This window comes from Podarcis melisellensis (genome assembly GCF_964234715.1).
Source record: "Podarcis melisellensis genome assembly, chromosome: 2".
Taxonomy (NCBI): domain Eukaryota; kingdom Metazoa; phylum Chordata; class Lepidosauria; order Squamata; family Lacertidae; genus Podarcis; species Podarcis melisellensis.
Genome location: NC_138529.1, coordinates 78,503,798 through 78,988,336, shown reverse-complemented (window position 1 = coordinate 78,988,336; position 484,539 = coordinate 78,503,798). Strand labels below are relative to the sequence as shown.

Sequence of the window (484,539 nt, the reverse complement as noted above, 5' to 3'; positions counted from 1 at the left end):
TACCATAAGAGAATGAGACCACACGCCCTTTCTACCAACCAGTCGGAAGAAAAAGAAAGGAAGCAGCATGTTGAGGCACTACAGAAAAAGTGGAGCTGGGACACTTGTCCAAGTAGGTGAGGAATTGCTGCTGGAGGCGATGTGTTGATCAGCCTTTGATTCTTCTCTGCCCTCATTATTGTTCCTCAGTAGCTACTACAAACCTAGTCGCAAGCCAGACTCGTCCCATCAGCCACCTGGGTTAAATGAACGGGGCATGACAGGGAGGGAGGTGGCAGGTGTGGGACTCCCATCAATCCTAGTCGACTGAGGAACATAAGTAGTGCACATAGCCATGGCTGTATGAAAAAGCAAAGCAGCTTGCACAGATACAATTTAAATTTATTTTTTAAAAGGGGAATCCTAGTGCAAGGGATTGCTTTGGCCAAATGGATTTAAAGTGCTCTCCCTTCCTGCAGTGCCCAAGACCAGAAAGTAGACCATGGCAGAAGTGGCGGGAAGGAGCGGGTTCCTTTCTCAGTTGCTGAGGAGTGTTGGGCTGGCTATTGGTGGAGTCAAAGCTTTTTGTCACTCCCAACATCTAGAATGAGCTAGACCAAAGCATTGTTTAACCGTGTGCACTCTTGTTGCTGCGTGGGATCTTTTAAACGTTTTGTTCCCTTCATAAGGCCGTTTGGGCTAGTCTTCCTAATCAGATCCATCCACCCAGTAGGAATTCATAGAAGAAATAGATTTGGAAATTTGTTGCTTTTGACAAGTAGATCGAAATATTCATTTTAAGATGTCTCCTCATGCTTCCCGCTGAAACGATGCAATCTAACTGTAGCTGAGCTTGGTATTAAAAGGGAAAACAGGATAGGAGGGGAATATATGCATCATGAGCAAGGGAGATAGCTGTCGATTGCTTATACATGGGAGGAGATTCTTGTGAGTATCCGCATATAACAGTGGGCTTATCTCATCTGAAACACAATATGGTAAGAAGCAACAGACTAAGAAAGTGAGTAAAACAGTTTTACAATTAGCATTGCCACACAAAGCAGTGACTCCAGTTTATGAACAGGATTGGTCCATCTAGCTCACTAATGTCTACACTGGCTTGCAGGGGCAATCTGGGGTTTCAGACCCCAGATTCTTTCTCAGCCCTCCCTTGAGATATCAAGAAGGAGTTGAAGTTTCCAGCATTTTTTATAACCTGAGATAGGAGGCAAAATGTACAGACACCATTGTTTTCATTTTTGGGTGAGAAATTCTCTCACGCCACTCTTTCACTGTTATACATACTTGCCCCTTTGAAACATCCACACACACCCCTTGAAAGAAAAATCCTGCTGATGCCATGTGTATGAAAGAGAGAGACACACTTGGAGGACAGTGGCAGGTGTGTGAGAAAGGGTATGTGTGCTTGTATATGTGCATGCTCTACAAAGGTGAGATGTGAGTGGAAGGGGAAGGGATATGCATGAATGTATGGCCTGCAAGGCAGGGAGAGGTGCCTATGTGAAAGGGGGTGTGAGTTTGTGTGAGAGAAGCATGTGCATCTGTGGTCTGTATGTCTGGTGATTGCACATGCACAAGAGGGTGATGTCAGTGTGGTGTAGTGGTTAAGAGCGATAGTCTTGTAATCTGGGAAACTGGGTTTGCGTCTCTGCTCCTCCACATGCAGCTGCTGGGTGACCTTGGGCTAGTCACACTTCTCTGAAGTCTCTCAGCCCCACTCACTTCACAGAGTGTTTGTTGTGGGGGAGGAAGGGAAAGGAGAATGTTAGCCGCTTTGAGACTCCTTCGGGTAGTGATAAAGCGGGATATCAAATCCAAACTCCTCTTCTTCTGTCACCTTATGCATATTTTATATATTTTTTCTTGTTACTGGGAAGGCTCCCTGTTTTTCTTAGGCGGCAAGACCACTCTGTAGGGGGAGAGGGGGAAGAGAGAGAAATCACACAATTGGGACCAGCAGGACATAGCTTACTTCCCAGAGTAAGCCTTAGGTTGTCCAAGGCGAGGGGCAATGAATGTACTCTTTCTAATTTTGTGACATGCCATGGCTCCATAGCCATTTTGTAAGTTGTGCCCACAGCAGGTCATGTATCCACAGCAGCGACCAGAAGAGGAATGGCCACAAGGAGAAGCACACCATGGTTTCTGCAGCAGCAAATCAAATACCCCTTCACCTGCCCCACCTGCAATAAAACATTTCTCTCCTGGATCGGTCTCTGCAGACACAGCAGGCTCAGGCATTCTCCAACAGTTTGTCCTTACCCCTGAAGACACACGCTTCCATTGTCTCCTGAGGCAGATGGACGCCGCTGCCGCCACCAACAACTTTCACAAGATATGAAATGAGCGTATTGGTCCAAGAAAGACAGGTTTCAGACAGTTACAGCGTCTACTGCTATCTGCCTCCTCGAGTAGACAAAGTATGTTTTTATGTGCATCACTCTATAAAAAAAGCTCACAATCCGATGACAGACTTTTCTTTTTGGTTTGTCTTCTCACAGACATGTTTCTCCCGATCTGGGTTGCAAACAGCTATTGAAACAGACTACTTTTTTTGTAGTCATGTACAGAACAGATAAGGCAAGCCACCACCCATGGGGAAAGGAAGCCAGAGCTGTTCTTGTATTCCCACCACTGCCAGAAAGATTCCTAGTTCAGTTAGTCATCTGAAGCCCAGAATCAAATCCATGTTTGGTTTCCGAAGCTTCCTGCTTAGCCTTGGGGCAAGCTGCAGTTTCTCTTCCGAAAGTGCCGTGGTTCTGTGGCTAACACAGTGCTATGAGTTTCTGAGAGGAAGAATGGGGGTGGCCAGGGGAGAACTTATAAATAACAAATAAGGCATCTGCTGAAGGGCAGACCTACATGCGCTCAGACTAAGCAAGAAAGGAAAGTTACCGGTAACTTACAGGTAATTTAAAGTAGCTGTTAAACATGATTATTTTAGAATATAAAAAAATAGAAGTCAATGGGGAAACAAGGGAGAGAGGCAGAAATGTGAGTAGATGCTATTACACTTACTAAATGATTGTAGCTGGGAAGAGAAGCCAAAGGCTAGAATGAGGAATAGTTTTAAGATGACTGTCTAACAGCAGTCCACATCTAAATATCAAAATATGGTAGACAATATTAGAGGTCTTCAATTGTAGATTCTAAATGGATCGTCTCCTAATCCATTACAAGGTCTCTTTAAACTGGATAGTGTTAGTCATGTTAAACTCCTGTGACAAATTCCCTTTCCATTCTTGGCCTTGACTTTCCTGCACTAGTTTATTACAGTGAAGTTACATGGATGTAACTTTCCTGACTTTTCCATATATTCTTTCATACATCTATAGTGCTTCTCTAGCATCCACAGGGTCTGACCAGATGCCTGTGGGATGCCCACGAGAAGGACCAGGGCAGCAATAGCCCTGTCCCGCTGTCGTTCCTTCTGCCTTCATTCCTTTCACTGTGTACAGTACGTGTAGTCCTAAATATTTGCTTACATGCAGTGGCTGGGATCCAGCAAGCTACTTTAGCATGCCCAGTGAGATATTGACTTTTCTTTAGAGAGCAAATCCACAATTCCACATTGTAAGCTGCTTTTGAAAGCCCGCTTAGGAGCATTTGTACCATCTTGGGAACATTTATTTATTATTATGTTTTATTATCCTTTTCGGTCAAATAAGAGTTCCAGAGCAGTCAGCAATCTGGTGGCAAAATGATGCCAGGCTGCCTGGAAGAGTGCATGCCATAGCCATCCAGGGATGTGCGTCTTTCGGAGTTGCGCTCCCGCACAAGTCGCATGACTCACATGAGAGCACCCCCCCCAAAAAAAAATGTTTCGGGGCCATGCTTTCGCAGGAGCCAGATGGCTCCTGCAAGAGCATAGCCCCCCAAAATGGGTGTCCTTTGGGGCCACACTCTTGCAGGAGCCAAAACGGGACATCCTGGGATCCAATCAGAAGCCAGGATGACCTCTGTAATTCCAGGATGTCCCACTGAAATAGGAACAGTTGATGGGTATGTGATGAGCTTTTGATTCAGTCTGTTTTTATCATGGCCTGGCATGCAAGGGCTAAAAGTCTGGATGTGTTGTGCTAAAGGGAACAGAAGATGAAAGGGATACTGGCAGAGGATTGGGGGAGAATAAAAGATAGCATTAGTTTTTTCTTAAAGCAGATCTGACTATTGACCAGATTCCAATGAACCATACAGCTAGCCGATTCAAAATACAGTGGCACAATTGCTAACTAGGACTGGCCGATCAAAAGGAATAACCCTTGTCAGTCCTGAAATGATAGTGAGGCATGTTGGAGGGTATGCCATCAATTTTGATTTTCATATCCCAAGTAGAGCTTTCTGGGAACCAAAGTATATTTTTAAAAGATGTGTGAATTATTGAGAATGTTCCCTCCTTCCACTCCTCTCCCCATTGCCATTATTTCTTCTCTCTGCACCTGCAGTAGAAAAAAAATCCTTAGGGTTTCTTTCTTATCCAAAAAGTCATTTCAGCTCTTCCGCAGTCTGCATTTTCCTCACGACATGCAGCGGATGGAAATTGTGTGTGTACTTATATGGATTCATAACTGGGGCTTGTAAATAGGCGAACCCATTAGTGCCTCCCTCTCTGCCTGTTGCTTTTACAGATCATGAAAGAAGTGGATTTTACGCTGATTTTGTGACTTTTGCTTCATATCTTTTTCTTTCAAAAAAGAGAACATTTTAAATCCAGCAGTGCATGTTTCTGTTGACAGCAAGGGAGGCAGAGTTATGGATACTTTTTTAATATACTAAAGTTAGGAGCTTTGGTTTCAAATATTTGATAACCTCAAATACCTGTGTCTTCACTCAAAAGCTAATCTTATTCTGGAATCCAGATTTATTCTGCAGGGGCTAGATGTTGGTGGATAATGAAATAACAGGATGTCTGTGATCGAAAAGGTAGTTTATTGGCATAGTTGGTGGCATCAACAGTGACCTGGGCCATAACTCTTGCTCAAGCTTGAAAATAAATCATTTTCCTATACTTAACGTCCCTTTACTTCTACCTCAACCCTCAGCCTCTCCACAATTCCATATTGAAAATGAAACAATCTTGGTGTGTTTATGAGGCACAGAATTTTTTTTAATGTACAGTTAAACTCAACTGCAGACTGTTTTAACTCTACAGAGGCCTTAGAGACTCTTATTGGTGGCTATTCCAGTGTTTACATTACAGTCCTAAAAGCTGATACCAGCTTGTTATTAGGGGATTGTAATCTATCTGCAGCACATGAACATTTGAGCTTCTTTATACTGAGTCAGACTATTGGTTTATCTACCGTATTTTTTGCCCTATAGGACGCACCGGCCCATAGGACGCACCTAGTTTTTTTTGGGGGGGGGAATAAAGGGGGAAAAATTATCCCCCCCAACTGCGGCTACAGCGCGCCCCGCGCTCCAGGCAGCAGGCTGCTATCCGCAGCCTAGGGAGCCCTGCGGGAACTCCCGTGGGCTCCCCAGGCTTGTGGATATCTGCCTGAAGCGCGGGGCGCTCTGCTTCAGTGCGCCCCGTGCTCCAGGCAGCAGGCTGCTATCCGCAGCCTAGAGAGCCCTATGGGAACTCCCGCGGGCTCCCCAGGCTTGCTGATAGCTTCCTGAAGCCTGGAGAGCGAGAGGGGTCGGTGCGCACCGATCCCTCTCGCTCTCCAAGCTTCAGCGAAAGCCTGCATTCGCCCCATAGGATGCACACAGATTTCCCCTTCATTTTTGGAGGGGAAAAAGTGCGTCCTATAGGCTGAAAAATACAGTCGTTCAGTTCTGTCTACACCAGTGTAGAGCCAGTGTGGTGTAGTGGTTAAGAACGATAGTCTCGTCATCTGGGGAACCGGGTTTGCATCTCCGCTCCTCCACATGCAGCTGCTGGGTGACCTTGGGCTAGTCACACTTCTCTGAAGTCTCTCAGCCCCACTCACCTCACAGAGTGTTTGTTGTGGGGGAGGAAGGGAAAGGAGAATGTTATCCATTTTGAGACTCCTTCGGGTAGTGATAAAGTGGGATATCAAACCTGAACTCTTCTTCTTCTTCTCTACACTAACTGCCAACAGCTCTACAAGGTTTCAAGCCAGGGACATTCCTAGTCCTACCTAAAGATGGTGGGAACTGAACCTGGGACCATAGGTCTGTACGACAGATGCTCTTACCCCCGCACTACAGCACTTCTTCAGACATGCAGTTTGGTCTGGAAGATATCTGTGGATCTCCTTCGGAAATTAAAAAGCCCTCAAAATTTCCCTATTGTTTTGGGTGGATGTTGGGTAGGCAAAGTAAAATGTATAAGGTGGTAATCTTCCTGTTGTTAAATCATATGTTCCTTATCATTTGCACTTGAGATGCTCCATCTAGTACAGGGGTGGGAAACGTGTGATGCTACACATGCAGCTTGACTGCAACTCCTATAATTCCTGATCATTGGCCATGCTGACTGGAGCTAATGGGAACTGGAGTCTCAACAATGTCTGAAGGGCCAACTGTTCCTCATCTATTATCTAGAAAATTAGGTATCTGCACTGTTTGCTAAATTTGCAAGATGCATAGCCAGATCCTACTTAGCTTTATTTTAAAACATGGAAGTAATCTAATCTTGCTGTCATCTATCCATGTCAACTGTGTTGAAACCAATGGGAAGTGAAGTAAAAGGCAGTAATTCAAAATTACTTCTGAGCAGTAGCTGTGGAAGCTGGTACTTAGGGATAAGATTACTGTGTGCTCTCATATCCTGAACTCCTTGTAGTTCTCTGCTTTTTGAGTACATTGTTCAAAATAATACATGAGTGCAATGCAGTACAAAATAATAGGAATTACTGTATAATCAAGATGGCAATTTCTGGAAACTTCCAACTATGCTAAGTTTTAGGTATTGTAGTTAGCTTTCCATTGGAGTTTCTAAGCATGATTACAAAGAAGTAGGATCCCACAATACTATGTAGAATTAAGGCAGTTAGCTTTGTTTTGCATTGTCTTTTCTATGCACTTATCACAAATTGTGTACTTATTTTGTATGTGATAAAGTTTGTGTGTTTTTTAAGTTGGATTGAATAAATGAAGCACCCTTTCATCATGCTCTGAGATGAAAAGCAGTTCAAACTGATTTCAAAAGTTTTATGAATATTTTGTGCTTTTGCTCATCCTATGAATCTCACCCTCAAGCCTTGCTTTGTTTTTCAAGGTTATTTCACTGAGTTCCAGTAAACTGGAGGGGAGCTGTTAAAACTGCTGAAATCACATCTATCCTTACTCCAAATGCATCCTGATAATGCTGCAGGCGGTCTGTTTGATATATTCAAGTAAAGCCATTCATATGAATAAATATTATATTCATTGTAAAGTTTAGACCACATTCCAATGTGTATTTACTAGAAATTAAGTCCCAATGAAATCAATGGGATATACTAAAAAATAAGCATGTCTATGAAGAATTTAAATGGTATGCTTTAAATCTAGTCCATGGAACAAAATGAAAAACTCAAACGTTTGCTTATTGGCTCACAAATTCACATTGAGTCTTTCTTTTTGTAAACTTCCAGCAAGTGTGCAGCTTTGCTTGTTTGGTCCCCCACCCCCCAATGTGAAGTTGAAAATTTAATTTCCCAAAGTCAGTGTATACAAACCTGGCATTGTTTGGATTGTTCCCTATGACTTGTGGACTGGAAACTCAAACTCATAACTAGGGGTTGTATCATGATATTGTATGAGCCAAACTTCACTTCCCTCTTTTCTCCCCATGCATAGCCAGCACCCATCAAATCTGCTCTGCGGTTCCTACAATCCTCCAGAGCAGATCTGGGTGTGTGTGACAGAGAGCACCAAAGGGAGGGAAGGGAATTTCTGTTGTGCAAGTGGAAGTCATTCTGCAATAACTCTATTAAATTCAACCCTAGATATGTCATGACCATAGGCTGCATTACTCATTTTTCCAGTTATAAATTCAGTTCTCTGCATTTCCACATCGGTTTGTGATATATAATTTTAAATTCTCATGAAAATTGACCAGCATTCTAGTATACATTTCTCCCAGCCCTACACATTTTTGTATGCAATTCTACTGAATATGCACATTTTTGCAAGCAGTTTCTCTGACTGTACAGTGGTACCTCACGTTACAAACACCTCAGGTTACAGACTCCACAACCTAGAGGTAGTACCTCGTGTTAAGAACTTTACCTCAGGATGAGAACAGAAATCGTGCGGCAGCAGCAGGAGGCCCAATTAGCTAAAGTGGTACCTCAGGTAAGACCGGTTTCAGGTTAAGAATGGACCTCCAAAATGAATTAAGTTCATAACCAGAGGTACTGCTGTAATGAATTTTGTATGTTAATATATGCATTTTTATGTACACATTACACTAAACTATACATTTTTGTACAGGGACGCGGGTGGCGATGTGGGTAAAACCTCAGCACCTAGGACTTGCCGATCGCATGGTTGGCGGTTCGAATCCCCGCGGCGGGGTGAGCTCCCGTCGTTCGGTCCCAGGTCCTGCCCACCTAGCAGTTCGAAAGCACAATTAAGTGCAAGTAGATAAATAGGTACCGCTTTCTAGCAGGAAGGTAAATGGCGTTTCCATGTGCTGCGCTAGTGCTGGCTTCCCAGAGCAGCTTCGTCACGCTGGCCACATGACCCGGAAGTGTCTGCGGACAGCGCTGGCTCCCGGCCTCTAGAGTGAGATGAGCGCACAACCCTAGAGACTGTCAAGACTGGCCCGTACGGGCAGGGGTACCTTTACCTTTTAATACATTTTTGTACATGTAATTTGGTTGGAGAGCTGCACTCCCAAATTTGGAGAATGATGATTTTTGATGCATATCTGCATCACTTCATGTGTTTTTGAAAATGTGAATTAGGTAGGTTCACATTAAAATGAAGCCAAACTGGATTTCTCCCCCATCCCTAGTCATGCCAAGGGTTATGGGTCTGTGCATGGCTAGAATGGGATACCAGAGCCATCATGCTGCTTATTGTTTTGTCTCTCTACTAAGTCCTGAATGTCATATGCAGTTTGGTTCATCTTATTGCTTTCCAGTCTGGGTGTTCCATGATAGCTGTTCATTTGTAGTATTTGTTGTGTGTGCTGGCTGTCACAAGCAATCATGTTCAAGATCCCTCATGGCTTTTTAACATGTTAATATCTAAAGTTACGGCAGAATGCAGCCCCTGCAGCACAGAACCCAGCCACAGAAATGCCAGGCCCATGTGCAAAAAGGGAACGCAGATGTTCAGCTATGCTATCACAGAAGTGAATGGAGGGCACCAATGGGTCATGCAAGAACTCTGAGTGCGCATGAGAGTTTAACTGAGTTTGGCAATCATGGCAAATGGACAAAATCTCTGCAGTGGTCAACTTTCTCAGGAGCATAGTCTTCATAATGATGTGTCAACACCTCTTTGAATGATACAGGATATAACCATTCAGAATCAGTTACGGGCATTTTTCAACACTACGCTCAGAAGAAATGGATGTGGATCAAATACAACAGTCATAATGGATTGTGGGTGCCAGGGCAGCTGAGTAAAAAATAAAATAAAATCGGGCAAATTCCTTGGGACTGTAAAGCTTCCAAAAAGTTTCCATGACTTAGCTCCCACATTAAACAGTCTTATAATTACTTGCAGGTCAAAATATGCATCATGCCTCATTGACACATATTAATAAAGCTGGGTCTGGGAGAAGAACCATTTCTCCCATTAGCTGAGGGTAATGGGAAGGAAACTCTTTAGATCAACACATTCCAGCGACAGTCTCTGTGGGGCACTTTGCAACCTTTCAGATGTACTGCCCCAAATCGTTTTTCTTCCTGACTAAACATTGGGTCTCTCTATCTTTCCACTGAATTAAGCAAGCTGTCTATTTCATACAGAAGCCCACACAGAATTGGAGTAGGATTTACAGCCTATGATTTGAGGATGTGGCAAACTGAAATTGATGAAATGTACACTTAACTCTCCCTCCATCTGATGCCTTTCAGTGACTGATCTGCTATTGCCATGGACATAAAATCTGAGGAAAGAACTAACAATTCAATTTTCTTCTCATTCCCCCCCCCCCTTTACCTTGCAGAGAAGTTAGAGACTGAACATTGATGATGTATTAAAAGAAGACATTTGTTCTCTTTGGAAAACTGCCCCGTACCCAAACTGATCTCCCAGAACATTTGTGTGATTTCTCTCAGTCCTTCCTCTAAACCTCCTTTTTCTGGAAAGCTTTTGGCATGACCTCTCAACCCCATTATCGCTCTGTGACTGAAATAAAGGAAAATTCTACCCCCAGCTCCCACCTACCTCCTTTCCCCTCCTTCTTCCCAGTGTTAAATTGTAGCCCAAAGACCCTTTGTGGAGGAGCTTCTCCTCTTTTACTTTGTAAACGGACATACATATTGATCACATTGAATTAATATGAGGTGCTGATTTAACTTTCCAGGATGGGTTGGAAACCTTTTTCAACCTGAGGGCTGCATTGCCTTCTGGATAGCCTTCCAGGAGGTGTGTGCCCTCTGCTAGGGCCAGAGGCAAAAGGGGGCAGAGTCTTGGTTCCACATACACTTGCATTGTCAGAGTTGAAGGACACGTTCCAGTCAGGCAAAAACACTCAGGGAAAGTGCAAAGCAGAGTCAACATACCCCAGAGGAAAACCAGGAAGTGCGTCTTTTGGGACCAAGCTCACACGTGAGTCATGAGACCCACATAAGAACATGGTGCCCCAAAATGCATGTTTTTTGGGGCCACGATCACACACAAGAGCACAGCTCTACAAAACTGAATGTCTCAATTAAATTGAGACAGTTGAGGGATTTGCTATAAGCAGGTAGCTAGGGAGGGTATGTGGCCCAGGGAGAGTCCCGGGGGCCACACAGACAGGCTTGCAGAGTCACATTTCAGCCCCTGAGACCTTTGCATACAAAGCAGATGCTCTGCCGCTGCGTTATGGTCCTTCTCCCTGAAAATCAGGAGTGGATTAACAGTAAATAATCTTAAAACACAAGCAACAGACATTGCACATTAAGCAGTGAGATTAACTAAGAAGTGGCACTGCAAATCATGTTAGGTAAATTGTTTATTTTGCTTCCTTGGATTGCGATTAGATTTTGGAAAAGTGAGAAATGAGTTGTAAAAAATTCATTTAGAATATCTTAGGAAATATGCCGGTTCCAAAGCACGCATTCTGTCGTGCAGGTTTTTAATGAGACAGCACAGTAGACAATGTCAATCGTTGTCATGCTAACCTTTTATAAGTTCTTCAGTAGCTCAGTTGCAAAGAAGGAATAAAGCATCTGAAGAATGAATGAGTAGGCAGGCCTGTCCTGTTCTCTGGTGACATTAGAGCCCCACAACCACAAAATCAATTTATGCATTACAATATAGATTACCACTGTAATGCAAATAATAAATTTGTTCAACATGCCCTGCCTGTACAGTTGAAAAAAACCTGCAAATTTTCTTGCAAAGACTGATTGAAATTGATCCCTGTCGGTAAAACAAGACCTTTGCTCTGTACACATTGGGTTTGTAATGAAGATCTGCAAATCAAATCAGTTTGGTGTGCAAACAAGTCTTGAGAGAACTTTTTTAAAAAAACAAGTCAATTCCCTCTCCACTTCCTTCCCACCCACTAAAAAATGTCATTTGCTGGCAGCTGTGACGACATGCTACAAGTGGGTACAACCTAGTTCGTCTTAGAACAGTTTTTGCCTGGATGTTTTATTTCTGGAATGGTGTCAGTAGAAATATGTTGAGCACGTCAAGGAGTGTAACATGAGGCCTGACTCTCATTTGCTACAACTTTATTAATCTGTCACTAAAAGACTTGCTAAATAAATCAAGAGGAATGTGTCTAATCAAAAAGAATATCTGAGCGATGTAGTAGTAATGGAGAAGGAGCATCAAAATTCTTTTTTTAAGGAAGAAGAAGAAGAAGAAGAAGAAGAAGAAGAAGAAGAAGAAGAAGAAGAAGAAGAAGAAGAAGAAGAAGAACAACAACAACAACAACAACAACAACAACAACAACAACAACAACAACAACAACATTAATATAATCTATCGTTTCCTGGATCCATCACTGTGACTGGAAGCTCTGATGGGCTCCAAGGTATGGAGTGCCTTCGATCAGCTTCAGCTGTTGGTTCAACTATGACCCTATCTGGACAGGCATTGCCTGGTTTCATTGGTCTAAACTTTTATTTTTGGATTAGATCGCTGCAGTGTGTTTCTTGTGATTGAGGACAATTTGGAAGCTACAGCTAGTGCAGAATTCAGCAGCCAGATACTGATGAGCACCGGGGGGGGGGGGGGCAAACAAACAAACAAACAAACAAACAACTTCCCTTTTGTCTCAGCTTGTGCTGGTCCCGGGGGGAAGGTTACCGTTGGCGTAGTCAAAGTCCGGTCCTGGGTCACTAGCCTGGAAACAGTTCACAAGGAGCGGGGTGAGGTCCGAAGCAGGAAGCTGGGCGGGGACAGGAACACTGGAGGGTCAGGTCTGGGTCCGGGCAGGAGCAGGTACTCAACGACTTTGCTCCCACAACCTGGGACCGGGCTGACTAGCCTTTATCTTCTCTTTGGCCAGGGGCGGTCCCAGCCCCCAGGAGACCTGCCTCTCCTGGCCTTAAGGCGAGCACTCCTCCTGGGAGAAACCAGTTCCCTCCGCCTCTCTGCCCTAAGCCTCTGCAGTTCAGGAGAGTTACTGGACCCAGGGGGAGACTCTCCTTCCTCTGGCAGGGCCGGGAGAGGCGCACCTGTAGGCACTGTGTCCTTAATCACCTCTGGAGCTGGAGTGGAATCACCTGATGCCTGCTCCTGAGGATCCGGCACAGGTGCAGGTGCTTCAGATCCAAGGCCCTGCCCCAGTTCAGCCGGCCCTGGAGGCGGGGACTCCTGTGCAGGCTGGGATTCCTCCGGTTCAGCCTCTGAATCGGATTCCCAGGCCATCACACAGCTGCACTGAATGAGAATTTGTTTCCAAGCCCAAATCAAAATGCTGGTTTTAATCTATGAAACCTCACATGGCTCAGCATACAAATACCTGTTGGATTCCCTGTCTCCACAGGAGCCTATCCAGATCCTAAGATCATCTTTTGACTCCCTTCTCTGCAAACCCTCCTCCACAGGGCAGCAGTGATAGAATGGGTCTGTTCAGGGGCTGCCCCACATTCTGTGGGATGCTCTCCTAAGGAAGCATAACAAAAGAACGTCAGAAGAGTCCTGCTGGATCAGGACAAAGGCCCATCTAGGCCACTCTCGGTTCTTGCAGTGACCTACCAGAAGCTTGTGGGAAGCCCCAAAACAGGACTGGAGTAGAACAGGGCTGAGCACTGGCACTGTGTTTGACATCTTTTTGTCACCAGCTGAAAAGAGATTTATTCTCCCAGGTGCTTGGGCACCAACTGAGGTTTTTGTGGCCATTTTGGATATTCTTGGCTGTTCATCCCAGTGTCGTGCGTTTTTGCTTTGACAAAATGTTACAAATATTATTATTATTACTATTCACTTTACTTTTATGGGTTGCTTCAATACTTTTTGTGGAAAGAGACTAGCACCTCTAATGATCATGACAATAACTAGAGACAATTCTATGGTTCTATGCAGTGCTTTTTTAAGAGAAAAAAAGGTGCCAGAACTCACCATGAAGTTGTTACAGTAAGTGCCACATTTTTAACATGGGGTGGTGGCGGCGGCAGTACCATGTGCCCTGAGTACCACCAGAAAAAGCACTGATTCTATGAGGTGTATATTACCCTGGCTGCTAGCTCAGTTGGTAGAGCATAAGAATCTTAATCTCAGGGTGGTGGGTTTGAGCCCCATGTTGGGCAAACATTTCCTGCACTCCAGAGGGTTGGACTAGATGTCCCTCAGGGTTCCTTCCAACTCTACAGTTATATGATTCCATGATTCTAAGAGCCCAGGTCTGACTTGCAGCACTGGCATGCGTGTTCTGTCGGAATGCATAAGAGCTTTTCCCAAGCAGGAAGCTTGCCAGAATTAGCATCACAATCCGAGGACTCCCCAAATGCCTGGCATAATTTGTGCCGTAATTCATTTAGCCCCTACGAGAAGGTGCTGGTTTTCACAAATGGCATCTTCACATGTCTGGATCCTGCTTTTAGCTCACCAACATTTCCCATTTGCTTCCAAAGTGTAACATTTTAAATTGAGGGTTAGTTTATTTTAGCTATACCATCATATTATATTCACCATAATTATCATTAATCATTTTTTCATACCACTTCCCCTGATGAAACACAAGGCTGCTTACATAAAATAAGAACTGCCAAAAATATAGGGGGGGGGGATACCATGTGCTGTAAAGTCCACGCCCTCATGTTTGCTAGTAGTCAAGCTATGTCTTAAAACAAATTTTCACACACTAAATTGCAAAACTGCTTATGAAACAAATTAGTCATCCACAGAGCAAGCTTTGAAATTCTAAGCATTGCCTGTTGTGTAGGTTAACCAAAGTTTAGTACCTGAGCAACACACCTTATTTTCACCCTGTGCTTGTTGTAAATGAAAGCCTTTTTTCTATGCAGGACACAACTGGGGAGACAAATAGGAAATCCATTTTGTTCCTGGAGGCATGGATTAACAAATCAATTAGTTGGACTTAATACTGTTGCCGCGCAATTTTCTGTGTGAGTGCCTTTCTATTAATTTTTCAATCTAGCTAAATGGGGGGGGGGGTGTTAGTGTGGTGGAGTTGGGAAGCAGGCCGAGGCAAAACAAGTTACCTCACAATGAGAGGCAAAAAAAAGCTATGAGGGGAGTGAGGGGTCCTAGTCAATTATTTCTATATTCTCATGGCTTCGGATAAAATGTGCTAATGACAAGAAAATCATTGCCGTTTGAAGCCACTCAACAGTATCTTTTACCATGTTTGGTTCTCTAAGGTCTGGCTTTGTTCCGAATCGTTTAAAAGAAGTTGACAAAGTAGCTTGGTGTGTGAGCTTGATCTAGCTCTCGGTTGCACCTGACAAAGTCATCATGAACTTCCTCTCCATCTCCTTTCCCTGCATGCCCCACGCCCCACAAATCAGCTCCAGGGGGCTTTGGAGACCCCAAATACGATTAGTGGGGCCACATAGGGAGCATGAGCAGGCAGAAGTCCTTACGCTAACAGGCCAACTTTGCTGGATGCAACCACAAGTTTGTGCATTGGCATTCTATAGAAAGTCCTTGCCTTGTTGATGGGAACTCCCTTCTATGCTTTGCTTTATGTGTTGCTTTGCCTTTGTGGTTGCTCTCATGCTGCTCTGAGGAGCGCATTGTCCATGTCTTATCTAATGTGCAACTGAAGTATCAGGGGGAGAGGCGGGATAGAAATAAATAGAGTAACAACAACAATTATTATTATTATACTACCCATTTGTTCCTATTCTCTGGTACTTGTTATTCCATGAATGCTAAGTCTGTTCAGCACTCTTTGGTGAGGGACTTTGTGAAATGCTTTTGACTGCCAAAAGCACACCATGTCTATCAAATCATTCCCGTCTATCTGCTTGTTGAAACTCCTGAAGAATTCTAAAAGGTTAATGAGACAGGACTTACCTTTGCAGAAGCCATGCTAATTCTTCAGTAGGACTTTTTCTTCAGTATACTTGTATATTCGTATCTTTAATAATGCTATTCACCAATTTACCTGGTGTGGATGCTAGCTGCCCAGTCTGTAATTTCCTTGATTCCACCTGGTCTTCCATTTTCTCATCATTTCTGGGAAGATTCGAAAGGGGGAGGTTAAGCCTGAATTACAATGGCTCTTTTGATCCTGCAGGAAATGATCCAGTTTTAGAAGGAAGAATTTACAATAGTTTGGAAGAAACCCAGTCCTACCTGCAGATTTTATAAGGAACATTTTAATATTATGCTTTTTTTAAAAAAAAAAAAACATTTTTCAAAATACAGTATTTAACTCATCTCTGAATCATGTATATTTATTTATTTTTATTCTACAGCTTGTGATGTTTCACTGGGCTATTGTAATGCAACATGAAGCTCTTGACAGACACAACCATGTTATTTTCTCTTTTGTTCAACTTCCAAAAAGCAGAATTAGCCATGCAACACTGAATCCTTATGAAACAAACCTTACTTACACCTGTCTCATTCTTTAGATTTTCATGGTTCTATGCTGTAGCAACTGTTGTTACTTATTATTCAAGAATTGTTACATGTTCTTCAAGAGTCTTCAAGAGTAGGGAACAGTCACGCTGCTGTGCTGTGTTATCTGACACGCAATTGGTTAGGTTAACAGAAAATGTATTGCATGAAATGAAGAGGAGACAAGGTTAAACAAAATATGGTTTAATAAATACTACTGTGAGGGCTGCAGATCTGACCCAATCAAGGAAGAGAGGATGCATTATAGGAACAATATTTTTAATAAATCAAATTATAAAAAACAAAAGCCATGAACCCCAGCCTCAGTGAAGATGATCCAGTTTTTTGCTTTGTATACATTTTAAGACTGATATCAAGTCATTCCTCCCCTCTTTTGTCCAATGTTATTTCATCCAAAATAACAGATCATAGAATCATAGAATCATAGAGTTGGAAGAGACCACAAGGGCCATCGAGACTAACCCCCTGCCAAGCAGGAAACACCATCAGAGCACTCCTGACATATGGTTGTCAAGCCTCTGCTTAAAGACCTCCAAAGAAGGAGACTCCACCACACTCCTTGGCAGCAAATTCCACTGTCAAACAGCTCTTACTGTCAGGAAGTTCTTCCTAATGTTTAGGTGGAATCTTCTTTCTTGTAGTTTGGATCCATTGCTCCGTGTCCGCTTCTCTGGAGCAGCAGAAAACAACCTTTCTCCCTCCTCTGTGTGACATCCTTTGAACATGGCTATCATATTACCCCTTAATCTCCTCTTCTCCAGGGTAAACATGCCCAGCTCCCTTGGTGCTGAAGTCAGTGTCAAATGTACTTTTTAAAAAAATGTAATGTTTATAATGGGGCTAGAGAAACTCTGGTTACACAGTCCTTCCAATGATGATTCTTCAGAGTCTCTGTTGATTGTTTTCTTGAGAGGGCTGTCATTTTTTAATTACAAGTTGCAAAATTTCTAAATTTGCCATTCCCCTTAGACCATCTATGGTTGCTTTCTGATTCCCCATCTCCTCTCTCTCTAGAGTCTTTTGCATTTTACATTCTGTAACTTTTTATCCTGTGCTTTGTGGACCATAAATAGATTATATTTTGTATTCATTTGGTCAGGTGGACTTTCATCCTTTGTAATTTATGCTAAAATGAATCTAGTGGTTTTTAAGGTACCACAACACCCTCTGCCATTCTGTGTACATACACAATACTGCATAGGGCTGTTACAAGGTAATCATAGTAGAAGTTGTTTTTCTTTTGCCTGGAAAGAGCTGTCCGCATTTGTTGCTGATGCATCTGTCTGTCTTTGGGATATGGGTGTCTATTGCAGAACTGGAGCTGGAGCTATAGCAATATCCTCCTGAACAGGTGTTAGCTAACATGCTTCAGGGAAAGCCAGGAAAGCCAAGTGTATATCAGGGAAGTTTTCATCCCTCCCTCTGCAGAAGAAAGCAGCCAGGAATGAAATAATTTGTTCTTTTAAGTGCTTTTACAGATGCTTAATTCAAAAACATGAATCAAAAAGCATGTAATAGGTGCAGGGGAAATTTGTAGCAGGGGCACAGATGTTCCTTACTGTTTTAGAAAGCAACCAGGAGATGTGCTCTCCTGTAGCACAGAATTTCTCTACAGATTCCTCCCCATGGAGGATACCAGCAATGTGTCTCCAACTCTGCAGGGAGTTTGTGCTAGTTATGAAAAAATCAGTGTCCTGGTTGTGCGGTGGTAGCCTACAGTGCACCTCTATCCGAAATTTTACATAATGTTTTATAATTTGTGAGCTCAAAGGGTTGCTTCTACACTAGCAGTTTTGTCTGGAATTGCCACCCTTGGACTATTCACTTTTTAAGGAGAATCTATTGTCATCCATTGTTCCCTGTTGTACACCTGCCTATTTTTAAATCTGAGCCCTGGTGTGTTATTGTCAGAGTGCTAGTGAAGATTTTTCAAGACTTTGGTGTGGCCCTAACAATGATCCTTTGTACAAGAAGCCACTAGGGGCCCAGCAATGCATAGAACCGAGCATCAGGATCTCAACGCCAGCACAAGTCTGCCTCCTGTGCCCGCTTATATGGCATTCCATGACATGTTGGCAGTAGGGAGGATTCAAGTGATCTGCACCTGTCTTGGATGCTAGAAAAGGCTTGTTTGGCAAACCTTTTCTCTGCCTCCTTTGCCAAGCGTGGGTTGCCATGACACTTGCAGCAGGGGAAGCTATCAAAAAAGCTAGCTGTTAACACTGGAACAAGATAAAAAGAGGAATCTTCGTTCTCTCTCTCTCTCTCTCTCTCTCTCTCTCTCTCTCTCTCTCTAATTTTTTTTCTAATTTTTCTAATTTACATTTCAAAATATTCATTTAAACAACCTTATATCAATGACTTCCCTTTCTCTCTTTCCATGGTTCATTTTGCATACCACCCATCCCTGCATATTTTACATGAACTAAACCATTCAGTAATCCATTGTTACATCCGTCAAAACTTATTTACACTGTTGAATTTATCTTAATACTACCAGCATTTTAAAATGAACACAGTTTTCACTCATATATTCAGTAAAAAAATTCCAGTCTTCTTTAAACATACAGTCTTCTTGTTCTCTTATTCTATATGTTAAATCTGCAAGCTGCATGTATTCCATCAGTTTAAGTTGCCATTCTTCTATGGTTTGGACCTCGCTCATTTCCCATTTTTGAGCTAACAAAATGCGGGCTGTAGTAGTAGCGTACATAAATAGCCTTTTTTTGACACCTGGGAATTTCCCTTTGAATTATCCCCAACAAAGAGGACTCTGGGTTGTTGTTTTTTTGAAAGTTCCTTTAAAACATTTTTTTCAATTCATTACATATCATTTCCCAATACTCCTTTACCCTTTTACATGTCCAAAACATGTGATAAAACATACCTTCAACCTCATTACACCTCTAGCACTTATCTGATTCAGACAAATACAGTTTAGCAGATCTGCTAGGAGTTACATACCATCTACAAATCATTTTCAGGTAGTTCTCCTTCAAAGAATAACAGCACAGCAAGCAGCTCCCTTCCCCTCCCTTGGATGTATTGCATCCCTGGTCCCCTGTCCATTCCGATGTCTGCCAACAAACCTGACCTTTATTGACTCGCGCACTTAATCAGATACCAGCTACCTTTAACTGAAGTTGAAATGTGATGGTAATAAAGTGTCATCATAAACTCTCCCTCTTGCTCACAGACAATCAATTAAGATAGCATGGTGAGGAATTCAGATTGGGTGCCATGTTGTTAAGCGTCTTAAATTAAGAGAGCCGCTCTGCAAGCCATTATTTTAATAATAACAACAATAATAATGATAACATAGCCCTGACATTTCTTGACACATAATGTCAGAATGGTTAATAATGAGAAGGAGCATGCTATGACATGGCAGGGCTCTTGCCGTGACAAGATGACAGCTTCCCCATATTTCACTCTCAGGAAAATGCTCTGTAACCAGATTCCAGAGCTAAAGGCTGAGGTGGAAGCGGCTGGAGGTTATCTGCATTTGCACTGGCTCTTCAGCGGAGCTCAAGTTCCCGCATTAATAGGAAAAGTGTTGGAAAACGTAGGCACCTTCTTGCTAAGGGTTCAAAGAGCAGCCTATTATTCAAGACAATTTGCAAGCCTATTATTGATCTCAGCTGCAAACATGAAGAGCGACATTAATTAAAGCAGTGTTCGCATCAGTTCATGGTCATTCTCAAGCTATTAATATGAGCCGGTTTACTTATCAGGGCCTGCAGCGCGGACCACAATGACACAGATGGTGAGGCATACAACAGCAGCGCTTGCTGAAAAGGAATTCAAGTGCTGCTCATTTGCGTTCCTTATTCTCTGTAACCAGCATAGCTTGGTGCACTAATTTGTAAGAAAGCCGGAGTTAACTTTGATTTGCTGTCAGGGTAATGCTGAAATATCTTTAATTTTAGACCACAGATATGCTCCATATCTTCTCCCCCCCACCCCTCGCTTCCTTTTTTCCTCCCTTCCAAAAACGTCGCAGTGAATGCTACTTTAAAATAAAATCTGAAGGCCCTGGTGGGGTTTGACACAGAATTCCACTTAAAATTAGGATCTCCATGATTCAGATCAGGGTCCTGGACCAGCTGCATGACCCGGTGGAATTCACAAAGATTGTTCCCTTTTGTAAGAGTCCTTGAACTATGTTAAAAGTGTGAAGCTCAAATAAACCCTTGCCTTCAGGCTGAAGGCTCCTCTTCAGCTCAGCACCACTTTCCATACATGACAATGGATTCTCTTGCACATTATGAGAACCCTCCTAGTTTCCACATGCAAGTATTTCCAAAATTTGTGCAGTGATGGTGAATTATTCCACAGAACTCAAATGGTATGTTTCATTTTTCAGAGACAAGCATATTGCTTAGGATGTTTCTAGGCTGGTGCTTACTGTAGGGTTGATGCCCCTTGGATATTTTAGTCTTTTGCAGCATCCACGCAACACTATTGGCATAAAAATACCGTATTTTTCCGTGTATAAGATGTTCCCATGTATAAGACGACTCTTATTTTTTAAAAACACAAATTAAGAAATTAAGTTGTTTAGCTTTTTGGGGGGGAGGGGGAGGTCACTTCCGCCAATTGCTCACCTGCCTGCCTGCCACTGCCGATCACTTGCCACAGCCACTGCCGATTGCACATCTCGCCGCAGCTGCCAATTGTCTGCCTACTTGCCGTCACCAACAGCCCGCCTGCCCACTTGCTGCAGCCGCCAATCGCCTGCCCAGTTGCCACAGCCAATTGCCAGCAGGCTTTGCTGCAGCCACCAGTCACCCACCCAATCACTGCTGCCAACCCCCTGCTTGCTGCTGCCATTAATCACACGTCCCCCCCTCTACATTTATTGTGTATAAGACGACACCCAATATTTGCCTATTTTTTTTTAGCAAAAAGCATTGTCTTATACACGGAAAATTATGGCACATAGCTTGAAAGTACACCTACATCTTTGTCATTAGAGGCCCAGGTGACCTCTCTGCAGCTAGCAGTGTCTCTTACCAGCTTTGTTTGCTACACCAGTTGTATCTCTGTCTGTATCGCGAGCACTTGGCTCCTGTTATCCATGCATTGGTAACCTAGAGACTCCATTACTCTCTTGGCCCTGGTCCCCAAGCTCCAGCTGGTGCAGGATGCAGTGGCTATACTGCTGATGGGGGAGGATGGCTGGTAGCATGTGACTCTCCTTCCTTGGAGGTTTTTAAGCAGAACTTGGATGGCCACCGGTCATGGATGCTTTAGTTGAGATTCCTGCATTGCAGAGTGTTGGACAAGATGACCCTTGGGGTCCCTTCCAACTCTACAGTTCTACCTCTACCTCTGCCGAAACATCTGCACTGGCTTCCCATGTGCTGCTGGACCAAATTCAAAGCTCTTGTGTTGGAATACCAAGCACTAAAGAACATGGACCCAGGATACATTATCTGATCCCTTATATTCCAGACCAATCACTGGGACCATCCATAGGAATACTATTCTCTGTGCCCTGTGCCACAGAGGCCTGAGTTGCCTCAACCAGGTCAGATATCTAATGCTGTGGGTCTCATGCTGTGGAACCCTCTTCCAGCAGGGATTTGGTAGGTCCCTTTTTCTTTTAAATTCAGGCATCTCTTGAAGATTTTTTTAAAAATATCAATAGGCCTCTGCAGCTGTTTAATTTTTATTTGTAATTAGCCAGTCACCTTAATGATCATTTTAATTTTTTAATGGTGTTTTATGTTTTAATACTGTACACCTCCCTGATGTTATATGATATGGGAGTATATAAATACTTTTATAAACAAAATTAATAAAATGGCAGTCCATAGCCCCCTCCCCCAGTTGAATAACTTATAATCCTATAAGATTTTTTTTTAAAAAAAAAAAACTGTCGGCAAAAACCCATTTGTGATATCTGAATGAGTATTTGCGATACTCCTCTGTATGGAACACCCAGAAAAAGCTGACTGATTAGAGAAGCTCTCTGACAGAATGCATAAAGTGGAAATAATCCAAGCCAGATCTACAGCTGGTGTAATGTGGCACAGCTCCACTGAAATCAACGGAGATGAATCATATTTCCTAAGATTCTTGGGCCGAAATGTAAACATAGATCAAAGCAGCACATTTGAAGGCTTGTGAATCAACACCCTTGATGGAACCTTGGCACAGGAACGCTTGGGTCTCAACGCCACCAGCTACACAGCAATCTGATTAAACTATTTGACAGGGGCATAGAGAAACTATGAATCTAGAAGGATATGTCACTGTGGTTTCCAAATACAGGAAAGTAATCAATGAATCCTTTTAAAAAAAAGTTGGGGCTGACCTTTCAATATCATGATTTGACTTGATCTTATCCCTATTTAATATATCCCCCCCCAAAAAAAACCCTACCCAGAAATTATTTGAAGCTATAAAAGTGATAACTGATACCAGGGATGGGGGTGTGGAGAGAGCGAAACCATTACAACATCAGTAAAGAAAATTAAAATTAAAATGATAATAAAATGTGTGTTTAGGAGCATGTGCGTGACCCCAAAACATACTTATGAGAGGTGGGAACCTTTACAGAAGCCAAACCAGGCACTTTGTTACATGGTTTTTTTTGGGCAGCTAAGGAAGCATCTATTTATTATGGATGACAAATAAATTAGCCAGAAGTTGGCTAATAGGCTGCAGCATAAACATAAAACCACACCCACATTTAAACCAATATCTTAACACACTCACATTCTGTATCTAGAGACATAAGAAACCCTAGTCTACATGGAAAATAAAGCAGTGGAGTTATGATACTCATATAAAATAGAGAAAGGTTGCCAATCCTGTGTCTGGAAAGGCTCTTGCTGCTTTAATGGTGTTGTATACATGTGTAATAGTGTGCTTAGTAGGATAAAATGCAAATCTGTCAGTGGGTGGGTGTTTATAGTGCAGCCAACGCCAGAGGTTTCGGGAATTAGTATCAGGAATTGCCACACTCACGTTTCCTCTTGAAACTCACAAACACAAATGCAACAACAGCTGCTAGAATTTTAATCGCCCAAAATTGGAAATCAATCAATATCCCAACAGTAAGAGATTGGCAAAGTAAATTATTTGAATATTCAGAATTGGCAAAATTAACACAAAAAATCAGAGACCAGAAAGGAAAAAGGTTATTAAAGAATGGAATAAATTCATAACCTATATTGAAGTAGATTTAAAAAACCCAAAGATCACAGTAGGCTTAATATAACCCTTCGACATACAAAAGTTTTAAAGATAAACTGTGGGGGAAAATGTATTACATAACCCAAAACTGACGTGGAGGGAAGTCAATAACTTACATGTTTGTCTCTGTTTTTTTCTGTTTTCTTATAATTAATTCGTTTCTTATAATTATGTTGTTCTTATTTTTGTTTTTCTTCCGTGAAGAATTTATTTTCTGTACATATGTGTGTATATGTGTGTATGAAAATTAATAAAGAGAAATTAAAAAGAAAGAAAGAAACTCACAAACACTGCCCAGTGCAGTTACCCTGAGTTTTAGGATGGCAGCAAAGGCGCCAACTTGTGTAGAAGACTGGGGGGGGGGTGATGATGTGTGCATGACGTTGTGCGATGTCAGGACATCAGGAGGAGCCAGGGGCTGGGGCCGAATGCGGCACTGCACAGCGCAGCTTCAATGGCCGGTGGCTCCTCCTCTCTTCTGCTCCTTCCCCCATCTTTCCCTTATGCTACAGAAGGAGGAGAAGGAGGAGGAACCATTAGCCACTGAAGCTGTGCCATGCTATGTTCAGCTCCATGATCTGCTATTTTTCCTCCTCCTGCTGCTGCTGGTCTGTTTCTGGGCACAATTCAAAGTGCTGGTTATGACCTATAAAGTCTTACACAGTTTAGGTCCAAGCTATCAGAAAGACCGCATTCCCTCATACGAATATGTCCAGGTTTTGAGATCTTCAGGGGAGGCCCTTGTCTCAGTCCTGCCACACTCACAGGCATGCTTGGTGGGGATACAGGAGAGGACCTTCTTGGTAGCTGCTCTCAGATTTTGGAACTCCCTCCCTAGAGAAGCTAGACTGGCTCCCTCCTTGTTGTCCTTCCATTCGCAGGTGAATACTTTCTTATGCCAACAGGCTTATGGGAACTGACTAGTAAAGGTAAAGGTACCCCTGCCCATATGGGCCAGTCTTGCCAGACTCTAGGGTTGTGCGCTCATCTCACTCTAGAGGCCAGGAGCCAGCGCTGCCCACAGACACTTCCGGGTCACGTGGCCAGCGTGACAAGCTGCATCTGGCGAGCCAGCGCAGCACACGGAACGCCATTTACCTTCCCGCTAGAAAGCGGTCCCTATTTATCTACTTGCACTTGGGGGTGCTTTCGAACTGCTAGGTTGGCAGGCGCTGGGACCGAACGATGGGAGCGCGCCCGCCGTGGGGATTCGAACCACCGACCATGCGATCGGCAAGTCCTAGGCGCTGAGGTTTTACCCACAGTGCCACCCGCGTCCCTCTATGGGAACTGACTGCTTTTAATGAAAGGGCTGCTGGCATGCTGTTTTTATTGTGATTGCTTGTATAGTTTTAATAGATTTTATATCTGTATATAGTTTTAGTTCTGTCAATATCTTAATTGTTTAAAATGATTGTGTGTGTCCCCCCCCCACCCCCAGTGTTTTCAGTGGTTCTTATTTTTATCTGTAAGCCACCTTGAGTTTTGTCAGGGTAAAATGTGGGGCATAAATAAATAAATAAAATTAAGCCACAGTGGACAGCTGTTATTTTTGGTGGAAGCTGAAGTGCAGTAGAATAGAAGCAGCGCTGATTACAATGGATACAGTTCAGAATGAAGTTGATGCCTTCTCACATCGCTCGCTGCCTGTTACTAGATGCTAGAGTAAATAACCTGTTGTTGAAATGAAAGCATGGTTACTGCCAGGCAGATCTCAGAAGTAAGGATAAGTAAGGAAAAGTCGGGTTTCTGCATTATCTACTAATATGCTCTTCCCATGTAGAGACATTTTTGACCACTTTGAGAAACAGCTGCAGATCGGATGGTATTTTGATCTTATTATTGATATCCACTATGCTAATTTGTTCATGGGAATAAACTTGAACCATTGCGGAGGCATTCAGGCCATGCCAAAAGTATCTGCTTCTTACAAGGCAAAATATCTGCACACACCAGCAAAGCTGGTAAGGTAAAGCACTTTTGAAAGATTATCAAACTCCTCAGCAGACGGGCCTAATGTCCAGTATAAATCAGACCCCTGCTGAACATACTCAGCCATCTATAAAAGGAAAAGAGGGGGAAGCGTTCAGCTTCATCTGAGATTTAAAGGAACTTGAAAAGGTTCTGAGCCTTATGTTGAGCTAATTGTCTCTGATCTTTTCCATTCTCACCTGGAGACCTATGTGAACCTCTGCTGCTATGAAGTATAAATTGCTTTCTAAAAATATTTTACATGCTCTTCACATCCCTTACTCAGATCCTATTCCATACTGTGGCTGCATCTTTGAGGTGAAAGCTTTTACCAACACAGGGTTAGAACTAGGGACAGAGGAGGAATTTGCTTGGTCCACATATTTAAGTAAGCTGATATAATTTGCATCTCCCAGACAAATACATGAAATACAATATAATACAAGAAAAATATTATTTATGAATAATGAATAATAAATTGTCCAAGCCTGCAGGGAGTTCAGCCTTGTTATCAGCCTCGGTTAGAATATCTCCAGTACTCCACGTATCAGCACTGGTGATTGCATGCTTGAGGTGGTAGACAATTTTGTCTACCTGTGTTTCACCCTAACCAGCAGCAGCTTCTCCACTGAGCCGGACAAGCATATTGAAAAGGCAGCTATAGCAATGGTTCACCTCTCCAAAAGGGTATGGGAGAATGTGATGCTAACATCCAATACCAAGATGAAGGTCTTCCAGGCTTGTGTGTTGAGCATGCTGCTTTATGGAACTGAGTCATGGGCAACTTACAACCACCAGGAACAATGCCTCAATGGTTTCCATATGTGCTGTGTCAAGAAGATTTTGGGCATCACATGGCAGGACAAGAGTCTCAAACAAAAATGTGCTCTCCCAAGCCCACATTCCCAGCGACGTCTGTGCTGGCTTGGCCATGACCACAGAACAGAAGCTGGCAGGATCCCCAAGGATGTGCTCTATGGGGAGCAGGCTTCAGGGATCAGGCCCGTTGGCAGACAAATTCAGCATTACAAAGATGTTTGCAAACAAGACACGAAGGCTGGCAACATCAACCCTACCACTCGGGGCTCCCTTGCAGATGACCGTAGTGCCTGGAGACACAGTCAGGTTGTATTGTATATCCACAGCAATTACCAGAGGAAGAATGACGACTGGGAGGATCACAGAGAGAAGAAATGCCATGGTGCATCTGCAGCAGCGCAACTGGGAGCCTTCCTCTGCCCCAGCTGCAACAAAACATGTTTCTCCTGTATCAATCTCTACACCTACAGCAGGTGCTGTCACTCTCCAGTGGTTTGACTTCACCCCCAAAGGTACACTCCTCCATTGTCTCCTGAGACAGATGAATGTCAACAGATAAAATAGCATTTAAATCTGAATTTTAATGTGGTTTTTTTTAGGGACTGGCAGGGCTCCTAAGAGTGTGTGGCAGAGACAAGGGACCAGGAGAGTGACCCAAGAGAGGGGACCAGTGATTTTTGGGGTGTCAAGCCACCCCAAGGCAGAAGCCAGGGGAGGAGGGAGAGTCAGGGCTGTCTGAGGTGCAGGAAGGTAGATAGGATGCTGCAGAGGAAGAAGGGATGGTTCAGGAGAGGGACAGATAGGAGTTTCCACACTTTCCCCTGCTCCACTGTCTCCTAGAACCAAGAGGGGCTTGAAAAATGGAAGAGCAGCAACGACTTCTGTGCAGGAGAAGTCTCAGGTTGTGGGCACACAACCTGTCAGAGGAGGATATATAAGCTGAAGGAGGGGAGGAGCTACACTGTTGCTGCAACTTCTCCATAAGGCCAAGACTTGTGAAAAGCTATCTATAGGTCAGAAGCATGTGTATCTGGAGGACCGTGGAATCTGCTGTAAGTGTTTCTCTTGCAAACAGAAAGTCATGTGCCTTCCTTATCTGGGATGGGCCGTGACTGGTGCTATCCAATGCCTGTTAGGAGTTGACTCATTGAAGTTTATAGCCATGGCTAACTTAGGTCCATTAATTTCAGAGGATCTGTTATGAGGAGAACATAGTTGGACACAATCCATAATCACAGATTAATGTGGAAATGGGATGGAGCCGACAGATGAATAAACACATTCAAAATGGAAATGGGAAACACTGATCTGTTATCCCAAGATGAAACCATAGTTATACATTTTATTCCAATAGTCCTGTGGTGGTGGTGGGTATTTTGAGACCTTAGGAGACCTTTAATCAGTCAATTCTGCCATAAATAGGAAAAGGATTTGGGGTGGGGGAGTCCCATTTGATTTGGAAGAATCAAGGGATGGCGGGCAGGAGATCAGTCTAAAGCGGATGCCTCTGATAATTTTCATCTTAAGAAGAGCAGTGAGTATAATCTTGCTTTAGAGCGGAATGGCAAAGAACAGAAAATGTAATGAAGCAAATCCTTTGCAGCTGAAATGGGAAGAAGAGCATAATGATAAAAAGAGAACTGGGGCTGGGAAGTGGACATAGCTAAGCCTGGCATGACAGCTTACTCTATGGTATTAGCCCTTCGTGCATTAATTAGATGTAAGCATGTTGGTTATATGAGGTTGGTTATCCCACAAATATTGGTTTGTGAGGGTGGTGGAAGATATTGTTCTGTCTGGCAGGCTGAAATGCCTCTGCACTGACAGAACAGTCTCCTTAGAGCTGCCTTGAACCTTGGTGCTTAAGGTAAAGGGACCCCTGGCCATTAGGTCCAGTTGTGGACGACTCTGGGGTTGCGGCACTCATCTTGCTTTACTTGCCGAGGGAGCCGGCGTACAGCCTCCAGGTCATGTGGCCAGCATGACTAAGCTGCTTCTGGCGAACCAGAGCAGCGCACGGAATCACCGTTTACCTTCCCGCCGGAGCGGTACCTATTTATCTACTTGCACTTTGACGTACTTTTGAACTGCTAGGTTGGCAGGAGCAGGGACCAGCAACGAGAGGTCACCCTGTTACGGGGATTCGAACTGCCAACCTTTTCATTGGCAAGCCCAACTGCCGACCTTTTGATTGGCAAGCCCAAGGCTCAGTGGTTTAGACCACTTTGACGTACTTTTGAACTGCTAGGTTGGCAGGAGCAGGGACCAGCAACGAGAGGTCACCCTGTTACGGGGATTCGAACTGCCGACCTTTTGATTGGCAAGCCCAAGGCTCAGTGGTTTAGACCACAGCGCCACCCGCATCCCTCCTTGGTGCCTAGTCTTCAGCAAAAACCTTCTGAAGCTGCCCTTTGCATTTCCATGGCTCCCTCATCGTGCAAATAGCAGTTGTCAGAAGATGATTTTTGTCTGGATCACATCAGAGGGAAGCATTAAACTCCAACCCCCCAGGCCTCCTAATCTCCAAGTTCCTCAAGTTTCCCCACAGCTTCTATCTGCTGTGGGGCAGCTAGAACAACACCCCAAACTCATTTGGATTTCATTCAGATAATTAACACCAGCCTCTCACTAAGATGTCTGAAGAAGGTCTTTCCAATAAAGCCCTGCTTTCCTCTGGCAATATTCCATCATCTTCACTCCAACCCTTCAACACATTTGTATTATTCTCATGCCTACTTTATCTGCCAATTACATTTTATTGCTGTAATTTGGAAGCAAGTCCCTTAATGTTTCATATTCTGTACAGTGTGATGTTATCTTGAGACCATCATTTATAGAGAAGAGGAAGAAATGACTGCTGGGACATCATAATATATCTGCTAGATTTGGAGCGAATCCAGATACCACTGATGTCTGTGGTGGCCTATAATAGGAATTGGCTTGCGGCCTCTGACAGAAGGCAGAGTGGTGGAGACAATCCTGTAGTCCTCTCTCATATGGCTTCCTGTCCCTAACTTGAAATCAATAGAAATTATTTGGGGAATAAAAATGATGATTCACCACTATATCGTAGTGATGCACTGTTTATGGAAAGTGGAGCTTTCCTGCTGTTGGACACCATAATTACCTTGTAGAACTGAGCAATAACGCATTGAACTCAGTCCAGAAAAAACATTTAGCCAGCTGCATTGAAACAAGGAGCAGGTTTCATGCAGGTTCTGAACTGGTGTTTGAAATCTGTGATGGGCTGGATGAGGTTAAACAAACTGAAATTAAAACCACAAAAGACAGAGGCACTTGTGGTTGGGAGGCCTACTGATCTAGGAACAGGATATCAGCCTGTTCTATATGGGGCAGCACTCTAAAAGAGGGCTTCACACATTGGAGATACTCCTGCACCCTGGAATAAGCTACAGAGCTGGCCTTGCTGTTACATGTTGGTTGTGGCTAGGAGTGATCCCATTCTTGGTATGGTCAGACCTGGCCATGGTCCTATATTACATCTCAGAATACTCTAGAACAGGGTTTCCCAAACTTGGGTCTCCAGCTGCTGTTGGACTAAAGCTTCCACCACCCCTAGCTAGTAGGGGTCAAGGATGACGGGAATTGTAGTCCAAAAACAGTTGGAGACCAAACAAAATGCTGTACAAAATGCTATATGCCTCCTGGAGCATGGGAAGTTGAGAGTAATTCTGCTTGTGATTTTCAGTGGAAGAGGAATAACTGGATGGCACTAGCAGCTGCCAAGCTGAAAGTACCCTAATTCAGCTAGTGATCTGTTTGTTTTCAACCCGCTGGTGAAGATTATCAGATATCACAAAGAAAGGGATATATGATAACAACAAGAAGATGAGGAAAATAACAAAGAGACTATCTGGACAGAACTGTGTAATTAAAGCAGCAACAAGAGTGATGTTTGGATCCCTTTCGGAGCTTGAAGTATGGGTACCCCCAATAAAATTTTTAAAATCTGGCTGTATAATTTGGAACTAATGTGATTTGGAATTAATGTGATTTGATTGGCCTGTTAATAAAAATTATTTTTTTTAAAAAATTCAGCTAGTGACCATTGCATCTATGGGTCCTCTATTATCTTTATTCTTGTCCTTGGCTTAAAGCTGTTTTGCATATTACAAGAATTGGCACTGGCAAAACAAAATGTATGTGGCACCTACTGAAACAGGTGCAGTTTACCCCTCCCTCCTGTTGTCATGGTGGCAATCCAGCCACATTAGCAGGTCTACTTTTCTGGTAGACTAAGGAGCCAATATATCCATTCTGAGCATGCTCAGAGCTGTTTCATTGAAGGCTAAACCTACATGGTAGCAAAGCTCAACAGCCAGCTTCCCTGAACAGCTATGTTGTTTGATTCTTTATTACTTCTTTCAAAGTTTGTGCGAGTGAGTTCCACTGGACACACTGTGAGTCTCTTATCTGTAAAACAAATGGGCTGGGCTGGGGTTTTGTTTTTCTTTTGTTTTTCTTTCAAAGGATGGGAATGATTGGGATGACAAATTGCTTTTAAAAAAGTTTTTGACACATTTGCTGCAGCAGTTCACCCTCATTAACAGCATAATTATGCTAAGAGAAAAAGGAAAGAGCAAATAAAAGAAAGGAGGCTGTTTGTCTTCATAGACATATATTTCTTTTTGGCCAGCAATGGATGCTATGTGCCAGTGCTAGTCCTATCATATTATTAACTAACTCATTCTCAGCTCTGATGTCTTTTCTGACATTATCATGTTTATTTAGGTGAACCAATAGTCCCGTCCCAAAAAGAGGTCTGTGCACCACAAATCGGTCACTGTTTCCTTCCGAGTAAACATGCATGGGATTACACCGCAGGTTGCCAATTTTGACATTTTTGCACATTCTTTTGTTTGTTTAACTGTAGCATCTTACAGGGCACCAAATTGGTTCTATCAGATTTTTGAAATAAACATTTGTTTGTTTTCAATGTAGCATGGCAGTTTTTATTCCCCCTCCCCCACTGCTTGAAATGTTGATCGAAAGGCCATTAGCATTCACGCTTTTGGGAAACCATCATCAAGCACATACATCTTTAATATTTACATTGGATGTTTAATAAAGCAGATAAAAGATAATGACTGTTTTCTCGTATTTTGGGAGAAATAATGGGGCTAAGCTATCAATAATAAATTACAAGAAGCTCTGTTTGCTTTGAAAATTTGATATACTATCAGTCAGCTTTGGTCTTAATGATCTGTTGCTCATCTACCTCCTAGCTATAACAAGACAGGTAGTAGATTTTTACTGACTCTGAGCTGAAGTGTGTGTGAAGGGGAAAGCAACTATGCAGGCCACTGTGAAGTCCAGTAGGACATGATTTTCATTTGCTCAGCTCACCTGACCCCGACTGACTGTACTCTGTGTCTCTCCCACCTACCGGTAATCCCTTTTTAACCAGTGTAGACCAATTAAAATAGATGAACATAACTAAGTCAGGTCTATCAATTTTGATAGGCTTATTGTACAGTGTAAGTAAAACTTTGTTGAATATTGTACTTGGCATTTGACTTGTAGTAATGGTTTGTGCTCGGTGTTGGCAGTGGAATGGATAAGAAGATATGGAATAGGAAACAGGCTATGGGAGAGGAAAGAAGCTCACGGTGTGAGTGGAATGTGTGTTAGAAGAACCAAGTGCTGGGGTTTAGAGGAACAAGGAACCAGAAGCTTCACCCACCTTTTGATTTAGTAGTCTTGGCATCATACAAGAACAGCCACATGGACCCACAATCAACCACCTGAGGGCCAAATGCCAAAGTGGATGTGGTTGGAGTGTAAATGTGAGTGTGGTATATTTCTGTGTTTTTTATTTAAAGAACACCTGGCAGTGGGAGGTCTGAAAAACCTTTGGGCATTGCAGCAAGTGTCCTATAGGTGTAGTAAGTAAAAAAAAATTTTTTTAAAAAAAAAATTAAAAACATTTTTAAAGCATTTTCTTTTTAAATTTGGGAGTGCATTTTGACCCAACAGAAACTTTTTAGCACCAAGGGATCACAGCAGTTGATTTAAAAAGTTTTTTTTAAAAAAATGACACATTTTGAGGGAAATCTTTGGGAGTCACAAAAAAACCTTGCAGGTGACCTATGTGGCTAGCCACTCCTGGCAAAACAGTCTTTTAAGAGCTAATAGAGACTAGTAAGTAATGTGTATACGGAAATAAGCTATGTGGGTAATTAAGGTTCCTATCTCTTTGGATCTCTCATTGACCAAGGATGGAGAACCTCCAAATGTTTCTGGACTCACTCCCACTACCCCTGACCATTGGTCATGTTTCCTGAGCCTGAGGATGGGTTTCCCATCCACCCTTGCAACTCTTGTCTGTGACCAGGCCAGCTTCAGCTACCTGTGATCCTATCACTGGCATTCATTGCCACTTCCAAAGGAGCTGAAAGGTTCTGTACTGTACTGACAAAGTTACATAACACGACTTGTTCGAGTTAGGTAAATTGATATGGCTACATTTCATTTGTACTCAAAAGAAAAGATTTCTTTCAGATAGCTCATTTATGAACAAACAACAGGAAAGGACATTTCCTCCCAAGAGGCAAGTTAACATCATAAAAGTTTCTTTGATTATCTCAGGAACTCAGAAATGAAAGGCACATTTCAACTCCATCTGTAGATGTCCTCGATTTGCTTTGTTTTGTTTAGGTTTGCTATCTGCAGTTGCTGCTTTGTGCTGCAGTCCTAATCACACTTTCCTTGGACTTACTTCTGAGTGGGCATCCTGAGTGGATTGTGCTACAAGACAGCTTTGTGCAAATTCTGAATTCAGGTAAGTCAAAATTCTATTTTAACAGCACAAAGTACCATTACTACCCTTGTGAGTTAGCAGGGAAGAGGTTTTCCATTGGTGGATTTAAGGCAGCAAAACCAGTTCCACCACCATATCTGAGTGGTGTGAGATTCCAGGTGTTTCCTTTGGAAAAGAGGTACAGTGGATACCATGGTGCCTTTATGATATATGGTTCCAGCACTTCTCAGGTGGGCAGCAGTGCCATTATAAGAGAACAAGGGAGGTGTTCATGGTGAGTTCTGTCACCTCTTTTCCTAGAAAAATAGCACTGGGTTTATTTACACATATATACAACCTGAGCCTACGATGGGGGGTTCACACTCCAAGAGGGTCCTGTCTCTCCCATTGCTGCAGCCTCCAATTCAAAGCAAGCAGCTCACATTGTGCTCTGAACCCCTCCACTCTGTTGTTGTTTAGTCATGTCCGACTCTTCGTGACCCCATGGACCAGAGAACGCCAGGCACTCCTGTCTTCCACTGCCTCCCCTCTAGCTTGTTGCATTTAACTGACAGACCCCTTTCCCCCTTGATCACACCAGAGCCATCTGAAATCCTAAAACTTCTTCCTAACAAAAACTCTGGCATTGTTTTCTGACTTACAATCTTGGAGGTCAAGGTGTGGCTCCACCCATCTGCTGGCTGGCAGAGAGTCTTCTTTGCTGATGGCCCATCTTCTCTTTCTTCTCTGTTAATGGCCTATTTCTCTAGCAGTCTCCTGACACAGGAAGCTAAGTCCAGCTATTAAGAGTCCAGTTTCCAGTTTAACTTTTCAAGCATCAATTAAATTCTGACACTTACTAAATCCAGGAATTATGGGTGCCTTGTACCCACAAACTGGCACCAAAACTCATAACAATATAAAAGCAGCAATACCCCTGATTTACTTTAAGGCGCAGAAAACCACTTGATCCTAATCACTTGGCCATGATCAAAGTGTGTTTTCTTCACACTCTGTTCTGCTAGCAGACCTAGGTTAGGATGGTTGCTTTTCCTTCTGACTGAGAGGGACTCTGGGCAAGAGATCAAGTCGCTTAATAGCCTTTGTTAAAATAATGCCCTAAAACACGGGTGGGGAAAGCTCATGCCAAAGGGCCAAATGTGACCTGCCAGACCTCTCCATATGACCTTTGGAGTTTTACCCCATCCATATCCCTACTCAGGCCACATCTTCACTCCCTCGTTGTGTGCTTTTGCCTAGCTGGAACTCTGATAATGCCTTTTGCTTGCTTGTTTGGGGGGTAGGGAGTGGTGTGTGAGTTTGAGTAGAAAATGGCCATTTGTGCAAAGGTAAAATTAACATTAATTCATTGCTTGGCCAGTCCACCATTGGCATGCGTCCCCACCTCTGCCCAAAAGAGTACACACTCAGAACAGGCTTGCAGTTCTAGCCAAATATTTAAATGGCAACCCTCTTCTCTCCCTCCTCTCTTCCCTATAGGCATAGGCATGCGCTAGGTTGTAATAAATAACTGTTCCTGAAGACTGCCTGCATGGAGTAGTTTTAGTGAAGTGCAACTGTGTTTTATTTAGAGTAATAAACTAGAAATAAATGAGATCCACTTGACCTATTCCAGCCACTAGCAAAGGTATAGGCTGCACTTTCAGAAGTTGCTGATGTGTCTATTCGCTACCAGAGCAGGGAATGTATTTCTTACTTCAGCTGCTGTCATTAGCAAAGAAGCTTATGAATTTGCAGGGCATCGAGGTATCATAAAATGAACGGATCCGAAGAAATAAAAAGTTGCTAACACAATTATGGGATGGCTGTCAGCATTCTTTGGTGTGCTGCCAAACGACACAGTGTGGTTACGGAGCACTCAGAAGTCAGGACTTGGTTTGCAGGGGGAATAGAAGTTAGCACAAACATCTCACTAATTACTTTCTTTGTGTATTAAATTGCGCTGATGGGTCTCGTGGGGGGGAATAACTTGTCTGAAAGGGACTTTTGGAAGGTGATTATCACTGTGCTTGGTTTTGCTGACACAAATTTGAACTTTCAAGGAGATGGTGCCTCTTCTTCAGCAATTTATGGTTGTTATGTGCAACTGAAAAACAGCCACAACTCCTGGGTCTTTAAAAAGGAGAAACCTCAGGGAAGTGGAAAATATAGTATATTGGCCTCTAGTTTGAAGCCAGTCCTTTGAAAAAGTCCTCAGTTGTCTCTAAATTAACTCTCTTCCAGAAAGGCTTAGCTTTAGCATCCATACTAGTACCCTGCCTTGAATGCAGGCATATCCAAATTCAGTTCCTAGCATCCAACTCTTGAAAGATCAAGAGCAGAGCAAATGGCCAAGGCATGAAAGCTTTGAAAGCTGTTGCACTTCAGAGGCAGACCAGGGTTAGCCAATGTGTTGAACTACAACTCCCATCCACCCTAACTAATGGCCATGCTGGATGGGGCTAATGAAAGTTGTTGTTCAACAACATCTACAGGGGACTTGTTTCTGACTCCTTAAATCAGGTATGGGGAACCAGCAGTCTTCCAGCTGTTGCTGGATGACAAAAGCAAGCTGGCAAGCTGGATGACAAAAGCAAGCACCATTCAAGTCGGAGTTAACTCTTTATTAGCAAGAACACAATCTGCACAGAGTATCAGGCCTAAATGAGCATAGCAGTTCCTTCTCCCCAGGATTTTCCCCAAGCAATCAGAGACTGTGCCTGCGTTAAGCCAACCTTTCCTCCATTCTTTCCATGTCTCTTCTGGTTCTGGGAGACAGGGAGAGGAGGAGAGCTGATCGCAGCAGGAGGGGGGGAGACACACCTGTGACTCTTCACCAGCCAGATTCATCTCTGCCTCTTGTCTTCCCTCATCCCCTGCTTCTGCTTCTGCCTCTGATTCTGGACTGCTCTCTGCCACAGACTCTCCCAGCCCACTAAGCCCTGTTACCTCTTCAGTTTGCAACACTTTCTCCTCCCAGTCTTCTCCCTCTTCTGCCTCTTCCCACTCAACATTGTCCCATCACTACTCCCTAGGTCCTGAGCCTTTTTCCCTTGCAGGTTCCCCAGCAGTTTCCTCCCACCATTCCTCTGCATCCAACCAGTCCAGGACCCTGGAGCACAACTCCCATCCCTATTCACCTTGGTCCTAGTGGCTGGGGCAGATGTCTGACATTGAAAGAGTCACAGGTTTTTCAGCCCTGCTCTAAATGGCACCTTGTTATACAATGATCCCTAAACCACCACCCCGCCCCCACCACTTTTCTTAAGATCAAAATGGGCCAGGAGGATAATGACTGGGGATGTTCAAAGACCAGAAGCAAAAAAAGTATCTTATAATCTGTGCAGAATAGAAAGCTATGTTTTGACTAATTATGTGACCCACTTTCCTCAGCGCCGCTTCCATTCTAAGTTCTTTATTCCTCTTACATTTTCTGGAACATTTGAAAGTTAATTTGTCAGGTCTCTTGATCCAAGAAACTTCTCCTCTGTGTGACTTCGTTGCTGCCAGCCCCACCTCCTCTTCCCCAACAGGTATAGGATCTCTCTCATGCTGCAAGCTTCAAAACACTGATGCTCAGCAGAATGCTGCCAATTGATTAAGGAAGCTGCCCGCCCTCAAGGTCACGATGATTTCCTGCTTCCCCGTCACCCCCCCTCCCGTCCCCCCACCAGCTCCCAGTGGGGCATTCTCTGTGAGAAACAAATCCTCTTGATCTGTTTAGTGGTAGAATCTGCTAACTTGCTGATAATACTAGAATACAGAGGATATTGGATTTCCTAAGGAAGTTCTTGAAGTTGTGTTCTCGGAGCTTTAGAGGTAATTGAGTTTCCAGCAGACAGAGGTTTTGGTGGGTCCCAGTTTGCATTTACTATGCATTATCTGAAATATTTCCTTGAGTGTTATTGGAGAGGGTTGGCTGAAGGTTTTACTGGTAATGGAAGAAAGGGGGGAAAGGAGGCAGCATGATGCAGCTGTGCTGGAACGGCGGCAAGGAGGGCAACAGGAGATGTGGAAAGGAAGGCGTGTCCCTTTTGTACTGGATAGAGGTGTATCTTGGTGAACCTTCAGAATTACCAGCGTTGGGATGCAAATTTGGTTAACTCAAAATGGCACTTGAGTTCCTACAGGGACTATTCTCCCATAACTCTTCCACAGCTCAGGTTCCAATCCAAGCCACAGAGAAGCCATGGAGTGTGGGAATAGGCTTTACTCTCTCCTGCTCTCACTGCCGTTGCTTCAGTGGTGGGGAAGGAAAGAAGTCTCTTAGCCCTTCCTCTTCTTCCTTATCACCATCCCTAGCGCCTGGAATGTTGGTCTAGCAGTATGCTAGATTCTGGGACTCTGGGACACATAATTTCCCTACAGCACCTGATGCCCACATTAAGGACATCGGGGGCTCTGATGAAATTACATTTCCCAGAGTCCTTGACACCTGTAACACTTCCCTAGCAGGGAGAAGGAGAGGTCACTGCTAAAACCACAACAACCAATCAGAGTGCCCTGCGTTTGAGGGTTCCCCAGCCCTTCAGAATAGATTTTCTAGGGGTACTGACTCTCTTCCCCCACCATTAGTGCATGCTTCCACTGGAGCAACAGCACCAAAAAGGACCAACTGGATTCCACCCATTTCTTTGATGTGCTGCAAGGATCTTTGTTAGATGGGATGTAGAATCGTGTAGCCTTCTTCAGAGGCTCTGCTTGGAGTGCCTCCACCAAATTAAGTGAAGCAGGCAACCCCCAGTGCCTTTTCAGAGGACCTTTTCAATAGTGACAACCCTAAGTTATGGAAAAATGTTCCCCAAGAGGTTCACTTGACAACATATGCGATATTTTGGGTGCATAAGAACACAAGGAGAGCCTGCTGGACCAAGCCAATCTAGTCCAGCATCCTGTTCTCAGTGTGGTCACCCATATGCATGTGGGAAACCCACAAGCAGGGCCTGAGCCCAACAGCACTCTGCCCACCTACGATTGCCAGCAACTGGTATTCCAGGAGCATTGCTGCCTCTGAACGTGGAGGTAGAACATAGCTATCATGGTTGTGCCAGAAGAAGACTTTTTGTTTGTTTATTCAAGCCTCTTAGATGACTTATTTTGAAATAGTTGGTGTCCTTAGTTTCTAATAACTTTTAAAATGTTTTATATTGACCAGACAATTTATGAGGAAATGCATCAGTTCCGTTAATGGCTTCAGTTGCAATATGATGTTCATCTTGTGCTGTTATGTTCTTTTGCTTAATTCAGCGGATTGCTTAACTGCAGGATACAATGACTGGCTTATAAACAATTAATTTAAAAAGCGGGAATCTCATGTTCATGCTTATTTATTTATTTGATCGTCTGACTTTGGAGTCTTTAGGATGCAGCAGAGATGTGCTTTAATCTTTTCATTCTTTACCCCAAAGGCTAAATGCATACATTTTAAAATAAAACAAAGGAGACCAAAGACACATACAATTCCCACAAGACCTCCAATGCTAAGATTTGAGAAACCCTCAACTATCATATACGTAAGTTGAGAAAGAGAAGCCAAGCTAGTACATAAGACTTAGACACTGAAATCTAGCCTTGCCGTGCCTTTTCAGTTAATTTCAGATCCCTTCAGGTCCCAGATGCAGAACAAATACTGTTAAACACAGGAAGAAACAAAGATTGATTGATATTCTGTGTTCTTTTTTTTTATCAGGTTGCTGAGGGAATGTTCAAAGCTTGATGTTCTTCAGGCACTGAATCCAAATGCAAACATGACTATTCTCAATGGAAATGCGGAGTCTAGTGCTGCCTTCTGCCTGTGGATGCTACTTGCACAAAAGACTCCAACTGCATTGTGCTGGAAGTGATCTAAGTGAGCCTTGGGACACCGGGAGTTGCGGTCTTGCCTCAGCTTCCATGCAGCACTTGGACCCCTTGCGGTAAGAATGATTTACTCATCACAAAATTGTTTACATTGTCAAAATCAGTGGACTAGACCTTTTCCGCGTCTGAGGTAAACAAGAATGGTTGAAATATTTCATAAAGTAAACTTTCAGAGGTAGTTATATTACTGTTTGGAATGATTTAATATTTCTTTTTTTAAAAAAAAAACACACCCACTCCCTGCCTCACCCAGCATCAGTACAAGACTTTTGGAAAGCATGTTAGGGCAGGTCTATTCCAATGAAGGGGGATGCGGGTGGCGCTGTGGGTTAAACCACAGAGCCTAAGACTTGCTGATCAGAAGGTTGGCGGTTCGAATCCCCACGACGGAGTGACCTCCCGTTCCTCAGTCCCTGCTGCTGCCCATCCAGCAGTTCGAAAGCACGTAGATAGGTACAAGTAGATAAATAGGTACCACTCCGGTGGGAAGGTAAACGGCATTTCCATGCGCTGCTCTGGTTCGCCAGAAGCCGCTTAGTCATGCTGGTCACATGACCCGGAAGCTGTATGCCGGCTCCCTCGGCCAATAAAGTGAGATGAGCGCCACAACCCCAGAGTCAGCCACGACTGGACCTAATGGTCAGGGGTCCCTTTACCTTTACCTTTATTCCAATGAAAGCCATTTCATTCCTGGATAATGCCTGCATCATGAGGTGCCTTTCTGTAATGGAAGCAAAAGAAACAGCAAATATTGTACTGACCCAATCTGCCTTTGCCCCCTCAGTGTTTCATTACTGTTCTCTTCCATGAAATTAGTCTTCTACGCACTACTAGAGCTGGTGTCAGCACTTGGCATCCTGGGGCATCTGCTTATACCTGCCCTGTCCCTATTTCCCTTTTTTCTTTTCCTGCAAGCAGCACCAGGCAACTGGATCTAGCCATGCTTTAATTTCCCACAATGTTTCCTAGCACCACAGCCAGGGCCCACCACTCCCAAAGAGGAGACCCACCAATTTGCCTAGGAATGTCCACCCCTCAAACCCCCCAGCTGACCCTCCTCTCCATAAGTCTGGAAAAGAAGATGTAGCAGCAAGGAATGAAAGGAATTCTTAACCGGGAATTTCTATTCCCAGAGACTCCTGAAGGACAGCAGTGATACCTGAAGGTAAGCAATACCATTACATATGAACCAGTAAACAACTGGCAGAAAACTAGGGTTCTAATCTAGCCATATGCTTGAAGTCCTGCCTTTCCCCCTCTTAGTTTAAAATTCAGAGTGGAGGCAGGGAAGCAGAAGTAAGAAGGATCAAGGAGGAATGGAGAATTGTAGATCTGTTCTGACGGTCAGATTGTACTCTGGGAAATGATAAAGTAATCCACTGGGCACAAGTGCATCCAAGGAGCATTTCTGTCACATCTCTCTCTGACAGCTGCTTGAGAGAGACAATATGTATCACAGTGTCCACTATATTTGAGAAGAAGAAGACAAATTTCATTTAATTATTGATTAAAATTAAGTGAGTTGAAGAATAGACAGGCATTCCGACACTCATCTAATAATTCCAAACAAATACTAATGAACGAAAGGAAAGAGCTGCTTTATTTATAAATAACTATCCACATATTCTTAGAATATATAAAATAGGCACATTAGTGCAACAGATTCTAATCACTCCAAGGCGAAAAGAAGAAGAAAGCACTAAATCTTGTTGGTGTTTATCATGCAGCTTTTGCCTGTCAAGGACACTTGCCCCTGTTTGAGGCTCCCTATGATAAAGTCAGAGGTCTATCTCCAATGTTAGCCATGTTCAGAGCTGACCTATTGAAATAAATGGACATTATTTAGATCCATTCATTTCAATGGCTCTATGCTGAATATAACTTGCCTGGGCACAACTCAGATAGACTAGGGATTGACGGAAGCTGGATATGAATCTACTGGTATATTTCTGGTTCCTCTGCAAAAATTTCTGACTCTCAGCTATTTAAGAATAACAATTGCTGAAATGAAGAAAGGTAATAAGGAGCAGACGTGTGTGTGTGTGGGTTTCTCCTACAGATCAGTTTCATTTGTTGTGAGACATTATTGTTACATGCAGTGTTAGGTTAGGAAGAAGGGGAAAGAGGGGGAGGGGGAATGGTAAGTGGGGTGGAGTTGGGCGGTTATTCCTCCATTCTTCTATTTAGTGTATGTGTGGGGTTTTGTGTCATCGTTACTTGTATGGGTTCTCTTACTATTCGCTTGTTTTATTTTCTTGGTGGTTAGAGAGGTTGTGGGTGGCTTAGGCCGGGTGTGGTTGGTTGAGGAGCAGACTTTTTGCAAAAGGAGAACTGTGACTTCAGTTCAGTTCTGCTACAGAAAACCAATTCCTGTGCTTAGAATGTGCTCAGAGACACCCTTTGATACAATTCTCACTGTATTGTCAATGTTAACTAATGCATGCATAGGCAAACTAAGGCCCGGGGGCCAGATCTGGGCCAATCACCTTCTGAATCCAGCGTGCGGAAGGTCTGGGAATCAGCGTGTTTTTACATGAGTAGAATGTGTCCTTTTATTTAAAATGCATCTCTGGGTTATTTGTTGGGCATAGGAATTTATTTATTTTCATTTATTTATTTTCATTTATTTATTTATTTTCATTTATATTTTTTTCCAGAATATAGTCTGGCCCCCCACAAAGTCTGAGGGACAGTGGACCGCCCCCCTGCTGAAAAAGTTTGCTGACCCCTGAACTAATGCATCCCATCAGCACAAGGATGTTCCTGGGAGTTGGGGAATCCCTAGAACACATTTAAGCAGGGAGGAGAGGAAGAAATGACCTGAAATCCTTGTGTGGGTGGAACACTCACTTAGTGTTCCATGACTTATGCACCTGGCTCTGCTTGATGGATCTGGGGTTCTAGTAAACAACAACAACAACAACCACCCCAAGGTGGATCCAAGAAGCCCAAAGCCAGCCCACCCAACCATCCTAGATAAAGCTTCCCTTGGGGTTAGTTCACACATCGGTTTTGTGTATGTGTATGTGTGTGTGTGTGTGTGTGTGTGTGTATCGGTAAGCTTTTAAATCGTCTGTAGCAACTCCTCAAATATCACTGGATTAAGTCAGCCTAGCTGTGCAATGAGTGAGACGTCCAAAGTCTAGAGTTTGATCCTGAAGTGAAGAAGAAGATTAGCATTTTTCTACAGAGCACAATACAAATGGGATAGCTATCCGAAATACAATTCTTATTAATGAGGTCAGTCCATGTGTAAAGGGGTCATCAAGTATATAATAATATTTTCTCTATGAACTTTAAAGTGAGCAGCTTGTGCTTGTACTAATTTTTATTGATATGCAAGACTTTCTTCCCCCAACTCTGTTAAGCTCCTGTTAACACCCATGGCTTCCTGACCCACTAACTGTGAGATATATTGATCCTTTTTGTATTGTGATCTATTTTTTTAAAAGGCAATCTTCTTCAGAGGTTCAAGATTAAGCTCTAGACTTGCACGCCTCGCTAATCACACAGCTAGTCCAACTAAATCCGGTGAGATTTGTCAGAGTTGTAGAGTTTGCCTCAGATAAGCTTTGATTCAGACCCTTTGGCTGTTTCTGCCTGGAGCTTTTTTTCAGCGGCTTAATCAAACTCAAATGATCTCAGAAGCTCCCGCCAGTGGTACAGTTTAATGACTGCTCCATATTCTAAGGAGTTGTTCTGCTGCCTTAAGAGATCAACTAAAGGACAGGTTTCAGATTCAGAGTCTGCTGTATAAGCCTCCTACAGTTCTGGATGGGATTTTAATTGCAACCCTGCTTCCTTTAGAACTGGCAAAATAATGTCATCACAGCTGTAGGGCAAGAAGAGGAGAAGCAAAAATATTGGCTGGATATTCGCTTTCCTGTAGCGAGAGAGACTTATTTCATATCTTCCTTTTTATAAATTGGTAGATATCGGGCCTTTGTACCTTTCAGACATTCCCTCATGGTATGAATTGAGCCACATTCACACCACATAGTTAAAGCACTATGAGATTACTTTAAACAGTCAGGGCTTCCCCCAAAGAATTCTGGTTAAATTTGGTTAAATTAATATAATATAATATAATTTAGATTTACATTAAATTAATTTCAGTTAAATTAATATAATATAATTTATATTTGCTTAATTTATATGTGTTCATAATTGCATAGAAATCATTAAAATGATTGCCAAGTACTTGCAGTTATATTATATATTTATTTGGCATTGCCTGACATTTTCAGAAGGTAAAATTAAAATTCTTTGGTTTTCTGAAAGCAGTTTATGTGCTTCTTCATCACACGTAGACTTACCAAGCTAAATGTTGTCCAGTCACACACAAAAAAAACCCCAGCAGATTTGAATTCCTCATACCCCAAAACATATTTTAAAGACCCCTCACCGAAGAAATGTGCAAAAATTAAGTTTCAGCTGCTAAAATGACACGTCCTTTTGCTGGGGGCTTGTTGTCATTTTAAAGTATTTGCATTTCTTTAGAAATGTCGAGGTTGGCCTAGGTTTAGACACAACTTAGCACTTTAACAGACAGCCAAAGTCCACTCCTCCTGCATTAGATCTCCAGGGAAACGGTCAGCCTCCTCATATACTTACTCAGCAGTACCTCTCAAGTCCAGAGAACATAATGTACAAATAAATTGCAGATAACAATTTCAGGTATTGATTTATGTTTTACTTTTTGCAGAATAAACCGATGTTAAGTAAACAACGTGGTATTTTTAGGCTTGGATGAAATGGAGCTACTTATCTCACAGGACAAAACATTTCTTTCAAGTGAAGGTTAAAAAGGACAAATGTTTCTGGAGAGAGAGTTAGCACAACTGTTGTCAAAGCTTCTTTTCAAATAGACAACACGGTGGCAGTTGCTCAGCCCTCCTAAAAATCAGTAAGACTTTTCATTATAAGGATTGGGGTGATTACAGTTCTTATTATTATTATCTCAAAGCAGATTTCTCTCTCTCTCTTTGCCCATCTCATAGACTTCTCCTGTATCCTCCCAGCAGCAGCTCCCGCTGTCTCTGCGCCATGTGCAATATCTATGCAATGACTCTGACCCCTGAGGATCCTTGACACAACCTTTTGAGTGATGGATCCACATTGATAGAGGGCCCTAGAGAACCCTGGCTTATTCATGGGCTGACGTAGCAAAGGGTCAGAGTTGTGAGCGCTTGTCTTCTTTAGACATAGCATACCAATTAAATCCATTTCTGTATTACCAGAAGAGAATAATTTGCATGCAAGTGGTAAGAAATCTAGTTTGGCGACAAGACTCACATGCTTTTTTTAGAAATGTGCTCTCCATCCTAGAAAAAAAAAAGCAGAAGAAATTAAACATGGGGGAAGAAGATTGACCTTTGCGGGTCAATTTTTAACCTAGTAAAAGTGCATAAATCTTTCTTTGCAACAGAAAGGGAGAAACTACACTAAAATGTATAAAATTCCAAGTTGTCCATTATTATGGTATTAAATCACAGAATATAAATTATCATTCTTAATTACTCACCCTTTATCCAATGGTCCCAGGGCAGGTTACATTTTTTTAAAAAAAATAATCATTAATATGAAAACACAATATTAAGAACAGATTAAACCAATTTAACTTAATAATAAAAATAAATAAATAAATGACCCCAACAGGAATAACAGATGTTGAAAAACCTCTGTGCTCCTTGTTAGAAATAGCTTGTTGAGTGGGTTTCTGTTGCTCACGAAGAGGGAGAAGGCCAAGGCGATCCCCCAGGGGATTGGTGGTGGGACAACGATGAGTGGGCAGAGGGAGAAGAGGGAGCAGACTGGGAGGAGGTGGTGTTGGAAGCTGAAGAGGTAGCAGGGTTTCGTGAGCAGCAAGAGACAGCAGCAGAGAGCAGTCCAGAATCAGAGGCAGAAATGGAGGCTGGAGAGGTTGGGGGGGGGGGAGAGGCAGAGATGAGGCAGGCTGCTGAAGAAGCCAGGGGGTCTCCCACTCCTACTGTGTCCAGCTCTCCTCCTTGCTGGTCTCCCAGGACCAGTAGAGGTATAAAGAGGGCAAGGCAAAGACAGAGAAGGCATCAGAGTCTCAGATTGCTTGGGAAGGAACTGGGGAAGGAGGAGACTCAGGTAGCTGTGAGAAGGCAGGGACCTTTAGTCCTTGCAGCTGCCTCACTGGGGCAAGACCTACTGTGCTCACAAGGGATGGCCTCCTGAGCTATTCCCATTTCTTTGAAAAAAGAGAGTTAACTTCATTGACACCGTGTGAATTATTGCTGACCTGCTCCTGACACTCACCTTGACAGAAGCATGCAATTGCACTGGCAGGAGCGCTAGATTGGCTCCACTGGTGTGTTTGCATCATGCTACCCTCCTTGTCAATGGGACGCGGGTGGCGCTATGGGTAAAACCTCAGTGCCTAGGACTTGCTGATCGTAAGATCGGTGGTTCGAATCCCTGCGGCGGGGTGAGCTCCCGTCGTTCGGTCCCAGCTCCTGCCCACCTAGCAGTTCGAAAGCACCCTTAAGTGCAAGTAGATAAATAGGTACCGCTTTATAGCGGGAAGGTAACGGCGTTTCCGTGTGCGGCGCTGGTGCTGGCTCGCTAGTTGCAGCTTTGTCACGCTGGCCACGTAACCCGGAAGTGTCTTCGGACGGCACCAGCTCCCGGCCTCTTAAGCGAGATGAGCATGCAACCCTAGAGTCGGACACGATTGGCCCGTACGGGCAAGGGTACCTTTACCTTTACCTACCCTCCTTGTCACCTGACTCCACCTGACCAACCAGTAAGCAAGTGTAGTAGTTCCATCCCACCCCAATGGGCTGCTTCAGTTCCTTGCAGAGCTCAAGCAATTTGCTTTTTCAACGAGTGGCTGATCAGATGAAGCTGTATTCTACTGGCTTCATCAACCTCAGCATCACCCTCCCTTTCGCCAACTAATTACTAGGAGTGTTTTGCAGTCATTCTAACTCTGCTAACCCTCCCCTGTTCAAACCTCTCAATCTCACAACACTGGCTGAAATAATGTTTTAGCTGTAATTGTTTCTCGGTGTTTTTCACATTGCAAGCGATCGGACAAGATGACCCTCAGGATCCCTTCCAACTCTCTGATTTTATGATTCTAACTGTTTTTAGAATGTTTTAGATGTTTTGGAACACTTTAAAAAATGGACATTTTTTCCGCTCTGGGCTCCTTTAAGAGGAAGGGCAGAATATAAATTCAACTAGGATCAATTTCTTTGAAGACTAGTGGCTTCCTAGAATCTCAGGTACTGGCCTTTTACAGCCTTGCTGCCCATTTTGCTGGAGATACTGAAACTGGGATTTCAGCATCCAAGACAGGTACTCTGGTGCTGATAAATGAACAACTTACAACCCCAGTAGTTTTCTCCCCCAAATCAGGCTACTGGTCCATCAAGACAGGGGTAGCCACCATGGTGATCTCAAAAAGTGGACTATAGTTCCTATCATGCCTGACCATTGGCTAATGTGAATGGGAATTTTAGTCCGGACTCTGTAGATGATCTAGCCCAATATTGTATTCTCTGATCAGCAATGGCTCCTCAAGAGCCTAGGTCAATGTTCCATTTCTTTTCACCTCCACCCTTCCTGCTTCCTCTTTCTCATTCAGAACCAAAAGTGTGCGCTGCACAATTTCAAATGGTGAAGGTGTGGGTGTGTGCGCGCACACACACATTATCCCCCCCTCCCCTTAATGTGCCGTAGGGCTCTGAAATGCCATTCAAGGTGCTAATCCCAAAATGAAAATCTAGAGGAAGTGAGAAAAGCCTTGGATGAATATTTTACCATTTAAGAAGTGATGACAGAGGCAAAAACAGAATGCAAAAGGGATGCCTCTAGGGAGGTCGGATGGGAGCAAGGACGGATGCTATAGAGCAGAATTTCCCCCATTGATCATTGACAAGGGGCCAAAATGAATAAAGTAAACAGTATAAAGCAGTCTGCATTGCTTGTTTTGGAACATATAATGTCATTGATTTGCAGAAAAAGGCATGTTCATACATGTCAGGGTTTCTGGGAGAGAGGAGGAGATGACAGAGGAGACGGAGAGCGAGTGGGAGGAGGGGCAGAAGGATGAGGAAGAAGATGACGGAATTCTGAGGGAATCCACGAGTCTGAGCAGCGAGTCAGAGGATTCTCAAAAGGGGGTTACCTTAATCAAGCAAAAGGGAGGAGAAGGGAGAAGCGGAGAGGAGCCCAGTGGAAGACAGACGCAGCAAGAGGCGTCTCAGCCGGAACGGAGTAAAGGGGGTGGAGTCGTCAGCCTCTCGGAGGGAGCAGGATTAGGAGAGAACAGAGAAAGGGGGTTGGAGCAAGGTGTTCAGCCGGAAAGGGTGGAGAGCAGAACAAGGGGTGGTGTAGCGGTCGAAAGAAAGGTCAGCAGCAACGTACGCGCGCCAAGTTCAAACGTAGAGGCGCGCGGAAGTGGAGAGAGCTCAGGGGAGGAGCCCGGCCCTAAAGCCAGAAGGAGGGGGGAAGAGGCGGCAGAGGATTCAGCCTCAGGCGAGTCACGGAGAGAGGGAACCCAGGGGGGCAGGAAGACCCTGCGGAAAAGAAAGGAGAGGAAGAGGTGGTCTAGAGCCAGGCTATTAAGTTGGTGTGGAAGAGGGGAGGAGTCAGAGGGGACTTCAGCGGTCTAACGTGACAGACGTACGGCCACGATGCTGAACTGTACGAGAAGCAGAAATCTTCAATAAACTTTTCCTGTAAATAAACTGCAACGGAGTGAGGTCTCTTGTGAGCTGGGACCCGTCCTGGGTGGCCGTGACAGTAAGTCCCCTCTCAGAAAGCAAAAAATTTTTTTTGCGAAGCTCACGAACGGGAGCAGCCATGAGCGCTGAGGAGCAGCTGGTTGCACTGCGGGATCAGGTTACCGCTCTCACATCGGCAGTCATTGCTTCGCAGAAGAAGAATGACGACTTGGAGAAGACGTGCCAGGATTTGCAGGCAAGGTGGGAACACGCGGACAGGGCGGGGGCCCCAGGTTCCAGAGCGGAGGGCATTGCGCTTGGACGGAGGGGGGGTGCCCTGGTTCCGCATTTTAATGGCAACTTGCAAGACTATCCCAATTTCAGAGCGGACGTCGTATATGCACTGCATTTACTCCGTCACGATTTTAAAGATGAGGAGGAGAAAGTGGGGTTCATTGTTTCGCACCTGCATGGGGAGGCCAGGGCTTGGCTACGCAATCTGTGGCGCGAAGATGGACCGGCCCGTCGCAATTCAACTGCGTTCATCAAAGCGATGGATTCTTGTTTTCAATCCTCTGTGGATGTGGACATTGCGCGCCGTCAAATGCACGGGCTGCGGCAGGGGAAAGCGACTGTGCGCCAATACCACTCTAAATTTTTTGCATTGCTCACTGCCTTAGATTGGCCAAAGGACAGTAAGCCGGTCAGAGATCTTTTTTGGGAGGGATTGAGCCCCTCCATCAAGGATGAGATCGCTAGGGGGGACAGGCCCCAGACCCTAGAAGACGTGGTGCAACGGGCTTTAGCTATTGGAATTCGACATGAGGGACGTCCGTGGCACGAGGAGGACGGGCCCCAAGCGCGTGCGCAAGCAAGGACTCTCCCTTTTGTGCACAGGGATTTCAGCCGTGCGCACCCCTCGCCAATGGGGAAGGACAGCGAGGAGCCAATGGAGATTGGTGGTGCTAGGGCTCAGAAGCCATCCCAGAGCCCTGTCCCTGGTGCACCCAAAGCGAAGCCTCCTAGAGGAACCAGGAAGTGTTACATCTGTGACAGTGCGCACCATATGGCGAAAGAGTGCCCCCAGAGGCTCCAGAAGCACACTGCAGCACTGGCAACTGTAACAGCAGAGGTGCAACCAGGGGAGCAGCTTCAGGGAAACGACAGTGCCTGGCTGGAAGCAGAGCTACTGGGGCTCAGCCAGGCGGATCTGTAGACAAGCCCCCAGCATCACTGCAGAGCGTGGACCCTTTGCCTCCCAGACCGGCAGTTCTGCTCACAGCAACACTCCAGTTGCCTGATGGGAGACTCCTCGAGGTTCCAATAACGATCGATTCGGGAAGCAACGCCGACTTCGTGGGACTGCAGTTCGTTAAGCAGCACAACATGGCGCTCCTGCCTGCAACGACGCCTCTAAACGTGGTCACGGTAGACGGCAGGAAGTTGCTGGGGGGGCAAGTGGTGCAGCAAACCCCTCCCATGATGATGCAGATTGGCAACCATCGAGAACTTATTAGTTTCAATGTCACCCACTTATCGGACACACCCATCGTGTTGGGCATGAGTTGGCTGGAGAGGCACAGTCCCGCGGTTGCGTGGTACCAGCGGCAGATCACCTTTTGTTCATCGTATTGTGCTCAGCATTGCTTTCAGACCGATCAGGGAGGAGAAGCCGAGCAGCAGTTGCATCTGGGTATGGTGCAAACAGTGCCTCACAAGTACCAGGACTTCTTGGAGGTTTTCTGTGAGAAGGAAGCTGACAAGTTGCCGCCTCACAGACCTTACGACTGCGCGATTGATTTAGTGCCAGGGGCGCAACTGCCTGCTGCCAAGCTGTACTCCATGTCGGAAGACGAGATGCAAGAGCTTCGGGAGTTCATAGACCATAACCTCAAGCGAGGTTTCATCCAGGAATCTAAAGCAGCGGGTGGCAGCCCTGTGTTCTTTGTGAAGAAGAAAAACACGCCCCAAAAAAGGCTTATAGTGGATTACAGGTTCATAAACAGCTTGACTAAGCCCAAAGCTTTCCCCATGCCCAAGATTGACGACCTTTTAGCGACCGTCAGGAGGGGCAAGATTTTCACCAAGCTGGACCTACGTGGAGCTTACAATCTCATCCGCATCCGGAAAGGAGATGAGTGGAAGACCGCCATGTTCACCCCTCTGGGCACATACGAATACAGAGTCATGCCTTTCGGTCTCCAAAATGGCAGCCACGTTTTTCAAGCATTTATGCACCACGTGCTAGCAGGTCTCCTCTACAAGAAGTGTGTCTGCTTTCTCGACGATATCCTGATTTTCTCGGAATCGCCGGAGGATCACGATAAGGACGTGAGGGAGGTCCTGCAGAGGCTGAGGGACCACAGGCTGTACGCCAAGTTGGAAAAATGCCAGTTTGATGTCAGAGAGGTTGATTTCCTTGGCTACAAGTTGTCCGACGAGGGACTGGCCATGGACAGGGCTAAGGTTCAAGCGCTGTTGGACTGGAAGAGCCCTCGAAATCGGAAAGAGGTCCAGAGGTTCATCGGCTTTGCCAATTTTTACCGCAAGTTTATTAAAGGTTTTGCGAACGCGACGGCGGCTATCACTGACACCCTCAGTTCCAAGAAGAAGAAGTTCGTCTGGACCGAACAAGCGGAGCGGTCCTTCCGGACGCTTAAAGGTCTTTTCGCCTCCGAAGAGCAGCTGCTCCACGTGAATCCCGGCAGACCCATGCGGGTAGAGACCGATGCGTCAGACAGAGCGGTTGGGGCCGTTCTTTTGCAAGAGGATTCACAAGGCAACTGGAGACCGGGTGCGTTCTACTCCCGGAAGCTCAGCAAGACGGAGCGCAATTATACCATATGGGACAGGGAGTTGTTGGCCATTCATGCAGCTTTCAAAGCGTGGCGACACTTCTTAATAGGAGCCAAGCACACGGTGCAAGTCCGCACGGATCACAAGAACTTAGAGTATTGGCGGACGGCTAAGTTACAGACCCAGCGACACATGCGCTGGGCGGAGTTCTTTGCGGATTTCGACTTCAAAATAGAATACATCCCAGGAGGCTCCAATGTTATTGCGGACGCGCTGTCCCGAAAGCCGCAATACTTGGAGGAAGCGGCTCCAATCGCAGCAAAGCACATTTTCGCACCGCAGGCGTGGACGTGCGCTACCATCGCAGTCGACCTGGACGCGGTGCGACGCGCGTTGCAAAGGGATCAGTTTGCACAGTCCAAGATGGAGGAGCTACGCGGAGGGTCGCGAGACAACGATGAGTTCCAATTGCAAGATGGACTTTTGACTCGTAAGGGTGCCCTTTACGTGCCCACCGACGATCTTCGAGCCAAGGTTCTGCAACAATTGCATGACGCCCCTAGTGCAGGCCATTTCGGCAAAGAGAAGACGATGGAGTTGGTGGCTAGGGACTTTTGGTGGCCCCAGATGAGAGGAGAGGTGGCGGACTACGTCGCCAGGTGTGATATCTGCCAGAGGTCCAAACCAGTGCACCAGAAGCAGGCGGGATTGCTAGAACCGCTGGAGACACCGCAGCAACCGTGGGAGAGGGTAGCGTTGGACTTTGTTACGGACCTGCCCAGCTCCAGAGGTAAGACGGCGGTGTTAGTGGTGGTGGACTTGTTCACCAAGATGGCGCATTTCATCCCTTGTGCCAAGGTGGCGACGGCAGAACAGACCGCAAAGCTCTTCATCGATCACGTCTTCAGAGTGCATGGACTTCCGCAGTCCGTCTTGTCCGACAGGGGGCGCCAGTTTGTTTCCACTTTCTGGCGAAAGCTTCTGGGCATCTTGCACGTCAAAATCAACCTGACATCGGCGAGACATCCACAAACCAACGGTCAAGCGGAGAGGGTCAACGCGATCATGCAGCAGTACCTGCGGTGCTACGCCAACCAGCGACCTGCGGCGTGGGTGGACTATCTGCCGATGGCTGAATTCGCCTACAACAACACGAAACACGCATCCACCGGGGTGACGCCTTTCTTCGCGAACAATGGCCGTCATCCCAGAACCTTCCCGAGATTTGCGGCACCAGGAGGGGGGGGGCCTCAAGATGCCGACCAGTTTGCAGCGGAGTTGCAAGAGGTGCACGAGGAGCTGCGGAGACATTTGGAGCTGGCAAAACAGGCGTATAAGGTGCAGGCCGATAAGCACAGGAGGGCGGGAGAGGACATCCAGATTGGGGACTGGGTGTGGTTAGCAGCCCACGCGATGCCGGCCAGGTCATTGGCCAAGAAGAAGTTAGGACACAGGCAGCTAGGGCCATATCAAGTTGAGGCTAAGATCAATCCGGTGGCTTTTCGTCTAGCCCTTCCGGAGGGTTCCAGGGTGCACCCGGTCTTTCATAGGTCGGTGCTCACTCCCTACAAAACCCCACACAGGTTTCAAGAGTCAGGAGCACTCCCAGAGCCACGTAGGAGGGCGCCTGAGGGGGGGGAATCGCCAAGACCAGAACCTCTTAACGAGGTCACAGAGATACTGGACTCGAGATGGGGGGAGGAGGGAGTTGAATATTTTCTAGCCAGGGAAGGCACTCCGGCCTCTGCCAATAGCTGGGTGCCGGGTTACGCGTTGGACGAACCCCTGTTGAAGGAGGAGTTCCATGCGCTTTTTCCGCACAAGCCCATGCCCGAGGAGTATTTTGATGATTGGCTTTTCACGCCCACTTTGTCAGACAGCACGTTCGAGGGTTTCTCCTCACCCGAGGGCCATACGCCCGAAACAAGCCCGACCAGGGATCCGAGACTGGGGGGGGAGGAGACAGGCCCTTGTTGGTGGGTGGATCAGCCAAGGGAGGCATGGAGTCAGAGATGGATGGGAGGTCCTTGGCAGGCAGCGCCAGGAGAAGCAGTGAAGGAGGAAGAGACTGTGATGTCTGTGGGTGGGGAACCCGAGTTCGAACACACATATACGGAGATGACAGAGGAGAACGTTGAAGTGGACAACTTGTATCCTGAACCGACCCCGGAAGAACCACGTTTTCCTCAACCTGCACCCGGCGAGCGGGAGGGGGGAAGGGGGGGCTTCGAGGGGGGGATGGATGTCAGGGTTTCTGGGAGAGAGGAGGAGATGACAGAGGAGACGGAGAGCGAGTGGGAGGAGGGGCAGAAGGATGAGGAAGAAGATGACGGAATTCTGAGGGAATCCACGAGTCTGAGCAGCGAGTCAGAGGATTCTCAAAAGGGGGTTACCTTAATCAAGCAAAAGGGAGGAGAAGGGAGAAGCGGAGAGGAGCCCAGTGGAAGACAGACGCAGCAAGAGGCGTCTCAGCCGGAACGGAGTAAAGGGGGTGGAGTCGTCAGCCTCTCGGAGGGAGCAGGATTAGGAGAGAACAGAGAAAGGGGGTTGGAGCAAGGTGTTCAGCCGGAAAGGGTGGAGAGCAGAACAAGGGGTGGTGTAGCGGTCGAAAGAAAGGTCAGCAGCAACGTACGCGCGCCAAGTTCAAACGTAGAGGCGCGCGGAAGTGGAGAGAGCTCAGGGGAGGAGCCCGGCCCTAAAGCCAGAAGGAGGGGGGAAGAGGCGGCAGAGGATTCAGCCTCAGGCGAGTCACGGAGAGAGGGAACCCAGGGGGGCAGGAAGACCCTGCGGAAAAGAAAGGAGAGGAAGAGGTGGTCTAGAGCCAGGCTATTAAGTTGGTGTGGAAGAGGGGAGGAGTCAGAGGGGACTTCAGCGGTCTAACGTGACAGACGTACGGCCACGATGCTGAACTGTACGAGAAGCAGAAATCTTCAATAAACTTTTCCTGTAAATAAACTGCAACGGAGTGAGGTCTCTTGTGAGCTGGGACCCGTCCTGGGTGGCCGTGACAATACACCTTATTTAAAATCACATTTCTATTCTGCTCTTCCTCCAAGGAGTCTAGGCTGGCAGCTACCATTATCCTGCTCCACATTGCATCCTTATAACAGTAACCCAGTGAGATGGGTCAGGCTATGTGATGGTGACTGCTTGTTCCCCCCACAATCACCCAGCAAGCACTGTGCCTAAATGGGGATTTGCTGGTTGCTGAGTATGTTTATCAAAGTCTTTTAGAAATTTTAAACATTTGTACGGATTTTATGTCGGTTCAGGGTCACATAAGGACACAAGGAGACCCCTCTGGATTAGGCCAATAGCCCATCTGGTCCTGTTCTCACAGTGGCCAGCCACATACCTGTGGGAAGCCTGCAAGCACACTCTCCCCTCCTGTGGTTTTCAGAAGCATTGCCTCCACCATGACCAGTAGCCATTGATAGATTTATCCTCCATGAATTCGCCTAATCTACGGTACTTTTAAAGTCATCCAGATTGTTAGCCATCACAACCTCTTGTGGGAGTGAGTTCCATAGTTTTAATATGTACTGCATGAATAGGTTCTTGTTTCTATCTGTCCTGAATCATTCAGCTTCATTGGATGTCTATGAGTTCCAGTGTTTTCAGAGAGGAAGAACTATTCTCTATCCACGTTCTAGATGCAAGGCATAATTTTCTCAGCTTATTTCATGTCACCTCTTACTTGTCTTTTCTATAAACGATCAAGTCCAAATGTGGCAACCTTTCTTCACAGGGTCTTTGCTTGCTCCATCTCCTTGATAATTCTGGTTGTATTAACCGCTTTCGATTTTAACCTGAGGATTGCCATTTGTTCAGTTTTAACTTTTTAAAAAACTTTTTAAAATTTTTATTTCAGGATTTTTACATACGTTATATTATCTCCTTCCAATTTTTAAATTTCCTGTACAATTTTTCCTTCCCCTCCCCCCCCAATATCCATTGGAAGGGTTCAAACAATTATCCTCAGCCACAGGCATAGTGTCTTTAGTTTCCACCGAATGTCTTTTGTTCCTGTAGTTTCTATCCATTGAAGACAGGAGTTCCATCTGTCCTTATCGTGGTGGACTTGTCCTTCCACGTTGTTTCCTGTGACGTTACTACGACAATGTCCGACTGTTGTTCAGTTTTAACTTTAATTTATTTGAATTAATTTTGGGATGCATTTTAATCAATTGCTTGCTTGTTTTTATGCATATTGTATTATTTATATGTTAGCCACTCTGAGCCCGGCTCCTGCCAGGGAGGGTGGGGTACAAATAAATAAATAAATTATTATTATTATTATTATTATTATTATTATTATTATTATTATTAACATTTTCCAACTCTGCAATATCCATTTTTTCAGGTGGGGTGACCAGAATCGCACACAGTATTCCAAATGCGGCTGCGCCAAAGATTTGTATAATGCAATGAGTTACATTTCATTGTAACCCATAACTGTATTAAGACTGGAGAACCCAGTTTGGAAATCACTGTGTAAGAAGCAGTACTGCCAATCTCCCATCCCTTTGGATTTACATGTGAAAGAAGGCGCCTTTGATCAGCCAGCTAGCTACACATTGTTCTATGGAGAAAGAATAAGAAAGGAAAGACAGCCTCTTTTATATCGCTGACAGCCGCTCCTAAAATGACACTGGTCCTTCAGCAATGCTTAGTATTTAAAATGTCACTATTCTTTGGTAGAAAAAATGACAACACAGCATTTTTTTGCAATGATATTGTTGCAAGTCAACATTTCGTGTAGCAGAAATTGAGGACCTTGAATAAGTTGGCAGACCAAACTATGGCTGCATACGCATCAAATGTTTGAAGCACATTTTCTACCCAAAGACTCCTGGGAACTGTAGTTTGTTAAGAATTATGGGAATGGTAGTTCTGTGAGGGGCAAACTACAGTTCCCAGATTCTTTCAGCAGGTGTGGATGTGCTTTAAATGTAGGGCAGATGTGCTTTAAATGTAGGGTATTTTTGCAATCAAATCAGGGTGAACTCTCAGTAAAGAAGCTGTCTGGAGAAACTGTCTTCTGGGTGGCACTGGCTGCAATGGGAAGTACAAGCCAGTGCTGCAAGTTTTCAAGTGACTACCAGGCTAGCAAATGTGCTTTAAATGTATAGTACACCCACCCACCCTCGGAGACAAGCTGAAGTGAGGAAAGAACAGGAAGTCAAAAATAGCACTCTCAAATTCTGTCCTATCTGGTCCTGCCAACATTATAGGACCATCACAAACCTAGTTACTTGGCTTTGGCAAAGAACCCTGGTGGGCGATTCCCACATGAGACAGAATTTGGGAGCGGGGATGAGTGTCAAGGACTGTCTTGTTCTTAAAATGTATTGGCAGCCCCTCCTGACTAGCTCCTTCGGGAGCAACGAACACTGTTCACCTGCTCCCATGAACAGTTTTTGGTAGTTTATTAGTGTCTGCTCATTTTTTTTAAAAAATGTTCAACGGGATTATATATGCCAATTACAAGAGATTAAAGGCCTTTTTCTGTAGCTGTGATGGAGGAGCAAAAGGCAGCTTAGCCTTATTGATTGTTCCAGCTCATAACTAGTTCTGTCTCCCTTTGGCTTTGGACCTGTGGAGCATGTGGCTTGGTTTCTCCTGCCCAAACATCCAAGACTGCTGCTGTGTGTCACAGCCTTGCCTCAATATGACAGGCTCTCTGGGATCAATTTGCACTAAACACAGGGCTGATGACCTAAGGCTGAGAAAGTTGACAAACGCATTGTGGTGATGAGGCAAATGGAGATCAGTGTGCAGGTAGTGTGGCAATTTACAACTGTTTGAGCTGCAGCCTTCAGGCCATGTCTAATAAGGGTGGTGGTGGTATTGGGTATATCGCAGCCAAGGTTAAGCCCCTTCAAACAATGTTTATTTCCTTGGGAAAGCAATGCATAACCTTCCTACAGCTGGATGGGAGCATTCAAATCTCCTACAGCAGTGTTGGGGGATGAGGGCCACATTGCTTTCTGGCCATCTTCTGGGGGTGTCTCATGTCAGTGGTTGGTGGTACCAGAAGCACCAGTGGTCAGAGAAGTAAATATGAATGGTGCTTTTGTACAGTAGGCACTCCTCTCTATTCTCCATCCAGGAGAGAAATGGAGGATATGTGGCATGAGGAGGGCCTGGGAAAGAGATGTGGAGGGCCATAGCCAGCCCCAGAACATGAGGTTCCCCATCTCTGTCCTGTGAGTGACGTGGCTCTAGTCAGGTAGGTAGCAGTGTTAGTCTGATGCAGTCAAAACTTTTTAAAAAATTGTCCAGTAGCACTTTAGAGACCAACTAAGAAGTTCTGGGTATAAGCTTTGTGTGCTACTGGAGAATTAAAAAAAATTTTTTTTTTTGCTCTAGTCACCAATTCTTGGCCTAACCTACCTGACAGGTGTGACACAAGGGTTAATTGGGCCCAGGCCCAGCCCATATGCTCCTCGAAGGAAAGTGGGAGAGGGGCAACAGAATTAATAATGACAGTACTCCTTTGCTGAATTTTTAAAAGCGCTTTTATGAAACGCCAACCATAATAAACATACAAAAACTACTTCTATCTGTAAGAATATTTTTCATTTGTGGTGGGGAAGGGTTAGTCTTTTTAAATTTCTCATTGCCTCGTGCTTCAGGTGGTACCACTGGCTAGCAACAGCATCCTAATAAGACTACAATCCTTTCTTCTTTCAGGTATTATAGAAGTACTATTGCTTCCTTCCTTCCTAAAACTTCAAATTGGTGCTTGCCCTCAAAACTGGCAACTTAGCACTGCTAGCTGAATCTGTGTTGATCTTCTGCGAATTTTTGTATAATGGAGGCTTGGAAAGAGGCCATGAGTATAAGGAGTAGGTCAGTTTGGTCTCAGGGTTTGAATCTGAAATGTCAGGATTTCAGCCTCCTGAGGGTCTACAGGGGAAGAAGGAATTTGTACGACACAGAATCTTAGTACGAAATTAAGTGACTGAAAACCATCAACACAAATCATACACATTCATTTTTTATAACTGAGCATTTGGTGAGGTCACAGGAGCACAATGGAATGCAAATGGAGCTCAGGTTTGTTTGATGTTTTGTTTTGTTTCTTTATATTTTGCTAGAAGCTGCTCAATGTGGCTGAGGTAACCGGGTCAGATGGACAGGGTATAATAAATTGTTGCTGTTGTTGTTGTTAACCTGTTGTGGTTGTTCAGGACAATCTGTATTATTCTGGCCTTAAGACATCTGCATGTTTTAGTGCCTGCAAGCATGCATGGCACCTGTCAGAAATGTGTAACTGCTTCAGAAGCAATCCATGGTGCTGATTTTAAGATTGAAATTCCTAAGTAGCTGATTTTCTACAGACCGCCATTCCCTCTATTTCAGTGCCACACTAACCAACATGATGGAGACTGTACCATCTACACTATAGGCTACGCACCCATGCAACAATTTGGGGGTCTTCTCTCTGTGACTGCTCACTATCTCTGTATGCGGTCTACCACAATCTAACCATCACAACTATAACAAAAAGCAGATTGCTCTTTCAGTAATCAGGTTCCCCTTCTTCTAGCCAGATTGTCAAATTGTCTGAGCCCCTCACTTAATAACCCAAGAATTGCACCTTGCTTTTGGTTCACAGGGCCACAGCAGATCTGGGATTCCCACAGACAACGCCTTGCCTGCATTCGTGCCTGTGGCTACTTTTGGTGCTTTTGCTTAAACCTGCATTCTTTCCCACCACTTCCTTCTTGCTGATCTGATAAGGCCTCCTTCTCACGAAAGGTGGCTTCTACCTTGAAAATTGCACCCTGCTCGCTGCAGATCGTCAGGCCACGGGAATATAAACAGATGGCCTTGCCTTGACTTAGCCCAGCCCAGATCAGATTAATTTCCTGCAGCCAGCCAGCCAGTCAGCTGGTGGCGAAAGCTACCAGGCAGGGATTAGGTTATCATTTCCAAGGCTCAGAATTAATAATGACAAATTCATTAAGAGTTCTCTCTTGGGTAAGGTTGAGAGAAATATGTAAGATTCCCGATGCTTCCTCTTTATTGCACACCATTTTTATCCTCCTTGGTTCTTGACTTCCCCGTCATTAATTTTTTTTGCCCTTGACTCTTTCTTTTTCTTCCTTTCCACAAATTGGGGGGTAATCTGCACAGAGGCATTTTCTAAAGTGCGAGTAGGTGCACATCTAAGGATCTCAGCACCCTTCACTCGTTAACGTTAGGGCGTTTTTAATATATGGGTAAAAAATTAAAATTGAAAGCCAAGTCTCCAAAAGGAAGTGCAAAGTATAATCCCAAAGTACAAATCTGTGCTTTTGTAAACACCCAGGCACAGAGACACGTGCCTGATGGAATCCTTCTCCTGATGTCTTCACCCATGATATTCTTACACGCGAGTAAGAAACTTCAGCCACGTGTGAAGATCAGGCAGGTCTGAGTTTTGCGCCAGATCAGCCGGGCAAGCTTCCCACGAAGCGCCCATGATCCATCCAGCCCAGCAGGCACTTGCGTGTTTGTCTCACCTCCCGACCCGTACGCGTTTCCCCCGGGCAGCCTTAGTAGTGGAACCAGACGGGGCAGCGACCCTCCTCCTCCAGCCAGGCCTGCTGGCAGCTCTCTGAGGGAGGGAGGCGTCGCCGCTGCCCGCGCAGCGCCTGAGCATGTGGCTGAAGTGGAAGGAGCCCAGCCGATCTTGCCATCTGCAGCTCCGTGCTGCTGATCTCGGCTAAGGAGGTTGGAGGAAGCGGGCCAGAGGCGGGGGGCGGAGGAGGAGGGCGGGGTCTTCAGGTGCTCAGCACCGTCCTTCGCTCGCTGCGAGCCAGACGCCGTTGGAGAAGTGCGAGGCGGCAGTTGGGCGGCGAGAAGTCGCGGGGAACGGATCGGGTCCCTCTGCCACAGCACCCTTGCGGAATCCTCCGCCGGCAAGAGCGGGGCGCGACGCCGCCAGCCCTTCCTCGGAATCCCCTGCATGCCTGGATCCCTCGGCTGCCGGAGGAAGACCCAGAGGCCGGCGGGCTGGAGGACCTCCGCTTTGAAGCTGCTGCACTCACCGTTGGGCAGTACTACCTCTTCCCTCCCCCCGCCACACGCACGCACACATTCTAGGTTGGGCGCCCCGAGGGTCGCGCGAAGGGTCGAGAGAGGGAGAGATGCAAACGGTGACTGCCTCGATCCTCGACGTTTCAAGGACGGTGGTGATCCGCGAGGACGGCAACCATGCCCAGAATAACTACACGGGTAAGGAAAGAGCCGTCTTGGCAGCTGAGGGTCTCCTGGGAAGGGGGGCGGGGAGGGGGGGTCTGCGCTGCGCTGCCTGGCGCTTAAGATGGGCGCAGCGACACGAAATTGGGGGGGGGGCAAGGGAAGAGGTCTTGGATTGTATAGGTGGGAAAGCCCAGCAAGGTGTGGGATCTGGGTTTGGGCAGGTACCCCCGCCCGCACACTTTCCCTGTAGGCATGATGAACCCCTTGAAAAGAGAAGCCCCGGGTTTCGTTTGGAAGGGCTGCTCTTCTGAGGATCTGTCGTCCTTATGACTGCACGATGCTGAGGGATGGGCACTCTGCAGATGCCTCGAGGCGCTCTGGTTTGGAGCGTTGCTTGCTAAGCTCCAACCTTGGCGCCGAAACAGGTTCCGGGGCTGAGCCCTGCTTCTGTTCCGTGATGCGGAGGAGCCACGCTCAGGCGCAAGCCATGAATGGAACAGGCTCCCGAGTTCATCTTCTGCCATCAGCGCCGCTTAAAAGTTCAGAGGTGGCTGGTAGGAAAGATCTTGAGCCCTTGGGGAACTGCTGCCTGTCAGAATACACAGTCCTGGGTTGCACTGACCAGCGGGCTGAGTCAATGCAAAGCTGGCATATGGTGCTAACTAGTTTGCTAGTGGTCAGGAAGATCCTTCAGAGGCTCACTCCTGAAGCCCTGCTGGGGTCTTTCATCCTCAAACGGGCCTAACCAAACTCTGTAACATTTCTGAGGAGCAAATTGCTTTGGGTTTGGTCCCAGGTTCAATCCCCAGCCTTTCTAGGCAACCCTGGGAATAATTCTGGAGAGCAGCTACTGTTCTCTTGTAGCCAGTGGATGGATCAAAGGTACGACTCTGTATAAGGCAGCTTCCTTTTGTTTCTATCTCATTTACCCCAGCCTCATGAGACAGGCCACCTTCTTATTTTATAGACTTAAGGGAGAAGTTTAGAGACAGTGAGTTGTCTGCAATACCACCTCCAGATTCACAGAGAGATCAATCAGGATGCAGATTTCAAAGGCACTCAAGGTATCCTGTGCTGTATGTATCCTGCACGACTCTTCTCCTGTGTGGGAAACATTTCCCTGCAGTGAAATAAATGTTGGATTGAGCTTTTGGTGGGGGGTGTTTGGAACCTATGAAGAGGCCCCCAAATCTGACATGCACTTCAGGCTGTATTTTTGGGTAACCCATATCAGATCAGAGGAGTGACTTAGGCATAGTAAAGCAAGATACAGAATAATATATCTGCCTGTCCTGTAGTTTGCCCAATCTGGCTACCTGGAAGAGGAACTAGCTTCTGAATTTAAATTCAGATTTAATGAAGCTGACTTCAGGGCCAAAAATACACATTATGCGAGAAATCCATAACAGTTCTTGCTTTAAAGTGGAAGCTTTCTCCTTGCACTATTTTCCTGATCTAACCTTTTCTGTCTCTGAAAAAAAAGATAACCAAGCTGCTGTTAGCCCACTGGAGGAAAGAAATTGCAGATACATCCCCCCTCTAGAGTTAAAAGCAGGTTGTTGAGTGTGATTTAGAATGAGAAAATGGTGTGTGTGTATAAAATCATCAACACTGACACTGCTCCAGTCAAATGTGAAGCCCCCACAGCTGCTTTAATGTAAAAAAAAGAAAGACGATGGGCAATCTAATAATAGAGTTTTCATGGAATGTCTATTTTGGCTTTAGTATACCTACAGAGGATTTTTCTCTTCCTCATCTTCAGAGGAAACAACTTACTTTTGATTTGGGCACCCTTCAGGATATCCTAAAAACATATGCTCATCATGATGGCATCCTAAAGTGATATACTCAATGCTAAATGTACCACGAGAGATGGGGGGGGGGGGAATTCATTGTTTTTGATAGGGGAAATCTAGGCACATCTAGGGACTCAGACGTGTATATCTTTGGCCAGATATGACAGTTATTCAGAACTAAGACATCACCAAGGGGCAAACTACCCAGTAAATGCATTGCTTCGAAGCATGTCAGGGGTTTTCTTTTAAAAATGTAACAGTGAACATGCCCCCCCCCATTGATTTCCATTGAGGCTATCAGGTGCAGGTAGGTAAGGATTAACTTTTCAGTTCCCGGCCACAGTCCCAATGAAACTAGCTTTCCCTGCTGTGTTGCTGTTAGCCTTAGAAAAGCTCCCATTGTTGCTCTTCCTGGGTGAAAATTCCCTCTTATGTCTACTATTTTTTTTAAAAAAAAGAAAACAAAACTGGCTTCCAAGTGACATGTAGTTGGCCCTGATTTAACTTTGCTGCTCAGCTTGTTAGTGTCTAGAACAAATGCTGCCCATTGTCTTTTAGTAGAGGAGGCAATAAAGAGAAACCTATTTTGACTTGCTGATTTCAGCTCAGTTTGAGCAGAGCAGAATGCACATCCTTTGAAAGAGACTAAAATCGTACCCTTCACTTCCCTCTTGCTGGTGCACCACTCATTTCTGCTTCCTTTACAATTCTTACCGTAAAGAGGGAAGTGATGTCAGCTGAGGTCATGCAATAAGCTGGCCTCACGCAGAGCGAGGATTTCTCGGCAAGGACACTTTCAGTGGTCATTAGTGGAATGTGCTTGCAGACACACCGTGATACGGAGAATAGGACAATAGTACGTATTGAAAGTCAATAATGAGTTCCTTTATACTTAGGAGAAAATGAAACTGACGCTGTGGTGCAGCTCTCTTGAGAAGTCATCCATTCGCGGCAGCAGTAAACTTTATTTCCTATCCCCTTGAGCTAAAACGGAGGATTCATTGCACTTTTCAAAATCTGGAACTGGGAGGAATGGCCTGCTGGGCAGTTCATGATGAGGATGATAAAATAAAGCAGTTTCCCTGCTTTTATTGCTATCTGGAATTTTGAGTGCAATACTAAGCATTCACTGAACATCAAAATGAATGGGTACAGGATGTGCTAGTCCTTTTCTTTTAGCAGAACCCATCTCAATATTTTCAGCTAAAACCAAACAAATCTTTTGCAAATTATGCTTTCCTTAATGCAGTTTCAGTTTTGAAGTAAACATTCCATCTTTTTCTGATGTTCTGAAGCCAATATGGCCACACACAAGATGGAGGTGTCAGCAGGGTCACGGAAGCCCCCAAGTTTGCAGAACTATAAAACTATTTTGGGGCGAAACCCCAAAGTGAGGTGGGGAACCCCAAAAGCAGTCCGGTGAAGACTGGGTGCTGTCACTGAATGCTGACTGACAGTCAGGAGGAGATGGGAAACCATGTTGGAGAAGCAGTGGAATGGAGTTCTGTGAAGGGGGGCATGGCTGGCTTGACTGGAACAACGAACAGGAGCACTCCACACGACAATGTTTTGTTGCAGATTCTACTTGTCATTTCATAATGGTTAGCAGCTGGCGTTTGAACCATATATTTTTGAGAAGGCTCACTTGTGTTGGTAGAATTGTACTGAAAATCTGTCAAGACTCTACTTAGAGGAAAGGCTATGGGAAAAGAAGGGGAGCATGTCAACATCATTTAGTTCAGAAAATTCCCTCAGCATACTTAAGGTGTACATCTTTGCAAAGCTGAAAACGCATGTTCTCTAACGTTAAAAGTATATATTGCTGGCGAAATCCACAGGTCCCTGATCACATAGAAATGTAACACTACCAAGATAGATATCTTACATTTATTTTTGCAGCCCAGATAAATATGTAGAACGGAGAAGTCTTCTGTTCCCCATTTACAGCCCAAACGATTCTGCCAGTGGCAGAAGTTGCCTATCTAAATCTCCTGCTCCCAGAGTAGCAGCACTGAGTGCACCTGTCTTTCACGTCCTTCTTTTCACTTGTATGTTTTGTTGCAAGGCTATTAGAAATGTAATCTACTTTGCTCACATAAAGCCTGATTCTGTGGGCTTTGCTTTACTATTTATGGTACAGTAATGGACCACCAAGGGAGCCGTACACTAAGAAGAACGGCCTGTTCCAGGTTGGCTGCCTCACTGAACCCATACAGCTTATCAGTCAAAGGTGCTGGGAGGCTGGCAGTTGAAGTGACAGAGTGATCTGTATGAAAAGTGGCATCTCTCTCCTATGTTGCTGTTCTACCCTCACTTACGAGACTATTCAAACAGAAATGTACAGTGGTGGGCACGCTTCCCTTTCCCAACAAATGTCACACACCCCTTAAATATGTTGCGGCGCCAGGAGAGTGCAGTCCATAGCTCTTCCTGTCAGCTGCCTCAAATTCCGCTAAGAAAATGGCTGCCCTTCTGCTTGTCAGCCCTTTGAAACAGCTTACATTGGTGGTCATAGATCATGTGTGTCTGTGTATCAGGGGTTGGTTTGTGCAATGCACCATGCTTTTCTAGAAGGAATTGCTGCTGGTTGTAGTTAAGTAGCCTACTGCAGGGCTGCGACAACAGTCCATGATGTTACACTCATACAACTTCTTCAAGGGATGAGAAGTCCAGATGGGCTGCTTTTACCAAGCATTGGTGTCCTAGAGAATGGGGTTATGGCATATTGTAGTGTTTGGGTTTATTTACCAGTATACAGGTTGAACTCCAAAAACAGCCAACTTCATTGCCTCACATCAGAGCTTTTCATTATATTCTAGTGGATGGTAAACATCAGGCCAGGGTATGTGTGAAATGAGGTCCCCCAGGCTTGACCCTTAGGACTCTACCCATATCATACTCCCTTTCTCTAGGCTTCTGGCATTTCTTCACACACTAGGTATTTTTGTCTGTGTCTGGCCCTGCTCACCATTGGTGTGTGGCCCTCAGAAGCTTGCCCAGAAGGGGATGCGGCCCTCGGGCCCTACTGTTTGTAATGTTTATATTTTACTTTCTTGCATTGCTGTAAGTCTTCAGACCTTTGTAATGGAAGGCAATAAATCAAGTAATAAAAATGAAAGGCATTCAGCATTCCAGAATGCTCTTTATAGACAGCCTCTAATAGTGCAGCAGTAAAATTTCTAGCACATTTGCAAAGCTAAGCAGATTCCAGTATGGTTTTGAACTGGATGGGTGACCGAGTGTAGAATTGCAGGGGGTGGGACTAGATGACACTTGGGGCCCCAACTCTACAGTTATACGGTTCTACGATTCTTAATCTCTTTGTCTTTCTCTCTCTGTGTCTCCAAAAATCAATTCATAGATGTACACATCTATGGAGACCTATATTGCATCAAAGTTACCGAGGGAGAAAACTATGCCTGCCTGCTCCCTCTTCTGATCAGCTTTCCCTATTCAGAAGTTCCTAAGTGGTCTTGCATCAAGAAGCAGTCTTCTAACAATTATCTCCAATGGAGACCCATTGCCAGAATACCCCAGGCTATTAACACCCCTTTGTCAAGTTCAAGACTCTGCCCCCTGCATATTGACATGGGTAGTCAGTGTGGTTTTCTCCAAATTTTGTTGGACTCCTTTCAGTCCCAGCCAGCTTTGCCAAAGGTCAGATATGATGAGAGCTGCAATCCAACAACGTTGGGGAAGCACCATGTTGCCTTAAGGCAGTCCACAGTGATAGCTCAGTCCATGTGAATTGGATTGTAAAAACCAATAGCAATGAATTGTCATGAGGAATTTGAAAGAAACTGTATACAGGGAGTGGGCTGGGCCCTCTGATTTCCCTTGCCAAATACAGTTATGGCATCTAGTCAAGATAGATGCTCAAATCTTTTTGTCATAAAACGATAGAAGAAATCATGTCAGGATTGAGAGCACACTTAGAAATTCAGCTGCTCTTTGCTCAAGGGCTGGGTGAACAGACAGATTATCCTGGAGTGGACTTATTATTTGGAAAGACCTGCAGAGCCATAAAAATGTGTTTGTGTATGAGAGGGTAGACCACGCATATGTATCCCTGAAGTGACTGCATGGGAGCTTCTCTGTGTGAAATGCTTACTGCTGATAAATAACTTCATTTATCTGAAAACCATTTATAACAGAAATTTTACACATGTAAAACAATTTCTTATTCATAGACAAAGCACATTGGACAGGAATTTAGTGAAGGAAAAGTGCGCCCATTTGCACTGTCTTAGGCTGCATTAAATGTCCCCTCCTGGCGCTGAGTTGCGCAAAGGGTCTAGAGTCGCCACTTTACGTATAGGCATAATTGTCATAGTCCTGTCATTTCTCAGCTTACAGCAAAGGCCATTTACCTTATGGTTGCCATTACTGCCAAGAGACCCAATTTCACTGCAAAACAATGACTGACCAAAAGCTAAAAGCACAAAAAAATTGCTTCTGTATTTGTGCATTAACGGGGGATTGGATGAGGTGGCCTTTGAGGTCATTCCAGCTCCATGGTTTTACGATCACTCCCAGAAATCACCAGTCATTTAACTAGAGAACTCATAGCAGCAGGCAAAGACGTTCAAATTGCCAGTCTCCAGAAGTAAAACCAGTTCTTTTTTCTGGAGTACTCAAGGGTACACAGTACCAACACCTTTTTTTTTCTAGAAGAAAAGGCACTGGTTAAAAGCATGGCACGTACTGTAACAACTTGTGAGTACTGGCACCTTTTATTCTAGAAGAAAAACACTGAGTAAAACAATATAATATTCCCTTATAGAGGAGCTGCTTGAGTCCTGACTTTATTCCCCTCAGACACAGACCCTGGAGTGAATTAAGAGAATGTAAGTCTCAATCAGTCTTTAATTCAAGGTTCTACTATAGCCATTGATTGCTTTTTTATTAGTTAGGCAGACTAGAGGCCTGAGGTAGAAGCAGGGTAATTAATCTGGCTGGAAAACTATTAATACTAATGGACACCGGAGTTCTGCATTTTGGAGCGTAACAAGAGGCCTTCTGGGGTCAGGCCAAAGGCCTTTCTAGTTCAGCATTCAGTTTCCCAGAGGCCTCTTGGGAAGTCCACAAACTGGGCATGAGAGCAATATCCCTCTCATACTATGGCTCCGGTGACTGGCATTCAGAGGTATGCTACCCATGAAGACTAGCAGCTATATTGATAGTGTTGTTCTCCATAAATTTGTCTAATCCCATTTTAAAGCCGCCTAAGATGGTGGCCACCATTTTGTATGAAGACAGGTGAAGGGACCAAAGGGGTTTGTGATATCTTTTGAACACAGCCAAATTGGCTCTCTCTCGGGGCATAGGCTGCTGTGGTGGTTGGTTCCACAGCACTAGCCATAGCTCAGTGGCACAGCATCTGTGCTGTGTGCAGAAGCTCCCAGGTCCAATCCCAGTTAGGGCTGGGAGAGACTTCCTCTCTGAAACCTTGGAGAGCTGTTGCCGGTCAGTGCTGACATTCCTGAGCTGGACAGATCAATGGGCAGACTCAGGGTCACAGGCAAGGATGTCTTCCTACCAATATGGCAGATAGCATCTCTGCCCCCAAACAAAAAAACCAGGCAAGTCCATTCTATGCTCATTGCATCCATTGAGTATCTTGAGTAAAGTTCATCAGGTGATGGGAATGGTTCTCATTGAAACTGGGCCTCCTCTTCACAGGAATAGGGCTTTGTCAGCGATTCAGAATTAATAGGTAAAGGATAAAGGACAGGGTGTCTCTCTGTGTTGCCCAGCTGCTTGTAAATGATTTGTTTCAGTGATGTTACCTTGTGGGAAATGCTTAGAGATAAAGTGTGGGCAGGTGGGGGTGAGCGAAGATTCACTTTGCAAGGCGCTTGCCTACCTTTCTGCCTTGTGAATCCCTTTTCGGACATCAGTGTTTCCAGAAGCAATGGTCCACAAATCTGCATTTTAAAAAGCTTCCTGCTGCTCAGCAATGAAAAGGTCAAGGGAACTGTGCTTCTAGCAATGTCCGTCCTCCCCGTTCCGAGCGAAGAGATCAAAGCCAGGATATAAGTAATATATTACCTGCAATATAAAATGCGAGCACACCAGGCGGGCTGCATATCCTTCCTTCAGCTAGAATCTGCCATAAAGGATAGTTGACTGTGTGGAAAGAATTAATATAACGTATACTTAACATGACTTTGGTGCGCCAGGTGTGGATCCTTATGCAATGAAAATGGCACTGTGCAATGTGTGCATGCACAAGAGGGCAGTATCAGCCGGCTTGGATATGAGAAGGGGGGGGGGGAGTCTTAAAGCCTGAAAACAGGCACTGTTGCAAGTGTCACATCATACTTGTTCCGCATTTGTAAGAAATTGGTCTTTTAATGTGGCAACACACACACTTTGGAACTCCCTGCCTATTGACATCAAACACGCTCTTTCACTGTACGCTTTTCAATGCCTGCTAAAAACATTTTTGTTTAGGCAAGCCAATGCAGACATATTGAACAATTTAATGCGTTTTAACCTGGTTTTAGCTTATTGTTGATTTTGATTCTTTTTTAATGTTTTAAATAGTTGTTTTACTGATAATTTTATATTATTAGAATCATTTTACAGTGGTACCTCGGGTTACAGACACTTCAGGTTACAGACTCCGCTAACCCAGAAATAGTACCTCAGGTTAAGAACTTTGCTTCAGGATGAGAACAGAAATTGCATGGTGGTAGCTCAGCAGGCCCCATTAACTAAAGTGGTATCTCAGATTAAGAACAGTTTCAGGTTAAGAACGGACCTCCAGAACGAATTAAGTTCTTAACCCGAGGTACCACTGTATTTTATTCCTTTTGGATAAACCACTTGGATGTTTCATTACAATGAAGTGGTATATACAGTTTGTGAAATAAAACCAAATAAATAAATAAAGACTTCTCAATAAGGACTGAACACATGGTTAGCGGCCACAGAATGCTGGGCGATGTTGGTGGGAGGCCGAAAATGGAGGCATGAGGGAATGGAATGGAGTATCCTGGAAGGAGGTATGGCAGAATAAAAGTAGTCCACACCACTACATTCTGTCACAAGTTCCATTACACACACACACACACACACACACACCTGCCTTAGCCGTACTCTTCAATACTTTCTTTAGACAATGTATGAAAAACTTTTATCATCATTTGAGAACTGAAAAAGCTTTGAACGGCTGGCTTGACAGAGTTGTGTGAAAATCGTCATGCTTGAGATGCTGTGAAGCTTTTGGAAAGTTCTAGTTGTGGTGCTTGGCTGATGACGACCACTTTGCTGATGGAAATCACATGCTGCACAAACACAGGAATAAACACATACACATGTGAAGCACCCTCAGAGTCGGACATATGAGCAAGGCCCAAACAAGGAGTGTGTGGCTGAAATCATAATATATAATAAACCCTGTGATAGTAGTCTGAATTTCGACTGTGAGAAGCACCTGGACAGCAGCTGTGGATGGGGTGGTGAGGCAGCACTACACACCTGACCTCTGGCTGGTCATTTTGCTGCTGCTTACTAGGAGGTACAGAGGGAGGTGGTGGTGAGTCTGGCACAGTGCGCATGCGCCTGCAGAGTCAGTCCAGACTCCTGCCGGTGTGTTTGCACCACAGCCACCTCCCTTCTCTCTTTATCTCCTGTTAAGCAGCTATGATGTGTCCAACCAGAGTCAGCTGAGTGATGGCACCCCAATGCTCGCTAGTGCTCCAAAGTCATATTCTCTCCATCTCTTAGTTTGTTTGTTTTTAAGAATTAGATTAGCTATCTTTTAAGTTTAACATGAGGTTAGAATTGGTACTGAGCAAGTAATCAGACACAATTCAGTTTTGCCTCTCTTGTTTTCTAGGCAGATGTGCTGATATTGATTGAAAAGGTGAGGGCCATCTCTGCTTTGCTACATTAACCGAGGAAGTCTGTTAGAACTAATCTGCAGCATTTTGCTTTGCCATTCTTTTCATTACAGTGATAAACAAGCTTAACTTGTGCTTGATCCCTGTCATCTTCCCCTCGTCCCCCAGGGTCAGGGGAGCAAAAGCTTGGGAATGGCAGTTTAATCATTTGTAGGATGTGCAAAGGCTTCCCGGTTATCTTATGCATATTCCTGCCTTGCCAAACAACAGTGTTCGCATGTTTGCCACGACATTTATCTGCCAACGTTGGTGTGCGATTTTCAACGGGGTAGGATCACCTGAACGTGCATTGTCCATATTACTTTGGATGATGGTATAATTATGATCCCATCTTATAGGCATAAGGCAGGGCTGTTGGGAGCTGAAATGGTATCTGCTTTATTGTACAAGCTTAAGTGTATATGATTTGCACAATTATTGCATGTACAAGCATTTCATGTAGATTTCTGGGCGGGAGTCCAACCCGATGTCCACCTCTCTGGTCAATACAACTGACTGCCTACATGATTCTTACATGAGCAAACTGTAAACATGAAGGCTCTGTATGCATAGTGCAAAAAGCACCCCCCTACATATTAGTAGTAAGAACAGCCATTGTATGAATAGTGCTAGTGCTGTGGTACTAATAGATCAATCACCACCTCCCAGCCTAACCCACCTCAAAAGGTTGTTTTGAGAATAAATAGAAGGGAAGGAAGAATAATGTACACCATTCTGAACAACTTGGAGGAACTGTAGGATATAAATGGCATAGTAAATAAATATGTACAAATGCTCTTGTTCATATTAAAATATGGAATGTCTGACTAATTGGTCACGATACCCAGTGATGTCTACTGCAGAGCATTCAGAAGAACAGACCATAGATTTACTAATTCTCTGCGATGAAAAGTACAGCTCTTGTTTCCTGTTCTGATGAAGCTTTTTGGTTTCTGTCATAAAATGAACTGATCCACTCCTGTACTTCCACTATTTTAATGGTTTTAGTGCAGGAATTCATGTGGCCACCTCCTCTGGGTTCAGTAAAGTACATTTCTGTTCTAGCAGTTCTGTAATGGAGGTCAAAATGGTGCGAAAAGAATGAGCCTCGCTTAGCCTTGAGCTGGGTCAGCTTGAAAATTCAGAAACGAAAAACTGGCTTACATCTTCACCTTCCTCCCACAGAGAACGTTTCCCTCATCTGGCACGATCCAGATGTCATGTCACTCTTGCATGAGCATGGTCATGTTGCCATTGTGAGATTCTATAGATGCACCATGGCGTTATTTGGGGTGCTGAACAGCATTCGAATATAATAGCTTCCATGTTGTAAAAAGTTGAAATAAAAGGAAGCCCTGTGGAACTCTTTTCTTAAAAAGTGGGCTTGTGAGATTTACTATTTCTTTTCCAGAAAAAAAAAGCTTGGCTGTTAAGACTGGGATCTTCTGTTGTTTTCATGTCGTACATCTTTTGCAGCTCCAAGGTGTAAATCAAAGCAAAATCAAATGCAAACTATTAGAAGTTTTTACATTGTGTGTGTTCAGATAATATTTTCTGTTCTTCCTTTTGTCACCTGCCCCAGTAGTGCATACATTAAACCAGGTGTGGGTTACCTGTGACCCTCCAAATATTAAATCATGTGGATGGTGAACCTTTGACCTTCCAGCTCATCAGCCCCAGCCAGCATGACCAATGGTTAGGGGCGATGGAAGCTGTAGTGCAGCAAGTATTTGGAAGGGCACAGGGACCTCATCCCTGCTGTAAGTTTCTAGACAGCTGGCTCTAACTGGTATGGAGGGTGGAATAAATGCATCTGTTGATATTTGCGTTTCATAGAGACAGAACATCCACTTGGTATCAATAGCCTGTTGCTTGTCTTTATATTTTCTTTTTCTCCCCAGCACACCCTTTTTCTGTGGCTGAGATTTAGTTTAAGCACAGCACCGTGACAAAATATGCCTCTTGCAGGACAGCACAAATTGATGACTACGACAGCTTTTTTTGATAACATGCCAAGCAGCTAGTAAATGTAATGTTTAAAAATATATAATCTCCTCTGGACCAAACTGGCTGAGCATGTTCAGTGAGCTACCTGAACATAAACCATGCTCTGGTTTGAAATGCTGGATAATTTATGGAGGTAATGTTTGTTCAAAGAAGGACTGGGAAATGGGCAGCCTTTTCCATACAAATGTCCACACCTCCCTGCTTTTGACAGTTCTGAGGGGGAGGTGAAGGATTGTTTTGTCTGCTAATGCTGGTTATACAAAGTGTGTGTGCTGCAACAAAAGGCAGGAAATTCCCTAAAGCTACTGCTGAGGGTCTTGGGCCCTTTCTGCCAATTCAACCCCCATTTAATACTCCTTGTCCCTTCTTGGATTTCAGTATCTTCCAGTTTGGGGTCTGCCGGCCTTCCTCAAACCTTCAGCCATCCCGAGCTGCTTGCCTCTGTCCTCTAAACCAACCTTGGACAATGGGGCAGCTCTAGACTTGGTCATGCTAAGAGGACACCCAACGAAACCATGACCAATTTAAGGCATATTGATGCCACCCTGTCTCCTTTAAGCATGAGCAAGTCTGGATCCAAACCCCATGCTTGTAGCTTCCTTTACTACTGAGAAGTTTCCTTCCTTTTTATGGTGAAAATCTGCTATGGTTATCCTTTGTTCTGAATACTGGAGATGTGACCTAGGTGAGTATCAGAGATCCTCACGCCTGGACTGAGAGGTGGCATAGAAGAAGGAAGTTGACATACTAGCTGCCTTGCCATTTTTTAAATGCAGCTCAGTGGTAGAGCATGTGCTTTGCCTAGAAAAGGTTCTGGCTTCAGTCCTCGGCACTGCCAGGTAGTTCTGAAAAAGATTCCTGGTCTGGAGTCAGATGCACTGCTGCTAGTCAGGATTCCCTGAGCTTAATGGACCAATAGTGTTACTCAGTATAAGGCAAGTTCTTTAGCTCCCATGATATGCATTGTTCCCTTTAGGTACCTTATAGCATCCCTGGGGCTGTGTACACTATGCATTTATTTAAAGCACACACCCCTCTGAATCCTGGGAACTGTAGTTTCTCCAGCACAGAGCCACAATTCCCAGCACCCTTAATGAACTGCAGTTCCCGTAATTTTTTGTATGTGCGTGATGGAATGATGTGCTGTAAAAGAATGGTATGCATGCAGTGTGTGTGTGTGTGTGTGTGTGTGTAAGAGAGAACTCCAGGAGGCCCTGGATACCCGGGCACCCACAAAATTTTCACTGTGGGTGCCTGGCCTCCACCCATCGCCGCTACCTGCTGCTTTACCTCTGGCTCCACGGTGGAGACTGGGCAAGGGCCTTCGCTTCAGGGCTTCTGTTGGGGCCCACTGTGGCCACGGACGTGTGCCCAGGGTGTGGGTGTGTGGCCTAAGTGGAGGCCTTAGCCTGGTCACTGCAGTGGTGGGAGGGTGTGGGGTGGTGGAACGCCATCTCCATGGGACTGTGGGCACCAATTCTCTGCTGCCCATCCCCCACCACCGTAGAAGCACATCCGCGACCACAGTGGGCCCCAACATAAGCCCCACAGTGGAGGCAGATGTGATGTCATCGTGATGTCATGTTGTGCACGTGTGCTGCTGGGCACCCAGAGTCTGGGGACCAGGTCAGTGCCTCTGGCACCCACCCACCCACCCATCAAATATGTTTTCCTGTGAAATGAGTGTAGGACGCTCGACATTCTTGTTCAGTCTCTTGACATCTTTCTTCCCAATACTGTGGTTTTTGTGAGCTGGCAAGTTGGAGATTGATCTGTTTGCCTTTGTTGTTGTTTTTTAAAGATTTTTATTAAAGTTTCAAAAATTTTATCAAAACAAAACAAAACAATAATACAAACAGACAAAAATAAAAACAAGTATAATTTCAATCCCTTATTTTCTTATAACTTACTTCCCCGACTTCCTCATACCTCCCCTTTCTGTATTCCAGTTTTTAATTTATTAATTCAGCAAATCCTTTCCCTTAATTTTCATTTAGTTTTTGGCTTTTCTTTTCTTTTTACTTATCCATTACAGCTGGAAACCACGTAATTTCTAAACCAACGTCATTCTAACATTCATTAATTTTGCAATGTTTCTTAAGATAGCCCTTAAATTTCTTCCAATCTTCTTCCGCTGTCTCTCTCCCCTGGTCTCAGATTCTGCCAGTCATTTCTGCCAGTCCCATATAGTCTATCACCTTCATCTGCCATTCTTCCAAGGTGGGTAGGTCTTGTGTCTTCCAATACTTTGCGATGAGTATTCTTGCTGCTGTTGTAGCATACATAAATAATGTTCTCTCCTTCTTTGGCACCAATTGGCCGACAATACCCAAGAGAAAGGCCTCTGGTTTCTTCAGAAAGGTATATTTAAATACCTTTTTCAGTTCAGATCTGTTTGTCTGTTTGTAATGTTTGTCTGTTTATTGCACATGGAATATTGTACAGGTTGGAAAGAGGATCTAACATGAAATAGCTTTCAGTGGGAGATATTTAAGTGTGTGCCCTTATTTTTTTCATTTGTAGGTGTCCTTTGTTTTTGGTGAGCTGGCAAGATGTGGGTCTGTGTAATATTTATTTATTGCATGTTCAATATGATACAGTTTGAAAATTGAAGTTACGGTAAACACTCTAGTTTTCAATTTATTTCAATGAGATTTAAGTGTGCGCTTAATTCTTTCACTGAAATCAATGGGAATTCAAAGTGTTTAATTGTAGCTGGATTTTGCTGAGGTTTGTTGTTTGCTAATGGCTTCCTGTAGAATTAAGAAACAAACTTATTAATTAATAATGAATCAGCAGTAATTAATTAATTACACACACATGGGTTACACATGCATGCAAACATATTTAGAAATGTGAAGGATTTCTGCCACTTTTGCATTCTGCGCACATAGAACCAAAACTAATGATAGATTCGCTGTGAAAAGCCTTGTTGCTCTGTTGAGGCTTGATTCATACATCAGCAAGATATTTAGATGGAGGTTAAGATTAGAATTTTTATGAGAAAGTTATACATGCCTCACAAATGCATAGACTGGATTTTTTTTTTTTTTTTTTTGCTTTTTTGTATTGAGTGCTGTGGCACTTTTAATGGAACTCTTTTACGGTTATTGGAAATGTTGAACATTATTTAAACATTATCCCCAGATAACATGTCGGCTTCACTAAGGGCATGGGAAAGTTAACTTTTCTCTTCATTGCTGCTTCCATTCGAAAATATGGGTTGTAGTTAATAGGTACCATTTGGCACTGTCTCCAGAAGTAGCATGGTTGGCTGCACACATTTAACAAATGAGAGGCTATTCATGAGTACAGGTAGAGAATAATGATTAGGGCTGAGCCAAATGTTCTTCTGGTTTGCTTTTTGCCTCAGTAGCAGAAAATTGGGGTGTCTGGCCCTATCCCTGTGTTTAATCTTTAATCCTGCATTTTTTCATGGTTGCTAGTAGCAACTTATATGTTTCCAGTCTCTCGTGGTGCTTCAGTACCACTTTATATATATTTTTTGAAATAATCAGTTTTATTTCTTCTTGAGTGGCATTATCCAATAAGCTGGGCTTGCCATATTTCAAAAAGGGGAAATCTGTTTTTGGCCAAAGTTACTGAGCTTTTTCTGCAAAATCTCAAAAACAAAAAAGAGAGAAGTATTTTGCCTATTTTTGAGAGCCAGCATGGTGTAGTGGTTAAGAGCGGTAGTCTCGTAATCTGGTGAACCGGGTTTGCTTCCCTGCTCCTCCACATGCAGCTGCTGGGTGACCTTGGGCTAGTCACACTTCTTTGACGTCTTTCAGCCCCACTCACCTCACCTTGTGGGGGAGGAAGGGAAAAGGAGATTGTCAGCCGCTTTGAGACTCCTTAAGGGGAGTGATAAAGTGGGATATCAAATCCAAACTCTTCTATTTGGGGCAGAAATTGCGAGAAAAAAAATCAGCACTTCCAATATGGACATTTTTGCCGCTGTCAGATAATTCTGCCCAGACACCATTTTTGACGGGCGGATACCGGCTATGTCTGGAAAAATTTGGGTGTATGGAAGCCCTAAATAAACTGGACACTGGATGGTGATGTCTTTGTGCTAGTAATCCAATCAGATTTGGCTATATCCTGATGTCTTTGAGGGCAAATGAAGTAGGGGGAGCACATCTAATATAGATTACAGGCAATATAGACAATACTAACCAATCAAGGATCACACTGGCCCATTAACACTTTAATTGCCTTTTGCAGTGATCCCTGGAAAAAACAACCCAAGGGGTGGGGCTCCTGTTTGACACTTGACCATACGAAACTGCCTTATTGTTTTCTTTGTCCACCCAACCCACTATTGTCTACTCCAACTGGTGCCTTATTCTGCAGGAACTTAAGGCTCACAATTATAACCTTCCATCATAGGTTGTTGCTACAGCCCCTTTATCTATTGCTCATTGAATGCAACATCTGCTTCTTTCTGTCCCCTATGAACCACACACGCAACTCCTAATCTGCTCTGGAGGCTTGGGGAACCCAAGAGGAGGTAGAGGAAGGTCCACTCTTGTGACATTCAGTATAACCCATGGATGCTCTGTGGACAATCAAAGGGTTGTGGTTAGGTTGCGGTCTTCCACCATCATCTCAATGCCCCTGTACATGATGATTGCGCACAGTATTTAGTCACCCTCATTGGGCTATTAGACTGTGCTGATATTTGGGGTGGGGAAAATACTTCTGCTTCAAGTCCATGTACTGGTTCTTAGGATGATGAACAAGCAGTCGTGTTCTTCTGTTTCAGATCTTGTTTTCAGTTCTTTAGACTTTCTGTTTAAAAGCATAGAAATTAAGTGATTCGGTAAATACTTCATCTTTCTACTCTCTATTTACTTTACAGTGGAATGATTGAAAGTATATAACGTGATTAAATTGTCCCCAGTGGCAAAGGAAGAAAACTCAAGAGTTAGCAACTAGTGATATATGTTAATTGCAAAAGAAATGAATGAAAGAATGGGCACTTTACATCTCTTCTGTGAGTAATTCAGATTTGCAGATGGCATTGCACAGAAGCATAATTGTTCCGACAATACCCGTTGCAGCCTATTTTTAACTAGAAAATAACAGTCAAGATGTAACTCTATAACACCTTTTGGATTTCCTTTAATTAGACCATCTCTGTAATTATCTGAGGTGTTTTATTATAAGTCAGTTTTTCTATGCTGTTGATGGATGTTTTGATGCATTCGGAGGTTTTCATCTTTAAATAGACTAATTTGGCTGTGTTTTTTTTCTTCAAACGGTTGAATTCAACAAAAGAAGGACAGGAAGATTCAGTTTCCATGCTGCTCCATGACAGAGAACAACATCTTATTGAACATCTGGCTTCGATGTACATAATAAAACTTAGCAGCTGGAAGGAACAAACCCACTCCTCAGAAAGTAACATAAAAGACACAGGAAAGAGTCTCCCTGTCAAGATTCCACATGCTCTGACAAGGGAAGATGCACTAGTCTCTCTTTCAGTTGAAATACTGAAAATTTATTTAGGAGATTCTTAGCTCATAATGGGCTTACAATACAGAAGCACAGATTTCACCTGAACATTGGGAGAAATTTCTAGAGCAGGGAGGGTAGGACTGAAGGCCACAGGACCTTCTAGGCAATCTTCTGGGGTCTCATAGGCAGGGCCAGAAGCCAGAGTGGTTGGAGCAACAAATACTAATTTACTCACACAGCCCTCACTACCCTTTCTTCCAGTCAAGCAAGACGCATTAACGGAGTTCAAGGACACATTCTAGATAGGCAGAAACACTCAAGTATGGAGCAAAGCAGGAATGGTGAGGGATATAGCTTGAGGGTAGTTCAGAGGGCCACACAGAGAGGCCTGGAGGGCCACATGCAGCCCCTTGGGCTTGAGGTTTTCCAGACCCATTTTTGTTTTTGAAGGGGCAAGCTCTTCCAAAATGACACCAATTACCTCCTAGAGTGGTAGTGGGTTCAGCCTTGCTGGAAGTCTTCAAGCAAAAGTTGGGTCAGCCATCTGATGGGATTCCTTTAACTCTGGATTTTCTGCATCAGTTGTGAACTTAGACCAGGCATAGGCAAACTCAGCCATCCAGATGTTTTGAGACTACAATTCCCATCATCCCTGACCTGTTAGCTAGGGATGATGGGAGTTGTTGTCCCAAAACACCCGGAGGGCCGACTTTGTCTACGCCTGACTTAGACTAAGTAACCTACAGGCCCCAAAGATTTTGGCTGTGTACACCTATTACATTTTATTCTAGAGTCAATGGAAACTGGGCACTACTTTGTTCTACCTAGTCTGCTCATGTAATCTAGATACCGCATATTTTTGGGCCCCCAAAAGCACTTGAGAAACTGTTTTCATTCTGATTGACTCTGCATTGCCCCACAATGCATCCATTGCATTGAAAACAGATGTAGGCAGTACTGGCAATAGGGATGTGTGTATGAGTGTCCACTCCTACCCAATGATGTTGTGAATGGGCATATACCAAGTCTGCAGTTGCCACTCTTTCTTCATTCCCCATGCGCAGGGTGGGAAAGGCATGAATAACCCAATCAAGGGGAGGATTTTCAAATGCTGATCAAGAAACCATACCCACCCTTGTGGAAAGCAGTCTCTAGATTCCATCCACATTGAAAACAGCATGTTGAGGACAAGTGTGAATGCGTCGGGATTGAGAAAAAACAAATAAATACATTTTTGTGCTACAAAATGGTTAGTGTGTACACAGCCTCTGTGTTGTGGATGTGAAATTGAGATTTCCCTGTTGTAGTAAATTGTCTTGAGAGGATAACTTTTTAATTATTTGCTCAGATGTATAGCCTACCTAACACCTGCTGGTTCAGCTGGATAACATTTCCTCATAACGTTCGATGTGATTTGAGGATTATCTGCATAGATACAATGTATTTGCTATGGTTGAAGAACAATATGAAACTGTGCTATTGCGTGAAATTGTGTTTATGCCAACAGCGGTAGAACCCAGTGAAATTAGGAGTGCCTGGTGAATAACATCTCCCGTAAGGGACTATGCTAGCTGGGCATGTACCCTTCTAACTGTAGCGAAGCCTAGGAGTCATCTAATTATTTGAGGTTGTACAAGCAAATAAGTTCGCCACTATCACCTATATCCATGAAGACCGTGCAATTTGTGCGGCTCAATGGTGGCATAATATATTGTCTGTTTATTTCAGCTGTTTTTATGCCACGGGGCACAAGGGTTTCTAAGCGGTGTTCAGAAGGGTTACGTAAAGCATACGGTGGATAAAACCAATTTAAAAGTACTGTATTTTTCGCCCTATAGGACGCACTTTTCCCCCTCCAAAAATGAAGGGGAGATCTGTGTGCGTCCTATGGGACGAATGCAGGCTTTCGCTGAAGCGTGGAGAGTGCGCACCGACCCCTCTCGCTCTCCATGCTTCAGGAAGCTATCAGCAAGCCTGGGAAGCCCACGGGAGTTCCCGCAGGGCTCCCTAGGCTGCAGGTAGCAGCCTGCTGCACGGAGTGCGGGGCGCGCTGAAGCAGAGCGCCCCGCGCTTCGGGCAGATATCCGTGGCTGGGGGGGAGGAAATAATTTTCCCCTTTATTTCCCCCCCCCCAAAAAAACTAGGTGCGTCCTATGGGCCGGTGCGTCCTATAGGGCGAAAAATACGGTACGTAATAATAAAATAAAAAAGGCAGCCTTATTTAGGGGAGTTTTTAATGTGTGACATTTTAATGTATTTTTAATCTTTGTTGGAAGCTGCTCAGAGTGGCTGGGGAAACCCAGCCAGATGGGCAGGGCACAAATGAATAATAATAATAATTATAATAATTATAATTATAATTATAATTATTTTATATTATTATTGTTGTTATTATTATTATTGTTATCATTATCATTATTAGCTTCCTTAAAATGCCTGCTGAAATGGAAAGGACTTGATGAAGCACCTGAAGTTTGACAGGGAGCGGGTCTGTCTGATCTCAACCAGGAGGTAGTTCCACAGAACTGGTCCCGCAACGCTGAGTAGGATAGCATTATCATCAGTGGGTTGTTCTCGTCTTTTCTGTGTTTGGGCTCTGCGTGCAAATAATACTGACACCTTTTGCCTTGCCTTTTGGATTTACTTTTTTTACTAAGAGTCTCTGCTCCCCAACACCTAGTGGTTACTTTTCCTTTACCCTGCATCCGTGTGTGCGCATCCCCCTACCAGCTAAGGATAAGACTTTGCACTCCTTGGGCTCTAATCCACAAAAGTGCACCATAGATATAATCTTTTAAGGGCCTGGAATTTGGTAATTGAGCGATGGTTGCTAAAGTCAGGTTGGAATAACATATCTTCAAGACGTTAAATTAAAACAACACAGATATTTGCTTACTGAGAAGCTGAGAGGGTTGCAGACTGGACTGAATCTGCCCTGAGATCAACTGAGGAAGGGCTGTATTCAAATTTAATAATAGTAATAATAATAAAACGCCTGTGCAGCTCCTCACTGGTTCTGTGGGTCCTCCCCCTAGAATATACTTTTCAGAGGGCATAGGAGGACTGAAGGAGAGAGGAAAGTCTAGGAAGATCAGCTATGTGAGCAGCCTTCTTCTGGTCATGCAACTTTTGGGTGCAACCTATTGTGTCTATTATAATTAAACTTCCACAAACTAATTAGGATTTTAATTAGTGTTATTCTTCCATCAATTGCCCATCTTTTAAAGGAATTTTCCATTTGTCTTTTTCTGTCCCTTTTTTTGTTGGTACCATACAAATGCTTTATAGGTAGGTATTGTGAAATTGCTCTCCCATCTTTTGTTTTCTCATCAACAAAGCTAAATCCACAGCTTACCAGCAGCGAAACCATATGGTAAGTGTTTCTAAGAAGTGCTCCAACTATGCAAATCATATAGGCATTGCTCAGGATGAGATTATGTTTTGAGCTCATTTAAGTCCTGGTAGATTTCAATTATTCATTTTTCAGTATCTGGAATATATATGGCATTCCCCCTAAAATTCTGCTCATTCTTAACTTTTCCTACTTTGTGTATATAAAATTCACATATATAACATATAATCTATTTATTAACTTATTGATTTGAAAAATGTACATGGCACTTTTCAGATTAAAATAAACCTTTTTCTAGGTTTTTTAAAAATGAAGTTTTAGAGCAGCTAATAAAATCTGAAATGTAAGTACAATTCGTTGTTGTTTAGTCGTGTCCGATTCTTCATGACCCCATGGACCACAGCACGCCAGGCACTCCTGTCTTCTACTGCCTCCCGCAGTTTGGTCAAACTCATGCTGGTAGCTTCGAGAACACTATCCAACCATCTCGTCCTCTGTCGTCCCCTTCTCCTTGTGCCCTCCATCTTTCCCAACATCAGGGTCTTTTCCAGGGAGTCTTCTCTTCTCATGAGGTGGCCAAAGTATTGGAGTCTCAGCTTCACGATCTGTCCTTCCAGTGAGCACTCAAGGCTGATTTCCTTAAGAATGGAGAGGTTTGATCTTCTTGCAGTCCATGGGACTCTCAAGTACAATATTATAATATAAAACATTGCAAAATTTAGCAGCGGAGATTAAACAAGAACAATGAGTTGGATTCAAACTTTAAAAAATATATTTATCTGAAGGCCAAAAAAAATCAAAGTCTGTGCCAGGCAAGTCTCAGGGAGAACATTCTGGAGGTGTGGTGCCACAACTGTAAAGACCCTGCCAAAGGTCACATTTATGTTTAAAGGTGGGGAGATCCAGGGGAGATCCAGGGGATGACAGAGGACGAGATGGTTGGACAGTGTTCTCAAAGCTACAAACATGAGTCTGTCCAAACTGCAGGAGGCAGTGGAAGACAGGAGTGCCTGGTGTGCTCTGGTCCATGGGGTCACAAAGAGTCGGACACGACTAAACGACTAAACAACAACAACAAGTGTCAATTCAACCTTCAAACTAGAGTAAGCTTAGGCTTGTGTTAACAGACAAAGCAAAGTTTGCTAGTTTTTCAGACTATGACCAAGAATATGTAATCATTTAAGACTAATGAGCAACCATAAAATGTTAGCCTTTATGGAAAACTGATTCTGTCCAATGACTCTGCTTAGCAAACGTTTTGTCAAATGATTTCTCATTACCCAACTAAAGCAGCCAGAGGTTCAAAACACCCCCCCCCCCATGTTATGACAGGACCCAAGGATTTGCTTCCTAGTATTTCCTTTCTTGAAATACAAGCCATGGCAGCTGCCAGTTCATTTGAAAGAGCGAATGGTGATGGGAATAGTTAATCCTTTCTTCCCATCATGTGCTCCTGTTCAAATTTGCTCCTGGTAGCATTTCAGTGAAAAATAAATTTGAGCATAACGTGAGATTCCAATGCAAAAGATATGCTGATGTAGCATTTGGTATATACCTTCCAATATGTCACAGGTGAAAATGGGGACATCCTTGTGACACCCCACTTCCCAAGGATCACTGCCCAGGCTACCTTCTCTCCTTCCTGGCTTTCCTCCACTTTCTCTATTCAGTCTTCATTCTCTTTGCAGTTCTCTGTGTTCCACCAGAGAAAACTCAGGAAGGTGTTAAAGAGATACTGGGAAAAACACATTTTCTACCATATGTGATCAGTATTCAAGACAGCTGCTGTGTGTGTGTGTGTGTGTGTGTGTGTGTGTGTGTGTGCGTGTGCGTGTGTGTGTGTGTGTGTGCTTGTGTAAGTCTGGCTGTGCACTGCATGGTGCCTTGGTATTCACGCATGCCCATTGGCCTACATGTGAGCTGAAGCCAAAATGTCTTCATTCACTGACTTGGATATATAACTTCTAGAGATGACCCTGGGGAGGAAACTGAAACCTGAAAAATGACAGCTCTTTTGAAGTGCAGACAGAAGATAAAGACAGCGAAAAAGCAAAAAGCTGAGACAGTGATTTACGAGGGACTAATAAATAGGGACAATGCCTGACAAACAGGGATGGATTCAGGATAACCACAAGGAAGAGGAACTGTACCAGTAAAGAAGAGGACAAATGAGGCACTGGATTGTATTAAATTTGCTAATTAATATGTATCCAGCGCTTTTTTTCTTGGGGGGACACAGGGGTACGCATACCCCCAAACATTTTGTGCATCTAACGGGAGAAAAAACTTTTAAAATTTAGTTTCTTCTCTAGCACAGTGAATCATCAGTTCCGTTGCTATCCCCAATGGTGGCCTCATTTCCTGTCATGGTGTTTCCTGAGTCTCAGACGGAAGCGGGCGTTTAGTGTGTGAAGTAGGAGATGGAATCTAGCATGGTGATTGGTCAGTTTCGTAGTTTCCACCTCTGATGGCAGCTTCATTCCCTTGCCCGGTGTTTCCTGAGTCTCAGACACAAGCAGAGGAATCAGGAAGATGTTAGTGCACACAACCTCATGCTAATGTGGAAGTTACTGTGAGCTGTCAGCTGTGTAATTTACTGTATTTATTTCCCCCGATTTGAAGTACAAAATGGTATTTTCTTGAGTCAAAATGAGAGCACCCCTAAATATTTTTTAAGAAAAAAAGCAATGTATGTATCTATGCAAATTTAGAAGTGGTTATTGATAATTAGCAGAAATACAATACATTTCACCATGGCAAAGACAGAGATATTGATGGGCGACTTCAAGGTCCTCCCCTACTCTCTCATCTTAGGGTCCTTTATCTTTCAGTTGGACCTGGACTAGACAAGCCTTCAGAGAGAAGTCCCTCAAAGAGAGCATTGCCCTCTGTAAAGTAGGACACCTTCATTGGAGTGTTTGAATCCAACTCATTCCCAGGGAAGAAACACTGAGTCTGATCAAGGAAGATTCTAAGCTGCCTCTAGATCAGAGAGCTAAGTCACTGGAACACCTTTCAGATAGACGTTTAAATGTTGAGATGCTCTTTTGAACACGGGTATTAAATCTTCGAAAACACACCCTTCGTGACAAATTGGCTCCCCTTTTAATCTAGTCCACACATACAAGTAGTAATGACATAATACTATTAGGGCAGGAAGGGCCTGTCAGGCAAAGGACATGTAGCTTAATGGCCATCGACTGACTAGTCCTAAGCACTCTTTGAAGGGATCAGGAGAAGGTAACGTTTGAAAATACACGGCTCAGGAAGAAAAGCCTACAAGCTCAATACTTTTTAATTACTCTACAAATACGACTGCAGGTAAATGACAACAGATAAAAAATCAAGCAAGCCACCTCATGGACATCATTTTCCGGACATTAATTTGCCATTTGATAAGTCATTTTAATATGTTGTGATGAGTGTGTGTCTACATTTATCTAAATCAGTACTATTCAAGATTTTCTGCACAGTAATCAGCCCTAGGAAGAACAGTTGGAATCTTTTAATTTCTTTTTGTCCACCCATCTTATTTCCCTCTTTCCCCTTTGTTTATTCCCCATTCCTCAAATCAATAAATCTTTCTTTGTTAGGACCAGTCCACATAGTACATTGTCCTACTCAGCCTGGTTGTGCATTCACATTACAGAAAATGAGAGTGCAGAGAGTGAGGTTCTCTTCAGAACTGGCCACCCTGAGTGGCCCCTACCCCACTCCTGTAAGATATAGGCTAACGAAAGGGAATGTGTGTGGCCGATTTATGAAGCTTTTGTTGGTTTGGAGCCAGCAGGTCTTATTCTTGACATCCATGATGTTTCTCAGTTCTTCAGTCTGAACAGCTTCTGAGGATCTGACCTAGAAGAATACTCTTAATTCCTCTTCCTTTCCAGCCTGTCTTAGACTCACACTTTGCTCCCCTTTTTGAATTTTTGGGTTGCTATGTGATGGCTGATCTTGCTTCTTTCATCAGAGATCATATCTCTTGTCACCACTGTCCTCACTGACACCACTCCACCTGTGATTGGAGACTCCTCCTTAGGCTGTGGACTTCTTCATCTTGAAGAAACCTATACAGATACAACCCTACAACTCTTGTGGGACCTCACATTATATGTACACCTGTGTGTCCCCCAATATATATTATATAATGTGGCTTAAATTGAACATAGGATCAAGTTCCATCAAAATTCATAAGATTTCCTTTCATAAACTGGTTGATCCCATTTGTTGTAGCCACCTTCTATAACAGCCTTTTCTTCTTCTTCTTTCAGTAGTATAGTAAACAGCTGTCCTGGGAGATTTGATGTAGTGATAAATTCCATCCTGGGTTTCTCCAGCTGAAGTAATGGCCGTGACTGCTGCCAACAGTGTACTTACTAGTGACGCCAAGGACATAGAGTAAGGGGTGGATTGTTTCAGTGGGCTGCTCTTTTGGGGCTGGCTGGCAGTGTTGGTGTAAAAATGTTCATGGGAGCAGAACGCTTCTAATGGTATCTTTGAATGCGCTGCACTGCTGTGATCAATTTTACTGATAAGTGTCCTCTAATTAAACGGAACGAGAAGATCACGACTTATTTTAAACTGGGAAATGAGTTGGATGTAATTGTCTAACACTCCTAATGGTTTTCCTGTACCAGTCTTTCATTTTTATTTTGCTGGTGATGAAGATGCTGCTGTTGCAGTTGGAGACTTGAGCACCCTAGTCTTCATAAAAACGGGCCTAATATGTACAGAATGAAAGAGATCGCTATTCAAGTGAATCCCAGAATAGAAGAAAATGCCGCAATACTGCTAAAACCTTTGAAATAAATGCCGTGGTTATACAATTTAGTATTTATACCAAGCACTGCATTCAATTAAACTGAATTACAGCATAATCCTATGCACGTTTTCTCAAAAACATATCCCTGTATGCACATGATTATTCCCAGGAAACCGTGCATAGGATTGCTGCCATAATCATCCTGTAGCCGTATGTTTAAGACTAGATGGTTTTAGCGCCTGTATTGTTTGGTTGTTTATTTAATTAGTCAATGAAAAGCATGTCAGTATACTTTTTAGCCTTAACATATATACAACAATGTGAAGTGTTTATAAATTGCTTTGTGTCTGAACATGCTTCTAAGAATAAAGCTTTAATTTAGATATGGAAATCCTTGACCTAATGTACCTGGCTTTGTTTTCAGCATGAGATAGGGACCAGGCTTCTTGCTGAAGAAGAGAGGGACCACCATTTATCTTTTTGAGTTTGTCAGAGTCTGACAGCTATGCACTTACAATCCAGTTAGCTTGTTTGCTTTTCGTAGCTGAGATCGAGAGCTAGTAAATCTTCTCCCTCATCTCTGATATTCTAATGCTACTACTTAGCATTTATAGAGCACATTTCAAGCATGTAAAGCAGTTCTATGCATCATCTGAGTAATCTTTATTGCCAACTCTGTAATGTAGGGCAGCACATTATCTCCCTACTGCAAATGGGAAACTGAGGCTGAGAGGCTAGCCTCACCCAGTGTTTGTGTGTATATGTACACGTGTGTGTGCTATTGAGTTGATCTGAATGCAGGAATTTTGGGATTATAGCGCACATGTGTGTCTTCACTGTTCTGCACCAGATATTAATGGCCATTTTAATCTGATGGTAATATGGGAATGGGCTAATTCCAAAGATGTTTCAGGTCTGCTGAAGGTACACGCTGATAAAAGCATAGCAGCTATTTACTCTCTCCTTTTAATAGGACAATGCAGCCGAATATTCCCACCTCACCTTGGCACATCACAGATAATCCATGGCAATGGTACCACCGTTGGCACAGTAATAACATTCCAGTGTTCAGCAGAACACCAGCTGATTGGACAAGGGGTTGTCACATGCATTTGGAAAGGAAACAGCACACAGTGGACAGCAGACATTCCTTCTTGTAAACGTAAGTATTTTCCCCCCACTGATTTGGACAATTCTTTTACCTTATCTTCTCCGAGTTGATCCATAACACTGGCAAAGCTGGTGATGGATGTGTACGGAGATAAGGATGATGGTTACTGTATTTTTCTGTGTATAAGATGAGCTTTTTTGATCCAAAAATGAGGTTCAAAATTTAGGCTCATCTTATACACGGGTAGTGCTGAGGTGCGACGCGCGAATGGTTTTTTGGCATGAACCTGAGATTGTAAGCGTTTGGCTGCTTGATAGCTGGGGGGGGGGGGGAGATGCCAAAAATCACTCACTCGCCAGAACGCAGCACACAACCACTCGCGTCACTTACAATTGCCGCTTGCGTCGCAGAAACCACCTATCAGCTCCATGATCGCTGCCAGCGGCCACCAATCACACTCCCGCTTGCTGCGACAAAGGCAGCTGTTTATTGGCTGCCACAGCGGCAAACAGAAGAGCTAATGGCAGCAATCAGGCAGCTGCGAAGCGAGCGGTTGTGTGCTGCGTTGTGGTGGGTGAGCGATTTTCGGGATTCCCCCCCACAACAATCAAGCAGCCAATGCTGAAAATCGCTCACCCACTGGAACAAAGCGCAAGCCGAAGTTTTTAAGCCGTGATTGGCCACTTGATTGTTGGGAGGGGGGGCAGATGCCAAAGTGCGAGCCCGAGATCATAAGCAGCAATTGTAAGAGATGCGAGTAGTTGTGTGCTGCATTCTGGCAGGTGAGCCATTTTCAACATCCCCCCCAAATAATCCTCCCCAAAAGCTCAATCCCCCCTATTTTCTAAATTTTGAAGCCCCCAAAATAGGGGGCGTCTTATAGATGGAAACATATGGTACTACCATGTGCAAGAATACTTGAGTCACATTCTGATACCACCAGCTACCATCAAAGAAAGGCTTGTGGAGAGCTTTATGGGGGATATAAATGCTTACGCTTGTACTTGTTTCATTTTTGCAACTGTGAGACATGTTCTGTACCCTCTCTCAGAAAACTGCCAGTCTGACCAATCAGGCTGATTTTTTAATATAATTTGTCTGTGAATAGCTCTCGCTTGCTCTCTTTAATTTAATGCTAGGCTTTTGGGGGGAAAATTGATTCATCTCCTAAAATATGGATAGTTCTGTAAAGCGCAATTAGGCTACTGCCGGTAGATAGCAGAAAGAAGAGGCTGTCACATTGACAGTGGGCCTTAAATGGCAACGATATTAGCCCCTTTTCACTCTGTGCTTTTTCTTATTTATTACATCAGTGGTAATGGTCCAACTGGGGGAAAAGAGGCTGCAGCCAAGCCATAGGATTTCAGCAAGTTGCTATCAATCCTAAATAGACCGGAAGTGCATCCACATCTAATTTTAAAATGACAAGGGACTGCGTGGCTTGCCCACTCATCTGAAATTTGCTTGCAAAGCTGAACCACAGTGGTGCATTCCTGGTTAATTGTGTTTCCAATCACAGCAAGACACTGCCAGCAACAGCTGCTCTAAAGAGTATAAAAGCCGTATTTGGAAGGTGCCTTAAAAAGATATTACCTAAATATCTGAGCCCCATGTTAAAGTCTTGACATCCACTTATTCAAATAAATCAATATGCACATTATATTCAGTTCTGTTCCTCCTTTTCTTTGCACTCTGGTGTACCTGTAGATTGTGGGCTGCTTAGTCTGATATCACTATTGAGGGCCAATATGTTCATGGCCCTGGATCTCCCTTCTTACGGTTCTTGAACTTCAAACCACAGCTAGAGTGGACAGCCCATCAAATAGAAGATTCTCATCTGATAGCCCTTCAGAGAGAGGACACCGGGCCACCCTAGTCAGTGGCGAACGAAGGTGTCATGACACCCGGGGTGGAGCGTCACTATGTAGGGTGCATGTGTGATGTATGTGCATGTGCATGCACCGTACGTAGCGACACCACACATGTGCTGTATATAGTGGTTTGCTGCTGGAGCTGGGATCCTCTGCTTGCGGCTGAAGCCGCGAATGGAGGATCCTCCACATGTGGCTGCGGCAGCGCGATGGCTGCGGCCCCCACAGTGTGCCTTCTTGTCACCCCCCCAAACCACCTGGGGCAAACCACCCCACCCCCTGTTGTGACGCCACTGACCCTCGTACAAGCCATCAAGTATGCCTAGTTTTGTGTGCTGACTTTAGCGGATGCAGCAGGTGATATAGCAGAACCAAAGATTATTCACATGTGCCTGATATCTACCTAGATCCAAGCTAGCAGAAAGAAACAGCCCTAGGAATTATTCTACCTTAATGTAATATGTGAAACTGCCAGGAGGATGGCACAGCAGACAATGACTGCTGCTTACCTGTCTGTGCCTCACAGCTAGCCCTGTTCCTTTCTAATATTAGGAGTATCACTTTTCTTATTGTTTGTCCCTTGATCCTTCCTGCTCCCTATTCTTGGTGTGCTGAAGCATCACAAGTATGTCTACCAATATTGCATTGATGATAGAAAATCTCTTGCACCTCCTTAGACTTGAAAAAGTGTGACCCTGAGCAGCGTTATAGCATTGCTTGCTGGGAAGATGAACCCTGACACTGTTATCCATAAACATAACCCGTTAAATATCAGCTGCCAGGCGAAGTATACAATTAAATTAAAGAGCTGTCCTAACCATTAACTTCTTTAAAGGTTTGCCTCCCATCATTCCCTCCCCCAACCATTTTTTTTGGTAGCTCTAGGATTTGTTAATGTCATTCCTTTAAAAATTCAAATGCATGCATTGTATTGATTCAAGACTGTACAGCATGCGACCCACTTATGTGGTGTCCGACCAAGGGCTTCATAAACATCCTAGTGTCCCCACCACCACCCTCCCTAGGAATGAAAGAATAAAGAAACAATCTAGCACTGAACAGGCTGCAAAGACCTAACCGGTAGGCTGTGTTTGGATTGGCGTGCCACAACAGCACCCAGGGCCGGCCCTCCCATTAGGCCAAATGAGGCAACTGCTTTAGGCAGCAGGTGATGTGGGGCAGCAGCGGCGGCTGCCTGCTTCTCCTGAGCCACCTGTCCATTCTGCTCTGTCAGAAGGCAGAGATGTATGTTTCTCATAAACTGCCTACGGTGACCTGCTGCTTCAGGTGTATGGGGGATGCTATCCCATCACGAGTGCCAAAGTAAGATTCAGCTGCCAGTTCAGTCAATTTCTGTTCATGGAAAGGCATCTTGCCTTTTGCCTCAGGCAGCAATATGTCTTGGGCCAGCCCTGGCCATGTCGGTTCTGAATTTGATGGGCTATATTGGCAAATATTCTATCAGTGCCCTCCTTGCTGAGTACTTTAACTTCCTTTTCTTGCCGCTGTTGCTGATTGGTTGGCTGTTCCCTCTGGGCCCAATCAGCACAGATCTAGAGGAAGAAGACAAGGTACATGCTCTTTGCTTTCTTGGAGATGGAAGGTGAACACTCAGCAGCAGGAAGAAGAAGGGCAGTAGCACAACTAGGAGACTCCAGGAATTGGCGATGGGACCCTTATTGAGGCATGGTTCTGGGCAGGGTGCCTGAGAATGCCAGTCCCTGGCGCCAGGCCTGTGCCACAGGCTGTGAATATAGACAGAGTGCTTCCCTCTCCCTCCTTTTTCCATTCTTCTTCTCTGCAGGATTAGTTACTGTGCCAAGTTACTTGTGAGTATTTCATTGCTCACTTATAAATAGGATGCTTTTAAATAGTCTGCCTTGAGATGCTCCCAGGTTGAACTGAAGCCAAAACACTCCACTTGTCAGCACATACTAAAGTGAGGGGTTCATTAGCAGGAATACAAAGGAGGTAGATATCAGGGCGGATGTCAATCTCTGACTGTGTTTGCTGTATTGCAGCCGTATCCAAATACGAAACCTTTGGATTTAAAGTTGCCGTCATTGCCTCCATTGTGAGCTGCGCCATTATTCTGCTGATGTCGATGGCTTTTTTAACCTGCTGTCTTATCAAGTGTGTTAAGAAAAGTGAGAGAAGAAGAGCTCAAAGGTATGTCATGTTTGACAGGGGAAAGGTTTAAGAGAGGTAACTTGAAGGCTCAACTATACGAGAGACAGCATGTTATTGTTCTACGGCTGATTTTCTTTGAGACTTTTGCTGTACTTGTAGAATTGTAGAGTTGGAAGGGACCCAAGGGCCATCTAGTCCAACCCTCTGCAATGTTGTTGTTGGTGTAGTATGGACGTGCAAAGTGGAAGATTCCCTTGGTTTCCCATGCTACGGGGTCTGAAAATTTGCGGATGTACTTTGCTGAGGGGAAGAAAGTCAGTTATATGCTAGCATTGTACATCATTTTTGGCTCTGTGAAACTGAAATAACTGATAACAAAACAAGTGTTTAAAGCATTGTTTTATTTTGACGGCTTCTCAGTTTGATTCTAGTGATGGTACCCCAGTGTTTGCTGTGTCTAGGGAGAGGCAGCATACCTCAAGGAAGCCTCGACTCGTCCAATCTGTGCAACACTCCCTGCCATATCAGCAGCCATTCTTCTCCTGCTGCTGCCTTGGAAACAATGTTTACACCATGCTGAAAAATCATAGGCAGGGTCAGTGGAACAGAGAAGGCCTGATATGAGGACTGGGCTTAGGGAAGCAAATGTTGGGCTCCCACAGCAGCTGAGGCTGGTCACTGACTTTCTTTTAATATAATATATATTTGGTGAGCAGCAGTACTCAGCCTGGCACTGTGAAGAGAAGTGCATGGCAAACTACTGCAGTAACCACCACCATTTTCAGTTCCCCAGAATGGTTCTGAGCCCTGATGTAGCAGCAGCAGCTGAGTCCTGTAGTAACAAATTGTAGACTAGGCCAGGAGGCCCTTTACAGACGGAGGGCCTCATTCCCTTCTGGAGGCCACACACAGGTGGTGGGCAGGGCCAGAGACAAAAGTGGCTGGAACAACAAATGTATACTTTCCCTTTATACAGTAGTGTCTACTAGGGTTGCCATATTTTGAAGAGCAAAAAAGAGGACACATTTGCTGACTTCTACTCTTAACTATGGATCGGTATGACGACTCTATCCTTGAAAAAGAGGATGTGTCCTGGAAAAAGAGGACACATGACAACCATAAACACACACACACACACACACAATTTTTCTTGAGGAACTGGCTTAAAAAAGGGACAGATGAGTTGCCCTGGGCAAGATGAAGTGAGTAACAAATTTAATTTATAATAGGAATAATTTCAGGAGAAACTTCTTGAGCAGGGACAGAATTTTTTTTACAGCCTGAGGGCCACAGTCCCTTCTAAGCAACCTTCTGGGGGCCACATGCAAGTGGTAGGCAGGACCAGAAGAAAGTGTGGGGGGAGCAATATATGCCAAATTATTCTCATACCCCCACTCTATCCTTGATCCAGCCAAGGAGAAGCCATTATCAGAGCTCAATAACACATTCTAGCCAGGCAGAATTACCCTAGGAGGGGCGCAAAGTTTAGGGGTATGGCCTGGGAAAGAGGAGGGGTGTGAGATTCCTCAAGAGGTGTGGAGTGTAATTTCTGTATACAATTTTTGTAGCTGGGGAGGAAAACAGTGGCATCTCCAGTTGGCAAATGTTATGTGTAGCCCAGTTTCTTATAATCTCCAATGCTATTTGTGAGGGTCGTACAAAGGCCACAAACACACCTTGATTTTTAAATAATGTAGATAGGGCAGAAGCAAAGAACTCACAAATATTACCAAGAAAAAGAACAGACTTTTAATTCTATCACCTGACTGAACCATGGAGGGGTGAGAGATGTGTCCTTTTTGCTAAAGATTTAACTATTAGGTATGAGGAGGAGTTCCCGCAGGGCTCCCTAGGCTGTGGATAGCAGCCTGCTGCCCGGAGCGCGGGGCGTGCTGAAGCCGCGGCTGGGGGGGAGGAATATTTTTTTTTCTTTATTTCCCCCCAAAAAACCTAGGTGCGTCCTATGGGCCGGTGCATCCTATAGGGCGAAAAATACGGTATTTATCTGCTCACACTGGTATGCTTTCGAACTGCTAGGTTGGCAGGAGCTGAGACAGAGCAACAAGCTGTTACCATATTTTAAACACTTCCTGCTTCCCAAATGGCACCTTTACCCACCCTGATATTATTTAATAATATGCATTATTATTTTCCAGATTTATTAGTTGTTTGCTACAATTGCAAATACACACAATAAAACCACCCACGTCCAAATTCCACAGCTGTTCCAGAAGTCCTGATAGTGTGACTGATGGTGTCAAAAGCTACCGTGAGCTCAAGGAGCATGAAAAGCTCCCCGTCCCCCTGTCACTCATTCACAGTCCCATACGTGTCTACATGATGGGTGTATACTTTCTAAAGCAGTAGCAGAAAAAGAGGAATGGCAGTAAAAATAAAAAAATGAAAGTATACCCTGCAGTTTTAATACTGTTTCCTATTTATTTTCTGCCTGTTGATGTCACGTGGTCTCTTTTCATGGGTGCTCTTCATATTTGGGTGTCCTTCCTTTGAAACTCTTCTTTGCTTTGCTCTTTGCCTGTGCTACAGAAACCTTTTTAGCTCAGTCACCTGCCTGGCTAACGACACTGCTGCCGCCCATGTTTATCCTTTCCTCTGTGTCCATTTTTACAGGGATATGCAACTATGGTACCAGCTCAGAAGTGAAGAACTGGAAAACATGCAAGCGGCTTACTTTGGTTTTAAAGGCAGAAATAACAACAATAACAAAATAAAGAATAAGCCAGTATTTGATGATGGTAGTAATATGGCGTATGACAACCGAGGCTTCTGCAGGTAAGGTAGCCCAGGGTACTGGGTTATGCAGCTTTGCAAGACCAAAACTCTTTAACACATTGAACAGTCTACAAAGTACCTTGGACTGAGGTGGGCTGTTTGCCAAATCAGGGTCTGAACCAATTCTTGAAGTCTGTGGACCCCTGTACTAGACAGCGGCAAATGACTGACTTCTCTGGTGTTCATACAAAGCCCTTTATCATATAGTGGAGCATGAGACAGAGTCATGGGTTTGAGCCCCATGTTGGGCAAAAGATTCCTGCCCTCGTGGACTCTTCCAACTCTAGGATTCTATGACCCCCAACTTAAAGCAATATATTTTTAAAAAACTAATGTCATTTGCCTCTTCTTCCATTCTTGGCTAAGGAGGCAGGCCAGTCTTTAGTACCCCTGAGTGACAACAACAGTAGGGCAATGCCTTCATTTCCATTGAGGACATTGGTGGGGAACCTTGGGCCAATTCCATCCTGTCAAGCCTTACTAACTGGTCTTTAGCACTTTTCCGAGGCCACATTCCTCACCGGCTCTGCTCCACACCATCCTGAAGTGAATTTGCTTGGCAGGAATGTGTCCCTGCTGCTTGCCCAGATGGAGAGATTTGTATGTAGAAACTGCTGACCTGTGTGACTCAAATGCAGCCCCTATCCAAAAACCAGAGTCCCCTTCCTTGCCCTGCCCACTTCTTTGCCTCCGGCTGCCCCATTACCTCGGGCTTGCAGCCACTGGAAGGCTGCCCATGAAGGCAGTGTGTCTACTCCTAATTTAGGGTTTTTTAAGGAGTCGTTTTACTTGTTGTGGAGGTTTTATTTGGTTGAATAAAGAGTGTAGGCGCAGTCTGCAATTTTTCTGGGAAGGAGATTTATTTAGAGCAGCAGGGAGCTGAGCTCTATAAGCTACCCTATAATAGCAATTGTTTTTATTGTCGGATATTCCACTCTTTGTTTTTGAATTTATTACTGCTGCTTTTTTTGCTGCTAGTAGCTGGAAGAGAGTGAACAGTTTAAATGGCAGATGCATGTTGCAATAACACTCGGGCTGAGAGGGTCGGAGGAGATAATGCAAATAAATTACGGTACATTCAATTCAGCTCCTCTGCTTTGACGGATGCCTGATTCTGACTCATAGGCCAATCCTGGGCACTGCTTTGCTCAGCACAGCCTTGTGCTGCAGCACAGGAAAGTACATCAACATATGTGTTCATGCACTGCAACGTTTTACAGGAAATCCCCTAGCCTGCAGACTCTGGTCTACATAGCACAGGGAGCTCTCTTAACAGTTCTTAAGTTGTTGGGGATCTCCTTGGGGGTCATCTTGGCATCAGCAGTACCACATTAGCTGCTTTGTACTAGGTCAGACTTTTTCTTCCATCTGTTGTCTGCTGTGAGTGGCAGCCACTTTCCAGGGTCTCAGGCACAGGTCTCTCATTAGTTGCTGCCTGATCCTTTTAACTAGAGATGCCAAGGATGAAATCTGGACCTGCTGATTGCAAAGCAGGAACCCTACTGCTAGCTTCCACCATGCACCAACCATTCCTGTTTTCTAGTAGCCATCCCTGGAACTGCACATTGTTTTTCCTTTTAGCCCCCCATTTTTTCTGGTGGAATTGCTTTTTTAAAATGTGGTTAGTGTGAATGGTGGGGTGTATAGGGTGTTAGGGATGGAGTAGTACCTCTGGTGGGGCAGGTCAGGCTCCTTCTGGGATAGTTTGTCCACTTCTGATTCCTACCCTGCACTCAGGTCTCACTTGTGGCTCCCAGAAGCTGCCAGCATGCGATAGCGGCCCCACCCTGGGAATGGCTTTGACTGGCCAGCTAAACCAGGTGAGGGTCGCTGATGGGTCTCAAACACTCAGTGAGTTAGGGATTTGCCCTGCGTGCAAAGACAGGCTCTGGCAGATGGAATGGACAAGACCAATAGTGGCTCCAACAGTCAAGAAAACTCTGATCCTAAATCTTTGCTGCCGTGTGTGATTTCATTGGGAGAGGAAAAAAAGGCTGAGGAGTAAATCCTACACCAGGCATAGGCAAACTGGGCCCTCCAGATGTTTTGGGACTACAACTCCCATCATCCCTAGCCAGTGGTCAGGGATGATGGGAGTTGTAGTCCCAAAACATCTGGAGGGCCCAGTTTGCCTATGCCTGCCCTACACCACTCCAGAGTGGAGTCCCTGAGATGGTTGGATGGCGCTTTGTATGCATTATTCTGGCACCTCCAGCCAAGCTTCTGCGACATGCTCTGCTTTCTTTCGGACCACATCAGTGATGCAGTGGTTTGACTTCATCCCCGGAGGCCCACTCCATTGCCTCTTAAGACAGATGGATGCCAGTGACCACAACAGTGTGAATGGCTGCAGTGGCAACTCTCCAGTGTTTAGCTCCCTCCTTAGGATCAAATCTGTGACTGGGGCATGGGCGTGTCCCATTGCTATTTGACATACAAAAACGGAAATGGGCTATGTATTGCAAGCCCACATTTCCTTGCCCAAACCTGAGGTCTTCACCTGAGGCCTTTATTAAAATGTCTCAGCCCACTGAGCTGGCAGGTGGCTAAAAGTGAAAGGATCTTTGTAAACGGGGTGCCACTGCTTTTTTTAAAAAAAAAATCTTGTCACGTTCAACTCTGTTTTAGCTTTGTTGATTTTTGTTCTTTGCTCTCTGTTCTGCTCCTGATCTTACCTGAAGTTCTAATGCCACGTTTTACATTATTGTCTTTTTATTGTGTTATATTGGGGACAGCCAACTAAATCATACTCAGAGTAGACCCTTTAAAATCTCAGAGAACCTTTTGTCATTGGGCAGCACATAAATAACATAAACCAAAGATTAAACAAATAAATTAAAACCTCTCATTTCATATGGTGGTGAGATATTTTTAAAAATTACTTTTGATAGCAGATTCTAGTGAAAGCATTAGCTTGGCTTTTAAAAGAGTGCAGGATAGACCACAGCAAATTCAATTAATTACTGTATAGTTTATCGCTAGCTTTAAACTAGTGTGATGCACCTATTAAAAAACACGGGAAATGGTACGTTTGGTACAAAGTCTAGTGGCTACTTAATCAATTTTTGAGTTTTGAGGGGTTTTACTTATACTTAAAAAGCTAATTACACAGTGATTATATCCTAAGGCACTTCGTCAAAAGGATTAAGAGCTTGCTTTTAATTTTAGACACCTGCGTGTAATGAAGTGCTGAGATTAGAGGAATATGCAGTCCATATTTACATTTCTGGAATTTGTACCGTTTTGTTTACTAAGCAGGACAGTTGTTTTCAATTTAAACACACAAATAAAATATATAAAGCAGCAAATACTTGGCATGCAACAGTCTGTTTCACTAAAATCTCAGAATCTCTACCGTAGTTGGGGGGTGGTGAGGAAGGCCCCCGCCAGGGGCACAGGCAAGGAGGGGGCGCAAAATCTGCTAAAAATATTTCCATAAATATGTCTATAAATAAAAATATCAATTATTGCCTCTTAAGAAAATGTTTTAAATAGAGGGTATTTATATGATATGCGGGGGTCCTGTTTCCCCCTATTTTTTTCTGTGCCACATTCCCTAGGGGGCATAATCTGGACAGTTCTGCCAGGGGCGCAAGATCACCTAGCTACGGCTCTGTCTCTGTTCTGCGGAGCACAGACTGTTTTACTATAGCCCTCACTCAGTTTCAGGGATATGAAGGGATAAGCAAAGCCACACTTCCTGGCTCCATTCTGTCATTCTCCTATAGCTCCATTCATGTGTTATGGAAAGGCATGTCTTAGGTTGAGTCCATGCTCTGCACACTTTGCCCTGGTTTGTATATCGCATTAAACCAGGGGTGGGAAGACCTCAGTCCATGGGCCACATTTCCATCTGTGCAATATTTTTGGGGCCAGATGCCAGGTGCCTGGAGCATTGCATTACCTCCCCCCCCACCTTGCTGCTGTTGCTGCTGCATCACACTGTTGACTCATGTTAAGTTTGTGGTCCACCAAGAGCCGTAGATCCTTTTCACATGTACTACTGGTAAGCCAAGTGTCCCCCATCCTATGTTTGTGCATCTGGTTCTTCCTGCCTAAATGCTGAGCCTTACATTTGTCCCTATTGAAATGCATTTTGTTAGTTTGGGCCCAGTTCTCCAGTCTGTTAAGGTCTTCTGTTAAGGTGATTCCCTGGGAGATGGTGGTGGTTCTAGTGGGCAGAAATAGTTGAAGGTGCCTACAGGAGACTGGACAAGAGCCTTTTGCTGCAAACCCTGCCCCTACTTCATTGCTTGAGTTGGAACCTCATTTTCCCTAATGGTAGGGCCAGCCTATGGCCCATTAATCAAAAATGCCTAACTCTTTTGGGCAATGTAGTAGGTTCTTGAATGCAAATCTATATTCACTAAATGACTTAACAGCCATGGGTGCAATGTATTATGTGGCATGCCTTGAAGCTGACAAATGGGGTGACAGCTTTGCGCATCACTTAAGGGACATTTGTTTTGTAATGAATTAGACAGAATCAAATCTTCTTCTTCATCCTGAACACATAAATTATTGCAAATAGCAAGGCAGTAAAGAGGAATTTGCAGGGTAAGTGCAGTCTGAAGCAGCCTTGTAATACATTATATAACAAATGAAATTGGAAAACAACAAATGAAGTGTCATTGTAACACATTGTTTTTCAAGGTCCCTGTCCTCCCTCCCTCAGTTCTGATTTTCACCACATGGTTGTGCCACTGAAATCTAAGGCTGTCGTGTGAAAAAGCCTCATGTTACGGAGTTGGCTGCACATTCATTCACTGCAGGAAATCCCTTCCTGGGCCTACAGGCGGTGCTGTTCTGAAAAGACTGAACTGGATTTCTTACATTGAAAGTCAGACACTTCCCTTTTCTAGCCAAGTTCCCCTTGACCAAGAGTGTGGTACCTTTTTCACCTCAAGGGACACTTTCCAGGGGTGGGCAGAGCTAAAGGCAAAAGTGGGTGGAGCAACAAATGTGATTTTGTACATTAGGCTAGTTCCTATACAGCCTCACATGCCCCTCCACCCATCCAGGGAAGCAAGAGGCATGATCAGAGCTTGGGGATGCATCCCACCTAGGCAAAAAACACTCAAGGAACAGGGTGGGAAGAGTTTTAAGAGCCAGATAGAGAGGGCCCATATCTGCCCTTGACAAACCGAAAGCTTTTTCCTTGCCCAGTGTTCAGAAATGGCTCTTCTTTCCATTACCTCTTGAGGCAATGGCGGTTGAGCATGCGGGACAAATGCAAACAAGAACCTAAAGAAAATGTTTTGCATTTGACATCCAGTTTGTTTGCATTTTTTAAAGGGCCAAACTCAGTGTGATGTGGGAGGCTGGCAATGTCATGTTTTCTTCCCCTTTGGTCAAAGCAGCCATGGAACAGGTGTGATTTGGATTTGAGAGCTGGTGCTTGGCAGGAGGAATTTATTTCTCTCTCCACTCCAATGGATATTCCAGTGGAAATTGTGTCCCAAAGCTTCTATTAGCTGAAGAGAGGAGGTGGGTAAGACAAGAGCCCCAGCCATTCCTACTTTTAACCAAAGCGTGTAAAGAGATATTCAGAGAAAGATTTTAGGAGCAGGGCCATAGCTCCGTGGCTGTGCCTATGCATCACATACAAGAAGCCCAAAGTCCAGTCCTTACTATTTCCAGTTTTAAAGACCAGCTAAGCAGATGATGGTGTAAACAATTTTTGCTTAAGACCCTCAACAGTGGATAATTCTGGACTAGATGGGTAAATCATCTGATGGCATAAAGTAGTTTCCTAAGCTGAGGAATGTTAATCTAGTTTGGCCTTCAGAGCTATAGATGCTGAGTATTGTTATATTTATATATTTTCTGGCATGATTGTTTTCAGAAGATTTGAATGCTACACACACACTGCACACCATCCCACTTTTCAAAGGCTCAATATTCCCCACTTTGCCACAATTTTATCTAGCTGAAATGCTAATGGGGAAAAAGCCCTGGTTCAGTGAACTAATTGCTGGGTGACTTGTAAAGGCTGTGCATTTGACTCTAGGTGTAAGAGGCTGTGTTTTTTCCATTAGGAGCAGCTGGCGTGTATTTTCATGAAAAATCTTTTTTTTTTTTTTTGTAGGGCTGCTAATTGGTGCACTTCTACAGAAGTATTTACTGGGTATTTTTAGAAGTTGCCTCTGAAGGACTGAGATGCTGTGGCTTTTCTGAAGCATTGATTCAGAATGCTTTAGCGCTGTGTGTTATGAACAAAAAAGGGAAAATCCCTTAACAAGCAAGTGGCCCGTTTAGCAAAAACAAGCAAAGCGAGCATCCAGGGGAAAAACAAAAACAAAACAGCAATATCTTGGCTGCATTTGAAAAGGAAGGAATAAATGTACACAATGAAATAGGCTGTTGCCTGCGAGAGGCTATGCAAAAAATAAGGGAGTCGACCATGTTTGGGGTCAGAGGGTGGAGATCACTTGGAGTATGGAAGATTAAGGGTAAGTGGGAGGTGGAAACGGAAGAGAGACTAGAATGACAGTTGGAGTGATGGTTGGAATTTATGTCAGAGGACTGTTGCAAGAGAGGGAGAGGGTGGGAAGCAGAGGTATTAACTGACCGGGAATAGGTTTCAGAGATTAGTAGGTCTTCCTAATTCATCCCACACTTCAGTTTACTTTGAATTTGTTTTACTGCTCCTCAAATAAACGCTCTTGTCTGTTAACTGTGGGCAAATGTCAGTGAAACCCCTGCACTGACAGAGAGTATGAACATGCTACCTGGGTATCTACACAGTGCTTTTAGCACAGACAGCGACACAAGCCCCTTAAAGAGCTAAAAAATGTTTTGCTGTCACAGCTAAGCATAGCCACAATTTAGGGGAAAGAAGTGCAAAGTCAAATTAGGGAACTGATCTCCCCGTTTTTTATATTTATGGTAGGAATATAAAGTGTGGAATTCAATGTCACACTGTAGGCTGAGCCTAGTCCATGCCAGGGAATCCGAAATTGCAGGTAGTGCAAAATGCAGCTGAAAAATTGCTGATCAGCACAGTTGCATAAAATCATAGAACACTGTGCTTGAAAGATCTGCACGGGCTGCTTGTAGTGGAACCTAATTCAAGGTGCTTGGGTTAAAGCCCCAAACGGCTTGGGACTCCATAATCTAGAGGAGCATTTGCCCCTGTGAGTTGCAGGAGAACTTCTTTTGACTGTGCCATCACCTAGTGAAATCTGGATGATTTGAACTCTGGATATTAATATTATCATTTTATTATTCATTAAATTTATATACCACCCTTCACCCAAGTATTTCACGGTGGTTCACAAGATTAAAATGCAGGATAAATGCTCAAAATAAATAGGGCTTTTGGTATACTCTTCCCAAACCCTTTGATTAAGATAAATTTTAGTTGTATTATAACCATGAAATTATGTTATAAAATCTTGTTGCAAACATTGTACTCTGTATGCTTTGTCATATTCAAGCCATTATTGTTTCCACAACAGCTGCATTATTCCCACCAAAATGTTGTGTATTGTAACACAAGCGAAAATTTCTACCCGCCACCTTTCAGAAGAAATTCCAGTGCAAAGCAATTTCCAATGTCAATCAGGAAACAGAAGAGCATACTTGTTATGTCTTACAGTGCTGAAGTCTTATTACAAGTCCTGTTCGCATTATTATCATTAGGAACAACACAAAGGGGAATTAAGTTGATTCTTCTGAACTCAACTGGTGATCACTTGTCTTTTTCTATCTGTTGTATAATGAATGGAGGGATGCAAACAGAGATCAAAGCTGCACACAACAACAAAATAAGACAGCCTCCCGCTGATCCAGCAAGACAGATCTGCTTATGAATGCAGCCTTCTGCATGCATTTGCTGATATGGGTGTCCATGTGGATTCTCATCAGAACACTAATGAATTGGAGAAATGCATTTTTAAAAACCAAATAGACTTATCAAAGTGTTGAGAAGAATGAACAATGATCTATCAGAGTGGCCAAAGAGTGCAAATAATACATCACATACAACGCTTCCACCCTCTTAGTGTCCATGGGCATTTTTTTAAGAAATCCTAGAGTTCCTTTTCATACAAGTATACAAGCTTGTGGTGGTCTATGAAACCATCCTTCTGATAAAGGGATGCCATATTTTATCAAAGTCACCAGGTGTGGCAATATTTCACAATATCCCATACATGCATCTCTCTTTAAAAAGCTGGAATATGAGTCCTTCCAGCCTGCCATTTCATGATCTCTCTCATGTTGCCCCAAATCTTATCACATGTTCACATTCCCTCTATATGTGCCATTAATCCCATGAGCCTTATACCCCTTCAAGCACAGTGGAGACATTTCCTTTTTTTACCAGTGGGGATGTGCAACTTGGGCACCAGACATTAATGCACAACTAGTTGCTTATCTCTTCAGCCCATGATGACAGGGGAGTCTCTTAACCTCTAACAGGTGAAATTGTTACTAGGATTTTATATGCTGATGCAAGTGAAGAATTTGGCCAGGCAATTTCCTTTAGACATTGAGCAGAACCGGGCACTGAGTTAGATGTGCAGAAGTGGCCTTGATTTCAACAGAATGCACGTGCATATAATATAATGGTACACTACGTTGCGATTGCTATAAAGAGTTGACAGTAAAAGGAACCAATGATATGGCTGAGGGAAACAAGATTTTGCGTGTATGTGGTGGGGTCAAAATTTTTGAAAACATGTTCCTAGCTCCCTCCTCTCCCACAACTTCTAGCATCTATACCTGCAGTGGACAAATCATACTGAGTCAGATCGTTGTTATTTGAGTCAATTCGAATTTATCAAGGCTTTCATATCTACTCCTTGGTGGCATTTGCACACTATCTAGCCACATGCAAAGGGCATCGTTTATCCAAATATCATTTGTTTTCTTTGACACTCTCCAAAAGACTCTTCAACACTCCGACATAAAGCTTCAGAGAACACTATCACTCTGGGATCAATTATAGAAGTTGGAAAGCAACTGTAGTGTAAAGAGAATGTAACTTTTAAAAAAAAATGCTTCTATCTGGAAGGGTTCTTTCTTTTTTAAAAACACCTCCTGACAGAGGCCTTGATAATAAAAGTAGTTTTTATGTGTCACCTGGTATCTAGCAATCAGATATAAATGCAGAAAGCAACCACACCTTTTCCCTGAAGTAATCTTTATCTTCCTGCCTCCTTTCCTCCCTTGTCGTTATATCACTTTGGCTTTTGACCTGCAACCACTTGTATTATTACCTCAAGAAAATTGAATTCTGTATATGACACAATAGGGGAAGCACGTGCCTTTGACAACATACGGGATAAAGGAAAATGTTACCTGTAACTGCTGTAGCCTTCCCCCTTCTCCAAAGCTGATTCCTATAAGTCAAAAATTAGGTCAATAACATTTTGTGTTGGATGTCGGTTTCCAACGTTTGATTGGAAAATCTTTATCCTTTGATTTTTCTGTGGCTTCTCAAAGTACTTGCTTTTGAACCGTGTATTTTACAACGTGTTGCCCTTGAACGGCAGTTGTTAAGCAATCTGCACACCTCTACAGTACTTCCTGTTGAAATATATTGATTCCCTTTTTGGCTGTGCTAAGCTAATATGAGAAAAACGTGGATGTCTCTTCTGAGAAATAGCTTCAGGGATCTCTAATCCAGTAGCCCACACAACACACCTATTATTATTATTATTATTATTATTTAAAAAGACTTGTATTTATCGTACCTTGGTTTTTGAACAGCTTAGTTCACGAACAACTTGGAACTTGAACTCCGCAAACCCAGAAGCAGGTGTTCTGGTTTGCGAACTTTGCCTCAGATCTAGGAAGAGCTCCACAAGGTGGAATTTTAAAAAAGGTTATTTATATATGCTACTACTGTGGCCCGTGTTTTGTTAGCCCCAAAATGGAAAACAAGTGAGGTCCCAACTAAAGAAAAATGGCAACTTAAGTTGACAGAATATGCTCAACTTGCAGGCTTATCATATAGAATAAGAGAACAGGAAGAACATACGTTTAAAGAAGATTGGAAAACGTTTATTGAATATATGATAAATAATTGTATACAGCTGAAAACACTGGCAGCATTAAGATAAGTCCAACACAGTGTAAACAAGTTTTGATGGATGCAATAATGGAATAATGAGTGGTATAGTTTTTGTAAAATATTCAGGGATTTATGATATGTAAAATGAACCATGGAAAAATAAGAAGGGAAGTCATTGACATCTAAAGGATGTAAAATGAGTATTTTAAATTGTAAAACAGAAAACTTAATACAAATTATGTATAGATATGATAAGCAAATCTAAACAGTGAGGGAGGTAACTGAACCTCCCAAGGAAGGGACAACTCCCTGTCTTGTGGTACCAGACAACAGGCCTTGGTTGGCAGACCTGGGCGATGCGTGCTATATTTATTGGGTATTCTAGATTTTTATCTGCTCTGCTATTTATTGACAACTTCTTTACTGCGGTGGCGGGGGGGGGGAGGGGAGAAGAGAGAAATCCAATGACAATACTATATCAAGGCTATAGTTTTATCTAAATTTTTAAAAGGTTTCTTTTCTTTTCCAGCTTCCATGACGAATGGGCTGGAGGCATCACAGAGACTGGCTGTTTTGGAGAAAACGATTTACACAGCAAACCAGCCAAACCCAGCAGTGCACTTGGTAGACAGCTGGGACCGGGGCATAACGTTGCCATACATACCATAAGTACGATACATGTTGTCGAGGTCTATGGGCATGAAAAGGAACCACAGGGGACAATGGATACTCATTTACCTGGATAGGCAGTCTCATAAATGCAACGAAGGATTTGCTGGACCAAAGCCAAATGTGAATAGAGATACCTGCTGAATGTGCCTTAAAACACTGTATAGAAATGAATCACTGCATTGTTCCCATGTATCAGTTACAATAAACGTCAGAATATCGACAGATTTAACAGATCTGACAAATGTTATTTGAAAATGCATTCTGTTTTTTTTGTTTTTAAATTAAACAGTACATCTCAGAATTTAACAGCAAACCATTTCTGCAATTTGCTTTCCCAAAAAGAAGGTGATCCTATCATGAAAACAAGGAAACACGTATATCCGGTATATGTTTCTGTATCTCTGTTCTTAACAGTTTGTACTTTTGCTGCCTGTGAAGGTTTTTGACAGCAACAAGGACAAATGCACATGACTGCGAATTTATTTTATCCTCTGTTTTTATAAGCATATCAGATAATACATGAAATGTATTTTTTCACAATAAATATGAGGGGATTATAATAAAGATTTTTAATTAAGAAAAAAATGTAAATTTAGATGTGATTTCATTGTTCAGATTCTGAGAAAACCTTCCATTTCTAACTTTTATTTTTAGTTTCTCATACCTCAGCTAGCCCATATTAAAGATATCCATTTACTTAAAAGATTTCTATCCTGCCTTTCCCACATATGGCTGTCCAAGGCAGCTGGGGACACGGGTGGCACTGTCGTCTAAACCACTGAGCCTCTTGGGCTTGCTGATCGGAAGGTCGGCGTTTCAAATCCCCGCAACGGGGTGAGCTCCCATTGCTCTGTCCCAGCTCCTGCCAACCTAGCAGTTCGGAAGCATGCCAGTGCAAGTAGATAAATAAATACTGCTACAGGGGGAAGGTAAACGGTGTTTCCGTGTGCTCTGGTTTCTGTCATAGTGTCCCGTTGTGCCAGAAGCTGTTTAGTCATGCTAGCCACATGACCCAGAAAGCTTTCTGTGGACAAATACTGGGTTCCTCAGCCTGAAAGCGAGATGAGCGCCACACTCCATAATTGCCTTTGACTGGGCTTAACTGTCCAGGAGTCCTTTACCTTTACCTTTACCAAGGCAGTTGGCATACAATTAAAACAAAACAACAGTTTGAAGGCAAAAATCAAACTAAAACATCAGACGAAAAGCTGCAGTCACTTCGGATAGAATGAAAGCTTATTCATAAACTCAAACCCTTGAAAGCCTTTGCTGAACAAAAGCTTTCATCAAATGCTCAAAATAATTCAGGCATTATGTTATTTGTGTTCAAATGGACTCATTTAGGGGGCTCAGGGATGCAAATACCGGTAGAGACAAAAGTCGGTATTTATTCACACACTAAGCTTTGGAGACATTGCTGGCCACCATCTTGGATGGCTTTAAAAGAGGATTACACAAATTTGTGAAAGAAGAGATTATCAGTGGCTCCTAACCCTGATGGATATGTTCTCCCTTCACTGCTGGAGGCACTGTACTTCTGAACACCAGTTTCTGGAAACCGCAGAAGAGGAGAGTGCTGCTGTGTTCAGGCTCTGCTTATAGGCTGGAAACCACGGGAGGGGAAGTGTTTGTGATGGGTTTTTGCTCATCGAATGGCTCTTCCACAGGAACTTGAAGACAGAGTGATGAACAGAGAGGGGGAAGCTACAGGGATGCTTATAACATATTATACTTCTAGATGGGAAATTCAAAACAGAAATGATTCATTGGCTGAACCGATACAGTAAAGGTAAGGTATGGTCCACATGAAGCCCCTTTCATTGGTGGCAGAGGTATTGCTGTGCTGCTGTTTTGCACGAATGAATCGCTGCTCATGGGGCACAGCGTACTACACGGTATCAGCCTTGCTTATAATGCATGCAAAGGGCACTAAAAAGGAGGAGGGCCTTCAGTCACGTGGGGATCAGGTGGTGCTTGAAAGGACACCGTTAAAAAACCTATGTGCACTGACAGTTAATGCAAGTTAATGGAGAGTGCAATCTCTACTTTAACTTGTATGGGGAAGAAAATCCCACCCCAGCTGTTTTTGAGGTTCAGCATCTTCTCCCTTCTGCCTGCAAGTTTATGGGGAGAGTGCCCTTTTCCAATGGGAGTTAATAGAAAGAGAAGAGACTAGGCCCCATTAACAACTGGGAGGAGGAGGAGAAGCCCAGACTCAATGACACTTGGGGTAACAGGGTCCTGACTGGAGAGTGTGAGGTTCTCCCTCCCCACCAACTGTTTACGGAAAACCCGTACTGCCAGTGTAATCATATTCCTCCCACAATCACAAGTGTAGCTTCACCCCAGTTGAAATGGAAGGTTCAGGGGAAAGAGCTTTCGAATTAAGCACAGATATCTACATGGCATTGAGAAGTAGCATTAAACAAAACTGAGGAGGGCTGTCCAGTTGTTGAGAGTAAAATGGAACATAAACCTCATACCTACAAATTCACTCCCACCTTCCATCAAAGTTAAAGGTTGAAGATGGGAAGTTGGGGGGGGGCACTTTGGTAATGTGTTGCCCTGAGTGAGGACAAAACTGGGTGCACCCCACCCCCAACTTTGAGTAGGTACTACTACTAATTTTATTATATTCTGTGCATGAGAACTGCCCTCACTGCCCTAAATCTGGCTGTGCCGAGATGAGAGTGGTGTAGAACCAGCTCTGCAGGATCAAATCTATGCACACCAGTTATAGATTATAGTGTAACAGGCCACTTGTTCACGGGATTCCAGGGGTCTTGACTCCCAACCAGTGTCTGTGCTTCTTTGGAGAACTGAGAATGCAGAGGAGGCTATAGTAGCTTTTAAAAATATGATTTATTCACATATTTACACCTGAATCTAAATGGAGGGAGTCCAGATCTTACTACATGGCCATCTCAAGAGGGGCTTGTTCCCCACAGCAGTGCAGCAGGTAGAGTCCAAGGCTTCTCTCTCCCTACTTGCCTTCAGCCAGCCTGCCAAAATGGTTATGGGCTTCTCTCAGCTATCCCAAGTTTTCTGCCAAAGGCCCCAAACTCTTCCTATGACGTCATGCCCAGTTACCCTGGCAACCTTCCAAATCCCGTCTCTGTTTACACTTCAGGGCGGGGGGGCGGGGGAGAGGACAGTTCTCTTGAATTGCCAATGGCCCTCAATAGCCTGTATTGTTTCTTAATGGTTCTAGCTTGAACAGGTCACTTTGTATAGGCTAGCCCAGGAATTCCTCTGCAGCTAAAATTTCTCCCATCTTATCCCAAATGGTCAAAATCTTACCATTTATTAATTTCTTGGGTTTAGGTGGATCCCATCCTCCCAAAAACCTATAACAATAGCAGTAATAGTGACCAGCTGGTTCACATAGTAGTAGAACAATGCAAGTCACCATAAAAGGTATCAAAAAAGTAGGATGAAAAAACCCAGAATGAAGGTGGCAGGAGTCGCAATATTGCTACAGGTTTGGGGCATGTGTTGTGTGCCTTGTGAGTGGGCAAGAAATGGCTGGAGCAAGAGATAAGGACTAATGTGAAGCAATAGGTGTGTATACAGAAGTGACAATATTAGAACACTGTAATTTATTTAAACAATCTGGTACTATTAACTGCAGAGTTACAGCTATAGAAATAAACTGCACTCAGATCATTTCGCGATGCGAATATGCTTTGTTTGTGACAGCTATCCCCTCCGGGACTTGCTTTATTGCTCATGTAAAAATTACTTATCATCAGAAAAAAGTGCATGAGAAAGATGAGAGCAGTGGAGACTATTAAGCCAACACATAAAGAGAACCCGTTCATTAAATTAACCTCTTCCAGTGTTTACCATCTAATGAACTTCGGCAGGCAGCTCCTGTGGGTTCACTTTTGCAGTGGCAGCACAAAAGAGCATTCAGTCCTGGACAAGCCATCCTTCCAGGGAAGTCCCCACCTCTGAGCTCCCACTACACAATCTGTACAAGATGTTACTGGCTTTCTGTTGGTCCTAGCAGGGTGAGCCAAGCCGCTTCCAACAGGAGCCCAAGTAAGTCCATAAAGGCACTGAAAGAATGAGGACTTCTAGAATGAGGACTTCCACTGGCCCACCTTCAACACCACTAGTGCTCTCTGGCCAGATTCTTGGGGGGGGGGTGCAACGGGTTGGACCCTTGGGATACATTCCAACTCTACAATCTTTGATTCTGTAGGGCAAAGGCCTCCAGGGTACGGTTAGGCTACCCAGGTACCTTTTACCCTGGGTGGCCCATTATTATCTAAGGTAGTTCTGGTTTGTATGCATTTATGGGTTAATTGGACACTGTGGTTTTACCAGACATACAAAGGGGTACTATCACACCAGAGGTCTGATGCTAGACCTAATTAGGTTGTGGGCCAGAGCCTTCCCACCATATGAACTTGCATATGGGTAAACCTGATTTCTGAAGCAAGAAGTGTACTTTTTCAAGATAAGATGCTTAGACCTTCCCAGTGGCGCAGTGGATCAAGGCATCTGGCTGTTAACCAGAAGGTTGGTGTTTGAGCCTGTGGGCAGGATTCGTGTACCTACCAACTTTAAGATTCTGTGTCTATGAGTCATGGCTGAGATATTCTGAGAAGAGATGTTTCTTCCTGCATGAGAAAAAAGCAGCAAGCTCAATAATATGGTGCTTGCCACCTTCATTTTTTAAAAGTATTAAATATATAGGTTTTTTATTTTTAAAAAAACTGCTGCAGTTATTAATTTGGGGCAACTTTTAGGTTGATTGATAGTTTTACAACTGATTAATCTGTTATATTAAACATTGTACTCCTGCTATTTAGATGCCTGGGAACTATGCCATGGGAAATTTGTAAAAAGGTTTCACAGTCGTTTTTTAAAACGTTTCTGCCAGGAACAAAACTTCTGTGGGAAGTATGCAATGTTTTGTTACAATGTGTGCCAGTACACCTGTTGGCACATCCCATTTTAAGCACTTAAGGCAGCTTTTGCAGAAGCAATTGTTGGAACAGGCTGGAGAAGTTCAATAGAAGCGATTGTGTGCGTACATATATAATAGCTTTACTCAAGTGTTTTTAAAACTGCAAAAGCCTCACTGCTTGATATTAAAGGACAAATGTGATCAGGTCACAGTGACCCCTTTCTTCCGTTGTGAACCGTTTAGAGAGTCGGCATCCATTTATTTTCCAAGGGCGGAATGAAGACCTCTGCTGGCCAAAGCCTTAACGTGGCTCTCAGATTTTACTTTCGCTTTTCGCCCTCCCGAAGGCGTCACTGAACTTCCGTTCCTGACAGCAACTTCAGTAAGGGGACAGATTTTCAACTTGGCCGATTTCATGGATTTATTTCAGCCATAGCAGGAAAAGCTGCCAAACCCATGGACAATGCTCTTCAGAAAATGTAAGTCATAGTGAATTATTTTTCCTAAAGCTTATGTTCATAAAGAGGTGGGATTTTTAAAAAGACAAGACAAAAAGCCTTGCTTTGAAAACAAGAGCAGCTGTAAGTGACTTTGGGGGGGGGGGGAAGGGAGTGCCTGCCTGCAAATCTGATTCACCCAGACGTGGTCCCTTTTCTGTGAATGTCTTTTGCATTCTTATTGCTGGGATATGTCATTCTTCCTGTTCATTATCTTTAACAAAGAATCTGTCTGTACAGCGATGATAGGAAAATAGTACATATGGTCTGCTAACCCTTTTCAACTGAAAATAATATTTTGGGACTTGTTCTTCAGTATAAAGCTTTCTGCTTTTGTTTTCTACACCTGGCAACATAATATTTTAGTATATATTTAGCACATCATAAGGACATGCAATGAAACATTATGCTTGAAGGGAAAGGTTTCCACACTGATAATGCTTTTTGCGGATCAAAAATAGACGCACATTCTTCCAGTATAACTACTGTGACCAATATTATCATGCGATGGCTGTGGGTTTGCTTTCAAAATTATTTAGATTAGTGTTTTCCTTCCAGCTTGGAAGTACAATTGTAACCCCCCCCCCAAAAGCACTTTCCCGGACCTTTCTGTAAAATGGAGGATTTATTGGGGGGGGGCACACACAGTTCCTTAGCAATGGCAAACTTTAAGGGTCCTCTTACATAATCTGCCATACCAAGGCTGCTTCAGATGTTGCTCTTGGTTCCTATCAGTTCACCAGGACATGGATTGACATGATTAGTTTGCAACAACTCCTTGGTTGCTAGTATAATGATAGTCAACATTGGCTAATAAATGGGGTCCCATGAGGGTTTGTATTTTCTTGCTTCTAGACCTTTTGACAATACATCTGGGTTGCAGAACTAGCAGTAGCATCACATTGTACTGCTTCCATCCCCCAGCCAAAGCATTTTCACCAGTAAACAAAAGCTCAAAAATCTATGAACCACTCTCCCAACAATACTTTCCCATTGCTTCTCCTCATCCCCGCTGGTGCATCAGAGACAGTGAGAGCTCAGCATGAGGACTGCATAAGCCATAAGGCAACGCCCTACCATGTTGATCTAAGAATGCCTGTGAAATGCAGGCACAACAGAGGGTTATTTGTTTCTAAGGGTGTTGCCCGGGTTAATATCTAATGCAACTCCAATTGCCATTTCAATTTGTGAACTCCACCCAACTCATTCTATCCGAAACAACAAGCCTGGCATTGTTCCCATGGCCAGTTACGCCAAAGTGAGGAGAGCTTCCGATTAGTTCAGGCTCTCATCTTTACCTATATTTCCTTCATTTTATGCATATTAAAAAATGATTCATGATTGAAATAAGGGCAGCGTTCCTCACCCTTGTGCCCTCCTGATGCTTTGGCTGTGGCTGATGGGAGGATGGTGGTTCAAATCGTGTGTAGCAACCATGTTTATCCAGGGGTTAGTTATAAACTTAGCACAAAATGGACCGATTATTTTAATGTGCAACAATTCAAGCATCACACTGGGAATGAGTATGAAAACATTGCCGGTGTGATGTAATTGTCCGTGTTGTGTTTGGGCATGGCAACCCAATATTCAAATCACAACTATGAGCCAGCTCAGGAACATTCAGAGTTCTCTGCCAAGAACAATTGAGGTGTAAAAGAAGAGAAGTACATCGCTAAACATTTGGGGACATGGGCATAGCCAAGGGGGGCAGCTGCCTCCCCATCATGTAAAACAATAGAAATACTTAACTGACCAATCCCGTCTATTCTGTCCCCATCCCCAAAGTTCAGTCACCCCTAACAAAAATCCTGGCTATGTCCATGCTTGGGTACATACACCTGGCAGTCATAAGCTGGAAAGCTGTTTCGCTTGGCAAAGAAACACAAGTCTAACTACCTGCTCAGTATGGTTTTTAACATATCAAGAGTTGTATTCAAAGTAGCACAGGTTTGTCCCATCCATTCAAATATTTCTGCCTGCACTATGGGACTTTCCCCCTCTCCTCCCTCCATGTGCCTCCTAAATCAGTTCTAGGGGTTTTTGCCAACCTTCCGGAGCAGATTTGGGAAGTGTACACAGAGTGTACACAGAGGGAGATGATGAGTCCAGCCGTGCAAGCAGAAACCCTTGCAGTGATGGGGTGTTAAGTTTGATACTGCCCTTACATTTTAATATCTCAATTATATGCCCAAAATTTGTTGTGTCCTAATGAAGATCCCTTAGAGTGCAAAGCATGTATAGCTCCAGTTATATGAGGATTTTTGAATACAAATGGCCTGGGTGACATGTATGTGGTTTGGCCCCCAAAGTGGCTGCTGGGCCTTCAATAGCTTCTGCTGCACATCCTAATGGTTTAGGGCTCTCAGAAGCTTACAACCTCTGAGGATTTCTCAGCTGAAAGGACTCACACCAGGGTGGTTCATTTGGTTAGTGTATGCAGAGGACTCATTTTGAAGAATGAAGATGAGTTAATCATTCCTTACCAAGTTATGCATCCCTCATTATCACAAATCGCTTTCCAACCCTGAGACAAATATGTTGCACTCCCTAGCAGACTTAGAGAACAATTCTTTGCTCAGAGGGAAGTCCCACTGAATTCCATTGGGCTTACTCCCAGGTGAGAAGATATAGATGCCTAGTTTCTTAAGAAACAGCCGATTTTATTACCCTAAGGTCTGAGCTGTAGATTGTCAATCATGTCAGCAACAGGTCAATTTTGTGCAGTTAAAATAATATTTTAGTTTCATATTTAATGTTGATCTAATTATGACAGTGCTAATCAGATGCCCAGGATGGGAAATTAGGGTGTTGGATCAGTGTGATTTCTGCTTTCAATCTTAGATCTGTATTTAGCCACTGTTGCCTATGGGGCACTGCCCCAATGATACATGCATGATACATGCAGTCTTGTGGGTTTGCCTATGATCACAGCCGTTTAGCAATAACCAAATAATGCATATCCGTTTAGCAATAACCAAATAATGCATACACAACACTTTTGCATATACGCCATAATCCATACGGATTTATTTATTTTACAAACTTATATTTTTAAGTTTCTGTTTTTATCTGCATTTTTGCGAACTTTATTTGTGGGTCTCTAAAGAGACACTGTGGTGCAGATGGAATTACACCCTGATTACTTGTAATGAAAGTTACTTACAAGAAGGGGGGCCTGGGATCGCAGCATCAAATCCTAGCTAGGGAAGTGCTTTTTTATACTACAAAACATATCAAAGTGCATTTTATCTCCTAGCTGCACACAAATGGATGAGCTCGTTTCTAATAATAATAATAAACTGCATATGCAAATTAGAAAAATGTAGATTTTTTAAATTTGAGAACTTATGTGAAAAAATAAATTATGTTGTTTGAAATTGTACAATTAATTGTTTCCAAAAGTGGCGATTAATTTTCTGTGTCTAAATTTATGTTCACCGTTCAAACTACAAGAAAATTAAATGTGCCATCAGCTCTTATTTATAGTCATGAATTATATTTCAATTCACAGGATAAGAAATGGAAATGGAAACGCTGATAGAATTTTGTCCTTCGGTTCAATATTGTTCCTATCTAAGCATTTCAAATTGGTTACAAATTTAACCTTTTAGAGCTTTGATAATTATACCACTAGAAAGAAATAATTACAACTACAGAAAATGTTTTACAGAGCAATTCCATGCATGTCACTTGGGAAGTAAATACACATAGGCGGTGCTTTTTTTCTGGAGGTACGCATACCCCTAAACATTTTGTGAATCTAAGTTTGGCCTCATTGAGGAGAAGTATTTCAAGATGAGTAGGAAAATGAGTACCCCCTAAACATTTTTTAAGGAAAAAAAGCACTGTACATAGGAGACTTAGAATGACAATGAATCAAATACTCCATCCATTGCACTGAAGTGGCTCACTTTGCGACAGCCTATATGTGTGTGGATGCCTATATAGAGATTATAATCCCTGCCATAGGCATATTTGAATAAATCCTCATACGCCATTGGGAAACGCAGTCACATGATTTCCAGTTTTCTTCTATGAAAGTGCACTAAGAGCAACTTTGGACATAGCCCACACACAAGGTCCCCCTATATAAGAAAGGTCACTGTTAGCAGATTGTGCAAATTCTTTGAGGTTGAACCCCACACACTGGCCATTTATAACCTCTGCTTTCAATGGGACCTACAGTGTTTGCATTCCTATTTAGTTACAGATAGGTAGCCGTGTTGGTCTGGCATAGTCAAAACAAAAAAAAATCTTTCCAGTAGCACCTTAAAGACCAACTAAGTTAGTTCTTGGTATGAGCTTTCGTGTGCATGCACACTTCTTCAGATATTCCTATTTAGTTTGAGTAATCCAGATGATGTTATCCTCAAACACCAGTCTTCATGCTTTTCCCCTGTAAATTCAGGTTTACCCAATTATGGGGATAATCTGATAAACTGGGGGGAACTGGGCTCTGAACCACTTCACTTGGGAGTCAAAGATGATTTGTTTCAGTGTTTTTGGGTGGGTGTAACACCTCTGGAGCTCCCCCCCCCCTTGTGCTTGAATGTAAGCATAGGTTTTGTGTAGTAGCTGTGGCAGTTGGTACCGGTATGGCATGTGCGGTTCTGCCCCCAATGCACTTTAACAGCATTACAGTGGTACCTCTGGTTGTGAACAGGATCCGTTCCAGAGCCCCGTTCGCAACATGAGCAGAATGCAACCTGCGTCTGCGCAGGTCACGATTTGCTGCTTCTGCGCACGTCATTTGAGCGTCTGCACATGCGCAATTGGCAAAACCAAGAAGTAACCCGTTCCGTTACTTCTGGGTCGCCACGGGACGTATCCTGAAAGAACGTAGCCTGAAACGAACGTAACAAGACTGTACAAGTTTTCTGCTCAGGTCCAGCTATCTAGGACAGGGGTCAGCAACCTTTTTTAGCTGTGGGCTGGTCCATTGTCCCTCAGACCATGTAGTGGGCCAGACTATATTTTGAAAAAAAAAAATGAACAAATTCCTATGCCCCACAAATAACCCAGAGATTCATTTTAAATAAAAGCACACATTCTACTCATGTAAAAAACACCAGGCAGGCCTCACAAATAACCCAGACATGCGTCTTAAATAAAAGGACACATTCTACTCATGTAAAAACACGCTGATTCCCGGACCGTCCGTGGGCCGGATTGAGAAGGCGATTGGGCCGCATCCGGCCCATAGGCCTTAGGTTGCCTACTCCTGATCTAGGAAGTGTAGATGGATGCTGCTTCTGGAAGGAGGCACTTGATTTATCCAGACCACAACATGTTATCAGATTCTTCCCTGAAATGTTTATGTTTTTATTTTTAAGGAAGCATTTATTTGCTATTCTTGAGAAAGAACAGAGGCACTTCCAGAAAATCTGTTTATTTACCCTGATTTGTTTGCAGGGAGATTTAATGCGCATTCACTAGAGATTTGCTTGTGGGGAGGCGAGATGTGCCAAAAGCAAGCAGGCACGCACTATCCCATACTTTCCAGCGCATTTCTCCCTTACTTTGCTTACTGCAAAAAGTTTGATCTTTCAAGGAAGTGGGTTCGATGCACGAGAGCTCCAAATCAACTTTGATCACACAACTTAGATTTGCCAGTACAATCCCACCTGAAAGTAGGGACAGCCTAGAAGCACCCTTAGACTCAGGCCTAACTTCAGCATCCACCCCCAAGCAAAAACTCAATACAGTAAGCCCACAACTTCCATGGGCAGGGGTTACGTTCTGGGGATCATGCCTAAAGCGGGTGGGATTGCTGAAATCTTTTTTCCCTGGACGCCTGCCCTTTTTTTTTTTTTTGCCAAGTGCATAAAGCTGAATGTGCACAATGTGCCTACGTTGGGGACTTACCGTACACATTTTTTGGTAGTTTATCAAAAACAGGGTAGTAGGCGGCTTTCTCAGTAGCTCATACAGGGGCAGACTTTGGTCATCTTTCATATTATGGTGGCTGTGCGAGGCCAAAATCTGGAGTTCCCAAATGGGATTTTCTCAGATATGGATCTTCTCACCTGAAGGAACATCTCCACCCCCATCGTTTAGCCCGGACACTGAGGTCCAGCTCCAGGGGCTTTCTGGTGGTTCCCTCACTGCGAGAAGTGAGGTTACAGGGAACCAGGCAGAGGGCCTTCTCAGTAGTGGCACCTGCCCTGTGGAACGCCCTCCCAGCAGATGTCAAGGCAATAAGCAACTATTTTACTTTTAAAAGACAGCTGAAGACAGCCCTGTTTAGGGAAGTTTTTAATGTTTGATCTTTTATCTTGTTTTTAATATTCTGTTGGGAGCTTCCCAGAGTGACTGGGGAAACGCAGCCAAATGAGCAGGGTATAAACAATAAATTATTATTATCATCTCAATTTTGCTTGGCGCCCTGTGTGCCTGAATCCAGCGCAGGCTCATTTTTTTACGTTTACCACACCGTTTGCCCTTTTGCTCCGCACCAGGATGAACTCCCAAGGAAAACGTGGCGCTTGGGAGAAAGGAAGCCCAGCGCCCCGGGCCCCAACAAGAGCACTTGGGATCGCAGCAGCGTGTGCAGCTCCCTGCTCCTCGCTGCGCACGGGAATGGAGGGGCAGCTCTTTTTCCTCCTGCCCAGACAAGTGAGGAGAAGCGAGGGAGAAGCCGCTTTCTTGCCCCCCTTGTCAGCCGGGCGGCGGCTCCTCCTGCGGCGGTCCTTCTGGCAACTTTGCCTGAGCGCCGCGTGGCCGAGGCCGGCCTGCAAGCGCAGCGGCGCGTCCGGAAGGCCTCCTGCCTGCTTGCCTGCCCGAGAGGAAGGAGCAAGACGCGCCCGCCAGAGCTCGCAGGGGCGGGACTGGCAGCGGCGGCGGCAGCTCGAGGAACCTTCCCAACCTCGCCGGGCCGGCCTTCCTTCCCGCTGGACGCCATTATGCCAGGTTCGTACGCCCCTCGGAGGAGGGAGAGGACGGCGGGCCGCCGCCAAGTCCCGGCTGCAGGGGGCGCACAGAGCAGGGCGGCAAGGACACCTCGGAGGGCGGGTGTGTGTGTGCCTATCAAAGGAAGCCCCAGGCGCTGCTAGAGGAGACTTTAGCCCCGCTTTTGCATGCACCGGAGCTGAGGTCTCTTCTTACCATTGTGCATCCCGATCTTGTCCGTGGGTGCTGGCTCGCATTTTATTTCCGAGGAAGCGTGCGCGAGGTTGCAGACGTGCAGTGCCTCCGCCCGCTGTGCATGTTCGCTCGGGGCATTTCTCTTCGAGGCTGCGTTTTTAAGCAGCCCGATCTTAGACATGTTTACTCAGAAGTAAGCTCTGCGGAGATCAGCACACGACTGCCTTGCAAGGCGACGGAAGAATGTGCCCTGCACAACTTTGCACCCTCCCTTTGAAAGGCAGCCTTCAGTATGTTGGGAGATGCCTCTCCCGTGGAAGGAAGTTTTTAAACCCGCATTTCTGTTTGTTGTCTTAAGTCTGCAGTCCTACACCCTCTTACCAGCCGCGTCGATCTTAATGGGACTGCACAGTTACGGTTGCTTTTAGACATTGGTTTCCTCGCGGCTGCTGTTTACAAGCTTTGTGTTTTTTAGAATTACTTGATTGTCACCCGCTTTAAAAACGTCGAGTTCTCTTGCTAACAGCATAACATAATGGGCAAGGCAGGGCACTTTTTCAGAGCAGGAGTTTCAAATGATGGAAGTAATTGATGCCAAGTGAGTCAGCTTCTCCGCCTGAGTCATCAGGCCCGTTAACAGAGGCAGCCTCTGTGTGGTACACTGGGCAAGCAAGTAAATACTAATTTAAAAACTTTAATAATATAAAAACCTAATAAGAGCCTGCTGGATCACTGAATCTAGTGATCTAGGCCAGCATCCCACAGTGGCCAACCAGAGTACAGTGGTACCTCGGCTTAAGAATTTAATTCGTTCTGGAGGTCCATTCTTAACCTGAAACTGTTCTTAACCTGAGGTACCAGTTTAGCTAATGGAGCCTTCCACTGCCACCGCGCCACCGCACGATTTCTGTTCTCATCCTGAAGCAAAGTTCTTAACCCGATGTACTATTTCTGGGTTAGCAGAGTCTGTAACCTGAAGCGTCTGTAACCTGAAGCATATGTAACCCTAGGTACCACTGTACTGTGGGAAACCAACAAAATGCATTTGAATACAAGAGCACTCTCCCCTCCTGGGGCTTCTGCCAGCTGGTGTTCAGAAGCATTGCTGCCTTGAACTGTGGCTGCAGAGTATAGCCATCATGACTAGTTGCCATTAATAGTCCTCTCCTGCGTGAATTTGTCTAATTCTCTTTTAAAGTCATTCGACATTTAGAGTGCCACTGGTTTTCCCTAACCCTACTACTGAGGTATCATCTGTTGAGCAGTATGTTGCTTGGTCTCAAGATGCCCAATGAATAATTGCATTATATTATTATATACATATAAAATATATAATATTTTTCCATCTATAAGACACCCCTGTGTATAAGATGTCCCCTATTTTGGGGGACTCCGATTTAAGAAAATGGGGGGGTGGGATGACCTCTGTGTATTCTTGACATTGTTTTAAAGGGAAAAAACCTAGTCTCATACACGGAAAAATACGGTAAATGGGGGGTGGTGGCGGCATTTAAATCAGGAGTAGGCTCTGCACATAATGATGCTGCATATTCATTACTTTTTGCAATGCTGCTTACATGGCCGTTGGTCATCATGCAACTAGAGTGATGCCACTGGTTAAAGCATCAGAATTTCCATTAATAACAACAATAATATTTGACCTGCTAGTCACTTGTCACGCAGATGTACAAAAACACACACACAATAACAGCTACAGGAAGCTTTGGCGAAATTGGTCTTGTAAATAAACACAACAAGATAATTTGGTTGTGTAAGTAAAAGGTTTGATACAGTAACACACGTAACCTCTTATATACATATTAAACAGCAGCTTTTACTGCGAGCCAGGTTAGTATAATAGACTGTAGAAACTACTTTTCCAAAAATAGCTGTGATATTCAAGTTGCTCATGCTAGAAGAATCTGAACATGCGGATGCTTGAGATGGAAACATTTATTTTAGCTCTTGTGTGAAGGTGAGACAAAAGTTAAGCAGACGTAAGATCGCAATGATCAGAGGCAGTGCTTTTGGCCTATACAGAAATCGTTTGCTGATTCTGCTACCCTGTATAGTCTTTATTTCTAAATGCTGACCTTCAGATACACTATTTTCTTGAACTAATGCCTGCGTGTTTCACATGGCTGGTTGCTTGACCTTTCACTTAGAAGGCATCACTTCAAATCCAGCTTAGATCATTGGAGACTGAAACTTATCAGCATCTGCCGGCTGTTCCCTGATGCGAAGCAATTGTGGAGCATTTGAACTGTATCTCCAAGAACAGATGTCTGCTCTTTAGCTGCCTCACACCCCACCAACCCCTGAGTTGGGAAGCCAAGGAGTCAATGAAAGTTGGGAAGCTAGCTTGCACCTCTATGAATTCCCTCAGGTGTTTACCCCTCAACACTTACCCTTCAGGGCCTCCAACCTTTTTGGATTTGGGGGCATATTTGGAAACCTGAAAAACTTGTGAACACCACAAAAAAAAGTTTCACAGAAGGAAAGCTGGTGATGCTCAGATCCCCCCTACCAACACACACACACACGACCAAAAAAGCAGGCAACACTCCAACCAAACAAGATGCTTTAAAAGTTGATACCAGCATCTTGAATGGAAACCAGTTCCTAAGTCAGGCAAGATAGAGATAGCCATTCCCCACTGTTTGCCTCCAGTGTCTGGATATCTGAGACAACACCCAAAAAATATGCAGACAGGACATAAATGAGGCAAAACAAAAACAAAAAAAGAGTGCTCTCCAAATCTATATCTGGAAAACCTCCTGATTTTTAATGGCTTTGTAACATCTTACTTTCATAAAATGATCTCCTCTTTATGTTTGGCTGCCAGCAGCAATAAAATCCTCAGTCTGTTTGCAGAATCTGCACCAAACTATGGATTTGGTTGATTCTTTCCAAGAACAGAATGAATGGAAGTGGGGAGAAAGCATTAAACCATCTGCAGTTATCATAATGACCTGGTCATTCAGCAATCATTGTTAGTGCTATAATTGCCTGCTTTGTGGGAAGAGTAATCTTCTCTCATTTTATGATCTGCCTGAAGGCCAAAATGATGAGCATTTTGCTTTGTTAGCATTGCTTGTTGTTTGGTGTACTAAAATAGTTGCATTATTGTTTTCTGTATTGCTGAATTGCTTTGACGATGTAAACTGTGGGGATGTGGTTTGTTTTGGGATAGGCTTTTGGGTTAAATGTTGAATGAGCTCTTTGCATGTGTTTTTTTTAAAAATTGTGTGTGGCAATACTGCAGTTATTTAGTGTAATGTTAACACATGCCAAATATAACTATGCCATGTTTACACGTGCCAAACATAAATGTGTTTATGGTAATATACATACAATATATATCTCCAGTTTGCCATAATTGGCCAAGGAAAGTGCTAAGCATTAAGGGTGGAGAGTGCAAGCCTTGGAAACAGTGGACTCAGCTATACAACTGCAAATAAAATATTTTAAATGTGTTGTAAAGTGCAATATACAAATGTGACACTAGATGGCGACAGTGAGCTATGCCAAATTCAATGTATTTTTCAAAACATTTTTTAAAAAAACCATTTCCACAGCATTTTCTTTATATGTATGTAGATTCCACCAGAGTGTGTATCTTTAAGAGCTCCAAGGTGATGACAACAGGGGCAATGTTTGCATGTAGCACTAAGGCAAACCATGGCTTAGCATGAACCTACTGGTACCAACTTTGCTTTTCTCTGGGTCCTCTTAGCACCCATAGAAGCTAAGCCAAGGTTTCACTTGGTGTGTCCTCGGTGCTCTGTCCTCTTTAACCAAGAAGAAAACTTGGCTACAGATTGTGGTTAAGGAGTAATGAGTTTAACCATGATACAGTGGTACCTCGGGTTACATACTCTTCAGGTTACAGGCTCTGCTAACCCAGAAATAGTACCTTGGGTTAAGAACTTGGCTTCAGGATGAAAACAGAAATCGTGCTCCGGCAGCGCGGTGGCAGCAGGAGGCCCCATTAGCTAAAGTGGTGCTTCAGGTTAAGAACAGTTTCAGGTTAAGGGTGGACCTCCAGAATGAATTACATTCTTAACCCGGGGTACCACTGTACTGTGTTCAGGCAACACTCTAAGCCAGACCTTGGCTTTGTGGAGTTTAGGAACAAAGTGGATGCAAGCTCTTCCCTGGGAGAGTGCATGTTCATTCAGTCCTGGGAAGCCATAGTTACTGTGACTTGCGGTGTGACAGGTCCTTGTGCAGCACTAGTGACCTCGGCATTCCCTGGGCTCACTGCTGGCATTTTACTCCCTGGAGCCTGCAGCAGACGGGAGAATAAGACAAGTGAATAAAGCATTGAACATTGACAATTGGTAAGGCTGCTGCAGGACAAAACTCAGGTCTGTAGCTAGCAATTCTGTAAGCATTCCTCAAGCATGGAAAATACTGGACTGTATACGTCTCTCCAGTGCAATGAAACACTGGGATTTCTTCCTGCCTTGGATTTCTTTCCTCATCATTTTTATAGGCTGTTTTCTTTTTCTCTGATAAATAAATACCAGTGCCTTAAAAAAAATTATGTCAGTCAAGTTTTATTGAAATACGTCTAGTCTACCTTGCATATCTGTTTCCACGGTGGAGTCCAAGATAAGGCTGAATTCATTTCAGCATCTAGCGATTTCAGAGTCTGTGATCTTCTATGGTTACAGCTTCATGAGGGAATAAAGCCAGAGCTGGATTAAAAGATTACGGGCTGGATATTTTCAAAAACTCATTTTGTTAATGGTGATAGAGCAGTTGTCAAAGAAAAAAAATGAAATAGTTGATCTACAATGATTTTTAACAACAACACATTTTTATTTAGCTGTTGGCACATACAATAGGCAAAAACAGTACAATGGGAGTCCTATTTACAATTTGAGATTCTGCATTCTGTGCGCTCCTAAATAATAAGAGACTGATTAGAAATCTTCCAAGTGTTAGGCATGCCATTGTTTGCAAATTGTCTTGTGTGTTGTGATGTATTCAGATAAAGTCAGTGACAAAACTTGATTTTAATGCAGTAATTGACACCCTCAGAGCTATTTCTGAAGGAACTGTGAAAGGTCCAGGAGCACACTTGATGGGACTGGGGTGTGTTTAGTCGACACATCCAAATTCTGTACTTTGGAAGGTAGAGTTCCTTGGAAGTTTGCAACAGGAAGATCAGGAATGGTGGACAGAGCAAGTGCTCACAGCACTTTTTCCGGATTCTGTATGTGTCCACTGGCCTGAAAAGGCTAGTTACCCCTACCATACATTTATCGTGATGCTTCAAGGTTAAGGTTAACACATTTTAATTGCATGTAAGGATTTTGAGCAGACGGAACTCATAGAAAGGTAGCGTAGTGGGAACTTGCCCCTTTACATAATGCTGCCTTGCATTTGCCGTTGATTGAAGAAAATAAAAAGGAGCCTTGCCTAAAATCCCAGAGAAGCTTACATTGCCTAATTATGTGTGCTGCATAAAATACAAGATTTGTATGGGTCAGCACAAAGCAGATAATAACAGTTGTTTGGAGGCATAATTTAAAGAGCTGCAGTTGTAGGCAGAATTCCAGTTTACTGAAATACATTTTTTAAAAAAGAGAGAGGCTTAACTGATGTAAACTCTCTTCGCTGCTAATATGCTCTTGTATGTTGTTGCATATGTGACTTGTAGCAGAAGACATTGGAGAGAGCCAAGAGAGGGAAGCCAGCCTGAGCTCGCCTTGCTTTCCTGTTCATTCACAGCACTTAGACTACATACACACCACATATTTAAAGCACATCCCCCCCCCAAAAAAGAATCCCAAGAATGGCAGTGTAGCCAGCACCCTTAACAAACCACAGTTCCCAGGATTCTTTGAAAGAGGGAATGTGCGTTAAATGTGTTTTAACTTTGTGGTATGTATGTAGCCTTAGACACAAGTTCTACCTCTACAATTGGGACATTCTCACAGGTAAACCTTGGAACTAGAGAACTCCAGACTCTTAAGAGTACCTTGGCCTCGATTTCTTAATCAGCACAGCAAACATCTTAGGGAACTTAGGGTGGCGTCAAAAGAAGTTTGTGATATGGCAGGAGTTTCATTTTTAAAACCTCACTGGGTGCCCAAGGCAAGGAAATTATATGAATTTGATGTCTAATTTTCTTGACGTATACTGTGAGGAGTTCATATGGAAGGACAGTCGGGTCATGTCATGTGAAGCCTCTTTCAAAGACATTTCAATCATCATGTTAGGAAGTTTCCGACGGGGAGAATCAGGTGTTCTTGGTTTTCTGAAATGGTACTGTACACTTTGACATACAGAAGGAAAAAAGGCTGTTCCCTGTCTCCAGAAGTGTACAGTCTAGGGGTGGGTCTACACATGGGGGGGGGACGCTAAAAATGAATCATAAATTGTTATAAGAAAAGAAAAAAAACACTATGTAAAAACACACTCTACAGCGTCTGTTTATAACGCATTCAAAATACTGTTTTTTGAATAATGTAGCTGAGTCCTAGGTTTCAAAGTGGGCAAGGGGTGAGGGGACAGCATAGGAAGGAGATGACTAATTTGCAAGCCACTGCTAATTTCACCCTGGGGACAGAATATAGTTGTGGGAAATGTTATCCTATGTGAAACAACTCTAATCATTAATATGCTGTGTTGTCACCATCTCTATGTTTGTCTTCGGTTTCTCCGTATCCCCATCCATGTATTCTCAGTACATCTTTCAAAACATAGTTCTTGACTTGACTTCCGCCCTCTTCAATCTTCCTTTCTCATCGCATCTTGTAACAAAAGAAGACTATATAACATCTCAACTGGAAAAGAATTTTAGCAGACAGTATAATGAAGCACATGGATTTTATTGAGGTGCATTGAGACAATGCAGAAAAAGATGCTTCGCTTGCCATTTGAACCATTAATTTTATGGGGTGAATGGTAACAGTCTTCTGGAAATCCAGTTGATACTTATGGAATTGCAAAAGTTGTGCAATGCCAGTAGAAAGCTTTTCTTTTTTTTCGTTTTAATGGGAATGACTCAGGCTCTCAAAAAGCCTTTGCTTATTACAATAATCATGGGAGGTTTTTATGAATATTTCTGGGGGAATATCACATTATTTAAAAAGAGAGGACAGAATCTGAAGGCAATGAAAGGTTTAAAGCTGAACAGCAAAATCACCCTCTTTTAAGGCCATCCCGCTGTTTTTATAGCAGAATCTCTGGATTTTGAAGCACTGATTAGCAAACAAATCCCATGCTCGGCTATGCAGCAATAAAAATACAGCAATTGAAATTGTTCTGAGGTCAGGTTAGACTGCACAGTTTCCCTTTTAGTGGCTAGGATTTGAAGGCAGATATAAAAATTGAGCATTCCAACTTTAAAAAAATGCATTTTTTACTGAGGCCTGTTCAGATGTAATATTGCCCAATCTCCTAAACATGTATAGGAGATCAGGAGCTCCCCAACTCTGTTCTGTTATTTCTCTGCTGAGCTTGTCTGCATCTTCCCTCTCCCTCTCTGTGTTCCTCTGTATCTTTTCATTTTCAAAGGTAACAAGGCTTATATGCAGCTTTGTTTTCTAACCATTAGCTCAGCCCAGGCACCCCCAAACTTGGCCCTCCAGATGTTTTGGGACTACAACTCCCATCATCCCTAGCTAACAGGACCAGTGGTCAGGGATGATGGGAATTGTAGTCCCAAAACATCTGGAGGGCCAGGTTTGGGGATGCCTGGCTCAGCCCCCTGCAAACTCACTTCTGATCATGGTTGCAAAACTGCAACTGTGATGCTGACCATGGTTGGCTCTGAAAAGAAAAGGAAGAGGTGAGTTCACACATAGAGTCCAGGAACGTGAGGAACACATGAGACCACAAGCAGGATGGGAGAGTAGCTTGCAGTGCAGTGGGAGGGCTGCTATGTTGAAATTTAAACCACTTGGAAATGACTCGCTACACACACACGCGGTCTTGGTGGGCTGTCACTGATGAGACCTCGTGGCTTGTTGGTTTTATCTGAGATCTTGTACTACGCAACATGTAAAGATTGCATTGTATGTGAAATGCACCCTATGAATGCTCAGTATTTGTATTATTATTATTATATTCATGAATGTCAGCCGCTCGTAATGGTTCCTGAGAGCATTTATGGCGCTCCCAGGATGTTCCTGAAGCTCATGTCCTAGTGCGAAACATTTGGTAGCTGATGTGAATTATATGGCACTTCCATCCAGTTCGTCTTTGTGGAACGAGGGGCCTGTTTTTAAATGTATTGCTTTTGTTTTGTAGATCCGACTTACTGTGATCGTTTACGGCAGGACATGGCATTCCTAACGAGCAACGGCAGGCTGAGCGAGCAGCTGGTTGACAAAATTATCCTTCAGCTGAACAGAGTTTACCCTCAAATTCTTACCAATAAAGAAGCAGAAAAGGTAATTGAAGGAATCCCACCTACGGTGTTTCTTTGCTATTGCTGTAGCTCATTTGACCCAGGATTAGGATTGCTGGTTTTTTAAATGCAAAACTTCTGGTAGCTCATTGAGACTAGGGGTGGTGGCACCCAGGAGAGCCAAAGGCAGCTCTGGGGACTGAAAATGGGAACCGGAGAAAAAACTATTTGTTCAGCTAAGGTATACAGCAATTGAGCTTCCTTAAATTCCTCTCCGCACATGATATCAGCCCTTCCCCGCTCTTCAACGTTCCTCTTAACACAAACCACACCAAAACTGTGGACCTGATAAATTCAAGCAGATAAGAAAATGAGCCAAATTTAGACTCCACATGTGAAGTGTACGCTTGAAACACAGAAAACACTTCTCAGATGACTGTACTATACATTTAAAGCAGTATCATACAGCCACAATTTCCCTCAAAGAATCTTGGGAACTGTAGTTTGTTGCTGAAAATTGTTAGATGACCACCGTTCCCTTCACAGAACTACAACTGCTAGCACATTTGTGAAGCTAAACAAGAGTCCAGTATGGTTTCAAATTGGATGGGGGATCGCGTGTTAAGATTCCTGCATTGCAGTGGGTTGGACTAGATGATCCTCGGCATCCCTTCCAACTCTATGATTCTATGAAGTCTCAGAGTGATTTAACACATTCTCTTTTGCCAGGGAAGTTGGGAAATGGCAGCTTTTCTTAATCAGTAAAGCCATTGCAGAGAATTCTAAATGCTAGCACCCCTTCTTTATCATCTGTAGAAATCAATCAAAGGGGAGTCCAGTTAAATCTAAGCAGGCTTACTCCCAAGTAAGTGTGTATAGGATTATACCCTCTTATAGCTTAGGCACACCAACCCTGATGGCCAGTGAGTGAACCTATGCAGATAATTGCATAGCACTCCCTCTCATGTGCACACACACACACACACACACACACACACACACACACACACACACCCCTGAGCAGAGAAAAACCCCACACATCTGTTTAATTCTGGTTGTTTAAAACCAGTTCCAACAGCAAGGTCTTACAATACCACTTAGACACTTAAGTGATTAAGTGGTATAAAAATAGATGCAATAATTTAGGTTTTTAAAAATAGAGAATCCTTCTGAGATCAGCTCCTTGGCAAAATGCAGTGGCAAATGAGGAGAGAGGAATGAGCAAACTGCTTTCTCCCCTGGTTCTTCTCAGAGTTTCTTAGAATAAGCTGAATGGTTCCAACCGTCTCCCATTTGGCAAATAGCTTGGCTAATTCTAAGCATCTCTGCGCTAAACTGGGCCCATCAGTTGCAATAAGGTCCGATTGCTGCACCAGCTACCTTCTAGCCTCCTTTCTTCCACTTTGTTTATGGGGGTGGCGGCAGCAGCAGCAGCTGTGGCTCCAGCTCTGTTGGTGAGGAGGTCTCCCTCTCCTCCCTGCTCGCTGGCACTTGCACTGCTAAGCCAAGTTCCAGAAGAACTTGGAAATATCATTTCTCCGCTGCTCCAGAAAAAAATTACTGCATTCCTCGCACTTCACAGGCTGTTGTGGTTCCTTCCTCCCATGAGTGGAACTGGAACTGAGGGTCAGGTGGGGGTTAAGGAGAGAAATGTGAGTTTTTCTTTCGTTTGAATTAAAATCTGAATGAGGGAAGATCTCAAGAGGGCTCTGTGTTGTAATGCTTGTCTCTTGTTTGAGGAGAGAGTTAACGAGTAGCTGCAATCTGCAGTCCAAGGAGTGATGAAGCCCAGGGACATCCGTAAATAGGTAGGGAATTTTATGCAGAAGGTGGAAAATGGCACCCACTTCCTAGATCCCTATTATAATACCTTAAGCTAAAGTTGTTTTGTCAAGACAAACCATAAACGTTTATGTAAGCAAGCCCCAGGTCTCAAAATGCTGTGATCGTACACCCACAGCGTTTGAACTCTTCTTCTGAAATTACAGTAAACATTTCCATGTGTTCATTCATATTCATGAGGCAGTGTAGTCCTCTATTTGCAATCCAAACATCCCGTTAGGAACAGAATTTTGTCTGTCTCACCAGATTCAATTATCTCTTTTTGCATTCACAGACAAGTACGCATTTTCACACTAAGGAAATAACTATTGGATTCCTAAGAAAAAGTGTGCCACTGTAAAGACAGATAAATCTTTTCCCCACTGCCTAATGCGAATACTTATGACTGACGACGCTGTGATCTTAGATTCTTATTTCTGAGCAGGTGCAATTTGTGGCTGGTTAGGCCAATCTCTGTATCTGGGAATTTCTGCTAAAGAGGCAGGAATGTGTAGCATGTGGCATTGATCAAGATCACCAAAAAGTTCTGGTACCCAAACTGGAATTAAGGAAATGGCTGAACTGTGCCATAGATCAGTATACATCAAGTCCATGGAACATCCTTATGCATATGCTCGGCAGCAGAATTCTTCTGAATACCAATCTTGGCACTATCTGACTGGCCATTGTGGAAATGAGATGCGGCCCTTGATTTAATCCAGTGGGGCTCTTCATAGGCAGCTGTTGACTTGCTGGGAACTGGAATTGGTAAGAACATAAAAAATGAACACAAGAGCCCTGCTAGATCAGGCCAGTGACCCACCTTGTCCAGTGTCCTGTTTTCACAGTGGTCAACAAGCAAGACATGAGCACAGCAACATTCTCCCCTTCTGCATTTTCCCAGCAACTGGTATTCAGAAGCATTACTGCACCCAGCAGTACAGGTAAGGCATAGCCCTCAGGCTTAGTAGCCATGGGTAGTCTTACCCTTCATGGATTTGTCTGATGTCAAGCGTCAGAGGATCCAAATCCCATGGGAGGTTGCCTCTAACGGATAAGACAAGGAAGTTCTTGCCAATTGCCTTTTATTCAATGTTCACAGACAGAGGTTTAGAAAGGCAGCCTCTTAGAATAATGGTGTAAATCTCCCCTCCCCTTCTCTCCCACTTCCTTATGCGCCATCTCTTCTGCGGTTGGCACCGAGGGCCCTTTGCTTCTGAGTCCTTTGCTCTCCTATTTTTAAGGCTCGCCAGTTCTAGGAGATGGTGGGTCTGGAATGCTTTCTAGTGATGACGTGTCAGCCAGCTGCTCTGGCTCTGCCGCCTCCTCCTCTCCCATTATTTCCCAACTTTCCCCCTCATCTTCCTCTGAGCTGTGATCTCCCTCAAACCCCTGTTGTAATTCTGAACTGCCTTCTTCTCCGGAAGGATCAGGCTGGGGAGACGGTCTTCACCATTCCTTCTCTGAACATCTGACCTCTGATCCTCTTCTAAAGCTTATTTGTATATTATTTATATTATTTATACGCCACCCTTTGCACAAGCCACATACAACAAAGACCGATGAGATTAAAATAATATCTAAAATATTCATATGTGATTTCACTTTAGTGCTGAACGTATAGCCTTTTAGATCTTCTGCAAATAGTAGAAAGACAGACACCGCTGCTTGTTTGTCCTATTGTGTACAATGGAGAAAGTGTGTTATTTATTCTCCTTTGGAATAGCTAACTCTCTTGACATAGAAGCACCATAAACATTCGTGATAGAATCTTGCACTCTGCTATAAAGAACTTTTAAACAAAAATATAAAGCTACATTTGTATTCTTTCACATACCATCGAAGGGAGGCAGAGGTTGCTTTAACATTGGTGTTTGTTTGTTTTTTACATCCTTGCTAATAAATGCGTTCCCACCCTCCCTGCAGTTCCGAAATCCCAAAGCTTCTCTTCATAGTCGGCTGTCAAACCTTCTAGCCCACTTGCAGAAGGAAGGCGACAAACCCTGTCAAGAATTTTACCGTGCTTTGCAGATCAATGCTGAACAGCTGTATAACAACTTGCCAAGCAGAAGAATTCTAAGTAAGTCGGATTGCTAACAGATTTCTTTGGGTGCCCTGTTACAATGCTGCCTCTTCAGGGACTAAATGGAACTTTCTGTGTGCTGTTTCTTAGATATACCTAAAAGCTGACCAAATTATATGTGGCAGACAAATGCTTATTTATAGCTGCTGCAGCTGTACTTGCACACCAATCTGGCAATTTTGAATCTTTGTTTTATATATGAATAATAAATCTGGCAGCTTTGCAACCTTTTCAGATATTTTGTGTTCCCTTTATGAGCTGCAAAGGCTGGATTCCGGACTAAAAAGTGGTGTTGTTGCCCAGAAAAAGCGATTCAGTGCTTGGCTTGAAGTGTTTTTATTCTATCCAGGGTCTTTCTCCCACTTTTGCACAGGATCAATGTGAGATTATTTTGAGTCCAGGTTGTTTTTCTATGTAGTCAGCTCAAAACTTCAGTGGCCAACTTTTCTTCCACAAGGGATATCTCCAAGGTCCAGGCTTTTGTTTTCTGTTAATATTTATTTTAAAGGCAAATGTAGCTACGTAAATAATCAGCCAGTCATATAATCAACTGAGGTTGACATCATTTCCCAATAACTTTCAGGGGGATTTCTGTTTTTACCCAGCTTGGTAGCCAGAACCAGAACATTAGAACCTGGTGGGCCACTGTGAGAACAGCAGGCCGGACTAGACAGGCTTTTGGTGTGACCTGACAGGGTTCTGTTGTTCTTAACTGTCTGCCTACAACCTCTGTGTCTCTGTGTCTCTGTCTCATGCTAGGATCCTAGCATGCAGGAGTGGAAAGTCTTCAACCCTTTGTTTCCCCTTGTGGCCCTGATCCAGTTAGAGGCTCCCGTCCCTGCAGCTGCATTTTAAAAAGTCCCCGTTCTGTGGTACCTTTACTTCAGGGCAGATTACTGTGGAGGGCAAAGAGCTGAAGCCCCTGTAGACCCCTGTGGCGGCGTTCCTATGTGTGGTGGGGGCATGCTGACAATTTGTGAAAAAACACCCAACCTCCAAGGACACTGCTGTCATGCAGTGACCGGGAAGCACCCTCCCCTCCTTTTTAGGGTAGTTGGGGTTGCCAGCCTGCTGGAAAGCAAGGCCAAGGCCTACAAAAAGCCCTGTCCTCTTCCATGTGGGGCCAGAGGCATTCTGGGAAAAGGAATAGGGCAGGCCCAAGTTAATCATAACAAAAAAATGGGGCAGAGGGCCTTCAGCAGGCATAAAAGAAAGGGGCATGGGGTGTCATCATTATCATTATTTATTCAATTTATATACTGTACTGCCCTATACCGGGAGGTCTTGATTTACTGATCCCCCACCCAAGTGTATTCTATTAGCCCCAACCACCACAGTCAGTGACCAGGTAAGGTGGGAGGGATAGTCAGGCAGCATCTGGAGACACACAGATTTTCTACACCTGCTCTAAAGAATGTCTTTAAAAAATAAATAAATTCACAGAATGGTGCAGGCAAAGTGAACAAGCACTATCATGGTCTCATTTGGACTCAGCACTAAACCATGGGTTAGCATCAGAAGAATAAAGCTTTGCCTTGCGTGCTCCCCCTCCTTTCTCCTTATCTCCATAGCTGTAAGGAGGAATTTGGAAATTTTCACTTCAGCTTGCTTTGTCATCCAAACTATGGTGAAACGTAGTGATGGCTTGTTGAAGCAAACTAACTTCAAACCATAGTTTATAAAGCAGGCTTGTTTCATCTAACCATAGTTAAGATTCGCCACAGTTTAGCATGTCCATAAATAGAACCATAAACTGGGTAATCCAAAATGGAAGTAGAAACTTCTAATCTCAAGCTGCACCATTGGAGTGGGGAGGAATATGTGATCCCAAGGTTTGTGGAGATTTGTTCTCACAATGCTAAGCCATGGTTTAGTGTTAGATCTGAATGAAGCCAGTATCTACCATCCAGTTGGTGCCCTTTCCTCTTGTGCAGCCACATACTACATTGTACCAGCTCCCCTCTCCTGTGGTGATTAAGACAAAACATGAATCAAATAGACTTAGTTCCTGGAATACCTCTTTAGCTAAAATGTCATCAAGGTTAGCAGTACCAGGTTGCTCTACCAGAAAGGCAGTGGGGGAGTATAGGAACCAATCCTTACTATATTATGTCCCTATGTACTGGGTTACATGGAAATAATTTTCAGTTGTACAGAAGAGCGCATAACACTTGTATAGACAGCAAGAAAATAACAACATTCTGGGGCTGCTCTTTCTTTCTCCTGCACTGAGACATGCTGAATGTGTTCAGAGCTGGATTTAATAATAATATTTGTATTCTGTCCCTTCTCCAAGGAATTCAGATCAGCAACAACAACTGTAAGGCAGGCAAGATTGAGAGAAAGGGAGAGAGGGAGAGAGAGAGACTTGCCCAAGGCTATCCAGTGAGCCCAGGGCCATTCTACACATTTCGTGGCAGCAAACTCAGGTTTGTGATGTTAGGTGTAAGCGTTAAGAGGGAGCTGCAGCCAGTCTTGGCTGCCTTTTATATGCATATCTGCACAGTACCTTCATTTTCCAAACATACTTTGTCCCCTTCATTTTAAGTAATAATAATAATAATAATAATAATAATAATAATAATAATAATAATAATTTATTATTTGTACCCCGCCCATCTGGCTGGGTTTCCCCAGCCACTCTGGGCGGCTTCCAACAGAAATGAAAAATACACTAAAATGTCACATATTAAAAACTTCCCTGAACAGGGCTGCCTTCAGATGTCTTCTGAATGTCAGGTAGTTGTCCATCGCCTTGACATCCGGTGGGAGGGCATTCCACAGGGCGGGCGCCACCACCGAGAAGGCCCTCTGCCTGGTTCCCTGCAACTTGGCCTCTCGCAGGGAGGGAACCGCCAGAAGGCCCTCGGAGCTGGACCTCAGTGTCCGGGCAGAACGATGGGGGAGGAGACGCTCCTTCAGATATACTGGACCGAGGCCATTTAGGGCTTTAAAGGTCAGCACCAACACTTTGAATTGTGCTCGGAAACGTACTGGGAGCCAATGTAGGTCTTTCAAGACCGGTGTTATATGGTCTCGGCGGCCGCTCCCAGTCACCAGTCTAGCTGCCGCATTCTGGATTAGTTGTAGTTTCCGGGTCACCTTCAAAGGTAGCCCCACGTAGAGCGCATTGCAGTAGTCCAAGCGGGAGATAACCAGAGCATGTACCACTCTGGCAAGACAGTCCGCAGGCAGATAGGGTCTCAGCCTACGTACCAGATGGAGCTGGTAAACAGCTGCCCTGGATACAGATTTGACCTGTGCCTCCATGGACAGCTGTGAGTCCAAAATGACTCCCAGGCTGCGCACCTGGTCCTGCAGGGGCACAGTTACCCCATTCAGGACCAGGGAATCCTCCACACCTGCCCGCCTCCTGTCCCCCAAAAACAGTACTTCTGTCTTGTCAGGATTCAACCTCAATCTGTTAGCCGCCATCCATCCTCCAACCGCTTCCAGACACTCACACAGGACCTTTACCGCCTTCACTGGTTCTGATTTAAAAGAGAGGTAGAGCTGGGTATCATCTGCATACTGATGAACACCCAGCCCAAACCTCCTGATGATCCCTCCCAGCGGCTGCATGTAGATGTTGAAAAGCATGGGGGAGAGGACAGAACCCTGAGGCACCTTAGGTTTATGCCTAAGAATTTAACAGAAGAGGCATCTTTGAACAGAAAGTTGAAGCTGGTCTTCCCCTGTGCCAGCCCAGCTCCTTAGCCATTGACACCAGACATGGAGGACAAAGGAATTCTGGAAAGTCATGCCAGAATTATGATGCCTTTCTTGTGGAAGTTTCACTCAGGTTGTGGAGACTGGCTTTTCCTGTTTTTGCAACTCTGTTTACACTGCAGCCCTCCAGATGTTGTTGGACTCCAACTCCCATCATTCCCGACCAGCATGGCCAATGCAAAGGGATGATGGGAGTTGTAGTCTAACAACATCTGGAGAGTTAAAGGCTGGCCACCCCTCTGATAAAGCACTTTGTACTGTGATGGTGCTATAAGTCTGCAATCGTATCCACAATTACCTGGGAACAAACCTCATTGAGCTGAGTGGAACTTACTTCCAAGTCAGCCTGCATAGGATTGGGCAGTTAAGGTGAAGACCTACGCACATTTACTTGGGAGTAAGGGCTTATCCACACTTAACCTTTACCCTGCACATTCTAGCAACTGGTCCATGCTTTTAAAGCTCCATGTCAGAGCACTCCCCACCCCCCAGCAGAAAAACCCACCCTTTATAGCTGAAGCACAACAGATAACAATTCAGGTTTTCTTTAAAGCACCTGGAAAATGTGGATGAAAGGGAAATGTGGATAAGCCCCAAGTCTCACAGACCTGAGTGAAACTTCCTTCTATGTGGACATACATAGGATTGCACTGTGCATGAAATTGAACCGCATTATCACGGGGAGAAATCAGTCATTGGCTTTGACACTGGTGGCTATAAAATACCTAGTTATGTTCACTTAATATATTTCTTTGTGTCATGGGAAAGATTAATTCAGGAGCTGACAATGTATTTAGCACCAAGGGCCCATATTAGAAATATATCACGGACTGGATGGTGTCAGCTAATCTGAATCTTTGACTCAATACATTAGCAACCCAGTTTGCAAATTGAAGACCATGGTTGACAGCTAATGGGCATATTTCTTCAGCGATAGCCTTTGTGCCAATTACACATTGCTGAACTAGCCAGAAGTTAACTGTCTTCAAAAGCCGGCATATTTTCCAGAACTCTGCTTTTCTGACTTTCAGAAACCATGTAGTACTGGAAACCTTTAGCCTCTGTGAGAACACAAACATTAATTGATTCCATCTGAAGCTGAGGGGCAGCATGTTCAAGTAAGAAGGTGAAAAGAGCAGTCACAACAGATACTTTTGGCTATGTTTAAAGGTGAAGTAGCTTCATTCCAAACTTGAGTTCTAGGCCATTTTCCACTTGTGTCAAATAAACCTTTTGCATGATGCTTTCCAGCAAGCAATATGCTACACTGCAGCTGTGTGCAATGAAACCGCAGAGGACTTCATCCCAGTTGCAAAATGCCTTCAAGTTTGAAGGAGACAATTCACAACTGCAAAGTCCAGTGTTCCTCAAACATGAGTCTCCAGCTGTTGTTAGATTACAGCTCCCATCAGCCCTAGCTAGCAAGACCAGTGGTCAGGGATGATGGGAGTTGTAGTCCAACAACAGCTGGAGACCCAAGTTTGAGGAACACTGGATCCCTTCCCACCAGCCATTTTCCCTCTATTACTATTTCCGCATGCACACTCATAACTGCATTTTACCCGTGCTAGTATTGTAGCATTCCGGACTCGTGCTTACCTGGCCAACTTGGGTCTGGGAAAATGCATGGGAAAAGAAGTAGGAGGGAAGAGGAGTTTACGGGGAAAGTGACGGGTGTTTAAACAAATGTTTGAGAGATGCACAAATTGCACGTTCCAGCTACATTCAAACCAGTGTATTATCAAATGGTGCCAGGAAAATGCTTAACAGTTTGAGAGAAAATGAAAAACACAGGTTTGCTCAAGATTCTTCTAAACACAGGCATTTATCCCGCTATGCATCTTCTACACTTGATGTGCACATAAACTTTTGAGATGTCTGCATTGCACATGAGCTGGGTGAAAGTGGAATGAGAAATCAGCGCTCGCTTTATTGCAGCTAAATTAATCTTTGTCGTGCAAAGCAACCTGCTTCACCAGATGTTCCTGATGTTGGCTGAAAAGTGTGCTTGAAAGCGTTTTTCAGAAATTGGCAGGGTGGGAACCACGTGGCAGGCTGGTGCGCAGCACTCCAGTGCTTCTACTGAGAGCAGCATGAAGGTTGATCTGCAGGTGCAACTAAGGAGAAAAAGTCCTTGGAAAATACCACAAGTTGTCAATTGACTGTAAGGAGCACAAAGATTTGAGTGACCTTGGAAGACAACAATTCTTGGCTTAAACAATGGCATTGCCTGTAATTAAAACTTATTTAGCGTGGAAATAAAAAATAGATAGGTGGTTTAATACTTGGCCTATCATGAAAGTTCTCTACCACCCCACTTTTAAATGTTGTTTATTCGCCAACTTTGTACAGTATATGACACACACAAAGATGATAAGTTGGTTGCCTTTGGCCCTACGCTTGCAAACCAACCTACACAAATGTTTAAGCTGACATATTTTACCACTGCCTTTTGTTCATATGTCAATGGCCCTAATTATGCCAGTAGGATTCAGAGACCCCTGCGATTCATCACCCAATGAGAAGATCAATAGTAGCTGACATTATTGAGCTTTCCCGAGAATGCACAGCCACAGGGGGTATATTGGTTGTGATCTAGATGCACTTTTAGCCTGCCCAGAATCTGATGTGAATGGAGTGTCTCCCTAGAATACTCCTCTGTCTTCAGTATTCCTCTGCCGCATAGAGGGGTGCTATGTCAGCTGTGCAGGAGTCCCTTGGTAGACAAGCCTGTGTGCAATGGGCTCCCACGGGGTAGAATGGGTTGTTCAGTTTCAAGTGAGTTAGAGGGGGGGCAGGACCCATGGGCGCCTTTTACAACCGCCCCCTTAGCTGCTCCTTCAAAAACAGCATTATTTGGCTAAAAGTGGAGGGAATCAGGGAGAGCATGGGTTGCGGGTGTCATTAAGGTAAGGTTACCAGATGTCCCCGTTTCCCAGGGACAGTCCCCGGATTTACAAATCAGTCCCCTGACAAAATCCATATATTTAATAGAAAGTAGAATAGTGTCATTGAAAAAAATCTGGTAACCTTACATTAAGGTCACCCCCACTCCTGTCATAATTTGAACACTAACGTCACATAAAGTTGGGATGGGGGAATTAGCAGCCATTTTATGTTGTGTTATTGTATTACCATATTTACTCGAATCTAATGCTCATCTTTGTTGGCGAAAATATGTTGCGAAAATTAAGGCACACATTAGATTCAATGGCACATTGACATTCGCCAGCAAATACTTTGTTTTGTTTTGTTTCAAGGTTCTGAAAATTGAGGTGCACATTAGATCTGATGGCGCATTAGGCTCGAGTAAATGCGGTACTTTGAAAAGTAGTCCATGCTTTCCTCCCACTGTGCATGACGTGCTTCAGACGTGTGTTGCGCTGAATATTACACTAACTCTTTGGTGTGTTGCTTTTGTTTCTAGAAACCTCAGATTCCACAGGGATAAACCCTGAGAAGGAGAAATGTATTCTAAATGACAGGGGTAAATAATGCGTGTAAAGTATTGTTGACTAAATCAATATTGGACAGTAAGGTTAACAAGGAAAAAATATATAAATATATGTTGCAATTGAATGTCATGATGCTAATTCTAAGTGTGTTTGCTCTGGGCATGTGCTTTGGCTTTAATAAATGAAAGATATACACGTATAATCAAGATTTTTTCCCCAGTAGTAATTTCTGGGTTGTTCAAACTGATGATGATTGTTGTTACTAATTAAATTTGCTTGCTGTCCTTTATCCGAAGATCACAGGGCAGTTCACAACATAAAAATACAAAATACATAATAAAACAAAAACAAAGAAAAACCCATAACCCCTTCCCATTTTATGTAATATAAAATCCAAAGTTTTCTAGGGATGTGTTTAGGAAACAATCTAGACACCACTGCAATTAATAGGCATTGTGCAAGAGCTTGTTGACCCCATTTATCTCACTGCGGCATGCACAGGAAAACTGTGTCCTTGATCTCTAAAGTACTAACTACAGTGGGGCACAGCCTTTTACATCACATTTGTGTTGGCATTTTTAAACATTTGCATAGGCTTCAGTAAGTTTCTACCTTTAATTGGCGACTCTGTATTAATGTTAACCCACACCCATGATTTTTCTTGGTACAGCTGCTGAGTTTGTTTTGTGGAGCTTCTGAGTTTGCAGATCTGTGCAGTGGATAAGCTTAAGGCAGCAGTGGAAATAATATTTAAGATGCCTGCTCCACTCAGCCGAGCTGTTCCGCCCTCCTAATGCTCTTGCTCCCTCCCTTTGGCCCTCATTGTGCACATTTAAAGCCAGAAGGCAGGGCGGGACACCAGGCATGCAGTTACGCTTAATGTTGCATCGTGGAAATACAGCAGAGTGCAGTGATCACCTGCACGCTCTTGGCTCTCTTGTTCTAAAACCTCCTTTTAAAAAAAGTTAAATTTTGGGTACAATCAGCACTGTGCCCATGGACCCTGCCTTGACCTCTACACATTCAGAGATGCTGTTTTCACAGAGCCTACATGTGCACACCCATATGTCTGAAGGCTCAGGTATGCATGGCCGAGGACCCTGGGAAATGAAAGGTGCACACATGTAGTTTCTGTGCAAAGGGTGCCTTTGAGCATGTGGAGGGCAACGCTGGGACTGCTCATTTGTACCCAAATAGCATGTTAGGGGTTCTTAGGCTAGGAAGAGAGAAGAAGCCCTTTTTGTTCTACCACTAGAGCAGGCGTTTAACTGCCTTATAGTAGTTGCACACAAAACTCACATAGTTAAGGGTAGAAGGGAGGCTGGGGGGGGGGGAGGGAGAAACAACTTAATACAGAAACACAGGATGGTAGAGTTGGAAGGGACCACAAGGATAATCTAGTCCACCCCCTTCAATGCAGATATATTTTGCCCACTGTGGGGCTCAAACCCATTACTCTGAGATTAAGCATCTCGTGCTCTACTGACTGAGTTATCCTCTGGTCATCATAGAGAAGCCCTGTGGTATTTCTGTAGGAATCATTTGGTTGCTTGAATAATGTTTTAATTATTATATTCACATAAGTAGCTAATGACAAGCCTGATTTAATTTTAAACGCTAGAAGATATTAAAATTTCTGGGTTATATCCATTGTTGCATGAGCAGGCAGAATTTCTCCTTCCTCTCCTTTCACTGCATCCCACCGGTTGTTCCCCAGAGGTTCCTCACAACCCTTCAGAGCACTTTGGGGATGTGCACAGGAGAAGAGGAAGGGGAAATTCCAATTCTCAGGTGGAATTCTGCTCCATTTATACAAGGACACTATTAAATGCCACCCTAAAATTTCTTCTCTTGCCCTGCAAGTTTTTAATAAGGATTAATTTTTCAAAAAAGAAAAATAAGTGGGCTACAAGCAATAGAGGCCTTCACAATGGTAATAATAATTGTAATAAAAATAATTGCTGCAGGAAATGGTGATTATATATTATAGTAGATGAAGCCCAAAGCAAACATAATTGTGCCAGTTACATCTGAATCACTGTAGTCACAGTAACAACAATGATAACTGATGAACCATTAATTTGAACACATAATTTTAATCCTCCTCTGTCGGTTTTTTATTCTCTAGGTCCTACATTCTTCCTTGCCTGCTTCAGCATCGCCGCAGGATTAGCCTTCTACATGTATTGCTGTAACTCAGGTAAATTACTCTTGCGTTTTTTCTTTCTTTCTGAGAGGATAGGTTTAGTAGTTGTCTTGTTAGCCTGTTTATCTTGGCATAAAACATGTTTTGGAAGTGTTCTTGCATCAGGATCATGAAAGAACACACCAGAAAAGGCTGGTGTGTGGGGCCCCAGCTATATCATTAATGGGTACACATTTTGGCAAGACTGACAAGTTCTTCATAAGCTGCCTGGAAGTCAGAAATATAAACTGGGTGAGGAACATATGACTCTTTTCATATGCCTTGACACTACATGTGCATTCTCTGCAGTCTCCAGTGTGGTGTCATGGGATCAGTTTCAGTTGATGTAGCCTGATGGTGTCTACAAGGTGCCTACAGCAACACAGCCAACAGATGACACTTACCCATCCTGGCTTGCTGAGGGGGTATGGCTGGGAGGGGGATCCAGGATGTGGTCAAAACATCTTTGTGGCCCTGGACATTTTGAAAGAGGTGGTGATCTGACAATTTCTGAAAAAGCCCATCTAGGTCCCACTCTGGTTTGCCAGAACAAGTACCCCCCCCCCCACACACACTTGGGGCATAACTGTTGCAAGTATTCTGGAATGAAACCAATTATCTTGATCCATTCCAGTCTGGGTTCAGATTTGGTGATGGGGACTGAATCGGCCTTGCTTTCCCTGATGAATGATCATTATTGAGAGAGGGGACCTCTTCATCTTATTTAACCTTTCACTGGGTTATACATACATACATACATACATACATGCATACATTTAATGGATTGCCTTTTACCTGAATCTCAAGGTGATTTACAAACGTATTTAAAAACTGATTTGCATTGGCTCTGATCCTAACTCTCAGGTTATTTTCAGATAGTTACATTCAGTGCTTGTCTTTCATGCCCCCGAAAGTTGTGCTGTTGTGCCATCTGGTCCCTAATGCTATGTAACACCTACATGAAAGCTATTTGGGGCAGGGTGTCACAGGTATGCTGATGACACTCAGCTCTACCTCTCTGTAACATCTGAATAAGTTGAGGCTGTGTAAGTCTTAGACCAGTGTCTGCAGTCAGTGAGGGAACGGATGAGGGTTAATAAACTGAAGCAGAAATGGTGCTACGTAGTGGTTCAACCAAGTGGACATATGCTAAGGATCACTACATTGGTGATCAGTGCTAGATAGAATTGAGCTGAGGAAGTTCTTTCATATAAAATCCCCAGTCCTGGTTTCTCCCCACAATTATTATTTTTCAGCAACCTAATCTTGGGAGGGGTGTGTGTGTTAGTTTTTGTCTATTATTGGGTGGTTTGGAGTCACAAAAACCCTTGTTGATCTACTGCAGATTACACAGAGATCAACCAGCAATTTCCAATCCTCTTCTTTCTACCTCTGCTCTACCGTGTGTGGCTTTGTAAACAGAAGTGTTCCTTTTTTGTTTAACCCTGTGACCCACTTATTATTTGGGCTTTTTTTGCAGTGATTCCTTAATCCTGTATTGCTAGTCTTGGGAAGCTTTCTGTATGAGTTTGGTAATATGGAAAACGAAGCATTTTGGGGGTCCAAACCTGACAAGGCAAGACCAGTGGGAAAGATACTCCATAGTACAAAATCATCAGGCTGGTATAAAACATGCAGAAAACTTTTTATTATCCCTACAATTTGGTTGTCAAAGCTGCAGAGTTGATTTATAGCTAATTGTAGACTTCAGCAGAAGTAGTGATTTGAATGAATATTTTATTCATGACAAAAATAATCAGTCACTCAAAATTAGGTGAAGAACTCTTCTTTTTACAAATCACAATTTCTTCTGTTACATAATTTGCAAGTCATAGAATAGAGCAATTCTCCTTGGCCAAAATTTCGACAAGTTTTTTTGTATGTGTGTGTCAAATATCATTTGTGGGAAAGAAAACCCATTATGGCTGCAAATCTGACTCACTTCAGCTTTTTTCTCATTTCCATCCCCTTCCCCTGTTCATGTTTCATTCTAGACTCAAAAGTCCTAGGAGGAGCCAAGAAGATACTGGGGTTTTCTCCAATCATCATAGGAAGACATGTTAGGAATATTTGTATGTTGTACATGGAAGACGCACCAAGAAACAAATAAGCATAAACTGGCTCACCAGTCTAGCATGAAATTTTCCTGCCGGTGGAAGAGCTACATTGTCAAAAGATATGCTATTTTCTTATACCAAAGATATAACTAACCTGTGGCTTCAGCAGTGTATATTTGCTGCTACCAAGGGCTTTCAAAGGGTCAGCTATATATGCCTTTTACTTGTGGGAGTGGATGTTTTTATTTTTGTACAAGCTTAAACTATTTATCACTTGAATTTTAAAAAATAATAATTTTTAATGGAAGCTTTTAAACATGTGCCCTGAGTCATTGCAAAGTCTTAAAAGTCCTCCCATGTTGTGTATTTGTATTCTATTCTGGTCTAGAAGCCTACCAAAAAGTGATTCCTTGTCCAAGATGGACAGAGAGCGTTTGCTCAATGTTTGAACCCTAATACCTGCTGGCGGGGGGCGGGAGATCTTTATCCAGACAGCTATGAAATCCACATAGAAGGCCTCTGCATTTCCCTGCTTCACAGAGAACAAACAGAAGGATTCCACTGAATATCAGTGTAAACTTTGTGTTATTGCTGGTTGAAGTTCCCTCAGAAGACATCATGCTTGGTGCATCAGTTGATCCATTAGCAATGGTGGGAGATCCTCTGTGCAAATAGTAAACTCAGGTGGCTTCAGACAAGGGAACTTTTTTTAAAAAATGCTAACTTTTGAGCAACACTTGAAACAAATTAAGATATAGAGGTTGTCGTTGTTGTCGTCGTCGTCTTCTTCTTCTTCTTCTTCTTCTTCTTCTTCTTCTTCTTCTTCTTCCTTTTAAATGGTAGACTGCATGTTCTTTCTGTGCTTTGTATGCAAGAATTCAAAAAACAACGCCTGCCTTTTTGTTTGCTAGTCCATCTGTGCAATATTTACTGCCTATCTTAGGCCAGATTCCAGGTGCCCTGTTTAAGGTAGGAGGGGAGGGGGAAGAAATTTAGCAGGGTCAAAAATCCTGACCTGCATATGTTCAAGGTTAATTTGAGGAGGGTGGATTGTGCATTTTAAGAGCTTTTGTTTTTGTACCTCATGATACCTATAACAGTGTTACTAGTAAGACAACATCAACAACAAGCACCACCACAACCCTAAACCAAAGCCACCCTCCATGCTTTTTTGAAGCTGGGTGGGACCCAAATTAATCGGTGCCTCTGGAATGTGCACCTATTCTATAGCACCATTTCATTGTTTGTGAAAACTCATATAAAACCAGTGAGCTGGCCAGAAATAGAAAGATTACTGAAGCATAACTTGTGGTCTGAAACGTGTGTGTGTGTGTGTGTGTGTGTACATGCAAATATTCTCTCATCCTCCCTAAATGATTCCCTGCTAGGTTCCACCTTCTTTGTGTAGGTTTCTAAGGACTGTTTTCGTTCGACTTCCAGAAGGGTAGTTACGTTAGTCTGTTGAACCAAAAGCAGTAAGAGGTATTGTGGCACGTTAACAGGTTTATTTATGGCATAGGCTTTTTTGGGACTGGAGGCCATTTAATGATCGGATGAAATGGACTCTAGCCTATGATACCTTGTGCCTTAAGAAATTCATTTTTTTCTTTAATGTGTCACAATCATAGAATTGTAGACACCTCATTGTTTTTTATTTTGCTAAGGGCCAGATTCTGACATAATGCTAAACGATGGTTTAGTGCTATGTGAACATGTTTAGGCATGTGGGTGCTTCCCCCCCCCCTTAACCCTTTTCCTCTCACACGAACTGGCTAATCTTTACTATGGTTTAAGTATACAGTACAGCTTAATTTCATAAGCAACAGTTTGAAGTTTGCCTGTTTCAATAAACCATCGTTTTGAATGAAAGTGGAAGCTTCTGGTTTCCTCATGGGTGTGCAAGAGGAGCTGTGAGGAGCTGATGGGTCTGAGACTCATTAATGTAATTATTGAGGCCATAAAATGTGGGAAGTTGGAGAATGGCCATAGGAAGCTCTGGGGCTGTGGGATTAGGCTTTTCGTGCTGTTTGTATAAATTAAATCAGAACACCATTCATAGGTGCAAAAAAACTTTTTACTAAGCAATTTTCACTATTGCTCAGCAGACCTTAAAGTTAAAATGACATCATCAGGGTTATGATGGATAGATGGGTTTGTTTGTTTTTTAAAATTTAGCCTCACTTGTGTTGTTTTATTTCATTTGAGATATCTGCACTGTTGTGTAACTTGAACAGGCATTTGACTTTATGGCTATAGCTGTAGCCTCTTTTCAGGGTTTGCCTTACAGATATATCAGATTTAAGGTGTCAAGGCCACCTAAAGAGACTGAGCAAAAACAGCTGAGACCACACCCCGCAGCAGCAGCAGCAGCAGCAGCTTCATCTACATGCATTTCCTAAAATCACCACGAGAGGGAGAAGGAGCACCACAACCTGTATGTGAATTACTTTGCAATAAACTACACGCCGCTTTTTGCATACACAGCAAGAGAGACCAGTATAGAAACACTAGATTGTTAATTCAGTCTTGTTCTTAGCTTGCTAAGAGAAGCACCGTTGTGTCTGTGTTGGGGAATTCTAGTTAGACATGTTCCTTTCATCAGATTTATGTTGTAGGAAAGGCATAGGCAAACTCGGCCCTCCAGATGTTTTGGGACTACAATTCCCATCATCCCTGACCACTGGTCCGGTTAGCTAGGAATGATGGGAGTTGTAGTCCCAAAACGTCTGGAGGGCCGAGTTTGCCTATGCCTGTTCTAGAATTTCCTGTGTGGATTGATGGTGCACAGAGATTTCAGATATGCCAACAGAGAGGCACTTGGATTTAATGTTAGCAAATATAATTTAAAATGAAACATCAGTTCAATTACTGCTTAGGATTTAGGCAAACTTTTATGGAAGAATTAAAAAAAAAATCTTCCTATACTCCCCATGTTATAAAGTAAGAATTAGACCTGTCAACTGAGCTGTGTTTCTGATTGCTACCTGGATTTTCCAATTAAATAAATGAGTCTTAGTTACAAAATAATGTCTATTAAATCGAGGCGTCAGCCACATATTATACACAGCAGTAGGAGTCAAGTGCTTAGCCCTTAGTCCTTTTAAAGAGAATCGACAGTTTTGAGATAGGAGTATCTAATTCCTAGTGTGGAAAGGATATTGTCCACTTAACCTTTTGGAAATAAAGATTTTGACCATCTGGAAACTAAAGAGCTTCTTGCAGTCATGGGGGAAACTGGGGTCTTGTGGAGGCTTCTGGGGCAGAATGGCATTTTTCACTTAACTTCCCTGTTCCATTTCTCATGTCGCTCCCAAGAGACCCAGAAGATTTGAGGGACAAAAGAGCTGCAGTTAAAAAGGAAGATAAGTGAAAACTGCACCCCCATTCAATTACAGTGGTGCCTCGCAAGACGAAATTAATCCGTTCCGTGAGGCTCTTCGTATAGCGGTTTTTTCGTCTTGCGAAGCAAGCCCATTGACAGCTTAGCGGATTAACGCTACAGCTGTCAAGCGGCTTCCAGCGATCAGCTGTTAAGCGGCTTATCAGCGGAACAGCTGATAAGCGGCTTAGCGGCTTAAAAAAAGGAAGAAAAAAGCGAAAAAAACCCGCGGGGGGATGCAAGATTTTTTTCGTCTTGCGAAGCAACCCCATAGGGGAATTCGTTTTACGAAGCGCCTCCAAAACGGAAAACCCTTTCGTCTAGCGGGTTTTTCGTCTTGCGAGGCGTTCGTCTTGCGGGGCACCACTGTAATAGGATTATTCTGTGAGCAGATGGCTGCTTACAGGACTCTTCCACCAGTGGAACCTTAGGAGTTAAGTCAGGGGATTTATTTAGAAAAAGGGTATTACTTACTTATGTTTCAGAACATGCTGTAATGGAGGCTGCGACAGGGCAGTGTGTACCTAAGAATTCTTAGAAATCTCCAGCAGCTTCGAAGTTTACTTTTAGTATCAAAGTCAAAGACAAATAAATCAGGTTTGAAAGTTAAGCTATGGCTCCAGCGAGGATTGAAAGTAGTTTTAAAGTGTCACACTGGCTATGTGGCCAATATATCAACCGGCTCCAAAGTAAACAACTCACGCCATTATGCTAGAAGCATCTAGAAAGAGAAATTGCATTTTCTCTCTCTGAGCAATACCGAGAAGAGTTAAAGAGCAGGTAGAATTCTGGATTTCTCTTTCTCATTACTTGCAGGGACAGGGAATAAAGCATTTTGATGTTGTATATGTACATAGAAATGCCTGGGTGCTTTATGCATTGTGTCACACAGAAGCTCACTTAACATGTTGCTTCTATAGCCTACTTGCAAGTAAGATGCCAAAATGCATGGTTCAATCTTTGGATGAAATGATACCTAGCAGAAAGGTCCATACTTTCTGGATTTCATTTCATCAAGTCTTCCCCCCACCAGCCCCAATTACCGTATTTTTTGCACCATAACACTCACTTTTTTCCTCCTAGAAAGTAAGGGGAAATGTCTGTGCGTGTTATGGAGGGAATGCCTATGGGTGGCATGCCTACGGATTTTCCTCCTCTAAAAACTACGTGCGTGTTATGGTCAGGTGCGTGTTATAGAGCGAAAAATACGGTATATATTCCTGTAACTCAGGATAACATTTGCATCTGATGAAGTGGACCGGGCTCCATAAAAGCTTGTCGTTGTTGGCATCTGTCTGTCTCAAGACAATGGAATGCGCCTCTGTGCATGAAGTCAAACCACTGCAATTGCAGCTTAGAAGTGACATCTCCTGGGTGCAAGCCTGGGCACTAGGTATGGAGCTCCTGGGTTGCCCAGACGACAAGATCGAGCCTCACTGATGTCAGTGACAACCTTAAAACGTACTGATTGTGTAGTTTTGTCATAACTACGGACTAATACTGATTTTGGCGAAAGCTTTCTTAATTTATTCCATCATTGTTGGGGAAGAAAAACCCCACCCTCTCCAGTTTTATGCCAAACTGGCTTGTTTTGGTGATGCTTTTTTTTTTTAAATGTTGAGCAAGTGGCCACCCTAGGAGGGCTTTCTTGCCTATAGCATCAAGGTTTCTATTCTGCTCAGTTTGTGGTTTGTACTCCTGGAATATAGCTACCCTTTGCTTTCAAAGACAAATCTCTGTGGAATAGCTGCTCAGCAATGCTTGCCAGCTCTGTGTTCTTGGCACAGTTTCCGTGTCTTGCATGTTGCTGCTGGAGGAGCACTGCCACTGACTTGTGTTTGTGTGCATTCAAGCAGGATGAAGGCAGGGTCCAAACCAACTCATTTTGTTTATCGCATTGCCCCTGGTTAAATTTTAGATTACTGTCGTGATTTGACCGCTAGCGGTGCTCTGTACAAAATGTTGTGTGTTGCTATTAATGTAACAATCAAAGTGCCTCACAATGCTGGGCTATTGTTTCCCCGACTGACTTGCTTCCAAAGGAGAAGAACAACAACTTCTAACCAAAATCCTTTAGAGGACAGTAAAGAGCTTTAGAAGATGAATTCACACAACCAAATTGGTGTGTTAAGGTGGGGGGTTTCAAAAATCTAAGGAAGCTTCACACCATCCCTTCACCATGCAGTATTTATTTACCTGCTTATTTCTCCACTCATATTTGCCACATTGTTCTAAAGCTTCTCTTTAAGTGCATTGGAAGTGGGTGTGGTAAATGTTACTCAACTGAATTAATCATGTATAGACTCTTAATTGTTGGCCTAAGGCGTTTTCAGACCAGCCCTGGCTGAACTTCCCCAAAGGGTTGTTCAACTCACATTCTCAGCACATACTGGTTGTATATGATGACTTGGAGAAGCTCATATGAATAGATGGTTTGGCACGATGAACATGCAAAGGGAATAATGTTTAAATGGCAGGCCTGCAGTTGGATTTGCACCAATTCAGGTTGAATAAGGGCACTACTCTGATGTAAACATGTCTTTGCTATCAATAAATATGCTAGTGGTGAAGATAGTCATAACATAAAAACAGAATTCACAGCAAGTTCTCCAGTTGCTCTGCAAGGATGTCTCTGCAGCGAAATGATAGGTGTGCAGGCCAGCAAATCAAATGCTGGCACAGCCTTTATATTCGATCCTCTTATTTTCTCCAACTAGGCTATTCACTTTCTATTTATTATTAAAGTACCATGTGAACCTTCTGGTACCTATTATTTGTTCATGTTTAATATAGGGATTGGGGAGTGTTCTTGGTGAAGGTGATCATGTATGATCTACTTGTGATTCCTGCATTGCAGCGGGTTGGGCTAGATGACCTTCAGGATCCCTTTTAACACTAAAATTCTATGATTGTGTGACATCACAGGCTCATCTGCTTGGAATTTGCAGAGCCTCTCCCCCATCCACCCCTGAGCTGGACCCTAAGGAGGACTGAGTATAAATTAAGTGAATGCAGTGGTGTAGTTTTCAGGGACGCCTCACTGTTATGAGTATCTTCACTCTCAGATTCTGATTCTCTCAGGTATCTGCTGCGGCTCCTACAGTATTTGACTTGATTTGGGGCTCAGATTCCATTTCTTAAAATGAATCCCAGGGTTATGTCTATTTTTAAAAAAACAAGAAACCTTAGATATAAATAGCACTTATACAGCTTTTTGGGTCTCTGTGTGCACAAATTTCAAAATAATAATAATAATCAAAGCATTTGACACTTTGGAATTTTTACTTATTTCTGATAATGACATTCTTAAGTGTATGGCCAGTATGAGCGAAAGAAAACAAAAACCAAGTTTGTGTAATGTGCACTATAAAATGCTTCTTTCTTTTTTTAAAAAAAGCAATGTTGACTGAACATGGTTGTGTGGCTTTAAGAACATTTGTGTTAAAAGCAAAATAAAAATGTCTCAATTCAATCTTGAAAATAATCTCTCTTTGGAATCTGCTTTTTAGTATGTTGTATTTATTAGCATTGCTGGATAGCAGGGCTGACTACTTTATTTATGTATTTATTTAAAACTTACTTTGGGGAGTCGGGTTTAAGCTAGAGATCTGCAAGAATGGATGCAAGCCATAATTCTCCACTGTTGGAATGACAATAAAGCCTAGTCAGTTTGAAGGGAATAAAGGGGGGGGGGACAGGCAAAGGTGGAGGTGGTTGAATTGTGGCAGGATAACAACCTCAGGGGTTGGAAGCACATATGTGCTGAATGGAAGAAGTGGAGGCGAGTAAGCGGCATTGGGGCAAGCATCAAAGGGGACTGAACACCCTCCCAACATTTCATTGAGAACAAGGATGGGTGAAGACCCAGTCATCTTAAGTAAACATCAGCCTTACAGATGGGTTCTTGCGTATTCTCCATGGTCTGTAATACCTTTAGGGAGTTTGGCGCTGTGTGTAAAACCACAGAGCCTAGGGCTTGCCGATCAGAAGGTTGGCAGTTCAAATCCCCGCGACGGGGTGAGCTCACGTTGCTCGGTCTCTGCTCCTGCCAACCTAGCAGTTCGAAAGCACGTCAAAGTACAAGTAGATAAATAGGTACCACTCCGGCGGGAAGGTAAACGGCGTTTCCGTGCGCTGTTCTGGTTCGCCAGAAGCAGCTTAGTCATGCTGGCCACATGACCTGGAAGCTGTACGCCGGCTCCCTCGGCCTATAGAGCGAGATGAGCGTCGTAGCCCCAGAGTCATCTGCGACAGGACCTAATGGTCAGGGGTCCTTTTACCTTTACCTTTTATGCCAGCTGAGGCTTCCTGTTTCTTTCAAGACAGGATCTCACCACATCTAGACTAAATTATTGCAAGGCATTTCCCTGTCTCTGAAGACTTTTTTTCAAAACTTCATTTCGTTCAGGACACAGTAGCGAAGCTGTTAAGTAGTACTGGCAACAGAGTTTGTATCTTGCCAGTACTTAGAAGAGCTTCGTTGACATCCATTTTATGTGTCCAGGCACAATTCACTGTGGCGATTTGACCAATGAAGCCCTAAATAGCTTGAGATTGAGGTATCTGTTCCCATTTGAACCTGCCTTACTATTAAAGCTCTCCACCCTTGAAATGAGGTGGCTGGCAGTAAGTAAGGGCCGCTGCCATTTCACTTGTGTTACCTTTTCTGTGGCATTCCACCCCTCACCCCACAAAAAAAGTCTATTCACCAAAATGCTCTTTGGTGGTGTTGAAATGCCAACTAAAAATGCCTATTTATGCGGGCTTTAAATGGGATATAAGAGTAATCTGATATTTTTATTTAGTGATTTAGCACAATTGTATACCACTTGATTGTCACAAAATCTCTAAGCGGTTTACAAGAAATGCTAAATTTGTTTTTTAAAAACATTTGAAAAATAAATAAAATTAAGAGTGAAAGCATTTGAAACAGGTCAACACCTCAGTTTTTGAATCATAATCATAATAATATTTTTTATTTATACCCTGCCCATCTGACTGGGTTTCCCCAGCTACTCTGGCCGGCTTACAGCACATAAAAAATGGAAAAACATTAGATATTAAAATCTTCCCTAAACAGGGTTGCCTTCAGATGACTTCTAAAAGTCACGATAGTTGTTTGTTTTCCTTGACATCTGATCGGAGGGCGTTCCACGGGGCAGGTGCCACTACCGAGAAGGCCTAAACAAAAAATGTTTATTGCATTTAACTAAAGTAATGTATGCTGCCTAATTGTGGTAAAACCCTAAGCGGTATGCAAGAAATATTACAATTATCGATAAAAATGTTAAAACAATTTACAACATTAAAAAAAGATTTGTAGATTTTGCTCCTAAATTGCAGTATGCCATAGCATCCTCCTCCCTGTCACCAATGTACAAATGTATGTTTCTGGGGTTTGTGTGCAGAATTTAGGCCAGTTTTAGCTTGGCACTAAATAGAAGAAAATGTATAGTGACTTTTGTGTACTTCATGTTGTCAAGAGATAGTGCTAAATGGCGTCTCCCATAACCAGGACATTGACCCCTGAGGCAGGAAGTGCTGACAAGAAAAACGTGCTTCCTTTTGGGTAATCGTGTTTCTTCATAGTTGGAATTTTGTTTTATGAGGCTCAAACGACCACGCAAAGGAAATGGGAGGCGTTGAATGGGATATTCTGGGGAGATATAAGGAAACGGAACATGAGAGACAGGCATAGTGAGCAGGAATGGCGCAAATGTGGAAACAGCGATAATGTAGAGAGCAGATTAAACAAAAAAAAAGTTGTAAAGAGAAGCAAAACAATACAACCCTTAAGTCACTTACTGTGCAGATTCCTGTAAAACGAGAGGTTTCTTAGCAGTGTTAGCAGCAGCTTATTGCGGCTGCTTTAGTGCTCGTTCGGGAAGTGGGGATTATGAAACAAATCCTATAATCTTGGCCACCTTCGCCATATGAAATCACAAGGGCTGAAGGGGCTTTGTCGACTACCTAGCCCAGAGGTGGGGAATCTTTGGCCCTCCAGATGTTGCTGAATTACAACCCCATCAGCCCCAGCCAGCATGGCCAAGGGCCAGGGATGATGGCAGCTGTCAGCAACATCTGGAGGGACACAGGAGCCCCATACCATAGTTATCTCACGCTTGGACTACTGCAACGCGCTCTACGTGGGGCTACCTTTGAAGGTGACCCGGAAACTGCAATTAATCCAGAATGCGGCAGCTAGACTGGTGACTGGGAGTGGCCGCCGGGACCACATAACACCGGTTCTGAGAGATCTGCACTGGCTCCCAGTACGTTTCCGAGCACGATTCAAAGTGTTGGTGTTGACCTTTAAAGCCCTAAACGGCCTCGGTCCTGTATACCTGAAGGAGCGCCTCCACCCCCATCGTTCAGCCCGGACACTGAGATCCAGCGCCGAGGGCCTTCTGGCGGTTCCCTCATTGCGAGAAGTGAGGCTACAGGGAACCAGACAGAGGGCCTTCTCGGTAGTGGCGCCCGCCCTGTGGAATGCCCTCCCATCAGATGTCAAAGAGATAAAGAATTACCTGACATTCAGAAGACATCTTAAGGCAGCCCTGTTCAGGGAAGTTTTTAATATGTAATGCTGTACTGTTTTTAACACTGATTGGGAGCCGCCCAGAGTGGCTGGGGAAACTCAGCCAGATGGGCGGGGTATAAATAATAAATTATTATTATTATTATTATTATTATTATTATTATTATTATTATTATTATTATTATACCTGATGTAGTCCGACTGCCAGCTTTCCCAATTCTTGCTTCAGTGGTTCCAGGTGCATGCAGGCACCTGACTGTGTTCTTCTCCCAGGTGTGCATAGGGAGGTAAGCAACACAGCTCTGTGCCAGCTCCAGGGCCCAGTCCATTGCTGGCTTAAATAAAGGTAAGTTTGGGGATTATACTAGGCCAGCGGTCTTTGTGTAGGAAACATTCACTACTGCATATTATGGCATCACTAAGAGATGAGAGCTGGGAGCAGCCTGTGATAGACTGCAGCCACCAGGTGATGAGGCTTTTCATAATGGGAAGATAAAAAAAAAGAAAACCACAACCACAGAGTGACTTGTTAACTGCTGTATATCCTCTATCAACCTGCTCTTCAAGGCCCAGCCACAGGGCATGTTAAAAGGAAGGGCAGAAATTACATGGAGGCAAATCTCAAGCATTAGGAGATAGTTGGACTGTGGAGCAGGCTGCTTTGGGAGGTGCTGGGATTTCTCTCCCTGAAAGTATTTGGGCAGAGGCTGGATGACTGCCTATCAGGGATGCTCTAGGTGCAGCCTTCATCAAGCAAGGGTAGCTTGGATGACATCTGAAGCCCCTTCCGACTCTGCAATCATGCATAAGGTCAGCTGAGAAGGGATTACAGAAAAGAACAGGGGTATGCTTCAGTAGGCCATATTAGCAGAGTTTCTGGCACTGGGGTGGGGGGAACGGAGATGTTACAGGGTAAAGGCAAGGCAAGAATTCCTTGAATGGGAAACAAATGAGAGAGCATTTTAAAGCTTTGTTCTCCTCACCAAATGTGTTTCTATGTCACCAGACCGTACTTTGTGGAGAAAGTCGATCAGAAAGAGCCACTTCCTTGAATACCTCATGAGGTTAATAGGGAGGTAAATAAAACTGGACTCCAGGCATGAACCCTTCTCAAATCAAGGGCCAAATTCTTGGGGGGGGGGGACATGCTTGTGGTGGGCAGGGCAAGAGGCTAATGTGGGCAGAGCAGCACATTCCTTTTTATTTGTACAGTAGGCTAATTTCTACCCACTCAACCACCCCACTCTTCATCCAAGCAAGCAAGAATCATTGTCAGTGTTCAATGGCACGTTCTAGCCAGGCAAAAACACTTGGTGCGCAGCAGGGTCAGTGAGGGTGTCTTGCCGGGAGAAAGTTGCAAGGGGCAGAGAGGTGCCTGGAGCGCTCAACTGAGTTTCCGCCTGCACTCATGGGGATCCTCATTCACATCAGATTCATGTTATAAGTACAGCAAATGGATCAGTGCAGATGAAATGAAACAAATGATATACACAACGAACAAAAATGCTTTATTTATCAGAGAAAGAAAATTCATCTTCATCACTGGAAAACATGTTTCAGCGGCAGTAAAAAAATAAAGATCCCAACCTGAGAAGAAGGATCGGAAGCACTGCAGTTCCTGCCTCCAGCAATGAGCATTTACAAGCTTTGGGATGAGGCACTCAGGATAGAAAAATCTGGTCCTCTATGGCTTGGAAGTCATTAGCATTCTCCTTCCTCCCCTGCACATTTTTCCCATTTTAAAAAAATTGTATGTATATGTTTTATGCTGTACAGTGCTCTATATGTCTACTCAGAAGAACGTCCCATTGAGTTTAATAGTCCTTTCTTCCAGGTGAATGCGTACAGTACAGGACTTACAGCCTTAACACAATATTGAGTAAAAAAGCATGTTTAAGCTTACGGGAATAAATGCACTCCACATTAATTGCAAGCAACCAGGAGCATGGAAGACAAAGGCAAATCCTAAGCATATCTGCTTAAAAGTCTCTTCCAAGTAAGTATTCTTTAAGATTACATCCTTAATGCCACAAAAGTTTAAGTAACTATATTTCTAAAGCTTTCTTTAAAAATCTCTAAAATCAGTGCTATACGTTCTGTTCTTTAAAAAATTCACAAAAAACCTGCACTACCTCTAGAGATCATAAAAAGCATTGCACTTCTTCTATAAATGAGAAATCTTATTTTATTGCACCATTCACTGCGCCCCAAGGGTTGAATATTGTGCTGCATTATTTAAGCAGCTGAAATGGATGAGAAAGCACAATACATGTTAGCCAAACCACTCCTTAATTCTGCAGCCCTTTAAGTAACATTTATATTCTAACAAGAAGAAACTGTACATTGCATGTCTTACGACACATTCTTCTTCTCACTAACATACAGTTTTAGAAAAATCCAACCATTTTCACTGAAATAGAACCACCTCATCTCAAGAGACATCTGTGCTCTTCTTATTCTCTATTTTCCTACTGGCAAAACAGAATAATAATAATAATAATTCTTTTGGTGATAGCCAACTTCAGTCATCCTCAAAATACACACAGTGAAATCGATAAACTTAAGTAAGTATACAAATTTCAGTGGGTCTACTCTGAGGATGCCTACCATTGAATAGTACTCCAAAAATGAGTCCCTAATAATCTGCTATTCTTACAATCAGTGGGGGGGAAATAGCAACTGAAATGGTAAATGAAAACGCCACACTTTCTGACTAATTACCTTAAGTTCTATGTACATTTAAATATTTATACATATAATAAACGAAAACAATAATGGAATACAATAATTACATAGCTATATCTTAGGAGCAGGTTCTAACATACAGTACATTAAGAAAAATATTGAGTATATTTTCTTATAGAAAATATGTGTGATGCATACAATTGCCAGCAACAGTATATATTCAAGAATAGTTTTGTTTCTTGTGTTCATGCAGAATTATCCAAGAAAGCACTGAAAATAATAAATCACGTTGGGGGCAGGATGGTGATAGTCCAGCAGAGAGTTAGAAGCCCTAAAGCCCATTTTGATGGGTAAGCATGCATAACTGAAGATGACCTTTGCTTACAATTTGAGAGTTACCTTTGGATGTCTGGAATAAATGCACCATGGCTTTTGTAGAGTGAACCTGAGAGTTAACTCAAGTAAAAGTAGATGTCTCAAGTACATCACTGCAGAATCAAAGAGGTCTGAACAGAGCCTCTTTAATACAGAGTCTGGGAATGAAAAGTCTCTGGCCTTTCCCCCCCGAAGCACTAAAAATAAGGAAAGCTTTAAGATTTTCCTCTAAGAAGTCCTCTGCAAAAATCGTTGTACAACAAGGATCATATGAGAAGTGCTATCAAAAGACAGAGGACCTTTCAGTAGAGAGTTAATGTTGAATAATGCTGCAATCCTAACTCCACTTACCTGGAAGTGAGCCCCATTGAATTCAATAAGCCTTCAATGAGTTGTTAGAATCACAGTCTGAATCGGAAACTTTTTGGTTATTATAATAAAGAACTGAAAGGAAACCTCTCTGGGGTGCAAGTCCGGGCCGTTTGCATGGAGGGCCTGGACTGCCCAGACAACAAGACCCCCCTCTTGGCCTTGCTGACGTGGTCCAAAGCAAAGCAATACATTTGGCACCAGCTTGGCTGCAGGAGTTGGCAGAAGGGGGCATACAAGACACCATCCAACTGCCTTTGGGACCACTTTGGAGTTGTATAGGTCTTACTCTTTAGCCTTTTCTCCACCCCAGTTAGGGTTATTTCACATAGAGATTTGTATATGTTTAGAGAGGGTTTGGGAATATGCCCCCCTTAATTTTCTCTCCTTCTGGATCTCCTTATATCATTTGTTTTTATTGGCATTCTTTTACAGAACTGCAACTAGTGACCACCTGAGCCCTCAAGTCTGATAACTATAAAACCAAATAAATATCCCCCCACATTGCTGTAAAAAAACCACAAAGCCATGTCCATAGTGAGCACGAGTCTACAACCATGTACCATCTTCACATCCAACAGAGCATTAGGGTACACATTTCCCCCTCACACACGTCTTTATAAATGTAATATGTGCAGTCCTCAGAGTAAATCTGGAGGATGGCTGGGGATACCACTTTAGAGTTGTGATCAACTAAGTATCATGCTACTATTATCTATCAACACCTTTAAATCAGTGTTTCCCAACCTTGTGCCTCCAGCTGTTTTTGAACTACAACTCCCATCATCCCTGACTAGCAAGACCAGTGGCAAGGGATGATGGGAATTGTAGTCCAAAAACAGCTGGAGGCACAAGGTTGGGAAACACTGCTTTAAATGACTGATCATAAACTGGGATTGCACTGAGAAGTGTATGCTACGGACTGCATTTTAAGATACTGCTCTCAAAGCAGTAGAGTTTACACCAACACTTCTGTAAGGACTCAGAAAGAAGTACAGCAAATTATTTCTAAAAAGAACTGGGGGCTGAAGCCTTGTTTCTTGGAACACTTGAGTTCTGAAGGAGCATGAGGCATAATGGCCTAGAATTATGTAAAGAAAAAATTACAAAAATTAGTTCATTTGTGTTAAATATTGGGATCAGAAAGTTGAGTTTTGCAAGATGAACTAGCTTTCTTTTAGTGCAGAATTTTCAGCTGTCTTTCTACTCCTGTGAAGCCCATACTTTCAAGTGTAGAAATCACCTCTTTCTCTGTTCAACATATAAGGCACAGAGAGCAAGGAATTCTGAGCTGCCATTGGAGGCATGGGATAACAGTTCCTGGAGAAACAGTTCAATTGAAAGAGAATAATGCTTTTTTGAATTGCTTCAGGTTCTTCATGTTTTCCATTTAAGAGATACTGGCTCAAGTTCGTAACATTTATCTCCCAACATTTAAGATCTTGAGTCTCTGTGAAAAGAAAAGAAAAGAAAAGAAAGTAGTTAAAAGGATGCAAGCAGAGAACAACAACTACCAGACTTTTAGAAGACATCTGAAGGCAGCCTTGTTTAGGGAAGCTTTTAATGTTCGATGCATTACAGTATTTTAATATTTTGTTGGAAGCCGCCCAGAGTGGCTGGGGAAGCCCAGCCAGATGGGCGGGGTATAAATAAGAAGTTGTTGTTATTATGATGATTATTATAAGCAGAATGGTGACTATTTTGTAAAACAGACATTCCCTTTTGAAGTCACTTCACTATTTCACCCAAAATTCCCATATGACCTTCCAGTCCTTTTTGATTCCTACTGTTCTACAGAGTATGCTAAATACGAGGATAAGTATATAAAACTATTGACTTTCAGTTGGTGAGTCATGACCCACAACTGGGTCACACTGTGCCCCCCAGTAGATTGCACCAGCGACACCACCACTTTCCTTAAACTAGAAATGGGCATGCCATTTTACAAAGTGTAAGAGAACATGAAGAGCTTCCAATCTGAATTGTTGGGCCTGGACCTGCCGTTAGACAGAGTAAGCAACCACCCCAGGCAACAGATGTTGGGGGGAATGGCAACAGCCTCCAGCTGTTCCTCCCCAGCCATTCCTCTTTTTTTGTCAGCTAATGAAAATAATCAAGGGGATGGAACAACTCCCCTATGAGGAAAGTAGTTAGAGAAAAGTTATTCTCCATCTAGACCTTGTGGACATCCAAATGTGACTGAATGTTTGACAATTCAAGATGGGATAAAATACATTACTTCTCCATGTAATGGAACTATGGAACTTGCTGCCACAGGAAGCAGTGATGGCCACCAACCCAGATGGCTTTAAAAGGGCATTAGACAAATTCACGGAGGATAAGGCTGTCAATGGCTACTGGCCGTGATGTTCCATCACTGTCGGAGGAAGTGTGAATACTGCAGGTGGACAGAGTGTTGTTGAGCTCCGGTCCTGCTTTCATGCTTCCCACAAGCATCAAGTGGCCACAAGGGAGGACAGGATGCTGGACTAGATGGGTCATTGGCCTGACCCAACAGGCTCTTCTTATGTTCTAATACTGGGCATGCAGACAGCCTACCCCTCTAAATCCGTCTGCTGCCTGAGATGAGGATACTATCTCATGACCAGACTTCTGTATCTAGTTTTTTTGCATGTCTTTCTTCTTTCCTGCATGTAGCCTTGCCAAACCCTTCCTGGCACACCCCAGAATGCAGAGCTCTCCAGGTGGCCCAGTAGCTCCTTACAACTCATTTGCCTTAATATACTTATAAGCTAACGTCTCCCAGATAACATGCTACCTGAAATACGGTTTCTCCTCCTGTCACTTTGATAGATGGTGTCAGCAAATATTGGTGTTAGTATTTTCACAAGGCAATGTGGCATTTGAGAGTGGGTGTACTGTCAGAGGGCCTAGAAATTCCATCTTGGTCCAAAATAACCTGAACTTGTTAACGTTTGTGTCAACAAGGGTGAGGGGTGCGGAGACACCCTTCACAGTCCCTCAAGGGAGGAGCCCAAATTTTACCAGCTCCCTGTAAATGAGAAGACTGTGGAAGCAAGGAGCCACCCATTTCCACTGGTTGGTCTTTTCCACTCACTGCTGCTGCTCTCTCTCTGAATGTCTGTCTGTCTGTCTGTCTACATCCCCGCCACCCCCTTGTCCCACTTCCTCCTCCACAGTGGTACAGTGCTGGGTTCCGCTTTTCTAACAATTTGCTGACTCCATTCCTTTAGCATTCTCATACTTGATCAGCTCGCTGCCTGCTCTGCACTTCTGCCTTTCTGCTGCCTTTGGAAGGGCTAAATGTGGAGCACTGGTAGTAAATGAGTATTTGTGGAAGGTGTGAATTTCCATAATGATTTCTTATATTAACCAGGCACTGACTTTGACCCTTTACAAGTCGGGGTGGGGTGGAAGCAGGGTGGTGCTTTGAGGCATCTTGGTTTTCTTAAAGTGATCTAGTGAGGAAAAATCCCAAACAGTTCTAAGTTTCCACAAATATGTGGTTCAAACTGTGGTTCAGAATTTCCTAGGCTGGGTTTCCTGTAGAGACGAGGTGAAGTGTATTGAGCAGGGGGAAACACTGTCCAGTCTAAAACTGCATATTTAGGTTACGTCAGAATTAGTCTTCCATATAAAGACTGTTCCCATAAAACAGATGTGTTTTAATGCAAATTCATGACTGCATTAAAAGGTTATTTATTATAATATAATGACAGAGGACATTAATTCTACTGTGATTTCACTCATGGGCAACAGTGAAGAGAAAACATTTCTGCTTCTGAGAGAATGTCATTTATGACAAGGGGAGGAAAAAGAGGGGCTAAAAGACCACTAGTTATTCTTCCTTTTTGCATTCTAAATCTTTATCCACATCCTGATTCAGTGGCTGCATTCGAACACAATGCTAAACCATAGCTTAACTTACACAAACGAGCCTCAGACTTATAACTTGGTGGGACCGTGAACAGTTCAGAAGCTTTTGCTTCCATTTTCAACTAACTGCAGCTTGTTGTTATGGGTGAACCCAGACAACACTAGTCAAACTTAACTACGGTTTAGTGAAAGAAGCCATCCTCAAAGCACAATTTCAAAGCCTGTCTTGTTTCCCTAAACCACAGTTTGGATAATCACAACTCTGTTGTTAGGGTTTTGCCCTAATAACAAACCAAGGGTAGCTGAAAATGGAAGGGAAAGTTTCTAGTCTCATTGTGGGAAAGAAAAGAAAGCCCAGAAGCCTCAGGTTTGTGCATGGAATGCTAAACTACATGCCTGCCACAACCGTGGCAGGAAAATTGTGAGGAAAATACAGAAGAGGAGGAAATCCGGGCTGCTCCATTCAAGGGAGGGGCTCCCTCAGCGCCTCAGATCTGGGGACTTTTCCATGTTCCTCAGACACAGAGGCCCACATCACAGATGAAAAATAATCAGGAAACTATATTATGGGTAGGAACTCACCTTCTTTGACCTATACTTTTGAGTCCATTGGCTTCTGAACTCCAAAGGCCGTAATGAAGATATTCACAACCACTATAATAAACACCAGTCCAGTTGTCAGATTATTGAGGAAATCCAGCTTGCTATGTTTTGCAGGATTATTAAGGTCATATTTGACTGCAAGGGGGGGGGGATAACAAAATAAATATTACCAATGAGAAACAAGCACAAATATGAGAACTATGTTGTTGTTATTAGAATTCTGCTGGGGGGGGGGGAGAGATATCAGCAAGGGAAGGTAACAAAATTTGTGTGCCAGTAGAACTCAAGAGAGATATGTGCGCCAACTATCTGAATAATAAAAAAGCAAAAAAACCCACATTATTCTTGGATGCTTTTCAGTGGCTGTCTTGACAAAGAATTTGCAATCACAGGCCAATATCTGAAGTAGTAGGCAAAATGAAATGCCTTTTTTATTAAGGAAATGATTACTTTAATCATCCATACAAACTAGGCTTTATCAACTACAACAGCCAGGGAACCTTTTTCAGCCTGAGGGACATTATTTTTTAGTTGGCAATCTTTGGAGGCCACAAGCCAGAGGCAAAGTGGGTGGAGCAATTGCTGGAGCGCTTTTCTTTGCATAAGTGGGCTACATTCCAGCCACAAAAGCCAGGTTTCTGCACATACACACTCACACGCATGCACCTGTCCCTGTTCTCCATCCAGGCAAGCATTGCCACAGTTCAAGGACACCTTCAAGCTCTTGAGGGTGGCTTGGAGCAGGCCTTGTGAGGAGGTGTGGCTTGACAGGACATGGCCTGAAGAGAACACCAAATGATTTACAATTTAAAATATTCCTTTAAACAACCTTAAAATATCAGTGACTTCCCTTCTCTTTCCATGGTTCATTTTGCATATCATAAATCCCTGCAAATTTTACATAAACTGAACCACTCAGTATTCCATTATTACATCCCTCAAAACTTGTCTACACTGTTGAGTTTATCTTAATGCTGCCAACGATTTCAAGTGTACACAATTCCTCCCCATATATTCAATAAACATTTTCCAATCTTCTTTAAATGTATGTTCTTCTTGTCCTCTCATTCTATATGTTAGGTCACCAAGCTGTGCATCTTTCATGAGTTTAAGTTGCCACTCTTCTTTAGTTGGGACCTTGCTTGTTTTCAGTTTTGGGGCTAACAAAATACGGGCCGCAGTAGTGGCATACATAAATGACCTTTTTTGACACCTGGGAATTTCCGTCTGAGGATTTATCCCCAACAAAAAGGACTCTGGTTTTTGGGGGAAAGTACTTTTGAATTTTCAATTCATTATGGATTATTTCCCAATACTCTTTTGCCCTTTTACAGGGCCACCACATATGAAAGAATGTTCCCTCAACCTCACTGCACCAGGCCTGAGGTCTTCTATCCTAAGCTAGAATGTTTCTAGAGTTTCCCTAATTTTATGTGACATTTTGTCATTTGCTTTGCTTTATCCATTTCTTGCTACCTTCTTACTAGAGACAGTGCTGCTTAAGATTATTTAAAAGCCTCTACCACAGGTTTCTGCCTGGTCTCTCCGACCTTTGAATTCTAAATGAGCTCACTGCTCACTTCCTACTGCTTTATTTTTTACTAAAGAAAACATTTATGCCTGGACAACTAAATGACATACGACTTGCAAGCGATGGGCTTCAGTTGTGTGAATCACAGTTACCTGCTGTTTTCTTGCATTTTTTCTTTGCCTGAGTGGCTGAGGTGGAAAGAGAGCAGGATGAAAAGAGAGATGGGATTTGCATCATGTTATTTTTACTTCCAGGTTTTGAAAAATGTATAAATGGGCCGTATTAAATATGCATGCTGTTGTATGGAATTGCATGAAGTCTGAAGGAACTGCTCCACATTTGGAGAGAGTGAAGGCTCTCCTCAGATGACCTTCTATGAGCAGATTTTCCATAAGGCAGGAGATGACTAGGGCAACTTGAGCAGTGATGGTTTTGTCTTGTTTTTCCTACCACAGAAATTTGTGAGACAGAAACTATTGTGAGAATATGAATGGGAGAAATTGGCATTAGCAAAGACTTAGCACCAAAGTCTCCTCTTATTTTGAATTGCTTAAAGTGGCTTGTACAAAATAAGAAGCACAATAAAAGTTCCAACTACACAGATTCTTCATGTTTTATAAATATTGCTTTTCAAAATGCTCTCACTTGTCTGGAAACAATGTAAAATTGGTTAATATTTAATTCAGAGTTTTAAAAATAAAGTTTGCATGGACATGAGGCAGAATCTAAAGAATAAGTGAGCCATGTGAACCTCCTCTTCCTCCAAAATTAAACCCGGCCACATTTCTCCACAAGCAAATTCCTAACAATGCAACAGACCAGGCTCTCCTAATTGCCAGAACACTGCATTCTATGAGGAATTAGGAGTAATAAGGGAGAAACGAGGCTCAGTTATTTCAATATTCAAATGTGATAAGCTGTTGATACAGCACAATCAATCTATTACAGAGCAGAGTACTATGGAAAAAAAATAGTAACAAAGTTCAATCAACGAAGAGCAAGATACTTTTTTTTCAAAAGCATTAGGTAGGATGGGTAACATAGCCTCATATTGAGACAGAGAAAAGCACCATGAAGTGACTGGAAAGGATCCAAAAATGCTTAATTTTAAATCCAGACTTTTCAAAATAAAGTTTGCAGCTGACATGAACCACGATTCAAAGAACCTGTTGAGAAATGCCAGATTGAAGCATGTGCAGGTTCAACAAAATTTATTTTTCTTTATTTGAACAGAAGACTTCCCATATTACAACACTAGCAGCTTTGGAAACTCCCAAAAATTTCAAAAGCAATATCTTGTATGATGGGAAGAGCTGCTCTCTGTGGGAAATGCGTGCCCTAAAATTAACTTTGGTGTACAGACTCAATCATGTGGATGGTATCCTCTTTCTTCTAAAATCACAATAATATGATTCCAAGAAATGCAAGCAGCCCAGAGTGACTGCTATTACACAACATGATTTTTAAGCGCTGACACAGCTGTTAGAAAATAATAATACTGTAATGCTCTAATCAATGAGGTGGGCTGCTGGCAGGAAAGAAACCAGTGAGCTCGGGGTGTAACTCTCTGGTTTATGCATTCAGACATCACCCAGTTTCAGATGATTCACCAGCACTGGAGATACAAAGCATGGGTTTGATTATTTTTTTAAAAATGCAACACTGTCTATTAACAAAGCCAGGCTCCGAGCTTTCAGAGGGAATTGCAGTAATCTTATTTCATTATTGTAGTACTACACAATAGAGCTAAACTTGAAACCATTCTTAAGTACAGGTATTGTTAAGCATTTTATTATAGTAATCCAATCCCACTGTCATTTCATGTAGCCTAATCTATTTCATCCCCCTGCCAATGAAAAAGGTCTTACAAAAGGGTTTTTTATACTACCGAATCTATGGGATGAATGTCTGTATTTGGTTGCCTTATGAATAAATTTGAACTTCAGTGCCACCAAAAGGAGACATTCCACATACAGAGCGTTTGCTCCCTCTTTCTTTTAAAGTGTGATTTGGGCAGGTAATCATGGCATTTTCAAACAGGTTAATAGTTCACTTTAGCTCAATTCCCAATTCAGCTTGGAGCAAGAAAAGTAAATTTATGCTCTCATTTGCAGCATGGCAATACAGGACACAGGGGTGAAGGATTTAAACTTCTCTGGCTGTCGCAATTTAAAAAATAGATACAGTGGTACCTCGGGTTACATACGCTTCAGGTTACAGACTCCACTAACCCAGAAATAGTACCTCAGGTTAAGAACTTTACCCCAGGATGAGAACAGAAATCGCGCAGCGGCAGTGGGAGGCCCCATTAGCTAAAGTGGTTCTTCAGGTTAAGAACAGTTTCAGGTTAAGAACGGACCCCCAGAACAAATTAAGTTCTTAACCTGAGGTACCACTGTAAAGGGGGAGGGGAAGAGTCCTACTGCTAAAATATAGGCTTGGAATCTGGCAAGTGAAGCTGCCAGGCCACATTTGGAACAAAACATCTCTCTGGCTACTGATCTGACCACTTCCTTCCTTCCCTTTCTGCCCTAAAATGAACAGGCCTGATAACAAGCAAAGTGAGCTGCTCCTATAAACCTCTCAATATCCCTGTGTGGGTAGGGGAAAAAGTAGCCCAACATTTGGACTACCCAGTTCTACCCTGAATCAAGAAAAATGATTACTGAAGGCAAACTTTGCCAATAAACCAATGTTTTCAACCCTGCCTTTTGTACTGGATGGGTATGCAGGAATCTTCTTGCCCAATGTGGGGCTTGAACCCACGGTGCCAGGATTAAGAATCGCATACTCTACCAACATTATTTGTTACATATTTAAAATCTATTTTTTAAAAAGTGTAAAAGTGCTTTCTAAAGCCAAGCCCTCACAACGTGCTTTCATTTCATACAAACAAAATATAAAATCACAGCATTTGATGAAACCTTCTGGTTGGGTATAAACTCACTCTTCTGCGAAAAGTGGATTTTTGGCAGGGGGGGGGGGAGAAAGAGGAATTGCCCCAAACTGCCTTTTCTGCTTTTGCTCTTGGGAGCATTTAGTTCAGAGACGTCTGCTCTGAGCAAATTTGGATCTAACTCAATGTTCCACAAGGTGTCTGAGAAACATTATCCCCTTCCTGACCAGCTGACATGGAGGGGGACAGCATCTTAAGCTGCTTTTCTTCCTCATAAATTGACCTCATGTTTACACTTTCTAAACAGATGAACATTTGTTTCATTTCTGCCTGAACCAAGCATAGTAGCACTAGTAATTTGAAACAATGTTCCTATTGCAATCAGACAAGCATCTACAATCCTGATAGTTTGTTGCCTGCTTAAAACATTTTCGTTTTCCTCATTAGAGAATGAATTTTATTCAGTGTTGGTCACTTGTTGTGCATTTTACGGTTTTATAATTATTTAATTATGATATTTTATGATATTTATTATGAGCTGGTGGTTTATAAATATTCTTAAAAAGTAAAAGCAAAATGTGGTCAGTGACCAATTATCTCCTGTTGCAGAAGCAGAAATGTCATTTAGCTACTTTCGTAAGTACCTTGGAACATTATGTAATAGAAAACTATTGTGACGTTGATAAGATGCCCATGGGAACCCTAGATAATAAACCTATTGTGGTGAAAGGCTATACAAGCGTTGGAGTTTTCCAGTCACAAGTCCTTGACCATATTTACTACTTTCCTTTTTAAAACCTTGGAAGGCTTGCTTTTGAAGCAATTACTTTTATTTCCTAATGAGACTATAGTGTTGTAATGCTACAAGCCAAAATGAAACTATTTATAGATCTGAGAAAATGACAGAGTAGTTAAAATACTGAGTATGACTTCCTCAGCATGGAAGAAGAGTATAGTTCAGATGGAAGAAAAGTATAGTTCAGGCTACATAAATTCAGGGTTTGAAAGGACAGTTCCTATATACTACTTGAGCTAAAAATTACTCCCCAGAAACAAATGTCGTAACTTTAGTCTTTTGATACTTCTTTTCCACAACATGAATGGTAAAATTTCAGGAACGCTTTCAGAAAAGAATATATTTAGTATCTTATTTCAGTAAATATTTCATGTAAGTAATTCCATGGCAACCTTGCAAAATAACCCAAACAAAAATTACTATAGCGTTCGCACATATATTTCCTAACCTGCGCATGTTCGTGGTCTGATGGAAGCCTATTTTCTTCATGAATGGGAAACCTGATCACACAGGGCATACAGTCTGTTTTCCTTTGTTGATGTCCCTCACAAAGTGTGGGGATACGACCTGTGAGGGACCTATGGATTAGGCTAGCAGTTGGTTCCACCTTCCCCATTGACACAATTGCAATAACATCAAGGGGACTACCTGAAAGGGGCTAATCAATAATATTCTTATTCAAAGAGAACTGATCCTATATTGTATTTATTCATGTATTATATGTATTCATTTTGTCTCTCACGCACTGCACAGAATCTGATAAGAACATAATAATAATAAAATATAATAATATACCCATCCACTTATATGGAACTATTTAAAGGAACTTTGTTATAAGAGTAGCATATAGCTATTTTTTTAAAGAAGTTTCTTTTTACATGCCCATTTTAAAATGGAAAAATGAACACCAAGATTGTAAGAATTATCTTTGAAAAATATGAGCATGCCTCTTTTGAAACAGAGAAATGAATACTATAAATGGCACAAAATCAGAAGAAATTCATGTGACTATACATACCAAGGAATATTAGAAGCACGCCTACTATGATCTGAAGTGAGAGTGAGACGCCGATGAGGACAACAAGGGGAACATAGGTTGAAAAGGTAGGTCCTTGGTCCACAACTGCTTTGAGCTGGGATGCATTCGCCATAAGCAAAGCAATGTCCAACATACTTTCTGCCGCACTCTTCTTATTGGCATAATGGTTGATGTTAATTTGTCTGTTTCTCTGCAGCCATTGTGTTCGAGGCTGAAAGGCACAACATTTCAAAGAGTCATGATTCAGGCAGCATTAGAAGCATGGTCAGAGTGTGATAATATTCTGTTTCCTATCAGCTACAGCTGTGTTTAAAAGTACACTGTATGGGAAGCAGGTTGCACAGAATACATTTCAACGAAGCAAGCAAAGAGCAGTGCTGAGATGGGAAACCCCAAATAAGCCCTTCTGTGTTCTCTGGCAGGACAGTGTGACATAAATACAGAACACCAACTGGTCATGGTTGTTTCATGATTGAGAGCAGCTCTCCTTCACCGTTTGAAAAGTTATGTTCTAGGAAAAAGTAAGATGGATATTCGTGCAAAGTCTTGGTTAAACTGTAGGAAGTAAGAGCTTCAGAACTACTTGGAGAAAGTTGCACAGTTTGACAAAGATAAGTTTTATACTCTGCTGCCTGTAGCTATTTTTTTAAATCACCAAACATGCCCCACCACAATAGCAGAATGAAGTTTATTACCACAATTTGGTTTACACTAACAAGTTTAGTTAGGGTTGCCATATACCAAACAGTGAAAATCTGGACAGAAAGGTTGTGGCGCTCTTTTTTTTTGCAAAGTTGTCAAGCTTTTCTGGCAAAATCGCAAAAACTTGCCTTTTTTAGCAATTTTAATGGGCTGCCATGTGGCCGGATTTTCCTGGACATTTTTGCCGATTTCAGCCCAGACACTACAGTATTCCAAATAGGATGTATGGCAACCCTATTAGTGTTGAGATTTGTCCTTTCAGATATTTGATGAAATCTTCCGTAAGTTATACATTTCATCAGACCTTAGGTTTCTAAAGAGTCACACATTGCGCCACGGATGCCCTCAGCCTGCCAGCCAATCTGTGGTGAGCCCAACCACCCCCACATACATACAAAGTGGTTTCACTTTTGCCTTTGTCAGCTCGTCCCATCCCAGCTGCCAAGACAGGTGGCCCTTCCTTCGCTGTCCCCTCACTTTGCCTATTCCAAAGGGAAGAGTGCCCCCTCCATGTCTGTGTCGGGCTGCAGCACCAGCCCTTCCCTCTCTCATGTGCTTCTGTGCCCCAGCATCTATGCCACCTTGCTGCTTCCTATAACTAGTCATGTCAGCATCCTTTCCCTATCCCAATGTCTTGACATTTGTTTGGAAGGCACTGTAGTTTGGGTCTGTTCTAATACTTATGGTAAATTAATTCCTGGCACAGGGTGGAATTAAAATCAGGTTGAATGAGAGACTTCCTGTCAAATAACAATGGCTGATCAGAAGCTTCTGCTCACAAATCATTGCTCCTCTACCCCTGTTGAATATCTGAACATCGAAGGATATTGTGGGCCTCACCAACACATCAGCAACCTGCTTGAGGCAAATGCTGTTTCCCTCACTGTGGCATGGAAGGAGCTCATGGGAAATGGAACATTGACCTGTCCATCATGAGCCGGTAAATTTCAGTTTACCAAGCAAAAAGTTAACAAGGTGTGCAATTAAGCATCCAGTAAGCTTGTTAATTGTGCCACCACAGATCATGTATTTGCAGTAAAATGTAGTTGGAGATTTTTCCTAACAGCATAAATCAGTTTGATGGGGGTTTTTTCTGCTGACTTCCAACATGCCCTTCTGCTTTCTTGTCACTTTTATTTGAGCTCTAAAGAACTCTCCTTAAGAAGCGTGACACTTCAGTATTGCTGCAATGCAATGCAATGTGCAGTGAGGGGGGTTTTTGTGTGTGTGTTTTTGGAAATTTCCCAGTATGACTCATGCTTTTCAGTTTGCAAGAACATACTTTCTGTGCAGAAAGAAGTTATATGGCTAGTTACAAAACATAAAAGAAGTCAGTGTTTCACACTAATGGAAAAAAAGATAATTTAATAGGGTAAATTTGCCCTAATTTCAGGGTATCTTCCTATATACATCAAAATGTATGACTGTCATCACGCTAGCACTCTTGTGCACATGCATAGCTGGCCAAAGAGGGAACAACTTTGGCATTTGTGTATGAGAGGAAAGGGGATCATGGGAGCCAAGTTGTCCTGAGGGAAGCCTATCTGCTGCCAGTGGATCTTTTTGCCATTAAGCCAGGGTCAGTTCCATAGGGACCTCCATGAATGAGAACAGGAACATGCTTAAAGGTATGCACAGATAGTACATCTTTCCCTGGGCAGGCAGAGTCTTCAGGAAAACAGGAATGGTATATATGATAGGAGTACACATGTACCTCCCCTGACCCATGGGAGCCACTGGGTGGGAAAGAAGCAATAGCTCTCTGGTCATTACAGCTCTCTTTTTTGCATTTCTTCCTGCCCAACACACCTCCTGATGGGTGGAATGGAATAGGATGGGGTAAGACAGGGCTAGGAGAGGAGACAGGAAATGATTAGAAGCAGTTATAAGAGCAGGACACAAAAGCTGCATTGGTTCTGCAGAAAGGAGGCATGGGAGAGCTAAATGCCAAAGGAACAGAGATGGGGTGGTGAACTTTGTGGGTGTCTCTGAAGAAGAGACTGGTCAGGATGCTGTGCCATGTGAACTTTTGGACCTACTCCAGCAAGGAAGCTCTGAGTTGTGGAGGAAGTGGAACTTCAATGTGCAATATTTTGGCAAGCATTTCCCAACATTTACTTAATAAACAGGTTTCGGACCTTTTTGCAGAATATACACACTTGGGCAGACCTTCCCTGCAATCAAAATATCTAAGGCTAAGAGGGGACCCCAATATCCGGACCCTGAAAACTTTCATATATATTTCCAAGATACACATATGTGCGGCATGTACAGTACTTTCATCCTACTGTCATCTGGTAAACACTGGCCCTGGATCAGCAAAATCTCATTAAACATTTCAAGCCTATGAAGAACTTGTGGGGGGGAAAGAATATTGTTTTATGGTTGAGTTTTAGGAGCTGGACAAAATCAGATGTTATCTTGTTTCATAGGAACAGGATGCAGAAATTCTCTTGTTCCATTATTGACCCTGGTGAAACTGATTTTGCAGAGTTTTGGAGCATTACAGAAACATTAAAATCTGTGAACAGAGACAGCAGTGGAGGAGGGTGACACAACACAGAAGACAACAAAGCTTCTATGACGCCATCTGGAAAATAAAGATATTGTCTTTTTCCAGCCATTAGCATTCCACTTCATTTTTGCTTTCTTGCCTCACTAAAGAGGTACAAGTCTTCTTGTTAATATAAACCATGGGTAGGCAAACTAAGGCCTGGGAGTCGGATCCGGCCCAATCGCATTCTAAATCCAGCCCGCGGGCGGTCCGGGAATCAGTGTGTTTTTACATGAGTAGAATTTGCCCTTTTATTTAAAAGGCATCTCTGGGTTATTTGTGGGGCCTGCCTGGTGTTTTTACATGAGGAGAATGTGCCCTTTTATTTAAAATGAATCTCTGGTCTATTTGTGGGGCATAGGAATTTGTTCTTATTTCCCCAAAAAATATAGTCCGCCCCCCCCCCCCAAGGTCTGAGGGACAGTGGACCGGCCCCCTGCTGAAAGTTTGCTGGCTCCTGCTATAAACTAAATGCATGTTTCACCACCTCCCTGCTACTGCCCCATCCTGCCTCCCGCCCCCCACCCGCTATTAGAACTTTTTTTCAAGTTACATTGGTTTTTGTGCAAATACACCCACTTTTTATTCCCCTAATTTTGAATACCATCTTTTTGCACATCTGTGCATGTGGGATGGTGTAGGGTGGGGCATACTCCTTGTTAAAGTGAGGTCAGGGTTCTTGATTTGTTAGTATCTTTATACATTGTCCAAGCAGCTCAAGACAGCATACACCATCCACTTTATCTTGATAATAGTCTGTGAGATGGCTTAGGCCAGCTGAGGTCACCCATTAAGCTACATGGCAAAGTAGGTCTCATTTGAATTTGGGTCTCCCTAGTCTACCTCTCTAACCACTGCACCACACTGACTTTTCCTCCTGCCCCCTCTGGGCCCATGAACACAATCTGCCCTGCCTTTTTTAGAGATCTGTAAATGACCCTTCATAGTATTTATCCAGGTTTCTATCAGGAATATATATTTCTGACGTCTTTTTGGGATAAACAAGTGCATACATGAAGAAAATATTAACTGTTGGACAAGAAGTGAAATAAAATTAAATGCCGCAAACAACAAAGTCCAGCACTGAGATACTTTCTTTTTTTTTTTTAGGAAGTGAGGCAGAGCTGGGCATCTCCCTCCTGCCTAATTCCCGGAACAGGAAAATGTTTTCACTTCTGATTGCTTGCATCAAAACTGCTGAAACAGCGGGGTAGTGGGGGAAAGAACTGAGACTTTTGTTTGAGGGAGATATTACAGGGAGGAGGGAGAGAACATGCCAGTCAGGCATGTATCTCTGCCAGGGTCCTACTCGTGTGTAGGACGAGGTGCCTCCCTGCAGCTCCAATGCAGCTGCCCATTTCAACCTGAAAGAAAATCATTTCCCACTCCTAATTTTGGGGCTGTATGTTGGTCTTCACAATTATAAGCCTATGATTAGCAAACATACATTTTAATACTAACTGCTTTTCTGGTGGATTAGACATCTTGTTTACTTATAATGTTTTTGGAACCATGAGATGTACAGAATTATTTTATTAGCTTTGAAACTGTGATCTGTGTTGTTTGGCTCTTCCTTGTTCTCTTTTTAACTTGCTTTTTCTTCTAGAAAAAGCTTTACATCTGTTAAGCGCTTAAAAGTGGTGTTTTAATCTTGGGATGTGGGTGGGTATTGTTCTGGTTAGCATCTTACGCTCTGTTCCCATCAAGCATATGTTTTCTAAGAGGATAGAATTAAAAACATTTAATCTAATAAAATTGGCATCGGATCCTTCAAAAACCTAAATGAAATGCGTTCATTTGAACCACTCACAGGAATATGTGCAGTTAATTCACAAGATCGTTTCTGCGCTAAAAATCTTAATCATTCATTGAGCTGAAAATAGCTTTCCCATTTTAAAAAATATAAGAAGCATGCATTGGATTGGGGGGGCAAGGAGGAATTTTCCCACCTTCCTCTCCCTTGTTCCACTACTTTCTAGTATTTTCAAAATTCCACACTGTCTTTGGTTGATAACTCTACCAATAAATTTGTTTAAATGTTGGCAAAGAAGCAAAAGGGGGAAGGGGACTCCCTCTTTAATACTGCCATTCCACACTGAAGAAAAAGAGGAAAGCAGCTTTTTCTTACTATCACGCTCATCTGCTTCTTATTCACTTTCCCAACTTCGAGCATTTAAGAGCTAAGGCAGAGCTATATTATTGGGATGTGAAATGGCTCCTCAAGGTAGTATGGCCTTAAGTAAGCATTGTGTAATATTTGTCATCTATAAGTTAAGCCCTGGCTTAAACAGAATCAAGACCTGAACTGCTTTTAAGATGTACAGTTAAACTCTATGTGTTTCTTTGCCTCTTCAGAAACCAGTGACTTTTTCCAAAAGCATGTCTGAAAAACATAGTACAGATCAACATAAAGAAACAATTCACTTGTAGCAAATGCAAATTTATTAGAATTAAATTGGAAATCTCAAACATTTAATTACCACAATAAACTGCTTCCCAGAATACATGTCTTTTAACATCCATATTCTATTGAGATTTTTTTTGTATTCTTAAGTAATGCTTAAGACTCTTGATCTGACCAAATCATCTGTCTCCTGAGAAATCTCTATGTGGGACAAGAAGCAACAGTTAGAACTGGATATGGAACAACTGATTGGTTCAAAATTGGGAATGGAGTACAACAAGGCTGTATATTGTCTCCCTGCTTATTTAACTTATATGCAGAATTCATCATGCGAAAGGCTGGACTGGAAGAATTCCAAGCCAGAATTAAGATCCGTATAGTTAAAGCTATGGTTTTCCCAGTAGTGTTGCATGGAAGTGAGAGCTGGACCATAAAAAAGGTTGATGCTTTTGAATTGTGGTGCTGGAGACTATTGAGAGTCTCATGGACTGCAAAAAGATCAAACCGATCCATCCTGAAGGAAACCAACCCTGAGTGCTCACTGGAAGGACAGATCCTGAAGCTGAGGCTCCAATTCTCATGAGAAGAGTCCCTGGAAAATACCCTGATGTTGGGAAAGATTGAGGGAACAAGGAGAAGGGGACGACAGAGGACAGTGTTCTCGAAGCTACCAGCATGAGTTTGACCAAACTGCGGGAGGCAGTGGAAGACAGGAGTGCCTGGTGTGCTCTGGTCCATGGGGTCATGAAGAGTCGGACACGACTAAACAACAACAAGAAGACTCTTGATAGGAATTTGCACTAGGGAAGCTAGTAGGCCTATGGTAAAGTATGATTTAAATGCTGTATTTTTCCATCTATAAGATGTCCCATTTTTGGAGACTCAGATTTAAGAAAATGTGAGGAGATGTATCCATGTATAAGACTCCCCCTAATTTTTGACATTATTTTTAAGGGGGGAAACTTAGTCTTATACATGGAAAAATACTACAATGAGAAGATTTTCATTTATAAATAAAGCCTGTTAAAATATTTGACTAGAATCTAGAAGAAATGTGGGCCATACCCCACTTCCCTGCTTCTCTACATGGTCCCCATGGAGACTTCCACGTTTAATGGTTTGTAACGCTGATGCTCTGCCAAAACATAGATTTAAAGTAACAGATAGTTAGGCCATTAAAACTGTGCAGAACCACTCTAGAGGACTTGTCTACAAAATAGCTTCATCACAAAGAAGGTACATAGAAGCAGTGACACAATGACACAATGGACCATTCACACCAGTCCCTAACTATCTTTTGATTCTTTCACACCATACAGAGAGTTTCTATGCCAGCAACACATTATTATGGCCGGTGCTGAGACAGAAACTCACTACAGAATAATTATGCGATGGATGATTGCACACAGTACATGAAGATTCCCATCACATGGAGACCATTTCCAGCTTCTGTTTTATAAGGAAGGTAACATGTAGACATTCTCACTCCAAAATCCTGCATGTGTGACCTCATGGGGGAAAGTATATGCTGCAGACTTGCTTATGCCAAGGCTGCACCTGGCCTTCAAATGCGAAGCTCAGTGGTTTTAAATGAATAACCCCACCCTATGATAACAAACATTTGATTCAACATAGCGAGGACTTGCGCCATTCCGTTAAAAGTACATATTTAAATATCTCCTTTTTTGAAACAAATTTCAAGCAAACAAAACTTTTTTTAAAAAGTATTCAGAGATTTGGATCCTGATTATGAAAACTCCAGAAACAGTACTCCTGAAGGGAAAGGTTTGCAGGAAAATTGCTGCATTTCACACTCACAGCAGTGCAGCTGTGTCCTTGCATTATAGTAGATCCACATGTGAAAACATTCCCATCTGTGGGTCAGACTTCCTGAGATGAATGGCAGTTTCTCAAAATATGGCCGTTACATTTTATATCCTGTCTATATGTCAAGGTCTTAATTTACTCAGGAATATTCTCTTGGAAGATGTTCCAGAAAAATCATATCCAGCAGAATCTTGCTGTGGCTTGTGGGCATACTATTATGTTGCAGAAGTACTCATGCCTGCACAGAGACCTACACTTGCATAAGCTCAGAATATAAACAGGGATCTGAGTCATAGGATTAATGTTATGACACACAAGCATTTTCTAATGCCTTCACGCATGGAGTAATTAGCTGAAAGTCAAATTCTACCAGACTAGCAGTTCTGTGCTGCTAGCGATTGCTTTCATACAAATGAGAACCACTGAACTGTGTGCAGCTGCCTTATGAAAATGTATATATAATAAAAATGGTTAGCTAGTAAGCCTAATTGTTTAATTCTGCATGGTAAATTTGGTATGCAAGTATGCATTTCTGGCCCAACTAATATTACCACTGGCCTTCAGAACGCATTGAATTGGGCGGGGCGAGGGGGAGGGGGGAAGCTGGTGAAATGCAAAACTAAACCTTCCATAAATTATTGATTGACTGATTGATTGATTGATTGATTGTAATTGTTATATATTTAACTCACTCTGTCCATTCTTTACTTTCACACCTGATCAGAAGTTACTCAAAACTCTCATGTGGGGCAGGGGAAGAAAAATGAGCTTGGGGGTGTGAACAGGATGCTTGGAGATATGTAGGCTACCACTTGCCAGTTAATTAGAAATTAACCCTTGCCTATTAATTAGTTTGTTTATAAAAAAAATACTTATATGCCAAATTTAATTTTAAAAAGCAGTTTTAAACTGTTATACAGACTGTTGTAAATAAAACCACATAATCCCCTCTCACAAATTACTAGCTAGCTATTCCAAAAAAATATTGTTCCTAATTGTCTGCATAAGCCTGGCAGAATAACAAAGTTTTCAGCAGACATTTAAAAGTTAATGCAGAAGGTGCCTGCCGAATATCTACTGGAAGAGCTTTCCACAGGACTGGGATGATAACACAAAGACTTGGTTTCATGTAGACATCAGAGGAGCCTCCCCAACTCAGGACACAATCAACAGTGATCTTAGTGACAGAGCTGGGATATAAGGGTTCAGGTGATCCCTAAAGTACAACGGACCTCGTAAGTTGTTCAGGAACGCTGAACAGGTACTTCTCTATCCTAGGACAATATGATCTGCAGTATGACACTTGCTTTGTACTTGATCACTACCAGGGCTACGACTCTAGTGATTACCAGTGGATCTCCACAGATTCTAGAATTCTCAGACCATCACTACTTCTAGTTCCTCTTTGCAATAATTCAGTGTCAGCTTATTTGTTTTCATTCAATTTTCCATGACCACCAAATCTCATTTTATGCTCTAAGCCTGGTGTTCCTGGATGCGAAGAATATAGAGGTGAGTGTCAACAGAATGCTGCTAACATTGCACTCCAAAACTTCAGGCTCTCTCTACAAACGGTTTCATACAGATGTTAAAAACGGCTGGGATAAAACCATTTAAGTGCAGATAGTTGCAGAGAACTAAAAATAACAGTTGGCCGGTGGCTATTTCAGAAACTGTCCCATCAGAGAGAAGTGGAACCACTTAAAAGCAGTCCCCTAACTCTTGGCAGGTCGATCAGGTACTCAAGTGGAATGCCATGGTCTTCTAGATCAAAAGCTGTTGACAGGTCCAGTAAAATCAAAAAGATTTTACTACTCCTCAGCCTCCAGGCACCACTCATTCACCATGGCAAATAAAGCAATCTCAGTCTGAGGGCCAAACTAGAAACCAGACTAAAGCATATCAAAAAAATGTCTGCCACCCAAAGTTGCTTAGAGTTGCAAAATAAACTACAAGTTCAATCACGTTTCCCCCAAAAAAGGTGAACTAAGAAACCAATCAAAAATTTGAGGATTCGCCACCAGCCAATAATCCGTTTTCAAGGCGGTTATGATGAGAACTCCCACTCTGATAGGCTTATGCTTAAATTTTCTTAGACAAAGAGGAGACTGTCTTGAAACACCACGCTTATGAACTGAAAGCCCTTCTCTTGAATCTATGATGGGGGAGGGGGGATTCAGTAGTTGCTCAGTAGTAACTGAAATGCATTCTGTGACTTAGAGGCATTTTCAAGTGTCCACAAATCTACTCAATAAATCACCAGGGACAAATGCTTCTAATCTTCTGAAGAAGAGAACCCAGCAGCACATATCCCCCCTTGGAGTATTCTTACCCTATTCTAACAACATGAGAAACACCCCCCAACCCCAAAATATCTTCCAAACTCTAGGGTTAAAGCAGATGACTTGGGAGACAAACAGGGGTTTATTTCTAAGGTTTGAACAAGAGAACATCTTGTTGATGTTCTCTAAAATCCAACACAAATGAGAGAAATCCTCACCTCCCTCTCCCAAGTCTTCTGCACTTGCCAGTGGAACTGGGTGAGGGGAGGAAGTTGGTGGTGGGAGCAGGAGCTGACTAGGAAGCCATAGCCTTGGCCTTTGAATCTATGGCTTTGAATCTGTTCTGCCTTTGTTGTGTGTTGCTTTGAGCTGTGGCACTTAAAATAAATGCCAGGGCTGAGCCCTGGTGCACTCTAGCACAAAGGACCTCCTGCCCTTTTCAGACAGGACAAACAGCTCCAATGAGCAAGTGGATACCATCCAGCAATATCTCACATCAGAGGGAAAGGGGAACTGAAACTGGATCTAAGGAAATTTGAGGAAGGGCAAGCTTTTGTATGAAAATCAAAACAAAATGAGCAGGGCAGGGCAGGGCAAACAGTACCAATGTAATATAATAAAATTTGTTGACAAGCTGGAATGCTTGCAGAGGAGGGCAACGAAGATGATCAAGGGTCTGGAAAGTAAGCCTTATGAGGAGCACTTGAAGGAGCTGGGTATGTTTAGCTAAGAAAAGAGGAAACTGAGAAGAGATATGATGGCCATCTTCAAATATCTCAAGTACTGTCACATGGAGGAGGGAGCATGCTTGTTTTCTCCTGCTCTGGAGGGTAGTACTCAAACCAATAGCTTCAAATTGCAAGAAAGGAAATTCCGACTAAACATTCGGAAAAACTCCCACGAGACATGGTGGACTCTCCTTCCTCGGAGGTTTTTAAGCAGAGGTTGGATGGCCACCTGTCATGGATGAATCAGTGTGTTTTTACATGAGTAGAATGTGACCTTTTATTTAAAATGCATCTTTGGGTTATTTGGGGGGCATAGGAATTCATTAATTTTTTTTCCAAAATCTAGTCCGGCCCCCCAGGTCTGAGGGACAGTGGATCGGCCCCCTGCTGAAAAAGTTTGCTGACCCCTGATCTAGGAGGATGGGCCAGTGCTTCAAAACAGACTTTCAGTGAAATCAGGTTCTGTTGCCACGGATACCGCTCCACACCTCTTTTGTCTCTAAGATGGTAACTGGGTGGGTCCTGGGGGAGACACAAGTAAACTCCAGTTGGCAAGCCCTCAGCTTAAGGACATGAATTCCTCCTGGGCCTCATGCATTTCCCTGCTCATTCTGAAGTCTACATGTCACCTGATCTGATCACTTGTTTACATTCTTTTGTAGATCAGTAGAAGAAAGCTATCCTCTGGCTCCTCGTCTTTCGGGCTATTTTCATTTCCAACACTCTTCACTGTGACAGTGATGGGCAATAATAATAATAATTTGTACCCCACCCGTCTGCCGGGGTTGCCCCAGCTACAGTATGCAAAAGCAGCTGAGAGCGCTGCAGAACTAGGGAACACAAATCTCCTGCCAGCCTGGGCCCAGAAGCCGCCCTCGCTGTTTACTCCCTGCCCTTCCCTGGAGGCCGAGATTTGTGGGAGGCTGGCTGAGATTTCCGGGAAATCCCTGCCAAGCAGCAGCCAGGCTGGCACTGACCTCACCGCTTTCCTAAAGGCTTTTCGGCCAGGCAAGACAGGTCCCCTCTACGTCCCCGTCCTCCCCCCAGCTGCCTCCCAGAGCGGACTTTTGCCCGTTTTGCCGCCCGGGAAACAAACAAGGCCCCTCAGGGCGCACGGCGTCTGAAACGCCAGCTCCCCGTCGCCTGCGGCTTCGCCTGCCTTCCTCTTCTCCCTCGGACTCGCGGCAAGCGCGCTCAATAGCCCGCGGCGACTGCAAAGCCGTTCCGCGCGCGCGCACTCCTCTCCCTTTCCCCCGGGGCGTTCCTTACTTGCTCCGGCGGCATCGCGTCGCCGTTCTCCGCGGTCAGCCCATTCATCTCGTGGGTGTTCGTAGGGGAGTCCATGTCGCCGCCGCTGGAATGGGAGCCGCAAACCCGGGACGTCGCCTCCGCCTTGCTAGGCCCGGGAGCTCCGCTCGCGCTGAGGGCAACGGGCACTTTGAAGCGCTGGGTTTTCTTCCAGCCTCGCAGCCTTGCAGGGGGGGAAGCCCCGTCCCGCCTCCGAGGGCCGGGCGCTGCTGCAGATGGGGAGCGCTCCGCAGTACTTCCCTTTCGTCTGCTGGGGCGGCGCCCACGGCGCGCTGCTCCTGTTTGCAAAGGGCAGTTTCTTCTTCTGCCTCTGCTGCTGCTGCTGCTGCTGCTATTGGTGCAACCTGGGCCTGGCGCGTGTCGGGCTCTCCTTGCCAGGGAATGACTTCAGCCGGCGGCGATACCTATTTTCCAGGAAAGCGGCCCGCCCTCTTTGCCAGAGGGTGACGGCTAAGCCCTTCGACGTCTAACAAAGGCGGGAGACGACAGCTGGCTCCCTAATCATCCTAGTGGATTTTGCGCGCTCTTTGATAGTGCTGCAGTCCACATGGGGAGATGGAAGACACCCTGACAGTAGATCAAAGTATTTCTGTCCCATTCACTTTCGCAATGCATTAAGGCAGCTTTAAGCTTACACAGGGCTCTTCTTCAGACTAGATCTTCAAGAAGAAATCCACACACACACACTGACATGTTGCTTATTCTTGTCTGGATATTTCTTCGTAGTGCCTAGCTACACATTTACACACAGTTCCTCCCACCTTTTATTTTACTTGAGAAGCAGCCTCAGAGGTTGAAATAGCAGTGGGATGATCTTCTTAGCTGAACATCTTCTTGCCCTTTGTCCAGTCAAAAGTACCTACAATTTGCCAATTTGCTTGCTTGGCATGGGGGGAAAATGTATTTATTTATGTATTTTAATTGTTAGTTGAACTTTTATAATGACATTGTTAAAGAAAGAAAAACACTCCCAAGGTGAAAACAAAAAAATTCCTTCCAGTAGCACCTTAAAGACCAACTAAGTTAGTTCTTAGTATGAACTTTCGTGTGCATGCACACTTCAGATACCACTCCCAAGGTGGCGTACAATGAAAATACAATGCAATTCCACAACAGCATAAACACGAAAAGCTAGTTAAAATAAACCATGAACATCCTGTACCCCAAAAGTTACCAAACTACAGTATGCAATAATGAAAGCCATTAGCAGAAGGCAGGGACCAGCAGGTCTTCTGGGCTTTCCTAAACACATGAAGTGATGGGAGTCTGTTGGATTACAGCTTGCTTAGCATATCAGAGATGTGAGGCAGCATCCCAGAAATATGGGATCTCAGTATCTTTGTCTTTGAGAAAAGTAGCTTGGGCAAGGTGATTTTGAGTGGGCAAATGGCAGGAAGGGAAAGGCCTGTAGTTAAAAGCCTGCTTGTGCACTCTTCTGGTAAGAAAGCCTCTTAGCCTAGCACACCCACCCCTTCTGATCACCAGCAACAAAGTATGATTATTACACCAGGAAGGAATAGCTTAAATAGGGTCCCCATATTTCCAAAGGCAAAAATCAGGACAAAAAAAGTTTATTTGGGTATTTTTCCAAAGTTGTTGAGCTTGTGAAATCTCAAAAATCTATAATGAAGTTTTTGAGCTATTTCTAAGCAAATTCACCGATAAAGTACGCTACAGACATGGCTTCCCATACATCCAAGTCCCCGTCCTTGTCACTATCGTCTCACATCTGCCTCCAAGAGCAGACATTTCAGCTATTTCCATCCAGACACAGTTTACGATGGCCAAATGACCCTAAACTTACGTAATATTCAGGCCTCAGCTACCCACCTTCAGTTCCCTGGTCTTTATTTCACACCTCCATCTTCAATAAACTGAAGGCTTTTTGTATTTTTGTTTTTTTACCTCCATTTACTGTTCATTCTTTCTGTAATTGTTTTCATTTTCTAAAACAAAAAGCAGTACGTAATAACACCAATACAGATCAAAGAAAGAAAGGAAGGGTGCAAGAAAGGAAGGAGTGGTAGTATTCCCAAAGCAGCATTATAGTTCCAGAAAGCTTTCCGTCACAAGCACAAATGTTTTCCCAGAAGAAGAAGAAGAAGAGTTTGGATTTGATATCCCGCCTTTCACTCCCTTTAAGGAGTCTCAAAGCGGCTAACATTCTCCTTTCCCTTCCTCCCCCACAACAAACACTCTGTGAGGTGAGTGGGGCTGAGAGACTTCATAGAAGTGTGACTGGCCCAAGGTCACCCAGCAGCTGCATGTGGAGGAGCGGAGACGCGAACCCGGTTCCCCAGATTATGAGTCCACCGCTCTTAACCACTACACCACACTGGCTCTCGCCAGTGTGGTGTAGTGGTTCTCGCCCCAAACTGGCTCTCGCCCCAAACAAATCCATGACAATAGGGCGACTGCCAATCATGTTCCTTTACTTAAATGTATTTAATAAAGGGATGCTGAACTTTAGGGAACTCGTCCTTAATTTTAGGATGGTGTAGGGTTCGGGTAAATGGACCATATCTGGAGTTACCAATAGGCTTGCATGTGATCTGTAGCTGACTTCGGCTGAGTTTACTGTTCACGTAGTAGCAGAACCTCCAGCCAGCTAGAATCTGTTGTTTCCCAGACCAATAACACTGAGTCCACCTAAATCATAGGCTCCATCTATAAATACCAGTGCTGGATTTACATAGAAGCTAAACAAGCTATAGCTTAGGGCCCCAGTCTCTTGGGGGGCCCCAAAAAAATTAAAGGAAAAAAAACCCTAGATGTACATTTCCAAAATATAAGATAAAAAACAAATAAAATAAAACCTACATATAGCAACAGTGTTTTGTGTTGTGTAGGCCCCTAGTAATGGGCCCTGCCTGCTGGCCTGCTCCCTAAAATATCACTGCTTTGCTCATTTCTATATATATGGTGCCTACATTCTGCATGGACCAGTTGCATGGCAATATGTAGCATGTAGCTGCAGACTGCAGTGCAGCATGGTTGAACGTAGGTCAAGCTGCTGTACTGTTATCTAATATTAAGGTTGTATTTTAATCTTGTTTTTAAGTTGTATTCATTCAACTTGTTTTTATTATTGCTTGTTAGCCGCCCTGAGCCCAGCCTTGGCTGGGGAGGGCGGGGTATAAATAAAATTTATTTTATTATTATTATTATTTGCAAATGTCTTAGATACCTATTAGGTCCATAAATTACCCTATAACATATATTCAACACAAAAACAGCAATAATTTGTTGTTGACAAAGGACAGTAGGACATATAAAGGGCCTCATTACCTTCAGTAGCTTAGGGCCTCATCAAACCTAAATCCGGCCCTGATAAATACTGTGATATTGGCTTGGAACAAAACACTTTATTACTTATCTGGCAGATAAACTGACAGCACAGACTTCTAGCGCAACACTGATCCTTATGGGAGCATTTCTAAGCCAACACACCAAGAAGAACCTTAGCTAAGCACTAGGAATATAGAACAGCACCACCTAGTGGCTGATGGGGGTTGCTTCTGCTCTTATTACTACAGTGGTACTTAATTCATTCTGCAGGTCCGTTCTTACCCTGAAACTGTTCTTAACCTGAAGAACCACTTTAGCTAATGGGGCCTCCCACTGGTGCCGTGCCACTGCTGCACGATTTCTGTTCTCATCCGGAAGCAAAGTTCTTAACCCGAGGTACTATTTCTGGGTTAGCAGAATCTGTAACCTGAAGCGTTTGTAACCTGAAGAGTCTGTAACCCGAGGTACCACTGTATACTAAAAGAGAGTGCCTTTCAGAACCTGTCATTAAGCAGCTACCAAGGTTACAACATGGTAACAGCAGAAGGTCTCCAACCTTGACATTTAACACTGACATCATTAAGATCACCCAAATCTTTCCCAAAGAAATAAATAGCTATTCTCTGCACCTTGCAAGTGGATTCTTCTCAAATTTTCTTGGAGGTGAATGTTCTAGGATTTTGGTTACATAGAGACAGGGCTACAAGAAAATAGGTTTAAATATAGTTTCCACTTTCCAACTATTGCTAAAACCAAACATTTATCTTTCTGGTCCACATGTGAGTATTAACTTGTAGTTTTAGATGGTTTACTAAAAAGGTTAAAGGCACCAGTCTTTAAATGAAGTCATAGAGCCAATTCTCACATATTGTGCTTGGGTAAACTTTCCTTAGTACAAACTCTCTGTGTGGTCCATCAAATGTTAGAAGATGTATACATGAAAGACCGGGTGTATTTTATTTAAAAACTCAAAAATGATCTGAGTTTTTTGTTTTGTTAAAAACAAAAATCCAGGATGTTGGTACCATAATACCTGGATTTCTGAAAAGGCATAAATCTAGCATTGCATGCACACACTCTTTGCAATGTTTTCTACTCATAGTTGCATACCATCCCACCAGGCAAAAAGAGAATGAACTATTTAGTAGGTCAGCACATTCTAGCCAACAAAAAGCATCCTAACTAATTTAAGACTGTTTTATCTTCTTTTATATCTAATCTAATATCTAATTGCCTGAATGATCTCTAACATTAGGAATTTCTGTCACTGAATCTGTTTCAAAGGGAAAGTGTATAAAATAAGGTGGTTGTTTTGCCAACAGAGGTATTAATGATATGATTAAAAGGAAGCAAGTATACTCTAAGTTGAAATTAAAATATACAGCTATCCATTGCTTACAGGAGACACACGTAAGAAAATGAAAGGACCATGTACTTTAAAATAGAATAGCTGGAACAGAATCCAAAGCCTATAGTACAAATGAAGCAAGAGACTTGTTTTTATATATTCGCAAAATAATGAATGGAAAGTAGAATGCAGAAGGAAGATTTATGTTATATTGCCTATCCCTGGATCACTGGGTATGATTACTGCAGAGTTTGTGCTCTGAATAATGAATAATGATCAAACTAAATTTTAAAAGTTTGCATTACATGAAAACCTATTAGCGGGAGATATGAATGGCATTTTAAATCCTAAAGCAGACAGATCACAGAGCCTAGAGAAAGTCTGTAAGGAAACATAAACAAAGCTGGGATCCTGAAAAAAAAGCATGTATAAACATGAAAGATTGGTTGCTAATAGATTCTTGGAGATACTTTAACACAGAAGAGAGAGATTATACATTGCACTCAATATTACATGATTTGTATTCAAGAGCTGATCTGATCTGGGTTACATCAGCGGTATTACCGATCAGTATTGAAACAGGTTCACATGCTGATCATAACCTTGTAGCAATGGAATTATACGGAGAAGGAGGGGATTGCCAGTGGAAACTGAATATTTTTAATTAATGAACCCAGAAGTTATTCCTATAAATGAAACCATTTATAATGTACTCATTCTTATAAATGATTCTCAGGAGGTATCAGAAGGCGTAGTTTCAGATACTAGCAAAACATTTATCAAGGGACATCCGATTTCTTTTGGATCCTTTTAAAGGGGGTATGGGGACTGTTAAGTGCTACAAACTGAAGCTGATAAATTAGAAAAAATAGCATATGAAACAAATGCTAACATAGCATTTGAAATGCTGAATATATATATATACAGTATATACATACTCAGTTAATTAGAAACATAAAGCATATCAAAAGCTCAACTTGATGAAACAAAACCTATGAATGGGCTAGTAAGTATTAGATTATTAGACTAACAGCTGAAAACAAGTCTTCCAAGAAAGGAGGCAGGAGGCTTTACAAGATCAGATGAAGAAATAGTAGAGGAATTTCTCTCTATTTAATAAAAGTGAAACAATGTCATTGTTGTGTCACAATTCTGGATTTGCATGAAATCAGGGTAGGGCAGGGAAGCAAAAGTGAAGGCACAGCAGCAGTGGCCATAGCATGGGACCAAAAAAGGAGAAACCCTGAGAGGGGTCCGGAATTGTAGTTAAAAGCAATGGCAGATATCTGAGTAAAGCAGGGATGGAAAGAACTGAGAGGAAAAGGATGCTTTTAAACAACAGCAGCTGTTTGAGTAAAGCACTATGGAATACTGAGGCCTTTGCATCCATTATCTCCCTCACATTTGGCAGCTGAGGAATGGACGACAGAGAAATCTGAGTACAGCGAGAAGGGACAAATACTTAAAAGGGGGGGGGGAATAACTGTTTAAAACAAAGGCAGAAGTTTGAGAAGAGTAGAGGTAGAGTGACACTAAGAGGAAAATGGCATTTTTAAACAACCTCAGAGGTTTGAGTAAAGCAGGAATGGAAAGATACTGACAGGAGGGAAAGTGGCAATTTTAAACAATTGCGGGAGTTTGCATAGAGCGAGCAGGGGTGACACCGAGGGGGGAAGTGGCAGTTTTAAACAAGATTTGAGTACAGTGGTACCTCGGGTTACATACGGTTCAGGTTACATATGCTTCAGGTTACAGACTCCGCTAACCGAGAAATAGTACCTCGGGTTAAGAACTTTACTTCGGGATGAGAACAGAAATTGCGCAGTGGCAGCGGGAGGCCCCATTAGCTAAAGTGGTGCTTCAGGTTAAGAACAGTTTCAGGTTAAGAACGGACCTCCAGAACGAATTAAGTACTTAACCCGAGGAACCACTGTACAGCGAGAAGGGAGTTGGAAAGGGTCTGTTGTGTTATCTTCTATGCTATACCCATCTATTCTAGCTCTCCTTGTTAAAACGGGTTTCTTTGTTTTCTTTTAAAAAAACCAACACCTTGGGGCAGGAGTGCCAACTTGAAAAAAAAATATTGTGGGGACCCAGGTAAGCCCTGCCCCACATAATCAATCACATGATGCAGCACACACACTCTATTTGAATTGGAATGCCCATCAACTTTGGGGGGCCCCAGCTCCCTCAAATATTTTATTGCGGGGGCCAAAGCCTAGCAGTTGTTGCTATGCCTTGGGCTCCTCTATCCCTGCTTTACTCAAACATCTACTTTTGTTTAAAACCATCATTTTTCTTCTCTCCACATCTGCTTTTGAGTTTTGGGGAGGAAGAGGTTTCAATGAAGACAACAGTTCTTATGAAAGGACAGGTTATTTAGTGGGAAGAAAATGGTGCTGTAGTAAAAAATAGTTCTCCAATTATTCCTTTTTGAAAACTCATATTTTAAAAAAACCTTCTTCAAATCGTAATCGTCTGCGGCTGGAGAAAGTGTCTAAAGAGATTCCCAAAATGAAAAGAACATTGTTGAAAGTTGACCTAGGTGGCCATTATAAAAGCTTGTTACATAAGTTGGCGATTCCAAGCAAGTGCACAAGTTTAAACAAACTTGATGTGATACAGTACTCTCTCTCACTTGGAAAAACGGATGTCACCCATTCATGCACAACAGAAACAAAGCAATAGATATACAAAGAAAGTGGAGGGGAGCATTGATTCACATGGGAACAGAGATTACAAATCCAACGCTTGATGTCAGTAACTGTTGCCGTTCCTTCAGGGCTTTCACCTTTTCCCTGAAATTTATTGCACTTGTGCAGTTCAGTTTATATATCCTTGGGGCTGTAAGAGTATGAATACAAATTGCTTTAATGGATTTCCTGTCATGCCTCTGTGTGCTTTTCTGGTTTGGGATTTTTGGGAGCACTTTCTTTCTCCTCCTCCATAGTAATGCATTGTGACACTCCGTAGCAAAAGCCAAGCTATGTTGGTCAACAAACCTTTCCTTCCCTTCTCTCGGCTTGACTGGGGTTTCCTGCTGTTGCTTAAAACGTAAAGCCGGATCTTATTTCCTCCTTTCTGGTTTTTTTTTTTTTTTTTGCAGATGGTACAGTAAATGAAAAAAAAATCATATGCTGTAATTGAAGTGGTGTGGACAGAATAATCAGGAGAAGATCACTAAATAGCACACAAATCCACAAAATACATTTCTGTGATTGCTACTGGGACAAGTTCCTGCAACCTCTCTCTCTCGTGTTGTGTTTAGCATCACTACATCAAATTGTGTTGAGAGCATAAAATGAAAGTCCCAGCTTCAAACTGGCATGAGTGTGGTGCTTAAATGTTAGAGACAAAGTCTCAATCTCATAAAATGGATTCTTCCCTGTCTATTTTTCAAACTGCTGGCCCTCTGAAAATAAGACTAATGGACAAAGGATCAGCTCTCCTACATTCCAACAATACCCAGATATTTTGTTATATAACCATTCATTTGTGTTATAAAAATAAAAAAAATCAGGAGGACTGAGTCTTTTCTTTGCCCTCCTCCCAGGATGGGTGATACAAATGAAACATACCTACAGGGGTCGCGATTCTGCTTCTTCTCTTTCCCATCGCTGCCCCCAGCAACATTAGTCTTTCAGCTTGTGTTGGATCGATGCCATTATCTGCAGGCAGCAAATGAACCATGCTACATGTTTTATAAACCAGAAGCAGCCCATCAGATTGAACTGTCCAGGTATATAGAGAAGACCCATCTGTGGCAAAGCTGACGAATGCAGGGGTTTTATCTTCACGACGCTGCCTTTTTGATTTATTTAACAGGACAATATAATGCAGCCTGTTCTCCGAGCAAAAAAGCAGCCATTGCCTCGGGAAAGTTGTCCTTGCATGAACTTGCATTCCTGCAAACATTAGTGCTTGTCTTGCCTGTTTCTATCCCCTGGGCCTGCTCTCTTTTAATCAGCAGCATGTTTTTGTGAGGGCCATCATGTTGATAGTGCATATCTATATATAAATAGCCATCCGTCCACCGCAGCCTTTCGACTGCTCCACATTTTTAAGGATGAAGGAATGCCTGTGAAAAGAAGACACTTGACAATGCTACAGACAGCTCCGCCACCACCAAGCACTTTGAGGATTTCAGGGAGAAATCATCAGCTGGACTCAAGTCGCACTTTGAAAGGAGAGGGGGAAGAGTGCCTGCTCATCCAAGCCTTCATTAGTTTCAAAGAAAAGGTCTCTTTCAGCTGCCTGCCAACAGCCACTTCACATCAACAAAATGGGAAGGGGGGGTGGGTGGGATGGAAAATGCTCGGTCAGAGAGCAGTGGCAAACAAGGGGCAAACAAGGGCGTTTGTGCAGTGCTGGCAAAAGTATTCTGCTAGCCAGGCTCTTTGTTTACAAACCAGCATTGTAAGGGGCAGGCGATGTGCAGCGAGGTATATTTGGGGGGAGTCCCTGAGGGTGGCCTGAGCACTCTGCACAAAGCAATACAATGCACACCCACCCTGCCGGGTCCTTGTCAGTGTCATTGTGGGAAGCAGCATGGTTTCAGCCCTGTGTTCAAGTGCAGTACTTTACTTTTCCACATAGGAACAAATGGCGGCAACATAGACGTGTACACAAAGGGTGCATGTGAGCCACTACGTGACCTAGTAGCTGGAACAGGGACATGTTTTTGTCTCATCCCCTACCCTGGACCAAAACTGCAGTCTATTGACAGCCAGCCCATCTCTGCATAGTTTCAGAGGCAGAATTAGGGGAGTGTGACTGGTCTGGTTGCACTGGGCACAGGCCTGGGGGTGCTCACATCAGTTTGGGTTTTTGCTTTTTGAATAGTCCTCATGAAAAGTCATCAGCAAATGCCTTTGAAGGCTTGTATGCATTTTTGCCAAATACATCCGTTTTTTGCAAGGCAGTTTCGCCTAATTTAATGCATTTGAATGTTATTTTTTTACTAATATAAACATTTTAATGCACATGTTACTCTCCTATATGATTTTTTGTCAACATTACTTGGTTGGAGAAACACATTGGAAAATGCAGAGCAGCATGAATTTTGAAGGACAGCAATGTTTTGGTTTCCCTATTATTTCAGAAAGTGTTAAATTTGATTCTCCCTTAAATGTGAAATGGATTCAACTTCTCAACCCACCATCTTAGGACTCTTACAAAACAGCAAAGTGTGGAGGTTTCTCCTCATGCCTCCTGGCTTTTTACTCTCCCAGCCTACTTGTTTGGCTTCACATTCAGCTGAAGAAAAGTTCTGGAGACCTCAAAATCTTTTCCACTCCTGTGTGACATTCTAGCTGCCCCTTACAACTACAGACCCTCCAAGTGTCCCTATTTTCCAGGGACATACCTAATTTACAGAAGCTGTCCCGGTTTCTCTTTTTATCCTGGAATGTCCCACTTTTCCTTAGGATGTCCCTATTTTCATTGGAGAAATGTTGGAGGGTATGGAGTTATCTGACCCTCGAGCCGTCTGAAGGCAATCCTGTATAGGGAAGTTTTTTTAAATGTTTAATGTTTTATTATGTTTTTATATATGTTGGAAGCAGCCCAGAATGCTGGGGCAACTCAGTAAGATGTGTGGGGTATAAATAGAAAAACTTTCATTATGGAATGGGACATCCCTATTTTCATCAGAGAAATGTTGGAGGGTGTGCAACTAAGATATCTCCTTCACTGTGGGTTTTAGTCAATCCTATTTATAAGGTTGGGACGTGGGTGGCGCTGTGGGTTAAACCACAAAGCCTAGGGCTTGCCAATAAGAAGGTCGGCGGTTCGAATCCCCTTGACGGGGTGAGCTCCCATTGCTCGGTCCCTGCTCCTGCCCACCTAGCAGTTCAAAAGCACCTCAAAGTGCAAGTAGATAAATAGGTACCGCTCCAGAGGGAAGGTAAATGGCATTTCCGTGCGCTGCTCTGGTTCGCCAGAAGCGGCTAAGTCATGCTGGTCACATGACCCGGAAGCTGTACGCCGGCTCCCTCGGCCAATAAAGCGAGATGAGCGCCGCGACCCCAGAGTCGGCCATGACTGGACCTAACAGTCAGGGGTACCTTTACCTTTATATAGCTAAAGTTCGAATCGTAAGCAATACATAGTAACAGATAACGGTAGTTAATGCAAGCAATACATGCTAGGCAACATATCAAATCCTGCACAATATCAAGGAATATAGTGGTACCTCGGGTTAAGTACTTAATTCGTTCCGGAGGTCCGTACTTAACCTGAAACTGTTCTTAACCTGAAGCACCACTTTAGCTAATGGGGCCTCCTGCTGCTGCCACGCTGCCAGAGCCTGATTTCTGTTCTCATCCTGAAGCAAAGTTCTTAACCCGAGGTACTAATTCTGGGTTAGCGGTACCGCTCCGGCGGCAAGGTAAACGGCGTTTCCGTGCGCTGCTTTGGTTCACCAGAAGCGGCTTAGTCATGCTGGCCACATGACCCGGAAGCTGCACGCTGGCTCCCTCGGCTAATAAAGCGAGATGAGCGCCACAACCCCAGAGTCGGCCACGACTGAACCTAATGGTCAGGGGTCCCTTTACCTTTACCTATTTATAAGGTTTAAAATTGGCACTTAAATATTTGGAGTCCCAAACAGCACTTTGTGCTTATCGCCCAAGTTTTTAGAGAAGTCATGTCATTCCAAAGGTGTCTGAGGAGTGGGAACCCATTTAGAAAAAGCTGGCTGTTCTTTTCTGTGTCTCTGGAAGACTGAGATTTGCCGATTTTATTGACAAACTATTAGGTTGAATATTGCCTTTGTGTTTCATGACGAACACTAGATAGCCTGCCACTGTGCAGCTGGCCCCCCTAGAATGAGGAAGTTAAAAGCATGCTTTTCATTTCTTTTAAAACATTTTCTTTTTCTTTCCCTCGTTTTGTAAATGGTCTTCTGCAGTGCTAGCAAAACAGCTTAAAGAACATAGCGCCCTCTAGCTTGTCTAATGTGCAATTAACATAACGAGCGGAAATAATGCCACAGAAGCGTTGATGGCACTGAACTTGCAGGAGCAAGGAAGACAGCACTTTCAAAACATAGTCCTGACTGCCCTATGCTATGCAGTGTCAGCGTAACACTACTCCTGTTTTAGATTAGGTCAGAGCAGCTCATGTTTCCCTTACGTTCATGGGGAAAGGCTAAAGCACCAGGGGCTTTTCAGTTTAGAAAACAAATAAATAATGTGATAAAGGCGTATAAAACGATGCATGGTGCATAGGACGAGAGCACCAATGAAAGCAAATGACAGTAGTTTCAGGACAGATGCAAATACTCCTATGTCTGCATGTTCCCCCCTCCACAGTTAACAGCAACTTCACGGAGTAATTTGCATCAGGGGACAATGCTGGACTCCTTCTCACCCAGCACCATGGCCCCAATCCAGATCAGATACATGCACACATACACATCCCACAGCACCTCTTAGCAAAAGGAAAAGATGTCAGGATACCTGTCAGGGTTCAGTCCTTAAAAGTAGACTTTCCAGGATCAAATCAGAAGCTGGGATGGTTTTTTGTAATTCCAGGACTGTCCCTTGAAAATCAGGGCACGGATGCGTACTAAGTGGTAATGTGAACCAAACCTCCATGGATGGTGGCCTTTGCCTGCCTGGTGCCCTCCAGATATTTTGATCTAAAACTTCCATTAGCCTCAGTCAAAATCTGGAGGGCACCAGGTTTGTTTGTTTCATAAAAATTATACACCACTTGATTGAAGGCTGGGAAGGCTCATACACATGGCTCTGTCCCTGATAAATAAAAATAAAATGAGGCATTTTCTCACTGGTGGGAAGAAGGAAAGAACTGCCCTCCATCTATAATTTCACAACTTTCTTTGGTACTGAAATAGTTTCTCCTGCCGCCAAAGACTCACCATGATGTGTCATAAAACTGGCTTAAGGGTTCTGGGCTTGCATTGGTTACAGTTAAGATTCCTGCTTGTCTGGGCAGTTTGTTTAGCTCCACTTGTGAAATTGATTAAACGTGTAATATAGAAGAGATTAACACGAGGCTAGAATAGCTGCATAATAAACCTAAGAGGAGGGTGACAAAGTAGCATAACTGGGAGCATAGCACGCTCTTTGAGTATATTAACATTTTTTGGTAGGATTTCCAATCAGCTGATAAAGAGGTACTTGGCGTGAGTAATTTAATTAGGCGTTCAGAAAGGTTTCTACAGTTTCCTTCAGAAGAGCTTTAAGAAAATAAATAACTTGGGCCAAAGTGGATTAAACTGGTGGATTAAAAAGCAGCTTTTGTGAGGCAGCGGAAATGAAAGGGCACAAGCCTCAGGAGAGGAGGGCGCAAAACAAAAACCAGGCCTCTGCAACTCCATGAGGAGGGGACAGTATGTTTGAGGGTGCCAGCGAAGTCATGTGGCATCTGTGAAGGGCAGTCCATCATCCATAGCAGTGCTGCTGAGGATGCAGCCTGGGTTAGTTTTCAGATCCTGTATACACAGTTGTGGGCAACTGGTGAAACTATGCCATAGCATCACCTGAGAGAGTGTCCTGAATCATATACAGTCGTACCTTGGTTTTCGAACAGCTTAGTTCCCAAACATTTTGGCCCCCGAACGCCGCAAACCTGGAAGTGACTGTTGGTTTGCAAACTATTTTTGGAAGCCGAACACCCGACAGGGCTTCCACACCTTCCAAATGTTTTGGAAGTCGAACGGACTTCGGACAGGATTCAGTTCAACTTCCAAGGTACAACTGTACATCCAAAGCACTGATATAAATCAGGTTAACAGTCATGGTTTCCCCCACCCAAGAATCATGGGAATTGCCATTTGCTAAGGGTGCTGGTAACTGTAGCTTAACAACAACAACAACAACAATTCATTATTTATACCCCAGCCATCTGGCTGGAGGATACTTTGGAGGAAGCCATGATTGTTAAAGAGGCATAAGTGTGCTTTGAATGCATGGTGTGGATGTAGCCTTGTTGTTTAGTTGTTTAGTCGTGTCCGACTCTTTGTGACCCCATGGACCAGAGCATGCCAGGCACTCCTGTCTTCCACTGGCTCCCACAGTTTGGTCAAACTCATGTTGGTAGCTTTGAGAACACTGTCCAACCATCTCGTCCTCTGTCGCTCCCTTCTCCTTGTGCCCTCAATTTTTCCCAACATCAGGGTCTTTTCCAGGGAGTCTTGTCGTCTCATGAGATGGCCAAAGTATTAGAGCCTCAGTTTCAGGATCTGTCCTTCCAGTGAGCACTCAGGGCTGATTTCCTTCAGAATGGATAGGTTTGATCTTCTTGCAGTCCATGGGACTCTCAAAAGTCTCATCCAGCACCATAATTCATAATTCTTCAGCAATCAGTCTTCTTTATGGTCCAGCTCTCACTTCCATACATCACCACTGGGAAAACCATAACTTTCACTATACGGACCTTTGTCGGGAAGGTGATGTCTCTGTTTTTTAAGATGCTGTCTAGGTCAGCCTTACTCTTATTCTTACTGTTAGGTTTGATGTAGCCTAACTCAGGATGTAGCCTAAGGGACGCGGGTGGCGCTGTGGGTAAAACCTCAGCGCCTAGGACTTGCCGATCACATGGTCGGCAGTTCGAATCCCCGCAGCAGGGTGCGCTCCCGTCGTTTGCTCCCAGCGCCTGCCAACCTAGCAGTTTGAAAGCACCTCCGGGTGCAAGTAGATAAATAGGGACCGCTTACCAGCAGGAAGGTAAACGGCGTTCCGTGTGCTGCGCTGGCTCGCCAGATGCAGCTTGTCACACTGGCCACATGACCCGGAAGTGTCTGCGGACAGCGCTGGCTCCCGGCCTATAGAGTGAGATGAGCGCACAACCCTAGAGTCTGGCAAGACTGGCCCGTACGGGCAGGAGTACCTTTACCTTTACCTTTAACTCAGGACCAAACTTCATGTCACATTAATTATGCGGCTTGTTTTTGAATGCAATATTTTCCTTTCCCACAAGCAGCCAGCACAGGGCCACTGATCTGGACCGAGACCCTCTACTAGACCCTGCACCACCTGTGATCCTGTTCCAGATCCTGATCCCTCATGCCTGCTCTTTGCATGGGAAAATATTGCACGTTGGGAACTTCCCTCACCTGAACTAGCCCCTTCCCCAATGCAAGGAGCAGGTGAGAGTGGCCTGATCTGGACCAGGACTGCAGGAGGGGCAAAAGGTTGAAACCTTTCTACTTGCAATAGCAAGTTGAACTCCTGCTTATTGCAGACCCCAAAATGCTTCACCCTACAGAACTGCTGGTGCATACCTGAAAATTAATGGATTGCTTTGATGCACAGCGTGACTGAGAAAAGCTGGCACTGGGCAGATGGAGCAAATCTGCACCTAAGACTGTGTGCAGCAGGAAAATAGATTTCTTCCCATGTGGACATTTGTGTTTTATTTGGCAGTGGCCACTCACTCACTGAGGCCTGCAGCCAAGGGAACCATTGGCTGTGCAGGGGACTGGGCAGTACTCAGACAAAGACACCACACCAGACACTCTTCATCTTCCCTCTACAACAGCCCCCTCTTCCATTCACATGCCAGGTCCTTTGATCTCATGGAAACTTAAGTGGGCAACTCTGGTAAGTTATAAAGGGCATTTTTATTCTATGAAGTTGCAAAATGTGCACATTATGTTCTTGTCTTGTATCCTTTTCATCCTCCACTTACTCTCCACAGCAGCTCGAGTCATCCGCCTACATAAGATACCTTAGTTAGTATGGTTTTGTAACGGCCTTAACACCTGCCATTTCACTTAGGCCTCTGGGGGGCATGTTGAGTTGAGTTGTTCGATGAAACTGAAACGCTGTTTTCTGCTTTGCATTTGATACAGTGTTTTTAACTGTTGAATTGGTTTAGTTATTAGCTTATGGATGTTTTTATTGTTGTAATATGAAGATTGAAAATTGTGCTGTGATCCTGAAGTCTATAAATACGCTGAGTAAAAATGATGATTTTACTTCTCACCCCAAGGTCCTGATCTGGAAGGGACTCTGGCTCTGTTTGTGAAAGAAAAATATTGCACTCAAGGGCAAACAATGAGATTAATGCCATGAATAATGTTCATTACATTGCTGGTATGGGTCTGACGCCTGATAATTCTATTTTCTTTACTCTCTTTATTTGTGTACTTGGGCTAAGTAATAAACTCTACACAAATCCAGAGTGGAGTCCCTAAGAAGGTTGGATGGCACCTTGTCTGCCTTCTTCCAGCAACTCCTGCAGCCAAGCTGGTGCCAAACATATTGGTCTGCTTTCCTTTGGACCACCTCAGTGAGGACAAGAGGGGGGCCTTGTTCTCTGGGCAGCTCAGGACCTCCATACCTACTGCCCAGGTTTTTACCCTAGGGAAGTCACTTCAGTGCTGCTAACACAGCAATTTGACTTAACCCTTGGAGGCACACTCCATTGTCTCTTGAGACAGATGGATGCCGCCACCAACAATGTTATCTTTCTAATTTTTCTCTCTCATATATATATATATATATATATGAAGAATTTTTTGTAAAGGTTTTTTAAAAAGCTACTGGAAAGCTTACATGTATTGTTTGCATTTCTTCCGCTTGAGTATTGTACCCTTTGCCAAGCTGATGCCTTCCGTATGTTTAGAACTGCAACTCCCATCAGTCCCTGTCAACAGTTGAAGGGCACCGGGCTGGCGAAGGCTGGTGTATTGTTATAGTTTATTGCCTCCAGTATATTTTAAGGATTTGTCTTTGGTTGCAAGAATGTATTTAAACTGAAAAGCGGACTATACATACTTTTCAATAAACATGCAAATACAAGCAAAAACTTAAAGTTGCTCCATGACCTGACTTTTCATACCGGTCCCATTTACTGCACTGCATCTTGCGTTACAGAATGTCAGGATAGGTTATGTCCCCAAAGGCTTCATGGCGGTCCTCTTGCACATGTATTTTAATGGGACCTGTGCTGGTGGATTGTGCCCCAACAGGGATGGTGGAAAAGCTAGTTCACAGGTGAACTTAGTGAATTTGCACTCTCTGAAACAGAACACCGACTGAAACACAGCCATCATTCCAGAGCCACATTTCTCCAGATTTTGCAACGCAGTTCTCCAGCCAAGTAACGTACACAGAAATGCATAAACCAGGGTGAAATGTTCATGTGAATGTATATATTAGTGAAAATAATATACAAAAACACTTTACATAAGGAAAAAAACACTTTGCATGAAATGTGTTTATTAGGGGAAAGATCATGCGGCAATGTGATGAATTTTCATGAGGACTTGAAAAAATAAATCAAAATGTTGTGGAAATGCAGAGAATCAAATTGAAGACTGGAAAAATGAGAAACTGAGAGAAACCAACACTGACAGATTTGCCCATCCCTTGCCCACCAAGCAATAATTTTCTATAGAGTGACTAAGGGACTATTTTCTGGATGCCTTCCTTGTGTCTTATACAAGTGCTGCGGGTGCTACAGGATCAAGTTCCAAAACAAAACCCTGAAACTCTGCCTTGAAGGAGGCAAAACAAAGAACAAGGCATCATACAGAGCTAGCCTTACCACAGGCCCTATTGTGTGCTGACTTCAGATGGACTGTAGTAACAAGCACAAAGAGCCGCTTTGAGGCAGGGATTATCCAATACACTTGGACACCAGTGCTCTGGTGAAGAGACTTCCACTGCGCTGAAACAAGAAGTCTGCATCCATATCTCCTTCAGGGGAACCAAAAACTCAAGAGTCCTAAATCCATTAAATGGGAGCACCATTTTAGTCAAAAAGCTTTGCTTGATTATTCCAATTCATTAATTGACTAATGAATCAACTAACATTCCATCTCTAACACAAATAGACGTAATATTAACAACAACAACTTTCCCCTCAAATGTACAAACCTCCTCTTCCTTCTAGCAGGTTGCTGAGGAAGTGCTGTCAGTCCTAACAGTGATGTCTACTCTACTTCACTGTACACAAAAACAAGATTCCTTTGGCATTAGGGAAAGTGGGGAAGGGAAGCAAATCCTCTGCTTCATTATTCTGTTTTTATGGCAATATGATCATGTGTGTGAATTGATTCTTTCTAGCTGCCTGTGAATGTGCCTCTGCTTATCATTGTTTTGGCTGCTCCATTGTTCCATCAATTTTTGTCTCCAATGTGCTAACAAGTCCATAATCCTTTCAAGCTTATTCCGCAGCTGTGTTATCTGTGGAGAGTGAACAATGCTGTTGCAGTCTGTGGACATGTTTTTGTCACAACTTGGTGTGTGTGTGTGTGTGCTTTGTTAATAGAGGAAAACAGATTCCTCTGTTGCTTACAAATGTACCTCCCTTTAAGGTTAATAACCCATGAATAAAAATGCAAAAAAGGGGCAATTTTTCATATTGATAGCTTTTGTGGGCCTTTGGATCACCACAGTTCCTAAACAATAGATCCATAAAATGAAAATGCCAAACAGCACATCACAAGCCTGATTGTTTTTAATAACAACATCAATAATTGCACCATCGATAGTTGTATATTCAAATGAGCTATGAAAAAGGACATTATGTGTGTCATTGATATCTATAAAGAGGATGGCATTGAACTAAATTTTATTTAGAGTTAGACCCACTGAAATGAATGAACATGACTGGGGCCTTATCCAGACTGGCACTTGTTTCGCGGCTTTTATCTGGGAAACTCGCTCTTTAACTATGAATTGGAGCAAATGAGCAGGTTTCCCCAGGGAAAGTAGTGGGACAAACAGAAAACCGCTTGAACCTGTGCTTTCTAGGCACATGACAAGTGTGGATGAGCCCCAAGTCAAGTCCATTACTTTCAACAGATCTACCTCTGAGCAAAACTTACTTGAATACCACCGAGTGAGTCAAAACTCTCTCAGGCAAAGAATGCAAATGCCTCTGCCAACATGTACATAATTTCCAGACTGCTGAGCATAAGCGAAGCGACATACACTCTCATATTCAGATGAAAGAGAAGCACATCTGCTTTTTGACAGCAAGTCCATTTCCAACTCCATCCTATACTGCTGCTAGGGAAGACAGCAGTCGTCTATTGCCCCAGCAGCAGCAGCAGCAGCACCCCCTTCACAACAGTTGCACTGAGCTGGCCCCCTGCCTTCACACTGTGGCGCTGTCATTAAGATGATGTGCTATCTGGAGTTCCTGCAAAGGCTACAATGCCAATGAACAATCGCCCAGGGAAATGGCTCTGTGTGACTGCACCCTTTTGTTTATCTTCACTTTCTTTTCACCATTTCTTACACCTCTTCTTTTGCAGTACCCTTTCCTATCTTCATCACTGCTGTTAACAAAAAAAAAGAAAAAAAGCAAACGAACAAACATAAACAACAAAAAACCACAACAAACACATTCTGGGCCTAATCCTAAAACCAAGTCCTATCAGGCCTGTTAAAACCAGGGGAGAAATTTATAATGAATATGGGCATATAACCTTTCCAGGTTGCATGTGATGACACATGAGTGAATTTTGAGAGCTTTCTTATGGCTTGAAACAGAAGAGGGAATCCTGTGGTCTTCCAGATATTGTTGGACTACAACTCCCCTCATTCCTGATGGGGAGTGAAGAGATTCAGAACCCAACAGCAACCACAGATTCCAGCCCAGGCAGCTCTTAATACTTTCTGTGTCAGGAGCATGTCACAACCGCATACCAATCACTCAACTGCTGGGGAGGGGGATGTTGCCAGGAAAAAACAACAACTTTAGACCCACAATGAAATCAAGGTAGTTCAGAAAGCAGAAAATGACAGTAGAAATGTTTGAAACGACAGTGTGAGGGTCGACCATTTTCCTCTTGCTTTACTGTGTGGTAAATTAGCAAGCTGAGAATATAGCCGCTTGGTAAATTGGTCATCTGTATTGCCCATCCTAGTAGTGAGGGAAATCTCAGCAGTTACCCAAGCAATCATGGGAGTAGCAAGATTTTCCTCACCACTTGACGGGAAGCTGTCAACGATGAGGTTATCAAACGGTTACATGAACACAATGTTATTACTTGGTAAGTTGCCATATGCTTTTACTCTGTGTCAGTGGAGGATTCATATTTATTCAGCAATAGTTTGGCCTCAAGCTGAGCTTACCCATGCAAGGTCCAGCAGTCATTCCGAGGATCCTTCAAACCATCTAAAGAAGCTGATTATTGGAAGATTCAGGGCAGTCAAAAGTAGGAACTTCCTCACAGTGTCAGACTAAGGAATTTGCTCCCACAGGATGTAGTGAAGGCAATTGGATTTCTTTAAAATGGCCACTAGTCATGCTCTACCTCCACAAAACCACAAGTTGAGAGGGAAATGTTGTAATCATCTCCTGCATGTGGGCTTCCCATAGGCATCTGGTTGGCCATATGAGAGCAGGATGCTGTGTGCTAGGTGGACCTCTGGCCTGACCCAGCAACACTATCCTGATGTTTTTATGCTCTTATGCTAAGAGATCCATGTGCTGGCATAGTGGCAGAGTATCTCTCTGTCTGGTGTAGTGTAGGATTGCTGTGTAAATGGCTGCAGGGGGGAAGGATTAAAATAAGCACCACTTTGCTAGAAAAATAGCATGCATTTATTGGATTACATAATAGTATTAAACCTTGCTGATGATATTTTGCTGATGATATATATATATATGTGGTGGTCATGTGCTTAAAAAAGGTATAATATCTATTTTTACAGTCTTATTTCAGTAAAGTACAGATATGTATTTTCAGGTAGATATTTTGAAAACACTACTGGATATGTGAGGGTGTAATTTGTTGACTTTTCCTTAGCATATGTTGGGATTTATTTATTTTAAAAAGTCCTGGCTGTTTTCGATTTAATCTTGCCAAGAATTTTGCCCAATTGTCGAAAAGTCTCCCTATACCTCCCAGAAAACAGAACTATGCCCAAATCTGTTAAAATTTTTAGAGCAGTGGATAAAGGAAAAGAAGGTGTCAAAAAAAATATATGTTAGGGTGTAGTAAAGTGCCTGTAATTATATTGCCTGTGGAACTATGGGAAACACTCAAGAGTCAGGGCTAACACATACCAACTAGTGGACAAAAGGCTATGGTACTGACACTTAAAAGTATACCTCAAGCTACAAAAATTGACTTCAGCTTGTGGAACAGGAATTCCTCCCCTCATCCCACCCCCCAAAATTGGCTCTGGGGGGAATGTGTGAACCCACAGAACAGTGCATGGGTGGAGAAGGGGTGTGTATGATCCCAACAGGCAAGCTGCAATGTTTTTGCTCATGGAACAGAAGAACGTGACTCTGAATTCATCTCATTATTTCTAAATGCAAATCATTTAAAATATGACTTTCTCCGGATACTTGGTATTATAGTCTTTCATTCTGACCTAATTCAGAACAATAAAAAACAGTGCACTATGGAACAGGTGGTTTTTTTAATAGTTGGTGATGTCACCAAGGATTAGGTCATTAGTATGGCGTGGTGATTTAGTTCACACAGCAGCAATTAAAATACATTATAAACTTCATATGACCTTCCCTGTGAACATTTACTCCATTTTCTCTACTGTCATCAGTGGTGGGGATTTTTTTTTCCTTTTAAAGGAACTGTAATCCTAGTTGTTAATGAAACTGTCATTCTTCAGAGGATTGAGCACCGAGAAGACTGGTTGCTAGGCAAAGGCACAAATTAACTGTACGGATGTGTTTCCTGCATGACTCTGTAAATTTGAACTGAAGAAAGCCTGTGAATTAAATAGGAGATGTGTGTTTACATTAGAAAGCCAGATATAATGCTTTTTTTTTTTAGCAACACATACTGCAAATGTTGACATTGTATTTTATTTTAACTTTTTTGGGGGGGGGTGGAAGGACAGAGTCCAGGAAACATGAAGCCTTAATTGGTTATTATCTCCTCATGTGGTTCTAATTACCGGGCTGAGCCTGCCAGCCCCATTGTCAAATCTCCCTCCCACTGTCCCCACCTCCATCCAGACATTGGGTGGAAGGTTTGGAGAGAGAGAGGATCCTGCCTCCATACTTGTAGGCTTCCTTATGTAGGCATGGCTTCCAAATAGAGCGAGGCAATTGAGGTTTTAGTTGATTAATGAATAGCTTTTACTGGATGTTGCCCTTGATATTTAAAAGTATTTGCTATTTTCTGTTTTGTTGATATTGCATTGTTTTTATGGGATAATAAGTCCCCAGACAGTGCCTTTGAATGATAATTGATATCAGTTCGGATATACATTTTATGGTTTGCACATAATTCCATAGCAGGAACTCCTTACCCTTCTCTTCCAATCGTAGTTTTTCTTTTATAGCAGGGGTAGGCAACCTAAGGCCCGTGGGCCAGATCCGGCCCAATCGCCTTCTCAATCCGGCCCATGGATGGTCCGGGAACCAGCGTGTTTTTACATGAGTAGAATGTGTCCTTTTATTTAAAATGCATCTCTGGGTTATTTGTGGGCATAGGAATTCGTTCATATATTTTTTTTCAAAATATAGTCCGGCCCCCCACATGGTCTGAGGGACGGTGGACCGGCCCACGGCTGAAAAAGGTTGCTGACCCCTGTTTTATAGTATAGATTGAAAAGTTTAGGTAGCGAAGTGCTCATCAGAACTACTACAAGGCCATTCCCACCCCACCCAAAAAGGTATCACAGTGTTGCAAAACCTTCCCAAAGAGATGTGATTAGGATGATGAATAGCTAAATTAGGGGTGTGAAGCCATTGTAGAGCATGCAGACAACTGCTTTAGGTACCTTGGAAGTTCCAACAGCTTTAGGTACCTTGGAAGTCGAACAGAATCAGTTTCAGAAGTCTGTTCGACTTCCAAAACATTTGGAAACCAAAGCACTGCTTCTGATTGGCTGCAGAAAGCTCCTGCAGCCAATCGGAAGCTGTGGAAGCCACATTGGATATTTGGGTTCCAAAGAATGTTCGCAAACTGGAACACTCACTTCCAGGCTTGTGGCGTTCAGAACCCAAAACGTTCGACTCACAAGGCATTTGGGATTCAAGGTACGACTGTACTATGTTCAGTGTGGGATTTCAAAAGTTGGGGGAAATGTCCAGCTCCTGCTAGCATAAAAAGGAAATAATCTGATATATGATGAGCTTTTTAGAAGAGATACAGATATGGTAAGTAACTAAGGATGGAGGGTAAATTTGATTTTGTTTGCATTTTAATGAGAAATTACCTAATTCATACATCTCAGAATGTTGTGATGCAGTATTTCCCAGCCAAACAATGTGCATGTATTAAGGGAAAACATGCGTAAAATTGCATACAATAGTGAAAAATCACATAGAATAATATTATGAAAGATTGCTTCTTTTGTGTGAATATTTTATTATATAACTAGAGTTGTACACAATTATTGTTGTTAAAAGTTTTATTATTTTGGAAAACAAAACAAAAAATATTGCAAAAAAATATACTCAAAACTGCAAACAAAACGTGTATATTACAAGAAATCCACATTAAATGCTGATGAATTATCATGAGAATAATAAATAAATAAATAAATAAATAGCTGCAGAAATGTGAAGAACTGACTGGGAAAATGAGAAACAAGAGAAACTGAAATTGATGAATTTGTCCATCTCTATAACTGCGTATTGCGAGATCAAAATTATTATGTTCAGGTCCTTGATGCGTCAAGTGCTTTAGTCAGGAAACTGACTGTGGATCTGACTGCTTAGGAAGCAGGGGAATTAATTCAACAAATACTCGGCAAGAGGGCAGTTGAGAAGCTCTCAGGTTGGTTCTGGGTGTCTGCAGAGTGAAGCTAAGTATCTCACTACTAGCAAGTGATACTTTGTCCTATGTTCACTGAACCTGTGTGCCAAAACTTGTCCCGGAAGTCCTTGCATGGATTTGTTTTGTGGCCACTATTTTAGGTTTACACATAAACTAGCGATTCTCGACCCTTCGGGGGATGGCAGGATTATCACTGATCAAATTCATCAATTTTGCTGATTAAATGGAATAGTTTTAATGGGATTTGGAATAAATGTGCAATTCATTGTTTCTGTTTTGAATTTTATTGTGTTACTATTTTCCTCAGTGTGTCATCCAATCCGCTATTCTGAATAAGGCTTTTCAAAGAGAAGGGGTACTGGGGATGAGTTTATGGAACCAAGCAGGCGGTGGGAACTGTTGATTTAAACTATTAAACTATTTTATTCTTCTCTGATGGCAGCCTACTATATGCCTCTTGCCTACCCATGCTTAGTGGTTTGCCCTCACGGTGCAATTCTATTCTTATGGGGCACTTCAACAAAAAAGGCCTAGTTTTTTCTGGCCCTGACATATGCTGAAGCAAAAGTAGAGCAAAAAGTGTGAACTGAAATAGGAAGAATGTCTGAAAAATGCTTTTTGTTCAGAACGAAGTTGAGTCCAATTATACCATTATATGGAAAGCTACGAAGACTGGTCGCTTCTGAGTATTTCCAGATCTGTCGTTTTCTGCAAAACAATTACATTTTGGTTCAACAAGTATCTAGGCAACGTTCCCTGTTGGAAGTTCAATTGCACAGCCAACAATGACCATTATTTCCAGCATTTACAATACCTTATTTTTCAGTTGGATCGACAATATCTATGTTTCAATCAGAAACTACTTTTTGTTCTGATGAAAAAGGAATGAAATGCTTCCTTACCTTTTTAGACCCAGTTTACCAGGCTCAGTACCGGCCAAGTGGCAACAGAGAGGTATGGTTTGGGGACTCAGAAGGAAAACCCAGGGCCTGACTCCCAGCACCTGCTAAGCCAAGTCAGTCACCTCACTACCTTGGCTAATGGTAGGGCTGGTCCTGTTCTTTGGCATTGCAATCTGCTCATTTGACCAAACCCCAGATATGGGAACTCCATCCCAAAGGAAATCAGGCAGTTCCACTCTACACCTGCATTCAGGAAACATCTAAAGGTCTTTTTATTTATCCAGGTAGGTGGCAGGCAGTTTTATGGAGTTTTTTTTTTACACTGTTCATTTCAGCTGCTGCCTGTAGTACAGTGGTACCTTGGGTTACAGACGCTTCAGGTTACAGACTCCGCTAACCCAGAAGTAGTACCTCGGATTAAGAACTTTACCTCAGGATGAGATCAGAAATCGTGTGGCAGCAGCAGGAGGCCCCATAAGTGGTACCTCAGGTTTCAGGTTAAGAACGGACCTACAGAATGAATTAAGTTCTTAACCCGAGGTACCACTGTATATTATAGTGTTGCTCTGAACTTCTTAAATGTAATTTTATTATTATGAACCACTTTGGGAAGGTCGAACAGGTTGCACACTTGAAATAATAAACAAAGAAAGAGTCCATGCATTTTTGGTTAAACCATAGGATTATTCTGAAAAGTTTTGTGTTGCTTTTCTCTGGTCTCCACTTCCGGTTTTTAATCTTGTTCAGATTTTGCTTACAGAGGTGCTTTTGTGTGTTTTTTAACTGCAACCTGTATGCTTCTTTGGCTTTCTTTTCCTTTTCATTCCTAAGCAGTCCAAAACATGTTACTAATAAACTAAAAATAAAATTCACTTCCATCCATAGCTGATATCAGCTGACTTTAGTACAATAGGATAATGAGGAAATGGAAATGAGCTTTGTGGCTAATCCTTTATTCCATACAAAAGAATGTCTGCAGTGGCCTGCAGGGCCGTATTGAATTGGGATCACTGAAGATGAACTGAAAGAGGAATAAAAATGTAACCAAAGGAGGAATGACAGGCATGCCATCATCTCCGGACAATTTCATGAACAGATTTCTCATGTTAAGTTGCTTAGAACCAACAGAATGGTTCAGCAACAGTTGGCTAAAAGCATTCTTCCTGAGAGGAGAAAGGTTTAATGAGGGGTGCAGTTTTCACATATGTATGTTTTCAAAGAAGCAGACTTACAGTTCCATCACATATTTGAATTGGCTCTTAGGTTTTTGGGGAGTGTGACTCCAATCCACAGAATCTTGGTAGCATCCCCTTCCTATTGAAATTAATGGGACGTAAAGTGCTTATAAGTATCTTGACCTGTTGCTTTCAATAGGTTAGGTGATGGCACCATATTCTTTCTATAATAATCAGGGGACATTTTTTATCCTATCAGAATAATCAGGGTGTATGGGGTCTTAGGGGAGGGGTAGTACCTCTGGTGGGGGACACGTCACGCTCTTTTTGGGGTAGTCTGTCTGCTTTTGATCCCCAACCTACACTCAGCTCTCACCTGTGGCTCCTAGAAGCTGTCAGCATGTGACAATGGCCACACCCCAGGAAACAACTTCAACTGGCTGGCTAAAGCAGCTAAGGATAGCCGATGGGTCTCAAGCCCTTGGTAAGTTAGGGACTTCCCTTTTATGCAAAGGCAGGCTCTGGCAGAATGAGCAGATGAAAGCAGTAGTAGGTCCAGGGGTCAAGAAGGCGGTTTCTGCACATGCTGGAGAGGAAATTATGGGGCAGATGGGGCTCATCAACCTGGGAAAGTAGTCCATCTAGGAGAAGGAAAACTCTGATCCTAAACCTCTGCTGCCTTGCAGAAAATCTTCAGGAGAAGAAAAGGTTAAGGAGTCAACTCTGCACAAATCCGGAGTGGAGTCCCTAAGACGGTTGACTAGGGCCTTGTATGCCACCTTCTGTCAACTCCTGCAGCCAAGCTGGTGCCAAATGTATTCCTCTGCTTTCCTTTGGACCACATCAGTGAGGGTGAGAGTGGGGCAGCCCAGGACCTCCATACACACTGCCCAGGCTTGCACCCCAGGGAGGCCATTTCGGTGTTGCTGACACAGTGGTTTGACTTCACCTGCGGAGACCAACTCCACTGTCTCTCAAGACAAATGGATGCCAACAAGAACAGCTTTAGAACACAGGTTGCCAGACTTTTAGGCGCCCACTGGCAAGTGAGAGAAACTGTTGTGTGCACCCCACAACCAAGTTCACACCACAACCTATTCTATTGGCCAAACAGAATGCATCCTTTGAGCCTAAGTTTGGAGATGAGAGACACTGTGGGACCACCTGGCATTGGCATCCCTTCTCCTAGAAAAAGCACATACAGCTAATACAATGCACACATTCAGAAAATGCATTCGTTACAAATGCTGCATTTGCGTCTGACATGTTTCTCTCAGCATTACATTATTTGTGGGGAAGTCACCATACATCTGGAAAATGCTACATTCTAGAAAAATGTGCATACCTGACAGCAGTGCTCTCTCCCTCCCCCGGATGTTTTAAGTAACAATGGGTTTTAAAAAATATATTTACATAGTTTGGGAGCTGCTTTTGTCTTTTCATGATGTATTCTCAGAAAGTCTAACCCAGGCTTCCTCAGCCTCAGCCCTCCAGATGTTTTGAGACTACAATTCCCATCATCCCTGACCACTGGTTCTGCTAGCTAAGGATCATGGGAGTTGTAGGCCAAAAACATCTGGAGGGCCAAGTTTGAGGAAGCCTGGTCTAACATCAGAGGAACTGATTAGGTGCTCCAGGTGACACAACATTTCATTTTGAAACAAATGCAAATAGCATTGTTTTTATTGAACAAGGAACTGAAGGAGGTGCAGGCTTTGAAGACAAAATTAAAATCTGCTGTTTATTCCAAGAATTTGCAGAGAGGTGGATTATGCAGCAGAAGGGTATGCTGCCCAAATAAACAGAGTCAGGATAAACCTCTTGAATTTCTTGGGCCTTTAGAAGTAAATATTGGCATTGGCAAAGCAGGCATGATATAATCTTCTTAGAAGGAAGAGAACAGGGATTGGAATGCAAAAAGAGACAACAGTTCTTAATAGCATCTCTCTCCCCCCCCCCTTATTTATTTGTTCAAAGAATTGAAGAAGATATCAGGTTGGTAATCATGATCAGTTTTTCTAGCAATGGCAACAAAGAGCAAGGAGAATCCCTCTCAAAATAGCATTTCTGTACAATAGAATTTCTGTTCTGGAAATAGGGCCAGTTCTAGATGGGGTCTCATTTCCTGCAACAGTTAAGCCTTACTTGAGCCATCAAACTCCTGCTGCAGTGGTCAATAATAGTCACACAGCCACGCTAGAAAAGATGGTCTGTCAATAATCTGACTTTGTATTTTATTCATCTCTTGTCTAGATAGCTGTAATCAGAAGCTCTTTAAAGATGTTTATCTATCACCCAGCTGTCAGTATTTAAAACCCTGATCGATGACAGCACTAAAATTTTCCTGGTGTTTTTAAACATTTAAATTGCAGGAGGATCATTTTCCACAGTAGAAAAAGCTTGTCTTGCAGCTGTGGGTGGGTGGGTGGGGGGAATGATCAGTCTATCAAATTCACATTTTCCAAAACAATCTGAAAACCATGATAACCAAAACACAGACATCCTTCAAAATTTGAACTTATTTGAATTTTGCATGGCAGTTCCCCAACCATTTTTTTAAATAAAAAAAATGAATATATTTGGGGAAAGTGTGCATAAAAAAGAATATATATTTGTGAAAATTAAATACAAAAATGCATTATATTAGGTGAAATTGTTTACAAAAATGTGAAAAAATGTGTTTTTCAGGGAAAATCTGCACTAGAAGGTGATGAGAATTTTTTTTTTTTAAAAAAAAACAAATTGCTGCAGTAAAGTAGATAATGGAATTTACGATTGGAAAACAGGGAAATGGAGAGAACTGAAATTGACAGATCTTTCCATTCCTAGGTAAAGGTAAAGGTACCCCTGCCCGTACGAGCCAGTCTTGACAGACTCTGGGGTTGTGCGCCCATCTCACTTAAGAGGCCAGGGGCCAGCGCTGTCCGGAGACACTTCCGGGTCACGTGGCCAGCGTGACATCGCTGCTCTGGCGAGCCAGAGCCGCACACGGAAACGCCGTTTACCTTCCCGCTGATAAGCGGTCCCTATTTATCTACTTGCACCCGGAGGTGCTTTCGAACTGCTAGGTTGGCAGGCGCTGGGACCGAGCAGCGGGAGCGCACCCCGCCGCAGGGATTCGAACCGCCGACCTTTCGATCGGCAAGTCCTAGGCGCTGAGGCTTTAACCCACCGCGCCACCCGCGTCCCGCGTTCCATTCCTACTTGCATATAAATTTGGTCTCCGTTGTTGGAACATGTGTGGATAAATATAAGCAGAAATATGCTAAGCTGCAAAGAGGTTCATACTGTTTTCCTGTATTAGTTCCCTCATTGCGAGAAGCAAAGCTACAGGGAACCAGGCAGAGGGCCTTCTTGGTAGTGGCGCCCACCCTGTGGAACGCCCTTCCAGCAGATGTCAAAGCAATAAACAACTACCTGACATTCAGAAGACATCTTAAGGCAGCCCTGTTCAGGGAAGTTTTTAACGTGTGATTTTACTGTATTTTTGGTTTTTATGGAAGCCGCCCAGAGTGGCTGGGGAGGCCCAGCCAGATGGGCGGGGTATAAATAATAAATTATTATCATTATTATTATTATTAAACTCCTAAGATGGCCGGATCCTTAAGCATGAAAAGCAGCTGAACAGGAATGGCCTGCACTTCATTAGACACCGTGAAGAGTGAATGCTGACCTGAATTGTCTTATTATGGATCCAACCCCCTAAACCCCACCACAGGCTGATGGGTGAACAGAGACAGACAAACAGCACACCTCTTCAAACAGACTTAAAATGCAAGACAAAATGAATTTGGCAGTAAATATTTATTTATTTTAAATGCTTTTATCACATTGTTGAAAGCATGGGTAGCCAAACTAAGGCCCAGGGGTCGGATCTGGCCCAATCACCTTCTAAATCAGGCCTGCAGACGGTCCACGAATCAGTCTGTTTCCACATGAGTAGAATGTCTCTTTTTATTTAAAATGCATCTCTGCATTATTTGTGGGGTATAGGAATTTGTTCATTCCCCCCAAAAAAATATAGTCCGGCCCCCCACAAGGTCTGAGGGACAGTAGACTGGCCCCCTGGTGAAAAAGTTTGCTGCCCTCTGGTTTAAAGTGAGTGGTGGTGGGGAACAGTTGTATTGTATTTTATTAACTTTATCCATATCTTTATTATACGTTCAGACCTTTTGTGGGATGAGTGTTGCATTTTATTCTTGTATACATTTAGCACTTACATGCATTTCTCTCATCCAATTGAGAGTCTTAAGTCTAATTTTGTAGCCTTGGATTTGCATAGCTGCCTTTTGTGTCTGTCTAGCATAAAAAAGACAGATCTACTGAGGGCAAGGTTCCTTGCCAGCATTCTGAATTGCCTTTGTGATGACACCATGTAGCCAATCAGATCTGGCTATGTAGAGACATCTTGAAGCCAATTCAGAAAGTGACACAAACTATTGCCATTTTTAAAATCTCACCAACCCACCAAAACTGGGTGAACAAATTGGGAGGGGTATTTGGGAGTTAATGAATGGTGCCCTCATTTCATTAACTTTTTTGAAATAAAATGAAATAAAAAATCTGTTTAGGAACCTTGGGGGCGATTTTTAAACAATAAACTCAGACATTTGTGATGATACAGGCTGTGCAGAAGGGCCACACTGAACACAATTCTTCATGAACTGACTACTTAAAATTTTTCAACATATAGGAATATGAGCACAGCTGTGATTATGGGATCACTGAACATACACTGTTTGCAGAACGATACAGAACAATATAGAAGAATGGTCAGTACATAAGCATTGGCAGGGAATTCCTTCTCTGTAACATATTTAGCGCGATTATTAATTCAGCCTGTGTGTACGCCCTGGACAAGAGAGAAGTAAGAATGGGCGTATTTCTTCACCCAGAGTTTCTGCTTTGTGGCGGTGGTGTTAAGCCTGAAGCGCATCTCCCTCCTTTGCAAAAGATTATATTTTAATACTAACGAAGCAAGTCAGAGTTGTCTTTTTATGCCCTATGTGCCTAGGCAGGTGGTATGGACTTAGGAGAGGGAACTGATGAATAATTCACCACAACAGAAATCCTGCCTCCATTCCTGACTGTGGGATGTTTGAACAGACCGTGATATATTTGTCTAGATGTTATCTGCTCATCTATCTCAGCTATGTGATCTCAGCAAAGCCATTATCCTTCAGCCAGCCGCAGTCTCCCAGCAGCTACAGGGAAATGGCAATATAGTGTGTATCCCACACAACAGTTCTCAGGCAATGCAAATGAATCATTTTGAACACATCTCTGGAACGTCTTGCTGGGTGAGGATCAGCTGTCTAGGCTGATCAAGAATTTTCAGAAAGCTTTGAATGGCCTGTTTTACTGGAACTAATGCTTTTTATGCTGTGTACCATTCTTTTTAATCTAACCACTTCCCTGGTTTCTTTACTTTGCCGCCCTGTATGTGTTTTTTAGACGTACGCCCCACTCTATTCAGTGTGTTTAGGATTGCAGCCTTGATGTCAAGTATGTAAAACTTTCTATGATTCTACCCAGAAGGAAATCACCAGGGATCCCTAACATAAACCAGGAGCAGGGGAAAGCAGAGGACCCAAAGGTAACCTCTAAGACAATACCCTAAGAGAATAACACACAGGGAAGCTGACAAATTGAAGGACATTATCCGCCCCAGCGGGGCTCATTCCCCAACTCTGTATAACCCACAGCCACCAATGGATCATGAAGAACAGCAAGAGCAATGAGCCTCAGTCAGCACTCACGTGGCAATATAAGGCACCCCCTTGTTAGTGTCTTGCTTGGGAGGAGGAGCCAGGGAGGACGGGGCAGTGTTTCCTCAGTTACTTCCTGGAAGCTGCTAATACAACAGCATTCATAGACCTGCTCTTAGCCTAGCAGTTGTCTGGACAGCTCCTCTCTTGCTCAGCACTAGACTCTTGGATTGCTGACGTGTCTGGAGAGCTCCCCTGCCTAGTTCAGAAGTCTGGCATGGGAAACCATGGTGAGTGGAAAACAGACGTGGTGGTTTTACAAGAAAAGTAACCTGTGGGGAACACACACATTTCCCCTTCATTTTTGGAGGGGAAAAAGTGCATCCTGTAGGGCGAAAAATACGGTACAACATTCATCTCCTCAAAATGTCCAACTCCTGCGGCTGTATTTCTTTGGGGGGCGGGGAGGGAATGAAACAACTTTATTATATACATTTGGCTAAATTGTCTAGCAGTGAAATGAATGACTATTGCAGGCAGGGCCGTTTCAGTGGTGGTACCAAACCTCTGAGACTCCTCTAATAGAAGAAGAAGAAGAAGAAGAAGAAGAAGAAGAAGAAGAAGAAGAAGAAGAAGAAGAAGAAGAAGAAGAAGAAGAAGAGTTTGGATTTGATATCCCGCCTTTCACTCCCTTTAAGGAGTCTCAAAGCGGCTAACAATCTCCTTTCCCTTCCTCCCCCACAAGAAACACTCTGTGGGGTGAGTGGGGCTGAGAGACTTCAAAGAAGTGTGACTAGCCCAAGGTCACCCAGCAGCTGCATGTGTAGGAGCGGAGACACGAACCCGGTTCCCCAGATTGCGAGACTACCGCTCTTAACCACTACACCATACTGGCTCTCAATAGAGATGTTTTTTCCCCTGTTGGTGTTTAGATGCCTGACAATGGCTGCTTTGTTTCCAAGGGCTTTGGGAATCCTCTGACTGTGTTATAGGCTGGCTGTTGGTCTCGGAGAATGCTCTGTAGATCTCTGTGTTGGTCTCAGTTTTATGGATGTATTTAATTTTTTACTGTTGTGCTCTGACTTTTCTGTTGCATAATCTGTTTCATTGTATAGTCATAGTGTGTATTTTAATTTGTTGTAAAACAAATAATAAAACTGGCTTTTCCTACTAGAACGAAATCATGGCCAAGTTGATTGTCAGAGGAAGGCTATGAAAGGGGCTGTTGCAAGGCTCATCTGTCCGGCTTTTAACCAGCCAAACCAGTTTCCTCCCCACCCCTCTCTTTTTTCTGTCACTCAGCCATTTTATTTTTAGATTAGCTTCAATGTTAGTTGAAGGGCAGTGTATAAAATTGTACGCATTGAAATATATTAACATGGGAAGGGAAAATGGCCAGTTTTCTTTCTCTGTGAATTTTAGCAATCTGCAGAGCTTCTGACAGGTCTTCCATTAGCATCCTAAATGCAGAGGCAAATGTCAAGACCTCAGACCCTCCAAATCTCCCTATTTTCCAGGGACAGTCCTGGATTTACAGAAGCCACCCCAGTTTCTGATCTGATCCTGGAATGTCCCACTTTTCCTTAGGATATCCCTATTTTCATCAGAGAAATATTGGAGGGTATGGACCCCCCAAGCCAAGGAGATAAGTAACTATACAACATTTAGAAGACATCTGAAGGCAGCTTTGTATAGGGAAGTTTTAAAATTTTTAAAATGTTTTATTATGTTTTTATAAGTGTTGGAAGCTGCCCAGAGTGGTCTTCTTCTTCATAAATAGGACGACCCTATTTTCATTGGAGAAGTGTTGGAGGGTCTGACCTGCTGACTTCCTTCTGGAAAAACACTCCAATAAAGGGAAGTTCTGTGCCAGGTGGATGCAGCTGCCATTATAACCAATATATTTGGGCCCTGCTGGTTTTTGGAGTCAGCTTCCAGAGGCATTATGGGTAATGTAGATGGGAACCCTCTGGCCCTCCAGATCTTGTTGGACTCCCAAGTCCCATCAGCCAGCATGACCAATGGTGAGGGATGCTGGGAGCTGGAGTCCAGCAGCCTTGGAAGGGCCTCAGGTTCACAATCCCTGCTGTAGATAGGGGGGCTGGTGAGTGCCTTGCCTATTTACTTTTATTTATAGCACCAAGCTGGGAGAAGACCACACAGTCATCACTGCTCATCCGTCCTGTTGTCTGGCGCGCACCCACCCACCCCTCTTTCTCCTTTGGAAAGCTTGGGATGTGTGTGACTGGAGATGGCAAGTTTCCCAGGGCCTTACAAACTTGGCGTCCCCTTCCAGAATTGTAAAGAAATGAACTGAAATCAGGTTCAGGCCTGCCACTAGGAAGAGTGAAGCAGCTGATCTGGGGTGTCATGAAAGGGCTGCAGATTGCCTGTTACTTATTATTGTAAATTTCTTGGTGCTTCTAGGTTTTTTGGTTGGTTGGTTGTGTTGGTTTTAGGTGACAAAATAACGTGGCCAGCCAGCAAACTGCATTGGGCTAGGCCTGAGCCTAGAATTATATTTAGGGTGGATACAAGCCTACTATTTTCACATACCTTTCTCTAGGATTGCCTTGGCAAGGAACAGCAGGTAGTAAATATTTTAAATAAATAAATTTCCAAGAAATAATAATCACAGCCCATAATAATCACTGGCGCTTATCTCTGCATGCTACAGTATATATTGCAGGGGCAGGGTACCAATAAGGTTTGGAGAATGTCCAATGGGTACCACTGTTACCTTAGAATATGTTCAGGCTGGGGGTTTTTTTGTATATGTATGTTTGTGTGAACCAGTGGACCTAAGAGATTGGGGTTCAAATCTCCACTTTGGCCATGAAGCTCACTGGTTGACCTTGGGCCAGTCACTGCCTCTCTCACCTTATTATTAGATCACAGGCTTGTTGTGGAGATTAAATGGGGGAAGGACCATGCATGCCTCCTTGAGCTCCTAGATAAATAAAATAACACACCCAGGGATAAGTTCCACTGAGCATAGCAAGACGTTTTTCTGAATAAGCATAATAAAGGATTGCATATACATCCCCACATGACATGGATTAACATAGAGAATAGAGGGAGGACAAAGCTTTAGTTTAGTAAGTACCTATTCATGTTATATTATTTCATTTTATCTCATGCACAAGCAGAGTGACGCAGCGGCATTTGCGATACTCTGAGCACGTTTCAGACCACAAGTGTTGTCAAAACCAACACTCCTTTGCACAATCACTAAAAAAAGAAGCCAGTCTGTGAAGGAAGAAATGAGAGGATACACATAAACTAGATTAATTGGCTCAACGCCTACCACACTGAAGGGCTCGAGACAATCGGATTTTCTTCCAGATAATCCTTCGTTAGATCATTAGAGCTTAAATGGAAACCTCATGTGTTCATAAGATGGACTCTCCCTTTATGCTAACGCTCTGAACCCTGAGAAGCTGCTGTAACACAGAGAGCACAGTCTGCAGCTTTCACAAGCGGAGAGAATTTGCTGGCACGGTCCTCAATTATGTCATTTTGCCAGTGACAAATTATTGCTGACAAATTATTGCTTCCTGAATAAACCGAGAAGAATGAGGGAAGGGGTTTGGTCAGATCCCTTCATCTGGCCGCGGTTCAAGTCAGGAAACGGGAGAAAAGAAGCTTGCTCTTTCCTAGGCCCCCCCCACTCTCCCTACCCCATCATCACGGTTCATATGCCAGACATGGTTCATATGACAGCTAGGCTGTATTTAGACAAGACAGCACAAATACAGCATGGTAAGAAGGCAAATACTGCATCAATCCAAAGTCGGGTGGGGTGAGGTATCTCATTGTTTATTTACTGCCCACTTTCTTCTGAGGAGCTGAAGGCAGCACACAAGGTCTTCCACCCACCGCTTCCTAGCCTCGTAACAATCTTGTGTGATTAATCTGAGGTCACATGCACTGTGAGCTTCGCAGAGAATGGAGCTTTGAACCTGCTTCTTTCACAACATGCATTCTGGTGCCACTTTAAACAGTCCTGGCTTCCCCCAAAGAATTATGGGAGCTGTAGTTTGCTATGGGTCCTGAGACTTGTTAGGAGACCCCATTCCCCTCACAGACCTATAGTTCCCAGAGTTTCCCATGAAGAGGGACTGGCTGTTAAACCATTCTGGAAATTGTAACTGTGGGAAGGGAATAGGGGTCTTCTGACACCTCTCAGCACCCATAGCGAACTCCCTCAGTGGGAATGGGGGCAATTTGATCCTGGTGCCTCGCAATGCAGCTTGTTCTTCCCTCCACACACTGGGCACTTGCAGTGGGGGGAATCAGGCTCGGGCAAACCCCACTCTCAATATACCGCCAAGTGAAGGCGCCATTGTGTTCTTGCCCTCAAACCAGGCTTGGGTGATGTATCAATACAGGCCTAATAGTGATCTTTGAAATCCATGAGCCTTAAGCACAAGTGGTAACCTATGAGAGGTTTTAAAAACCCACTTACAATTCCAGAATCAGGACTATGTGGTTGTGTGCTTGAGTATTTTTGCGTGCTCATACCTGTGAATGGAACTCACCAGTCTGAATGAAAGCCGTCAATTTTGTGCATCACCCACACACCGCTTTTTTATACTGCTATATTTTGAACTTGGGACTTTCTACTTCAAGTACAAGTTAGTGCCAGAAGCTACCATTTAATTATTAGACCAGGGATAGCTGAGAACTGCGACACCTTCCAGCAAAAGCTGCCAACAGTTCTTTGCATCCCCTGTTATTAAGATTAATAATTCATTAAATAGCAAGGAATGAAATGGAACTAGGCAACAATTCATCTCACCATTTATTTAACTAATCTGGCCTTGTTGGTTTGAGCAGAGAAGGGGGGGGGGGAGCCTTAATAAAAAATCAACGCATTGCCATCGTCCTTCTTTTTATATATATATTTTTAAAAAGACAACCAGTTTAAAATCAATAACCTTTAGCACAGCTTAATTCGCTCGTGACACAATGCTTGGCAAATGTTGCTGCTGATGGAAGCAATGGCAGCCCTGAGGCAGCAAAAGGAACATTTCAGCCTTTTTGCTTCAGAGAAGGAAAATGGGGGCAAGCATTGCTTTTTATTTTTATTTGTTTATTTATTTATTTATTTATTTACCAAACCTAAGGTCTGTATTACATATTACATGTAAGGACATGTAACGAAACAGCCAATGTAGATTGGGAAAGGCTGTGCCTACTGGAGACAATCAAAAAGTGAGTGGCGGGGGGGGGGGCATAGCCTTGTCTTCAATCAACATTTTGCGACCCCAAATCTATCTCTATCTCTCTCTCTCTCTCTCTCTCTCTCTCTCTCTCTCTCTCTCACACACACACACACACACACACACACACAGTGTACAGTTTTGGTCTTCTGTTATATTCTTAAAGTATGCAGAATTATTTCACATGCATTTAACATCCCAGGGGAAACCGGTGGTAAGATTTCTCACTCAATTCTCATTCCACACACCACTCTCCCTTCATGGCTCTTGTATCTTGTGAGAACAAGAAACAGTGGGGAAGTGAAGATCCAGGAGGCCTGATGTGCTACAATCTGTTGGGGGGGGGGAATGTCCTGTTTTGCCACCTGAGGCAAAATGGGAAAATGCCACTACCCTGTCCCGCCCCTGTGAAGCCTACCATACCTGGGTTGTGTGGCAGTGCCTGGAAAGTGGTGGTGGCAGCGGGTTCTGGTGAGATCTCATGAGATTTCTGCAAGATCTCACGGGAAACTGGCACTGCTTCTCCGCTGGTGGCAGAGGCAGCTGAGCAGGCAGGAAGTCCATTGCATGAGCAGAATGGCAAAACTGGATACAACCTTAGGTATTGTTAAAGAAACAAATAAAACAAACAAAGAAACAAACAAACAACTGACAAGGGACCCAAAGATGTTCTTTTTCTTTTTGCATCTCTCTTCTGCAAGGAACCCTGCACATGCTCTGGAACCCAAGATTCTACCCAGCAGCTAACAATGTAGCAAGCTAGGCTAGACTGATTTTCTTTGCAAACCCAAGTGTGTGAAAGGAATGGTTGACTTTCCTTTCCCCTCTTTCCCCTAATAAAATTCTTTTATGTTCTGACATTTCACTTCTTTGGTTTCCAAAGGCAATTTTCTGGGATTTCTCACTAAAATCTTTACCCATGTACTGACTGCATGGTCATTAATGCTATCCCTTGAGATGTGAGGAGGAATGTTTTACAAGGTTTTATAAGTTCTGTGTCCACTGGGTTTGGGAAACAAAAAATCCAAAGCTGCTTTCTCTTGTTTATTCCTTTAGTGCTGGGTTGCAGGAAAGGGGTCCTGGGAAACAGGGCTCAGACATAGGAGCAAACTCATAGGGGCTGAGGGGTCTTCACACACACATTCCAATAAAATATTTGAGGGAGCAAGCCCAGAGGTAGCCATTTTGGCCTCAAAAGTCACCCACGATGCCCCATTCCCATGTAACCAATGAAGGAAAGCACAGATCATATGGCCTGAGAAGGAAGGGAAAGGGACCAAATTTAACTGCTATTTCCTTTGATCCTTGTTCTAATTCTTTACAACCGAAGCTAAATTTAGAATTATGTTTTTACCAGAGCTGACTTGGTTGGCTGCAATCCAGGGAGGCATGTATGTTCCATCTGCATAAGTAACAGAAGTTTTTTTTTCTGAAAGTTTCCCCCGCATCTGCCTCCCAGGAACAACACCCCACGGTTGTTGTTGTTTTTAACTCCCCCAAACTTAAAGCGAAGATGGCTCTTCGCAACGTTCACACTTTATCTCCAAGCTGTTTTTTTTAAAACATACTGTAGGCTGGAGTTTCTTTTATTAGTTCAGATGCCTAAAAGAAAGCGAGAGAACTTTTTTTTTAATGCAATATACAATCCAAAATCTCTCTTGCAGCCACCACAGACGTGTATTTATTATTGAAATGAATCCAAATTATTGAAATGAGTCCAAATAGAAGGAAGCCTCGTTTGGGTGGTTCTGAGGGAGGCAGCTGCTCCAAGCAGAGGTGTTTGGTGGAGTAGCAGATGGTGTGCATATGATCTTTTAGACTGCAGCCTTTAGCTATATGCGGAATGAGGGCTTCTCTTTTATCTCTTGCATTTATATCCTTCCCTTCCTCCGCTGGTGTACACAGAGTTCCCTCTTTTTGCCTTCCCAATTAACGCAGGAGGCCGCTTTAGCCAAAGGCCACCCACTGAGGTTTGTGCCTGTGAGAAGCCGTGGTTTCAGCCTGGGCTCGCTCACATTCAAGGCTGGCAGTCTGGTCACCGTGTCCCACACAGTGGCTCTCTTCAACGGTCAGGTGACTTTGGCTGACTGGAATTCTGGTTTTCAAAGGGTTTCTTAATTCTCAGGCCCTCGGTGTCATAGGCCAGTGACTTTAATAGTCCATGAAAAGGAGAATACATCTTGCCTACTGCAATCATGTGTTTTAAAAGAACCACTTCATTCCACCTCAGCAAATGCCATTTTGCCAGCAGCAAATACCTTTAGCGTGAACTTCTAAATTACCCCTCTCGTTATTAGAAGCTGATCAAAGGACTATGTGAACTCTTGCACCGTGCTCAGGCTATTTATTTCCTCTTATTTATTAAAAAGGATTTATCACCTGTTCTCCACCAAGTAAACGATAACAGGGCGAGGTCCATTAAAACAAACAGAACATATTCACAGTTCAGACCACAGCGTATAGAAGAATGCAGGCCTCAACCACAAGTCTGGGTGTAAGGATGTTTCTTTGGCTAGCTTAGCAAAGGTTCACTGACTGTTGGAGGGAAGGGCATTCCAAAGACAGGGCACTGCCACAAGCCCTCTCACAGACTGCCATATGACGGATATTATTCAGCTGCCAAGCAACCCAGGGGGCCATATCTTTAGCAGGTTATGGCTACACTTTGTGTGTGTGTGTATGTGTGTTTTTGTCTATAAAACCACTTGGAAAAGTAAGCTTAACAAAGAAAGAACATGAGAAGCCCTGGCCTTTGACGCATCAAATGCATGTTTTCAGGACCTGCCCTATTTCCATGATTGTAATGTGTTCTAAATTGTTTTAGGATTTTAAATTGTTGCAACCTGCCCTGGGACCTTAGGGTGAAGGGTAGGTAAGAAATCAAATAAATAATAATAATATGTAAGTTCTATCATTAATAATAATGACAACGATAATAATATACTAGGCTGTATCCAGCTAAGTTATTGCATGTGCCACAACAAACCCCATCAAAGCTCCAAAGTAGAGCTCTAAATAAGGAATCATTGTGGGAATGTTGTTAATCTAAAGCAGGAGGATGTGTGCGTGGCAAGAGTAAAAACCTCTGACTTTTGTATGGCTAGAATGCACAGAGTGGTATAACGCTTCTCCAGAAAGCCAATACATTGAGCATTCATCCTGATTTTGTGGTCCCAAATCCGATGCAGAGCTTAGATTAAATCCATTCTTTATTGAACCTTCCTTCTGATTTGTTACCAGGGAGATTATATGACAATGAATATTCATCCTGATTTGTTTGTGGGGTGTTTATGTATTTCTGCCAAGCATTTGTTCATTCTACACTTTCCAAGGCATTTCCCTATCACTTTCCTAACTGCAAAAGTCTTTCTTTTTCTAAAATATGATTTGTTGCACTAGGGTGACAAAGCACTTCAATCTACTTTAAATGCAGGAAGCTACATTTGCCAGCATGTGCTTGAATCCATTCCACAAAGTCCTGATGTTTTGGAGGTGGCCATAGTTTCTGAAGAACTATGCAGTACTGGAGGCAGAAGTGGAAATTACATTTCTCTCTTTTCGGTACAACAGTGCCAAATACTGCCTATATTACATTTCTCTCTTTTCAGTACAACAGTGCCAAATACTGCCTATATAAGTGATATTTTACCATTATTTCAGTTATCCTTATAAAAGCATTTATATCAACCCGTGTTAGTAAGGAAATGCTCCATTTTGTTGCTGAGAGAGAGAGAGAGAGAGAGAGAGAGAGAGAGAGAGAGAGAGAGAGAGAGATGTATATGTCATACGTCATACATACAGGTACTAGTTGTGTATCAGATAATATTGAAACAAAACATTAATTTTAAAGGAAGGTTTGGATTGCTGGATACACCCTCCAGATCATTTTGCTTATCCATAAATAGATTCACACTCCTCCCAAATGTAATAAAAGTCTGGGCATGTTTTATAGCAATGATAGTGTGTTTCAAATTATAAACTGCCTTTCGAGACTGGTTACTAATTAACCTCACAAATAGACCAAAAGCAGCTGCAGAAATATAGATAAAGGCAAGGAAATTAGAGCTTTTCAGATTGGCTCTTTTTAAATTAACTTTAGCTTGGAGAGCAACATCATACTTCTTTTAGACTTCTTGAAGATATTAGCCTATGGTTGAAGGCACATTTCATTGTTTACGGGCTCACACAACTCTGACTGTGCATTGAACAGGGTGGGCTTTATTAAGAACCAGGATATTTTGATAGCAGCTTTTCTGGTGGGTAAAATTAAAGTCCCTCAAAAGAGGCTATTCATGGAACTTAAGTACTGTTTAGGGTGATAGCTAGAGAAAGAATATGGTAGCATCTAAAGAATTGGGTGTCTAGTTTCTTAGTCATCTCAGATACCCATTTTCTTGAAGAACTGTCTCTGCAGAACATTTCCCTGGTGTTAATCAGGGGAAGAAAAAAGGCATTTGAGGAGAAGGAAGAAGCAGGTTGCATATGAACAGCTCTTGTCCCCGTTCCAGCTGTCCAGGAGGCTCCTGTGCAGATGCTGTCCTGGAACTGGTTGAACCGGTTCTTCCTTCTCTTTAGAAAATTCTCTCCTCTTTATGGCCACCTCAATGGTAGGCATAATCCAATAGAAGGTTTGTTAATCTGAAACATATAGTTATCTGACAGACAGTCCGACACAGCAGTGTTTATTCATGAGCCTATGTAATAAGAATGTGAGCCGCCCTCCCCAGCCAAAGCCGGGCTCAGGGCGGCTAACAACCTCTCCCCACAGTAATTAGATTTGTAGTAATCCATAGACAATAAAACACAAGGTATTAATTAAAAGTTTGCTGCCGTTGTATATTTCAGGAACCAGCTTCAGCGGGTGAGCCAAATTCATAGGTTCCCCCAACTCCCATGGGCCATCACCTGTCAACCACCTCATGTTATGATGACAGGGCAGGTCTGTTGGCCAAAATGACTTGGTAATCCAAATAAAGGGTCTTGTGGGCCCAGTTGGGCTCCCTGGCTGAAGATTCTCCACCAATGGTATGAGTCATTGCAATGGGACTTAATTTATTTGTGATCCGAAGAACTGTGATGCTTTCTTTCTTCCATGCAGAAGGGAGCTTTGGCCCTTTGTTCTCCATGCCACATGCTGCCACTTTTGAAACTGAGCAGCACTTGAAAATCATCTTATTTAAGAAAACACCTGCTAAACTTTGCCTAAAGTTATTTGATGTTCTGTGTGAGTCGTATTTTCTCCAAAGAGCCATGAGATGCATTTCAGAAAATACGTGTAAAAACAATTTAGAAAACACCAACTCTGTAGAAGGTATGTCATTAAAAAATGAAATGATCAAGGTCATAATGTACATGTCCTCTTTTTCAAGGGTAAAATTTCTGTCCAGTTAGATCTTTTAAATTTGCCAAAATGTCTCAGGCTATGCTTTCTGAATGAGACATAGACATAACTGGTAGCTGAAGACTTAACTTTCTTCTCTTCTCCTGCTCCCCTCAGCAATATATCACAGTCTCTATAGCCTACATATAGTAGGGGTATTTAAACTGAGAGTTGTCATAGGGTCCTCTTTTTTGCTCTTCAAAATATGGCAACCATAACTGTACTATTACTTAGGAGTAAGCTCATTAAATTCAGTTGGAGTTACATCTGAGAAAACATGTATAGATTCAGGCTTTAGGACTTTTAGCATAAAAATGAGATTAACATGGAAATTGTGAGGAATATAGTAGAACAGGCACACCTTAAATTATTTGCTCATGGTATAAAGACCCATAGACAGTGAAACTGAAGAGTATCATATTTAAAACCACTGAAAGGAGAAACTCTTGCAAAATGTATAATTAATTTATGGAGCTCATTAATGTCTGAGACGCCTACTTGTATTCCACATCAGTCACCATGAAATGAATCTCCAAGGGTTCCTTAGCTTTTGTGGGAGGAAAAGCCTGCCATAGAAGTGATATATAATCATATTTCTATCCCTACATTTAAAAAACTGACCAGATGGAAACTTCTCTAGACTCTTTGTGATGACATATAATACCAAAGCACTGCAGAAAAAAAAGAGAACAGAGACTACCATAGTCAAAATTGAGATAAAAATATAAATCCATTTAATGGTGAACTTAATTTATAACATCCTATGTTATGTTTAGTTATAAGTAAGTTCCATTAATTCCAATGGGATTTACCACACATATTTTTTAAGCTGGAGGATTTCATACACTTATATAGATCCATCAGAGAAGCGAAATGCATGCAAACTTTAAAGTTACATTCCTATGGGGTTTAACTTCATGTTTAGGATTAACCCTGACCCAATTGTGTTAATCCTTCCTAACACTTGTATCTCCATATTGCAACGCTTAAAATGTTGCGTATAACATTAGTCAGCCATGCGCACAATAAGTTAATGAGTCCCGAAGCTATTGCTCCCATTGTAAACTTACTACCTGTTGCCCAGCATTCTTCTGCTAAGAACAACAACAGATTTCAACCTTGGAACAAAAAGAAGAAGCAGCCCTTGTAGGTGTCTATGTTTACCCCCAGCTTCTCAGTGCCAATTTCTCTTTATTCTGGACACACAAACAAAACACTGTGCTTTTCTCCCTTTGATGTTTGACTGTGTCAGCAGCAGCGGTAGGAACATTCTCCCCTCCACCCCACCCAATTCAGTTCAATTCCCTTTCATGTGCAGAAAGGCAAAGCAGCCTGGTTGGCACCGTAACAAAAGGTAGAATTCCTAGACACGCTGCCTAGCCAACCAGCTTTGGAGCCAGGGGGGCCGGCTCACCCATTGGGAAGAGGGAACATTTGCTCCAGCAACGGCGGAAAGCTGCCCCTGCTGCTTCCAAATAGCCGCCAGTATTGCTTCCCGTGAAGCATTCTGCAGTGACCAACAATAAAAAAACACCCAGCCGTATAAATATGAACAATAAAAACTTATATGAAAACAATTTCCAATCCTGCACAGCTACAGATAAGATCCTCCACTTTAAAAGGTTTGTTGAAAATGGAAGGTCTTCAATAGGCACTGAAAAACAACAACAGATATATGTAACAGGAATATGTAAAAGGATCGGTGCCAGCATTTTAAAGGCCCCATTCTGGCATTGTATTGAATGGACGTCCTGGTGGCATGGCATCTGCAGGAGTGCAATGCTTGTTTGGGTATATAATAGGTGAGACAATTTTTTTAGGTACTTCCATGCTATGCTTTAGAGATCAAACTCTGTTGTTTTGCTAGGTTATAGGTGCATTTGGCTGATTAACGCGTGGAAGACAGGAGTGCCTGGTATGCTCTCGTCCATGGGGTCACAAAGAGTCAGACATGACTAAACGACTAAACAACAACAACATTTTAAATGTGCTTGTGGGGTGCGAAGTTATTGTTTTGGTTTTTTTTCTGTTTTAACTATTTGTTTGTGATTTTATCTTGTTAACCACCCTGAGATCTTTTGATGAATGGTGGCATATAAAATCCAATTAATTAATTAATTAATTAATTAATAATTGCATTTATGCATGTTAATGGATGAAAATAGACACCAGGTTTTCCTTTCTTTCCCTGAATCCTCTCTGCTGATGCGAACGTTGAGTTCTTAATTGATATCTGGAATCTTTTTACGTAAGCTAGCAAGTTTCCACGCACACTTTCTGTCCCAAATGGCATCTCTGGAATGGATGTCCCCTGAGGTATCCTGATTCTCTTCAATAAAACATAAAGAAAGAGACACAAAGAAAGGCTTCATTATGAATTTGAGTGTCCACAGTAGGAGAGCAATTGTGGTTTGTCATACAGTTGGTTTCTACTGCAGCGAAGGCTTTGTCTTTACAGCTGGAGTTTGGGAGTGTGTGTGTTATAATAAAGAGCTATCCTAGAAATATATTGTCAAGCTGGAAAAGCAATACAGACCCAACCTACTTCTATGTAAACATGTTATCTAAGCCAGCAAACCAGCCATAAAAAAATGCACACCCTTTCCTGGAGATATTTTCAGACAGAACAACCAGGAATATTTCTATATCTTGTATCTATTAGATAATTATAGTGTTTATAGCTCAGTAAATAGATAGGTGAAATTGGTTAACTGGGTTTACAGCTGATATTAGAGCAATTCTTAAATTTTAGTTTTCATTTTTATTTTAGGGGTGTTTGTTTTTAAAGTCTGCAATAAGATTCAGTTCTGGAGATCAGAAATGAGATCTCTGCTCTCTCCTTCTACCCCTTTAGTGCTTGGCTTTTCTCTGAATATGCCAAAAGTGGTTAACTAACTAGAGCCTGTGCTAGCCCTGCACCAGTTAGAAGTAGAAACCATGGTTTGGAAGTGGGGTTCTGGTTCTAGTTTAGAGAGCAAGGGCTTCTGACCACAATTGGTCAGCTCTGTAATGGCTGACAAACTATGGTTAGCACTAAACATGTGATTGAGAAGAAAGCCATGTAAGACAAGGGAGGCGGTAGTGCACAGGCCTGCAGTTCAACATAACAACAACAACAACAACAACAACAACAACAACAACAACAACAACACTTTTTTTATACCCCGCCCTCCCCAGCCAAGACCGGGCTCAGGGCGGCTACAACTTAAAAACAAGATTAAAATACAACCACAGTTTACAGAATTATCTGAGTGTGATAATGAAAATGCATATGATCCTGAAAAGCCTTGTTGTCACTGATAAAAATAAAAGAATTGTGCTCTCAGCTATTTATTATTTTGCAACTGGCAACAGATTTCTTTTTTGCAGTTGAAAATCTGTACAGTTTCTCAGTGTTATCCTGACATTTTTCACATGTAAATCCCCACGATTAAAAATATGTTTAAAGTGTTTTTGGTTGCGTGGAAGCCCTGATTGGAAATGCAGCCATGAATGGTCCCTGCCTTGTTATCATAGTCTGCCAAAAAAGGAGGGGGGGGAATAAAAGGGTCAGTTCTTTCTGCTATGCACTGATTTATGGCCCGGGTGGACTTAACTACTTTTCAGTGTATAATGAGGGATTTGATACATTTGCAATGTGCCTTTATTTAGGGCAGTCCTTTACAGAAAGTTCCAGCTGAAGAAAACAAAGGGAGGTATTCATAAAGTACAAAATCAGTTCATTTGGAGTGCTTAAGAACCACACATGATTGCTAATAATTTTTCTTCCTCTGGTTAAACCGCAAGACTTGATGTATGTATGTATGTATGCATGCATGCATGTGTGTAAATATGTAAATAATATGTAAATATGTAACTATATGCCCATCTGTTGTATGAGGAAAATGAACCTGGGGTCAGATTTAATGGGAAATCAAGTTTCCTTCTATGCACCATGTCAATTTCAGTATAATACATTTGTTGCTGTTTCTGATTACAATATTGATAATGTAAGCATGTCTGGCTAGGATAAAGGCTTTAGCTATCAGTAACTTCACAAGCTGAGGGTCTATTGGATTTGGTGGAAGCCCTACTATGCCAGTGAAATGCCAGCTATGCCACCAGCATTGTGTAACTACACCAGCTCTAGATATGGGAACAAAGAATTTCAGTCCTCCTTAACTTCAATAGTGGGAGGGGAATTTTAAAATAGCTGCCGGCAAGTCAACAAGCTACTCTTCGATATCACCACAGCAGTAGGATACAGTTTAACTCAGCAGCCAATCATAGCACACTACTGCCGGTGTATAAAACTCCACGCAGAGAGACCACCGCTTAACGATAGAGCATGCAGCATGCAGTGGTGCCACTCTGACTTCATTTCACAAACGCTAGTGTTCCCAATAGAGAACTGGGACGAGGGAAAACTATGGGGACAGGCTGCTCAGTGCACAAAAAGGGAGCAACCTTTGAAAATAAGCCAGGACCACCATTAAGCAGAGTGAGGAAGCTGCCTCAGGCAGCAGATTTTGGGTGCCATGAACTTGTTCGCTTTTCATTACTGTTGCATTTTTACTCCCAGGCATTGTGACGTTTTGTGTCAGGTGTCAAAATAACTTGACCAGCGTTAGGTACCATGCACCATGATGTGTATGTGTGCAGAGAGGCATTTGTTGCACCGCCTCAGACAACAACATGCCTTGGGCCAGCTTTCCTTCAGAACACATAGGAACATAGGAAGCTGCCTTAGGAAGTCAGGCCATTGGTCCATTTGGCTTGGTATTGCCAAACTGCCTACATTGACTTGCAGTGGCTCTTCAGTGTTCCGGGCATATCTGGAGATGCTAGGGCAAGCTTCCTCAAGCTCAGCCCTCCTGATGTTTTTGATCTACAACTCCCATGATCCCTAGCTAGCAGGACCAGTGGTCAGGGATGGTGGGAATTATAGTCTCAGAAAATCTGGAGGGCCAAGGTTGAGGAAGCCTGTGCTAGGGCTTGAATCTGGGACCTTCTGCATGCTGCATCACAGAGCTCCAGTTCTTCCCCAACCATTTGCAGAGGAAACTTGAGCACAGTGCCAACATTTCTGTTCCTAGAACCCTGACAACTTGAGACTCTGGATACAAATACCCAAGTCTATCCTACTCCAGCAACACATGTTAAACCATTCACAAGACCCTGGTACTTACAACTATGCAGTCAAGGTAAACACAAGAACTCACTTTGTGGTAGGAAGCAAATTCCAGTTTTAGTTCTGTGAATACATACATCCAGTCCTATTTTGTAGCTCGAAGTGCTTTTCTTTAACCAGTACTACCAGCCTTCATTTAAAAGCAGAATGATCCCTTTAATCTTGAGTTCAAGGCCACTTATCTCAATAATGACTAATTAAACCACTTTCTTTCCGGTGCTTAAAATGCAGCTGAAGCATTGTGACACTTGTTAACTGTTGACTGCCTTGTTAATTTCATGATGCCAGCAAATTTTAGCAACTATGCAGTATGTCGATTCTTCCTGACAATTCATATGCAGGTTTGGGCTATGTCATTTAAAACACAAGTACATGTATACATTAAATCCCACCAGCTTCTCATAATTTTCAGTGAGAAATAGATGCTTTTTTTGCAAATGTTATGCTAATAAAAGCTAGGAAGTCACTTGTATATCATTGTGTACCAATTCGTGTACGGTCTATCCTTGGGATCCAGTTCATTAACAAATGCACTGAGATGTGCGTAAGATTCATCTAGAAACAAGCCATCTACCCTAGCCCAGTCCAGTAATACATTTTGACCTGATTGTTTAATAATACTGACACCTATATGATTTGTTCTCTTGGGCACTGAATCTGCCAACACAGACATTTTCAACTTCAGGCTGCGGACAATCTCATTGACAGAGAATTAAGCCTGTGTTGTGTTTGCAGAAGAGAAGCCTGGGCAGGTTTTCTCTCAAGCTATCTCCATGACAATTTGAAAGGTCGCTCACCCCTGCCCTTTGACTTGCAACGAGGGGCGGTGAAGCACTAGGATGTTTTCTCTGTCTCTCTTGGAAGCGGGTCACCTACATACTCAGTGAATAATAAATTCTGTGTACATCATTTGACATAATCAATGGCTGCAGCCCAGCTTGTCTGAGGAGGAGGATGCATCCACAAACGATTGATCTCTCATTCAATATGCAATAAAAAGTTTCCCTTTCCTTCTTCAGCCCTAGGGTCATATCCATGATTAATATTGATAGCTTGATTTCACAGAAACTAGGAGACTTAATCCTGAGCTCCCTCCCCCCCCCAAACTGGAAAATAGGTACCGTAGATATAATTTGACAAATTTCCAGGGTCTTGGCTTTGCATCAGCCTGCGCATTAGGGGAGAAAAAATAGTACAGGAAGTCCAGTTCCTATCAGTGGAATTGCATAATCAGGAAAATGCAGCTCTCATCATCCCTGATCATTGACCACACTGACAGGGGCTGGTGGGAGCTGGAGTCCAGCAACATCCTGGAGGGCATTGCATTGGCAACCCCCATCGTGAATTGACTCAGTAACTGCTTGATGCAGCTTATTTCTAAAAATACCACCACCAAGAAACAATTCCACATTATAGAATAGACAAGCTAAATAACACATTTTAAACTCAATGGTTTAAATGCAAACACAATTCTCTGTCATTATTTTCAAATTCATGGCTTAAATATTAATTAACTTATTTTGTTTAAGGGGTCATATATTAGAATCATAAGTGCATTCCAAATATCATTATATTTGTCCACACAATCTACATCTAAAAGCAATCTGTTGCAAGAGTGGTCATATCTTCTGTCCATTGTTCAACGGAGGCCTTGGTATTATCTTTCCAATGTATCAATAGTCTTTTAGCAGAATTATGGGTGTGGGGAGTCCATTTACTTTGAGCTGCTGTCAAACCACATATAGTTGTTATGTAGTTTAGGAGAATATTATCATCTGACAATTTTAATTTCCCCCCAAAGTAGTATTTATACATCTTAATACTTTTCTCCAAAAAGTTGTAAGCATCGGACATTGCATAAACATGTTTTTAAAAAGCATTTTCCTTTTTACATCACCAGCAGCATGTGGTTGTAGATAGTCTCTTTTTGTACAAGCGTAGTAGAGTCCAATGTATTCTAAATACTATTTTTGTTGTATAATATGTAGTTTATAATCTAATGACACATTGCCTACCAAAGTTAAAACATTGTCCCACTGAATGGGTAAAATAGGAATCTCCAGTTCTCTATTCCATTCATTTCTTAGGTTTCGTACATCAAATCAATTAATTGAAACCAGATATCTATAATAAACAATTGCTGGCTTTTTAGTCTCAGTAGATTTAGCCAATTGTTCTAATATCTCAGCTAAAAGCTGCTGGCCCAAATAAAGATGTTAACATATGTTGCAGCCGTAAATATTGCCACTGGGCCAAATGCGATAACTGGTGTTTTTCTTTTAATATACCTGTAGTATAGAATTGGTCATTCTCATCTTTCACTTGGTCTAAAGTTAGTTTACCTGCATTCATCCAATTCTTCCATACTACATCTGCCACCAACTTTTAAAGTAGGGTTCCCCCAGTTTAGCATGGGAAATTTGGTCAAATACAATTTTACAAGACATAATGTCCCATATCTTTCTAACTGATGAAATTGTTTCAGGTGAACCCTGGGTTTTAATGGATTTTGATCCCAATGATGTCCATTTAAATAAACCCCAGGATACCCCAAAATTGTTGAGCTTTTTTAAGCTCAGTTGACTTGCTCGATCTGGCAACCCTAAGATATATGTATAATGATAGTCTGGGAGGTGAAAAACCCCATAGGCATTTCCTTAATAAGGAGTTTTCTTTTCGGAAATATTTTCAGGGAATATGAACTGGAATTCCTCTCAGAATATAGATCAATCTGGGAATCATGTTCATTAATATAAAAGAAAAAAAGAAAATAACTACAAAAAGTGAAATCGTAGATGTAAAAGCCACCTGTTACTTACCAAATCCAGACTGAACTTTGCACACTGCTTTTTTGGGGGGGGAAAGGGGGTGGTCCTGTTTGTTTTAAAGATGGTGAATTAATTTAAGTCAACCATACTGATCCAGCATATTTTCCTTTGGGAACATTTCACATTTTCCTCTGAGAACATTCCCTCTAAATCTGTAGTTCTGATAATTACAATCTGGTCTCTCATTCTGTGATAAGCCTATAAAAAGCAATAGAGGAATTTCCAGCTGGTGCAGTCAAGGTGTGGCTTGGAAGACTAAGGTTGCTCTTGCTTGCAGAAATTCTATGATGGCATCATAGGAATGTCACTCCCCGCCTCCTTTAAAATACCTATTCCAGGGTCAATAAAGCCCAACCAGCTCTGAAATGACCGCACACAGTTCTGCTTGTTGCAGTCTGTATGAATTCTAGCACTGATGGCCTATAACAGAATAAGGAACCTTTGCCACTCCAGAAGTTACTGGACTGCTGCTTTCATCAATAGTGGCTATTGGCTATCCTGGCTAGGGCTGATAGGATCTGGCGTTTAATAACATCTGGAGGGTCACAGATATGCAACCCCTGGTTTATAAGGCAGTATACTCTGTCAGCATACTTTTACATGGCTACCTCAACAAATTAGTGGCCTCCTTTGGAGCTATTGCAGCAAAGGGACTATGAGTGTGAGCTGGGAAGTTCCTGACTCAAATGTCATTGTAATAAAATGGGGTGGTGATGATTAATATAGTATGACAATACCTTACAGGAGTGTTCAAAGGGATGTGGAAGCCTTTTTGCAGCCCAGGGGCTGGGTCTCCTCATGGGCAACCTTCCAAGCCTGTGGTGGGCAGGGCCAGAGGCAAAACCTTTGTACAGTAGGCTCCATGCCAGCCAGTCGGAGGTTTCTACACAAACACACACATATAATCTCCATCTTCCATTCAGGCAAGCAAGAAACAGTATCACAGTTCAACGACACATTCCAGCCAGGCAAAAGCATTCAAGAAGAGCATGGTGCAGGGTTGGTGGGATGTGTGGACTAAGTTGTGATCTTTGAGTCTGGCCAGCAGGCATTTGGCCTCTGGGACTGAACCTTCCCACCGCTGGTATACACAAATTGCTTTCAACAGCCTAAAATGCTGTATATAAAGGCTCAGTAAGGGAGAGACATAAAATCAACAGATGGCTTTTGTGTTTAGAGTGGTGGTGTATGCGGCTATTTTCTTCTTTCCTTTGTATAAATGTTAGCAAAAGTAAACCAATACACTGAGGGAGAGAATCAACAGCAGCATAAGAGGTTCTGCCTTTGCTGCAACAGATTTACAACACTGGGATGAACTAGGATTAAACTTCTTGCTTTTACAGAGTGACAAGGAATAAGGGTGCTGGAGAGAACATTGCTTGTGATCCAGCTGTTGCGTTGCTCTTCTAATCAAGCAGACATCCTTCAGCCTATTACTGAAAGCCTGCCACCTAAAAGTCGGATCTTCTGTAGCTCCAGAAAGGATGCATTCATCCTTCCCTTCAAAAAAAGAATGAAGAGTACCCACCTTTTTTTACAGTCCTCCTTATCTGTGTATCAAATGCCATACTGAATAATGGAAAGTTTGTGCATGTTAGGTAGTGTATCATTCAGCCCTTCTCAAAATAAAGTGAAAGGATACTGTGCCATCTTTCTGGCCACTGACAGTGAGCAAAGACAAACAAAGCGAGACTTTGTGAAGTGAAATATTGCAGGACTGTTGTGGAAATACCCATGATAAGAATATGAAACTGAAGAAATGAATTCTGTTCTCTTTCTCACTATAGGGCACTCGCCCAAAGGTCATAATGCCCTGCCTAGGAAGCAAAATATGAGTCCAAACTCTGAACGTTCTTACTCAGATAACTATGCAGTGCTTGAGTAGCTGAAAATATATATTTATTTGAATTAATACAAAAGATGAAACTATGATCCCATTATGAAACCATAATAACTCCATATGGACCAAAATATCCATAACAGGACAAGGCCTACAGCAGTAGACTTCTGTCTTCTCAATACCTCTCTTGTTTCTTATCTTTAGAGTCGGCCAAACATGTTTTTTTTCTTCTGTTTTTTTGTTATCATATATTTGTATAGTGGTAGTGCTGTGACCCAATAATGCTTCTCAGCCTACCAGTTGAGATCCAATGATGTAAAACTATTGCTTGCTGAAACTAAACAAGTCTGCATCTGGTCAGTGCCTAGAGAAGAGGCTACCTGAGAATCCTCAGTACAGTCGTATCTTGGTAGTCAAACGCCTTAGTTGTCAAACAAATCGGCTCCCGAATGTCACAAACCTGGAAGTGAGTATTATGGTTTGCAAACGTTTTTTGGAAGCCAAACATCTGACGTGGCTTCCACTGCTTCTGATCCATTTTGGAAGTCGAATGGACTCCCAGAACAGATTAAATATGAGAACCAAGGTACAACAGTATGCTGTAATAGAAGAAAGTTCATAGGTATCCATCTTAGAATCTTAGCAATAATGAATCAGTCCACACACATTGGTTAATAAACAAAGGCAACACTATAAAGCACAATAGTTGTTTCAGCCCATCCAAGCTCTCCCTTTCCATGTTTAAGGTCCAGAATAATGAAGCCTCACAGTCACCAGGACATGTGCATCTTGCCTGTATCTTCCGTGTTTGCGTATGTAAGAGCACACGTTTGTGTACGTGTGCAGCTCTGTATTCCAAATGTATTCCAAATTTTTGACCAGATTTGTGGGGCACAGTTCCATGTGGTTGGGGAGAGTCTTTGGATTATTTGGGAGGCGCTGTGGTTGTGCTGTTTAGTGCTATGAACCATTATTATGCAAAATATACTGGCTTTTCCAACATGCTGCTTCTGTGTGCTGGACTGCTTGCCTATGCCAGGTAGATCAGGTGTTGCTGCCAAACATTCAATATGTGAGCTACAGAAAGCCTTTGAGGACAAGAGATCCTCAGGGTTATCACCACAGCCACAGGAAAATGTGGGTTGAAGGAAAGGCATGAACTCAACTTTGTGGTAAGAATCTTACAGCTAGGAAATGAGAGTGTATCAAAGATGTGGCTCAAGATAAAGTCAAAAGGACTCAGATCCTATTCTTTCCTATTCACCACTTCTAATCGTTGAAAAGGTACCAGCGACCCCCACCAGCTATCCCCCCCCAACTTGCCCACGCCTTTCAGACTTGGGGAGAGATGTGTGGATTTTGTACTTAATTATCCGTGCCAGAGTATGAAGTGCAATGTAAAAATTGGCCAAGAGAGAAAACCGTGCTACTTTTGACCTAGCTTTCAGAAACTTATATAATCTGCCCTGCCTATAGTGTTGCAAAAACGGCTTCATTTAGGAGAGAGAAATGAAAGCAGAGGGTTTTGTATACAAGAAATTATACCCAGGCAGGATCAATAAAATACTTCAGGTATTTTAATTGGGATTTTTTGATTAGGATTTCCTATTACTCTCAACTCTAATTTAAAATCTAAATGCTTCATGCCGGGTGAAAATTGCAAATGGAAATAAGCTCCCTGCGATGTGACTATTATTTTAGTTTCTCAACAGAAAAGAGTGTTTCAGTCTAAAGTGACTGGGTGTCTTGCATGAATTGCTTATCTGTATATAACTGGAATGGGAAGTAGCAAATATTGTGTGCAGGCCTGGTGATAAGAAATGCAGCCTTAATATGCAGGGAACTTAAATATCTGTTCTTTTAAAGTCTGGGACCATCGGGGTGCATTCTTCCCAAGAATAAGAGGTTGTGGAATGCCTGGGGTGAGTTTCTCATAGGCTTTGAAAAGTGTTGCAAAGAACCAAGTGTTATTTGAGAAGTGTTTTGAAATACTGTAACCAGGTGTGATCTGAAAAGTGTTTAGAAATAACCAAGTGTTGTTTGAAAAGGGATTTGGGAAGTGTTAGGAATAGCCTTATGGCTGCAGGTTTTTATTGTTTGAACAGCTATAGCACCAGCTGTATATACTGCACAAGCCCATGTACAGAGCTCTGGTGCACTGACCTTCATGCCATACCATTGGAGTCAATAGGATTATAGTAGCATCAATTACAATGTCGTTTCCTCCCTATAGATATTGGCTGTTGTTTTAAATAGCAACAAAATGTGCCAAAACCATTATGATTATTAGGTATGGACCAATGGGATAATACCATTTGGCAAACAGCACAGTTGGAAAAACTGGCACAAAAATTAAAAGTAGCAAGAGACCAAAAGAAGCATGACAATTTTTATGTAGTCTAGTGTGAGTTTGTTGATTCTGCAAATAATGAGGCATAGGGGTAAAATAGTACCCATAGTTTGCAGCACAGTGTGGTGTGCTTGAAGCACTTGTATTTTTGTTCTCCTTCTACCCTCCCTCCCTGCTTCCTATAAATTCTAATTGTTATTGTCAGAGCTGCCTCCAGGTCCCAGCTCACAGAGGACCAACGCTAGCCGGTTGTAATGTACAAAAGTCTTTATTGAAGTTCAGTTTCCATTTACAAGCCGCAGCGTGCAGCTCTACGTCTAGAACCTAGACCGGTGAAGCTCCGTCTGAGTCTCCGCCCCCTATACACCAGTTTAAGACCCTGGACTTACTCCACCTCTTCCGTTGTTCTTTCCTCCTCTGGGTCCGTCTGCCCCCCGGGGTCTCCTCCTTCCTGGACTCCTCTGACGCTGACCCCCCTGATTCTTGTCCCTCCTTTCGGCGGGCTTTAGGACCTGGTTCCCTATCCGGGTTACCTGCTGTGCTGCTCGCCTGTACATTTGAACTTGGAGCACGCGCCCAGTGGGCAACCTTCCTCTTGACCGTTTCCGCGCTCTCCGATGGAGGCGTGGTCAATCCTGACTCATCTCCTCCCGCTGGTGGTGAACACCCTGGTCCCGATACCTGGGACTCCTCCCCCCCCCACTGCGCTCTGGTGGGGAAGCTGGTCCTGATTTCCAACTGCTGCTCTCTGAGTCCCCTCTGGCCCCTTCCTTCTGGGGTGTCCCCCTTGGCACCCCCCTTGCCCTGGCCATAGGTGCCCCCTTCTGTGAATCTTCCGATTCGCTGGAGAGACTCAGGGAATCCCTCGGACCACTGTCATTGCCTACGCTCCCCTCGGATTCCTCCCCCTCGCTCTCCATTTCCTCCCTTTCCTGTGCCTCTGCTCCTGAGCCCCTGACAGTTATTGATACAAATTACTTTTTACTTATGGTCAGTTCTCTTTTTCTTTTAAAAAATGTTTAGGGGTACTCTCATTTTGACTCAAGAAAATCAAAATTTTATAGTTCAAATTGGGAAAAATAAATACAGTACATGGATGAAAGTACAAAGATTCACAAAATGTTTAGAGGTGTGCTTACCCCTGCATACCACCAGAAAAAAAGCACTGCTTATGATGACCAGTCTAAGCAATACACTTTACTATATGCCATTTCATATCTGTAACAAATGCAATCATATTTTATGAAATTGTTGCATGCCACATGCTCAAATGTAAACAAAAATACATCTCCATGCAACCATGTCAAACAGTTTAAAGATCACAGAATCATAAAATTGCAGCTGGAGGAAGGAAAAGGAATAAAAACTATGCGACCAAAGAAAGAAAGAAAGAAAGAAAAGAAACAAAATGTGGCCAATTTAATTCTGAGAAAGAGGCCATGAACTCTATCCCAAATGCTAAAAGCTCTGAGGTGAAATAATGCCTGGCTGAGGCAGCAACTTTCAGGCTCATTTTTTGACCGGGGTTACTGCTGTTTGTGCAGTGCCCATGCAATGTCATTGGCACTGAAATGCCAGAACATATCACCTCCTTTAATCCAGATTTACTCTTTTCCGGGGGAAATCCAATAAGTAAGAAACAAACATCCTGTTTGCAATATTCTAATCATTCGTTCACAAACTAAGCAACTCACTGGCCTCTGTAAACACTCTTAGTAATGCTTCCATGCCTTTCTTGCTTGCTGCACTCTCCCCCCCCCCCATTCCTCCACCTCCACCGTAACTGGGGATATTGCCACTAATGCTACAAACGTGTAGAAACTGAAGCACAGGATCATTGCAAGCCTTTTCTTAATTCTCCTGATTTGTTCAAGGCACCAAATGTGGATGCGAAGGATACACATCATGACTAGCTAAAGTAGTCCACACAAACAAACAAAATAAGGAGACTAAAAGAGTCATCTATTGTTTGCCAGGTTTAAGGCTGGCATACTTGGAACAAAGTCAAGTCATTGTGCAAGCCTTTTTTTTTGGCAGTCGTTCAAAAATAAGAAAAGTAGAAGGTATGAAGCATGCAAGGAAGTGGCCAGATTGTTTCTCACTCCAAATGAATGCTGAGTTTTTCACTACAAGAGGTTCCTTAGTGTCATTTGCAGCCATTTCCTTCCATACATAATGAGAAAATAATGAGCTGTTTTTCTAATGATGTACAGATGATGTTACCAGGCCAGGTACGGATTTCAAGTTACGAAAGGGAATGAGAAATTTCCACAGCACTTGTATCAACCCCTTTCTCTTGGAGGAATTGAAAATTAAAAAATCCAGAAGCATGCCTTGCACTTAGAGGCGCATCCATTATCACTCATTTTCATGTCAAATAATGAGAAAGTATTTGGATGCTGGCAGAGGGAGGATTTGTTTCAATGATTCCCATTTTCTGAATGACTTTCTGTGGAGGACAGCCAGGTTTGGCCCCTTCTGCGCATGTGAAATGCACCTTTTAAAAGACTATGATTGGCCCTTTAGGTAGCCAATGCAGTCTCACCACACAGGCCCAACTAGAGGAGCAAGGCTGTCCTGTGCATGACAGCCCAGTGGGTAGGAAGAAGTCCAGCTGGTGCCAATGAGTGAAGACAACTGCAAGAACTAGGAAGTGAGGCAAAATATTCCAGTGTTGGCTAAGGAATATTGGTTGGAGACTGCAGCCTGGGAGGACAGGGACCAGGATTGGAAACAGGGGTTTCCTCCCAGAAAGACCACCCAGCCAGGGTCTTCCCTAGCAGAGCTGAGGAAAGGGTTTACCTTCTCCAAGGTGTCACAGGAAACGTCTTAACACTTTCCAATGCGATCTCAAGCTGGACCTCCAGCTAGAAGGTCAATTCGTACTCAGTCCCGGGGGACAGGACTGAATGGACTCCAAACAGAAAGGCGTTCAGACACCATGTTGTCCCACTAGTGGGAGCCAGCCTGCAACATCCCAAGCCTTGAGACATACTTAGCTTGTTCCAATGAGGCCACCATTGTTCACCCCTCGCCTGGAAATGCTTCTGACTCTGAAGGCCTCTGTGGGAAGAAGATTGGTTTGAACTGAAGGAGAAGCAGATCTAACACCACTAAATGACCTAACAACAATGGATGCTTGATTTACCTCGATTTCCTTTGATTCCAATCCTGTTCTGCTCAAGATAGCAGTCCCTTGGGATCTTTGAAGCTTCTGTGCTGTAACAGTACCCTAACAACCGATGTCTTTGAGCAAATCTGGGTTTCCTGCCCTTTTTTTGGGAACATTTTTTGGGCTAACCGTAGGTGGGACATGAATTAGAGGCACTTGGTATGCATCTGCCCACAACTACCCAACGTTTCCCAAACTTCAAGGGGGAAGAAGAATGGGAGGCACTAATGAAGACTAGCTAATTTTCTAGATAATTGTGCAGATCTATTCAACCTATTTCTTTTCTTTTTTACTTTGCACTTGAAGGAGAGGGAATAGGTAGCTTTCCTATCTTTGCTTCATAATACTAAGAAGAGAAAGGAAACCTATTGAAGAAGCCACTATCTTCTGCCAAAAGGGAAGACAATGTAGCACAATTAAGGAGTGGAGTGAACAAATTGCCTCTTGTTAGGAATTACATGTTCTCAAAAACTGTTGAGTGGGTTTATACCTCCTGATTGTTTTCCCTGCAGACAACCGCCTCCTCCACAGTGACATATTTCAAAGTACACCCTCTAACTGGGCTGCAGTTATTAATTGTGTTTGGGAATACAACAACATCTAAAACCCTGCAACAATGGCAACACAGTCTCTTCCTTTTATAGTTGCATGTCATCCACTGTTGTTTTTGCTTTTAACTACGGACTGGCATGTCTTACTGTTCCCTACACTTGAAGTATCTTCTGCAGTGACATCAGGCTGTTTCGGTGGTGTGTGTTAGGATCAGCACTGCTCAGCTCCTAATGATTTAGAATAGAGGTGGAGAACGTTTGGCCTTTCAGATGTTGTTGGAAACCAACTCTCATCAGCCCCAGCCACCATTGCCAGTGGATTATGGGAGCTGGAGTTCAACAACATCTTGGCAGGGGAGGAGGCACAGATTCCATATCCCTGATGCAGACGTTTGCACGTTCCACTGAGCTTAATGAAATTTGGAGCAGAATAGAACAACACTGGCTGGAGCTCTCTCACTGAATAATCCACATGCAAGCAGCCCTATAGCTAAATATGTGAATGCCATTGAATGGCACCATCAAATGCACTTTCTTTTAATCCAATCTATTTATCAAGGACATTCAAGGTGGGAAAACATAATGTTTCTGCATAGCAATTTAGCCATTATATTGAAGAGTCGGGAGACTTAAAAGCTTTGCTTTCACAGCTGCATCCATGCAGCTACATTGTGTGCACTCTGACCTGCATTTTTTTTTAAAAAAGCACCTCTGTTAGAATTAATTGCAGCAACATGACCCTGAAGTGTTTTATCAGTGTATGCAACTTAAATGTAAAGAACTACACTGCATTACACTGCATAATCAATATGTTGATTTTCCCTAAATATTTGGCGTGTAATAAGTATATTCTATACTGGTTTGACACTTGGTGGTCCACAGAAAACTTTCCCCTTAGACTGCACATGAACACCCTATATATAATATTTCCATTTTTTTTCAACAATATTCTTTTACATTCAAATCATTTTCAGTTTTTACACATTTGGGATTACTTGGATCCCTGGGCTTTCCCCCACCCCCCAGTTTCCATTTCTTTTATTCGTTCTATTACATCTAATTACATTTTTTAAATTCATTTTGTCTCCCTTTTTACCATATACATTATAAGTGTTATAACAATCCTGTTAATTTTTTTTTAATATCTACATTGGTCTTTAAGGTATTCTATATCCCCCCCCCCCCACTCTTGACTAAAATTTAATCATTTTGGTGTCTGGTCTTCATGGTCATCTTCGCCATTTTGGCATAAGCCATCATGAACATTCATTCAGCCAAATGCACCTAAATGAGTTGTGTTGTGACCTATCAGGTATTTGCATACCAACCCAGGAAAAATAAGTTTATTGGTGGCTTTTCTCCCATTGTGGAGATGCTGCAAAATTAAGTGGGATGTGGAATGATTTGTCCTGAGCTCTGCATGAAGCAGGTTTATCTTCAATCCCAAACCCTTGAACGTTCCTCCTCTCTGGCAGCCACATCGACTGTCAACTGTGACCATCGGAAAAGGCGCTGCATGAGATATGCTGGAAGGCAGTTACATTTGCTTTATTTTCAGCAATAATTATATATATATATATATATATATATATATATATATATATATATATATACACTTTAACCTATGTTCCAAGCAGTTTTCCATGCAAATAAATGTTTTCTATGCAAACCGTAGCTTTTTATGCAAAGAAATGCATCACGAGGATGATTTTATTACTGAAAATGGCTAAATCTGAGGCAATAGCCCTATAGGAGGGACATCGCAGAAGAGGCAGTGTATAAGACACAGAGAATAATGGACATTGTCAGGAAACATGGGCAAACGTGTGTTCTTTTTATAGGAATTGTCATTGCTTAAAAATAGTTTGAGAATCCCTCAAGTAACATTTACCAGGCCAATCCCCTTTCCACAGGGCTAAGAAAGAGACTTTGTGGATCTGCTGTTGTACATTCTCATAAAAGAGGCTACCAGAGGAAAAACTCATAATGTTCCTTTCATTTCTATTTGTGTTTTCCCTCTGGGACTTCCTTGATAATGCAAGCAGGGCCTTTCATACTTAATTGGCACATGACACCGACAATTTCAAGAAATTCCATCGGTCCTTTCTGTATCTTCTTTAGTCCTATCCCTAAGCTAGGAGGGAACCAGCTTGAAAAGGTTTCTGTCGCTTTTGTTCCATGGAATGCCCAGGCTTATTCATTTTCTATAACAAACCCCATAAATGCTCCCATTGTTCAGTACAAGCCTATTGGACAGGATTGTTTTTGTAATGATATTATTATAATTAATGCTCACATTGCTGCAGATATGTGAACATAAGAATGCAAGAACCTGAGAAGAATCCTGCTGGATCTGACAAGAGACCTTTCTAGTCCCAGAGTGGCCAACCAGATGTCTATGTTTATCCCCAGAAGTGGAACATGAGGACAATAGCACTCTCCTGCTCTAGTAGCCCAGCATGTGGTAGCAGAGGTAGGAGAGCATAGTCATCATGACTAGCACATGCATGCATACAATTGACTCTTCTAAAGTCTTGAGTGCTTCTATTTAAAGCAAGCTAAAAGAAAACAGGGACTTGTCAGCATACTGAACTACTGAGCCAGCTTAACATCTACAAGGTAAATATCATTCTAGTCTCCCAGCATACACATACATAGCTGATACTCAGTCCTGGTTACTCCATACTGCTCTATGCCTGAAATCTTCTAAAGCAGGCACCCCCAAACTCGGCCCTCCAGATGTTTTGGAACTACAGTTCCCATCATCCCTAGCTAACAGGACCAGTGGTCAGGGATGATGGGAATTGTAGTCCTGAAACATCTGGAGGGCAAAGTTTGGGGATGCCTGTTCTAAAGTGCAAAGATCAGAACCAGCTAGGTCACGAGAATTGCAAACTTCGCTCTGCAGGAAACATATATTGTGCAAAGGGACCCCTCACTGTTTTCTGAGTGCAAGATCACTTCTCTTCACAATTAATTTGATCCTAACTATCTCACACTTATATCCTATTCTGGCACGTTTCAGATTTAGGAAGAAGTGTATAAAGGGTCATTTTGTAAAGCACCATATTCCTATCTCTTCTATATATATATATATATATATTTGCTCCTTTATGTGCTCCTTTAGGCATTACTAAAAATAAGGTGCATCACTGAGCTAATAACATTTCAATATTCTGTCAGGTTTCCCCTTCCCCTAACAGTGAACAGATCAGCTTACAATGAGTGAGGTTCCTTTGGGACACAGAGCATGGGAGACTCAGGATATTTTGGCAACTACTTATTTATTTGCAAATATTTGGGCTAAGCGTGTGTAATGGAACTAAACTACCAAGCACACTGGCTTTGTAGCACCCTGAGCTACAAAAATATTTCAGAGAAATATTATGGCAGGAGTAGGGACTGTGGCTCTCCAGATGTTGACAGATTACAACTTCCATCACCCCTGACCATTGGTCATGCTGGGTTAGGGGGATGGGAGCTGAAGTCCAGCAACATCTGGTGGGCCACCCCCCCCAAAAAAACCCTGCCAGGTATTATGGATTAAGCAAGCAAAAACTATCTGCAAGAACTGCAGGTATAGAGGGAGCAAGTATATAGATATTCTTTCTAAGAAAAGTGTGGCTAGTGTTTGATTTCCTAGACCCAGACTAGAATGACACAAGTTTTTAAAGTGTGTGAAGGATCACTGAATAAGGCTGTGATCCTAACTAACCACCTGAAAGCCAACCCAAGGAATACAGTGGCACTTACTTCTTAGTAATCATGGATATTATTATTATTATTATTATTATTATTATTATTATTATTATTATTATTAATTGAATTTATATACCGCCCTATATCCAGGGCGGTTCACAGAATAAAATCAAGATATAAAACCACAAAATACCAATAAAAATAAAAACAACCCAATAGTCCCCTCCCTCCACAAAAAACAACACATTTTAAAAGGGCATAGGATGTAAATTGGATCAACCATAGGCCGGGTTAAAAAAGAATGTTTTTACCTGGCGCCTAAAGGTATATAATGAAGGCGCCAGGCGAACTTCCCTGGAGAGAGCATTCTACAGACAAGGAGCCACTGCAGAAAAGGCCTGTTCTTGTGTTGCCATCCTCCGAACCTCTGGAGGCGGAGGCAGACGAAGAAGGGCCTCAGAAGATGATCTCAGGGACCGGGTAGGTTCATATGGAAAGAGGTGTACACAAGAGAAGATCAGTCTGCAAGAAAAGTAAATCATACTGGCTGTCCCTTAAAATTGTTTGCAGGCAGCTACCTTATGCAAGGTCCATACTCTTAGTCCAAGCCAGTACAGTGGTACCTTGAGTTACAGGCGCTTCAGGTTACAGACACTTCAGGTTACAAACTCTAACCTGGAAGTAGTACCCAGGGTTAAGAACTTTGCTTCAGGATGAGAACAGAAATCGCGTGTCGGCAGCACAGCAGCAGCGGGAAGCCCCATTAGCTAAAGTGGTGCTTCAGGTTAAGAACAGTTTCAGGTTAAGAACGGACCTCCAGAACGAATTAAGTTCTTAACCCGAGGTACCACTGTATTGTCCACTCTGCTAGCCTTGGGTCTTTCACATTACCTGATATTTTTGACTGCAACTGCTAGGGATTGAGCCTGGGAATTCCTGTGTGGAAAGCATGCGCTCTGCCACTGAGGTATGTTGACGCAATACTAATATGACATCATTGCGAGGGGAAACTGGCATAAAATGGAAGTGGAGAGCATGCGTTGCTATGGGAACTTTATATTGAAAAGCATTTCCCCTCACAATTTTTATACTTCAGAACATGAAAACAGCTTTAGTTTCCTGTGGTGGTGACGTTCTTGTCATTATCCACAGTGACATATCCATATGGGGGGTGGGGGGAGAGGGTGGAAAAATAGCCCTGCATTGTCCTCTACAGCGATTAAAAGCTGAGCGTAACACGTTGCCTTTTGTTATGGGTTTAACTTTGCTTCATAGTAATTTTGTCTGGTCAGTCCACAGATGAATGAGAAAAAATAACACTTTGGTTGTTCAGAGACTCTGTGTCATGAGAAAAAAAATCTGTAACTTCCAGATGGTTTTCTTAGTGTAACCAAAAGATAATATTTGAGTCTCTGGGGAGGCCTGTAAATAGCCAGCCTGATATTTCACAGGATCATTCTATCTGTCCTGTTATGTTTATAGTAACATACCAAAATCCTAGTGTTCAATGACACTAGTTCTGTCATGATGGAACCTGTGTGCATGTGTGTCACTGGCTTCAGTTCAACCCTAATATTTCAAATGAGGATTTGTGAAAATAAGCTATTCCCTTAATATAGTCCCTTAGTGCTTCAGCGAGAAAGCTGCCTTTAAGAAATGCAGAGTAACCTATCTACTTTCCAAGAAATATTTCCCAAGAAATATCTATTTCCCACACTTATTTGGGGAGTACATCTCATTAGACCCAGGGCAGTTTCCCTACAGTGAACAGGAACACGCTGTATGGCTGGAATATTTATTTGAGAGCAAGTCCTGTTTACAAACATGCTTAGGATCCTCTGGCCTGATTACCTTCAGATGATGGGAAGTTGATGTATTCTTGGTACTCCCACTTCCTGCATTTCCATTGTACAGTCTGAAGAGGAGCCCAAGCAGGTGTGCATGATGGGACAAGCCCACCGCTGTCTTCTGTACCTGGTTGTCATAGTGATGCACACCTGTGAGTCTCTCACAGACGCTCAAGGATGCACAGCCATTCATGAACTCAGCAGGGCATTGGGAAGAGAACAAAAGGAAGCCATCTGCAAACTCACTCATGGTTGCCATATCTTGCAATAAATTTGGTGCATCGTTGATGGTAGAAATGTCAGTTGGTAGAAATGTCAGATGGTAGAAATGTCAGTCTTCTGGGCATTGTCGACCAGAAGGTGCTAAAGAAGGATAGAACATTTTTCATGTATGCAACAACAGCAGCAAGGATACTTCTCGCTAAGAACTGGAAAACTCAAGATCTACCCACACTGGAAGATTGGCAGATGCAACTGATGGACTATATGCAACTGGCGGAGATGACTGGCAGAATCCGAGACCTGGGAGAAGAAAGGATCGAAGAAGATTGGAAGAAATTCAAGATTTATCTACAGAAGCATTGTGATTTAGTGGAATGTTAAGAAGGATGCTTGGTTATAAATAATTGGCCATCACTAAATTGGATCAGGATTTGATGATAAGAGAGATTAAGAGAAACAAAATTTGTAGGAGAATTACTTCATTGTATTTAAATAAGTGGTTATAAAATTGAAAATAAGATGATAATTTGCTTGACAAAAACTTATTAATGATGTAAGTGGGAGCGGGGGATGTGAGGAAGTCTAAAGATGTTATGAAATTTTGTAAAAACAAAATAACGCTGTTTATTATTTTTGTATTTCTTTTATTAAAAACTTCAATAAATATTTTTTTTTAAAAAAAGAAATGACAGTTGATGCAAGGTTTCTGGAATTTAATTTTGACAGATAAATATTACTAAAGAAACTAGTGTTTGCGGTCCAAAATTAATGCTACTGGATATTTTTGATGATGTTGTTGTTTAGTCGTTAAGTCGTGTCCGACTCTTCGTGACCGCATGGACCAGAGCACGCCAGTCCCTCCTGTCTTCTACTGCCTCCCGCAGTTTAGTCAAACTCATGCTGGTAGCTTCGAGACCACTATCCAACCATCTCGTCCTCTGTCCTCTGTCGTCCCCTTCTCCTTGTGCCCTCCATCTTTCCCAACATCAGGGTCTTATTTTTGATTATATCAATGTAAATATATTGTCAAAACAATTGGTTTTAATTATGATATTGGCAGCATGAATAGTAATCCAGAATGCGGCAGCTAGACTGGTGACTGGGAGTGGTCACCGAGACCATATAACACCGGTCCTGAAAGACCTACATTGGCTCCCAGTACGTTTCCGAGCACAATTCAAAGTGTTGGTGTTGACCTTTAAACCCCTAAACGACCTCGGCCCAGTATACCTGAAGGAGCATCTCCACCCCCATTGTTCTGCCCGGACACTGAGGTCCAGCACCAAGGGCCTTCTGGCGATTCCCTCCTTGCAAGAAGTAAGGTTACAGGGAACTAGGCAGAGGGCCTTCTCGGTAGTGGCACCCGCTCTGTGGAACGCCCTCCCATCAAATGTCAAGGAAATAAACAACTACCTGAATTTTAGAAGACATCTGAAGGCAGCCCTGTTTAGGGAAGTTTTAAAGTTTGATGTTTTATCAAACATCATCATTATTAATAATATTCTGTTGGGAGCTGCCAAGAGTGGGTGGGGTGTGTGTGTGTGTTTGTATGTATGAAATTATGTAATTGCAATGCAATGGAAAACAGCCCAAAATTGATCTTCATAGTCCATTTCAGCTCCCAAAAGCTCTCAGCTAAAGGTCTTTCCAAGCCCAGCTTCCTGATTTCCTTCTAATATGAAATACCTGGGGCATTATCTATGCATATGATGCTGCCATGGAAAAGGAACCAGGTTCCTGATCCCTGGATCACCTCTTTTCAAAGCTAGTTTTTACTTTCTAAAGGACCATGGGAACTAAAATAGCGGTATAGAGCCTTGTTCTTGTTTGTAGCTTTATAAATAGCATGTGTTATACAATTTCTGTTTGTAAAACCTTTTAAAATATAGGAGACCAGTTCAAGGTTGCATTAAACCTTTTACAGAATACGTTCAGTTTTATTCAACCTAGCACATAGCTCAAGGATAATACTCTAGTGCTCTTCCTAAGCACACAAAACCCACCAGAGCTTTCTGTTCATTTCAGTGGAGGGTGCATATCTCTCTGAGCATGCAGAAGAACTACCCGTTTCATGTGAAGGCAATGCAGCTGTTCACCTGTGGATAATGCACAGCTACGTGAAATTACTTTATCCTCACCCTGCTTAAAAGGATCGTTTTTCCTGTAAAATCCATTGAAGCAGACAGAACTGGAAGGACCATATAACTTAGCGCTAGATACTTTGTTTACACAAAGTCCCTAGATTAGTGATTAGTTTCAGTTGCAATGGATGTTGGGCACAAGGACTCAAAATATCTCTTGTCTCTAACCACGGAGAACTGTTACCATTCAGAGCAAGCGGAACTGGGCTGGCTGGATGAACAATGTGGCTGGCTCTACTGCAGATGACGTCCTTTGGTGTCCTGCTCAAGGCCCTGACCACTAGAGGTCACTGAGGAAGCCAGAATCACTAGGTGTTTTCATAGTTATTCACCATAAAGGCATTTAACAATTAAAGTATTTTCCTTAGGGGACTCACCTGTTTGGCTTTGGTTCTGTTCCATTCGAAACCTGCCCAGAGGACCTTATGGTGAAGGGCAGGTAAAAAAAAAAAGGTATTTTAAATGAATTAATGAATAAAATTCATCCCAAATGAACCACTGCTGTCAATGCCACCTACCGAACAGCAGGAACCTCTGGAAATGCGTTTGAATATGCAGATAAAGTAAGAACATGGGATGAAATATTTTTACTTTGAAATCCACCTAGTCTAGAAGACATCAAATATTTAAACCTGCTATGCTATTTTATTTAGGAAATGTAACAGCCAGAACTCTGCAGCCAATCAATACATAATAAGAAATATTGTTTCTGCCTAATAAATTGGTTTCAAGTCACAACTCATTGTCTTATGGATACATCTCTCTGAGTCTATTCCTGGCTATGTGACAAATAAATTGCAGTTTTTGTCACTCATCTATTAAATGATCTATTATTTGTGTTTAATAAGCATATGGGATTTAAACTTCACTGGGATGCACACCAGAGATATACTTCGGTTAACTCTGATACACAAGAGGCATATGCCCCACCCTCACAAAATTGCCTAAGAGCATGCTGAACATCTGATAAGTGATGACTGATAAGACCACTTCAAAAGTTAGCAGTGATACAGGCCAAAACAAAATTGGCCTCCAGATTGAAAACACAAATAAAGCTTGTATTTAAGTGATCAATGAATGATCTTGATTCATTAATTAGATAAATTTATACCCTGCCCTTCAAATAAATTCCCAGCGAGGCTAACAATACATAATAAAGGATACATATCTTGGGGAGGGGGAAATATTTCAAACACATTTCCATCTCCAATTGAGGTGATCTTCTAGGGGAGAATGTTGTAGCCTCTCCTGTGATAGATACTGAAAATGACAGCATCTCAGGATGGTCAGTGTTTCTGATAGTAATAGATGCATGCCACAGGACAGAACTACATTGTATCTTGGCAAATATCCCTTCGCAAATGCACATTTCCTGATATAATGCAGGAGAAGATCAGCAGGTGAGAGAGAAGGCTACTTAACCCTGTAAATACTCAGCAATGGAAAGCCAGTGTGCTGCTGTGGTTAGACTACTGGACTGAGGGAGATCCTAGTTCAAATCTACACTCAGCCATGAAGCTTAAGAGAACTGGGTCAGTCATTCAGCTTGTATTACCTTACAGTGCTGATGCGAGGATAAAATGGGAGTGCTGAGGTAGGGGACTATGTATGCCTCCCTGAACCGCTTGGTGCAATAAATTGAATAAATTATCCTTAACAAATATCCTCAAGGCCATTTTCTACCCTAGCCGAGTTTACTTCCAAGACTGATGACCATCACTACCTTTTGTGGGCTCACATGCCATTGTTTAACTATGTACTATGTAAATACATACTTTCTTTTAATTGTCCTGAATCTTCCACATTCGGTCTCATTGGATGTCGCAGGTCCCAAACCAGTCCTTGGGGGACTGCACTTCATACATCTCTCCATTCAGAGAATTGTCCATTTATTTCTAGTCTCTGCTTCCTGCTCCTTAGCCTATTCCTGATCCACAAGATGACTTCTCTTATTCCATGACCACTAAGCTTACTCAGGGGTCTGCCATGAGGTACGTTGTCAAAAGCTTTTTGAAAGTCTGAATTCACCGTGTCAACTGGATCATCACTATCTATAGCCTTGTTGACACTCTCAACATGAGACAGGTTGGCTCTGCTTTAGCAAGGCCCGTTCTTCTGTATGCCTTGATTATGTCACCTTAATCATAGTTTTCACAGGTTTTCCTGGGGCAGATGTTAGGTTAACCAGCCTATAATTTCCCAGATCCTCACTGGATTCATTTTCTTTAAAAATGGTGTTTCATTGGAAAGCATGAACTGGAAAGCAGCCATTGCAAATGTCACCTACACCCACACAAGCATTACAGAGGAAACATAGTGGTTAGAAACCCCCATGTTTCATTTGCAATGTACCATTTTGCTCCCCAGTCACATGCAGTGGACCCCATGAAAGCACTTGCTGCCTGTGCACCACTGGCATGGAGATACCATATGCAACGGCAGTGACCATATATGTGATAGGTTTTCAGATGTTGGCACCACCATATGGAAGTGCTATATGTTTGCTTGCTTCCACATGTAAGCCATAACATTTAAAATGCCTCTTAAAGGAGAGCAATATAAGAAAGCACATGAAGGCTGTTTTTTAGGCTGGATAATGAATATATATGACTTCATTATGTAATCCACTCGCTTGGCATCTCTTGAGGAGCCTTTTGGGTTCCTATTAGTTATAACAGCCCATCCAACATATTGGTTGAAGGAGTTATATATGTAAAGTCCTATGATTCATACATCAGACTGAAATTAATTTTAGCAAGGAATATTATAAGCTTTTAGTTATTTTTAGCATCTTATACAGAAACTCGAAAAACTTTTGCATAAAACAGAAATAGACACAGTGAACTTTGGAATTAGAGGCTCAGAACTAGAATCAGAAACAGTCATCACTTTCTGAGAGCAGCAGTGCTGAGAAGGAAGACAGAATTGCAGCGAACCACACATGAAACCCTAGGTATGTATGAAAACATCCATGTGGGTTTTCAGGCAGACAAAGAGAAGGCAACAATAATACAGGTGAATAAATGTACATTTTATTTCCTTGTGAAAACCAAGGCCCGAAAATATTCCAGCCAATGCAAAAATAAAATGCTATATTGCCATTCATCAAAATTACAGGAAGTTGGCTAAATTTTGCAGGATATGATACAGAAATGCCCACCAGAATGTTTGCCCACTGGGAACAGGCAAGTTATTCAATAATTGACAAATTTATTTGTTTCTTGGAAAACAGATGGTTTGGGCATGTGTGCCCAATAGATGGTTTGGGCATGCCCAGTGAGGCTGGAGTAGGGAGCTGCCATTTTAGACAAGGATAGCATATATCATTGAAAAATAAAGATTGACAGTGCAATCCTTTGCATATCTAATCTGATGGAAGTAGTCCCAACAGAAAGGGAATGTTTGCAGGTTATTTATGACTCTTTTTGTTAGACTAAAAGTCACAGATCCTCCAAACAGAGCCTTATCTTTCTTTTCAGTGTTCCAATGATGCTTTTCTTACCTAAACCAGTCAAGTGGTTCAGGAGAACACAGCTGTGCAGACAAACAGGCTTCCAGACAGTGCACACTATATAAGTTGGATGAAAGCACCCACATTTATGTGGATTGAAAAAGGTAGCCTATGACTTCCAAGCATTTAATTTTCTCATTTAGCAAACTTTAACTATCAAAAATCTATAGGATTCTGGAGCAGCCTAAACAATTTTTTAAAGGTTCATATTAAATTATAAATAATAATGATAAATGATTTGGTCCTTAACAAGTTTCAGTGCACCAATTAACACCGCATTATCAAATACATCAATTATATTTCTTAACAAAGAAATCACCAGAATTTTCACACAGTTTAAAATAGCCATCTGTCGGATTAAACTTCAAGTTTTTCATTTAAAAAGAAGAAATAGTTTTCTATTTTGAAAAATAAAGCTGTGGTTGCCTAGGTAATGTTTTTTTTAAATTTTCAGAGAATATGTTCAGTGGATTCTTGCATTTCTTTTTCTTTTTTCTTTTACACAGAGAATGAATACCCTTGTTGTCACTTCCAGTCTTAGTCCTCATTTCAAACAGATTGGTTCAGATATTATTTGCTACCATTATTCATTTACCTTTATTTATTTCAAACCTTTTGCACCATACTCCTTGACAAACAGGTGGCATGTGTAGCAGTGTACAACCAGCAGTAATAACAACAGTTCAGATATTAAAACTAATTATCATGTTCAGAGAATGCTTAGTTGGACAATTATTTCATTTAGATAGATATAATGTTTAAAAATCTCTGGGCATGTTACATCTTTTCCTAATTCCTAACTTTCGTTTGCAAGGAAGGCATTTTGCAGATGAGGAACTAAGAGTGGGAGATGTAATTTCATCGCAGCCAGTCTGAGAAGCTATGGACTAATGAGGCTTTCCATCTACCAGTTAGAAGGGAGTCCCACTCTGGAATGTGTGTGTTGTGCATTCTGCCCTTCAGCTTCTCTCTCTAGAGAAAACACATAAGGAGCATAAGGAGAATTTGGGTTGCAAATTTTGCCCTGAGGCTAAACTACATGTTACTCTTATGTGTAGTGAGCAGCTACTACTACTATATTCTCTTTCCTGAATTAATTACAGGTATGTGGAATTGAATTGTTACTTGAGATCATAGCATATGGGAAGTGGGCACTTCTCTTTTCCAATCCAAGTCACAATCAAGCTATAGTTAGGTACTATAGTTAAGGGTGAGTGGGGGAATCAATCCGTATCATTGCATAAATGTCCAGGTTCCTTAGAAGCACATGCATCTGCCTATCTACATCTAAGCAGTGGATGGCAAGGTGGGGCGGTGGCACTGACCTGCCCTCCTGACAGCTGAGTTGCTGCTCTTTAGCAGGTGGGGTAGGGCAATGGGAAATTTGTAGTGGTGCAAACACACCAGCAGAACAGCTGGATTGGTCCCATTGGTGTGTTTGCACTGTGCCAACTCCCATGCTGCTTTATTCCCTCTCTTCTGCCCAGTAAACAAAAGTGATTCAGCTGCCAGGTCACCCAAGATCTTGTCCACTACTAATAGACAGATAGGTAATATGCAGAAGAAGGGCCCTGGCTGGATCAGTTCAAAAGCTCATCTATTCCAGAATCCTGTTTTCAGGATAAGTTGGAAGGGACCCTGAGGATCATCTAGTCCAACCCCCCACAATGTAGGAATATGTACCTGAGACCTTGGCATTATCAGCACCATGCTCTAGTCTAACCAACTGAGCTAGCCAGGTGCTGAGTGATGCCTGTGGCAAGCCCACAAGCCGGACCTGAGTGCAACAACCACTCTGCCCACCTATGATTAGCAGCACCTGATATTCTGAGGGATATTGCATTTGGCAGTGAAGGTAGAAGGGGGATGGAACAAATGGCAGTTGGGACCTGCCCAAGACACTTTGCTGCCTGAGGCAAAAGAGCAAACGGTGCTCCCTTTCCCCCAGTCAAGGTGCATAGCAACCACGGCTGGCCAAGATATTTCAGCACCTGATGCCCCAAGTCCCATAAGGAAATCCCACAAGCAATAAGAATGCAATATTAAATCTCAATTTACTGCCCTTTCGTGACACCCCAAATTAGCCGCCGGAGGCGGTGCCCTCATTCTGGCTGAAGCGCAGCAAGCGGCGACCCATGGATGTGCGGACCCCGCTCCCTTTTGATTCGCAGCGTTTATGTTAAATAACCGGCTGAAGGGATTCCCTTCAAGGGAAAGAGGAGGTCTCCCTCGGGGTGTGGAAACCACAGCCGTATCCGAGCAGCTTCTCCCTCCTTCCCTCCCTGCAGGCGCAGAAGTCATGGGGTGTTCCCACAGCTTGGGATACACGACTCCTTCCTCTCTCTTGCTTATTCATTTTTTCCCGTCGTGTGCACCGAACGAAACGCGACGTGAAATAAAGAAATAACAGGCCCGGAGAAGCTGCAGGTGGTTTTCTAACAATTTATGAGGAAGGAGGAAGCTCCCAATCGCAAATAGGGCTGTGCCTAACCAAGTCCCCAGAGGGGAGAGCTTGCATCAGGCAGGGGAAACCACGCCGCGAAGAGCACAACAATCATATGGAAACATCCCGCGTCCTCCTCCTCCCGACTTCACCCCGCCATTTTTTCCAGTCTGTCCCCAATCCCCCAGCCCCAATCCCCTGTTGCCTTTCCACTCGCAGGACTAAACCCGCGCCTTGGCATCGCCTGCTCGTCACGACCCGCCCTCTCCAGGCCTCCCTCAGCTCCGCGCGGTGGCCGCTTCAGCCCAGACGCGTGCGCGCGCGCACACACGCACGCACGCCCTCACCCCCCCATTGCCCCCATGGCTTTACAGCCCCACGGGAGGGCAAGGGTCAGCACGGGCTGCGGCTCGGGCAGAGGGCATGCGCAAACAGTTGCCACCAGCGAACTGGAAGCGAAGCGACAAGAAGGCTATTTTATAAGAAGGAGAAGCAGCGAAATAGGCAAGCGCGCTGTGGGGAGAGGGAGGCGGGGTGTGTGTGTGTGTGCCGTCGGGACGTGCTCTCCGCCGCTGAGGAGGGGGAGCCGAGCCGGCGCTCTCCTCATTCCCCGGTGGCACGAGGCGGGTCTAGCAGGGGGCCACCTCCTCCCAGCCCTTCTCATTGGCTGCTCGGCGATGCCCGTGGCTCCCGGCCCGTCCGTTAAATGGGACGCTGATTAGAGAGCAGTTTCCATTGACAAAAGCGCCGAGGGGGGGAAAGAGGAAAAGAGGACGCGCTCGAGGGGCGCACGGGCAAGCGCGGGCCGAGGTTTCCTGCACGCTGGCTTGGGCGAGGCGGCAGCAAGGGAGAGAGCAGCCGCGCTCTTTCGCCTGAGGTGGATTATTCTTGTTTCTTTTCCTCAGCGCCTGGCCGGTGGCTCGCCGGAGCTCTCCCCTGAGACGACGTTGGGACGTCGCCGCGAAGCCGAGAGGATCCCCGGCGGAGGGGGCTGCGAGAGGACGAGGCTGCCCGGCGGAGGGGAGGCGGGGGCTGCAGAGCCCGGCCTGTGAGGGCGGCGGCGGCGGCGGGCGCGCGTCTTGCAGGGGCTCCATGACTGGGAACGGAAGAATCGAGCCGTCCCTCTGCCACCCTCCCGCCCCCAACCTCCATGGGCGGCAGTGAAGATGGGGGCCCCCTCTCCTCCTGGTAAGTCACCCCCTCCGCGCGAGGAGCCTGTCTTGTTGTTAGCTCTGCCTGCCTGCCTGCCTTCTCTCCCTTCCCGGGCTGCGCAGGTGAGCAGCTCCATTGTGCAGCCGAGGCACCTGCTTCCTCCAGCCGCCCGCCGCCGCCGCCACCCTCTTCTTTGGCGTGGTCTGGCACTTGACGTCGGTCGCCGCCTGCTTTACAAGGGACGCCGCCGCCGCCGCAGCCCCTCGCCTCCCCCTCAGCCCGGCTCGCTGCGGCTGCCTCGATTGTGCCCCCGCGCTATTATCTAAGCGGCGGCTTCTCTCGCAGAGCTGGGCAGGGCGAAAGACCAGCCCCGTCCTCGGGCTCATTTGACGACGGCGACGCTGCCTGTCTTTTTACCGCTCGAAGCTTGCGGCGAGCGGCAGGTCCGGTCGGGGCTTCCCGCTGGGCGAGCTTCGCCTCGCCTGCTCGCATCCCGCCCTCCTCTCCCATTTTCCAGCCTCAATATGGCTTTCCACCGAGGAGCTGCAGTATGACTGAAGTGGGCAAAAGGGGGCGGGGGAGGCGGAAGCCCGGGGTGAGGTGAGAGCGCGTGAGCGGCCCAGGGGGGTCTCGAAGGCTCTGCGTGGGCGCGTCGCGGCGGAGGGAGAGGCGAGAGGGGAAGCCCGGCTGGAGACTTTGGGCAGAGGGGGGCGGGGATGGCGGGGGGAAGCTGGGCGACGGAGACTGCGCTCTGCTCTTTAAAGGGACGGATAACGTGGAGTTGCAGAAGCGTCTGAGCGGCTCGTGGCTGAAAGGCACTGGCTAGGATTTGGGGGCGGGGGGGGGGCGAGGTTGGAACCGGGATCCTGGCTAAGGAAAGGGGTGAGCCATTGATTCGAGTTGCCTGGGAGGGACCTGCAGTTGGAGTCAACACTAGCAAAATTCCTCGGAGAGTCCCTGTCTCTCCATCATTCTGCCTCTCGGGAGCGTTTGCATTTGATGCTCCTTCCAGCGCTCCCCACGCCCTCGAGCGTGGAGAGAGGCTGTCAGGAGATCCTCTCCGGAGTTGCGCCCTGCGTGTCTGGCTGGGGGGCGGCGGCGGCGGCGATTCCCCCCTTGCAGGTGTCCGCCTCCTCCTCCTGGTCCCTCGCCAGGTGGGGCCCGCAGCCTCCTCACCGCGCTCTTTCTCTCTTTCGCCTGGCAGGTGGCTGGGCTGAGCTTCCCCGGAAGGATGCACCGTGATGACTCCCACCGAGCGGCGGCGGCACGAGCACCGTCCACGGCCGCGGCGGCCCCGCCACCTCCTTCTCCTCTAGCGGCAGCTGCCGAGAGCTCAGCTGTAATGGAAACTGGGGGCGAGGCCAGGACAGCACCTCCGCGGCGGGCAGGCGAGGTTGGAGCTGCTGTCGCTGCAGAACGCGCCGGCTTCCCAGCGCCTGCCGCGGCTGCTGCCTTCGCTCCTGCGGGTGGAAAGGGTATGAATATTGATGGAGCAGGCGGCGGCGGCGGCGCGTCGGGCATGGACCCTGCTGCAGTGCCGCGAGGAGGCCGGCCCGCGGCCCCCGCCCCTTTCCTGCGAGTGCCTTACGCCAAGGATCCCAAAGCAGCCCACCAGCGCTTCCTGCGGAGGAGCGTGGTGGACTCCGACCAGGAGGAGCCCACCTTCGAGCCTCCCGAGCCGCAGCAGCCGCAGCAGAAGAAGATCATCCTCTTCTCCAAAACCAGGAGGATCATCGCCGAGAGGGTGAAAGCAGGGCAGAGGCCGGTGGTGGAAGAGGCGCAGCCCGGGGAGCAGCCCGCCGAGCCGGCCAAAGCGGCCGCCGCCCCGGAGGGTCTTCCTAGTTCAGCAGCGGTAGCAGCAGCAGCCGAGGAGCCGAAGGAGAGGAGCGGCAAGGAGGATGCGGAGAAGAAAGAGGCGGCGGAATCTCTCAAGGAGCAGAGCAAGTCCAAGAAAGAGGAGGCGGAGGAGGAGGAGGAAGAGGCCGACATGAAGGCGGTGGCCACCTCCCCCGATGGCAGGTTTCTAAAGTTTGATATCGAGCTCGGAAGAGGGTCTTTCAAAACAGTCTACAAGGGACTGGACACGGAAACCTGGGTGGAAGTGGCTTGGTGCGAACTCCAGGTAAGTGGCAAGAACTTATCTGAATGACTTTGGGGGGGGGGGAGGTGTGTGCTTAAATGCCCTGTAAGCTGAGGACAGGGTGCAGGACAGTGTCATCTAAAAAAGCTTTGTTGGAATCGTCTCTACAGCTTATCTTGTTCCTGGGCTAACTATAGCTCCCGTGTTTTCATTGGTTCCGGCCCTTCCCCCACATCATATGCATGCACACTCCTCCCAGGTTTAACTCTCTCAGCCCTGTGATTTGCCAAGGGCAAGGTGCCTCTAGTGTAAACTAGAATTTAAAAAAATAAGCAGCTCAGCAAATGTCAAGAAGGGCCTTCCTGGACCAGCTGCATTGTAGGCTACTAGAGTCTGAACTAAATATTCCACAAAGTGTAGCACTTAATCACAGCAAAATACTTTTAATTTGTCTTGGAAGAATGTACAGTAATTGCTTGAAGCAGTTGTGTTACAACGCTTGTGTGAGTGTTAAAGGCACCACAGGACTGTTTCTTGGTTTTACAGTGGCAGGCTTTGTCTTACTTTACTTGTAGACAATACCACAGGCAGGGTTATTCTATGGAGTTTGAATAAGAAGCAAATTCCATTGGGTCCAATAGGTTTTACTCTGAAGGAAGTTTGCATAGGTGATTACTTACGGTGGGAGTAATCCCAGATGGCCATAGGATTGTACTGTTTATTATGAAGGTCTTTTAAATGTCCTGAATGAATTGGAAAAATGGAAATATTAATGTTACTTTGGCTCAATATGAGCATTTATCTAACCGCAGGATCTGATTTGTTATTAAACACAGTAGTGTCATCTGTTCCCTCCTTCTAAAAAAGACTTTCTGTTTAACTTAAAAAGGGAATCATAACTGTGGCTAACATTTATTTGGCAAAAGTCACGTAAATTATATGGCAGGATACTGAAATGACTTTTTGAACCTCACTTCCCTTTCTAAAACAGAATAGACTTTCCCCTTTTTGCTCTATGTCTTTATTCATAATAGACCTTTATCTTCTCTACCACACATGCTCAAGTGAGAAAAAGCATCTGTGATCTTTTCAGTCCACTTCTCTTTTCCCTTCTCTGTTTCTGTTGCATATTATATTTATGATGTGGCTGTGGGAATTGGTCATATTTCACGTTTTTGTTTTGTTTGTGAAGCTGTTTTGCAGAAATAGTCTTCATGGGGTCTTGGAACAATGGTTGATTAATAGGACAAAATAGCTGCTTCAAATACCTTTGCAAAGTTGCAGCCAACAAGGAATGCATACTTTTCATTAAACTATGATAGGATGATGACTGGTTGTTACCTCTTTCTAATCACTTAGTATATTCTGTATTCTGTGATATTTCATGCAGCAGACCTGTAATGTTGAATTATAAAATTGATGCTGACCAGCTTGTGTATGAGTATCAGAATGAGACCTTTTTTTCTTTTTTCTTTTTTAAAGACCCTTGGTTTGTAGGGGTCAGATTGTAAACTGAATCTAAAGTGTTATTTCCTGCAACATTAGACTTGATTGAGCTACTTATAATGGAACAAATTGCAATAATGTTGCAGCTTTTGTGCAACTGGAGACTAGTAGGAGAGCAAGCACATGAATTAGTAACAGAAGTAGATGCCATTGTTGAAAGAAAGCTATGTATATTTATAGGGTTGTATCCAACTGAGTTCTAGACCCACTGGAATGACTGAACTTAAGTCATGCCTATTAACTGCAGCTGATCTACTCTGAGTAGGACTAGCATTGGTTACCACCCCATGTATTGTTGGCTCTGCTTTATCACCAAAGTCTTAAGGCAGCATCCTGTATCCATTTTAGGCTTATGAGAGAGGGAGGAAGTATTATCAAATCCAGTTTAGCATTTAATCGTTCCAGTTACAAATACGAGTGCTATAATGTAGCTTGTCTGGAGTCAGTCATGACTTTGGTAGTTTTATAAAATCATCTGTTTAAAAATATTCCATAATAGCAGCCTATTATGTATTTGCAAATATTTAAACCTATGGCTATCCAGTTTAATAGAGTGCAACAAAGTTGCAATGTTAAAAAAAGAGAGGAAAACCCATCTCTTTCTTTGTTCACTTTTAAATCACATTATTCATAACTTCTATGTTATCTCAAGTAATCCCCCCCATTGTATTAAAAAGCCCCATCTTAATATTTCCTTAATTTTCAATACCCCTAATCATTTTGATCACCCTTTCTGTACCTTCTTTCTGTTAGGCAAATGACATCTTTAGGGGTTAAATCCATCCCCCAGGCACTCTACCTTCCCTGCCCCCACTTAGTATATCCCTGATCCCAACCACCAGGAGTTCCTTGCAGCAAATGAACCCTTTCTTGTACTACTCTAGTAAGGTGTGTTGTCCGCATTTTGAAAATATGAGTTGGCAAAGCTCATCTGAAAACAAGAAAATGAGTCTTTAGTGTCATCTGTCCTGTGGCATGCCACTAGAGATTCAGCTGGCACCTTCTGTTTTAAACTTTAAATGCCTGCTGAACACTTCTCCATGCTGCCAAGCTTATGTAAGCAATTACGAAAACACATTTCTGTAATGGTTGGTTAATGACATTTTGTTTAAAATTTTTACATTGTAAAAAAAGCACAACTTTTAAAATTGTATATAGTTTCTGTTGTGAACTGCTTTGTTTTTTTTAACGATCTAACAGTATATATGTATTTTGATAAAGATATTGTATCTGTAAACCCCAACAACTTGCAATTACCAGCTGCCCCCAGACTGCCAAATACACAATGGGGTTGCCTTACAACTATTGTTCAAAGCACCCCCCCTTTTTAAAAGGGTATATATTTTAGGCTGTATGTATGAAACGGGACGTGGGTGGCACTGTGGGTTAAGCCTCAGAGTCTAGGTCTTGCAGATCAGAAGGTTGTTGGTTCAAATCCCTGCGACGGGGTGAGCTCCTGTTGCTCTGTTCCTTCTCCTGCCCACCTAGCCTTTCGAAAGCACGTCAAGTGCAAGTAGATAAATAGGTACTGCTCCAGCGGGAAGGTAAACGGTGTTTCCGTGTGCTGCTCTGGTTCGCCAGAAGTGGCTTAGTCATGCTGGCCACATGACCCGGAAGCTGTACGCCGGCTCCCTCGGCCAGTAAAGCGAGATGAGCGCCCCAACCCCAGAGTCGTCCACGACTGGACCTAACTGTCAGGGGTCCCTTTACCTTTATGTATGAAACAGAGAGAAATCACTCAGTGTGGGAAACGCTATCTATCCTGTTGTGTATTGAATTGTGAATGTGCTAAGAGTTTCTTCACTTTGATTGGATGCCAAATATAAATATAAACTGACCAGGACTCTGCTGTCATCATCTGGGGCCCTTCTTGGTGTGCCTTATTCACAAAAGGTCCAGACCATGGCAACATGAGAATGGGCCTTTTCTGCAGCGGCTCTCCATTTGTGGAATGCTCTCACCAGGGAGGTTCACCTGGCACATTCATTATACATCTTTAGGTGCCAGGTGAAAACATTCCTCTTCAACCAGGCTTTTGGCTGATTAATATACTGTGGTAGGGTTCCCCAAACTTGGGTCTCCAGCTGTTGTTGCACCACATTCCTATCATTTCCATCATTCCTAGCTACCAGGACCAGTGGTCAGGGCTAATGGGAATTGCAGTCCAAAAACAGCAAGAGATCGAAGTTTGGGAAATCCTGTTCTCCAGTCTTTTAAATGTGTTTGTGCAAGAGGTGTTGTTGTTTTGTTTTAGTTATTTATTTTGTGCTTCTCTCCTGTGTCTTTAATCTTGTGGACGGGCCTGAGATCTTCGAATGAAGAGCGGTGTATAAATTTAAACAACAGTAATAATGGTAATAACAATAAATAATATCATGCTAAACCATAGTTTAGTTTGATGGGAATGAGCCTAGGTTACTCTTGGGTTCATACACTCACTCTTTGCTCCCATTTTTAGCTTAACTAAGAATTTGCTCCCATTTTTAGCTTAACTGTGGTTTGTCATTATATCCAAACCGGGAACTGTTGTTGGTTTTAAATATGGTTTAGCTGAACACGCTAGGGCAATCTTCCCAGCCTAGTCCTACCTGGCAATGCCAATGATTTTGTAAATCATGGTTTGAAGTTGGCAGCTCTGGAAGTTGAGAATAAAGCACTTGAGCTCCTGTGCTCATTCCTGTAGTAGTATCAAACGGTGGTTTAGTGTTATGTCCAAATGCAAGTCTTAGAGCCTGATAAGTGAAGTTCCAATAATGTAAAGGAGTGACAGTTACAGGATTGTATCCAATCTTAGCCCTACATTCAGAAGACCCTTTGAAATTAATGGTGATTGCTAACTTAATTCTGTTACCGGTAATTTCAGTGGGTCTTCTGAGAGTATATCTTAGTTGGCTACAACCAAGACTCTTTAAAAGGATTTTATTTCTGTGTTTACCAATCAGGGTACTTTTACAATTTTTTTAAAAAATAACTTAACGGTTATAATTCAGTAAGCTGAACAATCCCTCTACATACTAGAAAGTTGAATAATATTACTGAACTCATGTAGGAGGATGGAAAGACACTTCACAAAGTCAGTGATAGATCATCAGCATGTATCAAATGTCTATCCTCCTGTCTGGGGCCAGCACTAAGCTTTAACAGGCCCTCAGCATGGTGCCATGAGACCCCTGCTAAGCACTTCTGTTATCCCTGCCACAGTTTCTCTTACACACATTCTTACTGTTACAGATAGGTAGCCGTGTTGGTCTGCCATAGTCAAAACAAAAATTTTTTCCTTCCAGTAGCACCTTAAAGACCAACTAAGTTAGTTCTTGGTATGAGCTTTCGTGTGCATGCACACTTCTTCAGATACACGAAGAAGGTGTATCTGAAGAAGTGTGCATGCACACGAAAGCTCATACCAAGAACTAACTTAGTTGGTCTTTAAGGTGCTACTGGAAGGAATTTTTTTTTGTTTTGACACATTCTTACTGGCACTGGCTGCCATTCATTTACTCAGTGTCTCTCCCCAAGGCATGCTGACCCACCAGGCAGTGACATCTTGCGTGAGAACTGAGCTGCTTCTTGGTTCTGATCTTTGGTGGTGGCTGTCATGTTAGGTCCAGCAAAATACAGTTTCTAAAGTACGTTTCCAAGCACAATTCAAAGTGTTGGTGCTGACTTTAAAGCCCTAAACGGCTTTGGTCCAGCTCCGAGGGCGTTCTGGCCATTCCCTCACTTCGAGATGTGAGGTTACAGGGAACCAGGCAGAGGGCCTTCTCAGTAGTGGTGCCCGCCCTGTGAAACATTAGATGTCAAAGAAATAAACAACTATCTGACTTTTAGAGGACATCTAAAAACAGCCTGTTTAGGGAAATTTTTAATATTTGATGTTTTATTCTGTTTTTAATCTGTTGGGAGCTGCCCAGAGTGGCTGGGAAACCCAGATGGATGGGTGGAGTATAAATAATAAATTAATATTATTATTATTCCCCATGGTATTAAGATAAAACCTGAAGTTCACAGTCGTGTCTGTCTGTATCTCTCTGTGTAATGCACATGGCTGGAAATAATACATTTGCATGAACATATTGCAGTGTTACAGAATTGTGTGAAATATTCTTTCATGTAGCTGAAGAAATGTAATGTGTGAAACAGCGTTCAGATTTCTGTTGACAAATGAAACGGTTGAAACTAAAGAAGGCATGTGATGACTGTGTATCTTGGCTTGAACTCACCATGTCAGAATATATCTCCAGCTATTTGTTTGAAAGAAGCAAATAGCCAAGAACCTCCATTTAGATGGGGTTTTGTGTATAGTTGGGTTATGTAATCTTTTAAGGGCATGTTCAAAACCATGATTGTAAAAGGACAAATCTGTACTCTTTCTTTGGCTGGCATTTCTATCATCTTTATTTAGAATAGTTGGAATGTTTCTATGTATATCTTGCAAACTGCTTTAGCTTTTTCTAGTGGAGGAACACTCTATGTTCTCAATAATAAAAAATGAAAGATAGTGTGGGGGAGATACTCTTGCTGTCTTGCATTCTGTTATACAAATAAACCTATTTAATTTATTTAAGAATAAAAACACCATCACAGAAATCTGTTTATGTTGCTGCTCTTAATATGTCGGCACCTCCTCCTTGGAGGTAGGGTGGGATACAATGAAAGAAATAGCAAATATTTCTAATTAAACGGGGGGTGAGCACAGGAACCCAAAGGATGAGAGTTGTTCAGCACATTGAAAGCTTTCAGGAACTAGGCTAGCTGGCAGGGATCTACTCCATTGTGATTTAGGGCAACAGGGTTGGATCTGTGGGATCCATGCAGAATCTGATTCAGAGTGAGGCAAGGGAAGTTAAGAGTTGCAGTCCAAGGAATAATTTATGTTCTGAGGCAAAGAAGCCAGGAAAGCTATGGAAGAAAGGCCTGGCAGGTGGTGGTTTAGTTAAGGATTGGCATAACATGGTTCTCTTCTAAACATGAGCAAAAGAGTAATGGGAGGACGGTGACACTGAATAGACATATTTATGCCCGATATCCAGCAGAAAATACCCATGGACAAATATTGTTTGTGGGATTTGGAACTGAGCTATGGAAAGTGAGCCTCTGTTGTGCAACATGCAGAGTCATAAAAACGACATGCGCACGCTGGCATGCTTTGATGGAGATGAAGTGCTGTTAGCCATCATATTTACTAATGAAGAGATTTCAGTTGCATGCCATACAATGCTGCAGAAGAAAACCTCCAAGCGGATGAAGAAAATAGAACCAGCTATCATTATAGGGTCAGGTCATCATTTCCTTTATCCACATGGATTAATCTGCATAGCATTGAATTTAAATATTTTAATCAAGTTACATGATAGCTTCAACAAATGCAGGTGGTTGATCCCCATCAAACTATTTGGGCATGCACTTGTGGGTTTTAGTTCTGCATCCATGGTCCTGTGGGTTACACAGTAGAGGCTCACTGTGTGCAGCTCAATTCATTGGATGGCACAGTGCTCCCATTTCCTTCTCCTTAATCATGTTTGTGGGAGCTCCATCTTTGGCTTGAGCAAATCCATGATTGGTATTTACTTCCTCTTTCTCCTCCTCTTCCTCTTCCTCCTCCTCTTTCTCTTTCTCCTCCTCTTCCTCTTTCTCAACATTTTCTGCTTCTCTCCTTCACTTGTCACACCTTCAGTGACCTCGCTAAGGAACAGGAGTAGGTGTTCCACTATCCCTACCTAAAACCAGTTAGCTGTAGAAGCAAAGAGCACTAATCCCCTTCAATCAAGAGCTTCAGCTCAGATATGAATGCCAACTGTGTACTATATTATTTTAAACTTTTAAACTGTCACGGCGCTGAGTGATACTTTAGGTAGCTTGATTTGGGGTTAGTCCTTCGTATCATCATCAGATTGTTTGTTTGTTTGTAATAACACAGGAAGATGATCTCTACAAGTTGGTACAAATTTAATCAAAGTTTCTTTATGAGTTGGGGGGGTAGGTCAAGGACTGCTACCCTACATTCTAGCATATGATCATTCAATGATCCATTTTGGAGATGCTACAATGTTTGCAAGATGTTTAAATAGCCAAACCTTCCATTACTCATGAGAGAGAGATATCTCAGCATGAGCCCTTTGCAAGCTTGCTTCTATTTGGTCTGCATATGAAATTCTGGTGTTTATGTGAGCATGGAGCTTTGAGAATGTGGGGGTGGAAATGAACTACAGGAATGAGGTCCTTTAAAAATTATGTAATGAAATGAGAGTGCTTGGTTGCAGAAAAACCTATTTATCAAGGACCTGCACTAGAATTTCAGCTATTGATTTCATGATAGATGCCAGGGATAGGTGCATCTACGGTACCTTTCTTGACCCATTCCTGAAGCTTTATGACTGCTTTATTTGCCAGATATTTGTTTTTTGTTGGGGGAGTGGAAGTAGAAGCACAGTAAATACCTAAAATGCCTAGTCAGGACTGTTTTTCCTATCACAATTACAAGTACATAGAGCCACAATCATGCTCTTTCCTAAGCACAGCATGCATCCCCATAACATAACTGTTAGGAGAAATCTAAAGCTTAAAATGTAAAGCTGTGCAATTGCTCAGGTGTATATAATTCCAATTCATCTTTTTAGGAAGTATGAGGATGCAGAAACTCTAATTAGTTTAAAGAAGTATGTTTAATGCTACAACCATGTTTTGGAAAGTGATGAGTATATGCTTAAAAAGTAGGGTAGTTATGATGTGAACCAAGGGGCCCTACTGTGCAGTAAGCTGAAGCTGATTTCTTTAGGTGGTGGCAGAGCTGGCCCAAGAAAGTTTGCTGCCTGAGGCAAAGAACAAGATGGGGTTTCTCCCCCAACCTAATACAAAAGTTGACTGGACTGGCAACTGAATCTTACTTCTGTACCAATGAAGCGATGGAGACATACACAGCTCTGTACTTTAATGGACAGGAATGTCTGGAAGCATTCCCTCCCAGCAGCTGCCACCTGCGGTAGTCACCTCACCTTGTTTAATGGTAGAGCTGGTTGTGGGTGGTAGCAGATGAAGGCAGCAACTGATGTCTGAATGGTGCAGCTATAAAATGTATAGCATAGAGAGTGTCAGTGTGCCATTTGGGTTCTACTTCAGGCAGCAAAATGTCTTGGTCCAGAACTGTTATGAACCGATATAGCAATGTGTCAGCTGCATGAGCTGTGCTTAAATAAAATGTCACAATCCTGGATGAGTAATGAAAAGCCATTGTTGGGAAGGTAAACAGCCAGAGAGTAATATGAGCTTTAGCCCCATTTGCTGGTCAGTGGTTTTTGCTATAATAGGACATAAAACACTTTTCAAGGATTCTGTACGGCTGTTAAGGACAGAATCTAATATAGCGCGCTCTAGTTTTGGTCTACCTAGAGCGATTATTTTCTGCATCTGTTTGTTTTTTGATGGAAACTCATACATGCTTTGATTAGTTTAGTTAATAGGGTCTTGAAATAATCAAACAATGCTTTTATCGAAGTAAACTAATTCTATAAGAGGTTTAAGCTAATGGTGAGCAGGTATTGGAAAGAAGATGGAGGAAGGTCAAAATGTCAACTTTTTCCTAATAGGATTTTCTGAGATGTAATGTTAAATAACTCTTGCACTGACTTAATAGATGCCTTAATTGCAGGGAGTCAAACCACACTTGATCTTAAAACTGAAGCACAACAGAACCTGTAATGGGTTTATAGCTTCAGGGAATCTTATTGGGATGGCCAGAATCTTAGTTTTTTTTTAAAACATACTTTTAATTAAAGATTTCTTGGTTTACAAAAGTATGTGCAATGTCTCTTTTTTCAAATTACGTTTTCAATAGATCAGTTTCATTTGTTGAGACATTAGTGTTACATTAGGAAAAAAGGGGGGAAGAGGTGGAGGGGGCATGGTGAGTGGGACTGGGGTTGGGTGGTGATGCTTCTATTCTACTTAGTGTATGTGTTGGGTTTTGTGTCAGCTTCGCTTGTGCAGGTTCTCTTTAATATTCACATGTGTTGCTTTGGTGGTGAGAGAGGTTGGGGTTGGCCTAGGATGTGGTTGTTTGTTTGTGGTTGGCTGTGGTGAACTTTGTTTTCATGTGTGGGGGTAGGTGGGTGTTTTTGTATCAGGTTAGCCATATTGATTCAGATGCTGTTGGCGGATTCTTGTCGTTGTCTTGTTGGGCTGTGTATGTGATAAAGGGGTGTCTTCTTCTATTTGTCCCCTTGTCACTTTCAGTTTATTGGTTAGTTTTTCTAGTAAGGCTGTTTCCCATACTATTTGATACCAATGGCCCATGCTTACTCCTGACAGGTCTCTCCAGTGTCTGGCTATAATGTTTCATGCTCTCTCATCCTGGCGGTCTGATTTGTTTCTGTCTGCATTTTTCAGGCCAATTTTATTTGTTCTTTTGAACTTGTTTGTTATGGTACATTTTATCAAAAGTTATATAAACATCTTTATGATTCTGCCCATCTTCGAATTGCACTTCACTTCTTGTCAAATCCAAAAACTTAGCCTGTAATTTCTAATTTGCATCATTTCTCTGTTGTTGGCTTCTCATGCTCTTTATCTTTGGAGTGTCCCATTGCCAAAAAACAGGAATTACTGCAGGAGGGGCCAGGAGTCAGTACTGCACTGCCCACCCTCTCAACAGCAGCTTTCCTGTTGTTCCAGGATGGGTGTTGTAGGGTTGCAATGATGCATGAACAAAATCAGTTCAGTACTCCTTCTGGTGCTTTGCTGCAACCCTGACCTTGTTGCCACCCAGCACTGCCCCCCACCCCACCAGGGGCGAAACTAGGCTTTATTTTACTTGGGTCAGAGACAAAGTTTGGCACCACCCATGCACATTTGCATACACACACACACACAGGCTGGGAGCCTCAATGGTGCCCCTCTGGAGGCTTCACCTGGAGCAACCCCCCCAGCTAGCCCCCCCCATAGCTACAGCACCCCCCTCATCATCCTAATAAGTATCAGCAGGAGGGTAGTAGTGTGGCATCACTCCACCACTGTGGCTGCTCTTGAAAAAAAGAGGAGTAAATGCATCATAAAAAAATTACTGGAATTTAAATACAAATACTGTACTACTCACCATATGGGCAAACTGTCACCTGTGTTCCTGCTTGGTCTGCTGTTGATGTGTAGCTTCAAGGCCCATGGTCACTGCTTTTATGATTCATTGTCTTCAAACTGGGCTTGGACTAGAGAAGACTGTCTTCTATAAAGTAGGGCACATGGCCATCCTGCCCATCTCCTGTTGCTACAACATCTCTATAACGTTGGTTTTTCATGCGGTTGGGAGATCTATCAATTGGATGATCAGTCCCCCAAAACCCGGGGAGCATTTCCAGATGGCAGGACTTAAGTTAGCGATACAGTCATTACTTCTAAAATGTTTAGAATGTCATCACTAAACACATGTTCTGTTGATGCAACTGTGACTTGTAAATATATGCAACACAGTTTCAGCAATGTAACAAAGTGTGGGTATGGTTTTTTTAGTGAAATATTGGGGGTTAAAAAACTTAATGACAAGTAGCAGGTGTACAGCATTAAAACATTTGGGAAAAGGGCAGGCAGTCCAATCCTCATCCTCAGGTTTGGTTGCTGCATAATTCTCTCTGTTAGCCTTTCAAACTCGGTGCAATGAGACTAGATCTTTTGATCAGCATGAGATGAAGCATGGGCCTTTCTGCTTTGATATAAACATTACTAGTCAGAATAATGTAATTTAAAGTCCTACTGATTTCAATATATAGAATTAAACATTAGTTTAACTAGATATTAACATTTTAAGAAAGAGAGGCATCCTGGGAAAATTTTTACTTCATCTTACATTAGGAGGAAGGTGGACACTTTTAAAGTTTGGGGCAAAATTGAAATATGCAACATTTGTTACTTTAAGTATAAAATCTAAACTTTATTTTTACTATAAGAACATGACTGGAATATAGTCAACAGCCTATAAAATAGTACAGTTTGTTGTCATTATGAATAAAGTATTAATTTAACTTTTAGAAAAATTAGAGTTGGAAATATGCTAGTTTTTGAAACGCTTAAACTGCCACAAATAGTTCTTATTGTCTTCATGCCTATCAGTATTGAGACAATAATAAAATTTATGCTTCGCTATATCATTTAATCCCAACATCACTTTATATAGGTTAGGGCAGACTTTGATATGGTATTGTATTTTAAAAACTTAATGGTCAATGGGGATTATAAAACAGGATGTAAGTTGGGGGATATTACCTAACTATATACTGAATATTGTAATAAGAGGAAAGGCATTGGCATGTCACTCATAGCATGGTGCCTCTAAGTATTGATCGGTTGTAATGCAGTTAATATATTTTCTTGTGTAGAGCTCTGACCATGATTGTATGTTATTTCTGCAAATTATGAGAGAGCACTGGGACGCAGAAAAAGTATATATGAAAGAAACCAGTGATGTAGTTCAAGCTGAATGTTGCTGGTGCTGTGTGGACTTGTTATAAATATAATCACTAGTGGTATTTAGAAGTCTGCTTAATAGCTATCATGATTCAACTGCTTGATACACATTTAACTAAGGTTAGGTAATGACAGAATCAAAGCACATATTTATACAACAAGCATTAATTTATGTTATTTGGACAAACATAGCGTACAAATTGGCAATTGTACAAGAGCTTATGAGTAGCAAGCTGAGTGAGTATTTCCTTTCATTTTGGTGTTCACTGCAAGTCAGTAAATACTTAATAAAGGGCTAGTTGAGAGTCTGTTTAGAACCTTTATTTTCTTTCTCACCATTGACACATTAATAGAGAAACACATTCTCATGAAATGCTTAGGCAGTTTATATGCACAAAATGGAATAATTATTGCTCCCTCCTGCAAATTTGCAGTGGATAAGCCAGTTTATCCCTGTTATTCTTTCTGACCAATGCCTTGAATTGTACTGCCAACATTAAGAGCACACAACCTGGCTTTAACTGGCAAAGTAGTTGCTGCAGCTGACCCTAAACATTAATTTGCCATTTCGATGGAACCCCGGATTGGGTCTTATAGCAATAATAAGGCTTGAATGCTAATTGTAGTATATGGAACTATTTATGTACCATGATTGAAGAAACTGACTTGATTTTCAGTATCACATGCTCAGTCTCCAAGCCCTTTATATTCCTGGACAAAAGAAAAAATTTCCCTTACAAGAAATGGCAAAGTTAAATCACTCTGGTAAGATTTACCTTCTGGTTGACTTGTAGGTTTAATAGCCAAAGTCTGTGTAATGTGCAGATGCAAATTGGCTCCAAAGGTTGGCTTCAGCAAGTAGAAAACTGGGGTATTTGAGTGTATGTATATACATGTGTGAGATTCTGAAATAGTGGAATTATTTAGGAACGGATATAGTTGCAGGTATAGAAAAGTAACTTCACATCTTCACATTCCAGAATGTACTGCTACTCTTTTTGTTAAGCAGGTGAAAACTAGTATTTTTACAAGATTAGTTTTCTGTTAAAATTGTCTTCTATGACTATTTTAAGACAGTTTTTTCAATCTAAGGCCTATTGGAGATAAACAGAGTTAATGCAAGCTGAAAATATTACTCAGAAGATGTGTACACATTAAGGAGTATATGTCTTGTTTATTTTTATAAACACTCCTCTTAGTTCAGATGATGAAAATCAATACTCCCATCCTGGTGCTAGCCATCAATTTTAGATCTAGTGGCTACAGTACTAAAATAAAATATACATTTACTCCTATCTGTAATGAAGTATTGACTGGACTAAGGTTATCTGTGTTTATCTTATAAGAATTCTTTCAGAAAGGAATTACAGAATATTGTGAAACTATTTAGGATTAAACATGTCCCTTGTTAGTTTTGTTGTTGCCATGAAGTTAGAGCTGGATAATAATTCAACAGCTGTTACTAAAATGCCTTGTGAATGGCGCTTTAGGCAATTGTGGGATAAAGATTTAAGTTTCTAAATAAAATGGTAGTATATGTGGGAGGGTGAAATGTCAAAAATAGAATGCAGTTCTTTGTGCTTCTTTTTCTCATTTACAATGTGAACATGCCATAGTTGGCTGCTATTTACATGCAAAAAGAAGTCTAATATTTACACTAGTTTCATTGTGTCCTATCCCAACACAGAGCTTATGCAGACTAGGGTTTAGTAGAAGGCAGAGTCCATCTATATTGCTACAAGGTTGTGAAGGGAGTGAGTGCATTTGTACTTCCACTTTTCTCTTTTGCAACTGCCAGGATAGTGGTAGACTAGGATATGGGACCCAAGAGCAGCAGTGAAGGTGGCAGAAGGGCACTGAGCATAGAAGCGCCTCAGAAGAAGAAGAGGATGAGGAGTTTGGACTTGATATCCAGCCTTTCACTCCCTTTATGGAGTCTCAAAGCGGCTAACAATCTCCTTTCTTTTCTTCCACCACAACAAACACTCTGTTAGGTGAGTGAGGCTAAGAGACTTCAAAGAAGTGTGATTAGCCCAAAGTCACCCAGCAGCTGCATGTGGAGGAGCGGGGGAAGCGAACTTGGTTCACCAGATTACGAGTTCACCTCTCTTAACCACTACACCATTCTGGCTCCCTCGCAACAAAAACTTTTATTTAGCATTTACACCAACAGTCCAGCAGTTACTTAAACTTTTATTTACCTTACAATATTAAGACATTAAACAGCTACAGTGCAAACAAATGCTATTGGCAACTTGCAAACAAAGAGTTCCGTTGGTTTCCTATAGTTTCCTATAGTTTCATTCCAGCCTGAAACTAACAAGGGGTGTTTGTAGGAGTGAAAGAGAAAGAGAAAGATCGGATTCTGAAGCCAATAAATGACACGCAGCTTCAATGAGGTTTCCTGGGTTTCTGAGTTGGAAAGGATGGTTCTGAGATGGTGAATGAGGAACCTGTGTCAGGTTCAGGAAGACAGCAGATAAAACTATATGGTGAAGACGCTAATCTGTATCTCCCCAGCCACATTGGATCCTTAGGCCAGAAGATCTCCCTATTGTCTTGCACAGTCCATGTTTATGCACCTACTTTGTGAAGGGGTGTTAATGGTAGTATGGGGGGCCAGGAATCTCAGACACCTACCTGTTTGTGACCAGTTGCGTCCTCACTCTGCCATTCTGTTATACTGCTTCAGGAGTTAATTTTGCCAGTTAAAAGACATTTCAGTAAGTAAACAGTGTATAAATCAATTAATAATAAGAATAATAAAAAGTCTTACAAAGGTGCAGTCCATGTATGTAGGAGGAGCCCAAGTAACAAAGGAAAGCCTCCTTTTCAGTTAATCCACGGTGCCTTTGCTATAATTATTTCACAGTTAGCTGGTTACATACCAGCGTAGGGCCTCCAAACCCTGGAGAGGCCTTTTCATGCATGCCACATCTTTGATTACAATTATACAAAGGCAGTGTGTTTCAGTGTCATTGGGGCCAGCAACTAAAACACTGATTGAAACCGTTTTTGGTCTCAGGACACACTTGAAGCCTTTATGGCCTGCCATGGAGTAGCAAATAGCAAATAGCTCTAATTACAACCTGGCATTGCAATCCTCCAGTGACCCATGTTTGAATCTGTGCCTATACTTTGCAAAATACAGAGAATACACAGAAACAGCTTTTTCTTTTTTTGCCTGAGCAAAAGAAAAGTGTGTTTTGGAGTGGAGGATAGCTGCCCAGAATGAAGCAACTGCTTAATAGATCCTTGAAGCTACAATTGGCGCATTTTTCCCGAGCTAATATGAGAAACCTAAATCCTTTGTGACTATCTCTTTCTTAAATTCTTTACTGGATACTGAAATGAATGAGTTTTGAGCTTGTCGCCTTTGTACCAAAACACATTCTTTACCTGATTCTCTTATTGACACACTCATGTATACAAAGGTCCAGCATCCTACTATAACTCATACAGTAATCTGACCCTTAAGCCTTATCTACCCTCATTTTCTTCGTTTCCTCATTGCTGAATCATAGTTGCCTCAAACAGGTGGAAACACGTCACCACAGTTTGCCTTAGCCTGCGCATGGTGACACACGCATGTGTGCAGTAAGCTAAAAGGAGAGGAATAGAAGTTTGTCATTACTGCTGTCATGTTTCTGTATACCCAAGGTTGTTGTGGGAAAGGATGTAGTCTGAATAGAACTGCTGTTGAACTTTGCTTTTAAGTTCTGGCTCAGAACAGTTCATTCTACTTCATGTTCTTTGCTGAAGGACAGTTCTCCCTGTGGGATTATAAAACAATGGTATGACCCAGTCAAACCATCAGACCATCTAGCTTATTATTGTCTACTCCAGTTAACAGCTGCTTTGTAAGATCTGAAGCCGAAGCTATGCTAGAATTGCAAGAGAATAAAGCTGAAATGCTGTGTCCTTCTGTTTGTGTCCTTACTGTATACAAAAAATTCTATTTTTTTGTGCATAGATAAGTTTCAACCGATAGTGAAACCCTTTGTGAGTATCTTCATGAACATACCTAAAAAGATAAAGAAAACAAAAGACTGAGTTAAGCATTTGAAAAATCCATTGAAACCAGACATAAGTTCATCTTAAGTTGGGTGGTTCATAAGTCTCTTTAGCTTTACATTAGGTTTTGTATTTCTCTCAGAAGATTGATAAAGAATGTATAATTAGTTTGGTAATTATTGTATGTATATTAGTTGCCAACGTGTTGCTTGAGTTGTACTACTTCTTTTAAAAATCTGCCTACCCTAGTTTAAAGTTTTATGTTTTTTGTAGGATTGAGGTCACCAGCCTTCTTCCTTGGTCGAGGTGGTTCCCCTTTAGTTTAACCGTTTCCCCATTAAAAGCCCACAAGAGTGCTAGTCTTCATTTGGGCAAGACTAGATGTCTGTCATGCACCCAATTATTTGGCTAGCACCAGATGATCAGTCAAAGCACAATGTTGCCCTTCAGCTTTGGCAGTGGCCAAACACCAATCCATCTGAGTCCAAAGACCAGCACAATTCTTTGGGAGATGCAAGACACCCACTTCCACTCCATACTATTACAATAGAAACTACTAATGTCAACACAACCTCTATTAAGTGCTCTTAAATTCCATCACCAAATACTTTGAAGTTTACAGTAAGATAAAGCAAACATATAATCTGAACTGGGTTACCTAATAAGTGGAATGTGTAGTAAATAAAAGGCCCGTTGAAAGTTTGATTTGTGGTGTAGTACAGAAAACAGGGACGCGGGTGGCGCTGTGGGTTAAAGCCTCAGCGCCTAGGGCTTGCCGATCGAAAGGTCGGCGGTTCGAATCCCCGCGGCAGGGTGCGCTCCCGTTGTTCGGTCCCAGCGCCTGCCAACCTAGCAGTTCGAAAGCACCCTCGGGTGCAAGTAGATAAATAGGGACCGCTTTCTAGCGGGAAGGTAAACGGCGTTTCCGTGTGCAGCTCTGGCTCGCCAGAGCAGCGATGTCACGCTGGCCACGTGACCCGGAAGTGTCTTCGGACAGCGCTGGCCCCTGGCCTCTTGAGTGAGATGGGCGCACAACTCCAGAGTCTGGCAAGACTGGCCCGTACGGGCAGGGGTACCTTTACCTTTACCTTACAGAAAACATATACTATGAAATGAACATACACAATTTACCTTTTATTTTGAGCACATTTTAAACTGCTCACATTTCTCGTGATGGGATAGAGCTGCCAAATTCCCGATGTGGGACGATTTAAATTATTGGTATCATGCAGTAAGTTTTATGAGACTTTACATACATGTGTTTATGTCACAACTTGCAATACTTTCATGTCCAGTAGGCTTTTGTTCAATGAATATCTCTTAAAAACTCATCACCACTTAGCTATATGAGGCTCCTAAGTACTTAGCTCCTACTGCCAAAGCTGATTTTGCTAATTTTAAATATTGATGTCATTATTATTATTATTATTATTATTATTATCATCATCATCATCATCATCATCTAAGTTTTAAAATATATAATATTGCCTATTAAATTATTTTTCCCTCCTGATACAGTGCAGGCAACCAAACCATCATCTTAATATAGTTAATAGGCCTTTAAAAACTCTATAGGGAACATAAGGTTATTGTGAAGCTTTTAATTTTGGATCCTGACCAAATGGAGATAATGGTTAATCCTTTTATCTTTTTTTTTCCTGCTGTGGCCAGTGCATAAAAGTAATGATCAACGCCAAACATTAGTATCCTGTAAAATCTAATATAAAATATTCTAAATTAAAACACTGACTCCATAAGTTAAGGTTAATGACTTGTATTAAAAGAAAATACAGCTTTTGTGGGAGGATAGCAAGATATGAAATCACAGTATGCAAGCAGCAATCACAATACTGAACCTGTCAAATAAAGGATTAAAACCTGTCACTTCTTAATGCAGTGTTTTCCTAATCCCTACTGGTAACCTTGCAGAGCAACAGCAAAATATTGTCTTTAGCAGCCAAGTGACTGAAAAACAAAACCTGTTTCCATATGTTGCCTTCCAATTGTCTTTCATTACTGCCAAATGCTTTGGCTGAGTCAAAGTTTCACCTTCATGCAGGGACAAATTCTTGTAGACTGTTCAAACCTTAAGACTTCGGAAACTCCTCAGTAGATTGCCTCGATGACTTTAGTCCTGAACCATAATTCAAGGTGCACCCTAAGCTAAGGTTACCAGACATCCCCGTTTCCCGGGGACAGTCCCCTGATTTACAAACCAGTCCCTTGACAAAATCCTATCATTCCTACTGAAGTTGAAAAGTGTCCCCGGATTCACTGGAAAAAAAATCTGGTAACCTTACACTAAGCCATTTTCAAAATGAGATCTGCAACTCTTGCAAGGCTTTCCATAGCTGAGCCCTGGACTTTGTTTAAATCATGTAATAATAAATAAAGAACTCTGTGCTTCACATAAGCCGTTGGCCCTCCACCAACAGTCAACCGCAAACACCTAGAACTGGTTACATATTTTTTCAACATGGCTTCTAGGCAGTTTTGAGCCTCAGAACCTTTTTTTCTTTTTTAGAAATTAAACATAGGAGCATGCATAAAATGAAATTAACTGTGTTTCTGTGACTTAAATCTACTACCGTACACCTATTATTTAAAAGGTATAATCTGCAAAAAAGGGAAATAGTTTTTTAAAAATCTAGCCATGCACTGACATATAGCCTTGATTCACAGGCACTTCTCTGGATTTCCATAGTTGTCCAGAATATACAAGTCTTCCCAGTAAGCATCCATAAATGCCAGTTACCCTACCAATAACTTTGATAGTTATTTAATTCTGAATGTTGCATGACCTTCATACTCAAGTCTCAGACCTTATTTCCTGATTTTAAAATCCTCTGGCAAACATTTGCCTCACCCTCTTGCTTTTTGGTCTTACTAACACTTTTTCGCCTTGTGTTTTATATGATTACTGAGCCTGACTACCCACTTCCTCATGAATTTGATCCTGAACTGCTGTGTTTAACCACAACGTGTGTCTATATAACTTGCATCCTGGGTCTGGTTTTGCATAGCTCTGATTCTTCTTTGGATTTCTTCCTTGCTAGTTTACTGTTCTTCTTAGTATAGTAGCATCTGATCCTGCTTGCTTTTCTTTCTGAAATGTGATAAGATGTGATATCTGTAGGAACGGAAGCCCTCTCTTGCAGACAGCAGTGATTAAGTGGGTATATAAGATGCGAGACAATCTTAGGTATCCTGGTCCCAAGCCATTTGTACACCAGTATCAGCACCTTGAACTTTGCCTGATAGCCAGCTGGCAGCCAGTCAAGCCTTTCAGTATAATAGCAATATTCTGCCTCGGTGAGCGTTCCTTTTTGTAGTAGCTGCAACTTCTGGGCTAACCTCAGGGGTGGCCTCACAAGGAGCACATTTCAGCATTGCAGTCTGGAAGTCAACTGTGCATGGATGACAGCAGCCAGGGTATCCCAGCTACATCTGTGCTAAGCCAGGGAGGTTATCCAAACCTCTAATTATTGGTCCATTAGAACCCTCAGAATAAGCTGCAGTTTCTTTTAGGATCAATTATGGATCAAATAGTTGAGCTACCCAGGTGTGCAATATTCCTCTTGATTATTTGTTTCAATTAAAGATTAGCATAACAGATCGTGCTATTTTTTGGATTTTGGATTTAGAGACTTCATGTGTACTTCAGTACAAAACTTAGGGGAAACTTGGGTTTCTTTGCATGCTGGTGCCCTGCCCTGTCCCTGGCAAAGAAGCTAAACCCCTAGAGCTAAGAGGCGTGGGAGGGAGGGCATCAACATGTTTGCTGCTGTACCTCTAGCAGCTTGGGGTTCACACCGCCTCGGTTTCTGTGCCCTTTGACATGCAGGATGCCATTCATGCTATAAAGCAAGAATCAACCGTAACATATATCAAAGGAATTGTAGGCTAGGTCCATCGCTTGCCCTGTTAATGAGTATGGTTAACAGTGCCTGTACTTTACACCCTATCTTCCTCTGGCTCAGCTCCATCAAAGCCAGCAGTGTTGCCATCTCTTCTTGGTGTGTACGCTTTTCTGAGCTGATCTAAATGCTCAGGAAACAATATATGGCAGCTTCCCCTGGAGACTGTACCAGTTCAAAATGGAACTGTAGGAATTGCTCCCAGGTAAAGCAGCAACAACAGCAACATAATCCCATTGCCTGTGGGAAGTTGATATACAGTATTGTTTTGTGAAGTTGATAGCTTTGTTGATGATGCATGTAACAATACACGTGCACATTCACACATGAAATCACAGCCTAAAATGACCACATGGTTTCAGAAATGTGTAATGTATTCAAAATATGAAAAACAGTGAATCAAGTATCGGGGTGGGGGTGGGAGAAGAGCACATTGGACACTTTGTGTACAGATTTCAGCCTTATAAGTCCTTCCTGATTTTTCTTCTAAATGCTTTTGATTTCAAAAACATATGTTTGGTAAGATGCCAGTTCAAAATGAAACACTGCAGTATGCTTGCCTGTCAAGATAGGACAAACTTAGACCACCGAACCTTGACGGCGTTTCTTTAACCAAAAATGGGCTTCTGTGCCTCTTGTGTAATCAGAGAATGAGTATGGTTGTCTTTAGCAAATGCATAAATCATTCCCACACTATATTTCTCTGGAGGATAATTTGCTGTCAGCGTCAGCTTTAATTGTCTCTTTATCCATGAAGGCAGATGGGAGAGTTAAGCCAAATAAGGGTGTACTGCTATTTGGCTTACTAACTACCAACAATCACATAAGAGAGGTGGGGAACATTATGTGGCACTAAAATGTTAAAGTTTAGGTTTCATGTCTCTGTTTCAAGTTCTGGTAGGTACTCATTCTGGCTTTTGGAGAATCATCAGTCACCTGTGCAGGATTCTTTTCCACATCTTGTAAAATCCATGCAAGACCGGTGGAAAGTGCATTATATAAACCTCCATAGCATGATTCATTAACAGTATGCCTGCTTCAGCTGCTTGTTTTGGGATGTGTCCTGGAACATGCTTTCAGACAGCTGATGCGCTATGCACCTCATCTTGGATTCTAATTAGGGATCCAGTACTTGGTTTTGCCAATACGAGCCACTAACTCAGGGCTCAAATAGCAGTGCAATCCTTTACATGCCTTCTTTAAAATAAGCCGCATTGATTTCAGTGGGACTAATTCCCCAGCAAAATGTGTATAAGACTGCACCATAACTGTGATGTGAGAAATCCGTGATCTGGATTTCATGAGGGACTTTGCCAAACAGAAATGCTAAATTGGGAAAGCACGACTAGCCTAAAGCTTTCAGCTCCTTAAGTTTGCCCAGAGCCCATTAGCAATGTAGGGAGGAAAAAGCACACAAGTACAATAGCAGCTTCTAGGAAGGAACTATTTCAATCAGGGAAATAGCACAAGAGGAAAAGGTTAATAAACTCTGCCCCAGCACTGCTTCCCTGGTCAAAATAACAGCCTGATGTAGAATTGTGAATGAATACAATTGATGATAAAAAAACTACCTTAGTAGAAGTATATTTGTTCTGAATAAGGTATCCCCCCACTCCGAAGCAATTTCCAAATGTAATTCCTAGTGTATGTAGCACTATAAATTTGTTTGGTAGTTTGGATTATATAATATTGATGAAATGACCTCTGGTCAAGGCCAGAGGGAAGCTAAGGAACACAAGGAAGCTAAGGTAGTTTGTTAATTTATTGTTGTCAGTTTATCTAATACGAAGAACCTCCTTTTATTCATGCACTTTGACAAGAGAACAAGAATAGCTGTTTCCTGGTATACCATCAATCAGTGAATTTCTTCTAGGCAGTACACAAACCACAGTCAACACTTGGAACAGGTAGTGGGGCTATATTATGCATGACTGTGTATGACACAAGGTGAAGGGCAGGTTCTGTGGCATCTGAAATAGACATATTCCTGCTTGAGTAAAATGAGTAAAACATCCCTCCTAGTTGTCCTGCCCTCGCTCATCAAGGGTATATATCCATTTGTTTATCCTCCTTGCATTAGTACACTTTGACATGAAAACAAGAAACCAGTGAATTTCTTCTAGGCAGTATACAAACCACAGTTATGGTTGGAACAGGCAGTGGGAATATAATATGTGTGGCAGGGAATAGAACAAGCCGAAGAGCATGTTCTGTGGGATCTGAAATACACATATTCCCACTTGAGTAAAAAGTTTCTCCCAGATGACCTGCCTTTCCTCTTCCATCGAGGGCACATCCGTTTGTTTTTACTGTGAGTGCAGTATTAATGCACCACCTTAGACTCAAGTTTCTGAAGGGGAAAAGCAAAACAGGACTCCCCCCCCCCAACTTCTTACCAGAATGGTGGGAGCACATTGGGTGGTGATGGCTCCAGAGCGTATCTTCCTCCCTGAAATCTGGCAGCACCCACGGCTGCAGCTGCCTGAAGGATTTATAAATGGATTTATCTTTATCTTTGTCCATCTGTTCTATCTTAATCAGCTGGTTAGAGTAATTAATGGGCAAATTATTTATCTAATAATATTCTAGATGAAATACTGTGTATTCAAATGGATGACAGAACTGCACGAAAGTTCAGTTAAATTGACTTGAGCAGGCTATTTTTAACCACAACTTATTTCTGTCACAAATGGATTAGAAACGTGAATCTGTTTAGTCTGAACTAAAGGGGAATAAATCAATATATTGGGTGGGTGTGTAGCCGTTTCTATGTTCAGGTCACCTTCAGTAAGGACCCAGTTCTGTATAGTCTATTTTGTTACAGTTACAGACATACCCCACCCTCATAAACTACAGCTGCCTCTCAATCACACATTTTCCATTTCTCTCTGCATCTCAATATCCCCAGGCCATTCCCTTGTTCCCAAACCATATTTTTGCTTAGCATCCTATTGAGCATTTCCCTGGAAATATTCCCAATGTTTCATAAAAGCTTATGTTTTACCACACACAGCTTTTGTGCAGAGCTTTCCATTCCCTGCTCCTTCCCTCAGTAGGTGAGTCACTGAATAAATCGCCCAGGTTAGCTGTAGCTGTAGGAGATTAGCTGTAGCTTGGGGTCCATTCCCCCCCCCCCAGCACAAAATTTACTGGGCTTTGCATTAAAAAATTAAAGCCTCTTAATATCATCTCACTATCTGTAAGTATTTGCTTTATGTGGTGTGCATGGTTTGTGAAAACATAAAGGTTATCATTTGTGGTGATGTTGGCTTATTCTTTGTGGTTGTTTTGGCTTGCTCTGGGTGAAGCACTCAGCTGAAAACCACAACTAGGTGGAGTTCCTTTGTGTCACATAGAAGCTGAACTTTTAAGCCTCTTACAGAGGACTTTGGCTTGCTTTCAGTGTCATGTTCACCCTTGGGGTGTTTATACAATCTGAATATGAACTTCGGCAAGGGCATTAGGCCAGAAGTGATCTATAAATACTCTTTGTATGACTGGGACATCATAGTCTGAAACAGCATTTTATTTATACACCCCCCCCCGCACTTCTCAAATGGGCTTTTGTGGTTCTCAGAATGTTCCTATCCTTTATGAGCTGACATTGTGTTTATCATTTGTAAATTCACAGTTAAATACCCTACTGTATTATACAATCACACACACAAGATCAAGGTGCATTCTGCTCTACTGGCCTTGATGTATTATTCATTATTTTATGATTATAACTTTGAAATAACATTATAACTTACTGGGCATTTCAGTATATCCTGCCACAATTGTTTTGCCAGTCATACACTGACTTTTCAGGTAAATCGGTGGTAAAAGGTATGGTTTTAAGTATATTGAATGCCTTTCCTATTGTTCATCATCAGAGTGTTGCTTACTTCCACCATATCTTTCCTTTTCATGCATGGAATTGCTCCAGCTTCTTCTTTTTTAAAGTGGGGAAGTGACTTAATCAACTTGGCTTAAATTGGGAAGAGAGAAGTGCAGGAGGGTTTTGCCATCCTTTCTGGCTTGCATGGGATTTCATTCCATTGTCAGAATCTTTTGTTATGTAGAAAAGAAGCTGTGAGGGTGCCTTGTTACTGATGGTGGATCACTGTGGTTGATGACATCCTGTCAGGAGTAATGGTGCTGCGAGCGCCAACTGCATCAATCTAGCCTTGACTCATTACAACAGATATGCCCCCCAAGATGCAAACAGCTGGCCTGATTGAATAGATTGCTACTGTTGCTCCAGGCAACCCTGGATCAAATCACTCTTCTAATTCTGCTTGATGAAAGCTACAGAAAACCAAGCACTGCACAGCAACAGCAGCACCACATTTTGGACCATCACTTAGGGAGAGTGGAAGCACTGTATTACTGTGTTGCCTTTGAGAAATGTTTCAAAGAAACCTTTAGATTATGTACTGATAACACACTTTGATCAATGTGAAGAATCTTTAGGTCAAGGATAGAGGAATGTAGCCCTCCAGATGTTATTGGACTACAACTCACATGATCCCTGAACAAGCTGGCTAGGGCTGATAGGAGTTGGAGTCCAGTAACACCTGGAGGGTCACAGATTTTCTACCCCTGTGTTGGTTAATAAATACTTTGCACTTACAGGTGATAGAAGGTGCTCTGAAATCGGCACCCCAGTCTTAAATGTAAGGCAATGAAAATTCACCATGTAGATATTTTTGTATCTTGGCATTCTAAAGAAAGTAAAATATATTGGTGCTAAGATAATAAGGGCTATCTTTTTAGTGTTTCTTATTCATCTGTCAAATTACTTTAAATATCTTTTGAACAACCATATCTCTTAACAGGATTTTTTTAAATTGAAGGTGGCATACTGAGGGATTGCTGCACTGAATGAATAGATAATGTGGGTAGGTGGTAATTGTGCTTGTAATACAGTATAGTGAGCTATACTTCTTTGAGTTAAATGGCCCACCCATGTAGGTTCTGCTAAATACTTTTCAAACAAAAGTCCATCTTTATTCTGCCCAGGACTTATTAATTGGGTAAAGGGCTATTTTGAGGTATCTTTCTAGTTGTTGTTTTTTTAAAGATAAAGCTCCTCTTTAATCCAGGATTTTGGTGTAAGATCATTTCTGTAATGAGAATTGAGCTTCTGGGTCAAACAGCCTTCACACTTGATTCAAACTTGACTGAAACCTTTTTAACAGCGCCCATATTTAATGGATAAAAGAACCATTAGTAAACACTAGAAGACTGTAGCCAAATAATTGATAGGTTAGAACAAATTACCTTAAATTCTGCCTTCACCAAGTCACGACTGTACTTTTTGGGCTGCTGTTTCCCCCTTAGAGTTGATCAGGGGTCAGCAAACCTTTTCGGCAGGGGGCCGGTGCACTGTCCCTCAGACCTTGTGGGAGGCCGGACTATATATTTTTTTTTGGGGGGGGGAACCAATTCCTATGTCCCACAAATAACCCAGAGATGCATTTTAAATAAAAGGACACATTCTACTCATGTAAAAACATGCTGATTTCCGGACCGTCCATGGGCCGAATTTAGAAGGCAATTGGGCCGGATCCAGCTCCTGGGCCTTAGTTTGCCTACCCATGGGGATGGTGGTCATATGCTGCAATATTGGGGAAAACCACAGTTGTTAATGCCTGAACACGGTCATAGAGAAAAATGGCCTGGAATGAGAGTTCTTTGAAGCTAGAATCATACAGCGAGTATCACTTCTGCTAATCATACATTATTATGTTGGTTAGAAACTGTAATATGTTAAGATAATCAGATGCTTGCTTCATTATACCCCTTTGCCTTTGAATTTAATTAAATGAAGGCATGCTATTCCAGTTACGGCATAATTAGGATAAAAATCCTTTTGATAAAGCTTTTGATTCATATTATTCAGGTCTCTGCTCTTATGTTAAACCAAAAAGATTTGTAATCATGGTTGAACTTTATAGATATATTTGCAGTAGCTCCTATTTAACTGATAGTGAAGATAATGGCTTAGGTTCAAAGATCTTACTGTGTAGGTACCTCACCTTCACATGTGCTGCTGTTGATTTTTCTTCCCACCTATGTCTTTTTTAAAAATCCAACTCCAGAGTGTCAAACAGGTGCTCCAGAGCAGCGTTTCTAGAGGCATGGGTAAAATCCTGTGAGCAGAAATGTGTATTGTTGGTTTGTTTTTTTGCTAGCACAGTAGGATCCTTAGAGCCAAGCCAGTTTTCTTAAGCCAGCTACTAATAAGCAATTTCTTCTGAAACACAGGACCGAAAGCTGACGAAAGTGGAACGGCAGAGATTTAAAGAGGAAGCAGAGATGTTGAAAGGTCTTCAGCATCCAAACATTGTTAGGTTTTATGACTTTTGGGAATCGTGTTTAAAAGGAAAGAGATGTATTGTGCTGGTTACAGAACTGATGACATCTGGAACCCTGAAAACGTAAGCATTGGACAAATCGAGCAATGCATACTTTACCAAATGAGGTATTTGGACAAATCACTCGCTTCATTTGAAAATATTCCATTATCATGAATTGAAGGTATCTTTCCTTCTAATAGCTTATCTGTCTTTGATCTTAACTGAGCTGAAGGCAGAGTTTCACTGCCTTTCTGTCCTAGTCTGTGTTGTTATGTAACCAGTAGCTGTTCTGCCCTTATTTCCTCTTCCCCTCTGTTTTACACATGAAAGATGAATGTAGAGATTCAGAGCGTCAACACAATTTATTATTAAGCCACAATAAACCAATCCTCTGCTGATGAGAGAGGAGGAAAAGAAGCATTTGGCTCATTGAAACCAAACTGTTGATTTTGTTTTGTTAATATGAATCATGCTAATTAATGGTTTATGGTGCTGATGATCATGTTCAGCTTGATGATGGCATCAGAAGAATAAATGTTCCGCTGCTCATGAGAATACGCTGTATATTCCTCCCCCACCCCCTGGTATATGAACATATGAACACATCACTCAATATTTCAAGGCCACAGCACTACTTCTTAGTTACTTAGATTTGAGTTGATAAATGTCAGTAAATTTATAGCAGGGACTTCTGCCACATATTAACACCAAATCTAGTTTTGCAAGCACTTTCCAGCAAAGCTACTCCCCCTCCCCCGAGCCAGCAGAATGCAGGTATTCATACATCAGTTTCAAATTATGAGGTCTTAAATTCTCAATGTAGCATTGATTTTTGTTCTGTCTGATATGTTTTTATTCCAGTTATTTGAAGAGATTTAAAGTGATGAAACCAAAAGTCCTTCGTAGCTGGTGCCGGCAAATCCTGAAGGGTCTCCATTTTCTGCACACTAGAACTCCACCAATCATTCACAGAGACTTAAAATGTGACAATATTTTTATAACTGGACCAACTGGATCTGTGAAGATAGGAGATTTAGGTCTGGCAACTCTCAAAAGAGCTTCATTTGCCAAAAGTGTAATAGGTAAGACATTTTTCCTTAGCAATTGTCTCCTCCAGTCTTATAAGCAAGGTATTTTCATCTACAAATAATTATAACATGTAACATAATTATAACATGGATAAGTGATAACAGACCCTCAAAAAACAAACAAATCACTTTTTATAATTTTGGTGGAAACTACGTTGAAGTGCCTTACAACTGCTATAAAATTATCTTCCTATGGCAGCTTCTTCAATGGTAGATTTTCCTAACTCATAATTTTTCATCCTGTTGTATTTCCTTAAAAAAAACAACAAATAATTTTCTTTGTTATAGAAGAAGCTCAGACATTGTGTGGGCTTCACTTAGCCATCATCTTGTTAAAATTATGGTTTTGTTTTTTTACCATAATTGCTTTACGCTGCAAACCTAGACATGCCTACTCAGTCGTCAGCTGCACAGAATGAGACTTACTAACAAACAGCCAAGTGAGTAAAGGATTTTAGTCTTAATGTAATCATAACCAAATCAAAGTGCATCTTCTGTGCAATTTAGCTGCAATGATGGGACGATCGTGCCTTTTCTCAGCCTAGCATTTGTAGTAAGATTTTGGTTCTTTGAGCTCTTCAAAGAGCTAACTAATATCCCCCTAATAGTTTGATTCAGTATATGGTATCATCACATTACTTCGTCTTTTTTACTGGAGCCAGCATACCAGTAATAATTATACTCGGGGGCATCTGATTCAACTGACTCAGGAACTCAGTGCCAAGGGAGGCTTGGCTAGCTTCATCTCTGATGAGTGTATATTAGCAGGATTAAAAATAATTTTTATTTTTTTTAAAAAAGGGACTTCAGCACTCAAGATAATCTATAATTTATTGTAATCTATTTTAGCTGGCTATTTTATTTTAACTGTTATATTGATGTTTATCTGCTTAGTTTGCTTGTTTATTTATTTCATTTATGAATCACTTTCCATGAAGTTTCCCAAAGCAACTTACTATATACAGTGGTACCTCTTGTTACGAACTTAATTCATTCCAAAGGTCTGTTCTTAACCTGCAACTGTTCTTAACTAGAGGCGTGTTTTTGCTAATGGGGCCTCTTGCTGCCTCTGCGCCGCTGGCACACGATTTCCGTTCTCATTCTGGGGCAAAGTTCTCAACTCGAGGTAACTCTTCCAGGTTAGCGGAGTTTGTAACCTGAAGCGTTTGTAACCTGAGGCATTTGTAACTAGAGGTACCACTGTAATGATATAGATAAAACAGTTGGTATATTAGAAAAGGATAGACAAATTGCATATATACCATATTTTTCGCTCTATAGGACGCACCTTGTTTTAGAGGGGGAGAACAAGAAAAAAAAATCTCCCCCTCTCTGCGCAGCGCCCTTTCAGTGAAGCGGCAGGAGAAACAGAGCCCCTTCCATTTCTCCTCCCGCTTAGCTGAAGGGGCGCTGTGCCTTAGCTGAAGGGGCACCTACCCTTCAGTGAAAGGAACCCGAAGCCTCCAGAGCGCAGTGGGAGCTCCCGCCGTGCTCCGGAGACTTCGGGTTCCTTTCGCTGAAGCCAGGAGAGTCTTGCAACCAGAAGCCTCCGGAGCACCACGGGAGCACTCCCACTGTGCTTTGGAGGATTCGCACTGCTATCGCTGAAGCCAAGGAGCCTGCATTTGCTCCATAAGACGCACACACATTTCCCCTTAATTTTTGGAGTGGAAAATGTGCGTCTTCTAGAGTGAAAAATACGGTGTGTGTATATAATCAAATATTATCTATTTGAAATATGTACACACACACACACAAATTTCAAATAGTTTTTTATTGTAAGAAAAACAAAAACAGTTTAAGACACTAGCACATACATAAACAATTCCATGACAGATACCAATTGGGACAAAGATTTTAGGAGGCTTGTTGAAAGAGGAATGCCTTTCACAGGTGCTGAATTGACAATTGAGAACGCACCCGTCCGATATGCATTGGGAAGGAATTGCAAAGGACAAGTAACGCCACACTGAAGGCCTGATCCTGATATCATTTGTCATGAACCTCCTGATATGATGGCATCTGCAGGAGATTCTCTTCTGTGGGAAGCAGGGATCTGTTGGCTATGCAGCAGGGTGAGGGAATCTTTTAGATTTCCTGGTCCCAAGCTGTATAAGGTTGTTTATACCAAAACCAGCACCTTGATCCTAGCCGTGGCATACTGGCAGCTACGTTTTTATGTTTTTTTACTTTGCATTTCATTTTGTGAGGTTGCTGGAACTGGTCAGGATGAGTCCATTAGATTCAAAAATGCCCAGATTTGTGATGAGCCTGGTTTTTTAAACAATGTAGTTTGTGCCCATTGGGCCTGGTGCAGTGAAGGGCATGGCCAATAGTGGTAGGCAGAGCCAAGGTTAGCAATAGGTGAAACTAATGGTATTTGCTGCTGTTCCCAAAACCCATTTAATAGAAGGCAAAGTGGTGAGATTTGGAAACGAGCAACTTTCCCAAGAAACTGAGTACAGTCCACAACAACATATATAGCAAAATCATAAACTTCACTGATCAGCATCTGGGATTGAGCTGATCCTGAAAGAGGAAGACACATACATGCAGTTGTCAGTCAGGGCTGTTCTACATCAGGACAGGCAGTAGGGTAACAGGTATAGTGTCCCTTATGGCTCTAGCTTCATGCTAAGAATGCCTTCACCAGGTGCATAGCAGCCAGCCACAGGGCATGCAACATGGAGATCTGTGGGATTGTTCTGCTCCACGACTACTCCTCTGAGGAGTCTAAGGAATCCCCAGGTTCCAGGTCTGGGCAGATTTCAGATAGGACATTGCAGTGGAGCTCTGTTTGTGTGTGGTAGCAGATTGTTCTCCTGAGGGCACTATTTATCCTTGGAATGGTACATCTCCCCAGGACATGCAAGCAGGGTCTGTAGGGATTCACATAGAGATCTCTCTCTCTCTCTCTCTCTCTCTCTCTCTCTCTCTCTCTCTCTCTCTCTCTCTCTCTCTCTCGTCTCTTTCTCTGCCTGGACAGCCTCTCTTCAAAGCCACCCCTTCTCTATCTCTGTAGGCTGGGTTGGGTTGATGTCAGAGCACAGAAGGAAATCTGCAGTTTTACAGTACTTCCTGGCTCTGTGATTATAAGTGCCAGTGCCAGTCATGAGCATCTTGGCAACAAGAACAACGAGGCAGCTGATGATGCTAGATCTTGTCGCAGCTTTCTCCCCTTGTCATAGGGCAAGTAAGGTATTGAGAGCACTCTGCCAGCATGAGGCAAATTGGCAGAGAAATGCTCCGGCCTCACCACCGAAAGTCTGAACAAGCAGTCCAGTATGTAAAGAGAAGGTGCTGAGGAGCTTTAATCTGTGGAGCCCAGTTTTGGCAGCAAGCGATGAACGGTGTCAGGACCTGGAGAGGTTTCTTAAGGATATGCTGCTATACACACTTATCTGGAAGTTAGTCCCATTGAGATCAATATTTGAGTAGACAAACACAGTGTCCCACTGTTGATTTATGGAATAATGCTATGTGTTTTATTCTCCGTAGCATTCCTTGGATAAAGTCTTCTTTATTTAAACCAATTTCACATTACTAAATTCATAACATTTCTCTCCTCTTTCCTAGGGATGTACAGAAAAAGAATTGATGCATAAACATATTTGAAAAGACATTTTATGGGCATGCACACATGTTCTTCTGTTGTTCTGCACAGCCGCTTTCGTTTACTGCATCATTAACCAAACGTTCTACTCACCCAGATCTTTTTATGTTCTAGTTATACTATACAGCATGTTTTACAATATGCCTAATTGCTTTGTGTTACAATGTTCTGGACATTTCCTTATGGGTATCCCACTATTGTTGGTGAGCTGCATGCCTCCAGGGGAAGAAGAGATTGTTCTGTTTGTTACCTGTTTGACAAGACTGTTCTGATATAACATATTTTAATTACCAAGCCCCTGTTAACTCTCTGAATGGATTTTGTTCTATACTGATGTGATTTCTGTTCTACTATTACTATTATTACCTAAATGAAAATTATGCAAGGCTTGTAAATCACCTATTTATAAAAGTTGTCATCTCCAAGTTTTGAAACAGTAATTAAGCTATTTATTCAGGCTTTCACATGGGTTCAGAATTCTGTCAGTAGAATATAGCTTCTGTAGTAATCCTTGGTTTCACATTAGATGGATGTAGGAAGTGCTCCTTCGTAGTGTCAGAACACAGTGGCATAACTATTATATAAAGTATAGTGTTAAATAATGTATCATGGTTGCTATCACACAGCCAATGTGATGCATTAGCTAGTGTATTCATTGATCAATTGGTTGAATCTATTGGCTGCCCTTTATCAGCAGTGATACCAGACTGGCATACAATAACTACACAATGAATACCAAAGCCATATACACAACACTATCACGATAAAACTGAACATTAAAGTCATTCATACACATTGACATCCCAAACAGCAAACTCTCAATAGCTCTGGGTTTGATCAATTCACTTATTTCTAAATGCACAAAGAGACGAGTGTTCTAAGTCAAATGCTTTTTCTTTATGTTCAGGTACTCCAGAATTTATGGCTCCAGAGATGTATGAAGAACACTATGATGAATCCGTGGATGTATATGCTTTTGGAATGTGTATGTTGGAAATGGCTACCTCAGAATATCCATATTCAGAATGCCAGAATGCTGCTCAAATTTACAGGAAAGTAACCTGTGTAAGTGACTTCATAATATGGGCATTTCCTCTCTTAACTTGTGGTGTATTTTTTTATAATTAAGAAGACAATACAGCTCAAATAAAAATGATCATATGTCCTGTTAGTGCTGAAGTTTTCAGTGTCTTCTTCATGTTTCCATATTTATTGACATGTAAAGTAAAATATATAATTTCCCCTTCATGGAACAGCATCTTATTCAGAAAAGGCCCTTGGGAAACAGATTAAGTAGTCTTTAATTCTCCATAACTTCCCTGATCAAATCTATAGCCCTTGGCAACTTCCTTCCTTCCTTCCTTCCTTCCTTCCTTCCTTCCTTCCTTCCTTCCTTCCTTCCTTCCTTCCTTCCTTCCTTATCTTCCTTCCTTCCTTTGGTATTTAGTCTGAGCTTCTGTCTGTAACATGATGCTAATAATAGTTGCCTACCTTACAGAGCTGTTGTGATGATTATTGAGTCAAAGTAATGTGAAATGTTAATTATTTTAGGTCTTAGGAAAACAGAACAATGTGCATTCCAGTCATAATTATTAGTGCTTCTCTTTCATGTGACAAAATCTTTGCCTAGTTGGGTACATTTTGTCAACATAATTTAGTTACTATTATACCAGATTCTTGTTAATACCCTTTGTGAATAGCCTAGAATGGATCTCTTTCATAAAGTGATTAAATCTCTGTGATACAAAGTATGCTTTCAAAGCTTGAAATAACTGTCCTATGTCTGTCCACAGTAGAAAATGCAATGCTCCAAACTCTGAATGTAGAATTAAATGTTCTTTGGATGAAGCAATGTAGATGTTGGATAAAGATAGCCTGCCTAGAAAAAAGACATGTGACATGATATGTATCACTCTTTGTGTGGATACATGCCTTGCTTGCATATAGGATTATAGGCAGAATGCACAAGGCAACAGCTTATTCTTCCCACTAATCATGTTGTAGAGGCACAGTTGCCATTTTCACAAGGAACCACTGTTTTATAGGCATGTATTAGGCCCCTAAAATGCACACACTTAAAATGTGTATACAACATTTATCTGAACCCAAATGCTATCAACAATGATAGAGAATGGCTATGAAATTTAATGGGCAAGCCAATATATGTATGTGAATTAGGCTCGTGGCCAGTTAAAAATCTTAGCTGCTTAATTTCATGCCTTTTAACTGATTGATTGATTAAATTTAAATAAATTAGCAAGTCGCATAAAGCTCAAGATGGGTGCTTTATAGTGGAGAAATTATTACATTTACTCATTAAACTTACACTTGCTCATTGTTAGTAGGAAACTAAGGGTTGGCATCAATGTTAGCCATACTTGGAGTAGCCCTACTGAAATTAATTGGCATGCCTAACTTAATTTATTAATTTTAATGGGACTACTGAGTAGCAATGGATACAACCCCATTTTTATTCTTCAGAACCTCTTTAAGTAAAACATAGGGATCAAAACCACTTCCCAAAAGCATGACCTTAACTTTCATCCTTGCTGATTAGAATTGCTTCCCCTCACCTCCACTGAAGGTCTAGTTGACCATACTACCAGTTAAATTGATTGGTAAATTCATCCCTGTTTGAAATTCCAATACCTCAAAAGATAATGAGCTGCTGAAATTCATGAAGCACTGGATGAAGCACTTACAACATTTAAAAATAATACAAAATTCGCATTTCCTAGACAGGAATCAGAACTGGCTTAATGAACCAGCTTGTATATCCATCTGGTATATATAGGTTTGGGTGGGCATTGTGTCAAGGGTTTAGCTTTTGCTTTGTTTTGTTTTGCTCAGGATGCTTACTGGGCAGCTTTTATTTTCAACTTCTCTTGTCCTGACAGAATCCTCTTCCCTCCAGTCGCAAGTCATCTTGTGATATTAGATGACTAAACTGATCAACAGACAAATGGTTTAAAATGCTAATATGGTAGAAACAAGTTGCTGTTTCCTAAAACCAACAATGCCCACTCTTCAGGCCATAAAACATCTCTGTGGCCTGCCATACTGCTATTTTTGAAACAATTGATTGCTCTCTAGAGTTGTGTTTTATGGCAGGTTGAGCAGAACTGTCCATTAGTCTGTCAGTTTTGTCTAGAATTTTAACCCCACTCGCCAATACTCTCCCTTCATGTCACCATATTGAACTTCTGTCTTATATGATACATGAAACATTTAGTCTTCTGTTCTAGGATTAAGGAGGAGTCCATACCCCTCATATATTTTTGATCCAGTTCTTTAAAAGATGAATAAGGATTCAATGGGGTGGGGGATGAATAAAGCGTTAGCAGGGGTGAAGTGTTCAAAAGTATAATGAAGAACTGCTTTCCTTTTAATAGCATAAGGAAAGTTTAACATAAGATGGTCATCGCACAAAACACTGACTGTTTCAGCCGAGGAGCCTCTTTCTCATGTGCAACAGCCACGCTGTTGGTTTCTGTGCCTCAGCCAAGCTTTCTGTTGAAACAGTTTGTAGTGGAGCATTTTCTCGCACAGAGGTGGCAACAAACCTGTATGAGGATTTGCTAAAATGAATATCACGCTGTGTGGAGCAGCCCTCTCTGTTTATGTCAAGTGGCCTCTCCATAATGACTATTTCATTAGGATAGGCACTTAATCTATCCCTACTAGCTGTTTTGTGTTCAAAATAAATATGGGTGTTTATTAGGATCAACACACATCTGGAACCCTACAGGGAGGACAAGGAAAGTATGTGGACAATTTTTGGGGGTGGGCATGATAACTGTTAAGAAAATGGTGTAATAGGTTCTATTTCACACCCACCCATTCCCATTCCCACCTACCCTGTTATCAGAACCATAGAGCCCAAAGCTAATTTTCATTAAAGAAAAGAAAAAGCAACCGTGCCTTTGTTACATGCATAAATAATTGGTTCTTGTTAATCTCCTCAGCTTGATGTGGTAAGAAATGCACTAGAACTTTCTGTTTTGCTACCTCAATAGAAATTAATCTCAAATAATACTGTGTAATCTGCAATTGATTCACAACAATCTTAGAAATCACAACTTAGTGATGTTTTGGGACTATAGATTCACCATGTTCAACCTGGGTTGTGTGAGTGGAGGTTGTGTATGATCCTACAAATCTGATTCTGATCCTTGAAATCTGGTTATGTTGTACATCTGTGTTGAACCTCATAACTAGAGGAATGGTAACATTCTAAAATGGAAAATAGAACCGTTGTCCTTCTCAGTATCTTCATTAATTTCCTCTGATGTATTTTCTTAATATTAGCTTGGATCGCAGGCTGCCCTTCTGCTTGTGGAAGATACCTTCTGTGAGTGAAAGGACACTTTGGATGCAAATCCTCTGCTATGGATCCAAACTGTTCTGTATGCACATATTTTGATTTCAGAAGATGCCATAGAAAAGAATTCTACCATTTAAGTTTCAAATTAGTTTGATATTTGCTTTACCATGATTACAGAAGATACTATACTATTGTTTTGCATTAGACCAAATAGCTACCCAAAGTAAGTTTGCTAGTAATTCAATACTATTGAACTGAAATCTATTCTGAGTAGACCTAAGGCTGATTTGTTTTTCCTTGCAGGGTGTCAAACCAGCAAGTTTTGATAAAGTTACCGACCCTGAAATTAAGGAGATAATTGGAGAATGCATTTGCAAAAATAAAGAAGAAAGGTGTGTTTCAAATAGTTTTTTCCCCCCATCACTGAGTAGATATTAAACTGACTTTTGTGTTTGTGGCAGAGAGAGGATAACAGGAGAATATCCAGTTCCAGCTGATGCAACTCTAAGGCTTAGGGTTTTCCTACAAGTTTTCTTGGATAAAATGTGTGATCTGGATTCTTTTCTGTTTGGTTCTGGCCCAGTTGTGTTCCCTTGGTAGCTAGACAGAGCTAGTGTTTTCCTGGTGGTTTTGTTAGACCAATCCTACTTGATTGCCAGTACAAGATTAATTTGAGTGGCACCAGATTGCAGTAGTTTGGGTTCTTCCTGGGGAATAGTTTTGGGGGATATTTGCTTTGCACAGTAGCCATTGGCATACAGTATTTCACAAGGTTTTATCCTACCCCCTATCTGCATGAAACCACTGGTGAGCTCACCTGGGGATTTGGAGTTTTGTGCCATCAGTATGCTGATGATGCACAGCTCCACCTTTCTTTCCCATCAGGCTCAAGAGAGAAGGTGGAGGTTCTAAACCATTGCTTATGATCATGGAAGGACTGGATGTGGGCAAAGAAACAAGAGAGTTATCCAGGCAAAGCCATGCCTGTCACAATTACTGTAGTGCCTCTATAAAATAGAAATGAATAAATCCACTTAAAGAAATGAATAAAATAATTAATCAGATTGTGTTAAAAGTAGGCAAATTAATGGAGCACAATTCTGTTCTATCAGCCGTGGTAGCAAAATGGAGTCTCCACGTTCAGAGAAAGCATACCCTTGAATATCTGTTACTGAGGTACAAATTAGGAACAGGCCAGAGGATTTCACATTATGCTTGTGAGCTTGTTGCATGGTCACTGCTGAAAAGAAGTTGCATTCCTTATACTGTTCTAGCATCACTGTTCTTAAATTCTAAAAATGTTGTCCCAAATGTTTAATGTACATCTACAAACTTCGTTAGAGCCTGAAAACATTAGACAGACTTTTGCTCCAGGCTTCTTTCCTAAAATATATCCATTGTTTCCTTTGTTAATGGTTAGGCTCCTTCAGTTTTTGTTTTATTTTATTTTTATAATATTTATTAAGAATTTTTCAATACATTATAAAAAACAAACAAAATAACATATACTTTTACAATGACCATAATTTCTTCACTTCTTTGGACTTCGTCACATCTCTTGTTCCTGCGTTCCAAATTTTTCGAGTTTTACCCAGGAATTTATTACCTTGTATCAATTCTTAAATTAAAGTTTCCCAATTTTATATCCCTAATTTCAGATAATTTTACCCAAACCTTAAAAGCTTAAACTTTGACTTCATGTTTATCCAAAATTTATCTTATCCAATTTTTCCATTTATCGTCATATTCCCTTTAACTAGTTTAATGGAACCATATTGTTATTAATCTTACATCTTTCTTAACATTCATACAATTTACAATACTTTTGTAAATAGTCCTTAAATTTTTTCCAGTCCTCCTCCACGGCCTCTTCTCCCAGGTCTCGGATTCTGCCGGTCATTTCTGCCAGTTCCATATAGTCTATCAGTTGCATCTGCCATTCTTCCAGTGTGGGCAAATCTTGAGTTTTCCAGTGCTTGGCGACAAGTATCCTTGCTGCTGTTGTTGCATATCCTTCAGTTTTTGTTTTAATTACTGAAGGCCCCTCTGCTGGTTTTTGTGTGATACAGAGTTTTGTTTGGTTTTAAAATGTATTAAAATCTGTAGTGCCTTAATACAGTTTTTGTAATTTGTCCTTGTTCCAGATATGAAATTAAAGATTTACTAAGCCATGCCTTTTTTGCTGAAGATACTGGGGTAAGAGTGGAACTTGCAGAAGAAGATGATGGTAGGAAATCCTCTATTGCCTTAAGACTCTGGGTAGAAGATCCTAAGAAACTGAAAGGAAAACCCAAAGATAATGGAGCCATTGAGTTTACTTTTGATCTGGAGAAGGAAACTCCTGATGATGTTGCACAAGAAATGGTAAAATAAACTTCTCCTGACAAAAATATATATATAAGTAGTACATTAATCTCAAAGGACACCAGGAGCAAATCTGGTAAAGTAAATTCCATTGCAAAGATTCAACTCAGAGAGATTTAGAAGGCTTGGGTAAGAAACTAGGAGAATAAAAGATCCTGAATTAGAGTACTGAATAGAGTCTGCACCATTTCTAACTTTTTCTCCAGTAAGATGAGATGTGTCCAAATTAATTTCTTGGTAAAAACTGCAGAAACAAAGAACAAGGGCTATTCAAGGTTTAATACTGATACCTTTAGGATAAACTTTGTCAAGTTTGCTGCTGAGTTGTTTTATATACTGAATAGATAGATACCTATTGTCGTTGGGTGAATATATATTGCTCCCCCCACTTCCCTCTCCCTCCATCTATGATTCAACAACAGCACAAAATAGATGTGGCACTTCAATGGCTGATTAAGAAGGGACATGAAACAAAGAAAAGTCTAATGGGAACACAAATGCTCCTTTCTTAATTTATAGATTAATCACAGTGTCAGGAGATTTCTTTGTAATATCAGGAAGGCACTGTGGATCTGATTTCTTCTTTAGGTGTAAGGACTGAGTAGCCAATGCATAAAAATGGCTACCCAAGTAGAAGGTGGGAGTCAGATATGAAGAAACTATGATTAAATAACCATTAGTTCTGCATTTCTTGGGTTGCAATGCTATACAGTGGTACCTCTGGTTACAAACACCTTGAGATACAAACTCTTCAGGTTACGGAGTCTGCTAACCTGGAAGTAGTACCTCAGGTTAAAATTTTTACCTCAGGATGAGAACAGAAATCGTGCTGCAGCAGCACAGCAGCAGTGGGAAGCCCCATTAGCTAAAGTGGTACCTCAGGTTAAGAACGGTTTCAGGTTAACAATGGACCTCCGGAGCAAATTAAGTTCGTAGCTAGAGGTACCACTGTATACACATTGTTCAGTACAATTATGTGTAGCTTCTGATGGTTACAGCAAAAGCACTGCTGCATCAGTTCTACTACAAGTGGGTTCTTTACATTTTTATTCCTCCCACATACATATGGAAGAGCATGATGTACTTTTGTGGACATTCAGATAATATGTAATATGAGGCGCTGATCAGAGTAAGTGTGCTTGAGCCTTTGACAAAACACTGCTAGAATGCCTCTGGGGTCTTCTCAGGGCAAGACTGTTAGCCCTCAGTTTCCCAACAGAATTTGTTCACAAGAAAGCTTTCCCCCCAAAAAAATTTTCTCACTGGTTCCAGTACAGTATAGTATTTTTCAGATTGTTTGCCATAGGGTCCGTCATACTGTGATTTACCAACATAGAATAAATTTGCTTGGTGTATGAAGAGCTCTTGTGTGAAGCACAAAGTTGCTGTGTTAGCAAATACATTGGTAAAGATGCCAGTGGAAGTTATGCAAGAATTCAATTCTTCATGGGAAGTACTCCTGAAGGAACAAGGAAGCTCTGTAGCCTTGCTTAGCCAAAAGTGTTCTGTACTCTTCTGTCTCTCCCATCAAGATGTCTTTAATGAAAAGCAGGTTGGCTCCAATAAGCTAGGCAGTATCAGTTGGGCCCAAATCTATTTGTTTGCTTGAGTAACAAATGAGATTTTTGCAGTAAACTCAGTTTCTTTTCCATCCAGCAAGCTAATGCTGATATGCCAGTTTTTTTAATCAGTTTTTTTAATCAGCACGCATATATTTTAAAAGGCTTCATTAGACTACACAAATCACTTACACCTGAGTCCTTTTGGTTTAAATATTTTAATGTTTCATTTTAAAAATCATGGGGTTAATTTGTTTCAGTTCCATACCACGTCTTAGACCCTAACATAAATATGGAAATACATACATTTCTGATTGGGTGAAAGAAAGGACTTAACCCAAGAGGTAAAAGTATCAGTGCCAAGTGAGCTTTTGAAATGGTATCAGCCGAATATGCTTATATTGTAGTTAATGTGACATGAGATGACTTTTTTTACATAGTACCTAAAGATTGGTACACGGCTTGGTGAGCCTACGCTTGCAGGAGCAGCTGCACAAATGATATATTCACAATAGGAAAGGCATTTATTTACTGAATTTATATCCCACATTTTTCTCCAATGAGCTCCCCCTCCTCAGTTAATCCCCACAGCAACCCTCTGAGGTACGTTAGGCTGAGAGGCAGTGACTGGCCAACGGTCACGCAGTGAGCTTCATGTCCAAGTGAAGATTTTAACCCTGGTCTCCCAGGTCCTAGTCCAACACGCTAACCACTACACCACACTGGCTCATGTTATATGTTCTATGTTTTCTCCATTATGATATGCATTCTGTTTCAAATACAGAGATTAATACATGTAAATGAAATTGTAAAGTAGATTTCAGATGCAAGACAGCATAAAATGAGTGATTGTCTTAAACATTGCAACTTGAATATTTGGCCTAGGTGCCTAGTTCCATTTTGAAAATATCATTGCTGCAAACCTATCTTACTGAAAAACTTGAAACAGAGGTAGCCTCTGTAAGGTTTTGTTCCTGAAAAGCTGTAGTCTTAAGCTGCAATGCAGTTTGGAAAAATTGTAGGTTATTCATGAAGCAGACATCTGAGATTATGCCAAATATGATGGCAGTGTGCACTGGGTTTAATTATTCCTATAAATGCCCCCTTCCTGTCAGCCATCTGTTATGCTTTGACTGAAAAAGTAACACTCACTAACAACTGATTTTATATGGTGCTCCAGTGATCTTCAAATTAGAGTGATTGACATATGTTTAAATAGAATAATAGTTGCTTGATCTGGTGCTGGTTTTGCAGCTACGTCACTATTTTATGAAAAACTGTGGCATGCGTTATATCACACTTCTTTGAAAACTCTTTAGAAAATACTCTGCTGAATGAACACCTACATGTATGTGGATTCACAGCTGAACAATCATGGCTTTATTTCAGGTTGATGCTGGATTTTTTCATGAGAGCGATGTCAAAATTGTTGCAAAGTCAATACGTGACAGAGTAGCATTAATACAGTGGAGAAGAGAGAGGATTTGGCCTCTCCTGCAATCAGAAGAACAACGGGATCCGGAGAGTTTAGAAAAAATGAAGATTCCACAAGCACAACCAGTTCAGGTTATGTACCTTTCTCACACTGGTCACCACATACTGTCAGAACCAGAAGAGCCTGAAGCTGACCAGCATCTTTCTCAGCAGAATCTTCCCACAAGCGTCACTTCACTTGCATGTAAGTTGCTTGGTTTCAGTATTCATAGAAACCCAACTGAGAGTATATAACAAGGCACTGGTGGTGAATAATACATGGAAGCAGTGCTTTTTTTCTGGGGGGGAGGCAAGGGGACCTAAACACACCCTTAAACATTTTGTGAATCTTTGTACTTTTGTCCATTTACTGTACAGTGTGGTACCTTGGGTTACAAACACCTCGGGTCACAAACACTTTGGGTTACAGACTCTGCTAACCCAGAAGTAGTACCTCAGGTTAAGAATTTTACCTCAGGATGAGAACAGAAATCGTGTGCTGGCAGCACAGCGGCAGCAGGAGGCCCCATTAGCTAAAGTGGTACCTCAGGTTAAGAATGGTTTCAGGTTAAGAACGGACCTCCAGAACAAAATAAGTACGTAACCAGAGGTACCACTGTATTTATTTTTCCCGATATAAAATGCTGATTTTCTTGAGTCAAAATGAGAGTACCACTAAAATTTTTTTTAAGAAAAAAGCACTGCATGTAAACTAATTAAAGTCTAATAAAAATCATATAGGCACAGTTACCATGCCAGCAAATTTGTAGAGTGTGAAACAGGTAAATTATGCTGGAAAGATGGGAGGGAAAGAAAAACAACTGGGATGCATGGTTCCAAAAGCTCCACGTATTTGTGATTAAAATAAATAAGTGATCTGTAAAGAAACATTTTCTCAAGGGTCAGCAGTTAGCTATCATGACCTGCATTTCTTGTTCAAATCTTCCTATGTTCATGGAGCTGTAGCCAAAACAGTGCTACCCATGTACAAAAGGGAGGTGCTGGCAGGCTTAAAGTAGCTCTGAGGCTTGCAGATGCTCAGAATATCTTCAGGAAAAAATATCCTAAAGTAGGGTGGGGGAAAAACAACCAGCCCCATTAGCTCACAATGGCATGGAATATTTGACTTGAAAGATGGAAAAAAGTGACAACCAGTTGAGAAGAGAAATGGAAGGAAGTGGTGTTCTGCCAGGGGCCAGAGGTTCCCTTTGAATCTGGAACACAGTAAACATGAAAATGGGATGAGGGCTAAAGATTTCATTAAACAGTTCAAAGAAAGCTGCAAAGCATTGCCATTCTCTGACATCCTTCTTGTTCCTGGGGATGTTAGTCCGACATGACCCCTGCAGCTTGGTAGCACTCTCTGCATATCCTTGTGTAGAGCTTCAACTAACAGAGGTGTTCTTGGGACTTACTTCCTGTTGAGATTACATATTCCACAGCTATTATTTTCATCCCAGGTGGTGTTTCCTGCTAGAGTGAAGCACTAACTAATATATGGCAAGCAGCCACCATAGATAGTTGTTGTTGTTGTTGTTATTATTATTATTATTATTATTATTATTATTATTATTATTATTCCCCAACCTTTTCCCTGACAAGATCTCAAGGTGGCTTACAGATAAAACAAGAACAGTATAAACACAGGGGAGAAACCATTAAAAAGCAATTAAACATTAATAGAATTAAAATTCTATATCGTAGCAGATAGTCCCTACAGCAGGAGTCATGTGGGACCCCTGCAAAAACTTATCTAGAAAATTACAATTCTGAAACTGTTCTGTCCAAGCGCTATGGATTGGGTCAGGATTGAATATACTTACTTACCAGCACAATAGAATTCTGCTTCATTGCTGAAGCTTGTAGGCCACTATATTCGAAGATGAGACACAATATTTTTGACTACAGAAATAACTGAAATAGTATCATAATAGACAACTCTAATTTTCTGCTTCAGTAAAACAGATCGAATTTCCTAATATGAGAACTAGACCTCAAATAACAATATACATTTTAACTAGATTAGTTAAAACATCTAGCTATAAAATAATTATTCATTGAGAGCTGCTTACAAAATATAAATATGTTTAAAAATAAGATGCTGTTTAATCCCACCACTTCCATTTTAAATTTTTTTTTGCTGTACTTTAAAGCACCAGTATCATATGCTATTTGGATGGTAGCATAGTGCTTTTGTGTCTAAAAGCCCTATAAATAATTTCCTTTACGCTGCCTGTGTTACTCAAAGAAGGCAGAAATGAAGATAAATAATTTAGCATCTCTGTACGACATGATGAGCCATAAAAATCCAGACTTGGCTTCCTACTGCTACTTCAGCTCTGTATAGTTACACTCCCCGCCCCCCATTTGTGGTTACAAATAATTTCTGTAATAGATTAAAATATCTATGCTGTAAACATCTCTGCATTATAATATACATGGAGTCTTGCTTATAAACAATTACATGAGCAAAACTTGAAGTGGCTTCTCCCACCCCACTAAAAGGAGGATTGATTGGACCATGATGAATTTTCATTAGCTAATGGTTCGATTTGGCCCAAACCTATGAGAGCTAGAACTGAATCCCCCCAAATCAGAAGAAATGTAACTTCCCAAATACTTTTATTAAGCCTGAGCTTGATTTTGGCTCCAGTTAAGAATTGTGTGGCATATGTTCCTTTTTCTGCTTTGTAAAGAGAAACTATTTTAATAATATATCAACCCTATCAAACTTGGAGATTCTGGACTGTTGATATCAGCTATACAATAACATAGCATAGTGTTTAAACATTCTACACTCCAAAGACATATTTAAAGCACATCAGGTGAGAAGGAGGGCTGTTGCCCATTCTCTACTCATCAGCTGATCAATCTGATAGCCAGGTTCCTGGGCTCTGCCCTCCCCAGTGCTTTGTCTGCTTCGATTCCCTCCCCCCTCTTTTTGCTGTCACTGCCAAGATCAGTAGGGCCATTGGGGCAGAAAAAAAATTGCTTGGTTAGCTGGCATCAAATTGCCCTAGGGTTATGGTTAAATAAGCTAGTGTCCTTGTTGTAAAAGCAGAAACTAGGGCAGGAAGCATTCATATAAAGCAAGGTTGGGGAATTTCTTTGCCCACTATCTCCCCCAACTCTGCAGGCCAGCTTGGGCAAGTAACCTGTCAGTCACCTGATGTTCTTATGAAATTAAAAGGCACATTCTCTTTCCCACTTGTCATAGTCTCTTCTACGGTGCTTCCCAACTATTTGACAGCCAGCTGGCTGTTGGGTGCTTGGGGACCGCAGTACATGGGGCTTTGCCAGCCCTATACTTGGAAAAAGCATCAAGCACAGGGCTAGCAAAACTGCTTTCTGCAAGGATTGGCTATGTGGTTGAGCTCCTTGCAGGGAACTTGGTAGGGCAGCCAATCCAGCTGTGTCTGTACAGCCCCACACATATTACCACATATGGTGTCAGGTGTGGGGCAGGTGTGCATAGTTTGGGGGGTAAAGGTGATGTGGGCCAAATTGAAACCTTACCAGATCTGACCCCTGGGTTGGAGGTTCTTCACCCCGATATAAAGTAAACTGAACTCACTCTTTCACAAGAAAATTCTTTGTTCTTTACCATGTCTCATTGCAGAGCAAATGGCACTTGAACTTTAATACTTAAGTTGTTTTCTCCCAGCAATAAATAACAATAGAACAAAGCACTCTTTGTATTTCTATCACTCAGAAAGTAATGCACCCAAATTACTTCTGTTTTTTTTCTACTACATGTCCTTCAGCTTTACTAAAAGTATATATATATAAATTATTTTGCTTATGGGCATTAGTAAGCCGGAGTCTGCTCACACTTATTTTGCATGCAGCCCATATTCTATGCTTCTTTGCTCCTTTCTATGAGCAGAGGAAATATAACACAGAATCACCAACATCCATTCTCATTCAAAGTGCTGAGCTGTATAAAAAAGAGATTGTAGTGTCAGCATGACCAGGACTTTGGACTGCACCAATAAATATCTATTGAATACTCCACATTAACATTGACTTGAATGACATGCTGTGGCCATGATGATTTCCTATAAAGTCAAAGCGTAAAGGCTGATTTAAGGTTCAAAGCAGGGGAGTATGCAAGCAGGCTGCTGAACAGTTCCTTCCTTTCATCCATCTGTCCATCCCACTCCTACATTTAATATTTTCCCCTAATTCCACACCTACTTTAGAGGAAATTTGCAATAACAAAATTCCAGCACACTTTACTGCTTCAGTCCTGTATATATGGCCCCTTGGAATTTGTAATATCATCACTGAATAAAAGAGAATTAAAAATACAGGAGAAAAAAATATTCCAGCAAGGTGTTCAGCTAACTCATGTCAAGTTGAACTCATAATCAAATCCACTGTGCTATGGGTCTGTAATAGTGTCTGGTAGACATAAATGAGCAAAACATGCTGGCCTTGACATGATTTTTTTCAGTATGGCTCTATCCAGATAAAGATGGCAATGAGAAAATTGGTAGAGAAAGTAACCCAACAGCCGTTTAGTGTATAACAACTAAAGTGAATTTGAGCAGTGGGCCAATTCTGAGACATGCTGTGCAAGCTGATAAATGCACTATAATTTTAGGAGAAGGTATATGGGCTACTGCACCAGCACACCATTGCACAGGCTGTGATATTACATAGGCATTGCATTGTTGCAGACTAGCTGGGACATCAGTGAGTTGGGGATCAGAACTAAGTTCCTTTGATTTTTAACACACCCTGTATTTTTTCCCCCAATCATCCTTCAGCTGATAGCACATTCGACAGTGGGCAGGGATCAACTGTGTATTCAGACTCCCAGAGCAGCCAGCAAAGTGTCATCTACTCATCTATGCCTGATGCAATACCTCCTGCAATTCAGCGGGTTTATAGCCCACCTCTCAGCGAAAGCCAGACTTTGCCCCATGGTCTTCAGCAGCTGGGACCCTACCAGCAGCCTTCAGTTGTAAGCATAACAGTTTCCTTAAAATACTTTATATTTATGGATCCCCACGTATAACCTTTAAGAACAAATTCTTTTTCAGATTCTAGACTCTGAGTCCAGTTTCCCCACATAAATATATGAAGCTCCCCCATATATATGAATTGGTGCCATAAAAACACATATGCTTCTCTACTCAGTATGTATGTTTGCTTTAGCTAGTGTATTCTAACAAACTAAACAGGTGCAATACATTTAATTCAACCCAAATGTGTTTATTAGTTTAACTGTAACAAATTAGAACCCCTAAACGTTATTGTTTTAAGCATTCTCTCATTTGTTGTGTTTTCTCGCTGTCTCTATAGCCACATATTATTGTTCCTTCATTTTCTCAAGAATCTTTCGGGTCAGATATTTCTTCCAGCTGTTCTAAAGGCCAGGCATCTGTTCAGTACCTGTGTAGCTCTTTCGTTGGACTGAATATTTCAGAGAGGCGAAGAAGCACTTCTGTTGTAGAAGCTCCTAAATCTAACAACCAGTACCTAGGAAGTCATTCACACTTGCTCTCATGCTCCTGTTTCAACAACCAGCAAAAATTAATGGAACTGTTAGTGCAAGAAGAGCAGCGAGAAGCCGAACACAAACCTTCAGTCTTATTCAATGACAAAGCTGCCACGTGCCTTGTGTGCTCCTCCTCAGAAACCCCTGGGACACAGTGCTTCTGTACTCGACAGTATTTGCTACCTGCGTTGCACAGCAGTTCCTTCAGCTGCCGTCGCCATAGTGATTCAGTGGTGGCTTTGACACCAAATGCGATGCCTCTCACAGCAGAACTGCTGGGATCAAGCCTAAAACCATTGCAGGAGAAGGAAAATGAAACCAGTGAATCACAGCTAGCGGGATTGTGGAAGTCTTCAAATTCTGCCGAGTTTATGCTCATTAAACCAACCTGCCACGAGTGCTTGGCTCATCTGCTGCATTCTGGAGCAGATCTGAACGAAACTGAATTATTAATGCCTCTTAAATGTGCTATACACATTCCTTCCGTCCTCTGCAATAGTCTAAAAACCAGCTCTGCATCTCAACCACATCATGAAACTAGTAAGCTTTATGGCAGAAGTTTAGACCTGTCTTTATTAAATGAATCTGTTCAGCATCAAATTAACTCACAAAACAGCTCTGCCTCAGTAGAAACAGCAAGCACGCCTACGAAAACCCCATGTTCAGAATGTTTTTCTGAACAAGCCAGCAAGGCAGAATGTACCCAGTGTTGCCACAAGCTTGGTCCAGATCAGACTTCAGTGGTGCAGAATGACTACCTGACTCAAGGCCTACCAAACATTGGGGGCAGCCTAGCTTGTAAAAAAGATGCCAGAGCTGTGGTAGGTGGAATGCCTCATTGCTTCCTCGCTTGACTTAGAAGACTGAACAATTCCAAGAATGATACTGAATGCATCCTGTTTGACCCAGAATGACTTTCAATCAATTAGAAAAGTCATGCTTGCCCTACTTTTCCCTTTTCTCTCTCCAAAATGCCTGTAATAAAACCTAAGGTGTACCTGGTTTGTATGGTCCCATGAATTCCATGACAGCATCGCTTTCTTAACCCGGGGGAGGGGAATAGCTTTGGTGATTGTACCAGCCTTCCTTTGTTGTTGCAACGGTTCCTCAGATAAATGTACTACCTACCTTGTAAGTTTTAATCTTATGTTGCTGCTTTATTATATAAAGCAAAAGGCCTGCAACTTTGTGCAATTGCAAAATTCAACAATGCAGCTGGGTGCCTCAGTGCCCACCCAACATTTGATTTTCAGTTATGAAGTATGGATGTGACACTCCTGATAGTTTTAAAAAGTAAAATATTTTAACTTGACATTTGTGAAAAACATTGGTTATTGCTTTTTTATCTAAATGAAAACTCTTAAAAAGTAAAATACTTTTTCATAAAGATGCACTTTGCTTAATTTTAGTCATCACAACAATAATTTATATTTGATCATTTATGTTTCATTTTTTCCCTTCAACACCGTTTACATCAGAGTAAGACTTCAAGTAGATGACATTATGTTTTAATGAGGTCTTTTTGACATACAACATATTCCTATTAATCACTTACAAAGAAAAGTGCCAGAAGTCATCCTTTGTAATATGGCTTTTAACTCATCAAGTTTTCATTCAGCATCCAGCCACATACATTCTGTTGTTTTGTATAGGGTTCCTGCCTTTCTGTAAAAAATAAGAATGCTTTTTTTTTAACAAGCCATTATTTGTTTTTGGCTAGCCATTTTTATTTCTTCAAAAAAGGTGCTCTTTATTGACTTGTGGACTACCTAGTGCTAACATGGCTGTTTTTTATTCATTCATAAAAATATAAAGCAACTCACATATGTAGTAACTTCTCCCTTTCCTAATGTGTTACAGCATGCTTTTAGTTGCAAACCCCCTCCTCCCCCAAAGTTTATCAGCTGTTTTTAATCACTTGCCTGCCTTTCATGAAAATGTAAAGTGTCCTTTATGTGTTTCAATTCTCTTTTCTTTAAAGTCATTTTTGTTTATGCATTTTTCATGGTTGCGTAAGCTGTTCAGGTAGCGGAGTCTAGTGAATAAACAAGACTTCTCTATGGCATTAGTGCCCAACCGCTGAAGTTACAGTCGGGGTAGGAAATATGCTGTGGGCAGGCATCAGTTTATGGGACTATTCATTTATTACTTTTCTGCGCCCTGGAGAGAATAAATGGAATGATTTCCCCTCACCACAACCATTCCACACTCTGCCATACATTTGGAAATAGTGGAAATGTTCTCAGAAAGGGTTGAGACTTTGACACCTCTCCTTTTAAAAACTAAACATTATTCTGTAATCTGACTGGTGCATGGATGTCATAGTGAGCCTGCTCTCTGCTTTATCACCTTCTCCACTGCCCTCCCAGAACATCTTAGAGTCCAACTAGATGGGATGTAAGAGAGCCATGATGGGATGCTCCAGCATTTCCTTTAAAAAAACAAAACCACCACCCACAAAAGGAAGATAGCTTAAAAGTAGGCTGTATGTTTAGACCTCGTGTAGGGAGGAAATATTAGCTTCTGCAGGGAGGGGAATTTTGGCATACGTGAAGTTAATCTCCCTTACCCCTGTAACTGGTCCAGCTCAAATTGCACACACACACACACACACACACACACACACACACACACACCCCTTGCTTGCTTTTGTTGGTTTAAGGAAGGCTGTGTACACACTCCCATTCATATTGCATCCACTTCTGGTTTGAGAAGCAGTTAGCCACAATCCATATCTATCCTGTCATTTATTCTGAAACACTGTGTTCTGATGCATTTCAACCCCAAAACCAGCTTCAGTCTGAATTGAAAATAAGTATGAGCCTTTCTGTGTTTTAAGCCAGTAATATGTACACAGTACACAGAAGGGTCAGGAGATCTAATGGCAAATCTCCTATCTCCCATCTGGTTTGACTCATTCTGACAATCCCAAGAAATAAATGGTCACTACTGCACTGTAAATACATTATTTACCTTCATGTGGAACTGCTAGGAACTGTTGGTGGTGACTTGGAGATTCAGGGCAGGTCAGCATGCCTCAGCGTCCTCCCCACTCTATTTCCCCCTACCTTCAGTCCCCCTACCATTTCTCAGTACCATAATCATGCTTCCGGGGTTTTCCCACACCTGTCATCTGAGTCATAGGGAAAAGGGAAGTATAGGCATCACGCAATATGCTTGGGTTTTACAACCTTGCTTTTATTGCTAGTTGCTTTAGTGTGAATATTTGTTTGTTTGACTGTTCATATTTTAATATACTTCTCTTGTGAGCCATAATGGGCTAAAAGGCAGATTGCATCAGTTGTAAAATAAATAAATAAGGTCTCATCCCATTCTTGCGTTGTCTCACAGGCATAAGATAATTGCCTCCGTTTAGTGCTAATTGCTCGAGTAGCAAGTTTGCATGCCTTGGTGGAAACAGTGGACACCATGACACCAGCCAGCTTGGGCATTGTAAAGGCAGAGAACAGTGTAAATGAAGGCTGTAAAAAACAGAAAGCCATCTGTGACTTTCTGCTCCAATGCTCATACTTATTAAAGATTTTTTTTTTAAAAAAAGAGAGAAAGAAAGAAATCTCCTTGCACACTTACAAGGGAAGCACGGAGATCTCCAGTAAACATTTACTGCACCTGCAGGTTATGTTCTTGGCATGTATGCATACATTGTTATTGTTTCTTGTGGACACATTTTGAGTGTACTGTATTCAAGGTATTCATAGGATCACAGCACTGGAATTGAGATTCCAGCAGCTTCATTCCATCCTTTCAGCAGTCACTCCTATGTCTTCTTTTCTGTATTTTCTACCAAGTATGGATTACAAAACTTGGGTGTTGAGTTTTGTCGTCACTGCTTACCATAGGAAAAGGTCCACTCAGTTTATGGGCCTCACTTCTTGAACAGCTATGAGATTGCCTTTAAGGAGTGATTCACAACACAACTTGGCTGTCCTGACAGCCAATAAATTTTGTAGGTTGTAGTTTTCTAAAGTAGTTTCCCCCCCTTTCTTCCCTTCAGCCTGGACTTCCAGTGGTTCAGGCTCCACCTGCTGTTGTCTCTCAGCGACCACAACATTATCAAGAACCAGCAATCCCATTTCCTCTCGTCCATCCCACCTCCGTTGCCCCTGTCCAGATGAGACAATCACAGCCTGTGTTAGCCAGCCAGCAGGTAAGTAGTTAGTTGTTGTTTTGCTTTTAAGTGAAGATGCTGAATAAACATAGGGGTGTTTTATTACCCTTTATCTCAAGCCTGCTTGTGCATTATTACAAGTGTGTTGTTGTTGGCACCTATGTTGAGGTATCAGGTAGTGCCTATGACAAATAAGTTATCCCCCATGGCCAGAGCACTTTGGGAACTTACGGTGTACTCCCTTTTTCTCTCTCTATCAGCAGTCCATCCCACCTCCAGCTCCTCTACAGCATGTTCTAGCCAGCCAGCCCATTTGCCCAGTGCAGCAACCTGCTCCTCACCTATTGCCCCAGTATCAAACTCCCAGTTCTCAGGTGACAGCTAGCAATGCATCTCTCGCACCTCTGCAGATTCCCCCTGTGCAGCAACTTCCAACAGTCCCACCTGGCCAGGTAAGCTAACCTTTGAATTCAATAAACATTCTTTATTTTGTTATAAGTAATTAATTTTGGTAGAACTTCACAGCTAATAGTTGGTATGGCAGGCTTCGCAATTAGCATGTGGCTTTTGTTCATTTGCATCTTGTTTAGGAAATTTATTTTTATTACTTAATTGTATAGTGCATAAAATAAATGGAGCACATCCAAAAAAGTTAAAGGAGATACATCATTGCCTGAAGACTTTCAGTCTAAATACTGACACAAAAGAGAAGGGGTGGTTATAATACGCAAACGGTATCGTTTATAAAGCAGAGCAAATTGTTTCTCTCAATTTTTTTTTATAAAAGTAGGAAAAGCAAACAAAAATCTAGGTTTTAACTATAAGAGAAGAAAGAGAGTGTATTTGAACCAAAACTGTGGCTTGTCAGGATTGAACTTCAGCTTACTGAACCTCATCTATCATTGGTCTCAGTCACTGATTTAGCACTTCCGTTGCCTCAGATATAAAGGAGAAACTGAGATGGGCGTCATCTGCATACAAATGAGGCGTTGTTCCAAATCCCTGGATTACCTAGTGCAGTCAATTCATATAGATGTTTAAAAGTATGGGAGATAAAATGGAAACATCTAGGATGCAATACCAAAAATGCTGTGGGGCTGAGGAGGAGTAGCCTCTAAGTACCAGTATCTGGAACTGGTCTTCCAGTTGTTGAAACCAGCCCAGACATGGCCACTGTTACTGAAAAATTCCAGAGGCACACTTTACACCGTCTGTTCTGTTGAAGTTCTGGCTTTGTGTTATGTGCAAAGAATGACACTTTGTGCATCAACCTGGATAGCTCAGTTGGTTAGAGTGTGGGATGCCTGATTATCGTCTTCCAAAGCAACTACTCTATTCTGAACTTAAAAATGGAAAGTGTAATTCTGGTGGTCAACAAAAGAGGTTTAAAGACTGTCTCAAGGCAAATCTAAAAAAAAAGTAGTATAAACACCGACAACTGGGAAACCCTGGCTGCGAGCGCTCCAGTTGGAGAACAGCCTTTACCAAAGGTGTCATGGGCTTTGAAGACACTCAAACGCAGCACGCAAGGGAGAAACATGCTAGGAGGAAGACACGCTTGGCAAATCCACATCATGATCAACCCCCGCCCAGGAACCAATGTCCCCACTGTGGAAGGACGTGTGGGTCCAGAATTGGCCTCCACAGTCACTTACGGACTCATTGTTAAAACCATGTTTACGGAAGACAATCTTACTCGGCTACAAGTGATCGCCAAAGAAGAAGGAGGTGCTGATAATGCCAAGGTTGCAATTTTGATCCCCATATGGGACAGCTGCATATTCCTGCCTTGCAGGGGTTTGGACTAGATCAGTGTTTCCCAACCTTGTGCCTCCAGCTGTTTTTGGACTACAATTCCCATCATCCCTTGCCACTGGTCTTGCTAGTCAGGGATGATGGGAGTTGTAGTTCAAAAACAGCTGGAGGCACAAGGTTGGGAAACACTGGACTAGATGATCCTCAAGCTCCTTTCCAACTCTACGAGTCTATGAATCTGATGACGTGGGCGCTAGCCCACAATACGTTCTGTGCCATAATAAGCCAGTTAGTATTTTAATGTTCCTCAGTCTCCGTTTGTTGTTATTGCTTTGCATTTTCTGAATGTATGCAAAATCAACTGAGGTAGGGAACAGTGGAAAGAGACTTCCAGCCATAGGAAAAGCAAAGCAGGACAGTGAAAACAACAGAACAGCTGACACAAAGGGATTACCAAAGAAAAGCAAAAACAAAGTCCAATCAACCAGTGAACCAAAATAGATAGCAATAAAGATAATGTTTGGGCTTCTTTGAATAAATTGTGTTATTTGCATTCCCTGTCCTCCATTTGGTCTTAATTTTTCTGAATTGTTTTGTTGAAAATTTAATTAGTAGTAGGGTAGACAGGCCATAGAAACTGAAAATTCTGCATGATGGACAAAATATAACTCCATTTCCCCCCATGAGCTCTCACCTTCATCACCTCTCTTATTGTAGTGCTCAGGTTGTTACTTCCTTTAGCAGTAGCAGAAATATAGATGCTTTTCAGTGGCTTATAATAGATTTTCTGAACAATAAGTTGAAGGTGAAAAGTACCTTTGCTCTTTTTCTGACTGTATCAAAATGGGGGAGGGGGAACCCACAATGCTTTGCTCCAGAACAGAAGATGCCTATTGAAGACAAGGTCCCTGGCTTGATTAGATTTTTCTGCACTTTGCTTCCTATGTTAAATCCACATGTTAAGTAATTCCACATGTTAAGTAATAGCTGACACTGCCTTATGTTGGGTTCAAATGCATTTGCCTCTTTCCTAAAAGAGAGAGAGAGGGGGGGGAGAGAGAGAGAGAGAGAGAGAGAGAGAGAAGGTGCTCACATATTTTGAAAGCATTTACATTTTCATATATTTTTTCCTGAGTCTAAAAAATTGTGTGGGTAATTTTTCTCTATAACACACAATTTTTATTTTTTTCAGTATCTCTGCAGAGTATTTCTGAACAGTTACGCCAGTTGTTATGTCCATTTATTTTGCTGGTGCAACAAACTTTTTAAAATTTTGAGCATTTAGTGTAATTGCTCCACCAGTATTTGTGAAGGAAACTTTATGCTTCAGGACAATGGTTGTGTACAATATATTGCACACAAATACTAGCTTTTCAGCTTCCTTTCATCATCCCCTTCCTTTCCTCAAAAGCCAGTGTAAGGTTGGGTGACTCTTGAGAGCAGCATTCCATGACACACAAAGGGTACACAAGAAGGCAAAGATTGACAAATCCATGTCCACAAAGAAGCACTTTGGGCACAGTGCCTACTGCACATGCATTCTCGCATGCGCAAACACACAGACAAGTCCTTGTGATCTCAGTCCACCAGAAAGAATGTGATTGTCTGTACTGGTGAGTATGGATAAAGAGGTGGCAAATATTTTTTTTTGGTCAGTAGTAGTAGGACTGGCAATATCAAGCCACTCACCATATTTTTAAAACTAAAAGAACAAGAAAAGTAAAAATGCAGAACACAGTGAGGCAGACACATTGCTCAGACAATATTTTCAGAAGTCCCTTCGCACTCTGATTCCCTCTTTTTTTCCACAAAGTGGGGGAATTTCAGCTGCTCTTAAAGCCCACATCAAATTAAAATTAGGATTCCAGGAAATTCTTTCCCCCTAAATGCTTAGCTTAATATATAAGATTGGACATATAATTGAGGGGTAGAGAGAGAAGAGAGTGGTTTTGTTCCTTACTCAAAGGCTCACTTATCTTCTGGATTTCTGCACAGATTCCCTCCTGCCTTTTTTCCACTTGAGGAGATACGGTACTTGTCCTGCTCTTTTTCAGAAGCTGAGTTGCTGGTAGCTTGGTCTGTATCCCATAGCCAAATTAAATTCTCCTGCTACCAACTGAGGCCTCCTCAGATAGTACATATACAATTAGAGAGTTTGTGCTCACCAATGCTAATTGCTTTCAATTTCCACATGGATTGGCTGTTCAGAGATAGAGGAGAGAAAGATTATCAAAGGGAGATAAGAGTGGGCAGTAAATAGCTTCATCTCTGTCAAGTGCTGAATCCTAGAGCATTCAACATGGAAGCAAACATGGGAGTAGAAATGCATTCTATACCTAGATACAACTGTTAGTCACCATAAGTGATCAAAGAAGTGCAATTTGTATCCTTGTATAATCAATTTTAACATTTCCAAAATTTTACACAACCAAGCGATCGTGCCTTTATTCAATAATGCAAACTATTTTAAAACATGCATGCATTTTTTTAATGTACCCCAGTATCTTTAGAACACAAGCTAATGTGCAGTAATACTTAAATGTGCATTAAATGAGGGAAGCAGGAGCTTCCAAAAATGGTTTAGTGCTGAAAATTCAAATGCATGTCAGTTTGCATCCCTGTAACTCCAAGGATTAATATCTTCAGTAGACGCTATCCTGTGATACACACACACACACACACACACACACTATATATATATATATGCATGCATTAAATGAGTTTTTTATTGTTCAATGCTGAACACTTTTGTGCATATCTGCTTGTAATAATTAGGATTAATCATATGTATATAGTTATCACCCAGTTTTTAAAAATGTATAATAAATGTATAAAATGTAGTACCTTGAATGGCATGCATTGGAGGCTTATTATGCAAGTTTAGTGTTTCTCAAACTATATGTAATTGCGTCCCAGCTTCTAATTGTGTTCAGTCTAACATGCTTTGCCCATCCTGAACTTCCTTAAGGATGCTTTCCCAGCACTTATATCCCCTGCATTGCTTCCATCCACACAGTATTCTATCTCCCCATCCTTTGCATACCTGCTTTCCCCACACCACATCGTCTCCAGTTGGAATAAAAGAACCTACAGCAGTTGGGACCTTTCAACACCCCCATCTTCCTTATCAAGGATTCTAGTGGATTTCCAATCCTCACTTTGGAAAATGCTGAATTTTAACACTTGCAGGTCTTCTACCAATACAACATGCAAACCCTTGCACAGACTTCTAGTTTGAGAAACACTGCAGAATTTTGATTTGTGGAAAACATTAAGCTGCATGCAGAAGAAAATAAGTTTGCCCTGACTTGGCTGAAACTTTGCAGTGACTTGCAGCAACTTCAATATGGGCAGAATCAGGGGTAGTGTGTCCTTTTTCACTGCTTGAGGCAAAACTGGAAGTTCGGCCCTGCTGGCAGAAAAGCACCACCGCCTTCAACCCTGATTTCAGGCAAGACCACCAATTTTTAGTGAGGTATTGCCCAAAATGGATGTGATCTTGCCTGAAATTGGTGCTGATAATGCTGGTGGAGGTGGTGGGGTCTCACCCTGCCTAATGCCTGGGCTGGCTCGGGTCAGGAAATTCTCCCTTCACTTCAAGTTACAAGAGTCTCTATGTGTAGCATGGCACTCTGCTGAACTGAACAAGAAGGCCTGTTCAAAATAGGAGCTCCATGTATACTGTATGTATAGTATACATATTTACATATACACTATAGTATGTATATATTATGCACATATATATATACACATACACACACACATATACACACACACACACTTTATACATGTGTATAGAAAAACTCTGAATCAGGGCAGCGGTATTTAGAACCTGTGTGTGGGAGATGTGGAAAACACCTGCCCAAAGATGTTTCTAGTGCAGGTACATAGAACGAGTGATTATTAATAGATTGCTGCATGATTAGTAAGTTTCCTTTGCAATAATTTTGAACTGCTCAGATTAACACGCAGTTGCTTTCAAGTCTTCTTCTCTGTTTGTTCTAAAATCAATCTTGCTTGCTCTCTGCGTACACCAAGAAAATGGGCGGAAATCACTATTCATCGTACTTATCATATTAGTAAGGCAAATGTGCCAGCCTGGAACGCTCTTTGCAATTCACGTAATATTATATTTTTTTTCAGATTCCTCAGTTTCCCGTCATTCCTGCAGTTACTCCTCTGGCAGGACTTGATAGCCACCCTCCAAACTTGTCTGATATACCTGCTGCAAATGCGCCCCCTATACCTGCTCCTTCTCAGTATTTTCCTCCAGCTGTGATTTTACCAAGCTTCCCCATGAACCCTGCTCTGCCACTGACATCAAATTCCCCTGCCCTGCCCATGCAAGCGGTCAACCTTCCTCATACTTCTGTGGCTTCCTTGGTCTTGCCCTGCCAAACAATTGTGCCAAATATGTCGGCTGCTCCAGTACCATTACTCGCTGTAGCTCCACCAGGAGTGTCAGCTTTGCCAGCACATCATGCAGTAGCCCAGCTCTCCCAGCAGCAGATGTACCAGGCTACCCTCCAGCAGATAATTCAGAATGAAGTTCTTCCCTCTCCCCATCACACCCAGAACATGCAAGCAGTTTCACAACAGCAGCAACAGCAGCTGCCTCCACTTCCTCAGTCACTTCAACCAAGCATAATTCATCCTTCAGAACAGACTATGTCTGCATCTGGGGCTGGTAATCAGGTAATCTGTTTGACATTGGACTTTCTCGGTACTAGAACATAGGAGTATCACTCTTAAGTAACAGTTCTGTAGCCTGCTTCACTATAAAAGCAAATAGGGGAATTTGCCCTGTGGAGGTAGAACCAGAAAACCAGTCACTTTGGAAAAGGAATTTGTTTAATAAAAGTCTTAGGCTGATGAAAAGTAGAATATAGCAAGTGGCTGGCAAATGATAGTTGATGGGCATGCATCAAGTGTCCCATCTTCTATCTCCTGTCGCAGGAGATGGTACAATATCTTATCAACAGTGAAGAAAATTTTGCTTTTGCAATTAAGAAATAAATAAGTAGGTGATCTACACAGATCTACTTACATATTTAATTCATTTATAATTTTCTTATATACCACCAAAATTGCTTTAAAAGCAGACTGTTCTTCAACAAAGGGATTTTTACTGGGGACTAATTTCAGAAATATTATTTTAAGGATATTTATATATAATAGTAAAAAATATTATTCTGCATTGTTGCAACTGCAGATTTTTAGGGTCACTGAAGCAATCAATAGTAGCATTTACAGGAGACAAAAATAGGAGTCTCTTAATAAAACAAGTTTATAACAGAATATAGAATTAAAGAATATTAACCACAATTTGAGCAGAAATGAGATTATAATGAGAACGAAGACTGCTTAAGAATGATAAAAATGGGAATTTTATAAGAAGCCATTGCATTTTATCATTATCGTCCACCTTCTTAAAATTCATAACATTTCATCTCAACCTATTGTTCTGTATCTTCAGCTTTACTGTATCTAAGTTTCTGTCTTCAGCCATATATTTGGTACACATAGATTGTTTGTGAAGAACTTAAGTTCATGTGATTCCCACCTACCCTCCACTGAACCAATGGTATTACTCCCATTGGATTCCATAATATTTGCACCAGGCCTTGTAGCTCTCTAAGCATTGCCTGCCACATACTGATAAACGTCTATCAGTTTTGACTTAGATTCATGATTCCTTATTTGTTCTCAAAGGAGACTTGTGGTACATGATGAGGAGCCTTGACCAGAAGATGTTTATGTTTTATGTCTTGCCATGGGAATGTGAAAAAATTGGCATCCCAGATTGCCTCTATTTCACTTGCACTGATCACTAAGTTAGTTTCTGTCTTCAGATTTAGAAATCTTGGAACTCCCTTGGCTGTAATTTAACTGTAATGAGTTGTAGCCAATAACTCGTCCTACTCAGAGTAGAGACACAGACGGGAGAAGTCCATTGATTTCAGCAGGCCTACTCCAAGCAGGGCTAGCATTGCCTAGAACCCAGTCTTTTAAAATGGATCAAAAATATAGGCTTTCCTCATCTTTCCCCAGTGCATGGGATATTGTGAAAGAACTGCTGTACTGGACTGTTGTGTCCCCATGCTCCTTTCAAGGAAGCATTGTTCATTTTCACCTAAAATGAAACAATTATGTAAACTTGACAACATCCCTTTATATTAAATTTAAACTACTTAAAAACTATGTGCAGTGAATGCTAACAATGCAGGCTATTTTTTTTTTCTGTCTTGGCGTCACAAAACACACTACATATAAAACACACACAAACATCAATTATAAGGCACATTAATAGTACTAAAAGTGACTTTCTCTGTCTTCTGTGCTTTCCTTTGCTGCTGCTGCCTCTTCTATTGTGTCTCTCTTCTGTATCCCATCCCTGCTTCAGCTTCCTGCTCAGGTAAAGCTTGATTCAGTCATTTGAAACTTGCACAGTTCTAGCTTCTTGTACCAAGGAGAAATATATGCATAATGATGTGCCCATACTCAGTGCTGTTATGGAGAACTTCCCTTTTGTTACTGCATTGCAAGGGGTTGGACTAGATGGCCCTGGGGTCCCTTCCAACTCTACAATTTTATAATTCTGTAAATCATAGGTCATTTGTACACAAAGAAAGGGCTTGCAGCCCAATCTTAAACACTCATTTCAGTGAGTCTCTTTAGCGCAAACACTTTGAGGTGTTTGCTTCTTTAACTATGTGGGATTCAGTAATATAAGGCCTGAACACATGATTTTCATGACAAAATGACTGGAATTGGCGCAGAATACCTGTTGTATAACACAAGCATTAGTAGAACTCATCCTTTAGATTTAGAACTTGGAAGAATCCATTTCATCTGAAGCTGCTCTAGAGACCATCACATATTCCACACAGGGGTTTTGTGGAATAAGTAGCATTATGTTTCTGTTTTCTGCCCCAAACATTTGAAGTGGTTTTCAAACGCAATAACCAAATTAATATGTGCAAGGAAACAGAAGTCTGTTTTTCCCACCACCATGTGCTAAACCATGGTTTAGTGCAAACGTGGAAACGTGTGGGCTCGTGGAGCAGAGATTGTGTCGAATTCTCTGCTCTCCAGCAATTTTGTTGTTGCGCTTTGCTAAATAACTTCTCTCTGGAAGCCTGCAGTTTGCTCACTCATTCTGAGGTGTGATTTGGCTTAGTGTTACGTGCAAACAAAGGTATAGTGTCAGCAATGTGTAAAGATGTGACATTATGCCTATTTTGTTGATTGTGGGGGGGGACCTAGTTTTATATTTAAAAATATACATCCAGCATTTAGACATTATGACTTGATCCAGTTCCTGATTCTTGAACTGAGCCCCATTTCACAGAAATAACGATGTTGTGATTGTCTGAAATGCAACCACTCTCACCTTGTACATACAACTAAGCTTCCCTGATGTGAGCTCTCTCACCGTGGGATAAGTTGGTAATCTTTATCATCCTGACAAGTTGTAAGGAAGGTGTAAATAGATCTGAGGTTTAGCTATGTGGTGAAATAGACATGTGCATGGGCTCCTAGAAGCTGCTTCATAAAATAAAGCATTCATGTGCAGCAACTTGCTACGCAGATCTGGTGATTTACCGTATTTTTCGCTCTATAAGACGCACCACACCACAAGACGCACCTAGTTTTTGGAGGAGGAAAACAAGAAAAAAAATATTCTGAATCTCAGAAGCCAGAACAACAAGAGGGATCGCTTCGCAGTGAAAGCAGCAATCCTTCTTGCTGTTCTGGATTCTGTGATAGCTGCGCAGCCTGCATTCACTCCGTAAGACGCACACACATTTCCCCTTACTTTTAAGGAGGGAAAAAGTGAGTCTTATAGAGCAAAAAATACGGTAACTCACAACTCGCTTTAGTTATCTGCAGTGGTGTGCTGAAAATTTTCAGATCTGAGTGGTGAGTTGTTGCATATGATAAGTCACTGTTTGTCTGAATGGGCCTTCCTTCCTTCCTTCCTTCCTTCCTTCCTTCCTTCCTTCCTTCCTTCCTTCCTTCCTTCCTTCCTTCCTTCCTTCCTTTTTCAAAACAAAAAGCACTTAAGTATGGTTTCATCACACTACAGTGCAATGATTTGTATTAAAAAGGTTTTTTTTTATTTAAAACAATTATGAGTTTAGCTATGTGAATTATTAATATCATAAATGGAATTGACGTTACTAACAGGTGTGTGCTATGTTGCAACAGATTATTGGACACCCTCAGTATACTGTGGATATTGGGACCCAGATGCCTGCATTGCCAGTGCAGCCTTCTGCAGTTATGTCACCACCATTGCAGTTGCAGCCTGAAGCATTGCAACCCTGTATTGGTCCAGAAGGTCTTCCACAAAGCACCATTGCTCCATCAAATGCAGCAATGCCTATAGATCATGGGCTGCCTCTCCAGTCTACTGGTTATCTGCCGCCTCAGCCAGATAATCACCAGCCTCTGGGCCAGCAGGTCCAAACTTCATGCCCAGTTATGCCACAGGCTACAGAATCTTCTCAAGAGGTAGTACTTGTTTTTTTTGCTAATGAATCCTTAGCTATCAGAAAATTCATTGGTCCAGTTGAATGAGCTGTTTTCTCAATTGCCAGGGTAGAGTCTTCTAAAATCAATTCACCTCCATTTATAAGTTCTTTATAAGAAATAATTCAAAATCTTCATTCTTCATATTTGTATTCATTCCACAGCTTTCTGAGTACCTTCCTTTCCATAAACTAATGCTTCTTTATTCAGTTTCCCACCACAATAGCATAGTGATAATAATATAAAGTGACCTGCATTTTAAAGATTAGTCTTTTGTTAGTCTTTGGCTGAAACTTGCCACTGCGGATATTACCAGCTGATTCATCTGATATCAGTGCTAGCACATGATGCTTCTCCATAGGGGGAACAGCTTCAAAGGCATTATGACTAGTAATTTCTTCAAAGAGAGGGTGTCCTCAAAGATTGTTTGCTATGCTGGCACAAAGTTGGCCATTGAAATCAATGGGAATTACAAGTGCTAGGCCGTGGCTGGATTTGCACACAAATATTAATTTTGAAGCAAGCCTCTGGTGGAAAAAACTGTTTCTTCTTTCCTTTTTAGGAGCATGGAATAATGGAAAAGCAGCAGTCACTATCCCAGAGCTGTGAAAGGTATCCTCACCATTTCTCTAGTACAGTGGCATACCAATCGTTAACTGTTATCATGTCTACACAAATTCCTGCAGAGGTGAAGAGGATTTGAAACGTTTTCTAGGGCGGGTGGAGAACCTCCGGCTTGTCGGCCAATCTTTGTCCACTGAGGAGTCCAGTTTGGCCCACAAGGCCATTTCCTCAAGCCTGTCAATCATCCTACATCCCCTGTGATGTCAACTGATAGGTGGGAGGATGAGGGTTCAGTTCTGCATTGGGTGTGAGTGCCTGTTCCCAGAAGGAGCAGACAGCCAAACTAAGTAGGAATTAACCTCTACTCAACAGCTGGGGTTAAATCCTGCTGGGAAAGGCACGTGCACCCAAAGTGAATATTTAAAATTCAGGCTTCTTTCTCCCCTCCCACCCTGGTTAGAGAAAGAAGCAATTTGCTGGCCCTATGCTTAGCTGTTCCCAAACGACAGGGGCTAGCAAGGAGCCTAGGGCTGGAAAAGCGCTTATTTCTCCCCTCTCTCTGGGGCTGGGAGAGAAAGAAGCCTGCAGTTTACATGCTTGGTTTGTGTATTCTTGTTACATCAGAGAAACAGGCACATGAAGTCAAAGAACCCCTGCAAAACACCAAGCAATTGTATTTTGGACAACTTGTCTTCCGCTATTAGTCATCTCATCAGAACACCATTTTAAAAACACTGTTCCAGACCACCCCAAAATCTTCAGTTTTGTTGTTGTTCTTAGTCATTATGTTTCCCAAGGTACACTGTGAGAAGAGCATGAGGATATTTTTAATTAAAAATGTAAATGCATTTAAACAGCTGAAAGAAATAGTTGTCCATCTGATGTCCGTTTCCTAATTTGATATGAGGGACTGTTTGATTTGAGCAAATTCTGTGCAATCAAAGCCTGGATGAAAAAGGAAGCACAGAATCTTAAATTTTATTTATGAATATCCTCTTCTACCAATGCATAGCTTGGGACCCTCCAAGCCAAATGTAGTTTGCCAGTAGGTCACCCAGTGAGTACTGCTTCTCAGTAGGTTCTGGACAAATAAGAAGAAATACTAAATTTAGACACATTGATGGATAGATCTGTCAGTGAACATGGCAGTTAAAATTCATAGTAAAAATCTTGCTGGCAGCATTAGAGACGGAATACCTAATGAGGTGGACCTTCGATCTCTTGCAAAAAGGCATGTTCTAAAGAGTTTGTGCTGATTTTGAGGGGGAGCTTTTAAAAGAATGCTGCATGTTCATACTATTTGTCTTCTGTCTTCATTTTTACCCCTTATTGCAAAGTTACATGAGTCCTGATGTGGCTTCTGGTAAAGAGATGAGTGACAGTTTTGAAGGAACAAGTGGAAGTAGTAAACAGGAAGGAAAATCTTCCAAGAAGCATAAGAAATCAACACGTACTCGTTCACGCCAGGAAAAATCCAACAGGCCCAAACTGACCATTTTAAATGTAAGTCAGCTACATTTGCTTAAGACTTACTTATATATTTATATTCCTGTTCTACCCCACGCATGGGTAAAATATACTATTCCTGGCAACCCTGAAATTTCTGGTTGGGAGAATTACTTTGATGACAGAATATTTATGAATGAGATGTTTTTGCCACCCTGGGCTCCTTTGGGAGTGTTAGAAATAATTATTGATTCTTTTTATAGGTATGCAACACAGGGGATAAGATGGTGGAATGCCAGCTAGAAACACACAATCACAAAATGGTTACATTTAAGTTTGATTTAGATGGCGATGCACCAGAAGAAATTGCTACTTACATGGTAAGATCTTTCTTTAGATTCATTAGCTGAATTGATGCCACAGCCTTCTTAGTACAGCCACAGAAAAGTATTTCTGATCATTCAGAAGGAAGCTATTGAGGCACAGCCTGATTTCTGTTTAGCATCCCATTTCTGGATGTGTGTTTGGTGCCCAGTATGGTGCTGATAGACACTCTGGCCCCCATGGAAAGCACATGCCAAGGCTCCCTTCCCCTCCTATTTTTAATTATTTTTAGCTTCTTCTTTTTTAAACCTTCTGAGTTGGCTGGGATCACGTCAAAGCAAAGGGCTGGTCTCTTCAAATTGACCCTGGGACCCATTATGGACCCAGAGGAATTCTTAGGAAGCAAAGGTGGCTGATGGCTGCAAGCTGATGCTTTGCTCTGCAGTTGCTCATCCTTCCAGAAGAAGAATAAAAGAAAAAGTGGTCTCTGTGTTGATGCCTGGTAAGCAGGGAGGGGAAGCTAGACTTAGTCTATATACACAGGCTAAAAGTAAGAGGGGATGTTTTTACCTCCCTATGAGTGACCCACTTTTGCACTCTTCTCTTTACTGTTTGGGAAGTCAGTGTGCCGTGTGGGATGAGAGGTACTACTCTGGCCTTCATACATGCTAGTCACAATTTATTGCTGTTGCATATGTGCAACAGATGCTTCAGGTGCTCAGGAATACTGCTGCTAATTTGGCTCAGAGATATTCAATATGCTATCCTTAATCGCTCTGGCATAAGCAGGGCAAGTTGAAAGTTCCCAATGACCCATCAACTAGTCCTTGAAGCTTGTGCATATTTTGAAATGCCTCTCATGCGCTAATGCATTCATTTACTGCTTAATCAAGATAGGTCAGTTACATAAGAGCAATGAATAATTTCTGTAGCTTTGCTCAGCTCTGTTGGCCAGGGAAAAGATTCGTTCATTTCAAATGTAAAGCATAAACAATGGTTCATACACACCCAGTTCCATATATGTGGAACTTCACTGCATGCTATTTTTAAAAGATTTAAATTGGCCATACAGTTACTTCTTGTTACTAAAGAGCAAACACTAGAGAGAAAATCAGTTAAAATAAATAAATATATATATATATCTGTGTATCCCTATAGGTAGAAAACGAATTTATATTGCCTACTGAGAAAGAGATATTTATAGAGCAACTGAAAGAAATCATTGACAAAGCAGAAGATATGCTTAGTGAAGATACAGAAGGGGAACGAAGTTCTGATCAGGGTGCAAGCCCTCAGCAAGACACCTGCAGGCTGGAAAACAATGAGGTATTGCTAAAAAAAAAAAAAACCCATCCCACCAAAGGTAGATGAAAGTCTACTCTAATTGTCTTCAACAGCTTCCACTAAAAGAACTATGTGATAGTATAATATTTTTTGCTTTCAACCACAGATAAATGCCTGCAGACTACTAATGGTCTTTTTCATTTTAAATAGGTGAATCGGCAATCCCAGGCAAGAATGCCAGTGTACCAACAGAATGGTAAAAGTGTTTCCATGATTATATAAGTGTCAACGCCCCCCCCCAAAAAAACCCCTGTAAAGCAATTAATCTATATTGGATATCACTGACAATTATCTATTTTTAGAGTTCATCAGCCCAGCCACTAAACATTCTACAGAGCAAGCCCCAAGCTTAAGTCTGATTAGTGTCACGGAGGAACAGTCTTCCAACTGCTATTAGTCTTGCTAGATAGCACCATCAGATTAAAGGGAAATGAGCACTGACTGATTGTTCTCCCTATTGCAAGTAATGTTTCTTCCTGACTCTCACTTACGTTGGCAAATCAGTTATGAATATCATAGTAGCGCTGCGCTAGTGATACTTCCATCCTTCAGGATACCTTTCCACCTCAAAAGAGGTTTGTCTCTGCATGTGCTTATATGCACTACTGCAGACATAAAAGATGAGTGTAAGCATATTAACTGTGGATTTCTGGTAGTCTACAGGTTTTGGCAGAAGATGAAATCTAAAACATAACTAAGCCTCAAAATCCTGCAAAGATTGCTTCTAGCTTTCAATTCACTTATTATGGGTGCTATTCTAAATTTTGTTCAGAGTAGGCCTGTTGAAATTAATGAACCCAATCTTGTCATGTTCTGGATGCAACACTGTGTTTCTGTGCACAATTACCAGCACACAGTGAGATTTATTTCTGAGTAGGGATGGCAGGGAAATTCAGTTCTGTTTGCATTTAAAAGTGAACCTACCTTGCTCAGACTTTCTGAAAAAATATATGAACTGGAACACTGCCATCCATCAGAATTCAGACTTTTCCAAATTTTGCAATGCAGTTCTCCAGTCCACTGATGTTTACAAAAATGCATGTACTACAATGAAATGTGCATAAAAATGAAATATATCAGGGGAAATTGCTTTGCGTATATTCCACAAAAATGTGTAAAAAATGTGTACAAAAATGTATACAAAAATGTGTATATTAGGAGAAACTTACTAATGAATTTTCATGATGACTTTTTAAAAGAAAAAAATCAAGCTCCTATGGAAATGTAGAGAACTGAATTTAAGATGGATAAGAAATTGGGAGAAACTGATATTGGCATGTTTGCTCATCCCTGTTCTTGAAGAAACATGTCTAGGATTAGGCTGCAAGCATGACTGTAGCCATTTCTCTAGACTTCATTATTTCCATCAGCCTTATGGAAGCATCATCTTTAAATGTGGTAGTCCTGCATTATTGTTTTTTGAATTTCTTCTTGAAATTAAAGACAGTGCATCTTTTGTATTATGTGCTGATTTCATTTGAGCAATATCAGCCTCTTGCCCGTGCTTGATATAGAAATAGTGACCATTCCAACCCTCCCTTTGTGATTAGTTCTGCATACAGGAAAGCGGTGGTTTATCATTTGTCCTGTTGTGGAAAATCCAGCTGCTGAAGCACCAGAATTCACTTCACCAGCTCCTCAAAGTGCAAAGCAGGCCGACGCTCCAGGTACTTGAGAACAAATCATTCCTATATGTTCCTGTCCTTCCAGGCACTTATACAAAAATCATAGCATAAGATAGAAAACTCGCTACCTTTTAAAAACTCATTTACTATTTTTCAAAAAGGAAACACATGGGAAAGTGAAAAGATATAGCAGGAAAACATTAAAACTAACTACGTGGCCAATAAAAATATATTTGGATTTATTCAAGATACCATCTTCAGGATTTTCATTTCTTTTGTCACCAGGGTTTGATGGGCCACAATCAATAATGCAGAGGCAGTTGCACGCAGAAGCCATCCACAAATGTGTGGGTCCCATAGCTTTAAAGTAGCAATTAGCTTTCCCCAGAAAAGGCATTTATTTCAATCATTCATTACTCAAGAGAATTGGAATAGCCAAGGGCAAGCGGAACAAGTTAGAGGCAAATTAGTGTCAAAACCTTGCTACAAAAGAGTACGCATTTATGAACATTGAACTTGATCCTTTTTGTTTTACATGCGTAGATGTAATTGAAGTTCCTGTCACATAAATGAATTTTAAAGACTCTGTAATGCATGCACCACCTTGTTATTAATCTCAATTTTCCAGTTGGTTGAAATGGGGCAGTGCATCATTACTACTAATAGCCAATAAAGGGCAATACATCTTGCATTAGAAAAATTGCTATATATAGCTGTTATAGTAAGTGAGAGTAGCCTGTCATTATGATCACGTTTTAGCTGTAGATGTGAAACAAAATGCACACAATATTCTTGTTTCCATACAGAAAATCATCTGTTTTAAAACTGCTTTAAGACAAGGAGAGCACTTCAGCTGTTTAAAGCGTTTTATCATTCTGCTCTTACATTTCTGGTCATATGTTTGAGGCTCCATTTGAGGCTACAAATGGAAGTGCCATTCTCTGAACTCAGGGTTTCCTTTTCTGTTATTTACAGATGTAGAACAGTCGGATGATCAGCAGCAGAGCTCTACAGCAACAGACAAACCCACAAACACAGCCCAACAGCAGCTTTCAGGTCAAAGGAGCGCCACGGACAGCCCCAAAGCAACTCCTGCTCCTGCTCCTGTTCCTCTGACACAAGTCTCCACTTCAGCACCAACCTCCCTTCCACAGGTCCAGCCAGAAACATCTACTGCAACACCCCCAGTGACGGCTCCATGTGCTCCAGAACAGGTTGCTGACAACACAGGCCAACCAGAATACCCTCCACAACAACAGCCTGTTGCATCCAATCAGCCTGGTACACCTGCTGCCCCCAGTGCAACTTCACTCGAAGAACGTCCTGAGGCTCAGCTTCCTCTAAATCCCCCATTGCAGGCACTCCAACGAATAGATGAAAACCCGTGTGCCCCTGAGACAGAGGCTGAACAGGGGACTGCTGGGCTGCCAGAGCCGATCCAGACTGTTCCTGCACAGGCAGCAGAAGCCTGCCCACTCCCTGCTGTCTCTGATGCGACTGTTTTGGAACACCAGCCTCCAACACAAATCCTCAACTTGCCAGACAGCAGTCAGCCTAGTCAGATGCCTCCTTCTTTTGCAAGCCAGGCAGTTCCTGTGGCTGCTGCCCCCGATCCTCTGATTCTAGCAGCACCTCAGCTTTCAAGTCCCCCTCACTCATCAGCAGCAGCTACATCCCAGTTACAAGCCCAGTCCCAGCCCTCGTCATCCACTGGCCTAGCAGTTAGCGCTCCTCAGCCGCCTTGTGCTGTAGAATCAGACGGTGAAGGGCCACCGAGAGTTGATTTTGCTGACAACACAATAAAGAGTCTGGATGAGAAGCTGCGCAACTTGCTCTACCAGGAGTATGTCCCGACATCTTCTGCATCTGCAGCAACACCGGACAGCTTTGTACCTATAGACCAAGGAGATGGTGAATTTAACTTGGCACCTTTGCCTGCGCTTGTGTTGGACCTGAAAGTTCCTGCAGCTGGCATGGATGTTACGTCAGCTGATGATCAACCTGAACTCACCACATCTCCTGTTCCGGCAAGTCAACCTGTGGCTGTGGTGCCTGTGGTACCACTGACACAGAAATCATGCAAACCTCTGCTAAGAGTGCTGCAGTTTATGGGCTTTGTAAACCAGAATTCAGAAACGAAGAGCCGATGGTAGCCTTTTTCAAACTATTGCACTTGTTATGCTGTGTGGTCTGCTTCACAAAGCAAATACATGGTTCTCAGTTATTGGTGCAAATTAAAAAAATATTCTTTCTTTGTGGTGTACAATATATGCCTTCATCAAACATTGCAAACTCACTGTCATTATCCTTAAGAGACAAAAACCAAACTTGTCATTTGAGAGGGGTGCATTGTGTTTCAGGCTATTTGAGGTCTAACTACTAAGATAGTACAAAGTCCTCTTAATTTTTTTTAAAGTAAACTTTACTTCCTCCTCCACTCAAAAGTTCTATGCACAGAGAGAAAAATCTGGTGCCCATGATCAAAATAAATTCTAATGTATTGTTACCATTGGCCCTTACTTTCTGAACATTGGTGAAACCAAGCCTTATTTTAAACTTAACATTTTTTTCCAACTAAGAGATTGTTTATTGGAATATGAGAATGAAAATAAGGTATTCTGCATTCATAGCCTTATTTCTCTCATTTGGCTGGCTGCTCATTATTTGATGTATAGGATTTTGCCAAAGGTGAGATCAAGGTAGGAATTCTGTGCTCTTCCTTCCTCCCAAGTCTAATGAAGAAGTCTGCATGTAGATATTGACTCTGCAATATCTTTTGCCCCTTTCTAGTGGGTGGGTTCTATTTCCCAAGGAAGATTTCCTCTTCTGATAAACACATTTTTCAGTACATTTATTACGGTAACTTCTTCCTGTAGTAATAGAAGTGAGGAGAGGAATGCACAAATCTGACATCTGCTCCTAATCTCACCCTGGGAAGAATTTGGGGCAAAGTAACAAGTGAACAGATTTTTTTTTTTTAAATGAAAGCTACATGGAGCTGAGTTGTCAGAAGAATCCAGTACATGTTGGGATCCTGAACTGCCAAAAGCCTAATAGGGCCCACCCTAATATCAGTTGTTGTGATGTTATTTTGGCCAGCCGCATGAACACATGATGAATATTAGCTCTGTGAATTCATTATTACATCCACACTATTCCATACTTAGTTGAATCCCACCCTATGAAACTTTTCTCCAGTGTATGGGTTCATTCAGCTAAGGGTAAAGGCCCTAGTTCCAGGGACTGGAGAGCATGAGAGAGATGTGCTTTAGCCATTTGCTAGTCCCTACACTCTTTAACCAGGATTTGGCACACTACCAACTTTGGCTGATAGTGCCCTATTAGTGCAGTCTGGCACTTCCTGGGTGCCATAAGCACATGAAATGCCTACCTTCTTTATAAGGCGTTAATCAGGGGTGGGCCTAAGGTGAATAACAAATTCATTATCCTTGGTGTATGGATGATTTCATAATCGTAACTAGCTTCCCTCAGAATTTACTAAAAATTGCAATATACACCTAAACACTCCACACATATTATGTCATACTTATGACTCGAACACTGGAATTTAATGAATTGGTGTTTGTGAGTCGAGAACCCACCACCCACTTAGGGATAAATAAGACACAGGGACACATGTATTTTAGGTTGATGGGCTAAATAAGGCCACAACTTTATTGGTTACAGCATGTAAGTGGTATTGGTTTAGGCATTGGATCAAACAATCAATATATGACTCCAGCCCGCTCAGCGGGGAGTCATGCGAAGGTTAACAACCAGTGGGAGGAGCTTGTTGATGCAAATACAACTGGAAGCTTCCCCTGATGTCACTGGGGGTCATGCCATGGCCCTAGTAGCCACCAGCAGGGCATCAGACAGGATCCACGACCCCCAGATTCAGCTATCTAAGAAAGACTAACATGGAACCTGGAAAATGGAAGAAAGTAGGTTACAGGTGTGTGATATACCTGTTTTAGGATAAATATGAAATAAGCTTGAGAGACGATGCAGACATATTTCTATGTAAATCAAACATTCTGCTTTCTTTTGAAAGGTTAATTTGTATTATGGTCCTTTTATTAAAGGTGAGAAAAGCAGAAGTTACTTCTACCAGCATCCAGCCCTCAGAAATAACACATGGATCAACAAGCAGAGCAGGTAGCATCAATGAATTTAATGTCTATTCTTCCTAATAGATACCCTTCAGACCAACTAACGTCAATGACTGGCAATAATTCTAGGAATCAAATTATGTGCAGTTGGGAATGTTCCTTCAGATATAGCTTCAGCAACTACATCAGAAACTTAAATATTTGCCTTAATTCATATGTAACTACTTACTAATTATGCATAAGGATATGTTATAATATATCTAAATTTTTAACATATAATACAAAATATGGTACATTTAAACCCAGTTTGGATAATACTTGCCCCGACATGTAATGTGTGAATGAGATCATATTAATATGACCACATGGCTTGGACCGATAAACATTATATTTTATATGCATATACACCCTATTCAAATTTGGCATAGATCTAGCTGCTATTCAAGTCTTGTTCTACACATAGACAGAAGGTAGGGAAAAGTATTTCCAAATATACTGAGGAGTGCACTCATCCCACCTCCCGTTTGTTTGTTTGTTTGTTTGTTTATGAGAAGGAAGTCATGGCTTTTAATAAAAAATCACTTTGGGTGTTTTTGTAGATAACTGAGTGCCTTTTAAAGGGTTTTGTTTTAGTACCACTTAGAATCTGAAAGATATTGACTGCTATTTCGCCATGCAGAATCTCAAGCAAATTGGAGAAATGTTTTTCTTGCTACTAACGGAAATGCATTCTTGAGCAACCTAACTCCTTTCTGGGAGCAACAGGGTGAATAGAACAGCAGAACTACTGGCACATTAGAAACCTTGCCACTTGCACAGGTCAAGGCAGAAGGTAGAGGGGAACTTAAACCCCCCTCGTTTTTGCTTTACCAGATCTCTGGCAGCTGGACCCCTTAGGATCCAGCAGATTCTTGGCCAGACCAAGAATCTGTTTGATCCCCTGTTTCAGCTTTTGCTGGTAGGAACACCATCAGTGATAGTATTGACTCTGCCATGCTTTCTGCAGCTGTAGCTCAGGCCTCTGCAGAGGCAGAGATCCTACCCCCTGCCTGCTGATGAAACACCCACTAGCTCCTAATCCCTTCAAGTATCGTGGATTGAGGGTTAAGATTGCACCTTTATTCTTTCAAATATAATTATGTTTTAAAAGGAGGCAAGCATTATACAAGTGTTATTAATCCAGGGCAAAAAAATCATCATCATCAACAACAACAACAACAACAACAAAAACAACAACAACAACAGCCAGTATCAACCTGTCACAATAGCAAAGAAAATATTTAAGAAAAACATCATAGACATCTTTATACAGAATCTGATTCATATTTCCAGTTGACAAATTACCTGACCTGTGTACATATATATGTCTGACCCTTCTAAGGAATCTTAATGTGGCCAGAGGTGGCATGTGCAGACTGCATGACCATCTGTGATCTGCTTAACTTTCCCAGTATGAACTGGATGCTATGGTGTAGATGTGAAAGGTGGAGGTTTGAACATATATACCTATTGTGTTCAAAGTCAGTCCACCTTCGTATTTTGAAATCTAGAATACTGAAAGTAATTTGTAATGGACTGGGAGGATGTAAAATGTGTAGATGCAGCCTGATCTGCTGAGGAGCTACACGTATTAAACTCACTCACCATGGGCACATCTCCTTCCTTTAGACCTTGCTTCCATAGGGCGAATGCATGAAAAAGCAAGGACAATTATTGCACATATAATATTGGAACCAAGCCTACAATTCAAGCTTACACATATTTGATGTTTTTGCGTGTATGCTCTAGTGCAAATCAAACACCCACAATCAGACACTGGGACTGATCATGTGCTCACTGTGGGTGAGGCAAGCAGCTGTGATCTCATTCCTTTATCACATATATTCGATTGTGCTGCCCAGGGAACCCTTTTAAGGACCAAAATACTGTATAGGGTGTAAAAGATTTTATAAGGAAAAGGCTTATCAGAGCTGTTAAGCATATCCATTGCATGCAGATAAACATCCAGTTCTTTCCATTAAATCTTTTTCATTCAATTCTACAGAGAAATGTGGAAATGCCCAGTTCATTACACTGAACTTGTGTCTGAATATTCAAATGTGAGGGAGAGAGCTCCTGTGCTTAGGTCTTGCTTGCAGATTTCCCATGGGCATCTGGTTGGTCACTTGTGACAACAGAATGCTGGATCAGATGAGCCAGCAGGCTCTTCTTATAGTCTTACATCATGAACACTGGGATGGTTTCAAAACTTGCATCTGCCATCATAATTTACATTGTGTTCTATAGACACGAGCTGTAATCTTGCACGTTGCTATGACCCATTGATACCGGGATTTCAGCCTTGTGCAACATCTATGCACGATACCATTAAGCTATGTGTGTGTTGTGTGCGCTTTTTTAAAAAATATATCTGCTCATATGTGTGTCCATTTTTGTTTCCAATGTATTAAACAGGACAAGCTGCAAACATTACTTCCGCTTCTGTTGGCACACCATCAGGACTCCCTCAGGTATTCTGAACTTACAATTTACCTGTGTATTGTTTTCCTTTCTACATTGTCATCTCATTCTTACAGCACTTGGTGTTAGAGCACCTGCTTTACATACAGGGTGTCCCAAATTCAATCTCCCCCATATCAAGATAGGGTTGGAAAAGACTCCTGCTAGATACCCTGAGTTGCTGCCAGTCAGTATACAGAAATTGACAAATGATCTGGCACACCACAAGGCAGCTTTCCATGTTCTGGTGTAGTAATCAAAACTAGGGCTGGTGACATAGGGTTATATCCAGTGCTGCACAAGCCACTCACCCTTTCTCTGCACCCACAGATCTGACTCAAAGGGTCCCCAATCATTGAGCAGATTTTGAGGGTGTGTGGTAGGCTGGTGGGGGAAGAGGAAAGTGAAGTTCCGTTGCATAAGTGGAAGTCCGTTACACAAGTGTAACAGCAACATTAAATACAACCCATGTTCTCCAACTAGGCCATGTTCTTGTATGTTACTTCAGGTTGCTCAGAAAGATGCTTCTAAGAGGAGTGAAAAGGAAAATACTGCACCGTTACTTGAAGAGAAAAGTAAATCTGAAAAGGATGACTCTGTGGACTCAAGCTGTAGTGAGAAACAAGCTGAAACACACGACAGCACACCAGCAAAAACTATTGGCAGATTTTCAGTGGTCAGTACACAGGATGAGTTAACTTTACCACCTGTGCATTCCTTGAGATACTCTGCGCCACCAGATGTTTATCTAGATGATCAACCTTCTAGCCCTGATATGAAGACTTCTTTGCGGCGTGTGCAGACAGCATCCTCTATCGATGTACTTTGTGGTCAGGATTCTAGTGATTCTGGCGATGAATCTCTTCAAAGGAAACCATCTGCAGCTCCACCATCACCACAGAGCAGTAGTGCAGGAAATGACTACGTGAAAAAGACCTCATCTTTTCTGCAAAAGTCTGGAAAGTCCAGTTCACAAGGCCTTGATTCTCCTAATGGTCATGGATCAAAAATCCCAACCATCAACATAACTTCTTTCCATTCACAATCATCATATGTGAGCAGTGACAATGACTCAGAGTTTGAAGATGCAGACATGAAGAAAGAATTGCAGCACCTGAGGGAAAAGTACGTTTCATTTCCATCAGAATGTCTGGTGTCATTTTGTGCGTTTGTGATATTTTTGCTGCATTTAATCCGTTTCTGTTTCTTTCCTGCGCGTTTATTACAAGTTGGAGTCACTTGATATTCCAAGTAAATCAACTTCCTTCCTTTGGCCTAGTTCTCCTGAGCTGGCAGTCAAGTATCTGGACGGCATCACGTAAGGTTAAAGGTGAAAGACTGAGGTTGAAGGATGGCTTCAAAGGAGGATTAGACAAATACATGGAGGCTGTCAGTGGCTGCTAACACTGATGCCTATGTTCTACCTCCATTGTTAAGAGGCAGCTGGAATACCAGTTGCTGGAATTCAGGAGAGGTGAGGGCTTTTGTGCTCAGGTCCTGCTTGCAGACTTCCCATGGGCATCTGGTTGGCAACTGTGCAAAATGGAGAGTGGACTCAGTGGCTGGTCTAGCAGGCTCTGGTTTATGTTCTTCAGTTGGAGCAGCTTATTCCCCTTCTCTTTATTTTATAGGTGTTTTCCATTGTTGAAGATAGAATTGTTATATGAACCTCACACTTAGTCTGACGTGGTAGAGTCCCAACACAGTAAGAGCTAGGCCTATATCAGAACATCTGAGAAGCAACAAGGTCATCATGACCCATGACACTTGTGGATGATAGCTTAATATAAAGTAAACACAGTTTTTCTTTCCATTAACAGGACGCATCTTCCAGCTCTCCCTCCTCCTACATGTCCCTAAAACTGTTCCTCTTTCTCTCACTATTCTGTTGCCCTCATCTAACTTCATGTGAAGCTTTGGTCCTGTCCTCTTCTAAAACCACATAGCCTGTCATTTCTCCTCCTTTCCATCACAGTATCAACCTACGCCTTTCATCTCCTCTTCTGTATTCCTATATGTCACTGTTCACCCTATTTCTTATCCCAGTCTCCCTCTCCAATTTCTCTTCTGACCTTTAACTCCTCCTTTTTGCATATTTCAGCTTACTTCTTACTTTGTTTCCTCCAACTCTGCTGTTGATCACATCACATCACATTTATTTAATTACTTAATTTCTACACCACCCTTTCTCCCAACAGTGGCCACCTTCAGCATTTCACTAATGCTACTTTCACCCAAATCATCAGTAATTTCCTTGTGAAGAAAGGGAGGATGCTCTGGAAAGCCTTGCACACCTATTTCTTGTCCAACAGCTGCCCAACAGCCCTGCAGTGCTGCCAGCTGGGTTTTACTATTCTGTAGTTGCTACCACTACCACCCTGTTTTGGTTGCCTACAGCCTCAGAAAAGGAGGAGCAACCAGGACTATTTAGATCCTGGCATCCTGGACCAGTGCACCTCCAGCCAATCCGTCGCCATTTCTTATCATGACTACGGCAACCTTCTCCTGTTTGGTTTTCCATTTTCTTAACTTGGTCCCCTCACCTCTATTCCACACTCTTTCAAAATAATTCACCCTTTTCATTGCTCTTCTCATGTGTCATTCCTTTTTAAAGCTCTGCACTGGCTTCCTGTCTACTCCTGCATCATGCACAAGCTTTTCAGTATTAACTTTTAATAGCCTTCATGGTCATGCCTCCTTTTCTTTTCCTACACAGGATTTTTTGTGTGTGTCCCAGGTGGTATCGTATGACTGGTTTTCTATTGTAATATTTGCTCTCATGCAGTGTCCATGAAAAAGACTGCCTGTGGTCCTTATGTGGATACTATGTACAAATTATATATTAGACATATTCTGTGTGTGTGTGTGTGTTTTACGCGCGCGCGCGCACACACACGCATGCACACACACACAGCCTTCTGGATCAGGCAAATGACCCATCTAGTGCAGAATCCTGTTCTTACAGCTGCCAACCAGAAGCCTGTGGGAAACCTGCAGGCAGGATCCAAGCACTCGGCCCTCCTGTGGTTTCCAGCAACAAGTATTCAAAAGCATTGCTGCCTGCAACTGTGGAGGCAGAGCATAGCCATCATGGCTAGTAGCATCCCATAGCCTTCTCCTACTTAAATCTGTCTAATCCTCTTTCAGAACCATCCAGCTTGGTGACCATCACTGCCTCCTGTTGGAGTGAGTCCCATAGTTCAGCTGTGCTTGCGCATGGAGAAGTCATTTATTTTCTCTGTCCCAAATCTTCCAACATTCAGCTTCATCAGTGGTCCATGAGTTTCAGTGTTATGAGAGAGAGAGGAAGACTTTTCTCTATGTGCTTTCTGCATAATTTTATAAATGTCTTATCAGGTCGCCTCTTATTCACCTTTTCTCTAAACTAAAAAGTTCCCAAGCGCTGCAACCTTTCTTCATAGGGGAGTTGCTCCATCCCCTTGATTATTTCCGTGGCCCTTTTCTGAACCTTTTCCAACACACACACACACACACATTTAAGCAGCGCTTTGCATTTGATGTAACAACCTGTTTCTGCTCTTCAGACACATGAAAGAAATTACTGAGCTGCAGACTCAGCAGAAGAAAGAAATAGAAGCCCTGTACATCCGACTGGGGAAGCCTTTGCCACCAAATATCGGGTTCCTTCATTCTGCCCCGCCAACTGGCCGTCGACGAAGAACCAGCAAGAGCAAATTAAAAACTGGGAAATTAATAAATCCTGTTGTTCAACAGCTCAAAACAACAACATCCAGTACAAGTACGTACATCAGATAACTTTCTCCTATGAGTAACTTTACCAGTGCTATCCTTTTGCTGCCACATGTTTATGAAGTGCACATGATGTGTAGTGAAAAGCATCTGTGTCAGTTTTACATTTGCATTGTTCTCGCAGAGAGACTCAAGATTTCAAATTGAGGACTGTTTTGTAAGGCAGTGGGTTTTTGTTTTTGTTTTTACATTTCCACTATTTGACCCCAGAACAAACGAAGGCCTGTTAAAATGGATTTACTCAGATTGACCTTTAGCACATTTTCCTGTTGAGTAAATTAACATGTAAATCCAGCACTGAAGCAACATTAAACACCACCGCAGCAACAGCATACGGAAACATTTGTAAAACCTTATTTCTAGGTCTAAGACTCTGTCTTGATTAGAAAATGGTTCTGCCTGGTTGCAGCTTAGTCTTTGTGGTCTGAGCATGATCCAGCTCAGTACTGGGGAAGCATCAGGCCCAATAGAGTTCTACTTATGTCTTTCTTCCCCTTGGCACACCAAGCCATTAGTAGGCATGGGGAGGGGGGCATGCACGGAAGAAGCATGACATTCAAGTTCCTCCACATGTGGCTGTACCTATATAGGATATATTTATATTAACATCAGTAACAGCAAAACATCATTTTTTGTAATAAAATAAAATTGGGGGGGCAACCACCCTAATTCTTATAATGCACTTAAAAACCCTACAGACTGTTTTATGATTTAGTTGCTTTTTGTTTCTGTTGGGTGGTATTCAACTAATTTTTACACACAATAAACCCCCTGATATGAATGAACACGACAACATTATGTGCATTAATTTCAGTAGTTGTGGGTCTAGGCATTGTGCTCCCCAGTCCCCAACCTCAGATAAATAAAAGACCACTAAGACTGGGCTTGGATCGAAACAGGCCACAACTTTATTGAATACAGATGAAAGAGGTTTGGCTTGGGCATGGGACAATCAAAATACTTCCGGCCCACCCATTGGAAGTGACACATAGGTCAATCCAGGTGGGGGTTCCTAAGACTTACATCAAATAGGGTGACCCGTGAATCCCTTTAACGGGATACCCAAGCGTTTGGAGCAGCAGGTGGAAACTACAACCCCCTCTCCATCCAAGACAAAGGATTGCCCCAATGCCCAATGATTGCTATGAGGTAGGCAAAACCACCAGGTTGGAGCCAATTCGCCCGGTGGACAAATTCCTACCCAGCCCCATAAAATGGCGACCACAGCAAAGTCCTTGACTATCAACTTGAACCAAGGGTGGGGAACCCGATGAGGGAAAAGCAGGTAGGGCCCCAGGTGCGGGCCATTTAAATGGTCAGGGACCGGACCCGACGGAAGCCTTCCCACTCCTCCAACTCCACTCCCTCGCCAAGCCCATGTCCTAGCCTACATCCCCGTTCATCAAACCGGGATGCAGGCCAGGATCCGGCTCCTGATAGGTGGTGCAGGCTTACACCCACACTATCTATCAGGAAGGGGCACTGATGTTAGGATTATCTCATCAGGGGGCCTGGTGGAACCTCTGCTGTCCCTCAACACTGCCTCACGAAAAGGGTGAGTGGACTTGGAACTCAGTGTAGTGCTGAGGAGATTGCTGGTGGGATGCAGTCCTCCACACCCCACACTGTTCTGTGGAATCTTCCAAGAGCAGATTTGAAGGAGGGGTGTGGGGTATGGGAGCCAAGCCCCCTTGCACCAGCAGGAGTCCTTGCACTGGCTTCTAGTGGAATGGCGTAGATGACTTACCTTTTTAACATTGGTTTTATTATTTGTTTATACTAGGCTGAAGATATGATGGGTGATATTAAAAAGCACCTTTTAAATTGCATGTTCCCACCTCTCATTTTTGTCTGCCCAAAAGGAAGAATGTGCTACCCTTGGGAATTGCTCACTTCCCACAGTCTTTGCTGTAGCTGATGTGGGGCATATTCCCTACAACCTTTGTATAGAAAATGCTGTAGCATTTTTCCATACTAAGTTATGAACTTTGTGTGTTTGAAACTTGTTTACATGGGGATTTTTTTTCTTCCATCCCATATGTTTCCAACCACGTCAGCAGTTTTGAAGTAAATTGGGGCGGAGGGAGAGAATCCTTGTAAAACTCTTTAATATCTTCATTACCATGCCGACTCATTGTGTAAAAGTTGATAGGTGAAGACCAATTTTCTCCCTAATCTCTGTTCTCCAGAAAATGGGACAATGAAATTCAGTATTTTAATTATTATTTCTGACTAATTTCTACCTAAAAAATGTGAAGGCCATTGTAGTTCCTGGAGAAAGGGAGGATGAGTTTTGCTCAGCCATTCCATCTGATAGAGTGGCTCGATCTTGCACTGTTTTTCTGAAATGATTCCTTTCAGTCTTCCCCCCAACTGCCCTCAACCCAGGTGAGCAGTACAGTATTGCTTTTTTCTCACAATGCAGTTTCATCTCTGCCCTTTATCCAGTTTCTTCTTCTTCTTCTAGGGTTATTCATTCATAGGATATTGGGAAATGAAGCAAGCTTCTTCAGGGAATTGATGGTCTATCCTTTCCCTGGAGATCATTTTAAGGGAAGGCCAGATGAGTTCCTGTGAAAATGGGTTTAAGTTTGGGTGGCTGGGGGGTGGGGTGCATTCCTCCCAGACTCTGGATGGACTAAGACTTTAATCCTTTATGTACCTACTTGGGAGTGAATCCCATTAGTCTCATGTCTCTTAAAGAATCCAGACAATAACAACACTGTTTTGTGTCCCCATTTTGTGTGCCCATTGGGGCTTTCATCTTGTGTTTCCCAAACAGCAGTCTTTCACAAACACAGACATACACCAGATTTCTAAAATACCCTTTTTTAAAAATAGTTTGGATATGGCAATGGAAAAGTCCTGAAAAACCTTTGCCATCACCTAATGTAGCTCTCTCAGTCATGGCATCCATCAATAATCCTATGTAGGTCTACTCAGATGTAAAATCTCACTGCATTCAGTGGGGTTAGTCAGCATACAAACATAGCTTATGTCCAAAAAATGTAAAATGGGGTGGCTCTGCAAATTTTGTTGGACCAACTTCTATTGTTTCCAGCCAGCATAACCACAGGTCAGAGACATTAGTAGACAGCATGATGAAGCAGCTGCACTCGCCTGACCCATTGACAACTTAATCACTGCTGTTTACTAGAAGGTGGTGCCAGGGTGAGGTGGTAGGAAGGTCAGCACGGAGCAAACACTAGATTGGTTTTGCTGGTGTGTTTGCATTGTGCCAAACTTCCCACCTCCTTACCTTCTTCTTCTTGGTAAGGAGAAGTGATTCAGCTGTTGGGAGATCAGGTGAGTACCACTATGCCACCCACTACTGGTCAGGGATCATAGGAATTGTAGTCCAAGAATATCTGTATTGTAAAGCTACTGTTTTAAAGCTACTTCTATTGTAAAGCTGCTGTCAGTGTTGTTTAATATTATATTGGCATCAACATTTGCAAACTGAACAGCAGGTTGGTTACCTGCAGTTGGAAGTGTTTCAACTGTGCAGCTTCATGCAGCTCTAGATTTCTTGCACTGCTTCAAAATATTTGAAGCGTTCTTCAGTAATGACCCGCTAGTTGCAGCCAATCTTATTTTTTGGCGTTTGGTGATTTTTGCATGTCTCCTTTTTTAGGTAGTGTATCAGACTGCAAAGACACTCTGGCTAAAGAAAATGCTAAAGCTCAGACTGGTTCTACTGAAGCGGCAGCACTAACTTCGTCCACATCAGCCATACTTGGAAAGTCAGTTCAGACACAGCAACCCTGCTCTGTCAAGGCTTCCTTGTCCACTGACATCTGCTCTGGATTAGCTACTGAGGGAGGCGATGCCCATGAAAATTCTGCCCAAGGTGATTCTATATACTTGGGGTCATCATTCCTTCTATACTGAAATTAGCAATTATTTCAACATTAAAAGTAAATATGTATGACGTTGGGAGTTGCAGGTTCAAATAGCTGCTCAGCGCACAGACTTGGGCAAGTTACCGTCTCGCAGTCTAAGCTACTTTATAGAGCGGTTAATAAGGATAAATGTGATAAGAACAGAAAGGGTCCTATAGTGATGATAACATTATTATAATGGGTCTCCAATTATCGTGAAATTGTAGATGTCCAAGTCATTAATGCGTCTTTTGATTATGAGCAATATTTGAAAGGTTAGTAGTGTGTGAAAAATGAAGGTATCACATGTCTTAGATTCACATTATAGAAGAATTGCCAGTTTTCAAGGAATTGTACATCTTTTTTAAAAAAATAAGGAAATGGTCCTTTGTACATTTAAACAATTTGGTAGGAGGGAAAGACTGGCTTACTTTTCTTTTGGTCCATATTCTTAGATGCAAATCTGGTGCAGAATTTTGTTCCTAAGACATTCTTTCATATTGGGCCTATGCAAATATAGCATGGGAGCAATTAAGCTTTTACCACCTTGCAAGTTAGTTCCGTTATTCTCATGGGTTTCTGGCTTCACTAGAAGATCTCTATATCATTTGAGACACAGTTTCATATAATTGTAGTATTCGTATCTTGCAATGCACAGTTCCATAGATTAGTCACGATATGTGTAGCAATATTTGTTGCAAAGTGTAATGATGATTAAAAAAACAATACTTTACTCAGTTCTGCATGTCCTGCCAAACTAATCCTACAAAGTATCTATTTTCTTCTGCTGTTATTTTTTGCATCCTTTTGCATATAGCCAATGAACTTACTCCTCTTTGGCAAGGCTAAAATGGAGATGTGGATGATAAACTAACAAAGCTGATATGACTGATGGTGACAACTGATCTCAGCTATTTGTACTTTATAAGTGTCTTTGTTTTCTTCCCTTTATATTCATTTGCAGGCTGGACGGTTTTCCACCAAACGTCTGAGAGAGTGACCTATAAATCTAGTAGCAAACCTCGTACCAGATTCCTCAGTGGACCTGTGTCTTTGTCCATCTGTTTGTATTTGTTCTTTTGTATTTTATCATAGCCCATCTTTCTTTTGTCCCCCTTTTTCCAAAACTCATTTCATATATATATATCTAAAACGTTTGACCGGGTGTCCCTATTCCCCCCCTAGACACTCTCTTTGATTTCCTTCTTTAAAAGTTAATCATCATTGACACTATTTTTAATTATTATTTATTTTTTATTTATTTCACGTGGAAAGCTTTTGTGCACTGCTTTTGGCTCATGCCTGGGTACCAAAAGCATGTGTGGAAGATCTCATAATTTATTCTATAGCCTTATGGCAAATCTTACCCTGGACATATCTTTTATGTGATTTTACGTTTAAGTAACTTTTAATTTCCAATGTGGCAGTTATAAATGTCTGCTGTCCCAGTTCCAGCGATACCAAAAAGAAATCCAACGTTCTGTAGACGAATGGTCTCTTTCACACATGTTTGGACTATGAAGACATGCATGTAGCAAGCTGACACAATACTAGAAGGTCACTGAAGGGTATAACTCCTGCACAAGGGCTGTATTCAAACAATATACAGTACTGTTTATATCCACCCTTTTTATTATTGTTACTATTATTATTATTTTATTTGTTCTATCCCTTGCATGTGGAAATGCTGAGAAATGCTCCTGCTAGTTTTTTTAAAACATCTTTTATGAGCAGTATTTCCTCCCCACACACACAATGTATACTTTGGGTTTCTTTAAATGAATTTTGTTAAATGCAACTGTCGAGTTATTCTGCTACAAAGTGCAGTGTGGCTTTTATTGTTAACTCACCTAGCTGGAGCAATTTACTCGGTTGATTTTTACTATGACCTTACGTGACCTCAGAGATGAAGTCAATAAGCAGTTCATCAAAGCACAGAATATTTTTTAAAAGAAAAATTAAAGTTCTAATGGCACTCTAGAATGTTTCGCTGATACAATGTCTGGGTTGATTTCAAATAGCCGTACAACTAAAAGCCAGTAGATGTTTCCTTAATTGTACGAGTATACCAATTGGCAGTTCAATCAACTCTCACATATATTTAACTTTCTTAAAGCAGGTATTAATTATAAGGCAAATAGATTTTTTTTACTGTACAATCAAGATACATTGCACTGATAAGGTGATCTAGACCTTTGTTACATGTAGTGCCAAAAAACAGGGACAGCGTTTTGGTAACTAAACATCCAGTTAATTTAGTGTTCATTTCCATTTGTATCAAACTTTTACCATTGGAACTATGCATTTTTTATCATTATTGAGGTGATGCAGATCAAAGGCACAAGACTACTCAAAATGCATCCTCCTTGATTCCCAAATAATTATATTTTTTATTTTAAAACTTCATTAATATTTAATTATAAAGGGCTGGTGAGAACTGATACATATAGAGATTAGTGTATGAAGCAAGTCACCTTAAACTTTAACAGTACTTTCAAGATCTAGAACTAATGGATAATATCCAACTAAGTTATACACATAATAGTTGATTTCAGTGGGTCAGTTACAAGTATGATCAACATTAGATATTGCTCAGTGTTACTGAAATTTTCTGTATATAATTATTCATGTTAACAATCTGGATGTGGTTGTAACTTTTTCTGTAGTCACAAGTAGTCAGAATAGTTCCATTTGTCTTCTACCCTTTGGTGTACACAACCCATTCTAATTTTAAACATTAAATGTTCTTAGCATTTGGTTCCATGACAGTAATGACAAAGATAACACACAACTTACATTCTTAAACTAGTCATTTTAAATACTCACATGAGCCCTCAATTTTTTAGCATGTATTTATTAGGTGATTTATTGGTGATGCAATTCTTTAGCAAAGCATTCTAAAGGGAAAACAAATCAATTAATTGAATGTGCTATCAGATGTTATCATCTGGTTTGAAAGCAGAGAGTGGATGTGATCTGTTGGGTGAACTTTGCCATTTTTAATAAATCTTTTGCCCAAAGTTAGATGTTGTTAGACTGAATCTCACATATAATTTGACATCATCCGTTTCAAGTTATCTGGCTAGTGTAGCAAAGAACAACCTCCATTTTGATGCCCAGGACACACAAAAGGATAATGTGACCACCACAATATCTGACACCTTTCAGTTGTCTAACACAATGAATCGGTTGCCTGATTTCTATTTCTATTTTATTTATTTATTTTAGAGCTTTATACCTCATCAGTTCCCAGAGCAGTTAACATAAGTTGAAACCAAACCAAAACAAAAGCATTAAAACGCCACTGCGTAAAAGCAGTTGACTTCATAGTCTAGACCGAAATGTTTCTCATTTTAGCTGGTCCTCACCTCCGTCTGCACGTGCATAAACATCTTTGAGCAAGCATCATATCAGATAATGAACTTCAACATCCATTAAAATAAAAAGTAACTGTCTTGTCCCTCCCATTGTGGAGAAACACTTGGGCATGGTGGGCTAAGCCTTCTGAAATTTCATAGCATTTTAGCCCCTTGTCCAGGGACAACTTTTCCATTCTCCTCATGCTTCTTTCCCTTGAGCAAGGCTAGTATGGCCACATTTCAGTTTAAAAAAAAAAAGTGCCTTACGTGCATCTGGAGCAAAAAAATAATTTTTTTCCCTACCTGAATTTTAATCTCCATAAAAAGAAAGTCCTTGAAAGTACAGAGTACTTTCCAGATTCCCTTCCCTACCGTAGGCTGAAGTGTTGCTTTTCTGTAGTGCAAACTCTTTCCTTGCATTTTGCTGGGATGATATATTGGTTGATACTTCAGCAATCATCAAAAAGGTTGACTTGTACTCTCCTTCTTGATTATATACATATATGAAGGGCATGACAGAAACTCCATATACTGCCTTTTAGTAGGACTAAAGTGGTACCTTGAAATTGTGTCTAGAAAAATACCTAATTTTGATGGCAGTTTGCATAGCAATAGAATTTTATTTCTTTCTTTTAAAAGATGACAGATCTTTTTTAAAATGTGTATCTAATGTACCTTTCCATTTACATTGTAATTCAGTTAAGCTGATCATGGCAAGAAGAATTCTTATCATGCAGTTGATGTGAATTTTGATTCCTCTTCTCCTGGAAATAACATAACTTTGCATACAGTCACTGAGGGAAAATGGGAACATTCCCAAAGAAAGGGATGCCATAACAGTTAATATGAATGAAAAAAAATACTTTCAGTTTGTTTGATTAAAGATATCATCCTGTTGGTGCTGTTTGAAAGAGTTCTAGCCGAATCAAGCAGCTAATGTTACTTCCTAAAGAGAAAAGTGTTCCCCAACTCAAGAAAGTAATAGCTGGTCCAGCTCTGCCATGTTTATTTCGACAAAATCTCTCTCTCACATCATAACTGAAAGTCCCTCTTCTTTACAGGGATGGGTTGTGGAGGTGTGAGGGATACATCTGGTGTGGAAGTCCTATTCTTTATTTATTACACTTAAATTCAGTATTGGTCATCATTCCTGAAGTAAAAATACTATTGTTGGCTTTCATACCCAGGGCATTTCTTGTCCCATTTTACATGCGATATGAACAGATATGGAGTAATCTAGCCTGGTTTTATTTTTCAGGCGCAAAACACAATTTCTGACTTGTGTACAGTAGCATGTGGAGTCTGCTTGGAATACTTAATGACATTCAGCAAAATGCTAATTAAATGTTTCATATGGCTAAGAGAAATGTGCAGTAAGGGCCTCTCCCTAGTTTACAGTAGCATGAGGCTGCAGGTAAAGCAGGTAGGACTGTTTGGCAAGGCATGCTTTTGTTTAGCATGTCATCCAAACCTGGGCTGGTGGTTTAGTTCTCTCCAGGCAAACCATGAACTGTAAGCAAGGTTTGTTCTAGAGTTGTAGCTCATGATTTGTCTGGGAAAGTGAAACCTTGAGCCCTGGTTGGAACAACCCACCAAGCCAGACCATGGCTTATTTCAATGCAGTCCAGCAGCAGAATGACTCAAACAACAACATGGCTTTGGTCTATCTGCTTAATATTGAGGGTTTTTTTAAAAAAAAAATAGTTTAAGGAATCTAGTAATTAAATAGATAGCAAATGATGCTCTTGTCAGAGTTGTCCCTTAGAAGTAACTATACTTAACATTTGGAAAATGAGCAGTACATCACTGAATGTATCATAGCATCTCACCAAGCTTTTGAAACTGATGAATTGGAATACCCTCAATAGATCTGTTAGAATCCAGATGCATTTTGAACATATTATAGAGATTAGAGGGCTCAGTATTTTGTATTTGGACACATAATTTGAATTGGATGGTCCTCAGCTCTGCAGAACTTTGTGGTCTTGTAAAAACAATATATAGCCAGCTTAGTTTTGCCTTTTTTAATATTTATTATTCATTGATTAATCAGATGAATATAGTTTTGAAGCACAATTAAAACAGGCACGAACATATTTTTTAAAATGTGCTTTTTAAAATTCACCTTCAGATTTACGCAGGTCCAAATAAAAACTGCATAGCATTTGTTTGGATAGCATCAAATTTCTGTAGGTTTTGAGCTGCCCAGTTATTTCTTCTTTTCACACCTGAACTGCTGACTTTCTGTCTGTTCCTTCTTGCATAATGGTTACTTTTTTGTTGTTTAAAAATGCAGAAGATTTTCCATCAGACTTTTTTCTTCCCCCCCTTTTTAGTCTTGCCTAACTCTGTATGTCTTGTATCATTTTACCTTGTAGGGTCCACCCTGAAACGACTATGTCTAGGCAAAGATCACAGTAGTAGTAACTATCCCTCTCTCTTTTGTTTTTTGGGTTTTTGTTATTTCTTTCTGAGCATGAGCTGCTTTATTTAAATGTAATCTAGTCGTTTATTTAAACAACAGGCATTGCATTCATGATCGTATTAAGTTAGGCTGCATCTGAATTAAGTGCAGGTATCCTTTTGGTAGCTTTGCATGTTGGTGATGCTTTGGGATGCCTGCATGTTGCAAGATTATCTTAATCTCAGTATGTACATGTGTGTATATGAGACAAAGCTGGGTAGTGTGCTCATCTAATATGTCAATTAACACTGCGTCTTTACAATGCTGTTTTGCTGCTGGTTGGCTAATGCAACCTAACACTTCCTCACACCTATTGAGATGCTTGAAGTACTGAATAGTTGCTGAGATTCAATCATTGAAAAAAGAACTTACTTTTTCATGGGTTCGTTTTTTCAAAAGAACCTAAGAATTCACAAAAGTTTGGAGCACAATTATTTTTAAAGGAAGGTGCGAGTGTTCATTCGAACAAATCACTAATAGATATACCTATAGCACACATCACAGTCTCCATGGCAGCAGAAATAAGATTATAGCACATTGGCTCATCATAAATAATGTCATTTCAATACAGCTTTGAACTTTTTTGCTTCAAATTGGTATTTTTAGGAATTAGAATTCAAATATTTTTCAAAAAATTAAACAAGCATTAATTTTAGATTCACCTACCAAACAATATTAGAGACTGTTTCACTTTATGTTAGGTATTGGTTTTATCATCTTGCTGTGAATAGATTAGTTCAACATTAGGTATCCGAGTTTCACGATGTAAGTGAGATAATTGTTTCCACAGCCAAGCTACATTACATTACTATATATTGGGTATATGTAGACACCATGTTTCTAATCCTCCAAATCATGATTTGATGAATCAGTAACATGACATCTGACTGTTACTATGTGTAATTTATTGCCACTGCTGGTGCCTATAGGTATATCACATTTATCTTTAAAAGTTTGTCATGTAAAATATTTAAACTGCTTTGTAAACTTGGAAAGAGAAATGGAAAGAGAAACATGGGAGTTTTGTGGAAGCAAGAAGGTTTGGATGGCAGCAGATATACTTTTTCCTTGAGTCATTTAGGGTTTCTTCAGAATCAGAATTATGTACATGAAGGATGGGATTTCACCAGCCTAGACTGGAAATAAAGAAAACTTGAATCCTTCTTATCAGCTTTTTTAGGAGGGTAATTGGGGTCCTGGATAGGAAATCTGTAAATCCCAAACCAATCATGGTGTTGCTTATTAAAGTGGAGCCAATTATGATTGTGCAGAGCATGAGTAATATATCCCTGATATCTGTGTCATCATTAGGTTATCCATATTTCCTTTTCTATTCTTCTCCCCTCTGTCAATTCCAGTGGATTTGCATAAAGACATAATCACCAATATTTAAAAATTTTTGGATGAAAAATTTGTTTACAGTGCCATTTTGAAAGCTGCACCTAACTGGTGAAATGCATATCATTTCTTAAACCATTTTTGAAGCAAAAAAAGTTCTTCAGGAGAAGCAGCTGGGTGAAAACCAGATAGTTGTGTGGTTGTAGAAATGTTGTGCGATGATGTAAACAAAAGCAAAAGTGGGAAGTGGTACGGCTTTGTTGATGCGTGCAGCTGATTCTTATCTTTCTGTGGCATCTTAGGATCCTCGACAAACAGCCTTGTAGCATATCCAGACCCTCTACCACAAACAACGCTGCAAGTACAAGTCCAAGCCAACAACAGCAACAACAAGAAAGGAACTTTCACAGATGATCTCCACAAACTGGTGGATCAATGGACAAGCAAAACCGTGGGAGCTGTGCAGGCGAAACCATCCTTAAATCAACTTAAGCAGAACCAAAAGCGGCAAGACATGGAGCCAAAGGCTAACCCCATGCAGACACAGAATGAGACGTGTGGAGTAAGTGGCGCTCCTTGAAGAGCGTTACCTTTTACTTTGTGTCTGAAAGAGATTGCAGAGCTGGTGTTTGGAGGACATAAGCTTAAGGAGCATATTCCATATAAATATCCATTTCACTTCATTAACTTTTAAAAATAGCTTAAGAATTTTTATCTACTTGGACTTCATCTTGACACTGTTTGGTTCAGTATATAACTTTTTACAAATGGAGAATTGTGACAAAATGAAGAATACGAATGGAGAATAGTTGATACACAGCAATACATTTACTGGTAATCAAATGTTGCTTTGTCTTAAAACAAATTTAAACAATGGTTGCTGAAGTTTTTTTTTTATTTAATTCCTTTTCCAACTGTGTCATTAATCTTCCAGTTGTTGGTTTGCCGGAATAGCTTGCTGGTAGCAGTTTGTAGGCTGTTCTTCTGCAAGAGACTGTGCTAGTACTTTTGCCTTTTAAGGGGGAGCACGGCAACTGGTACTGCGGTCTTATGGAGGTCTTTTCAGAAGTTAAGTCCCATTGAGAGCAGTCTCACGGCAAAATCCTAGGCATGTCTGCTCAGACATGAAACCCGTTGAGTTCAATGGGACTTACTCCCAAGTAATTGGGTATAGGATTGCAGCTTTAGTGTTCTTTTTTACATTTCATTGAGAATACTTCGTAGAACCCTAATTTAATGATGTGAATGTGGTTTAAAGTGAAAGATGGACACACTGTCATCTCCTCACCATGCCACTTTCATCACTGCCACCCATTCCAATGCTACAACTGATTATTCCCAACCACCACATGTTTCTAACTGCATGTTGTTGTTGTTAAAAAGGCTAGTACTAAATCATAACACCAATGCTCCACACCCCTATAGTGTACACACACAGATACTGCAATCAAGGAATGTCCCCATTCCCTTTTTTTAGGTAAATTTGGTGAATCCACTCTATTTGAAGAGACTGGGGAAAGCCCTCTTCACAGACATCTCTCTCTCTCTCTCTCTCTCTCTCTGTGTGTGTGTGTGACTGTTTATGCACACTTCAAGTCCCAAATAACACATTGGAACTGCTGAACTAGAGCACATATCATTAGAGGAGATGAATGCAGACCAGGAACTTAATATGCTGTGTGTTGAATCCAGTTTGCCCTTCTGTTTGTGAAAGGGTTTTTGATCAAGCAGATGCTTCCACTGATAGAAGAGAAAGGGAGATTATTTTTTGCAAATACATTTCTCCCCTCGGTGGCTCCCTGCACCCACCAAAAATTATTCCAGAGGGTTGCAGGGACTGACAGAATGACATGGAAGATACCAGGGGGCTACAGACTGGGAAAGGAGGGGTGAAACAGAGAATGAATCAATGAAAGGAGTTCTTCTATTCACAAAGGAATACAACCCTTATCGGACAGAGGCAGTATCTGGCAAATGCAATTTACAAAACTGCAGGTGGCATGCTTAGGTTACATACATTTCTTGGCCTTCCCTGACAAATCGCTGCTGTTTAGAGCTGGAAATCTGTAACCATAAAACATAGTGATGGGAAATACAAATACATACCTAAATCTAGCAGATGGAAATCAAAGAACTTGTGTGTGTGTGTGTGTGTGTGTCAGTGTCAGATTTATGCCAGAGTCAAAACTCAGAAGCCTGGCTCACACATCATGTTCCCAGAGAGGAGGCCACAGCCGATTTTCTCCTCCCTGATCCCTTTTGCTGCTACACTAAGCTGAGCCAAGTTCAGCTTAGCATGTCATACGGGCCAAGGCACCAGGTGAAGCTGTACAAGCAGATGGTTGGTGGAACCCTTAGAGCAGATTTGGGGTTGAAGGATTGCCGGTGGCACACAGGAAAATGAGAGGGAGGGGAAGTTTTGCTGCGCAAACAGTTGTTGTTCTGTGCACCCAACGGGTTAAGTGGATACAGCACCTAGCATTTTCAGAAAGAGAATTTGAACATGAATTTGGTTTTGAATGACATGCGAAGCCAAGCTTTGACTTCAAGCAGTGCAGCACAGCAGCAGGAGCAAAGCAGCTGTGAGCTACTCTGTGGTAAGACAGTGCAGGGTTTGGCTTAGCATGATATGTGAACCCGGCCAGAAAGGTAACACGAGAAAACCAAGAAGCGAGAAGGGAATGAGTAAGAGGAAGAGCTATGTGCTCTTATCAGTTATTCAATATTGATGGAAAATACCATCTTTTTAAAAAACAACAACATCATTAATGTTTGAGCTGGCTTTCTCTAATAGAGTTTTTTTTTTTAATTAAATGCTTCATTTTAGCGGTAGCAGTTTTCCTATGAAAATGACACTTTAAATTTGTTTTAAAAATTAACAGGTCATATTGTTAAGGGAGAATAGCAAAAATAAAGGAACTTGCTATAAGGAGGCTGTCTTAGCAAGGTGGAAAGTTCTCACAATCTCAGGTCTTGTTTCTTAAGAGGGCTTTTGGCCTTGTTAGCTGCAAATGGTTACAAGCTGTGATGTCTGTCTACAAGAACACGCTTCCTATATACCTTCGGTAACGGAGATCCATTTGATTGCATGTCGGCACTCACTGAAATGTTTTCTCAAACACTTGCACAGCTTCCATTACTTGAGGAAATAGCATGTGATGTAATTATACTTGTGTTGCAGCACTAGAGCACCAAGACATGCTACAGGGTTAATCAAGGCAAGAAGCACGATGGAAATATAAAGCGGTCTTGAAGCAGTGAAGCCTCCTTGCCCAGCAACCTCTATATATTTTTCTCTCTCTCCCCTTTCCAGTGATACAAATAAATGCAGGAAGTAGGCTTGCACTTCCCTAATTGTCTGTCCAGTTGGGAACAGCAGTTGCAGTGGAGCAAACATACCAGGTTTGCTCAGCTGCCGCAGTCAGGGCTTTGATAAAGCTGGTGCTAAGCTTCTGCAAATAATGTGTTCATACTTTTGTATCTAGTCCTAAGAGAAGAAAAGGGCTGAGGAGCACTGCATTGGAAGAAGAATACGTAACTTCTTCTGCCATATTTTGTACATTCTTACTATATACATTCGTACGTGATGGTTTTATGGGCAAGTCTCTACAGATAATGAGAGTTGCATGCATACTGTTTAAGTACAGATTTCCTATTTGTCCCTCTCTTTGCCCTGCTATACAGAGTACTCACCCTGTGATATTTTTTATTCAACCAGTGGTACTGTTTCTTTTCAGCACCATTCTTTCTCTAAGACAAATCTTTGTATATTTTTTTGGGGGGGTGAATGGTGGTTCTTCTTGGATCAGTTGCATAAAAGCTTATAAGAATTTGCTTGTCCTGTTTTATTTGCTTATCAAAAGCACAATAGACAGTGCAACCCACATCTCTACTTTTTCTTTCTTGGATAAAAAGGAACTCACTTCTCTTTACTTCTGTTGCAGTAAGAACTCCTACAATAAAGTACATCAAATAAATTTGGCAATGAAGTACGAATGGCCAGCACAGATTTGTTCATTTGTTTTCAAAGCCACTGATAGGCAAGGGTGGCCATGCTAGCTGTTAGTTTTTTTTAAACATCATGAAATGTGCATGGAATATAATTTTCAAACAGTAAGGGACATAAGTAGTATGTATTGGTGGCAGCCCATCATATACGAGCTTTTCATTAATGCTACTGTAACCCATGTTCAACAACTTCAGTGGTTGCGAGAGCTACGGGCTAAAAATAGCATCTTGAGCTGTACTGCATATAGAATTCCTTGAACTGGAAGAAATTATCTTAACAGGAGGTTGTACAAAACAATATGTGTTTTCTTTTGCGTGATAATAAATGTGTCAGACCAGGACTCCAAAGGGATGAAGATGGGGTAGGGGAGAGAGCTGTGAGACGGGAAGAAAATGCTGAAGGAACCTTAAGAGTGCAGTTCGTGTTTCAGTGGCTGGTAGGTGATATGTTAAACAAACTGGAAACAGCAGAATTTTACATCTGTTTGAGCTTGATGCTAGCTGGCAAGGAAGCAAGAATTCTTGTGTGGGTGAAGAATGGAGAATTAAAAATATGAGGGGGTAAAGTCTTCGGTGTTTCGTATCTATTGCATTGCCTTGGATAAGTTTGAGTAGCATTTGCAATTCACCATTATCTTCCCTAATATAGGAAAGAGAATATAGCAGCCTGTCAAAAATACTAGAAGGAATCCAGATAAAGAGGTCGTGTAGAGCGGCTGAGGATTAGTTCTGTTAAAACAAGGCTTGATCCCTGTTCACATATCACAACTGGTGGTCCCTGGTGTGGCTGTACATCTTCATTTGTAACAAAAGACACATCCAGTCAATTCTATAGGGCACATGAGTATTGTAGACAGAAGTGTGCATGCAGGTACACATCTAAATCCACATTACAAACATGCTATGAAGTTGCCTTAGTGGTAGAGTCCTGATTGAAATGGAGAAAAACTGGGAATTCAAGCTAAAAGGAATGGTTAGCATAGGCAGAGTTTTCTTGCTGGATTTGGACAATGGTAATTTAATCTAAGGCGATACTGGACATAATCCACTGGAAGATCAGTGCGCTTATGCTCCACTGATTTCAACAAGATTTGAGCAGACATGCAGCACAATTCCAGAAGTAAGTCGCTGTGATTTTAATGGAAATTTACAAGTGAGCGTTCATAGGATTGCAGCCTTGACTTATACAGAACTCTACTAACTTGTAAGAAGGGGAAAGTGGTTTTTGAAAGAAACATGAAGAAAGAAAAGATGAATGTTCAAACAAGGAAAGACTTGAGTGTGATTCATATTAGCATTAAAAAAAAATATGGAGACCTTAATAGGGAGAAACAATTTTCTTATTCTCTCTGGAAAGCAAAATCATGGCTGTGGTTGCCATGGAGTATGTATGACAAAGGCCCAAAATGAACTTACACGCTGTTTCAATATGAGAATATGGCAAGATGTTGATAGAAAGCTAAAATGTTCAATTACAAGCATCATTTTCCTTTGGGAATTTTGGAGCTTATTAAAAGAAATTAAAAGAGCTCAAATAAAATGCATACCTTTAATTACAAAAGGCAGGGAGGGGAAGCACAAAAGAGGGTCAACATTATTGGATATTGGAGGGGAAGCGAATGAAGAAAGCAAAACAGTAAAACTGACAAAGCAAATGTAAAACTGAAATTTGAAGAGCAAATTGTTAGAAATTCTAACAACTAACACTAAAAATCCCATTCAGCCTAGGGACCAATTAGCACATCACATTAGTCACATGTTTTGTCATTTGTGTGCAAGATTTTTCATTCAATAGCCAGCCTGGTGGACTCGATCAAGATTGTGAGCTGGCCTTGCAGGTTAGGAGTACTTTAACCCTTTCTCCCTTGCTGTGCCTTGACCTGTTTCAGGCCACCCGCCACAACTGTTGTTTGTTTTGAGGGGAGAAAGCGGTCACAATATTAAAAAGCTCTCACAGTGCTGAAAGAGTTACTATCTAAACAGAAAGGTGTTGATTATTGTAACTGCCAGATTAATATATGCCAAATATCAGAAGAATCCACAAATGCCCAAACGGTATGCGAAACTATGGGGGTATGGCTCTCTTATATAAATTAGCATGGATGCTCTGGGTTCAATTTGGGAGCATATAATGAAAATCGGTTTGAAAAGGCTTTGCATTATATGGTAGTAAAATAGTTTCCACTGCTTCTATTGGTGAGGGAGCTGTGTGTATATGTGCCGGGAGGATTGAAGTGCATACTGGGCTGGCTATTTGCAAATAAAATATCAATGCAAAAGGCAAACATGCAACCAACGTAATGTGTAGTTTGGCTCATCCAAAGATCTCTAAAAGGATGTCTTCAAGCTGGTTGACTGAACAGCAAAGTGACAGATGAGCAAAACGTATTGAGAATCCTAAATAAGCTGTATCCACCCAGGGACTGGCCTTAGCAGAAAGCTCATGAGTATACACAGTGCCATTTGGATTTTCTGGCATTCAAAAAAGTTGAAGGTCTGAGCACATTATTGTTGTTTATAAAACTGCCAGTAAGTTTCCCATCCAAATGCAGCAAGCCTTTATGGAAACATAGTGATAAAGATGAGCAGTAGCTAAGCAGCTAGCAAGTGCCAGCCCCAGCTTCCCTTTCGTATTCCTAGCTGGCTTTCCTCCATCTTTCTAATTTTGCCTTTCCTCCTGTTAGGTACCCTGCCTCTTCTTCCTTGTCCCATCCTCTCACTTCCTTGTCTTTTTCTGCTGCATCACCTGCTCCCCTTTAGTCAAGCCTCAGGCTTCTGCTGTCTTCCTCTTTCCTCTTTTTTTAGGCCCTCAAACAAGGCTTTGCCTCAGACCACCTAACTAGGCCAATACATTCCCCACATATTAGACTATAACTCTCTCTCTCTCTCTCTCTCTCTATATATATATATATATATAGTTGTTCAGGAATGCATGTGGACTTCCATTATAAGGTAGCCTGTAAGTAGTACAAATAAATGAATGAAGGTTTGTGGTAGGTGGTTATAAAAAAATCACCCCACTAGGAATCAATCAATTTAAAAGTTGCACAACTGTAAATATTTTTACATACAAATTAGTAATTTATTTGAAATTAGTTTTCAAATACAGTGGTACCTCAGGTTACATATGCTCCAGGTTACATACGCTTCAGATTACAGACTCCGCTAACCCAGAAATAGTGCTTCAGGTTAAGAACTTTGCTTCAGGATGAGAACAGAAATCATGTTCCGGCGGCGCAGCAGCAGCAGGAGGCCCCATTAGCTAAAGTGGTGCTTCAGGTTAAGAACAGTTTTAGGTTAAGAACAGACCTCTGGCCCGAATTAAGTACGTAACCCAAGGTACCACTGTATAGGTATGCATTTAGGTTGTATTTAGGACTCAGGGCCAGCAGACTATCTGGAAACCTCTAGGATAGATAGGATAGGATAGGCAATTTCGACATACGATGGAAGCTGGAGCTATTAGGAGAGAAAAAGCACAATATTATTTCCTTCTCAGTAGTATTTAATTAGTCTTCCAGCCTTCAAGACAATGAGCTGATATTAGCCACTGTAGGGCATGAAAGCTAGAACTGTACTTCAAAAATGCCTAAATAGGGAAGTTTGAACCAAATTCATCCTGCAAAACAATGTTATCTAACCACAGATGGCCTGAGTAAAGTAAAAAATAGTACCTGATTTTTTTCTTTTTCTTTTTTAAGGTTCTATGATAGAGTGCTCCCTTTCATGGCACATACCTCTTGTACTTTGTAATACTCCTGCCAATTGCTGCTAAGAGAAGCTATCAACATTCTGCAAATCTGTTGCCCACGTACAACTGCTCATTCCATGAAGAACTAATTCTTGGCTAAATGGGCTACCGGTGAATAGAGTCTCTTAAGATTGTTAGGAAAGCCTCTCATCTCCCTTGTATCATTTAAAGGAAACAAATATTTTGAAGTTGTCATTCTTGGAGCCAAAATGGGTAGCTGACATGCAATCCTACACATTTCTAAGAAGTTAGTCCCACTGAGTTCAATGGAGCTTAGTTTTGGGTAAGGAGTAGGAACCCTGTTTAGTAGATATGCCTAGGATGGTACTATTGTCTTTTTCAGTCTAGATATTGCAAGCAAAACTCCCTCAAAATGCTTTCTCCCTATTAACAAGTTTTCACTTCAGTTCATGCACATTTTCTGCCTTAAAAATTCTCACACCATCTCCTGGGTATAATTACCAATTTGACCCTGATATTATAGACAAAGGGATTGCCTGAAAGAACCATCATTCAGGAGTAGGTGCTGACTTAATGAAATCACTGCCAGAAGTTGTAAATTATATGTGAAATTAAAACCTGCTAACCAAATCCATGGGGGAACCAGACAGATCTCTTGTACAATAATTGCTTTTGTGGCATTTGGACTATATTTAAGCTCATAATTCTCAGGAAGTCAGCTGTTCTCAGTGTTTAGAAAAGAAAGCCCTTTCTTTCATCCAGTTCTGCATTGTCTAGATATTTTCAGAGCTGTGGAGCTGAGCTATATAGTCCCAAGAGCTCTGTGTGTGTGTTCAAAGAATTCTCTGGAGAGCCAGTGAAAAGATGTTATGGGGTGGCTGAAAGCAGGGAAGGGAGCTAACTAGTACATATATTTTTTCTACCTACACATGAATATATTGTGGACAACAGTTTTGGGTGGGTTTTTTCAGATTTGGCTATATGCAGCTTACAGCCAATACAGCGACACTGTTCTCCAGATTGTGCTGAAAGGAGATAGGTGTGGGACTTTGGTGGGTGGGTTGTTATTGTTTTAAGGAAAGCAATGATTGATTATCAGCTCTTATACACTGACGGAGAAATAATGCAGGTATTTTGCAGGCCGCCACATTGCCTAAATTTCATGTGGAATGTAGACAGTTCAGAGGATTCCCCCTGAGGTCATTATGTCTATGAAAACCTAATGGGTGTGTGTGTATTAAAGCAACTGGCTGAGTTTCTGTGTTTATTACCCCATTCACAATCTACAATCTCCTCCACTGGAGGGCACAGAACCAGGACGTCCCCTCAGAACAGAGTAGCCGAATGTGATGCAACTGTTGAGTTTGAAATGATAAACTGCCATAAAGCGATGATGTCTCACTGCTCAGCTAGGAAGGTACAAGCGTAATAGCTGTTGCTTTTTATGTTTGTTTTTGTAGGTTAATTCAGTCAGAACAGGAGTGGGGGAAAAGACAATTGTTCCAGTCTCTTGCCCAGTGCCAGCTGCATTAACTCCTGGAGTTTCACCATCCCTGCCAGTGCCTATGCCAGGTACTACCCTTTCTGGCACAGTAAAACCTTATGTGATGCCTCTTTGTCAATATGGAGGAGTTTTTCCTACATCCGTTTTTGGAGTGCAGTGGTTGGGCCCAGCCACACAGCCTGGGATTGTAGGAGGCCAGAGCATTGCGCCATTCCCACCTCTGGGCAAAAACGGCTTGCAGCTGTTTCCAGTGCCGCTGCAGCAACCTGTGGTCAGCCCGCCAGGCTCTAACATGAGAATAACCTAGCTTGGCCGCCTTTCGATAGCTGACGGTGCTTTCCCACATCGCCAGGGCGGCGCGTTTGAGCCTATGCACGGGGTGTGTTGACCGGCCGGCATTCGGTTCAGGCCTGCTAGCGTGCACACCATCCATACACTGAATCAAGCAATCACTGTGAAATGTTTTCACACCGATTCGTTTGTGGTTATGGCAATATTTGCTTCTCCTTCCTTGCCGAAGATCACTTTATTTTGTGCTCTGGTGTTTGAAACCGCAAACTTCAGCATTAATGTACTTGAATTGATGGTTAAGACAACTGTATTAATCCTGCAGGAGTATTAGTGCCTTGAATTCAAGCTTTTCAGTTCTCGCTGGAAAGATGTAAATAATAAGAATAATTGAAAAGTGTGTTTTATTTACAATCTGCTTGTGTGAGGTTAATTTTTTTTTATTTGCAAAAATATATATAAATATAAATATATTGGAAAAAATGTTGAAGGTTTACATTTGAAACTCTTGCCCAGTTTTGTTCCATTTTTCTCCTGTAAATGCTTTTATTTAAACTGGTGGTTAAAGGGTGAGTTTAAAAAAGAAAAAGGGTGGCTCAAATGTTTACAGAGTGAGTTACTGATGGAAGACTTTTCATTTTAATGAAGAGTAATAACATGAGTAGCTTTCTTTTGCAATAGGAGCATTTACAAGAGCGTGAACTTAAGTTGTATATATGTGTGCAGGTAATAGCTTTGGGCAGTGCAATTCACTTTGTTATGCAATCTTTCTGGAAAAGCTGTTGCAAGTGAAAACTTCTGTTTTAATATGAAATAGCAAATTTGGTAAGCAGTTTAAGATGCTTTTCTCTCCCTCCCCCTTTTCTCTCCTTCCTTCCCTCCCTCTCTTTCTCATTTAGCCGCAAAAGCAAAAAACAAAAAATATTCTGAACAAATTATGTAATTTAAATTCAATCCATGCATGATTCATTTGTGAAATAAACTAATCAAAATATTGGTTATAGGAGAGCCCATCCCAAAGTTACTATTTAAAAAAAATATGTAAGTACAGAACTTTACTTGCATGCCATTGCCTTTATTCCAACAGCAGTCGTAGTTCAGAACCATATTTGAAGTGCTTACAGTATTTTCACTGAAGTGGAATTAAATGTGAAGCTTTCTTTATTATTATCCACCCTACTTATTTAGTAGTGTTGGTGTTTGACCACATTTGAATTTATTTTGTCATTTTTCACTCCGTTTGCACTGTAGATAGAATGGGCACCTCTTTCTTTTTTTGACTTGTGCTTTCTTTCATTGGGTTTACTTAACTGTACATAGACTTTGCACCTTCACCTCTCAGTACAAAGGCACAAGGTAACTACTAAGATTGATTTGAGGATTGGTAAATCTCTATTTACTTGAAATTATAAAAAAACAACCTAGGACAAGCATAATGGCACACATTTTAAAATAAAAAGCATTGCAACAGAAAGGTTGAAGGCACACTGCACTCACATTCTCTCTTTATGGCAATGACATTTTTGAACTACCTGCTGAAGAGTCGGAGCTGTTTTGCGCTGCCGATCTGTGAATTGTATAGTTCTATTGTACTTTGAGCATTAAGAACTGTCTGAAACATTTTGTTGGTTCCATTTAGTTTATATTATTCCATCAATTCGGTTAGAATTGAATTTTGTAGAACATGGTGCAGAGTCATCTGCCTGGGCAAAATACATGCTGTAGTAAGAGATTTCTGCTCTCTGTAACATGTATATTTCATTTGTTTGAGACTTTATTTTAGATTCATGTCTGTATGCTTTATGAGCAAAATATGGAAAATCTTGTTCTCACTATTCCTACCCCCTTGGCTTGCACTGAAACCTTCGGTTTGTTGGTATTGCCTGTTGTATAGCTGTGCCCCTTGTAAGCTGACAAGTCAGTGGCACTAACTCCTCACTCCCAAGAGATTGTATATATTCAAGAGAAGACAAAATAAAACATTTTTGTGCTTGAAAAATTTGTGGAAAACCCAGTGTGTTGCTAAAATTCTAAAAATATCACAAGATAGCACCGCTCTTTAATTCCATTCCCTGCAGCTTCAGACACTGACTTAAGGAATCATCTGTGACCAGATATCCTTAACTGGGAGGACTAAAAATACTTCTCTGTGTCCCCTTGCTGTCTCCACCAAGTCCAATGAGTAAATCCTTCAATGGGTGCCCTTGGCAGATCTCATGTTTTTTGCCACATTGTCCTCAATGAATTGGACTTTTTTGTTGTTATATTTAGTCGAAAAATTTAGTGCACCATTCTGTTGGTCCATTTCACACCCATGAATCTTATGGTAAAGGATGGGGAGGAAATCTAAATAAATAAACAGCGATCGGCTTGCTTGATAATTCTTGGTACAGAACTTTGAGTATATGCTATTGTATATGTTTGGGGTGTAAAAAACTGTCAACTTGGGAAAGGAATGGTTAAACGGTAACAGTGGTGGCAAGATTCATGACACAAAAATTCCAACACAATAAAAGTATATTGGACTGGAGAAATCACTGTAGGTTCAGACACTGACTACAATTCAGCATCTTATCTAAATTTCTCGGTAGTGTTGCTTCTTGTATCTATTTAATAGCAAGGGAGCAGCCTTGACTGGGCTCATGATCACTGAGTAAAATAGACTCAGTTACTATGAATGAGGATGCCATTCATGCTCAAAGTCCTAATCCTGCCTTCTGCAGCTGGTACTTTTGAGCCCAGTGAATCTTGCTTGATGTTAAGAAATTGAGCTCATTCTCATTTAAAGTGAGAAGGGCTTCTGCCCATATTAATGTAACCTGAATCCTGTTACATTTTGCTGATGGGAGAGGTGGCTTACGGGATGTGTAGTTCTGTATAGCCTGAACCACCAGAGATCTGGAAGACAGCCCTTGAATTGTATCTTACAATTCTAAATGTATTTGCTTCCCCAGGCCACAATTTCTTTTTCTTTTTTAAAAGTATGTTATGATTTGCCCTTTCATGTAGATGGATGAATGAATATGGCATGGAGCTCAGCAAGAGATCATGGACAGGGTATATGGGCCATAGCATTCTTCTACAGTACATTTCAGTTGTGTACTTAAGTAAAAATCAAGAGTTTGAATTCAATCCTAAAGGGAGTCAGTAGAAGTGCATTGATGTGTTCCAAGCAAAAGAACCTGTGTCTGAACACTCATAAATGATAGCTTCAGATAGCATATATTAGTAATTCCAGTCTTGAACTGATGGTGGTAATGAACTTCATGTCTGAATCTAATATAAGGGATCGCTGCTTTATTACTTGAAGAAGATCACTACAGCCCTGACACAGTTCCAGAGCATCAGTGATGAATGTGCCCTTCCAGAGCAGAAGATTTGTCAGCTATTACTTCTTTAGTTTTTTGCCTCATGCTGAATTCTACTGCAATCAAGTTACTGGTATCCATTCTCCCTCCATCACCAAATACCAAATAAGCAGTCAGTTGGACAGATTAGGCCCTGCAGCCAGCATAATATTTCATTCTCATCTTTCTCATGATGTTGTCCCACTGCCTCTATGCAAATTGAAATGGAGAAGTAACTGGCTGGGATCTCATGGGGAATGCTCTGGGGAGATTTCAAGAAGTTGCTTTCAGAAATGTTGTTGCACTGAACCAAAACATCAAAAGATGCTGCTACCAGTGCTTGTCTCAAAAACAATGGCAACAGAAGGTACAAAAAATCTGTAATGGGTCATATGATAATGATGATGATGATGATGATAATAATAATAATAATAATGGTATCAATCTATTAGTTAACAATGGTAGATCCAAGTGGCAAGCAAGAGTGCAGAACTGTAGGTCCAGGAAAAGCTAGACTGGCAGAGGTATTCAAAAAAATCCCTACCCTACACAAAACATAACCAGCCATATCTAGAGGAAGCTGAAAAGTAACAAGTTCCTCTGTCCACAGGTGATGAGGGCCATCTTCAACAGCCTTTTGGGTAAAGGGTGATGAAGATGGGAATGGAAGGATATCTGCCCTGTATGTGTTTTGTTGATGGTGTTTTAGCTTCAGGGCCTAAAAGATTACCAATTTCAGTCCATCCAGTTTCATGTTCTAAAAATGGTGCTGAGTACTGTATGTATATTTTGCCAACCAAATGATTACAAGTGATAGGTTCATGGAGGCCCAATAGTCTTAAGTTAGTCCAAAAACAGTTCACAAGAATTTGGGTAACTGTGCTGTTAGATCACACCAGCAGAATAAGCAGATCCAAATTATGTCTTTCTTATTTATGAGACAAATATAAATATATAGCATCTTATCAGCTATCCAGCTTACAGTTCTTCTCAAGGAATCATCAGGAATAAGGTCTTTAATGGCAAAAACTAATAGATAAAGGAATGCTTTCCATTAGGTAAACTTGAGTCACTTGTGACTCAAGATACAACACAGTGTGAAAGTTTTGTGACACATCTCAGTTTAGCTACTGGATGCAGCTGGTATTTTGTTCCTGGATCGTTAGAAATCATGACGTTGCAGAAGAACTGACTGTATAGAAAGAGCACAGGCTTCTTGGTGCAGCACTAGATTGTGAAATTTGAAATGGCCACTATTAAATCCTACTTTCAAAACAAACCTGGAACAGTAACACTTGAGCATTCAGGTTTCTACTGAAAGTACACAAATGTCACAGCACATTTCGTGGACCTTTTAAAATGTGGCTGCATATAGGGAAAGTCATACATTATGCTGAGGCCACTTGAATACTAAGGATTTGCAGGATATGAACCATGCATGTGTTTATAAGAAAACAGGAAGAGCCTTACTGGATGAGTCCAAATGTTCATCTAGTTTAACATCTTATTTCCAGTGACAACGCCAGAAAGTTCACAAGCAGGGAATGAAGACAACAGTGTTTCCAGTTATGTTTTCAGCATCTGGTATTCAGAGGCGTTCTATTCAACCCTCATTTATTTAATTTATTTTAAGTACCTATTGCCTGCTCTTCATCTTGTAGTGACAACAATGGAAGCACCGGGTCTCTCTCTCTCTCTCTCTCTCTCTCTCTCTCTCTCTCTCTCTCTCTCTCTCTCTCTCTCTCTCCTGTGTTTGTGGGTGCAGAGGTGCAAGCTTTTGAATTATATGCAATAAAGTTAGCATTGCTGCATAGAATTTAGCAATTTGCCCCCTGCTATTACACCAGCCTGATGGATACAAAAATGACATGGTGGAAATGCTGAACTTGAATATGGTAAACACATGAGCTGATGGCTGGAAAATTCATAACGTATTGGCTTAGAATGCACAACTAAACAAAGAAAAATTTTGATTTCTTGGAACATTTTGTGCCACTACATTTGTCATTGCATCAATTAGGGGTAAAAAAGAAATGTCTTCAGAAGAAAAGGTGTGATTCTGTCAATTATGAAAATTACCTACATGACACAAAAATACTTTGGAAATTTTAACTGGCCTGTATGCCATGTGTTGACTACGCCAAAAAAATGTGATGTTTTTAAATGTTGCTTTTTAAAAATGCTGGGCATGTTCATTTTTTAACTTACAACTATTTGTTATATCTGTACTGCAAGTAACTAGGCAGGGGTATTTTCTGTCCTGCATGTGCCTAGAATGTCTTAACAATGCTCCACTTTATAGTTAAGAGAGAAATAATAATGTTTCCAAGTAGAATTGAAGGTGTGGGAAACTGGGAAAGTAAAAGGGACTTGAATATTAGCTGTTAATGTCTGAATAGGGAACCTTGTATCATCCTCTCTCTTCACCGGATGAGATGTGTGAGCTATACCTGTAGCTGGTGACAATCCATCTCACAACAGGGAACAGGTGTGAGTGTTGCCTATGAATGTTATGTAAGAAAGAGGAGATTGGCTAGAATTCAGAAGAGTTTATGGTGAGGCTTGCTGCTTGAAAAGCCATGTAATACTCAGCACCATCTAGAGATGTTGAGAAAGCAGGTTTGAGGACTGGAGTGGTCAGTTTAGAAGGCTGCAACCCAGTGCATGTGCACCAGGGCTTGGTGATATCTGGTTTTCAACAATGCAAAATATCACCAGGTAAACATTGTGATATACTGATCATGATGTCAGAACTATGTAGAGGCGAACAGTAGGGCTGGGTGATATATGGGTTTCAACTTCATGATATATCACCAGCTAAACATCGCAGCAAGGGATGCGGGTGGCGCTGTGGGTTAAACCACAGAGCCTAGGACTTGCTGATCAGAAGGTCAGCAGTTTGAATCCCCGCGACGGGGTGAGCTCCCTTTGCTCGGTCCCTGCTCCTGCCAACCTAGCAGTTCGAAAGCACATTTACCTTACCGGCGGGAAGGTAAATGGCGTTTCCGTGCGCTGCTCTGGTTCGTCAGAAGCGGCTTAGTCTTGCTGGCCACATGACCTGGAAGCTGTACGCCGGCTCCCTCGGCCAATAAAGTGAGATGAGCGCTGCAACCCCAAAGTTGGCCACAACTGGACCTAATAGTCAGGGGTCCCTTTACCTTTAAACATCGCAGTACACTGATATATCACAATGTCTGAAATAAGGATGGAGCTATGTAGAGTCATTGGCTGGCTTCATGGTTTTTCCCACATTGTGATTTTTGCATAGCATACACATCATGATTCATGATATATTGCCAGGTCAAAAACCATGAAACTGATATGAACTTCAAACTGGTTTTGGATGACATATTGTTATATTGCTCAGCCCTACAGTGCTATTCTACTTGTGGCAGCCCTTTTGTATGGGTGGTTGCCAGTTTGTTTTTCCCACCCCCAAGATGAACATTTGCCATGATCACAAGAAAGAATGCAGTTGTCACAAACGTCATGCTTAGGAGCACCAGTCACATTTTAGGAAACATGATGGTCATGTAAGTACATGACACCAATAGTTTCAGTTCCCCTTTGGAAGATAAGCCTTGAAATTCCTCCAGTGTAGAAGGCAATTCCCTGTCTGCTAAAATACATAGTGACTAGTGTGTACATGCCTGCCAGTTTGATTATAGAAAATGCATGCTTCAACAATGTAAACTGAGAAAATGTATTTCTCTTTGCTTTAGATAACTAACAGTGCAATCCAACAAACATCAGTTGCAGTGCAGTCCACAGGACTTCCCAATTAAGTGTGCATACCATTGCACCCTAATAATTTCTAATCTGTGCCTGTAACTTATTCAAGCATGATCTGACAGTGGGAAACTGTGTAGTTTTCTTATGTACTAATCCATGCTTTGACTGGGACTGCATGATGTCAGTCGATTTTGACAACAGCAATTAATGTCCAATGGGCTCTGGGCCCTATATTCCCTGCTGTGTTCAGTCATGAGAAAGGTTAGTTGATACAATCGCACGAAAAATTTTTAGATCGCCTAAATTATTATTCATGTTGATTAAACATCATGCTTGGGCCTTCACACATTGGGTGTTTCCAGACAATATTGTTAGTTTACACACACACACACACACACACACACACACACAGGACAATCAATTTGCAATTGTTACTCCTTTTGGAGTGTTGGAGATATTGCATTTCTCCAACACTCCAAAATGCAGTATTTCTTTACTGGGAAGATGTAATTTCCACATCTCCACCTCTCAACAGAAAAGCCATTGCTACTGTGAGTGGCTGGGTGAAGAGTTACAGGATTGTCCTGAGACAACATTTGTCTCAAGGCACATACCCTCTCTTCCTATGCCGACACTTTGTGATTGTGGTTATTTCTGTTACCTGTATTTCTAGGCTACTGTATTGTATGTTTGAAGTGGGTTACAATTAAAAAAACACACCCCACAATATACACAGTGATATAGCAAAATAATCAAATAATAAGAAGCTAAACAAACAGAAACAGGATTTAAGATATCCTATTAGTCTCATTATTGTATTTAAAGTTGTTTGGAGGCTGAGCAGCAGCTGAGTGTGTTTGTCAAGCTCACATATGACTACCTCAAACAGGAGCCCTAGGTACCTCTGCTATGTCTTCTCCTCCGACACACAAACACACTTAAATAAGAATATAATATTGTGTTACTGGTATTGGGCTGGGGTAAATTCAAGTATAGCGCTAAGGATATTCCTTATCTTATAGAAAGGCAGGCATGGAAGGTGCAACAGCCCTTCAAATTTGTTGTACAATAACCCCCATCATCCCTGACCATTGACTATACTGACTGGGGTGCAGATGGGAGCTGGAATCCAGCAGCATATGAAGGAGAAGAGTTCCCCATCTCCACCACCACCTATTAAAAATGGCTTTCCTGATCCTTGATTTCTTAATTATTTCCTTGTACAACGGGGCCAATGAAATGAGATCCTTCCCACCCCCAATCTCACCATTTGTGTTGGTGGTCTTGCTTAACACTTCCCATAAAAGGATGAGCTTTGTCCAGGGAGGAACTGGCCTGGTCGAAACATCAGCACTGCTAAGCCCATTGCTTCTATGTGCCTTATTAAGGAAGATGGAGCTATTCGGACATTGTGGTGCTTCTTAAGAATTCTATGGCTTTTTATGTAGGATTTTCTGGCCCATGGAGCAGCTCGTGCATGGCTTCTCTTTATTTTATTGTTTTCATTTTTAAAAATAATAATCTGTTTTTCTCTTTGTACATTGCGTCATATACATTAATTGTGGCTGCTTTCCGTCTTTTTCATCTATCCATCTTTTGGGTTCCATATGGATAGAAAATGCAGCTCAGATTGTATAATGACTGTTGTGCCCAAACTGAATGGTTTGGCAAGGGTTCCTCTGTTTTGTTGGATTAGATGAAAAATAAAATTAAAGGTAAACCATTGAGCTTTAAGCATGGCACTAGTGTCTGCGATTGTCATGAGTTTGGCTTGCTGTTTCTGTAAGGCACCTGAAATATCCGTAGTGCATATAATATAATATGATGTTTAATGTGTTTGGGCCTCTAATTCTAATCATACATGATTTTGATATTTTTATTTTTATTTTAGATTCTGAGGAAGAGGACATCCACAAGTGACGCGTGTCCAAGCTTGGATATAGGGTCAACATCAAGATCTTACTTCAACTAAGGAAGGGGAAGAAAAGCTGGGAATTGATGTCACATGTGAGAAACTCTGTACTATTCTTATCCATTAAATTCAATTTTGTAACTTCTTTCTAAACCTTTTTTTATTTATAGTTGGAAATTCAAACATTATGCAAAAATAAATAAACTATAATTATTTTGAGGAAAAGGCTTGATCCATTTTTGAGTGGGAAATTATTATTTTTTTCTTATGGTATAAGATTTAATTCATATGAAAACCCATGCAATTATTTTATTTTGCCAAATCAGCCACATTCAAATTCTACTTTAGCTGACAAACTCTCTTGTTCCTTTTAGGATACAAATGATACTCCACTTGGGTGGTATTCAACAAAATTTCACTCAAAAGTAGACCCACTGAAATTAATGAAAATGACTAAGAGAGCTCCATTGATTACAATGGGTCTATTCTGAGTAAACTGAGTTGCATACCATTCCTTGATCCAAATGTCACATTTGGTTAAAATATATTTAAAAGTCAGGTTCATATAGCCATTTTGAGATTGTGGTGATGTGGCAAAGATGCCAAAATTCTGTGTTGTGGTGGGCCGTCTATTTAAACAAGAAAAACAGTAAATAAGGATATAAACTGAAGAAGATTATATTTGCATATGTTGATGTGGTCATGCCTAATCTTCATGCTGTGAAATTACCTCTCAGCAAGTGAACTAGTGCTGACAGTTACATGAATGATGCAGCAACGGGAATTATTCTTCAAAACTGCCTCTGGCTAAAATGGAGGTCTAAATGAGTGCCTGAATATTTAGGGAAGGGTCCTTTTGGACACTAAGCTCACACCTGCATCTGGCAGGCTAGATCAAAAAGTGGGCAACCATCCACAGACCGCATTTGGGTTGTGGGTGGAACTTTCCATCTGTCAATCAGAGTTATGCTTTTAGGGCATCTGTTGTAGAGTGGCACAACTGGTGCAGCTGCAGGGGTCGCCGTGCTGCAAGGGATACCACAAAAATGTTGTAGAATGGAGCACAGGAGGCAAGGGACGCATGAATTTTTAGCCAAAGCAAATTGCTCCAAATCACCCCAAATTGAATCGAGCTCACTAGCAATTCAGTGTGATCTGGAAATTTTAAAAAACTGCAAAAATTGAAACATTTGAAGAAAATGCCAAGGTGATGAGAGGGAAGAGGTAAAGCTCTTTTTTTGAGTGACAGGTCTAGGTTCTAAGCTAAGAGAAGGATTTTACCTGAGATTCCTCGGCTCTGTAGTCAAGATACTGTAGGGGTGGGATGTTGCAGTATATATCACCTTGTTCTTGCTCTTTGCTAGTTCTAGTGTTTGGAAAATGCTGGATATTTATATTCTTCTACCTCCACCGCATGCCCACAGACCTCCTTCTATCAAATCAGCTTTGCACTTTGTTTCTGTGATTTGGGTAACAACTGAGGAGAAAACAGGCCTGAAGCTATTTTTTTTTTCATTCAGAATAACTCTCTAACCCCTTCAAGTACCTTTCTGAAATATTGGAGGTTACATAGAGCAGATATAATGTATGCTTTTAAAAAAAACAACAACTAAAATTGTTGCCCAGAAAACCGCAGGAAGGGAAGCAAATTCCTTTTAAAAATGTGTTAGTATGAAGCAGCAAGCAAGGGCAGCATTGAGAGAGTTCCCAGCAAAAATAAAATATCCAATGAACTCCAGACACACTAGTTTGCTTACCTCAAGCCTTTTCACATAGACACCTTATGTCACCTTCCCCGCACCTACGGGCTTAGATCAAGCAAAACTAACAGCTCTCCATGTGGTAGCTAATCAAATTACTTCATCAAACTAAATTGTTCCCATGAACCAATTAACATAACGAGATCTCCAAGAGAAAGTGGTTCCTCCCTCCTGCACACAGTGCATGGGAAATCTAGATGGTTAATTGCAATATGTAAAGAAGTTAAGGCTACAATCCTATGAGATGAAACTCCATTGAAAATGAGACCTTCCTCTGAGCAAATATATATATATATAGGAATGTACTGTAAGTAATCTATCCATAACAAGAGAAGATTGATTGCTGCATCCAAGAATCTAGCATAATGGGCTTCTTTTACAGTTGTACAATTTTTGATAGATCCATAAGTTTTGTTTTCATGTAAGAAAATTGTTCATGGCACCTATTTTTCAAAAAGAATCTGCTTTAGCCTATTATTTTCAACTTGAATGACTAAGACAAATGGAAGGTAATTGCCTCGCTAAAATGAAAAATCAGTAGATGCATAAAATTACCTGATTCACAATCTGTTGTTTAGTCAGTCAGTACACTGTGTAAGAGCACTATTCTCTTTCCATAGATCAGAAATCTTGTCTGTGACTGACAGAGAATGCTACCAGAATCAAGCTTTTCTATATTGAAATTAACATCTTTGTGAAATATTTGGGAGAAAGTAGAAAAAACTGACATTTTGGTCTCTTTTGGCAGTTTTGAGGCTGCTGACTCAGGCCTAACTTTAACCCCAAAGATAGTCAGAAGCATTTAGCCACCTTTAGACATCAGTGTAGATGATGTAGGACAGGGGTCAGCAAACTTTTTCAGCAGGGGGCCGGTCCACTGTCCCTCAGACCTTTTTTGGGGGGCCGGACTATATTTTTTTGGGGGGGGGAATGAACGAATTCCTATGCCCCACAAATAACCCAGAGATGCATTTTAAATAAAAGGACACATTCCACTCATGTAAAAACACCAGGCAGGCCCACCCAGAGATGCATTTTAAATAAAAGGACACATTCTACTCGTGTAAAAACACTCTGGTTCCCGGACCGTCCACGGGCCGGACTGAGAAGGCAGTTGGGCCGGATCAGACCCCCGGGCCTTAGTTTGCCTACCCATGATGTAGGAGGTTTTCACCCATTCCATTGAGTCATTTACATGGCTATGAATAACAGATACCATCACAAGTTTTATTCATGTGTAACCTATGGAATAGTTATAGTTAAAGCCATGGTTTTCCCAGTAGTGATGTATGGAAGTGAGAGCTGGACCATAAAGAAGACTGATTGCCGAAGAATTGATGCTTTTGAATTATGGTGCTGGAGGAGACTCTTGAGAGTCCCGTGGACTGCAAGAAGATCAAACCTGTCCATTCTTAAGGAAATCAGCCCTGAGTGCTCACTGGAAGGACAGATCCAGAATCTGAGGCTCCAATACTTTGGCCACCTCATGAGAAGAGAAGACTCCCTGGAAAAAGCCCTGGTGTTGGGAAAGATGGAGGGCACAAGAAGAAGGGGACGACAGAGGACAAGATGGTTGGACAGTGTTCTTGAAGCTACAAACATGAGTCTGACCAAACTGCGGGAGGCAGTGGAAGACAGGAGTGCCTGGCGTGCTCTGGTCCATGGGGTCACGAAGAGTCGGACACGACTAAACAACAACAACAACAAACCTATGGAAAGAAATCCAGCTCAGATTTATGGCTTTTACCTTTCTTTTTAATTCAGTTCGGAGGTACGAAAGATCACTGTAGACATTTGTAACCCATGACAACTATATATTTTTATAACTATTTGCTTGTACAGGTTGAGTTGGGGGAAGCTTTTTGTAAGTCTGTTTGTATTTGAGATAAATATCACCAAGTGCAGACTAGGTGAACAATTGTTTTACTGTAGAGAATGGAAGCAAAGTGAGGGATAACGAAAAGGGACAAAATGAGGAACATTAAAGTTGTTCTCATAGTGTAAATTATGAGTTGGGGTGGAGAGTGGGCTGTAAGCCAAGACCATTCTAACTCCTGAATTCTCCTCACCCCTGGATCTAGCAAGTGTTAAAATATAAACCAGGCTTGCTTCCTGGTGAGGCAATTGCCTGGGTGATGGGCCATTAAGGGGAACAAAGGAAAGGAGCTCTGTGTGTGATGACAAAAGCTGAGGAAAAAACATTCAATTGGGCTAACATAAAGGAATTAATAATTTTGATATATAAGTGCCCTTGTTATCTATTGTATTTAAACCATGGAACTTGGGGGATCAAATTTTATTTACAGCTGACTCAATGTTTTGTTTTTCAATCTGGTTTTAAGATTACAATAAATATATTGCTAACTTGAATTATACAAGAGTTCCAAGTCAATACAAACAGATTTGATTTTGCCATGTAAGAGTTGGAACCATTTGGATTTAGAGCAGTCCTTAAGTAACTCAGATCAGACTTGAAGGTTGGCAATGCACACAGCAATGCAACCAGTATTTTATAGCGCTAGCCCACACCCAATAGTCCATTGTGTGTATACCTAGTTCTGCACACATCATCTCACAGTTGATTGAACTTGGGGGCCCCAGGATACATCTCAAGAAACTTGACTGTATCTTATCATATATCCTAAAGACACCACAGTTCCCAAAGCATTCCCATACCCACGGGGAAGGAGAGTAGCAGCACAGCATTTCCAGCAACAAAACTGCCCTCCTATAGAAGTAAATGTCCCCCTTCTATGCAAAAAGAAGACGCAGAAAAATGGCAAATAAGTTCAGTGTGACTAGTGCAGTGATGCACAGTTGTAAAGTAGTAGATGCCCTCATAATAAAACTGCTGTTGTTTTATATACCGGTTTGTAGCTTACTGGAAATTATTGTTCTTTACAAGACCCTAGGAAAATACAGATTTAGCTTGCTCCTTCCACTCTAAAGAGATATAATCCAGTCATAAGAATATCCTGTTATTTTCATGCTGTTTTAGCTGATCGTGATCAACATACCAACAGCCAGTACTATAATAAATAAAGTGCGAACTTTTTTTTTTTTTTTTGCTGGTTGTGTTTTTATATTTGTGCCAAACTTTGATTTCCTAAATCTGGCTTTTTCATTGCCGCAGCAGTTGTCTAAAGCTCTTTGTCATGGTGATTCAGTAATGCTTTCCTGTTGTCATGGCGGCAGAGTTCTTTCTGGAGCCAGCAAGTTTGCAAAGCTTTCTTATTCATAGTTTGAGTGTATAAGACTGAAAGCAGCCATGATCTATTTCCAGTCCCTTGTTATTCCAATACCTAGTTTCAGATTCACTCTTCTTTTTTATGAGCCTTCAAGGAAAACATGACAAAACCCTGCAAGTGTTTTCTTCTTCCTCTTGATAATCCTAGGTGGTAGTAACTGTGGCTAAAGTTCCCAAGCATTTCATTACCCCTCAAAATATACTACTCCTGGAATGCCAAAGACTGTCTTAAAAAAAACTTAATGAAAACAAAACGAAAAAACCTCTTTTGAAGCGCTGGGAAGAAAGGCTATATTTTTCAAACAAGTTGCATTCCTTATCATTGTTCCGTGGCAGACACCCAATCAAAATGTTTGGTTTCTGAGTTCATACTTTGCTTTGGAAAATTTTGCCCACAAAATATGCTGGGTGAGTTATTCTTAACATGCCTATTTTGTTAGCCTAGGAGAGAAAGCAAGAACACCACCCCATAAGAAACATGAGACTACGTGGACCGAACAAGGCTCCACATTGGATCAGCACTGGATGTCATTTTAAATAATTTCCCCCCTGAAAGTATTTCAGAGCAAAGAGCAAATGTTATGACCTTTCAAAACAAATCATACAGATATTAATAATCAGAACATTGATAAAAGAGGCCCCATCTGCACTATGCATTTGAAGCAAGCTAATTTACACCACCATGGTTTTTCACCCCAAGAATCTGGAGAATTGTGGTCTTTTAAGGGTATGATGAGAATTGTTAGGAGACTCTTGTCCTCCTTAGACAGCTACAATTCCCACAGTGCTTTAATAATTAATCCCTCTTCACAGAGAAGACTAAGGAGACTGAGTGGAGGTATGATGGCCATCTTCAAATATCTAAAGGGCTGTCAGATGGAAGATGGAGCAAGGTTGTTTTCTCCTGCTCCGGAGGGTAGGACCTGAACCAATGGCTTCAAGTTACAAGAAAGGAGATGCCAACTAAACATCAAGAAGAATTTTCTGACAGTACAGCATAAGACTTTTAATCCCAGGGTCATGGTTCCAAGCCTCACATTGGGCAAAAGATTATCATTGTGGTCCCTTCCAACTCTATACTTCTGTGAGAGCTATTTGACAATGGAGCAGAGTCCCTGGGAAGGTGGTGGACTCCCTTCTTTGGAGGTTTTTAACAGAGGTTGGATGGCTATCTGCCAGGGATGCTTTAGCTGAGATTCCTGCATTGCAGGGGGTTTCCAGTTCTATGATTCTGCGATCATGTAGGCCTGGTTTGAACATAAGCGTGAAGTGGAAAGTAAGCATGAAGCCTGGAAGGTCATTCATCCCATTACTACGTTCTTTTATCCGCATGCTTATCCCGGTTAGTTCAAACCAGTCACATCCTAAATAGTGCACTGTGGTTTTATGTCAGTTTACCAGCCAGGATCTTCCAAGATCCTGGTTAGTAAACCAACATTGTACTACAGTTGCCTAGCAAGCCTGGAATGTCACTTGGGTTGTAGTGTTAACCAGGACACAGGTTCGTCTGAGCACAGTCTCATTTCCCTACCCCCCATCCTGATAACTTTTCTCGTGGTTAAGCAGCCTGGAGTTAGAACTTGTTGCTATTTTGAGCTTCAGTGTCAATTCATGAAAGGACACCACTGAAACTCTGGCACTTCTGTCATCAAAGAGGTCAAAGTTTTGATACCGAGGTCAGAGGATGATACATGTATGTTAATCACTAGATAACGTATCAACTATCAGCTGAATGTATGTCCATTGAAAGTTTTGGATTTGGACTGGCCCCAGGCAGCATGAAATGCTATCTGTAGTGACAGCTGATTCATACACGCAAGTCATCATTTCATGCTGTTGTCAACTAAAGATGAGCACATTTTATCTGAATCGGTCCTAAATAACCACACGTTAAGATTTGGATTTTTAATTACAGATGGTTGCCCTGAAAGAACATTCAGTGCAAATGCCATGGTTTCCATAGTTGTAATACTGCCTGTTTACACAGGGCACATGAAAGTGGATTTGATACGGGCCATGGGTGAGTGGTTTTTGCATCATCCACATACAACTTTGCCCTCACCCAAGTGACAGCTCACATTCCACCTCTCCTTTTTTCAGATATACTCAAACTACTGCTAATGCAGCAAGGAAAAACATCCAACATAAAACCGCATATTACATGACTGCAGACATACTGAAGTGCACTGTCTGAGCATAGTTGGTGTTTTAATGTGTGTAGTAATGTTTTGTGGGGTCCATTCTATCACCCCACCCTGTATTTCTGCTGGTAAGGCACTCCTTGGCAAGCTGTGGTGGGACCAGGTGCAACATGTGTGCACTAAAAATATATTAACCAGGGCTTTTTTTCAGCTAGAAATCACCAGAACTCAGTTCCGGCACCTCTCAGGTGGGCACCATTGCCATTATAAGAGAACAAGGATTCGTGGTGAGTTCTGGCATCTTTTTCTAGAAAAAATAGCACTAATATTAACATTTTGGTTTGTGCCGATCTAGTATGTGAGGAAATTTGTTATCTTTAAAATAACACACACACAAACCAGGCTGCACACATAGGTAAACAAACATCTGCGTGTGTCCACAATAGACCTTAGGATTCTGGAACTCAAGGAGGATGGGCTACCAGTGGGAACAAGTGTAGCACACTTTTTTGTGGGAAGAAAATGTGTTAACCTGCAGTTTTGTTGAAGTATGGGGAATCACAAGTCTATCTATCTATCATCTATCTATCTATATCTATCTATCTATCTATCTATCTATCTATCTATCTATCTATCTATCTATCATCTATCTATCTATCATCTATCTATCTATCTATATCTATCTATCTATCTATCTATCATCTATCATCTCTATCTATCTATCTATCTATCTATCTATCTATCTATCATCTATCATCTATCTATCTATCTATCTATCTATCTATCTATCTATCTATCTACCAACCATCTATCTATCTATCTGTCTATCTATCTATCTATCTATCTATCTATCTATCTATCATCTATCTATCTATCTATCTATCTATCTATCTCTATATCTATCTATATCTATCTATCTATCTATCTGTCTATCTATCTATCTATCTATCTATCTATCTATCTATCTATCTATCTATCTATCAATCTATCTATCTATCTATCTATCTATCTATCTATATCTATCTATATCTATCTATCTATCTATCTATCTATCATCTATCTATCTATCTATCTATCTATCTATCTATCATCTATCTATCTATCTATCTATCTATCTATCTATCTATCTATCTATCTATCATCTACCCATCTATCTATCATCTATGTGCCCACAATGGACCTCAGGTTCCCAGAAGTAAGTGAAGGTGGGGAAGCCATAATTGAGAGGAGGGGGCAATAAGGCACAGTGCAAATACATCCCATCCACTAGTGTGGCTGGGGAACACTGAGACAGAGTTCAATTGAAAGTGCTGTTGTGTGGACAAATGTGCACAAAAGCACACATGGAGAAAGGGGATCTGTGTGCCCCTGGTGTGTACACAGCTGCTGTTGAACTGGCATTCAGGCAAAGTGCTTATGATCATGTTACAAACAAGAAAAGTTTTGTCTGCCTTGATGGAGGAGAAGGACTACACTATCCTTAAGCAAATTCAAAAACACATCAGAAGAAGATCTATGTTATTCTGTAGTCAAAACAACAACGAGCATCCCTGGGCCAACAAGGCCATCCCTGGGCTTGTACCGTAGTATGAGCACCTTTTGCCCAAATGAGTGATCCATGCAACTGCCTTGCAGGCAACACTGTGATCTTCCATCCATTCAGGATTCCAGCTCCATCCCTCTCTATATCAGTGATTAACTAGTTGTATGTATGACTTGTTGTTGCATGTCCAGCAAGAATCAGTTCTGAGGCTATCCCATGGATCTGTAAACCATTTAGAATTTTTACTACAACCAAGTAGTACATAAATTTTGTTTAAGAAATATGTTAGAGCAAAACCTTATGAAAGGATGAAGAGGCTTCGTTTTGATTTTCTATCTTCAGATCTCTGAAAAAGCAACATTTGTTTAGTGCTGAAACGGGGACACGTTCTTCAGAAGTCCTTGTCCTAAATATCACGAGTCAATGTTGCGTTCAGAAGCTGATGAGAGAATCTGCTGATTGGCATTGGCCTAGCATTTTTTTGAGGTGGAAGGAAGTGACAGCGTCTAGATCTCACTAACTTATTTTGAATTGGATGAGCTGCCCTCAGAGGCAATGCTGAATGCTCGCTGTGTCTCCCTAAGGATCCCTGCTGCTTGCAGGCTGTGAATTAAAAAAAGAGAAAAGCACTTCCTGCCTCTTTAATTTTCTCCCTAACAAGCTAAGGTAAATGTGCTTGGCAGATTCCTCGGCAGATGTAGAATGATAACGGGGTTGTTAGTTCCACCAAAAAAACTTAGACTCATGCAAACACTCCAAATATAAATATGAGCCATGTTCTCTCCCTCCTGCACCTGGCTACTGTAGCATCCCAGACTGCACATGGAAACTGGGAACTGCCACATTGGGAATCGGACATGAAAAGCTTTTGTTGTCCTGAGGGTGGTGATCTGAATGCACGATGTGGCTGTGCATGAATGCCTGGGTGCTGCTGAGTACTAATCAATGCTGACATCACATGCTTCAGCAACAGGATGCCCAGTAATGGTGCATTGGCCTCCTTTTTAAAATTCCACCCCATTCAGAAATCCCCTGTAAATAGTGCCGTTCAGATGGTCTGCAACCAATACTGAAGACGGAGAATTTCTGCAAATTTGAACCTTTTCTAGATTTCTCCTTAGAGCCCCCAAATAAAAGATATCTGGCATTAAATTGGTGGGTGGTCCTGCCAACCCCAGTATACATACTGAACAGCTTTTTGCCAATTTATGAATAGCACTTGCCTTGTAGACTAGCTAATGCTTCTGTGACATTGCTCAGTCATCGCACCAATAGCAACTCCATTCATAGTGAGCATTGTATGTGCCATTGTACATTGTACATAGCTTCCTCCTTAACAAAAAAAAAATCCTTTTCAAAAACACACAGAGGGTAGAATTGCACTTTAGAAACTGAAAACTCTGCTCCTCCACATTCCCCCCAATCTCCAATGCTGCAGCACCTTATAGTGTGGACCTTGGCTGGAGAAATTCATCATGTAATCTGGATGTGAGGAATGTTGTCCGACATGGGAAGCTGCAGTCCTGTGTTTGATGTAGCCCACTAATGGTGGCTGAGATCTAATTATACCAATGACCATGTGCAAACATTTCTGTCTATGTGCCCTCAATTTCTTCTCTATTGTAAGTCACTCCTGAAAATCCCTTGACTTTTTGAAACAGATGGACAAGTGTGTGTGTGGCCCTCCAGATGTTGCTGGACTACTGCTCCCATCTTCCTTGGCCATGGGCCATGCCGGCTGGGGGTAGTTAGAGCCCAAGAATGGATGCTTTAGCTGAGATTCCTGCATTGCAGGGGGTTGGACTCGATGGCCCTCAGAATCCCTTCCAACTCTATAATTCTGTCAACATCCAGATGTCCACAGATTCCTGCACCCCTGATCTAACATGTAGTTCTACCCTTAATGCTGTATCTGGATATATCTGTAGTACCTCCCAGCTGATGCAAGTTGAAGAATAGTATGATGAAATCAAAGGCAACCCAGTAGGTCCAGGCTTGACTTACCGTATTTTTTGCTCTATAAGACTCACTTCTTCCCTCCTAAAAAGTAAGGGCAAATGTGTGTGCGTCTTGTGGAGTGAATGCAGGCTGTGCAGCTATCCCAGAAGCCAGAACAGCAAGAGGGATTGCTGCTTTCACTGTGCAGCGATCCCTCTTGCTGTTCTGGCTTCTGAGATTCAGAATATTTTTTTTCTTGTTTCCTCCTCCAAAAACAAGGTGCGTCTTGTGGTCTGGTGCGTCTTATAGAGCAAAAAATACGGTAATTCATTTTTCCAAAGGCAACTTGTTCTATTTGAATACTGTACTGCCTTTTCTACGCATAGGAGTGAAGCAGCATGATGAGGGGAACTTCACATATCATGCTTCTGACAGAGCCTTTCCAGCCAGCTGTTTCATTTTTAACGTCAAGACTACCATTCAGTCTCCTCTAAATAGTCAACTCATAGGCTGTCTACACAGCAGGAAGATACTGTGCTTGATGGTGGGTGAATACTTATTTGTTGATGCTGTCCCATAGTTCCTGCAAAGGAGTATGTGGAAGTTCTGGTATTTCGTAAGCTGTTGTGAATGCCAAATATTATACACGTCTGCAATATTTCATGCTGTTTTATACCAGCTTTTAAGCTGATTCACTCTACCTGAACTTCATCTCTATAATTAGAGATGGTCTTTGAAACTCATTCAGTACCCTTACATAAATAATATTTGCGAGTGATTTGCATTGCAAAGCCCTGAACAACTTGAGAGCTAGGGGTAGTCAATGTGGTCACCTCCAGATGTTTTTGAATTCCAATTCCTATCAGCCCCAGTCAATGTGGCTAATGGTCAGGATGATGGGAGGTGACATTGGCTATCACCTTGGCTATCACCTATTTAGAAGGGGAACAGTGCCGCTACTCAACTAACCTTCACGGCTTGATCTAACCTTGGTCTTGTTACTGTACAGAAACTAGAATAGGCTTTGGCTTGGATCCTGACTTGGCTTCCATTATCAGCAGAGTCCCTTGAGAGGAGTGTCATTCACGCAATGCTCCAACCAGCAGAAAATGTAAGTAAGTTTAATTGAATCCCCCTACAAACTCTTGTGCCCAACCATGTTCTGTTCCAAAGAGTTGAGAGAGCCCCTAGACCAGTATGAGAGGTGATGCTGGGGACTTTAGGAGGAACAAGTAATTGACAATAATAATAATAATAATCTCCAACACTCCTAACTTGGAGGGCCACTTTGGCTTGATGCTTGAGGTTCCTCACTCCTGGTGTCCATTAATGATATTGTATAAATAAGACCACCTTCATAAAAGGGGCACATGGCCCTTGCTGACACTCAAAGGGGAAGGGTCTGATGAAGAAGCAAGTGTAGCATGAGATTGCAGTCCTTTTCTCCTACATGGGACTACCCCAAGTCCACCATTGGCCATCTACAGGCTTGAAACTAGAGTGCAGAAATGTTACTGTGGGGCAACACTATTTCAAGCAGCCATAAGGGTAAGGTTGGGAAAGGACCCCTGGATGGTTAAGTCCAGCCAAAGGCGACTATGGGGTGCGGCGCTCATCTCACTTTCAGGTCGAGGGAGCTGGTGTTTGTCCACAGACAGCTTTCTGGGTCATGTGGTCAGCATGACTAAACCGCTTCTGGCACAACGGAACACCGTGACAGAAACCAGAGCGCACAGAAACGCTGTTTACCTTCCCGCACTGGCATGCTTCGAACTGCTAGGTTGGCAGAAGCTCAGAGAAAGCAATGGGAGCTCACCCCATCAGGCAGATCTGAACTGCCAACCTTCCGACTGGCAAGTCCAAGAGGCTCGGTCGTTTAGACCACAGCGCCACCCGCTACAGCTATACAGTGCCACCCGCTATCCTAGCTAACAAACATTCCCCCCCCCCTCCAAATTACAGTTTTAAAAAGGATCACTCTAGGCTGAAGGGAAAGGGATTGTGTGTGTTGGACCAAAGATTCCATATTTACCACGCTAAAGCACCAGCCACCATCGCTATGAAATGTCTTCGTATTTCTCTATAAATGTACGCATTGTACGATACACACATGCCAATGGAACTGAAAGTATGCATGAGCAAGATTGTGCATACTAAAGCATCTCAGCCACTCTCAGCTATAAGCTGCTCTGATAGTGGTGGTATTGTTGTTTTATGCTCCTACATACACTGAGTAAGGACTTGCACTGTCAATGCCCCTCACAGACACCAGAGTGAAAGCCTATACATAGCAATAATGACAACGAGAGACTGTCTCCTGCTAACACAACTCATTTGTCCTCATGAAATGTCTGGGAATACAAAGTGATCATTAAAACGCAAGTACATAAGACAACATTTTCCTTCCTTGGGGGGTTTATGAAAACTCGGGTGAAGCCGTTTAATATCCAGCTATTGGCAGCCTAATGAGACAGAGAAAGCACATTTTATTTCTCTGGGAAATGGCTCCCATTATTTAAACTTGACCACAAATCAATTTCCTAACCTATTTTTGTGGCAGCCTTCCTAGGAGCCTTCCTCCTCTCCGAGGCAGCTGAGTAAATGAGTTGTATGGCAACGGTCGCCATCTGAATTACAAATGAATGAAAAGGTGGCCTGATATTTAATGGGTCAGCTATATGGAGTTCCCATTAGCTTGAATGGGGATTGCAGGCACAGAATACATCTGGCAAAAGGAAATAGCTTCCATTCAACACGCAGAAGTGTGTGGGATTACATTATAGCAGCATTATGCTCACAATCTTTTAGCAGTGGGATGGGGCGAATCTGTGGCCTTCTTGATGTTATGGGACTCCAGTTCCTATGAGCTCCAGCCATCGGTCAGGGGTGATGGGAGCTGGAGTCCAGCAGCAGCTGGAGGGACACAGGTTCTCCACTTGACAGGAGCGAGCCATCAGTAAATCACACCGTGCAAGTTGGAGTTAACTCTTTATTAGCAAAAACACAATCTGCACAGACGTGGAGGATTGACAGACCTAGTGAGCACAGCAATTCATCCCTGGTAGGTCTTGCCCCCATGAAGCAGTTGCTGAGACTGAAGGTCCTTGCCTCCCCACAGTCCCCTCCTCTCCAGAGTTTGCCCCCAGCAATTGGAGACTGTGTCTCTGTGCAGCCAATCTCTCTTCTGCCCATTTCACGCCTCTTCTGGTTCTGGAAGACAAAGGGGGAGGGGCGCTTGTCGCAGCAGGAGGGGGAGACACCCATGACTCCTCAAAAGTCTCACTCATCTCTGCCTCTTGGCCTCCATCCACCTGTGCTACAGCTTTTGCCTCTGATTCTTGACTTATCTCTGCCACAGCCTCTTCCTGCTCACTACACATCTTCAGCTTCCAACACCGCCTTCTCCCAGCCTGCTCCCTCTGACCACTCATCATTGGCCCACCACCAATCCCCTGGCTCTGAGCCTTCTTCCCATGGGGTTCCCCAGCTGGTCTCTCCCACCACTCATCTGCACCCAACCAGTCCATGACACCATTCCTGTTCTAGAAGTATCTCTTCTGAGTAAGGTGAGAAGTCTAGTGGCTACATACAGGGACTTGGGGGGGGGGGTAAGAGGACCTTAGGGTCATTGTTGTTGTTTAGTCATTTAGTCATGTCCGACTCTTTGTGACCCCATGGACCAGAGCATGCCAGGCACTTCTGTCTTCCACTGCCTCCCGCAGTTTGGTCAAACTCATAGGGCCATACTCTCCAACAACCTGTTAATGCAGGAACACATCTGTGCTATATCCTTCTGGCAATAAGACAGCCCCCAAAGAATGGCACTAAATCATTGGCATCATCTAATACAACCCTAACATTTGTATAGCAAATATTTGAACCAGTGTTCAAAGCACTTCACATGCATTATCTAGGTGTAATCTTTACAACACCCTGTAAAGTAAGTTGGTATTGTCATCCTTCACATTGAAGGTGGGGAAACCGAGGAAGAGAGAAAGAGAGGGGGGGGGGTTGCTTAAGTTTGCACAGTGAACTCATGGCAAATACACTAACCCATTATGGTGCACCAGGATTGCTGCTTCGTTACCTGACAGAAATTCTGTGCGTTCAAGAACTGTATGGCCTGCAAAAATTCATTAGGTGCATCTTTTTTTTCTGATGGAGGGATAGTGACACACACTCACTTATGTATCCTCCTCACAGACAAGGCCCGTAATTTGCTTAAATCCCATCAGCGCCATTCCAGTTATCTGCTTCATACATTCATTCACCCCCCACTCAGTCTTAGAGATGGCCCTTGTCTTTTCCCAGTTACAATTTAGACTCCTTCCAATCTACCTATCCCTGTTTCCATGTTCAGAGGCAGCAATGCTTCTAAATACCAGTTGCTGGAAACTGCAGGAGGAGAGAGAGCTCTTGTGCTTGGATCCTCCTTGCCACGGGCATCTGGTTGGCCACTGTGAGAACAGGATGCTGGACTACATGGGCCAATGGCTTGACCCAACAGGCTCTTCTTATGCTCCCTACGCTTTGTCACTGTTTAGCTATGATTCCATGGCCTCTTGCTCTAACTTTTTAAAAAACCAGAGTCCTCAATTAAACATAGTGCTGTATTGCTCTTCCCACCTGAGGGCACACTTAGACAGCCACTCTCTGGGTTTTCCTCTTCTTCTTCTTGTGTTCCTACCCATCACCCTCTTAGACAGACTGCACCTTTTGCTTTAAAAAGATCAATCTGAACAGTACTGGAATGCTTTAAATATACCCTTCTGGCTGTTCTTTGCACAGTGGAATCCACTGCCAGCGCTGGATCACATTTACAGCGCCATTGAGTGTTTTCAGGTTTTTGGATGTACCCCACCCCTGGTGAAACTTATTGTGGTGGCCTGCTGGCTGGACAATAAAACCAAAGCCATTCTTTCTTTCAGGTGGCCTTGACACTAAGAAAACAGTAGGTGGAAGAGAGCTGCAGGCCTACATTTCTTTCCTTCCCTGTGATCCTCAGTTCTCTTCCAGAGAAGGAAGCATTCCTGGGTTTCTTGGCTGACCTCTCCTCCAAACGCAGTATATAATGCGAGACTGAAAGTGACTGCTCTCTGGCTCCTTAGTAGCAGCAGATGTAGGTAGGCTGGACCAGCAGCCTGGAAATGAATAATTTCAACTTCAGATTTTATTGCCAGCCCAGCAGAAATGGATACCTGAGGGCACACTTAGACAGCCACTCCGTGTGTTTTCTCTTTCTTCTTTTTCTGTTGTTCCTTAGCATGAGGCAGGAAGCATGGAGGAGAATATACCACTTTCACTTCATTTGAAAATGAAAGAGCAGATTGTGCTAGCATAGGGCTGGAGCTGTTCCTGGCTGATCCAGCTGTGGGGCATGGGCAGCAGTTCATTTCTAGATAAAGAGTACAATGACTGCTGATGCACTGCCAAAAAAAGGGGTAATGTATAATAAAAAGAGGGCAAAAGAGGACACTGATTTGCATATTATTTGCATGTGTTCGTGCAAATTTAGAAATCATTACTATGGGTCGCACCCAGTCACAATAAGGTGGTTGCAGAATGACTTCCAGTCGTGCAACAGAACTTCCCTTCCTTCTCCTCCTCTGTGTCCTCCTCAGATCCATAAAGGAGGTTTAGGTGAAGTGCTGGAGTGGATGGGGAGAGGTAAGAGTAGGTTGAGTGGAATAACTTCATTGGCTACACCCTTAAAGTGTAAACAGAAAACAATGCAGTGGGAGAGACTGAGGCCTACGCTAAGGGGCAACTTCAAGGCACATGCTCTCTTTTCTTAGGGTTCTTTATCTTTAAACCAGATTTGGACCATGCAGCCCTTCATACAGAAGGTTCCTTGAAACAGAGGGTGGGCCTCTGTGAAGTAGACAGATGGTTACCCTAATGAGGTGGCATTGGCTCTCATAAGTCTGACCCCAAAATACCACCACAAGTCCTGATAGGTGTGAGATGTCTCCTTAATTTCTTATGCAGTGGAACCTCGGTTTTCAAACGTAATCCATTCCAGAAGATTGTTCAACTTCTGAAATGTTTGAAAACTGAAGCACAAAGGCAGTCAGCAAATTCATTTGAGAAAATTGAAAAACACGCAGTGGACTTCCGAGGCACGCTCGAAAACGGAAGCATTTACTTCCAGTTTTTCGCTGTTCGGGTACTGAAATGTTTGTCAATGGAGACGTTCGAGAACTGAGGTTCCACTGTACATGAGGAAGTGTATTCTTGTACTTACTTACAGCCATTTGATGGATACATAACACTTACCTCACATGTTCCAGGGCTGAGCACAAATGAAGCCCAGTGTGTGGGCTGCCAGCCTGCCATGAACAGAAGGGCGTGTGGGAACCAGCAGAAGACCAGCCCTCCTATGCAACCGTATTGCAGCATTTGGAAGGAAGGAAATGCATTTTCGGTTCCTTCCAAAAATGTCACCTGGCATTCATATTATCAGAGAAGAAATGAACTAGAAATGTGAAGAAATCGGAAACAGCACCACAGGCCTTCCAGATAAGGCAAACTTCCATGTACTATTTCATCATAGTTTGTTCATTATTGCTGTGAATCTAGTATTGCTGGAGGCAGGAGGAAGTCCGCAGCAACAATAATAAAACAGGCAATATATAGAAGCAATAGCACTGAACCAGGCTTGTTACTCCATTTAAAAGTAATTGAGTAGGGATTATATAGCCATATGTCTGGCTCCCAAGGGAAGTCTGCAAAGAAATCTCTGTGGACAAACTAGGAAGTTTCAAAGGTTCCAGGACAATGAATCTATCCAATGTTGTGCAAAGAGACTTTTGGGTGACAGCGCCTTTGTGATATCATGGAATTTTCATGGGGGGGGGGGGCGGAATTGGCTTTGTGAGGCCAGCAGAGTTAGAATGTTATTGACATTCCATTTCTGTGAGTTGAAGTGAAAGGTTAGAAGAAACAATTTCATGGCTGAGTTTTTGTCAACAGTATTTCTTAAGAGTGGTGAATGGCACTATTTAGCGGGAAGAAATTCCAATGGAAATCCTTGTTATTACATATTTTACATGTCTGTTTATTTGTATATATTTTTAAAATTTACATATGCATGTTTTATGATGGCCTATACTTGTAATGTCTAAGAAAGGTTTGGTAGGGGGGGGGAGGAAAAAAACAATTTCACAGTGGCTTATGGGCAGGACGGGTTTTGCAAACAACTATCAAAGAAACTGAGGATTTTAAACCTCTGATTTGCCATGCCTCCAGCACAGGAGGAAAATTTATGCCAGATATGTCCTTGAAACAATATAATCAGAAAAAAGTCTCAGGAACAGGAGGGACTGGGAGTTGTAGACAGATAAGGAGGGTGGCCATCTTTTTTCTATTCCTATCTTCATGCCTTCAGCCTACACCAATGAGGGTGCTCCCACACCATTAAGAAATGCATAAAAGGGAATGTGCTCCAGCTGTAGCTTTTTGTGTCGTTTTAAGACTCTGAAGAGAAAAGTCACTTAGCTGATAAATCCCTGACATCTATGCAGCTCTTAGAAGGGCAAAGGTCCTCTGAACGTCTGGATCTGGAAACCCGAAGTAGTCAGGGAGGTCCAACAAGTAGATGAAGGAAGATTTCTCAAAACAAATATGAAGTAACCTCATCCAGTTGAAGTTATAGTAGAGTGACTCAACCCTGTGAATCTACAGGCCCTGTGTGGACCCATAGAGAGCTGCTGCCAGTGTGACTAGCCCAAGGTCACCCAGCAGCTGCATGTGGAGGAGCGGGGAAGTGAACTCAGTTCACCAGATTACGAGTCCATCGCTCTTAACCACTACACCACAGGAGGGCGAGGAGTTCGGAAAAGCTAAGATCTTCAAATTTTGGTATTTGATACTGAATACTGAAAATATTACCACAGCAAAGCATATTAATTGTTCTTTACCATCACACAACATGGCTTTAAAAAAAATCCTGAGTATTGAAACATGTCGCTGCTTAATATTAAAATTCACGATGTGATTTTTCTTCATCCAGTACAGTATATGCCGCTAAACAGATTGGTTTCCTTGAACAGATTTGTTTGGAAATATTTGACAGTTTTTCAGTCTGTAGATTATTTGAGATCAGTTTGTTCAAGACTGAGAGGCTTCACGTTTTTGCTCTATATATACTGGAATTGATTGGGTTTGTGTCACATGGCCTGCCTGTTTCCTACGTGCATTCCCATGGCTCTACATAAACTGGGTTCTTCTATTTTGAGTTCTTCATGGATTTAAGCTGAGTAAAATGGGAAGAGCAAAAGGCCACCATCATAACTGATCAATAATCATATATAGCAATCAATAATCAATAATATAGCAAGCTCTCACTCAGCAATATTCACGCCAGGAAAAATACAGTTTTCACCAAGATAAGGACTGAAGCTCAATGGCATAGCATATATAGCAGCCTCGGTTCAAACCCTGGCATCTCCACATTCTACTTTACAGAGGACAGCTCTCTATTTGAAGGTGTCCTCTGTTTGACGGCTGTCCAGTCCAAGTCTGGTTTAAAGACAGGAACCATCAAAAGGGAGAACAGGAGCCTTGAGGCTGCCCAGCAAGCGTTGGCAGCTCCTGAATAGCAGGCTGAGGCAGGCACACACATCGCCTGGCATCTTCCCCACTATAGTGAGATACACTTCTATTTCCATTACTGGAAATTCTTTCTAAATTTGCATCCATACATATAAATTACCATATGCAAATTTTATACTGGTTGATGTCCCCTGTTTTCTTTTCTGCAGTGTGGATCTTGTTCTTTTGGCGATTCGTTACTTGCTGCCCTGCAGTAATGCTTGAACTATATAATCTTCATTGGCTTCCATTCCATTTCTAGGCCCAGTTCAAAGAGCTGATTTTGACTTTGAAAGCCATTCAAAAATGGCTTGGGGGCACAGGATCTGAAGCCACAGCCTCTTACCAGTATGTACCTGTCATGCAAAAGGAAGGTGGGAGGCATCCCCCAAGGGAACACCCAGGGGAAGAAGGCTCAGAGTCAGGAGACTGGTGATGGGATGACGATGGGTGGTCAGAGGGAGCAGCCTGGGAGGAGGAGGTGGCAGAAGCTGAAGGGGCAACAGGGTTTAGTGAGCAGGAAGTGGCAGTGGCAGAGAGCAGTCCAGAATCAGAGGCAGAAGTGGAGGCTGGAGAGGAGGAGAGGCTCTGAGAGGCAGAGACCAGACAGGCTCCCCCCAGTCTCCCAGAACATGAAGAGGAATGAAGAGGGTGGAGCAAAGAGAGACAAGATGAAGGAGCCTCAGGTTGCTGGGGAAGGACCCAGAAGAGGAGTTTTAGGGAGCAGTGGGAAGGTGGGGACCTTCAGTCCTCACAACTGCCTCTTTGGGGCAAAACCTTCTGGAAAGAGTTGCTGTGATCACTAGGCCTGGGTGTTTGGTTTCTGTGAATGAAGAGTTAACTTCACTTGACACCGGGTGTTTTATTGCTGACCTACTCTTGACTCCAGCTCCTGATAGTACCTGTCTATGCTCCAAAGTTATCAATGGCTCCCCTAATTTGAGGGCCCCTTCCAGCTGAGTTATGGTAGCTGGCAACAACAAAGTTTTCTCAATGGAGGTATCATGACTGTGGAATGTCCTCCTCAGAAAGGCCCACCTGGAACCAATGTTTTTTTTTTTGGGGGGGGGGGTTTGGCACCAAGCAAAATCCATTTTGTTCTCTCAGCCTTTAAAAATCTGCTGCTTTTAAATTTCCTGCTTTAAATTCTCTATTTTTGTAGGGTTTGTTGTGGGTTTATTCCCTGGCGTTTTAAGGCTGCTTTTGCTATTTTAGTGATGTGTGATGATTTTAAGCCCTTTTCTGTCACATTGTTTAATAGTTTTTTATATGTGTTCCAGTGGCTTTTCGTGTATATATTTGCAAATGACACTCTAGACAAGAAACTTGGATTAGAATGAACTAAGGTCACACGACTGGCTCTGTAACAATTTTGACTGTAATGACAGGGCAACAAAATACAATTAGGATTGAAATTATTCTGAGCAATTTATGTAATATGTATTCAAAATCACTCACAACAAGACTCTGAGAACTGTATTAATTTCTAACAGTGGCAGTGTGGTAGCACTCAGCCAATGTGTAAAGTGTGAATTAATACAACAAATGACATGTCCTATCATGTTCTATTATAAGTCTTCCCCGTAAAACATTCCTCCTCCTTTCTCCATAAATCAGGTCCCTCTAGACAAGAAAATTATTAAGACATTGAACAGTAATAGCTCCAGTAATAGCTTTTATCTAGGAAAGCTGCCCACCTTTCCATCCCTATTAGATGAACAAATGTACCGTTGGCCTGTTCCAATCTCTGCTGGTGTTAAAATTTTATATTTGGTGAATGACAAATGCATCAGAGCCAACTACCATATTTCCTTTCCCAGTAGCATCCATACTCTAAGAAACATTAGTATTGTATAAAATGCTGAATAATACCTCTCTACTTGGATAAAGTTCTATTTTATTGGATGCTTAAACATCAGGTACAGCCGTTCTACAGTGGGAAAAGTAATGGGATGAATTCAACGTTGTGTTTAAACAAATCTTCTGCCAATGCGAGTATTTCTGCTTGCCCAACAGAACAATTTCCCTTCTCTTCCATTCTAGGAATTCTCCCAACTGATTTGGGAGGGATGTGCAAGAGGGAAAGTAGGGGAAAGTCCTGTTGCACTAGTGGGAGCCCTTGAGAACTACTTAGTTGAATCCAGCCCAATTTGTCCTATTCTTGGGTCGAACATGTGCTGTGATGCACGTACAGAGTTCTTGGATATGTAGACTTCTTGAGTAGAAAGGCAAGGTCTGTACGTGCAAATATGCAAGCTATCTTCACTTTGGAAAATTGTGGAAGAACGCTTTGGGAGAGGGTTTCATACATGTATCTGAGACACCACCCTTTGCAGCAGATTAATGGATTAATGCAAAAGTATTTATTTCACTGGACAAGTGGATCAAATTAAGTAAATGGAACTAGCCACTACTATTCGTATCAAGGCATTACTGTCTAGTTCTGTCAAACTTGAGATGAGGTAGTAGATCAGATGGGTGAATCTGTTGATTTGGTTTTTCTCGGAGACCTGCATTGCAAAATTTGGGGGAAGTGCAAATGTCAAAAGGATGGCTGTGGTTCAGTTCCTGTACTGCTTCAGAAAGTGTGGATTAGGTAGGTTGCCTTTAAATGCGAACTGAATGCAATTTCTCCTCCATCCCTCTCTCTGTCTGGACTGTACCAATTCAAGCTGTATAGGGGACTCGAATGACTAGACTCCATACAAAAATATTCATTGCACACAGAAACCTGGATATCGCACATAATGTATTGTATGGCCCTGAGTAAGAAAAATAAAAACATCTTTTAAAAGTTGTTGTAATCCAAATATCAACTTGTGTGGTTCTCTGTCACAGAGCAAAATCTTCCACAGTTGCCCTGTACATTAATTTTAAATTAACGCAAATTGTATATTATTACACTCTTATATTAATACAAAGAATCCAGTTTATAGAGAACTGGAAACAGTGTTAAATTTGGAAAAGGAAAATCTTAACCATAATCAGTCCTTGTGCAATAGGGTTATCCATAATATTTACATATTTATTACTTTAAATGGTCAAGAACTCAGCTATGGAATTCAAAATAGAGTCTGGAAGTGAATACTGGAGAGGAACCTATGCAATTCTCATTCAGTCTTCCTGGTTTTCAGTTCTTTGGGACCTCCTAGATTCAACCTCAAGACCCATATTTCATGATTCACGGCATGAATGCAACTTTGCACACCCCCTCAATTCAGTGCCTACATTTCACAAATATACATGAGATAATAAAAGGTGAAGAGACCACTGTTTGATATCTCCCTCTGCCCTTTTGCATATTCAAAGCATTGTCAAAATACATGGCGTATGCTTTTGCATTTCTTTTAAGCATTTGAGAACTGCCTTTTGAAAAGCAATCATGAATACTCTTATCATAGATATATCCGGGCTCAGAGGGGAAGCGGCTGCACACTGAATATGCAGTTGGCCTTTGCGAATTTTGATCACACAGCTACCTCCAGGGGACTCTTCATATAAAATGTTCCATGCAACAAGGCAGATGTTGGGAAAGTGGGTAGCAAACTAGTGGTGTCCGTCATCTAGAGCAGTGTTTTTCAACCACTGTTCCGCGGCACACTAGTGTGCCGCGAGATGTTGCCTGGTGTGCCGTGGGGGAAATTGAAAAATTCGAAAGATTTAAAAATAAAGTATTTTATAACTTTTCATATTTCTGTTTACTTACTATTTCATAATAAAGTAATTATAAAATACTTTCTTTGTGTTTATTTGATTCCTATTCAAGAGAATTACTTTATATATAGTCAATATAGGCACAGAGTTAAATTTTTTAACATTTTCTAATGGTGGTGTGCCTCGTGATTTTTTTCATGAAACAAGTGTGCCTTTGTGCAAAAAAGCTTGAAAAACACTGATCTAGAGCAACCATTTGGGCAGGCTGCAAGAGGGAGGGAGGGAGGGGAGGGGAGGGAGGGAGAGAGAGAGAGAGAGAGATTGGAGTGCAGGGCATTTTCATTGACTTTGATGAAAGACCAGGAACTTTTGACTTGTCTCCATCTCCCCCCCCCCCCATTTCTGCTGTTCACTGCGAGAACCAGTGCTTGAGCTTGCTTATTTCCTACTCCCTCCCAGTCCCCCTTTCCTTTTGTGCTGTCTTATCTCAGACTGTGATCTTGAAGGCAGGGACTTATTATTCTCATAACCGAGCTTAGTTTTTTCAGCTGAAAAGTGGCACAAAAAATGCCAACCACCTCAGAAAGAAGGGCTATTGAATGTGGGCAGGGGAACCCGTATCCACTGCTACTTATATCACATTGGGATTGCCATCCGAAATAGAAATAGCCTTGTCTAAAAGAGCACAGGATCAGAGGAGTTTATTGGAGAATGTCATTGTCTTGGATAACATATGTTTTGGTACCTGTAGCTCATATCTATACACAGCAGGAGGCAGTGCTTTGCTAAACAGCATTGCTGTATCTAGCAATTTTAGGCAGTGGAAAATAAAGTGCTTTGTATATTCTGGACCCTGATTCTTCTGCACAAATATAATCCCTGTAATTTTGCTCTAATGGCATGATTCAATCCCGCATAAATATATAGTAACTGCCTCTTCTTGCAGCTTCCCTGCTAATTAGGCCCTGTTACCAAGTAGTTCAAAGGTAAATTACCTAGAACACTTTGATTCTTAATAGCTTTATTAGAGTCCAAACTCCAGTAACAGCTACATTGTTACTTTGTCTTCCTCTGAAAAAACAACGGAAATAGAGAGATTCACCTAAATATCTTCAAATGTCAAATTGATACAATGTCTCCACATATTAGATTTCCAGGACCAGCCTGGCACTGGGATGGGGGGGGGCTTATCAAATATCGAACATTGGTGAGGCCTCATCATCAAGCCTACCTGGTGGCAGCGAAGGCAGCAAAGAAGCCATACTTTACTGCCACCGTTGCATCCTCACTGTACCGTCCAGCAGAACTTTTCTGGGTAGTGTGGGGCCTCTTAAAAGCTGGCCCAAAAAAGATGGCAGAACCGATGGTAGCTCACTGTGGGTTGTTTGCACAGCATTTGACAACAAAATCGCTTGCATCCGTCTTGCCTCCACTACATAGGTGCCAGCTCCCCTGGGGTGCTGGGTGCCCAAGCACCCACAAAATTCCCCATTAAGGAGCCAGGCACCCACAAATTTCAGTGCCAGGGCCATGCATGCTGCATGGCACCCACAGTCATGGGGCCAAGCCGGCACTCCTGCTTCAGTGATACAGCAGATGAATCTCATGGAGTGTCTAGTCCTGTTGTGTTGGATGAGTTTCAGTAGGTAAGGCTCGAGGATGTGGACAAGGTGCTTGGGTCTGTCAGGCAACCACTTGTGCCCTGGGCCCTTGCCCTTCTTGGCTGATAAAAACTACTGGGAAAGGGACAGCTGGCTAGGCCAGGGGGTGATTGATGCCTTCTTGGGCCCCCAGCTGGGAAACACTGATCTAGATCTATTTCAATCAGACTTCAGGCCTGGTCACGGTAACAAAACTGCCTTGGTTCGTGGCTTTTTGGGATCGAGATAGTGGGGGTGTAATCCACTCCTTCTCTTTGACCTCTCTGTAGCTTTTGCTCCTGATAACCGCTGAATCATCTTGTAGTGATTCTGTGATGGAGAGGGAACTATTTTATTGTGGTTCAGCTCCATTTCCAGAACTGCTTTCAAAGAACAGCATGAAGTGGGACGGACAAGATGGCTCCTTGCAGGACACCACAGGACAACTCCCATGGCTCCAAGTATATAGCCCTCCCCCTCTTTCTATTTAGCATTTATATGAAGCTGTTGAGAGAGGTCATCAGGAGATTTGGCATGAAGTGTCACCAATATGTGAATGGCACCCAATTCTCTCTGTTGTCTGAATTAGAAGTGTTCAGGTGCTAGACTGGTACCTGGAGGATGTAATGATTGATGTGTGCCAACAAATTTAGTCCCTTTTTTCTGATCTCTCCGTATTAGATCATCTTCATGTTTTAAAAATGTACATATTGCTTCTCTTTAACAACTCTCAAAAGCAAAGAGAAAAATATATGGAGATAAATAAACCTTATATGCATAAACAATCAAGGAAAAAACACTGTAACACTGTCCATCTATCCAACGTATTATTTCCTTTACACACTAGGTATATACCTCACCAAGCTGCTGGTGTTTTCATTTTTTAAGTGGAAGCAAAGCAGTTAGCCAGAGAATTACCCATGAAGGAAACTAGCCATGTATTTATGCATGTGGATATTAATATTTAAAACTCTCTTAACATCTAAGGCCGCAATCCAAAACATGCTTACTTAGAAATATGTCCCAGTCCATTGAATTTTTATTTTAATGAGGAATTGAGGACTTATTTCAAAGAAAATATGTTTTAGGCACAAGTGTACACAACAACAGAGGAAAAACACAATTGTCCTTGAGAAACTTTAGCTGGGCCTTAATATAAGCGCTGCGTCTGGAGCGAGGTGGGGATGCCACATAATATCTTAGTCTTATGAAGTCTCTTTGCAAGGACTGTCCTTTTGCACAGCACCTAACAGATGGCGATGACAGCATTTGTATGCCACCCTTCAGTAAAAGTTGCCTGGGGTGGTAAACAATTGACAGTAACATTCCAAATACTGTATACTGTCAGACAATAAAACCACAATATCATAACCATTACTTCATTCCAGAAATTAACAGTGAATGAGTAAACTAAAGCATACAAGAAGTGAGCTTAGCACTGCGTACAGATAACTCACCTACTCATAGAGCAAATTCTGAGCAACATCAGTCATCCAAAACTGACTGAAGAGCAAAGAGGTCATGCTAACCCACAAGAGCAATTCAAAAATACACATTGTGCAATACCTTTATTTAGCCAAGCAAAATGTTGCAGAATTGTGTGTACGTTTTTAACTACTTCAGAACTCTTCATCGGACTAGATGATAAGAAATAAAAAGGCATAGGGGGGGATAGAAGCCTATATAGATATACTGAGAGACGTGGGTGGAAACCATTTAAGCCAGTGTTTCCCAGGCTTGGGCCTCCAGCTGTTTTTGGACTACAACTCCCATCATCCCTAGCTAGCAGGACCAGTGGTCAGGGATGATGGGAATTGTAGTCTGAAAACAGCTGAAGACCAAAGGTTGGGAAACACTGATTTAAGCTGATGGCCATGATTTCCATAATTTAACTAGATATTGCATGAAATACCGTGCTTCCTTTTTCTTCCCTTTTCTCATTCAATGCATTGTTTTATTAAGCTCAGTTGTGTTTCTTCCCTTTTACTTGCCTTAGGAAAAAAAGCCCCAAATTTTGTAACTTTCCTTTATACTGAGCATGTTATTAGCCCTTTTCCAGCTCTGCAGTATCATTTCTGGAGGTATCCAGTGTATGCTTAGTCAAACACAGATTCCACGGTGGGTCTTATGTGACTTATTGCCAGGGAAGGCTGCACAGGATTTCAGTTTCACTTCCAGATAAGATTGTGTAGCATTGAGGGTCTAATGCAGGCATCCCCAACCTGCAGTCCTCCAGATGTCACGGGAGTCTACAACTCCCATGATCCCTAGCTAACAGGACCAGTGATCAGGGATGATGGGAATTGTAGTCCAAAACATCCGAAAGGCCGAAGGTTGGGGATGCCTGGTCTAATGTAACTCACCAACTATTAGGTTTTCAAAGTAGTTTGGCAAAGGCACTAGGCAGTTATAATCACTACTACAGGGGTGTGGGTGGGCCATTGAGGTTCACTGTTTCTTTGAATTGTGGTTGTACTCAGTGCATAGCTGTCAACTTTCCCCCTTTTTAAAGGGAAATTCCCTCATTCCCAGTAGGATTCCTCGCAAGAAAAGGGAAAAGTTGATAGCTATGCCTCAGTGCAAGGCAGTTACAATTCCTCCATTACAACCATTATTTATATTAACTGGCTCTTCCCCAAAAGCCGGCAGCCCTATACTTTGGTGATACCCGGCGCAAGAGCAAGTTGAGAACATTGGAACTGAGGTTCTTCTGGCAGATGGCATAACATCTGGGGCTGGAATGAAATCATAATAGCTGCCAAAATCTTAACCAGGTGTTCCTTCACAAACACTTCAGTCATGCAAATCCCCTGAATAACACACCATCTTCTTCAGTAGGGGGATGGGAAATGGCTATCAAGCCAGAATCAGTTCCCCACTTCCTCCCTACACTTCCATAAATCACCAACTTCAAAGAATCTTTGCATCCACTCACATTCCTAGTACTGACTCTCCAGCACCCTATGGATGCTAGAAGAGAGTGTTTATTTCTGGAGCAACAATTTCTCACTCTGTACTGTTAGAGCTGTAGGATTCAATCTTTTTAGACCCAGGACCCACTTTTAATCCAAACATGCATTTGAGGACTCGTTTATTAATCTTTCTTTCCTGTCCTTTCATCGATAAACTGATGATTTATGCTTCTTTTTGTGAGAATTGTTGAAGACCGTAAACCAACCCTGCACCCACATCTTGAACTCACATGGAGGAGCTAAGCCATGAATTGTTCTTGCTTCTTCATAGACAGCCAGCTGGATTCTGCCTCTCGCCTAAGATTAGCAAACAGGGGCATACAGTTTGGAACATCTCTTGTAGGTCTGAATGAGATGAGATGACATTTCTGATGTTGGCAAACCTCCACTTACTTTGAGTGTACTTTGAAAGCAGTGTGGGGAATGTCAACTGTATTTCTAATCCTAGTCCAAACAATGATCTTCTGATGTATAAGAAAGATAAATATACCGGTATTTGAAATAAGATTATGGTAGTCTCATGTACTTAAGAGTCTCCTCTGCAGTGCATGATCTATAATGGCAATAGGAAGAGTATCAGTAGAGCTGAGGCAAAAGGCAAAAGGATTTTAATCAGAATAAAAAGGCATCCCCTCCTTTTGGCAGACCTTCTGGGAAGGCCTGAAATGCGCATTTACTTAAGCAGGAAGAAGTGCCCTGGATAGGCTTTATTTATCCTCAGTTATGGCATCACATTCCTAACTGGCTAGGATCAACCCAGGAGTCATTGCCTTCATTCTAAATCAACTTCAGTTCAGTCACTCTCAGTGATGTCAGCATGCAGCCACAACCAGTTTGCTATCTGCTATTGTTCATGTGTTCATCATTTCATCATTTCATCATTTCAATACAGGGTCATTTATTTGTTAGGATCACTCCATAAAAGAGAAAGAAACCCAACCTAAGGAAGTTTAGGCAACTTCAGGTAAGGGGGATAATCGTACCTAAAAAAGGAGAGGGAGGGAGGAAGAGATGGACACTCTCAGTAATTAAGGGGTTTTGGGGTGAGAATATTTTGGACCTCCAGAAAGCTTTATTTCACTATCAAAATGGGTGAATTTTCACAATAAACTAGTACTGATTATTTGCTACAGCCATTCTTGAGAAAACACACAGGTTCCGGATTGGTCAGAAATAAAGAGAAACATGACATTCTTTAATTCGGCAAAGCCAGGGATTAATTTTGGGTGGCGCACTAGGTAAAAAGTGTCAAACTGAAGTCAAATTGTGCAGTATAACCTCGCTGGAGGGGAATGCAGCCCTCAAAATGCAATGTCCAATCTTCAGATGGTAGATGATCATCTTCTGGTGCTTGATTCCAACCTGAACAGCTTATGATATCTGCTAAATTAAAAAAAAAACGCCTACGCCTTAAAATTTTAATTGTTAGTGCTATGCCCACTAATTTCTTAAAAGTATTCTTCCCTTGAAAAGAGGCTTCTGCGTTTCTACCTCTTTCAAGGGCACTTTAGAAATTCTGTATGCAGCCCTAAACAAAGATCTCAGATCTTTAAGTCCTTGCAAGAATCTCTATTCCTTTCATGGGTTTTAAATCCTACAATATTGTGACTAAGCTATTATCACTTGAAAGTGGTTGAGTTACGTGCATTTGCAGGAAGCGTTGATCTCTTTTTACATACATATGAAAATTAGCCATATTTCTATTCTGCTAGGTTCTGCAAAACTCAATAACCTGCACGTGGGTTTTTTGTTAGCATCTAAAGATCGCCGCACCCAACCGGCTCAGATCTGGTGGCTCATCTAAATTGATAGTAGAAATGGGGAAAAAGCAGCATGCCATTTTTAGAAGCTATAGCACTGGTGCATTGGATCCTAGCAGCTGTGCATAGCAGATACACTGTGAAATGTACATGTAATACTATACAACTGTCCAAAGAGTCCAAGGCCCCATAGGAACTCCAGCACTGGGATTCAGGTGCTTTACTTTCTATGCTACAATGGTAGCTAGCCAGAGGAGGGAGCTGCTAGCTTGCTCTCTGCTTTTCTTCTGTGCCAGCAAGACAGATGGTCAGAGAGCGATGCTGTAACTGCACATTCAGCAGGAGTCAGGTGACCAAAAGGACCAATAGGGTTCCACTTAGGCCTATAAAGCTGCTAATTCTAGACTACCTCCTAATAAGGCCCCACTGAAATGAATGGCCAAATCTACATTGGTAATAAATAGGTTAGAAACATGTAATAAATTCATTTTATCCTTTCTTATGTTTACTTATAGTAACATGTAATCTACTGTGGTTCAAGCTATCCCATGTTCTCTTTTTATATATTACTTGTTCATTTTCCAAATGTTTAATCTGTCTGCGATTTCCTTATTTTTTTAACATTATTGTCCAGTTGGCAATTGCCATCTGCTCCCAATAATCTCCTGACTCTTTCTTATACAGTGGTACCTCTGGTTACGAACTAAATTCGTTCCGGAGGTCCGTTCTTAAGCTGAAACTGTTCTTAACCTGAAGTACCACTTTAGCTAATGGGGCCGCTTGCTGCTGCCGGAGCACAATTTCTGTTCTCATCCTGAGGTAAAGTTCTTAACCCGAGGTACTACTTCCAGGTTAATGGAGTCTGTAACCCGAAGTGTTTGTAACCCGAGGTGTTTGTAACCCGAGGTACCACTGTAGTTATCCTCCCAAGCCTTTTCAAACGTAAATCTTAATACCATTAACATATACAACATTTGGCTATGAATATGCTTTAGTATCCTAGTATCTATTTATCTATCTATCTATCATCTATCTATCTATCTATCTATATCTATCTATATCTATCTATCATCTATCTATCTATCTATCTATCATCTATCTATCTATCTATCTATCTATCTATCTATCTATCTATCTATCATCTATCTATCATCTATCATCTATCTATCTATCTATCATCTATCTATATCTATCTATCATCTATCTATATCTATCTATCTATCTATCTATCTATCTATCTATCTATCATCTATCTATCTATCTATCTATCATCTATCTATCTATCTATCTATCTATCTATCTATCTATCTATCATCTATCTATCATCTATCTATCTATCTATCTATCTATCTATCATCTATCTATCTATCTATCTATCTATCTATCTATCTATCTATCTATCATCTATCTATCTATCATCTCTATCACATATTGTCAGGAGCCCAAGTCAGGAGTAGGTCAGAAATCTAAAAACAGTGTCAGTGAAGTTAACTCTTTATTCAAAGAAACCAAACAGCTCAGGCCAAGTGATCACAGCAATTCTTCCCAGCAGGTCTACCCAATGAGGCATTTGCGAGGACTGAAGTTCCCCACCTTCAGCCTGCCTCCTCTCTGTCTCCTGGCCCCCTTCCTCTACTGCTCCTGCTTCTGGACTGCTCTCTGCCACACCTCTTCCTGCTCACTAAACCTGTTGCCTTTTTATCTTCTGCCACCTCCCCCTCTTAGTCTGCTCCCTCTTCTCTCTCTGACCATGCACCGTACCACCAATCCCCTGGCTCTGTGCATTCTTCTGATGGGGATTTCCTTGGGGGTTCCCTCACTGGTGCCTCCCACTACTCCTCTGCATCTGGCCAGTCCATGACACATGTATATACCACATTATTCTCCGAACAGCTCAAGGTGGTATTCACGGTTCTCCCGACACCGTTCAATTCCTACAAGAACCCTGTGAGGGAGGTTAGGCTGAGAGGATAGTGGCTGGCCCAAGGCCATCCAATGAACTTCATGGGCAAGTGGGAATTTGAACCCTGGTCTCCCAGCTCCTAGTATGTCACTCCTAGCATGAGCACTATGCTGGTGGACAACCAAAGAGGTTTAATGACGCTCTGAAAAAAATGCACAGATAATTGGGAAACACTGGCCTGCGCGCGCTCCAGTTGGAGAATAGCCTCTACCAAAGGCATCATGGACTTTGAAGAAGCACAAACTCAGGACTAAAGGGAGAAACGAGCTAAAAGGAAGGCATGTTTGGCAAATACTGTGATCAACTTCCATGCGGAAACCTATGTCCCCACTGTGGAAGGACGTGTGGATCCAGAATTGGCCTCCACAGTCACGGACACACCATTAAGACCATATTCATGGAAGACAATCTTATTGGCTACGAGCAATTGCCAGAGAAGAAGACTATGCCACACTAGCTCTCCTCTAATCGTTCATGTTATTAGAAAGTCATAACAATGTTTCATGGGTGAACCTCAGCCCAAATATTTCATTTATAACTGAAATTACCATTTTCCTATTACTTCTAGCCTTCTTCCCCAGATACTATAAATATATAGTGCTTCTCTTGAGTGCTTCAGTCACTTCACGTTCTCCAGTCTGGGCTACACATGCAGCTGGAAAGGCCAGGGATTGCTGAGGCCATAAAAGGGTCTGTACCACACAGCAGGTAAGGGATCTCCATTTTGAGTGACCTGTGGAGAAGCAACCAGCTTACCAGCAGGTAAGGGATCTCCATTTTGAGTGACCTGTGGAGAAGCAACCAGCTTCCTGCAAATGGAAAGTAAGTACATTAGTGCAAAAGCAAATTCATTCTTTAGCTGGCCGTGATGGTTTTCTGTTTCCCAGTTTACTATTTTTTAAGGGGGGAGGGGAGAGACTATTCAAAAAAGGATTGCAAAATAAATATTTTCTATAGCCAGGCCTTGGGCTGAATGAACATTCTATGGCCTTCTAAATCTGTTTGTTGGAGGGGGGTTATCGGTTTAGTTTTGTTTCATTATGTATTGTGTGTTCTCGTTTTGTATTTTTTATGTTGTGAACCACCCTGTGTTTTTCCAGTGGTGGGCTGTATACAAATTTTAATAAATAAATAAACAGATTGAATGATTGTTATCCCCCATCTCCTGATAATGATGATGATAATAATAATAATAATAATAATAATAATAATAATAATAATAATAATAAACATAGGGTCATGTAAGCATTTGGGCCTCCCTTAGGATCTTTCCACACCTCACCTTGGGAGGCCCACCACATACTGCTACACTAAAAACTCAAAAGCATTGTTCCGTACCCACAGACCTTTAGTGCATACCCTTGCACACCACAGTGTGTGGGTGTGTGACACTCAAGCTGCAATACTATTGTCAGTTCAGTCCACTAAGCTTGCTCAGTTAAAAATAACTTTGCCTAGTGTAAAAATAACTATAATAAAACTCTGATTCCCTTTCAAGTCCAAAGCTGTGCTAAAGTCAATCTGACGTGCTTTGTTTCTTTGGGGTTAAGGTTGTGCCAATGTGAGATTCTTCTATGATCGTCCTGTTATTTTCTTATAAAGGTTTTTTTTCCAGTTCTCTGCTGCATATATTGCTGTTTCATTCTTTTTTGTAATTTTGGGCCATTCATTCTCTCCTTACTCGCTCGCTCCCCCCGCACCAGCCGCCTTGCCTGATTTCCACAAGTTTCATTCTACTGCACATTGTTGCTTAGCAACGTGTTCTTCTCTTCTGTACTTTACCAAGGAGGAGCAGATCAAAGACACCCACAGTTCTGACTTAGTTTGTAAATGAATGTAAAGAGAGACCCTCCACATCTCTGCGATGGTGGCAAAAAGGGATGGTGGGAAGAGGGAATGAACATTTTGGCCAAATGCACAGGAAATGTGAGGACAGAGAAGAGCTGTAGGATTTCAAAAGAAAACTTTCGTTATTGGAATTTTGCATCTCTACAAATCTCTCCAGAAGCAGCTGGTGATGGTCAGGAAAATGGTAGTTGCTGTTTGGTTTCTACATCCATGGCTCAAACAATTACCTACCAATATTTTAACTGTCTACTAAGGGTGTTTGCAATGCTCTGCGGCTTCGACATAAATGTGAATTGAAGTTGGTTTCCTTTACTGAAGACGTGAGTTTGGAACTGTTTATTAAATTATCATGGCCTTCTTTCACACAGATGAGGCAGCCAAACCTTTCCTAGTTGTACCACGTCTGATAGCAGGAGGGGGATTGCATAACTGAAAGTTCTTCCATATATAAGAACCAATCGCTGTGCAAAGAAAAGTAGGTTAGGAAGACCCACCAAGGCTAGAATTGTATGTTCAGTGTCTATATAAACTACTATCTACTTAGCATCCTTGTTTATCATCTGCAATTTTTCAAATTACTCGGGGTGGTACCCACCAAAGCAGTTCCAGTAGTGCAAGAACATTTGTCTGTGTGACACAATTTACCCTCCCTCTCCGCTCCTGCATTCACCCTAAACTGGTCTGGGCTGACTCCCATCCCTCTGGAGCAGATCTGGGGAGGCACCAGGCAGGGGGGCAAATCTCTGCACTAGCAAAGGGACTTCATTGGACACTGTTGTGGGTTAAACACATTAGCAAAAGAAGAGAGGAAACATAGGCCCACATTCAACCAACATGGCTAATGAGTGAAAGCCCACGCAAGGACTTCCACTACCTCAATGAGGCTTTCCCCTTTGTGCCCCTAACACCCCCCACATTACCTTCTGAGGTTGTGAGAACAGTGCACGGTGTGAGGAGAAGGGGGATTTTTTTTTCTGGCCGGCAAGCTGAAATGTTTGCACTGGTGGAACAATTGCCATAGTGCTACGTTGAGTTCCTCCCACAGCCTTCTGCTTTGCATGCAGAATGTTTCAGGTCCAATCCCTGTCATAGACAGCTAAAAATGATCAAAAAGCAAGTGATGGAAAATAACTCTGAATCCCACAGTACTGACTTTTGTTAGCTGGTCCCTAGGCCTCAATGATAACAAATTCTGAAGTGGGTTTTTACAAGTCCTGTACGTATACTGCACATGGTGGCTATTGACACACATGTACACAAAAGGCAGTATGCCAGAGTATACATGAGTGTGTGTGAATTGTGTAATTCTTTGCAAGTACTTCACTGTTCCCTCATCTGTCCTGTGTGAAAGCTTTGTTAACTGGGCCTTTCCTAGGTCTGAAATTGTATGGGTGCATACCACCAATGCTTTTTTTTCTGGGAAGATCCTAGCGTATGCATACCCCTAAACATTTTGTGAATCTAACGGGAGCAGAAAGTAAAAAAATATATATTAAATTCTTAGTTTCTTCTCTAGCGCAGTGAATCGTCAGTTCCGTTGCCACACCCGACGGCAACCTCATTTCCCGTCACGGTGTTTCCTGAGTCTCAGACAGAATGAGAGTACCCCTAAACATTTTTTTAAAGAAAAAAAGCACTGCACGCCACTATGAGTTCTTTAGTGACTCCAGAAGATACACCAAAAAATAAAAAGGTTGCTGGGGATGTGGAGAGAGAGATAATAGTACAGTGGTATCTCGGGTTAAGAACTTAATTCATTCTGGAGGTCCATTCTTAACCTGAAACTGTTCTTAACCTGAGGTACCACTTTAGCTAATGGGGCCTCCCACTGCCACCGCCACACGATTTCTCTTCTCATCCTGAAGCAATGTTCTTAACCTGAGGTAATATTTCTGGGTTAGCAGCGTCTGTAACCTGAAGCATCTGTAACCCAAGGTACCACTGTATTTAAGAGAGTCTAAGGCAGGGGAAACCAGCAGAGCCATAGCTAGGTGATCTTGCACCCTGGCAGAACCGTCCAGATTGCGCCCCCTAGCCACAGACAAATTAGCTCTTCTTTCCGCCTCTCCTCCTACCCCCCCCCCTTCCACCCATTCAATTCACCCTCTTTTTAAAACGATTTATGAGGCAATAATCGATATATATATATATTTATGGACAAATTTTAACTGATTTTGCGCCACCGGCCCCCCCCCACGCCTGTGCCCCTGGTCGGGGCCCACCTCACCACCCCCTAGCTACGGCCCTGGTCCTACAGCTCTTTTTTTGTGGGAGGTGAGCATTTGCAAATCAAAGAAACTGAGGTTGGCACCACATACATATTGCTGCTCTGCCAACCCCCCCCCCAGTATAACCCCCCCCTGAAATCAACCCCAACCACATTCTTTGACTAAACAAGGCTTCTTTCAAGGTAGTCCCAGCCTGCATTGCCAAGGATGACAGGAACTCTAGTCCAGCAACATATGGAGGGTACTGTGTTTGCTATCCCTGTGCTCGGAGTTATGTGAGAATAAATATTTCCTTATCTTGAAAGATGTAGTTGACCGCTAGTCATTCTATGGGGGAGGCCCAGCCAGATGGGCGGGGTATAAATAATAAATTATTATTATTATTATTATTATGACCTGCTTTCTTGGCTTTTGCAAAGTGACCCGGTGATTACATACATGTGAAAATGCTCAAGCCGAAGTGTCCATCTTTTCCCTCAAATATGTAAGCAGGACCCCAGAGCAGCTAGAATCTTGCTTGCCCTGCATTTCAGAGTTATAAATGTGGAAAATCTCTCTTGACGTTCTATGAGACACCTGTCTTTTTCTGTACTACCCCAGTAGAGCTCTTGAGAGAATTCAAGCCAGAGTAAAGGCAGCATCAAACAATTTATCTTCTCTAACTTTAAGCTATGATTGGCAATAGTAAGACTTTGTTTTCAATACTTTGTCACCCTAGAATCGATGAATTTATGTTGCATCCATCCTAACCATTTAATTTCAAACTGGCATCCTCCATTCACTTTGAAAAATCAAGAAAATCAGTTTGTAATATTGTCAGCTTGTTCCATTTCAGTGTTGTCCTCTCTATTTTTAATTGCTGAATAGCTCTTTCTTTCTTTTTTGCAACAAAGGGCTGGGGATCAAGGAAACCCATAATTAAAACACCCCTATAAGGGCGAATCACCCATTATGTCTCAGCCACAATGAAGAGAAGGCAAGAAGATGTAAGAGGAAGTGTCTAAATAACGCTGAAGGAGATCTTAGCTGAATAGGATGGAGTTCTTCAGGAAACCATATAAAAGTGTCATCAAAATTCCAGATGTTTTCAACATGGAGTTCCAGAAAGTGCTTTCAGTTTTTCATTAGTGTGTATGCTGTGTCATTGATTCAAATATGTTAACTTTGACTTTACCCTTACCAGCTTGATATAAAGCTATACTAATTATTTTCCTCGTGTGCCATTGCAAACATGCATTACAAAATGACTATTTAATATATATCTAAATCTGGAGGAAGAGGAAACATTTTGTATACACTCCTGCTACTTTTCTTGGGGCAATTTTTATTTCCTTAGCAATGAAATATTTATCCTGGGGCATCTGGAGACAGATGTGAAGTATACAGGAATAAGAAGACAGTACGTTGATATTGCAGTGATAAACTGTGTGCAGCCGCAATGCCGGCTAGCATCCGAAGCTAAATCTAGGCCATGTGGCTGAAAGTTATCAACCATGATATTGGAAGCAGTTACAGGAGAGGATGATAGTTCTGACTTTGGCATCCATCACTGACTGCGCTGAAATGCCATTATTCATCAGGGAACGAGCCTTCTCTCTTTTTCAGGCCTAAAGTGGGTTTTATCCATGAACATGGCTGTCATTACTTTTATTATTTATAAAGTGCCATTGGCAGGGTTTTGTTGTTTTTTAAAGGCAGCTACTCAACAAAGTTTAAAATATAAAACTAGATAAGGAAGAGAGGCAACAAATTGAAAGTGTAACAGGAAGAAGATAAAAGTTACATGTTTGTGATAGCTCAAATCCCAGGGCTGTGAGTTCAAATCCTATGTTGGGCAAAAGATTCCAGCATTGCGGGGGATTGGACTGGATGACCCTTGCGGTCCTTTCAAATTTTATGATTCCATGAAAGACAGTGAACGAATGTGGGTCTGTGGACATGAGATCACTGTGGTGTACCAGTTAAGGCGCTGAGCTGGAACCCAGGAGGCCAGGGTTCAAACTGCTACTCATTTATGAAGCTCACCATTTATTTATTTTGTAAAATTAATACAAGGCTTGATTGTATTGATGTGATGGTTATATGGGGTTGCTCATGCGTAAGTTGTCGCCACTCCTGGCTAGGTGGCCTGGTTAAACCTTTCCTGGCTGGATAGCCCTTCACTTCGTGGCTGTTCAGTCGCTAGCAGAATCCGTTTGTGGGCGTTTCTTGAACCTCTTCCAGCAAAGAAGCTCTTTGACGCCAAGTCGCCGCCTACTTTCCCTGCGCGGAAGTCTTCTGCGTAGGGTGGGTTTGGGCAGCGGAGGACCTGTACTCTCTTTGCTGGTCTCCTGCGAAGAGTTCGGGAGCCTCCTCTCTGCTTCCCCCATCGGCCCCCCTCTATCCCTGGTGTAGCGCTGATTATCTTCCCCAGGCGGAGACCTGCCTTTCTCCTTGCTTGGCCCCTCTCCAGCATCGCTGTGGAGCCTCGCCTCCTCCGCTAGTTGCGATGGCAGTTCCCTGACAATTGATTGTCAAACAAACCAACAAACGAAGCCATTTCCAAAAAAATAAAATAGTAAAATCAAGGGGGGAAATAGAACCATACTTTAAAACACACAAAAGCTAAAATACTAAAACAGATTAAAATTACTGCGATTTCCTTAGCGTCTGGGTAGGCTTGTCTAAAGAAGAGTGTGTTTAGCAGGCGCCAAAAAGAGCACAGTGAAGTCCTTCTCCATGTCAATAGGCAAGAAGTGTAGGGGCCACCACACAAATGATCAAGTACTTATTCATGAGGAACAGGTATAACATGGCGCATGTGTCTCATAGCTTAGCCAACTCAGGGAGTTGTTGTGAGGATCAAAAGTGGAAGCTGGAGAGCCATGTGGCCATCTTCAGCTCTTTGGAGGAAAGATTTGATAAAATTTTGTCGTCTGCCATATAATTTGGAATGTTGTTAGTTCGTTACATTTTCTTAAGATATTGCAACCAAATATTACATGATGGTTCCTGAGATCAAGAAGCAGGTTTTTGTCTGTGTTTGGATATGATTGGGAGCCATGTTGAATCAAAGTGGCAGAATACACATTGTAAAATTGCAGTGATTGAAACAACTAGTTTCAAAATTGCACTTTTGGGAGTTTCTGAGTATAGCCATGGAACATTGCTTACAATAGTGCTACTAATACATAAATAAGTAATATGGTCTCAGGAGACCACTTAATTTTTTTCCTGCTTGTTTTTAATTCTTTTTTTATTGGTTCTTTCATTTCTGATGCTGCATTTTTTGTATTACAATTTGAATAGAATAAAGTAAAGGTAAAAGCTATTGAAAAGCAGCAAATCTGTGAAATGATTAAAAGTGGCAAAGCCTAAGCATCCTGTTTGTGACATGACAGCCATAAGGGGGAATCTGCAAATGTGAAGGAACAACAGGCAATTTATAGGCAGCAAGATTTTGAAAGTGAAGGTCGCAGGTTTACAAAATGGAACAAGAAGCACGAGAAAGCCTTGAAGGCAATGGTGAGGAAAACAATGCAATATATATGGGGATATGTAACTATTAAACTTAGTCAGGAAATGCTTGATAAACTGTTTAATTAGCAAGGAAAGGAAAGTTGACCACTGTGCTGTGAAAAGGGTGTAAAAGTTCTGCGAGACAAAGGTAGACAGGCAAATGTTGTGGAAATCAAGACAACAGAAGACTTTTGTTCTACAGAAGGCTCTGATGGTAAAACTGCAGATACATGGGCATAGCCAGGATTTTTGTTGGGGGGGGGCAGGCCTTTGGGGGGGGCAGAAACTCAGTTAGCTAAGTATTTTTATGGATTTTTTTTATTTAGAGTGGGTAGTTGCCCCTCCCTGCCCCCCTCCTTGGCTACGCCCATGTACAGACAGGAAGGATTTTTTTAAAGTTAGGGAGCAAGAAATGGCTTGGAGAGCATTATTTCTTACAAGGTATTTGTATTTATCATAGAGGGGGCAAGAGTCATTACTTTTTTCCCTCATGTGTCAACATTGGGGTGACCACATAACTGAAGGCAAATTTTAGTAAGTAGAAAGATATATGTTAATGTCTTGCTTAAAAAGCAAGGGGAGCAGCAACAACATCCCTCAGATGAAAATAGGGACATTTCTCACTCCCCCCGACTGACCCTCTTCACCACCATCTATTTTTGGTTCCCCTGCCCACAGAGCATTTCCTATTGGACGAAGGGCGAATGCCATGAATACTGCACCAATGGGACACAGCACACACACCCTCCATCCTGAGAAAACTGCTTAAGCTTAATTTGATTTGATTTCATTCTTTGGTAGATTTATGAAAAGCAAAGCAAACACCAATAAATACATTTTAGGAAGGAGCAAGATTAGGCACAGATGCACAAAGCATTTTAAAAAATCATCATCATCATCAAACCTTTATTGGCATGACATACAAACATTCAGAATAAATAGGCAGTGCGATCTCGTCGCCATTTCAACATTACAGTCATTTGCCAAAGGGAAGAAGAGGAGAGCAATCTATTTTATCTCTGTGGGTCTCCAGCAAGGGCAGGATCCTGTAGCGTACTTCGGCGACAAAAAATCAAATAGAGGAATTTAGCTACTGTCTTGGTGAGCTCCTGGTCTCTCCCCTGTAATAAGAAGCGTATAACCTCTGTCTCTGGTTTCCATGTTGGAATACATAGATGGTCTAGGAATTGTTGGCAGAGGTCATCATACCTTTTACATATAAGGGCCATGTGAGCTAGAGTTTCCACCAGGTGGGCAACGCATGGGCAGATTCTATCTCCTTCTGCCATACCCACAAACCTACCCCAAAGGAGGTTAGAAGGATTAGAATTGAACCTAGCCAGCAAAAAAGGCCCTTTCTTCTTGCGGGTTAAACAAAAATTGTAAATAATTAAGGTTAAATTCCTGCGCCCAGGAGAGTCGAAAATAAAGAGGGGAACATGTTTTTTCCGCAGCTGAGATTAATTCCTGGCCATCTATGTCCCACAGCCTGGTTTTTAACATGGCCTTGGCGATTGGGAAAGCCACAGTGCCGAGGAGATCCTCTAAAAGCCCAAATTGCTGTATCTTTGTGCAAAACAGTTGTAGCCCTGGGGAAGGGAAGGAGTCTGACAGAACTTCGCTAAGTAAAGTATCTTTGTCTGCTGAAAAACAAATGTTTAGCCAGCGTAAAAAATAATCAAGACTCCTTGCGCTCTGCTATGCTCCCTGTTTCTTCCCGTCCAGGACAGCCCTGCCCTCTTCCTACCACTCAGAGCCAGCACATCATGTGGGACAGGGCCTCATTGGTGGCAGCCTCTCCTCCTCGCCCGCTTTCCAACAGCTGTTACAAACTGCCCAGGGGAGGAGGCTGGCAGCAGCAGCTGTGGCAAGGTAACAGGATTCCCCCTCGCAGCCACTGCTTGGGACAAGCACTGACATCCTCCTCCTTGAGCTCAGCGGCAGGGAAATAGGGACATTCTGGGATCAAATCAGAGGCCAGGATGGCTTTTGTAATTCCGGGACAGTCCTTGGAAAATCGGGATACTTGGGAGGGTATGCAACATGGGTCTTTTGAAGGGAGATGTTCCAAATCTTAGGGCACGGGTGTCAAACACAAGGTCCGCGGGCCAAATCCGGCCCGCCAGACCTCGTCATGTGGCCTGTGTAGCCGCCGGCGGCCTTCACCTTTTATTCTCACTTCTTTTTTTTTTAACACAAGAAAGCCGCCTCTTCAGTGCATGCGCGGCAGCCTACAAGCCAGAGAATGTCTGCCCTCTAGCGGCGCCGGCCGTTCTACACAGGAAACCTCCACTTTACATGCATTCAGGAAACCTCCACTTGTTTTTATATTGAGCGCATGCCATCCTGTGATGTGACAGATCCAATGGCTGCCTGAACCCTTCTCTCCTGTACTGTAAGTACATATGATGTATGTGGTGGGGAAGTGGGGGTCTGCTTATTAGGGGGGTCTGCTTATTAGGGGGGGTCTGCTTATTATTCTGCTTAAAAGTCTGAGCGGTAAACTCTGGATATACTGACCACTTCCGTGCCACTTTACAGTGGTATAGGGACCATAACCTACAATAAAGAGTGGACACATAGTCCTACAGATACAACCGGCCCTTTGAGGGTGACCAAACTGCTGATGCGGCCCCCGATGAATTTGAGTTTGACACCCCTGTCTTAGGGGTAGGACTGTTGGAAATTCTAGCCCTTCTCACAAGAAGCTGGCAGCAGTCCAGGCACCCGGCTTGATTTCCTGTTGACCTCCCTGGCTGCATTCCCCAGCAGACGCAGGCAATGTCTCGATCGGTGATTCTTCTCAAACGTGAGAAGAACACACCCCTCTTTCCTGCCTCCCCCAGGCAGGGGAAAGAGATAGACAGAAACGTATTTACATGCTTTTATTTCTGTCATTGCAGCGTTACAAAAAACATGACTGCTCTCTTCAAATTCCAGCAGTGTTGTGACTTAAGCTTCCTGTACATCCTGTACAGCTCATATTACACTCTGAGGTAATTCCAGTGCTGCGCACTGTGAAATGACTGCCCCTCTGTTCCCACAGCAGTCCCAACATTCCCATCATGTTTACACTTCAAGCTAGGACTTTGCAGCTGCATTGCTTCATTATCATAACAAGGACATATGGGGAAGGGGCTTTGCATGCAGAAAGTCCCACAAATTGCAGGTGCCATTCGGCCTCAGTCATTGTACTAGCCTGGGGCAGTGTTTTCCAACTACTACATTAGCAAGTTCTCTCTGCTGAGCTGTTCTTTCCTATCCTGTGTTCCATATTTTTGTAGCTAAGGACTTATACATGCATTTGCTTATTTCATGCAACATCCCAATCCATTTTCCTATTGTGCCATGTCTTTGCAGATTGTAAGACCAGGGGCTTTTATTTAGTGGGCATTCTGAGATAAAAAAAAAAATTATGTAAAATACTATGATTACTAGCCAGTCAACATGAACAGTGTTGTCAGGGGCTCAGGAGCAGAGGCACAGGAAAGGGAGGAAATGGAGAGCGAAGGGGAGGAATCCGAAGGAAACGTAAGCGATGACAGTGGTCCGAGGTCTCTGAGTCTTTCCAGCGAATCGGAAGACTCACAGAAAGGGGCTCCCATGGTCAGAGCAAGGGGGTTGCCTAGGGGGACACCCCAGGAAGAAGGGGCCAGAGGGGACTCAGAGAGCAGCAGTTGGAAATCAGGACCAGCTTCCCCACCAGAGAGCAGTAGGGGGGAGGAGTCCCAGGTATCGGGATCAGGCTGCTCACCGCTAGCGGGAGGCGATGAGTCAGGATTGGCCACGCCTTCATCGGAGAGAGAGGAAACGGTTGAGAGGAAGGTTGGAAGCTGGGCGCGCGCGCCAAGTTCAAATGTACAGGCGAGCGGCACAGTGGGTAGCCCGGATAGGGAGCCAGGTCCTAAAGCCCGCCGAAAGGAGGGACAGGAGTCAGGGGGATCAGCGTCAGAAGAGTCCAGGAAGGAGGAGACACCGGGGGGCAGAAGGACCCAGAGGAGGAAGGAGCGACGGAAAAGGTGGAGTAAAGCGAGAGTCTTAAACTGGTGTACAGGGGGTGGAGACTCAGACAGGGCTTCGCCGATCTAGCGTCTAGACGTAGGGCTGCACGCTGCGGCTTGTAAATGGAAACTGAACCTCAATAAAGACTTTTGTACATTACTACCGGCTAGCGTTGGTCCTCTGTGAGCTGGGACCTGGAGGCAGCTCTGACAAGTGTATTTTTACCGGTATATGTTATTGTGTATGTATAGTCATGCTATAACTGAGTTCAGGAACAATTTTGCATTGTTTTATTTCCTAAACTAAAATACAATATTTTGAAATATTAACAACAAAAATACCAGCAACAGCACATACTAGGCTTATCAATGTTTGGAAACATTCCTGTAATGTTTTTAGCTACTTATACGTTTCAAACTTCAATTAAAATTTTCCATATTTGCACAATTTAGTGGTCCTCTCTGTGTACTCGTTTAGATATGGCAGCCATTTTGTGCTATGCCACATTTTTACAGCAGCCATTTTGTAATATGCCATGTTCCCCCCAATGGCAACCATTTCATGACATTTTCAGAATTCTGAATTTGCCCATGGACCCAGAAAGGTTAGCAAACCTCTTGCATAGGCAATACTAAGCTAGATGGATCAATAGTCAGACTCAGTGTAAAGAACTTTTCTGTGTTCCATGAATCAGAAGACCCTTCCTCATGTGCTTAGTACTGCCCTAAACTTCATGGATTATAGTGGGGGGAAATTAGACCTATGCTTTAGTCACATTTTGAGAGCAATAGACCTTATTAGGACTGAACTCTGGCAACATTATACCCACGTATGTACAATTGCCAGTTTTTAAAGATTAAGTGATCAAGTTTTTTGTTTTGTTTTATAAAAAAACACCTCAAAAGTGAAAAATAGCATCGAACAACTCTTTATTATTAATGGGGTTCTCACAAATTTAATTTATGAGGGGATTGCAAAGAGGCTGTAGTTCTGCCCCTATACCAATGACGAATGTGTCAGCCATGCTACAACAGGACTACCATTTCAGTGGCAGTGTGCAGGGGCCCTACATCCACTCTAATGTGTGGCTCTTTCACATATGCATGTCCCACTTTTCCACACGTGCTTTCAACACATGGGTTTTATGTGCATCCCTTTATCTTTGTAGTTTATGGGACATCACATATATATATTTCACTCCAATTCTAATGATGCAGGTTAAAACCACCTCCAGCAGCAGAAAACTTCCTAACTAGAGAGTCAAATCAAGCTAACGACATATTGTATTGCTTCCTTTATCGAGTCAAAAGGTGCATTTATCATATTCAGCTGATAAAAGTGGTGATAAATGTGCTTTATATCCAGATGAAAGATTGGTTACCAACATAGTCAGTAGTAACTTACGAGTTTTCCATCTTAAAAAGAATATTGTTCACTTCAGAAAAGCTCTCATTTTTCTCCCTGTTGCAGGAACAATGCCAAGAAGAAAAATAGTAATTTCATCCATAACTCAGGGATGAAGAAACCGTGGCCAATCAAATGCTGTTGAACTGCAACTCCCATCATGTTTGACTACTGGCCATGTGGGTTGATGGGGGTTGGGAGTCCTCTAGAGGGTCACAGGTTCCCCATCCCTATCTTTTCTCCACCGACTTTCTTCCTGAATATATTCTAGTTACCCTTGCTTTTGGAATTCTACAGTCCTCAGGTTCAGGGCTGTAAAACCATTACCCTACCCCTTTCTCCTGGAATGCCCTCCTACACCACCTGTGATTCTACCTCCATCCTCCTTTTCCAGGCTGATCATTCCTATGAAGCCCTTACTTAACCCCAGCTCCTGAAGTCTTTCTCCTCCACCACAATAAAACCAAGGCCATTGTCTCTCCACGCACTCATATATTGTTGCCCTCAGATACCTGTCCCTACACTGCAGTATTAAAAGATTGTAAGCTCCTGGGTAATGTCTGCTTTTTTCTTTTTTATGTTGCAAATGGCAGTGTGATGCTTGCTGCTTTGTAGGAGGTGGTAGTGTAGCTACTTCTGGAAGAAAAACCACCAGAACCAGATAGTATTTATCATCTACCACCTGGTCACATACTCCCTTTTGGGGCAATGTACTGGACAGTATCATAGTGATATACAGTGGTACCTCAGGTTAAGTACTTAATTTGTTCTGGAGGTCCGTTCTTAACCTGAAACTGTTCTTAACCTGAAGCACCACTTTAGGTAATGGGGCCTCCTGCTGCTGCCGCGCCGCCAGAGCACGATTTCTGTTTTCATCCCAAAGCAAAGTTCTTAACCTGAAGCACTATTTCTGGGTTAGCGGAGTCTGTAACATGAAGTGTATGTAACATGAGGTACCACTGTAGTTGCAGGCATTCTTAGAGGAAACAGATTATCTAGCCTCTTTCTAATCTTGGTTGAGACTTGGGTTCAGGACTGAGTCTGCCAGTCACCCCAGTGGATGGTCTTTATCAGAAGGGGGCTGCTCCTTCTCAATCTCTCGTCAGCTTTTGAGTCCATCAACTATGGTTTCCAAGAGAAACCACGTATCAGGGACACTGTTGTGCATTGTTTCTGGTCTTGGGGTAGTTCCAGATGATAGCACTGGATGAGTGTCTCTTGTCCACCCAATTTTGGAGTGCCACAGGGTAGTATGTCTCCAATGTTATTTAGGATCTGTATGAAGCTGCTGGGAACAGTAATCAGGAGATCTGGAGTGATGTGCCATCGCTAATCAGAAATGGTCACGCAGGCCCTGGATCAGTGGCTGGTTGGAGTGATGGGCTGGCTGAGGACTAATAAACTGTGTCTTAATCTTGGCAAGATGGACGCTCTGTGGATGAGTGACTTCCAGGTCTGGGAAGTAGGCAAGTTGCTTCTTCTCTATGAAGTTACTCTCTTCCAGAAGGAGCAGGTGCATAGTCTGCAAGTGCTCCTAGATCCAGCTCTAGAAGGTGCTTGCTGTACAAAAGTCCTCAGTAGCTAGGACTGCCTTTTACCAGCTTCAACTGGTATGGCAGCTACAGCCATTTCTGGACGAGTATGGCTTGATCACAGTTGTCTATTCCTAAGTAACCACAAGGTTAGGTTACTGGAATTTGCTCTGTGAGGGGCTACCCTTGAGGCTGGTCCAGAAACTGCAGCTAGAGCAGAACACGGCAGCTAGGTTGTTTGTGAGGGCAAACTACTCCCAGCATGTAACATCTTTTTTAATGGAATTTGCACTGGCTGGCAATCTGCTATCAGGCCAAGTTTAATGTTTTGGTAACAACATGAAAGACCCTACACAGGACCAGGTTACTTGAGAGACCACTCTATCCCTTGTATACCCAGGAGGTCACAACATTCCGCAGGAGTTTCTCCTTTTAAGTCCTTAAAATGTCAGAAGCCCATTCCACAGTAACTTGGGGCAGGGCTTCAGTGTGGCTGCTCTTGTTCTGTAGAACATCCCTGTTAAGATATGACAGATAAGACATGAAACAGCAAATGTTTTTATTTCATCATGTTTTTTTTGAGATGAAAAGGTCTCGGCCTTATTTTGTATTGTTTTTAAACCCATCTTCAGGGTTTTTTGGTACTGTTTTAAAACTATTTTATGTGTTTATTTGATGTGAAATAATAATAATAATAATAATAATTATTATTATTATTATTATTATTATTCCTAGATGCTAGAAATCCCAAGTAGGAATAGTGGTGTTGCATCAGATTCTGCTTGCAGACTTCCATTGATAACTGGTTGGACACAGTAAGAAGACAATGCTGGCCTGGATGGCCCTTTGGTCTGTTCTAGCAGGACTCTTCTTAGGTACTTATCATGTATTTCTTTTGAAGAAAAGCAACTACTGTTTTGCTGTATCATCTTCAGTCTCCTTCACTTCCACACACATTTCTTCTCTATCAATTTGCTTCAACTTCTCATCGTTGACTTTTTAATATCGTCCCTCCCCTCGCTTTTCAATTTAAAGCTTCTTTGAGATGCTTTTTTCTCCTTCAGTTATCAACCAGATTCCTTTATATTAACCCACTGAACATGTGGTTTACAGGTGTGATATGGAGTTATTCTCTTTCAGGTTCACCTAGCTAGCTTCTTTCCAGTCTGGCCTCCATCCCCTATATTTCACTGAATTATCTTAAATGAACATTTAAAATAAGGTGAGAATCAGGGTTCCCCTGCTCACTAGAATTGATATATGAAGTGCCTATTATCTGAACAGTCAGAAAGAGGTAACAACTTCTGCTGACTTTTCCTTTTGAGCATTTAGTAAACTATAGTAATGTAGGTGACCTACCTGCTATAAATGCTGTTAACAGTATAAATAATATTAAAGTTATTTTGTTCAAAATGTCTTAGATATGGCAGCCCCCTTTATGCCACTTTTATTTCTGGCAGTGCAGAGCTAGAAACATATCAAGAGTACAATTCAGTAAATTGAAGTCCCTCCCCCAAGCTTTTTTATTTCTGTGGGAGATATGTATACTCCAATCCTGTGCAGTTATTTGTGCTTAAGACTATTAAAACAATGGTACATAGAATCAGACAGCCAAGCACATATTTGCAGTTGAAATCATGGTATTAAAAACCATGCTCATAAGGAGGTTTTACGTTCATGGTTTTAATCATATGGCAAGGTCTGGGCCTTGACCAATGAGTTTTAATATGTAAAAGGGCACACAGTCATTACATCTAGATAGATTCTGACTTGACCTTAGGAACCCATCAATCCCTGTTTAATAAGCGGTGAAAATTAGTATCATTGCTTGCTAAAATATGAGCCATTTCACACTTCATACAAAACACAGAGAGTACCCCTGAACAAGGAAGTGCAGCCACTAACTGCTCCCTGACTAATGTACCTTTATATGACACATGCATTTGTCATCCTTTAAAATTGTAGCAATACATCTAAAAAGGCAATACGTGAAATGTTCCTGTGAGAGTTGTCTGGTTCTCTTGGTGGTGGGTGGTGAGAGGATAACAACCTGGGAGTGATACCTGTCTCCTTTTATTGACATCTGTCTGACACATCATTGTGTGGGCCCGAGTACCACTCAACAGCACTGCACATGCCAATCCTAGTATGTGGTATATAGTGCAGTCCAAGCACGCAGGAAAGGCACTGTGGCACCTTAAAAGACCGGCGTGGGTTAGCTGCTGTGTACGCCCATAAAAGCACTAAGTCTTCAAGGTGGCAACCTTATCCATATTTACGGTGGGGGGGGGTGGAATGGGAGTAAGCCTCAGCGAGCAAAATGGGGGCTTCCTCTCGTGTAAATGAGCGTAGGGTTGTGTCGCAACGTGTCCGAAGCTTCTTGTCTGTGTCCGGGGCGAACACCCCGTCCGCCTGGCTGTGGCTGCGTGTCCCCCCTCGCCAGTGCCAGATTCGAACCCCTCCCCGCGGCGCCGCTTCCTCCTCCCCGGCAGCCTCCCCGTCTTTCCGCCGCGAGCCCCCTCCCCTCGCCTCCTCCCCGGCAGCCCCCGCTTCCCTCCCCTCGCAAGCCCCCCTCCCTCCATTTCCGCTTGCGAGGCCCTTCCCGGTCCAATCCTCCGCTTCGCCTTCTTCCCGCCTGCCCTGCCGTGCGCATGCCTGGGTTATGCAACAGGCCCCGGCATCCGAGCGGGTCCCAGCTGCAGGGGCGGCGGCGGCGGCGGCCGCTTGGGTAGCAGGCCGGGTCGAGGGCGGCGGGCGCCAGAAGGGAGAGGGGGGAGGCGGCCCGGCCAGCCCTCCCTTCCCGCTAGGCGGAGTGGAGAGGCCGGGAGGCGGCGCCCTGTCTTGGTCCCACTTGCCGCCCAGCAAGGCGGGCGGGCGGTGTGAGCGGCTCCGCTTGCCCGGGCCAAGTCCCGCCTGTTCCGCGACGGCGAGTGGGTTGGCTTCCTGCGCCGTGTGCCGCTGCCCCCTTCCTCTCCTTTCCCTTCCCTTCCTCCTCCTCCTCGCCGTCCTCCCTCCCCTCCCGCGCTCTCTCTCTTTTCCCTCCCTTCCTCCCTTCCCCCGGCAGGCAGTAGGAGCCGCAGCGACAGCAGCCCGGATCCCCTGAGCCATGGCGCTGTGAGAGCAGCACATGGCGGCCGCAGCAGCCATGAGCCCCCCACGAACCCACACAACTCCCCCCTGAAGAGCCGCCGTGCAACTGCAGCAGCAGCCAGCCAGCCAGACCAAACAGCCCGCCCCGTCTTAGTCGGATCACATTGGCCATCACTTCCCACCCCGCAACTCTTCGCTCCTGCCTCGCCCGGGCCGCTCGCTCTGCACCGCCGCCGCCTCCAGCAAGCCAAGTCCGGTCCCCGCCGCCGCCGCCGCCATGGGAGTGCAAGGCTTCCAGGACTACATCGAGAAACACTGCCCCAGCGCCGTGGTGCCGGTGGAGCTGCAGAAGCTGGCCCGGGGCAGCCTGGTGGGTGGCGGCCGCCAGAGGCCCCCGCAGACCCCGCTGCGCCTCCTCATCGACGCCGACAACTGCCTGCACCGGCTCTACGGCGGCTTCTACACGGACTGGGTGAGCGGCGGCCAGTGGAACCACATGCTGGGCTACTTGGCGGCGCTGGCCAAGGCCTGCTTCAACGGCAACATCGAGCTCTTCGTCTTCTTCAACGGCGCCTTGGAAAAGGCCCGGCTCCACGAGTGGGTGAAGCGGCAGGGCAACGAGCGCCAGACCGCCCAGCAGATCGTCAGCCACGTCCAGAACAAGGGCACCCCGCCGCCCAAGGTCTGGTTCCTGCCGCCCGTCTGCATGGCGCACTGCATCCGCCTGGCCCTCATCCGCTTCCACATCAAGGTAAGCAGCAGCAGGAGGCCTGGGCTCGGGCGCTAGGGGCTGCTGTCCACACTGCCCCGCCGGCCCCTGCCTTTCCCCTCCTGGCCAGCCCCACGTTGCGCCAGCGCCCCCTTGCATCTTCTCCCCTGCCCTAGTGCCCCTTTTCCTCTGCCACCTTGCGGCCCCCTCCTTTGGGTTGGCCATTTCTGCACCCTCTTGCCATCTCTCCCCCCCCCCACCGTTGGCCCACACTAATAGGGGCCCTTCCCTGATCCCCCCCCCCCGGGCTCCTCTGGCACCAGGGCGCCCAAGAACCGGTGCCCAAATCCGGGGCTGCTTCTCCTTGCCATTGAAGAGCCAGGTTTTCCTCTCCTCGGTTCTTCGCAGCTCCAGTGGGGTTTGGGGGGTGTCTTTTTTGGTGTTTGGAGGGGCAGCACTCTTAAGATGGCAGCAGGTTTTGCCCTCTTGGTTGTGGCTTGACGGAGTTCAGAGGGAGGGAATCTGTGTCTCTCCATATCCGCAAAATGTCGTCAAAAGCTGGCGGTGTCGGCGGCTTGGGCGGGGAGAGGAGGTGCGGCTAGTTTCCTGGGAGCAAGCGGGCTCCCCGCTGGCCATTAATAGCCGCCCGAGCGGGGCCAAAAAGTTTCTGCCGCTTCGGCGTTGGCCGGGGGTCTCCCCCTCCCGCCAAGAGGCCTTAAGTCGCCTCCGCGCCTCCTCCTTAGCAGGGTGCCTTGAGCTGGCAAAGGGGAGGACTTCGTAAGCGCCCTGATGTCCTCAATCTCTACGGGGATTTTTCTATTTATACATACCTGTCAGGCTTTGAAAACCAGATGAGGGTGATCTGGAACATCCGAAGGCTCCCATCCACTATCATAGATGTCCTAATGAATAGCAAAGGCTAAACTGGGAGATGCAATCATAATTTCGTTTTTCCAGCGTTCCAGAGGCTGTATTCTCCACTGCTGGTCTTGTGAGCACTTTTGCCTTTATGCATCTCCCCCCCCCTCCTCTTTCCTCCCCCCATCTCAGGATCCATTTCTTTCCCCATCCCATAAAATGGGAAGAAGGGGAGGTTGGTGCTCTCACCGTGCCTTGTCTGATGGAGAATTTGAAGACGGGCAGGTAGCAAAATGAATCTGTAGCACTTGTGCTCCAGAGCCACCCTAATTAATGCTTTGAAGTTTGAGCAGTTCTGCTCATCTTCAAAACTCCAGCGAGGTGTGTTATGACTCCATGTTGTTTGGGAGGCCATTGTTCTGATCACTCGGATTTATAAAATGTCCCTTGCAAGCTAGCAGCCAGTCTTCTGGAAACAGACTCAATTCAAATCCTAGCCATTTGTTTTTGAAAAGTACAATCACTTCTGCATCTTGACTCAACTGTAAGTGAAATGTTTGAGGGCCTTTAGACACAAGTTTGCCAAGAAAATGAAAGCAAGCAACAAGTTCTTTAACATGATTTACATTTAAAGAGAACCTGCAGTTTGAACTAGCTTTAGGTTTAGCTCTTGCAAAATGACTTCTATACACAAGTTAAACATACTCTGGTTTCAAATCGTTTTAAACTTCTCTTACTGTACATGTAAACTGGCAACTGTTGAAAATGAGTAGTGCCTATAGTTTTAAGCTATACTTAATGTCAAATAATCGATGTCCATTTTATGACAGCACCTCATTTACTTTTTTCTTGTAAAGACAAATATCAAGAGGCAGTAGTATTATTTCATTATGGTTTATTTTATCTTCAGAAGAAATTAAGTAGGTAAAAGTGTATAATCCTCAGGATATTCTTATGATTGAATTTTTATGAAAAGGAAAAGTATCGAGCACATAGAAAGTAGTTGTACACTTTTTTCAGTTCCGTTGCATAGCATAGCAAATATTTTGTGACCTTCAGAGACGTGCACAGATCTAGAATCAGAGCTTGACGTTATTGTGCTTTCATGCTGCCCTTTTGGCAGATTAAACCACATCTGTAATCGGGACAAAGGATATTTCTCAGGATGGGGAGAATTTCTCTAGAAAGAGAAAAATTACTATTTTTTAAAAAAGTATGTCATAAAAGTAAAGTTTCAGTGAAGTTAACTCAGTGAAACTGGAAAAGTAACACTAGAGGCTTGGATTGGGTGATTTTCTGCTGAAAACTTAGGTTTAAGGCCTAGAAATCATCCTGCATTTTTAGAGAGGCAGTGATACTTCAGACAAAGTTGATAGTGGAAGTCCCACCCCTTGTTTCATTTTTAACTGGTAAGAAATTTTATAAGCCTGCAAGTTGACAGATCTAGTGTAATGATTGGCTTACAGGAATGACAGACATGGAAGTGTAGCACTCCTATGAACAAGTTAGATTGTTCTGTTCGTGTACGCTTGTTAAATTCATCTGTATGGAAGCAGAAAGCTGTTAAGTGCAACCGCACTTTCCTCTGTAACTTAATCGGATGTGACATGCATTTCTAATAAAGGACGAAAGGATTGAGTCTAAAAACTTGTTATCACAAGTAGTTTGTGCTGTGTTGTTGTTTTTTACAGGCCTCATAGGATGAGTTGCTTAGGTTTGAAGAGATATTTATTGCAATGAATGCTGATACTGCCTTTTAAAATGGCTTGGTGTGTAAAATTCTGGTTTTACTAGTTCTAAACTTAAGAATAATCTAGGTTGAGAATTTTATTTCTTTTTAGAGACTATTTCATATTGTTGAGCAGGAAGGGATCCTGAGGGTCATCTAGTTCAACTCTTATCAAGGTGCAACAAATCTTTGTGTTTCTTCACATATTGAAATTTCTGTTACCTTGCTTTTTAGCTTGTTTTAAATATGTGGCAGTGCAACTGTTACTGCACATTTTTAATAATACTTTAAACCAGTATGCATTTTTTTCTAATATGAAAAATAAAACTACTTTATATTTATTCCCTAAGATTCTTGCTCAAAGAAGTGTATAGAAGTACATTTGAAGTGAAAAATATTTTATCTTTAAATATGTTTTTAGTTTGTATAGTGTATTGTAGCAGTGACTTGTATAGCAAATCATGATTTGATTCTTACTATTTTTTATTTCCTGGTTTTAGATATATAAGGCTTTTACCGAACCTTGAATACATAAATGTTGGAGTTTTGTTCTGTGCTTAGTGATACTATATTGTTGCCCAATATGCCATTTAATACTTGTTTTGTTTTTAATGATTGGTATTTTGAGTAAAGACTTGAATGTCATTATGGATAAAAGGTGGGCTAGAAACATTTTAATAGATCAATTTATAGAAACTTAGGAATTCTGTCATGCTGACAGTTCATATAAAAGACAGTTCATATATAATGGTTTCTTGTAGTGCTAAGTCAAATGAAATAGGAATTCATGACACTGATATGTTGAAATCTCAAGTGGGTATTTCTACTAGCAAATTGCATTGTCAGTGGAAAATGTAGACTATCAGGAGCGTGGGAAACAGTATTCAGAACACATGCTATTCTGTCAATACACAGCACTTCTTAGTTGGGTAGTCAGATTATGAGTGCATAATACAATACAAGTTAGAATTTGGGGCACTAAGTAAACTGGAAGAAATACTAATAAAGAGTAATATAGTTGTCATTTTCATAGTCTAATTCTAGTGTTTACAGTAGGCATTGCAAATACAGACATCTCTTTTTCTTCTTTCTGTTACTTGTTGGGAGACCCATGTACACCTAGTCTGGTTTTCCACCAAACTGTTCTTTGCTATTTTGGCATATATCGGCTGCATTTGGAAGGTTATAGTCAAGTGTGAATAGTGAAGTACAAAATTCATTTTATTTATCTAAACAATCTTCAATTGATTCTAAGCAGTATATAATAAATACCAATTCAGAAAAGGTAAAAATCAGTTAAAACTATAAAATCAGATTTTCATTTAAATTACTGCTGGAATAAAAGTCTTCAGTAAGTGCCAGAAGTTCAACCAGTTGGGAGAGAAGTCCATAAAATTGGGACCACAGTACCAAACACACAACTCCTGATGGATATGAGTCATGCATCCGACCCATGGGGGACTACTAATAGTGACCTTGGTGACTTTGCTGAAATATAAGGGATTGAGGTATATAAGTCTTAAGGTATCCTGGACCCAAATTATTGAAGGCCTTGTAAATTAATGCAAGTCTTGAACCTGACCTAGTAGTGTATGGGCAGCCAGTGCAAACTTTTGATCACCACAGTTATTTGCTTGTGATAAACTGCCCTGGTCAACAGCCTAGGCAGAGCATTTTGCGCCAGTTGGAGCCTCTGGACCAGGCCTATGGGTAGTCCCACATAGAGTGCATTGCAGTCATCTAGTCTTGAGGTTACCAAAGCATGAATAATTGTGCTTGTGTCGTAGGCAGGGTCCACAGGTGAGTAAACTGCTTTCCTTTGAGAAAAAAGTGTGTTGCATGCAAAAATGATAGGTCCCCATTTGTGCACTTCTGTGTGGTACCTGGATTGCAGAACGTGATTGGTATCAGAGATATGAAGGGCTGCCTTCATGAACCTGGCTGCCTTTTCATTGCAGGCATCATAAGTGGCCTTCTGATTTGCTAAGATGTGGGCCAGGGCCTTTTCAGTTGTGACGCTCAGGCTGTAGAACTCCCAGCCCTGGATGGTCTGTCTGGTGTGCTGTTTTTTGGTATTTTGACATGCTACCAAAACCATTTTATTTTGCCTCCCTGTTGGTTTTCTTCAGCTTACACACTTCCTTTCACTTTTAAATCTGGCTTCTAGTTTTTATGCTATATATCTATATCGTATCCACCATAGGCACTACTCAGGGCAACCTGCAGTAAATTAAATTTGCAGGGTCCTAAAATAAAATTGAAAAAATTGAAAATAGAACAGTGGCAGAGATCAGAGGTAAACCATAAGGTGTTTGGCAGGTAGAAGTCTGCCAGGTTAAAAATGTCTTTGTCAGCTGGTGATATCCAGCCAGAGAGGTCTTCTTTGGCGATCACTCATAGCTGAGTAAGATTGTCTTCCATCAATATGGTTTTAACAGTGAGTCTGTAAGTGGCTGGAGGCCAATTCTGGATGCACATGTCCTTCCACAGTGGGGACATAGGTTTCCGGATGGGAGTTTTATCATGGCGAGGGTTTGCCAAATGTGCCTTCCTCTTGGCTTGTTTTGTCCTGAGTTCATCCTCAAAGTTCATGACACCTTTGGTAATGGCTGTTCTCCAATTTGAGCGCCCGCAAGCCAGTGTTTCCCAGTTGTCGGTGTTTATACTACATTTTAAAAGATTTGCCTTGAGAGCATCTTTAAACCTCTTTCGTTGACCACCAGATTTACACTTTCCATTTTTAAGTTGGGAATAGAGTAGTTGTTTTGGAAGACAATAACCAGGCATCCAACCAGTCCAACAAAGTTGATGTTGAAGAATCATTGCTTCAACACTGGTGATCTTTGCTTCTTTTGTGCCATCTACTGAGCCTCTATTCTAGTTAGGATGCAGAGAAGGGCCCTTCCTGATCTGAGGAAGCTGGATGGTTCGGGAGGAGGTGATCCCACAAGTATTTATTAAAAATTTATAGGCAGGTGGCGCTGTGGGTTAAACCACAGAGCCTAGGACTTGCTGATCAGAAGGTTGGCGGTTCGAATCCCCGTGACAGGGTGAGCTCCAGGTGCTCGGTCCCTGCTCCTGCCAACCTAGCAGTTATTATTTATTATTTATACCCCGCCCATCTGGTTGGGCCTCCCCAGCCACTCTGGGCGGCTTCCATAGAAACCAAAAATACAGTAAAATATCACACGTTTAAAAACTTCCCTGAACAGGGCTGCCTTAAGATGGCTTCTGAATGTAAGGTTATGAAAAAGATGTTTGAAATTATACATGTTTATATGGTTTGTTTGTTTGTTTGTTTGTTTATGTATTGTGTGTTGTTTTGTTTTTAAATCTGTGTTGTAAAAAAACCAATAAAATTATATATATATATATATATATATATATATATATATATATATATATATATATATGCAGGTTTTGGTGTCCTCGGGTGTCTTCCCGTGTAAAAGTTGGGGTGTCTAGGCGACGTTTCGACGAGGTCTCACTCGTCATCTTCAGGCTGGTGCTTTCGGCTTCTTGTTAACAAGAAGCCGAAAGCACCAGCCTGAAGATGACGAGTGAGACCTCGTCGAAACGTCGCCTAGACACCCCAACTTTTACACGGGAAGACACCCGAGGACACCAAAACCTGCATTCCTGTACCCGTGAAAATCTACGAAAGCATATATATATATATATATATATATATATATATATATATATATATATATATAATGTATATATGTATATATATATAAAATAAATGAATGTCAGGTAGTTGTTTATCGCTTTGACATCTGCTGGAAGGGCGTTCCACTGGGCGGGTGCCACTACCGAGAAGGTCCTCTGCCTGGTTCCCTGTAGCTTTGCTTCTCACAATGAGGGAACCGCCAGAAGGCCCTCGGCGCTGGACACGTCAAAGTGCAAGTAGATAAATAGGTACTGCTCTGGCGGGAAGGTAAATGGCGTTTCCGTGTGCTGCTCTGGTTCGCCAGAAGCGTCTTAGTCATGCTGGCCACATGACCCGGAAGCTGTATGCCAGCTCCCTCGGCCAATAAAACGAGATGAGCGCCGCAACCCCAGAGTCAGCCACGACTGGACAATAAGACCATTGGCCAAGGAAACTCAGTGGCAGCATAGAGTGACACTTTTAGATCTGCCCATGAAAATAACTGGATCTTCAAAGCCTTCCTGAAGACCTGAAATGTAGTAGCTTTATAAAGGTAGGTCAGTTGGCAGTATCTTCTAAAGTTGTGGGGCCACCACAGAGAAAGCCCTGTCCCTTGTACCCACCAACTTAGTGGCAGATAAACAACAAGAGCCCCTATCATTGATCTTAAGGTGCAGGCAGGTTGGTATGGGTGCAGGTGGTCCTTTGAATAATTGGCCCAGTTATGCTTAAGGCAAGTGTGGGAAACCTTTGGACCTGCATAGGTTGCTGAACTACAGCTCCCGCCATACCTGGCTATTAGCTGTGGCTGATGGGAGTTGTAGTTCAGCAACATCTGGAGGGCCAAAGGTTCCCCATGATGGCTTTAAAGGTTAAAACCAGCACTTTAAATTTGACTGGGAATGGCTGTGGTAGGCAGTGCATTTGCTAAACCTTGATTTAACAAAGGCATGAGTTCCTGTAGCCAGGAATGGACAAGGTTCATGCACAAGTCTAAGCTGACCACTGCTGTCACCTAGTCATCCAGCACTCCCAAACTCAGAACTTCAAGTGCATAACCCTGTCAAAAACAGCTTGAATCCTATTGCATAGTCTCTCTCCTTCCTGATTAGGAGCACAAATGCCTTGTCTGGAGTGCACTTAAGTTTTTTGTCCCTTGTCCAACCCATTGCTGCCTCAAGGCACTGGTTCATAGACATCTTATCAAGTCAAGTCCTGTATTTACTATTCTGCTTGCTAGCATCATTAATTAATTAATTAATTAATTAATTAATTAATTAATTACATTTATTCCCTCACTTCACCAGAAGATCACAGGACATTCAGATGTTGTTTGACAGTTGTACAGGCCCTGACCCTTTGGCCATGCTGGCTGGAACTGATTGGAGTTCAAACAGCATAGAGCCATCTCCGTTATAAAATGCTAAGCCAGACTGTGGGTTAGCTTGGATGCCTGAGCTCTGGGAGAAGAGATTGTAGGTACTTTCTGCTTGTTCTACTGCGCTGCACTAAGCCATGGCATGGCTTAGCATTTTGACTAAACTTGGCCTGTGTTTTAGCTCTCCATATTAGCTATGAGCTTTAACCAAGTTTTGTCCTGTGGATTATAGCTCTCAGCTTGTCTCAGAAAGCTAAACCATAGGTGTGGGGTTGGACAGCATGACAAGCCATGACTTAGGAGGGAGGAGCCAAATGGTGGCTATTGCCATTTTAGGAGCCATTGTGTTCCTACTAAACCGTAATTTGGCTTGGTAAGATGTGCAAACCAGACTTATATGACAGCAGGATCATCTACTGAGTTTGTAGCCCTGTTTTATGCTGTCCATGTACCTAAACTCACCTATGTGTGTTCAGTTTCAGATTATTTATATTTATGATTCTATCAAACAAATAGCATGGTCATTTATACTCCACACTGGGAAGACATTATTTTGTTCAATAACATTGCTTCTGGGAAAATTTGGACACTTGTCAGCATGATCTTCCATAAATCCCACTTTGTTCACTTAGATTGACTTACTGATGAGTGTGTGCAATTGTAGCATTTGCATGCATGTATGAAATTCAAAATGGGAAATGTGATTTACATTTAAATATCTCTTAATGTTAATCAATCAGTCCTAGTGGTATTGCGGTAGCTATCATAATCATCCCTGAGTCATCAGGGATCCTTGTTGCATTATATAATTAATTATTATTGTATCCTGATTTATTTAGTCATTTTAGAAGATAATAACAGAACTCAGAATGGCATAAAATTTTAACCTGATTCAATAAAATCATAAAAAACAGACTGACAAAGAAACTCCAACAAAACCTTTGATTTCATTCATGGATCTTTGTTACTTGTAGTTTACCATGGAAAGATTTGAATCCTGAAAAGCTGGACATAAATAATTGTATTAAATAAATAAGTCTCCCACTAAAATCCAGCAAAGCTGAAATACATGGGCAAATAAAGTTGGAGGCTGAAATATATTTTTAAGAAGATTGGCTCCCAAAGCAGCTTACAATTTTATTTTATTTTTGCATCTTGGTGATGGACTTTGATATTTCAGGGATACATGGCTGTGAATATGGCAGTCTGTCCTGGTCCTTGACAGATAATGATCTTAGTCCAAGTTCCAGGCTTTTAACCTCCAGAAGGAAAAATATATACCATATTTTTCCATGTATAAGACTAGATTTCCCCCCTAATAAATTATGTCAAAAATTAGGGGGCATCTTATACATGGATAGTGCCAAAGCCATTTTCTTAAATCTGAGTCCCCCAAAATAGTCTTATACATGGGGGCATCTTATAGACGGAAAAATACGGTATGCCACACCACAGGAGGGATGGACTCTTGCTGATCTGCCAAAGCCAAGGTGAGACCTGATAAGCCTGTAAAGAGTTGAAAACATTTCAGATGGGATGTGTGTTGTCTTGTAAATACCTTTCTGTCCCAAGGGGACAGGTATGCTTCAGAAAGTTATTGGCAGGGGAACATGGGTGTCTTTTATGTAGGTCTTTTGGGATGCGGGGAGCAGAATAGGGAGTCTGGCCTGTTCATTAGTTCCCTCAATTGAATACAGTGAAATCAAGAGTTGCTTTCAGTGTTCTTCTCCTTCTTGTTAGAAAGTAATGCTTGAACTGGGAAACTGCACACTTGTTTTGAATATGGGATCTTCATTGGCCCTGATTATAGTGTTTAGGAGAAGGAAGGACAGTTGTTCGGAACAGGACCAAAGTTTGACTAAGGATGGTATAGGATAACCTGTTGTTGTCAACAAGTTGGAGCTGCACATTTCCAGTGTGTGAGAACTTGTTTTTAACATGAACTGCTAATGTACATTTCAGCACTTTCATACAGTTTGGTATTAACATTTGATGTATCCTGTTCTTCCTCCCTCCCTTTTTGCATAGGTTGCACAGAGCATTGAAGACCACCATCAAGAAGTAATTTCATTTTGCCGAGAAAAAGGCTTCCATGGCTTGGTTGCATTTGATTCAGATTACGCATTGTGCAACATCCCTTATTATTTCAGTGCCCATGCCCTAAAACTGAGCCGTAATGGAAAAAGCCTCACGACAAGCCAATACCTGATGCATGAAGTTGCCAAGCAACTGGACCTGAATCCAAATCGGTTTCCTATTTTTGCTGCTCTTTTAGGTAGGTGGAATGACACATGGAAGTCCACATTTATCTGATCTGAAGAATGTGTTATTGGAAGGACTGTTTCTGTGCACACTTGTTTTATCATTTCTTCATCCTCTTGGTTTTTGTGTGTGGTTTTTGTTTTTTGTTTTTTAATTGTACAGCAGTGAATCAGAATCTGGTACCTTTTATCCCAATCACTTTTACATGGAAATGTGGAGGTACCTGAAGTAAGGCTGCAATCCTAAATGTGATTACTTGGAAGTAAGCCCTGTTAATATGGGACTTAGTTTTGGATAAACATTGTTTCTGAATTAGACGTGATACCAGGAAAAAATGTAGATTAGTTACCTTATAAATACTCATTATCATACTCAGTCTCTCTAATTGCATTATCTGCAAGTGAAATTTGAATTTAGGATTGTTATTTCCCCCCAACTCTGTCAGACTTCACTAATTTCAAGTACTGCCTTGATATTTTAAAAAAGTAAACGAGACAACCATTTATGAAGAACAAGTAACATATAGTATATTTTTTAAAAGCATTGCATATTGTATATTCCAGGTAATCACATTCTACCTGATGAAGATTTGGCTTCATTTCATTGGAGTTTACTTGGTCCAGAACATCCACTAGCCTCTCTTAAGGTACAACTTTAATATAATTTCTGACATTAAAAAAATAACCTAGCATAGGAATAAAACATAATTTGGGCAACTTCTAATATTGTTGGGTATTCTAAAGTAGCACCAAAGACTTAAAAGAGGACTACTCTGAGAACTTGCTTCACTGTAAGTGAGTTCTTTAAGTTTTTCCATTCATATGGGCAATGTACACACCGTGTTTCTTGTTTAAGTTCTCATTTTATCATACTAAACTGCACTAGCATCAGCAACATGACTGCAGTTCTGAAAATATTTGCTCTTTTTCCCTTTCCTTTCTTTCTGATAGCTCTAAGAGAAAAAATTATTTGTATTCAGCTATACTAGATACATTTACAGTGGTACCTTGGATCTCAAACAGTTTCGTTGTCGAACAAATTGGCTCCTGAACGCCGCAAACCCGGAATTAAGTGTTCCAGTTTGTGAACGTTTTTTGGAAGCTGAATGTTCGACGCGGCTTCCACTTGAGGGCAGGAAGCTCCTGCACTCAAGCGGAAGCCGCACTTTGGGTTTTGAATGGTTTTGGGAGTCAAACGGACTCCTGGAATGGATTAAGTTCGAGAACCAAGGTTTAGTACAAAAGTTGTACCTGTGATGTTATTGCCAGTTGGACAACTTTATGAAAAACCTGAACAGAGGGCTTGGGTGCTGGTGTACGGCTTATGAAAATTCAGTATCTGAAACAGTGGTGATCTTAAGCTTCCAGCTCTCAGAAGTGCTGTTGGTTCCTTAGACTTGATGGGACATGCATACCAGAGTTTAAGAAATGGTAAACACAGTTGATGGTTTAAACAAGATCAAACTCCTCCTGGTTTTCTTGAATTCTGTCACTTTCTCGCCTAGATACCTCTGCTGAAGTTATCATCATTGCAAAAAAGTGCTGCAGGAATTTAGATAGAATTAAGGGCATACCTATAATTCCATCTAACTATTTGTTGCAGTTGTATAATACTTTTATGTTTGTTGAATGAGCAACAGGGGTGGAGAAGAAGGCATACACAATAAGAACCCAGATCCTACTAGGTTGTCTTGAACATAAATTATCTTGGTGACACTGCAACTTGCTTCCAAGTAAGTTTGTTTAGGATTGCAGCCTAAGATTCAAGGCTGATTCAGCACTGGGAGTTCTGGAAGTTTTAATTTATTTATTTCTCCCCCCCCCCCCCCGCTTTATTTTGAGTAATCATATATATTCAACTTTTCATGGTCATTTAAAAAAGAAAGTCTTGTAAGGAACAAAAGCACCTTGGCCTGCTTCAACCTGCAGTATCATAAGCCATGACATCAAACTCATCACATGTAGATTAGGCTACAAATCTGCATGCTAGTTGCTGGTCTTGCTTTCACTTTGTATTAAATGTGAGTTACTTATTTAAAAAATAAAGCCGTTTAGTCCATGTTTGTGAAGAAAAGGTGAGTAACAATCCCAAATGCACAAGGGTGATTCAGCACAAATGTTAATTGTAAGTGCCACACTATAATCTGTGCCTCACAGATTATGCTTGTGGTGGGGCAAATTTTTCTTAAGTAGCTGTCCTGTTACATATTTTAATGGACAAATAGCTGTGTCCCAGTGTCCACCAGCCTCTTGCATTTACTCCTCTTTCTTTCTGCCTGGACACGAGGGGGAAACAATCCAGATGTTTCAGAGAGGGGAGGTAAGATACTTGGAGCAAAGATGGGCAAAAAGAAGTCCAAACCTCAGTAGCAGCTTTCCCCAGTAGCTTTGCAGACCGTATCAGAGCTTATTGTCCCCACCATTTGTTTTAGATGTGAGTAAAAAACATGCTCCCCAGGTCATAGCTACTTCATCCCATAGGCAGCTGTTCATATCACAATTTTACATATTGGGACCTGTGTTCATGGATGTGATGCTTCTCATAATGCTCCCCAACCAACCTGTGCAGATTTTTAGGAAGCTGCAATATGAAGGAGGGATCAGCAAAACATCTCTTTCCTCTCCTCTTCCAACAGAAGTGAAACTTGGCCAATTACAAGTTTAGTTCCAACCCATAATGTACAAGTGCACTGTAAGCTCCTAAAATAGCATTGTTGAATTATTTATACCACCCAAGGTACCGTGGCATACCGTGTTTTCCAGATGCCCAATATTAGGAAGAATAATACAAATAAATATATTCAATATTTGGAGTACCAACCGCCTCAGGCTCATACAAACACATTCTCATTCACCCTCCACCTGTGCCCCATTGTTTCACAAATGAGGCACCTGATTAAAACTAATCACACATGGATTTTACTGTTCTTTTAAAGTTCTTTGTTATTATTTTAGAAAGACAGGCAGAATTTTATAAACATGGTAGCTGGGTAGCCTTGACTTGATTTCTAATATAAATTTATTAATGGGTAGTTTTACAACCATTGATTTCTATCTGCAGTACTATTTAACCTGTGTAGTTATTTCTAGAAATATCTTCTGTTGGTTTGACATTAAGGCTTATGTGCTCATTTGCTCTCTTCCTCCTTTTGAACAGGCTAAACAGGCATAACTACTTCAGCTTCTTGTACTCAAGTGTTCATGACCATTACTAGAGCTTTTTGCCATATGTAGTGGTTTGAATTAAGTCTTCTTGAATAGATAGACCAAAATCAGAGGCACTATTCAAAACAGGGTTCTACTGTTACCTTTCAGAATGCTATTGGACTGTCCCATTCATTCTGGTAGAGTTACATCAATCACAGTTCATCAATTTTTTTTTTTAATCTTTATCACACCACTACACTTGTAGTCTTCTTGGGATAAAAAAAGATTCTCAATTTGCCTTTGTTTCAAACAGTTGCAAATAACAGTAAACTATAGCTGGTGGATTACTGTTAATGTGAAGAATGTACCTATGGTCTCCTTTCCAATCAGAAGATCCCTGGCTAAGAGTTACATCTGCAAGAGCAAACTTTAGCTTCTCAGCAGTGTTAGCTTAGAGTGAAACAAACCACACTCATGATTTGGACGGAACACTAAGCCAGGAAATGTGATTTGTGGTTCCTGCTAGGGGAGAAGCAAAATGGGCCATCTGTGTGTTCTTGATAAACTAATCATTATAGTTTATGTGAATGCAGTCATGAAGTCTCAGAATGCATGAGTTCCTACTCTCCAGTTCCATTCCAGTTTCTCCTGTTCTAGTGCTCATTGTTTCCCTTGCATAACTTCTTTATCCTTATATGAACAAAAACAAATAATGGCTGTCTGTTCTGTGCTGTTAGCAAATTGCATCCCCATCCATCTGCTTTTTTAAAAAGTCATTAAAAACCATTAGCTTTATTGTCATAGATGACACTTTTAAAACATTAAAAATATTGTCTTGTTTTGTAGCATTGTTATTGGGTATTGGTGCCCATGTAACATGTATACTCAACTGTCACATTAGGAAGTTATATTCAATACAAAGCAAATTTTATTATATGAACATAGATCCTCTAAAAGCAATTTAAAACACCCAAAACATACAGCTCTAAACATACACAATGTTAAAATATGTGGTACTTACATTAATGTAAGAATAGGAACAAACCAATAAGATTAAGAACATTTCTTTACATGTCTTTGCAGGAGAAAAGAGAAAACTAATAATAGTTTCTGTTATTATTTTGTTCATGTTAGCCAGTAAGTAGGACAGAGGAAATGAAATTCATTCATGACCTCTCTGGTTAGTTGTTGAGTCATTTTTAAGACCTTAGATTTTAAAAAAATAAAAATCCACAAATAAGGCCTCAGCTTATAAGATAACCTAATTTTTATTCATTGTCAGTTTTGTGAGGCAAGAATGGGCTGAATTCTTAGCTTTCTGCCTCCTGGGAATCCCTGTGGTCCACTACGCTCTTAAATTTACAAAGCAATAGTGGATTTCTTAATAGTTTAGGCATAGCTAATCAATGCTAAGTGTTCCCAAGTAAACACAGTTTCTTAAGAACAAAAGAAGTGCTTTTTTGAATTAAGCACTGGCTACCTAGTTTGGCCTACTTCACAACAATCCGGGCACTTGGTCTCCTGTCTATTCGTGGACCTCTTTTCCATACCCCTACTCTAAAGTCTAGATGTATTTTAAAATCAAAATCACTTGTGGGTGGATGGAACTAGTGAGACATTTTCCATGATTATGAACCCAAGGAGGTTGGACACCTTTTTCTGCTCTCATCTCCACACATTGAGAGAGGCTACTGTTGCATCTGATTCACAGAAGACAAGGTGCTTACTATTGGACAGATTCCAGCATCTCCTACAGTTGCTTGATGGTAACTTAGTTTTTGTCCAGTAGGTTTTCATGTGAAGGTTGCTCAATTATGTATTCTCTTTCTTCAGCTCAACTAATCTATCCCTGTCATGATGATTTTACTTCCTGTCTTCTGTTACGTACATTGGCTCTCTCTCATCTTGCATTCAATTTAACTTTCAAATGTATGCATTCTTCCACTTGTTTGTTGTGCATGTTCCTCTCTTGCTGTCTTGACTCCCCTGATAAAACTGTCCCCTGTAAATTCAGTGCTACAGTATTGATTTCCCCACTGTGCTCTGTTTTTTATCTTTCTTGTTGCTCCATTGGAACTCTGCCATTCTTCCATTTTTAGTATTTAAGTGCAGTTAAAGAAAGAAGGGATGAAGAGGTATTGTTCATCCTATCATTCTTTAACTGAACTCTCACTTTCTACAGTTCCCATACATTGCCCTTCCATTATGTCTTCCTGCAGTGGGTGCCCCTGGGTGCAAGTGTGCCTACCAGTACACCCTGTGGTGCCTATGAAACGTAAATATCCCCTTAAAAAACTACAGTGTGTAAGTTTGCTATTCTTGTTCAGTTCTTGTTTGTACTGAATCAGCCTCTCCCACAGTGAACACGTTCATACCCACATTTCATTGGATGCCAGGATTGGACACCCACTCCCCTGTACTGAACAGAGGAGAGGTGCAAAAACTGAGCAAGTGTTGTGGTGGCTCATGTAGGTGCTTTTTTATGGGGTGGGAGCAGGCGCACAGCATTTTGTGGCCCTGACTCTCCTTTTTTATACGTAGCATCCATTTTGTGTTGAACCACACCCTGAGAGCAGCCATTTTGTGTTAGGTAACACACCCCATCTTGTCGCTGGCAACCTGTGGCACTTTCTTAAAATTTCAGATGTGCTCACTGGTCCCAAAAGATTGGTGACCCTGTCTTACTTTAGGTGTAAGCTTGAGAGTAGGATATGTAGCTTTGTTTATAAAGGTTTATATATGGTTGCTGTATGTGCAGCGTGCACATTATCCCAGCAGTGTTTTATCTTGTCATAGCTGGAAATGGCTCTAAGAGATGTTGTGTATAACACTCAGTTGACAATTTCTGTCCTGTGGATTTGTAATCCAGAAGCAAATGTAAATTATCGAGAGCACTGACACAAAGTACCTGTTGCTGGACTGTACAATTTCATACTGCAGGTGGAGGGTTGCATGTTTTCTATGTCCTGTCCCCTGATCACACATTGAGAAATCTCAGTGTGCATAACAAGCTAGTATGACAAGAGAGAACGCTTGCCTAGAGCCCTCCTTGACATAGTTCTGTATGTACAGGGAGTACTTTATATGAAGCAACATACAAAACGTGTAGCCTGTTTCCTGAAGCCTGAAATAGAACCAAGTAAAGGGGTCAACCTAGATGAGTGCTCTAATAGTCTGATTCTGCTGTAATTGATGCAGGAAAAATGTCAGATAAGGAAAATGCAAAGTGATAGGGAAGAGTTAATGTAGAATAGATGAGCCTGGAGTGAGCAAGAAAGACTCTGTACTTCCCACCCCCCAAAAAAATTATTTGTAGGGAATTGTATAGTGAATGTGACCATCTCTTCCTGCTCTTAGTTAAATAACATTTGCTCACTCATCAGTGTAGAAGTGGAGATTCTGAAAACAATAGCATCTTTGAGGCCTTTTTGCTCATGAGTATTTTTAGTCTCAGGGCCTTTTTAGTTGTAACTATGAGGAGATAATGTCTAATTTTTAAGAATAGGGTTGTGTTGCTCATTCAGCTCTCTCTTTTTTAAAACGAAACAGCGTTTCAGTTTTACTAACCTATGTGAAGAATTTATCTAGGTTTCTTTTTAAAACTCATTTCTAGTGGAAATGATAAAAAAAGGCTTTTGAAGTATAGAGTGCAGATTTTTGGCATGGAAAATGGGATTAAATATCCTTAGGCTTTATGAAAAGTGCAGTCATTTCTTGAGAAATTGCTCCAAGCTGTCAGGCTCTGGGCTTTTGGGGTTCACAATGAACTTTGCTTGTCATGATCTCATAACGTGCAATTTACATTTTCTCCCCCTCCATTGCCGTCTGATTATTAATTTTGGTTATGTACTCTTATTGAAACTTAACAGTCTGCTGCAAACATCTGTCTACTTGATCTTATACATTAGTGCAAATTCATTTTTCTCCTTTGAAGAAAATCTGTAGCCGTTTCCATTTCTAAACACACTCCATTAACTTTTTAGATGCTTCAGCTTAACATGATATCTTGACTGTTTTGTCTTTTTATGTACTTCATGGTATCCTCATTGTGCTAGCAGAAGTGTTTGAGGTTTTTCTTCTAGTAGTTATAGAATAAAACTCTATTCACTGCCTGTCTTTTTCAGCCACTTAATCTGCTGCTGCTGCTACTTTCTTTTGTGGACTTCTCGGTTCCAGTTACTGGGTTATAAAAAAAATCTTCTCCAGGATTGCAGAATTCTCCTTTCAAACTTCCGTTTTCCAGGTGTGATGTCACTTCCTCCTCCATAATTATAGTGCTACCCAGTTAGATTTTAAAAGAAAAATGAAAAACACAATACTTCCGTACCCATTTAAGTGTCTCTTGTGCCTGGCTGCCATGCTGTTAACTGCTCATGTTAAAGCATCTGTAATTTTTTGTTATAGGAGCTATAGTAATGAATTCTGATTTCCATTTCCATTAGAAATGTGTTCAGAATTGATTATGCATCCTTTAATATTTGATATGCAGTAAATCCAGAATTTCAACATATAATTCATTTAATGCTACTTATGACAATTCAGTCTTGTATTAGCTACTCACCTGGTCACCGTTGGCAGCTAAGAATTCCCTCCAGGTGTGTGAGTGGGCTTCCTAAGGAGAGCTGGTGTGCTTTGTTTCTCCTTCACCAGCCCTTGTAGCTTGCAATTTTCCTTTAAAAAAACACAAAACAGTCTGCTTTTTGCTAATAAGAGGAGCTCCTTTGTATAAGTAAAAAGCAGGCTAGTTGCTTTGGGTGGGGAGCTAAAAACTAAGTGATAACATGGTACATCAGATAATTGCAGCTATGAGGAAAAGTAGAACCATCTTTTGAAAATTAAAATATGAAGGGGCCTCTAAAGCAGTGAGCATTTTTAAGTGGCATTTTATTAAATTTAGTTTATTTTCTCGTAGCAAAGCTCAGGGTATTCCATTCCTTCTAATCTGAGAAGAAGTTTTAACAATTCTGTTGATTTCCTTCATTAGCTCTTGCTCTGAGGGCAAAGCGTAGAAGAGAAAATGACCTGCTAGTTAATAAAAACTTGATGTCAAAGCATAGTCGCTATATTTGAAAAAGTTTCATAATAATTTTTTCACGTTTTAGTTTCCTCATCCCACTTTGTCAATATTTTTACACTAATTCTGTTTAAAATTATGGCTACCTGCGGATTTTAAAAATACTTAAATCTGTTATTACACTTTGAAAAATGCCCTTGCGCCAGTAATTCTTTACTAGACAAAGAATAACCTCTATTTTTGAAGGCAAAAATCATACAAGTTTCAATCAGGTGAATCCTTCCCAAATGAGGTAAAATGGTTCTGTGGATAGGGCTCCAGGTGGTGGGATTCGGAAGTACACAGATAGTACCTGGGCTTTGTAGCCATTTTGTATTTTTAGTAGCCAGCAGGGACACAGGTGGCGCTGTGGGTTAAAGCCTCAGCGCCTAGGGCTTGCCGATCGAAAGGTCGGTGGTTCAAATCCCCGCGGCGGGGTGCGCTCCCGCTGCTCGGTCCCAGCGCCTGCCAACCTAGCAGTTCGAAAGCACCTCCGGGTGCAAGTAGATAAATAGGGACCGCTTACTAGCGGGAAGGTAAACGGCGTTTCCGTGTGCAGCTCTGGCTCGCCAGAGCAGCGATGTCACACTGGCCATGTGACCCGGAAGTGTCTCCGGACAGCGCTGGCCCCTGGCCTCTTAAGTGAGATGGGCGCACAACCCCAGAGTCTGTCAAGACTGGCCCGTACGGGCAGGGGTACCTTTACCTTTACCTTAAGAATATTTAAATATGCCTCTCTGCATATGCAGAGCATCTTTCTCCTACAGAACAACTGGCCTATCACAGAATTAAGAAACAGGATTTAAAGGGCAGGTTGCATTGCCATAGCTGTCAACTGTTCCCTTTTTTAAAGGGAAATTCCCTTATTCCGAATAGGATTCCTCGCAAGAAAAGGGAAAAGTTGACAGCCATGCTCCTCACACACAGGCCCTACCACTCCCAGGAATCCAACGCTCTTGAATATACTTGCCAGCATAGTATATTCAGAAAGCACAGTTCCTTTAAATTAAAATAAATATCTACTACTGTGTTGCGCCCCCACTTCTATTCTGCTTAAGATTCTTGCTGGATGGAGGCCATTTTCAATACTGAGGTGAGGTCCAGTGAGTGGAATCCCACGACAAAAGGAAGTTGACTCCAGGGTTTTCCTCGTTCCATCCAGCAGTTTTGTTCACAAGCTCAATACGAGCCCTCTCCAATTTCTAAAATTATCTTCTCAGTGGATTCACATCCGTGGTTCTGGACCGAATGCGGATTGTCCCTTGCTTTAGGCACACTGCCGTTTTGTTTTTTTCAACTGGCTACATGTTCAAATACTTGGGGCTTTAGTTTACATTTTCTGGATGCTAGTTTTTACTCTTAAACGTTTGCTCTGGGAGGGTGACGGGGAACTGGCTTCAAGGTTTACACAAGGGCAGCCCAATCGCTACTGTGACGATCTGGCTTTTGCTCAATGGGTAATATGGCCTGTGAGGTGAGCAAGGATGGGAAGAGATAAGTATTCTGCTGAGATGGCAAGACCAGGCCTAATGAGGGAGAATGAAGCAAGACAAAGGCAGGGAACCCTTTGGCAGATTTTATTTATTTTAAAGTAATATTTGTATATTGCTTTTCAACAATAGTGGTTCTCACTGTTTGTATAATAAAAGCATGTTTATAATCTTGTGCACAGTTGGAGATCTTACATACCAGATGCAGCCAATGATTTGGTTTTTTAAAAAACAAAAGTATTCATGCTTCCAGCATGGTGGCATCAATGAGAATGGGGTGTGGAGAACTACTGTTCTCAGTTTGGGCTTCCTTAGTCCACCAGGAGTTTCTAGAAACCGGTGGCATCAATGGCTCTCACCCATAGAACTGAGGGAAAAGGTGCTCTAACAACAACTTGAGCACCACAGGTTGCTCACTGTTGAGCTAAACTGAAGATAGTTGAGGAAATAGTTACTTCCCTGAGGACTCCCACTGATTTCTTGGCTTCTCAGCTCAGTCTGTTTGAACACAAAGCTACATCATCTCTTCTAATATATATAACTAGCTTTGAAGTGGGTTTTTGGTTTTTTTTACATTCAAGCAGTATATACATTTTATTAAATAAATCAATACCGAAGGAGAAAGTTGCCAAATTTTTAAAATGTGTCAATCCTTATCCTGTTTTATAGCAACCTTTCAGCATGGGAAATGCCAGTAACTGCATAAGTTTGGATATAATGTACTGTAGCCTTTTTGTAAATTGCAGGCTTTGCCCAGTTCTGCATAGAAAGAACTCTATGTGAGTGGTTTTGAAGCTCTGTCTTCTGTATGAGGCAATTTTCAGATAACCATCAAAGATGAAAATGTTGGGAACTGTAATTATTAATGGCAAATAGCATTTTCCTTAGGGTATTGGCCTCATGTTGTAGCAGTTGAACAGTTTTTATAGCTGCGCTATGCTGTTTAAAATGCAATCTTACAGTAGGCCATTTTCCACAGAGAATTCCTTTCTTGAGAGTGAATAGCGGTTGCCTTGCCACCCAGCTTTCTGAATGGGGTCTACTGTTGCCCTTGCTTTTCAGGTAATATTTTGTTCTCAAATTTCACATGTGTTCCCTACCCCCACCAAATTTCATGCTGGAGAGACTGGAATTATAGATGCTTTAAAACCAGTTTTTGTTTAGCTAATCTAACTTACTGATTTCCTACACATAAGTGCTGTCAAGTTCAGCGTTCCCAAACTGTTTAGGTTTGTCGACCTTTTTGCAAACAAAATTTATGCTGCTGTTTGTGTGAGGCTTCAAGTTAAACTGAAATGAGCACTATTCAGACGTACTGATTTGCTGCTCCCCCCCGCCCCCTCCACCAAATAATTTATCATGAGGTGACATTAAAAAATCTGACTTTTTGCTCTGTAAAAACTGCAAGGCTCATCTTGTGAAGAAAGAATGTGCAACTTGTGCAGAGTTGACCATTGGTGGCCCTTTAGGGCCTTCCATGGTTTGGCTGAAGAAGCAGTTGCTCATATGTAGGCTCCAAAGAGATCAGGGCTTCAGCGTTATCAGAAGTGCAGGTCATGTGGAAGACTACACACAGTAGCTGCTCATGCATAAGGCTGCACAATGCAGACGTTCAGATCTATGTGTGGGCCAGTGCACCCCCACTTCCTGGTCACCATGTGATGTCTCCGTTGCACAAATCAAACGTGAAGAGGGTACTGTCTGCTTTAATGAATGGAGTCATGTACTACAAGGACTTCAGAAACTGAAAAGTGGTGGTGGTAAAGCCAGAGCCTACCCACAGCTCAAAAGTGAAGCCCTTATAGAAGAGGCAGACTATCCAGACATCTCTGTTCCTTAACCCTGTTTGAACCCAACATTTTCCTGATGCGGTGTATTGGTATGCAAGGAGGGAAAGGTTGTTGGGTAGTGAGAGGGCATAAATTATAGGCTAATTAGTAACTTGGATTTGTGTGACCAACCTCTTAATCTACAAATGAGACTTTTATATCACTTCCTCTTCTGTTCTGACTCTCCTGGTCTCTTGTATGTGTTTTCTTTCCAATAATCTTTCTGGTTACGTATATATGGTGCCTTAGAATTACATGTTTGTCTGTACATATCAGTTAACTGAAATTTAACTGAAATCAGAGCAGGGGCTGAATATGGATAATATGTTTTTCTTTGGCTTCAGGAGTGCCCTCTGGTGGTTTTAAAAGACTATGATAGCTTTTAATTTGAGGCAGTTTCCAAGAACACTACCCTGCTAAGAAAAATAACCACTCATACGTCATCTGGAAGACAAGATGTTTGAGATTCAAATGGATACTATGGCAGCTAGAGCAGGGTTGGGGTGGAGCAGCCATTGGGATATATTTGCATAAATTAAGGTCCTAATAAAAATATTAAAAGGTTGTAAAAGTTAATGGAACGATTACAAGGTTATAAAAGTTAACCACCTAACACAGGAGTGTGGGATCTTTTTGGCCCAGCAGGAGTGATCCTTATTCTTCCCCACCCCTGTGAATCAACACACTTGTAAATCTCTGTTATCGTTATGTCAGATGATTGAGAGGTGAGTTACCCCACCCATCTGTCCAAGTGCGTTGTGCACTGCTTTTGAAGTGCCTTACAGCCAGCTAGTTGTTGGGCACGTTGGAACCACAGCTCAAGGGACTAGGGCAGTCTGAACATAAGGCTGGCACCCCTGTTTTCTGTAGATATTGGCTGAGTTTCCTATGGGGAACTCAGTCGAACAGCTGATCCAGCAGCATCGTCCCTGCTCCACACCTGATGTACACATAGCGTTGGATGTGGAGCAGGCGGGTGTGGTTTGGGGAAAATGATATTGTGGTGTGAATTTGGCTCACAGATCGAAGGCTCCCTACCTTTGATTTTACATGTGATGTGGTAGAATGGTTGCCAGTGAGGCTACAAAGTGCATGGACATCACTGTTGTAAGTGGTTTTGTGTGAAGCAAATACTACATAATTTGGGCTTTTAAAAAACCAAGCTTCTTTTGTTCAGGAACCAAAGTTCTTGAAAATTAAGAGCTTCTGCTGGGATACAGCTTCACACTAATAACTTTCCACTTGGACTAGAGCCCATGTGGTTTAGGTCTTCTGTTGCAATCAGCCCCATTTACTGCCCCATCTCTCTTGGCTGTGGTTTTTAATACCCCAAATAACCTTTCTTGTAGTTCTATATGCCTCTGAAATTGCCAGTGCATCATGGTGCCATTCGTGATCTTTTGCTTCAGTGAATTACTATTCTAGTGTTAAGCCACAGATAACGGTACTGAGGTGTGATTGCCAACTTCAAGGTAGATCAGCCATGAAACCAGGTTTTGATGGTTTGCATGTAATTCTGGCACCAAAGTAAATCTGCCACGTGAAGCTTCTGCTGCAGGTTTTCTTACATGATACAGGCCATGTTGGTGTCGAGCCTGGATAATTCCGTTGCAGGCATCTAAACAGTGAAGAAGATACTGGACAAAGCTGGATTTAATCAGGATTCTGAACTGGTTTAGAAGTGTCCCGCCTTAATTTCAGCCAGGTTTAACTTTTTTACGCATAATGGCAGGCCCTATGGGAACAGGGGGAATTGATTTCCGAGGAACAGAGTAGTAGGCCCAGGAGTTTCAGTCAAGAATATTTTCGCAAGTTCTGACATGCCTCAGTAGATCAGTGTTTCCCAACCGGTGTTCCGCGGCACACGAGTGTGCCGTGAGACGTTGCCTCGTGTGCCGCGAGATGCCTGGAGGGAGGCGGGCGAGTCGGGCGGCGAGAGGCGGGGCGGCGGCGGCGAGGAGAGGCCGCGCCTCCTGCTGCTGCCTGGCGCTCCTCCTCGCAGCCGGCAGCGTGCCTGGGCGCCTCCGCGCGACTCTGCCTCGCTGGGTTTGGTCTCCCAGCAGAGACGGGTCACACGCGCCCCTCCCTCCCTCCCTCAGCCTGCGCGGAGGGAGAGCCAGAGAGAGGCATCGCTCCTGCGCGGCGGGAGAGGGAGCAGCCGGAGCGATGCCCCAAACGAACGCATGGGACCGGAGGGGAAATCCTCTCCGAGGCGGATTGAGCGCAGCTGAGAGAAGCCTTTCGAGGAGCTGCCGTGTCCCCTGGAAACCCCCTTCCCAGCTCTGCCTCAGCCGCCGCCGCCTCAGTTGCCGCCGTCCCTCAGTCCCTCGCTCTGCTGCCTCCTCCCACCCCCAAAGCTTGGAGGTTCCCCAGCAAGGGGGAGGGAAAAAACTTTCACTTTTGTGCGTCCCTCCCGGCGTGACGCTGCGCGCTGACGTCACGGGGCGGGGCTTTAATGGTGGTGTGCCGCGAGATTTTTTTTCAGTAAACAGGTGTGCCGTTGCCCAAAAACGTTTGGGAAACACTGCAGTAGATCACATTCAGAGGTTTAATAACCAAAGATGTAAATGAGGTTTTTGCCTGCTGTAGTCCACAGATCCATTGGGGAAGGGCTGTAGCTCAGTGGTAGAGCATTCAAAAAGTCCCAGCTTCAATTCCTGGCATCTCCAGGTAGGGCTGGGAGAGACTTCCTCTCTGAAACTCTGCCTGGCACTGCCTGGCAGTAGAAGCAATACTAAGCTAGGTGGACTGTTGACCCGATTCAGTATATGTCGGCTTCCTGTGTTCCTGTGCACAAGTTTCCTGTTGAACCTGAACTGGGAAACTATAGTTATCAATTTCAAAGCAGGCTGGGATATTCAAGCACTGTTTTGAAGTTGGTTTAATATCCTGGCTTATTCCAAAGCCGTTGATCCAGATGGGGAAAACTGTGATTAAATGGAAAACTCTAGTCAATACTGTAGTTAAAACTTCCTGTTTCGTTTGCTGGTTGCATGCATGAGCAAGAGGCATATTCCTATCTTGGCTTATTAAGCAGAGATACAATCACCCAAACCCTCCCTTTGTACCGAAAAGCAGAAAGGCAGTTGGAGCAGCATATCTTAAACCTTTTTTCTTTTTTTTGCCATGCAGCCCTACTAAATATGTTTTTGTCTGGTTCCAGGCTTCTGTTAGCTTGACCGAAAGTGAGACGTTGCCTTTTATGCTGCTTCATTTCAAAAACACTTGCTGGGCTGCTATTTGAGCATCACTGTTAAAGATTCCTAATAAAATCACTCTTGAGTGGCTGCTGCCGTGTGGTTGTATCTGTAACAATCTGTCCAAGACTGAATGCCAGACATGAAGCTGCATTATACCGGGTCAGAATGGTGATCCATCTGGCCCCAGAGTTCCTGCCCTGGCAACTGTTTTCCAAGGTCTTGGGTATGGCCCTGCTTCCTAAGACCCTTTAGCTGGAGCTGCTGGACATTAAACCAGGGCCTTTGACATGAAAAACATGTCCTCTGCCACTCATCTATGGTCCCTCCCCTTGGCCATATAGGGCTTCTCTTGAAATTGCTTCCATTCACATAGAGGTGCAGCCTCCTGCATTCTAATTGGCACACATCACTTGACTCTAATTCTCTCTCCTGTACTAGCTCTTCGTTTCCTGTGCCAATTCATATGCGCAAGCCCAGATGAGATGTGCAGAGCTTTTGAAATGTATTGGATTTATAATGAAGAGTATGAGTCATTTCTTACGTCATGTAACAATCTTTCTATGATTAACTCAGAACTCTTACCTCACTCTATACCATACATGTGCAGAATCCATGTGGCAGTGATGCAGAGAAAGGTATTCCTGGTGACTGCTCAACCACCTACGGAGTTTTCTTCTGCTGGGGATTTGCTAAAGCTTTCAGAAGCATTGAAATATGTTTTCAATTGGTCTAGCTTATAGTGATCAGAACTAAGCAGTTGCTGGAGTTTTAAAGGCGTACTGTATGATAAGTTAACAATTATTGTGTTACTGCTTGTTTCTCTGTCCTTGCAATAAGATGACCTACAGTTTAAATGAATTAAACTAAACTTCTTTTGGCAGTCATGCTGGCTAAAAGTGACTTTTCCAGACTCCTCTATGTCTTAGGATATTGGATGGAATCCAACACCGTGCTGCGGTGAATGTCCCATCAGCACAGGCATTGCTGCTTCTCAGATGGAACAGTCTCCCCTCTCCTCCCCTGTGTGCTGTTCTAGGCATTCTCCAGACCAACCCAAGCCAGTTTCAGTGGGGGAAGAGAGGAGGGAAAACCCTCATTGTGCAAGCAGAAGTCCAAGTGCAGGGCTTGCACTGATGGAGCTCGTTACGTGATTAGTGCCCATTACTTTTAGGACACTCTTTAAGCAACTAAGACCTCCACTGTTGTCATGATGGAAATGTAATGTAAACTTAACATTTTAGCTTTGTCGAGTACTAAGAGACTTAAGTTGCCACCACAAGATTAGATTAAGTTTAGATTAAGTTCTCTGAAATCAATAGATTTCCAGGAAAAAGCATTGATGATATTAGACCATGGAACCTCACCTTGAACTATTTGTAGGTTTGTTTTAGTAATAAGTGTAGATCCCACCCTTTTATTAAAACAACAGCACCCAAAATCTTTCAATAAAACACTGTAGTGAAGCACTATAATAAAGTACAAATGCTGATAATGAATTGAATACTTTTAATTAAACAAAATTGTTGCATAGTTCAAAGAAATTTGTTTTATGGCATCTAGAGCATGGTAAATTCTTTAAAATCTTCCTTGTAATAAAAGTGTTGTTGTGTTGGGAATAACATGAATATGGCTAGTTATTTTTTAGGCTGCAATCCTATGCATATGTACTTAGGAGTAAGCTCAACTGATTAAAGTGAAGCTTGCTTATATTATTACTATTACTATTACTTTCATTATTTAATCGATTTTTATACCACCTTCCATCAAAATATCTCAGGGCTGTTCACATAGGATGCCTGTATGGAAATGAAGGAAGCTTTTTAAATGGATGCTGAAATCAATCTTTTAAAGTATATTTTTGTGGAAGTTGTGGAAATAAAAGCCAGAGACTTTACCAATTTTGAGCTAATGTATATGTTGCAGTAAGCATAAGAAGTTCAGTGAATGCCGATGTTTATTGGTAATCCTTAAAGTCTTTGGAGGTCCGTAGGAAATAGTAAACTGTGAAATTTTCAAGGAGTCCAAAAACGCACTTCTCCACTCTCTCTCTGAGACAGATGCATGCCACCAATCAAAGAATCTTAAGGCAAACTGAGTGCTTTTTTTCTGACAGTGACCAAATTTCATCCTCCTTTCTCTCCCATTACTGGCAAATATTTGAACAATTTCCCACAAAACTTACTCTGGACATTATCAATGAATTATTGAAACAAGAATGTCTTTGGTCAAAGACACTTGGTTGGCTTTAAAATACTTCCACTAATGTCAGAATTGTCTGAAATATTCCACTGGCTCCCTAAAATGTTAAGAACTCCTAGTAAATGTCAGAGGTTCATAGTTTGACATTTACCTTAATACACACTTGTCCAAGGGTGCATTGATTTAAATCGGATTTCTTGTTGTGAAATTAATATATTTCCTGGGCAAGCATGCATGCTATCTGATTGCTACAATAATTAATGCGTTCGTTTGCAATTCAATATAATCCAAAATCTTTTACCACGTAGTCTGCATCAATTGCAGAATTGGAACTGCTTCGAGAAAAGCAGCTTAGTCCTCTTTGTATGTGTTCAAGGAAGCAAAGGAAGAACACTTGTCTGCAGCTGAAATTGTATGCACAGTTATTTGTAACAAAGTTTCTTTGTACAACAATACTTCCTAGTAAATAGGCGTAGGACTGAGTTGGAAGTGTCTGGAACTTTCCAGAAGCAAGGCTGGTCGGTAGTACGTATGCAAAAAAAACCCAACGTGTTTCCATGAGATCATGGAAACCATTCTGTTGGTTAGAGTGCCATAATTTGAAAAGGAATACATTGCAAAGTTCATGTAGCAAAACATTTGCACAAGGTCACCCATGTGGGCTGTTGGAATGCTGGGTAAAATGTGGACTAGCATCTCCTAGCTTCCAGCACCTGTGATGGCCTGCTAAACTCTTGTTAGGCCATAGTAACAAATAATAATTAGATAGTTCATTGTGCCATTTTCTCAACTTCAGAAGTTAGACATTTGTCCCTGTAATTCTTACTTTATTAGAAAAATAGCTTATTTAAGATGTGTTTGCTATCAGGCCACAATTCATTTTAAAGAGACAAGTAGATTTTAACATGCTTTGTATTTAGATTTCATTTTAAACCAGGTTATTTCAGGAAAGACACCACATAATTAGAATTGTAAAATCAATTTAAAATCCTTTACCTTTATCCACTTTGCAAACTCCTCCCAAATTACTCTTCCCATGTTTCCATTTAATTATACATTTCTTCTTCCTACTTGTTGCCATTAGCTTGAAAACCTGGCTTCCACTTGATTATGCTCACACATCCCTTATGGAAATGCTTCAGTGCCTGCCACTTAATTACTAAAGAAATTGCTGCATATTTAGATGTAGAAATCTCATTTGCTGAACAGACATGTAATAACTTCATATTCAGAATATTTTTGAGATCTTTCTTTTAAAAGTCTCCTCAGAAATTGGTCACTATCTGAGATATACAAGCTTTTAAATTCTATTTGTGTTGGTAGAATTACTCGTTAACATATTTTACAGTGGAATTTTAGCTGATCTGCTTACTAGCTACAAAACTGAGCTGTGTTAGGGAGCTGCTGTGGCATTTTAACGTGTGTTTGTGTTTCTAGGTACGAGCACACCAGTTAGTTTTACCACCCTGTGATGTAGTGATCAAAGCTGTAGCTGACTATGTCCGCAATATTCAGGACACTTCTGATTTGGATGCCATAGCTAAAGATGTCTTTCAACATTCACAGGTAAGGAAGGAACAAAGATCATAGGTGTAGACTCATTTTAAAATGCAATTGCACAAATAATCAACTTCTACTGTGTGGGTACTCATGTGCACATGCCTGCCTATCACTATTCTCTCTTATCATTGTCATGTCCAAGGATGTGTAACTTGGGTTTGCTTTTTTGGGTTCTGTAAATTTCCATAATACCAGGTACAGCTTTATGCCATTGTTAACACCAAAGACTTTTAGTAACACAAGCATGGCTACTAACATTTCAGTTTGGGTTGTGTTTGCATTATAGGCCTGAACCTAACAGTGGTGTTGTGACCATGGCTAGCTGAATACTAATCATCGGGATGGTTAAGAGGGATGGAGGGGGGAAAACAACAGATAGGAATCTCTCTAGACTCCCTGTACTGCTTATCAGAAAATCCTGCATTTGAGATAATTAAACGCAGATTGTTAGACAACGAATTTCAAGAACTTAGTAGTAAAATCAGGAACAGCTTCTGTGCAAGTCTAGGGATGGTGTGATGTGAGGAGCCAGCAGCTACTTATCTCCCATTGGACCAACCTGAATCAACACAGGGCATACATGCTAGCAAGACTGAATGTGCCACCTTTGGCAATACTGTAGGGAGATTCCATAAAATACCACTCGCAGAGAGACTATGCCCCTGAGGACAGAGTCATATAAAATCAGTTGTGCATGTTCTTTTGCACTGCACATGCATCAATTGTGCACTGATTTTTTGTTAGTGGGGAGTGGCATTCAGATGAATGTAAGTTAGCCTTACGTTTACTCAGGATAGAGATAAGATGGAGATAGTAGTCAGGTTTCTGCAACATACAGTGAAGATTTGTGAATGTTATACAACCTTAATTTAATAGTTAGATGTAGATTTTGCTGAGAGATTTTATTGTACTGAATCTTACTGCAATCTTGTCTATATGCCCATAAAGGTTTGAGAAATGAGAATACTAGTTCGTGTGTGTGTAATTTTAATAAAGCTTTTAATATGTCTTTTAGTCTAGAACGGATGACAAGGTTAAACGATTTAAGAGAGCAGTTGCATATTATTCAGCAACCAATAAGCCTATGCCATTTCATCCACCACACTACCTAGGTAAGTGTTGAAACTTGCTTTGAGTTGAGTATGATACTGAGAATTTGGTTAAACAGTAGGAGATGACTACCCCAGGGAGGAGATGGGAGACAATAGAGAAATCGTACAACATTTATCCTATTGAATCAGTCAGATTTCATTTTGATATCCTGGATCAGTAGGTAATCTGACCCAGCTGTGGTACCTAGCCGGCACTCTTGTGTCTGCTCTAAGTGTTCTACTCGCGGCTGTCAGAGAAGTTCTGGTCAGTTGAAATTGATGTTACTTATTGGCAGATTAGCTTGTGCACAAGCAGATGTTGGCTTCTCTGCTGTGGTTAGTCACAAGCTCTGGCTTGGACATAACATTAAGCCAGCTAGTCTGTGGTTTGCTTCCCCACTGGGGGAGCAGAGTGTGAGTGCTCAAGCCAGTGTTGCACCCAGACATGGTCATTGTCTGCTGTGGACCTTTCTCTGTGGTTTCATGCCTCTGACCCAGAGCTTTCCAAACTTTTCATGTTGGTGGCACACTTTTTAGACATGGATCATTTTGCGATGCAGTAATCCAGTTTTACTAGCAAACTAACCCTGGGAGGAGTTCAGGGAGTGTTTGTGTGACACACCTACACACTGCAGACTAAAATGTCACGATACACAGTTTAGAAGGCTCTGCTCTGACCGCTTCTTTGCCGTGTACTTGGCAATATTTGATGCAGATTTGGAAATGCAGCCGGTTAAAAGGGGGATTCTTGGGTGAGGTTATTGCTTGCTTTTCTCCTCCAGGATAGCATCCTATTTTGAAATGTTCTTGTGTGTAAGAGAGAGTGTGCATATGTGCCAGTGTGTCTCTTTGTGCAGAAATTCCTTTCAGCAAAGTGAATTTTGCTTCCAAAACAAGATCTAAAGAACTTACAACTAACTTTATCCTGGATAAGTTTTACATCAGATTATTATACACAAATCCTGAGACTAGTCTTAACTATTTCTGAAAATGTTAGTGGTGTGCACCAACTACATTATTCAGTTTGGCCCCTGATTTGGGAAACAGCCCACTTCTATCCAAGATGCTTTATAGGGTGCCCAGTTCAGCTTTGGGTTCATTCAATCTGCTCACCATCCAGATAGCTATTGGAAAGGCAAAAAAAAAAGGCTATATAAACTTTTTCCTCTTTAATTCCAGCTTGACCCATCATTCCACTCTGGTTTCATGATAAGCATAGAGATACTATTTTAGCATTCAGCAGACACACATCCTGTAGGGTTTTTTAAAACGCCTTTTTTGATGAGCTACCGTGATGCATTTCCAGGGATCCCCACTTCACCCTTGGTGTCTCGTACAAATCCTGCTTTACCACTGACAAGGCATTCCTCTATGCTTTGGAATTTGTCTGAATGCAGTGTACAGCCCTATTAAATAAAGAGGTAGAAGAGCACTGTGGTCATTTGTCATAACTAACTGTTCTAGTCTACACATGTAACCATATGGAAATCTAAAACTAGAACTTTTAATAAAGGTAACATTTGTTGCATTAGTGAAATAGTTTTTAAAATAGAAAATGCTTGGAACTGGGGCAAAACACCATCTGGATAAATGTCAGTTCCCCATCTGTGGGTTTTGTCTCTTCTGAAGTGATGTCACCTCACCTCAGTTTGCTGTGGAAATCACAATAATTTGGACTTGATCACACAGAATAGTGAGTGCTGCAAGACTTGCCTTTTTACGCCAAGACAGCCACACAATAACCTACCTATTCTGAGATAAGCTATCTTGTCAAAATGGTACAGATTTGAGTTAGTTTTACTTTTCTATCTCCCAGGTTGATGGGTAACATATAGAAATCGGTTCTCTCTCTTCTGGAGAAATCCTACATAACAAGTCTTCATTAGACTAATTGAAAGCAGATATATTAATGGCTGTAAAGTGTTGTTTGAACTTGGTTTCCTCTTACATGACATATCCATCTTCATGTGTCTGACTCTCTTCAAGTCTTGATTTCTGACCGACAGAGAGAAATGTGTTACCAATCAAAAAGACTTCTTAATAACTTGTTGCTGAGAGAGTATCCTGGTTAAAGTGAGAAAAGACTTCAAAGATTTCATATTTGTTCTTCTGTTCTTGCGTGTTGCACACGAACTGAGGATATTAAAAACAAACCACTTCAGAACTGGATGCAGAATTAAAATTGCTGCACTTCCTGTTCTGCGGGGATATAGAAAGTAAACAATGGATACTAAAATGGTGGGAGTGACTGTAACATAAACAGAACAGGAACAGATAGTGGAAAGAAAAAATAAATGATCAGACTAGGAGGAAGTGAATGTGTCTCCTGAGAGAGGCAGAAAATGAAACAAAACTGACAGTCAGTGTGTGTGTGTTGAAGTAACCTGTACTATAGGAAATGAGGTCAAAGCTTTAAAGAACAAAAGCCTAATATCAGGCATTTGTTCTTACATGATTACTTTTTCCTATTGAGGATTCAGCTAAAATGCAACTCTGGCCAGGCTGTGCATGAGACTGAATTTGTTTTGATTTTTCCTGTAATAGCCAGACCAAATCAATTTGGAATGCCGGGTATAGTGCCACCGTATGTCTCTGCTCAGATGCTTAACATTCCACAGACCCCTCTCCAAGCAAAGCATGTGGCAAGTATACTCTGCTATTTCCTCTTTCTCCCCACCAGCACTCTTCAATTGTTTTTGAGAAATGTGTGTCGCGCATATATAGAGTTATGAGCAGTTTGCTCTGATTTATGAAGAAGCAGCTATAATTTATGATATACTTTCCTCCCCTTTAGGCCCAGCATATGTCTAGTCAAGGTAATACCCAAGGTCAGGGTCCATATCCCTATAGCCTCTCAGAACCAGCCATCACCTTGGATGCAGGTGGGAAAAATATTTCTGAGCAGAACAACTACAGCAACATTCCTCATGAAGGAAAACATACACCACTATATGAACGATCCTCTCCAATAAACCCAGCTCAGAGTGGGAGCCCCAATCATGTGGATTCAACATACTTTCCTGCCTCTTCTACATCATCATCTTCCGACAATGATGAAGGCAGTGGCGGCGCTGTGAAGTAAGTACATCATGTGTTTCTAGCAAGAAAGTTGCTAGTAGCTTCTTTGAATTTACTGTCACAGAGAAATGTTCCTGCACCTGCTGTTGTTTCTATATTCAGTCGATGTGATTCTATTTAATTGCAATGTATTTTGTCTTTGTTTTGTTAATGCTGGTGGCACAGAAATGTTTTCAGATAAATGAGCAAAATTTAAAAAGTAAACTAATCTTGTATCTGCCAAGACGTAGAGGTTATTAAATTTTTGCTACAACAATGTTTATTAGTTGTGTGTATGATGTGCAGGGTAGGAAGTGTATAAGCTTATACCAGACAATGTTAAGTGTTGGATCCTTTAAAATGATTGATTTGTGAAATAGGTAGAGAGCAGAGGCAACAGTATTTGGCTTCCCAATTTCCCCTGGTTGGCTAAAGAGAGTGAAGACTTATTTCAGAAATTAGTTTATATCAGTTAGAAGGTTAGTAGCCCAATTTTTACTGGTATGTGCATGTGCCTATGTTAGCCATTTTTCACCTAAAGGGGGGGGGGAGCTCTTTTGAATATACAGTCATACCTCGGGTTAAATATGCTTCAGGTTGAGCGTTTTCAGGTTATGCTCCGCGGCGACCCGGAAGTAACAGAATGCGTTACTTCCGGGTTTCGCTGCTCGCGCATGCGCAGACGCTCAAAATGATGTCATGCGCGGAAGCGGCGAAACGCGACCCGCAGACGTGCAGTCGTGTGTTGCGTTCTACTCAGGATGCGAACGGGGCTCCGGAACGGATCCTGTTCACATCCAGAGGTACCACTGTATATAAAACTTCATTGCCTGGTCCCCTGGAGACTACTCTTACTTGCCATAGGCCATCAGGTAAGTGGCTGTTCACCTGTCAACTTTACACAACTTAGGGTGCAAGTATCACCCCTAACAACAAACTTATGCAACAATCTTATTTTTGTTCCATCCTTTTAATAAATTCCCACGGATGCTTACAAAAATCCAAGATGAAATAATATGATATAATTAAAACATACAACAAGTACACTAAAAGCAGCAGTTCTAAAAGAACAGCTGCACTTAAGCCAAATTAAAATGCCTGGGGAAACAGAAAAGCTCTTTGTGTAGCACTTGACATTAGTGTTAAGCACCAGATGAGACGTCCTGGAGAAAGTATTTTGGCACCACAGGCTTTCTTCCAGGTGGAAGCGAACCTAGAAAAGGACCTTTGCTGAAAACCTTAGCACATGGGGTCAGTTGCATGTGGAGAAACATGATATCCCTGGTGCCCTCGACTCAAACCATGAAGGTGTGCTAAAGGTCAAAAAACACTTTGAATTGAACGTAGAAACAAACTGCAAATACGCAAGGGGGGTTGTGTTTATCTTGATACTATTTAACAGTACCTTTGAATTATAATTCTGAAAATAAAAATAGTGTGGCATTCTTCCCCCCTCCCCCAGTCATGTTGGTGGGAACAAATTGCGCTGGGAGAAAACAGGAACCCAGTCAGAAAATCAAGGACGTGGGGATCCAGGAGACCAAACAAAGGTAGAGTCCTTCTTAGCACTATAGTCTGTGTTGATGAGACTTTATATGCACAGTTGAATCCTGTGATTTTCCTAAAAATAAAAAAAACTGCTTTTGTAAGGTGATATTTGAAAAGCTCTTGACACCTGAAGGGCAATGAGCTCTGTGCATGCATGCATATGACTTTTAACTTCATTTGCAAGTATATTCAAATTTTACTTTCAAAAATTCTCTTAGAGATGCTTGATATTTAGTTGCAAAGCTTCCACGTTTAAAGCTAGAGGAAGATGTTCCTGTTATAGATTACTTTTTATGTCTATTACAGGCAGAAGGTTCCTCTACTGTTTCTTCAGGAAACCAGGCAGCTGAAGCTAAAGGGAACCAAGTCAATAGTGCACAAATCCCATGTCTGTTGTCAATGCCCACCAGGAACCATATGGATATTACCACTCCTCCATTACCACCTGTAGCACCAGAAGTATTAAGAGTGGCAGAGCACAGACACAAAAAGGGGTTAATGTATCCCTACATATTTCATGTTCTAACCAAGGTAAGGTTTTCGGAGTTTTAAGTAGCACCAGAATCCTAAAAGGATTGGTGAATGCTTGCTGTTGTCCCTTGCTTTTAATTAATTAGTGCAAACATAGCCGAAGCCCTGGTGCTTCTAAAGCTTTCCTTTCCTGGGGTTTCTAAAAATGTTTAGAACTCCCCCCCTCCCTTTGAAATGCCATACCAACCATCTGTTTGGATCAGGGGAGATGTGAAGATTCTTGTATGCACTGGAATGACTTCTGCTGTTGCACTCCCAAGATTCTGTAGCGTGTATATGTTAAAATAATTTAATAGCGTTTCTGACTTCTTGCCCCATCAACCTATTCATGTCTGGCAACAGAGTCTGCTGGGCTTGACCCAAATGACGTAAACAGGGTACTTCCACAGTAGTGGAAGAGACCCTGTTTCCCCTAATGCTGTTGAGAAAAACTGGACCATTCTTTTCCTCACAATTTACCAGTTATTCAACAGTGGGTCCTGAGGTCTACAGTTTTTAGGACCTTGATCTCAGTGTGCTTCTCTCATGACTGGTGTGCCCCAGCATCAATAAGTCCTCCAGGCAACTGTCCTCAGGCTGAACACTGGATAAAAAACGAATCAGTTAATCAACCAATGAGATTTTAGGTCTTGAATTATTTTTATTATGAAAAATGTATCCAAGACTTTAACGCAAAGTGGTTTCTTTATATTGTGCATTTTATCGTAGCTAATAGGTGCTGAGAGCTAGACTACTACTACTAATGCTGGAATCTGCAAGAGTTTGTATGCTACTAATCATTTTGTTCATGTACAGGGTGAAATTAAAATTGCAGTTTCTATTGAAGATGAAGCAAACAAAGACCTGCCTCCTGCTGCTCTTCTTTATAGGCCAGTTCGTCAGTATGTTTACGGTGTCCTGTTCAGTTTGGCAGAAAGCAGGAAAAAAACTGAGAGGCTTGCCTTTAGAAAGAACAGACTTCCTCCAGAATGTATGTATCTGCCTTCTACTATTATTGCTGGCTGAGCTCGGACATCATACCAAACTATAGTTTGCACCAGCCATGTTTTAGATTGTCATTTGAGCCAAACGTATAGGCATATATGTTTTAGAGATACTGGACTGCTTTCATTTTTCATCTGTTCAGCCCTCCTATGTTATCTATTTATTTTATTTAAACAGGATTTATATACCGCTTCATCATCTGTAACCTCAAAGCAGTTTACATATTCCACGTAGGCAACAGACGTCCACTTGCACAATGGAACTTCCCCCCTTCCTCCTCTCCCTTTTCACCTGCCATGCACCCTCAAAATCTGCTCCAGAGCCTCAGGAGTAAATTCGGGTTGGGGGAGTCATTGGGGTTGAAGAGGAAGAAGTCCTGTTGTGCGAGCAGAAATCCATTCTCATAGTGTTGGATACAACTGTTAGAATGGAATTAAAAGATTCTGGAGGAGAAACAATGGCCACAGCTATGGTTTATCAGTTCAGACATCACTGTCATTGTTAGTATAACTGTAATTTCTAATTAATGGATTTCTGACTGATTAAAAAATGGATTTGTTAACTCAGATACCATCCAAAATTAGTTAAGCTTCGTATAATGTTTGAACAGTCAGCATTTCCTTATAAAGCTTTATATACCACTTTTATACTACAATCTAAACAGCAGTTCTTTGAATTTTGCTACAAACACAAATCTTAAAACTTACTAATGCAATTGTAAAATAGTAGCAGCAAAAGACATCTGTAGCTGAAATACAATATTTCATTCTTCCCCGACCTTGTTGGAGGAAAATTTATATATAATTATCATATTAAGAATTCAGTTTTGAAGTGACTTCTGGGTTACTTTTAAAAGTGAGTGTGTTGGAGGATTGAACTAAGTGCATTGTTAGGTTGTATTTTGTGTAAAATAGGCCTCTCTCCTGAATGTTGACACAAACAGTTAAGCAATAACCTTGATGGGACAGCACCAAACATGGGTTTTTTCTTGCAGATATGTCAAAATCTATAAAGCTACTAGAAATATAATGAGTTAAGTCTCAATAATCCTGTCTGTTGGCATCAGGCAGGCATCTTTGGATTATTCTTTCTGGTGCCTGCTTAAAACATTTTTGTTTAGGCAACCCTATCCAGACATGTAGAAGTTACATGTGCTCTCTCTCTCTCTCTCTCTCTCTTTTTAGCTATTATTGATTTTAATCACCTTTTGAATGTTTTAAAACATTCGTTTTTAACTTTTTATAGAGAATATTTTATTTTATATTTTTGTAAATCGCTTAGAGGTTTTTGTACAATAAAGCAGTATATACATTTTGTTAAATAAAACAAAATAGGAATTACAGAACCATCTAACTTGTGAAATGAAATCTTTTCTGAACCCAGTATTGCTGTTAACGTTTAGTATCTTGTATTCAGCATAGCTGGACAAGAAGAGCTTGAATATGTACCGTGCATAAATGTCCACCTATTGGACACAATTCACTGGAAACATGTCCTGCACAAGGTCCTCTGAAATTAATTCTTCTGATACAACTCAGACCAAATTCACACCAGAGTGGCATGGGATCTTTTGCCATTGCCTGTGCTGAGTGGGAAGGAACCATACTATTTGAGATGAAAACACTGTTCTGGAAACCTGGCAGGGGACAAGCGGGCAGAAGGGGTAAGCACCCCATCTCTTGCCCCCCACACCTCACCTGCACGTGGTCCCTCCACTGCTGCTTTGCAGAGGGCAAACAGTGGCCTGGGTTTCCAAGTGTGAGTAGGCTACAGAATGTGTAGTTCTGGCCTTAGTCTGGCTCTCAGAAAACAGCTTTTCTGATACTCCCCAGAAGGCAGAGGTAAGAGTTCTGTCTTCTGCATTTTGATCTCAATATTGGTTTGCAGTTTTAAAGAGCGTAACAAGATGGCAGTAGTGCTTGGCATACTGTATAAGTCCTATAAAAGCATCAAGCCTGAAGGGAGAAGCAGAACCTTACAGAATGCAGAAATGATCATGCACCAATATTGTTTAACCAAGCTTCACCTTTGTTTTTGGCCTTTGCAAATCTCCATTAAGAAAATACATACAAGCAAACCCCCCCCCCCATTTACATACGTTCAGTATGTGCACGGCTGTGCATACACTCCTTGCACCAAACCCGGAAGTGACCCGAAAACATCACAAAAAGGGGCAGAACAGGGTGTTTGCAGGTTTTTTCAATGGGGTTTCAAATATACACAATTTCACTGACACACGCGATGTCTCAACCTGTAGCCCCCATGTAAATGAGGGGGTTGTCTGAGCTGACTTGGATGCTGTAGGTTAGTTTTCTGTTCAAACAAGGGGTGATAACAGTTCGCACCAACTCCCCTCTACCTGTTGCCCCCTGTACCATATCCCATACTTTTTCTAGTATCCCCTTTCTTCCTGAAGCAGATTTAGAGGAAGTGGACAGGAAAGCTGTATTCTGTTCACAAATGGAAACTTAGAATTCAGGCCAACATACTTACAATAACTTCCAAGATCAGGTAGAATCAGAGCTGGAAGGAACCAAGTCTTGTCTCTCAATACATTTGACTCGTCCAGTGACATATGCAGCCACCAACCTACAATTTCAACTTAGGTGTTAATGCATTTCATAGAAATCCGGGAGATATAAAAATTATCAAGTGTTGTCCATACAAATAAAACTGTATATGAGTAGCTTAAATATGCTGTCTGGATTTCAGCCTTGGTAAATGTGTACAGAAGTTGAAAGTATTTGGTTTCCTTTTTTTCATTCTGTAGTCTCACCGGTGATAATTAAGGAATGGGCTGCTTACAAAGGAAAGTCCCCCCAGACTCCTGAGTTGGTAGAAGCTCTTGCATTTAGGGAATGGACCTGTCCCAATTTGAAGAAACTGTGGCTGGGGAAGGCGGTAGAGGACAAGAATCGACGAATGAGGGCTTTCTTGGCCTGTATGAGGTCAGACACACCAGCAATGCTCAACCCATCTAATGTGCCCACTCACCTTATGGTGCTCTGTTGTGTATTACGGTGAGTACGTTGACTGGATTTTTGTGTAGGGTAAACCCTCATCTAGAGCCACAAGATAGCCACCTACTTTAATCCATTTAAAGACAGAAGTTTCCTCCCATTAGCAATTCCAGTCTCATTCCTGGAACAGATTTTTCATGGCTCCGCTCTTCCTTTTCAGCCTGCTGCACCACCTCAAAATTTGTTCCTGAGGGCTAGGTAGTCTGGAGAGGCTTGGGATATGGGGCTGGAGATCTGCAGGTAGAGGCAGCATCAGTGGTGATCATCCCTGTTGCATGAGTGCGAGAAAATCTTAGGATTCAAGCCCAGGTGTCTTGCCCTTAACTTTGGCAAGTGAATGCAAACCATATGGCTTAACTAATTTAATCTAGCATTAATAATATCTCTATGATGACGTAGTTTTACATGCTCTTCCAAGCTTAGTGTGCTTGAATTTTTCGTATTAAATTTACTGATCTAATATACACCAGGGTTTTTATTGTTGCCACAACGCTAGCTTAAGAAGCATACTGTAAAGCACTTCTTAATTTCATTGATTTCAATAGCAGAATTAAGAATTGAATGTAAATGTCTCCCAATTAAAAAAATAATGGGACTTTTAAGTGCTAACTTTTTGCAGGTTTGTGCCAAGTATTGTTACGTCATTGTATAATTTCCATCTGGTTGTTTGACTTTCAATTCCTATATGCAGAAATTATAAGTAATGGTACCACAGCTTTCCAAGCAATGCTGATTCGGTGCTGTCTGTCTCTGTAGATATATGGTGCAATGGCCTGGGGTTCGGATACTTCGTCGCCAGGAACTTGATGCCTTCCTGGCTCAAGCTTTATCTCCAAAACTATATGAACCTGACCAACTACAGGAACTAAAGGTGACTTTAGAACTTTGCTTCTGTGGGGCTTTTAATCCATACTTAATACAAGCAATCCCATTTCTTTGTCAGTACTCTTAACTTAATCCATATGTGTGTGTTATGCAAGTGTAAGTGTGTGTGTGTGTGTGTGTGCGTGTGTGTGTGTGAGAGAGAGAGAGTGTGAGTGAGAGAAGGGGTTCTGGTTTCAACTCCAAGTGAACTCTAACTTGATCATCGTAATTGTGATATCATCTATTCACTTCTTTACTTGGTGTTTTATTTCCTTTGCATCTGTAGCTTTCAAACTTTTAATAAAGGGTTTCCCAAGAATATATCACTTTCCTTGATTCTCTCTTTTTCCCATGGAACCCCTGTGTGTCAGCTATAAACCAATATTTCTTTAATTATTTCATGGAACTAATTGTGCATCTTCTGTTCAGGAAATAGTCAATTTAATTATAGTCACTTTAATTAGCCGACCCTACTGGGTAACCCTAGGGTTTTAGTGCCTAACCTTGAAACAGAGGGGTTTGGACTTCTGCTAATTAAGTATACTAGTCAAGGTTCTGTTCCATCTCAAAGGAGTCATTGTTTTTGTTTGCCTTGTCTATTGCTTCCCTTTCCTCTCCTCCTCTACTTTCCTGGTCCCCGGTCCATCCCCCATCACTGCCCACTGCTTTCTTGCCAGCAACTTTGATTTCCTTAGAGAGGTATACCTCCCACCATAGCTCTCTAGCCCATCTCACTATCCAAAAAACAAAGAAAACAAAAGAAGAAACAGCCTTGCATGCTCAGTGCACACAAAATGCTGAACTCAGGGGAGAGGGTGGGAAACTAGGGAGAAGGGAAATGGAATAGAGTGGCCAGAACCCTGGACAAAAGTGTTACATTTTGTTGCAGGACCTCTTTTTCTTTTTTTTAAGCTAAATATACTGGTAAGAAGTGATATGCCTAAACCTTTACTGCGGGTGTTTGCTATTCTACTAACTGGATTAATAAAGATCTGCATCTCTAATTTCCATAGTACTTTCTGCTAATCAATACATTCATTTCTCATGGGGTTGCTTTGTTTTAAATATTTTCTTACTCATAACTTGTTTGGACATTCTTTTTCTCTCCCAGCCCCATGCCACCATACAGTGAGGGTGGTCCTTTTCTAGCTTGTCTTGCCACAGGGAGAAGTGGAACAGCCAAACTGATCCCGGGACTGTGCAGAATCCCGTGCCCATGGCAAACCTAAGTCCTTTTTTTTATACGGCTTTTTAAAGCCATTTCCAAATAGATTGCATTCCCAAATTAACTGTGGAAGCTCTAGGTATGGCCACTCATTACCCCTATTGTGAATGAGGGGGCCTGCAAGCCTTATCTCTTCCCACAGACAATCTAGGAGGGAAGCAGAAGGGGAAGAAGCAGAGTTTTCTAAATAGCCTACTTTCTTGTACTGGTTTTTCCACAGTGGTCAAGTCCTGAAAAACAGTTATCTGCAATTTACTTGCATTTGTATTAAATAGTCTGCACTGGGCACATTTTTCAGATACAAAGAAATGTTTAACTACACACAGGCAGACTATTTTAATGGGCTTTAAGCAAGTTTAACTTAACTAGCAGGTGCAAGATCATGTGGCTTTACCTGTACTCTTTCAGTAATAAGCTCTTAATAAGTGTGCTTGAAGCCTATAACTTTGTACAGCTGGTAGAAAACTGCGGTTTCATTTTCTGTCTTCAAAGATTGAAAATTTAGATCCTCGAGGAATTCAGCTGTCAGCATTGTTTATGAGCGGTGTTGACATGGCATTGTTTGCAAATGATGCTTGCGGGCAACCGATTCCTTGGGAGCATTGTTGTCCATGGATGTACTTTGATGGGAAGCTGTTCCAGACCAAGCTCATCAAAGGAACCCGGGAGAAAGTTCCTCTCATTGACCTCTGTGATGGTCAGGTATGTTCGCTCCTCAGGTGTCTGTTATGCCTATGGAAATTGCACTAGTTTTGAGTCAAGTTAGTCAGTTGCAAATCCGTTTGGTAAAAAATAAAATAGAATGCTTACTTTAACTAAATAAATCACATTTGGTAATTAGATTGACTTAATTTGGAAGGCTGTTAAGTCAAAAGGTTGGTGAGTCATACTTTATCTAACATATGTTCGTGCGCATAAATAAAAAGAGCTTGACAAATTGTATTGACCTTATCCTACTAAAGATCCTGGGCCTGTTTGAATGCAGAATACTATGTTTATGTGTTTAAGACCTGATGTTGATTCTTGATTGATAAATGGTTTTGTAGAATAGCATATTTGAATTTAGAAGGGGTCAGTCAGAATATTTAGCTTTCTGGAATAAACAGTAAGAAATATGTTGGTTTCTCAAGATACTTCCTCTGTCACCACTCAAAGATCCAGACATGGGGCTGGGCTGGATCTTCTTCCTGTGAACTGTAGGAAGGAAGACTCGTTGGCCATAACAGGGGTTTGACCAAGAGGCACCTCCATTTGTCGTTCAAATGTGTTTGTGCTGTGTGTTTTTTTATTGTAGACTGAACAAGCTGCCAAGGTTGAAAAGATGCGCCAGAGCATCCTCGAAGGCTTAAATTTCTCCCGGCAGAACCATCCACTTCCTTTTCCTCCACCGCCTGCCATGCCTTTTTATCCAGGTTCTGTATACCCTCGGCACTTTGGGCCACTTCCACCACCTCAGGGCAGAGGCAGAGGCTTTCCTGGTAAGCATGTGCCACTGTTAACATGTAGCATTTCATTCAAAATAAATTTTGACAATGTTATTAGTATAATTAGGCAGGCTTGCCTGGAGCCATCGTTCTATATCTTTAGGCATCAGGCAAAAACTTCCTCTATAACCAGACCTTTGGCCATTAACTATCTGTGGCCTTTTAGAAGTGGGTGGGGTGTTTTAAATGTATTTCTCTTTCCCCCTTAGTTTTGATGTATCTGTGTTGGGTGGCAGGTTTGTTTGGTTTGTTCTAAGTCTCTTTGGGTGGCCTTGGACATATGTGAATTGGACAAGGTAAAGCAACTAACATATTTAATAAATAATAATCACTATTGGCAGTAATAGTATTGATAATGATAATACTATTTGTATAGCGCAGTACTGTGGAATATGTTTCCTTATTTATATGGTTTAGCACATAAACATGCTTACCATCTATAACAATCATGGCATTTGTCATTGTGTGTTGAGTAACTGAAAACCTGGGGTGGGGGGTTGTCAGCTGGTGCTCCCTGTAACTTGTGGACCACCAGATCCTTGAGTCTTACAGGATACCATTGCAAGCTTTAATGCAATGGTGGTTTCTTGAGGCCCCCAGATAAAATAAAGGAAATTCAAAAGGAAGCATCACTTTTGGTCTATCTGTTTGGAAGGGGTTATGAGGAGGGTGTGTTATCCATGGGCGGGGGGGGGGGGAGGCAACCAGAGTGAGGGTGTACGCCTCAACAATTCACATATGACCCAGAATGGTTGGAGACCCCTTGCATTGTCATACTTGATGTAAAGTTCATACTTATGTATGTTTGACAACTGGGAAATATCATCTGGTATTTATATCGCTGACACAATGTGGAGACAGTATAAATTCAGTAGAATATGTTGCAGTACAGTCTGTTGCATTATCACATTAGTGTCTTAAGGTGTATGTTTAACTGCCGTGATCTCCTTATAAAATGACTTACTTAAAGTGACATACAAGCCAACGGTCCAAAATGGTGGATAGGGTCCATATCTTCTGCCTGTTGAAGAATTCCTGTACAACAGGCGGTCAACTGTAAATTAAAAAATGGTTGACAAACTCTCTATGTTCACCAATTTCATGTTTGCTCTTGGGTGCTAAATCGGCATATTCTCAGATGTGCAGCCCTGTGCTTTTGGAGGGGAACTGTGGTCAAGAGCTTATTTTTCGGGGGAACTCCTGTATGTCCCCTCTCCCCTTCACGGTTTTCTCCTGGGTCTCACAGGAGTCTATGGCTTTGGAGGCCCCTATGGGGAAACAGTTGCAACAGGCGCTTATCGAGCCTTCCGGATGGCTGCTGCAGGAGGACACTCCGGAGCCTTCTCTGGCAATGACGGCAACAGGACTAGCAAGTTTCAGGGCGGTAATTATACCAAACCCCTTTTCTTAACATCTTACGGCAGTAGCCTTCTTCACCTCACCCTGGCCTGAGACTTTTCAACAGGGACCTCTGTATTTCTGAAGGGAACAGTGTTTCCCACAATTTCCTCCTTAATAAAATAGTGGAACAGGAAGCGCCCCCCCCCCCATTTTAATTACTTCCAACAAATTCCTGCAAGCTCTCTAACATCAGAGCTTTAGCTAGTAACTGACACTTCTGGCTCTCTGAAGCCCAATGAAGCAGCTGCTGTACTATTAGAGTTGATTGTACAGTATAGAGAAGAATGTACTTCCCTGCCTTCGCTAGCACTGTAGTAATTAGTATGTTAACGCTGGTGCCTAATTTGTAACCACATTTCTTCTATCTGTTTAAGCGCTTTCATTGCTATCAGCTTTATATCTAGCTAACATTTATCCCATAGATTATTGGGAATGATTTGATTATGTCTTGTAAATACTCACACGTGAACACTTGAATTTGAGTTGAGACGTATTCTGGAACAGAGAGGTAATGAAGGTTCTCTCCCTACCCCTGAGTTTTTTAAAGATAAAACACATGTGGGGTGGTTAAAAGTTGGGATTTCTGGCATTCTCTTTGCATGCAGGTAACTCGCACCTTACTGTTTATTTTACTTACAAGATCACAGTTGTGCATGGTGTGAGGAAATAAACAAACCAACAATTGGAGACTGGATTAAACCCACTCTTCCTTTATTTGTTCCCCTTCCCCACCTGCGTACAGCTGCAATCGCAGGTTTACCCAGCTTTGGGAAGGTGCCACGAGACTTCTGGGACCCAGTATCCAGTTGTGGTCTTGGTTACGCTGAGGCCATTGAATCTAACTGGAAAAAATGAGTGCAAAATGGTCATTAATCTCAATGGGATCTAATCTTGAAACAGGGGTGTGTAGATTGTAAATGTAGCATTCTTCAGATTATTGTAAATTATGATGCTGATAATGTTACCCCCAGGAAGGTCCATCCAATCCATTTTAAATAAATTAAAAGAACCTTAATACAAAACTTAGAATCTTTCGTGCCTGAATGTGCCATGAAAACCCAGTCTTTGGAAGGAAAGCAGTATTTTCTGGGAAAGTTGGAAGTCCATGTACTCTGTTCTCTGAATTGTAGCTGCAAATAGCAACCTCTCTTTTCGTCTTTGTACAGGTGTCCAACCTATTCCTTCTCAGGGAGGGAAACTCGAAATAGCTGGCACTGTGGTTGGCCACTGGGCTGGAAGCAGACGTGGTCGTGGAGGGAGAGGGCCGTTTCCTCTGCAGGTGGTTTCTGTCGGAGGGCCCACAAGAGGGTAGGCAGAAATAAATCTTAAATTAATATTGGCTTGACTTTGGAATTTAGCAATGGCAAAAGAAGTGGCAGCTGGCTTTTATTAAAGTACAGAAAAGGGCAATTATTGTATCTTTTATTTCAGAAAGTTTGGGTGTAAAAAATGAATGTGGGTCAGACATTCTGAAAAGATCAGAAATGATTTTACCTAATGGGAAGTTAGCTATAATTATATCACCTATATATAATAGTTAATATCTTTCATGTTGGCCATTGATCTGAACCAAATCTCAACATATAATTCATTCACTATTGTTGCCTGTTTTTACTTATATTTTTCTAAGGCAGCTGCTGCCTATAAGGTATTGATCATTTTACAGGAAGAGGTACTTTGGTTAAGCAGTTTATTTAAAAACGGCAATGAAGAACAAACATGGATCAGTACAGGCTAAACTAGTATGAGATTAGTAAATGTTAACTTCCGAGCATTAAGAATTACTAAAGAGATTATATTTGAAACTTGGCAGCAGGATTAATTGGGGGGGGGGGGGCGGAATAGGTGCTGACTTCTATCCATACCAGTTTTCAGTGTTTGGTTTGCTGGTACTTTACACAGCAACTGCAAGAACGTAAGTGGAATAAACATTTGTTTGAACAACTTTCACATTATAAAAAATAAATATTTCTAGAACCTTCTTAATGATATAGAGAACCAGCCTTCTGATTGTGAGGACCAAAAGACTGTGCTGTAGGTGTTTTTTTTTAATGGAAACTTTCTTTTTTTCTATTAAAAATACAGAAATATATCTAAAGTTTAAATGTGTTTTTAACTTGTTTCTCACTCAATGCAGACGCCCGAGAGGAGTTATTTCCACTCCAGTGATAAGAACGTTTGGCAGAGGAGGAAGATACTATGGGAGAGCATATAAGAACCAGGGAACAATTCAGGTATTGGGAGAAATCATTTACGAAACTGAGAGTCAGAAAAGATTTTGGTCACATGAGTTTAGGTGACAATCATGTATACAACAATTTAACTATAGACATGGAAGTAGGAGGATAGACTGGATGAAAGAACCGTATGACCGTAGAACTAAATTATATTGGCCTTTAATTTGACTTGTTTTTTCGCTGCCTTTTCCCCTATCTTGGGGGGGGGGTGGAGTTTGTGAATTGCACTCACCTCTTTCAAAGGTTAATTCTTAACATAGGGCACAATTTGCCCTAAGGAGCCCCTTCAGCGGAAGTCCTGTGCAAAGAATTTCCATTTCCCCTACTCTTCTTTCCCTGAAATTGGCTCCTAGGGTGGAGGGCGGCTTAGGAGAACCCCCAGAGCAGGGGGAAGGATAGTTCCCCCTGCCAAGCTGATGCTGAATCCCTCCTTTATCTGCAACTCACACCTTTTGTTTTAGCTCAGTAATCAAAAGGGTAATAGGGTTTACTGCCAACATGGTCAGCTTACTTCATCATTTTCCCATTGCTTTTGTTGCACTCTGATTGCATTTGCTCAGCAGTTCTGGATGTTAAATTAAGTCTTGTAATATAATATACTGGCATTAAGCAGATGAGATTGTCAGGAGTGCATGATAAAACTAATTTTTCACATACGTATCTGTACTTAAAGGGTCACATATATAAAGCAACTCAAGATGGAGAAGGGGAATAATAGAAAGGGCAGTGTAAGTGATGTCTATGTGGATATGTACACTTACATAGACACCTTACATTGGCTCTGCAAAAGAGCTGTGGATGAACGACGTCATTGGGGGTGGGGTTTTTCCACATTTTGATGTCAGGATTGGCATGCTTTTAATCAGTGATTCAGATACCTAAACTGTTATATTTAATTATGGGTGATAGTCAGCTGTCGTGTGCCACCGTTCACATGTCATGGCAAGCCAAGTTATAACTTACGGGGACCATTCAAGTGTGCTGGCTCTTGGGAATGAGATAGCAGCTGCTTTGTTCCCCATCAGTCCTTTTAGCTTAGCCTGGCACAGCAGCTAAGCCAAGATTCGACTTAGCATGCCATCCAAATCCAGGATTGTGGTTAAGGAGGACAGAGCTTAATCACAATTCCAGGTTTGGACAGCCTACAAAGCCAAAACTTGCTTTAGCTGCCGGCTGCCCTGAGTACATACTGCCAAGGAGGAGAGAATCATCTGCAGCCTTCTCCTTGGGAGCCAGCAGGCCGTGATTTGGCCAGCTTTGCCAGATTTGTCGCTTGCTTCTTAAAATGAAATCTAACTTGCTGAACAGTTTCCAAGTGACTGGTCAGCACCCTCCTTAATCCAGAGTGGCTCTTCAGACCATGAAGAATAGGGCAACAGGCCCCAGGTGTGAGTTTTTCAAATTTTATTTCTAGTTCATATTTGTAAATGCTGTGTCAATCCAATAAAGGGAAATAAATAACCTTGCATGGCATCTACAGTAATTTCCAAAGCGATACCCAAGTTAGTCTCTCACAGCAAAAAGAATAAAGAGACTAACACATGGCCTTCAGTTTTATGGACTCAAGACCATTTCACACATCTGAAGCTTAAAAGCTTATGTCATAACAAATGTGCTAATCTTTAATAGCTATTTGTTTTACTGCAGTAAGAAACCAGAGGAGCATGGCCCAGTTTGCATATACTGCTCAGCCAAATGTGGTTTGGTGTGAATAAGAGAGAGAGAGAGAGAGTGTGTGTGTGTATGAGATTGCAGCTGCTTTGCTCTTCCCCAGTCATTCCTTTGCTGCATAACAATAAACCGTTTGGTGCAATACAGGGTTGGGAGACTGGATCTAGCGAGTGAACCAGATCCTTACTTTGCCCTCACCCACTGGCCAACTTAGAGGTGGGGAGGCCCGCCGGTCAGTAAGTCACCTGACATCGAAAGGATGTCATGTGACCTGCTTTCCTTTGCTTGCGCTGTTTGCCGATCTGTAGTCCCTTTTGCCTCGTATATCTGACATCATTGAGGGCATGTGTGTGTGGCTTGGTCAAAGCAGCCATGTGGGCCAACTGGCAAGGCCTGGCAGCTTAATTAGGTCCATAGGCCAGAGCCTCCCCATTAGCCTACCTTGACAGTTAAACCCCAACTCTTAGCTTACCTCTTTTCAAACCTTGAGCTGTAACCAGAGTTTGTCCTATACAGTAGAACCTCTACTTACGACCACCTCTACTTGGGCCTGATCCAAGTTGCGACTGCGGCAAACCCGGAAGTAAATACCAGGTTTGCGGCGATTCGCACACAATCAGAAGCGGCTTCTGCCGTCTGCACATGCGCAGAAGCGCGCTGCTGCCGAATGCGCCTGCATGCAGCGGCGCTTCTATCAGCGACCCGGATCAACTTACGGACGGACCCCTGGAACTGATTACATCTGTAAGTAGAGGTTCCACTGTAGTTAACAGCTTCTGGTTTGTCTGGGAGCATTTAACCATGAGGAGTGCAGATTTCGACACCATGCTAAGGCATATCATGGCTTAACTTTGCAGAGCAGCTGTGGAGAGGACTAAAGTAGCTGCTGTCTCCTCTCCATGCTGAGCCAAGGACTCTGACGGGCAATACTGCCCTACCTAAATTATGTACTTATAACCCACCTGTCTTCTCTTTTATTTTAAAATAGGGCAAACCTCCTTATGCTGCTTCAGCAGAAGAAGTGGCCAAAGAACTTAAGTCAAAATCAGAGGAATCCAAGTCCTCTATTGTGTCTTCAGAAGGATCCCTGGCTGAAAATGGAGTAGTGAACGAGGAGAAACCAGCCTCCCAGATGAATGGGAGTACAGCAGACGTCAGGGCTTCCAACCAGTCTGAAAGTGCCTTGAGTAATGACTCTAAAACGTGCAATACAAATCCTCACTTAAATGCACTAAATGCAGACAGTGTTTGCCATAAAGATGATACTCTTGAGGCCACTGTCTTAAAAAAAGAAGAGTAAACTTATTTTTTATAGAGGGTGAAGGATGTTGGAAGGGTCAGGATTAGGAATATCTGGAAAGAAAGAGAGCCTACAGTTACGTACATTTTTTCCTTTCCGTAAGAGAAAAATGAGGACTTTGGAAATTTGGATCCCTCTTGGATGTCAGAGATTTAAAGAACACATTTTTAGTTTTAACCAGTTGTAGTCAAAATGCTACAATACAACAAAAATGAAAGAGAATGAAGAGCATTTGACTCCCGCACTTAAAATGAAGTATACACAAAGTTTAAACTGGTTATGACAAAAGCTCGTAGTTTTTGTTTCTTGAGATATATTAAAACAACAACAACAACAAATTTTGGCAGTCTTTCAGTATATATAGCTTGAAATATAATTTTTAGTATTTGGCACCATATGTATGCCATTATATTTGATTTTGCATTACTGTGTCACAAAGCTTTCTTTAAGGCTTTGATTTCATGATTATGGGGGGGAAAGGCACAACCACAGTTCTTTCTTTTCTTAAATTTCATCACTGTTGATGTGGTTCTTTTTATGTTTAAAATGTGCAAACTATCAAAAAAAAATTATAGAGTAATATTGGAGTTCTGCTGATTTTAAATATACATCATACATACTTTACAAGCAAGGTAAAATGGATTTAACTTTAAAATCATAGAAGATGCAAATGACCTTTTCAAAACAAACACAATGTGTTCTGATACTTTTTGTGACTAATACCATGCATCCGTGATCAATGAACTATGTGGTTTTGAATCAGACGTAGACCATTAGTACTACTATTTGAGCTAAACTTCTGCATGGTTCATAATTTTTAAAGTGTGTAGTTAATATTATGCATGTTATTGTCCTCTTTCTTCCATTCTTACAAGTACTGTGCCCATTTGCAAAACAAAAAAAAGCTAATAATCAGTAATAGTCCTATAAAAGATGTTAACTATGTTTAGTCATTGACTGATCTTGCTCTAACCTTAAAATTTTGTGATTATTGACCTCTGTTGCATTTATTCTAAAACAAAAAAATTATCTAGCCGTTTTGAATATCAACGTTACCCTGGTGTACTCATTGCTGTATGCATTATTGTTCTCTGTTGCTGTTTTATGCCTTCATATTAGCAAATATGAAATTCTGTGGAAAAACAAAAAAAAGCTTTGATCTTCAAGAAATACCCCCCTTCTGTAGCAGGAAACAAATGGCTTGTTCTTGAGAACTTTCCCATCAAGAATTTAGTATAAGCAAATATACCTGTATCATTTTGATGTTTTTGTTAGTGTTTCCAAACTTAATGTACTTCAAAATCAGAATCATTTCTTTATATTTGTTTTCATATAATTCTCCTGATGCTCTTCATCACACATTAGTGATCAGAAATGAGGTGTAATTCCCCATTCCCTGCCCGCAAGAGCTAAGTAGGTATCTTAATGTAAGTTGAAGGGAGTTCTGCCCCAACTCATGGATTGTGCAAGAATGAACTACTGTTGGGTTTGATTGGTTGTAGATGGATTGTGGTGTGGTGTATTTGAAGGCTATTGAATGCAACTTACAATGCTTAATAAAAATCTTTATTCTTTTAGTATAAAATTGCTGTACGGCGTCTTGATTTGTATGCTCTCTTGTGATCCTATAAAATTCTCTTTTTCACAGAAAAAGAAGCAATCTTCAAGCATGTTTTCAGTGCTTCCTGTTGACCCCAGAAATGTAAAGTTAATAAAAATTACAATAGCACAGTGCTATTAATTTATTACAGATATTTATAAACAGCTTTGCAGTCAAAATATATCAAATCATCCAACAATAAGATAAAATGAGTGGTAAAATGCAGACTAAATTTAATAAAACCATTTCTACAATTACTTTTTCAATTGAAAATTCAATTGGTTAAATTAAATGACTGGGTCATCTTAAGGAAAGCCTTCAAAATGTCTTCAGTAGTTGCCTAAGCTTCAAGATGCTATGTATAAAGGTATAAAGGGACCCCTGACCGTTAAGTCCAGTCGCGGACGACTAGGGTTACGGTGCTCATCTCGCTTTACTGGCCAAGGGAGCCAGCGTTCGTCCACAGACAGCTTCCGGGTCATGTGGCCAGCATGACTAAGCCACTTCTGGTGAAACCAGAGCAGCGCACGGAAACGCCGTTTACCTACTTGCACTTTGACGTGCTTTTGAACTGCTAGGTTGGCAGGAGCTGGGACCGAACAACAGGAGCTCACCCTGTTGTGGGGATTCAAACCGCCAACCTTCTGATCGACAAGCCCAAGGGACTGGTTTAGACCACAGCGCCACCCGCATCCCTTGCTATGTATGCACCTGCCTAATTTCATCTGGTAACTGATTCCAGAGGTCTGGAATTGTAGCACTAAAAGCCCTGGATTATAATACAAATGTAAGTGCAACTCTGAGGCATGCAGTGCTTTCAGCAGTGCCCAAGTGCTGGACAAAAGGTAGCCTCTTTTGGTAACCCTTGGTTGAGGGTCTTCCTCCTCCCACCCCCAAACGATGCTTTGATTTATGCCCTTGCTATTGGCAGCTATTGAGTCAGGAAACAACCTGATGACCGCAGGATACAGTTTCTACTGTATGTTATGGAGCTGGGGTGGGAATTCACTATAGGGTGCCGTTTGAGTCAGCAGCCATGCGTTTTGAGCTATGTCACCTCCCTGTTTGATCCGGCAGGAAATCTAAGGGCATGTTTACGGGAACAACAGAAATTAGCCACCAAAGAAGCTTGATTCCTGGCTCATTTCTGATTGCCACAATTGCTACTGCTTTCCAAACTTGGCTTTAAGGAAGGCTGTGATAATTTGCAAATACTATGTCTTGGTGAGACTGCCACATGAATGTGCTGGCTTCACACGGAAGGAAGCTCTTGTCTTTTTTGTTGGGATGGCTCAAATGTGCAGAGAGGTTGGGGCAGGAAAAAGCATCCAGTTATTCATAAACAGCTGCTTATTTCCAATGTGAGGTGCTAGCCTTGGGGGTGCCAGCAGTTGCATGTTAACTAATCCAAGTGCTGGCTGGTGGTGGAGCAGTCTGTTCTTCATTGTCGAGAGGAGGCAGCTGTTTCTTTATCTGGGTAAATAATTGATAATAGTCTGGAATTAGGCTGCCTTTGTATATTTTCATCCATTCCTCTATGTTCTCCTAGACTATTGAGGAGAAATACAAAATTACTAGATCAGAGTGAATTGGAATCAGTACAGTGCCTTTCTGGGCCATGGAAAACAGGTTTCTAGTCCTTGTGATCAGGAATAATGTTTATTAGATAAAGGGTGGAGGTGGGAAAGGATTGCTAAAGATGCTGGAGCAACCTGTACCCACTGCCTCTTCACAGTTTGCGATTCCTACTTCCTAGTTGTCTTCCTCTGCCCTGCTACTCCTGCCCTTCTCTGCTGCCCCTCAAATTGTAAAAGAAACCTAGTAGTTTGCATGCATGGTTTGCCCAAAAAGTAAATAGATGGTGAGCGCATGCAAAGATGTTTAATCCACAGTATCGGCAGCAAAAATAAAAGAAAGGTATTTTATCCAAATTGGGCAGGTAGATCATTGCAGTACTAGCATGTGTTTCAGTGCAATGGGAACGACAATTCTGATTTTCATCAGCATGAACAATGTTGTTTAAACAAAGTGCATTGTTATATTTCACAAGCATAGCACAATGTTCTGAAGAAAACGTGATGTTTTGTATGAATTGATACAGTACGGTAATTTGGAGCATTGTAAGAAATGTGGTTATGCGGTCAGGTGCATAGGGCCTGTGACGGATGCCATCTCATTACATTTCTCGTAGCTCTACAAGCTCCCTCTACTGTGTCCTTGTAGTGCTCAGCAACTGCTATTTGAAAAGCAAGTCATTCCATCCCCTCTCTGCCTGTGCTTTTAGTAACACAGTTAAATCTGACTATAGCGGGGATTTCCAGAAGGGAGCTTTGCATCTGAATTCTGACGATTTTTACTACTATTTCTGGTTGGGCTTGGGGGTAGGGAAAGCAAGATGGCTGTATTGGCTAATGGCTCCATTGTGAATCTGGGGAAGACACATGCCTCAAACCCGGGAGTGGCACTTTCTGAAACAATCTGCTCAGCCTATATAATGATCATATAAATAAATGGGCCTGGAAGTGTAGTGCATCTGATCTGTAAGCCATAATGCTATTGAAGCCGAAGGTAGTGGCCGTCTAGCAGGGCTGGGAGATCTGCTCTCCCATACCCACCTACGAAATCAAAAAAGGGGAAAATAGGCTTTGCTGTTGCTGACCTGTATGATCCTTCAAGAGATCTTTCTTCATAAAGTCAATGCCAGGTACAGAGAAAGAGCTATAAAGATAATAGATGAGAGGCTTCTAAGCTACAAAGGTCCCTCTTGTAAGATTGGCTTGAAATCCATTTGTAAGATTGGCTTAACAAATCAACTTCTACTTGCCTGGGAGTCCTGATGTGCTGGGCTATGCAACCATTCCACAAAGGAACAAACTTTCTCTTGGACACTGATTTCCGCTTTCCAAGATCCTACCTTGAATAGACAGCCTTTCAAGGGTTTGGGTCAAACCTCAAATGACCTAATGGAGGGAGCCAGAACCAAAGGCTTGCCCCACATAAGTTTTCCTGGGACATATGTCCATACATGAAAGCAAAACTCAGTTTTCATATGTGTCTGTGCATGTTTTATGTGGTGGGGGCCTTCTTGTTCTGCCATCTTTGAACCCCAGTTCACCTTGCCTGAGCAGTAACAAGCAAAACAGAGTTCTTAGCAGAGTAGAATAAGATAGTACCACAACGTCTGGGCGGAGTGGGGTAGCAGCACAGCCTTCCACAGGACCTGCTTTATAAAGGACTGGAGGAATGATTTAGGAAATAGTCCTGGCAGAAACACAAATAAATTTCACATCTTCTGCGTAAGCACAGGCGCACTTCTCCTATGCGAAGTTTATTTAAGATCCTGCAGCATGTTTCTGCTCTGAATTTGTTTGTGCCAGTTAGCTTGCAGTCACGTTTTCCATCTGGGAAAATTGATTTGTGTCTCCATGTTCTTGATTTTACATCTGAATAAGTGGCTTCCACTCGATGGCGACGCATTTGCCTCTTCTTCAGTTTCTTCAAAGATGTTCTTTGCATGTCATGGACAAGGGTGATGAGGAAAGGAAGGAAGGTTTATCCCAGCAACATCCAATGCTGTTCGTTTAGGGTTTCGTTGATGTATGTCGGAATGTATGTCGGAATACTGCCATAAAATATATTTAAAAGGTTTCCTCCTTTTTTAAAAAAAATCAAAAAGTTTGCCACTGACATAACCACCATTTTCTCTTTGGACTCTCTGGCACAACAGACCAGAGTTTGGGTGCCATCTTCTCTGCAGGACCAACTAGTCTGACAGGTTTTTCAAGGTAATGTTTGGCATATGATTCCTACTTCACTCCCAAAAGCACACTCTTCCATTGTCTCCTGAGACAGACGGATGCCAACCAATTCCTCTTTTTGTATGGGTTTATGTACCAGAGATCAATACTGGTTTTTTTTTCTCCTGCTGGTAGCATCCAATTAGAATTGTAGGACAGTTCAAATTAGACATTATCAGCAGGGAGAAGAGATGGAACAAGTTCAAATTGGTCTCTCTTCTCTGCTGGTAGTGGCCAGTTAGAAGTGTTCCCCCACGTTTCTCATTGCCTCTTTTCTGAATCTGCTGGCCAGTCAGAATCTGGCAGAGCAGAGAGCCTGGAGGACACTAGCAGCAGCTTGCATGTAAAAGGGCTGTTCATAGTTCAAAAAATGGCATTGGTGGTGCCTGCTGGCCAAACCTTCCTGGCAGTGAATTTAATTTTGAGGGTGGCAGCCTTGGGCTTTAGGGACCTATGAGGGTTCTGAAAGGCTGAAGGAGCACTGGAGGGTCTTTAGGTATATTCCTTTTGTTGTGAAGCACACAATTAACATTTCTCTCTTACCTGCTTGCTCTCTTTCTCTCACACACACAACTGCTTCTACATTCCCAATATTTCAGAATAAATAAAAAATAAAAAGTCATCCTGCTTTTTAAAAACCCCAAAACCACTCAAAACTGAGCATGTGTAGTTTTCCATTTTAAATTCACTTAAATCACAGTAACCATTATGAATACAGGAATAAACCGAGTTTACATCTGCTGCTCTGAAGCTAACCACATTTACCAGGAAATGAATATAATTTTGTAGCAGAAAACAATATATAAATATAATAATGGTAATAAAATGAACATAAGTAGCTGTGTACACGCCCATCTGGCTGCCCCTTGACTATAAGAGGTTTTTAAAACTAAAAAAAAGAGAAAGGATCCTGATGCCACTTTGGTTTGCTGCTGGTCTCATCATGTCTTGGTAGTCCTTTGCAGAGAGCTTAGGGCTATGAGGTTCTGGAGCTCAGCCCAGAAGGCCCAGCCCAGCTGATGAGAGCGGCACCAAGCAGAGATAGTTGCTTCTCACAGTTGACAACAATGCAACCGTTCCAATGCTGCTGCGGCTCTTCAATGGGTGAGCCTCCTCCATGGGTGAGCCCAGAACAATTTCCCTTAGTGCCCTGCCAAAACAGGCCCAAACCCAGCTTTTTGTTCCGTATATATGGTATTCTTGGCTGGCCCAAGTTCAGAATTTCTTCTTAGGCATGAGAGCTTTTTCTATGTTAATTACTACTCTCCTCTCTTTCCCAAACTCCCAAGATCAGCAGGAGAGAAAATGATGGCAGGCAGCCTGACTAGCCCAACAACACTCCCTATTTTTTGCCACAACTAATTCCCAGTTCGGGAGAAGCATTTCACCTTCCATTTACCTTATTGGCCTGAATATAAGCCTCACTTTCCCCCAAATTCCAACCATGAAAAGTTAAAGTGTGGCTTACGTTTGAGACCTTATGGTATGCAGCCAGGAGCATGGGGCAAACAGTGCCAGGAGTGTGGCAAAGCGGCACCCGCCCCGTGCGTAGTCCCTCATCCTCTCCCCCAGGCCAGGAAGGGAGAGAGTGAGGAAGGGGAAGGGCCACCGGCAACACAACATGGCTCCCACCCACCCCCCAGCATGCAGCCAGTAGCAGCGAGGAATGGAATGGCTTGTATTCGGGTATTTTTTCTTTTTTTCTCTCCCCCCCTCCAATTTTAAAGGTGTGGCTTATATTCGGGTGCGGCTTATATTTGGGCCAATACTGTTATGTATTGAAGTTCTCACCCTGGCCACCAGGAGTATCATGTATATAGTTTTCACTCAGGTCCACGTCAGTTATTTTAGGCGGGAAGCCCTGGGTTGTTGTTGCTACAATGTTGACAGCCGGCTGCCTATAAAAGCAGGCCGGCTGAGCTGGTTGCTGTTCAGTTCTGTTCCAGCTTACAAATAAAAAGCTGCTTTGGAGAAATCGCTGCGTCGTCTGCTATGTCTACCCACTATTTAACAAATACAGTATAGTCCCAGGTTTGGCTGCTATGATGTGAGAGGAGGAGCATTTCCTTAGCAAAGTGGCTCTCTCTAAAGCCCAGCTTTCCTCTTTTGTATTCTTCTTCTGTAAGAATATAAGGATTTGGCCATGTGACACTTAATACTGTGGTAAAGAAGCAGAGGCCTGCAAGTAGAGGCAGGATGACTTTCTCATTTCTCAGTAACTTACAAATACGCTTTAAATCTGGTGCCTCAGAAGGGTAGCTGTGTTCGTCACTTGCAGCAAAAGCAACAAAATTAAGCAGATTTAGAAAGGCATAAGCCAGTGATGGGGAACCTGAGCCTCAGGGGCCCAATATGGCCACCCAGGCTACTCAAGGTAGGCTTCCACCCCAGGACACACACCCTTACGATACGATAATCTCTATTGTCCCATACAGATCAACGAAATTGAAAAAATCTACATCAGACATTCAAAAACCAACAATCCTGCTATCCCAGCTATCCCATTCTGGTTAGCCCCCTAAAAGCTCTGATACCCCATAATTAAATACAATATACTCCCATAGAGATTACCTTGCACTGCGTTTAAAACCAAAATTGCATTGGGGTAGAAACTGTTCTGTACTGCTTTCCTCAAGTACGTTGCCTGGCTTAAACTGTGATAATGCCTTTTCCTTGTCTGGATGAAGGATGTGGTGGAGTGGGTGGGTGTGTATGTGAGGAGTGTGTCAATTTTTGCCTGGCCAAAATGTAGCCAACTATACAAAAGTAGGTGTCACATCCATTGCTTCACTAATTTTTGCTTCTGGCCTCTCCAACCATTGGCATGCAGCTTCTGGAAAGTTTCCCTCAGGCTGGGAAAAGTTCTTCTGACCCAAAATAAGCTTTTCTGGGCTTTTAGATCCACAGTGGTGAAGCGGTTTTGTTGTTCCTCCTTTTAAAAGTATAATGGGGGGAGAGCTTCCTTGTTAAGAGAACATGGCTTTCAGGCAGGTGAGCAGGTTGACACATCACCCTGTTTCAAATTATTATTGAAAGCTTTTTATGATATGAAGGGTCTGGGGCTTTTTTGTGTGTAGACCTTTTATACAGTAATGGGAAAAGTCACAATGGCACACCATTAATAAAATAATCCCTGTTCATCTCTGCTAGATGAGCACAAAACAAATCTCAGGTATCTCAGAATCATCTTCCCTCATTCATTGTTGTCCACCAAACATATTGTATAGAGGAAACTGTTTAGTCTATATATTTAAAATTAAAAAATCATATTACATAGTAATCCTTGAACAAACACACACACACAGAGAGAGAGAGAGAGTGGTACCTCGGGTTACAGATGCTTCAGGTTACAGACTCCGCTAACCTCGGGTTAAGAACTTTGCTTCAGGATAGAACAGAAATTGTGCTCTGGTGGCGCGGTGGCAGTGGGAGGCCCCATTAGCTGAAGTGGTGCTTCAGGTTAAGAACAGTTTCAGGTTAAAAACAGACCTCCAGAATGAATTAAGTTCTTATCCTGAGGTACGACACTCTCTCTCTCTCTCTCTCTCTCTCTCTCTCTCTCTGTGTGTGTGTGTGTGTGTGTATGGAATCCCTGACTAAGGATAGCAGATTAAGCTTCTCCAGTACACTTCACACTAATGCCCCCATGCAATTAATCTGCACATCCACCTGCTGATGCTGCTAAGAGTGTTGGAGAATATTCACCAAGGCTGGGCTTTCTGTCTAAATATTGCTCTTGGATGTGCAAAGTAGGAGAGAAGCATAATGCTCCCCTTAACAGACAGCAATCAAGCTGCAGGGGGTCTCTTCACTGCTCTGAAATGTACTTTGCTCTTTTAGCTGCTCCTCCCTCTCTAATAGTAGTTAATTGTTTTGGACTGTGCTGCTAACCTTCCTGTAATGAAGTTTTCTTTCATTTTGTCAATCATTCAATCAAATGTGCAAGTGCCTCCTGTCTTATCTATGGGGTTTTAAATACAGATAACCAGGTAGCTGGTGACAAGGTGGCAGAATTCAGGCAATGAATGAATTGGTTCTTGCTGAAATAAGATGAAGTTTTGGGTTGAGGAAGTTCCAACACGTGAGAGAGAACAAATGGAACCATTTATCACTCCATAGTTTTTTGGTTAATTGGCAAAAGTAACCAAACCTCATCGTTATGCCTGTCCTAAGCCCAAGATATGGAATACTATCAAGCATGACTGATAATACCCATAGATATTTTGATTATAACTTTACTTCTGTTGGTTTCCTAGTGTCACGGAAGGCTTAAACCCGTACAGTGGTACCTCGGGTTACATACGCTTCAGGTTACAGACTCCGCTAACCCAGAAATAGTACCTCGGGTTAAGAACTTTGCTTCAGGATGAGAACAGAAATTGTGCTCCGGCGGCGCGGCAGCAGCAGGAGGCCCCATTAGCTAAAGTGGTGCTTCAGGTTAAGAACAGTTTCAGGTTAAGAACGGACCTCCGGAACGAATTAAGCATTTAACCCGAGGTACCATTGTACTACACATGCCATTAGTAATTTAGCCCTCCTTCGCTTATACAAAAAGCCAACATGGGCCCCTCATATGGGTCAGGACTCTGGTGCCAGGGTATGTAGCAGGAGTTTTAGTACTCTCTTCCCTGCTATGGGCGCAACACAAGATCCCTGCAATTTGCATTGCCAAAAAGTGTCCTATTTAAATGGATAGGAACATCTTCATCATCACTATCATAAAGCAAGGGGGAGATGTCCTACCCCTGTTTTGTACACAGCTTGTGAGTTTTGTCTCACAAGCACCAGAGGAGAGTATCGACATTCTGCCATTGTTTGTCTCCAGCATTTGGATATAGTGCAAGCTGCTAGTTGATGAGCAAGCCTCACCTTGTCAGATGACATCTCACCTATGACAACTGTGCTCTGGAGAGACTTTTAGAAAGCGAAATTCTGTTAGGTGTAACAGAGTTGAGGTTTGCCTCTGAAGGTCCATTACAGTAAATGGATCTCGGCTCATTTTGTCTCCTTCAGCTGCACATGTTTGAAAAGATTTAAGTTATCTCTCCTCACTACCATCAGCAGCCTTTTTAAGGTATGCCTTCCAGCGTTCTTGGTGTAGCCTTTGTCCACCAAAGAGTGTTGTGTCTTTTTGTGCCTTACTCGTCTGATGCATCATGTCTTGATCTGCTCTGAAGGCTAAATTGTGTTTAAATTAATGTGGCGATATCTAATTGCTCAAGGTGTGACAGCTGAAAGCGAAGTTCAAGAATGGAGGTGAAAGGACAGTTTAATGAAACATCAAGTGAGCATGCATTTACAAGTCTGTCTTCTTCAAACCCCCCTTTGGTGATGAAACACTCTGCTATTGGGGTCGATGGGATTCAATCCTCACTTTGCCGCTTTGCTGTTGTCCAGGGATAAAGGCCTCATTGTTTTATTTTCTAAAACCTCATGGGAAGAAACATTCTTGCCGGATTACTGTGGAGACTTCACTTTCTTTCTAAATTAATTGAACACTTAGAAGCAAAGCTACTGGCCTTATCAAAGGAAAGAAATGCAATTAAAACTGAAGACGTCTCAGGGGAGAGAACCACCACTGCTCCCTATCTATTTAGTTATAGAGGTGTCTGCTCAACTATGTGGATGTAGAAATCATTGTTGTTGAAACTTATTTAAACTGATGAGCCCCACAAGATGGAGAGATAGTTCATGGAGTTTTGACAAAGAGCTGTAAGTTCTAAGAATCTGGTAACAACAACAAATGAGTGGTAAGTAGAAGAGTTTGGATTTGATATCAGGCTTTATCACTACCTGAATGAGTCTCAAAGCGGCTAACATTCTCCTTTCCCTTCCTCCCCCACAAGAAACACTCTGTGGGGTGAGTGGGGCTGAGAGACTTCAAAGAAGTGTGACTGGCCCAAGGTCACCCAGCAGCTGCATGTGGAGGAGCGGAGACGCGAACCCGGTTACCCAGATTACGAGTCTACTGCTCTTAACCACTACACCACACTGGCTCTCAAGTAAGTAGCAGGATGTGAGCCACAGGCAGAAGGCAAGACTTAGAGAGCTGAAGAAAAGTCTGATCATTTGGCAAAGTCACTAGTATGAAAGAAATGACAGTATGGACAGTAATGCTGATTTAAAGGGGGGGGGAATCCATCGGGGCTGTGGGAGTTAAAGGAAAACAACCACAATAGACTAGCTGCAATTCATTAAGTTAGGGATCCTATTTTGTTACTTCTTTTTGTTTAAGAGGATAGCATCCTTCACTGAAGAAACCTTTAGATATTCTCTGTGGAGAACTGAATACAGTTTCTGGCTCTTTCTAATTCAGGCTGTCTTTCAGGGCATGGTCCTCACAAGGCAACTTACAAACAAAATGAAATTCATTGGCTGAGTTCCTGATTTGAGTATGAAATCAATCTTATCTATACTTGGTATCAACAGTGGTATCCACTAGCTCCATCCATTTGCCTGAGGTCAGAAAAATATAAACCCCATGAACTACATGTGAAGCAATTCAGGGGTGTCAACATGAATAAAATATTGGGGAGGGGCAGGTAAGCCCCACCCCACATAAGTGATCACAAGATGTGGCAGGCACACACCATTTGAATGACAAATGGGGAGAAGGGTAGTCCCTTCAAATATTTTTTGGGGGGGCAAATACAAATTGGCCACTAGGAGTTGGCTCCAATGCTAAACATTCCTCTCTTATGCTCTGACCAGAATGGGAATACCTTCAGAAAACAGCCAGATTTGGTTTGGATTAGTTTGGAGCCTGTCCAATTCTGTTCAGGTCTGAATGACCTGAACGACCAGCATTTTCTGTGTAATCAGAATTAGTCTAATTTGGATAAACTATAGGATGGGTCCTAAAAAAAATAATGCAGCTGTCAAAAGCCTTGGTAAAAAGATACATATTCAGCAAATGTAAAACTATACAACGAAAGTGCCAAACACACCTCTGTAGGAAGTCAATACCATGCCATAGAGAATGATTAAATACAATAAAAGCCCATTAAAACTGCAAAACAAATAAGAGTTAAAACAGAAATGCAAAGAATTAAAACAGGAGGTTCAAGACAGGAGATGAGGAGGAATGAGGGGAAACAAGGGGCTTCAAGAGCTGGCTTAATGCCAATACCAGTGGGACTTCTCATATTTGAGTAGGTTGCTGGGAAAAAGTCAAATTCCATGTTGGAGATCATTAGGAAAAAATATTTCTTTTTAAGGCCACATATCATAATGCCTAGGGGACGCAGGTGGCGCTGTGGGTTAAAGCCTCAGCGCCTAGGACTTGCTGATCGAAAGGTCGGCGGTTCGAATCCCTGCGTCGGGGTGCGCTCCCGCTGCTCGGTCCCAGCGCCTGCCAACCTAGCAGTTCGAAAGCACCTCCGGGTGCAAGTAGATAAATAGGGACCGCTTACCAGCGGGAAGGTAAACGGCGTTTCCGTGTGCGGCTCTGGCTCGACAGAGCAGCGATGTCACGCTGGCCACATGACCCGGAAGTGTCTGCGGACAGCGCTGGCCCCTGGCCTCTAGAGTGAGATGGGCGCACAACCCCAGAGTCTGTCAAGACTGGCCCGTACGGGCAGGGGTGCCTTTACCTTTACCTTTATCATAATGCCTTCATCACATCTATAGTGCACTAGGAATACTGTGCATAGTTCTGGTTAATGCCCCTCAGGAAAGGTACTGAAGAGGTGGGAAATGTGCAGAAAAAGGCAGTAGCACACTTACCTCTATGAGCTAAAGTTTGTAATATTTAGGGCTTTTTAGCTGAGAAAAAAGGGAGTATAAAATTATGCCTAGTGTGGAGAAAGTAGTTAGGGAGAAGTCTGTCTCTCACACATAACACTTGAAACTAAGGTCACTGAAGCAAAATGGTAGCAGATTTGGGATGGACAAGACGCTGCACATCTTTACACAGCTCATAGTTAAACTATGAAATTCACTACCACAGATGATGCTGTGATGACTATCAACCTGAACAACTTTAAAAACAGTTAGATAAATTCATGGAGGTTTAAGGTTATATTACCTCCAGTCTTCACGTGCCTCTGAATACCAGTTGTTGGAGATCATGTTGAGGTGACTCATGTCCTTCCAGTGGGCTTTGCAGAGGCATCTGGTTGGCCGCTGGGAGAACCTGTTGGACTAACATGGGCCTTTGGTCTGATCCAGCAAGCCTCTTCTTCTTTTCTTTGTGTTCTTTACTGTGAGTTAGAGGTAGTTCATTTGCTTGAGGAACTGAAGAGGACTGCCTAGCATTACCCGAAGCAGGAAGTACAGGAAGCAATGTCAAAGAGTTGCAATAAATTAGTCTGTAAGGTGTCAAAGGTCTCTTCATCTTTATAGTTGCCACTTAGCAGCGGTTCCCAAAGGGTTTATTTATGAAAGAGTGAAAAAACATTTCTTTTATACACACAATCCTTCTCTTAGTCCATTTAGCAGTCGGCATGTGCACCATAATTAATAGCAAGGTAAAATTTATCAGATAAAAAGAAGTTGCATATAAAACAATAAGTGAACCAGAGCAGCCCGGCTTTTGTAAGTACAGTTCATGTAATTGCAAGTGATTGTTAGAGAGTATGAGTGTCATTCCCAGACACAACCAATTAATGGAGTCTTTGCTTTCCTTTGTGAAACTCTTTTTGGAATCACAGTGTGAAAATCATACTTCTCAAAGGGCCAATGACAAACTGGTGATGCCGACTTATTAATGCCGGCTGAGCAATAACATTAACATTTCGGAATCATTTGTTCCTTTATACTGGGAGTGTTTGTATTTACTACAGTAGCATGACTAAGCTAATGTTGATTACAGAAATCACTTAGAGAGATATTATGACAAAAGATTGCCTCCATCGCTGTGAAAAAATGGTCCTAGCAAACTTCCTATTCTTCATGTGTCATGTTAAATTTTCACCTCCCTTGTTTGCATTGTGAGGTGATTCTTACTCAAATATTATCGACTGAATCATTACCAGTGAACAGACGACTTCAGATTGATTATAGTCTATTTCCAGAGGAACATAGGAAGCTGCCTTATATTGAGTTAGGCCATTGGTCCATCTAGCTCAGTATTGTCTATGCTGATTGGCAGCGGCTCTGCAGGCTTATAGCGGCTCTGCCAGTCCTACCTGTAGATCATCGCTTTCCAAACTTTTTGTGTTGGTGACACACTTTTTAGTCATGCATCATTTTGCGACACGGTACTTCAGTTTTACTAGCAAACCGGAGGTTAAACCAACCCCTTTCCAGCCCCATGAGGAATGTGGGGGGCATTTGCGTGACACATTTACACACTCCAGCCAACACACGTGTTGTGACACACAGTTTGAAAAGCTCTGTGGTAGATGCTGGGGGTTAAATATGGGACTTTCTGTATGCAGAGCAGCTGGGCTGTAAATTCTCTGCTTAATTTACTTCTAGCAGCTAAGCAAGCTTTCTGACTCACGTTCTGAATGAGAATGGCATAACTAACCATTGATACCACCTGTGGTGGGTAGCTTCATTAAAATATTGGGTCACTGTGCCATAGCTGTGGAAAAGTCAAAATTCATATTGGGGATCATTAGGAAAGGGTTTGAAAAAAAAATGCCAATATCACAATGTCATCACAATATCACAATGTCATCACGGCACAATCTATGCTGTGACTTACACTTGGAATACCGTGTACCATTCTGGTCTCCACACCTCAGAAAGGTTATTGTAGAGCTTGGAAAGGTGAAGAAAGGGGGAGGGGGAATCACCACTACTTAGGAAGCAGATTTTTAATTTTTAATATAAATGGTTCTTTAAAATGCACATTGCAAACACATTCCTAAGAGAGACCTTCCTTCCTGTATGGCAGAGAAATAAGACTGGTTCTACTACGATGATGCCTTCTTTGGCAAATGCCTGCTTAATGTAAAGGTGAAATTATTTGTACACTGCCCTGGAATCTTTTGGAAAAGGGTGATTGAAAATATTTTATTTTATTCAAAATATTTATTAATCACAAACTAAAGCATGTTTTCTTATTTATAATAATTGTTTTTCTCATATGCAATTTTGTACAAACTTAATCAGTTAATTGATAATATGATTAACTTGTCTTAAGATTTATTTAACAGACTGACAGCCCTAAATGAAACCTACTAAAGGCTTCTCCAGATAAATAAAGGTTGTTATTTTTTAAATTACAACGTCATCAAACAAATTATGCATGAAACATCTGATATCAAACTAGCTTATACCCTTTTACAATAAACAGTTCCTTAGAAGAGTTATTTTTAAAAATGAAAACTGTTATATATATATAGCACATGCATGCTTTAGGATAGTGCTTGTAAATTATTTGCAACAAAAAATGTTATGCTTAAAATATTTATTAAGCCCCTGAAGCAATAGCTTCTTTTGAGACAGCAAGTTTGTTAATTTAAAAAGGCCTCATCTTCTGCAAAAAGAGGAATTTGGTGTGAAAACTCTCTTTAAGAAGTGTTTCCATGTTATCTCCTACACAACTGTGTCAACAATTCCACCAGCTGGCACCATTTGGCTTTTGATTTACATTTGTCCTGGGTTAACCTAGGTCAGGGGTTCCCAAACTGTGGTCAGCAGGCTTCATTCAGGTGGTCCTAAGCAGATCTGTAAAAAATACAATTAAAAGCATACATCTAGCACAGCACATTACAATTGCTACCAAAGGCAGAAGAATTAGTAAGTGGTCCACCAAGACCCTCAGCAATTTTCAAGAGGTCCATGGGGAACGAAAGTTCGGGCATCACTGATCTAGGAGGTTCTGGTGTTAAATATTAATATTCTGAGGAATATTATTAATATTATGCAGATTCCAAGAGTTAATTTCTACCATGTTTGGGGCAGGACACCTGGATCTGATATTTTGCACTGATTTAAAATAATCCCAATAGGTAGAGCAGGTAAACGACCTCTGGATGGTTAAGTCCAGTCAAAGGCGACTATAGGTTTGTGGGACTCATTTCGCTTTCAGGCCAAGGGAGCCGGGATTTGTCCACACACAGCTTTCTGGGTCATGTGGCCAGCATGACTAAACTGCTTATGGCGCAACAGAACACCGTGACAGAAACCAGAGCGCACATAAATGCTGTTTACCTTCCCACCACAGTGGTACCTATTTATCTGCTTGCACTGACGTGCTTTCAAACTGCTAGGTTGGCAGGAGTTGGGACTGAGCAACGGGAGCTCACCCTTTCGTGGGGATTCGAACCGCCAACCTTCTGATTGGCAAGTCAGTGGTTTAGACCACAGCGCCACCCATGTCCCTATATAATCCCAATATAAGTGGTATGAAAATGACAGAAATGACATAGTTAGATAATTACTCTTTGAAGGTTAATATATGCCCCTAGTGACCTGCTTGGTTCTTCTCCAGAAGACTTTTATCTGCTGACATTAGGGAAAATTCTCTGAAGGTCTGGTTCCCCCTTTCGCTGGCAGGGTTGTAAGGTACAGCCTGGAAAATGGGGAAATGGGAAAGGAAGTGTTGTTATCCTTTTCCCCACCTAAAACCTACTTGTTGAGACAGAAAATGTTAAACCTCATAAGATACTAAGGTGTTAGCTGTTCAAACAATTTTCTTTCGATCCCACTCCCCTGTGTCCCCCCCCCCCCAGTCCATGACATTCCACAGGTCTCAGAAGCTCACAGGTCAGGTCATTTGGGACATTTAAAAATATTTTTCTTTTTAATTTAAAAACTAATATACTTCTGCATACCAGGGGAATTCTCCTGAGTATGAAGAAACCACTATCTTATTTCTGTTTCATTTTCAAACTATTAGGTACTGGGCCACCCAGGTTTGGCATCACAGGAAATTAGATTCTAATAACTATAAAATACTACTGATACATGTCAAGTGGTCACACACATCTTGTACACAATACATCGACCCATTAGATGGTTTGTAACAGAAGCGATTCAGTATATAGAATTCATCAACTGGCCAGAAGCAGAGGTTTTCCTGAGGAATAAGTAAATATGGTGTGAAACATGGAATGAGAGTTTGTCACTAAATGACACCTCTTTGTTCCAGACCCTTTCCTAGCTGGAATTTGTTTTTTTATTGTTTAGCCATTACAAAAACCTTAGAAAAACATTTATTAAAATAATATCAAGCAATGAATTACATTAAGATAAACTGCTTGTGTAAAAAATGCTGCATATATTTGCATAAAGTTAGAAGGAAAGCCCCATCGTACCATCCAGCTGGGGCGGGAGGGATCCTTTCTGGATCCCCTCTCCCAAGTTTGCCCTTCCATCACTGGGGCAGCAGCAGGGTGTTTCGCCTTGGGTGCTGAAACGCCTTGAGTCGCCCCTGTCTGTTAACTTCTGTGAGTCTGCCAGCATTGGATACAACCCCAAAAAAAACCTGTGGCACTGCAGAGGTTGTTGGAGTCCAGCATGGACAATGGTCAGTGAAATATACTCAGAGTTGAGTGTGGATTTCATGCTCTTTATTCAGCTCATAGTAGTAAGGAATGGAAGTTCCCCCGAAATGTCTGCTTTATATACATTATTTACACAATGGGCAATTGGCTAATTCTGGGATTCTCCTGTAGGCCAATCAGGTTGTGGATTCACTTCCACCTGGAGTTGGATTGGGTGGCTCTTGCGGACCAATCAAACTGCTGCATTCTGGATCCTATTGTTCTAGGACCAATCAGACTGCTGCAATTTGGATACTATTCAACTCAGTACATAACAGTCAGGGAAGAAAGAAGTTGTAACATCTGGAGGACCACAGGTGGTGGTTGTTGTTGTTGTTGTTGTTAATTGAATTTATATACCACCCAGGGGTCTCAGGGCGGTTCACAGAATAAAATCAAGATATAAAACCACAAAATACCTAATAAAAATAAAAACAGCAGCCTAATACCCCCACCCCAAAAAAACACATTTTAAAAGTGCATAGGATGTAAATCGGATCAACCAAAGGCCTGGTTAAAAAGGAATGTTTTTGTCCAGCACCTAAAAGTATATAATGAAGGCACCAGGCGAACTTCCCTGGGGAGAGCATTCCACAGATGGGGAGCCACTGCAGAAAAGGCCTGTTCCCGTGTTGCCACCTTCCGGACCTCACGTGGAGGAGGCACATGAAGGAGGGCCTCAGAAGGTGATCTCATGGGTGGGTTCATATGGAAAGAGGTGGTCCTTGAGGTATTGCGGTCCTGAGTCATTTAAGGCTTTATAGATCAAAACAGGTTCCCCACTTTTGCTTTAAAGGAAGTAACTCACTAAATACCAGCATTTCTGGATCTGAAGGTGGCTTGCAGAAAGGCACTCCTGCTTGCACAAGGCAACCTTCTTGAATTCTAGAAATCCCCTTCTCCTGCTGCAGCCAACTCTCCCTGCTCCAATTCACTTATTCCAATTAATACTATTTTGTCAGAGGACATTCTGGTATGCCCCTATTCCGATGCTTTGGACTAAAGATGTTTTAGTGCCCTCCAGATGTTTTGAACTACAGGGCTGGTAGTGGCTGCTCTCTACGGCTTGGGAGCGTTGAGCAGCTCTGTTCAGCGCCTGCTCAAAACTCCAGTGATGTTGATTCCCTATCTATTTCTACCATTTGCCTCTAGCCTTCCTCCCTAGAGCTTCAGGATCACTTTGATGCTCTCTGCTTCTGGACATTTGCCAGCCTAGTTTACAACGTAGGTATGCATGGTATTGAGATTGCATTTGTTGCTTTTATCAATTATCTTCCCGCAGAAATTGATGGAGGCAACTGTACCTTATTGATCCTGTTCCATCTTCCAGCAGCATTTGTTGTCATTGATCAGGAGTTGTTGATGACATGAGACATAGTTCATATTTATGGCATCACTCTGAAGTGGTTCTACCTGTTTCATGCTTGAAGATTTTAAAAGGTTATGATAGGTATTTCCTTATTGGTGTCTCTGGGTTTTCCTTATGGCAGCTGCAGCATTTTATCTACTCAATATTATATGAATATAATACAATATTTTAGCATTATATTATAATATTATATTATAATAATATAATATAATATAATATAATATAATATAATATAATATAATATAATATTATATTATTATATTATATTATTATATTATATTATATTATATTATATTATACAGTGGTACCTCAGGTTAAGTACTTAATTCGTTCCAGAGGTCCGTTCTTAACCTGAAACTGTTCTCATCCTGAAGCAAAGTTCTTAATCTGAGGTACTATTTCTGGGTTAGCAGAGTCAGTAACCTGAAGCGTATGTAACTTGAAGCATATGTAACCCGAGGTACCACTGTATTATATTTATTATATTATATTTTAGCATTTTATCTACTCAATATTATATGAATGAGTGGAATACTAGAATTCTGATTTAAATAGAGGGCAAATCCAATTTCCTAGGAATACATAGACTAGGTACTTATGACATCACCTGGATTATACTAAAAAGGAGATGTAAAACATCAACTAGAAAGACCTAAATAGTAGGTACTTTTGGGGAGCTACTGTTGTATTAAGACTGTGATATACAAACTGGTTTAAATATTGCCCTAACGCTGTTAATTAAGTAGCTGTTGTCTCTCAGGCCTTTTCACCCAGAGATGGTAATACTGAAGTACACAAAGCCATAAAGGTTATTGAGATAATGAATGTGAATCTGGTCTGGAAGGCTAGTGCAAACCACGGTTTCCCAGTTTGGGTGGAATGGCAAATTATGATTTGCCACAAACCATGAAATAACCCATTAAAGATGCAAGTCTATGCCCACTTACCCGAGGAAATTTCCAGTGAACAAAATGGGACTTCATTCCAATTAAACACGTAAAAGATCAGGATGTAAGCAGAATGCACAATGGAAGGTGGAGCAAGCAGAGAAGAACAGAACACCAGGCACTAAAATATGGTGTATTCATGCCATTTATTAAATTTATGTGACGACCTTTAAAAAAAATAGTCTCTGGATGGCTTACAAACAAGACAATATTAATCAATGAAAGACAGAAAACAACTTTCCCTTATAACAGAGATGGTATAACCAGTTTAAAATGCCTATTAAAAGCACACTAAGCCACAGGCTTGTCATGCACCCCTTAACCTAGCCTACTGCACTCAGGTGCACATGGGGACATTATCCTGTTGCCTGGATTGAAGTAGGATTCAACTGCTAGTCCAGTCTCTACATGGAAGGTGAGGTGCTGCTGGGATCTTGTACTTTGCCTCAGGCGGCAAAATGTCTTGGGCAATTTTGAGCTGTGATAAGTCAGTATTGATTGAATGACTAACATCAACAAGTGAATCACCAAATGCGGGGAGCCAGCACCACAAATGAAAAAAGCGGGGCTGAGACATGAGGAATCAAAGAGCGATTAGGTGGCACTGTCTCTCAAGCCATTCATTCACTAACCATTCACCAACATTTGATTGCAGGAGGACAACAGTTGAGGCTGCTGACATTGTGATTATCGTTATCAAAATTAGTTAAACACTTGTTCAGCAGGCTGCATCCTCTTGTCACTGATTGAGATTTTTCCTGCTGTCATTCATGCTCTGATAACATCTCATGTAGATTACTTGCAATAGCAACAAAGAGTTTTGTGTCACCTTAAAGACGATCAATTTTTGTTATGCTATAAGGTTTCACAGACTACATTCCACTTTAGTTGGACGAACCACAGTTGACTCGTCCTTTCATGCCTGGATGCAGTGATTTTTTTTTTTGCCACAATAAATGAGCTTTATTTTTATTTTTCTGAGCTTCTACAAAAAGATGGGCAGTGTTAAAAAAATCTTGCCTCTTGACCCTAAAGATTTACCAGACATAAGATGGGAGGCTCTTGCCAAAGCTACTGCAGCTATTAGTGGAAGTTATGCTTGCATTGTTGAAGCTCTGGGTTGTATTTACTGTGATGAAACTAAAAAAAGGTGATAATAGACAACAGGCTAAAATTTCCTTTAGAAAATGGAAGAATTTGAATTCATTTTCATGCTTCATCTTTGGACACATTTGCTAGAACAATTTCATAAAGTTAGCAAGACACTCCAAACTTCACAAATTTCATTTGAGCACATGTGCAAATATTTACAGTTCACTGTTACAGTTTGTATCAAACACTTGGGCTAATTTTGATGAAATTTAACAGCAAGCCAAATTTACTCTACCAGATGTCGGGTATAAAACTGTCAAAAGAATACAAAGAATAAAAAAATAAAAAATGATGGGACAGCACCCGAAACCTTGGACGAACTTTCTGCAAGAGACAAGTTTAGGGGAAATTCTTTATCCCTGTCATGGATGCTCTTGAAGCCAACCTAGACAGAGGAGCAACAGTGTACAGGAGTATAGCTGGCAATTTTTCACTTTTGGTGAACCTGCAAGCAACCAGAGAAGAGATTCACAATGATGTTGAGATGTTAATATATCCATAGGATGTTGACCTTAGTCTAGTTGATGAATTCTTGCACTTCCACCTGTACATCAAACAAGCTCACCCTGAAAAAACAAATTTCAGCCACCTAGATATGTATCAAATATTATTTCTGGAGAAAAATTGGACAGCTGTTCCAAATGTGGAAACAATTATCAGATTGCTCCTGTGTTTAATGGTTACAAACTGTCATGGCAAAATATAATTTTATAGACTAAAAAGGATAAAGAATGTTCTATGGTCAACAATGTGCTAGGATTGGTCATGTGATCTAAGCATTTCACGCATAGTAAATGATAAAACTGACTTACTGATTTTAATGATACAATTGATAAGTTTGCATCCAAAAGAGGTCAAAAGAAATTGCTCTGATTTTCTATATAGTGTAATGTTATAACATAGCTATGATTTCCCTATGAATGTTCTGTGTGGATATCTTCATTAATTCCATACTTTTGTAACCTTATTTAAGGTTATAAATTTATAAACAAACTTTTTATCAATGCTAAAATTTCTGCAATGCTCTACTTTGATTGAGTAGACAAAGAAGAGAACGAGGTTTCATTTCTCATGATCATATGCTATTATGTTTAGGCCTCCCAGGGTCTCCTAGCCCAGGGCTTCCAATTGCTTTAAACCAGGCCTGGTTGGGAGCTCTAGGTAGCAAAACGTAGTCTTCTGTTACTTTCTTTTCTGGATCTCCTGGGTATCAGTGAGTAGAACTAAGGTTGGCATATTTCAAACAGTGAAAAACTGGACAGAAAAGTTGTTGAACTTTTTTTAGTTTTGCCCAAAGTTGTTGAGGATTGTTGTTGTTGTTGGGTTTTTTTTTGCAAAATCACAAAAAATGCCATTTCTGAGCTATTTTTAATGAAATTTGGCAAAAATGGCACTGCCAACATGGGCTGCCATACGTCTGGACATATGTTGCTGACTGCACTATTCTAGATTTGTCCAGGAAATTCCAGATGTATGGCAACCCTAATAGAGCACCTTTTTACTAGCTATGGCTGGTGCAACAGCTGCAGCCATTCCTGGACAGAGGTAGCTGCGCCAAAATGGTTCAGGCATTGGTAACACTCAATCCACATTATCACAAAGCAATCTGCGTAGGGCTACCCTGAAAGCTGATCTGGAAGCTGCAGCTGGTGCAAAAGGCAGCTGCCCAGCTATTTACCAAAGCTGGTTACTGATAGCATGGTGGCATCATTGCTGAAAAACCAGCACACACTTAATACGTTAGTGTTAGTTTATACATTCCTAAGCAAGTTGGGACCAGCCTACCCAAAGGGCCTCCTTTCTCCATATATTTCAGCCCATTACTTGAGATCTGCTGGAGAAGGATTGCTGACTTTCCTTTAGTGGTTCTCAACCTGTGGGTCCCCAGATGTTGTTGGACTACAACTCCCATCAGCCCTGAGCTCTGGCCTTGCTAGCTAGGGGTGATGGGAGTTGTAGTCCCAAAACATATGGGGACCCACAGGTTGAGAAAGGCTGTGGGAGTTTAGAACATCTGTCTGGTGGCCACAAAGAACAGGGCACTCAGCACAATAACACCTATATTGTGGAATCTGTTGCCCTTGTATACTGGGTGGGCATCCTTTGCGTCTAGTTTTAGAAACCAGCTTAAAGCATGTTTTTTTCTATCATCCCCATCAATTTACTATGGTCAACAGACCAGAAATAAGACCAAAAATAAAACCATACAATGCAACATAATTTTAAGTACAGGGCAAAATACAAAATGAGGTATAATACAAATGCCATCAGCTCAGATATATGTACAAACAAGATGACCAATGAACTAAGGAGCACTCCAAAAGATTTAATGTGTTTGCCTTCTCAATTGCTTTTGGGGCAGATATGGTGGGGTTTGTCCTCATAATGACCAGGGTGTGAACTCCATGGAACATGCTCTTTTATTTTATAATTTTTACACTGGAGCGTGTCAGAAAATGATACCCCTTTACCAGCCAAACTACCAGGAAGGTTAGCTCAATGTTACAATAAAATACTTGCTGGGAGATAAAATCCCATTGGTAGTGGCCACATTTTTTATCAGTGGCTTTGAGAACAAAGAGGTAATCAACCATCAGAAGGCAAACACATTAAATCTGTCCAGAGTAAAAGCCCTTTGATATTTAACTACCTACAATATAACTCAAATTATTCCTAAAACAAGCAGCTAGCTGAAAAGTATCATCATAAGAAATACTTGAGGAACAAGATGAGCAGATTGCATATATGCAAGTCAAAAGGTCCTGAAAATAAACAGACCATGCATGGTTTTTGCTTCACCAAAGCTAATGCAGAGGCAAATCCCAGGTGGATAAGGAATGAGGGTTACAGTCCAATGCAACAAATAACACTTTTTTTATTTACATATGCATTTATTTATGTATTTATGTATTAACTTATTTATTTACAAGCCACAGGGCAAATAGATTTTAAAAATACTTAATACATAAAATACAATTGTTAAAGTACACAACGAATCGCTTAAAAAAAACCTACTAACAGAAGCATCAGCAGTCAGGGCTTTCCTTCTTCAGGAAAGTCTCTCTTCATCTCCTTCTGTTTCAGACAAAGATTTTTGTTAACTAGCCAGTTAATACAATAAAGAAATGGAACTCAGTTATACAGAATACAGTAAGTTAAAAATTGTAATTGCTAACTGTACTATACCCTTTTTTCTTTATCTTTTCTCCACTGTTTTAAATACCTCCCCCCCCCACTATTTATGGGTTGTATTTAAATTTAACAAATAAATAAATAAGAAACGGGAGGCAGCTCTATGTACAAGGACCCCCCCCACACACACATGAAAAGGCCCTTTCCTTGGTCCCCACACTTTGTGCCATATACATTTATTGCAACCACTGCAACAGCTATCATTAGTTAGGCACCAAAACAATCCTACAACGTTTTTTTTATTTACACAAGCTTACCTTGTGACCCAGTTTTATTTTTTTTTATATTTTAACTTTTGATTTTATATTGACTTTATGTATACCACACTTATTTGGGGTTGCTGCTTTCTTAGTGGCATTGAAATGTAGGAATAAATAAGTAAATAAAGCCAACCATCAGTTTGTAATGCTCTTGAAATGCTGTGAAAACTAGAATTCTGTTCTAGCTGCAATATAGGCAACTAAATATGTTTCTTACACTTTCAGTTGTAAATACATTTTCAGGTATTTCTATAGATGTATTATGCAATCACTACATGTGCATAGGTATATGTTTGCATCTATCATTGCATGTATATATATGCAAAGTCACCCATCCTTACACTTATGTAATTGCTTGTCCTTATAACTATAGTTGTGTTTACATCCAGATGAAAATCCTCATATTACACTGAATAGGAATGCCTTAACAACTCTTTGTATCATGATTTGATTGCCTAACATTGGGCAGAAACATGTTAATTGGTATAGACAAAAATAGTCACTAGATCCGTGGTTCTCAAACCATTCCCCCCCCCATGGACCACTTGAAAATTGCTTAGGGTCTTGGTGGACCATTCAATTTTTTTCTGCCTGTTGTGGCAATTGCAATGTAATGAGCTAGATAGTATTGTTTTATTGTATCTTTAGTGCTTCTTTAGGGCTGCCATATTTCAAACAGTGAAAATCCAGACAGAAAAGTTGAGCTTTGCCTCTGACTACAGAATGACATATGGCAACCCTAGCTTGACTTCTTTTGTATTTTATTGTAGTACAATTTGAATTCCGTAGAATACTACAGAATTCAAATTGTAAGTGTTCTTCACAAACATGCAATGGTTTGTAGACTACTGGTGCTCCACAGGCCATAGTATGAGAACCCCTATACTAGGGTTGCCATATTCCCAAAAGTTAAAATCCGGTTTCCCCGGACATTCCACCGATTCAGCAAAAATCCACCCAGATGCCATTTTTCTGAGCGATTCCCGGATGTGTCCTGGAAAACCCAGATGTATGGCAGCCCTACCCTGCACCAGATCACAATTTAAATTTGAAATAGGGTACATCTATTACATTCCATAATAATTAAGTTCAGTTCAATTTATTGTGTCTAGTGAATAGCCATTGCACACATGAAAATAATAAGAATATAGCTACGAATAGTAGTTGAGATTTGTATTCCCTGACCTTTACAGGATAAATATTTTCCCATTCCCTCTTTAAGTTGTATTACACAAATTTGTAAAGCCTTTGCAATAAATTTGGATGTTCAAATTGGATGTTCAAATATATACCTCTCCACATCAGACAGCAACAAACAGGTCTTTGCAAGAGACGCTCTTCCCTTCTGCGATCTTAACAATGGATGGATGTAATTGTTTCTAAGATCATTATAAAAAGGGCATTGGAGGAGTACATGAGTTATGTCTTCTATAGACAGAGAGTTGCACGCACAAACTCTATCCTTCTTAGGAACTCCTTTATGTCGGCCTGTCCAATCTGCTAACACAAGGGCATTTAGTCTTGCCTGAGTAAAGGCTACTACTCTCATTTTAACATTTGGCAAATCTACCAGATATTTTGGCAGGGATGGATACAATGGAATAAAAAAAGCATACAATTTGTTTGATTGGAAGATCTTGATCTCAGCAGTTTGTGATTGCATCTCAGTGTCTTTAAGCCTTTGGAGTATTCATTCTTTAGCTCTCTCAAAACTCTGCATCACAAGAAAGGAGGCAGAAAGTCCCAACCTCATGGCAGCAGATTGCATTTCATGTTTCCGTGAGTTTGGGGTCATGTCTTCCAAAAATGTCATGAGGGATTCTGATACATGCTTAAAAATAGTTTTTAACCAAAAAAGCAGAGCTAGACCTTGGCTTTAATGGGCATCACACCCAGGTACACATGGAGCTGTGCTATTTTTGTAGAGGTAGGGACTGGCAGTCTGCACACAAAAATATTGCACTCTCTCCAGTGAGTCTAAATTGGTCATGGCCCACAGTGGTGTTCCATATAACAACTTGGGCAACACCCTGGTCTTATAAAGTTCTAAAGAGAGCCGGTGTGGTGTAGTGGTTAAGAGCGGTAGTCTCGTAATCTGGGGAACTGGGTTTGCTCCTCCACATGCAGCTGCTGGGTGACCTTGGGCCAGTCACACTTCTTTGAAGTCTCTCAGCCCCACTCACCTCACAGAGTGTTTGTTGTGGGGGAGGAAGGGAAAGGAGAATGTTAGCCGCTTTGAGACTCCTGAAGGGGAGTGAAAGGCGGGATATCAAATCCAAACTCTTCTTCTTCTAAAGTGGGCTGCACCAAGTTGCCCCCTTTTGTAAGGTGGAATCGTGGTAGTCCATTTAAAGCTCTACCAGCTAATAAGGTGCTTGATTGAACCTGTGCAGACCATTTTCCTATCCACTGAAAGACCACACAGAGATACTTGAATGAGAATACTTGCTCCAGTGTATTTCTATTGAGTGATCAATTGTAAGTTTTCTTAGATTTGCCAAATATCATAACTTTTGTTTTTTGGTAATTTATAGTCAGATGCTCATTCTTGCAGTACAAGCTGAAAAAATAATAATAATAACAATGTTCTGCAATCAGTGACAACTATCATTAAAAATAAGCCTTCCACATTCAGATGAAGTATAGCTTTATTACATTTATCTCCTGCTTTTTCTCCAGGAAGCTCAAGGCTATGTACCTGGTGTCATGCCCCAATCCAGTTTATCTTCACAGCAATCTTGTGAGGTAGGTCAGGCTAAGAAAGAGTCACTCAGGGAACTTCAAGGAGAATGGAAATCAGGACCAGGGTCTTCCAAGTCTTAGCACTCATTCACACGGGAGTTTAATGTGGATTTGAGACGGCTTGTGTCTCTTTTTCATTTATTCCTTTAGTTAGCGCAGGGGTCTGCAACCCACGGCTCCGGAGCCGCATGTGGCTCTTTTACACCTTTGCCGCGGCTCCGGGGCAGATACTAGCGAAGGAAGTAGGCGCATTGTGCGCCCCGACACTCCCCACTGTGGCGGGCGCTGTACTGGCTGTGACGTCGCATGGGGGCCGTGCGTGCGTTAGTCACGCACCGTCCCGACGTCACCTTCCCTCCCACCTGCCCGCTACATTGTAAGGGGCATGTATGCTGGTCACTGCATTGAAAGGGGGCATGTACGCTGGTCACTGTTTTGAAGGGGAGTGAAGAACAGACACACACAAAAAGGTAACTTGTTAATTTAACGTTTATTTCTATGATTAGGAGTAATTCTGAGGGGTCAAACAAAGAAATAATAAAAAAGTGACAAAAAAGTTATTTTTATAATGATGAGTTTTGTGGCTCCCAGTTTTTTTCCTTCGGAAACAGGTCCAAGTGGCTCTTTTTGTCTTAAAGGTTGCAGACCCCTGAGTTAGCGGTTTCCACAATGACATCATCTTCCACAATGTCACCCAAGTAACAGCCTGAACTCCCCCCCCCCACTAAATCCAGGTTTTCCTAATCGATGGATAACCCAATAAGGGGAAATATACCTATATATAACATCACATGTCACTCAACTGTGGACATACCGAAGCACATTGAGAGGATGAGTATTTTTACATGTATGGTGACATTTTGCTGGGTACCATCTATTGCTGTACCCCAACCTGTCTTTTTCTACCGGTGGTTGCTGATTACATATTCTTGGTAGTTTTGTTTTCAATAACAGCTATTTTGCACAGAACAGCTCTTACACAAATCAGCTGCATTAATAAACAAAAAACAAACAAAAAACTTGCCCTATCAGGTAAGGAGATAGGAAAGCAAAAAGGAAGGGAAAGAAATGGCAGTCTGTCATATGAGTGACTCCAAATCTTAGGCCTGGAGGACACACAATTTATTTATTAATTCATTTAACTGTGCAAATCTGGAATATGTGGTTTTTTTAAAAAAAATATATATTTGCAGGCACCCACCAACACCTCAGGTTTCCTGATTTGAAGCAACACATACATTATTTTAGCTACACTTTTGTGCAAAATTTTTATACTGGAAACTTTATATTTCAATTTTTTAAAAAAAAAAAGAAAAAAGATGCTGTCCACAATTTTTGTGCAGGTCCATAACTAGACCTCAGGTTTCCCAAACCTGCGGTGGGCAGGGAAGCACTAAGCGAAGGAAGGTGACAACTGCACCCAGTTCAAATCCATCCCATCAACTATGGCCCACTAGTGTGGCTGGGAAACACTGAGACAGAAATCACCTTCCTTCACTTAGCGCTTCCCTGCCCACCGCAGGTTTGGGAAACCTGAGGTCTAGTTGTGGACCTGCACAAAAATTGTGGACAGCATCTTTTGTTTTATTTTTAAAAGGCACACTAATGCACGCATGGAAAGAGCAACCAACTCATGCCTTAATTATACAGTGGTACCTCGGGTTACATACGCTTCAGGTTACATACGCTTCAGGTTACAGACTCCGCTAACCCAGAATTAGTACCTCGGGTTAAGAACTTTGCTTCAGGATGAGAACAGAAATCCTGCTCTGGCGGTGCGGCAGCAGCAGGAGGTCCCATTAGCTAAAGTGGTGCTTCAGGTTAAGAACAGTTTCAGGTTAAGTACGGACCTCTGGAACGAATTAAGTGGTAACCCGAGGTACCACTATATTCCTGGATATTGTGCAGGATTTGATATGTTGCCTAGCATGTATTGCTTGCATTAACTACCGCTATCTGTTACTATGTATTGCTTACGATTTGAACTTTAGCTATATAAAGGTAAAGGTACCCCTGACTGTTAGGTCCAGTCATGGCCGACTCTGGGGTCGCGGCGCTCATTTCGCTTTATTGGCCAAGGGAGCCGGCGTACAGCATCCGGGTCATGTGACTAGTATGACTTAGCCGCTTCTGGCGAACCAGAGCAGCGCACGGAAATGCCATTTACCTTCCCACTGGAGCGGTACCTATTTATCTACTTGCACTTTGATGTGCTTTTGAACTGCTAGGTGGGCAGGAGCTGGGACCGAGCAACAGGAGCTCACCCCGATATAACTGCTCTTAATTTTTCATACTGTCTGGATATTGCACTGTGTATTTACATTATATTGTTTATTATGTTCTGTGTTGTAAACAGCTGTGCGGTCTTTCGACGAAGGTGGTATGCAATTTTTTTCATAGTAATAATATTCTGAACTTGGCACTCCAAACCTTCCCCATGGCTGACATGAGATAGCAGCAGGAGAACGCTCATTATGCCTTGATGGCGAGTTTCCCAAGGGCATGTAGATGTCCGCTCTTGGAAGTCCACAGTGATGAGCTACATCCACCTGGAAGGATCAGGATCGTGACCAATCTTGGAATTAAGGGAGGGGGGCTTAGGACTCCCCCCTCCCATCCTTCCCTGCTGCAGAAAAATACCATAACTGTAATATAATCAAACATATGGCTACAACAGCGAAGTGAATTAAAGCTGAAGTGCAAAATGACACGTGATTTTATTTTTTTTTAAAAAAACTTTTGATCCGGAAACTTGGGACTGAATCGAAGGGGGCCTCCTGAAGAACAGAGCTGTTTACAATAGTTACAACAGATTCTTTCTGAAATTTACCGCACGGGGAAAGTTCTTCAAATTTTT

The 484,539-nt window shown here is 42.1% G+C and overlaps 5 protein-coding genes and 3 long non-coding RNA genes across 10 annotated transcripts; 4 read left to right on the top strand and 4 right to left on the bottom strand.

The window, feature by feature from the left end:
* Window positions 1–43,411: 43,411 nt before the first annotated feature.
* LOC309362678 lies at window positions 43,412–45,798 on the bottom strand. The gene is made up of 3 exons (XR_014165077.1): window positions 45,476–45,798; window positions 45,026–45,093; window positions 43,412–44,064 (listed from the first exon to the last, which is right to left on the bottom strand). It is a non-coding gene; the product is annotated as an uncharacterized lncRNA (long non-coding RNA).
* Window positions 45,799–56,973: 11,175 nt separating this feature from the next.
* SUSD3 (sushi domain containing 3) lies at window positions 56,974–103,552 on the top strand. The gene is made up of 5 exons (XM_081898353.1): window positions 56,974–59,463; window positions 85,673–85,861; window positions 89,703–89,850; window positions 92,443–92,604; window positions 103,155–103,552. Exons 1-5 carry the CDS (start codon window positions 59,376–59,378, stop codon window positions 103,369–103,371), a joined length of 804 nt encoding a protein of 267 aa, XP_081754479.1. The 5' UTR covers window positions 56,974–59,375; the 3' UTR covers window positions 103,372–103,552.
* Window positions 103,553–108,296: 4,744 nt separating this feature from the next.
* CARD19 (caspase recruitment domain family member 19) lies at window positions 108,297–140,199 on the top strand. Of its 3 annotated transcripts, XR_014165043.1 has the most exons (7): window positions 108,297–108,694; window positions 124,064–124,206; window positions 127,911–128,064; window positions 130,364–130,496; window positions 135,224–135,283; window positions 137,380–137,451; window positions 139,431–139,498. XR_014165043.1 is itself a non-coding variant. In XM_081898362.1 (6 exons), exons 1-6 carry the CDS (start codon window positions 108,679–108,681, stop codon window positions 139,544–139,546), a joined length of 561 nt encoding a protein of 186 aa, XP_081754488.1. In that variant the 5' UTR covers window positions 108,401–108,678; the 3' UTR covers window positions 139,547–140,199. The 3 variants fall into 3 exon arrangements, 2 of the variants coding, with proteins under 2 accessions (XP_081754488.1, XP_081754489.1); XM_081898362.1 differs by lacking the exon at window positions 130,364–130,496 and having other exon boundaries at window positions 108,401–108,694; window positions 139,431–140,199; XM_081898363.1 differs by lacking the exons at window positions 130,364–130,496; window positions 135,224–135,283 and having other exon boundaries at window positions 108,433–108,694; window positions 139,431–140,199.
* Window positions 140,200–142,399: 2,200 nt separating this feature from the next.
* Window positions 142,400–309,801, bottom strand: LOC309362668. The gene is made up of 2 exons (XR_014165065.1): window positions 309,734–309,801; window positions 142,400–142,775 (listed from the first exon to the last, which is right to left on the bottom strand). It is a non-coding gene; the product is annotated as an uncharacterized lncRNA (long non-coding RNA).
* Window positions 150,898–175,410, bottom strand: NINJ1 (ninjurin 1). Its single transcript, XM_081898367.1, has 5 exons — window positions 175,329–175,410; window positions 163,542–163,773; window positions 157,280–157,435; window positions 153,731–154,289; window positions 150,898–153,586 (listed from the first exon to the last, which is right to left on the bottom strand). The coding sequence occupies exons 1-3, from the start codon at window positions 175,401–175,403 to the stop codon at window positions 157,290–157,292; spliced, it is 453 nt and encodes a 150-aa protein (XP_081754493.1). The 5' UTR covers window positions 175,404–175,410; the 3' UTR covers window positions 150,898–153,586; window positions 153,731–154,289; window positions 157,280–157,289.
* WNK2 (WNK lysine deficient protein kinase 2) lies at window positions 247,271–356,118 on the top strand. The gene is made up of 31 exons (XM_081898370.1): window positions 247,271–248,043; window positions 249,212–250,129; window positions 276,226–276,398; window positions 277,179–277,399; window positions 281,926–282,083; window positions 285,646–285,734; window positions 287,487–287,706; window positions 290,655–290,943; window positions 295,511–295,707; window positions 300,260–300,412; window positions 300,634–300,825; window positions 306,272–306,823; window positions 308,532–308,543; window positions 310,340–310,645; window positions 311,226–311,275; window positions 312,565–312,730; window positions 312,937–313,053; window positions 314,156–314,323; window positions 314,492–314,537; window positions 315,892–316,008; window positions 316,942–318,005; window positions 320,052–320,124; window positions 322,533–322,588; window positions 323,086–323,702; window positions 326,123–326,337; window positions 329,983–330,198; window positions 331,194–331,292; window positions 335,967–336,011; window positions 337,693–337,952; window positions 346,571–350,616; window positions 355,873–356,118. Exons 2-30 carry the CDS (start codon window positions 249,239–249,241, stop codon window positions 346,919–346,921), a joined length of 7,113 nt encoding a protein of 2,370 aa, XP_081754496.1. The 5' UTR covers window positions 247,271–248,043; window positions 249,212–249,238; the 3' UTR covers window positions 346,922–350,616; window positions 355,873–356,118.
* Window positions 340,143–346,563, bottom strand: LOC309362663. The gene is made up of 2 exons (XR_014165059.1): window positions 340,710–346,563; window positions 340,143–340,672 (listed from the first exon to the last, which is right to left on the bottom strand). It is a non-coding gene; the product is annotated as an uncharacterized lncRNA (long non-coding RNA).
* A 48,849-nt stretch (window positions 356,119–404,967) lies between the features above and the next one.
* FAM120A (family with sequence similarity 120 member A) lies at window positions 404,968–455,768 on the top strand. The gene is made up of 18 exons (XM_081898378.1): window positions 404,968–405,456; window positions 415,060–415,306; window positions 415,857–415,939; window positions 433,648–433,776; window positions 434,786–434,882; window positions 437,406–437,503; window positions 437,656–437,939; window positions 439,381–439,468; window positions 439,773–439,997; window positions 440,793–440,967; window positions 443,752–444,001; window positions 444,758–444,872; window positions 446,583–446,792; window positions 447,385–447,568; window positions 448,821–448,958; window positions 450,142–450,283; window positions 451,113–451,209; window positions 453,872–455,768. The coding sequence occupies exons 1-18, from the start codon at window positions 404,983–404,985 to the stop codon at window positions 454,181–454,183; spliced, it is 3,348 nt and encodes a 1,115-aa protein (XP_081754504.1). The 5' UTR covers window positions 404,968–404,982; the 3' UTR covers window positions 454,184–455,768.
* Window positions 455,769–484,539: the final 28,771 nt, after the last annotated feature.

What these genes read in the sequence shown, in the direction of transcription:
- CARD19 (XM_081898362.1), top strand. An exon ending in GCCAAGCAGAAGAATTCTAA is followed by an intron (nt 128,065 to 135,223) that starts GTAAGTCGGATT and finishes TTTTGTTTCTAG; the next exon opens with AAACCTCAGATTCCACAGGG. An exon ending in CATGTATTGCTGTAACTCAG is followed by an intron (nt 137,452 to 139,430) that starts GTAAATTACTCT and finishes GTTTCATTCTAG; the next exon opens with ACTCAAAAGTCCTAGGAGGA.
- FAM120A (XM_081898378.1), top strand. Translation starts at nt 404,983, where the DNA reads ATGGGAGTGCAAGGCTTCCAGGACTACATCGAGAAACACTGCCCCAGC. An exon ending in TATTTTTGCTGCTCTTTTAG is followed by an intron (nt 415,307 to 415,856) that starts GTAGGTGGAATG and finishes TGTATATTCCAG; the next exon opens with GTAATCACATTCTACCTGAT. An exon ending in TATTTCATGTTCTAACCAAG is followed by an intron (nt 439,998 to 440,792) that starts GTAAGGTTTTCG and finishes GTTCATGTACAG; the next exon opens with GGTGAAATTAAAATTGCAGT.
- WNK2 (XM_081898370.1), top strand. Translation starts at nt 249,239, where the DNA reads ATGCACCGTGATGACTCCCACCGAGCGGCGGCGGCACGAGCACCGTCC. An exon ending in CTGTTCCGGCAAGTCAACCT is followed by an intron (nt 318,006 to 320,051) that starts GTGGCTGTGGTG and finishes CTTTTATTAAAG; the next exon opens with GTGAGAAAAGCAGAAGTTAC. An exon ending in AACAACAACATCCAGTACAA is followed by an intron (nt 326,338 to 329,982) that starts GTACGTACATCA and finishes CTCCTTTTTTAG; the next exon opens with GTAGTGTATCAGACTGCAAA.
- NINJ1 (XM_081898367.1), bottom strand. Translation starts at nt 175,403, where the DNA reads ATGGACTCCCCTACGAACACCCACGAGATGAATGGGCTGACCGCGGAG. An exon ending in ACGCGATGCCGCCGGAGCAA is followed by an intron (nt 163,774 to 175,328) that starts GTAAGGAACGCC and finishes TGTGCCTTTCAG; the next exon opens with CCTCGAACACAATGGCTGCA. An exon ending in CGTGCTTCTAATATTCCTTG is followed by an intron (nt 157,436 to 163,541) that starts GTATGTATAGTC and finishes CCCCCCTTGCAG; the next exon opens with TCAAATATGACCTTAATAAT.
- SUSD3 (XM_081898353.1), top strand. Translation starts at nt 59,376, where the DNA reads ATGCAAACGGTGACTGCCTCGATCCTCGACGTTTCAAGGACGGTGGTG. An exon ending in TGCCCAGAATAACTACACGG is followed by an intron (nt 59,464 to 85,672) that starts GTAAGGAAAGAG and finishes TCCTTTTAATAG; the next exon opens with GACAATGCAGCCGAATATTC. An exon ending in GAGAGAAGAAGAGCTCAAAG is followed by an intron (nt 89,851 to 92,442) that starts GTATGTCATGTT and finishes CCATTTTTACAG; the next exon opens with GGATATGCAACTATGGTACC.